The sequence below is a fragment of the Schistocerca nitens genome, chromosome 2 (assembly GCF_023898315.1).
Source record: "Schistocerca nitens isolate TAMUIC-IGC-003100 chromosome 2, iqSchNite1.1, whole genome shotgun sequence".
In the NCBI taxonomy this organism is placed as follows: Eukaryota; Metazoa; Arthropoda; class Insecta; order Orthoptera; family Acrididae; genus Schistocerca; species Schistocerca nitens.
The window spans coordinates 1,014,986,947-1,015,563,662 of NC_064615.1; positions in this window are offsets into that span (position 1 = coordinate 1,014,986,947).

Here is a 576,716-nt window from a genome sequence, read left to right on the forward strand (position 1 = left end):
TTGATTCTAGTAGGTACAATTCAAGGTAAATGTTGCAGAGACAGGCAAAGACTACAGTATGAAAAACGTATTATGGAGGATGATGCGTGTATTGATTTCGTAGAGATAAAAAGATTGGCAGAAGATAGGAAAAGATGGACGACCAGTGGAACACGCCAAAAAAAAAAAAAAAAAAAAAAGGAAATGATATAGGTGTCTAGTAGTACTATTAGTACTTATATTACTACAGCGTCTGTTTCATTTCATGACGATAATTTATGTCGTTCCTCCGGTGGGATTCTGGTGTACGGGATGGTCGCGATTGTGATGCAGATGTTCTCGAGAACATTCCCGGTGGGTGAGGCCTCGCACGAGCTGACGTGGCAAGTAGAGGTCTTTCACTAGAAGCGAGCCGAGAAATTTCTGCCCTCGCCGTCGACAATGGACGGAGATCTTAAAGCAGCCCTGCTGGAATATATGTGAATACTCGAGTGGAAGTCTAGCACACGTAGACCACATAGGATAAAATGTACACGTGGTTTGCTGTTGTTCAACAAAAACGGGTGCAAGAAGGTTTGTTGTATGAGAAACATAATTTTGTTCAACAAAAACGGGTGTAAGGAGATAAGTAAGGCTTTTACTCTAGTATAGGCGGTGTGTATAGTAAACAAGGCACAAACAGTTTTCCTTTCGAAGTTTCAAAATTATGCGAAGAATTGGCAAGCAACCGATTATTCAAGTTAGTGTGTAAAATCTATGGGTCTGGGGGTAAATCATCGGACATTCGGAAAACTACCGTTTAAACATTTAAGAAGATAGCAAGATCAAGGTAAATACGAAATCCATCACACAATATGCATGTCAACTAATATATCTAAGTTAGGAGGTAATAATACACCGAAGAATGGAAAGACATCTGAAGATATACACTGAAGCGCCAAGGAAACGTATAGGCAAGCGTATGCAAATACAGAGATATGTAAACTGGTAGAATACGGCGCCGCGGTCGGCAACGCCTACAGAAAACCACAAGTGTCTGTCGCAGTTGTTAGATCGATTACTGCTGCTACAATAGCGGGTTATCGAGATTTAAGTGAGTTTGAACGCGGTGTTATAGTGAGCGCACGAGTGATGCGACACTGCATTCCATTTAAAGAGTGTATCGTGCATGTCAGGAATCGTGTGAAATATCAAATCTCCGACATTGCTGCTGCCGGAACCTGCAAGAACGGGACCAACGACGCCTTAAATAAGAGAATAGTTAACGTGACAGAAGTGCAACCTTTCCACAAATTGCTTCAGATTTCAGCGCTGGGCCATCAAAAAGTGTCGTCGTGCGAAACATTCAACGAAACGTCATCCATGTGAGCATTCGGAGCAGAAGGCCCAATCGTGTAACCTTGATGAGTTCACGACACAAGGCTTTACGCCTCGCCTGGGCCCGTCAGCACCAACTTTCGATTGTTGAAGATTCGAAACATGTTGCCTGATCGGACAAGTCTCGTTGCAAATTGTATCGAGCCCTATGATGGACGTGTACGGGTATGGAGACCACCTCGTCAATCCATGGACCCTGCATATCAGCAGGGGACTGTTCAAGCTGGTGGACACTCTGTGAAGGTATGGGACGTGTGCAGTTGGAGTGATATGGGACCCCTGACACGTCTAGATACGACTCTGATAGGTGACACGTACGTATGCGTCCTGTCTGATCAACTGAATCCATTCATGTCCATGCCGACGGACTGCGGCAATTCCTGCAGGACAATGCAACAACCAACACGTCCGGAAGTGCAACGGAATGGCTCTGGGAAACTTAAGTTAAAACACCTCCGCTGGCCACCAAACTCCCCAGACACGAACATTATTGAGCATATCTGGGACGCATTGCAATGTACTGTTCAGAAGAGCTCTCCACCCCTATTACGGATTCATGACAGTGCTACAGGGTTCATTGTGTTAATTCCCTCCACCACTACTTTAGACCTTAGTCGAGTCCACGCCACGTCGTGTTGCCTCTTCAGTGTATTAGGTGGTGTTCTGTTTGGTTTATAAAATTTAATGACACTAGACAGACAGTTCTGACACTACGCTAATCTCTCCATCCCATGGGATTTCTGCAGCTATAATCGCATCCCGCATACATGTCGCCATCAGTTTCTATCTTCCCATGGTTCTTCGTCTCCTATTTCTGTTTTTCTCATGCCCGCCTTTATCCCATTTAACCAGGAAACCTTCGGTCTTCCTCTTCTGCTTCTCTCCGGAGGACGATTGGTCAGATATTCTTTGGCCACCTGTATCTGTCATTCACACAGATCGTCCACATCAGAAGGACTGTCATTATTCTTTTTTTATCAGTAATGATTTCTTGGGTCTGAGCCACTCCTTAATAATTGTATATCATCCCCCAGTTATTCTACACGATCTCCTGAGAGAGTCCCCTTCTACACTCGCAATTGGTTATTATTTTTTCAGTAATCTCCAAGTACTCACATCCAACAGTGGTTATAGCCTCTACGATACTTCTATAGAGCATCTTTTTCTTTACTTTCCAGCTTTTCTTAGAAGACTAAGATCTTTAGCTTTGGGATTTCAGCTTTCTCATGGGCTACTCGTTTCTGCATTTCACAATTAGTTGTTCCGCCTTTCGATAGGATGCTAGCCACGTATAAAATTTTTTTACATGCTTTAATGTGGTGACCATTGACTACTATGCTTCCTACCTTCTCTCCACAGCGAAAGTTTTCAGTATTTTGAAAACTGACTTTCAATCCCCATTTATCACACTGTTCTAATAATATTCTCAGCACAAAGCAGGTATCGCCCTTTTCATTGGCAACCACTACCTAATCAACTACGAAAAACAAAGTGTACAAAAAATGGTTCAAATGGCTCTGAGCACTATGGGACTCAACTGCTGAGGTCATTAGTCCCCTAGAACTTAGAACTAGTTAAACCTAACTAACCTAAGGACAACACAAACATCCATGCCCGAGGCAGGATTCGAACCTGCGACCGTAGCGGTCCTGCGGTTCCAGACTGCAGCGCCTTTAACCGCACGGCCACTTCGGCCGGCGGTCAAAGTGTACAAACATTGATACTTTGTTATCTGAATGACCATTTCTGTACATATGCTGTTCCGCAAGGCGGTCTGTGCATTTTGGATAATATTTTCAACAATGTGGCACACAATCAGAATCCTACTGTTAATCGTTTCTAATTTTGAAAGGCTGCGACGAAATTTTGTTCTCCAGTTTGATTACATATTGTTCAAACTTGTATAGATTACTAGAAGGTAGGAGCCGAGGTACTGGCAGAAGTACAGCCGTGAGGGCGGGGCGTGAGTCGTGCTTGGGTAGATCAGTTGGTAGAGCACTTGCCCGCGATAGGCAAAGGTCCCGAGTTCGAGCCTTGGTCCGGCACACAGTTTTAATCTGCCAGGAAGTTTCATATCAGAGCACACTCTGCTGCAGAGTCAAAATCTCATTCTGGAAACATCCCCCAGGCTGTGGCCAAGCCATGTCTTCGCAATACCCTTTCTTTCAGGAGTGCTAGTTCTGCAAGGTTCGCAGCAGAGCTTCTGTAAAGTTTGGAAGGCAGGAGACGAGGTACTGGCAAAAGTAAAGCTGTGAGGCCGGGGTATGAGTCGTGCTTGGGTAGCTCAGTTGGTAGAGCACTTGCCAGCGAAAGGCAAAGGTCCCGAGTTCGAGTCTTGGTCTGGCACACAGTTTTAATCTGCCAGGAAGTTTCTTTGTATAGATTAAATATAATTCTAATGTAGGTCTTTTCAAGCTCACCCCATTCCCCCTCATAACTTCAAACAGTTTCTTCATCGGCACTGTGTGGCACCCTTCTCAAGATTTATGAATAATCTCTTGCCATTAGTCTTATAAAAGTGAAAATGTTGTTATTGGAAAATCAGTCTTCCCGGAATCAACTTCACTCTCCAATGTCCATCCCGTGTACCCAGAACTTCAGTTTCTTCATCGGCACTGTGTCATTCGACTTCTCGAGATCTGTGTATAAATGGCTACTCAAATTTCTTTCATTAGTCTTCTTAACGCGAAAATGTTATTACTACAGGAAGAACTCCCGAACCCTCTTCGCTCTTCAATGTCCATCACCGTACCCTCTATCCTGGTTTTAGGAACCGTTCCAGATACCTTCTTCACACCTTTTGTATAAACCTTACATAGATATTCCACATTACATTCCTTGGGAATTTCTTCTCCCTGCAACATGCATGCATTAAACAACTTACTCTGACAATCCCATAACACAATTGGGCCATACTTCACTAATACTGTTCGTATGTTTTCTTGTGCATGAGATTTTCCACTTTCCATTTGCTTCACAGAACTTCTACTATACAGTGTCTCCACTTCCCACAGATAATTTATTCTCGAAATCCAGCTGTACCTCCTTGTAGCTGGTTCTCTCTTCCGTAAGCTGTGTCTTGAAATGATGACTGAGGCATGAGCGTCCGCCGCTCACAAGGACCGTGGAACAAATAATGTCTTCGGGCACAGTCTCCAAACTAACTCGTACAATAAATGCTTGTGCTAATAAATTAGAGCGCGTTACCATGTCCTCGCCCTTCCTCCCCCCCCCCCCCCCCCCCACACACACACACACATTCACACACACTCTTCCGGCTTTTAACACCATTTCATAGTAACGGTACCTCGGGAAAGTAATTAATCTGCCCAGATAAATTGCTGGCAGACTCTCCAATTACGTGACTTCAATATTTTAATAAGACTAAAGAAACAGCAATATACAATATAAATGTTGATATTAAAATGATTTTGTGTATAGTGAGAAAGTGTAATAGAAGTATTGAAATAAGCCAAATGGTTTAGAAGCACCGAGTATTTCGTTGAGCACTTTTGTAATTTTTTTCAGGGCAGAAACTGCAACTGTCCCTCAGCGGCGTACCTATGAACTTACTGGAATTGTTCAGACAATTTTGATCATTGACATCTCTAGAGAAGCGTGCAGGCAGTCATTTTAGCGCTCTCGATTCGTGAATCGAACTGAAAGAAACTTTAAAATATGGTACAATAAAAGCTATTCTCTGCCAGGCAGTACTCACAGACACAAATTATTATTATTTTTTTGTTTATTCGACTTTGGATACACACTTTTCAGTCATAGATACCTACAAATGAATACTATTCTACACAAGCAATTTCCAAACCTTTAATACCCATTACAGTTTATTATCGACTTTTTAAGTCTAGATATTCGCATTATATAAAAATTCGATTCTGATGCTATAGGTTTTTATACTGGTTTTATATAGCAGAAACTTTTCTGACACTGATTGCGGTACTGTATTATTGATGAGAGACGTTCGAAGCCTGCTCTTCGCTTCCTGATATTTTGGGCACTGTAGTAAGGTGTGGTTGTATCTCCCAGAGTGGTACCACTACAGTCACAGGCAGGGGTTTGGTTCATATGCATTCGATATAAGCGATCTGGAAATGTCCTAACTTCCAGTTCTACTCTACTTAATGTAGATTTCGCTAGTTGCGTTCCATTAACTGTCTCAAACATAGGTCTTTTCGGAATTATTGGTTGTATTCCACATAGTTCCGCCCTTTGTGTAGGGAGTTCTGCATCTATTCGTATTGCCAGGTGTTGAGCGCTCTTTGTGAAAGATTTGACGAAATTCCATGTAGGGAATCCTGTAATTTCTAGCGGCGTCCCGTTGCTTGCAGCCTCTGTCGCCAGAATAAATGTGATTTGCTTCAACCTTCTTAGACATTCAAAGTACCCAAAACGAATACATAGTACACAATCCTTCGTGATTTTTGAAACTTTTATAGCAGATATCGCTTGTAGCACACAGAGTCTAATAATATCACAAAAGATGAATATTTATGATTCATGCAACAATGCATCGCCTTTACGACTGCAAAGCCTCAACCAGTAAGAGGTATGTATTGGAAGCTTAAATTTTTGCGTGATTTGCAGTTGTGGAATGAATATACCACATTCTATTCTGTTTCCCTCAGCTCTGTTGAATCGTCTCTGTATTGGTAGGTTTTCTATTTCCTATTTTTTCCAACAGTCTATGCAATGATTTGTACGTCTCCAAGAATTCCTATTTTCTTAATATCGTTTGGAGTGAAGTGTGATCCCTGAGGATGAAATAGTCGTATTGGTAGATCGGCCACTGTATGTTCGAGGCATTATCTCTGCACATACTTGCCAAATAATTATATAGGTTTTCAGAAATTACTGCAACCAGTCGCCTTTTATGTAGATGTATTTTATTTAACCATGACCGGTTTCGAGCTGCCTAGCAACTCATCATCAGATGGTGTATACATTTAATGCTTTTTTGTACCCATTGTGTGGGTGGTTGAGTATCTGTGGAAATAAATCTTTTTGCAGGTATATATATCTCTTTTAGGACGTATTTTTGAAACCATTGTGTCTTGTTTTTCACAATTTCACAAGTTAAAACTTTCACTAGATGTATATTACTTTTATGAGGCACTGTTGGAAACATACATCTAGTGAAAGTTTTAACTTGTGAAATTGTGAAAAACAAGACACAATGGTTTCAAAAATACGTCCTAAAAGAGATATATATACCTGCAAAAAGATTTATTTCCACAGATACTCAACCACCCACACAATGGGTACAAAAAAGCATTAAATGTATACACCATCTGATGATGAGTTGCTAGGCAGCTCGAAACCGGTCATGGTTAAATAAAATATATCTACATAAAAGGCGACTGGTTGCAGTAATTTCTGAGAACCTGTTCACACCACAGTCGCAGTGCTCCACATCCACAATGGATAAAAGTCAAATAATTATATGTCCAAAGAATATCATACACCTTTTCCTCCAATCTACTTTAGGGGTGAGGCGGGGGGGGGGGTGAGGGAGAGGGGAGTGGGGGGGGGGGTAAGGCACAATCATAGAAACCGACGTACTGGATTTTGTAAACATAATGTTTTTTCCCTAATAATAGCCGTTCCATGAGCAATTTCCTCCTCATATGAAGGGGAAAATTAAGAATTAATTTATATTCACAGACATCTTACTTCGCAGACGCTATCTTACGGCATTTTTCCTTCTTCAGTTCATTCATGGTCGCCTTACAATAATATTACACCATAGTGTCCTGTTCCGTCACATTCTCAGCATTCAATCTCCGTCTTGCGTTCCCCTTGTGATAAATCAACAAAAACTTTGGCCTGGTAACGTGTAATGAGATCTGACCTCTTTCTCCACTCATACTACAAAATAATAACACACATCGTTAAGTATTCGAGCGGATCTTAATCAAGTTACGCTACAAAACTTATTTCCTGTAACATTGGGACCACACACGGCTTTGTCGAATAATACATGTAGGGAAATTGATGGAAAACAGAGAGAGGATCGAGCTTGATACGAATGTTCCTCATTTCCACTTTTCTGGAATTTGAGAAGTGTTAATGTTGTTATTCTGTTTCCATGGTATTTCGACCACATTCTTTGTTGTCCTTTGTGTGATGTCTAGCTCACATTTCGTTGCTTGATTTTTGGCAAGTGAATTGTCCATGAGTCAGGCAACTATTTAAAAACTACGCACAGAAATTTAGACGATGTAACAAAACTGAGTGCCAGACCGCACGCTTTAAGTACACTACAGTCCCTGTGCCCGTTAAATAAATTATCCGCTGCTCCAATTAAGATTGCCTCCTTTATTACACCTTCCCAGAAGCTCTTCGCCTTCACCACAATGCTGATTGCTTCGTATTTCCTTTCGTACTCACAGCTGAGGCAACGTTCGACGACAGTTGATTAAATTGGCTGCTTGCCTCGGGTATAAGGCCTCTGCTCTTTACACTCTTGGTCAACAGTTCGGAGTTTGCTGTTCACCGCACTGTCTCTAACGTCGACATCAAATAGTTACTGTTTCACATTAATTTTCGAACAACCAACAACCAAAACGATGTAACTAAGAAAGGTTTTCGATCATAAGTCAACAGATTTTTATCTCATTTCTATCCTTGACTGTTGCAGAAGGTGACTAATTAATATTCTGGCTGTACCTCAGTAACAAGGCGTACAGGATGAGTAACAACATTCGTATGGTATTCGAATTCACTGTCACAAGCTCAGAAGCTTGGATATTATAATTGATAAGATTAATACAATGAGCAATGGAATTCAGTCTGAAGACTGGCTTTGTGCAGTGCAAGTCTCTTCCTCTCTGCATCAAAACTGCAACCTATGTTCATTTCTGTAACTGAATCCCGGTCGTCTCCTACAGTTCCTAAAATGTACACTTCACTTCATTACTTGGCAAACGATTCATTGATGCCTCAGAATGTGTCAGTCCCTTGTTTTAGTCAGTTTGTGCCATTAATGTCCAGTATTTTTCTGCAGTGCTACAATTTAAATGTTTATATTGTCTTCCTGTTCTTAAAGTTTGCAATCCACGTTTCACTTCCGCACGACACCTTCAGAAGGCACTTCCTAACATGTAAAACTCTACATCGGATATCATCATTTGTTTTGCTGCCGAAATAGACAAAACTCATTCGCTACTTCTAATTTCACATTCCTTTATCTGATTCCATCAGCATCAGCAACGCTCAAATGTTCTGTTTCTTCTTGCTGAACTTCAGTCCTCTTTCCCAATTTCTCCTTGCTTCATGTCACAGCTTGTTCAATGCATAGTTCGAATAGCACAACCCTGTCTCACTCCTTTCTCAACTACTGCTTCCTTGTCCTTCGACTCTTATATCTGCAGCCAGGTTTCTATACCTGTTGTAAAAAACATTTCGGTCTCTATGTATCCGCTACCTTCGTAACTTCGACGAGTGTAGTCCAGTCAATATCGCCAAATACTTTTTTCTAAATCATTAAGTGCTATAAACGTAGGTCTCCCTTTCTGTAACCTGTCTTCTAAGATGACTTGTAGGATCAGAATTCTCTCACATGTCCCCCATTTCACTCAACCCAAAACGATCTTCCCTGAGGTCGGCTTCTGCCAATTTCTCTTGTCTTCTGTAAATAATTCGTATCAGTGTTTTGACTTATTAAATTGATAGTTCGGTAATATTCACAACTACCAGCACCTGCCTTGTTACGAATTGTAATTATTACATTCCTTCTGAAATAAGGAAGTCCTTCGCCTGTCTCAAACATAGGGCACATCACACATGTCTCTCCCAAAGATCTCGAGAATTCTGGGGGAACGCCCACTGTCCCTGTGACTTTTTTCGAACAGGTCTTTCAGTTTTCTGTCTAATTCTTCTTGTAATATCGCATCACCTATCTTATCTTCAACTACTATCTCTTCGGTTTCTGCAATACCGTCTCCAAGTTTATTTCTCTTCTGTAGTAGGTTCTACACAGGGTGTCCCACGACGAATGGTCAACATTCAGGAATATGACAGGAACTATCATTCGAAGCGAAAAAGTCCAGCAAACATGGCCTCTAAAGTGCATACCGTAAGAGCTACGAGCACTTTCTCATCTTAATGCGACACATGTAATTCTATTGAAGAAGTGGTCATAGCTTTTAAAGTAAGCATGGTTCAAATGGCTCTGAGCACTATGGGACTTAACTTCTGAGGTCGTAAGTCCCCTAGAACTTAGAACTACTTAAACCTAACTAACCTAAGGACATCACACACATCCATGCCCCAGGCAGGATTCGAACCTGCGACCGTAGCGGTCACGCGGTTCCAGACTTTAGCGCCTAGCCAGAACCGCTCGGCCACAGCGGCCGGCAAAGTAAGCATTTTAGAGCCCATATTCACTTGACTATTTTTCCTTGTATCCATCTATACTGTCTCCTCTCATAGTATGAAAAGCAAAGAGCTTACAATACACGATTTTGTTTCAAAATACAGGAGATGGAAAAGTGCCCATAGCATATAAGTTTTGCAGTTTAGAGCGAATGTATATTTCGAATGATCATTCGTGTGATATCCCTGAATTCTGACGTTTCCCCCCGATACTCCCTACACCTATCAGTCTTCCTTTCCTTGTTGAGACATGGATTGGTGCCTCGCCTCGGAATACTTTAAGAGGGACTCTCTTTTACCCAAAGCCGACTTTAATTTTGCTTAGGCAGGATCTATTTCTTCCTAGTCATGCTTGCTATTTAACTGCTTCGCATTACTCGTTCAGCCATTAGCGCTTTACCATTTTGCATTTTCTGTCTAACGCAATTTTAGATGTCTGTAATCCATTTGGTCGGCTTTATTTGCTGCATTTTTCTTTATTTTTTTAATTTTTTTGAATTAAATTCAGTATCTCTTGTGTTAACAGATTTCTGATAGTCCTTGTCTTTTTGCCCTTTTATCGTCTGCTGCATTCGCTATTCCTGCTCTCGATGCTACTCATTAGTCTCTCGTTGCACTCTTTTATTATCCATTTTGTGTCAGTTGTTGCCAAATGTTCCCCTGAAGTTCTCTACAGCCAGTGAGTAAGTCATTCAGTCTGTATGACACCCATCTTCTCAATTTCCTAGCCTCCCTGAAATTCATCAGTTTTAATATGCAGTTTATAGCCAACGACTTAGTATCAGCGCCCGTGTCTATCGCTGGAATGATTTTGCAGTTTAAAATTCGGTTTCGGGATATCTGTGTTACCAGTATACACCCTAGCTACAATTTTCGGGGTTTCCACGTCTCCTCCAAGTACAAATATTCTTTCATGGTTGTTAAACCAAGATTTGCTAAAAAGTTTCGAAATAAGAAATGATAAATAAACAAAGTTAACAATACAATAAATGGTTAACAATAATAAAGTAAACTATTTCTATATATTATCATTCTTTTGCTTGGAAATATCCGTGGTCTAAAACAAATCAGTAGTTGACTGTATGTTAATTGATGATAAAATGGTGAGAAACTTTACAGATAACTAGGTTGTATCCTTATATAAAAACGAATGGAAGTTAGTATTAAACGTCAGGTACTGAAGGATAGAAAAGTAGTAGAAAACAATGAAAGGTGAAGAAAACTACAAAAATCTGGAGAAAGAAAAATACAAAATTCCACTGGGTTAGGTGTAAACTGTGGAACAAGAATGGAGGAGTTCTAAGAGCAGTCTGGTGTAAGCGTCAGAGGAGGGGTGTGGAAAAACTGGTAAAATGAGGGGGTATCAGGAGAAAATTTGGTTATAGAATCATTTTTGAGGACGAATAAGGTGTTCACAGTAAGGTTTCAACAAACGACATCTGAAGGAAGGGAAGGAGATAAAGTGAAATACAAGGAGGTACAAGAAGTTGTTGTAAAGGAAAATGGAGAGTGAATGGAAAAATGGACCACAGTCAAGAAACAGGTTTGTAAAGAAAATCACCAAAAAGAAAGCTGTATAGAATTATCAGAAAATGATGAAGAAGAACGATGTAGAATTTACTGAATTCGGACGGCGGAGTGGAGGAATACATATAGAGGATGTAGATAATGAACCGGAAATTAAAAAATCTAATATTCATATAATCTGAAGAGACGCTGTTGATCGTGAAAGGAGGAAAGGCACTGCACTTTAATGAACTAAGTATAGCAATGATCAAATCAGAAAAAAATACTGACTCAGTTGTTACATTACAGCTATGAAGATCTTTTCTTCTTCGTTTTCTTCTTCTTGGGCCTATCCTGCATCTCTAAGGTATTGACATTGTCATATGGATTCTGGCAATGTTAATGACAGTTGGTGGCCGGATGCCCTTCCTAATGCCACCACTGCCACAGGGACGGAATCTGTGAATCCCATCTGTCTGCATCCACAGTAAATCTCACATAGTGCTAGATTTCAGGTAGCGAAGTATAAAATGAAGGGCAAGAGACCGAGGGGAAGGCAAAAGGACTGATGGCTAAAAGAAGTAGAAGAAAGCATTCGAAAGACAGGAGAAGACTGGAGTAACTTTTCGGCCGTAGTGTACGCTTTCGTCTCTGGGGAGTTTACTACATCTTTATTTATTGTTTCATTGAGATTAGTAGTCTTTGGCGTAATCAAGAGAGTTACTTAGAGCCACGTCTAAGAACGTACTGCTGAAACCGGTGAGCCGTTAATCAGCAAACAAGAGAATGCTGGAGCGGCATGTGGCTGGCATTGAAAATTGGGTTGGGAGAAGCACGCGTGAAACCTTACGGTACAGCCACAGCATCTTCCAAACGGGAACTTGTATGAACATAATGTCAAGTAGTGTTTTACAGTTACGAGCACACTGTATCACGAGCATCCGTTAATGTTCACAAAGGTGTACGAAGATAAAAGCAAAGCAGCAGGAACGGTACGGAATTTGGAGTCAGTCGAGTAATGGCATACTTCTGAGATGGACGCAATGAAGTGGAAGGTTAAAACTCAATCGGTTCGTCCAACGCCGGTTACTCATAGCGATCGAGATGAGCAACTATAAACGGTGAGGAATTTCATGTTCGAGCATGTAAAGTCAGGCAAAGAGTCTTGATGAGTGTTCGAGTGCTACAGTAATACTGCGATTTGCGTAATTTGTGAAATGTAGAGTGATTTACCAAGGAGACTGACTGTCATCAGGACAAGAGGCGATTTACAGTAAAGGTGTGCAATAAAGTAGCACATCCGCCTATAAACCAAAGTCATCAGTTATTCTTACATGAGGAAGGCAGAAGGTCATGTAACAATGAAACAGACGGTGACAGTCAGTGGCAAGAACTATACAAAGTAGTGATACCAGCAGAGCATGCCAGAAGGTATTTCTGAACTGTTACAACCGTCATGTAGTGCAGGACAATTACCATGTCCTCATTAACGGACACTGAAAAGAAATGTGTGTCAAATCTTATGGGACTTAACTGCTAAAGTCATCAGAACGGACACTGAATTTTTTTAGGAGTAAAAGAAGCAGAGCTTATGAAGTCATGATAGGCATCTCCGTCACACCATTGAGTTAATAGGTTACTGCACCAGAATGCTTACACTTGGCAACAGTTAAGAATAATCAAAAGGTACCAGTCACCTTATGTTGAATCAGAGGAGTGGCAAAGAAGTGGTGGGAAGAGTGAAGAAGACTGATACACTTGCGTTGCAATCAGACCTGCCAGTGGCGGGAAGCTGTACAAGATGATGATAAATATGGGGGCTTAGATTTCGCCACAGTGGTAACACCGGTTCCCGTCAGATTTCGGTGCACATCACTTATCTTGTTGCACCCTGAACATGACCTTGCTCGTAGCGATAATGGGAGCCGTGATGAGGATTGGGTTGCTGGGGGGTTTGAAGGGACAGACATGGTTCACATGAGCGTTCCATAAAAGAAAGCAAATGCTGTCGGGCTGGGCTAGCACTTGGATGGGTGACCATCCGGCCTGCCGAACGCTGTGGGCAAGCGCGGTGCACTCAGCCCTTGTGAGGCAAACTGAGGAGCTACTTGACTGAGAAGTAGTGGCTTCGGTCTCGTAAACTGACATACGGCTGGGAGAGCGGTGTGCTGACCACATGCCCCTCCATACCCGCATCCAGTGACGCCTGTGGGCTGAGATGACACGGCGGCCGGTCGGTACCGTTGGACTTCCAAGGCCTGTGCGGACGGAGTTTAGTTTGTTAGGAGATCTATAGTGATTCTTGACAGCTCCATTAAATTGTCTAACTACTTACGAACATATGCTTCTCTTTCCTTTAAATTTTAATTAATTTTTATGGTTTTTTTATGCATCGGTGTCTTCTTCTGTAGGTGCTATGTGCCCGTAGTACAGCTTTCTTAGTGACGTGTCACAGTCAAACATTTCAGTGTACATCACCTATCTTGTTGCACGCTGAACATGACCTTCTTCGTAGCGATAATGGGAGCCGTGGAGGATGAAAATGGAATGGGTAACTGGAGTTGGAATGGGCAGACAAGGTTCTGATGGGCATTCAATAACAGAAAGCAAATGCTGACGCTACAGGAAGAAGTGTAAAAAAATATAATCAAAGGGTAAGGCACCCTATTTTTAAACAAGCAGTGAATTAAGAGTGCGAATTGCGATGGTTAATTTAAGGGAAGGTGAAATTCGCACTCTATAATTATCGTCATATTTCAGAATGCGAATATCCACATCAATGAGAGGAGAATGAAAGGCTAAGGAAGAGTGACCCAGTTGGCAGATGATCCCACAACCTTTCAGTTTACAGCCACACCCTCTACTGCTAGATCACCACACCGCTTGCGCGTTCTCGGCGCACTGCTGCTGTTTCGAGTTACGGTGGCTGTTCGCTAGGTGGCACACATAATGCAGACAATTTGTGCGATGTATTTATGAATTATGCAGCGTTTGTATCAGTCAAGACGGGATCAACCTCCCTGCAGCAGTTCCTGGAATTACCCAGCATATACAGGGTGATTCACGAAGATTTCCAAATATGTTAATATATTATTCTACATGTAAAATTAAAGAAAAAAATTCAAATAAACATAGGTCTGAAAAGTGTAGTTATGCAGTTACAGATAATAAAAGATTTTGCCTCAAATTTAGCAACTTCGCTAATATGAAGCCATCGGAATACTATATGCGGTTAAAGTAAAGCACTATTTCCATTTATGTTGTTATTGATCTGGCGAATCTAATAAAACATGTTCCAGACGTGTATCTGCAGTAGTTTTCCAGAACATCCAGAGAAGCAAAGGAGTAATTTAGTAATTTTTAATTTATTAGCTAGTTGGCGCAATGTGTTTTCCAAATTCCAAACAATTGTACAAAGTTTTCAACAGAAGAGATAGAGAACTTAATTTAGGAAAAATAGTGGTAATAACGTTAACTGAAACTGTATGAATGTCTGAGATAATCTGCTTTTATTAATACCTTAGCACACGTGAATTTATGTTCATCTACATCTACATCTACATCCATACTCCGCAAGTCACCTGACGGTGTGTGGTGGAGGGTACCCTGAGTACCTCTATCGGTTCTCCCTTCTATTCCAGTCTCGTATCGTTCGTGGAAAGAAGGATTGTCGGTATGCTTCTGTGTGGGCTCTAATCTCTCTGATTTTATCCTCATGGTGTCTTCGCGAGATATACGTAGGAGGGAGCAATATACTGCTTGACTCTTCGGTGAAGGTATGTTAAAGGTAAAAACAAAGCTCAGTGTTAAGGAAGTTGTACAGTGTACATACCATTTCACAAAACATTCACAATAAATATTCAAAGATGTCTCCACCGAGTTCAGTGCACTTAGCCGCATGTGTATGAACAGATTTTGTTGCTCGTTTCAGTTTCACAGGGTTGTTCTTAATTTCGTCTAATGCACTCATAATGTGAGCAAGTAATGCCTCACGTGTATTGACTTTGTCCTCATAAACTATCTTTCATACGTCGCCACACACACAATCCATTGGTGTTAAATCGGGCGATCTGGGTGGCCACAGACTTTAGCACCACTACCAATCCATTTCTTGAGAAAATGTTCATTCAGATGTTTAGTAACGGCGTTGGTGAAATGTGGAGCTGGAACATCATGTTGAGAATACATTCGCAATCGCTTAGCAAGTGGGACATCTTGGAGCAGTGGGGGGGGGGGGGGGGGGGGCAATTCTTCTTGAAGGAATTGTAAGTACGTTTTGCCAGTTAGACGTCCTGGGAAAGTGAATGGTCCAATAAAGTGTGTGTTGATAATCCCACACCTTCATTAATGCTCAATCGCTGTCAGTAATTACTTTGCACTGTTGTATGTGTCTTCAGATAATATGTGGCTCGTTATGTAAATTATTTATGCCATCTCGAGTAAACTTTGCCTCATCAGTAAATAAAACATATTTGTGTAACTAACTATCAGTACTTAACCAGCTGCACAGCTCCAAGTAAATGGCAGGATCTCCTGGATGTAAATGATGCACTTTTTGTTTATGGTACGGATACAGCTTATTGTACGCCATACCTTAGATTGTGAAATGCCTAATCGTTGAGAAATACGTCGTGTACTCGTACCCGGGCTACTTTTAACAGCGTCCATGAAATCCTCGTCATCGTCTTCACGTATCGAGCGATCGTACTGTTTACGAACGATAGGTAGAGAACCTGTCCCCCGTAACATCGGAAATACTCCGCTCATGGCTCGGTGCACTCGGAATCCTTTGAGTTAGAATCGTATCCGATATTCGTAAACTGCAGCCGTAGCATTACCATCAAATTTGCCATAAATAAACGCTATATCGGCGTATTCCTCTGTCGTAAAAATGAAAGGAATCCGTATTTCATAAATAATCTGCAAACTACAATAGTTACTATGTGGTTTTCATTAAATACACTGTTGTTATTGTCATCTTTCATTGAACAATATAAAAAAATAACTCATTTAAAGATTAGGAAACGACTGAAACAACTCACTAACTGTTGTCAACAATGACATAAACGTTAATACATTCTTAATGGAAAGTAAACAAATTTACTTGTATAATAATCTTTGCTTCTCTGGATTATCTGGGAAACTACTGCAGATACACGTCTGGGACATGTTTTATTTGATTCAACAGACCAATAACAAGGAAATAAATGGAAATTGTGCTTTACTTCAAACTCGTACAGTTTTGCGATGGCTTCATATTAGCGAAGTTCTTAAATTTCAGACAAATTCTTTTATTGTCAGTTACTCCGTCACAAAAGATTTGCGGGCCTGTGTTTACATGAACATTTTTCTATAGATTTACTTCTAGAATAAAATATTAAAATATTCGCATATCTTCGTGAATCACCCTGTTTAGACAGATGTGAGAAAACGATTTCAATCTATACATGATATTAACGCAGAAGTAACTCTGTTACGTTTTCACAACCAACCCGCTGACCTAAATTCGATGAAATATCGTTTGGAGACAGCTTGAATGATGAGGAAGAACATAGACGAGTTTATAAAGCGTGGAGTACGAGATACTTATTGATATGAAGAATGTTACATTAGTGAAAATTGTTTACTCTTTGAAAAAGCTAGTTACTCCTTTAATTTTGACGTTTATCATGTTTGTGAAATTGGTTTTTTTGTTGATATGTTTCAAAGTGATAAATCAATGTTTTTCCATCTTCAGTGCGTTTTAGTGTGTCTCGCGGCTTCGCCTTCTACGCCGCCAACCTGCAACGCATCTGTACTGAGCAGGTTATCGCCAGTTCGGCGCCTGTATTCAGGGTGATTTCTGCAGTACCGTGCTCAGCGTCCAGAGGGTCTCCCGGTAACTACCCAGATGGTGCGGAACATAACAACGGGGGTCGCTACCAACATGCACTTAGTGCTGCCGCCTTCGCAAGTCGCTAACCAATAGAAAACTTGTAACCATCTACCATCCGAGCATTTCTGAGCTGAGACGGCTACAGCCAGTTCCGTCTTCGCCAGCCAGAGACTGATGTATCATCACCGTTTGGACATCGCCCCGGATCTGACGTCGCCTTCGCCATCCGGACGGCTACGTTATCGGGACCTGTGCTCCGAGTCTTGGGCAAGTCGTGCTGCTCGTGAGACAAAGTTTCGAATACATACCTTGTTTTGAATATATGGGCCGAGAGAATGTAGCCTACGATCTCAAATATCTCTTTTCGTTTCGTTGGAGAACAATTTTTTTGAGACGAGCTCTTCTTTCACATTACTGAGAAGAATTTCTGGAGAAAGTTTATTTTCTTTTGTCGTATTGCACCAGAAACAGCAGACTGTATCCGAAGTTTACTTGTTCAAGTAAACAAAGTATAATTACCCCCAATTGTGACCTTGTGGAAGTATTCTGAGTGAGGAACACTTCATATTTAACTCCTACTTCCACAGCATTTGTTGCACACTGTACATGTTGTATAATATATGACTGCTTCAACAGCAATGCGTATAGATTCAAGTTCCTGCCCAGGCCCTTCTGTACACACCGCTCGGCAGCGATGCTGCACATGACAATGCATTATACATTGAGGCAGCTTGGAAAGGCGGAGAGCGCAATGCACATCATGAGCTATGCTTACCCGAACAGGCAGACACGTGGGAGAAACTGATACCGCTGCACGTGCAGTGGGTCACTTCCTTACCATCACTCATCACAACAACAAAAAACTGATATTCTAGTGGAGCTGCGGGTAAACGGAAGGTTCAGAAGTTTAGTGCCCAAATCAACAGGGATGATACAGGAGAGAAACAAGCACATTTCCTAAAGCAACCATGTGTCGGAAGCCCATGAGTGGAGCACATAAGACATTGTATCTAACAGTGTTACGCCACATGTTCATTTAAGATATATAGTTTGTTGTGATGTCATATTCTTGGACACCAACTCAGGAAACAGTGGTTATCACTAGTGCTTGTATGATGTTTGACAATTAGTGGATTCGCTGAGGAGGACCTGTACGTTCGACTGCAAGATCCCTGCAGCCCACCCCATTACTCTTTCTCTGGAACCACGTGAAAGCCGAGGTGTATTCTACTCCTGTCGAATCAGAGGTGGAACTGGTTGCCAGAATTCTTGCAGCAGCCAACACACCATTTATTTCCCACCAAACACGGGACTCCCTGTCACGTCGACACTCGCTCTGCACAGAAGTCAGTTGTGTTTATTATGAATATTTATTGTAATGTAATAGTGATCAGAACAATAATGCACCGAAAAACGTCTGACTCAGTGTTATTGTCAATCATCTTGGGGTGAAGCACTTTTTTCCGTGTTTGCTTTAACCATACATATATTTTTGGATTGAAATAAATCGTGTATTGTTAAAGGCGGACCGTATCCAAAAACATATGTGTTCAGAATGAGATTTTCACTCTGCAGTGGAGTGTGCGCTGATATGAAACTTCCTGGCCGATTAAAACTGTGTGCCGGACCGAGACTCGAACTTAGGACCTTTGCCTTTAGCGGGGAACTGCTCTACCAACTGAGCTACCCGAGCACGACGCACGACTCGTCCTCACAGCTTTACTTCTGCCAGTATCTCGTCTCCTACCTTCCAAACTTTATAGAAGCTCTCCTGCGAACCATTAAGAACTATCACTCTTGAAAGGATACTGCGGAGACATGGCCTAGCCACAGCCTGGGGGATGTTTGCAGAATGAGATTTTCATTCTGCAGCGGAGTGTGCGCTGATATGAAACTTCCTGGCAGACTAAAAATGTGTGCCGCACCGAGACTCGAACTCGGGACGCAACTGTGAGGACCGGGCGTGAGCTGTGCTCGGGTAGCTCAGTTGGTAGAGCACTTGCCCACGAAAGGCAAAGGTCCCGAGTTCGAGTCTCGGTCCGGCACACAGTTTTAATCTGCCAGGAAGTTTCAACATATGTGTTATTCTCAATTACACATTACACATTACAACGTCCTACGTTTCCGACGCATAGTTGCTTTACAAAATTTATTTGTTTTTGTCTCCTGTATCAACCCTGTCAGCTTGGGCACTGAATTTGTGAACAGTGTAGAGAAGGAGAGGTGATGCTCACCGTTCCGGTGACTCCTGCGGCGGCCGCTGGCGACGGGCAGCGGCGGCGGGGAGGTGGGCAGCGCGGCGGAGGAGCCGCTGGAGAGGAAGGGCCGGCTGCTGGCGCGCGTCGACTGCCGACTGAGCGCGGGCACCACCACCGCCTCGTAGCCGCCGTGGTGTCGCGCGCTCGCGCTCACCACCACCGAGTAGCCGCCGCAGCTGCCCGAGCCGGACGCCGAGGCCGAGCCGGAGGCGGCGTCGCTCCGCAGCTGCTCGCTGTTGCCCGAGCAGTCGGTGGCCGTCGCGGATTCGCCGCACCGAGCGCCGCCTCCGGCGCTGACGCCACCGCCCCCGAGGCCGCCCCCGGCGCCGCCCCCGCGCCCTCCGGCTGCGGCCGCGGCGTGCGCTGCCGACGCGTGTCGGGGCGCCGACCGCGACAGGACGGAGTAGGCTCGCCGTGCTCGCTGTCCGCGCAGCCCGCAACACCTGCCCAGTGTGTCCTGCAAAGCACCGCCTAGTTTACTTTGTACTTGCACCCGCACTGCCGCACCATACAATCAGCGCGCTCCGCGCACCATGTGCACTACCGAATAGTCTGTACTTGTTTAATTAGGTACTATACTCCAGCCAAGTCAGTGTCTTTACAGCGTACATAACTAAAAGTGGCGATCAAAAACTTTCCACTTGAGTCAGTGTTGCTGCGTATATGCAGAGTAACTCGATTCATATGCTTGTATACAGGGTGCTGCGCTTAAATCCGGAAAAATTAAACTGTTTTACAAGCAAATTTGCTTGCTTGCTTTCTCGGGCCTTTGTCCCGCTTCAACGCGGGGTCGGCTTTGTTATGACGGATTTGCCAGTGTTAATGGCAGAGGGTGGCTGGATGCCATTCCTGCCACCAACCCCGAATCCCCCAGGACGGAAGTAGTGTACCCCAGCTGTCTGCGACTAGTGAAAGTCATGAAATAGTGCGAACGTTTTCAAATGTCTGTGAGTCGTGTCAATGAGCCGGAACTTGGGACCAGCCCGGTATTCACCTAGCGGGATGTGGAAAACCGCCTAAAAACTACATCAAGGCTGGCCGGCATACTGTCCCTCGTCGTTAATCCACCGGGCGGATTAAATCCGGGGCCGGCGTGCCTACCCGAGTCCAGTAAGCGCTCTCGACTACCCCGGCGGATCTTTTAAAAGCAAATTTATTATAACAAAAATTCTTTTACTGGTTAGCACTAGCATCTTTCAAGAGTAGCGTTTTCGATATAACCACCGCAATGACCGCATCCGATCTTCTCCTGAACCGATCGCACGCACAATTTAAAGCAGCGCTGTCCGTATTCGCGAATGCTGCTTCGATAGCTGTGTGTAGAGATTGGACTTCAAGTGCCTCGTCTTCTTGGTAGCTCTTTCGACTACGCTCCAAACACAGTAGTCGAGGGGGCCAGAACTCCTTTGAACAGAGCATGTCAACGTTACCTGAGAGCTAGTTTTGGACTAAATGTCTCGTACGAGTTGAAAGACATATTGTCTTCCTGAGGCCACAGTTACAATCCACGGTTCCGCGACATTTGCCTAAACTTGCTGATAAACTTCTTTTGTGGCAGTTTGCCCCTTTTCAAAGAAATGTGGCAGCATGATATCACCCTCAAAGGACACAACACCTGGGACGTGAACCTCAGACTTCTCAGAAGTCCACAATATCGTAAACGGTTGATCTCGAGTACCTGAAAAATCGAACTACTCGGTGGCCGAACGCCTAGTGCGAAGACTCTATAATCGCTGCTCTTCGTTTATACTCTGCACTTGAATGTAACATCTCGGCCATTTTGAGGCTCTGGCTGCCTACTGGTTGCCTACAGATTTCAAGAACGCCAATCGCAACCTCCGGCTGATTTACGATATGGCGGGAAATGCTAGCTGAAATTTGTTCTGATTTAAGCGGCGCACCCTGTACTTGCAACAACATGTTGGGAAGCGACTAGTCTAGCATTCGTATCTTTCCGACAAGCGTGTGGTATGTACAAAAAAACTATGGCTACGTTGTTAAAAAATGCATCCTAACACGACCAAAGCACTGTTATTCTTAGCTGCCGAAGTATATATACCGTTAGACCTCCATCAGAGAATTAACAATGTGTGTGGGGCAGCATGTCTCCCGAAAACCACCGCTACGGTATGTTGTGCCAACATCCGTGTGGGCCGCGCTTCGACACGAGACGGCGGTCGATCTGGGAGGCCAATCTCGCCCATTACGGGCCAACTGAAGTGGGAGACACTCGAGCCCAGTAGCCCTGATCTCTCCCCAAGCCATTATCATGCCTTCGGCTCCTCAAGAAGGGCCTTGAAGGGTTGACTATTCCTGTCGGACGAGGATGTTCAGCAGGCACTTACGGACTTCCTCACGCTACAGCACTCAGTGTTTTACCAACTGGTTTCTTCAACCTGGTGCGTCGATGGAATGATTGCGTCAATGGTGACGGCGACTTTCGCTGACTGGCATATCGATTCTTCCCTTCGTGGTCTTCGAATAGAAAGTTTTTATCGCCCATTATACACCACCAATACCACATTATGATCTACCTATACTACCCGATCAAAACTACACTACTGACCATTAAAATTGCTACACCACGAAGATGACGTGCTACAGGCGGGAAATTTAACCGACAGGGAAAAAAAATGCTGTGATATGCTAGTAATTAGCTTTTAAGAGCATTCTCACAAGGTTGGCGCCGGTGGCGACACCTACAACGTGCTGACATGAGGAAAGTTTCCTACCGATTTCTCATACACCAGCAGCAGTTGACCGGCGTTGCCTGGTGAAACGTTGCTGTGATGCCTCGTGTAAGAGAAGAAATGCGTACCATCTCGTTTCCGACATTGATAAAGGTCGGATTGTAGCCTATCGCGATTGCGGTTTATCGCATCGCGACATTGCTGCTCGCGTTGGTCGAGATCCAATGACTGTTAGCAGAATATGGAATCGGTGGGTTCAGGAGGGTAATACAGAACGCAGTGTTGGATTCCAACGGTCCCGTATCACTAGCAGTCGATATGCCAGGCATCTTATCCGCATGGCTGTAACGGATCGTGCAGCCACGTCTCGATCCCTGAGTCAACAGATGTGGATGTTTGCAAGACAACAACCATCTGCACGAACAGTTCGACGACGTTTGCAGCAGCATGGACTATCAGCTCGGAGACCATGGCTGCGGTTACCCTTGACGCTGCATCACAGACATGAGCGCCTGCGATGGTGTACTCAACGACGAACCTGGGTGCACGAATGGCAAATCGTCATTTTTTCGGATGAATCCAGGTTCTGTTTACAGCATCATGAGGGTCGCATCCGTGTTTGGTGACATCGCAGTGAATGCACATTGGAAGTGTGTATTCGTCATCGCCATACTGAGCAGTGGACGTTACATTTCAGATGTGTTACGACCCGGGGCTCTACCCTTCATTCAATCCCTGCGAAACCCTACATTTCAGCAGGATAATGCACGACCGCATATTGTAGGTCCTGTACGGGCCTTTCTGGATACATAAAATGTTCGACTGCTGCCCTGGCCAGCTCATTCTCCAGATCTCTCACCAATGGTGGCCGAGCAACTGGTTCGTCACAATACGCTAGTCACTACTCTTGATGAACTGTGGTATCGTGTTGAAGCAGCGTGGGCAACTGTACCTGTACACGCCATCCAAGCTCTGTTTGACTCAATGCCCAGGCGTATCAAGGCCGTCATTGTGGCCAGAGGTGGTTGTTCTGAGTATTGATTTCTCAGGATCTATGCACCCAAATTGCGTTAAAATGTAACCACATGTCAGTTCTAGTATAATATATTTGTCCAATAAATACCGTTTACCATCTGCATTTCTTCTTGGTGTAGCAGTTTTAATGGCCAGTAGTGTATCTGGATAAGCCATTGTAACACAGAGTTAACCACTGGACGTCATGAGAGGTGAGCTCGCAAGAAGAAAGTGCGTGCTGAACGCTGTGTTGTCATTACAGAAGCGTCCGCCCCCATAGCTGAATGGTCATCGTGAAGTACTGCCCGCCTAAGGAGCCCGGGTTCGATTCCCGACTGGATCGGGGATTTTCTCCCCTCAGGGACTGGGTGTTGTCTTCATTATCATTTCATCCCCATCCGGCGCGCAGGTCGCCCAATGTGGCGTCGAATGTAATAGGACCTGCACCAAGGCGGCCGGACCTGCCCCGTAAGGGGCCTCCCGGCCAATGACGCCAGACGCGCATTTCATTTCTTTTCATCACAGAAGCTGTAACAGCAGAACGAATCGGTCAACACACGTCAATGACTTACAATGAGGATTAATAATTCGATTTCACCTGAGTAACAAATCCTTCATGGTCATTTCCACCGCAAGTCGACTGTTGCTAATGTGGCTGTGAAGTGGCAGCCCGAAGGAACAACCACACCCAAACCAAGACGAGGCACACACACCTCATGCACTCTGCAGCAGGGATCGTCAAGGGCTACTGACGGTGGATGTTAAAAGTCACACGAAGTCAGCAGAAGGAATCATTAGTGAGTTTCAAAGTGCTACCATCTGTTCAGCTAGCACAATGACTGTGCTTATGGAGTTGGAAAGAATAACGCGCAGTGGTCGATCAACTCTTCATCAGTCATAAATTTCTGTAGCCAGTCTAAGCGACGCTTGATGTGGATTGGGTTTCGCAAACATTACCTTCCACAGTGCGTAGTGCGAAAAGTAAAGTACGGAGGAGGTGGTGTTTTTTTCGTCGTTAGAATCTGATCAACATACTGCGCATAAGAAAACGCAAAATGTGCAACGATACGAATTAATTTTACAGCATTAGGTACTACGTAAAGTGGAGGAACAGTTTATAGACTGTGATGGTATCAACATGACAAAGCCTGCTGTGATAAATCAATTCCAGTGAGCAGTGATTTGAGGACAACATTATTCTGCCAAGGGTCCCGACTAGAACCACATGGGACACCTCCGGGATAAGTTAGAGCGTATATTTCACTCCAGACTCCTGCGTCCAGCATCACTATCTTCTTCAGTTTCTGCTCTTGAAGAAAAGGCGGGTGCCTTTCCAGCACGAACATTCAGATACCTCACTGGAAGTGCACCCAGAAGAGTTCAAGAGGTCGCAAGGGCGAAGGATGGACCTTTCCAGAAATAATAGGTGTCCAGATATCATACTGTGCAAAACCGTGCAACTAGATGCCTGCTGTCAGAGAGGCAACGTACACAGTAAAAGAACAGTGCCCCATGTAATAGCGCTACGTGAGTATCCATGTCATTGCAACAAACTGGCCGTCACATTGCTTGTGTGGTGATGGGCGAATGTTGGCACCTCTGGCTATAGCGTCGGCGCCAGCTGACTTGCCTGTACGCTGTTGTCAACTTCCCGAACGAGGGCTCGGGTGTCGAGACATTACAAAGTGACTGTCGTTGCCACAACAAGCTGAAGCCGTAAATACACTATATGATGAAAAGTATCCGGACACCTGCTTGAAAATGACTTACAAGTTCATAGCGCCCTCCATCGGTAATGGTGTAATTCAGTATCGTGTTGGACAAGTCTTAGCCTTGATGACAGCTTCCACTCTTGCAGGCATACTTTAGTCAGGTGCTGGAAGCTTTCTTGGGGAATGGCAATCCATTCCTCGCGGTGTGCTGCACTGAGGAGAGGTACCGATGTCGCTCGGTGAAGTCTGGCATGGAGTCGGTGTTCCAAAATATCCCAAAGGTGTTCCATAGAATTCAGATCAGGACTCTGTGTAGGCCAGTCCAGTATAGGGATGTTATTGTTTTGTAAACACTCCGCCACAGTCCGTGCATTGTGAACAGGCGCTCGATCGTGTTGAAAAATGCAATAGCCATCCCCGAACTGCTCTTCACCAGTGGGAAGCAAGAAGGTGCTTAAAACATCAATGTAGGCCTGTGCTGAGATAGTGCCACGAAAATCAACAAGGAGTGCAAGCCCCCTCCATGAAAAACACGACCACACTATAACACCACCGCCTCGGAATTTTACTGTTGGCACTACACACGCTGGCAGATGACATTCACTGGGTGTTCACCATACCCACACTCTGCCATCGGATCGCCACATTGTGTACCGCGATTCGTCACTCCACACAACATTTTTCCACTGTTAAATCGTCCGATGTTTACGCATATTACCTCAAGCAAGGCATCGTTTGGCATTTACCGGCGTAACGTGTGGCTTTGAGCAGCCGCTCGGCCACGAAATCCAAGTTTGGCCACCTCCCGCCCAACTGTTATAGTACTTGCAGTGGATCCTGATGCAATTTGGAATTCCTGTGTGATGGTCTGGATAGGTGTCTACCTATAACACATTACGACCCTCTTCAACGGTCAGTGGTCTCTGTCAGTCAACAGACGAGGTCGGTCTGTACGCTTTTTTGCTGTGCGTGTTCCTTCACATCGGAAACCATGGACGTAGGGACGTTTAGGAGTGTGGGAATCTTGCGTACAGACGTGTGACACATGTGACACCCAATCACCTGACCACGTTGGTAGTCCGTGAGTTCCGCGGAGGGCCCCATTCCGCTCTCTCGCGATGTCTAATGACCACTGAGGTCGGTGATATGGAGTACCTGGCAGTAGGTGACAGCAAAATGCACCTGATATAAAAAAAGTATGTTTTGGGGGGTATCACGTTACTTTTGATCCCATAGTGTACATTTATATTGCCAGCACTGTGTGAAGAAAGCACAGCTTGTTCCCCTCTGCAGCTGTCAACGTCGAGCTCTCGTGCGTGCAGCTTGCTTGCTCCACTGCCTAGAACTCCCTCGTGAACAAGCAATACAGGCTATAGCGACGTCTCCTGGCATACACCAGTGCCATGGATGTGTAGCATAGAGCTCTTTGCTGAGATCATGGACACTGGTTGGACAGTAGATCTAGAGTGGACGATGGTTGCCTAGGAACACCTCACTGTGATTCTGGACAGCCTTGGCCGTGGAAGTCCTCTAGTCGTCACTGTTTCTCTATCTGCACGTTATATCTCTTACTAAACTCATAAATTGGACAGGTGCGTGAAGGACTCGCGCAATGAGGGTTTCGTACAAACTTAATTATAGCGATAAGCCAAAACATCCACCACTACGTCGAATGCCTACTGGTGGCGTTGCGGGCACATGACGTGGTAACAAAAGCATGTAAACGGAGTAGACACGGACGTGACATCAGCCTGTGGGGAAATCCATTGACATATGCGACTTTGAAAAAATGTAGATTATTACTACGCAGAGCCTGTGAATGGCTATCTCGAAAACGACGAAGCATCTATGGAAAGAAGTAGAAGGACAGCGAAACTACTACTAGGCACTACATGGTTAGACGCCCAAGAATCATCAAGGACCGTGGGGTTCGGAGGCTTGTCTGCTCAGTAAATTAGGATAGACAATTATGTGTAGCATCTCTGCCGAAAGTGCAGAATTCTGGTACATTCCTGAACATCGAGCTCCGCAGCAGACCACCCCTATGTTTTCACGTGTTGACCCAACGACATCGTCAGTTACGATTGCAGTGGACACGGGACCATGTGGATTCGACAGTCGATTAATGGAAACGTGCGGGTGAAACACATTTTTTCTGCACTAGATCGATGGTCGTCTCCAAAAAAGCCTTCATACAGGTGAACGGCGGCTCGAAACGTGCAGGGCGCCACGGACGCAGACTGGTGGGAGCAGTATTATGCTATGGGAGACAGTCTCCTGCGGTTGCATGGGACGTGTGTAGCTAATCGAAGACACGCTGACAGCTGCGAACCACTTTCATCCCTCCACGCTTGTTCTATTCTCCGAAGGCGATGCCATCATTCAGCAGTATAATTGTCTGCTTCTCTGAGCCAGAAACGTGCTTCTGTTGTTTAAGGAGCATTATAGTAAAGCGATACAGATAGCCGTACCGTAGGTACAACCACAACGGAGGGGTATCTGTTGAGAGGTCAGACAAACGTGTGGTTCCTGAAGAGGTGCAGCAGCCTTTTCAGTAGTTGCAAGGGCAACAGTCTGATTGATTGACTGATCTGGCCTTGTAACAATAACCAAAACGGCCTTGCTGTGCTGGTACTGCGAACGGCTGAAAGCAAGGGGAAACAACGGCCGTAATTTTTCCCGAGGGCATGCAGCTTTACTGTATGATTAAATGATGATGGCGTCCTCTTGGGTAAAATATTCCGGAGGTAAAATAGTCCCCCATTCGGAACTCCGGGCGGGGACTACTCAAGAGGATGTCGTTATCAGGAGAAAGAAAACTGGCGTTCTACGGATCGGAGCGTGGAATCTCAGGTCCCTTAATCGGGCAGGTAGGTTAGAAAATTTGAAAAGGGAAATGGATAGGTTAAAGTTAGATATAGTGGGAATTAGTGAAATTCGGTGGCAGGAGGAACAAGACTTCTGGTCAGGTGACTACAGGGTTATAAACACAAAGTCAAATAGGGGTAATGCAGGAGTAGGTTTAATAATGAATAGGAAAATAGGAACGCGGGTAAGCTACTACAAACAGCTTAGTGAACGCATTATTGTGGCCAAGATAGATACGAAGCCCACACCTACTACAGTAGTACAAGTTTATATGCCAACTAGCTCTGCAGATGACGAAGTAATTGAAGAAATGTATGATGAAATAAAAGAAATTATTCAGATAGTGAAGGGAGACGAAAATTTAATAGTCATGGGTGACTGGAATTCGAGTGTAGGAAAAGGGAGAGAAGGAAACGTAGTAGGTGAATATGGATTGGGGCTAAGAAATGAAAGAGGAAGCCGCCTGGTAGAATTTTGCACAGAGCATAACTTAATCATAGCTAACACTTGGTTTAAGAATCATGATAGAAGGTTGTATACATGGAAGAACCCTGGAGATACTAAAAGGTATCAGATAGATTATATAATGTTAAGTCAGAGATTTAGGAACCAGTTTTTAAATTGTAAGACATTTCCAGGGGTAGATGTGGACTCTGACCACAATCTATTGGTTATGACCTGTAGATTAAAACTGAAGAAACTGCAAAAAGGTGGGAATTTAAGGAGATGGGACCTGGATAAACTGAAAGAACCAGAGGTTGTACAGAGTTTCAGGGAGAGCATAAGGGAACAATTGACAGGAATGGGGGAAAGAAATACAGTAGAAGAAGAATGGGTAGCTTTGAGGGATGAAGTAGTCAAGGCAGCAGAGGATCAAGTAGGTAAAAGGCGAGGGCAAGTAGAAATCCTTGGGTAACAGAAGAAATATTGAATTTAATTGATGAAAGGAGAAAATACAAAAATGCAGTAAATGAAGCAGGCAAAAAGGAATACAAACGTCTCAAAAATGAGATCGACAGGAAGTGCAAAATGGCTAAGCAGGGATGGCTAGAGGACAAATGTAAGGATGTAGAGGCTTATATCACTAGGGGTAAGATAGATACTGCCTACAGGAAAATTAAAGAGACCTTTGGAGAGAAGAGAACCACTTGTAAGAACATCAAGAGTTCAGACGGAAACCCAGTTCTAAGCAAAGAAGGGAAAGCAGAAAGGTGGATGGAGTATATAGAGGGTCTATACAAGGGCGATGTACTTGAGGACAATATTATGGAAATGGAAGAGGATGTAGATGAAGATGAAATGGGAGATACGATACTGCGTGATGAGTTTGACAGAGGACTGAAAGACCTGAGTCGAAACAAGGCCCCCGGAGTAGATAACATTCCATTGGAACTACTGACGGCCTTGGGAGAGCCAGTCCTGACAAAACTCTACCATCTGGTGAGCAAGATGTATGAATCAGGCGAGATACCCTCAGACTTCAAGAAGAATATAATAATTCCTATCCCAAAGAAAGCAGGTGTTGACAGATGTGAGAATTACCGAACAATCAGTTTAATAAGTCACAGCTGCAAAATACTAACACGAATTCTTTTCAGACGAATGGAAAAACTGGTAGAAGCCGACCTCGGGGAAGATCAGTTTGGATTACGTAGAAATACTGGAACACGTGAGGCAATACTGACCTTACGACTTATCTTAGAAGAAAGATTAACGAAAGGCAAACCTACGTTTCTAGCATTTGTAGACTTAGAGAAAGCTTTCAACAATGTTGACTGGAATACTGTCTTTCAAATTCTAAAGGTGGCAGGGGTAAAATACAGGGAGCGAAAGGCTATTTACAATTTGTACAGAAATCAGATTGCAGTTATAAGAGTCGAGGGACATGAAAGGGAAGCAGTGGTTTGGAAGGGAGTAAGACAGGGTTGTAGCCTCTCCCCGATGTTATTCAATCTATATATTGAGCAAGCAGTAAAGGAAACAAAAGAAAAATTCGGAGTAGGTATTAAAATCCATGGAGAAGAAATAAAAACTTTGAGGTCCGCCGATGACATTGTAATTCTGTCAGAGACAGCAAAGGACTTGGAAAAGCAGTTGAACGGAATGGAAGGTGTCTTGAAGGGAGGATATATGATGAACATCAACAAAAGCAAAACGAGGATAATGGAATGTAGTCGAATTAAGTCGGGTGATGTTGAGGGTATTAGATTAGGAAATGAGACACTTAAAGTAGTAAAGGAGTTTTGCTATTTGGGGAGCAAAATAACTGATGATGGTCGAAGTAGAGAGGATATAAAATGTAGACTGGCAATGGCAAGGAAATCGTTTCTGAAGAAGGGAAATTTGTTAACATCGAGTATAGATTTAAGTGTCAGGAAGTCATTTCTGAAAGTATTTGTATGGAGTGTAGCCATGCGTGGAAGTGAAACATGGACGGTAAATAGTTTGGACAAGAAGAGAATAGAAGCTTTCGAAATGTGGTGCTACAGAAGAATGCTGAAGATTAGATGGGTAGATCACATAACTAATGAGGAGGTACTGAATAGGATTGGGGAGAAGAGGAGTTTGTGGCACAACTTGACCAGAAGAAGGGATCGGTTGGTAGGACACGTTCTGAGGCATCAAGGGATCACCAATTTAGTATTGGAGGGCAGCGTGGAGGGTAAAAATCGTAGGGGGAGACCAAGAGATGAATACACTAAGCAGATTCAGAAGGATGTAGGTTGCAGTAGGTACTGGGAGATCAATAAGCTTGCACAGGATAGAGTAGCATGGAGAGCTGCATCAAACCAGTCTCAGGACTGAAGACCACAACAACAACAACATAGTAAAGTCACGCTGATGTCTCGGTTACCAAATTTGCCTGGTGTAAGTCCTGTGGAACCAATGTGGGTGGATATCGTGCACCATCACCGCGCACCCAAATCAGCAGACCCGTGCGTAGACATCTAATCCCACATACGTCCACAAATCTGCCAACAAGCTTATCGGATTCCTTATGCGTGATATCAGTGATGTATTTCGTTCCAAAGACGGACAAACAAGCTATTAAGGAAGTGCTCACAATGTTTTGGTTCACTTTTACATGTATATAGACAGTTAAGCCATTCCCGGAATCGAGAATTTCCACTATTTTTTCCTGTAATCGACCTTGATACTGACGAGATATCGGTCCGAGGAATTCCAAGACTTTCGAGAATGTTTTAATCTAAATGCTATAAATTACTCTTAAAGCCATGCATGAGACCAGCGACTACTATTACAATTATGAGTAGTTTTCCCTTCAGACTGACAAAGTCGCAGACCAGACCGTGAATGTTTGTTTCGCATACAACTTGAAACGCCATATTTACCTGCAGCTATTGCTCCTGGATATCTGATAATGAACGAATTCCGAAACGCGTCACATGTACATTAAATTCATTCCTTTCCTGATGTTGACTTTTACCACTGTGCCCCAATCAGCCCGAATGCAGAACTGCTGATTCTTTTAATTTCAAGTTAGATTACAAATGACAAAAGAAATATTTTTTCCTTGCGATGTAATCGCAAATTAAGAATCTGCGAATCTTTTCTTTTACTTGTAATTTTAAACCACACATAGTATGTTTTGATGAGTGATTTTGCGAGTGTCAATATATGTGACATACGTGGACGTACCTTCGGTCACGTTGACTTATAAGCTAACTCTTATTGCACCGAGAAGGGACAACAGACTTTGGTACGTGACGTAAATTTCAGGTTGATATGTCTTCCCGTTCTCAAGAAAATGAGGTCTTAACAGACGGACGAAAAGAGAGGGAGTCAGATAAGAAAGGAGAAAAAATTTTTCTTGTGATATACGTAAAAATTTACAGTTTTTGTACTTTTTCCTCCGGTTGTACTTTGAAACCTCCATTTCGGCCAAATATCATGATTCTAGACCAACAGGAACTACCCCAAATATTTCGATGAGTGAGTTTGCTCGTATCAAAATATTAGACATAACGAGTCGTATCTTTTGTTTGAAATGACTTAGAAGCTTAAGCTTTTTACATCAACAAGGAACGTTACAACTCATTGTGTGATATAAACTTGAAACGTCTACCCGTTCCAGAGAAAAATGGTTTTTAACAACAGGACAAACGAATAGACAGATGGACAACGATTCGATACTATAAGGGTTCCGTTCATATCGATTGTGCCACGGAACCCTAAAAATCTCGACGCGGTAACATTGCAATGTGGCTGACCACAATCACGAGCTGTGGTCGGGTGCGCCGGGTAAAGACCAGACAGCAGCTTTTAGGCCAGCTCTAAATTACACGCTCAGCTGGCCATATATTGCGCAACATTAAAAAATAAGTATTCATAGGAAGCAAGGACGACAATTGAAGGTTTCTCTGGCCTCCAGCCGGGTGGTAGCGTTGATATCTCGCGACGTTTCGGGAAGTATCATACTACCCATCTTCTGGCGAAGTGTCGAGATTCGCGGAGAGCGGGCTATTTATATGCGCCGTCACCCCCCTCCACTAGACCTCGGGTGGCTGCGGTGGACCAGCGCGGTGGTGGGCATGGCGTCGCCACAGCGGTCGCGTTCGGTTCTCGGTGTAAGCCTTCTGTCTGCGTCCGCGGCGGAGGACGTTGACAGGCGCGCTCCCGACGGATTGCCGCTATTGCAGGGTTCCATGCTGCGCTGAGTTAGTATCCCTCGTCTCAGTTGACCAGATTGTCGTGAATCCTTATTTCTATGGGTTCTTTGATAACGCTTTCCCAGAAGCCAGATGCTCAGCACAGCGTTTTCGAAGTTGAAGGTGTGTTCTTCATTTATGCTGTATTCTGCTATGACTGATTTTTCTGTGTGACCTAGTCGCACACATCTGATATGTTCTTCGCAGCGTTTAGATATGCAGCGCTATGTTTGCGCAATGTATTGTTTTCCACATTCGCTTGGTATGCTGTATATTCCTGGTGTGTTAAGGTTCAGCGCATTTTGGCAGAACCTAGGAGCTCCCTCGTCTTCGGTGGTGGTCGGAGAATGGTTTTGATATTATATTTGCCCAGAAGTCGTGCAATTTTGGCCGACAGCGGGCCCACGTACGAAAGGAACGCGAGTCATTTGTCTTATTCTTCTTCTCCATCATCTTCTTCTGGGATCTCACTGCTTCCATCTTCCTTTTAAGTGCCCTGTTGATCTCCGTTTCACTGTAGCCATTTTGTTGGAAGACTTCCCTCAGGTGTTGCAGCTCGGATGGTAGGCTGTCCTTGTCGCAGACGGCATGCGCCCTATGTACCAGGGTGGTCAGTACTGTTTGTATTTTGCTGGATGGTGGCAGCTTGTTGTATGAAGGTATAGGTCTGTGTGTGTCATCTCCCTATGTACTGCATGGCCTAGTGAACCATCTGCCTTCCTCTTAATTAAAACATCAAGGAAGAGGAGGCATCCATTTTCCTCCATTTCCATTGTAAACTTGATGTCCGCATGGATGCTGTTGAGGTGTTCAAGAAACTCATCTAGCGCCTGTTTGCCATGTCGCCACACGACAAAAGTATCGTCGACATAGCGGAAGAAGTGCTATGGTTTCTGTCTGGCAGTTTGAAGGGCCACCTCCACCTACAGTCACATAAGGACGACAATGTTTAGCAGAGACAGAACACACGCATGGATCGGGCGAGGAAATCACCAGTATGCTTCGAAAGGAAATGTGTCGGCGTTTGCGGTAAGGCCAGGTCGTCATTCAAAATGGTAAAAAATTCGATTTTACTGCATTTTTTGAAAGCTATGTGTGTCTAGAATGTTGGGAGGAAAAGGCTTTTTAATCCGTGCGTTGTAATAGTTTCTACAACCCACTGTTGGAAGGAGTGTCACGGCCGCCGTCGGACGCCCTAGGGCAGAGACGCCCAGCTCGGGTAGGAAACATGCCGATCCGTCACGCACGTTCACAAAGTGATTTATATTGCTGTATGCATGCAAACATATTCGCCGAAAAAGCTGACGAACAACGTGTGCGGGCTGCCGAACGCAGCATATCCAGCTCAGACAGACCCGTTTTCCTCACCAAAATGAACGAAAGAATTGTTTGCCAGGAACAATTCGAGTTAGTGGGACGTTTGGTATACGGTACTGGAATTGCAGACTACACTTAAGTAACTAAAATACTTTTGTGGTCAAACTTCAGTCAAAATAGGTCAAAAGACAATTTTTGGTCCGTTATATAGGAGTAGCCATTTTGAATTTTGAAAATCTAACTTCAGATTTATATTTACAAACATTAAAATATATATAAGCACGTAATTTTTACCTAAATTGGGCTAATAATACATATAAAAGTTTTCCCTACTCTTTAAACAGGTTTTTCTCGATAAATCATTTCTTAAAACTGGTTCCAGCATAAAACTAAAACAGTTCAACCTAGTAAGTTCTACATTTGACCCCGAGAAAGTAAACACTTTTCTTCGGAGCTTATACCTATAATATATGAAATTTGTTAATATTAATTACACTTAAGTTTAGGAAAAACAGAACATCTTGAACGACTAGAGATTCACATGACATGTACATTAGTATATTTTTCAGAAATGATTAGCATCTGAACCATGTCGGCCCGTGGGTTCAAGATCAATATCGTTACCGCTGCGCAACACCACCCACCGGTAAAATATGCCTGTGGCTCTCGTTGTCGCTATAAACCGAAGATAATGAATCAGTGTGACTTGATCAGACGTGCAGATGCCTCGCGGACGTATGAATGAAGCGTACCGTCAAAATGGTTCAAATGGCTCTGAGCACTATGGGACTCAACTGCTGAGGTCATTAGTCCCCTAGAACTTAGAACTAGTTAAACCTAACTAACCTAAGGACATCACAAACATCCATGCCCGAGGCAGGATTCGAACCTGCGACCGTAGCGGTCTTGCGGTTCCAGACTGCAGCGCCTTTAACCGCACGGCCACTTCGGCCGGCGCGTACCGTCAAATCAGAGAGATTGAAAGAGGGCGCATTATTGGCATGAGAGAATGTACACCATCCAGAGAATTGCTGCTCGTGTGGGACAAAATGTTTTGGCAGTGCAAGGGGTGTGTGACGAATGGTTCACCGAAGATCGTAGAACACAACGATATGGGTCGGGTCGCACCATTAAGACCACCCCCCGAAAAGATCAACACCTCACATGAATGGCTTTACAGGAGAGGTATGCGTCCACATCTGCTCTGGCGCATCAGTGGAGCAGTGGAACACATCGTACACTATTAGATGTGACAGCCCGTTGGAATAGGTTATGTGCGCGTCGTCCACTTCTCCGCCTACCTTTGATGAATGTGCCGAAACATGCTAGACAGCGATGGTATGTGGAACGACATCACGGGTGACAGAAATGGCATGAGTGAGTTTTTGCACTGATCCAGGTTTTCCTTGTTTGAAAATGATGACCGCATTTTGGTTCGTCCGAGACAGAGGGAGTGACAACACAGTGACTGCATTCGCAACAACACATACAGCGTCAACTCATGGCCTTATGGTGTGGAGTGCTGCTGGGTACAAACACAAATTACATTTGGTGCGTGTCCAGTGTACTGTGAGATCCTGCGATCCGTAGCCATACCCTTTGTGCACAACACCCGAGACGACATTTTTCAGCAAGACAATGCACGACCACATGTTGTTGCACGAACACGTGCCATCTCGGTGACAAAGAACACCGAGACGTATCTGGCACGCCAGATCACCAAGCTTGTCGCCAACCGAAAATAAGGGGGATATGGTGAATTACAGGTGCGGCGCTGAGACCCAGTGCCAACCACTACGGATGAAATTTGGAACCAGGTGAATCCAGCACGGATGGCTATACCACAGACGCCAGTCGCGCCTTATACATGTCGATGCCATCAAGCTTGGAACAAGATATGAGGGCCGATAGCGGAGACTGTGCCTACTAGACAACAGGACACATGCTGAACCGAGGTGACTGAGGCCGGCCGGGTTGGCCGAGCGGTTCTAGGCGCTACAGTCTGGACCGCTACGGTCACAGGTTCGAATCCCGCCTCGGGCATGGACGTGTGTGATGTCCTTGGGTTGGTTAGGTTTAAGTAGTTCTAAGTTCTAGGGTACTGATGACCTCAGAAGTTAAGTCCCATAGTGCTCAGAGCCATTTGAACCATTTTTTGAACCGAGGTGACTGAAATGTTAATCATGTATGCAAAACATACTAATGTACATGTCCTGGGAATAACAAAGTCCTGTCTCTAGTCTTTCAAGGTGAAGTGTTTTTTTCTGAATATGAGTGTATGTTTTGTAAAGTTATAAAAAGTAAAAAAAGAAACAAAAATCGAACTTAAAGTTCGAGTTAGCACCATACCGTTAAATTTAAGTTTATTTCATAGCTATTACGTATAAGCTCACATAAATTTAATGTAGTACTGACTGATGCTATCCATTTTTGAGATCAGATAACTCCTGAGATGTTACGCTGCACGCAGTCTGCGTACTTCAAACTTGTAGGCCCTTGATCAAACCACAATTACGGACACCATTCTTTTCTTGTACTGAGAATCTAAAATAAGGTTAAAAGGATGATCAATCGTGATCTCCATACATGTCCTTTGTAAATCTTCTCATGGTCTCAAAAGCAAATTCCGAAAGTTTCCTTACTTTTTTGCTCATTTGAATGATAACTTGGCCTTAAGTGCTTCATGAAAAACAAGCAAGAACCTACATCTTAATCCTTTGATAGGGATTTCGACCGCCCCCTCACGAATTCAGGTCCAGAGTGTTAGCTAAACTGCCCCTCTCATTAAAAGTGTTCGTAATGGCTTGATGGTGCTGTTGTTGAGACACTTGATGGTTCACGAAAGTGTCAGGAAATTTGCAGCCATCACCGGTTTGGATCCTCTAGTTCCGTCCATGTCGGTCGCTAGAAGCTGGGACTTGGCAACTGGTGCGTCCCTAGTGACATTTCTGGTCATACGTCCACTTTATACAGGGTGTTTCAAAAATGACCGGTATATTTGAAACGGCAATAAAAACGAAACGAGCAGCGATAGAAATACACCGTTTGTTGCAATATGCTTGGGACAACAGTACATTTTCAGGCGGACAAACTTTCGAAATTACAGTAGTTACAATTTTCAACAACAGATGGCGCTGCAAGTGATGTGAAAGATATAGACGACAACGCAGTCTGTGGGTGCACCATTCTGTACGTCGTCTTTCTTCTGTAAGCGTGTACTGTTCACAACGTGCAAGTGTGCTGTAGACAACATGGTTTATTCCTTAGAACAGAGGATTTTTCTGGTGTTGGAATTCCACCGCCTAGAACACAGTGTTGTTGCAACAAGACGAAGTTTTCAACGGAGGTTTAATGTAACCAAAGGACCGAAAAGCGATACAATAAAGTATCTGTTTGAAAAATTTCAACGGACTGGGAACGTGATGGATGAACGTGCTGGAAAGGTAGGGCGACCGCGTACGGCAACCACAGAGGGCAACGCGCAGCTAGTGCAGCAGGTGATCCAACAGCGGCCTCGGGTTTCCGTTCGCCGTGTTGCAGCTGCGGTCCAAATGACGCCAACGTCCACGTATCGTCTCATGCGCCAGAGTTTACACCTCTATCCATACAAAATTCAAACGCGGCAACCCCTCAGCGCCGCTACCATTGCTGCACAAGAGACATTCGCTAACGATATAGTGCACAGGATTGATGACGGCGATATGCATGTGGGCAGCATTTGGTTTACTGACGAAGCTTATTTTTACCCGGACGGCTTCGTCAATAAACAGAACTGGCGCATATGGGGAACCGAAGAGCCCCATGTTGCAGTCCCATCGTCCCGGCATCCTCAAAAAGTACTGGTCTGGGCCGCCATTTCTTCCAAAGGAATCATTGGCCCATTTTTCAGATCCGAAACGATTACTGCATCACGCTATCTAGACATTCTTATTGAATTTGTGGCGGTACAAACTGCCTTAGACGACACTGCGAACACCTCGTGGTTTATGCAAGATGGTGCCCGGCCACATCGCACGGCCGACGTCTTTAATTTCCTGAATGAATATTTCGATGATCGTGTGATTGCTTTGGGCTATCCGAAACATACAGGAGGCGGCGTGGATTGGCCTCCCTATTCGCCAGACATGAACCCCTGTGACTTCTTTCTGTGGGGACACTTGAAAGACCAGGTGTACCGCCAGAATCCAGAAACAATTGAACAGCTGAAGCAGTACATCTAATCTGCATGTGAGGCCATTCCGCCAGACACGTTGTCAAAGGTTTCGGGTAATTTCATTCAGAGACTACGCCATATTATTGCTACGCATGGTGGATATGTGGAAAATATCGTACTATAGAGTTTCCCAGACCGCAGCGCCATCTGTTGTTGAAAATTGTAACTACTGTAATTTCGAAAGTTTATCTACCTGAAAATGTACTGTTGTCCCAAGCATATTGCAACAAACGGTGTATTTCTATCGCTGCTCGTTTCGTTTTTATTGCCGTTTCAAATATACCGGTCATTTTTGAAACACCCTGTATTTAGCACGGGTAGCTATTTTTGTGGGCTACAACCCGAGCCGTGTTGGACAGAGGACTTTGAAACTCCACTCGGACAGGCCATTTGTCACCTGAGATATGAGGAACTCGCACGCGAGAATCCAGCGTGGCTAATGGCGTAGTAAATTAAGTTGGATTTATTTGTTTTGTATTTTACAAAAAATAATAACGGATTACGAATACTGAAGGAAAATTCGAACTCAAGAAAATTGATCTCTAAATAACTGAAATAAATCACACGAAATGACGCGGATTAAAAAGGAGAAGATTGTACTGAAGCATGGCATCGTAACAGATTCCAAGCACAAATAATCGGTACGCATACAACAGCATGTTTACGTAATATGTTCCAAAGTGCCGAGGATCAAAACGGGATTTTCCAGTGCTCACACGTCGTTCTCTGTTGGTGATAAAATGGTATGGTCAAGAGTTTTGGATAGCTTTAGTGTCATTACCCTACAATATAGGAGCACTAATACACATTTCCTTCTGCTTAAGCCAAAGGAGTAAATCAGTGGATTCTTTTTGCTTTTGATGTGGTCGGCAGTGGGCTTGATGGAACTTATGGAGGCACCATTAGTTCGTGGGCTATTCTTCGTAAACCCCCAAAAACTATTTTTTACTGTACTTTCACCGTCACTGTCGGTCCAAAACCCAGCCGAGGATTCCAAGACGGCTATTAACAATAAATGACTGAAATTTTTACGATATATTCCTAAGATCCCGATCTCGAACAACCTTGAAAATTTTCTTTGAATCTTTACTTGTGTACGTAAAATCTGCTATGAGAGAAAATCTAAATAATAAATAAGCGCAGCACATTGCTCAAATCTTAACGGAATGTTCTCTGGGCCTTCTGGGTTTTCAAATGGCTCTGAGCACTATGGGACAAAACTGCTGTGGTCATAAGTCCCCTAGAACTTAGAGCTACTGAAACCTAACTAACCTAAGGACATCACACACATCCAAGCCCGAGGCAGGATTCGAACCTGCGACCGTAGCGGTCGCACGGTTCCGGACTGCGCACCTAGAACCGCGAGACCACCGCGGCCGGCCTTCTGGGTTTTCAAAAGTCTTTATCCATTATCGATAACACCACAGAATTTTTTTTTTTTTTTTTTTTTTTGTTTGGGAGGTACCAAAACCCAGCCGCGGATTGTGAGACGGCTACGCACACCAAATGCCTCTCATTTCAACGATGTGTTCCTAAGATCCGTATCTCGATCTGCCTTGAAAATTGTCCTCATTTCTATATTCGTTTCCTTGAAACAGAGGTTCAAATTTACCCTACCTGTACAGGTAAAACACTTACGTAAAATCCGGTGTGAGGTGAAATCTTTAATTTATAAAGTGGCATATCACAGAGAAATATGCTGTAAAGAGACTCCGTTATCATCTGGGAAACCCTTTTGCGTTATTTATGTTTCACAGAAGCAAACTATCTAAGTTTTACTGACCAATAATTTCTTTTCGTATGCAGCAGGGAAAAGTAGAAAACCAGCGGAAAAAAATCTCCTATCGGAGCACAAAAAAATGCGTACATATTCCTCTTTATTTAATGTGACTGAATACTGGGATACGAGATGCCTCATTGTACCTTCCTTAGCACCTTGTTAACATATTCGCGCTTTACTGTGTTGAGAGATTAGAAGACAGTGGTAGTGGAAATGGACGGAAAAGTGTGTTACACCAGCAACGAGGAGACAATGGCAGTGCGAGAGAAAGAGAGCCGGCCGTTGTGGCCGAGCAGTTCTAGGCGCTTTTCAGTCCGGAACCGCGCTGCTGCGACGGTCGCAGGTTCGAATCCTGCCTCGGGCATGGATGTGTGTGATGTCCTTAGGTTAGTTAGGTTTAAGTAATTCTAAGTTATAGGGGACTGATGACCACAGATGTTAAGTCCCACAGTGCTCAGAAACATTTGAACCGTTTGAAGAGAAAGCGAGTGACACACTGACAGTGGAACATAGCTGAGACCAACAGAACAGTACTACGAAAAGAGTGAAGGAGATATTGTCAGGACGGAGGAGGAGGGAAGAGGGAACAAGGAGAGAGAGAAAGTGGAGGTGGGAGTGGGTGGGAGGCAGCGATAATGAGAGACAGAGTATATGACAACGATAGCGAGGAAACGAGAGATATAACGATAGTGAGAAGAGACACCAGCAGTAGGAAGGAAGAAATGAGATGTTAGCAATAAGAGAGAGCAAGAGGGAGACACTGACAGTGAGAGCAAACTGTAGTAGTAGGGCCGAACGAAGGGGACTGTGGCCGTGACACAGGAGGCAATAACAGAGAGACACACACAGAGATAATGAGAATCAGTTGAGCTGCATGAACTTCTCATAAAGGGCACTTGGGAGTGGATGGGTATGAGCGACTTACAGCGATGGACTAGTTCGTGTGAGTTACAGTTAAGGGAGGTCGTGAGATTCTGAGGTGATATGTATGTTAGAAAGAGCGCGAATATATTAGTGTGGAAATATTTTTGGAGAAATTTTTAAAGGTTCTGTCAAACGTAGAATGTGGTTCACTTTTCAGTAAGATTCTTTTAAATAAATGGGACCTTGTTCATATTTTTTGTGCTGAGATGGGAGCATTTTCCGCTGGTTGAAGTAATGCTGCAGCCTTATAAAATTACTCGCAGACACTGTCCTGGCTGTAGTTCGACACTGGAACTCGAGTCGAGCAGACAGTCGGAACTAAGTTACCGCCTAGATGAAGATGGGGGATTTACAACCAATTCAAATCAAGGGAGTTTCTCCCCGCTGCGGACTGACTTACTAATAATGCGTGTCACTGATTGAGAGCGATGATATTAGTAAATCACTAATTGACATTAATGACTTTTGGCTTCGTGAATAAGTGCTAGACTATCCTCCTATTCCTAAACATAATTCCGCTTTCAATTTCAGGGACGAAAACCAATACAAAGAGTGAATAAGAGACCTGTCCAATAACAGGCCAAGGGTCAGGCACACAAGCGTTATTTACCAACATACAATGCGAGTCTGCTTAGGTTCGTGCAGTTTTCTTTATTCTGCGAGGAACAGTTCTGCTGCGAGAGTCTTGTACCATGTCTGCGCCGACGATGGGGCACCAGGAAAGGAGACCTTCACGCCACTTGATCGATCCCCATTGTCCGGGTGCTACAAATAATTTAGAGTGGAATGAACACGTAAACGGCGCCGCTGGGGGGGGGTTCAACGACCCATTGTAGCTATTTTCGAGGAATCGATAGTCAACCTGCCCTAAAGTGATGGCGGCTTATGAGTTAGGCACAACCATGGTGGCTACAATCGCGCATACTCCGCCGTAGATTGAAATACAGGGTAGTTATAATTACAATTACGCTACTCGAGAGGCCCTCCAAGAAAAACGAGTGAGCTAAGGAGAAACAAACTTTTGGTAACATCTGTAGAGACATTCGGAAGAGAAATGACGAGTAAGGCAATCAAACAAATACATTTTAACTTTCGCATGAGAGGGTAACATTTGTTAATTGCGTACCTTGTTTAGGTTCCAAGTTGCAAATGTTGCTCAATGTGACGACCATATGCATCCATAACAGTCTAGGACGCACTAGAGATCGCTCTACTGATGCCCGACATATCTCAGGTGAGATGTTGGTTATCCTCTACCGCTAGGCTCAACCTCCAATATGTGTTAGTGTCCCCCTGATAAATCCTGTGCTCCAGGCAACCTCCACAACCAAAAACTATCGCGTTCAGATATAGTGATCTTTGTGGTCAAACTGCTTGGAACGACTGGCCAATGATTCGGTTTCCTCCAAGTGTGTTTCGGAACAATCAGACGACCTCACGAGCGGTGTCAGGTGTAGTTCCATAGTGCATCAAAACATGGTATCTCTCTGCCGTAGAGCAAGGCCCACATGTTGGTGAAACAGATCACAATAACGTCTACCGTTCACGCTGCATGTCATTGGTTCTTGGTATCCGAGTTTCGTACCAGTAAGGCAAGTCATTATACTGACAACGCAAATCCTGCACCGCACAGTCTGAAAATCATTCCTATGAAGTTGGGTACCAATGCGGTAAATAGTTTTCCTTCTACGCTTGCTAAAGTAGGGAAAGCTTAATTATAATCACGCACTAGAGCAACGCCATCGGGTGCCACTGCGTATGCAACTTCTCTTTCTACGGATATACGGCACTCAGAACGTATGCTATTACAAAAGGGTGATTTTAGTGTCTACGGTACTGGTCTTCCTTCAAGCAATTCCACACGCCATGTTTCAAAGAGGCAACATCCGGCCGTCCGCACACCATATTGCAACAAAACAATTTACGACCACATGTGGGCAGGAACGTGCTAGGCTTCGCTGGTCACACACTTGTAACCCAACGAAAGTATCTCAAATATGTCTTGTAGAAAACATGTTCATGACGATCTTCCACCGACAACTGCCAAAGCTTTAAGGATTCGCAAACACTCTGCTTGCCGGAAGATACCACAGGAAAATGTTCAGGTCAACATGGCTACGAAACTGCTTGGAGCTTGTGATTATACAAGGTTCAGAAGTTCTTACAACACTAGATTATTAAAATCATGGATAACGTATAGCTCCGCCATATTGGTAATTCATATATTGCCACCTAAGCCTACGGAACAGAATTCATGTTATCTGGTCAACTTTCTCTAACGTCAGCTTCGGTACTGAACATAATAACTGCTGACGTTAAATACACTTCCCTCATGGCACTGCTCACTGACAAGCTTCGATTACCATCTACAGAATTTTTGTGAAAAGACCATGCAGGATCTCAGTCAGATTCTTTAAAATGGCATATAGGCACCCATGTCGTATCAAGTGAAATCTAATCTGCACAGATGAGAAGGTACGTGGCATTGCTAATTATGATGATGTAATCGTATCGCCTACGACCACGCTTAACAGGCCAAAACAGTGTACATTTTCTTTCCACCCATGGTTCGCTTTAGGCTGATCTGCATTTTGTCGCTGCGTGTGACAATGTGGGAATCAAGAGTTTGAAGTATCGTTAATTATTAAGGACAGATTTAGTTTCGGTGAATATATTTTTTAAATTTTAATTTAAGAAGCTCAACTTAATTAAAATCATCTTCGAACTGTACCCCTGTAATGACAATAACGTGTTTGTTGACCAAGCCTCGGGACATTTACCATAAAAATAAGTGAGCACAACTCATTTACTTTGGACTACGAATCCCCGAAAATTAGGTTGAGAGAAGCAACAAATTCGTCTCTGGTAATGGCTCCGCGAATCATGGACCTTGCCGAGGTTAGGTAGATTGTGTGCCTCTACGGCGCAGCCGTACTGCAGGTGTATGAAGAGGCCAAACGTGTGGTTCCTGAAGACGGGTAGACAACCTTTTCAGCAGTGGTAAAGGCAACAGTCTGTATGATTCGTGATGTCGCCGTGTAACAGTAGGCAACGTGACATAAATATGTTGGTACAGTGAACAACTGAAAGATACGGGACACTGCGTATTAATTCTACTTTAGGACTTACGATATGGCATGGTCTTGGGAAAAATATACCGGAGTTCAAATAGCCCCCCACTCGGAACTCCGGGTGGATACTACTAAGGAGGATGTTGCCACCAGAGGAAACAAAATTGGCTTTTAAGTGGGCAAGGGGTAGTGTTTCATCCCTTAACGGGTAGTTGGGTTAGAGGATTTAAAAAAGAAATGGTTGAAATTAAACTTGGAGGGAATTAGTGAAGTGAGGTGGTAGGAAGAACAAGATTTCTGGTGCGTACAGCATTATGAACATAAATTCAAATAGGAGTAACGCAAATGCAGCAATGCATCCAGTAATGAATAAGAAAAGAGAAAGTGACTAACCTATTATTTACGCATAATGAACGCATTAGCTTAGCCATGACTGGTACAAAGTCAACACCCACTACAATGGTACAAGTTCATACGCTGACTAGCTCTGCAGATGAAAAGATTGAATGAACGTATGAAGAAATAAACTACTCATATACATAATGGAGACTAAAATTTAATTGTGGTGGCAGACTGAAACTCGACTGTAGAACGGGGTCGAGAAGGAAAGATAGTAGGATCACATGGACTAGGACAAAGGAAAGAAAGGGAGAGTGGCCTGGTAGAATTCTGCGCAGAGCACAACTTAATATGTGCTAATGCGTGGTTGAAAAATCATGAAATGAGGATTATACGGAAGGTTTGAGATGGATTATATGACGGAAGTCACGCATTTCCAAAAGCCGACTGGAAAAGCTCAAAGCCTTTCCAGATATAACCATGATTTATTGTTTATGAACTGCAGATGAAAGCTGAATAGATTGCAGAGAGGTAAGCTTTTGAAGGAATGCAAGCAACTTTGTTCCGATAGGAATAATTAAATACTAATTAACTTGTTTCGGAGAATATTCTAAGTTAAAAAGTTCCTCCCGCTTACAGCATATAGCTTAAAAAATTAAGCATAATCATAACTGTTGGGGCACAAGACCATTGCCAGAAACATATACGCTACTAGTCACATAGATGCCAAAATTTTCTTGAACTGTATTAGCAAATACCAGCAGGAAACTTACAGTGTGCTACCCTATGATTGTGATCCCAATATATTGTGCGACAATATTCGACCGCCCTGTGCTATTCGGGTGGGTCATCCAGTTTTATATATCAAAGGATTTACCCAAATCGTCCAAGGTAAATATCGGGATAGTTCCTCTGAAAAGGACACGCGCGATTTCACGTCACGTCTTTCCCCAAAGGGAGTTCGTGCTCGGCTATGAATGACATCGACGTCGACGGGAAGTATAAAACTTAATCGTCCTTTACTTCCTTAAGATTAAGCCCGCCACGTTGATTAATATTTTCTATAGAAAATAGCGCAGCTGATGGAGTGTCCGCTCATTCTCACAAACGGAATCCATTTCTCCTTGGAGGTGTTCTGCTGTTTGCATTTACCCTTGACATATTCTTGCGCGATAGAAGTAGTTTACGCCAGTGAATGCCTCTACTTAGTTCTTTAGAACAGTCATTGACAACATTGCGCACAGATGTATGTGTTGAAACGCTGCTGAACGCAATCAAGCAGTATCAGTGAACTTCATCACACTGACGCATCGACTTTTTGCATTTCAAACTTGTTACATATTTCAAGATTAATTATATTATTGCACTTATACTAGCAAGTATTATCCGTGTTTGGCAACGTGTTCTAGACTTCTCCCAGGCTGCGTCTCCGTCTGCACTGAATCCTTTGTGTTATTGTATTTTTGTGGTTTTGAATCCCCTTCGTTTGTGGACACCGGTACATATAACTTTCAGTTGGTTTGTGTCTTGTTAGAACGGACCTTGGACCTGTTGCTCACTGGACAACTCACGGGGATCAGCATTGACACTTACTCTGTAATGTCAAGTGAGCAATTTGTTTCTATCTTATACAGTTCCTTTTAAGTATAAATTTAAAGTGTACTCATTATTTTTAAGAGAAAAACTTCTTAACTTAGTTAATGTGGAAGTTACGTGTTTGCTGTAGTAGAAGTGCTTTCCAAGAACAATATTCGTTCCTGAAATACGAGTGTCGTTCGGAAAGTAAGGGACGATCGGTCGCGAAATGGAAATCACAGTGAAAGTCAAAACTGTTTTCTTTGCACATTTAGCTACACCTTCCAGGTACTCGTCTACATAGTCGCCGCTCGGAATTAAACATTTGTCGTAGCGTTTTACCAAATTTCCAACACCATCGTCATAGAAGGCAGCCGCCTATGCTTTCCGATAATTTTCTCTACGCTGGTCTATAGTGCGTAGCCTGCGCCCAGTTGTTGTCTTCGTATCTAGTGTTTCTTGTGAACTGAGATGATACTCAGGACGAGCTAACTAGGGCTGTGTTGTGGGAGATCGAACTCTTCCCATCGAAAAGGCTGCAGGAGCGTCTTCACTGCCCCTGCAGAGTGCGCCTGAGAATTGCCATGGAGAAGGAGGTGCGTGGCAGTTGTGTTAGGTGGGCTGCATCGATTAAGGCGAATCCTGTCAGCGGGCCCTCCTACTTGGTGGGAGACATCTTTGTTCTAGGCTCCTTTACTCGCCCACAGAGTGCTCACAGCTGAAGAGAGCGTCTTGATGCGATCGACGGGCATACTAGAGACACTGCCCAAAACGTCTGTGAAAAGCCTCGTCGGATTTTCATAGTGGTTTCCATTTCGCAGCCGATCATTCCTCACTTTCCGAATAGCCTCGTAAAAACTTTGGAACCTAAATATATTCTGCACACTAATTATCTGAAACGCAGATGCAGTCTCCTACACACGCTCGCAGCACGGGAAGTTCGAATACATCGGTCACTTTTGCGTAGTTCAAAGAGATTTCAGAGGTGCTTCGCTGAGCGAGTTATTACGCTTCGCACTTTTGAACATGTGTACGCATTTGGAGCTACACCCTTCTATAGGAACATACCTATAGCGTTAATTTGAATACTCAGAGGTTATGGCAGAGAGAAACGGAAATCACTTATGAATGGCGTGCTGAAAGATACAACTCAGAAGTAGTTGCCATCTAAATGAAGTTTAGCTCTCATTTGATAAACAACGCCGAAATTTGAAGTACTTGGTAGGAGTTTGCCCTTATTTTAAGTCCACCTTTTTATTAAAAACTCTTCAATGCAGGTAACATAATGATTGAACATTATCTTGCTAATGATTTCGATCACTAATCGTAATATTTTGAAAAATTATATTTGTTTGGTCACGAACCGGCTTTCGGTTTCTCAGGCCATCTTCTGATGACGACTGAATGTGGCAAACACAGATAAACATTAAGTGTGTCTTAAAAAGATTTTATTTTTACAGAAGATACAAAAACGGCATTGTGTTTACATAGGGGAATATGAAATTCCTTTATAACATAGTAATAATTACACTAGCTACGCATTATCGTTTTTCGTGGTAATTATCAAACGGGACAGAACTATGGCCAATGCTGGGAGAGCATGTTTGATGGTCTGTAGTTCCGTTCGAAAGGCTGCTTCAGATAACGGAACGGATATGAGGCGATGCACCGTGAAATAAATAGCTGGATTTAAACAGTAAAATCATATAATTTGTTATTAATTATTACATATATCACTACATTTGTACCCCTCGTTTTTTAGTTATTGTAATTATTTCTATGTGAAAATTTAGTTAATCGAAAATGCTGCGATGCATACTAAGGTTGAAGGTCACTCAAATAAAATCCTACAATATCGACCTCAAAAATGCAAAAGTACTGTACCAAGTGAAAGAACTGCCGTATTTTTAAATACTATTCACAGGAAAGGTATGTAAACACATATGATTAAGGACGTCTTATCCGTTTTGCTTTTTAGGTCGTCTACTTTTAGAAAGTTTTGGTATTGCTTGCATCTCTCCCTGTCTTACGGCAAACCTTTTATATGACTAACACTCACAAAGTCTCCTCTAATCTGTCTACTATTCTCGTCTGTTTGTTCCTCCAAAATCATATTTTACCGCTATTTCCAGTGCCTGATACTGTTGCACCGTGCTTATGGACATTCCTTGTACCTTTTTACTTCTGATGTTTCTCTACCACTGCGCTTCTGCGTTACCTTGCTTCCTAAACAGGAGTATTTTTGAGTTATTGTTTACCGCGTGTTTGCTGATTCCAAAGTTTCGAAAGTCCCTGTTCTCCATCAGAATACTCGCAATCTTTTCCTTTTTGCTTAGCTTATTCTTAATCCTATTACGGTAGGTAGCAGAACACAAACGTGCCAATTAGAGCAATGAACAACTGGAATGTCATCTTGGGAGAAGGAACGGAGGGAAAAATAGTAGCTAGTCATGGAAGGAGAAACGATGGAGGAACGGCTTATTGACTTCATGAGGAGGATCTATAATTGGAAGTGACCTGTGTATATTTACAGCAAGCACATTGATTTTTAATGTGGGAAGAAAGGTATGGCAGGGAATCAAGAAGGTGGTGAAAGTACCAAGTGCAGATATTTACAGTGACCGCAGTTTGCTTATGGGTGAAACAGAAATAACGAGAAAGCTGAAGAAATTTGACGTAAGAGGATAAGATCAAGGAGAGGTAGCACATCAGAAATGCTATCATATGACCTTATAAACACATTGGGAAAGAAGGAGCACCAATTCGGTAATCGTGTATTGGAATACACTGAAAGAAGGCCGTATAAAGCAAGGTAGGAAAGCACGGAATTCGTGAAAAAGAAAAGGAAGCGGAACTAATGTGTTGCATAGGAAATGTTTTCCTAGTTGGAGGAGAGACGAAAATTCTAATACTAGAAAAAGTAAAACGCAAGAAAGCTGAACCCATGGCTGCATAAAGAACTGGATATAAAACAGAGCAAACTATGAAACAGGCTAAAAGACGAATGTGATGAAACTGAAGAACTGGAGAGGAAGGGAAGATAAGATTTACTGTACAAGAGACGAAAGAGTTTAATATGCCATTAAACTAGTTTTAAAAGTGCTGCAATGGGAATGCATAAAGACGGGAATAGAGCATACAAAGATCGCGAGTGTGTCAGACAGACTGGAAAGAGCTATATAACACATACCACAAACATACAAAGTGGGATCACGTGGATAATGACGAGAGAGAATGAAATATCATGAAAGAAGAGGTAACGACTGGAACAGTTACAATCAAACAATGGAAAGCAGCAGCTACAGATACGATACCACGAGAAATAAGTGTTTGAATGAAAAAAGAATAAGAGAGTTACTGAGATTGGGCAACTAAATGTACCAGGTGCTCCAGAAACGTTGCGACAAACTTGAAATGATAATTGCATACAAACTCATGTCCGCATATGTCGCCGTGGGCCGCTAGGTGGTGTTGTACATGACAGTACTGGAGGGGAATACAAGGATTTCCTTATTCCAGCAATAACCAGTATACGAGGAGCATGTAACGTCATACGATCTGTGAGCTCGCAGAAACGCGATTAATGTACGGAACAGCTGCGTGCTACAAACGCGCCGCTGGACGCATTTATCGAGAAAGCTTCCCAGACAGACGTCAACTGCACCGCAGGTTGCTTGCACTTCTGCATCGAAACGTGTGCGGGTACCCGTCATTAAGAAGTGGAAGGGTTAGTGATGGCAGGTCACAATCGGCGCTTACGGTTGTTAGAGACGAAAGTGTGTCGGATGCCGTGGGGACTAAACTAAGCACCAGCATACGTGCCGTTGCCTCGGACTTAAGAACGGCCCTTAGCAGTGTCCAGTGTGTTTTGAACGCAGAGTCTTTACACACCTCTCATCTCCAAAGTGCGCCGCTATTGCACTCCGAAGACCATCCTGCAAGAGTGCGTTATGAACAGTCGTTTCTGGTACAAAGTGGCGAAGACGTTCATTTCCCCGCTTACGAGTATGTGTTTTTCGTTGCTGAGGTCACATTTACTCATTTACTGGGAATGGCGTATTCAGTTACAACAATGAGCATTTGTGGACACCAGAAACACCCAACGTTGTGCGGCACCGTGTGTCACAACATCGCTTCACAGTTAATGTGTGGCCTGGTTTGATCGGCGACTGCTTAGCTCGGCAGTAACTTTTACCATCCTACTTGATCCTTACGAATTATCAGACCTTTATAGAACAGGCTCTTCCCGACTTGCATGAAGATGTTCTAACAAATGTGTGGTGCAGCTTGTAGTTCCAACATGATGGGGCGCCTGATCATTTTGGAATGGCTTTTCGTAGGTATCTGAATAGGTCACTCCAACATCGATGGACTGGGCGTGGTGGATCCGTTCCCCAGCCCCCACGCTCACTGGATTTATTGAGACTTGATTTCTGTCTTTGGGAAGCCACAGAAGTTCTCGTGTATCGTGATTCTGTGGAGTCCGAAATGGAACTCGTTGCAAGAATCGTTGGCGCAGCTGCTACAATCAAAAAAATTCCCATTGTGTTGGCGCGTATCCAACATCAATAATCCGTCGATGTCAGACATGCTTGATGTTTGGTGGTGCACACTTCAAATGGTTCAAATGGCTCTAAGCACTATGGGACTGTGTCTTAACATCTGAGGCCATCAGTCTCCTAGAACTTAGAACTACTTAAACCTAACTAACCTAAGGACATCACACACACCCATGCCCGAGGCAGGATTCAAACCTGCAACTGTAGCAGCAGCGCGGATCCGGACTGAAGGTGCATACTTCGAGCATCTGTTGTTACACTAGAGCTGTATTCATGTCGTACGCCACATGTACTCATTTTGGCGAATAAATGTTTTAAATGAATCGCTATCTTGTTTCCGTTTCACTTACCGTTGACCTTTGCGGTCATGGGATATTACGCAATTCTCATTCCACCTCCCCTAGACGTGTGTTACGACATTTGTGGGAGAACCTTGCCGATCTTCGACCTGTGCTACCACTTAGCCCTGACTTTTGCGGTCATGGGTTGTTATGCAATTTTGATGCCTTATGAAGTGCCCCGCCTCCACTAGAGATACGTCACAACTTTTCTGGGAGACCCTCTGTAACAATGGCGAATAGCCAATGGACGTTTTGACAGTGTTAATGATCCTAATAACAAAGAAAAGTGAACCAGGAAATGAAGTGACCACAGGACTATCAGACACATTCCACACGCAGCCCAAAATGTGTTAAGAACAATGGACGAAAAGGTAATACAAAAGAATCTCGTTGACATAAAGTTTGGTTTTAGACGGAATTAAGGCACCAGATACAATAGGACTCGCTGATTTTGGGATAGATGTTTTTATTCTGTAAGAAGAAACTATATACAGGTGTTTTATAGACCTCGATAAGGCATTTAACAATTTACCTTGGGATATGTTTACAACTGCAAAAAAAGACCGGAAAAGCAGGAAACTTATACACTCGTATTTCAGTCAAAAAGTGACAGTGAGAATCACAGAAAAAAGAAAAACCAGGACTAAATTAGGAAGAGCAGTAGGATAAAGTTGTTGCCTCCTACCATTTTTAATCTATTCTTAGAAAACATCTTTGAGCATTACCCACTAGATGAGAAGGAGAAAAATAATTAGACTGAGAAGAATAAGTTGTTAGAGGTCTACAGAAGACATGTTCCTTCTAGCAACGGATGTAAATGATTTGCAGAAACTAGTGGAGGTCATTGAAGCTAAGAGAAAGAGCTACGAGATAAGAAGCGATACAATGAAATGAAAAGTATTAGTAATAGCAGGAAATAAAAGGAAAAAGATATCATGGAATTAACAAACATAACAGAAAGCGCAAAATGCATGCACAGGAAGTGCACTTTGGATGCAGAACAGAAAATAGCAGGAAGTGAAGGACAGAAAGAAATAACACCACAACAAATGTGGACAACGTTTTGCGAAAAAGAGTGACAAAATTTTTTTGTACGGAAGGCCCACTTGTATGGCGCTGAAAATTGGACAGCAAGGAAGAAATACAGGCTTCAGCAAGGCTGGAGGCTTTCGACATGTGGACGAGGCTCAGGAGTGAAAGAATAAATAGTGTGGATAAGCTGAAAAATGAGGAGATACCAAAAAGACCAGGACAGCAAAAATTATTGTGCGTTGTAATGTGGAGGAAGAGTATTTGTGTTAGGACCTATATTAATAAAGAAGGAGAGGTTAATAAAAATCTTAGAGGCGAGGGAGAAAGAGGTTACAGATCCTGCACTACGGGACGATGTACTTGACGGTAGTACATAGAGTAACATTAGGAACGAAGTGATGGAAAGCCGGAAGCGCAGATACAAAAGACTTGACAACATAGCAAAAGACTGATGACAATGATTCTTAATCCATATCCCGTGCTGAATATACTATCAGTTCACTTAACTTTGTACGTCCTACTCACCTTTTACAAAGTATGCTACCATGAACTTTTACACTGGTATCAGTTCCCTTTCTGCTGTCATTCTTCATGGATAATTTTCTTTGCTGCTTTAACACATGGACCAGTGGCAAGCTTAGTTCGTTATCTTCTCTATGCCTTGCTAGCTTTTACAAAATAGGTCCCATCTGTCTAAGGATATGTTACGCATATTAAGATGCATGGAGATAGTCCATTTACCAGCACTTCTACAACTTTTATGTTGCAGCTTGATCTTCAACATGATATTCCCATGCTAGCGCAATATGACGCTGATCATAACGAGATGGTGTTCCCCGTATGATACTGTGCTCTTCCCCTCCACCTTGTCCGTAACACAGCAAGTACCAAGCACGTCCCAATATGAAGAAAATATGCGGAGTTAAAACATGGCGTGTTTACATGACCGCATGAATTTGGGCTGCTTCTGGCGAGAGCGGTCCTAACACGGACGTGTAAACTCACTGCTAATTGGAGCCGCGAGAGAGAAGCAGTTGTTTTAACAGGCATGCTGCAAGGGTAACGACCGGGCGCCAATTCACACAATACCCAGTTTTTTATTTTCTCTGTTTAGTTCAAAATGAAGCATACCAGACGAAAAAGTTAACGAAATTATCTCTGTGAAAACTGCCAATGAGCTACACTTCAAACTATGAGGTTACGGAAGAATTAAATTAAATTTGGTGTCCAAAGTATGGAGAAACATACAAATGAGAATGTACACATTGTCTGACGCTCATTAAATTTAACTAGCTAGCGAAACTGGTTCAGGGCTTTCTGTTAATTTTGACTGCTTAAAACTTCTAGAACAGATTCGGGGACAAATATAGGTTAAAACATCTACTGTTCTCTAGAGTGTGGTGTTCTGAAACTTCCTGGATGATTAAAACGGTTTGTCGTAGACTCTGTGAACAGGGACGTCGCCTTTCTCTTTGACCAGTACGACTGACAACTCAGTCTCGTGCCTTCACTTCTCCCAGTACCCCTGCAAACTTCACAGAAGCCGACTTTACATTTCGTTTGTGAGACATATTCAATGATCAGTTTACGTCCGCTGTCATGTTGCGTACGGACTGGTGTTGGATTACCCGCATTTACACTTGTTCCAATGTGATCTAAGTAATGGCAGCCTCATATTAAATGTGTACTACAATTCTTACATCCTTACGTCTGTGTCCTCTCAGTTCATAAGTGCTGATGCAGAGTCTTTCTCTGTCGGTTATTAGAGTATCTGATAAAGTGTTTCGTAACAATATTACATAAAGTATTCATATCGTTATATTGAAAATTTAATAGATTCCTTGTACTCTGAAGTAACATTTACCTGAGACTCATTGTCTCAGTCACCTCTTGAATATGAGTAACTAAAACATCTTACTTTACTAACTTAGAACTCAGATATATTTGGTCTGTCGACTGTTTCATTTCTCTTTTTCTATTTCTAACATCAACTTCCATTGAACAATTCAGATGTATCTAATAAAATGAAAAGCAATTTATATTATCATCAGCTGTCATACGAAATACACATTCGTATTATGTCCAATGTAAGTTGTTTAGTCCTATGTAAAAGATGTGCTAAGGTCACTAACCATGTCTGGCAAAGAAATCGAGGAAATAAATAAACAATATATATCTTGAGGTCTATCTGATATAATGCTTAGATTTCGTAACGTTTGACATGAACAGATGGCCGAAGACGTTTGTTGTGCTACAAGCAATCCAGTATCATATTGGAGATTTGTGCGTTGGAAGGATGATTGTCGATAACACTCCGTATGAGCTCTAGTGCGCCTCCCTTGTAGCCTCTGCAACTGGAGGATCTCCGTAACGCTGTCACGTATAATAAACAAACCTGTTACGAACCGCTCCGCTTTTTGTGGGGTCACACGTACCTCTTTTATTAACCCAACCTGACAAGGGTCCAACCCTGAGAAGTAATACACAGTAATCGGTTGTATCACAGTTTTGCATGTTGCTTTCTCCGGAGATAGTTAATATTTGCTTGAGATACTTTTAGTGAATCTCAGCCTGGCATCTGCATTCTCTTTAGGTCACTCAGAATGGGTACTCTTACATAAATTGCTACTTTTACTGTATCCAGTAATCTACAATCAATGGCGTAACCGAACATCAATGGATCTATTCGTCTATTTATACGCAGTATCTCCCTATTTTTACTTAGAGAGTCAACATCCTTATAAAAAACTTACTGCATTTCACCACAATCTTCTGGAGTTGAAGCCAAACTATTGTGAAAGACATCGTCATCAGAATGCCTCTCCGATCTTCGAGCATTATCAGGTATATCAGTTATATGATATAAATAGGAAAGCCTTTAGTTAACCGTTAGATCATTTGAGGCACTGAGAACGATAAGGGCCTCAAAATCAGACACAAATGTTGAGAAACATAGATGTTTATGAAAATCAAATTGGTAGACAAACCACCACTCTCACAATTCTGACTTGTTTTTTAAACAATGTCTCAATATCCTATATTTTCTATGACGAAATAATGTACAAACTTTTCTTACGAAATATTAATTAATTCTTACGATAACATTATTAATGTTAAATCACAAAATATCCATATACAGGCTAGTTACAATACTGTCTTTTGACAGTTGCAAAGCTTATAATTGACGTGAAACTACAATCCGAACATGCAGGACAGATACTAAACGCACTACACACACAGTTATGACCTATTACAACACTTCATGGTCCTCATTTTAATCACTGTCATTAAGCACATCCTGTGGCTCGAGGTTCAGACAAAACTGCTGATATACCCCTGATTACGAAGTACTAGTACTACGGACTAAATTATATTGCCAACCCTAAATGACAACTGAGCAGTGCATAGCAACAATATTATGCATTGTGTTCTGGACCCATGTGGAAATGAATATCCCAAAAATAGGTGAGACAGTTTTTCATGAAATTTCATACATAGCGTGTGGGCATAAAGATACAGACATAGCAGATTCAGCTTAAAGTCAACAGATGTCAGGAGAATGCGCACATGCTACAATCTCAAAATCGATGATCTTGTGCTTTAGGTCCTTACGGTTCTTGGCGCCTCATTTGTAGGAACATTTATTATGTAAACAGGAACCGCCATGTTGTACACCCTAAATGTCTCTCACATCCGTCTGTTGTGCCTCATTAAGAATTACGTGTTCATTTGTGTCTTCCAGGACGTCCAGGATCGTGTTACTGGTCTCCACTGATTTCTGCTACAGCGAATCGTCAGCTAGTGTGAACGCAAAACGAAATACATTGTTCCCCAGACATTCGATGCCTTGTAGGATCTTCTGATGTAGCTTACACACGTAAGGGCCTGTCGTCAGTTTTTTTATTACAAACATACGTCTTTGACCACAAACACATATCTTTGAAGCTCCATAGACTATTATAATCGATATTTGAGTGTTATCGTAATTTAAGCTGGATGGTACTCTACCAAAATTGATTCACAAGGATGAAGTGAACGTTTTCTCCACAATGAAATATGTTACAATGCGCGCAGAAGCACTTAGACCACTGAGATTTTTTATCAATACAGTGGAATTTATCTCAGAATCATTTTCCAATGTACGTGCTTTATTATTGCTCTACTTCTCCTCCACTCAACATAGAGCTCTATTTCACTGTTTGTGCCAGGCAAATACGTTACAACCAGCTACACTGTCATTTTAAATTCTTTAGTTTCAATTTTGAATTCATACTCATTAAAGTAAAATGTCCCTGACCCGTAGGTTTTTTTGAACACAACAATGGTTCCAACGGAGATATACGCCGTAGCCTTCCTCTGACCTCTGAACGAACTTCACCAGCTCGTTTGAAGGACATCTAGAGGTTGATGGGAGCCATAATGAATCATGGCATTTCTCTGACGTACAAATCAATTTATGAGGTGAAAGAGGCAATAACTTACAAAAAAATCACAGTATTGACCAATTACGATGATTTTAATACCGAAATTTCAGATATGTGCTCTAAAACGTTCTCACTATTTCATGGTGAATAGGTACTCCCATTACACTGAAAATATGTAACACCAATAGATCAAGTAGAATAATTAACGTAAGTTACGTGCATTAGAACGTAATAAAGATTACCTCGTACACAGTAGCTTATCCCACATGAAACATTTAATTTGATCAGAGGAAATTCAAGTCACGTACGATCTGAAACCAAATTTTCTACTATATTTAACAAAGAAAACAAAATTAGCTGCTAAGGCAATTTTTTGTAAGTTGTCGTTGCATTTAAGAGAAAAAAACTATGTCGCGTTAAGGACAAATGGACAAAGACCTTTAGAATCTGCAATTAAGTTACGATTAAATATTGTAGTCAATTTAGACTTAAACGCCGCTTAATGAGAACACATAATGGAATGTTATTCATTAGTAAGGACGATGGTGAAATGCACAAAGATTTTCTTCGTTGAAGAAATTAGTCTTTCCGTATTTTCAGCCGGATGATAGTGTCTGACTAGCAAAAGTTTCGTTGACGTACCTCGTCGATACCATCAGGTGCTCCTCTATAGTGACAGCAGTTTAGCGTTGAAGTGCAGACGTAACTATGGGACTATTATCAACGTAAATGATTTAGGAGATAATCTGAGCAAAGCTTTTAGAGTTTTCCCAGGTGATGGTATCATCTACCGTCTGTTAAAGTCGTTAAAGATCAAAACCAATAACAAACAGATTTAGACAAGATATCTGTGTATTGTGAAAAGTGGCGATTCACCCTAAACAATAAAAGTGTGAGATCATTCACATGAAAAGGAATCCGTTAAATCTCGGTTACAAAATGAATCAAAATGAATTTTGGGATTACAATAACGATCAACTTAAATTGGAATCATCATATAGAAAATTCTGTGGGGAAGGCGAAACATAGACTGCGTTTTATTAACAGAACACTTAGGAGATGCAACAAATCTACTAATACTGCTTATACTACAAGTGTCGCGTCCTGGCTTTACACGGAACAGAAAAGCCAACATTGGTCTGACGAAGTACCAGACCGCCGTCTGTGGTATTCACATACATTGTACGCTGTTGGAGAATCCCGCAATGTTCGTGCCTGACATGTTTTGCATTCAGAATGAGATTTTCACTCTGCAGCGGAGTGTGCGCTGATATGAAACTTCCTGGCAGATTAAAATTGTGTGCCGGTCCGAGACTCGAACTCGGGACCTTTGCCTTTCGCTGGTAAGTGCTTTAGGAAGGTAGGAGACGAGGTACTGTCAGAAGTAAAGCTGTGAGGACGGGGCGTGAGTCATGCTTGGGTAGCTCAGTTGATAGAGCACTTGCCCGCGAAAGGCAAAGGTCCCGAGTTCGAGTCTCGGTCCGGCACACAGTTTTAATCTGCCAGGAAGTTTCATGTTTCGCATTGACTCCGCGTAGTGACAGGACTGGACGTCAAATTCTAACATGGCTGCGTGTACCGTGCGTCACACGACACCCCACTGCGTGCCGGGATATTTCATTTCCACCGCTTATGGTTACCGTCTACGTTGCAGGGCTTAATACATCTCTTTCGCTATCACCAACGCTGGAGCCAGGTTATGGTCGCTTTTGTGACTTAGTTTCTAGTAGAAAGGCTCATGGTAGATGAACGGTGCCGGAATGTTTTGTAACGACGCCGCAAGTGCTTTCAGCAACAAGCTCGTAAGTATCGTGGGCAGGGATGCTGTAACCGTACATGTGAACTAACATGCAGGGCCACCACACTATCGTAAAAGTTAACTAGCTCTAGTTCTCCTCTGTCCTTAGGGAGGGCGAGAGATTCATATCGAACTTTGAAAAACGTTCCTGTGCTAAGCCGAGAGTCACCATAAGCTGCACGCCATTGGGTTCTTAACGGGAAGTGCATGTGCGACGTGTGGGATGTACGACGCCATGTAGACATTGGTTTACCGCAATGAGATTTTCACTCTACAGTGGTGTGTGCGCTGATATGAAACTTCCTGGCACACTGAAACTGTGTGCCAGACGGAGACTCAAACTCGGGACCTTTGCCTTTCGCGAGCTTGTGCTCTACTGACTGAGCTACCAAGTATGACGCCCGACCCGTTCTCACAGCTTTACTTCCACCCGTACCTTGTCTCCTTCCTTCCAAACTTCACAGAAGCTCTTCTGCGAACGTTGCAGAGGTACTGGCGGAAGTAAAGCTGTGAAGTCGGGTTGTGAGTCGTGCTTGGTTAGCTCAGTCGATAGGGCACTCACCCGCGAACGACAAAGGTCCTAAGCTCGAGTCTCATTCCGACATGCAGTTTTAATCTGTTTGGAAGTTTCATTGAAGTACTGTGTCCTCCGGAGGATGTTTAGAGTCCCCAGGCAATGATTTGCCATCCCTGATCTCTAATTTGGTCTAGGAGTGAGGAAGGAACCTGTGATTATGACTCATCATAAGGGATATGTCGTTCGTGAAGTATAAACAGCAGTATTTCTTCTGCTTGCTGACCTGTAATGGGGTTAACTTTTCACTTGGCAATCCCATTCCGATATGCATGGGAACTAACTTTTTGAGATTAATGTGTCTACCGAGGCTGCCCCTTAGGTCGTGGTCCATTCCATGATGTGTCCCACGTCGTGACTGCCATGCTGGACCAGTGTCAAGTCGTCCATATGCAGGGTGCATCATAAGGTGGTGGTATCGAGCATGATCCAGTCAGTCTACGGCATAGACCTCATATTCGAGATTCTAAGGCCAAGGTTTTTAAAACCGTTGATGATGAGCAACCTTGTAGCACTGAGCGGTGAGTGTAGATAGGCGCCATTAACGAGCACACTCGATGATAAAGTTCGCCGTGTATCACATTCTCCAGTGAACTGCATTCAAGAATGAACGGGCCACTCGGTCAAGTCGACGAATGCCAGTGCACCTGGTATGTGCTGAAGCTTCACCAGGATTATCATGTCCCTATATCAGCACAGAGCTGTGCGTATGTTGTGAGGACCTCCCCGACGAAGCTTGAGCCTTGCAATTTACTTACTGTATCATACTCCTGGAATGTGTAGGCTTCAATCTGGTGAAGAATCTCATGTCACTATTCAGCAGTGTCAAGGGTCGTTAATCAAGGATATGGGACCCACCATTTGGCGTATGAATAGGCGCTACCAGTCCTTCTCTGAAGGTTATGGGGAATGGAACATCTAAAGACATGAGTTCTTAGCATATCCCTGTCCAACATGGCATCAAGAGCTGCTGGATGACACAGTAAAATTGCAGAGGTGGTCCCGTGTAGACACGTGGCTTTCTTAGCCATTCCTCTGTCAATGGCATTGGACACCTGGTCTTCTGTCATGGCCCCTCGAATCTATGGAGCCATTGATAGCCCAGAGACGTACATACGACTGCCGCCACCATGTACCGTCGAGCATAATGTATCCCATGGTTCGTTGAGGTGTCTGTTGTCCTCCGTGTCGTTAACGTGGACCATTGCCTGTAGGCTACATTCTGTGCTCTATGGGTAAGTGATATGCTGAAGACACATCTGTGGGCAGGCTGTCTTGTACACGTGCATATACTACAGGTGTTTCCAAATGGATGTTCGTGAGAGAAGCAATCTTTACTTCGGCGTAGTTGGTTGACGCCTGTCTGCCTGGTAGGGGGTGGCTGATCAGAACACTCTCTAAGTCCATTGTATGTCCTGTACCACTCATCTGCTTCTCTACCATTTGCCAAGAAGGTTCTCACCGGTTTCCCACAATCAGTTCATCATTTTAGGGCCGAGGTGTAAAAATCACAACTGTGAACAGTCTTACTCCACGTATCATCCACAGTTACTATGCAGACTGTGGATGTCAAGTGGGCAGTACTGAGTTTCGAAGAACTTCGCCGTACCCTGATCGGACTGAGAGCTATGGCATAGATGCAGGCTAAGTGATCCGAAAAGGTTGTAGCCCATATCTCCACATCAGATATCGCCATATTGAGTGAGCAAGCTGAGTCAACTGGACGAGTGACTGGTGAGGTGAGTATAGTCATGTCTGTCAAAGCAAATGTGGAACCATGTGTCCATCATTTGAAGATGACGGAGGAGTATGTGAGGCTCAGTGCATGAGGAATGGTGCGCGAGCTGCTCCAAAGATGCTTGTGTTTAGTTGAAGTTCCTTCCAATCATCAGGCTATCTAGTCCACCCAGTCAGAGCAGCGCAATGTCCTGTGCAAAAATGGATGGAGCGTTCCCTTCCCTACCCACACACGTTGATGAGTCAGACTCACTTCATCAGGAAAACAATGGTCCATACATTACAGAGAAATCGAACAACATCGGCTAACAAGCCAAGTAGGGTGGCGACACGTCATATTTGCCTCTCTGGTGTAGCCAAACTGATCGTCATCTAACATCTCCTCAGTTTCCTTTTTCATTCTTTTGTATATTATTCTCGTAAGTAACTTTGATGCATGAGCTGTTGAGCTGACGGCGCGATAATTGTCGCACTTCTCAGCTCTTGCAGTCTTCGGAATTGTGTGGATGATGTTTTCCCGAAAGTCAGATGGTATGTCCCCAGATCATACATTCTACACACCGACGTGAATAGTCGTTCTGTTGCCACTTCCCCCAAAGATTTTAGAAATTCTTATGGAAAGTTATCCATCCCTTGTGCCTTATTTGATCTTAAGTCCTCGAAACCTCTCTTAAATTCAGATTCTACTACTGGATCCCCTGTCTCTTCTAAATCGACTCCTGTTTCTTCTTCCATCACATCAAACAAATCATCCCCCTGATAGAGGCTTTCAACGCACTCTTTCTACCTATCCGCTCTCTCCTCTTCATTTTACAGTGGAATTCCCATTGCACTCTTAATGTTACCAGTCTTGCTTTCAATTTCACCGAAGGTTGTTTTGACTTTCCAATATTCTGACTCAGTCCTTCCGGCAGCTTCCCTGTCCCTCCCAATTATTTCATTCTTCAGCGACTTGTATTTCTGTATTCCTGAATTTCCCTGAACATTTTTGTACGTCCTTCTTTCATCGGCCAACTGAAGTTTTTCTTGTGTTACCTATGGTTTCTTCGCAGCTACCGTCTTTGTACCTATGTTTTTCTTTCCACCTTCTGAGATTGCCCTTCTAAAATATATACATTCCTCGTCATCCTCTTCAGTTGTACTGTCTACTGAGCTATTCCTTATTGCTGTATCTATAACCTTTGAGAGCTTCAAGCCTAAGTCGTCATTCCCTAGTACTTCCGTTTCCCATTTCTTTGGGTAGTGATTCTTCCCAACCAATCTCGTAAACTTCAGCTACTCTTCTTCACTACGCCTTACAATGCAGTATCTGATTTCTGGATCTCTGCCTGGTCATGACGTAATCTAAATGAAATCTTCCTGTATCACCTCCTCTTCTCGTGATTCTTGAACAGAGCGTTCGCTGAAATGTATTAGAGAACTCAATTAGTCTTTCTGCTCTCTCATTCCTAGAACTTTGAAAATCGATGGATGATTTATAGCAGCTCTGTACTTCGATTTCTACAAAGCATTTATTAGTGACACGGCAATAGTGACAATTTTAAGCCTACCTCCCAGGTGAAAGCGAGGCTTACGACCGTTCTTTAAGGTCATTTTATAATGTAACATGTAATAGTAAAGTTACATACGGTTTTTTAATTCCTCGCTAAAATACATAACTCACCAAAAGTTTGGAATATCATATAGTTTACTAAAATTAGTTCTTATAGTACACCCACTGAAGTTGCTACAGTACATTTTTAACAAAAAAAAAGAACGATTTTGGTTAGTTACAAAAAATCATTTCAAAGCAAAGCAGGATTTCTTCTAAGTGTACATCTTGAAAATAAAAACAGTGAAAGTCTTTATCTCAAGATGATAATGATCAGTATTTAGTAGTGAGTACGTCCTTCCTATATACGAATCATATCTTCCACTCAGCGAGGCATGCTCTGGATGAGACCGTAAAGTATATTTTGGAGTACGAGGTCCCACTCCTCAATGGTAGCTACAGAGAGGTTCTGAAAATTGTCACATGGATTCAGATGCTGTGCAATAGCCACCTTCAACAGAACGCAAGAATGCTCAATTGGAACCGTGTCTGGGGACTGTGCTCGCTTATACCTTGGGTTGATGTTACACCTTCGAGGACACTGAGACTCTGCTAGAGTAAACTGCAACTTGCATTGTCATCGACTAGGATGAAGTTGTCACCGTCTTCACGTCTGTACGGCCTTACAATCGTTTGTAGGACCTCCTGGACGTGTCGGGGAACACTCAGATTGCCGTAGATGGGAATTGGGGAGGTCCACCGTCCCATCATTATTGCCGCACAGAACATTACACTTCGACCAGCAAACCGATGGACTTTCCGAACGTATCGGCATTCCTGATGTCGTCTAGCGGTTCTCCAAAGCCTAATGCGACTTGTGCCTGGTCGCAAACCTGTCCTGGTCTCGTCAGCAAACATCACATTACTCCATTCGGCAATGGTCCAATGTTGATGTGCAAGAGCTCAGTTCCTTCGATTTTGTCGGTTGCGTTGGTTCATTGCAAAACTTCTCATTCTTCTTCTGGAATGAAGACCACCATAACGCAATCTTCTGCCCTCTGTTTGGCCTAAGATACGAATCCCTGTAGCCCGGAAGAAATCATTTTCGGTATTTCTGGCAACTGATGTTGGGAGCCTGCGAGCCGACAGTTGGAGGAAACGATATTGCATTGGTGGTGTCATAAGAGAAATACCACTGCGAAGACTGTCGTTCACATTTCCTGTCTCTCTTTTCCGTCTCCATACCTTAGAGACACCATTTTGAGAGAAATGAAACGAACTGGTAACATCTCGTCCTGTACGACCTGCTAAAAGTAAATCCACTACGAGTACGTTACTGCAATGCTGAACACAAACAGAATGAAGCTGTTGTTGATACTGGACTCCTCGATGTGTGCCGCTGCAGCAGCGGTATGTTTACGTGACTGGGAAACGACCTCAAAGCATCCAGTAGTAAACAACTTATAGAATATGGGCTATAACTAGATAACGCAAGAAGTGTCTAGGTGAGTGAGACCTCTAGTATCGTAGACTACATTTTACGTTAATATTCCAAACTTCTGTTGACCATTGAGTTATTTCAAAATTTAGATTATGCAATTCGATACTCAGCTGATGCTGGCTGATGGGACAACGGTGACAAAATAGGAAAAAAGTTATTTTACTAATATTGTAGCTAACTTTAATGCTTTTATACAATCCGAGGAAGCTTGATAATGCGAAGTGTAGTTCCTGCAATTTTGTTTGATACATTTATTTTAATTCAGTAGTGCATGGTTTAATTTACACAGTGAATTCACATGAAAGAGTGGTTAGTTATTTACGATATGTTTTCGTAGTGCGTATCCAAGACAAACTTCTGGTCCCTGATCTATGGTCGGAGTTACGAGAGGCACCTGTAGCCGCAGAACATTACTGAATGCAGTACGATGCGAATTATAGGACCACATATATGATTTTTGTACTGGGAAATACAGTTTTCCATGGATTCTTTTTCTTCTAAGGTGCCTTCTTGCTACGGTTCATCCGAGACAAAACAAAGTATTTGAAATTTGTGATTCTAGATTCGTGGAAAATCTCAATTTTAAATTAGATCAAAGCCTCATTTTTATGAAAAGGATACGCCACTAGCAGCGCAGAATATTACGCCAGGTACACCAATAAGAGTTTCCGAGTAAATGCTCGGAACAATCCGCCGCGTGCATGTAATTTGGCGTGTCGCGTGGCGCTAAGGAAGCTTCGAGCACGAGTTGGAAGGAAAATTTCAACAGCACACCTGTTTTTCCACCACTAGACCCAGAAGTAGGCCATTTCAGCCGTGGCCGCAACGTCGGATTTGCTCATCATGCGAGAGTTATTTTGTAACATGTTACGGTTCCACACACAGAAAACTTTGTTTATTTAAAAATTTTGGGACATTTTATCTTGTTTCTATTGAAAGTAAGCGGTTCTGTTAATTTTTTATATAATAAAATAGTCCTAACCACATAAAGATGTTTATTCGTTTACTGGTGACCGTTTTCGACCACTTTTCTGGTCATCATCACACCGCTTACTCCCTGAGCGTCTGCTGAAGCTGGCAAGGAGTGGGTGCCACGCTAGAAGGTTTATAAGCAATGAACATTGTTATAAGCCTTCTAGAATGACGCCTGCTTCACGCCAGCTTCAGCAGACGCCCAGGGAGTAAGCGGTCTGATGATGACCAAAACAGTGGTCGAAACCGGCCACAAGTAAACAAACAAACATCTTAATGCGATTGGGACTGTTTCGTTACATAAAAGAATGTTAATTTACTTGATATCTCTTATGATAACTGTACCAATGAAACAAATACACTACTGGCCATTACAATTCCTACACCAAGAAGAATTTCACATGATAAACGGGTATTATTTGGAGAAATATATTATACTACAACTGACATGTGATTACATTTTCACGCAATTTGGGTGCATAGATCCTGAGAAATCAGTACCCAGAACAACTACCTCTGGCCGTAATAACGTCTTGGATACGCCTGGGCATTGAGCCAAACAGAGCTTGGATGGTGTGTACAGGTACAGCTGGCCATGCAGCGTCAACACGATATCACAGTTCATCAAGTGTAGTGACTGGCGTATTGTGAAGAGCCAGTTACTCGGCCACCATTGACCAAATGTTTTAAATTGATGAGAGATCTGGAGAATGTGCTGGCCAGGGCAGCAGTCGAACATTTTCTGTATCCAGAAAGGCCCGTACAGGACCTGCAACATGCGGTCGTGCTTTATCCTGCTGAAATGTAGGATTTCTGAGGGATCGAATGGAGGGTAGAGCCACGGGTCGTAACACATCTGAAATGTAACGTCCACTGTGCAAAGTGCCGTCAAGGCGAACAAGAGGTGACCGAGACGTGTAACCAATGGCACGCCATACCATCACGCCAGGTGATACGCCAGTATGGCGATGACGAATACACGCTTCCAATGTGCGTTCACCGCGATGTCGCCGAACACTGATGCGATCATCATGATGCTGTAAACAGAACCTGGATTCATCCGAAAAATGACGTTTTGCCATTCGTGCACCCAGGTTCGTCGTTGAGTACACCATTGGGGGCGCTCCTGTCTGTGATGCAGCGACAAGGGTAACCGCAGCCATGGTCTCCGAGCTGATAGTCCACGCTGCTGCAAACGTAGTCGAACTGTTCGTGGAGTAGGTTGTTGTCTTTGCAAACGTCCCCATCTGTTGACTCAGGGATCGAGACGTGGCTGTACGATCCGTTACAGCCATGCGAATAAGATGCCTGTCATCTCGACTGCTAGTGATATGAGGCCGTTGGGATCCAGCACGGCGTCCGTTCCGTATTAGTGTCCTGAACCCACCAATCCCATATTCTACTAACAGTCAGTGGATCTCGACCAACGAAAGCAGTAATGTCGCAATACGATAAACCGCAATCGCGATAGGCTACAACCCGACCTTTATCAGAGTCGGAAACGTGATGGTACGCATTTCTCCTTCTTACACGAGGCATCACAACAACGTTTCACCAGGCAACGCCGGTCAACTGCTGTTTGTGTATGAGAAATCGGTTGGGAACTTTCCCCATCTCAGCACGTTGTAGGTGTCGCCACCGTCACCAGCCTTGTGTGAATGCTCTGAAAAGCTAATCATTTGCATATCACAGCATCTTCTTCCTATCGGTTAAATTTCGCGCCTATAGCACGTCATCTTAGTGGTGTAGCAATTTTAATCGCCAGTAGTGTATTTCAAACAGTTAGTGAGAAAATATTTACTTCGAAATGGTTCATAAGTAACTACATTTACATTTTTAAGGACATAGACAACAGAGGGTAGACGCTGGATGTTGCTGGAAGCGAAGTATAAGATTTAATCAAATGTATCCAGACAACCCTATGTAATGCGGTATTGACCACTACTTGTCACGAGTGGCGGGCCATAAAAAGAGGCGAGGAGTATTGTGTTTCAGTAGAGCAGAAGTGACAGCAGAATCTGTCGGATAGGAGAGTTCAGTGATTTTGGACATGGACCGGCCAGTGGACGTTACCTGTGTATCAGATCCATCATGGAGATTTCAACATTTCTAAAGCTGCCCAGTTCGAATATTGGTGATGCGATTGCCATGTGGAAACGAGAAGGAACAGCTACAGCCAAACCAACATCAAGGCAGACCTCATATCCTGACGGACAGGGACTGCCGAGCACTGCGAAGGATGGGTGTAAAAAATCGCACGAATTCAGCGGTAAAAACCACACGTTGGCTACCAGCAGTCCACTTAGCGCAGTGGTTGTGCGTAGGGAGTTAAGAACAATGGGGCACAATGGTCGAGCATCTTCTCATAAAGCACACATTTCTGTGGTCAGTGCTAAGGGAAGCTTCAGGTGGTGTAAAGTGCCACCACACCGAACAGTGCATGACCGGAAACGTCGCCTTATGGCGCTTAAGATACTGTGAAATGCACAAGAGTACGGAAATAGTTTACAGCTTCCTGTACTGCGTGCAGGAGAGGTAGAGTTCGGAGAGCACGACAGTGAACCTACCATATGGCAGTACACAGGGTGTAATGGGTACAAAGACAAATATTCGTTACGAGGTACCTTAATATGTACAAACATCGGTATGTTGGCTTATCCACACACAAGTCACACAATTTATTACCTCGTGTTTTTTGAACGGTAATAACTGCAAGTGCACTATCCCTTCACTACAGATTAACCACTTTGCGTCCACGTGTCCATCCACGTGTCCACACTTCAACACGTGATCTGCTGCCCAGGAAACCTAAAAATATTCGACATGTGATAACTATAATAATGTCTTCATGTGAAGTAAATACTGACCTCGAAGAAAAATGTGTGTGAAATCTTATGGGACTTAACTGCTAAGGTAATCAGTCCCTAAGCTTACACACTAATTAACTTAAATTATCATAAGGACACACAGCCATGCCCGAGGGAGGACTCGAATCTCCGCCAGGACGAGCCGTACAGTCCATGACTGCAGCGCCTTAGACTGCTCAGCTAATCCCGTGCGACCTCGAAGAAAACGGACAATCGACACGTAGTCAACATGGGTTTAAAAAACATCGCTCTTGTGAAACACAACTAGCTCTTCATTCACTTGAAGTGGTGAGTGCTATTGACATGGGATTTCAGATCGTTTCCGTATTTCTGGATTTCCGGAAGGCTTTTGACACTGTGCCACACAAGCGGCTCGCAGTGAAATTGCGTGCTTATGGAATATCGTCTCAGTTATGTGACTGGATTTGTGGTTTCCTGCCGGAGAGGTCACAGTTCGTAGTAATTGACGGAAAGTCATCGAGTAATACAGAAGTGATTTATGGCGTTGCCAAAGGTAGTGTTATGGCTCTTTGCTGTTCCTTATCTATATAAACGATTTGGGAGACAATCTGAGCAGCCGTCTTCGGTTGTTTGCAGATGACGCTGTCGTTTATCAACTAATAAAGTCATCAGACGATCAAAACAAACTGCAAAACGATTTAGAGGATATAGCCGAATTGTGCGAAGAGTGGCAGTTGACCTTAAATAACGAAAAGTGTTAGGTCATCCACATGAGTGCTAAAAGGAACTCGTTAAACCTCGGTTACACGATTAATCAGTCTAATCTAAAAGCCGTAAATTCAACTAAATACCTAGGTATTACAATTACAAACAACTTAAATTGGAAGGAACACATAGAAAATGTTGTGGGGAGGCTAACCAAAGGCTGCGTTTTATTGGCAGGACACTTAGAAAATATAACAGACCTACTAAGGAGACTGCCTACACTACGCTTGTCTGTCCTCTTTTAGAATACTGTTGCGTGGTGTGGGCTCCTTACCAGATAGGACTGGCTGAGTACATCGAAAAAGTTCAAAGAAAGGCAGCACGTTTTGTATTAACGCGAAATATGGGAGAGAGAGCCACAGAAATGGTACAGGATTTGTGATGGACATCATTAAAAGAAAGGCATTTTTCGTGGCGACGGAATCTACTCACGAAATTCCAATCACCAACTTTCTTCTCCGAATGCGAAAATAGTTTGTTGACACCGACTTACACAGAGAGGAAAGATCACCAAGATAAAATAAGGGAAATCAGAGCTCGTACGGAAAGATATAGGTGTTCATTCTTCCCGCGCGCTATACGAGATTGTAATAATAGAGAATTGTGAAGGTGGTTCGATTAACCCTCTGACAGCCACTTAAATGTGATTTGCAGAGTATCCATGTAGATGTAGATGTAGATGAATGTTGTCCAGCACATTGTCCTCAATCAACAGTAGAAATATCTGAACTTATACCCATGTACCCATTGCATCCTCTGTATGAGGCAACCGTTTATGGACAATAACATTCCTGAACTAGATCAGCCTCTCCAGCGTTGCAACTTGAACCCAATGGAACACCTTTAGGATGAGTCCAACATCACTACCTTCTCTGCTTCCATCACAAGAAAGAATTGGCTACTGGCTGCCATTTCTCCAGAGACATTCAGACACTTAATCGGAAATGGCCCCAACAGGGGGGGTGGGGGGGGGGGCGAACGGTAGACACACCTCGTATTAATTTCCGCTAACAAGTGACCGTGTACTTAAGATCAGATAATTCAGGTACGTAGCTCCCGGCGCCGCCAAAATTGTGACACAGTATGCAACGGTGAGACAGCCGTCTAGCGAAACAGTCTCGGGCAACAGATGATACTCTTCTCGGGCGTGCAGCCGAATAATGTAATCTTGACAAAGTATTTAAACAGACCAACTGGCCGCCATCTTCAGGTGAGTATGCTGATGCACAGTCTCGTCAGAACTGAGTTTCCAAAATAGTCGCCGCAAGCTGCAGCTCTGTGAACAAGTAGCCCACGGGTGGAGAAATAGACAAAACGATGCATCCAGAATGAAATTTTTACTCTGCAGTGGAGTGTGCGCTGATATGAAACTTCCTCGCAGATTAAAATTGTGTGCCAGACCGAGACTCGAACTCGGGACCTTTACCAGAGACGAGCTACTAGCGGAAGTAAAGCTGTGAGGACGGGTCGTGAGTCGTACTTTCGAAGATCAGTTGGTAGAGCACTTGCCCGCGAAACGTGAAGGTCCCGAGTTTGAACCTCGGTCCGCCACACAGTTTTAACCATCCAGGAAGTTTCAAAACGGTGCATCACTAGCAGAACACTTACTAAAAGAATCCGCTTGCCGATACAGAGACCGTTGTTTAATGTCAGAAATATCAGATTCCATATATTAAATGAAGGGAAAAACGTATCCCGATTAATGATACTATCAGCTAATCGAATCTCAATCGGTTCCTTTAGAACACATTTCCAGGAGCGATCATTTGCGTCTTATTACATAACATCCTGTGTCCCTCGTTAAGGCAGTTTTCTGGCACTCCAGATTTGTCAGGAGCGAACGAGTGTGGCGATGGTGTTCTGCACATCGGACTTCATCTACACCTACATCTATATCTACATCAACACTCCGTAAGCAACGGTACGGTGCTAGGCGTAGGATACCCTATACCACTACTAGTCATTTCCTTTCTTGTTCCACTCACAAATAGAGCGAGGGAATGCGCCTGTCTATTAGCCTCTGTATGAGCCCTCCTTTATCGAATCTTATCTTTCTGGTCCCTAAGCACGATGTATGTTTGCTGCAGTAGAATCGTTCGGCAGTCAGCTTCAGATGCCGGTTCTCTAAATTTTCTCAAGCGTATCTCGAAAAGAAAGTTGGCTTCCCTCCATGGTTTCCCAGTTGTGTTCCCGGAGCGTCTCTGTAACACTTAGGTGTTTTTCGAATCTACCGGTAGCAAATCTAGCAGCCCGCCTCTGAATTTCTTCGACGTCTTCCTTCAATCCGACCTGGTACGGATCCCAAACACTCGAACAGTACTCAAGAATAGTGAGGCGTGGTAAAAATTGCTGCTTTGAAGAGCGCGCCGCAGCGCGTTGTGTGATGCAGTCACCCTCCGTTTCTGGCGGTGCCGCCACTGTGGCAATCGCAGCTTTGGTGTCTCCCTCCGGTGGGAAAGGGGAAAGGTTGCCTGTTCACGTGCATTTAAGGGGCGCTATGAGCTCGCCAGTCGGTGAAATGGTCAGTCGGGTGAGTGTGGGGTAGTCAGTGTCTGTCTGTCGTCCGGAGTGCTAGTATGTGTTACGCCGCCAGTCTGCTCGAGTTTGTTAAGGCAATGGTTATTGGCGGTTGGATCGATCGGTTGGTCGGTCGTGCACTGAGACACAAGATGACCGTCTTGAGCTTCGGCGCATGTGAGGTCGCCACTTCAGTCCAGTGGGCCGCGCCGTATAGAGAGGGGCCGACACGAGAGCAACAGGACTCGACCCACGACATCGGTCTGGCCGGTGCGAGCTGCGACACCTTGAGACGGGAGATCGGCGCACCTTCCTGCGTCCGTTAAAGCGGCTGGCAGCGGACGGTTTGGGAGAGCGTTTTGGGGGTGCTGCGCCAGGTCTTCGCCAGACATCGCAGTTTATTAGAAAAGTGATTCGTGATATGTTGTTTCATTTACTTGTTAAATTCTACTTCTTTTCTTGGTCAGTCTCTCGTCCCCAGCTTGCTCGTCTGACTCCCGTCTGCATTTGTTAGGCAGTTAGTGTCTGTCTGTCTGTCTGCCGTATGTTAATAGCTGCCTCTGTCATGTTTGTCGGACTCGGTGTTAACGCCGGCCGCGGTGGCCTCGCGGTTCTAGGCGCGCAGTCCGGAACCGTGCGACTGCTACGGTCGCAGGTTCGAATCCTGCCTCGGGCATGGATGTGTGTGCTGTCCTTAGGTTAGTTAGGTTTAAGTAGTTCTAAGTTCTAGGGGACTGATGACCACAGCAGTTGAGTCCCATGGTGCTCAGAGCCATCGGTGTTAACGATTTTATTGCTTGAAGTGCAACGGCCGAACTCCTGAGAAATGTTTTTATCTTGCCTATCATCTTGAGAGGCGGTAAATGTGTAATGTAGAGAATGTCTGGCTAACCTTGTATATTTTATGTAAGTCTGCATTTCATGGGTTTTTATTTAAATGATTATTTTAGTATATAAAGTTGCCACCCTTCCTTCGCAAGAGTATTTTTTTTTTTTTAAGTCCAGTTGCACCTTCGGTGGCAAATTAATCTTTTAATGTTAGTCTTTTGTACGATTGGGGGAAGTGGCAACAAAACGACTATTCACGTTGGTGTGTAGAATATATGAGTCTGGCGACATACCATCTGACTTTCGGAAAAGCATCATCCACACAATTCCGAAGACGGCAAGGGCTGACAAGTGCGAGAATTATCGCACGATCAGCTTAACAGCTCATGCATCGAAGCTGCTTACAAGAATAATATACAGAAGAATGGAGAAGAAAATTGAGAATGCGCTAGGTGACGATCAGTTTGGCTTTAGGAAAAGTAAAGGGACGAGAGAGGCAATTCTGACGTTACGGCTAATAATGGAAGCAAGGCTAAAGAAAAATCAAGACACTTTCATAGGATTTGTCGACCTGGAAAATGCGTTCGACATATTTAAATGGCGCAAGCTGTTCGAGATTCTGAAAAAAGTAGGGGTAAGCTATAGGGAGAGACGGGTCATATACAATATGTACAACAACCAAGAGGGAATAATAAGAGTGGACGATCAAGAACGAAGTGCTCGTATTAAGAAGGGTGTAAGACAAGGCTGTAGCCTTTCGCACCTACTCTTCAATCTGTACATCGAGGAAGCAGTGACGGAAATAAAAGAAAGGTTCAGGAGTTGAATTAAAATACAAAGTGAAAGGATATCAATGATACGATTCGCTGATGACATTGCTATCCTGAGTGAAAGTGAAGAATTAAATGATCTGCTGAACGGAATGAACAGTCTAATGAGTACACAGTATGGTTTGAGAGTAAATCGGAGAAAGACGAAGGTAATGAGATGTAGTAGAAATGAGAACAGCGAGAAACTTAACATCACGATTGATGGTCACGAAGTCAATGAAGTTAAGGAATTCTGCTACCTAGGCAGTAAAATAACCAATGACGGACGGAGCAAGGAGGACATCAAAAGCAGACTCGCTATGGCAAAAAAGGCATTTCTGGCCAAGAGAAGTCTACTAATATCAAATACCGGCCTTAATTTGAGGAAGAAATTTCTGAGGATGTACGTCTGGAGTATAGCATTGTATGGTAGTGAAACATGGTCTGTGGGAAAACCGGAACAGAAGAGAATCGAAGCATTTGAGATGTGGTGCTATAGACGAATGTTGAAAATTAGGTGGACTGATAAGGTAAGGAATGAGGAGGTTCTACGCAGAATCGGAGAGGAAAGGAATATGTGGAAAACACTGATAATGAGAAGGGACAGGATGATAGGACATCTGCTAAGACATGAGGGAATGACTTCCATGGTACTAGAGAGAGCTGTAGAGGGCAAAAACTGTAGAGGAAGACAGAGATTGGAATACGTCAAGCAAATAGTTGAGGACGTAGGTTGCAAGTGCTACTCTGAGATGAAGAGGTTAGCACAGGAAAGGAATTCGTGGCGGGCCGCATCAAACCAGTCAATAGACTGATGACCAAAAAAAAAAAATAAACCATTTCCATCCCTCCTATGCGGTGCATTGTTTATGTGATTGTGCAAATTGTTAAAATATTTTTAGCTTAAAGTAATCTGGTGTGTTGCAGATTTGCACCAGTGTAGTCTTTCAGAGGTTGTTTTGAGCGCTCGTGACAACGGCCGTGTCAAAAGGGAGCGGCCAGGTTCTCACCCCGAAAGCTCATACTGTCAAAAATTTGTTCTTTCTGCCTCTGAATAAATTGTAACTTGATATTGAGAGGGTGCTTTCTGATTATAATTTTAAATCTGTTTATAAAAAAAAGAAAAAAAAAGCTTTTAGGAATAAAATTTCCTTTTGTTGAAAGAAATTTTTGTTTTCATCAGTTACCCACTGGCAACTACTTCCACGCTCACATTGTGTAATTAAATGTGTTAATGTTCTTGATGAATCGCTAGTAAATAAAGTAAATTCTTAATAAAAGGTTTTGAAAGTAAATTCACAGTTCAAATAGGTTCACTAGCGTCCTATATGTGGTCCCCTTTACAGAGGAACCACTCTTTCCTAAAATTTTGTCGATAAACCGAAATCCGCCATTCGCCTTCGCTACCTCAATTCTCACAGGCTCGTTCCATGACTGAATAGTACGGATAGTTCGGCCAGTATAAGCCATCGAACAGTGACAAGGAATTTTGTATACTCTAAGTACGCACATCCGAGAAGAGAATCATCAGTCATTAAGCCGGAAAAGTCTACATAACCACAGTTTCGGGTAACTTTTTGTTGATTCATGTCTCGTTTAGTGCGAGCGCACCCTAAGCTAGCGATTTTTTTACAGATGCGTACAGTAAAAAAAAAATGGAAATGAGAGTATGGCATCATTGGCTGGCACGCTGGGACGCCCCATCCGGAGAAGTTCGACCGCCAAGTGCAAGTCTTATTTCAGTCGACGCTACACTGGGAGACTTGGGCGCCGCTGATGTGGATCAAATGGTGATGAGGACAACACAACACCAAGTGTCCGAGCGGAGAGTATCTCCAACCCACCAGAGAACCGAACCAGGGCACGGTTGGATGGGAGGCGAGCACGTTACCACCCAGCTAAGCAGACGGACTGCGTACAGTAGACGGTGCGGAAAGAGCTTGTACCTACCTTGAAGGCCTCGCGGAACTTGTGCGACATGATCTGGTAGAGTATGGGGTTGATGGTGGTGGAGACGTAGTAGAGGATGCCCGACGTGTAGGTGACGATGGCGTAGATGAGCTCGGACGGTCCGCGCTCGCGCTGCGCGCCCGCCGTCACGTACATGGCGACCAGCCGCTGCGCGTGGAACGGCGCCCAGCAGATGAAGAACGCCACCACCACCGCCACTGCAACACCGCCACAATGGCAGCCTTGTCAGACACAGGTACCGCACAGAGGCCTGTGCCACAGGAGCGACCAGCAGCCGCAACACTGTGGCCACATAACACCGTCAACGCGCTGTTACAGCAGCAGTTTTTCAAGCATCGTTAAATACATAGGTAAGTTACGGGTAATTCTGCAGTGCATTATCACCCATGAATCATTTACCGTAGGCTCTGTATGTCAAGTTAATAACTTCTGACCCTTCTAGTTTCCGACCTTATTTTATTTGGCTATTATTTAGCTACCAGTGTCAGCGTTTTACTGCACCATCTTCATGCAACTGACCGACGTGTAGGAAGAATCTACCTGATCAAAACGGGGGTTAGCAATACTGGTATTGGCAGATTTTTGCTGCAACGGTCTGGTCGACCCATGATCGCTATAGCAAAAGTGATCGCTGTAACAAAAATCTGCCAATACCATTATTTGTGGCCCCTGGTTTGATCAGAACCGAGGTAGAATCTTCCTACACGTCGGTCAGGAGCCTGAAGATGGCGTCGTGAATGGCCGAAACTTGTAGCCAAATAAAAGAAGTTCGGAATCTAGACGGCTGAAAGGTATTCAATTTGACATTTATCACTTGTTGTTGTTGTGGTCTTCAGTCCAGAGTCTGGTTTGATGCAGCTCTCCATGCTACTCTATCCTGTGTAAGCATGTTCATCTCCCAGTAACTACTGCAACCTACATCCTTCTGAATCTGTTTAGTGTACTCCTCCATTGGTCTCCCTCTACGATTTTTACTCTCCACACTGCCCTCCAATACTAAACTGGTGATCCCTCGATGCCTCAGAATATGCCCTACCATCCGATCCCTTCTTCTAATCAAGTTGTGCCAAAAATTTCTCTTCTCTCCAATTCTATTCAATACCTCCTCAGTAGTTAAGTGATCTACCGATCTGATCTTCAGCATTCTTCTGTAGCACCACATTTCGAAAGCTTATATTCTCTTCTTGTCTAAACTATTTATCGTCCACGTTTCACTTCCATACATGCCTACACTCCATACAAATACTTCCTGACACTAAAATCTATACTCGATGTTAACAAATTTCTCTTCTTCAGAAACGCTTTCCTTGCCATTGCCAGTCTACATTTTATATCCTCTCTACTTCGACCATCATTAGTTATTTTTCTCCCCAGATAGCAAAACTCATGTCTCTCGACTCTTACAACCACCATCTGATTTCTGTACAAATTGTAAATAGCGTTTCGCTCCTTGTATTCTACCCCTGCCACCTTCAGAATTTGAAAGAGAGTATTCCAGTCAACATTGTCAAAAGCTTTCTCTAAGTCTACAAATGCTAGAAACATAGGTTTGCCTTTCCTTAATCTATCTTCGAAGACAAGTCGTAGGGTCAGTAGTGCCTCACGTGTTCCTATATTTCTACGGAATCCAAACTGATCTTCCCCGAGGTCGGCTTCTACCAGTTTTTCCATTCGTCTGTACAAAATTCGCATTAGTATTTTGCAGCCGTGACTTATTAAACTGATAGCTCGGTAATTTTCGCATCTGTCAACGCCTGCTTTCTTTGGGATTGGAATTATTATATTCTTCTTGAAGTCTGAGGGTATTTCGGCTGTCTCATACGTCTTGCTCACTAAATGGTAGAGTTTTCTTAGGCCTGGCTCTCCCAAGGTTCTCATTAGTTCTAATGGCATGTTGTGTACTCGCGGGGCCTTGTTTCGACTCAGGTCTTTCAGTGCTCTGTCACACTCTTCACGCAGTATCATATCTCCCATTTAATCTTCATTTGCATTCTCTTCCATTCTCGTCAAGAACATCGCCCTTGTATAGACCCTCTATATACTCCTTCCATCTTTCTGCTTTCCCTTCTTTGCTTAGTACTGGGTTTCCATCTGTGCTCTTGATATTCATGCAAGTCGTACTCTTTTCTCCAAAGGTCTCTTTAATTTTCCTGTAGGCAGTATCTATCTTACCCTTAGTGATATGTGCCTCTACATCCTTACATTTGTCCTCTAGCCATCCCTGCTTAGCCATTTTGCAGTTCCTGTCGATCTCATTTTTGAGACGTTTGTACTCCTTTCTGCCTGCTTCAGTTACTGCATTTTTGTGTTTTCTCCTTTATCACCAGAGATTGCGAAAACATGTCGAGATATCTGAAATATCGGTACTTTCAATTATCAATGTTCATATTTATACAAAAATACTTGTGGCATTTAATAAGCAATGCAACACATTATTTCCGAAAGCAGATTGGTTTTACTCAGGATTCCAATACATCACGTCGTTCCCCATTCTTCTGGATACAAATCCGTATTTCTTAACATCGTTTCAGTTCAGTGCGACGTATTTGGAGGGCCTACTTACGCCATCGTTTTGTGAGGGCCTGTAGGATGGCATGATGCCTCTCTGTTGATCGACGTCTTCCTTCATCAATAACCTCGCCATCATCCACGTACTACTTCGCGCAGAATGCATCCTCCACTGAAATAAACAGATGGATGTCTGAAGGTGAGATATCCAGGTGTAGGTTGGATGACGAAGCACAGTCCAACGAAGTTCTGTGAGCACCTGTCAGGTGAGCAGACTTGTGAGAGGCCTTGCGTTGTCTTGCAGACGGTGAAGTCGTTTACGTTATTGTGGTGAGGAACGCGCCAAAGTTGTTCCTTCAATTTCCTCAGAGCACCACAATACAATTTCGAGTTGATCATGACATAGCGAGGAAGGACATTAAACAGAATTTCTCTTTTGTTCATTGCCTGGTTTCCGTAGACGTTGTACAAGCGCCTGTTTACTTGTTGGTGGCAAAAATGCGCTACCCTAAATCGGCACCGAGACAATTGTGGTGCACAACGGGCCATAAATGACAGCAGCGAACGATAGCTACTGGTATGTGCACAGTGTGATTAAAATTATCCAGACACCTGCCTGAAAATGACTTACAAGTTCGTGGAGCCCTCCATCGGTAATGCCGGATTTCAATACGGTGTTGGTCCACCCTTAGCCTTGATGACAGCTTTCACTCTCGCAGGCATACGTTCAATCAGGTGCTGGAAGGTTTCTTGGGGAATGGCAGTGCAAGCTTCTCCAAGTGCTGCACTGACGAGAGGTATCGAAGTCGGTCGGTGACGCCTGGCACGAAGTCGGCGTTCCAAACATCCCAAAGGTGTTCTGTATGATTCACGTCAGGGCTCTGTGCAGGCCAGTCCATTGTAGGGATGTTATTATCGTGTAACCACTCCGCCACAGGCCGTGCATTATGAACAGGTGTTCGATCGTGTTGAAAGATACAATCGCCATCCTCGAATTGCTCTTCAATAGTGGGAAACAAGAAGGTTCTTATAACAGCAGTATGGGCCTGTGCTGTCATAGTGCTACGCAAAACAACAAGGAGTGCAAGCCCCTTCTCTGAAAAACACGACGTCGCCATAACACTAACGCCTCCAAATTTTACTGTTGGCGCTACACACGCTGGTGGGTAACGTTCACCGGGAATTCGCCATACCCATACCCTCCTATCGGATCGCAACATTGTGTACCGTGTTTAGTCAGTCACACAACATTTTTCCACTGTTCAGTCGTATAATGTTTACGCTCCTTACACAAGCGAGGCGTCGATTGGCATTTACCGGCGTGATGTGTGGCTTAAGAGCTGCCGCTCGACCATGAAATACACGTTTTCTCACTTCCCGCCTAACTTTCATAGTACTTGCAGTGGATCCTGATGCAGTTTGGAATTCCTGTGTAGTGGTTCAAATGGCTCTAAGTACAATGAGACTTAACATCTGAGGTCATCAGTCCCCTAGCCTTATAATTACTTAAACCTAACTAACCTAAGGACATCACACACATCCATGCCCGAGCAGAATTCGAAACTGCTACTGTAAGAGCAGCACAGTTCCGGATTGAATCGCCTAGAACCGCTTGGTCACAGCGGCCGGCCCTGTGTAGTGGTCTGGATAGATGTCTGCCTATTACACATTACGACCCTCTTGAACTGTCGACGGTCTCAGTCAGTCAGCAGGCGAGGTCGGCCTGTACGCTTTTGTGCTGTACGTGTCCCTTCATGTTTCACTTCACTATCACATCGGAAACAGTGGACCTAGGGATGTTTAGGAGCGTGGAAATCTCGCGTGCAGACGTATGACACAAGTGATACCCAATCACCTGACCACAGCCGATGTCAGCGAGTTCCGCGGAGCGCCCCATTCTGCTCTCTCACGATGTCTATTGATTACCGATGTCGCCGGTATGGAGTACTTGGCAGAAGGTGTCAGCACAAGGCACCTAATATGAAAAACGTATTTTTTGGGGGGTGTCCGGATACTTTTAATCAGATAACGTATCTTCAACCACCGTTGAGCGAATGTTGCTGCGAATGAGGCTCCATAGCAGGCGTCTATTTTATACCGATGCTGACTGCTGTGCACCGACGACAAAGGGTGGACTTGGCACGCCGATATTGCAAAGAGACGCGACAGATCAATCGTGTTTTATGCCCCATCGGACAGATGGTCTTTGGCGTGTACGGCGTTCAATATCTGAAAGCTAGCAACCTGCAACAATTGCCGGAAGAATCCAGGCCGGAGGAAGGTGCGCTGTGGTCTAGGGAATGTCTTCACGGCATTCCCTAAGTGATCTCGTCGTTCTGGAAGGCACAAAGGATGAACACACGGAACAATGACATCTATCAGCAGGACAATGTTACGTGTGACGCTGCTCGCAGTGGACATGCGTCGTTCGAAGAGCATCAGGATGAGTTTGCCGGGCTCGCCTGCCCACCAGACTCCGCAAATTTAAACCCACTAGAGGATCCGTGGGAGCACCTTCATCGGGCTCTTCGTATCACGGATTCTCAACCGAGAAATCTAATGCAGCTGGCTACAGCACTGGACTTGGAATGGATCCATTTCCCCTTTGGTACCTTCCAGAAGCTCACAGATTCTCTTTCTGCACGTCTCGCAGCGGTCCGTGATACAAAAGGTGGTTTTTCAGGCTTTTGACAGGTGGTGACATTAATGTGAATGGACAGTGCATTACTCTACTTATTATATTCTTTTACTAGGTGTTCCACGCAAATAATGACTGTTCTTTTAATACTTCCTGCCAAATATACTTAACAAAACTAAATTCCATTATGAAGTATTACTGACATCAGATTGAAAAATGACACTTAATAACGAAGAACATAGACAATGCTAGATTCATAAATAGCCGAGTGAGTATCACTCCTCATTTGAGATAACGTCAAAAAGTGAGAGGATTACTCCAAGCAGATACATTGAAAATTACGCTCAACGTCAGAAGTCACAGGAATTTCACATTGTACACGATGGAACCGTTTACAGTTGAGTCTAACAATGTCAGCCACATTTCTTGGCTTCACTCTCCGACCATGGTAACTAATAAGGTGGAACTGCAAAAGCACGGAATTTTCCGTAGCTAGCGAGTTTCGCTACAGAATTTCATCACAGCAAATGTGACAATTGTACAGCTAGACTGTCTCCTCCACACAGAATTTGCAATCTCTACAATATTAAGTTTCATCACGAGCTTGAAAGCTACTTTTCTTATAGAATCTCACAAAAAGTTTACGTACAGAAAGTACTATTTACTTTGGAAATCTAAATTAATTAACAAGATTTGGTACGTGGGACATCCGCATCTGAGAGGCATGATGATTAACTTAGACAGATCCGCTTATGTCCTATTAATATTTATTTATTTAAACAAGGAACGGTTTCGAGATCTAGAAATCCTATCTTCAGGAATACGAAATTCATTTTAAGATAGGATTTTAAAATCTCGAAACACGTCCGGGTGTAAATAAATGCCGGCCTGGGTGGCCGAGCGGTTCTAGGCGCTACAGCCCGGAATCGCGCGACCGCTACGGTCGCAGGTTCGAATCCTGCCTCGGGCATGAACGTGTGTGATGTCCTTAGGTTAGTTAGGTTTAAGTAATTCTAAGTTCTAGGGGACTGATGACCTCAGAAGTTAAGTCCCATAGTGCTCAGAGCCATATGAACAATTTTTTGTAAATAAACATTTGTGTTACTCAAGCAGATCTCTCTAAATTAGTTATAAATTAACAAAGTTCAATATAATGGACACGCTCTATAAATTTTCTTTATTCTAAAAACAATGAAAAGTTACAGTTTTTACCAATAAAAATTAAATATAATTCTCAATACTACATGTGTGTAAATTAAGTGTTATGGGCCTTTCAAAAATTAACAGAAATAGTATTATAGTCCTACCTCATAAGTAACAACTTGTCTCCTATAAGGAAAACTTTTTTCATACATAGTAAATTCAGTAAGTCGAACATCAGTCGTTGGTAGCCGGTACATCGTATGTATCGGCGTCACTCTGAAGATTTATTAATGTTTGAGAAACGTTTGCCATTTGTATTCACGATAACCACATACCAGCAACACATTCTGCACATTTTGCAAGAATCGACCTGTGTCTTTACACAACCATGGTTTTACTTCGTCAATATATGACGATGTTTCGCTACACCCTTTCCATTAGCATTTCCTCTTTTCTTGGTAATGCTCTACGTTGGTCACTAACGTATGTGTCTCTCTTTTATATGGTTAGGGCGTTCATTCTTGAACAGATCACTTACACAATGGTATCTGACACGTAATCTGTATTCAAAGAGTACAAAAATTAAAAACATAAATAATTCTTCCTAGAGCCATACTATTACAGACAGGTTTACTTGACTATGGCCTTATGTGTTGTATTTAGTGCTTTTTTCAGTGTACATAATCATTTTCAGTTAACCAATAATGTCAAAAGAAACGAAAAAAACGCAGCTGTACTCCAAAGGTCTCCACACACACACACACACACACACACACACACACACACACACACACACACACACACATATATATATATATATACTCCTGGAAATTGAAATAAGAACACCGTGAATTCATTGTCCCAGGAAGGGGAAACTTTATTGACACATTCCTGGGGTCAGATACATCACATGATCACACTGACAGAACCACAGGCACATAGACACAGGCAACAGAGCATGCACAATGTCGGCACTAGTACAGTGTATATCCACCTTTCGCAGCAATGCAGGCTGCTATTCTCCCATGGAGACGATCGTAGAGATGCTGGATGTAGTCCTGTGGAACGGCTTGCCATGCCATTTCCACCTGGCGCCTCAGTTGGACCAGCGTTCGTGCTGGACGTGCAGACCGCGTGAGACGACGCTTCATCCAGTCCCAAACATGCTCAATGGGGGACAGATCCGGAGATCTTGCTGGCCAGGGTAGTTGACTTACACCTTCTAGAGCACGTTGGGTGGCACGGGATACATGCGGACGTGCATTGTCCTGTTGGAACAGCAAGTTCCCTTGCCGGTCTAGGAATGGTAGAACGATGGGTTCGATGACGGTTTGGATGTACCGTGCACTATTCAGTGTCCCCTCGACGATCACCAGTGGTGTACGGCCAGTGTAGGAGATCGCTCCCCACACCATGATGCCGGGTGTTGGCCCTGTGTGCCTCGGTCGTATGCAGTCCTGATTGTGGCGCTCACCTGCACGGCGCCAAACACGCATACGACCATCATTGGCACCAAGGCAGAAGCGACTCTCATCGCTGAAGACGACACGTCTCCATTCGTCCCTCCATTCACGCCTGTCGCGACACCACTGGAGGCGGGCTGCACATTGTCGGGGCGTGAGCGGAAGACGGCCTAACGGTGTGCGGGACCGTAGCCCAGCTTCATGGAGACGGTTGCGAATGGTCCTCGCCGATACCCCAGGAGCAACAGTGTCCCTAATTTGCTGGGAAGTGGCGGTGCGGTCCCCTACGGCACTGCGTAGGATCCTACGGTCTTGGCGTGCATCCGTGCGTCGCTGCGGTCCGGTCCCAGGTCGATGGGCACGTGCACCTTCCGCCGACCACTGGCGACAACATCGATGTACTGTGGAGACCTCACGCCCCACGTGTTGAGCAATTCGGCGGTACGTCCACCCGGCCTCCCGCATGCCCACTATACGCCCTCGCTCAAAGTCCGTCAACTGCACATACGGTTCACGTCCACGCTGTCGCGGCATGCTACCAGTGTTAAAGACTGCGATGGAGCTCCGTATGCCACGGCAAACTGGCTGACACTGACGGCGGCAGTGCACAAATGCTGCGCAGCTAGCGCTATTCGACGGCCAACACCGCGGTTCCTGGTGTGTCCGCTGTGCCGTGCGTGTGATCATTGCTTGTACAGCCCTCTCGCAGTGTCCGGAGCAAGTATGGTGGGTCTGACACACCGGTGTCAATGTGTTCTTTTTTCCATTTCCAGGAGTGTATATATATATATATATATATGATCATTGCTTGTACAGCCCTCTCGCAGTGTCCGGAGCAGGTATGGTGGGTCTGACACACCGGTGTCAATGTGTTCTTTTTTCCATTTCCAGGAGTGTATATATATATATATATATCTCGCAGTGTCCGGAGCAAGTATGGTGGGTCTGACACACCGGTGTCAATGTGTTCTTTTTTCCATTTCCAGGAGTATATATATATATATATATATATATATATATATATATATATATATATGTATATATATATATATATACTCCTGGAAATGGAAAAAAGAACACATTGACACCGGTGTGTCAGACCCACCATACTTGCTCCGGACACTGCGAGAGGGCTGTACAAGCAATGATCACACGCACGGCACAGCGGACACACCAGGAACCGCGGTGTTGGCCGTCGAATGGCGCTAGCTGCGCAGCATTTGTGCACCGCCGCCGTCAGTGTCAGCCAGTTTGCCGTGGCATACAGAGCTCCATCGCAGTCTTTAACACTGGTAGCATGCCGCGACAGCGTGGACGTGAACCGTATGTGCAGTTGACGGACTTTGAGCGAGGGTGTATAGTGGGCATGCGGGAGGCCGGGTGGACGTACCGCCGAATTGCTCAACACGTGGGGCGTGAGGTCTCCACAGTACATCGATGTTGTCGCCAGTGGTCGGCGGAAGGTGCACGTGCCCGTCGACCTCGGACCGGACCGCAGCGACGCACGGATGCACGCCAAGACCGTAGGATCCTACGCAGTGCCGTAGGGGACCGCACCGCCACTTCCCAGCAAATTAGGGACACTGTTGCTCCTGGGGTATCGGCGAGGACCATTCGCAACAGTCTCCATCAAGCTGGGCTACGGTCCCGCACACCGTTAGGCCGTCTTCCGCTCACGCCCCAACATCGTGCAGCCCGGCTCCAGTGGTATCGCGACAGGCGTGAATGGAGGGACGAATGGAGACGTGTCGTCTTCAGCGATGAGAGTCGCTTCTGCCTTGGTGCCAATGATGGTCGTATGCGTGTTTGGCGCCGTGCAGGTGAGCGCCACAATCAGGACTGCATACGACCGAGGCACACAGGGCCAACACCCGGCATCATGGTGTGGGGAGCGATCTCCTACACTGGCCGTACACCACTGGTGATCGTCGAGGGGACACTGAATAGTGCACGGTACATCCAAACCGTCATCGAACCCATCGTTCTACCATTCCTAGACCGGCAAGGGAACTTGCTGTTCCAACAGGACAATGCACGTCCGCATGTATCCCGTGCCACCCAACGTGCTCTAGAAGGTGTAAGTCAACTACCCTGGCCAGCAAGATCTCCGGATCTGTCCCCCATTGAGCATGTTTGGGACTGGATGAAGCGTCGTCTCACGCGGTCTGCACGTCCAGCACGAACGCTGGTCCAACTGAGGCGCCAGGTGGAAATGGCATGGCAAGCCGTTCCACAGGACTACATCCAGCATCTCTACGATCGTCTCCATGGGAGAATAGCAGCCTGCATTGCTGCGAAAGGTGGATATACACTGTACTAGTGCCGACATTGTGCATGCTCTGTTGCCTGTGTCTATGTGCCTGTGGTTCTGTCAGTGTGATCATGTGATGTATCTGACCCCAGGAATGTGTCAATAAAGTTTCCCCTTCCTGGGACAATGAATTCACGGTGTTCTTATTTCAATTTCCAGGAGTGTATATTCTCTTGCAGTCACATTTACATTAATTAAAAATGCGTCCACAAAGGGATCTTACGGACCCGTCCAGTTTAGTTTTCTGTATACTGACAGGACCTGAAGATGAGTGTCAGGAAATCAATATCATAGAGCAGTGTCACGTAACTAGCACTGTGCAGTACAAAAATGTATTTATTTGTTAACAGGGTCGCCGGCAGCTGCGTGTGTAGCGTATTAGTCTTTTAATAGTGAAGTTAATTGTTCGGAACTCGGTACTAACTCATCCATTCTTTTTATTTCAGTTATATATTCATTATCAAATGGAAATGTTAATTAACAAATATTAAATCATAATTTTTCGTAAAAATAACTTATTTTTATTCACGTATTTAAACAAGAAAAAATTAAATATCAAGGGTACAGGTCAATCTCTGGAATTTTTATATTTTATCTCCGTTTTGATGTTTTGCATTTTTGTACCAAATAAGAATGCACTGTGAATATTCGCATTTTTCTGGCGCTTAGTAATTACAGATAGAAAGATTTTAAATTCATTAAAATAAATTCTGCTGCAAGATGCCTTTGAGGCGAGAGATCCTTCGGAAAAATATTTAGGGATGGTGCTGTCGCCACAGATGGCCTGGCGGTGTGAAGGAAACCAGTGTTCAGTTTGATGTCCGTTTCGTTTGGACTGTTCTCAATTAAACATTTGCTTTGCTCTTGTTTGATATGCTGCGGTAAGGACTGTGTTTGCACTCACATTAACTGAGAGAAAGTGAGAGAGGCATTCATGAAAGCTGCAATGGGTTTGTGTTGATGGTGTGATAATAGCAAGCATGTACGGCATCTTCCTAACCACCTATTCTGCAACACAAGGTAATTTTTTTTCCTTTGCGACCCGCGGTGTAAAATATGTCTTACAGTGGCATGATTACGATAATTACGTATCAGTTACACTTTTCTTTAAATGAGTTTTATTCCTTAAGTCACAGTGAGCTCATTTCGGCTTACTGCCGTCGCCAGGTGTTCCGTAAATACGTTAATAGGTGACGGTCTTCATATTGTAAACTATGATCTTAAAGGTACTATACATTGAATTGGTGTTTTTTACCTTACGTGTAATATCAATGTTGCAATACACTGTCTTTGAGAACTCTGTACGTTAGTACTGTTATATCCGAATTTTAGACCTATATTAGTCAGTTTTTTTGCGTTATTTTCCCTCTTGATAGCTTGAATGAGAGTGGGTTACATGTCTACATAGATAGCACTAGAAAAAGGTGATGCGTGGAAATTCGGTTATGTTTTGATTATTTTCTTAGGATTGGTTCTGATTCTGTTACGACGGCTGTGTGTTACTTAGTAAATGTTACTATGGATGTGTGTCACTTAGTAAATACGTAACTGTTACTAAGTATGTGTCGTACTTAGTAACTGACACACATACTTAGTAACAACATAAACGCTGTACTAGAATGATATAGTACCAATAAAGCAATACAAATGATAAACCGTAACAAAAATATTAAGTAAAAATAAAAAATAACAATAAAACATAATAACCTCAACAGAAACCGGACGATAAGTAAAAATCATAATCAGGACCAAACCTAAGACAATAATCAAAACATAACTGGATTTCTGCGCGCCACCTACATCTAGTGCTAAATACACTACTGGTCATTAAAATTGCTACTCAAAGAAGAAATGCACATGATAAACGGGTATTAGCTAAACAAAGATATTATAGTAGAACTGACTTATGATTACAATTTCACGCAATTTGGGTGCATAGATCCTGAGAAATCAATACCGAGAACAACCACCTCTGACCGTAATAATGGCTTGGATACGCCTGGACATTGAGCCAAACAGAGCTTGGATGGCGTGTACAGATTCAGCTGTTCATGCAGCTTCAACACGATACCACAGTTCATCAAGAGTAGTGACTGGCGTATTCTGAGGAGCCAGTTGCTCGGCCACCATTGGTCAGACGTTTTCAGTTGGTGAGAGATCTGGAGAATGTGCTGGCCAGGGCAGCAGTCGAACATTTTCCGTATCAAGAAAGGCCCGTACAGGACCTGCAACATGCAGTCGTGCATTATCCTGCTGAAATGTAGGGTTTCGCAGGGATCGAATGAAGGGTAGAACCAAGGGTCGTAACACATCTGAAATGTAACGTCCACTGATCTAAGTGCCATCAGTTCGAACAAGAGGTGACCGAGACGTGTAACCAATGGCACCCCATACCATCACGCCGGCTGATACGCCAGTATGGCGACGACGAATAAAGGCTTCGAATGTGCGTTCACCGTGATGTCGCCAAACACGGATACGACCATCATGATGCTGTAAACAGAACCTGGATTCATCCGAAGAAATGACGTTTTGCCATTCGTGCACCCAGGTTCGTCGTTGAGTACACCATCGCAGGCGCTCCGGTCTGTGATGCAGCGTCAACTGTAACCGCAGCCATGGTCTCCGAGCTGATAGTCCATGGTGCGGCAAACGTCGTCGAACTGTTCATGCAGATGGTTGTTGTCTTGCAAACGTCCCCATCTGTTGACTCAGGGATCGAGGCGTGGCTGCACGATCCGTTACAGCCATGCGGATAAGATGCCTGTCATTTCGACTGCTATCGATACGAGGCCGTTGGGATCCAGCACGGCATTCCGTATCACCCTCCTGAACCCACCGATTCCATATTCTGCTAACAGTTATTGGATCTCGACCAACGCGAGCAGCAATGTCGCGATACGATGAACCGCAATCGCGATAGGCTACAATCCGACCTTTATGAAAGTCGGAAACGTGGTGGTACGCATTTCTCTTCCTTATTCGAGGCATCACAACAACGTTTCACCAGACAACGCCGGTCAACTGCTGTTTGTGTATGAGAAATTGGTTGGAAACTTTCCTCATGTCAGCACGTTGTAGGTGTCGCCACCGACGCCACCCTTGTGTTAACGCTCTGACAAGCTAATCATTTGCATATCACAGCATCTTCTTCCTGTCGGTTAAATTTTACGTCTGTGGCACGTCATCTTCGTGCTGTAGCAATTTTAATGGTCAGTAGTGTATGTGAAAATGTAATTTCGTTGATCCACACTTATCCAAGCCCTCAAGAGGGAAGATGAAGCACAGAAACTAATCTAAATCTTAGAATCTCATATTTCCATACGCCTACAAAGAACGTCCAAGTAGCGTCTAAATACAGATTCTTCAAAGATGGCGTATGGCAGCGCCGATAGTGCACAAAAGGTTAGGTCACTAAAAGAATTTATAAAAGCTTTATTATTGTAGTTATAGCTTACAGTATCAAGACTATGACCTCTTAACGTATATACAGAACACCTAACACTGACAATATTCCGAAGTGAGCTCACTGTGATTTAGGCAATAAAACCCATATAAAGATCAGTGTAGCTGGTATGTTGCTACCGTAAAAAGGTAAGGTGTTTCTTCATTTGACGAACCGCAGAGATATACTGGACGGTGTGGCTGCTTGGGCAATGTTATCGAATGAATAGACCACCTCCGTAGCTGAGTGATCAGCGGGGTAGACCGGCGCCAACTAAAAAGACTTGCCCCTGTCGATCGGTCTGCCCGACAGCAGGCCGTGGCCACACGCACATTTGGTTTCATCGGACGAGTAGAAGAGTACACTCGCGTTTACGACTGATGTTGGTCAGAATCCGCATCTTTTCTGATCCGTGATCAGATTTAGAAAGCCAGTATTTCATTCACCAGACGGTTTCGCATCCTACATGTTTTTCAAATACGCTTTATGGAGCAGATATGTATATGATTCTGATGAGGACACCACGTGAATCATGTACCGTTAATCTGATTGTTCTGTGTAGAATCTTTGTGCTTTTCGAATGAAATAATAGTTTCAAAGAAAATCTCAGGTTTTTTATTGCTATATCGTTGCTATCATCAGTATAATTAAAAATTATTAAACTACTTATGCAGGACAGTGAGGCTTGCAGTGTCACCATATGTAGAGGTAATTACTGTACTCTTATCGTGTTCTAGTTGCCTCGATAGTTCAATTGGAACCACTTCTGCTTCGAGCAGTTTATTCAAATATCAAGCATCTTTCAGTACCAAAAACTTAATTTCAGAGCACGGAAAGTAAGTTTGCCTCGAGAGTTTCATTAAACAGCCGTTTCGTCGTATCGTCGTTATATTCTTTTACAACGTTACATTACTAGATCACCATACTCAATTAGTATTTCATTCATGACACCAAGACAATCGCTGTTGCGTTATGTATGATGAATTGTTCCTGAGGATAAAATGGCTCTCAGCACTATGAGACTTTACTTCTGAGGTCATCATTCCCCTAGAACTTAAAACTACTTAAACCTAACTAACCTAAGGACATCACACACATCCATGCCCGTGGCCGGATTTGAACCTGCGACCGTAGCGGTCACGCAGTTCCAGACTGTAGCGCCTAGAACCGCTCGGCCACGCCGGCCGGCATTTCTGAGAATAGTCAGATCGCGTAATAACATTGAATCATTGGGATTTCAGCCTTTTTTTAAGATGGCATCTTTAATCAGAACGATTTCAAGTGGAACATTAATGTTCATCGGTGCTAACAAGGTCACATACAATTTAACAGATACCATGCAACGAGTCCATAGATTCCATATCTCATCCGCCTCCTCTTAGTCTTATATATGAGGGCTATTCGGAAAGTAAGGACCGATCGATTGAGAAATTGAAACCACAGTGTAACTCCGATGAAGCTATGCACTGCTGTGTTGGGCACTGTATCTACGAGGGCAGTTCAATAAGTAATGCAACACATTTTTTTTCTGAAACAGGGGTTGTTTTATTCAGCACTGAAATACACCAAGTTATTCCCCAATCTTTTAGCTACACAACACTATTTTTCAACGTAATCTCCATTCAATGCTACGGCCTTACGCCACCTTGAAATGAGGGCCTGTATGCCTGCACGGTACCATTCCACTGGTCGATGTCGGAGCCAACGTCGTACTGCATCAATAACTTCTTCATGATCCGCGTAGTGCCTCCCACGGATTGCGTCCTTCATTGGGCCAAACATATGGAAATCCGACGGTGCGAGATCGGGGCTGTAGGGTGCATGAGGAAGAACAGTCCACTGAAGTTTTGTGAGCTCCTCTCGGGTGCGAAGACTTGTGTGAGGTCTTGCGTTGTCATGAAGAAGGAGAAGTTCCTTCTGATTTTTGTGCCTACGAACACGCTGAAGTCGTTTCTTCAATTTCTGAAGAGTAGCACAATACACTTCAGAGTTGATCGTTTGACCATGGGGAACGACATCGAACAGAATAACCCCTTCAGCGTCCCAGAAGACTGTAACCATGACTTTACCGGCTGAGGGTATGGCTTTAAACTTTTTCTTGCTAGGGGAGTGGGTGTGGCGCCACTCCATTGATTGCCGTTTTGTTTCAGGTTCGAAGTGATGAACCCATGTTTCATCGCCTGTAACAATCTTTGACAAGAAATTGGCACCCTCAGCCACATGACGAGCGAGCAATTCCGCACAGATGGTTCTCCTTTGCTCTTTATGGTGTTCGGTTAGACAACGAGGGACCCAGCGGGAACAAACCTTTGAATATCCCAACTGGTGAACAATTGTGACAGCACTACCAACAGAGATGTCAAGTTGAGCACTGAGTTGTTTGATGGTGATCCGTCGATCATCTCGAACGAGTGTGTTCGCACGCTCCGCCATTGCAGGAGTCACAGCTGTGCACGGCCGGCCCGCACGCGGGAGATCAGACAGTCTTGGTTGACCTTGCGGCGATGATGACATACGCTTTGCCCAACGACTCACCGTGCTTTTGTCCACTGCCAGATCACCGTAAACATTCTGCAAGCCCCTATGAATATCTGAGATGCCCTGGTTTTCCGCCAAAAGAAACTCGATCACTGCCCGTTGTTTGCAACGCACATCCGTTACAGACGCCATTTTAACAGCTCCGTACAGCGCTGCCACCTGTCGGAAGTCAATGAAACTATACGAGACGAAGCGGGAATGTTTGAAAATATTCCACAAGAAATTTCCGGTTTTTTCAACCAAAATTGGCCGAGAAAAAAATGTGTTGCTTTACTTATTGAACTGCCCTCGTAGAATGCAGGTCGACCACATCGCGTCGCTCTTTTCAGTTCTGAGCGCACAGTATGCACGTAAAGATGCCTAGAAAGTAGTGTCTCCCTCCATGGATGAGGATCTGCTGGGAGATTCCGCCTGATGCCATGCAGCCCACATAATACAACCGTCAGGCGTTTCCTTCTTCATGACAATTTTCGGCAGCACTCGGCAGGGTCAACGATGATGCTCCTGCAGCGTTTCCGATGGTAACTGTTTGATCACCCATAATACAACCCATAATTGGCTCCTGCTGAGTTCTAGCTCTGCTCACGTGAGCCTCTGTCTATGAAGACAACATTCTGGCACAGAGAACAAGCTACAGACCGGGGTAGAGTATTTGCGGGCAGGACTGGCGACTATTTCTGTGATGAGGGTGTTGGAAAGATGTCACAACACATCTCTAAATCGGAGCGGCGACAATGTCCAGAAGTAGCTGGGAGGTATACCTAACCGCTACAGATAAAGCGTTTTTGATTTTCGCGGTGGTTTTTAATGCGCTACCGAGCACTTCTTAGTTTCCGAATAGCCCTCGTATAAAACATTATTTCGTCTTATAAATGAACTCAGATACCAGCAACTTCGACAATAAACTAAAATGTTTTGTATTTAACAGCGCTCGGATGCACTGTAATCTTAAAAAATGTTTTTCTGTCGATTTTTTTTTGTGGTTGAGGGGTGGGTGCCATTCAGTAAGGTTCCTTTGTAATTGTTATCGCGAAGTAAAGGCAAGGCAATATGTCTCTGGCAGTGCTCTGCCGCCGATGAACCGTAACTTTGGAAAAAAAAATAAAAACTGTATCTTCGTTCCCGGAGCCGCTAGAAGAGTTGAGTGCTGCCGAAGCGGCGTCTACTGCGAAGTCTCGGAGCTGTGGGAGGAGTGTTTTGAGGGGTGACAGGAGGCGAGATTGCCTGCGCAGGGCAATTTTGGCTGACGAAGTACGTGTGTGTGTGTGTGTGTGTGTCGTGTGTGTGTGTTTGTGTATGTGTGTGTCTGTGGGCGTGCGCCAGCGTAGGACGTTGTTTGTTCGATCTCTAAGTCTTCTGCTTTTCGACGAAACACCATCGATTCCTTTCAGCACTTTGAAGATGTGCGCAAAAAAGATACTTTTGTATCTGCCAAGATCTCTAAACGGCATTCGTCATCGGCTATCCTAGAGCTCCTACATAACAGGCTGAAACATCCGCCATGTTTCCTCCGGCTCTCAGGATTCACTTGTGTTTTCCCTGTGGTTGGTTAATCTGTTCACGCAACTTTTTACGGTATTTCTTATAAAATATTTGATATTGCATGTATGAAGCGAATCAAACATTAATTAATTCATATAACCGAAAAATTGAAATTTAATACTACACGGCTATAAAAACGTAGGCTCGCAACTTGTATAATAGTTTGTAAATATTAAATGTAATGAGTTAAGAACTCTGAACCAGTGTCTTCAAACATGTTAAGACCGGTTCCCACTACAGCGCGGCAGGGTGGCGTGCGGCAACGGCAGCGGCAAGCGTTTTCCGCTTTGATGTGGCGGATCGCGTAATTGGTGCTCCCTTCTGGAAGCGGCAGACTCCACAGGTGGCCAATGACGAACCGCCAGTGACGTACGGTTTGCGACCCAATGAAGCGCCCGGTGTGTTTGATTAACTATATCGTGCACCTACATGAAGGAAAGACTAAGTTGGGTGAAGACATTCAAATTTTTCATTTTCTGTACGGTGTACTCTTTCACATATTTCATTATTCATGTTTTCTCATTTCACCATAAACACATTTCATGACTACCGTTCATGATTTTTCTCTGTCTCATAACACATTGAAACAATGCACGATAAAAGAGATTATTTAGATAATTAAGAGAGACAAAAATTTAAGATGTGATACGGTAGCAGGTAGAGGAAGAGAAAGCAATAAGAACACAAAGGCTTGGGGGAAGGAATGAAAGGGAAAGCCACATCATAGAATTTCGCACAGGGCATAATGTAATCATCGTCAATACCTTCCTTAAGAATCATGAAAGAATAATACATATTTGGAATAGAGATTTTGAAACCAGACTAAGTTGTAAGAAACTTCCCGTTGCAGCGCATATCGGCAATAATTTATCGGTTACGAGCTGCAGTTTACAACTAAAGAGACAGTAAACGATAGAAAATTAACGAGATGGAACTTGAATAACTCAAAGCCAACAGTTTTTCGATAATCATAAAGGTACCGTAATGCAACGAAAGACTGAAACAGAGGAAGGAATACACTACAATACGAATGGATATCTTTGAGAGAAGAAATGGTGAATGCAGCAGAGGACGTGAATAGGAAAAAGGTACTGTATAAATCGTTCGAAAAAAAAGTTGTATATTAAATTTAATGGACAACAGGGAAAAATATAAGAATGCAGCAAATAAAGTAGGCCATGTGGAATAGAAATGTTTAAAAATGACGTTGACAGGGAGCCAAAAATCGCAACGCGATTTTGCACTTGGGAAACATAGGAGAATAAAAATGAGATAGAAGAAAGAAAACTTTGCTCAAAGGAGAAGCAGCCGTCAAGAACTCATTTGACAAGCCTTAACTAAGCAAATAAGAGAAGGCTAGAAACTGGAAGGAATATGTAGAGAGGAGAGGGGGAAAGTTATACAAACTAACATGAGCACAATGTTACATTCCTGTGAAAGGTTTGAGCACGCAAGGCAATACTGATCCTACCACATAGCTAAGTAGACAGACTGAAGAACGGCAAAACTGTGTTTATATCATTTGCATGTTTAGAGAAAGGTTTTAACAATCTTAATTGAAAAACATTCTTTGAAGGTCTGGAGAAAAGGAACAAACAAACGTTAATTTTCACCATATAATTCTTTAGGTTGACAAGATGTACATAAACAAACGAAACAGGAAGAGACATGAGGTGAACAAACCGTAGTTGCGACTTTAAATCAGAGGTTTCGGTAAAATGTCTATCGCTAGCGACAGAAGAAAATACAGGGTGATTCAAAAAGAATACCACAACTTTAAAAATGTGTTTTTAATGAAAGAAACATAATATTACCTTCTGTTATACATCATTACAAAGAGTATTTAAAAAGTTTTTTTTTCACTCAAAAACAAGTTCAGAGATGTTCAATATGGCCCCCTCCAGACACTCGAGCAATATCAACGCGATACTCCAACTCGTTCCACACTCTCTGTAGCATATCAGGCGTAACAGTTTGGATAGCTGCTGTTATTTCTCGTTTCAAATCATCATTGGTAGCTGGGAGAGGTGGCCGAAACACCATATCCTTAACATACCCCCATAAGAAAAAATCGCAGGGGGTAAGATCAGGGCTTCTTGGAGGCCAGTGATGAAGTGCTCTGTCACGGGCTGCCTGGCGGCCGATCCATCGCCTCGGATAGTTGACGTTCAGGTAGTTACGGACAGATAAGTGCCAATGTGGTGGCGCTCCATCCTGCTGAAATATGTTGTGCTTCTTGTTCGAGCTGAGGGAACAGCCAATTCTCTAACATCTCCAGATACTGTAGTCCAGTTACAGTGGCACCTTCGAAGAAAAAGGGACCAAAAACTTTATTGGCTGAAATGGCACAGAAAACGTTCACCTTAGGCGAGTCACGTTCATACTGTTTCCCACGGATTCTCAGTGCCCCATATACAGACATTGTGACGGTTGACTTCCCCGTTAGTGTGGAAAGTTGCTTCATCACTAAACACAATCTTTGAAACGAAAGATTCATCTGTTTCCATTTGAGCAAGGATAAAATCACAGAAATCGATTCTTTTAACCTTATCAGCTGCAGACAGTGCTTGAACCAATTTCAGACGATAAGGTTTCATAACTAAACTTGTTCGTAGGACTCTCCATACAGTTGATTGTGGAATTTGCAGCTCTCTGCTAGCTCTGCGAGTCGATTTTCCTGGGCTGCGAACAAATGCTTGCTGGATGCGTGCTACATTTTCATCACTCGTTCTCGGCCGTCCAGAACTTTTCCCTTTGCACAATCACCCATCCTCTGTAAACTGTTTATACCAACGTTTAATACACCACCTATCAGGAGGTTTAACACCATACTTCGTTCGAAATGCACGCTGAACAACTGTAGTCGATTCACTTCTGCCATACTCAATAACACAAAAAGCTTTCTGTTGAGCGGTCGCCATCGTAGCATCAACTGACGCTGACGCCTAGTCAACAGCGCCTCAAGCGAACAAATGTACAACTAAATGTAACTTTACAGCTCCCTTAATTCGCCGACAGATAGTGCTTAGCTCTGCCTTTTGTCGTTGCAGAGTTTTAAATTCCTAAAGTTGTGGTATTCTTTTTGAATCACCCTGTATAATACTAGAACAGCTAAATGAAGCACGAAAGCAGAAATGGATGGACCTGACGTCTAGTTTAAATTTCACTCATTCAAGCAGAAAGGTATGGGGATTATTAAGAAAACATGGAACTGCAAACAACGTCTGCAATCAGCAACCGAAGATTACGCCATCAGAACTGGCACTACACATAAAGTCAAGAGCTGAGAAGGTCCCTGTAGACACAACCATAAAAGAAAAAGTATCTCTGTTTAGTTGTTTGTCTCAAACAATTAATTACACCTGAGTTAATGAGATTCTCAAGTATTTAGGTTAGATTTCTTTTGGTCTTCAGAAGTCATGCAATTCGATTCGGAATTGTGTCGTAGTGAAACGGAGTTGATGTTGCAACGATTCATTCACCACTCCATTCCGGTGAGCCGATTAAACGTACTCCACTGAAGAAATTGTGTTTCACATATGTATGTAAACCTGAAAAAAAATTTAATTTAAGACTGAAGTCTGTGATTTTTGGGTACCGATCTTGTGGCACAATTAAGAAACTTTGGATTTTTTTTCTTTTCTGGATAGCATGAATGGATCATTTTGTAACATGAAGACTTCTTATCTAAGATAGCTAATTTTCCATAGATTACAAAACAAAGTGATATCCGGCTCGACGCATTTCTAATCCTTAAAACAACTATGAAACTCATTACAGATTTCACCAACATTAGAAGTAAAACTTGAAAATTTTACTTTCGTTTATTCTTGTTTCAGTTTACAGCAAGTAGGAAAATAACATAAATATCCCTTGTTTAGTTGTAATCTAAACAATGTAAGTTTACACCAGAATCTGTTAATTACTTGAACATATCATAAATAGCGTGGCTCCTTCCTTGCAAATGTAAATTCATATTATGTACATGATTTGTAAAATCTGTTAGAAATGCTGATTCTGTTAAGAAAATGAATCATTCAACTCGTCTTCAAATTCAATATTAGCTGATTTCACTTCTAAATTCAAAAATTTGGAAAGTTATATTCTAAGTATAAAAAAATAGTTAAACATTTTCTTGCACCCAGCCAACGAATTTTGGAATGAAGAAGTATGTCTCCGTATACCGCATCGAATTCTTCTAAAAACCGTTTAAATTTTCGCTGACGCCTGATGAGTACAGCAATGAGAAATTGAATTATTCCGTCTGACAAGCGACACCATTTTCGATACCGACGGCAGGCTGTACACCATCGGTACGAACTACGGAGGACTTTTTAAAAACAATTTTGTCAACTCAATTTTTAACTGCATTAAAATATGCAAACCGTTGTTCTGAGAGTATGTGACATTTCATACACAGAAAAGTTGTGCTATATTACGCGAAAAAAGTTAGTAGCTGACTAAGATCCGTTCGATCAGTTCTCGCGTCCACACACGAGAAATTGCAATTAAACTCTTCCTTTTTTATGTTAGGTATCATATCACGAATTCACAGTTATAACGTGGCAAAGGAGCTGTTTTATAATGTACAGTGGCATCATCGAAACCAAACGTTCCTACTGCAGATTACTTCACGGGTAAGCCGTTGCTGACACATTTCTGAACTTCAGTTAATTTTCATCGTTCGACATACAGTGCAGTAAAACACTTTTTTTAACATTCGAAGGGCATTTTTCGTGATGAGAGTAACGCCTGTGAATTGATTGATGGAGTGCAGTAAAACTGCTTTTTTTTTTTTTTTTTTACATTCGAAGGGCATTTTTCGTGATGAGAGTAACGCCTGTGAATTGATTGATGGAGCGATGATAAAGACAAGCAAAATTGTCACCTTTATGTAGATTTATGAATTTCTTACATGCTAAATACGTATTAAACATTTAGGTTTTTCATCGGAACTGTGTACATTAAAAGTACTTAAGCTCCCACTCCCAACAAAAATATAAGCAGGGTTATAGAAAAATAATCTCAGAAATAGCCAGGATAGGATGATGGCCACAGTAACAAACACAATGAATAGTTGAACGATGGCACAATATTAAGGATAGTAAATCTGAACAAAATCACTAGAGAAAGGGGACTAACGAAACGGCGATGCCTCTTCCTGTCACTCGACTGCTGATAAACAAAGGAACCGAGTGCTGTCGCTAGCCGTGACGACACCATCCGAGTAGAGCTGGAGGGGGAAGCGCTCATTGGAGGGGAATATCCTGCGAGCCACTCTTGGCCAGCCTGGTTTAGAGCATGCGGCAACCACACATCCTATTTCTGAACCTTTTCCATAGCATCCAATTGTCGCACGATAGTGGACAGATCACGGTTCATCGAATTTTCCGCTTCTCGAGCACACTGACGGGGATCATTGTGGATTAACGCTTTTAAACTATCTTCAACAAACTGTGAAGGTCTTGCTGAACGAGTAGAATGACAAATGTCTGCTGTCACCCCTCTATTGAAGTAACAGAAGAATATGTTGGGAACCTTCCGATTCCTCCATTTGGCAGTCAATTTTGTAGCGTCCGCAGCTCTCTACTCACTGTCTTCGAATGATAATAGGTAAATACAAATAGCAGCAGCGAACTAGAAATAAATAATGATAATCGATAAACAAACCCATAGCAACCGGAACATCAACAAGCAAAACTAAAACGCTGCGAATCTGTGCACCAACTATATTCATTAATGAGTCAGAAATGGTTGAACATATGAACATTCTCGCAACATTATTAATATAATAGCTTTGGTAGAGCAAATTTGTTATCAATATCTGCTTCACAAACTACACCTGTGACCTGTAGATTTCAGTCCTAAAATTTTACCGAAAAAAAGTGAGTGAAATAGAGGAACTAATCGCCCAAGCCGCGCGGGATTAGCCGAGCGGTGTAGGGCGTTGCAGTCATGGACTGTGCGGCTGGTCCCGGCGGAGGTTCGAGTCCTCCCTCGGGCATGGGTGTGTGTGTTTGTCCTTAGGATAATTTAGCTTAAGTAGTGTGTAACCTTAGGGACTGATGACAGCAGTTGAGTCCCATAAGATTTCACACTCATTTGAACATTTTTTTTATCGCCTAAAATTACTCCACCTAATATTATCCAACACGAAGCGGTTGTGATGATCTGTATACCTCTGATCCCAGGTGGTTTTGTGACGAAAATCATCGCGCGAAACGGCAGCTCACTGTGAGGCGCCATGTCACGGATTGCGCGACCCCTGCCGCCGTAGGTTCGAGTCCTCCCTGGGGCATGAGTGTGTGTGTTGTTCTTAACATGAGTTAGTTTAAGTTAGTTTGAATAGTGTGTATGTCAAGGGACTGATGACCTCAGCAATTGGGTCCCTTAGGAATTCACACACTTGTGAACATTTGTGACAATAACCGCTGAAAAAAGTGGCGGTTTAAAATCATCACTTGCAGTTTTTATTCCAGTAATTATTTTGGGAGTCGCAACAAGCACTATTGTGTCTGTATGGTGGTTTCGTTGGTGGAAAACTACGAAAATTCATTCTCAAAAGTAAATTGCTTAGAAGATACTTAAGAAACACATGCTAGAATATAGTTCACAAGTATAGGAACCACACCAAATATACCGAGCGAGGTGGCGCAGTGGTTAGCACAATGGACTCGCATTCGGGAGGACGACAGTTCAAACCCGCGTCCGGCGATCGTGATTTAGGTTTTCCGTGATTTCCCTAAATCGCTTCACGCAAATGTCGGGAGGGTTCCTTCGAAACGGCACGGTCGACTTCCTTCCCTACCCATCCCTATTCCGACGAGACCAATGACATCGCCATATCAATCAGCCAACCAATCTTACCAAATAGAACTACCGAACTATTCAAATAAGGGCAGCATGATGGTCACAGGTTTTCTTTATCCACAGGACAGCCAAACGGAGTTGTGGAAAAACTCAGCTACATGGTTGTGGAGAGAAGCAACGATTAGTGTGATTAATCAATAATTCAAGAACAGTCTTAATCTCATTTATTATTGTTACAATACCGCCAACCGGTTTCAACCCGACGTAGGGGTCATCTGGGCGTTTACACCATTGGTCGACTATAGTCGACTATAGTGACACCACCAGCAGTCGACCAATGGTGTAAACGCCCAGAAGATGACCCCTACGTCGAGTTGAAACCAGTTGGCGGTATTGTAACAATAATAAATGAGATTAAGACTGTTCTTGAATTATTGATAAAACTGCTGAACCGGTAATAAAACAAATACGCCATAAAGACTGAAATGCTACGAGGACAATTCAATAATGAAAGAGACAAGTTGGTCTGGGGGAAACTGAGCTAGCCGATCCTCGAAGATTGACATTAAGTGGAGACAGTTTATGAAAGAAGAACGAAGCACTAACTGTGGATGTAAAAACAAAGGTCGAATGTAGATCCGGAGAAAATAGGAGCTATATCCCTCCCCCCTTCCCCCAAATACTTTTTAACTACGTACTCAAAAAACTTATGACATGAACATTGTCAGGGTCGCCGCATTTAGGACCACAGCTGGTATTCCCGTGTGATGGCTAATCGTGCTGTCTCTGTAACCGGCGCGGAATTACTTCGTTATCACCCTCTCCGAACGAAGTGGGCAAGAAACGGAAGGTCCACTTGCATGTACGATTTCAATCAGGAGCGTATAATTCGAGCGTGTCTGCGCGCTCCGCCGCGCACAGTAGTATTCCGGCGCGTGAGAGCGTTCGCGTGTTCGCACGGCGGCGACACGACCGTTTCGTCGATGATGGCAGGGCGCAGACGCGCGTCTGTTCTGTCCGGCTTTAAACTGTGTAAACAACGCCGCTGGTGGGCAGCGGGCAGCGCGCCGAGGGCGCATCCTGCCGCGTCTGCCGCCCGAGGCCGCTAACTCGCGCCACAACGCGCGCCTTTGTCCGCCGACTACTTTTCTGACACCGCGACGTCGCGCGCCTCTCGCCGCTTCATGCGTACCTCACTCCCGGCTGCCAGGCATCATCATTTAGGCGGGGTTCTACCGATACGCCAGTTGAAAACGCTCCTCCCGATTACACCTTAAGCAAAAACGGGTAAGATATCGAGAGAAGTCTTGTTAGATACTTAATACTCGTCCTTGCAGTGAGACTTCAAGTGAAAGGCTTGCATTGTTTCGGGAACTAATTTACAGGGTGTTAGAAACAAGTGTCGGATGTTTTGAGAGGTGGCAGCGCTCATCGAAGCAAGATAAATAAGTCCGATAAACATGGGTCGGAAAGGCATACTTTCTGAGATAAGTCCAGTACACTTGGGTCTGGAAATGCATGTTGTTGTTGTTGTGGTCTTCAGTCCTGAGACTGGTTTGATGCAGCTCTCCATGCTACTCTATCCTGTACAAGCCTCTTCATCTCCCAGTACCTACCGCAACCTACATCCTTCTGAATCTGCTTAGTGTATCCATCTCTTGGTCTCCCTCTCCGAATTTTACCCTCCACGCTGCCCTCCAATACTAAATTGCTGATCCCTTTGTGGGGCGGCGGGTGGAATTTTTTTATTTACTGTTGCATAAATGTTTGTTTTAATGGCGAAAAACTGCGTTTCCCGGACGATACACCATATGTGGGGCGGCAGGTGGAATAATGTACTGTTGTATAAATGTTTGAATGTTGAAACACTGCATTCCTTGCCGTTTTAACCATATGTGGGGCGGCTGGTTAGAATGTTGTTTAAAAGGTTCCTATTATTTAGAGTTTTATTTATGCTGTTTTTCGCCGTTCTCAACACTGGCTCTCTAACTACAATATTGGCTACCAGAAAGTGATTAGCAAAACGTGAAGCCTGTAATTAGAATTCCTAGTGCCCACTTCATTTGAGAATACACTTATAGTTACAGCTTATAGCTCTGAGGAATTAGGAGATTGTCCGGGATTTATAATAAAAAACAGTCGTGAAAAAACGTCCTGTATTCTGAAAGTCACAGATGAAAACAAAAGATTCCACACAATCTAACTAACAGAGCAGTTCAGAGTCTAATGCGCTGATGCCACTATAACTGTCCAAATTAAATATTTAAATGAATGCTCGCCATAATTTGATGATAATGTTTCATCAAACGCCACGCTAAATAATTGGTAGAATGTCTGTCCCGCGGCGGCACGTGAAAATACGACATACGCAAACTGAAGATCGATAATTAAAGTCAACCCAGAATTAACACTTCACTCGAAAATACTCCCGACACAGATGACGTGCTATTCAGCGTCTGGAGAGAACTGGGGCCTTGCTTCCTCTCGCAGCGTTCTTATATACGAGGGCGGTTCAGAAAGTAACCTCCAATTGGTCACAGTGCGGGTTGTGGGGGAAGTAGCGACGCCATCTGTGCGTTCACGCACTCAACAGGTCAGTCGGCATCAAGCCGTGGTCGAGTGAACGTCGTACCTGCGCTAGTTTAGTTTTTGTGGCAGTTTGAAATGTGTGCTGCAATAGAAAACCCCGCCAAATGTGAAGTGCGTGCTGTCATAAGGTTTTTTACAGCCAAAGGATATTCTGCAGCAGCTATTCATCGTGAGCTTTGTGCCGTGTACGGACCAAGAGTTATGAGTGAAGGAGTTGTCCGTGAATGGGTACGTTTATTTAAAAGTGGACGAGAAAACGTTCATGATGAAGAGAGGAGTGGTAGACCATCATTGGTGACTGACGAACTCGTTCAGACAGTTGATGCAAAAGTTCGTGAAAATCGACGTTTCTCAATGTCGGAGTTGTCTACTGGTTTTCCACAGATTTCTAAGGCTCTCTTGTACGAGATAGTGACAGCAAGATTGGGTTACCGTAAGTTCTGTGCACGATGGGTGCCCAAAATTCTTACCGACCACCACAAAACTCAAAGAATGGCCTCTGCATTAGACTTTCTGTCACGTTATGAGGACGAAGGAGAACCATTGTTAAACAGAATCGTGACCGGTGACGAAACCTGGATTAAGTACGTGAACCCTTAGACAAAAGAACAATCAAAGATGTGGGCACATTCAAATTCGCCTACCAAATCAAGAAAAGCCTCGCAAGATTTTTCTGCCAGAAAACTGATGGCAACGGTGTTTTGGGATGCCAAAGGGGTGTTGTTGGTTGAATTCATGGAACGTGGTACGACCATTAATCAAGACGTGTACTGTGAAACAATAAAAAAGTTACGACGGGCTATACAGAACAAACGCCGTGGTATGCTGACTTCCGGTATCGTTTTTTTTGCACGATAACGCCCGTCCTCACTCTGCTCGCAGAACAACGGCCCTTCTTGAGTCCTTCAAGTGGGACGTTATCAACCATCCACCTTACAGCCCAGACCTGGCGCCAAGTGATTATCACCTCTTCATGCATTTGAAGAAATGGCTCGGGTCACAGGGGTTTGATGACGACGAAGAACTCAAAGATGCGGTCACAGGCTGGCTCCAGGCACAAGCGGGTGATTTTTATGCAGAAGGAATTTCAAAGCTTGTGAAGAGATACGATAAGTGCCTCAATCGCTATGGAGACTATGTAGAAAAATAGTGCAAAGATGTAGTTGTAAGATGTATATATTAATATATTTGTATTTAACTTGGTGTATTTTTTTTAAATCAACCGGAGGTTACTTTCTGAACGGCCCTCGTATAAAGCTGCGGTGCGGACGGCTAAGGGAATGCCTGATCAAATCGGCTCTCCCGACTAGCTGCTGGGCTAGTAATGCACCACTTTAAGTTACCTAATAAATCATAGCTTCTCTTGCTGATGGCCGATGAAGCTCTTAATTTAAATGTGCATTCAGCACACAGGTAAGTATTGATAAGAAAATTTTGACGGGGCTAAGTTAAATATTTTGGGCGAGAGAATTAATTTAATTACACTGCACGCAGTAGACGAGCTCTAAACTGGCCCTTTGGAGATACGCTATCGCTATAGTTTTATAGGTATTCAAATGAAACTTCTCACATCCTTATGGTGATAGCGGATCTCCATTCTACTTAAATGTAAACATCCTAGCCTTATTTATTAGCCTACTTAATCTATCTTGCTTCCATAAGTTTTAAGACGAAAACCAGAAAATCATGAATTTCCACTAAAATTTTAATTTGTGAAATTCAAAGTACTGTTTTTATTAAATAATTATGAAAAAGTAATCTAAATATAAATTTTTACGTTTCTAGCTCTTTTCTGTTGCGCCAATGATTTTTACAGAGAAACATCCAAATTTCGAAAATGGTTAAAGTTATCGAACTGATATTCAACACATATTAATTTAGTATTACTCCTGACATGCTAGAAATGTTTTAGGTTATTTGCTTGATTTTTAAAGTACTGCGCAACATTTATGACGTCAGAGCTAGTTACAGCGGACTGGCTGACACACAATGGAAAGACTGATGTGAATTTACTACGGCATGAGTAGGCTGCTTCCCTACATCACCCTCTACTTAAATTTTTTTGTTTATGAATGTTAATGAGCGAAAAATAATTTAATTACAAAAAGGGAAGCAAGAGTACAGCTTAACTTCCTATGAAAATTTAAAATTGAAATGTAAACATGTAGACACATTAAAAGAAAACTGATCACCTACATTAATTATTTAAATTGCAGGCATGTTCACTGCCTCTTAAGCAATATTATTTTTCAAAATTTAAGCAAAATCAATGAAATACTTTGGCATACATATTGCCTTAGCCAAACAAACACATAAAAATATGTAAAATTATGAAAATCTTAAATCCATTAAATACATTTTTACATACACAAATTCAAAGAAAATAACATGATATATAAACAAATTATTATCTCTTAGCAGTCTTTTCTAAACCTGAAAGAAATTTTCACAAATAATTTTTACACACGTGGTTGTAGCCGATTTGGCTGGCGTCCTACACCTCCATTCATAAGGATAGAGGAGGGGAAGTTGCTATGGTGTGCGTCCTTCACGATCACTCTAAATTACATGGGAAAGGGGAGGGGTCACTGTGAGGTGTGTCCAAGTCACTCCACGCTTTCACGCAGCTACCAGGTTGCTATTATCTGGTTTGTCCTGTAGAACAAACAAAAAGAGTGCTTCAGGCTCTGTTCACTTAACATCTAAGGGTGGGTCACAATGAAATGGGGATATATACATTTTATCTTTCAATATTTTTCTGGAACAAAGTTAACAGAACTTTTTCAATTTTACTCTCACGGTTACTTGACTGTCATAAAATCGGTAAACAAATGGCTTAAAACGCCGTTAGTCACGTACTAGAAAAAATTTATGCTCACGGCATACAATCATGAATCCTAGTTAATTTAAATTTATCATTTCTGGGCCGGAACACTGAACCGATGCTCGGTACATTCTTGATACATTTGTATTTTATTCACTTAGCTGACCCATCTTCGATTACCTTATTCTCAGAGATAGTATGAGTATATTTGATTAGTAGTTGTTTTCTTAGCTTCTTTGTACATGTGAGTAACTTTTGGTAATAGTACAGTTCTGAGTTTTTAAAACACACTACGTTTAGTTGACTACTAAATCCACTTATTGGTCCTCTGCTGTTGTGTCAGTTCCACATCTGCAATTGTGTACTTACTTCCTTTGAAGTGTATTTATGCTTAGCTATCAATAATGTTTCACGTCTGTCATTATGTTACTTATTTACTTTGCTAGTGTATGAACTTAAGTAATACTCACTCTATTAACATTTAAAGCAGAGGTTAGCACATTTATTTCATATCCATAGTGTATTGCAGCTGATCAGTTTGCTCACGTGGCAATCCATTTCCACTCGATCGGACGCTGAAACCACGGGTAGTCTCTCTCGACCTACCAATAAAGTGCATCAAGTAATTATGGACGAGCGTAATGCTAAATTCCTTAAACCTATAGGACACCATGAGCTGCTCTTGTCTCATCTAACATAAAGGTACCTATGGTCGCATTCACGCCTCCATCTCATAACCTCAATACATGTAGGTGTGTCCTGTCACACACTACATCAAATAACGGCCAGCTCCAACCTTATAAATACTTCAGGGACGTGTCCTTCACGTCTCAACCACAAACACTGTTCAATTCTATTACACTGCCATTCCTTGCTACACAAGGTGAGTTTATTCTTACAACTTGTCTGCATATTTTTCATAACACTAATCAATCTCTTTTACTATTAATTAGTTACCTTTACAGCATACACTAGGTTTTACTGCCACTTCAGATCCTGTTTATAAAATATATATTGTTGGTGGACCATTTCCAATAAAACAACACTTTGTACTTACTATATTACCTGGGTTCTATACATACTTGTTACTCAAATACATTTGTATCTTAATTATGTCATACTTCTCTATTGTTTATGTCACTGTCACGTTTGTCACATTAGGTATTTTTCTACATTAATGGGTGGATAGAATGGTTCCAGAACTCATGGCTTGATAGCCATGGCGGAAAATTTTTGTATTAGAAAGAAGGGGTCAAAATTTTTGTAGATAGGAAAGATGAAGAATGAGTGTGACCTGAAATGGGAAGAAGATCTCACACAGCTGGGACTGCACAGCTGCCACACTGTGTAGAGGTTACAGAACAACCTCCTCCCTACAGCATTCATTAGCTTAATGCTGGCTTAATAGTTATACCGGAAGATTTAATGTGTTGGAAAGAAGAGGTCGAAATTTAAGGTGGATAGGAGAGATGAAGAGTGAGTGAGACCTGAAAAGGAAAGAAGATCTGACACAGCTGGGACTGCACAGCTGCCACACTGTGTAAAGGTTACAGAACAACCTCCTCCCTACAGCATTCATTCATAACCTTTGACCACGCCACGTCGATCTGAAAATACCTGATGATGCCTTTTTAAAACCTTTCTCAGTTCTTCCTTCTGATTGGATGAAATTTTATCGATTTCCTGCAATTTAGCTTCTATTTTGTATAAAATAATTGCTTCTTCTTCTTCTGTGTTCAGCTTATTTTTACTAAGATTAACACCTTCGTCCCAATACCTCCTACTTTTCAGAACTCGTATAGGCAGCTCCCAAGTTTCATCATTAGTTACCACATGTTTATCACTAAAAGGTACTGTAATTACTCCGGTTATTGGCAAGACCATTTTTAACTGACTTCTTTCAAAGTCAACAATACTCTGATATTTTGACAGGAAATCTATGCTAATTAAAACCTCAATACTGAGATTGTTTACAATTAAACATGGATGATCAATTAAATTACCATTAATGTTAAAGGGCAGCAAAGCTTCTTGCTTTACCGTTTTTGACACCTTGCCAGTAGCACCAATTATTCTTAGCCCTGATACCCTCATTACTGTAAGCTTGTCTTTACCAGGTAATGCATCAAAGAAGGACTGAGATATTGCACTCACCTCACTTCCACTGTCTAAGAGACAACGTACATTGATACCCAACATATTCACTATTATTATAGGGTGGCTTATTCTAGGTTGTACAGGTGGTTCCTCAAACTCATCCAATAGCTCCTTTTGGATTTGTCTCCAACTAAAGTGATCGACATCTGTCTTCATTACATTTAGGTCAAAGTGTGTAGGGGTTTCCTGAATTACATTTTCAGCTGCCTTTTCCAGTCGGTCTATCAATTTCAAATCGAAACACCGCACGACTTCATTACATTTAGTTTGCTGAACATGACCCAAATTACTGTAGTCTGAGCGATTCTGCGCCTCCAGACCGGGCATAACACTAGTTACAGCTAAACCACTTTCACCATTATCGTCGGTTTCCTTCTCAAGTGACAACTGGTCACAGCTACTGGGTTCATTGACCCCCAACAGGCTACCCTCTACATTCTCACTTATCTCCTGTCCTAAATCTATCAGTACAGTATCAACATCCTGCACAGGCACTTTAGATAAGAGCACATCATCCTCATCGTAAATATAAGCAAGAATTTCTTCTGCTTCTTCACCTGACAATTCAGTATTTTGTACTTCTTCCCTACTGTTATACTGTTGCGCCTTCTCTTTCTCTTTCCACTTAGAAAGCGTCTCCAACACGGTATCTATCAAATACTGTGAGTGATCTAATATTTCTGCTGTATCCTTAGATGCTACCGACCCTTCATCCATATGTTCAGTCTGAGTATTCTGATCTGTCTTACGAATTATTGTAATTACTGGCTTAGGAAAAGTAACCGCCTGGTGAGCGCCAGTGTCCTCATAGACGGGAACTAGTTTTCCTGCCTCGGCCTACTGCGGGTTCCTTCATTTTCATTATAGTTAACTGACATAGCATTGCTTTCCGTACTGTTGTTTACATGCATAATTTTGTTTGGAACAAAATTATTATCATTTGGATGCCATTGTTGGTTCTGATAATTATTTCTCCAATTCATACCTCTCTTAGGATGGCGAACACCTACTGTTCTGATGTTTACATTGTCATTCTGCTCGTTTCTAAAATTACTACTATTGTTATTAGCATTTCTGTTATTACGTGCTTGCTCCTCATTGGCAGCAACACGTTCTACACGTCCCAGATACTCAATGAAACGATCCAGATTGTCTCTAGGGGCAGATATAATTCTAGTTTGCCAATACCATGGCAGTTTGGCTTCAAGAACTAGTATTATCATTTCAGGTTTCAGCTTTTCGTCCAAATGTGACAAACGTGAAATCCATGACCCAGCAAACTCTTTAATAGATTCCTTGCCTGCATTGAAGCGTTTTCCACTCCAAAATTCTCTCAATACTTCATTTTGCTTATTGCTAGACCAATACTCATTAATGAAAGCTGTTTTAGAATCCACTAATGTTTTACACTTCAACATAACATCAGCTGACCAACGCATGGCGTCACCTGCTAAATGGCTTCTAATAAATGAGATTTTCTTTCGTTCAGACCAAGCTGGTGGAATCACATCTTCGAAATCGTTCCAGAAATCTAGCAGGTGGATATTTTTATCTGGATCGAACCGCAAGAACTGCCGACACCCGATAAAAGCGGCGTTTCCAGCTACAGTTTGTTGCATACTACCATTACCAGAAGATACTGAAGCTACTTTACTCTCAAGGTTATCAATGTTAGTACTAATATTTTCTACTCTTATTTCAACATTATCTACTCTTTGCACAACATGAGTAGTATCAGTTTTGATTGCATCTACTTCTGCTTGACATATATTTACTTTTATATTAACATCTTTGAATCTATCTGAGCACAGTTCAGATTCTGCCTCGATCTTTTCTGTTAACTTGTGCTTCAGCTTCGCATCTTCCATTTGGAAATCCTTGCGAACCTCAGCAACTTCGGATTTTACTGTTTTATACATTTCAGAAAATTGTTGAGCAACATTTTTCTTAATATCCTCATGACTGTAATCAATTTTATAATTCAAACTGTCCAGATCCTCTTTCAACTTATTGCAACCAGCTTTGAAGGTATCGTCCATTACCTCCAATCGTTTATTAAAATTGGTCTGGCTGGCCACAATCCTGTTATTTACCTCAATTATATTAGATTTTAATTCAGCATTACTGGCTGACAATTTTTCATGACTGGCAGCTATTGCTTGTAATATAACATTTAAATCAATAGCCCCAGTATCTTTGGGTTGCTCACTAGCTGGCTTTTTATCACACTCAGGTGACGAAAAACTAGCTCCAACACCAGAATCATCAAAACTAAATGAAACTTCCGATTGATGAGTCACATTTAACTTCTACTGTTTTAACTCTACCACTTCTGATGGCGGTTTCGTTTTTAACTCATCAGATAACCTATCATCCAATAAATTAACAATTTCTAATTTCTGCTTTACTACAGGGGTTTCTATTATTGAATCATTGCCCCTTTTTAAACTACTGCCAGGAGAAATATTCTTCATATTTCACTTTAACATTACTACTTTCATGTATATTTACACTTGAACCGTTGTATGGATTTACAGTCCCCTCAAAAGACATAGGTTCTGATTTAAGTCTAACCTCAGTGTCTTTTGGCGGTTCCATCGCCGACAGTCTTTTAGTGCAGGTTAGTAAAATTTTTAACAGCTTTTCACTTAACTTAGTTCCTTCTGCACGACGTATGGCATTGCTGGCGCGGTGTACCAGGATTACTGACGCGACACAGCGCGCTGAACTCCAGACGGCACTCCGACGGCTGTTGTGTGTTTGCGTGGCCCGCAACTGCAGGCGCGGCTACGGCTGCTCCAGCGGACGACTGTGGTGAGGCGAAACTGGCTTCTCGCGATGCCGGCAGCGCCGCTAGACTCAGTGCCAGCTCTGTTAATCCCGATGCGTCGTTAATCCAATTGCGTCGTCCACATGCACACGTCACTATCACTGTTTTATTACTCAGTTGCGTGTCGCATTTCACTCGCGAATCCCAATATTTAAAAATCACTTTCACTTTACTCAGAGTTTTTCCCGGCCGATGCACCATATGTGGGGCGGTGGGTAGAATTTTTTTATTTACTGTTGCATAAATGTTTGTTTTAATGGAGAAAAACTGCATTTCCCGGACGATACACCATATGTGGGGCGGCAGGTGGAATAATGTACTGTTGTATAAATGTTTGAATGTTGAAACACTGCATTCCTTGCCGTTTTAACCATATGTGGGGCGGCTGGTTAGAATGTTGTTTAAAAGGTTCCTATTATTTAGAGTTTTATTTATGCTGTTTTTCGCCATTCTCAACACTGGCTCTCTAACTACAATATTGGCTACCAGAAAGTGATTAGCAAAACGTGAAGCCTGTAATTAGAATTCCTAGTGCCCACTTCATCTGAGAATACACTTATAGTTACAGCTTATAGCTCTGAGGAATTAGGAGATTGTCCGGGATTTATAATCAAAAACAGTCGTGAAAAAACGTCCTGTATTCTGAAAGTCACAGACGAAAACAAAAGATTCCACACAATCTAACTAACAGAGCAGTTCAGAGTCTAATGCGCTGATGCCACTATAACTGCCCAATTTAATATTTAAATGAATGCTCGCCATAATTTGATGATAATGTTTCATCAAACGCCACGCTAAATAATTGGTAGAATGTCTGTCCCGCGGCGGCACGTGAAAATACGACATACGCAAACTGAAGATCGATAATTAAAGTCAACCCAGAATTAACACTTCACTCGAAAATACTCCCGACACAGATGACGTGCTATTCAGCGTCTGGAGAGAACTGGGGCCTTGCTTCCTCTCGCAGCGTTCTTATATATAAAGCTGCGGTGCGGACGGCTAAGGGAATGCCTGATCAAATCGGCTCTCCCGACTAGCCGCTGGGCTAGTAATGCACCACTTTAAGTTACCTAATAAATCATAGCTTCTCTTGCTGATGGCCGATGAAGTTCTTAATTTAAATGTGCATTCAGCACGCAGGTAAGTATTGATAAGAAAATTTTGACGGGGCTAAGTTAAATATTTTGGGCGAGAGAATTAATTTAATTACACTGCACGCAGTAGACGAGCTCTGAACTGGCACTTTGGAGATACGCTATCGCTATAGTTTTATAGGTATTGAAATGAAACTTCTCACATCCTTATGGTGATAGCGGATCTCCATTCTACTTAAATGTAAACATCCTAGCCTTATTTATTAGCCTACTTAATCTATCTTGCTTCCATAAGTTTTAAGACGAAAACCAGAAAATCATGAATTTCCACTAAAATTTTAATTTGTGAAATTCAAAGTACTGTTTTTATTAAATAATTATGAAAAAGGAATCTAAATATAAATTTTTACGTTTCTAGCTCTTTTCTGTTGCGCCAATGATTTTTACAGAGAAACGTCCAAATTTCGAAAATGGTTAAAGTTATCGAACTGATATTCAACACATATTAATTTAGTATTACTCCTGACATGCTAGAAATGTTTTAGGTTATTTGCTTGATTTTTAAAGTACTGCGCAACATTTATGACGTCAGAGCTAGTTACAGCGGACTGGCTGGCACACAATGGAAAGACTGATGTGAATTTACTACGGCATGAGTAGGCTGCTTCCCTACACCTTGATGCCTCAGAACATCTCCTATCAACGGATCCCTTCTTCTAGTCAAGTTGCGCCACAAACTTCTCTTCTCCCCAATCCTATTCAATACTTCCTCATTAGTTATGTGATGTACCCATCTAATCTTCAGCATTCTTCTGTAGCACCACATTTCAAAAGCTTCTATTCTCTTCTTGTCCAAACTATTTATCGTCCATGTTTCACTTCCATGCATGGCTACACTCCATACCAATACTTTCAAAAATGAGTTCCTGACACTTAAATCTATACTCGATGTTAACAAATTTCTCTTCTTCAGAAACGCTTTCCTTGCCATTGCCAGTCTACATTTTATATCCTCCCTACTTCGACCATCATCAGTTATATTGCTCCCCAAATAACAAAACTACTTTAAGTGTCTCAATTCCTAATCTAATTCCCTCAGCATCACCAGACTTAATTCGACTACATTCCATTGTCCACTTTTTGCTTTTGTTGATGTTCATCTTATATCCTCCTTTCAAGACACTATCCATTCCTGGAAATGCATAAACACGTGTCAACAGGCGGTTCAAATGGCTCTGAGCACTACGGGACTTAACATCTGAGGTCATCAGTCCCCTAGACTTAGAACTACTCAAACCGCACTGTCGACTGATAAACAAAGTATGAGCCTACGGAATATCAGACCAGCTGTGTGTTGTGTGATGTCCTTAGGTTAGTTAGGTTTAAGTAGTTCTAAGTTCTAGGGGACTGATGACCATAGATGTTAAGTCCCATAGTGCTCAGAGCCACCAGCTGTGTGGCTGGATTGAAGAGGTTTTAGCAAACAGGACACAGCATGTTGTTCTCAATGGAGAGACATCTACAGGCGTTAAAGTAACCTCTAGCGTGCCACAGGGGAGTGTTATGGGACTATTGATTTTCACAATATATATAAATGACTTAGTAGATAGTGTCGGAAGTTCCATGCGGCTTTTCGCGGATGATGCTGTAGAATACAGAGAAGTTGCAGCATTAAAAAATTGCAGCGAAATGCAGGAAGATCTGCAGCGGATAGGCACTTGGTACAGGAAGTGGAAACTGACCCTTAACATAGACAAATGTAATGTATTGCGAATACACAGAAAGAAGAATCCTTTATTGCATGATTATGTGATAGCGGAACAAACACTGGTAGCTGTTACTTCTGTAAAATATCTGGGAGAATGCGTGCGGAACGATTTGAAGTGGAACGATCATATAAAAGTAATTGTTGGTGAGGTGGGTGCCAGGTTGAGATTCATTGGGAGAGTCCTTAGAATATGTAGTCAATCAACAAAGGAGGTAGCTTACAAAACACTCGTTCATCAGTGTGGAATCCGTACCAGGTCGGGTTGACAGAGGAGATAGAGAAGATCCAAAGAAGAGCGGAGCGTTTCGTCACAGGGTTATGTGGTAAGCGTGATAGCGTTACGGAGATGTATAGCAAGCTCAAGTGGCAGACTCTGCAAGAGAGGCGCTCTGCATCACGGTGTAGCTTGCTGTTCAGGTTTCGAGAGAGAGCGTTTCTGGATGAGGTATCGAATATATTGTTTCCCCCTACTTATACCTCCCGAGGAGATCACGAATGTAAAATTAGAGAGATTCGAGCGCGCATGGAGGCTTTTCGGCAGTCCTTCTTCCCGCGAACCATACGCGACTGGAACAGGAAATGGAGGTAATGACAGTGGCACGTAAAGTGCCCTTCGCCACACACCGTTGGGTGGCTTGCGGAGTATAAATGTAGATGCAGATGTAGAACCTAAGGACATCGGTGCCTGAGGCAGGATTCAAACCTGCGACCGTAGCAGCTGCACGGTTCCTGACTCAAGCGCCTAGAAATGCTCGGCCACAGCGGCCGGCTTTTACAGGTGCTCTTCAATCTGGCGTCCATTCATGACAATGCATCCCTCTGCACTCCGGAAGAAGGAATGACGCACACTTTGAACGATACCGGTCTGTCGATTTACTTGCTGGCATGCATTGAAGACGTGTCTCCATAGCGTGTGCACGTCGTTGATTGGCGTGAAGTTTCTTCCAGTGTCCCCAAAACCTGAAGTCCAGTGGATTGAGGTCTGCGTAAGGAGCAGGCCAAGATGTGCCCCTACCCCTCGCCGACCAATCCAGTGGTCCTGAAATGTCTGCATCAGGTCTTGGCGCACATTGTTACGAAAGTATGCTGGTGCGCTATCATGCCTCAACCACATTTGTCTTCGTTGCTGCAATGGCACAGCCTCCAGCAAGGTAGGCAATACTTTAATGAGAAAGTCTAGGTAATTCGTCCCAGCTAGCCTTTTTGTGGGCCTATTATTCTATCTTCAAGTACGCCTGCCCACACGTTGATAGAGAATCGGTGTTGAGGCCCTTCTTCCTTAATTGCTTAGGGATTTACATCTACCCGTACATACCGGTTATGGAAATTCACAACGCCATCTCTTGTGAACCCTTCGTCATCGGTTAACAAAATCTCGGTTGTGAACAGAGGATCTGCGGCACACTTCTGTGTCTGCCATGATGATCCTGTAGCCTTAGGGCTTGAACGCGCGGTAGATGATATGGGTACGGCAACTGTTCACGAAGTACCCCCGGATAAGAGAATGAGACACAGCTTCTGCTGCTGCTAATCGTCGCACAGTGGTCCCGGGTATTTCTTCCACCGAACGTAGAACGTAGCACGCGCTCTTCCATGGAAGGTGTGCAGACTGTGTGAGGCCCTCCACTATCAGTCTTCCGAGGTGCAAGGGCACCTGTGACCCTCAGAGGCTGAAAAAATCTGTCGAACAGCTTATTACAGGGCACTCTGCGTTGTTGATGTTTTTCAGCATGGAGTGTACGGGCTCGCATCCTACGTCCATTTGCTAAACCACAGCAGAATACCATATCCACCATTTCCTTGTCAAATAGTAAGCTTACACTGCTAACGGACCGGCCGGTGTGGCCGAGCGGTTCTAGGCACTTTAGTTTGGAATCTCAAGACCGCTACGGTCGCAGGTTCGAATCCTGCCTCGGACATGGATGTGTGTGATGTCCTTAGGTTAGTTATATTTAAGTAGTTCTAAGTTCTAGGGGACTGATGACCTCAGATGTTAAGTCCCATAGTGCTCAGAGCCATTTGAACCATTGCTAACGAGTGATGGAAGAGAGAAAATGTAAATTTTCTACACCAATTGTACGTACAAACCGTAAAAACGTATGTGAAACCGCATTAGGAAGGAGGTAAAACACCATGATATGTACCCACGGTTGAGAAAACTGTACAATAAGGGACAGAAAACTAACGTAGCCTACAACACGACTCGAACGACGCAACCGACTGCAGATCACCTAAAGTTAGGTAGAGTACTGTGAGTAAGTCATCATAGCACCCCGCCGACACATTTGATGGGGACTGGAGCGACGACTGTGCTAATATCCGCATCCAAGCCTCGCGAACTCCTTCCTGTAAACACGTGTTTATCTCGGAAAGTATGCTTTCCCGGAACGATGTTTTTCCTTGCCCTCATTTTTCTAGCTTCGGTGAGTATTACCACGTCTCAATATATTCGACACTTTTTTTTAACACCCTCTATATTTCCTGTCAGGATATATCGCCCCTAATAAGATACGTTCAGATTTTTTTGAATGTCGAAGAAAGTACAGCATGTTTATAAATTGATGTCCATAAGTGTAAGGATCTTTTTTCCTGTCATTAAAACATTACTCAGAGTCTGTATGACGATGCAACTAAAAGTTTTCGTTAGGATGTTCCATGAGTTAATTACACTTCATAATTTAAATTTACGAAAAGATTTTCGATACGACCACCTCCTGCTTCGCTACTTGCCCTGAGCCTACGTTCCATTCTTGGCCGTACTCCAGAATTCCTGGAGTGTCTCACATATGGTCAAATCTGTTTTGAATACAGTTTCCCAGAACATCGAAATTAGGTACAGCTGTTGAACACATCAGGTATTTTAAATGTTCCCAGAGGAAAAAAATCCATCGGGATTAAATCTGACGATCCGGCAACCCATGCAATGCATCCCTTTCAACAACTGTATTATGTATAAATTGGTTAGAATGATACCGGCGAACGCTTAAGGAGAGAAAGGGCACTAACACACATAAACCATGTCCGTTCGATGATGTCTACAGACATATTATCAAGTAACAAAAGCAGCTGCTTTCTGAGAAACGTAGGTACTTTCCTCCAATAAGGCGTCGTGGGGAAAAATAGGAAACAACTGGTTGATCATTCAACACACTGAAGCTGAACAAAAGACAGTCAGGCAAAGCAAATAAGCCAAGGTCACATACAAGTAAAAACGTACATCTAACTTTTAATGCATAATCAGGAGTCACTAAGAGGAATTCTTTTCGTAACTTGCTAGCGCAAGATTTTTGATTGCATGTTCATACTGACGTTTTGTAATATCTTGGTTGTAGCAAGAGATCACTAAATTTATGGAAACCGGCTTACTAATATGCTGTGTAGTTTATTCAGTATGCAAATGTTTGCATTAAGAGATAGTTTTGTAAACGTAAGTTACAATAAAAAATCTGTTTTTACTGTGAAGAGATCTAAGATGGCAAATCTATATTTAATAGCCGAGCGGTTGTTGTTGCTATGCATTTCACAGTTCATGAAGGATTTTTACAAATGCATTCGTCGTGAGGCAACGGAACTAATGAAGTGCTAATGCCAAAATAGAAGCAGAAGTTGAAACTGAAAATTACTTTTAATATTTAACGATTGCAGTGCTCGCTGTAATGTGTGCCTTTCTCATTTTGTGTGCCTCACGGAGACGAAACTGAGGTTAAAAGACACACAGTTTTCTCAGCATGCAGGACATCCATTCATCAGCCGGCCTCGGAAATACAAATGAATGTAGCTTTGATTCAGCTCTCATGGACGAGCGGACCATGCTTTTCCCACCAGCGTCTTCTCGCCATCGTGTGAAAACAAACTCGAAAGACAACGTCCTATTCTCTCTGCATCATCCTAAAGGGCCACCATCCACGCAGTAGAGTCACAGTCGGTGGTGTTTCTGGTGTGCTGTCTAAGGATGTTATCAGCACCCAGAGTCTACGCTTTTGCACGCCCAGAGAATCCGATAGAATTTCTCTGAAATCCCTCGCGTCACTGTGCAACTTTTGCTCGTTAACCTGAGGGCTCTTTGTACGGCCCGCTCGTTAGACTTGGGAGTGGACAGTGGGGTTGCGTTTTCAGCACTGCGACTGTGTCCTTGTGTATTGTCCTTTGTCCTGGGGGTCTGCAGCTTAACGCGAACCCGGCAACTGCCCGGCTGTCTGCACGAAACCCTGTTCTTCTGCTCCCCCTTGGCCGTGGGTTCACTGTCCAGCTTGTAAACATACCGCCTCCTGTGTCCCAGTGGAATGACACCGATAGGGCACTCGATATCCCTAGCGCTTACTTGCCCCTAATGGCACCTTACCTCCCTTCATATCATTATACTGTACGTCATAGAAGAAATGCCATCAGAATATGAAAGCACAGCGAATTAGTACCTCTGCAGTAATCACTTCCAACTCCCTTCTTAAGGTTCAATGTGCCATTAGCCCCTTTATTGTTATTAGCACATTAATCCATTCCATCACCGCTTACATGGGTGAGATGTGTTATACAGAATGGATAGCCTCTTAGCAACACGTTTGACTGTAATTTATAGTGTAAATTTTTGGTTGTTAGTCCGCTGACGTCTTTCAGATACTGGTAAGCAGCGAAACGACAAAATTACAAGCAATCAGAGCCCATTAATTAAATCCCTCTGGTAAGTTCATGAGGTCAGAGAATCTAATTGTTTAAGAGTGATATTTGTAATTATTCCCGCCATTGCAAATGGTTCAAATGGCTTTGAGCACTATGGGACTTAACTTCTGAGGTCATCAGTCCCCTAGAACTTAGAACTACTTAAACCTAACTAACCTAAAGACATCACACACACCCATGCCCGAGGCAGGATTCGAACCTGCGACCGTAGCGGTCGTGCGGTTCCAGACTGTAGCGCCGGCCCTGCCATTGCACTCCCGCAACACAACAGTTAATTTGAGACAATATTCGAACAATCCAGGGCTGTCAATTTGTTGCAGATGATAAAATCTTTAATTGTCGAAGTATAGGCAGAAATGAGTGTATTACTTTTCAGTCCATTACTCATAATGATATTTCTGTGGTTATTTTGTGCTGTCTTACTGGTACTGTGACGCAGGAAATCCTTGTGTGCCCGGCGGAATTAGCCGAGTGGTCTTAGGCGCTGCAGTCATGGACTGTGCGGCTGGTCCCGGCGGAGGTTCGAGTCCTCTCTCGGGCACGGCTGTGTGTGTTTGTTCTTAGGATAATTTAGTTAAGTAGTGTGTAAGCTTAGGGACTGATGACCTTAGCAGTTAAGTCCCTTAAGATTTCACACACATTTGAACAATTTTTTTAGTTTTAAATCCTTGTGTCCCTAGGCACACTATACAGCGAGTGAGGACCTCATTGGACAGAAGGTATCAATGAAAGCAGAAATTCTTGTCTATCGACACTCAGTCGTGTATGCACTCTAGTCTCGTTATGTGAAAAAGCGAGTGGCATACAGTGAATGCTCTGTGCGGTATATGCAGTAGAGAGCGGTCATTGAATACCGCAATTCACGCATGGAGCGTGGGTTCATTTGTTTGGATATCCTAGTTTCCAAATCATGTGCACATGTGCGTCAGTACGCTCAGCTGCTGAGCTTAATTTGCCGTCAGTGTTGGCAACCAAGTAACTGCTGTTAAACGTGATTGTTTGGAATTGCCACGAAGTGAATTAGTCTATACCAGTGGGTCCCAATAAAATTTTCTCGAGGACCCCCCCATCGAGCATGATTGGTACCTTGTCATACACAGTATCAAGTAACTGATAAAGCCAAATTAAGAGTCTTTTTATACGTTTTCTATTATTGGTACTTAGAAAAACTTTTTCAATTTAGCCATCATTGTTATTGTTGAATTTTTGATTATTGCTCAAAATCTTTGTCTTCAAATCTGGATATTTAGTATAACAAACTCCTTAAAAAAATAAAAATTGAGTATGAACTGAAAATGACATGAAAAACATTAAAACTAAGTGTATTGGTCTCTCAAGTGTACTACATTTTAGATTGCATTGAGTAGACATGTGTGAAAAGTGAGAAAACATTACTTTCATACAAGATATTATTTATTTGAAAAAATAAAGTTACAACAGAGTACTCCATCAGTATACAGTTAGTTTTAATTTTCAGTTCTTAATGAGATGACTTGAATCTGACCTTTGAGTCCATTATCTACCTTAATCTAATTCTAGTTTTGCGCTAGTGTGTGCTAGTGTCAGTTGGCTCTAGGAAGACGCTAGACCCAGAAGTTATCGTTTAAAGCTGCTCATGCAGGAAGCGGCCAAAACAAAAAATCTGTTATGATACGAAATATATTTAATATATTTTTTATTCTAATAGCATCTTGCGGACCCCTCTGGCATAGCTCCCGGACCCCTGGGGGTCCGCAGACTACCTGTTGGCAATCACTGGTCTATATAGTGGGAAACATTTGTGGTGCGTAAATTGATCAAAAGTTACTAAACAGAGTAATAAATAATGAGCTAAATAGTTATATTTTTATGCTGCAAACAATCACAACAGAAATCAGAACAGATGTCATAGTAGGTAACTCATTACCATATGTTTTGTTAACTGTTTATGAATATCTAGAATATCTTTCAACTTATTCACGCAAGCCGGCCGGAGTGGCCGTGCGGTTCTGGGCGCTACAGTCTGGAGCCGAGCGATCGCTACGGTCGCAGGTTCGAATCCTGCCTCGAGCATGGATGTGTGTGATGTCCTTAGGTTAGTTAGGTTTAATTAGTTCTAAGTTCTAGGCGACTGATGACCTAAGAAGTTAAGTCGCATAGTGCTCAGAGCCATTTGAACCATTTATTCACGTAAAACCTGATGTGAGTTGATTCTGGAGGAGGTAACATACTACATCTCCACGCTTACTCTCTTTGGCTAGCGACATTTTGGGCTTGGAACAAAAAAACTCTTGGGAGTGCCGATACCGAGATAGTGGTGCCTCTGGCGCCTCCAGCGTGTGCGTTGCATGTTCCACTTTCTCCAGGTCTTCATATGGCGCGATGTTCCGATTGCCAGTGGAGACAGAGTGTCCACGTTCTGATAAGAGAGACAGTCTGTTGGGTTTTTCGGGACACAGTCGAGGGCAGTCTCGTATCGGATGAACAGTTAACTCGGGGGCGCAACGTGCCAGTTTAGACCGGTATTCATTTACATTTATGGCTGGTCATTCAGTGACAAGTAATGCTGTTTGATGTTCAAACTACTCTTAGCGTTGTTGACCTTAAGACCTTAGGAATATAGTGGTAATTACTTGGCTCAGAATACATCTAGTCGCGAAGATATTTTTCAGAATAACGACATTAGATTAATAACCTTACATTGTAATTCAAGTCGAAAATACTAACTCATCAGGAACACAGAATTAAAGAGCGCAGCACACAAACTAATAACAGCAAAAGGTGTAACAGAAAGATGATGATAAATATACAAAAATAAAACAACTATGTGATACGTATCTGCTCACAGTTAATCGCAGAACAAACAGTGCAATCTACTCATTAACGGTGAATTTAAAGCATACCAAGCTTTTGTGACAGCAGTTGTACTCTGATGCAAAATTACTTTTTGATGAATTCAATGGAATGCGTTTGTATATGGACAGAACTAGAGGCAGGCTGTATACTGAAGTACAGCGTTTGTGGGATGTGGCGTTTGAGTCTGCTTCGTCCGCGACTAGGTGGCGCCAAGTGAACATTGTATGCTAATAAAGATACGCAACGCCTGCGACAGAGGTGTCACTAGTCTTCATTGGGCGCAACACTTCATCCGAAGATAAGTGTCGAGTAAACTCTGCGTGCCATGAAACCGCATCGATTAATCGAATCAATGTGTTCAGCGTCCGGTTACTTCGAAGTTACATGCGTCAAACAGCTTGATGGTAGATCATTGCAGAAGTAGTATTTTCATTCACACGTGTTTAACTTCTGCGAGACCGCTGGTCATGTCATTTCTCGATATTAGCTTGGATTAATTTAGGGAAACCATCGAAATGTAAATCAGGTTCGCTGGATCGTATTAGAACCTCCTTTTTCCCGAATGAAAGGCCAGGTTCTTAACTATATTAGAACCTAATGCTGCTTATGCCTTGTGTACAGTACGTTTTCGTTTGTACATTCTATAAAAAAGTTAGTTTACTATATATGTTGTGCAGCTGATGACATAATTCTCGGAATTACTTGAAGAAACTCTTATGCTTTACACAGGGTGGTCAGAAACAGTCTGAAAAAGTTGTAAGGCCACTCCAGGGTAAGTTGTGCTGGGAAATAATTGTCAAAAGCAATTCGATGCGTTACACGTTTTCCGAGTTAATTAGCGTTGAAGTTATCCAATGAGGCAGTGGTTCTCATAACGCAGACGACAGTGCAAGAGCCTGTTTAGCCTTTGGCTCGAGTTCGATCCTTACTAACGTGCCACTTGCACGTTTTCTTATCGCTCTCTTGTCGGGTTTGGCAGCACCGTCTCCGGAGGGCCGCTTCAATTCTCGTTTGCAACGACCCGATTGGTTAACTTAAATGCTAATTAACTCGGAAACGGCGCAACGTATCGATTTTTCTTTCTTAACAGTTATATCCTAGCACAATCTACCCTACAACACCAGTATAAGCTGTTCAGACGGTTTCTGATCGTCCTGTATATGCAAAAACCATCCAGACCTACTGATGAAATAAATCTTTATTCACTCACAGGTGTGGTTCACCAAGCATCAGTAGGTATCATAAAATAATTGACACCACCCTCCATTGTGCACTCCACACAGAAGAACGGATCGTGAATGTGGGCAGTATAATATTATTTAAATTTATTAATGCTATTTGATGTTGACTGTATTAATGCATATTAGTACTAACGCCAGTTTCAATAACGCGTAATGGTTGATTTGTTTTACATCGCAGTATGGACGGTATTACACAACTGCTGTAAATAACTTTACGATAACTGGTAACGATAAGTTGATCGAAAATGGTTCTGCCGTCCATTTATACAATGATCGACGATTTAACTGTTAATTACTATGTATCTTGACCTTTTTTTATGCACAACAGTTCAATGTGCGACAGTGGTAAAATTCGAACCGTTGGATTTGTAACTGTATATGTGCAGGGTGTTTCCGTAAGAACGGGCAAAAATTTAACAGGACGTAGAGGATGTTCCACTGAACAATTTGAGGTAGGGCACCTGGGGTCGGAGAAGCCAGCTTAAGGAAATTATAGGAATAAAATCACGGTACTGTGGTCTCTTTTATTTACATTAGTTACAGTTAACTGCAAATACCAGCATTGACGTAATGAACGGACCACCTGTGCTGTGTCTTCAAAAAGTGCTGAAACTGACGGCCATCAGCCTCAATGCAAACATGTCTCGGCGAACAGGATTATGACGCACCCTGACATATAGCTCTGGTGTGTTTCGAATCACATCACAGATAAGTACAATTCTGGCAACAAATTCCATTCGCTGGGGTCACAGATAGAAGTGACTTCAGATATCTCCACAGGAAATAATCAGCTGGACTGAGGTCAGGTGACCTCGCAGACTACAGAATAGGACGTACCCTCCCAATCCAGTGACCAGGAAATAAAACACTGAGTTACATGGTGCACCGTCATCCACGTCCTCTCACCAACAGCCAAGGATACGTTCTCCAACACCTCAGGTAGAACTCCTTGCACTAACTTCAAGTACAGGTGGCCATTCAGGGTGGCCAGGTTAACTTCCAGGTGATCAGGCTCGTCCTTTTTGTTTCCTTGCAGGAAATACAGAATGAACATGTAAATAAAGAACGCAATAGGTGTAAACTTGTACGCATATGAGTTGTAAATAAACTGGAAAATAGTAATGCTAGACGAAGCGGTTTACTTCCGTGTCTCCTTCAGCTGGCTTCTTCGACACAAGGTTCCCCACCTCAAATTGTTCAGTGCAGTATTCTCTATGCTTTGTTACATTTGTGCACGTTCTTATGGAAACAGCTTGTATGTACTAACTGGAAAAGCCATATGGCTGATGCATAATTGCTCGAGGAATACTACATCCAATAAAGTCAGCTTTCACTTGTTTTTGACAGCTCATTTTTATGGAATTCGGTAGTCACTGAAGGAGGAGATGGTTACCCCAATTCTGCTCGAACAACTCTTTAGCTCTCTATCTAAGGAATCAATTAGAAAGCCGCCTGGTATAATTTTGCACAGAGCATAAGTTAATCATAGCTAACGGTTCAAGAATAATGAAAGAAGGTTGTATAAATGTAAGAGGCCTGGAGACACTGGAAGGTTTAAGATAGATTATATAATGGTAAGACACACATTTAGGCACCAGGTTTTAAATTGTAAGAATTTCCACTTGCAGATTTGGACTCTGACCACAATCAATTGGTTAAGAACTGTAGATTAAAATTGTAGAAACTGCAAAAAGGTGGGAATTTAAGGAGATGGGACCTGGATAAACTGAAAGAACCAGAAGTTGTAGAGAGTTTCAGAGAGCATTAGGGAATGATTGACAGGAACAGGAAAGGAAATACAGTAGAAGAAGAATGGGTAGCTTTGAGAGACAAAACAGTGAAGGCAGCAGAGTATCAAGTAGGCAAAAAGACGAGTCAGATGGAAACCCAGTTCTAAGCAAAGAAGGGAAAGCAAAATGTGGAAGGAGTATATAGAGGGTCTATACAAGGGCGATGTTCTTGAGGACAATATTATGCAAATGGAAGAGGATGTAGATAAAGATGGAATGGGGGATATGATACTGCGTGAAGAGTTTGACAGAGTACTGAAAGACCTAAGTCGAAATAAGGCCCCGGGAGTAGACATCATTCCATTAGTACTGATAGCCTTGGGAGAGCCAGCCCTAACAAAAGTTTACCATCTGTTCAGCAAGGTGTATGAGACCCTCAGACCCTCAGACTTCAAGAAGAATATAATAGTTCCAATCCCAAAGACAGCAGGTGGTCGCAGATGTGAAAATTACCGAATTATCAGTTTAAAAGGTCACGGCTGCAAAACACTAGCAAAAATCCTTTACAGAAGAATGGAAAAACTGGTAGAAGCCGACCTCAGGGAAGATCAGTTTGGATTCCGTAGAAAGTTTGGAACACGTGAGGCAATACAGACCCTGCGACTTATCTTAAATGATAGATTAAGCAAAGGCAAACCTGCGTTTCTAGCATTTGTAGACTTAGAGAAAGCTTTTGACAATGTTGACTGGAATACAATCTTTCAAATTCTGAAGCTGGCAGGGGTGACATACAGGGAGCGAAAGGCTATGTACAGTTTGTACAGAAATCAGATGGCAGTTATAAGAGTCCAGGGGCATAAAAGGGAAGCAGTGGTTGGGAAGTGAGTGAGACAGGGTTGTATCCTATCCCCGACATTATTCAATCTGTATATTGAGCAAGCAGTACAGAAAACAAAGAAAAATCCGGATTATGAATTAAAATCCGTGGAGAAGAAATAAAACTTTTGAGATTTGCCGATGACATTGTAATTCTGTCAGAGGCAACAAAGGACCTGTCAGAGCAGTTGAACATAATGGATAGTGTCTTGGAAGGTGGATATAAGATGAACATCAACGAAAGCAAAACGAGGATAATGGAATGCAGTCGAATTAAATCGGGTGATTCTGAGGGAATTAGATAGGGAAGGAGTTTCGCTATTTTGGGAGCATAATGTCTGACGATGGTCGAAGTAGAAAGGATATAAAATGTAGACTGGCAATGGCGAGGAAATCGTTTCTGAAGAAGAAAAATACGTTAACATCGAGTGTGGGTTTATGTGACAGGAAGTCTTTTCTGAAAGTATTTGTATGGAATGTAGCCGTGTATGGAAGTGAATCATGGACGATAAATAGTTTAGACAAGAAGAGAATAGATGCTTTCCTAATGTGGTGCTACAGGAGAATGCTGAATATTAGAAGGGTAGATCACATAACTAATGAGGAGGTAATGTATAGAATTGGGGAGAAGAGAAATTAGTGTACCACTTGACTAGAAGAAGGGATCGGTTGGTAGGACATGTTCTGGGGCATCAAGGGCTCACCAATTTAAAAACCATAGGGGGAGACCAAGAGATGAATACAGTAATCAGATTGAGAAGTAAGTAGTTTGCTGTAGGTTCTGGGAGATGAAGAATCTTGCACAGGATAGAGTACCATGGAGAGATGCATCAAACCAGTCTCTGGACTGAAGACCACAACAACAACCACAAAACACCATCAGTGGATACGTAAATTACTATGTTTTCTTCTCTGTAACAGGCCTGAAGGCCATCATACTGTATTGGTATTGTTAGTGTTTAGTTGTGCTTCCAGGCGTGGAAGGGTATATAAGGGTCGCGATAACTGGAAAGATGCGGAGATGTTACGTACTTGTGTGAGGCAGCGTTATCAACACTTGTCAGCGTTTGGAGGGGCCTCATTCTGAGTCCCATTTAGCTAAGCGGTTTAATTGTGCAGTATCCAGATTTGTGGGACATTCGCATTTGACAGTAGCCCGATGTTAGCATGAGACTGTGTGGGCAGTCGTCCATGTTCCGGTCGACCGCGCCAGATCACCACAAGAAACCAGCAAAAGTCAGAACCTGTGCAGCTAACCTTACTGCAGATACCACCTACCAGCAACTGTGGGAAGCGACATCAGAATGACATGTCAATCGATGCGACAGATATGTTTAGTCGTGTTTCTCTGTTTTTGTATAGTAACTTGCAGTACGCCGTTTCGAGACAACAGGGCCTCGAAGATTGATCACAAACACGTCACTCTTGGAATGATTCTCACAGTTACAGTCAGTATATGATATATCGGCGGTAAAAGCTACTAATCAGAGCAATAATAAAGTTAAGACATACGTGAATCTGTCTTAGAGTAGTTATTAAGATAGTGAATTACATGGTCAAAGGAAGCTGGTTAGCATCCTTTTCATCTTGACGTTTTAACACATTCTGGGGCTTTCTTACATATGTATTGCATTCACACATAATCCAGCACTCCCTCAGAGTAACTGTTTTTACCTTGTGACTTCCATATAATTAGAAAATTTAGGATGTGTCTGCTGCAAGTGAAACAACAAACAATGGCATTTAAATTCCTTGCTTGTCAGAAAGATTTCGCTGTTTATTTTCGAATACGTAGCGATCTCTGAGGGTGTAATTAGGCAGAGACCTAAGATGACAACTAAAATTGCTGTGATTTACGAGGCTCCATTCACCCTTTGGGAGAAGCTGGTGGCAAGTTCAGGCTCGGCTTATGCGAAACATGCTCCTGAGCACGTATGCGTCATTTTCACATCACCTCCAACTGAACCCAGCATATGAATAGTTCCTCCCATCCAGATAATCCCGCTATACCCTACTGACTAGTGCCGACCTTAAGCTCATTTCAAGGAAGGATCACCACATAGTGCACCAGCACCAAGCAAATCGTAACCCCATCAAATCTGCGTCTGATGTTCGGGTACAAATAATGGACTCCCTGCATAATTGTGCGTGAACCAGCATCCTTGGTCGGAGACTACCAACAGCCGGGCTGCGGGAGTATTCCAGTTTCAAACATAGCTGTTTCTCAGCAACCGAGTATTAGTTTCAACATAGGAATGACATCGGTTGGAAATAACTAATTCAACTTTTAACCACAGGAGCTTCCGGCAGCACAGTCATTGCCCATAGCGCACGTGAAGATGGCCTTTCCGCGGCTCCCAGTAGGGGGCACCTGGAGCACCACTTTCCTCCAACTGCGAGCGTCTTGCCTCGCATGCATATTGCCTGCTCCCGGCCTGATAAATCTCGAAGCCACCGCGCGATTATCATCAGTGGAGCCTTGCAGCAGTGACAGAAGCAGCTGCCACCACCTCAAGATGAGCAGTTGCATTGATGAAATAGTGTGCGATTTTTTTTTTTTTTTTTACTTGTCACTTCTTCTTCCGTCTGCTTTTGCTTTTGGGAAGCTTTAATTGTCGAGTGCTAGTAATAGTGTTCCATAGATTTCGTGTTTGTTTTGAATACAGTCAGAGAGAGTCCCTTTAGTCAGCCATAGTGCCAGTAGTGCTAGTGTTTGTTTTCAATACAGTCCAGTGACAGGTAGTGCTATTTTCATTGTATTCTACAAGAAGTGTCTTGTAACCACAGTTTAGTCAACTATCAGCCGCCTTTATTATCGTGTATGGACAGAGACCGTCTGCCTAGAGGTTTAACTGAGTACTGTTAGTTTGTAACTGTCCTTCGAATAGTACATCAACACAGAAGATTAGTTTTCCTCCGACTTTAGTTCAGAGAACATTATTTAGTTTGTATTCATGGAATACATGACAGATAGGCTAAACTTGTATTCTGAAATTGCTGTAAACAGCGTTATCTGATCTGAATAATATAGTTTACCATTGGCTATTCTGTGTTACTTCCATTGTGTGTGTGTCCTGCCATAGATTTCACGTATCTTTCCTACCAGCGCACCTTTAATGGTCATTCTCAGCGGTAGGGAGATTCTCATCAAAGTGGGTGCCCCTAGTGCACAACAGAAAGAGAGAGGTGGGCAAATGCGTGGCTCGTGTTCGTGCCGTATCTCATTTGACATCCTGTTTTTACTCTACTACCACCTCGTTATTTTAATTCCAATTACTTGTGTCACTGAATTGCCGTCTGGCCTGCCCGTGAGCGGCAGCAGCGGCGCTTATCGATATAAACCCTCGTGTATGTTTTGAATACAATCAGAGAGAGTCCCTTTAGTCAGCCATAGTGCCAGTAGTGCTAGTGTTTGTTTTCAATACAGTCCAGTGACAGGTAGTGTTATTTTCATTGTATTCTACAAGAAGTGTCTTGTAACCACAGTTTAGTCAACTATCAGCCGCCTTTAGTGAATTAGCAGTCTAGTTAAAAGTTGATTAACTCTCTACAGTAAATTGATTTCTTAAGATGGATAGGATGTGTGACTGCTGTGTACGGACGCAGGAGGAGGTGGCCGCTGTTCGCGAACAGCTGAACGTGTTGATGGCCGCGGTCAGAAGTCTTGAGGCTGCTGCCTCGGAGTGTAGCGGCAGTGGGGAGTCTGGTGCGTCGCATGGTACACCCCAGTTGTTACATGCTTCACCCACTGTCCCTGCTGTCGAGAAATCTTCGCGGGTACCGGACGCGGTTGGGCCACACTCTCCCCAAGGGGAGTTGCGGGTTCAGCGGCGTTCGCGGCGCACGAGGCGGAGGGTCAATGTGCGGGCTGGCCGTGTGGCATCGCCCGCTTTGCCTGTGAGTGGACATGTGGCCGCTCCTTCAGCAAGGTCTGAGCAGGGACACGGGGGAAGGGATTATTAGTTATTGGGAGCTCCAACGTTAGGCGGGTGATGGAGCCACTTAGGGACATAGCGGAAAGGTCGAGGAAGAAGGCCAGTGTTCACTCCGTCTGCTTGCCGGGGGGTCTCATCCGAGATGTGGGGGAGGCCTTGCCGGCGGTGATAGAGAGCACTGGGTGCACCCGACTACAAATTGTTGCTCATGTTGACACCAATGACTCCTGCCGTCTGGGTTCAGAGGTCGTCCTCAGTTCGTACAGGTGGTTGGTGGAGTTGGTGAAGGCGGAAAGCCTCACTCGCGGGGTGGAATCTGAGCTATCGTTCCCAGAACCGATCGCGGTCGTCTGGTTTGGAGCTGAGTAGAAGGCTTAAACCAGAGGCTCAGACGATTCTGCCTAGATCTGGGGTGCAAATTTCTCGACCTCCGCTATCGGGTGGAGACTGTAGGGTCCCCCTGAATAGTCAGGCGTGCATTACGCGCAGGAAGTTGCTACAAGGGTATCGGAGTACGAAAGCAGATTACAGAGTACCTGACGGCTCAACACAAAAGTTTTGTCTCAAGTACAGATAGTGCCGAGGATCAGTGGACAAAGTTCAAAACCATCGTACAATATGCGTTAGATGAGTATGTGCCAAGCAATATCGTAAGAGATGGAAAAGAGCCACCGTGGTACAACAGCCGAGTTAGAAAACTGCTGCGCAAGCAGAGGGAACTTCACAGCAAACATAAACATAGCCAAAGCCTTGCAGACAAACAAAAATTACGCGAAGCGAAATGTAGTGTGAGGAGGGCTATGCGAGAGGCGTTCAATGAAATCGAAAGTAAAGTTCAATGTACTGACTTGGTAGAAAATCCTAAGAAATTTTGGTCTTATGTCAAAGCGGTAGGTGGATCAAAACAAAATGTCCAGACACTCTGTGACCAAAATGGTACTGAAACAGAGGATGACAGACTAAAGGCCGAAATACTAAATGTCTTTTTCCAAAGCTGTTTCACAGAGGAAGGATGCACTGTAGTTTCTTCTTTAGATTATTGCACAGATGACAAAATGGTAGATATCAAAATAGGCGACAGAGGGATAGAGAAACAATTAAAATCGCTCAAAAGAGGAAAGGACCTAATGGGATACCAGTTCGGTTTTACACAGAGTACGCGAAGGAACTAGCCCCCCTTCTTGCAGCGGTGTACCGTAGGTCTCTAGAAAAGCGTAGCGCTCCAAAGGATTGGAAAAGGGCACAGGTCATCCCCGTTTTCAAGAAGGGACGTCGAACAGATGTGCAGAACTATAGACCCATATCTCTAACGTCGATCAGTTGTAGAATTTTGGAACACGTATTATGTTCGAGTATAATGACTTTTCTGGAGACTAGAAATCTACTCTGTAGGAATCAGCATGGGTTTCGTAGAAGACTATCGTGTGAAACCCAGCTCGCGCTGTTCGTCCACGAGACTCAGAGGGCCATAGACACGGGTTCACAGGTAGATGCCGTGTTTCTTGTCTTCCGCAAGGCGTTGGCGATACAGGTCCCCACAGTCGTCTAAAGAACAAAATAAGAGCATATGGACTATCAGACCAATTGTGTGATTGGATTGAAGAGTTCCTAGATAACAGAACGCAGCATGTCATTCTCAGTGGAGAGAAGTCTTCCGAAGTAAGAGTGATTACAGGTGTGTCGCAGGGGAGTGTCGTAGGACCGTTGCTATTCATATTATATATAAATGACCTTGTGGATAACATCGGAAGTTCACTGAGGCTTTTTGCGGATGGAGCTGTAGTATATTGAGAGGTTGTAACATTGGAAAATTGTACAGAAATGCAGGAGGATCTGCAACGAATAAACGCATTGTGCAGGGAATGGCAATTGAATCTCAATGTAGACAAGTGTAATGTGCTGCGAATACATAGAGAGAAAGATCCTTTATCATTTAGCTACAATATAGCAGGTCAACAACTGGAAGCAGTTAATTCCATAAATTATCTGGGAGTAGGCATTAGGAGTGATTTAAAATGGAATGACCATATAAAATTAATCGCCGGTAAAGCAGATGCTAGACAGAGAATCATAGGAAGAATCCTAAGGAAATGCAGTCCGAAAACAAAGGAAGTAGGTTACAGAACATTTGTTCGCCCACTGCTTGAATACTGCTCACCAGTGTGGGATCCATACCAGATAGGGTTGGTAGAAGAGATAGTGAAGATCGAACGGAGAGCAACGCGCTTCGTTACAGGATCATTTAGTAATCGCGAAAGCGTTACGGAGATGATAGATAAACTCCAGTGGAAGACTCTGCAGGAGAGACGCTCAGTAGCTCGGTACGGGCTTTTGTTGAAGTTTCGAGAATATACCTTCACAGAGGAGTCAAGCAGTATATTGCTCCCTCCTATGTATATCTCGCGAAGAGACAATGAGGATAAAATCGGAGAGATTAGAGCCCACACAGAGGCATACCGACAATCCTTCTTTCCATGAACAATACGAGACTGGAATAGAAGGGAGAACCGATAGAGGTACTCAAGGTACCCTCCCCCACACACCGTCAGGTGGCTTGCGGAGTATGGATGTAGATGTAGATGTAAATGTAGATTCGGTCAGGCGGCAAACTCGGGAAGTTTATGTGCAACAGATCCGTCGGGAAAGCATGAAAAGTCACAACTGTACCTTCGATACCTCTGAAAATCTCTTCATCATAATGTAGTTTTCAAAAACCGTAAAATACATTCCGAGAAACCAATGGTCAGAATAAGAGCAGATATGCTCAAGTCCAAAAATAAAATAAAACTCGTTCCTGCCGTTGGCAAGTATGTATAGGTAGGAACAGTATCAGAGTACAGGATTATCGTGCCAATCGTAGTCCGCAGTTAATACCACTACATATACAGCTACGTTCGGTTCTAGACGCTTCAGTCTGGAACCGCGGGACTGCTACGTCCGCAGGTTCGAATCCTGCCTCGGGCATGGATGTGTGTGATGTCCTTAGTTAGGTTTAAGTAGTTATGTTCTAGGGGACTGATGATCTCAGATGTTAAATCCATTAGTGCTGAGAGCCATTTGAACAGCTGCGTTCGAGTGGTACAGTGACCGGAATCATGGACATGATGCATGGTGTCGCCTTGAGTTCAACGGTGAATCGTGGTTCTGCACTTCACCTTACGACCTCCGTCGGCTAGTAAGGCGGCGAGCTTGGGAGAGGTCCTATTCTATCAGTGTTTCAGAGAGGCACAATGGCGTTACACCTGCCGTCATGGTATGGGGAGGAATCAAGTATGACTTCAGGTCACAGCTGGTAATGACTGACGAAACTCTGACGGCAGAATGGTACTTCACGGACATCCTGCATCATCGTGTGTTACCGACTCACGTGATAGTATAGTGCTACAAGACAAGACAATGCTCGTCCACACATGGGACGGGTCTCTCCGAACTGTGTGCATGATACTGACCTTCTACAAGCCCCGATATGTCCCCCGATAGAACATGAGTGTGGCCAGGTAGGACGTCAGCTCTGTCCCAATACCAGCATTCAAAGTATGAAGGGTCTGTTACAGTAGTTGTGCACCAGTTGCCTCAGAAGAGGATCAACAGTTTTATGACACACTTCCCAACCGAACCACTGGATGTATTCTGGCCACAGCAGGTGTGCTATCACACTGATAAGTGGACATATACTGCAAAGTTCTTCGTAAATCAGGTCGCTAATATGGAGTACCTGACAGTAAGTGGCAGCACAATGCACCTAATATGAAAAACGTATGTTTTTGCGGGTTTCCGCATACTTTTGATCACATAGTGTATCTCAGGGACACCTTAAGGACTTTCAGTCAAATTTGGTATTTGCATAAAAATATTGTGGAAGAAATAAATCCCGCTTCTTCTACAGGTGGGGGCGTGGATGAGAAGATGTGACGTAAAGATGTTGAAAACCGACCTGTTGGTGCTTATTTCCTGTATTTAGTTGTCTTGGAAAACTTCTAAAAGTATAAAATGCAATTTGTCTCTCATTTGTGCTGTTCAGGATGTGAACCAGTTCGCGAGAATTAAAACTGCAGGGAGGCAATAATTTTGCCAACGTGTTTCGTGACCTGAAATAAAATCACACATCTGAATACCACAGATTAATTTGTCATCCTGTCTGGGGTCTTATGGTGTTAAACACCAGAGAATCAGACACATGTATGTATTAAATACGTTACATACGCCCCAAGGTTGAATATATCCTATGCCCCTGGATCGATTCCAACCAAACTTGGTATACAGGTTACTTACTATCTGAGAATAATCTCCTTGTGGTTGAAAATCGCCAGCCTACCGTTGGTGTTGGGATGGAGGTAGTAACGGGGTGAGGGACAGATATGGGGGGAGGTGGTGGACAGAGAGAATGGGTGGAGAACATTAGCAGAGAGTGAGGGGAGGAGCAGATGGGTAGGCAGAGTGGGTAAATGGAGATGGACGACAGAAAGGGAGGAGGAGATGGAGAGAGAGGAAGAGGGAAGGAAGAGATAGAATGAGGCAGGGAATTGGATAGAAAGAAGGAAGAGGAGGAGGTGAGAAGAAAGAGGGAGGAGGAGGTGGCACAGAGAAGCGGAGGAGAAATTTTAACCCAGAGAATTAAATAATTTAAAATTATACCCCATGAAGTTACTGACAAGGAGATTTCTATTTTCTTCTAAAATATCTCGCCGACCCGATAAAAGAAATCACAGTATCCAAAATTGTAACAATTACAAAATTTTTAGCACTTCTCTCATCCTTACTGGACGCCACTGTGGGGTGTAATACGAAATTAATAAAACACTAGACCTCAAAGTTAAACTTATGTAAGTCTATGAGCTGTTAGATTTGGTGACTTGATGATTAATGGGGGAGGGGGGGGGAGGGAGGATTGGGGTTGTTTGGGGAAGGAGACCAGACAGCGAGAACATCGGTCTCATCGAATTAGGGAAGGACGGGGAAGGACGTCGGCCGTGCCCTTTCAAAGGAACCATCCCGACATTTACTGGAGTGATTTAGGTAAAACACGGAAAACCTAAATCAGAATGGCCGGACGCGGGATTGAACCGTCGTCCTCCCGAATGGTGATTAATGCCAACTAAACACAGTGACATTATGTTCTTAAATACACTCCTGGAAATGGAAAAAAGAACACATTGACACCGGTGTGTCAGACCCACCATACTTGCACCGGACACTGCGAGAGGGCTGTACAAGCAATGATCACACGCACGGCACAGCGGACACACCAGGAACCGCGGTGTTGGCCGTCGAATGGCGCTAGCTGCGCAGCATTTGTGCACCGCCGCCGTCAGTGTCAGCCAGTTTGCCGTGGCATACGGAGCTCCATCGCAGTCTTTAACACTGGTAGCATGCCGCGACAGCGTGGACGTGAACCGTATGTGCAGTTGACGGACTTTGAGCGAGGGCGTATAGTGGGCATGCGGGAGGCCGGGTGGACGTACCGCCGAATTGCTCAATACGTGGGGCGTGAGGTCTCCACAGTACATCGATGTTGTCGCCAGTGGTCGGCGGAAGGTGCACGTGCCCGTCGACCAGGGACCGGACCGCAGCGACGCACGGATGCACGCCAAGACCGTAGGATCCTACGCAGTGCCGTAGGGGACCGCACCGCCACTTCCCAGCAAATTAGGGACACTGTTGCTCCTGGGGTATCGGCGAGGACCATTCGCAACCGTCTCCATGAAGCTGGGCTACGGTCCCGCACACCGTTAGGCCGTCTTCCGCTCACGCCCCAACATCGTGCAGCCCGCCTCCAGTGGTGTCGCGACAGGCGTGAATGGAGGGACGAATGGAGACGTGTCGTCTTCAGCGATGAGAGTCGCTTCTGCCTTGGTGCCAATGATGGTCGTATGCGTGTTTGGCGCCGTGCAGGTGAGCGCCACAATCAGGACTGCATACGACCGAGGCACACAGGGCCAACACCCGGCATCATGGTGTGGGGAGCGATCTCCTACACTGGCCGTACACCACTGGTGATCGTCGAGGGGACACTGAATAGTGCACGGTACATCCAAACCGTCATCGAACCCATCGTTCTACCATTCCTAGACCGGCAAGGGAACTTGCTGTTCCAACAGGACAATGCACGTCCGCATGTATCCCGTGCCACCCAACGTGCTCTAGAAGGTGTAAGTCAACTACCCTGGCCAGCAAGATCTCCGGATCTGTCCCCCATTGAGCATGTTTGGGACTGGATGAAGCGTCGTCTCACGCGGTCTGCACATCCAGCACGAACGCTGGTCCAACTGAGGCGCCAGGTGGAAATGGCATGGCAAGCCGTTCCACAGGACTACATCCAGCATCTCTACGATCGTCTCCATGGGAGAATAGCAGCCTGCATTGCTGCGAAAGGTGGATATACACTGTACTAGTGCCGACATTGTGCATGCTCTGTTGCCTGTGTCTATGTGCCTGTGGTTCTGTCAGTGTGATCATGTGATGTATCTGGCCCCAGGACTGTGTCAATAAAGTTTCCCCTTCCTGGGACAATGAATTCACGGTGTTCTTATTTCAATTTCCAGGAGTGTACATGTCACAATGCTTAACCAATAACATGTCATTACCAGTGTCAAGACGGAGGCGGGCGCCGTCTGCGAGCTCTGTATTGTTGAACGCCGGCCGAAGTGGCCGTGCGGTTAAAGGCGCTGCAGTCTGGAACCGCAAGACCGCTACGGTCGCAGGTTCGAATCCTGCCTCGGGCATGGATGTTTCTGATGTCCTTAGGTTAGTTAGGTTAACTAGTTCTAAGTTCTAGGGGACTAATGACCTCAGCAGTTGAGTTCCATAGTGCTCAGAGCCATTTGAACCATTTTTATTGTTGAACTGAACGGTAGAATTCGCCACGTTAAGTCAAACACAGCTGTTTGAGCCACGAACCGGGCTAAATAACACTCGAATATAGTTTAGCTAAGTCAAGCACATTAAACTCTACAGTAACCGTACCGATGAACTTTCTTAAACTGCTGTGGATTCATCGGGAAACTCTCTCCCTTGGAATTCAGCTACGCCGTTGCAGTCCACCACCGTGCCGTACTTACTTGTGATTCAGCAAACACTGATCGACCATGCAGAGTCTGATACCCATACCGCTCACTCAACAAGTACAGGAACCATAAAGAAATCAGACAGAATATTATGACCAGCTAACCACCTATAAAAAAGCCGGTATATCTACCTTTGGCACAGATAACGGCGGCGACACGTTGTGGCATGGAAGCAATGAGGCCTCGGTAAATCGCTGGACGGAGTTGACACCGCATCTGAACACTCACGTCATCTAATTCTCGTAAATTCCGGGCGATGAGCCCTGACGCCACTTTCAGTCACATCCCAGATGTATCGATCGGGTTCAAATCTGACAAGTTAGGAGGCCAGCTCATCAATTGCAATTCTGCACTGTGTTCCTCGAACGAATCCACCACTCTCACGGCCTTGTGACATGGAGCATTACCTTAATGAAAAATACCACTGCCGTCATGAAAGGGTGTACGTGGTCTACAACTAGTGAACGATACGACTTGGACGTGATGGTGTCTTACGCGAGCTCCACTAGAACCATGGATGCCCACATGAATATTATGTTCCCCCGAGGATATTACAGCTTGTTCAAATTGTTCAAATGGCTCTGAGCACTATGGGACTTAACATCTGAGGTCATCAGTCCGCTTGAACTTAGAGCTACCCTACTGGCCATTAAAATTCCTACACCAAGAAGAAATGCAGATGATAAACGGGTATTCGTTGGACAAATATATTATACTAGAACTGACATGTGATTACATTTTCACGCAATTTGGGTGCATAGACCCTGAGAAATCATTACCCAGAACAACCACCTCTGGCCGTAATAACGGCCTTGATACGGCTGGGCATTGAGTCAAACAGAGCTTGGATGGCGTGCACAGGTACAGCTGCACATGCAGCTTCAACACGATACCACAGTTCATCAAAAGTAGTGACTGGCGTATTGTGACGAGCCACTCTCTCGGCCACCATTGACCAGACGTTTTTAATAGGTGAGAGATCTGTAGAAAATTTTCTGTATCCAGAAAGGCCCGTACAGGACCTGCAACATGCGGTCGTGAATTATCCTGCTGAAATGTAGGGTTTCGCTGCGATGGAATGAAGGGTAGAGCCACGAGTCGTAACACAACTGAAATGTAACGCCCACTGTTCAAGGTGCCGTCAATGCGAACAAGAGGTGACCGAGACGTGTAACCAATGGCACCCCATACCGTCACGTCGGGTGATACGCCAGTATGGCGATGACGAATACACGCTTCCAATGTGCGTTCACCGCGTGTCGCCAAACACGGATGCGATCATCATGATGCTGTAAACAGAACCTGGATTCATCCGAAAATATGACGTTTTGCCATTCGTGCACCCAGGTTCGACGTTGAGTACACCATCGCAGGCGCTCCTGTATGTGATGCAGCGTCAAGGGTAACCGCTGCCACGGTCTCCGAGCTGATAGTCAATGCTGCTGCGAACGTCTTTGATCTGCTCCTGCAGATGGTTGTTGTCTTGGAATCGTCCCAGTCTGTTGACTCAGGGATCGAGGCGTGGCTGCACGATCCGTTACAGCCATGCGGATAAGATGCCTGTCATCTCAACTGCTAGTGATACGAGGCCGTTGGGATCCAGCACGGCGTTCCGTATTACCCTCCTGAACCCACCGATACTTATTGCTAACAGTTGTTGGATCTCGACCAACGCGAGCAGCAATGTCGCGATACGATAAACCGAATCGCAATAGGCTACAATCCGACCTTTATCAAAGTCGGAAACGAGATGGTACGCATTTCTCCTCCTTACACGAGGCATCACAACAACGTTTCACCAGGCAACGCCGGTCAACTGCTGTTTGTGTATGGAAAATCGTTTGGAAACTTTTCTCATGTCAGCACGTTGTAGGTGTCGCCACTGGCGCCAACCTTGTGTGAATGCTCTGAAAAGTCATTGATTTCCATATCACAGCACCTTCTGCCTGACGGTTAAATTTCGCGTCTGTAGCACGTCATCTTCGTAGTGTAGCAATTTTAATGGCCAGTAGTGTATAAATGCTTACGGAAAGGTCCACTTTCCCCGGCTCACAAAGTACAGCCGTTGCACTCCATGCTGCTGACACGGCTAACGCAACGGCCACCGCCACGAGCAAAATTTTCTCATCGTCGCTCAGATGTGCCTACAATCAGAACAACTGGAAATGAAGATGGTTACTATGTACGGAACCTGTAACGTTAGAGCTGCGTTCCATACCAGTGTGACATACGCGAGTAGCGAGCGCGGCAATAAACAAAACTAGCGCGGGGAAACCAGGCGAAGTGGCAGTACGACGGGCTGCTCAAGGCCTGCTGTGTTTCCCTGAGCTGCAGCGAGTTTAGTAGCTGCAAAACACGCACGGGCTGGGGGAAACGTGGGAATGGGAAGTTCCACAGAGCCGTCCGGCTGGCGTTTAGGGAAACCCGTGGAGGCAGTCGTCAGCGAGTTCCAGAAGCACAGAGAGGCCGACCCGCGGTCACGGCGGCCGTTAAGGCGGCTTGCAGCCTCTGAGGTTCAGGTTCTCGGCCGTCCACGCCCACCGGCATCGCCTGTCTAGCGGCGGGCGGCAGCTCGTAACAGCGGCTGCTCCGCGGGGTCGCGCTGGCTTCTGGAGCCGCAGCGTCCTTCAGACCCAGCAGCCGCGGCGGCAGTCTTGTGGCCATCAGAGGCAGCTGGGTCCACCTCTGTACGCAGTGCACATATTAATACTACTCTTGAAAACACTTTTGCTGCTATCACGATTCTCTCGACTCTATCTCTCAGTACCTGCATGACTAGAAACTTACCCGTATTCGTCATGAAAATGACCGTCGTCACGAGTAACAGCAATAGTCATCTATTTTCCTCTGATAGACCAGAGGTTCCCAGCCTAGGGGTAATTACTCCCTTGAGTGGTAAAATGAAATTTTCCGGGGGATAAAAACTAAATGATTCCATTCTGTTTCAGCCACGAAACTAAACTATTTTCCAAAGACTCTGATTATATAATTATCAATAAGTACTTTTTCTCAATTAGTGCCATTGGTGGGGTGGAGGTTACAGTTTCCTCACATAGTCCACCCACCAGACACATACGTTGTGCTTTGTCCCAAACATCGCTGATGATAAAAGTGACACATACATGTAACAAATGCTAAACATCTCACGTAAATGTCTTCTCCACGTTGTAGATAGTAGCTGCAGTACTCCAGAAATTGCTTCATTACTCGCTTCGGAACAGATAAATGAATTAATTGACAGCACGACACAGAAGTAACTATGGCTCTGAGCACTATGGGACTTAACATCTGAGGTCATCAGTTCCCCAGAACTTACAACTACTTAAACCTAGGACATCACACACATCCATGCCCGAGGCAGGATTCGAACCTCCGACCGTAGCAGTCGCGCGGTTTCAGACTGAAGCGCCTAGAACCGCTCGGCCACCGCGGCCGGCACAGAAGTAACTACGTACGGGCTACTACAGTGCTGTACACAGTTGTATTACTATTATTATTACTATTACTACTTATTTTTATTTATTTATTTTGCGTATGGCAATACAGCGACAATATTTTATATGAGTACAACAATATGTAGACGAAATGTATAAAACAATACAATGTGTAAATAATACATGTGTAAAAAAACAAGCAATAGCACAAAAGGGTAAAGTACAAACACTCAAGACAAAATAACAACACGTTAAAAGCTTGTCAATCCTAACTAGAAACTCATTCATATATTTAAAGCTCAATATCTAGATTGCACAGCCAATCCAAATCAGAGTGTTTCACATATATAACCTCAGAGACAGGTCCGGCGTATCTTGTTAAGGGGTATTCCTCAATAATATGGCGGACGTTCTGTTCTGGTGCTCCACAGTCACAGGCTGTTGAGTCGCATAGACCCCACTTGTACTTATATGCATTGCATCTTGCATGGCCCGTTCTGATACGGTTTAATTTAGTCCAGGTACATCTCTTCAGGTCAAAACCCGCTAATTCCAGAGTAGGATCTTGGATACCTTGTTTATTAATTTCAGAATCATTCCAAAAGTGGCGCCATTGCTCCTTGATGTCAGGTTGACGTTCTTGTGTCTTAACCCATGTAGGTTTCCGTGAGTTAAGCGGGTCGATGGTATTTCGCTCAAAACATCATGGAGTGGTAGATTCTGTGGGTAATCTGAGTCATGAATTTTTGACCACTCTCTTGCTGCTGCTTCTTGCCTTCTCAATTGTGGAGGTGCGATGTTGCTTAGAGTATGCAGCCAAGGGACTGGGGTGGGTTTAACAGTATCCGTTATTATCCTCATACACTCGTTGAACTGGACGTCGATTTTCTTAGTATGAGTGCTCGAATGCCAGACAGCAGAGCAATATTCGGCAACAGGATATACCAGGGCTATTGTGGCAGTACGTTGAGCTCCCCAAGTCGAGCCAGCCAATTTTCTCAGGATGTTGTTGCGACTCTTTAGCTTTTGGCTCACGTTTTCTAGATGTTTTTTGTAAGTCAGGGAGCGGTTTAGTGTTATGCCAAGGCATTTGGGGTTGAAGTTGTGTTTGACTCTTTGTTCACAGAAGTTCGCATTCAGTTCCTGGTGGGACATTGTATTGCTCAAGTGGAAAGCACACACCTCAGTCTTGGTTGGATTAGGGCAGAGTCGCCATTTTTTATAATAGGAATTCAAGGACTCCAGATCTTCTGTGAGTACGTTCGCTCCTTCCCCAAGTGGTTTAGCTTGTACAACAAGTGCCAAATCATCGGCGTAGCAAAATTTCCTGCTAACTATTACTATAATGGCTGTGGTCAGACACAAAGCGTCAACAGCTGAAGTCTCTTATTTCTGCCAATTCAGAAGTTAGTATTGGAGCAATCAAGTGATGTACGAACAGGAAGTGTAATGCACTTACTTTAATTTTTTTTAAATGGGGTAGCAGTGTGTGTATCAACCAAGTGCCGCAATGGAGAGGACTAATACAGGGGAACTATATTTTCTTACGAATGTCTACCCTCACTGCGGATATTTGGATTTCTTACCTGAGAATATGTTGTGGGCAGCACTTCCGATGCACCACGAATTCCCTCGGCATTCATGGTAAAACCCACCTTCTCCCCCCCCCCCCCCTTCCGTAATACAGACACATGTCATTCATCGTTCATCATTTTAAAAATCATTGTTCCAAGAAACGTTTTCCATTCTACAGATTAGTTAGGTGCCTTAGGGAGTATCTGTGTAGACGTAGATGTAAAGTCGGTGATAATGTAGTAGGAGGGGAGGGGTGGAGGGCTGGGATACTAGCTTAATTCTGATTACACTCGGGAGTAACGGTCTAAGACAGGTTGGGAACCACAGCTCTAGACTAATCGATTCATAACTATCTTCTGTCATATTAATATAGGTCTTTGATAATAACTTGGAAAGACCAAAAACACAACGCATTACCGTCCCTAATACAGTCTATGACACCTGTTGGTATTCGAAACAGCTTCCAGTCTTCTGGGAATGGATAAATACAGATCCTGTAAGGTTTTCGAGGAATACCATTCTCCTGCAACATAGTGGCAAGTTCAGGAAACGAAGATGGAGGCTGCTAGTGATCACGTACCCATCTCTTCAAAATAGACCGCAGAGGCTTAATAATGGTGAGATCTGGTGATTGCGGTGACCAAGGGAGGTGCAATAATTCATCCTCGCGCTCAGGAAACCAGTCCTGGAAGATGCTAGCTGTGTGAGCTGGGGCCGCGTCGTCTTGGAACATAGAAGTTACACCCATAATAGCCTCATATTCCTTGGCGGTAATTCAGTATTGCACAGTAACCGTGAAACCCATGGATTACCGTGATATCGCTCCAAAGATTATCTCTCTTTGGACGTTAACTTGGTGACAGTGTGAAATAAGAATTATCCGACCAGACAACTATCTTCAACTGCTCTGTAGTCCAGGTTTCACTGCTTCGGCAACACGTTTTCCTGTTACGTGCGTTTACATCGCTGATACGTGGTTTTGGAATCCCGGCTCGCCCTGCGAATCGCACCTTACAGAGCTCCCTTGGTGTTCTTTTGGTGTCGACAGGGTTCGCGACTACGACATTCGCCGGCCGCGGTGGCCGAGCGGTTCTAGGCGCTTCAGTCCGGAACCACGCGGTTGCTACGGTCGCAGGTTCGAATCCTGCCTCGGGCATGGATGTGTGTAATGTCCTTAGGTTAGTTAGGTTTAAGTATCATAGTTCTACGTCATAGGGGACTGATGACCTCAGACGTTAAGTCCCATAATGCTCAGAGCCATTTGAACCATTTGACTACGACAATCTGCTCTGCTGTGACTTTTGCATCTCTCGTCCTCTTATTACTCGTCTCAGCCCTCTTCAATTACCGTGTGTTACGATCACTTAACACACACTACAGTGCGCGTTGTGACTTAGCGGAAGATGTTTTTATGCTTTCCCTGCACGTGGTGCATATCTTCGATACGGCGCCTGTCGAAACACAAGACACTGTCGTTCCTCTCATTACCGAAGCACCCACCATATGAACGCCGGCAATTTGCCCAAGGTCGAACTCATTTAGCTACGACACGATGCACTCACAGCAACACCGACATGAAGAGACCCCGGCGGTGCGATCGACTTTTTGGAAGTATCTATACGGTGATATAGGTTAATATCCCATGCATAACCCACTGCAGCCATTCCCCCTGTTTGGCACTCGTTTACAAGTAATTGATGAAAAGAAAGATCCGAATTATGTGCTAGATAGTTCTAATAGCTCTGAGCACTATGGGACTTAACTGATGTGGCCATCAGTCCCCTAGAACTTAGAACTACTTAAACCTGACTAACCTAAGGACATCACACACATCCATGCCCGAGGCAGGATTCGAACCTGCGACCGTACCGGTCGCGCGGTTCCAGATTGTAGCGCCTATAACCGCTCGGCCATATGTGTTAGACTCAATATCGTTAAAAATTTCAGCACGTAGTTTACTTGCGTGCTGTAATGGGTAGAACGACAGCTTGACATGCTGGAGTTTGTGGGTTGGTATATCGTCAGGCGCTATGAATTTCTTTTTATTTTTAAATCTTTATCGAAAAGACTTTAATAATCATTTTTATTCAATTAAATGACTTAAATGTTATTTTTCAATACCATGCCTTCGTCAAGAAAAAATTATTCATAATACCAACTTCTTCATTTGCCTTCATTTTCTTCCCATCATTCTTTCTCTACGTGAAATCTTTGTTCGCGTGTTTTTGATTAATTTTTCTATTAATTTCGATTTAATATCTTTTGTTTTATCAATTTGTTATTTCGTCCAAGTTATTGCGTTCGATATATCTGTTTCTAATTTTGCTTGAATTTCGTTTTATTCGTAAACCTGTCTTTCAATTAAATTTTCATCTACGTTTCTTTCCATAGTGCCTTAGGTATTTAGGCTATGTTTTAAATGTTTGCCGCGCATAATTAGCCGAGCGGTCTAAGGCGCTACAGTCATGGACTGTGCGGCTGGTCCCGGCGGAGGTTTGAGTCCTCCCTCGGGCTTGGGTGTGTGTGTTTGTCCTTAGGATAATTTAGGTTAAGTAGTGTGTAAGCATAGGGACTGATGACCTTAGCAGTTAAGTCCCATAAGATTTCACACACATTTGAACTTTTTTTAAAAATGTTTGCATTACATTTACTGCACAAAACATTTGCACATTTGGTAACAAAAATACGTATTTCACACCATTTCACAAACATACATAAATTATTTCGTCTTTTTTATTTAACTGATAGATTGGAATTTTTAAATAATAATTACTTAAAATTATTACAGACAAATATAATTAAATTAATATTCACAGAAATTCCTATTGGAAACTAATGAAAAAGTTTATTGCTTTCTCGCAATGTAATTTTACGATTTCTTAAAATTTTAATCTGATGAAGACAACCTTAGAGGTATCGAAACCTAGGTCAGTTTTGCAACCGGTTATCTGTGTGATTCCTATGCTGAAACTTATATACGGTTGCTGAGAGACGGCCATGGTTCAAAATGGATCTAAGCACTATGGGACTTAACATCTGTGATCATCAGTCCCCTAGGCTTAGAACTACTTAAACCTAACTAACCTAAGGACATCGCACACATCCATGCCCGATGCAGGATTCGAATCTACGACCGCAGCAGCAGCGCGGTTTCGGACTGAAGCGCCTTGAACTGCTCGGCCACAGCGGCCGGCAGAGACAGCCATGTTTAAAACTGTTTTTAAAATGTGGTATTTAAAAGAAAGAATTTAGTACAGCTACTGTAGAAAATTGATATGCCGGTTTCTTTACTCCGTTATTAATAAAAGAAGAAAACACTGTTAGAACAGGGACCCGTTATTGAGAACTAAAATACCAGAATCGGTTTTAAATGGATGGTTTTTCGCATCCATAGACTGCACTGGCCCTCTTGAGTGTCCACTTCTCGCCCAACGCCTCATGCAGTTGTGACAAGTTTGTCAAGGTAGGGTGAGTTGCTGCTCTGTCTTGCTGAAAATGCCCGTGAAGTCGTTCACGTTCTGTGAGATGATTCACATATCGATTAAATATGTTTCTGGAGACGTCGCTTAGCTTTAACATTTTGGTGAAAGAATCGAGTTGCGCTGCAGACGTCAGATGCTGGGCGTCAAACACAACTCTTGAGATTATGCACGGCTTTTCAAAGTAACAATGGAGATCTCCTGGTGCAAAATGGCTATGAAAATCTGCGAATGCAATAGTCCTGATGCCACATCACACAGAAATTAATGGCAGAACTCAACAAGCGAGAGATCCTCTCGACGCAGTCAAAAAATGGTTCAAATGGCTCTGAGCACTATGGAACTTAACATCTATGGTCATCAGTCCCCTAGAACTTAGAACTAATTAAACCTAACTAACCTAAGGACAGCACACAACACCCAGCCATCACGAGGCAGAGAAAATCCCTGACCACGCCGGGAATCGAACCTGGGAACCCGGGCGTGGGAAGCGAGAACGCTACCGCACGACCACGAGATGCGGGCTCGACGCAGTTACTCATGCACAATAATATACCAATTCATGAACAAGGATCACTCTTCTACATGTTTTCCGAACTAGTTTTAGTTTGCCCATACTGTATGGGTCTGCTGACCTTCGTGGCCCTTGCCGTTGACAGCAAAATCTTCTGAATCTGTTAGGCTGCGTCACATTCCTCTTCAAACTTCTTCATTAGTCGACGTTTACATCCCTTTACTGGATTCTTTCTCAGGATTCCAGTGGTTTCTCTGTCGAGCTGAAAACTGTCGAAAGACAGTGCTGCGTTCACTTATAAGAGGTTACACTGCTCTCCTAAACTTGCGCAGGTCGAGTAACATAACATATTAACTACTCGGTAGAAATAAATGAGCATGTAGCCTGAGGTCTCCCAGTAGTGCACAGAAAGACGTCAAATGGCGTGAGGTCAGCGTAACTACAGTGGCAAATAGGGCTGGACCCTCAACACGAGGTAGTTGAAGCAACTCGGCGGGCACTTGCGGTGCACGGCTGAGGTGTTCTTTATTACTACACAGACCGGAGACATCTAGATGACGCCATGCGGGGACGAATCATCGGAAAAATCGAACCAAGTGTGACGAGTGTAGTTCAGGACCTTGGTATTGCCCAAATTATTGTCTCACTTGTATAGAGAGCATTCCGAACTACAGTCAGTGCTGCCCGAAGGAGAGGAGCTGGTCGACGACGGTCAACTACAGAAGCAGGTTTTTCAACATGGGCAATAAGTGATCAACGTCAAACAGCAGGTGCATTTCCTACCACATTTAACAGCACTGCAAGGCAGGCAATCTGAGGGTCAACAGCGACACTCCGACTGCACAGGGGTGGTCCCTTTGCGCAAAGACCAGTACGTTCTGTTCTGTTTGACAGCCGTTCACCACCGGCACCGTTTGCGATGGTGCCAAGACAATAGGCATTGGACTAATGAGGAATGGGGCGGTCGGATGAGTACAGATTCAGCCTGAGTAGTGACCCTGTATGCATCCTTATATGACGAGAAACATTGATACTTAACGCTCCCAGGAACGTTGTCGAACATGATCGTTTTGGCGCTGCACGTGTTATAGTGTGTGGAGCTATAATTTTACACGGCCTTACTGGCCTACAAATCTTTGAATACGGTACAATCATCAGTAAACGCTATTGCGAACCGTTACTGTACTCGTTTCCCATGTGTGTCTTTTCAGGGGAGCACACGGCCCTGACTTAATTTTTATGCATGACAGTGCGCAAACGTATTGAACAGCGAAGGTGAAGCAGCTCTTGGAATCAGAGGGTACATGGCGAATGGACTGGCCTACCCGTTCCCCAAACTAAATCCCATATAGAACGTATGATATGCGTTGGTAAGGCGTATTGCGCCACACCCATACGCATCTACGACCATCCAGCACTTCTCAACCGCGCTGGTGAGGGAATGGGACGCACTACCGCAAAAACTGCTTACCGACCTTGTAACCAGCATGGGAGCAAGCATCTGAGCACGCGTTGGTGTCCGTGGCCATCACACACGCTACTGATAAACATACCTCGTCTTTTGTAGTGTCCGTAGGACCATCATGAATCTCTGTGACTTCAGTGTAATTATTATCTTCGAATAGAAGTGTATTTTCCATGCGTGTATATCCTTCAGTTACCGCCTCGGTAATACTGTAGCAGTTCTATCTACGTATGCTATGTTATTTACCTGACAGTGATACATCATGCGACACTTAGTTTCACCCTTAAAGGTTTAAGCACCAATGTATTTCTCTGTGCTTTCCCGGAGAAATATAGTTTCTGGGTAAGAAACCTGCCGGCTACACTTTGCGGGTATCTTTATGGGGTAAATATTGGACGCAGACACTGAAAGTGTGATATACTAACATACCACATAAGAAGAGTTTGTGGCAGCTGGTACCAGAAGTACAGTGGACGTCCGTGAGCAGCAGAAACACGCTGGGCCCTGAGAGATGCAGCCCTTGACTACCACACCCCCCTGAGCGGCAGCGCCACCAGGAAGAGAGAGGCGCGCTTAAGTAACCGAGCAGACGTTTTTAGTTACAACTTGTAAGTCAGTCCGTGTCTTGAAAGGGAGTTTCTGTAGAACGTTCGTCATGTCTTCAATTGTTCGAGTCGTCGAGTAAGATAGGAACTGACTATGCAAATGTAGACGAGATGTGGCTCAAATTCTTTGATATAGTAGCAGCAGCAATTGAGAGATTCATACCTCATAAATTGGTAAGAGATGGAACTTATCCCCCATGGTACACAAAACAGGTCAGAACGCTGTTGCAGAGGCAACGAAAAAAGCATGCGAAGTTCAGAAGAACGCGAAATCCCGAAGATTGGTTAAATTGACAGACGCGCGAAATTTGACACGGACTTCAATGCGAGATGCCTTTAATAGGTTCCACAACGACACATTGTCTCGAAATTTGGTAGAAAATTCGAAGAAATTCTGGTCGTATGCAAAGTACACAAGCGGCAAGACGCAGTCAGTACCGTCGCTGCGCAGTGCCGATGGTAGTGTTACCGACGACTGTGCCGCTAAAGCGGAGTTATTGAACGCAATTTTCCGAAATTCCTTCACCAGGGAAGACGAATGACATATTCCAGAATCTGAAACACGAACAGCTACTAGCATGAGTTTCTTAGGGGTTGCGAAGCAACTCAAATCGCTTCATACGGGCAAGTCTTCAGGTCCAGATTGTATACCGATTAGGTTCCTTTCAGATAACGCTGACACAATAGCTCACTTAGCAATCATATACAACCGCTCGCTCAGCGATAGATCTGTACCTACAGATTGGAAAATTGCGCAGGTCGCACCAGTGTTTAAGAAGGGTAGTAGGAGTAATCCATCGAACTACAGACCTATATCATTGACGTCGGTTTGCAGTAGGGTTTTGGAGCATATATTGTATTCAAACATTATGAATCACCTCGAAGGGAACGATCTATTGATACTTAATCAGAATGGTTTCAATAGATCGTTCCCTTCGAGGTGATTCATAATGTTTGAATACAATATATATGCTCCAAAACCCTACTTAATCAGAATGGTTTCACAGGCGCCAACAACTGCCACACGAACAACCGACTCGCAGGCCAGCCCTCACCAAACTCCAACACTGGAACAAGCGGCCGCTAACACGACCAATAACTCGCAGGCCGACATGACCAACATCACTACAACATTCCAGAGAATAATGGAAACATTATTCCCCGGACGCACGACCACCGAAATAGTCACGAAGATTATGGGGTGTGTCTCACAACTCTTCATGCAGTTCATGTCGGGTACGCTCAACTGGACTAGCGCCAAAGCCACTATCACACCGCTTTTTACACTACTACATGGATAATACACCACACCAGCCCCGAAACGCAGACTTAAACACTATCACACAGATCCTGTTTTGGAATGCCAACGGGATCGCAAGCAAAAAAGCCGAGATGGCCGCGTTCATGGAGCGAAAGGGTATCCGAATCGCTCTTGTGAACGAAACACTGCTTACGCCTCGCAAACAACTAAACTTCCCAGGTTATTGCGTCTATCGTACCGACCGAGCGGATGGCAGGAGGGGAGGCGGCACGGCAATCATCATACACAGAGACATCGACCACACGAACATCGAGCTCCCAGCACTTGAAAGACTAGAGGCTACGGCCGTCAGGGTCAAGTTCAACGGAGCCAACACCACACTGGTATCGCTATACAATCCTCCTAAAAACATAGTAACACGCGATATCAGCACAGTACTGAACATAGCACCGCGGGTAATAGCCGCTGGAGACCTCAACGCAAAACACCCCGATTGGAACTCACGAATACGAACCTCCAACGGCAAGAAACTGTACGAACACGCACTAGGCCGAAACTACATTATACTTGGACCGGACGTTCCCACGTTCGTGCCCACACAGGCCCGACATAGGCCAGACGTGTTAGACATAGCCCTCATAAAGGGCATCACATGCACACTCAACCTAACGGTTGAAAACGATCTGGACTCAGACCACATGCCTGTAATACTGCACATGGAAGAGACACTGCAGGACATCGTACCACGCAGGATGCTTAACTACAAGCGTGCGAATTGGACACTGTTCAAGGAAACGCTTGATAGTCGCATTCCTAACACCCACGAAATTAATAACACACAGCAAATCGATGAGGCTGTGGAGGCTCTCACAACTGCCGTCCAAGACGCAATGACTGACGCCATTCCATTTACAACACCAAGACAACACTCGACGGCCCTGCCCCAGGAAATCCTGGGCCTTATCTCAATGAGGAACCGCCTCAGGAGATACTGGCAGCGTACCAGGCGCCCGTTCTATAAACTGCACGTCAACAGACTCCAGGGCATAATACGAAATAAAATTCAAACATTCAAAAACGAACAATGGGGACAGAAACTCGCAGGGCTGGATACCACACGTCCTGGCGTGTGGCAGCTGGCCAGACACTTCACCAGGGAGAAACATTACATTCCCACGTTACAAGGACCAGACGGCCCAGCCTACTCCGCGACGGAGAAGGCAGAGCTTATGGCCTCAACACTTGCAGCGTCTTTCATGCCGAATCTGGTTCCTTCAGACCCAGCATTCACACTTGAAACGGACCAGGAGGTTACACGACTTGTAGCCCAGCCCTCGCGCAACGAAATAAGACGTACTAGCACAAATGAAGTTACATGGGCTATCAAGCACACCACCGCTAGAAAAGCCCCTGGGCCTGATGGCATTCAAAACCGTGTCCTCCAGGAGTTCACGGATAAAGCCGTAGAATACCTCGCACACATAACGAATGCCATCCTGACACACCAACACTTCCCTGACTTTTGGAAGGCGGCCAAGGTCCTGATGTTCAGGAAGCCAGGGAAAGACCACTCCCTCCCACAAAATTACCGACCCATCAGTCTGCTGTGCTCGCTCAGCAAGATTGTTGAGAAGGTAATACTAAAACGTATCACTAGGCATTGCATCGCCAACGACACCCTAAGACCGGAGCAATTCGGCTTTAGGAATCACCACTCGTCAACACAACAACTCCTCCGCGTAGTCGAACATATAACACACGGCTACAACATGAACAAAGCCACAGGGGCCGTGTTCCTAGACATCGAAAAGGCTTTCGATCGTCTCTGGCACAACGGACTCATACGCAAACTAAGCGAAGCTGGTTTCCCGGACGGACTCGTACGTCTCATACACTCATATCTCACGAACAGATGTTTCAACACTAACGTGCAGGATAAACAATCAACACAACACGGTATCCAAGCTGGAGTACCCCAAGGAAGCATCCTAGGGCCCATCTTGTTTAACCTGTACATTAATGACTTCCCAGCGACACGAAACACGACGTTAGCCGTCTACGCGGATGACACAGCCATCCTCGCGCAAGACTGGAAACCGTCGAACATCAACTCACGAATACAGACAGCACTCAGAACAGCTGAGCCTTGGCTGGAGCGATGGCGTATTAAAGTAAACGTCGACAAGTGCGAAGCAGTTCTGTTCACACGCAGACCGAAACTACTGCGCAAACACCAACACTGTAGACCGATAACACTACATACACGCCCAATACGTTTCCGAGAGAAAGTCAGATACCTTGGTGTCTGGCTGGACCGGAAACTTACATGGGGGGACCACATTGAATACGTTGCCAACCGAGCGCACGCGAGGCTCAAACACCTCTACCCAATGCTCAACAGGGAAAGCACACTGAATAGGAGGGTGTCGAGGTCCTTATACACGACACTGATTAGACCTCTGATGACGTACGCAGCTCCCGTCTGGGGATATGCAGCTCCCACACGACTGCGCCGCCTGCAGATCATACAGAACAAGGTGCTACGAATCATTAGCAATGCTCCACGCTACACACGCACCGTGGATCTTCACCGTGAATACCGCCTTGATACCCTCAAGGAAGTATTCAAGAAACACGCCACACGACTATACAGGAACTCGAGACACTCGAACAATCCGTTCATCCTCACTCTGGGAAACTACGATCACAACCACAGGTGGAAACACAAGCGGCCAAAGACACTGCTTGCTAGGGCATAACCACCTATGGTAAACTAACATACGCAAACAGCGACAAACGTCGGTAAGCCCCTGCATATCAGCAACACTGACTGGCAACTACCAGCTGCTATTAGAGCCGACCAACAGGCCACAGCAGGGACACCGACGAGCTCGCCCACAGACGCACGAACAATCTCCCAACACTCCCTCACACTGTGCCTCCGGTATATGACCATCGGACACGAGACCGATAACAAAACTAACTGTTGCAGGTTGCAGGACGCTGAACGAGGACTCTGTACCAGCACCAGCCGCCGAGCAGCACAAACGCACGACATCAAGGTATCGACATGCATGATACCCACTACTAACAAAGCCTATCCTTGTACAACCTATCGCAGGCAGCAAGACAACCGCTACTGCTCTTGCCGCCCGACCTAACTTTCGCAGAGGTTTTTTTCCCTTGGCTCTTGCCTTGGCACTTTTTTTCCTCTGCCCTTCAAACCGCTACCCTTCGTCAGACTTCGACCAATCTATCTCCAGATGAGCGCGTATTAATGGTTAATCCTAACCAGACGTACGCAAACATCGCAGTACCCACATCCTGCGACACCTCACTTTAGTGAATACTAACCCTTATGCAGAGATGGCAGTAGACCTTTTGTGTTGGCCATCATGCCGGTGTGGGCGTGGAGGGGCTCCACCTCTTTAAAAAAAAAAAAAAAAAAAAAAAAGAATGGTTTCAGAAAACATCGTTCTTGTGCAACACAGCTAGCTCTTTTTTCGCACGAAGTAATGGCCGCTATCGACAGGGGATCTCAAGTTGATTCCGTATTTCTAGATTTCCGGAAAGCTTTTGACACCGTTCCTCACAAGCGACTTCTAATCAAGGTGAGGGGCCTATGAGGTATCGTCTCAGTTGTGCGACTGGATTCGTGATTTCCTGTCAGGAAGGTCGCAGTTCGTAGTAATAGACGGCAAATCATCGAGTAAAATTGAAGTGATATCAGGTGTTTCCCAGGAAAGCGTCCTGGGACCTCTGCTGTTCCTGATCTATATAAACGACCTGGGTGACAATCTGAGCAGTTCTCTTAGGTTGTTCGCAGATGGGAGTGGCCGAGCGGTTCTAGGCGCTACAGTCTGGAACCGCGTGATCGCTACGGTCGCAGGTTCCAATCCTGCCTCGGGCATGGATGTGTGTGATGTCCTTAGGTTAGTTAGGTTTACGTAGTTCTAAGTTCTAGGGGACTGACGACCACAGCAGTTAAGTCCCATAGTGCTCAGAGCCATTTGAACCATTTTTTTTGTTCGCAGATGATGCTGTAATTTACCGTCTAGTAAGGTCATCCGAAGACCAGTATCAGTTGCAAAGCGATTTAGAAAAGATTGCTGTATGGTGCGGCAGGTGGCAGTTGACGCTAAATATCGAAAAGTGTGAGGTGATCCACATGAGTTCCAAAAGAAATCCGTTGGAATTCGATTACTCGATAAATAGTATAATTCTCAAGGCTGTCAATTCAACTAAGTACCTGGGTGTTAAAATTACGGACAACTTCAGTTGGAAAGACCACATAGATAATATTGTGGGGAAGGCGAGCCAAAGGTTGCGTTTCATTGACAGGACACTTAGAAGATGCAACAAGTCCACTGAAGAGACAGTTTACACTACACTCGTTCGTCCTCTGTTAGAATATTTCCGCGCGGTGTGGGATCCTTACCAGGTGGGATTTACGGAGGACATCGAAAGGGTGCAGAAAAGGGCGGCTCGTTTTGTTCAAATGGTTCAAATGGCTCTGAGCACTATGGGACTCAACTGCTGTGGTCATCAGTCCCCTAGAACTTAGAACTACTTAAACCTAACTAACCTAAGGACATCACACACATCCATGCCCGAGGCAGGATTCGAACCTGCTCGTTTTGTATTATCACGTAATAGGGGAGAGAGTGTGGCAGATATGATATGCGAGTTGGGATGAAAGTCATTAAACCAAAGACGTTTTTCGTCGCGGCGAGATCTGTTTACGAAATTTCAGTCACCAACTTTCTCTTTCGAATGCGAAAATATTTTGTTGAGCCCAACCTACATAGGTAGGAATGATCATCAAAATAAAATAAGAGAATTCAGATCTCGAACAGAAAGGTTTAGGTGTTCGTTTTTCCCGCGCGCTGTTCGGGAGTGGAATGGTAGAGAGATAGTATGATTGTGGTTCGATGAACCCTCTGCCAAGCACTGAAATGTGAATTGCAGAGTAATCATGTAGATGTAGATGTAGATGTGGCCCATTCAGTAGAAACAGAACAGTACATAGAATTATCGTGTAGCCTATGGAAAAATGGAAATGAGCGTTTGGCGTCATTGGCCGCGAGGCCCATGACGGGAGAGGTCCGGCCATCTTGGAGCAGGTCTTACTACATTCGAGGCCACACTGGGCGATCTGTGCGCTGGATGGGGATGAAATAATGATGAAGACAACTTAACACCCAGTCCTTGAGCTGAGAAAATCCCTTACCCAGTCGCGAATCGATCCCGAGCTATTAGGACGGCAGTCCGTCACCCTGACCACTCAGCTATATCGAGGCGGACATCGTGTATGAATAGAGATCGTCTCCTTATTGGTTTAACTGAGTGCTGTTAGTTTGGAACTGTCCTTCGAATAGTACATCAACACAGAAGATTAGTTTTCTTCCGACTTTAGTTCAGAGAACATTATTTAGTTTGTATTTATGGAATACAGGACAGACAGGCTACGCTTGTTTTGTACAATTGCTGCAAACAGGGGTACCAAATCTGAATAATATATTTTACCATTTTCTATTCTGTGTTACTTTCATTGTGTGGGTCCTGCCATAGATTCCACGTATCTGTTCTACCAGCGCACCTTTATTGGCCATTCTCAGCGGTAGGGAGATTCTCATCAAAGTGGGTGCCCCTAGTGCAAAATTGATCAAATGTGTGTCAGATCTTATGGGACTTTACTGCTAAGGGCATCAGTCCCTAAGTTTACACACCTAAATTAACCTAAGGACAAACAAACACACACACACACACACACACACACCCATGCCTGAAGGAGGACTCGAACCCCCGCCGGGACCCGCCGCACAGCACCTAGTGCACAGAGAGAGGCGAGCCGTGCGTGGCTCGTGTTCGTGTCATACCTCATTTGACATCCTGTTTTTACTGTACTACCACCTCGTTATTTTAATTCCAATTACTGGTGTCACTGAATTGCCGTCTGGCCTGCCCGTGAGCGGCATAGTATCTTTTCTGGCTGCTATTACTTCCCGGTTGTCGTGTGTTGTGAGTTAGTTCGGATTTGACAGTCAGTTGGAACGCACTAGCAGTGGAGTTCGCACTAGGCAGTGTTTGAGTTAGGACGCGGTAGAAGTTAAGTCGGGGCAAAGTTGCAGTGAGGTCCGGACAGCCATGACTCGCCCGACGGTGGCCGATACATATCACTTGAGTGCGGACCACCTTGGTTGGTCGTCGGTCGGTCGTCTGGTCGGATGACGTGTGTGTTGGCCGGCGATTGCTTATGGCGTTGGCTGCGTGTGCGGACTTGTGATTTGTCCTTGTTATTGCATTGTCACTACCGTTAGCATTATCTAGTTCTTCGTGCAAGTGTTCCTGAAACAGTGTGTAGTTTGTGTGATTTCGACTGACAAGTTATTTGAAATGCTGTTGGCGTGCTGTTGTATAACGAGTCGGTCGGTTGGCGTGGAGCAGCGAGGAAATCTGCACGGGGCGTAATTTGGCCAGGCCTGCTGGCGGTCTCTATGCAGTGTCGGAGTGTGTGGGGCTGTTCCCATTGCTACGTCGTCTGTGGCTCACCGACCCTGGACGCGAAAGTGGAGTTTGGATTTAATTTATCAGAAAGTCAAGACTGTTCACATTGTGCCGTCTGGTTCTCGCTGCTGGCTGTTGGGACATTCCTGAGAGCAACAACATGTGTGTTCGAGTCGGCGAAGGTTTAGCCACCGTCCAGCGGGGTCTAACTATATTTGGATATTTGCAATGGAAGTGCACCAGCGGAATTTTCTGCCTTCCGGCCGTTAACGTTCCAGTTACCTGCCCTGGCTGTTGACGTAGATTTAGGCAGTGAGGTTTCCTCACCGTGTTGTCGCTGTCCAGTACGGTGTGTAGTTCGACAGCTTAATGTATGCTTGGTTGTAGGCGTCCATGCCTTTTACGTTTGCATTGAACTCCTGGTTGTCCTCGTCCCTTGATGGCGAGTTACTTTGTCGGTGGGTCCGTTGGCTCTCTGTTGGTTGGGTTGTCGTCGGATCGAGAATGGCTGGGCCGACTGCCTGTCTCACTTAAGTGAACGTTAGTATGTGAAGTGCTGGCCAACCGCCGAAACTACTAAGCGCCGTTAGCTGCACTGCGTTTTCTTATTTTCTGTTGTGTGTATTTGTATGGCACATAGCCGATGGTTTTGAATGAAGGTTGAATTGTTTTTAGTGGTGTTTTAAGTCATGGGCCTTCAGACGCTTTAAAATGAAAGTTGCTTGCTTTTCAAATTTTTGGGGCTTTCAGCCTAATTTAAGATAAGGCTTTGTTGTTTACATTTATTTTACCTTGGGTTTTAAGTCATGGGCCTTCAGCCGTTTTTAAATTTAGGATATTTGTCTTTCGAGCATCAGAATCTTTGGGGTCTTCAGCCTAATTGAAGATAAGGACTTCTGGCTTGTTTTTTTATTTAATTTTACCTTGAGTCTTAAATCACCGGTTATCAACTGTCTTTAAATTAAGGCTGTTGCTTTTCAAGTGTTTGACTTTTGGGCCTTCAGCCAAATTATAGAACTTACTTAACGTGAGGCCTTCTGCCTTCTAAATATTCCTTTTGGCGTGTGAATTTTGAGTTAAACCATCAGCCGTTTTATCTATATTAAAGTGGTTGTGCCCTTAAGGCATAAGATAGTGTGGCATATTCAGTCCATAACGTTTTTTTTTTCTTTTTTTTTTTTTTTTTTGTCATCAATCTACTGACTGGTTTGATGCGGCCCGCCACGAATTCCTTTCCTGTGCTAACCTCTTCATCTCAGAGTAGCACTTGCAACCTACGTCCTCAATTATTTGCTTGACGTATTCCAATCTCTGTCTTCCTGTACAGTTTTTGCCCTCTACAGCTCCCTCTAGTACCATGGAAGTCATTCCCTCATGTCTTAGCAGATGTCCTATCATCCTGTCCCTTCTCCTTATCAGTGTTTTCCACATATTCCTTTCCTCTCCGATTCTGCGTAGAACCTCCTCATTCCTTACCTTATCAGTCCACCTACTTTTCAACATTCGTCTATTGCTCCACATCTCAAATGCTTCGATTCTCTTCTGTTCCGGTTTTCCCACAGTCCATGTTTCACTACCATACAATGCTGTACTCCAGACGTACATCCTCAGAAATTTCTTCCTCAAATTAAGGCCGGTATTTGATATTAGTAGACTTCTCTTGGCCAGAAATGCCTTTTTTTGCCATAGCGAGTCTGCTTTCGATGTCCTCCTTGCTCCGTCCGTCATTGGTTATTTTACTGCCTAGGTAGCAGAATTCCTTAACTTCATTGACTTCGTGACCATCAATCCTGATATTAAGTTTCTCGCTGTTCTCATTTCTACTACTTCTCATTACCTTCGTCTTTCTCCGATTTACTCTCAAGCGATACTGTGTACTCATTAGACTGTTCATTCCGTTCAGCAGATCATTTAATTCTTCTTCACTTTCACTCAGGATTGCAATGTCATCAGGGAATCGTATCTTTGATATCCTTTCACCTTGTATTTTAATTCAACACCTGAACCTTTCTTTTATTTCCATCATTGCTTCCTCGATGTACAGATTGAAGAGTAGGGGCGAAAGGCTACAGCCTTGTCTTACACCCTTCTTAATACGAGCACTTCGTTCTTGATCGTCCACTCTTATTATTCCCTCTTAGTTGTTGTACATATTGTACATGACCCGTCTCTCCCTATAGCTTACCTCTACTTTTTTTCAGAATCTCGATCAGTTTGCACCATTTTATATTGTCGAACGCTTTTTCCAGGTCGACAAATCCTATGAAAGTGCCTTGATTCTTCTTTAGCCTTGCTTCCATTATTAGCCGTAACGTCAGAATTGCCTCTCTCGTCCCTTTACTTTTCCTAAAGCCAAACTGATAGTCACCTAGCGTATTCTCTATTTTCTTTTCCATTCTTCTGTATATTATTCTTGTAAGCAGGTTCGATGCATGAGCTGTTAAGCTGATTGTGCGATAATTCTCGCACTTGTCAGCTCTTGCCGTCTTCGGAATTGTGTGGATGACGCTTTTCCGAAAGTCAGATGGTATGTCGCCAGACCCATATATTCTACACATCAACGTGAATAGTCGTTTTGTTGCCACTTCCCCCAATGATTTTAGAAATTCTGATGGAATGTTATTTATCCCTTCTGCCTTATTTGACCGTAAGTCCTCCAAAGCTCTTTTAAATTCCGATTCTAATACTGGATCCCCTATCTCTTCTAAATCGATTCCTGTTTCTTCTTCTATCACATCAGACAAATCTTCACCCTCATACAGGCTTTCAATGTATTCTTTCCACCTATCTGCTCTCTCCTCTGCATTTAACAGTGGAATTCCCGTTGAACTCTTAATGTTACCACCGTTGCTTTTAATGTCATCAAAGGTTGTTTTGACTTTCCTGTATGCTGAGTCTGTCCTTCCGACAGTCGTATCTTTTTCGATGTCTTCACATTTTTCCTGCAGCCATTTCGTCTTAGCTTCCCTGCACTTCCTATTTATTTCATTCCTCAGCGGCTTGTATTTCTGTATTCCTGATTTTCCCGGAACATGTTTGTACTTCCTCCTTTCATCAATCAACTGAAGTATTACTTCGGTTACCCATGGTTTCTTCGCAGCTACCTTCTTTGTACCTATGTTTTCCTTCCCAACTTCTGTGATGGCCCTTTTTAGAGATGTCCATTCCTCTTCAACTGTACTGCCTACTGCGCTATTCCTTATTGCTGTATCTATAGCGTTAAAGAACCTCAAACGCATCTCGTCATTCCTTAGTACTTCCGGATGCCACTTCTTTGCGTATTGTTTCTTCCTGACTAATGTCTTGAACTTCAGCCTACTCTTCATCACTACTATATTGTGATCTGAGTCTATATGTGCTCCTGGGTACGCCTTACAATCCAGTATCTGATTTCGGAATCTCTGTCTGAGCATGATGTAATGTAATTGAAATCTTCCCGTATCTCCCGGCCTTTTCCAAGTATACCTCCTCTTCTTGTGATTCTTGAACAGGGTATTCGGTATTACTAGCTGAAACTTGTTACAGAACTCAATTAGTCTTTCTCCTCTTTCATTCGTCGTCCCAAGTCCATATTCTCCTGTAACCTTTTCTTCTACTCCTTCCCATACAACTGCATTCCAGTCGCCCATGACTATTAGAGTTTCGTCCCCCTTTACATACTGCATTACCCTTTCAATATCCTCATACACTTTCTCTATCTGTGCCGGCCGAAGTGGCCGTGCGGTTAAAGGCGCTGCAGTCTGGAACCGCAAGACCGCTACGGTCGCAGGTTCGAATCCTGCCTCGGGCATGGATGTTTGTGATGTCCTTAGGTTAGTTAGGTTTAACTAGTTCTAAGTTCTAGGGGACTAATGACCTCAGCAGTTGAGTCCCATAGTGCTCAGAGCCATTTGAACCATTTTTTTTTTCTCTATCTGTTTATCTTCAGCTTGCAACGTCGGCATGTATAGCTGAACTATCGTTGTCGGTGTTGGTCTGCTGTCGATTCTGATTAGAACAACCCGGTCACTGAACTGTTCACAGTAACACACCCTCTGCCCTACCTTCCTATTCATAACGAATCCTACATCTGTTATACCATTTTCTGCTGCTGTTGATATTACCCGATACTCATCTGACCAGAAATCCTTGTCTTCCTTCCACTTCACTTCACTGACCCCTACTATGTCTAGATTGAGCCTTTGCATTTCCCTTTTCAGATTTTCTAGTTTCCCTACCACGTTCAAGCTTCTGACATTTCACGCACCGACTCGTAGAACGTTATCCTTTCGTTGATTATTCAATCTTTTTCTCATGGTAACCTCCCCCTTGGCAGTCCCCTCCCGGAGATCCGAATGGGGGAATATTCCGGAATCTTTTGCCAATGGAGAGATCATCATGACACTTCTTCAATTACAGGCCACATGTCCTGTGGATACACGTTACGTGTCTTTAATGCAGTGGTTTCCATTGACTTCTGCATCCTCATGTCGTTGATCATTGCTGATTCTTCCGCCTTTAGGGGCAATTTCCCACCCCTAGGACAAGAGAGTGCCCTGAACCTGTACCCGCTCCTCCGCCCTCTTTGACAAGGCCGGTGGCAGAATGAGGCTGACTTCTTATGCCGGAAGTCTTCGGCCGCCAATGCTGATTATTTATCAAAATTTAGACATGACGGGGATCGAACACGGGACCGAAGACGTTTCGATTATGAATCAAAGACGCTACCCCCCCCCCTTTTTTTTAATCTCATTTTGTTCTGTATTGTTCGTTGAATTTGTTCGTGGTGGACGTCCGATGACACTCGTTCAGATTGTTCGTTGATCCGTTGACTCAGTTTTTTTATTACAGAGGGTAGCTAAACCCTCTGACCGAACACGCTGAGCTACCGTGCCGGCACCCTTAGACTACGGGTACGATAACTAAGTTCAAGAAATTGTACTGTAATGTTTGGTCAAATAAATAAAGTGATATGTGTTCGAGTGTAACTGAGAGCCGCTCATTTTTCTGCAATTCCAACTACCTGTCCTGTCCTGCGGGTTTAGCAGGGCCTCTCAAGGAAACCCAAGACATTACTGTTGAAGGGCAATAAGAGAACGCATTTCATAGCACTAGCTCCTTATATGGTTAAGGTAGAACGAACAATTAGCGGTAGGCGAGCAGCAAGAAAACTGCGACCAGGTAATGGATTTTATAATCATACGAGTCATTAAGTTGCCTTCCATTAGGAATGTGGATGCACTCAATGTCTGTGGTACAGTATGACATTCAAAATGATGGAGCACAGCAGTCAGTCGTCATTTCCTTTCAGGTTTTATTAAGCAGACTTTGATTTCGTCTAGGAACTAGCCATTATCAATGCTAAAAAATACAGGCAGTACGTAATTAGGCGATAGCATAAAAAGTTACATGAGATTACATACCACTATTTCATAGTATCAGTGCATGTCCTAGTACCTCAGTCGGGCTTCTCCGTAAAGCCTACTTTCATTATACAGAAGTCTTGAACAGAAGTCTGTGACAGAAGCCCGAACAACAGAGGACTGACGTAGTAGGATATGCACTGATACTATGAAACAGTGGTATGTAATCTATAGTATAAGCGATACAGGTTATGGCACGATATATAGCTTTTTGTACTATCACCTATGTACTTCTTGCATTTTTTAACACTGATAATGGCTAGGCACTAGCCCAAATCGAGGTCTGCTTAATAAAAACTGGCCGGACGGAGTGGCCGTGCGGTTCTGGGCGCTACAGTCTGGAACCGAGCGACCGCTACGGTCGCAGGTTCGAATCCTGCCTCGGGCATGGATGTGTGTGATGTCCTTAGGTTAGTTAGGTTTCAGTACTTCTAAGTTCTAGGCGACTAATGACCTCAGAAGTTGAGTCGCATAGTGCTCAGAGCCATTTTTTTAATAAAAACTGAAAGGATAGAACGACTGATTGCTGTGCCCCATCATTTTGAAAATTATGATTGTTAGCCAGAGAAAGTAATAACTATACATGGAAAGTTCATGACGCATTTGAAGTAAGAAAAAATGAGTCCATCTTCACCAGGGATAACGGCTGTATGCTTCCGTCATCGCGGCTAACCACTGTCACGGAAATAAACATACAGGCATGGCGAGCGAGCAGCAGAAACCGTTACTAGGAAACCGTTACTAGCGGCACAACAACAATAATATTAATCATTCCCTGCCTCTTTCAGTATCTGCTTTCCGTGTTTACCCAATGACGACGACTGAATGTTCTTACTGAGTAATTCCAGTAGTCGGGAAAAGCGTGAGAAAACGACCTTTTATAAGTGAAAGCGACGCTGTCTTTCATGTGTTCGGTTATTGAGTAGAGTAATGAAGATCCTAGAAGAGAGATTCAAACACTAAGCACTGAAGGCGACTGAAGATAAACATTATGCTGTCTGACGCCTCAGAAGTACTACCCACCTTCGTAAGACCTGTATCATGGTCATTTCTTACTTCTTAATCTACTATACATTCGCTTCCCTTACCACGTTTTTTATCCCTTCGTTGTCCTAGCCACCTACAGTGCTAATCCTAACAAACGATATGTGTAATCATCGTCTGGTTTTGAACTTATAACGGCAGCCGTGTTTCAGGATACAATTATAGGAATTCAGGTGCTACTATTATGCAAGCAACTAATCATTTTTGTTCCCAAACATGTTTCAGCACTTTGGTGCCGACATCAGCTGTATTTTTATTCAGGTCTTTTTCCTTAAAATAATGCTCTATAGAATGTTATCGTATAGCTCAATAGTTTGCCATAGTTACTTTTCTTGTCTTCATCTTAGTGCTCATCAGTTGCAGGTAGTTCACAGTTGTGACTAGCAAGTGTGGCCAAGAAAAACATTTGCCAGATTGGTGAGTGTTTTGCTATAACAGATGGGCTTGCAGCCGAGGACATATGTATCACAGAACTAGCTTTGATTAGCTTTAATATAAAAGAAAGCATATCCCTAAGGACCTAAAATTGAAAAGTATTAGACTCCACTGATAATGGCACAAATGTTCTGAAACATGTTTAGGCATGAAAATAAATGCATTGTGTGCGTAGCAGGTGGAAGAGCCCACAAAATATTTCAAAAATGGTTCAAATGGCTCTGAGCACTATGAGACTCAACTGCTGAGGTCATTAGTCCCCTAGAACTTAGAACTAGTTAAACCTAACTAACCTAAGGACATCACAAACATCCATGCCCGAGGCAGGATTCGAACCTGCGACCGTAGCGGTCTTGCGGTTCCAGACTGCAGCGCCTTTAACCGCACGGCCACTTCGGCCGGCCAAAATATTTCCATCTCCTTAGGCTCACTATTTCTGCTTATTGCTGTCAATACCACTTTTCATGGACGAATAGAAATTAGACTTTTATTCAACGGCGAGAGTTACACTTGTAACAGCGCTGTTAAATGTTAGTCCAACAGAAAATGCCCAATCACCTTGCGCTGATCTTTCCTTATCCGCAGCTCGAACGCACGCCTGCCCTGCTAGAGAACGGACAATGTATCATGACTGGAAAAGCTGTGTTAGTTAAGAGTCGCACAATCCGTGTCTAAAGGGTGGAACAGTCACTTGTTTGATACAAAACACTGCCAAACCGGTGATAATATCAAGTTACAGTTCCGACACCCACACGTAATCACAGTCACTCACAATAGCCAGCGTATGGTATCAAACTGAAACTAATAACAAAATGGATTACTTAACGTATTATCTGGGACAGAATGCTAGCTCAGATACTCTTCAAGTCGATCCATTCGAACGCTCAACTCTCGGTCCGAATTCCACTCTACGCCACGCTGATTAATTAATTCAAAAGTCACAGTTTACATATAAAAACCGGATTTTCACAAAGGTGAAAGGATATCAGTGGTAAGATTCTCTCATCACATTGCTGTTCTGAGTGAAAATGAAGAAGAATTACAGTCTGCTGAATAGAGTGAACAGTCTAATGAATGTAGAATATGGATTGCGAGTAAATCTTAAGAACACGAAAGTAATTAGAAGTACTAGAAATAACAGAGAAAAACATGGCATCAGGGTTAGTATCACGAAGTACATGAAGCTGAGGTATTTTGGTACATAGGCAGCAAAATAAAACTTGACGGATGGAGCAAGAAGGACATGAAAAGCAGATTAACAATCGCAAAGCAGCATTCCTGGCCAAGAGGAGAGTACTAATATGAAACATAGGCCCTTATTTGAGGAAGAAATTACGTTGTTTGGTAGTGAAACATGGAATGTGAAAAAACCGGAACAGTAAAGATTCGAAGCATTTGAAATGTGGTGCTACAGAAGAATGTTGAACATAATATGGACTTACAAGGCATGGAACGAGGATGTTCCCCAGAGAAGCGGCGACGTGAGGAATGTATGGAAAACGCTGACAAGAAGAAGGTACAGTATCGTAGGACATCTGTTAAGCTATCACGGAATAACTTCTATGGTACTAAAGAGAGCTGTAGAGTGTAAAAAAGTGTAGAGGAAGACAGATATTGGAATACATCCGACCAATAATTGAGAACGTAGGCTGCATGTGCAAAAGATACACAGTGCGATTTTGCTAAATTGTGACAAACTGCAGAAAATGTTTCATGAGAGAATCAGGAGCAAAAAATGTCATGCAGGCATACGGCCAAAAGTGCCTTCCAATCGAGGTACACCCACTGCATGTAGGGGATCACATCTCTATCTACATCTACATCTACATCAACATCTACATCCATACTCCGCAAGCCACCTGACGGTGTGTGGCGGAGGGTACCTTGAGTACCTCTATCGGTTCTCCCTTCTATCCCAGTCTGGTATTGTTCGTGGAAAGAAGGATTGTCGGTATGCCTCCATGTGGGCTCTAATCTCTCTGATTTTATCCTCATGGTCTCTTCGCGAGATATACGTAGGAGGGAGCAATATACTGCTTGACTCCTCGGTGAAGGTATGTTCTCGAAACTTCAACAAAAGCCCGTACCGACTACTGAGCGTCTCTCCTGCAGAGTCTTCCACTCGAGGTTATCTATCATCTCCGTAACGCTTTCGCGATTACTAAATGATCCTGTAACGAAGCGCGCTGCTCTCCGTTGGATCTTCTCTATCTCTTCTATCATCCTTATCTGGTACGGATCCCACACTGCTGAGCAGTATTCAAGCAGTGGGCGAACAAGCGTACTGTAACTTACTTCCTTTGCTTTCGGATTGCATTTCCTTACGATTCTTCCAATAAATCTCAGTCTGGCATCTGCTCTACTGACGATCAACTTTATATGATCATTCCATTTTAAATCACTCCTAATGCGTACTCCAAGATAATTTATGGAATTAACTGCTTCCAGCTGCTGACCTGCTGTATTGTAGCTAAATGATAAGGGATCTTTCTTTCTATGTATTCGCAGCACATTACACTTGCCTACATTGAGATTCAATTGCCATTCCCTGCACCATGCGTCAATTCGCTGCAGATCCTCCTGCATTTCAGTACAATTTTCCATTGTTACAACCTCTCGATATACCACAGCATCATCCGCAAAAAACCTCAGTGAACTTCCGATGTCATCCACAAGGTCATTTATGTGTATTGTGAATAGCAACGGTCCTACGACACTCCCCTGCGGTACACCTGAAATCACTATTACTTCGGAAGACTTCTCTCCATTGAGAATGACATGCTGCACACACAGATCTTTGACAGTTTAGATTTCAGTTATTGAAAGCAGAAGTCAGGACACACCATAGGCGCCAGAATGCTCTGTCTTTACCAGCGTTTTAGCTCCACACACATAGTAATGTTGTCCATGACGGCACTGTTGCTGGCACATCGGTACTGTGGGATATTCCATTCAGTGATGTTGCCGACTCACCCTCCTGTGGACGTGTGTTTTGTAGCGGAGCGCCAAGCGTTGGTAATCCGACATAACACCCGGCAACAGGGCGACATGGTCATCACATACGGATAGACAAATACGGTAGCAACGATCGGGAGGCAGTACGACTGTTGCGGAAAAAGTACTCCATCGCCGCCGACAGCTGTTGTTGTTGTTGTGGTCTTCAGTGCTGAGACTGGTTTGATGCAGCTCTCCATGCTACTCTATCCTGTGCAAGCTTCTTCATCTCCCAGTACCTACTGCAACCTACATCCTTCTGAATCTGCTTACTGTATTCATCTCTTGGTCTCCCCCTACGATTTTTACCCTCCACGCTGCCCTCCAATACTAAATTGGTGATCCCTTGATGCCTCAGAACATTCCCTACCAACCGATCCCTTCTTCTGGTCAAGTTGTGCCACAAACTCCTCTTCTCCCCAATCCTACTCAGTACCTCCTCATTAGTTATGTGATCTACCCATCTAATCTTCAGCATTCTTCTGTAGCACCACATTTCGAAAGCTTCTATTCTCTTCTTGTCCAAACTATTTACCGTCCATGTTTCACTTCCATACATGGCTACACTGCATACAAATACTTTCAGAAACGACTTCCTGACACTTAAATCTATACTCGATGTTAACAAATTTCTCTTCTTCATAAACGCTTTCCTTGCCATTGCCAGTCTACATTTCATATCCTCTCTACATCGACCATCATCAGTTATTTTGCTCCCCAAATAGCAAAACTCCTTTACTACTTTAAGTGTCTCATTTCCTAATCTAATACCCTCAACATCACCCGACTTAATTCGACTACATTCCATTATCCTCGTTTTGCTTTTGTTGATGTTCATCTTATATCCTCCCTTCAAGACACCATCCATTCCGTTCAACTGCTCTTCCAAGTCCTTTGCTGTCTCTGACAGAATTACAATGTCATCGGCGAACCTCAAAGTTTTTATTTCTTCTCCATGAATTTTAATAACTACTACGAATTTTTCTTTTGTTTCCTTTACTGCTTGCTCAATATACAGATTGAATAACATCGGGGAGACGCTACAACCATGTCTTACTCCCTTCCCAACCACTGCTTCCCTTTCATGTCCCTCGACTCTTATAACTGCAGCAGCGATAAAATAAACTCCTTGCAACAGTGTTTCGTCGTTTGTGTGAGACAGACTCGATGGATCGCTCTCCGTACGTGCCTTGGAGGAAGAGGTGTTGAGAATACTGTACAGTATGACCCCAGTATCAGCAACAGGTGGGTGTCCTGCCAGCAGGGGGAAAACCAGACGATTGTGTGGAATATACCAACGACAACTGCCTCTAAATTGATCACTCACAAAAATAGCGAGAGAATATAGTGTTCAGTATTACTGAGACACGAGCAGCGTCCAGTAATGCTTGCCCTGATTTTAAAAAAATTTTCAAAATGTGTGTGAAGTCTTATGGGACTTAACAGCCAAGGTCATCAGTCCATAAGCTTACACACTACTTAACCTAAATTATCCTAAGGACAAACACACACACACAGACACACACACACACACACATACCCGAGGGAGGACTCGAACTCCCGCCGGGACCAGCTGCACAGTCCATGACTGCAGCGCCTGAGACCGCTCGGCTAATCCCGCCCGCACGGCTGTTGCTCTGATTTCACATCGAGTAGTTCTATAGCCATTAATCGGACCTACCAGAGAGTATGTATTTTATTTTTTCATGCGAGTCTCTGTACTTAAATTCCGTAATTTAGAAACGTCGTAAACAATTGGGACGGATCTTCTTCACTTACCGGGATCGTAATCCCGTCCTGTCTCGGCAAGTGTGATAAGAACACTCTCACTTTTTTGGCTGCCGTTTACATCCTTCTACCAAATATTTTGGTGCTTGAAATTACTTCCTTTGTGGCTGTCCTAAGTTTTCTCACTGCCGGCACTGAAACCGGATCGTGAGCCATTGTTTGCAACAGGCTGCTATTTATACTCGAATTCGTCTCCTGACGGTGTCTTCGCCCTTTCGTGTATTTCGGTCCCGCGACCGAAGAAGATACGTCTGTTGCGTCATGCTAAAGGAGAACTAAGTAAAGCGAGTGTAAAGCTATTAGTCGCATTAACAGGACTAGTCGTATGTGAGACAGCCTATTGAAAAGGTTCGGAAAACAATCGAAGAAAATGAATGAGCCATTCGACTAAGCAGCTGTTTCCGAACACCGTTGCACTGGAATCATCAAGTGATGTACGACGAGACCACTGCTGCAACGCAAAGTTGGAGAAACTGCTTGGTTTATTAGTATATTGCAGTACGTTTTCTGAAGAAACAGGAGTAGCATGTTGGTACTATCAAAACTGATGCTGTGGCCTGTGACTTCTCTCGGCGGACGTTAATATTTGGATGCGCCAAATATAGGTTGCGACCAGGACGTGGAAACCGCGAGGAGAGTACGATGCATGAAGCTATCAGGGATGTGAGGCGGGAGGGAAAAAGCTGCGCTTTCCTCACACAGTAAATACATTCTGTGTCATATCATTCAACTTACAGAATAAGGCAGCAGAACAATAAAAAGATGTCGTATCAAAAACCAGTTTTTTATTCATACCTAATTTCTTGTGAAACAGCATACAACTAATTTCTCCAATTTTTCCTTAGTTAGGCTCAGGAGATTTACGTACATTTTTGTGCAGAGAAAATGCCCGTTTTACGTCACAAGAAGTGATAGATGCACGTTTAAGTGAATAAATTTCGGACATAGTGAGATAAAGTTTAACGTCTTTTACATTTCGGTCACATAATACTCTTTTGGCAGCATTAAAGACTCAAAATACTGCGGCAACAAAATACTCGTTGACAGCATCATATAGTTCATATAAGCTTTTGCATTTCTCCATAGGAAGATTGCAAAAATTTTGTCAAATATTCCAGTAATCATCACAGATTCCAATTTCGTTTCTGCCTGCTTCATTGTAAATCAGGTCTTGCTTGAATACCACTATCGGCTCTTTAATGCAAGTTGAATTAATGGTCTCGAAAGTCGAAGTAAAAGAAAAAAGAAAAATTAGGTGGCAGTAACTTAAGGCATTTCAGTAGTGAAGGAAACAGATATTAACTTCTTTATATATGAGGGGAATTTACGGCCTCCTAACGATTTAATCAAAATAATCACACTACAAGATGACAGAGCATGTTATGGTGCTCCACCTGGTTAAAATAGGTTGTAGTAATAAAGCTAAACCTGGCAGTATATCTCTAAATGCGATAATACGTACAGGTGCTTTCAAGAACACCTTCAAAAATGGCTCTGAGCACTATGGGACTTAACATCTGAGGTCATCAGTCCCCTAGAACTTAGAACTACTTAAACCTAACTAACCTAAGGACAGCACACACAGCCATGCCCGAGACAGGATTCGAACCTGCGACCGTAGCGGTCGCGCGGTTCCAGACTGAAGCGCCTAGAAACGCTCGGCCACCTCGGCCGGCAAGAACACCTTCGGTAGGAATTAATATCAAACCTTTGTATTTTGTGCATCTGTTTATGAAGGATTTCAGCGTAGTCACATTGTCATATTTTAGACGTAACTACATCGCCTTACACGTTGGTTACTCTATACTATCGCAGCAGTGTTTGGTGTGGTGCTAGTTAGCTGTTGATTGTGGGATGCGGGTTGACTGTAAGTGCATTGAAGGAGGGTTTACAAACTATCAAAAATGTCTGTAAGGAACTAAGCTAATAAACACCAAATACTTTAGTGTAAATTTTCCCCTCCAGTATCAATCTAAGTCTTAATCCCAACGATGAAAACGCTTTAATTTAATGGAAACTCTGAGACAAAGGGTCGAACTTACCAAGGGACGTTCAAGTAATTAAAAACCTGAGCGGTCATGCAACTCATAAATTTTTTCAATGTCAGGAGGAAGTAGGCGATTAGGTCTACGGTAAAGCTCTGTATGGAAAAAGTACGGCCAGCGGCGCAGCGGCCCCAAAATGGCGGCCGTTGGCTAGTTGGCCGCACTTCGGACCATAGAGGCGAGTGGCGAAACACAAACGCGTATCAGATGCGTGGATAGTACTCTCAACACAACTATGGCTTAAGTGCACGTTCATTAACCTGATTGTGAACGTGTTCAGGCAGCTAGTACGTCTGATAAAACGCTAATGAGGCAAACTACTAGAAGATGGCATCGCTATCTGGAAAGACATAAGATATTCAGGGATGGAAGTCACCCGTAAAAATGTTTATGTATTCCACAGCTGTCACGGTACCTTCGACTACTGCCACACGTCCCCACTCAAGCTCAGGTGAATGTCGCTCACAGTACAATACTGCTTCCACAGGACTGTGTTGGTGGTGCGGTGGATGTTTCGAGCAGCTGTTTGCCTGTGTAATGGCGTACGCGGACCCAACCATTGACGTGACGTAACAACTAACGCAATTTATCCGACCAGCCGTCAACTTTCCATTGACGCAGGATCGAATCTCGATTATCCCGAGCCAACTGTAATCGTAACTAACGATGTATTTGGGCGGACATGAAAACACTTAGGGGTCGCCTGCTGCGAAACCCAACGTTCGACAGTTTTAGCTGAACGGTGTGCTCCGAAACCACTCTGACTGCACTACTAGCTTTGAACTCTGTCGTCAGATGTGCCACAGGTCGCCGCCTTAGGGATGGGAAAAACGCACCGTTTAAAACCGATACCGGGAATTTTTTTCTGAATAACCGGTATTTTTCAGTATTTGTTTGGTCTCGGTTATAAGAAATGTATTTTTTCCACTGATAACCTAGTAAACAAAACGAAATATCAGTTAGCCATACAACAATGCTACTATTTTTCTTTTTTAAATATACCTTGTCGGCACAGCACTGCTTCGACAATAACATGTGCCCATGTTGCCGTGTGACAGTAGCTTAAGGTACGTGTGTAGTGTAGTGGGTACGACTTGCAGCCATCTGCTCTACACGTTACTTTCTCGTTGTCGTCATAGAACACCAACCCTAATCTAGAAATATTTTTACGGAGTGACGTAGTAGCGAATAACAATGTTTCATTTGCTTTAAAAATTTAAAGATTTGTCTGCCATTTCTATAAAATAATAAAAGAAGAAGGGAATTATGGTAACAGAAAAAAATAAAAACTTACCAGTAATTCATTCATAGTGTAGAATAAAAACAGAAAGTAACTGATCTACTGCCTCTGTCAACGTAGTATGCCCTAATCTACTTGTAGCCGTTGAAAACACTCAAATTAACACAGAATACTTCAATGTCAGTTTTCACCCTTTAGTATTGACTTCCGTAATAGCCAAACAGCGGTATGATCTGCGATTACGACTTGATTTCCGACCAGAGGTTCAAACAATTAGAATCAATACGAGAATATTGGTAATTCTTTCTAGCAGTCAGCCAATCATCACTTTTCGAGAATAGCAGCTAACGGTGAACGAACTTCCTTTTATTTACATATTTAACTTAATATTTTGATTCTATCTGTCTTAAAACTGAAGGAGACAAAATATTTCAATCTTTCTTCGATTTCTATGTTTACTACAGGAAATAATAGTAATAATAAGCAGAAAAACGGGTATTTTTGGAACCGTTTATATTGAGCGATTTTAACAGTAACTGGCGTCGAAGATAACCGATATAACCGAATATCGGTTATTTCAGTGATAACTGCCGTTTCTACGCCGCCCACTCTGCTTCAAAGACCAGGCAAGCATCGAATCTCCGCTATCTATGGTGACGTGCTTCACATGGCTTTATTCATCATCCTTACACCACTTTCCGTAGATGCTAATGTCAGTATCTTGGAAACAGTCACCTGCTTTGCCATTTTTGAGGCGTTCCATCCCAAGAGTGTGCCACAACAATCTGATCTTTGTCAGTAGATTTACCCGGCATACGGTCTGTATCACCTCTAGAATGTTTCCCCATTGGTCCTTCCTCCGCTTGTAAATTACTCTTAAAGTGTATTAACACTGATGAATGAATTATCATATGTTCAACGTGTTCCCTGATCATTAAGTGAAGTTGATTGATATCTTTCACCTTCATGTTTAAGATATATGTAATTCCTTATATTTCATTTGCTTTCATACGCTAGTATACCCGTCGATCACAGCACTTCGCCCTTTTAAATTCCAAGCGCACAGTGAACACGTAAAGATGCCTAGAAAATAACGTCTCCCACCAAATATGAAGCCTTGGCGAGAGATTTCGCATGATATCGTGCAGCCCACTAACTATCAGGCGCTTCGTTCTTCATGACAATTCTCGGACTGCAGGGACTATGAAGATGCTCCTTCAGCTTTTTCGGTGGGAAGTGTTTGATAACCCAGAATACAGCCCTTAATTGGCTCGTCATGAGTCTCATATCTGCTCACATGAACTGTTGACTTTTAAGACAACATTTTCACACAGACAACGAGCTGTAGACGAGCATTGAGAATTGGTGAAAAGCACAGGCGGCTGCCTTCTATGAGGAGGGTATTGGAAAGATGGTAGAACGCTACAACAAATGTCTATGTTGTAGCGATGACTATGTAGACAATTAGCTGTAGGGTGTAGCGAACAGTTGTAGATAAGGAATTTTTGATTTTCACAGTGGTCTTCATTTCGCGACCGATCAGAACTTACTTTCCAAATAGCCCTCGTATATCGGATCAGTTGCAGATGGATGAAGGGTAGAAGATGTTTTGGAATATTCTAGAGGACCATCCTGGCATTAACCTGTTGTAGCCTATGTATTGTATGTATTGTACTGCATGTTAACCGGGGACCTAGAAACGACGGAGAGGCTCCTTCCCCGCCGCTGCCGCAGTGGTCCACAACCCGACGACGACTACCGCAGTCCACTTCACTCCTCCGCCGCCCCACACCGAACGCAGGGTTATTTGTGCGGTTCGGCCCCCGGTGGACCCACCAGGGAACGTCTCACACTAGACCAGTGTAAGCCCTATGTTTGCGTGCTTGAGTAACGGTGGTGTACGCGTACGTGGTTAACTTGTTTGCGCAGCAATCGCCGACAGTGTAACTGAGGCGGAATAAGGGGAACCAGCCCGCATTCGCCGAGGCAGATGGAAAACCGCCTAAAAACCATCTACAGACTGGCCGGTTCACCGGACCTCGACACAAATCCTCCGGGCGGATTGGTGCCGGGGACCAGGCGTTCCTTCCCGCCCTGAAAGCCGTGCGTTAGACCGCTCGGCCAACCGGGCGGGCATGTAGCCTGTGAGTTGTATAGGACTTCATATGCAATGATAGGGAGAGGTAGGCTACAGCGTGTTGTGGCAGCTGTCGTAGGAAATCTGGACATGAGCAGAAATCATGGCGAACAAGTTAACATAGCGAACAGAAGACATACATAACTTTTATTTCTCCAAATTTACGAAGACTCATTACAAATAGTACAGCAAGGAATAGAGCCTAACTGAAACAATAGCATCAAGGAGAGGCTCTCTGAACTAAAGCAGGAACGATGGTGTCGGAGCCGTGACTAGGTGGATCCGCATAGGATCACGTAGCGAAGTGGCTCCGAGTGAGTGTAAGTGGGCTTTGTGGCTGCCGCCGGCCGTCCTATATCGTGGCGGCAGACGGCCCTCATAGTATGGAGCCGCTGGAGACGTGCTTTAGTGACGGTGCACCAATGATCAGTAAAGCCCGCATGATTGCTATAGGCATCTCATGGAAACTTGTAATTCCTCTTCCAACTTTGAGACCCCCATCGGGTAGTATCGATATGTGATACCACACTAAGGATTTAAAAGACAACAGACCTCTGTGGGAATAGTACCCAGTACCCAAATATCTGGACGGTGTGTTAACCACTGTGGCAAGCTGCTTGATTAGGTTACTATAGATGGGATAAGTCGCAACAAGTACAAACTGATTTAGATGATTTTGATGAATGGCTAATAGAGGGAGGAACCACATCATGTACAGTTCAGAGTGTAATCGTACCACATCTACAATTTTACTTTCTTCATCAGTTTATGTGAAATGAAGAATGGAGACACTGAAAATGTACAATGTTTCCACCTCTATTATCTTTCAGGTAACGTCCCAAACATTGTACGAGGGCTGTTCAGTATAGAATGATCATAATTTTTACGGCCATAATTTCTAGGCCTAAACTTCAATTTCATTGTCGACTGTTAGCTGCATGTGTAACAAACACTTGATACTAGTTTCGTTGCTGGCACTCCAGGTTCCTGTCTGTGAGAGGTGGGTAAGATAAGACATGTTCAGCTTCGTCTACAGCAACAATGGAGGTTGCGGGCGATGAACAATGTGTGGCTTTCAAAATATGCTTTCCTCTCAACAATTCTTCAGCTGAGGCCAGTCAAAGGTACATGAGGCCATATGGAGAGTCTGTTCTTCCTTACAGTACGGCTCGTAGATGGTCTGAATTTCTTACAGAGGGGAGAAACCCAGTATCAAAGCAATGTAGACCCAGCGCTCCACTTACTCATCTTACGGAAGAAAACATCTACACCACTGCTGTCATTGTGAGAGAGGAGCGGCGAATAACAGCACTAATACTTTCTCCAATACTGAAAATTTCATTGGATGCCATCCACACGTTGGTGACAGAATTCACATGAGACGTGTTTGTGCACGGGGAAGGAGGGGAAGGGGACCTTCGCTTACAGCTCTGCATGCAGTTGAAGTCGATGTCGGAGGAAGATCCGGAGTGTCTGTCGAACTTAATCACGGTTGATGACGCTTGAGTACGTCATTTCGATCCTGACAGCAAACAGTAAACTCGGTGTGGGTTTCTCCTTCACTACATACCCCTTAAAAAACTTAAGTCGCTGCTTCGGCTAGGGAAGTTGTCATCTCATTTTTTGATATTCATGGATAGATTTATCAGTATGTGCTGTCTGCACACACACACACACATCATCATCAACTAGACAGTACTACAGGATCGCCCTGAAAACTCTGCAAGTCTATGTCAGACGCAAATTACCAGATATCCGTGAAACAGGCTGGGTGCTGCCCCATGGTAATGCACAGTAGCATATTGCAAATGTTGTTACTGAATCTCGTGCAAAAATCAATCTGAAATGCGTTCCTCAGCCTTACTATAGTCCAGATATAGCCTCGTATGACTTTTTTCCATTCCACGACCTGAAGAAAAATCTTTTTGGGAGGCATTTTCGATCACCAGGAGCTGTAGCTAAGGCTGCAGAGGCGATTCTGAAGAATATTTCAAAAATTTTGCATGTTTTCGCAAACTGGCAGAAAACCTGAGACAAAGGCATCGTATCCAAAGGCTAGTTTGAGAAATACCATCAAAATTATAAGGATGAGTAAAGGTATTTTGCAAAGAATGTTATCGTTCTTTATCAATTTTAGAATTTTTATGAACTAGTTTCGTGTTCCATGGTAGGTCAAAGTCCAAAAACCAGAGACAGTTACTGAAATTACTGTAATTAGCGTTACGGCACGAGCTTCTTAGCTCACTCTAGTGATCTTTGGACCTGATATTTCTGTCGTTTAGAGCAAGCAAGAGCTGCTGACCAAGTAACGTAACATCTCATCGCCAGAATCTTTGAATTATCCTGCCATTTTACCAGAAAATGCATAAATAAGTGTACTTTTATACTGTATGCTACCTCTGTTGACTGCTATAAAGTTCCTCTAGTGACAGGAAAACGCTGAGACTGAATTCCTTTGGCACAAGGTAAGACGACGCGGAAAGTTATAGAAGGTGGGTTCCAGATCGCACCCGACTGCAGTTGTGTAAAGAAATAGCGGAAGACGTAAATTAGGACGCACGGAGCAGGAGTCCCGCCATAATTCTCCTCTATTCGATTTCTCGTTACTGTATACGTGTCATAGCTTTTTTCTTACTGGCACGTTTCAGATGCAAAGCTCTGCGTCTTTTTGTCGTAGATTTGCGTTTGTGTCGCTATAGGTATTTACTTTTTGCAACATTACCGTTTACAATAAAACTGAAGAACGTTTCAGGTACTCTCTCTCTTTTCTTTCTTCCCCCTTCCCTCATCTCTCTCTCCCTCCCTCCCTCCCTCCCTCTCTCTCTCTCTCTCTCTCTCTCTCTCTCTCTCTCTCTCTCTCTCTCCCCCTCTCTCTCTCTCTCTATCTATCTCTCTCTCTCTCCTCAACTCCTTACTTTTTCTTTTTACTTAGTTACACAAATTGCACGTAATTTTTCATTTAATGTAATGTTTCAGATCCGTACCTACAGGCCTTACTTCTGTTGTTCGTGAAATTCAGAAACAAAGAGTGAAACAGAATGACTATTCAGAAACGCTATGTAGGGTGAGTCAGGAGAAAACGTACATGCTTTGAGGGGTGATAGTATTAGTAACTCTGAACAAAAACCTACATATGTCCTACTCCGAATGGTTTCTATAATAAAACACATTTAATATCCTTTTGTACGTTTTTCTTTCTTTTAATAACTCGAAACTCACACTCTCCAGCGAAAACGTTTCGCAGTATTAAATTAAACTATATTTAATATCCTACAAGAAAGGTCCTATTCATTTTTTTCTCTAGGACTAATAATTTGCGTAAAGAGAGCTCAAGAATATTGAAAATCTCTCATGAAGCGCTTGCGTCTTAGCTGAGGCAGTTCTTGAAGGTCCACCTGAGGTAGATTCCAAACTCTTCATAGGCCACAAGTGTCCAATATCAAATTGTTCGACTCTACTTCCTCTAGACTACTGTGCTGCGTTGTAAACAATAACAGTGTTTGAACAACACAGAAAATAAGTTACGATGTACATTGCATGTGTTCTCTCTCTGAAACCATTCGGAACATAAGCTTTTTTGTTCAGAATCGCTAATACTGTTACCCCTCATAGCATGTATCTCCTGAGTCAGTCTGTCTTCTGAGCACATGTTTCGAAAGAGCTGCAATACATTATGATGTTATAATTAAAAAGAAATTGTAGTCGATTGTAAAAGTATGGTTGAATGATAGAAACAGTGTAATACGCCGTATAAGTGATACTGAAACAATGTTTTGCTGCTCAGTTTTTCGGGAAATAAAGCCCTTAGACAAATACATACGCATGAGATCACCGTTCTTGATATTTATGCTCACTGAATTACGTTATGATCACCTTACGTTCTTGCGAATTGACAAAATACAGAAAGGTTTCTGCAGTGTAGTAATTACCATCCACAATTGCGGCCTCCTACATATTTAAATGCCATGTAGTGAGAAACAATTTAATTGTGACTAATTTACTTCGACAATGACTGATTTACTTCGACAGTGATCAATCGAACAGTCAAACAAATCAGTAAGCAATATATTCTGAAGATAACATGGTGATACACGTAACTTTGACGAATACGTAAATTTCGAAACTGTCAGCTTTCGATAATTCATACATTTGTGGAAAGTTATAGAATACGCACATTGCGTTTTGGATTAAATAAAAGCAGTTTAGACTGGATGAAATTGAATAGATTGCATCTCAGATCGAATTTTAACTGCTAAATCACACAAACTACTGGCAGAAACTTCAGTTTTAGATTTTTGTATGGCTGAAAGTATATTTAAAAGTCGCAGGGTCATGTTGAGAAAAAAGACAACATCACAGTTTAATATTTTCCTTGAGAAGATGATCGACAAAAACTACTTTGAGCTATCGGAGATGTGGATGCTGAGTTGTATTTATATAGAAAGTGATTGTCACAAGGAAGTAGTGACGTTAATTTAAAGTTATCAACAGGTGTTCGATATTTAGACTACAAATTATCAGTGACCTACATAAATAAAGTCAGATAGTTTGGAAAAGATGTACTACATTTTGCACTGAAAAACTGAGATGTGAGCAGCTTACCAGCCGTTTTCCGAGAAAGTTGTAATTTTTTATTCTGGCGGGCTAGCTCCCATATTAGAACTATAATGTACATGCAGGATAATTGGAGTAAGCTGTAGCAGTAACCAACAGAGCTACACTTTACTGAGACTGGCGTCCTTCAATGATTAATACGATTCATTCCACAAAACTCATCGTGTAATGTTTCTGCAGAGATTCTTAGATGAACCTGGACATACAATTTAGCTATTTTCTACTTCACTGAGATGATCAAGAAGAAGGATAAGTGCTTGTCGCCAGGCATGTCGGCACATGAAAATTCTGCCGGGGTTTCGAAGGACGGTCACAACAGGGAAGATTTAAATAAACATTATCGTTTACCACTGAATGATTTAAATCTGTCAGTAACGTTTGCCATAAGGCCTGTACTGCACACTGTATTGGAATTAGTCAGTGTGGAGAATCCTACACAGATTAGTTCACAACACGATCCAGTGAGATCTATTTGTAATTCTCCATTTACTATAATTCTGATGTTTTAAGATATCAATTTCATTGTGTAACTTGTTCTGTACAATAATTTGACAGTATTTGTAAAACAAATACGTAACTGTGATAGAAATTCTTTGGATGTAAATAGATGTTGTTTAACAACACTGTACTGCGACTTCTTCTACGTTTGTACTTCTTGTCGAGTTAGTAGTAGCTGTTGGAGGATGTCTGGAGTGAGTTGTTGTTCTGTCAAGTTGCGTAATGGTAACTGAAGAAATACACTGTTAGCAGTGAGAGTTTGTGGAAATATGAAAGTCCGACATATGAAATGAAGAGATGCAAAATACCAGCTGGAAGAAACAAAAACCAACAGCGTTCAAACTGAAAGACATAATGTTTCAGAGAGCCATAATTTTCAACGAGCCACAGATGCAACATGGAGCATCGAGAAGGAGATATTGAGCGACTTTCGTTCTCGCCTGTTTATTAGCTGCACACACCTACCGATGTAAACTAGAAAAGTACCCTTTCTCTGAACTTTTTTTTCGATTGTTTAGCACAACAATAAAAATGCTCTGGTGAAGAAAATATTAGTTCTGATGCTAATCGTCATCAGCAGTCACAACAACATCGTAATCTTCCTGAAATGAATCAGCTTGGAATAGACCTGCTGGCCAGAATGGTATTTGAATAATGCTGATCCTGATTACGAAGTCAAAGTTTTAGACGTGACTTTATCCCTCGGTCACGAAATTCTGTTGTAACACAAAGCACCGGAGAGCTGTTAAAATATGATGCCCGACTTCCCGTGCCGGCGTGGTAGGCATTAAAGAGAATCCGCCTTTGCATTGTTTGTAGAAAACTACCTTGGCTCGTTCTGCCGAGAAGGCTAATGGCTTTCATCTCTATAATCTCGTTAAGAGAAGCGGCCTAAAGAAGAGAAGTACCGTGGAAAGGAAGGCTAACGCCGAGAGATAAGACGTCTTGTAGATTTCAGAGTTTATGCCAGTATAATATGTTCGTCTTCAGCTAAATTAATTTAGAGAACAATATCAACGAAAGAGGTTAGCTTTGTAAATTTGAAAACATTTCAGCTGTACAGTTTCACCTTCATAGCAATCCACTACTAAGTTAATACTTCAACACTTGAGATGATTTGTTACAAAGCAAAATTTAGGCAAGATATCTGTGTGGTGCAGAAAGTGGCAAGTGACATTTCGTGTAAGTTGTATTCCAACACAAATATGTAGCGCATTCATTTGGTTACACAAATAGAATCATGAATTATTGTTTATCCCTGGGCAACTCACAGGCGAGCAATGTACAATTTGTTTTGATGAAACCATGTAAAAACCGCCTGACGATGAATTGTGAAACATTCGAAACCGGTCACAGTTCTTTTTGAATAAAGTAACCTAAAAGCAATTTATGGCTGGCTGCTGTACACCATCGACAGTTCATTACAAATTGAAAGGTGTCCTTTAATTAAAGACTATGGATAATTATTCCGATCAATTTATGCTGAAACAATCACAAAGAAAATGTTGTGGGGTAGGCTTACCAGAGACGCCGCTTCTTGGCACATCACTTAGAGTATGTAACAAATCTACGTTTGTCATCCTTCTCCTTGAGCACTAGTGAGGGTTATGGGATCCCAACAAGACAGTACTGACGGAGGACATCGAAAAAGTACATAGAAAGGCACTTGGTTTTTTATTATCCCTAAATGGAAGAGAAAATATCACGGACATGTCACGAGATCTGAGATGGCAATCGTTAAATCAAATGCGTTTCTTGACGTAGCGAGATCTTTTCACGAAATTTCTATCAGTAACTTTCCCTTGAGAACGCCCTGTCTGCCAAAAAATAGTGAAGCATGGGCGGATGTCAGCGTAACTTACACGTAAATACCATCGGTGGGAATGTAAATGATTATAGAGCTGCACGTCTCTTAACGGCTACCAGAGAATACTAATACTGTTTATGTTGAGTGCTGCTACCAGTTCTGGTAGGTTGCATAAAGGACGTGAACAGTTATAGATGTTGAGTCATCGCTGTGAAGGATAAGCAGATCTGACGTACACGTGCGAGACAGCGTATCAGCTCCTGACACAGCTGGAAAGGTGTCCCATTGTTGGTCTCCGTTTAACCGCCTACTGTAATCGAGAAATATCCAGATTTTTGGTGCATTCCGATGTGACTGTGGACCGATATAGGCCTACAATACTTGTCGTGAAGGTTACGGTCGACCAGACATGATCACGACAAGCGATAATCGATGTACTGTGTACCAAACACATCGTAATCCCTTCACATATGCGACTTCCAGCCGAGAGAGGTAATGGACTTCCTAAAACATTTGGTGTCATCTCGCACCATTGGTCGGAGACTAGCAGCAACCGGAGTAGCGAAACACCGTCCGATTCACAGACTAGCATTAACACCACGACACAAACGGCTGCGTGAGGAGTGATTACATAGTCGGCAAGCACGGACAGCTGCATATAGGTCGTCGCAAATTGTTCAGAGATGAACTGCGGTTCTGTACTGCCGCAGATGAGCGTCGTCGAATAGTACTGTGGCGACCTGGGGAGATGTCTAGTTCTTCCAATGCTTTCGAAAGGCATGGAGATGTTTCGCCTGGCGTATGGTGTGGGGAGCCATCTCGCATAACTTCGGGTCACGGCTGGTAGTTTTTGAGGGAACTCTGACAATACGACTGTTGGTTACTGACACCGTGCGTCCTGTGTGTTATCTCCCATGTGTCAGTAACGTGGTGCCATTTTCAACAGAACAGTGCTCGACAACACATGAGACGTGCCTCTGTGACGTACCTGCGTGATGCTGAGCTACACCCCTGGGCAGCAACAAGAGCCCTGATTCTGTCCCGAGTAGGACATGTATGAAATCACTTCAGACGTCAACTACGATCCAGTGTCAATATTCAGGTTATGAAGGACCCGTGAAACCAGCTCTGGGTCAGCTCGTTTCAGGAGAGGACACAATGGCCTCAGGACGCCCTCCCCAACCGAATCAGTGCATGAATCGTGGCCAGAAGTGGATGCAACAACATAGCGATGAGCGGGCTCTTATTTACAAGTTCTTTGTAAATTTGACTCGATTTTGTAATGAGAAAAGTAACACCGTACACCCTGTGATGTGTCATTTAGTTCCTTTCTTCCCTTCTGGGTGTTTACCTGTTTTGAATCCGACCTACATAACAGAAACGACCATCGTAAAAACATAAGAGACATCAGACCTAGACGAAAATAATGTTATTCATTTGTACCACGTGGTATTCGAGAGCGGAATAGTTGAGAAAAAGTCTGGAAAAGGTTCTATACGCCCTCTACCATGCACTTAAGTATCAACTGGAGAGTAATCACGAACAAGTAGTGCTACAAGTAGAAGTAACTGCTTCATGCTGTAATGCGTTGCAAGCTATCAGCCGTTATTGTAGCTGGTACCCTGAATCATTTTCCACTACGTCTCGTCCTATACCAGGAACGATCTTTTGTGTAAATTTGACTCTGACAGTGGAAATATTCCTCCATTTTATGAAATTCCAGTCGGCAGTACATTTTGCGTTTATAATGATATCAGTGAATCATGATACCTATTACTTGGCAAAGCGAACTGGTGACCTGGCCGCGGTGGCACCACTGTCGTATTCACAGCCCCGAAACGGGAAGGGTAGGCACTATAAAGCGAACATGCCAGTATTCTTAGAAGTGGAGCGTTGTCATATGCGACACGCCTATATGTCTATCTCCTACATACCACAATAACTAAATTCTGATGTGCACACTGATTTGACAATATCATTACAAACTGTAAATCTGACCACATTTATTCAAAGTGGAATCTGTTTAAATCCATATGTCCTTTGAATAAACCATTGGCCAGTTTAAATCCGATCCTTCATTTTTTTCGTAAAAACATACTGCAGCACGTCCTCCTTTAAACTACGTTGTCTTGTTCGCAATCATGTCGACTCGTTTAATCTGTCACTTGAAATCAAATACCACAGCCAGAATAATTTTTCTCGGAAATGAAGTGCTAACTCTAAGGCCCAGCGCTTAGCTGCAAAACTCGTCTAATTTACGTCATTTAATCATTGTTAGAGATAGCGTAGAAAATTGCCTAATAACAATTTTACGACATAATTTATAGAATATTCGATACGTGCATATTTATTCTTTTTCTTTGGGTAATACTTGCACATATCATACCCGTGGTAGTTTGCGCATCTTCAAATTACCCATCTAGAACATTTTTCTGGTACATTTACTCACCATTCCCGTCAGCACTCTCAAATCTTTATCCTTCTCACCTTCGTCTCAAGAACTGAATGGAAAGGGAAGCCCTAATAATTTGTAAAATGGGAGGAATCTTCTGCCATGCACTTAAAAATGATTAGAAGAGTTTGGATGTAGGCGTAGACATGTTTAAAATGCAAAGCAAAGTACAAACGAAATATTTTTATGATTCTGACCTTACCATGTTTGCTTCCAGTTCAATAGTTAGGGTAAAGTAATTTATTTTGAATGAACTGAGCGAGGTGCTGCCATACGTAAGTGTAACAGAAGTGAACGAATAAATTTAGAGAACCTGCATTCAACGATGGCTGTACGACCATTTATACTGAAAACCTCATATATTTTGCGTAGGGATAATGAGAGAAACGTATGAGGGATAAGAGTGAGTACAAAGTAATACAGAAGGTCATCATTTCCTCGATTAGTATGCGAATAGGGCAGGAAATCGCTAATACTGATACAAAGCACCTTCCACCATGCAAACTACATAGGATGTATCGTATGTAATGTAGTAAAAGCATATAGCTGAAAGTACAAGATAGTAGAGGCAAGTAAGTCAGTAAATGTAGGTCCGAAAACAAACCGCTTGCGAGATAATTGTGACTTCGTGGTTAGCAGCCACTAATGACGTGATTCTGTGTAAACATGGCATACCGGTCCGTGGTGTGATCTCTGTTTAAGTTCTCGAGACTTTGAGTTGCAAACGGAATGGATACGACAGTTCAGTAAACAGTCAGAGTGACATTCATTTTAGTTGTTTGCAGAGTATAAGCTGTATAGTATTAGTGTCGGTGGTACCATGGGTCATTAAAGTGAGGGGGAGTATGTGGGTATTCATTTCATGCATGGTAGTGCTAACGACAATGTAGCGGAGGGTACATACTTGTACCAAACAGCATACCCTGCCCAAAGGCACCCGGAGTCGAACCCTTAAGCCGACCGCGGTGGCCACGCGGTTCTAGGCGCTGCAGTCGGGAAATGCTCGACTGCTACGGTCGCAGGTTCGAATACTGCCTCGGGCATGGATGTGTGTGATGTCCTTAGGTTAGTTAGGTTTAAGTAGTTCTAAGTTCTAGGGGACTGATGACCTCAGATGTTAAGTCCCATAGTGCTCAGAGCCATTTGAACCATCGAACCCTTACAAGGGTACATCAACGCCTCCCAGATACTGGGAGCTTTGCACATGCTGCGAGAGCAGGTAGGCCTTCACGAATTACACCTGTGCTTGAAGATGTGGCACTGGAAACAGTCAAACACTCTCCAGGAATCTCGGCAAGGAGACATGCGTCACATAGTCTTGGAATGAGCCACATTAGTGGTTAGGGAACAATGCATCTAATACAGTGTACCTGCAATACCTCCAACGTGGTCAGCATCTTGGTGAGGCTAACTCAGGTCGTAGACTAGTATCAGTGGATGCAACAACAAGCTGTATGCAGTCCTACACTTGACAATAATATTTCATTTACAGATGAAACAGGATTCATTCGTGATAATGTGTTTAATTACAACACTTCTCACTCACGTTTGGATTCATCTAGACCCCAACCCACATACTGTGTGTGAGTCCCAACATCAGAAACGTTTCTCTTTGAATGTGTGATTAGAGGTACTAGCTGATCGTCTTACTGGAAGGTACGTGTTGTCAAACAAATACATTGGATGGAATTATAATCGGCTTGTGCTGCTTCCTCTTGCAGGATTAAATGAGTACCTCCGTGTACAGCAACGCAGGAGAATATGGTACATTTTGCTGCTCTTGTGAGGCGCCATCTAAAGCGCCGAAGTGGCCAAAGACGGACTGAGTGAGAAAGACCTGTGCTGTGGCGTCAAAATCATCTGATTCTGAAACCTATGAATTTCTGCGTCTGGGGACACCGTAAAGGAGTAGTGTACGCCACTCCAGTTACCACGGTTGAAAAATTGGAGCACAGACTTTTCAGTTTCTGTCATGAATTTCGGAATTATCCAGGAATGTTTGAAAGAATTCGAAACACATTGCGCGACGAGTACAGGCCTGCAGCCGTGCAAAATGTCGATGTTTTGAACACAAATGAGTACAGTTACGTAACTGTCGCTATGTTAATTCTAAACACCTGTACCTCTACCCAAGCATCTCTACTAACTTTTCTTTATATTGTACGGTAATGGTACCTTTTCCTAACTGGGATGATGTTTACACAGGATCAAGTCAGTGGTGGCTGGAAACCACAAAGTCGTAATTATCTCACAACTGGTCCGTTTGCAGTCTCAGGTTACTGAGACTTTTTTTTTTTTTTGCTTCTAGTAAAAAATGGTTCAAATCGCTCTGAGCACTATGGGACTCAACTGCTGAGGTCATAAGTCCCCTAGAACTTAGAACTACTTAAACCTAACTAACCTAAGGACAGCACACAACACCCAGCCATCACGAGGCAGAGAAAATCCCTGACCCCGCCGGGAATCGAACCCGGGAACCCGGGCGCGGGAAGCGAGAACGCTACCGCACGACCACGAGATGCGGGCTTGCTTCTAGTAGAATAGCTTACTCCTGTAAGGAATTAACTGTGCAGAAATCCGCGACGCATATTCTAGAATTAGTGCTCCCGAGCTATTCAAACGAATAAGCGCTACGGAGAGCTCGTCTCCGACAAAGTCAGAGATGTTCTAGAGTATCATTATACTAAATGGACTAATTTCCGACTTACAAGGGCATCATCAGACTGTGACTATCATCGTAAAAGGGGATACAGTACTATTGAACAACGCTGAAAAAGGAGAATGAATTGCCGGCCGCGGTGGCCATGCGGTTCTAGGCGCTCAGTCCGGAACCGCGCGACTGCTACGGTCGCAGGTTCGAATCCTGCCTCGGGCATGGATGTGTGTGTTGTCCTTAGGTTAGTTAGGTTTAAGTAGTTCTAAGTTCTAGGGAACTGATGACCACAGATGTTAAGTCCCATAATGCTCAGAGCCATTTGAACCATTTGAGAATGAATTAAGTAAATCTAATCTGTGACAGTATGACACTAACATAATTGCAATGGTTAAAGGTAAACAATACAGTAAATAATGAAAGAGGAACATCGAGAAAAACACAGTGTGTGTGTGTGTGTGTGTGTGTGTGTGTGTGTGTGTGTGTGTGTGTTTGTGTGTTTGTCCAAGAACGAGTTAGGAGAAGAGGAGGAGAACATGAACATGTGCTACGAATCACTCTCAACGGTACAGAAGATGTACATTTGATAAAACAACAACATAGCTTACACAAGAATTTAAATATAAGTGGCAAAATTTGAGACTTGCTTGAATAGGTATTACTTTTGGAATGTGTGTTTTCAGTATTGAACATGATGCGAAACACTTAATCTAAAACGCGTATTTGTAAGTGTTGAGAATTGCAATAATTAAGCGAAAGACGTATAGAGGGTGACCCACTTAAACGTTTCAGCGCTAATATCTCTGGAACGACTACAGATATTGAAAATGGGCTTTCATGGGCATGAACGTAAGGCAGGGCCTCGCGAAAGTAAATACTACGAGAATTCTAAAATGGAACCAAATATTTTTTTTAACACAAACTTGTGTTTTTTAGACACCCAGTATTATTTCTTACGCAGTAAGTAACATGAAAAATCCCAAAAAGGAATGGCACTGATTGCATCGCAATACGTCAGTTACATCCTGAAAAACTGCAAATCGAATATGATGCTTGAAATAAACGAAATACACTGTTATTGTACATGCCGAGACGCCAGCGCGAATCCCGTGTTGCTCATAATCATGATGTAATTGACGTACTACGATGCAACAAACGCTGTACTTATTGTTTACACAGTAATTAAGAGTATTAGAAACATACAGACGTCCGGTAACACACAATGAAAGATAAGGAATGGGTTTAATCGTTCGTGCTCTATTGATCTTTACTACAGTGCTAGAATAGACATAACGGTAACGAAAAACCGAATATCACCGTCCAGGGTAAACATAAGTAATTGCTAATCAAGGATCTAACAGATGGGTAAATGATAGTTGTACGTATCTGTGTGACGAGACATCTGTATTGTTTCTAGCCCACTTAATAACAGTGTAAATATCAATAAGCACAGCGTTTGTTGCTTCGTAGTACGTCAATTACATCGCGTTTACGAGCAACGTGGGGTTCATGCTTACATCTCGGGATGTGAAATAACGGCGCGTTTCGTTTATTGCAAGCGTCAACCATGCTTTGCACTTTCCGGAATATAATTGACGTGTTGAGATGCAACCAGTGTCATTCTGTTTTTGATTTTTCATATTATTGATTGGGTAAGAAACAATACTGGGTGTCTATTGGGAAAACATAAGTTTTTGTTGAAAATAATATTTTCTTGCGTTTTAGACTGTCACATGGTATTTACTTTCATGAGACACTGTCTTACATTCATACTCGTGCAAGTCGTTTTTCAATATGTGTTGCTGTTCCACAGATATTTGCGCCGATAGACTGAAGTGGACCACCCTGTGTACCATAAATCAGCAGGGCATACACCAATTTGGAATATAATGACAAATATATAAATAAATACAAGGCTTAATGGAGGAATATAATAGAAAAATTGTAGAAATGTGGGGCTTAAGTGAAGTTTAGGAGAGGGGCAATATCTACCGGAGAGTGATCATTTAACATTAGTTGATGACTGTTTGTCAGATTTTACTGAGCTGCGAAGGTTACATAAGACTCAGCTTTCCGCCGTAGATACTCTTGCGAATAGCTTTATTATTTGTCATTAACAAATATTAAGCTGTCCTATCAAACTACGACGCAGTATCAGTTAACATCATCTAAGACACTTCTGGCAGCTTATAATTTTTTATGCAGTAATAATATCTCTGCAACATGGCGAATGTCCTGTCCGACTGCATTGTTTACCACGCACTCCGAGCAAACTTGCCGTTTCAAGGAGAAAGATGAACTTCCAGATGTGAAACGGGAAAAACGACCTTGCATTAGGGTCGTAAAGAGTTCAACGAGCATAAAAAGAAGACGTCATGCACCAAGACTCGCTTTATCGGAAGTGGTAATCATCAAGGCGCACACAAAACCCGCGCAGCTGCTTTTGAGCAACGTACAACGTCCGTGAGAGACAACACTGACGAATCTCCTAGGCCAGTCGTCCGACTGCATTTGCTGACGCCCGTGCTGTTGACTCTATACATACTACAAATTAATGCCCTCTACCGCGTTTTTCTGTCTGTAAGTTAAAGCCGTAGCGATTATTTTGATACGGTTGTCATTGATAGATAGACTGACACGAAGGGTTTGTGTGTGATTTTTTTATCGCGACGGTAGACAAGTCGTAGGGCTGTAGAGAGTACCCTTTCGAAGCCATGAAGGGTTGCCAGTCGTAGCATAAATGAAGGAAGGTCCTGATGCACACCTGAAACGACGCAGATGTCGAAGGAGTACAGTATCACGGCATAGTTGGGCAGTGGCTGTATTGTGATCAAAGATTTGGACTTCAGCACACCCATGAAACATTATGCCTCTCTGTACCATAACAACTGGACCACCGAAACGATCTTGTGTGATAGCTCTCGTATGTGCATTATGTACCCTCTTAAAGGGAGAGGTGTGAACACACAATGCAGCCAGGAACACCGTCGGACATGATCTTTTTGGTGATCCAGATATTGTGATTTGGGGACGCACAGTGTTGAACGGATAGACTGACCTCCAAATCTCTGAATACAGTATGCTCAACGTTTCTCTGAAACTGTGCTGCTTCGCCGTGTACGTCCTTTGAGGGATACACTCTGCCCAGACTTCATTTTTGCGGATGGCAGTGCTCGACCGAATCGCACAGCGCAGGTGCAAGAACTCTTGGAACGAGAGGATATTCAGTGAGTGGACTGGCATGCCCCCTACTTAGTTCCCATGGAGCACTTGTGGGATGCAGCTGGGAGACATACCGCAACACTTCCGAGCTAGTGGGGGAATGGAACGCCCTACTACATTCCCTTCTTACCAACCTTGTGACCTGCGTGGAAGTACGTTGCAAAGCGTGTGCTTTCATCCATGGCGATCACACACCGTATTAAGAACCATGACCAGTCTTTTGTAGTGTCCAGTGAAGCATCATAAATCTCGGTTGCCTCACTGTAATTCTTTTGTCTTTGAATAAAAGTGTCATTTCTATTCGTCTCATTGCGTATTTCTTTGCGTATTACCTTCTGTACTATACTGTAGCAGCTCTTCCTGTGTATGGTCCATGATTTTTCCTGTGATGTTACTGGGCACTGACACATCATGCGGAAGCTAGTTTCGTCCTTATGCTTTGCACACCAGTGTAGTATTTAAATCAGTGGTTCTCTATGGAACCGAATAAATAAAGATACCGGAAGAACTGGATAAAAAAAGGGAAGAAAATATTCAATAAATTTTGGGACCAAGAACAAAAAGCAGCAGAATGAAGTGGAAGAACGAAGATTTAGGCAGAGAAGTAACAGAAAAATACAGACACAATTACGTAAAGAAGCGTAAAATTTTTCAGACATATTCACAGGATGAACGATAACACATAGACTGACATCACCGAAAAAAGAACGGAAAAAACAGTTAAATAGTCACATGGAACAAGGCAAAAATCAAGTACACAAAACATAAAGAAGACCATCTTCAAAACAAGCTGGAATTCAAATACGGATAGAGACAATTGGATTCGTGCAACACGATCTGGGAATAGAGCTACACTGGTCCTCATCTTTGAGGCCATCGTGCAAGTGGGCTAAGAACTTGCGCTCCTACCCCCACTCCTTCACTGTCTTTTACCAAAAACCGCTCAACATTTTCGTGGGCAATAGTTTTAACAACGAAAGGAGACTCTGGCAGCAGCATCTAGTATAAGAGACGATCACAGCTATGACAAAGCAGCGTTGTTACCGTTGGTAGTAATTTACACTCCATATTTCATATAATCGTGACAGTTATGGCAAACATGGTAATTTCCTAATACGGAAACTGTCGGTGTTTATCGGTTATATGTATAGGCTGTACAAAAGTATATAGTCTACACCATCTTTTAGTATTTAGAGGTGATAGAAACTCTTGTCTATGTAATAAAAATGTCACAGGTGCACCGTGTCTCTGCTGGAGGTCCATGAAGATTTTAATTCTAGTCAAGTTCAGAGACGTACAAACTGCCGCATGATGAACTTTGTTTTACAGGTATTGCTGAAAACTTTGTCTCTTTACATTAACGTAACCTGGCATCATCTTTGTGTGTTAATGATCATACGGCCAACCAGTTATTCTGGAGTAATTATCGGTGTATGGTAGACCAAACGCGTCATCTCCGTCCCCCTCCTAGAAACCAAGACCAGAGTCAAATACTTCGTGCAGCCCCAGTCGGGAAAAAGCGCACGTGTGATATTTTTTCTCATTAAAAAGGTTTCTTTTTATTTCCTCTAAAGAGTCTAAATTTTGTGTGCGTAGTATTTTTACACTCCATATGGAGACGTATTGAATGCTACTACGCATCGTTGAACACTCAACTCCAGTGTATAGTGGACAAAAACTAGCTTAACCGGAATAAATAACTAGTTATTGACCATTTGCAGATATCGGAAGAACCTGTATCTTTATTCGGCCGCTATTTTAATTTCAGCATTAATGCATGCCATCTGTTCACTTAAGTGCATAGTTTAATCTTCCATCAATATATACACGACGACAATTTATTGTTCTTCACGGAAATAAGCAGAAATTTTCATTCAGCTACAAATACTGGATTCCTGTATTCACAGCTCAGCTCTGTAATAATCCGCTAACCTGCGTTTACTCTCATGTCTCATCTACGTGGAATGAATCGCTAATCCATTTCGGAATGATCAAAGTTCGGTGATATTGTCGCTGAAGATGAGCATTCATTCCATGCTAAATTGTTATCAAATGGAGGAAAACATGAGTCTGCGACCATGTTACCTCCATTACTTGCAGAATGTATGATATCACAGTGAACCACATCTTTCACAGTAATTTTACAACAGCGGAAAACCTCGAATTTTGAGTATAATTTCTGGATCGTCTATTAATTCACGCTCATAAGCGCACTTCTATATGATTTTTAATTTAATATTAATGTGACAGTCTTTCTGTTCTTTTGAAGCATCTTACTACATCTTGGAAAATGAAGTTGTACATTACTTTAGGATTGAAACCACTCAAAGAACGTAGACAGTTATTATTATTATTATTACTGTTATTATTATCGTATGCATCAATTATAACAACGAATTCAATACACCTTTAAACGAATCTAAAGAGACATGTGCAACCACAATGCTGACAACAATTAGAGGCACAAGTATTTGATCTAGCATATAATGTGCGTAGGCCATGATTAAGATGTACACTGCTGCTGTAAGTCCTCCGTCGTGTTTTAATAATGAGTACAATAATCACCATTACGTTTGAAAGCCTTGACTTACTGGCAGTATTCACGCCCGGGTTCCCGGGTTCGCTTCCCGGCGGGGTCAGGGATTTTCTCTGCCTCGTGATGACTGGGTGTTGTGTGATGTCCTTAGGTTAGTTAGGTTTAAGTAGTTCTAAGTTCTAGGGGACTGATGACCATAGATGTTAAGTCCCATAGTGCTCAGAGCCATTTGAACCATTTTTTACTGGTAGTATTCATACAATATGCGGTCAAAAGTATCAGGACACCTGGCTGAAAATGACTTGAAACTTCGTGGCGCCCTACGTCGGTAATTCTGGAATTCAGTATGATGTTGGCCCACCCTTAGCGTTGATGACATCTCCCACTCTCGCAGGCATACGTCCAGTCAGGTGCTGGAAGGTTTTGGGGAATGGCAGCCCATTCTTAACGGAGTGCTGCATTGAAGAGTGGTATCGATGTTGGGCGGTGAGGCCTGGCACGAAGTCGACGTTCCAAAACATCCCAATGGTGCTCTGTAAGATTCAGATCAGAACTCTGTGCAGGTCAGTCCATTACAGGGATATTTTTGTCGGGTAACCACTGCGCCAAAGGCCGTGCATTATGAACAGGTGCTCGATCGTGTCGAAAAATGCAGTCGCCATCCCAGAATTGCTCTTCAACAATGGGAAGCAATAAGGTGCTTAAAACATCAATGTAGGCCTGCGCTGTGATAGTGCCACGCAAAACAAGGGGTGCAAGCCCCCTCCATGAGGAAAAAGGCCACAACATGACACCACCACCTCCGAATTTTACGGTTGGCACTACACACGCTGGCAGCTGACGTTCACCGGACATCCGTCATATCCACACCCTGCCATCGGATCACCACATTATGTTCCGTGATTCGTCACTCCATAAAACGTTTTCCCACTCTTCAATCGTCCAATGTTTACGTTCCTTGCACCAAGTGAGGCGTCGTTTGCAATTTACCGGCATGATGCGTGGCTTATGTGCAGCTACTCGACCAAGAGTAGCCTAATTGTCATAGTACTTGCAGTGGATCCTGATGCAGTTCGGAATTCCTGTGTAATGGTCTGTATAGTCGTCTGCCTATTACACATTACGACCCTCTTCAACTGTCGGCGGTCTCTGTCAGTCAACAGACGAGGCTGGCCTGTACGATTTTGTGTTGCACGTATCCCTTCACGTTTCCACTTCTCTATTACAGCGGCAACAGATGACCTAGGGGTGTTTAGAGGTGTGGAGATTTCGCGTACAGACATATGACACAAGTGACACCCAATCACCTGACCACGTTCGAAGTCCGTGAGTTCCGCGGAGCGCCCCATTCTGCTCTCTCACGATGTTGAAAGGTGGCTACACTGAGCCACAGCGCCAGAGATCGCGCTAGAGAGTATTGTTCCGCCGCCTCCACTGGCAGTGATTATTGAGAACTCGTAGTGGGCAGTGCTTTGGGAGAACTCGTGGTAGTCAGTGTTGAGATGTCGTAGTGAGGAGTGTTTGTTGAGATGAGCTAGTAGGCAGTGCTTGCTGAGATGTGATACTGAAAAGTTCTTGTTGAGATGTGATAGTAGCGAGTTGGTGTGGAGAGATTGTAATGTCTAGAGTGCTTTTCATCAATATAAATTAAGGTAACAAACTACTTTTCTTTTCTTTCTCATTATTTCAATGTCCTGAATAATGCGTCATTACAGGTTCAGTCAACAAAGCATCTGGCTTGTGTTCTTGTATTAGAGTGTCATTGTGGTTTTCTTGAGTAATTATGGTATTTCTATTTTCTTTAATTAATTCAGTATAAATGATATTTAAAATTTCTTGTGTTGTTGAAGAAGAACCGTGCCAGATGCGTACGTTGAGTCATACTTCCACACACAGAACAGTTACACTTGTGCTTTGGTTTCGTAGGTTTTATAGTTGCTGGGAACTTAATTAATTAATTGTGTTAATGAAAATTTCCATTTCATTCTTTGTTGTTGTTCTATGCAGTCAGATAGCGTAATAATACCAGTCAGGGCCAACCGGTACGAGACTTCGTAATCGGACAGACAGCTACTAAAACAAAAAATTAAAATTATTTGCATTTCTATTTATAATTAAGCCCCCATGCAATGTCTAATGAGTACCACACCTTCATAGTATGATGAATGTCTGGAACTTAAGAGATAGGTCGTTAGTAAGTAAGTGGTTCCTGTCCTTCGTGGCTTGCCGTTCATATTTAAATTTAGCGTCTCGGTTGAACCCAGTGGGGAGCATTTGTCTTTCATATACTGAAGTTCTACATTTGAGACGTTTGCTAGACAGCAGGAGTAGACCTTCATGAGAAGGAATTGCTTCCGTTCTAGAAACTAGCAGGCGTGGGTTGTAGAAAATTGTCTTTCGACGAAAGTAAGCTGGACACGGGTTCGATAGTATTGACAACAGCCATCGACTTGACCGTGCCACTAATGATTCTAATAACTGCTTTCAAATGAACGTCAGCTTTCTTCCCATTAGAGCTGTGAAGCCTAAATGGTAATTTGGCTTATCGTAGTTGACACTGCCAAGAGGGCAAAACAGTGGACTCATCTTCACTTAAAACTTCCGGGCTGATAGGCCGTGGTCGAAGTATAAAACTGTCTCCTAACGTTTCGTCTCCGACTGCGGGAGACATCATCGGAGGTAAAACGGCGAACTGCGAAGAGGACGTTGCAGACGGCGAACTGCGAAGAGGACGTTGCAGACGGCCAGTAAGAGACCAGCCAGATGGTATCGCTATGTCGATGACACTTTCGTAGTATGGACACACGGAGCAGAGGATTTGGATGCCTTCCTGACACATTTAAACAGCATTAATCCGAAAATCCAGTTCACTATGGAGACAGAAAGGAATGGGCAATTGAACTTCCTGGATGTGTCTGTGATTAAACGACCGGACGGAACGTTGGGCCATAAGGTGTATAGAAAGCCCACACATACTGATCGTTATCTACACAAAGATTCAAACCACCACCCTAGACAAAAAAGAGGTGTAATGAAAACTTTGGTAGACAGGGCGCACAAACTTTGTGAACCTGTTTATTTAAAAGATGAGATTGAACATCTACGGTCAGCTTTCGTGAAGAATGGCTTTTCTAGCAAGGATATAGATCGAGCACTTCGCTCTAGGCAGAGAATCAGGAGTAACGACGAACAACAGTCGTCCATGGGCAAAGTTTTTCTTCCGTTCATTAGCAAGGTCACAGATCGCATTGGGAAAGTTTTAGGCAAGTATGGGGTGGAAACTATTTTCAGACCTACTAGGAAAATAAAAGAATTCTTGAGGTCGGCAAAAGATGCACGGCACCCTTTGGCTACACCGGGGGTATATAAAATTCCTTGTAGTTGTGGACAGGTTTACATCGGTACCACAAAGAGAAGTGTGAACACCCGTCTTGTCGAACATAAGAGGAATTGCCGCCTAGGTCACACGGATAAATCGGCCGTAGCGGAACATGTTTACCAGGAAGGTGATCATGAAATAAAATTCAGCGAGACGAGCGTCTTATCAAAAACCTCGCATTATTATGCACGCTTGTATAGAGAGGCTATCGAGATTGATAAACATCGTAATAATTTTAACAGGAAAGACGAAGGTGTTAAACTGGATAAAATTTGGATGTCAGCGTTGCACCGCAAGCGTGACGATCGATTACTTTCAATCGAGAATGTTGGCATTACCAGAGACAATCTCATAGCCGACGCCACGTGAACGACAGTGGCGCCCTCTGTACTGCCTATATAATCAACGCCTCGTCGAGTCCTCTTCGCAGTTCGCCGTTTTACCTCCGATGATGTCTCCCGCAGTCGGAGACGAAACGTTAGGAGACAGTTTTATACTTCGACCACGGCCTATCAGCCCGGAAGTTTTAAGTGAAGTCAATACCGGCCGTGAAAGTTTACATTGTATGATCAGTGGACTCATCGTTGCTGATACTAGACAGTTAGAGAGATTGAAATGACGTACTTCCGTTTTAGAAGCATCATATATAAGCCGCGTGGTCTTCAAAATGTGCAAAGAGTTTAGTGAGGCTGTTTGTTAGTTGTTCTTTATATTCAAAAATTTCTTCTTTCTGATATGAAATTGTAAGATCATGTGAAAACTAGAGTTCCTTGTAGATCAAGTTCAATTACTTTGCTTCGTAGAGACTGAGTAACATTGGAGCATGAACAGAACGTTGAGGTAAGCTATTATTAAGCACATGCTATCTGCTCTTGTTTACACCATGATGAACTTTAAACCGCCGATTGCTCTACAAGTTGTTAAGAGCTTCCAAAGGTTTTATAAAGTCCTGTTTACACAGATCAAAATATTAGACCTTCGCGCCACACAGTGACATACGCTGCCCCTAGGTCAATGAAAACTATCCCAGTATTGAGTTTCTTCCAGAAGCCAATTTCGGTATGAGTAGTCAACGAGAACACTTACTCACGGTAGCTTTTATGAGGTCGAAGTCTAGCTTGTTCGGATGGTACCACAGAATTAATTTGGTCTTTTATTGGGTTTCAAATGGTTCAAATGGCTCTGAGCACTATGGGACTTAACTGCCCAGGTCATCAGTACCCTAGAACTTAGAACTACTTAAACCTAACTAACCTAAGGACATCACACACATCCATGCCCGAGGCAGGATTCGAACCTGCGACTGTAGCGGTCGCGCGGTTCCAGACTGAAGCGCCTATAACCACCCGGCCACACTGGCCGGGTTATTGAGTTTAAGATCATTTTTTACAAGAGCTTGTAAGCATAGGTAAGCAGAGATATTGGGCAGAAGTGTCCAAAGACACAACTGAAGCACCAGTAGAAAGGTACTGCATAATTGAAAAGTTTGCGTCGTAGCATTTCTCAGCAGATATTCTTGTTAGTTATTTTTACGTCTGAAGATTACTGCATACCAACACTTTTTTGTCATTGTAACGATGTATTAGATAATAACTGATATCCTTGGTAAGTGCCAAAAAGGAAAAATACATGGAAAAAGTCGACAGCTATAAATTACAACGCTAAATAATCCATTATCCCCTTCTGTCTCTGCCGTTTCACCTCTTTTTTCCGTGATAGATGGTATTATTGGCCCATCAACGTAACATCGACAACAATGGATCTCGTGCTACAGTGAATCGCTCCGAAAAATCGGTCTGGAATGCCGTAAGTTCAAAATTACGTGTCAACGTAGTACGGAGAACACTAGCAGCAGAGGCAAAGAACCAGTCGTAACTGAGACTGTGTGTCTTACATGGTGGCTGGCATGAAATTCCAGTGAACTGGTACGAGCTTCTGGATTCAACTGCATAAGCTTCCGTACGGAAGAAATGCATTTCTTCGAACGGATTATATAAAGCAGTTATGAGTGCCTCATGATGTCATGTAATTCTTCTGTCTGTGCAAGGATTGTATAATTTAATATGAAAGGTAATTTAACGGTTATTCAGAGTAACTGCAAATTACCACCAGCAAAGCAGCTATGTAGTGACGCTTCAAGCAAGTTATTTGTGATGAATTTTCTTTTCTTTTTTGCTACAGCCTCTATATGCTACGAGTATTTGGCCGGGAAAACCTTTTTTAATTGCGTTTTACTAGCTGCCATGTGAATACAGGGTCACTAATGAGCACAAATTTTCTTATTCAGCTGTTCACTCTATTAAACTATAATAAGTAGACCTGTGGCTTCATTATGACATATAGTAAATTTTCCTATTCTTCGGCTATTTTTTCGCAGATGGTGTTTAGCGGTTTGATAATGTAGCAATGACAGGTGACTCCAAGAACTACTGAACAATCAACTTAATATAATAGCTCATTCATCGAAGTTGCTGCCAGCAGTACTATACAAAACTAATGGGAAATTCGATTTAGGATTTGTTATTTGACGAACACCTCGGCTTGAGGGAAGATCAGAGAGACAGTTCTGCCATTGCACTTGATGATAGGGACAAGACTTTAGAAAAATCAATGCACTCAAATGATATGTCGACCTAGAAATACATTCGAGGATGGTAAATAGTTTGAGGTGTTTCAAACTTCTAGAAAAATAACTATAAGCTATAGATTTAAAACGGTGTAAGTCAGGGACATATGCTTTCTTCCTTAACCTACAACTGTACATCGAAGAAGTAGTGATGGAAATAAAGGAATGGTTCAAGACTGGGATTGAAATTCAGTATTAAAATATAATCAATGATTAGGTCCGATGATGACTTTGGTCTCGTCAATAAAAGTGAGGAATGATTCCAGAACCTCTTGAGCGGAATGTAGTATCTGTTAAAAATACTGATTAAGAGTGAACTAAAGTAAGTGACTATTTAAGTCAATATTAAGGCAACTACGTTTAACAAACTAGAAAGTAAAACGCTGCAACGAATTTTTGGGCAGTGCCAGGAAATGGTAGATATAGACACAAACTAGAAACACATTTTAAGAAAATGTATACAGAAGCCGATGGTGTAGTTACATAAATATGACTTATACGTTAAATGTACCATACAGACACCTGTTACTGGGTATTAAGAGGAGGTGTATCTACCCTTCACCTTTATAATGGTATGAACTCTGCTGAGGACACTTTCAATGAGGTGTCTCATTGTCTGTGGAGGCAAGTCAGTCCATTTTTCATCAAGAGATGGAACTAGAGAAGTTAGTGATTTCGAACTCTGAGGCGTGGAGCGAAGAAGACATTCTAATTCATCCCAAAGGTGTTCCATCGGCCTGAGGTCGCTACTGTGGGCAAGTCAGCACACGCCAGGCACGTTATTGCCGACAAGCCATTCCCTCATATGGTGCAAATGGCTCTGAACACTATGGGACTTAACATCTGTCATTCCCTCATAGATGACCTTTTGTAACAAGGGGCATTGTCATGCTGATACGAACAGTAATTGTCCTTGAACTGTTACTCTACTCTAACTAGTACACGAGGCTGTAAAATGTGTTCCCATCTTTCCGCATTCAGCTTTTTCTTAAGTGGAGACACTAACCAAGAAAAAAAAACCGTACTGTAAAATCACCTCCCGTGCACTTCACTGTTGGCATTCTCCCAACCCAAACCCTTCGATCGGATTGCAACATGGTATGGTGTGAATCATCGCTCCCAATCATCCACAGGCCAGAGGCGTCGCTGTTTACACCTCCTTAAGTATCGCCTAGCATTGACTACAGAAATGTGGGAGTCATGACGAGCTGCTCAAGGATTGTACGCTAATCTTTTAGACGCCCTGCGCACAATCGCTGTGCTAGCTGAACTGCTGGTAGTTCTTTCGAACTCACGGATGATTCGTCCCACTGATTTCATGAGACTTTTTACAAATATATTCTACAATGCTTAATGATCCCTGCCTGTCGGTATACGAGATCTACCTATTCTTAATTAGAATTACATATTAATACCTTCAGTTGCTGATGGCCGTTGATATACACTCCTGGAAATTGAAATAAGAACACCGTGAATTCATTGTCCCAGGAAGGGGAAACTTTATTGACACATTCCTGGGGTCAGATACATCACATGATCACACTGACAGAACCACAGGCACATAGACACAGGCAACAGAGCATGCACAATGTCGGCACTAGTACAGTGTATATCCACCTTTCGCAGCAATGCAGGCTGCTATTCTCCCATGGAGACGATCGTAGAGGTGCTGGATGTAGTCCTGTGGAACGGCTTGCCATGCCATTTCCACCTGGCGCCTCAGTTGGACCAGCGTTCGTGCCGGACGTGCAGACCGCGTGAGACGACGCTTCATCCAGTCCCAAACATGCTCAATGGGGGACAGATCCGGAGATCTTGCTGGCCAGGGTAGTTGACTTACACCTTCTAGAGCACGTTGGGTGGCACGGGATACATGCGGACGTGCATTGTCCTGTTGGAACAGCAAGTTCCCTTGCCGGTCTAGGAATGGTAGAACGATGGGTTCGATGACGGTTTGGATGTACCGTGCACTATTCAGTGTCCCCTCGACGATCACCAGTGGTGTATGGCCAGTGTAGGAGATCACTCCCCACACCATGATGCCGGGTGTTGGCCCTGTGTGCCTCGGTCGTATGCAGTCCTGATTGTGGCGCTCACCTGCACGGCGCCAAACACGCATACGACCATCATTGGCACCAAGGCAGAAGCGACTCTCATCGCTGAAGACGACACGTCTCCATTCGTCCCTCCATTCACGCCTGTCGCGACACCACTGGAGGCGGGCTGCACGATGTTGGGGCGTGAGCGGAAGACGGCCTAACGGTGTGCGGGACCGTAGCCCAGCTTCATGGAGACGGTTGCGAATGGTCCTCGCCGATACCCCAGGAGCAACAGTGTCCCTAATTTGCTGGGAAGTGGCGGTGCGGTCCCCTACGGCACTGCGTAGGATCCTACGGTCTTGGCGTGCATCCGTGCGTCGCTGCGGTCCGGTCCCAGGTCGACGGGCACGTGCACCTTCCGCCGACCACTGGCGACAACATCGATGTACTGTGGAGACCTCACGCCCCACGTGTTGAGCAATTCGGCGGTACGTCCACCCGGCCTCCCGCATGCCCACTATACGCCCTCGCTCAAAGTCCGTCAACTGCACATACGGTTCACGTCCACGCTGTCGCGGCATGCTACCAGTGTTAAAGACTGCGATGGAGCTCCGTATGCCACGGCAAACTGGCTGACACTGACGGCGGCGGTGCACAAATGCTGCGCAGCTAGCGCCATTCGACGGCCAACACCGCGGTTCCTGGTGTGTCCGCTGTGCCGTGCGTGTGATCATTGCTTGTACAGCCCTCTCGCAGTGTCCGGAGCAAGTATGGTTGGTCTGACACACCGGTGTCAATGTGTTCTTTTTTCCATTTCCAGGAGTGTATATAAACGGGGACAGGTGAAAATGTGTCCCCCAACCGGGACTCGAACCCGGGATATCCTGCTTACATGCCAGACGCTCTATCCAGCTGAGCCACCCAGGGCACAGAGGAAAGTGCTACTACATGGTATATCTCACGCACGTCTCCCGCGAGACCCACTTTCTCACCTTACATGTCCACACACTACATACGTAGTGTCCCTACCCAACACACTCATTACTCGTGGAAGACATTCTTACCAAGTCCCGTAAGAGTTCAGATAATATGCGTGGATCCGCACAGAAGAAGAAGGTCATGGCCGGTATTGCCAGAACTATATACTTATATGGATATGGTGTCTGTTCTTTTGGACATGTCCGAAAGAACAGACACCATTGATGACCTGCAGCCGCCTAGAACGAAATTAGAACTATATATTAATACCTTCAGCTGCTGACATATTACTCGAACTCTTACAGGACTTGGTAAGAATGTCTTCCACGAGTAAAGAGTGTGTTGGGTAGGGACACTACGTATGTAGTGTGTGGACATATAAGGTGAGAATGTGGGTCTCGCGGAAGGCGTGCGCGAGATATACTCTGTAGTAGCACTTTCCTTTGTGCCCTCAGTGGCTCAGCTGGATAGAGCGTCTGGCATGTAAGCAGGATATCCCGGGTTCGAGTCCCGGTAGGGGGACACATTTTCACCTGTCCCTGTTGATATATATCAACGCCCTTCAGCAATTGAAGGTATTAATATGTCATTCTCATTTCGTTCTAGACGGCTGCAGGTCATCAAGGGTGTCTGTTCTTTCGGAAATGTCCGAAAGAATAGACACCATATCCATAGAAATACCTGGTCTTCGTCATCTGCGATTGTTTCTTCGCGATCACCACTTCACAATCACACAGCAAACTGTCAACATGGATATCTTTAGAAATATTGAAATGTCCCTGATGCAATTGAGTTAATATCCAGTCACTGATCCACGTTTGAAGTCACTGTGGCCTGCTGACTGAATCATTCTGTCGTTATTACCCCTCTCCTGAGAACACAATACTCCTCGCCTCCTTTTATACTAGCGGGTCCGCCTCTCGTGATGTCTACTGGTCAATTCCGCATTACATAGAGGTATCGCGATACTTAAGTGTATTACTGCTGTGGAGGATCACCTTGCAAAAATATTAAATTTTAATGTGGAATCCGAAGCTTGATGGAAATATGTATTCTTTACTTTAACAAACAATGCAGAGACACATGAAAAGATAATTGTATGAAGTGATAAGTGACTGATGGAAATCGTAGGACAGGCTGGGCATCATAGACGTCTGATTCCGCATTTTTGGCTTTTAAACGTCGTGCCAAGAACCACACAACATTTTTTCGTTGAGTATTTTACGCACGCTGTTGTTGCAAGGTACTGTATGGCATCGAACACGTGGATTGATAAACAGGGAAGCTGACCGCCACTCACATCTGTCTGGTAAGGACTGGAATGCCCGAAGTCAGGTTTCTGTCGGCGCCACAGCGTCACACGAAGGCCGCGTGATCGCGCGTGGTAATATTTTGTGGCTTGCGGTCGGCCGACAAACAACGGACCGTTGCCATTTAGGACCTGCGACGACGCCGTGGCCTCGTGCTGGTGCCCGCCTAAACTTGGAAATAACGCGGCGAAGACCGGCAAGCGGTCACCGGGCATGAGCCTGTCTCTCCACCCATGTTACGACTTCATCAAGGGCTATTAACGAGCGGTGGAGCCGAAGGCCACTGATTAGGTAGCATCTATTTTTGGATTTTATGTTACCTCTTCTGTTCTGCAATGGTTTTATTTCATTTCACGGGTTCATCAGCTACATCTTAAGTGACTAGAGTAGCGAAAAGTAATAAAATGTATCCATCTTCAAGTAGTAAGCCGGTTATTGTATTTGGAGTAATCTTTAACGTACAGATTTACAGAAGAGCCATGCTTGGATACTTAAATCATGTAACAAGAGATACGAACAAAATGAGAAGTTCTGTAGCTCTCAGTAGAGAGTAGGGCAATATCTTGTGACAAACAAAACAATGGAGAATGACAAATCGAACTCCTTTCAACCGTCTAAATTTCCAAACTATTATTTTATTGGGCGACCAGCTTCGGCGATATATTTTGACGGCTTCAGGCCCCCTGACCGACATGTAGGAAGATTTCAACCTCGGTCCGGCCAAAATAGGGGCAGCATCCAAAGGTTGTAAGTAGGCTGTTTAGGTTTTTATGTTGGTGACGCCATGTAGCGCTCTGTATTAAAATCGCTGACTGCGCTGTATGCAGTCTGTGGTTGGTTGGACTCATTGTTGGATTACTCGTTTAGTGTAGTGTTTTGCAGTTGGATGTGAACAGGGCATAGCGTTGGGCAGTTGGAGGTGAGACGCCAGCTGTGGTGGATGTGGGGAGAGAGATGCCAGAGTTTTGAGATGTTAATATGAGCGTGCGATCTGGATGCGTGTCAGTCAGAAAAACGAAATTTGTCAAAATAGCTGTGAAGCGTATATATCTATATTGAGTATAGAACAATTTTAAGGTAAATACATTGTTTGTTCTCAATCAAAATCTTTCATTTGCTAACTATATGCATATCAGTAGTTAGTGCCTTCAGTAGTTAGAATCTTTCATTTAGCTGGCAGTATTGACGCTCACTGTATTGCACTAGTTAGAGTAACGAAGGTTTTCGTGAGGCAAGTGAATCAAGAAGGGTATAGGTTATTGTTATTCAGGGCTATTCTTTTGTAGGGATTATTAAAAGTCAGATTGCGTTGCTCTAGAATATTCTGTCTCAGTTAAGAAATTATCAGAATAAGAAAAGACAAAACTGTCTGAGTACGTTCAGTTTTTGGATGCTGGCCCCTGTTTTGACCGGAACCGAGGTTGGAACCTTCCTACACTTCGGTGAAGGGGCCTGAAGATGGCATAATACATCGCATAAACTGTTTGCCCAATAAAATAAGAGTTTGAAAATTTGTACAGCTGAAAGGCGTTTGATTTGACATTCTTCACTGAAGAACCTAGGTCCCTCTGTAAAGGTGGACATATAGAGAACATCGTGTTACACAGGGATTCGAACTTCCATCTCTATATCGCGAGCAGTCGCCACAGCCATTAACGCAGTCTGCAACCTAACATCGATACAGCAGACTTCTCCAGTCGCAAATAGCTCGACAGGAGAAATAGATGTCACAAACATCAATCACATGTATTAGAAGACAAAACACAGCTTCTCCTTCTGAAAGGAAAGAAACCACAATTCTTAGAGTAGCTTCATATGGAGCCAAATGGTGTGGTATAGCACCATTAATCATTACTTTATGAAAATTTAACTTGTAGTTAGGGCAGGAAGCTCCAAAAGGCAATTCGTGAATGACGCACCTGCAGAGGACAGGCGGTTGGCGCTGTGACTGGCAGGTGATCCTCGATATAAAATAAATATTTTGTGCTGTACATAAAAAGACAATACTCTGACTACAGCAAACCACTGAAACCTGACAATCCATTAAACATCTAGAAGTATGCATACCGAGCAGGTGAAGGTGGAATGGCCACTTAGAACTTATCACAGGAAAGGCTCATCTCAGCCTCAGATTCGTTGGAAGAATACTCAGCAACTGTAGTAAAGCCGCGAAGAATATTTCTTACAAGACTCTCGTTTGATTGGCACTTGAGTATAACTGATCAGTCTAGGATCCTTGTTATATATGTCTGGTAGACGAAATAGACATGACCGAAATAAGAACATCTTGGCTCTTCGCATATTCATTTAACGAGCCAGAAAACGTCTTGGAAATTTCATCAAGCTCTGGAGCCAGACGCCTCAAGAGAGCCGTTGTCTGATTTACTGTTAAAATTTCGAGAGCGTAAATTCCTACATAAAGCAACTAACACACTGTTTTATGTTCTATATATCTCATGAAGCAGCCATCAAAGCAAAATTGGAGAGATTCGACATCACACAGAGGCTTACCAACAACTGCCGTTCCCATGCACCATTCGAGACAGGTCCAAGAAAGAGAGAGACATAACCTCCGCCACACGACAGAAGGTGCCTTGCTGAATATAAATGTAGATGCCGATATGCTACGATTTAATCTCCACCGTCCCGATTCTTTTTATTTAAGTGGCTAATAACAAAAGAGCAGAATTGCTGTCTCTGTATGTTTGTTTGTTTGAACACAGTAATCTGCACACCTACTAGATGAATTTTTATTCGGTTTTCTCGTGTGACGTCAGAGTAGCTTAGGGCGACATAGAGGCTTTATTTCATCCAAATTAGATCACGGAATAAAGAGGTAACGTGATTTAAAGTTTAACAGAAAACCGTTGCGTCTGTATGTTTATCTGTTTAAACACGATAATCTCCTAAACTACTAGACGAATTTTCATGTGGTTTTTCCAAGGTGCCCTAAGCGTAGCTTGAGACAACACCCAGGCTCTATTTCATTAAAGAAGGAACACAGAAAGAATACCGAAATTCAAATTTTTATCTAAAATTGTCTGGTGATCGTAGTAGTTCAGATGTTTAATCAGCAAGGTGTAATGAATTTCATTGATAGGATTCACGTATTTACTTATTTAACTTTCTATATTAAAAACGTAATGACATCGGTGTGCTTCTTTAGATAATTTTAATTTACATTCTTTGGTAGGAAAACTGAGCTTATTAAATTTGCTTTCTGATTTTGATTCCAACGCGTTACACTTTGATTTCGTTTCTTTTACGAATTAAAGTTCCTAGAAAATAGTCTCACTTCCTCAATGATACGTTGGCCTTCGATGAACTGGACGACGCGTTTTCAGACTTTTACATGATGCTCTAATAAGCATTCTGATGGACGAATGATAATTAGGTAAGTCTGTACACATAATTTCAAAAACTTCGAATATTTTAGTGCCGATAAAACAAGATAAATTAGTTCAATAAACGTGCATTTGGAGACGCATACAGTTTGAGATCTGACTGATCATTGGATAGGCAGAAAGAAGTTCGGTTGAGTATATGAGCTGTTCGTTGTATAGATGTTGAGTGAACAGAGTGTTTTGATGTGCTTCCATATCACAGTCCCCTCGGTGCACGTTAGTCTGAGCATTAGGTAGTCTGAAGTTGGTTGCTTGGTTTGGGCTTTCTGATACTGCAGTATTCATTATTTTAGGGACTTCTACTTACAGCTCTGGGGCTGTATTTTTTGTTGTACAGACTTACACTAATGACTTCACTGCTGTCGTTATTGTTCAAAAATATTCAAATGTGTGTGAATTCCTAAGCGACCAAACTGTTGAGGTCATCGATCCCTAGACTTGCACACTACTTAAACTAACCTAAACTAATTTAGGCTAAGAACAAAACACACACACACATGCCCGAGGCCTCCCTGCGCAATACCCTACGTGGCGCCTTAAACCGAGCGGCCACTCCGCGCGGCTGTTTTTATAGTTACTGTGCCGTTTTCAGTACATTCTTTTCCTCAGTTTCATTATTATTCTGTACAGTAAATGATATTGTGGATTCGATTTTCTGCTGTGACAGAACAAACTGAAGTGAGCTGTTAGTACGTGCCGTCTACGCAGAAAATATTCAAATCCAAGATTACAACATAAGTCGCTGTTTGTCTGACTTTTACAGCGTCTTATGGACATACGTTGTCTAGCAAAGCAATGGTATGCATGAATACAGTGTGTTTCAGGGGGAATCGTCATTATTCAGGGTTATGATAAGAACGATTATTCGAAGCAATAACGTCTAGTAAACATGGGCTCTAAAATTTATACCTTAAGAGCTTTTAGCCCTTCTTTCTCTTCGATGCTGTGAAACAAATCCTTTCTATTGCATGGTCTTTGCTTCCAATATTCCGAGAATTGGTAGTATGGATCATAACAAGAAAAAGGTGCTTAGTAAACATGGGCTCTAAAGTACATGCCTTATGAGCCATGAGCACTTGTTCATCTTCACTAATGTGAAACAAATCTCTTCTACTGAACAAATGCTCATAGCTGCTACGGTACGAATTATTATCGGACAAATTTCTCTTGCTTAGTTTCATACGATTTCCCCCCAAAACATAGAAAACAATGATCTTGTAGTAGAAGAGATTTGTTTCACAGCCTCAAATATGAAGCAGTGCTCATAACTCTTAACGTAACCTACGCCTTTTAGTGCCCATGTGTACTGGACTTTTTACTTCGAATATTCATCCCTCCTGGGACGTATGTATCGAAACGATCGACTTTAAGCTTGAAAGAAGAGTTTTAGACGTCGTTTTGCTGAATGGTAATTGTCCCTCTGACATTTATGTCTACCGAGGCTCAATTCCGCGTAAACTTCTGGCGTTATTTACAGACGAAAAGAACAACCCTGAAGAAGTAATTGTGAAAGCCATTCCTCTATGTATTGAGACACTCTGTAAAATAAGTAACTGTGCAACGCGAGGTATTGTATGGTCTCCCATAATTTCATAATATTACGGACACGTATTGAATATAGTATCGATAAGCACTCAGGTATACACGCCACGACAAAATTATTTGGCCATCTGCTACTACAGAATATTCTGTGGTGAAAGTCCGGCGACCTTCTGTAAGTTTTTATCAGAGACGGCAGGTAATCTGGGCAAGTGATTGCCGCTCTACAAGTGCTGCTGGAGCGAACACGTCTTCAGAGGGAAATCCGGCCGCGCCTCGCAGCCACTTGCTGGCGTAACGCGTGACACAAGCGGACTGGTTGCCGGGAAACTCCTGCAGCTAGAGGCCGCCGCATCCAGACACCTGTTGGGCCCATCAGACGAGGACGAGTCGGGTTGCGGAATGTCTTCGCTCTCAACCGGTTCCACCGCAGCTCCGGAGTTCCCTGGCTACTTGCTGTGGCGGCGGTCGCTGCACCTAGGCCACTAGTGAGGAAGGCGATCGTCGATGCACAGTGCTACCCTCACTTACAAGAAGAGGTCCCCAGCCGTGCGATCGTTTTTTCCAAACTATCAATACGGCGATGTGTGTTAAGATGCCAAGTGTCACACAATGCAGCTATTCACCCTGGTTGGCCCTCGTTGGTAAGAAGCTGTGGAAAAAAAATTCCGAATTTTGCGTGATACTGAACACTGTTAAAAAAGTTGCATCGTGTATTGAGTGGTGAAATGGATAGGATAATAGAATCACCTACAGATGGTTTTGAATTCGAATCTCATCGAGCACAGTAAGCCTTTTTTGTCTTTAAATCATTATCGAAATGACTTCGATCATCATTTTTATTCAGTTAACGAATTTAAATGTAATTTTGTAATTCCATTCCTTTGTCACAAAATTTTAGTAATAATATCAACTTCTTCATTTGCTCTCATTTTTCTTCTTGTCATTCTTTCTCCACTTGAAGTCTTTGTTTATGTGTTTTTAATTAATTATATGTATTAGTTTCGCTTTAATTCCTTTTGTTTTATCACCCATTTTTTTCGTCCACGTAATTGCATCCATTAAATATATTTCTCATTTTGATTGAAAATCGTTTTCCTTATAAACTCGTTTTTCATTTAAATTTTCATTTGTTATTTTGTCTACAGTGCAATACATATTTAGGTTACATTCTAAATATTTACATGACGATTACTGTGCAAACATAATTGCACATCTGATAAGAAAAATATACTTTTCATACATTGGCACAAATAAAGATTATTTCGTCTTTTGTTTTTAAACTGATAGATTGGAATATTGAAATAACTGAATATCATAATAGATAAATATATTTATATTCATATCCACAAAAATTCCGATTGGTAAAGGAATGTTATAAAGAAAAAATGAAACAAATGATAAATTTTACATGGTGATTAAAATTATCTGACAAAGAAACAGAAATAAAAAAATATATTTAAAACAATTTATTGATTAAAAACAATGACTGAATTCATTTCGATACAGATTTAAAAATTTAAAAAATCTTACTATTCCTGAAGCGATTCGAATCCACAGTCTCCTGCATGTGAAACTGATATGCTATCTGTTACACCATGCAGCCAGTTTATATACAATGACATCTTTAAATTTTATTCAGTGTGACACAAAGTTCGGATCTTTTTCTTCGTCAATCACTAGTAAAAGAGGGCCCACCAGGGTGAATGGTTCAAATGGTTCAAATGGCTCTGAGCACTATGCGACTTAAATTCTGAGGTCGTCAGTCGCCTAGAACTTAGAACTAATTAAACCTAACTAACCTAAGGACATCACACACATCCATGCCAGAGGCAGGATTCGAACCTGCGACCGCAGCGGTCGCTCGGCTCCAGACTGTAGCGCCCAGAACCGCATGGCCACTCCGGCCGGCCAGGGTGAATGGCTACAGTTTGTGATACCTAGGATCTTAACAATCATCACCGTGTAGACAGTTTCAACAAGTCGATCGCACCAGTGGGAACCTCTTCTTGTTAGTCAAATTACACCTAAAGCTTTTTTAGAAACTGGATAAGGCTATACATCGGGAATCACCTAATGACTTGTTACTATAACGTACAGTGTTTGCAACTTTAATGTAACTATACTTGTATCTGTAATGTAAGTCTATTGATGAGCAATCAACCAAAGAGGCACATATCAGGAAAAGACTCCAGTATGGATGTTGAAATGGAGGACAGATAGTTCGTTGCGAGGATGCCTCTTGTTTTTGTTGTTGGAGGGCTACACCGCAGGACGAAATAAAACGATTGTCTTGTTATTATCAACAGGCCAACAGCGTGATTAGGGTTGTCGAGAGGAGAGATAAAGGGAAATTGTTGGTGGAACTTGAAAAGAGGACATGCGAAGAATCGGGAGTGTGATTTGGTGTGTTTTGTATAACCATTTGGCTTCAAGTGTTGTTATGTTTTTAGAAGGAAATCAACTGAATACAAATTTAATTTGTGAAGAGAAAACATTGCCATCTAATTAATGTACTTTAAATACTAACAAAAAACACAAATGAAATAATTGTGGATAGTGGCAGTTAGGCAGCTTTTTCTGTTTGGTAGTAATTGTGATCATTGCTATTAAAAAAAAGCGGTGACTAACATAACAGTTAACGAGACTTATATTACTTTAATTTTTGCAGATACCTATTTATATCTAAATGAAACTCCTTTCCGTTATTGATAGCATGGAGATAAGAATTTCAGATTCTCATTTCCAGGAACATATTGAACTCTATAAACTTATTTAATATTTTGATCATTCACCCAAAGGAAGTATCGATTGAAGAAAATTGTATGAAACAAGAATATCAGATTTTTGGGTAGTTGATGTGTGTTGGTTATCAGTTATATTTGCACTTACTGTAATGAGTAATTTTTAATAGTTTTAAACATAAGTTTGACTGAATGAAGTCAGTACACATTTGAGAAAATGCACAGTCCCTTACACAAGGCATAATATTTTTTGTGTCGAACTCATGTTTCAAAATGGCATACAAAATTGTTATCATCCCCAGGTTGTGACCAAAGTATTATGGAGGTTTCCTTTGTTTCTAAGACATGTGCTGGAGCAAGAAAACCTCTCCCAAATATTCCCAATTGGGATTCCTTTGCCCCACTACCAGTTCGCTCTGCCTTTAAAGACGGAATGAAACGTAAAAAAAAAAGAAAAAAAGTAATAGCTCAGTTGTTAAGGTTAACTAACACGGACTAAAAATGCACTATGCCACATACGAAGCGTAGTAACGTTGCCAGCCACACGAATTCCAGCCATTTGTTCAGCAACATTGCTGGACAACAATCTGCCAATGCTTGCAGGTATACGCTTCTGGGTCAGAAATGTTTACTTGGGTCCCGAAGTAGAAGGAAGTGAGACGTGGCTCTCTTGCATTCTACAGGAAAACAATTTGAGAAGACAAATTCAGATGTTTCCTCGTGGTATCGTTTGTTGTAAAAGAAGAAACTCATACCAAAATTTTGAATATTGAGCTTACATACACACGTACTTACTCCACAATGGTGAAACACTAATCTGAATATGTCATGAAGAGCAATTCGTCCGAAATTTGGTAAGATCAATAGCGCTATAAAAAACTGTATATTAGCTATGATGAGACTTAACGATCACTGTAAAATTTTTGGATATGGATGTCACATACAGAAGAATGATTTATATGCTTAAAGTGCATTCTTTACCAATATGCCCTTTGGTACAAGACGTTAACAACATTTTGGTGGAAGTGATCCGTGAAAAATGGTTCAAATGGCTCTGAGCACTATGGGACTTGACATCTGAGGTCATCAGTCCCCTAGAACTTAGAGCTACTTAAACCTAACTATCCTAAGGACATCACACACATCCGTGCTCGAGGCAGGATTAGAACCAGCGACCGTAGCGGTCGCGCAAGTGATCAGTGAATTCATTACAGTAGTTCGTAATAACAAAAACTGTGTATGTTGATATGTTAGTGTTGTCGTTAGCGCAGTGATATAACTATAACTTCCATAGATGCGATACATGTATGACAAGAATTGATGGAAGTGAAAATAATGAATAAAAAGATAGTAATGAAAAACGCAATTGGCAGGATGCTGTCCAAGAACATGGTAATGCTTAAACGTCCCCTTAGAAAAATTGTACAGGACTGTGCTTAAACTGACACAGAATATTTTTAACGCAACGCAATCTGACTTTCAAAAATCCCTACGAAAGAATGGCCCTGACTAACATTAACCTATACCTTTCACAAATTACTTACCTCACCAAAAATCTTCGTTAATCGAACTACTGCAATACAGCGAGCGCCGCTACTGCCAGCTAAATAAAAGATTCAAACTATGGAAGGCACTAACTACTGATAGGCATAGTTAGGAAATGAAAGATTTTAATAGAGAACAAACAATGTATTTACCTTAATAGTGTTGAAAAATCATAATATACATAGCAGTTCATGACATCCAGTCTTACAAATTTCAAAACTCCGCCATTTCTCTCCCCACATCCACCACTGCGGGCGGCTCACCTCCAACTACGCAACGCTACGCGCTGTTAACATCCATCTGCCCAACACTACAATGGCAGACAACAATACAAACTAGCCACAGACTGCACACAGCACAGCCAGTGATTTTCATACAGAGCGCTATGTGGCGTTACCAATAAGAAAACCTAAACAGCCTACTTACATAGCCCCCATGCTCCCCACAAAAAATTTTACAAATTGTTTTGGGCAGTGGCCAATAATGATCTGATAAAATTTTTGATAATTACAATAACAAAGAAATCAAATGCACACACTTATTGATACAATGTTGGTCAAAAGCTAAAATTTTCTCACGGTCCATAAAGACTGTCCTGATCATTCATCACAGTAAAATTGCAGTGTTTTTCTCACAGTCTGAGCAGTAAAAGAAAATGCACACGGAAGTAGAGGATTTCCGTGCAGTCTTGAAGAAGTAGTGTTGTCCTTCCAACGGAAAGACAGTGCTGACTCTCGACATGCAGACAGGTAATGGGCCACAACAGAGCAAACCCACAGCAGAGTCATTCGACGTTTTGAAGAATATTGGTACGTAGGTCATCACAGAGCAGACCACTGTAGTCTTGTTAGAGATTACGGTATTGGTGGGCCACCAGAGGTGCAGACCCACTGCAGTCCTTGTAGAAATAATGGTGTTGTTGAGTCATCAAAGGTGTAGACCCACTGTAGTCCTTGTAGAGACGGCCAGCAAACATCTGTTGCGACTGTGCACGTGCACAATCACCATCGAAGAGTCTTGCGGACAATATAGCAAGTCCACAAACCACCACTTGTGCACTCACAAAAATTTTTTTTGAAATGTCTTTAGAACCAGAAATGCTGTTATCCAGTCCTTTGCTGAATTATCAACACACGTGCAAGCACTAACAGTCCCAACTTCTCGCATACTGTGCATATATTATGACCAACAGAAACGTGTGCAGTGAAATGATACTTAATTTAAAGAACTGGTAACAATTATAATTTGATAACATAAAAATACAATAACAAAGGTACAAAATACATAATTAAAGAACATATCAATACAGATAACATTTGTAGTAATACAGGCTTTACAAAAGAATCGAAATAACATATACAACAAATGGTTCAAATGGCTCTGAGCACTATGGGTTTTAACATCTTAGGTCCCCTAGAACTTAGAACTAGTTAAACCTAACTAACCTAAGGACATCACACACATCCATGCCTGAGGCAGGATTCGAACCTGCGACCGTAGCAGTCGCGCGGTTCCGGACTGCGTGCCTAGAACCGCGAGACCACCGCAGCCGGCTAAGATATACAACAGTGTTACAGGAATTATGACATAAGTAAATACATAAAATATCAGAATAACTTTTGAAACATCACCTTCACATATGAGCAACAAAACAGAATAAATAATGTCTAAACATCTTTACAAAGTAAATAATATAGTATTAGAAAAATTCTACAACATAGCTCTCATCAGCTAAACACATAAAGACAGGAAAAACACAAATACACAAGGGTACACAAACACATAGAGGGATGACACAAAAGGTAAGGACAGGGTTTGTTTTACTGCAGTATTTTGCATGGAGATCTCCCTTCGCTCATCATTATTTCCAAAAGTCCTATTTAAGCCTGCTTTCTGTATTCTGTTCACATCCTCTTTCAAAATTAGTTTTTCTCCACTGTACACTACGTTTTTTGGCCAAACCATTTTCTTATAGCTTCTCAATACATTTCATCCAATCCATCATAGTTAGTTTCTTATATAGTCTACCCCCTCTTAAACTAACTTAAATCTACTGAGCTCAGATATATATACCAATGGACGAGGCAATGCAGCAGCACATAAGAAATTAACAGAAACTGCAAGGACAAAAAATTCAAATTGGCAAAGCAAGCAGCATAAATTAGCAAAGCAATTGCAATATTACAACTAATATAAGGCAATGCACAGCAAACAAGAAAAATAAATCAGTAGTAAAACTAGCTTAATACAATGTAAAATTCAGTAGGACTATGCCTGGCGCACAGCAGCAGCAAATGCAATAACTTACACCTAAACATGACATAGCTCAAGCAGAAAAAATATTACAGTAAAAATACCCATTTTTAATACCTATGTCACACCTTAACACTAGAGTGATGCATCACGAGAACTTACACTAGCAGATAAGTTACCAAATCGTAAAAAAATTATTTATGCAATTCGTGTGAAGGGAAATGTCTATTTATGCGCCCTCGTTTTCTTGGAAGTAGATCATAAATTTCTTATTGACTGGATCTGTAGGCATAAAATAACTATATTAGTACATCTATTAACTTTTATTTTAACCAATGCTGCAGTGCAGCTAGAAACGAGATATTAAACAAATTGAGCAATCTCTCAACTAGAAAGACAATAGCCATGGAATGTTTCTCATCGTTTCATTAGGCATTTTAGTAAATATCATAAATTAAGAGCTCCACAGTATAATCATATATTTTCAAGTTTGAGAGTGTCGTATTTGCGATGCTTTTTACAAAGGAATGTCAATAGTGAGGATAATGGCCTCCCTTTTTTTTCCACCTCTGCCTCTGAAAGGCACACACTAATGGCTTTTTTTCAGGTGACTGTTGCGCAGCTGGGTGCCCACAACGCATTACGTGCAGGTGGTCACTTAACTTTCTTACTGAAATATTTACGACACCAGTTTCCGCTACAGTGACAGTCTCATATGAAAATTTCACAGGTTGAAAATTTACGTTACAAATGTGTAGAAACAAAATCCTGTAAATATAACAGTGTCCAAAAAATTTTCGACAGCTTTGTAATACATTCACGCATGTACACACATTTCATAATTCTTAAAGTACGATTCTTGGTTTCCAACATCCTTTTCCACAAATCAGAGTCCCTAACCACTACTCATTATTCCTTACCTTGTTACATATATCAATATTCGTCACTTCTTCAATATTTCATCATAATAAATACGTAGCATAATCAAATTCCTCATATAGCATCAGCTTATTAATCATAAACATATCTCAACAGCATAAAACACATTGTCATCGTAATAATAACATCATAAAAACTCAGCCATATCTCAAAAACGTCGTAGCTTTCTGCAATAATTTCAAAACCTAAAAAAATTCTCTGATCATTTCAGTAGTGTCATCTACCTCAATCGTACTTTAAAAATCGTGATCCCATACCAAATATATCATTCAGAGCTCTCATAATATCACAATGGTTCCGAAGAAATATGAACAGTTCACAAAGTACAGACAAAATACATAGCAGTTCATGACATCCAGTCTTACAAATTTCAAAACTCCGCCATTTCTCTCCCCACATCCACCACTGCTGGCGGCTCTCCTCCAACTGCGCAACGCTACACGCTGTTAACATCCATCTGTCCAACACTACAATGGCAGACAACAATACAAACTAGCCACAGACTGCACACAGCACAGCCAGTGATTTTCATACAGAGCGCTACGTGGTGTTACCAATAAGAAAACCTAAACAGCCTACTTACAATGCATGTGATGAAGCTTCAGAAAAGTTAAGAAGTCTTAAGAAATGATTTAGAATAATGTTAGAGCTTTCTAACGCATATCTTCAAACACGACTAGTGATTATTTAGCCTTACATCTTCTGTGTTCCATAGCTCTCGTTGTAGTTGTATGTATCACATTCATGGTTGTCACGTTTCCCAACTTCTTCATTCCTTTACACAACAAATATCGAACTGAAATGACGTAATACCGTTTCAGCGCTCAGGTTACTAGTCAAACCTCTGAGGGCTGTCGGCGAGATGGAGAGGAAGCAAGGCTGACTGTGAGAGAAAACTGTTTGCACTTAAAGAGATTCGAAATGTTGTCTCCCTAACACCTCCTCGATACGTCGGCAATTACCTCCAACAGCCAGCTCCATCAGCAATTCGCAGGATTGCCCCGCAGTAGAGCGATATTGGTCATGTACTGAACTCACATTGCCACAATGTTAACAGCAACACTACTGCCGTAAAATACGTCCCGCGTAAAACGGACAATTCCCTGCCCCTAGAAATCTGTGACCCTACTTATAGGAAGTAAATTACGTTTCTTCAGCTTCAGTTAACTACTCACCTGCAAGCATCTCGCTGAGTAAACAATATAGGGAGCACTTTTCTGTAAATTCAGTTCCTTGCTTGCGTATATAAAATGTTAGGGCTCAACTCAATAGAATGAACTTTTGACTAACGTAATGAAATCATACCACACTGACACAGAGATTAACTGTTTTTATTGTGTCTGCAATTTGTAATGCTATTGGTATGTCGTATTGTGTAATTTTCAAGTAGTCGAATCGTTGTTGTAGTGGCACTGAGGATTGATTTGGACATTGTGCATGGGATGTGTCTGCAGTAACTTACCGGTAGTCATCTAAGCATTCCCCAGCCGCCTCCACCTTCTGGAATCGAAAGCGTCGGCTTTTCATTCACTGCAGAATACAAATGCATTTCTAGAAATGATTCTCTGTGGTTCTACTAAACTTAGCTTCCGTTTGGTTCGTCATCATAATATTGGCCATAAACTATGTAGTTTGCGTCGGCGGTAACTTCAACCATGTTTTACAACCAAACCAAAAAGAAATTTTTGTAGAAAAGTCTTCAAGTTGTTCGGTATCTCTCGTAGAAAAGGCTGATGGCCACAACCTTCAGTAGCAACGGACGCCATGCAAGAGAGTAACGAGCGGATACCAACAAGCAGTTAGTAGCAGAACATCAGAAAAACCAATTTTCCTGTTTTCTTGCCATAAAAAATCATATGTAAATAGAAAAAAGCTACATATGTTCTGGAGTTACTTTTTCGGTAAAGGGTTCGTCTTTTCCTGTTAAAATTAAAAATGACTTGTTTAGGATTTGTGTATTTGATTAACTCTACGAGGGCAGTTCAGTAATGCAACACATTTTTGTTCTCACCCAATTTCGATTTAAAAAATGAGGAATATGTTGCGAGGCATCGTCAAATATTCCCTCCTCAGTTTTATGAAGTTCCAGTATGTGTTGGCACAACACGTAGCTTAAAAATTGCGTCTGTAACAGAGGTGCGTTCCAAGCAAAGAGCTGTCAGTTTCTTTTGCCGGAAAAACAGATCATCGCGGATATTAATAGGCTCTTGAAAGATGTCTATGGACTCACGGCAGTGAAGCGAACCACGGTGATTCGTTGGGCGAGGCGTCTGTAATCATCGTAACCTGCCCGATATTCCAAGTGCCGGCAGCCTCACATAGCTGTGGCACCTGCAATTTTGGAACGTGTGGACACTCTCATTCCATATGATCGGCGGATCACAATCAAACATCTCGCCGTTCGTCCCTGTTGGTATTGTTGACACACTCGCCTACCAGTTGGGTTACTCAAAGGTGTGTGACCGCTGGCTTCCACGCCGCCTAACAGAAGATCATAAAGAGCAATGAAGATCCACCTGCGCGGCATCTCTTGCGCAAGGCTGATCGTGATAAATTTTTGTCCAAAATCGTGACAGGCGATGTAACATGGATTCTTCACTCAGAACCGGAAACAAAACGGCAATCCACATTGTTGTAACTGCGACCGGGACGGTCGCGGGGTTGACGGAAAGCGCGGCTGGACCCGCGGAGAGGCCCGCGAAAAACAACCCAACGGGAGAGGAGGGACACGACCAACGAAGGACAGAACGAACAACAACAAGATCGAACAACGGAGTCACAAGGGAACCTAACCACGTCCACTCGTACACAGAACAAGAAAGCAAGTAAGCGGTCTAACGCGAGGCGATGTGGCCACAGACTTAAACGGGATTAGACTGGCTGGCTGAGCAAGGGGAAGGCGCTTAAGTTCTCTATCGGGGGCGCCGCCATTGGCCGCTGGAACCACGTGTTCCACTGTGGCGCCCTCACACTAATTGCGGGCCAGGAGGCGCGAGCCGCCACTGCTTACGGCGCGATGGTGCAGAGACCCTAGGGGTCTTCGACGTCCGTGACGTCTGGTGCGGATACAAATTCCGCGGCGTGCGGTACAAGACACACAGTGGCACCACACCACCTATCCTCCGACGGGAAAGCTCAGAGCCACAGCTCCGTTGGTAAAGTAATGGCGACGGTTTTCTGCCACTCTGATGGGGCTATTCTGTGTTATGTCCTCCCTTGTGGTGTAACGAGCAACTCTAAAGTGTTTTGTTTTACCGTCAGGAAACTGAAGAGACAACTTGAACGTGTTCGTTGACATAAGGTATACATCGGAGAGGAGCTCCACAAAACTTCATTGGACCACTCTTCGTCATTCACCGTACAGCACGCATCTCGCACCTTCCGACACCCATCTGTTTGGTCCAATGAAGAACGCACTCTGCAGGAAGCATTACGTGGATGATGGAGCTGTTATTGATGCAGCAAGATGTTGTTCAATTAAGGATGCGCTCTGATAGAAGCAGTATGTGGATGATGGACAGGTTTTTGATGCAGCAAGATGTTGGCTCCGACTTCGACCAACAGGCGGGCGTACAGCCCCCCCCCCCCCCCCAGAAGGTAGCGTAAAGCTCTGAGCACTATGGGACTTAACTTCTGAGGTCATCAGTCCCCTAGAACTTAGAACCACTTAAACCTAACTAACCAAAGTGCATCACACACATCCATGCCCGAGGCAGGATTCGAACCTGCGACTGTAGCAGCAGCGCGGTTCCAGACTGCAGCACCTAGAACCGCTCGGCCACAGCGTCCGGCTGGAAATAACTAATTTCCACTTCAGGAACACCACGTGGGGCTAGACAGTCTATTTTTGTTCAAATGAGACACGTAACTGGCTTACATGAAGTATAATTTCAACAAACGTGGCTGTTCTTTCTCTTTTCGCCGTGTTGTTTTCCGTTTTGATCACACTGCTGCTTCTGTACTTGCTGTATATTTCCAAGCGCTTAAAGTCGTGGTATACACTAGTTAATTTCCAGTACTTAATACTGGACTATAATTCAAAATATGTAATACATGACATGTGTCAAAACTGAAATTTTTGCCATAATATTTACCAGTTTGATCCAGGTTAGGACCTAAATCCTTCAACGCATCGGCCTTCGTCTGAATGTTCCTATAATACGCGTCGCGCATTTCGTGCTATAAGTTTTACTTCCTAACCGCTGGTATAAGTTTTTCATTTTCCACTACGCCCATTGCGAGGGCTACGCGCTCACTGATACCGCAGATATGCCTCCCGCCGCTGCAGCTTCTGCCGTCATTGCGATCACAAAGCGTTAGATGCGTCGGCAGGCGCCCACAGTGGTCGGCAGCGGCGGCGAACCCGTCATTTTACTCTGTGGTAGCGTGGCGCTACCTGCGGCAGTAGGCCTTTGGCCGCTGCGCTCTTTCTGACCGATACGAGTCAGTAACAATCAAATGCTACCGTTCTACAATGTGTTCACTTCGTTGGAATCCAGCACACGCTACCAAGCACAGGGCTATTCAAAAGAAAGGAACGGATTTCGTACATTTATTGCTTCCAACTATAAAGGGGGGAACACATTTCAATGTTCCTGTAAACACAAAGGTTCAGATTTTACACATTCAGTGTGAGGACCATGTGTTACGCTACAAATATCAAAACCGTTGCTAATTTTCTGCCGCACACGATGCAGCTGGGCTCTCGTTATCGAATTCACAGCTTCAACAATGCAATGCTGCAAACTTCCGAGAGGAATTTTTTTTTTTTTTTTTTGGTCATCAGTCTACTGACTGGTTTGATGCGGCCTGCCACGAATTCCTTTCCTGTGCTAACCTCTTCATCTCAGAGTAGCACTTAACAACCTATGTCCTCAATTATTTGCTTGACGTATTCCAATCTCTGTCTTCCTCTAAAGTTTTTGCCCTCTACAGCTCCCTCTAGTACCATGGAAGAAATTCCCTCATGTCTTAGCAGATGTCCTATCATCCTGTCCCTTCTCCTTATCAGTGTTTTCCACATATTTCTTTCCTCTCCGATTCTGCGTAGAACCTCCTCATTCCTTACCTTATCAGTCCATCTAATTTTCAACATTCGTCTATAGCACCACATCTCAAATCCTTCGATTCTCTTCTGTTCCGGTTTTCCCACAGTCCATGTTTCACTACCATACAATGCTGTACTCCAGACGTACATCCTCAGAAATTTCTTCCTCAAATTGAGGCCGGTATTTGATATTAGTAGACTTCTCTTGGCCAGAAATGCCTTTTTTGCCATAGCGAGTCTGCTTTTGATGTCCTCCTTGCTCCGTCCGTCATTGGTTATTTTACTGCCTAGGTAGCAGAATTCCTTAACTTCATTGACTTCGTGACCATCAATCCTGATGTTAAGTTTCTCGCTGTTCTCATTTCTACTACTTCTCATTACGTTCGTCTTTCTCCGATTTACTCTCAAACCATACTGTGTACCCATTAGACTGTTCATTCCGTTCAGCAGATCATTTAATTCTTCTTCACTTTCACTCAGGATAGCAATGTCATCAGCGAATCGTATCATTGATATCCGTTCACCTTGTATTTTAATTCCACTCCTGAACCTTTCTTTTATTTCCGTCATTGCTTCCTCGATGTACAGATTGAAGAGTAGGGGCGAAAGGCTACAGCCTTGTCTTACACCCTTCTTAATACGAGCACTTCGTTCTTGGTCGTCCACTCTTATTATTCCTTCTTGGTTGTTGAGAGGCATAGAGGCGATAAAAAAGCGCAGTCTTTCACGTAACTCCACAGATGAAGGTAACAGGGTGTGAGGTCAGGAGACATGGGAGGCCAGCGGAGATGAAGATCATCCTCTGCTCCTCCTCTTCCAATCCAACGTCCTGGGATGGTGTCATTCGTCGGATATGCTTAGACAATCCCTTCTATGCCTGACACTCTCGAAAGTCTGCGACATCGCATTATTGAAGCAATGAATTCGATAACGAAAGTCCAGGTGCTTCTTGTGCGGCAGGAAATGCACCACCGTTTTGATGTTTGTCCTGTTATTTGTCCTGAAACACATGGTGCTCACATTGAATGCATTAAAATTTGAAATTTTCTCTTTCCAGGAACGTTAGAACTGTGTTTCTATCTTTTGTAGTTGGGAAGCAATAAATGTTTAAAATCTATTCCTACTTTTTGAATAGCCCTGCACTGAAAGATATTGTTTCATTCTGTCCCATCAAAACTAGAAAACTTATAAATCAGCGCTTAGAGATACGAAATACATCAGTTTACGATACCGACAATTTTGGATCAGGAGCTGTTCCTGAACGCCGTTAACCCTAGATTACTAAACTCTTGTAAAATTTACGATTGCAGTTTGTACTAATTCACAATTTCCGCCAATCTGGTATTCTGGTAATGTCAGTGCAGAGTGTAAACCAGGACATTTTGTACAGGGTTATTACAAATGATTGAAGCGATTTCACAGCTCTACAATAACTTTATTATTTGAGATATTTTCACAATGCTTTGCGCAGACATACAAAAACTCAAAAAGTTTTTTTAGGCATTCACAAATGTTCGATATGTGCCCCTTTAGTGATTCGGCAGACATCAAGCCGATAATCAAGTTCCTCCCATACTCGGCGCAGCATCTCCCCATCAATGAGTTCGAAAGCATCGTTGATGCGAACTCGCAGTTCTGGCACGTTTCTTGGTAGAGGAGGTTTAAACACTGAATCTTTCACATAACCCCGCAGAAAGAAATCGCATGGGGTTATGTCGGGAGAGCGTGGAGGCCATGACATGAATTGCTGATCATGATCTCCACCACGACCGATCCATCGGTTTCCCAATCTCCTGTTTAAGAAATGCCGAACATCATGATGGAAGTGCGGTGGAGCACCATCCTGATGAAAGATGAAGTCGGCGCTGTCGGTCTCCAGTTGTGGCATGAGCCAATTTTCCAGCATGTCCAGATACACGTGTCCTGTAACGTTTTTTTCGCAGAAGAAAAAGGGGCCGTAAACTTTAAACCGTGAGTTTGCACAAAACACATTAACTTTTGGTGAATTGCGAATTTGCTGCACGAATGCGTGAGGATTCTCTACCACCCAGATTCGTCTACCGAACAGATTGTGTCTGATCACTTCACCATTAAGAAAAAATGTTGCTTCATCACTGAAAACAAGTTTCGCACTGAACGCATCCTCTTCCATGAGCTGTTGCAACCGCGCCGAAAATTCAAAGCGTTTGACTTTGTCATCGGGTGTCAGGGCTTTTAGCAATTGTAAACGGTAAGGCTTCTGCTTTAGCCTTTCCGTAAGATTTTCCAAACCGTCGGCTGTGGTACGTTTAGCTCCCTGCTTGCTTTATTCGTCGACTTCCGCGGGCTACGCGTGAAACTTGCCCGCACGCGTTCAACCGTTTCTTCGCTCACTGCAGGCCGACCCGTTGATTTCCCCTTACAGAGGCATCCAGAAGCTTTAAACTGCGCATACCATCGCCGAATGGAGTTAGCAGTTGGTGGATCTTTGTTGAACTTGGTCCTGAAGTGTCGTTGCACTGTTATGACTGACTGATGTGAGTGCATTTCAAGCACGACATACGCTTTCTCGGCTCCTGTCGCCATTTTGTCCCACTGCGCTCTCGAGCGCTCTGGCGGCAGACACTTGAAGTGCGGCTTCAGCTGAACAAAACTTTAAGAGTTTTTCTACGTATCTGTAGTGTGTCGTGACCATGTGTGAATGAAGGGAGCTACAGTGAATTTATGAAATCGCTTTAATCATTTGTAATAGCCCTGTACGTATCTTGTTTGTGACATACCATTGCAGACCTTATAAATATAATTAACTAGTGCATAACAATACAAATTACGACTTCCTTTGCCGGCCGCTGTGGCCGAGCGGTTCTAGGTGCTTCTATCCGGAACCGCAGGTTCGAAACTTGCCTCGGGCATGGATGTGTGTATCTCCTTATGTTAGTTGGGTTTAAGTAGTTCTAAGTCTAGGGTACTGATGACCTCAGATGTTAAGTCCCTTAGTGCTTAGAGCCATTTGAACAATTCGAACAACTTTCTTTGAATAAAATGTAGAGAAGTAAAATTTACAATGATGTAGTAACAACGTAACATTTTCTCACCTGCAGTGCTATGTGGTTAAGCAATATGATACACGCTGTTTATTATTGCCAGTATCTCAACCATTTTCGAACATAAATTTCATTACATTCAAAACTTTTCGATTTTACTTTGTCAAAACACTTTGTTTTCTGACGAGTTCAATAAATATTGTTTCATGCTTTCTTTTTTGCCAGTTATATCAAGTTTGCCGATTAGCTGAATTACAAGAAGTTGCCATCATTGGTTCTATGAACTACTTCGGTTTTGAAGAAAAATTAAATAATAAATAATCTTTTATTTTATCTGCCAAGGGCACCCTACGGTAGTTTGTGAGAGGGGGGGGGGTGGGGGTGGCGGGGGAAGGTGGCAAGACAGGCGGCCACCGAGTATGAAGACGAAAGGCGACTTGTACTACCCACAAAAAAGTTACAATATCAACCCTGTTAATGCCGACTTTTATATTATTTCCCTGAAGGCAAAATACCTGACTACACGATATATTTTCCTTTTCCTGATAGCTAGGAGACGAAGGGGGGAAACCACCCCTTGCCACGGGTACGGGCGCACGAAGTTACGTAAACCTGCATGTTAAGGAATTCGGATTCAAATTTCTGTGTTTGGGTGATTTCTAACACTAAAATGTAATTACTAATAGACGTTGCCTAGATACACAGAGCACTTAAACTAATAAGAAACACACGCGAACTTTTTATGTGAATTTGTTCTTTTGAACGTTGCTGAACTGGAAAATCAGTGAAGTACTGTTCTGTGGACTATGCGATAAAATTATGCATTATCTTAGGAAATGTGTAACACGTCAGTTTTAAGGCAACTGTATTTAATAAGTAAAAGACACTAGTATTAGTTTTTCTCTCGACAAAGGCTCATTATCTGTAAATTTAAAACATCATATTTGGAAGGGATTACACGTGTGAGTGTGTGAACTCAAAAGCTGCAGAGATAAAAATTCGTTAGAAAGTAAGATGGCTTTTCAGTCATTCACTATTATCATATTTCCATTAGTTTTCTTTTAATATTGTTTTACTTATGAACTTTAACTTTATCCACACAACCCACACTTGCGGCAAAGTCTAACTCTAGGTAAGCGTTATTACTGTTCTCTGGTCAGAGTTACACATTTAAGTATTCGAATATGCCCGTTTAATGTATTTCAGGTGCACTCCCGTTTACACAGGGACTCTTATGACTTTTATAGTGGAGTGATGCTGTTAACCTGTCTTGGTGTTCGAAAGGTGTCACAGAATTATCTCCAATACCTTAAAAATTATACACCTTTATGTTCTTAGAGCAGCAATAGAACCATTGTTTCTATCAGAGTAATTGCCACATTTCGTTCTATACGTATATTCCGGCTAGATGTATTCACCATAAATCCATCTGCTGAACTTCGTGCTGGGCGGGGAAGAAGCACAGAACACGAATAATGTGTAAGTAGGCTGTTTATGTTTTCTTATTGGCAACGTTACGTAGCGCTCTGTATGAAAATCACTGGTTGTGCTGTGTGCAGTCTGTGGCTAGTTTGCATCGTTGTCTGCCATTGTAGTGTTGGGCAGCGGCAGCTGGATGTGAACAGCGCGTAGCGTTGCGCAGTTGGAGGTGAGCCGCCAGCAGTGGTGAATGTGGGAAGAGAGATGGCGGAGTTCTGAAATTTGTAAGACTGGATGTCATGAACTGCTATATATATGATGACTATTAAGGTAAATACATTGTTTGTTCTCTATTAAAATCTTTCATTTGCTAACTATGCCTATCAGTAGTTAGTGCCTTCCGTAGTTTGAATCTTTTATTTAGCTGGCAGTAGTGGCGCTCGCTGTATTGCAGTAGTTCGAGTAACGAAGATTTTTGTGAGGTAAGTGATTTGTGAAAGGTACAGGTTAATGTTAGTCAGGGCCATTCTATTGTAGGGATATTTGAAAGTCAGATTGCGTTGCGCTAAAAATATTGTTTGTCAGTTTAAGCACAGTCCTATATAATTTTTCTAGGGGGAAGTTTCATATGTCGACCCTTAGCCTAGGATACCTCACTGGAATCTTCTCATTTTTTTCCTGTAGTTTGTGTAATTAATGTAGCTATTGTTTATTGCTAGCGCGTAATTGTAGGGAGAATCTCCTTTGTAGTTGCAGTCTTTCATTGTTGTTGTGGCATGCAGGTAGATTTGCACCAAGTATTTTGCAGCTGCGCTTGCAATTAACTAGATATTATTTTCAATGCTATGTTAATGTGTTTTGTTATTTTGCTCTTCAAATTGTGCTTTTCTGTGTTGTCGTGTGAAATATTGTGACAATAATGGCGTGTGAAAAACGTAATACTAGGCTTCAAAGTAAACTGAGAAATGACAGTGAAGACGAAAGCAGTGTGTTAGCGCCACCGAGTAAAGAATTAACTAATGTTCAAAGTAGTAATTTGGTAATTGTGCATTGGGAAATGGAGCGGGCGGCAAATAATGGTGTAGACAGTGAAACAATTAGTGAACAGGGAAGCATTATCGATCGATCGGTCAGCAACAGTTTGCCTCAGGAATCCGAAATGACAGGACACAATCTCGCAAATACTGTAGATTCAGGTTTTGGGTCCTCACCGTTTTCTCAAATAAGTCAAGATACATTTTCTGCTTGTCAAAATGTGAATGTTGCCGGTGCAACTTCACTGCCGAAAAGCACTGAGGAACATGTTTCAGACACCAGTGCATTGTTATTACAGTTAATGCAACAAATGGGACAAAGGCTACAAAAGTTAGACACAACGCTTGAACAAAATCAGAAACAAATGGGACAAAATCTTCAAAAGTTAGACACAATGGAACAAAATCAGAGACAAACACAGCAACAGCTTCAAAAGTTAGACTCATTGGAACAAACTCTTGAACAAACACGTGAAGATTTAACTACTGAGTTACATAACATTGAATCGAAATGTCAAAAAGCCTGTAATGGCGTAAAAACACTAATTTGTGAGCATTTTCAACCTATTTTTTCGCGGCATGAAAATGCATTACAGAATCACGAAGCAGCCATAAAAGAACTGCAAATTATTGTTCATGAAAATCATGACACCTTGCAAGCTAAAATTGACTCTGTTGCATCTACCGATTCGGTTACGCAACTTGCAAAAACTCAGGAAAATTTAAAGGACACAGAGGAATTTATTTCACTATCGGATAAAGCAGCCGAACTTTCAGATCAGTTCACTAACTTATCTACGAAGGTAGATGATAATCTGAATGACACAAAACCGGTAGTCTTTAATGACACAGAAGAGTGCGAACAAATTAGGAAATTTAAACAAAATCAGAATCATTCCTGGCAGATTAAAACTGTGTGCCCGACCGAGACTCGAACTCGGGACCTTTGCTTTTCGCGGGCACGTGCTCTACCATCTGAGCTACCGAAGCACGACTCACGCCCGGTCCTCACAGCTTTACTTCTGCCAGTATCTCGTCTCCTACCTTCCAAACTTTACAGAAGCTCTCCTGCGAACCATGCAGAACTAGCACTCCTGAAAGAAAGGATATTGTGGAGACATGGCTTAGCCACAGCCTGGGGGATGTTTCCAGAATGAGATTTTCACTCTGCAGCGGAGTGTGCGCTGATATGAAACTTCTTGGCAGATTAAAACTGTGTGCCCGACCGAGACTCGAACTCGGGACCTTTGCCTTTCGTGGGCAAGTGCTCTACCATCTGAGCTACCGAAGCACGACTCACGCCCGGTCCTCACAGCTTTACTTCTGCCAGTATCTCGTCTCCTACCTTCCAAACTTTACAGAAGCTCTCCTGCTTCATAGTTTCATATCAGCGCACACTCCGCTGCAGAGTGAAAATCTCATTCTGGAAACATCCCCCAGGCTGTGGCTAAGCCATGTCTCCACAATATCCTTTCTTTCAGGAGTGCTAGTTCTGCATGGTTCGCAGGAGAGCTTCTGTAAAGTTTGGAAGGTAGGAGACGAGATACTGGCAGAAGTAAAGCTGTGAGGACCGGGCGTGAGTCGTGCTTCGGTAGCTCAGATGGTAGAGCACTTGCCCGCGAAAGGCAAAGGTCCCGAGTTCGAGTCTCGGTCGGGCACACAGTTTTAATCTGCCAGGAAGTTTCATATCAGCGCACACTCCGCTGCAGAGTGAAAATCTCATTCTGAAAATCAGAATCAAATTAATACGCAATACCAAAGAGAAATCCGGGAAGTACAAGATCAGCTGACACAGGTAATACGAGAATTACGTATTTCAGAGGACACTCGCGCCCCAATACGGAAAGAGGGACATAGAAATACGGAGCAGCCACAAAATAATAACACAGCGCATTTCGGAAATTATGAAAGAAATTGGCAAGGTGCACCGAATTTTGAAATGGAACCACCGAAACGACGTAACAATGACCGATATGCGACTCGCCGACATGATGATTTTGACTATAAGCTGTTAATTACTACACGTAAATTCAAAACATCTAAGAATTCTGGTAACGACATTCATCCACAAGCGTGGCTCCATCAATTCTCTCATTGTTTTCCTCCCAACTGGTCATTAGACCACAGATTAGAATTTATGTGTGGCTATTTAGAGAATGAACCAGCTGTAAGAAAGCGATCGGTCATTCACGATTGCCACAGTGAAGGAGAATTTTACCATGCCTTCCTCTCAGCATATTGGTCTCAAGCCACACAAAACCGAGTAAAACATAGGATCATAATGATGAAACATTTCGAACAATCAAAATTTTCCAGTCCTGTGAAATATTTTGAAGACATGTTGCACAAGAATCAATACCTGTCAAACCCATACAGCCCCTCAGAACTCATCCGCATTTGCTTAATCAAATTACCTGAACATTTACGACATATTATTTTGGCAGGACGTTGCAAAGACGACATTGAAGCTTTTCAGCGACTCTTACAAGAATTAGAAATTGACACTGATAATCGCGGAACGCGAAAACAGGAACACAACAATTACAGGTCACATCCGTCACAATTCCGTGACGACAGAAACAATAACTGGACACGACAAGTCTATTCTTACAACGCAAATCGTGACCAAAACAGACACCACCCATATGACAACCACTGGCAGAGTAATAATAGTTACAGAGAAAGATCGCATTTCCGTAGTAATGAATATGACAGAGATTACCATAGAAACAGACAATATGGGAACACAAACAATTATTATCAAGGGAGACAGAATAACTTCAGACGCAACAGTTCAGCGCGCAGTTACGATTCAGGAAAGAATTCCCCACCACGTGACCGGCAAGAAAGAAGCTACAGGAACTACCGACATGACGACAGACGATATAATCGTAACGACAGACCTGAATTGCATCAGAACTGGCGAGCTTCAAACAGGGCAGGGCCTTCTCGTCAAGGTGAATTTGTAGAAGTTAGGTCTACTAATCCCAATAACGACGCACGCCAACAAAGAGATAGCAGACAATGACACGCACAGCAGGCAGCCACGTGCGCCGGCTGGCTCAGAGAGAAATAACATAGACGCTAACATTGAGAAAAATTCTAGTATTCTTTACCGACGTATACCGTATGATAATTGCGTTCAAGTTGAAACTCTGTGTACTAGGAAGAGTAAAGGTTTACACCACATTTCACATGTAAAACCGTTTATTGAGAGATAATTTGTTTTTTAATTTAGTGTTTGCTATAAAATTTTTCACTTCACATTACTAGTATGCTTTGTCAGACTTAGAATCTGTTAATATGCAACAATGTTTGAAGTTAAATATCCAGTCAAGAACCAAGAGAACTTATTTAAACAGAAATTACGAATGTATTGTTATAGTGAGCAGACGACACAGTGTTGTTATTTGTACATTCTTGCTTGTTAGTTGCACGATTACGTAACGACTATAGGGCTCACACACTTAGAACATGTACTGGTACTGCTAATGAGATTTTAATGCAACATTTTGGTTTACTTGAAAATACATTCTGGATTTACTTTATGTGAGATACCAGATGACACTGTGATTAGTTTATGTGACTGCTACACGATTTTATCACGACGCTACTAATGAGTGACAATTTACAATGTTGCTTTTGCGGTGTTTCTGTTTTGTATCTGCACAGTTTCATGTATTATTCTGGAAAGTAAAACATATTTTAGTAGTAACTTTTGTGGTATAGCCACAATGAGACAGCCTTTTCCGTAGCACAACAATACGTTACATTATAGTACTTTCTTGATCACGGTAAGGTACGTAATAACTACGATATCTATACGCAAAGCATATCATTTTTGTTTATCATGAGGTAAGTACATTGACTTCTGGAGAACTTAGCTTTCGGAGGACGATAACTACAACACTTCCACAGAGATTATCTTACAACAAGAGCACAGTTTAGCGCTACAGGACCCGTATTTGAGTGATTAATTTTGTGCTTAAAACAATTATTTTTAAAGATTTTTGAATTACAAAGAAAGTTTTCCGTGATACATTTCATTCCATTTCTGTAATCTGTAACACCTGAGGGTATAATTACATTAATCCTCAGGGGGGTACACGCTTAGTTTGTGTACCAAGTGTTTGGCAAGCACAAGCAGCCCTAGCTAATATGGTATTTGCTTATACAACTTTACACATCGGTACCATATTCCTCTAACACAGAGTTACACAGCTATCTGATTATTTAACAGAGAAACAAAAAAAAATTTTTTTTACTATGGCAGTGACAGATATTTACGTAATTACACAGTTGGATAACTTCACACTTATGAAATTGTATTTTGTCTGTACTTTGTGAAGTCTTCATATTTTTTCGGAACCATTGTGATACTATGAGAGCTTTGAATGATGTATTTGGTAAGGGACATTGATTGCAAAGTACGTTTGAGGTAGATGACACTATTGAAATGAGCAGAGAATATTTTTTAGGTTTTGACATTATTGCAGAAAGCTACGACGTTTTTGAGATTTGGCTGAGTTTTTATGATGTTAATATTACGACGACAATGTGTATTATGCTGTTGAGGAATGTTTATTATGATATGTATTTATTATGATGAAATATTGAAGAAGTGTCGACGAATATGTATATGTGTAATAAGGTAAGGAATAAAGGGTAGTGGTTAGGGACTCTGACTTGTGAAAGAGGCTGTTGGAAACCAAGAATCGTACATTAAGAGTTATGAAATGTGTGTAAATGCGTGAATGTATCACAATGCCGGCGAAAATTTTTTGGACACTGTCATATTTATGAGATTTTGTTTCTACAGATTTGTAACGCAAATATTTCGACCTGTGAAATTTTATTCATATCCAACTGTCACTGTAGCGCACACTGTTGTCATAAATATTTCGTTAAGGAAGGTATTGCACTGTAAGCACCCAGCTGTACCACCTGCCCGGAAAGAAGCCATTAGTGTGTGCTTTTCAGAGGCACAGGTGGAGAAAAAAGGAGGCCATTATCCTCGCTATTGACATTCCTTTGTAGAAAGCATCGCAAATATGACACTCTCAAACTTGAAAACATGATTACACTGTAGAGTTCTTAATTTATGATATTTACTGAAATGAAATGATGAGAAACATTTCACATCGATTGTCTTGCTAGTTGAAAGATTGTTTACTGCATTATGAAATGCCATATGGGTAGTGAATCATGTTTCACGCCTTGCTTTGCCTATTTTCTTTAATATCTAGTTTCTAGCTGCACTGCAGCATTGGTTTTAATAGATGTACTAATACCACTATTTTCTGTCTACAGACCCAGTAAAGAATATGATGTACTTTCTTAGAAAAAAGAGCACAAATAATCATAATGGACTGTGAGAAAATTTTAGCTTTTGAACAACATTGTATCGATAAGTGTGTGCATTTGATTTCTTTGTTATTGTAATTATGAAAAATTTTTTCAAATCTGTAATGGCCACTGCCCAAAACAATTTGTAAAATTTATTGTGGGGAGCGTGGGGGCTATGTAAGTAGGCTGTTTATGTTTTCTTATTGGCAACATTACGTAGCGCTCTGTATGAAAATCACTGGCTGTGCTGTGTGCAGTCTGTGGCTAGTTTGCATTGTTGTCTGCCATTGTAGTGTTGGGCAGCGGCAGCTGGATGTGAACAGCACATAGCATTGCGCAGTTGGAGGTGAGCCGCCTGCAGTGGTGGATGAGGGGAGAGAGATGGCGGAGTTTTGAAATTTGTAAGACTGGATGTCATGAACTGCTATATATATGATGACTATTAAGGTAAATACATTGTTTGTTCTCTATTAAAATCTTTCATTTGCTAACTATGCCTATCAGTAGTTAGTGCCTTCTGTAGTTTGAATCTTTTATTTAGCTGGCAGTAGTAGCACTCGCTGTATTTCAGTAGTTCGAGTAACGAAGATTTTTGTGAGATAAGTGATTTGTGAACGGTATAGGTTAATCTTAGTCAGGGTCATTCTTTTGTAGGGATTTTTGAAAGTCAGATTGCGTTGCGCTAAAAATATTGTTTGTCAGTTTAAGCACAGTCCTATATAATTTTTCAAAGGGGACGTTTCATAAATGTAGTTTCGGGGCAGCAATTGCATCTAAGGCGGAACATTCATCAGAGAGACATCAAGTAACTCTGTGGCAGCAAAACCGTTTGTACCCTAACATCTGGGCGTCCTTTCTACAGAATACCATTACATGAGTAATACAATTATCTACCGGTAATTGATCGTTTAATTTCTCTGCACTCCGTCCATGATTCCAACCAGGCAATGTGAATGATAGGTATCATTCAACACTTGTTCATCTTCTAAGTAAGAGTGAGTTTTTCTGCCTGACAAACTGATGTAAGTATACAGCACTGCACTTCTCATCTATAAATTAGTTAATCTATATTTATTAGTGAACATAGTTTCAGTGTTCGCAATTTCACTGTATTGCACAATTTTGGTAAACATTTTTGGAAACAGTGATCAATTAATTGTTATATTTAGATTAAAGTTCAGTCTTGATCACGTTATGTCTGTTTTAATGAGTAACCGGTTTCGGTTTTTTCTATAAAACCATCATCAGACCCATTGGCTCCCTTGGGTTGGTAGGTGGAGCTCTCCTTGCTGCTGTGCAGTCAACTGATTGAATACAAAGGTAAGTTACACAGTTTTAAGGTAATTCGTGCGACATTATTAAGAAATATTAAATATATACTTTCGTTCATTTAAACTCCGTGACTTATTTTTACCGGACTGTGTGTGAGCATAAAAGTACTAGTATTTCTTTTTCGCTCAGTAACTTGTTTCAAGCCAATCAGGCGCATTTGCATACAGACCAGCTTGACCTATGATTACTGCGTTATTATTGCCGTAATAGATTAAGGAGACCCTTCTCAGGGTGAGCCTCACTAGCTTCAAACTTGTTATAGAGCTGGAGCAACACAAAAATCTAAACATGGCCAATACGGATTTGCTCGTAGCCACATTTTTAAGAAAAGAAAAGAAAAAAATCTGATGTCGAGCAACCATTCGAAAACTGAACATATTAAATTCGATGAAATTGGAGTACCGGACACACACTACGCATTGAGCCCATGACACGTAAAAATGTAAACAACATGATTGCTGTTACGTTAATTTCTTACAGTGATATTGGAATTGACAACGAAACCGTTTTTTCAAGTTCACACCGTAACGTGTATTGAACCAGTTCTGAAATTCATTTTGTAGCACCGCTTAATACAGGATAAGGCATGTCGTGAGTCTAATTCACTCTGCGGAGTTTTGAAACGTAAACCTGTTCTTGACAGGTTGGCTGCCTGACGCATGCGAAGAAGGATTTCTTGGAAGAAATCCAAGGAGATTGTGCAGCGTTAGACACAACTGACTCCCTGTTGGGATCATTCACATTTATATTTTTCATGGTTTTACTAAGTCACTAACACAAATGCTGTGATGGTTCCTGTATAATGAGAATGGCCGATTTACATTCCGCGTTCTCGTGCAGTTAGAGTTTACTGTCTGTCTTTGGTCGCCTAGAGGTCGTCATGAAGTTAAATCACTTTTTTACTTCTCGTTTATCCAAGAATTGAACTCTGTTGTACGAAATATTACGACGAATTGTGGAAGCATAAACTGTAGTTTTGTATGAGACTGAAACGTCAAACCTGAGAAAAACAGATAACAGGTAACTAGAAACTACATCGGTGATAAGTGGACACAGAAAGTACGAAATACGTAAACAGTAAAACAATAAAGCGGAAAAAAGTCTTACGAAAATATGAGAAACGTTAACGAATCGTCTTCAAAGCAACTGGAAATAGTTAAATTGGCCCTAGAAGGAGCTGAAAAAAGGGAGAATTTTAGAAATATTACCATATTGGAAACGAATTATCGTGATTTTGGGGTCTAATAAATGTGTGGTCAGACAAATTGCATTTACGAAGACTGAAGGTAATAAAAACAATCTGTATCTCAAAAAAAGGTCCGCATCTCACGGAGTTCCTACAATTATTCCTGACGTACACAAAATTTACCTCCTAGCCTATAGCCTCAAGAATTCTTGTACTTGTACATTAACTGACATACAGAGGCTTCTGATATTGTTATAAATTCTATCTCTAATGCACTTTGAATCACTGAAATGGAAATCCCATGTGGCTAGGGCCTCCCGGCGGGTAGACCTTTTGCCTAGTGGAAGTCTTTAGAGTTGACGCCATTTCGGGGACTTGTGTGTCGATGGGGATGAAATTATGATGACAAGGACAACACAAAACCCAATCCCAGAGCGGAGAAAATCTCCGACCCAGCCGGGAATGAAACCCGGGACGGTAGGTATGATTTCCGTCGCGCTGACCACTCACCTACCAGGGGCGGACTTTGCACCACTGTAAACATTGTTGTGCGTATAGTAACGTACACTTCGTTTAATGCGCTGTATATCACCTCTGAAATTCAAGGACAAAAATGTTTCGAGAGATGACTTCCAGATGGAAAATTTGTGGCCGTGATTTACAACGATGCATGTCTGTTTATATTGACAGAAACGTCTCAACAGATCACTTCCAGATGCTTTCCAAAGTCTGTCGGTTGGACTTCACCTCACGTGGACCCTATATATCAATGTTAATGTTTTGCATGGGCCAGTGACCTTAAAGTAATCACCGACTTGTCGCTGTACGTTGCGTCTTCCATGTCGTTTTCTTGTTTTGTGCTTGTGCTTTAATATAACGTTTCGTAATTTCACAAAGGCGTGAGAACTTAGCGGAGACATTTAGCGTGGGGGCGTTAACAATTGCTGACATATAAAATAAAGTCGTCAGATTTAAACTTTGTGTCTGACCTTGAGAATGAAGATGTGAGCTCGTCAATAAAAACGATGTAAACAGCAGAAGAAAAAGAGCCTGAAGAGGCCGTATTCAAATGGTTTTTGCTTCCGCGAGCACTGCGAAACCTCTCTTTCAGGGCAATTTATTTGCGAAAAAGCAAATACTTTAGCCGAGAAAATGGACCGTTTGTGTTCATTTAAAGCGCGCTATGGCAGACCATGGAATTCAAGGCAAGGCATGGTATTGGTGAGTTGGATTTAAGTGGTGAATAACTGTCAGTAGACGCAAAATCAGTGGAAAATTCTATTGAAAAATTCAGAAATGGATCTTATGACCCTGAATTTTTATTCGTCGCACATGAGACAGGTCTCATTTGGAAGGCTTTGCTCTAACCAACATTAGCTTCTAGAAGGGAAACAAGTGTTACCGGCCAAAAGGCTAGTTAACATTCTGAGCTGTACTAACTCTACGGGAAACCACTAAGTTCCAGGAATCAGCCAAAAGTCTTTATGGCAACTACTTTGTTTTTCGAATGGTAGGATTCAAAATTCATACCTAAAATAGAAAAATACGAAAAGGCCGTAGGAAAAAAAGGCAGTAAAGTGATGTTAATTCTGGACATTGCAACCAAATACCCCACAGAAAGCCTTCTTCATAGAGAATATGGACGTCTCAAATTACTCTTCCTGCAGCCAAACGTAACGAGTATGTAGTAGCCAATGGGTCAGTCGGTCGTCGAAACTATTGAGCTACATTACAGATAAGACGTCTGTTGAGGAAGCTTTTTATAGAAGGAAAGAAGAAGATATTGCGCTCATCACAACAAAAAAATGAATTTAAAACACTGCTCTTCCATGATGGCGGAAACATGGGAACTGGTGAAAACTACCACATTAAATAGTCCCTGTAATAAATTGAAAGACATTTCAACCAAAGACGGCGTACAGAATGTTGAAGATGAAAAGAAGAAGCGTGGAAAGAAATAAGAAATAAGGAAAGCGGAAGAAGACGAAATATCATTTGAGAACGTAAGAAATTTCTTTTAAAATTCGTGAACATTCTGACTTCGATGCAGAGGATATAGGCCAGTGGCTTCTGGGTTCCAAATTCTCAGTGTTGATGAAATCATTCATCGTATGAGAGAAGAAAATGATGGCTAGGTGTGCAACATTGTCACTGAAACAGATAGGGGACCGTCTTGACACTTGCACTAACGTTGATGGAGTGGCAGTCTGAGTGTGACCGTATACAGCTGATCAGCGGCAGGAGGGACTTGGGGCCGGCCGGAGTGGCCAAGCGGTTCTAGGCGCTACAGTCCGGAACCGCGCGACCGCTACGGTCGCGGGTTCGAATCCTGCCTCGGGCATGGATGTGTGTGATGTCCTTAGGTTAGTTAGGTTTAAGTAGTTCTAAGTTCTAGGGGACTTATGACCTCAGCAGTTGAGTCCCATAGTGCTCAGAGCCATTTGAACCTTTTGAGAGACTTGGATACATGAAAATTAAAAGACAGCAAAACAAATGAATCTCGCCGATATGTTCAATAAGTGATACTGTACGTAAGTACATTGCTGTACAAAATCTAAAGAACATAATTTTTAGCCATTGAATTAATATTTTAACACTATGTGTACTCAAATTTTGCTTTCTTTTTCTTTAAAAATGACCTGTTTTCATTATTAATCCGACTATCCGCATATTTGATTATTCAGATTGGACTCGGTCCAGAGTCATCGGAACAACTGGAGTTCCTGTAGTTACGATATCCTCATAGCTGCTGAACGTGATGTCTGCCACTTCCCCAAACTCATTCGGTTGGTTTCGCCGCCCTGTTAGCACACACACTACTTCTTTTGGTTAATTTTATCTTTTGTGTTCTGTTTATTACGATTGTGATTGGTACACTTTCCTGCGGATACGCAGGGTCGGTATGGTTAATTGGATGTGGCAATGTTAGTTGAAGGGGTTGCCGGATGCCCTTTCTGCCGCTACCCCGGGAAGGAATTAGTGTTCCCCAACCGCCTGCGACTAGTGTAATCCATGGAATAGTGCGAAAGTGTTCAGATGTCTGCGAGCCGTGTAACTGAGGCGGGACGTGGGGACCAGCCCGGTATTTACCTAGGGGGATGTGGAAAACCGCCTAAAAACCACATCCAGGCTGGCCGGCACACCGGCCCACGTCGTTAGTCCGCCGGGCGGATTCGATCCGGGGCCGGAGCGCCTACCCGAGTCCAGTAAGCACGTTCGGCTAACGTGGCGGGTACTGTGATTGGTATACCTGTCTGCAAATAGTGCAGGACCTTACAGTGTACATGGAGGAGGGTAATTTTGATTAATTTGTGAGTTTATTTATTTTTTCCCTCTAAACATACCTCTGATCGCACGTTTCCCAATTTGGGTAGCACAGCGCAACGCTCCCGTATACTGCGACAGAGGTGTTACACTTTCACAGCGCTGCGTATATTTTCTTCAGTACGTGATGGTTTTTAAAAGGTGTCTGTCGACTGTTTATCGAAACAAGTAATGGTATTTCGCTTACTTTTGTATTACGACTATTATTTGTTGTTAAACAGACTGGAGCCAGGTGTAAAGGTACCATTCATGTTATCGTTGAAAAAAGGGTGACTTGCAAATAACTCTATCTACTATGATAAAGTTCAGAGACATGCGAATGGTTTCTAAATTCATGTTTTTGATTTACTCACAGGCTGGTAGCATAGAAAAAATAAATCTTGATTGAAGGTACAACGGTTCTGGAAGTTGCTGGAATGCAGAGCCATCTGATATTTTCAGTTGCAAAAAGATCGGCGAATGGCGAAATGATTTTCATTGTTGACAACCACAGGCTGCCAATACACTTGCTGAGAGCCCACGTCGATTACAGGTTCTTGAAACTGGTGCTGAATTGATTCACATGGCTGTTTGGCAAAGTGAGATATAGGTTCGGACTGCAAAGATCTTTAGTTTTCTTCTGGTTGTTGGAGACAGGGTGGGAGAGAACCCTGACAGATTGCTTCACCTGCTCAACACTAGTGGTGTCCTTGCCAGACGTTTTAAGTCCCACCCTCGGAGTATGCCAGTCGACAATGCCATACGCACCTTTCTCTGTCTGTCTGTCTCTCCCTCTCCCTCTCGCTCTCTCTCTCTCTCTCTCTCTCTCTCTCTCTCTCGCTTTCTCGCTTCGGCAGCGCAGACCTGTATGCTTACTGATTTTCGAGTATTTCGGTGCGGCAGTTTTGCGCCACTCGACCGGCTATTACGTTTCTCCTATAAACGGGAGTTTTAAAAATCCTTGTTTAATTAATTGGGAGTGTACAAAGTGCATCACATTTCCAATCGCCAATCGACGAGAGAGGTCCTTCTTACCACAGAGACCTAACAGATTCCCTTCGGGGCATAATCGCTTTGCTTTAGAGGCAGGTATTGATGATGTTGTACCTAGGACCACTGATGATCACTGACTGGTTGGTGTTTCAAACCAGAAATGAATTTTACAGTCAGATGAAGGAATGGGCACTAGGGTCCGCAATAATCTGTTTCCAGCATTTTCTACTGGTTTTGCTGTTGTGAGACGTGAGGTTATGTTTTGTGCAGTATTTGTAAACTAGCTTTTAGTTACATACATTTAAATGCGTTAGAAATACTAGCTGAGTACCCCAGACATTGCACGGGCAACTATTTATTTCAGTCTTCTACCAGTCCATCTCCACCACCCCCTCTCTATGTCCAAGTCCAGCACCCCCCCCCCCACACACACACACTCTCTGTCCATACCCTCCTTGCCCTCTCTCTGTCCAGTTCCTACACCCCCCTCTCTGTCTGCCAGTCTCCTCCTTGCCCTCTGCCCATCTACTCCCCTTTCTCAGTCCACTTTCTCCTCCCTGTCATAATCCCCCCCCCCTTTGTCTCAGCCCATCTCCTCCTCTTTCCTTTCTCTCTCCATGTCCTCCTCTTCCCTCTCTCTGCCCATTTCCCTACCTCCTACCTCTGTTGATGTTCTTCTTTTCCTGTCTGTGCCTATCTCTTCCTTTCACCTCGTCTTCTGTCCATCGCCTCGACCTCCATTATCTCTACACGCCAACACCCTCACCACAAAAGGAAGCTGGTGGTTGTTACTCCTACAGTATTTCTTTCGAGACAGTAACTAATGCGTGCCATTGAAAACATTCCATGTGTTCAGGATGCGCTTTTTAAACGTGGAAATTTTTTGGAAATTAGTGGTAAGTGCCTATAGGGCCAAGCTGCTGAGGTCATCGGTCACGTTTCATGCGGAAGTTTTACTGCACGAACAGCGAAAATGTGGTAAGCGACAAACTTTTTCTTTCATCGTTTTCTGGGGTTTTCAGCGAGAAAATTTTAAAATTTTGAAATTATACGTGAATTTTGTTGCAAATACTGGATGAATAACTTCAAATGCATCATGGGATACGCTGCTGTTTCACCCTGACCCCCACCCTCGTAATAGGTATGTGATTCTTATCCCCACAGGGATTCTTTCCAGAGTAAGTGATACGTGTATCAAGTTCGGCTGGAATCGGTCAAGTGATTTAGGAGGAGTTGTGGAACATACATACATACACACATACATTATACATTCATGTATCCATTATTATAATAAGCATGGATATGAAAGTCAATGACGGTTAATGACTGCCCATTGCGTAGTTGTTCGGTATCTCATCTTACTTCGTGCAGGGATGCCCATGAAACATTAGGTGTCGACGCGATAAGTGACTGTACATGTGATCGCGAGGACGGCGGTTGAAATCCCCGTGTGCCTATTCAGATTTAGCGTTTTCTTGATTTCCTTACATCACTTAAGATAAAAGTGGAGGTAGTCCCTTTGAAGTGGATACAGCCGAGATCCATCCACGTCTCTCCAGAGGCCAAGCATGCGCTCAGTCTCAAATGATTCTTCGTCAACGGAATTTTTTTGTTTTAAGGTCTCTTCGTCGAACGATTCTCGGCCATCGTTGCCCTGCACTCCATGTGATTTACAAAAGAACACTATATTTAAAAATTATAATATTCTGAATGAGTGGGGCATACGCGCTGTCCACTAACAAGCAAATGAATGGTACGGTTTCAACATATTCCATAAGTAGAACACTTTAGTGAGCTCACAGGTAAAGGTAACTGTGACAGAAGCAATAGGCAGGAAAGTCATCTTCATTTGACAAACGTTTCAGGTCATAATGTTTACCGTCAAAATGATCTGCGAATCGGTATCTATGGAAGTATTAAAGAAATTAATTCTACAATTTCTAAACTTGTCGCTATCGCGCACAGTTGTCCAGCACAGACGAACTCACCACCAATGAAGTGATCTAGCTCCGTAAAACACCACAGTTTTAGTTCGTGGCTCAGTGGGCAAGAGTCCGTCTAGAAATCGACATGTGAAAAGTTCGAACCTCAGACTCTCTCAGCATTTTTTTCCGTCGTTCACTGCACTGGTGGTTACATCAGTTGAAAGATCGGAGGAAAGCAGTCCAATAGGATCATGCTTAGTGAAGCATCTTCCTGGTTGAGAAGAGCGTTTCTCATCGTTCGAAGGGCTACTAACCACAGAATCTAATAACTATAGTACGTAACTCAATGAAGACGATGGTCTTCGAAGAAGAGGTGAACGATTCTTTCAGTCTGAATTTGATTTCCTCCTAGCACACTCTGAACAAGAGATGAAACAGTATATAGTCATGTAGTACTGCAGGAAAACTGGCAGTTTAGTGTGCTTCATTTAGGGGAAGATGTGGATATGTGCAGCCTCTTTTCTGTTAACGAAGGGAGTAGATCTCTTATCCAACATATCTTCGTAAGGCACACAAATAAAGAGTATTTTATGTTGTTTGAGCTGAAACACACGGACCACGACTGAATTCGTTCATCACGTCTCCGTGCTTTCCAGTATCTCTTCATTCTCTTGGTTCTACTGGTTCTCCCTGCTTCTGTTACCTTGACTTCGGTCCTGGCATCAGTGTACCTAAGATTTATCACCGTTTCCTTGTAGCTGGATGTATCCCACATTGTTTAGTATGGATTTTTATTTCTTATTTAAATTACGTTACAGTCCTCCAAGACTTCTTTCATCTAATTGTTCCCTGTTAAGTGTCTTACATCCCCGAAGTTCTTGGTCTAGATTCTGACGTCCAGCACACGGAAATCTCAATCGTCTCTTCCGTACCTTGCTTTAATTACGTCCTACAGTCTCATACTACTCATCTCGTAATATATGCGAATAAACTTTGTTTTTCGTGCCCTAAACGTCTCAGAATCTTTCGTCTCTCCATTTCCAACCACATATAGGCTCTTTTCTTCAAGGCGACCGTCTCCGTTGCACATAACACGATATTTCGTGTGCTGACTTTGGAGTGTTGCAATGTGATGTTCTTTGAAAGGTTCGACTGCCTGTAGGTTATCTCCTTAATTTATCAATCCTTTATAATGAAAATGTAGCAAGACACGGTTAAGTTTAGCACAATAACGAAATGGAGCTGTTATTTCGTTCGTGTAAGATGGTTTCTTCTGAAGGAGATATCTCAGTACATTGATTTACATCATAATAGTGTCCAGTGACTGTACAAGCCTGCAGTGCTTTGTTGGTCGCTGGGAAGTTCCCGTAAATCCCTGGGATCGGACCTACGGAGGCTCAGAGTGATGGATGCAGCCGGGGCGGTAAGGGACGATTCTTCGTGAGATTCTCAGCGCGTCCCAAGTGATCGACGACCCGACCAGCAAAAAGACGTTCCTCTCACCCTGTCACCCAAAGAGCAGACATCTGGGACCAGGCTGAGACAAGTATGACTACGCGACTTTAAGATTTGGGGACATTACTTGACTGTAAATTTGCAAGTCTCAGCGAGAGCAACACCTCCGTGAATTAGTTTTCAACTTGTCCCCCGCACCATACGTTGCACTGTTTATTTAAACTAACAAATTTCATTATTTTACGTCAGAAATAATGCTGGAGAACTAACCAAACACAATAAGGGCTACTTCAGAGAACTAATTTCATTATATAAGATCTAATTCAATGCGACGATACTTCTAGCCCAAGAGTTTCATCAGTTCCAAAGTAATGTTAATTAATATGAAGTAACTGGATGAAATATTGCTATAATCATTTGACCAGTTGCAATTTCTGACGCATATTTACGCTAGACACAATTCACTATTTACTAACCATTTGATCTATGATTGTTTTACGTGAATTGTTTCATGCATTCGATGTAATTTTGCTTCATTCTTTTGGTTTATGACTAAAGCAGAAACACAAGCTTTACAAACGTGTAACGACCAGAATGGTTATAAGCACGGAATTTACTTTTTATACTTTTCTTTCACAGAACGAGGCCCAAGCTATTTAATTTTCTTGGAATATGTCTTGTAAATCTTGGCAAAACATGTATTACAGTTATGGACATGTTTCAGGCATTTTAATTAACATAAGACGACAGTAATAATGCTTCCTTTACAGTCATAAATTGAATATTGGCAATATGCCTATTGCTAGCCATGTTCAAGTTTCGAACAAAAAGCAAATGATTCCAAAAGTTGATACAGCAAACGAGAAAACGTTAGATTCGGAAGAATATGATAGCTTCTTGTCCAAAGAGAATAATTTAATACGAGTTTATGCCACTGAAGGGACCGTTACAGCGACTTGCACAGGCAACTGTGGAGCCATCTGCTGCGAACTGCCTGACTCTTTACTGACCTTAAAGCGTTCTCGTATTCATGTTCGTAGGACTCGTAACAGGTTAAACGTTACGGAATAAGTTGCAGTACTGAATTGTCGTGTATTTCGCTGACGGACGAGACTTAGAGGAGAAAACACGTGATGTTCATCAGTCACTAGCCCGAAAGTGCATTTCCAGGGAACAAAATTGTTACTTCAAAATTTCTTTCGTGGAAGGAATAAGTGGCATGCTAAATTTAGTACCGTAGCTGACAATGCAGTGATCCAAAATCGAAGACAAAGTTTTATGGATAACGCTCGTTTTGAGTACGGATTCAAGAGCTACTGCTCTACATAATCCTTCGGGTCTCAGTGGACCAAACATGGTGCCTGTCAGTGGCACTATATGAGACTATTACAGCGCATATAATTCATCTGGCCCTATGGCCGCTATGAAATGAGCGCTCCATGTTCTCACCTGCAAGGCCTCCAGACTTTAACAATTCGGCTCATCTGTCTCTTCTGACTGGTTTAATGCCGCCGGCGACGATGTCCTCTCCTGTGCCAACCCTTTCGCCTCAGATTAGCATTCAAACCCAATATTCTCAATTAGTATCAAGGAAGTTATTCCCTGATATTTTAACAGAAATCATTTAGTTAAAAACCATTCAAAAGGTAAGATCGCCCGAAGTATTTTTTATTCAAGACAACCGGTTTCAACAGTCTTAGCTGTCATCTTCATGTATTGAACACGATGAAGATGACAGCTGAGACTATTGAAACCGGTTGCCTTAAATAAAAAATATTTTGTGTGATCATGGCTTTTGAATGGTTTTTTAACAATTACAACAGATAGCTTTTCAGTATTCTCATAATGAGACAATTCAAAGAAATCCTATTGTCCTGTCCCTTCTTACATCTAGTGTGTCCCATATATTCCCTCTTCCTCGTGACAACAAAAAAATGGTTCAAATGGCTCTGAGCACTGTGGGACTCAACTGCTGAGGTCATTAGTCCCCTAAAACTTAGAACTACTTAAACCTAACTAACCTAAGGACATCACACACCTCCATGCCCGAGGTAGGATTCGAACCTGCGACCGTAGCGGTCTTGCGGTTCCAGACTGCAGCGCCTTTAACCGCACGGCCACTTCGGCCGGCCTCTCGTGACAACAGCGTGACGTTTCATCATATCACTCCAATAAATTTTCAGCATCCCCCTTTAGCACCAAAGCTCTTACGTTTTATTTCTCTTCTGACCTTGTTTTCCATGATTCACTTCAGACGCACATTTCGAAAACCTTTTTTCTGAAATCGATGGCAGTGTTCAATATTAACAGTTATATTGTATCTTCACCTACGCTAGTCTGCTACTTACGTCCTCCTTGATTTCTCAGTCAAGTTTTTCACTGTCCCAAAGATGGCGAATTTTGCTGAAGTTCGTCTACTGGAAATCACAAGTTACTTGTGTAGCTAATCTCATTCGAAACGCTTCCCTTAATTTGCATGTTTCTGTGGTTTACTCTCAGTACATACGTGCTGAGTAGACTGTTCATTTCGTTCAAAACGTTTCCTAATTCTGCCTCTCGTTTACAGAAATTAGCAAGTACAACAGCGAATTTCATCATCGATATCCTTTCCCCGTGAATTTTAATTCCACTTTTGGACTTTCTTTGATTGCTTCTTCGATGTACAGGTTTTACACCTATTGCGAGCACTTCTGTTTTGGTTTCCCATTCTTATTATTCCTTCTTTATGTTTGTGCATATGATATATTACTCATCTTACCTTATAGCATATACCTTATGTGAAGATTTGAACGACTGTGACCACGTATCTCGACGATCAGACGCCCTGGAATCTGTCAGGAAGCAGTTTCTATCGTCAAGCCACTCGGTCAGTCATTACCTTTTTGTGGAAGCAGAGAGAACCTCGCGATGCCTTTGAAAGCCTCGTGATGCCTTTGGAAGCCTCGGGAGCGGAGTTACACAAAAAGTATAAAGAATCAGAAGAAAAACGTTTACTCTTCCAGTTTCCGGAGAGAGTGACAATCAGAAAAATGTAGATGTGTCTTGTTAATTGTGAATAACGAATGAAAACAGTTAGCCTCTAGCAGTCGCGTAATACGCAGAGGCAGCAGGCCAAGGCCTACCGCTCTAGTATCGGTGGAGCAGTAGCGCTGGTTGCTCTCGATGCAAATCGCATCTCTGCATTTAATCTACATCTACATCTACATGGATACTTAGCAAATCACATTTAAGTGCCTGGCAGACGGTTCATCGAACCACCTTCTCAATTCTCTATTATTCGAATCTCGTATAGCGCGCGGAAAGAATTAACACCTATATTTTTCCGTACGAGCTCTGATTTCCCTTATTTTATCTTGGTGATCGTTCCTCCCTATGTAGGTCGGTGTCAACGAAATATTTCGCATTCGGAAGAGAAAGTTGGTGGTTGGAATTTCGTGAGAAGATTCCGTCGCAACGAGAAACGCCTTTCTTTTAATGATGTCCAGCCCAAATCCTGTATCATTTCCGTGACACACTCTCCCATATTTCGCGATAATACAAAATGTGCAGCCTTTCTTTGAACTTGTTCGATGTACTCCGTCAGTCCTATCTGGTAAGGATCCCACATCGCGCAGCAGTATTCTAAAAGAGGACGGACAAGCGTAGTGTAGGCAGTCTCCTCAGTAGACCTGTTACATTTTCTAAGTGTCCTGTCAATAAAACGCAGTCTTTGTTAGCCTTCCCCACAACATTTTCTATGTGTTCCTTCCAATTTAAGTTATTCGTAATTGTAATACCTAGGTATTTAGTTGAATTTAAGGCTTTCAGATTAGACTGATTTATCGTGTGTAACCGAAGTTTAACGGGTTCCTTTTAGCACTCATTCGTTATTTATGGTCAGCTGCCACTTTTCTCACCATTCAGATATCTTTCCTAAATCGTTTTGCGGTTTCTGTTGGTCTTCTAATGAACTTATTAGTCGATAAACGACAGCGTCATATGCAGACAACCGAAGACGGCTGCTCAGAGTGTCTCCAAAATCGTTTATATAGATAAGGAACAGCAAAGGACCTATAACACTACCTTGGGGAACGCCAGAAATCACTTCTGTTTCACTCGATGACTTTCCGTCTATTACTACGAACTGTGATCTCTCTGACAGGAAATCGCAAATCCATTCACATAACTGAGACGATATTCCATAAGCACGCAATTTTACTACGAGCCGCTTGTGTGGTACAGTGTCAAAAGCCTTCCGGAAGTCCAGAAATACGGAATCGATCTGAAATCCCTTGTCAATAGCACCCAACACTTCTTGTGAATAAAGAGCTAGTTGTGTTTCACAGGAACGGTGTTTTCTAAACCAATGTTGACTTGTGTCAATAGACCGTTTTCTTCGAGGTAATTCATTATGTTAGAACACAATACATGTTCTAAAATCCTGCTGCATATCGACGTTAACGACATGGGCCTGTAATTTACTGGATTACTCCTACTACCTTTATTGAATATTGGTGTGATCTGTGCAACTTTCCAGTCTTTGGGTACGGTTCTTTCGTCGAGCGAACGGTTGTAAATGATTGTTAAGTATGGAGCTAATGCATCAGCATGCTCCGAAAGGAAACTAATTGGTATACAGTCTGGAGCAGAAAACTTGCTTTTATTAAGTGATTTAAGTTGCTTGAGAGAGCCTCTCAGCTCACAGCATTGTGCCTACTGTGGCAGGGAAATGCCCCTGTAATAAAGCTGAGTAGCACATCAAACGGTTCCTGCTGCTTTCGGTCTACGGGACAACTCGACTCTCCGCCGGTCAGGAGGATAACGCTGTGGTGTCAGTTCTCAGAATGCATGCAGGATTTGTGTCGTCTTGTGACGGCACGGTTTCGGTTTTAATTTGAATGTAACCGCCAGAAATTCTAAATATTTTCACCATTTTGTTCGTTTTTTGAATTAACTAACAAGCAAACATGAAAAATACTTCTGACCTGCCATTGGACAGTCCTCCACATCAGCGAGCCATACGTGGTCTTAGCTGACCAGGCGAAATTGATCTTAATGCATAGTTGACTGATGAATATTACTGATCTTTTAATTTGATGATTCATATACTCATGATTAGTATCAGTGAGCTCATGTTCACCTAAGCAGTATGAATCTGTTATTAGGACTATGATTTTAGTTTAAATCCTCTCTCTTGCTTTGTAATGAGGACTGAACTGGAAATGAACTGAGACATGTCAACTTGCTTTATTCAACTCAGGAAGATCTCTAGGTTACATGTAGAGTTCATTATCAGCTTTGTTGCTTTGTGTTTCGTTGTTCGCATTCAATTAGTATAGGTATGTAAGGGCAGTACACTGACTGATATCAAAACTTTATTCAAAGAAATAACAGTGTATGAAACTTCTTTTTCAGAGGCAATATTGAGGAAATTTAGAGAACCGGCATTTGAGGCTGACAGCTTGGTGATACTACTACCGCCGAAGTATATTTCGTGTAAGAGCCACAAGATAAGAGACAGCGCTCGTACAGAGACACAGAGACGATTGTCTTTCCTTCTCTCCATCTGAGAGTGAAACAGGAAAGGAAATTACTTGCAGTGGTACAGAGTACCCTCCGCCATGCATCATGCGGTGGCTTTCGGAGTATGTATGTAGATGTAGATATAAATACGTCTTCTTTTCATCAATCCCGTTTTATTTTATTCACTTACAACTTGTCAGTGGAAGCCTTTCTGTTTCTCATTTACAACTGTATATGTCGCTTGCTTCTACATTTCACAGGAATTTTTCCTTTAACATTGGTTTGTCTTGCTGTTTTTAGTTTAAAGCATTGGGGGGAAACAGTGAAAATACTTGTGAAAAGTGCATACAGGCAGCATATCCTTATTATAAGCAAGAAACAGGCGATAAGAAAATAGTCTCGATGTTTATACTGAATAAGTAGAAATGAGTGTCATTACAAAGAAAAGTGTATTAGCAGCTGCATGCACAATGCCAACATTAAGAAACTATTTGTCTCCCAGCTATTGACACAATGACCACACGAATGAAGAACTGGACGCTTACCATTCTCAAAGTATCAGTATACTGGAAAAGTGCTGTGATCTGATATACTCACGTCGTTTTCACTTAAACAAGTCAGTCACATTATCTTGAAAGGCGAGAAGACACCGCAGTCTCGATGTTTTTACTGATTAAGTAGAAATGTATGTCATTATACAAGAAAGTGTATCAGCAGGTGCAAGCACAATGGCAACATTAAGAAGCTATTTGTCTGATAGCTACCAACACCATGACGACAGAAAGGAAGAATTGGAATGTTATCTTTCTGAAAGCATCAGTACGCTGGGAGGGTGTGGTGATTTAATATATTCACGTTGTTTTCATCTAAAAAAGTCAATTATGCAACCGTGATGCAATCCTATTAACGATAATGTTTTAAGACGTGTACTGTTCTGATCCAGAGTACATCACAATGCACATCCAGCTCGCCACTTTCCTTTTGCTCCCATATTTCTCATCAATGGAGAGGGAACATTCGTTCAAATGGTTCAAATGGCTCTGAGCACTATGGGACTTAGAAGTCATCAGTCCCCTAGATCTTAGAACTACTTAAACCTAACTAACCTAAGGACATCACACACATCCATGACCGAGGCAGGATTCGAACCTGCGACCGTAGCGGTCGCGCGGTTCCAGACTGTAGCGCCTAGAACCGCTCGGTCACCCCGGCCGGCAGTGAATATAATAAGACATAAACTCATATATCTTGGATGAATTACCATCACCCACACGCTGTAAAGTGACTTGTGTAGTGTTTGTGTAGACGAAGACGTTTCTAGTTACGCGTGTACCAAAGAAGGTACACTTCTTCCTACATATTCTACCCGCGCATAACACTATCCTGCCGTGAAACAAGCTAACACCCTTTGAGAGGATTTTGAATTCTGACCGCGCGTGTGTCTAAAGGATTAAGGTATCGGACTATAATTTTGAATAAGCTGAAATTAACAGAAAAACTAAACGAACTTTAACCCTGGGAGTTAATGAGAGTCGTAAAATTCATATGTGATTGAAAAAATGTATGGTCGCCAGACACATTAATTTGGAAATATATGTTAAGAAAACTGAATATTGGTTGTTGACGTTACTTTCATTAATATCTCCCTTTCAGTAGAACACAGGATACAAACTGAAACTGGGCACTGTGAGCTCTGTGTAGCAGCAGTTACCAATAACGCACACACCAGTAATCATAGAAAGCAAATTTGTGCCAAGCTCATACTAATAACGTCTATACTCAAGATCATCACTTAAACCAATACTGAACTAAATTTGGACATGAGGGGCTTCTATCTCAAGTAACATGTAAAACCACAAATAAAAATAAATAATAATCATCATTACACTGTTTATACTCCTCCCTCTCTCTCTCTCTCTCCCTCCCTCCCTCTCTCTCTCTCTCTCTCTCTCTCTCTCTCTCCTTAGCAGAGTAGGAGTCCAATTATCTTTCTAATATGTGAAGAATATGATGGGTAGCCATAAACTGGAACAGTGACATTACTTAAATTCTATGATTACTTCAGGAAACAAAAACCAATTGAGACAAAACTATTCGTTCCCTTCACTTGGAATGGTTCATAATTCACTAAAAAAATTTCGATATTGAGCTTAATTAATTTAAAAAATGAATCATTCTTACGGGAATCGAGACTATATTATGTTTCAAATGAGCTTATTTGCCTTTTTTTATCATCTGTGATGCAGGTATTTTAAGCAGTAACATTTACACCATCTGGAACTGTATTCTTCCATAACTATACTTTGCCATAAACTGAGAGTACTTAACAAAATCCTATCTGACCTCACTTTTGTGGTTTTAGCTTTGAATTTTGCTACTCCTTTCACATTTTACAAACAAAAAAGAAACCACTTTGAAGCACTTGACAGCAATAACTGTTCAATTAAAACAGGATACTCGGTTTTAGTAGCACTTATAAGAGGACCCTGCATAGGTTCGTGATCAGGATAGAAGATATGGTTAAGAACACAAATTAACTGGTCCATGCCCATATACATATGTGTTGAGAATGCTACATCAACATTGATTGCACCCGTACCATATTTCTGTGCGCCAGGAATTGCATGGCGACGACTTTGAACGTCGTGTACAGTTCTGTCACTAGGCACAAGACAAATTACGGGACGATGACAGATTTTTTGCACGCGTTGTATTTAGCAACGAAGCGTCATTCACCAACGTCGGTAACGTAAACCGGCATAATATGCACTATTGGGCAACGAAAAATCCACGATTGCTGCGACAAGTGGATCATCAGCGCCCTGGGCAGGTTAATGTATGGTGCGGCATTATGGGATGAAAGATAATTGGCAATTCTTTTATCTATGGCAATCTAAATGGTGCAATGTATACTGATTTCCTACGTAATGTTCTACCGATGTTACTAAAAGATGTTTCACTGCATGACAGAATGGCGATGTACTTCCAACATGATGTAATGTCCGGCACATAGCACGCGTGCGGTTGAAGCGGAATTGAATAGCATATTTCATGACAGGTGGATTGGTCGTCGAAGCACCATTCCATGGCCCGCACGTTCACCGTATTTGACGCCCCGGATTTCTTTCTGTGGGAAAAGTTGAATGATATTTGCTATCGTGATCCACCGACAACGCCTGACACCATGCGTCAGCGCATTATCAATGCATGTGCGAACATTACGGAAGGCGAACTACTCGCTGTTGAGAGGAATGTCGTTACACGTTTTGCGAAATGCATTGAGGTTGACGGACGTCATTTTGAGCATTTATTCCATTAATGTGGGTTCAAATGGTTCAAATGGCTCTGAGCACTATGGGACTTAACATCTATGGTCATCAGTCCCCTAGAACTTAGAACTACTTAAACCTAACTAACTTAAGGACAGCACACAACACCCAGCCATCACGAGGCAGAGAAAATCCCTGACCCCGCCGGGAATCGAACCCGGGAACCCGGGAGTGGGAAGCGAGAACGCTACCGCACGACCACGAGATGCAGGCCATTAATGTGGGATTTAGAGGTAACCATTCTGTAACAGCATGCGTTCTCAGAAATGATAAGTTCACAAAGGTACATGTATCACATTGGAACAGCCGAAATAAAATGATCAAACGTACCTAACTTCTGTATTTTAATTTAAAAACCCTACCTGTTACCAACTGTTCGTCTAAAATCGTGAACCATACGTTTGTGACTATTTCAGCGACATCTATCACAAAGCGAAAAAAGTGGTCCTACTAAAACATTCATGTTTCCTTACGTACTACACGAATATGTAAGAAAAAATGGGGGTTCCTATTTTTAAAAAAACGCAGTTGATATCCATTTGACCTATGGCAGCGCCATCTAGCGGGCCAACCATGGCGCCATCTGGTTTCCCCTTGAACCGAGACAAGTTTCGTACTTTGTAGTTTTACCGTTTGACGCTTATTTCATGAGATATTTGGCCCGGTCACGATCAATGTTCCACCCCGCATACCACGCGTCAGTGGAAAACATAACTGGTTTACATAGACTACCTGTAACTGTGATGTCGTCTCTCCAGCCATAAACTGGCCTCCGTCTAACCAGCACACTGTCATCACATGGTACTGAGGCAGAACCATCTCATTGGAAGCCAGCGTGGAGGTCGTATTTCCTGATGAAAGCTGGTTCTGCCTCATTGGCGCCGACGGCTGTATACTGTTTAGATGGAGGCCATTTGAAAAAAAAAATATGTTCACATGGTTCTGAGCACTATGGGACTTAACTGCTGAGGTCATCAGTCCCCTAGAAGTTAGAACTACTTAAACTAACCTAAGGACAACACACACATCCATGCCCGAGGCAGGATTCGAACCTGCTACCGTAGAGGTCGCGTGACTCCAGACTGTAGCGCCTAGAACCGCTCGGCCGCTCCGGCCGGTGAGGCCAGTTGAGGGCCTACTGCAAACGTCTGCATGTTCGACACACTTCACCTACATCTACAGTTACGGTTTGGAGTGCGATTTTGTATGACGGCAGGAGCGCTCTCTTGGTTATCCCACTGACTGTAGCTGCAAATTTCAATTGTTTTCATGTAAACAAGTCAGCCGCATAATCTTGAATGGCAACAAGACAACGCAGTCTCCACGTTTTAAATGAATAAGTAGAAATTTGTGTCGTTACACGAAATGATGTACCAGAAGCTGCATGCGTAGTCCCAACATTAAGAACCTATTTGGCAGGAAGCTACCAACAATTTGGTCATTCGACCTGTTGTACCGCAATTCATGAACAGCATTCTAGGGGTTGTTTTCAAATGTGTATCAAATCATATGGGACTTAACTGCTAAGGTCATCAGTCCCTATGCTTACACACTACTTAACCTAAATTACTCTAAGGACAAACACACACACCCATGCCCGAGGGAGGACTCGAACCTCCCCCGGGACCAGCCGCACAGTCCATGACTGCAGCGCCTCAGACCGCTCGGCTAATCCCGCGCGGCGGGTTGTTTTCCAACAGGATAACGCTCTCCCACGTACCGCAGCTATAGCTCAACATTCGCCACAAAGTAGCTACATGTTGCCTTGTCCTGCTCTATCATCATTTCTGTCTCCAATCGAGCACATATGGGGACGTCGTCGAACGGCAACTAAAAAAATGGTTCAAATGGCTCTGAGCACTATGGGACTCAACTGCTGAGGTCATTAGTCCCCTAGAACTTAGAACTAGTTAAACCTAACTAACCTAAGGACATCACAAACATCCATGCCCGAGGCAGGATTCGAACCTGCGACCGTAGCGGTCTTGCGGTTCCAGACTGCAGCGCCTTTAACCGCACGGCCACTTCGGCCGGCGAACGGCAACTCCGGCGTCCTCCACAAACAGCCTTAACCGCTCTTGTACTGACCAAATGCAACGGGCTTGAATCTCCATCCCAAGAACTTACATCCGGCATCTTTAAAACACAACGCATCCATATTTGTACGCTTGCATACTATATTCAGACAGGTAAACCGTTTATTAATGTACCGGCATTTTGCACTTGCTATGGCTGATCTCGCGCTTACATTTACCCGTGACCTCGCAAAGCCATATCTTATATATGTTACCTGGACAAATTTATTCGCGCAATTTTATTGCTCTGCATTATCTGGTTGTGATTTCTTTCTCAGTGTAAAAGCGCAGAATTCAGGGCCTGTGCATTAATACAGAGTTATGAGTTCTACTTTCTTCCTGTTGTGTTTCAAAAGAATTCTCGTAACTAAAGTGTACAGTAAACAATGATAGGCTTAGTGGATCGCAGGAGAAAGCTGAACACAGAAGACAAATGAAAGGAAATGATGAGCTCCACCTTATTACGTAGCCGAAGTCGTCCTTGAAAGCTTGGCAACTGTCCAAATACTGCACGTATATCAGTCAGGATGCCTCTCTACTGAGGCAAACGGAAAACCGGTTGTAACAGGTGGGCGAGGCGGAGAGCTGGAAATGTTACCACCCGTTAGCTGTAACCAAATTAGCGCGTGTAACACTTATATCGATTAGAAGTAGGTTTATATTATGTAACTGTGTATCTACAATTATGTAGTGTGTATCATGCGTTAGTTAAGTTTTGACAATACAGTGTAACTAAGGAGGTGGGTCTGGCATTTCAAAAGGACAAAGTATTTGATAAAAATTTGTTTAGTAATATATTTAGTTGAACTAAAGTAGTATTGCAGTAGTGTTCTTACTTCCCGCGCACGGAGTCCCAGGTTCGATTCCCGGTGGGGTCAGGGATTTTCTCTGCCTCGAGATGACTGGGTGTTGTTGTGTCATCATCATCATCATCATCATTATCATCATTTATCCCCATTAAGGTCGGAGGAAGGCAATGGCAAACCACTTCCGCTAGGATTGCCTAGTACAGCGGTGCGGTTCTCCCGCATCGTCCCCTACGCTCCTCGGAGTATGGGACCTCATCATCATCATCATCATCATCATCAAGGTCATTGATTTGTGATCGGAAATTTAAATTTTTGTAATGTGTGTGTGTGTGTGTGTGTGTGTGTGTGTGTGTGTGTGTGTGAAAAGTAAAATGATTTGTTAAAATAATGAAATTTTATATTATGTGTATGTTTATAGGAAACACAATGTTAATTGGAAGCTGGTTCATGCTTAGTGCACTTGAATTGTAAAATGTAAAAGATGTAGTGAAGTCCCTCGCAACGGAAATGGCATGACGCAATGTGAAAGGTGGTTTTGGAGGTCGAACTGGAGGCTCCTGGGTGTGAACAGTACGCAGTAAGTGGCCAGCCGTAGCACGGTGCACTTCGATGCTGCCAAGAGAGACAATTCGAAGCTGCTTTGCAAGGAATTTTGCCTCCGATGTGGGTCTGCTATTGTTTGCTATTCTCGGCAAAAAGGAATGGCTCTAATATGTTCAAAATTCGACGCCAAGAAGAGATTTTATACGGTATTCGAACATCAAGAGCCGTGAGTACAGTTAACCGCCATGTCTCTAGCCACCAAAACTTTGCCACTGCTTCGCTAACTTCATATGCCGGCCGAGGTGGCCGAGCGGTTCTAGCCGCTACAGTCTGGAACCGCGCGACCGCTACGGTCGCAGGTTCGAAGCCTGCCTCGGGCATGAATGTGTGTGATGTACTTAGGTTAGTTGGGTTTAAGTAGTTCTAAGTTCTAGGGGACTGATGACCTCAGAAGTTAAGTTCAATAGTGCTCAGAGCCATTTGAACCATTCTCAATACTGATGTTTTTGAGATTCTCGACTCTCGCGCCATTTGTCTGCTACTGACGTGCGGATTAGCCGAAACAGCAGCTAAAACACTTACTTGGGCATCATCATTTGTTGCAGGTCGTGGTTGACGATTCAGATGTGCCCGTTGGGCATTTTGATCGCAATAGCCTAACATCAACACGATATCGACGATTTCCGCAATTGGTAAACTGTCCATTTTAACACGGGTAATGTATCCGCACTGGCGGAATGTTACGTGATACCACGTACTTATACGTTTGTGACTATTACAGCGCCCTCTATCACAAAGTGAAAAAAGTGGTCCAACTAAAACATTCATATTTCTTTACGTACTACACGAATATGCAATAAAAATGGGTGTTCCCATTTTTAAAAAAACGCAGTTGATATCCGTTTGACCTATGGCAGCGCCATCTAGCGGGCCAACCTTAGCGCCATCTGGTTTCCCTCTTCAAGCTAGATGAGATTCGTTTTTTTTAGTTTTTTTCGTTTGATACTTACTTAGTGAGATATTTGGCCCGGTCACTATCAATGGACCACCCTGTATATGAATCGTGACAAACCCTTTGGCATCAACAAAGGCCTGATGATGGTGCATTGAGGCGCCGAAACTGGCAGTTACACAAAAAATGTCATCATAAGGACTGATTGTGCGTAAAGCAGCCAGATCACCAATTTCATTGTCGTTGTTAACTGGCTGTTTCATGAGACTCGTGCGGTTGTTGAAATTGATGCGACATGAAAGACGCCGTAGATGTGAGCAGCGTTCAGCGTGTACACTGCTCAGGCTGTGGTTGCTTTTCTGTGATAGTCGCTGTAAAGGAACACCACAATCTAGATTTTCTTCACTCTGAAGAACGGCATACCGACTAGACGATGGCAAATGTCACTAGCCACACCAAAACAGGGAGAGAACTGTCCGAAACTCATGTGAAGTGCGTCGCATTGGATTTTCCTGATTGACAACAACAGAGGGACAGCAGGCCGGTGGAGGAGACCCTAGCATACGGAACAGTGTGGGTAGAATGTGCGTTCTGATAGTGGTCTGGTTTACAGCAGGCTGCAGGACAGTGCAGGCAACACGCCAACTGTGATCTGTGGCTGCATACATTAGCACCGCACACCATAAGCACTTGAGTTAACGCTGTAAATCTTGCGTAAATGTAGTCACTGTGATGCCGCTCCCCCTGTCTACGGCGAACCAAAATACGGTGACCATTTTCAAGCAAACAGAACATGTATTCGTCCGAAAACATCTTATGCCATACCTGTCCCAAACGACGTTGTTCAATACACCACTGCAGTCTAGCTTTCTGCACATTCGTCAACGGTAGGTGCAGAAGTGAACGACGCACACGTAACCCAAATGGCGACGGACTGTCACCCATGACAGCGTACGAGGTGTTACACTGTTCCACTGTTGCGCCAGAGGAGACGAGAACGCATTTCTGTACTGCAATACCATAAGGATGAGGCGTCGATCTTCTCAGGGGGTGTCTGGGCCCTGCGACCTGACCCCCATCTCGTCGTATACTTTCGTGGACCGTTATGCATACGCCCGTCGCACTGCCGAAACACGAAACACTTCGTTCCACACGAGCAGAAATTTCCTGTATGGATGCATCACGTTCTCTCACGCCAATCAAGCGCCCTCTTTCAAACTCACTGATTTGACGGTACCGTTCTAGTATACGTCTGTCAGGCATCCTGCACGTCTGCTCAGGCCACACTGATCCATTACCTTCGGTATACAGCGATAACGAGAAACGCAGGCACATTTTACCGGCAGGTGGCACTGCGCCGCGATATCGATGATGAGCTTCAACCCGCCGGCCTACGTGGTTCAAATGCTAATCATTTCTGCAGAATATAGTTATGTACAGGGCGATCAAAAAGTCAGTATAAATTTGAAAACTTAATAAACCACGGAATAATGTAGATAGTGAGGTAAAAATTGACACACATACTTGGAATGACACGGGGTTTTGTTAGAACAAAAAAAAAAAAAAACTAAGTTCACAAAATGTCCGACAGATGGCGCTAGACAGCAAAACCGCGACCGTGACGGGTGAGAGACACGCCGATATGTTACAGAATCGCATCATCCCCAGCCTGGCTGATAAACACCTGCTGGAACGTACGATGTTTATGCAGGATGGCGCTCCACCCCATATTGCTAGACGCGTGAAAGATCTCTTGCGCGTGTCGTTTGGTGATGATCGTGTGCTCAGTCGCCACTTTTGTCATGCTTGGCCTCCCAGGTCCCCAGACCTCAGTCCGTGCGATTATTGGCTTTGGGGTTACCTGAAGTCGCAAGTGTTCGTGATCGACCGACGTCTCTAGGGATGCTGAAAGACAACATCCGACGCCAATGCCACACCATAACTCCAGACATGCTTTACAGTGCTGTTTACATTATTCCTCGACTACAGTTATTGTTGAGGAATGATGGTGGGCATATTGAGCTTTTCCTGTAAAGGACGTCATCTTTGCTTTCTCTTACTTTGTTATGCTAATTATTGCTATTCTGATCAGACGAAGAGTCATCTGTCGGACATTTTTTGAACGTTTGTATTTCTTTGGTTCTAATAAAACCCCATGTCATTCCAAGCATGAGTGTCAATTTGTACCTCTCTATCTACATTATTCCGTGATTTATTCAGTTTTCAAATTTATACTGACTTTTTGATCACCCGATACATGCCCTGTGAATGTGAACATCTTATCTCTAGTCGTTAAAGGCGTTCTGTTTTTTCTGAATATGATGGTATAAAGAGATAAAACTAACGATAACTACAACGAATAATGCAGTAAACGCAAGGGACGTAATGCAACAAAATGTCTATATCATACGATGAGGCTGGGAACTCGGACCTGAATCTAATGTTGAACTAACATGCCTTTTCAATTTTACATGCAGGAATGCGTGATCCTACTGAGTTTTCTGTGCTGGAACCAATTTGGAGTCTAGTTTTAGGAAGCAAACAACTTCTCTTGTTAACCTTTTTTTCATGTTGTTCACTCACACCTAATTTGACCCGTTATCTATTCCCTGTTTCTTCCTTCTATTTCGTAGTATATGGCCTTCATAACTATTGTTGGGTAAAAGCCATTGTTAGATGCTACGTTTTCCAGAATTTGGAATCAGAACAGTTGATGGCATGAGTGACGTAAAAGTAGATATCTTAGGTGATGCGAAACAAGTCTTCCCGTCCAGATGGTATACCAATCAGATTCCTTTGAGACTATGTAGACACAATAACGCCTTTCATAGCAATCATATACAACCGCTCACTTGACGAAAGGTCTGTTCCTAAAGACTGGAAAGTAGCACAGGTTACACCAATATTCAAGAAAGGAAATAGGATTAACCCACTGAGTTAAAGACCCATATCACTGACCTCAGTTTGCAGTAGGATTTTGGTGCATATACCGTACTCGAACATCATGAATCACCTTGAAGAAAATGACTTATTGATGCATAACCAACACGGATTCGCAAAATATCGTTCTTGTGCGGCAGAGCTATCTCTTTATTCCCTTGAAGTAATGAGTGCTGTCGACAAGGAATCTCAGATCGATTCCAGATTCCTAGATTTCCAGAAGGCTTTTGATACCGTTCCTCACAAGCGACTATTAATAAAAATAGCGTGCATATGGAGTATCGTCTTAGTTGTGTGACTGGATTCGTAATTTCCTCTCAGAGAGGTCACAGTACGTGGAGATAGACGATAAATCATCGAGTTGAACAGGTGTGATATGTGGCGTTCTGCAAGGTAGTGTCATAGGCCTTCTGCTATTCTTGATTTACATAAATGATCTAGGTGATAATCTGAGCAGCCCCCATCGATTGTTTGCAGATGGCGCTGTTATTTACCGTCTAGTAAAATCATCAAACGATCAATTCCAATTAGAAAATGATCTAACTAGAATATCTGTATGGTGTTAAAAGTGACAATTGACACTAAAAAAAGAAAAGTGCGAGGTCATCCTCATGGATTCTAAAAGATATCCGATAAATTTTTGGTATACGATAAATCGCACGAATCTATGGGCTGTCAATTCGACTAAATACCTACGAATTACAATTACAAGCAACTGTAATTGGAAAGACCACATAGATAATATTGTGGGGAAGGCGAAACAAAGACTGCGCTTTGTTTGTGGAACACTTAGAAGATGCGAAAAACCCACTAAAGAGACAGCCTACATTACACTTATCCTTCCTTTGCTGGAATATTGCTGTGCGGTGTGGGATCCTTACCAGGTGGGATTGACGGAGGATATCAAAAAAGTGCAAAGAATGGCAGCTCGTTTCGTGTTATAGCGCAACAGAGGTGAGAGTGTCATTAATATGATACGCGAGTTGGGGTGGCAGTCACTGAAACCAAGGCGGTTTTATTTGTGGCGAGATCTATTTACGAAATTTCTATCGCCAACTTTCTCTTCCGTATGCGGAAATATATTGTTGACACCCACCTACGCAGAGACCAATAATCGTCGTAATAAAGTAAGCGGAAACGAGAGCTCGAACGTAATGATTTAGGTGTTCATTTTTCCCCACGTGCCATTCGAGAGTGGAATGGTAGAGAAGTAGTATGAAAATGGTTCGATGAACCCTTTGCCAGGCAATTAAGTATGAATTGCAGAGTAATCATGTAGATGTAGATGTATATTTCATTAAAAATACTAGTCTCACTTCGAAGTTGTCGTGGCCGTTAAAGTAAGTTTCATTCGACTGAAATAAGCAACTGAAAGAAAGAACAACTGGCTGTTATAATCAGTCGTTATCCCATCACGATACGGCAGGAGACGTCCTTTATTAATGTGGGCACAGCGAGCGGAAAGTACACTGCAGGCATGTGCAACATGAGTAGTGGATTTCTAATGGCAGACGTCAGCCACCTCCCTCTTAAAGTGGTGAGTGGGCCAGTGTTGTTAATTAAGATTGTCGTGTCTACGGCCAGCTCACATTGATACAAGTAGCTGCTGCCGAGTGTATAATAACAAGCAGTCTTACTCGTCCTCTTAACAGTACTGTTGTGCTTAGGGCGTCTCTCTATAATTCTTCATAAAAAATATCTGGTTTGGAGATTTCACACTTGGGAAGTACTCTGTCCAGTCAAACTACTGTGACCACCTGTCAAAAGCCTGAGTAACTAACTCTCGCGTCGCAGGCAGCGACTAGGTGTGCTGGAAGAGAGTCAGTGAGGTTCTGGAAGGTACCGACAGGGATGTGGAGCCATGGCGAATCGAGTGTCGTGGCCAGCTGGGCTTTTAACCCAGTCGAGGTGGTTCCACAGATTCTCGATTGAGTTTGAACTCAGGAGTTTAATGACGAGGGGAGTACGATAAACTCATCCTGGTGCTCTTCGAATCACGCACGTACCGAGGAAAAACAAACTGCAAGTGGGGATCGGCATGATACGCAAAGATAGATGCATACTTGTGTTGATCCACTGTGTCTTGCTGAAAGACGAGATCACCCAGGGAATGGCCGCAAAACTGGACCTTTCCGACGACTGTTGCAGGGTGTTTGCTCTAAGACGTTGCACGCCAGCGTAAAACGTGACTCATCTGGAAAGGCCACCTATCACCACTCAGTGGGCGTCCGTTTGCGCTAGTGGCGTGCAAATTCCAGCCTTCGTCGCCGGTGAATGGCAGTGCGCACGGGCGCATGAACCAGGCATCTGCTGCGGGGACCCATACACAGCAGTGTTTGACCTGGGCGGTCAGTTGCTCGGAAGTTGCACGTCTGCTCGCCTGTACACATATCCGCAGCCCATCGTTCAGCTCTTTTATCTGTGACTCGTGATTCACCACAACTGCTTCGACTCCGGTTTTGGATAGCGCCATTTTGCCATGCAAGGTATATTATAACCACGGCGGCACGCGAACAGTTTACAAACTCAGCCGTTTCGGAAATCCTTCCAACCTTGGCACTAACGTCAATGATCGTGCCCTCTTGGACATCATAAGTGGCTCCGTTTCTGCATTATGACAACGAATGCGCTGTTTTACGCATGTCCCAAATATGCCTCATATATAGCCTGCAAAAAGAAAAATAAATAAATAAATAAATAACACAAAAAAATATAAAAATAAAAAAGGTACTGCTGGTCACGTTAATGTGAGTGGACCGTGCATGTGTCATATAATGTGAACTGGGACCTGTTGTCGTACTGTTGAAAAATCCCCCTACAAAAATTATAAATGACAGTGCTGGAAAACCACTTCATTATTTGATTTTCAAACAGCTGAGCAAAACTGAACGTACTCAGACATTTCTCTCTTTACTTATTCTGATCAACACTAAACTGACACACAATATTTTTAGTACAACGCAATCTGACTTTCAATAATCCCTACAAAAGAATGGCCCTGACTAACAATAACCTATACCTTCCAAGAATCACTTATTTCACAAAAATCTTCGTTACTCGAACTACTGCAATACAGCGAGCGCCAATACTGCCAGCCACTTAAAAGATTCTAACCACTGAAGGCACTAACTATTGCTAGGCATAGTTAGCAAATAAAAGACTTTGCTGGAGAATATATATATATATATATCCGTTCATGAAAATTTCCTTTTTCTGACGGACACACGTCCAGATTGTCCACTCTCAAAAAACTCTGCCATCTCTCTCCTCACATCCACCAATGCTACGCGCTGTTCACATCCACTTGCCCAACACTACAATAGCAAATATTCCAACAATGCAAACCAGCCACAGACTGCACACAGCACAGTCAGTGATTTTCATACAGAGCGCTACGTGGCGTTGGCAACATAAAAACCTAAACAGCCTACTTACGCTGTAATTTATCTTCGACAAAAAACAATCTTTATTGACTGTCGGTTTCGACTCACAGCGTTCGCTTGTGATCAAAGATAAGGCAGCAACCGCGGGACTTCTACTGTCGCAGGTTCGAATCCTGCCTCGGGCATGGATGTGTGTGATGTCCGTAGGTTAGTTAGGTTTAAGTAGTTCTAAGATCTAGGGGACTGATGACCTATGATGTTAAGTCCCATAGTGCTCAGAGCCATTTGAACCATTTGAACAATCGGAATAATCTCGTAGCTGGTTTTATTTTTAAACTTGCAGTAAGAGTATACATCAGAAATGACTTCCTGTGAGCGGCATGAAGCGAAATGACATAACATCACACGCCGCAAATACTCTCTGTTCCAACAAGTATTGATATCTGTTACTAAAACAGGTTGTTCAAAATTACGAAAAGGATTTTAATGTACATTTTATTGTTCATTGTTTAATTCAGATAGAACAGAATGGTGATCCCGGATTCGTACAGTATATTTCCATAATTAATACTTGGAGATGAATAGTGTACTAAATTGTCAGCAATAAACGTGGATACGAGACCACACGTCGAGTACACGTCTAGAGAGATACTTTCAGAACGTGTTTCCCAATTTACTGTTTGCAGTCGCTTCTGCCTTGAAAAAGTGGTCATTACTCCATCGAGGTGATGAAACGTTACTGCTGGAACATCCGAAGCTGTAAACAGCTATTAAAACACTCCACGGTAAACGACGTTACATCATGCAGATCTGGGGCCAGGATACTAATGTGACAGAGAGTATAAACTCAAATTAAGACAACTTCTTTCAATTTAATAATTCTGGTTTTTAACACGGAAAATCGGGTAACTAATGAAGAAGTCTTTTATGTGTCATCACTCTTCTGACTCGTTTGATATGGGTCGGAACGAATTTGTCCCTCTTCATTTCGGAGTAGCACTTGTAAGTTCCCAGTTGATTGTTTCATGTACTACGATCTCTGTCTTCCCCTACATCTCTTAGCCTCTACACTCTGCAGTTTCCTCGATTATCACGGACGTTATCCCCTGATGTCTTAACACATGTCCTTTCCCATCATCGTGTCAGCGTATTCCATACGTTCCTTTCTTCACCGATTCTTTGGTAAATCTCCTCATATAGTATGTGATCAAAAGTATCAGAACGCCTGGCTGAAAAAGTACAAGTTCGTGGCGCCCTCCATCAGTAACGCTGAAATTCAGTACGGTGTTGGCCCGTTCTTAGCCTTGATGGCAGCTTCCACTCTCGCAGGCACACGTTCAATCAGGTACTGGAAGGTTTCCTGGGGAATGACAGACTATTCTTCACGGAGTGCTGCACTGAGGAGAGGTATCGATGTCGATCGGCGAGACGTGGCACGAAATCGGCGTTGCAAAACATCGCAAAGATGTTATATAGGATTCAGGTCAGGACTCTGCGCAGGACAGTCCATTACAGGATCTTTTTGCCGTGCAACCACTGGCAGATGACGTTCAACGGGCATTCGCCATACCCACACCCTGCCACCGGATCACCACATTGTGTACCGTGATTCGTCACTCCACACAACGTTTTTCCATTGTTCAATAGTCCAATGTTTACGCTCCTTACACCAAGCGAGGCGTCGTTTGGTGTTTACCGGCGTGTGGCTTATGAGCATCCGCTCGACCATGAAATCAGAGTTTTCTTACCTCCCGCCTAACTGTCATAGTACTTGCAGTGGATCCTGATGCAGTCTGAGATTCCTTGTTGATGGTCTGGATAGATGTCTGCCTATTACACATTACGACACTCTTTAACTGTGGGCGGTCTCTTCAGTCAACAGATGAGGTCTGCCTGTACGCTTTTGTGCTGTATGTCTCCCTTCACGTTTCCCCTTCTCAGTCGCATCGGAAACAGTGGACTCAGAGATGTTTAGGAGTGTGGAAATCTCGCGTACAGACGTAAGACACAAGTGACGCACAATAACCTGACCACATTCTAAGTCCGTGAGTTCTGCGGAACGCCCCATTCTGCTCTCTCACGATATCTAATGACTACTGAGGTCGGTGATACGGAGTACCTAGCAGCAGGTGGCACCACAATGCACCTAATACGAAAAAGTATGTTTTTGGGGGAGCCCGGATACTTTTGTTCACATAGTGTATCTCATCAGTCCACCAAATTTTCAACATCGTTCTATGGCACCACGTCTCAAATGATTCAATTCTCTTATTTTCAGATTTTCCCAGAGCTCATCATTCACTACCATGCAATGTCGAGCTCCATACGTCTCAGAAATTTCTTCTTCAGATTAAGGCCGATGTTTGAGATTGGCGGGCTTCTACTGGCCAGGAGTGTCCTCTTTGCCTCTGATAATCTGCTTCATATGTCTTCCTTGCATCGTGTGACTAGTGTTATCATGCTTACAAGATAGAAGAATTTCACAGGTCTGCTTCATGGTCTTGAATTTTGTTGCTGAATTTATGGATGATCTTATTTTGAACCCCGTATTACTTTCGTCTTTTTCGGTTTATTCTCAGTCACAGGTGGCAGGTGGCTTAAATGAGTGGGGGTTCACTACTATTTTACCTTATTATATAATAAAATTTTCTAAATTACTTAAAATGTTTCTGTAGCTCGAAATTACCTAATGAGCGTGTCATAGTTCATGGGGATGAATCTCATGTAGATGTATATTTATAGGGGAAGACCATCCTCCATTCCTGTTTCGTGGGGAAACTGTCCATGACTCTCTCGTTGAAATCTGCAAGATTCCGGGTTATTTCCTTTTCATAGATAGCATGGCAGGAGCAGACAGCCTGTCACCAACCGTGGTCCTTCTAAGAAGCGTTTTGATCTGCAACAAAGTGCTTCACAAGTTGTCAGTGGGATAGTAGATACTAATATTAGCGGTTTCATAAAGTCATTAAAAAGTTCCTGCAGGATATTTTCAATTAAACTTCAGAAGGGTAACTGTACTACTCATTTCTTGAAAAATCATTTACAGAATAAATGATCTGCTGTTCTATTCTTAACGTAGCTTTATTTAAAAATGGATAGGGCTGCACAAAAGCTGAAATTTTTTTTCAGGAAGCTTACTTTTCAGTGAACAGAAGAATTGTTTATCAAGTAAATTAGAGGCCAATAATTGGCTGGAGAATTCAAATCTCTTTTTCTCTGCTAGATTATTATGTCGCATACTTCTGTTGCTGCTACATTTCTTCTTTTATACATGTCCTCGCATCTTGTATATGATACATATGCTTCTTCCTAGATTCTGATATTATCAACGAAGTCTGTAATTTTCACAATTTCATTTTCGAATGATGCTTTGAGACTGGAGCAATGGGCTATAGAAGATATTAACGTATTTTAAAACATACCTCTAAAATAATGGAAAATTTTCACTGTTGGAGTTTCAACCTCATATCACGTACGTGATTCACAGATGTTGTCTACTTGCTGGTTTCTTCAGTGACTTGAGGGCTAGAATGGCCTCTTTACTCTGAAGAAACTGTAAGGACTCTTATCGTTTTAAAGTTCCCTCCAGAGGTTGGTCCATAAGGGACTCTTCGTTTCACAGTTACATGTAGAACAGCCACTCCGTGAGGTGAATGACAGAAAAAAATTCGAACCTCTACAATTCTACTGAAAACCAGTTTCACTTGTTTATTTTGACTTGTAGCTTGGGCGATAATTACGTTCAGTTGGTGTGCGTAACAATGGACGGAACACGCGAAATGATACTCTTCTCTTAACAGTTATTTAGACCACGTCTTGGTGGCCGTGCATGATGCAAGCACAATTACAATTTTGAAAATTTTTTCCTTCTTGTCTTGGACAACATCGGCGAAGGCGTTTTTAATACAAGCTGCTAAGGATGTAGCATCATTACCAGATGGATTTAAAAATGTCCAAAATTTTTCAACATTCTCTCCACTAGACAGTAATAACGAAATACTACAACCAACTGAAATTTAAAAGGTTCATCACCAGATTCATCTGCTATCACAGACAGAAAATCTGTCTTAGCTACAGCTGCATTAATTTCCTCATGAAAACACGCATAACATGCACTTTAGTAAATCATTTTGTGTACCCTTGAATGTACCCTTAAAGACAGTAACATTTTTCTTGTACACTTTTATCGTTAGAGCTAGGTATAAATTGCTTTAGTAGCACTCTGAATATTCCTGGATTCTTAATTACGCTGTTTCATCCACGAAAGGCAAGGTGAAACTCTCCGCGAAACATAATATGGTCAATTGTTTTGGAAAGAGCGTACCGGCTTTTTCTGTTCAACGTTTGTATTTCCTTCATCGTGTCTGAAAGCAGAGCTAAGCTGTTGCTTAATTTCAACTTTTCCAAGGACTAATACATCTAAATAACCATTGTTTTGTAGTTTCATTGCTTCTTAACCTTCTCTGTTAGATGACTTAGATGTGACACGCCAGTCTACGTCAAGCTTGTACTTTGACTATTAGCAAACAGCAAACATATAAACCAAAATAGTTTATCTGTAGATATGCAGCCGATAATATAATTATTTCGTTTACATGTACTTACAATAAAAGACCTAAAATATGGCTTACTTCGGCTTATTTGAGCTGAAGCACCGGCCTACGAAGCTTTTCTCTTTCTAACTCGTCTCCGTTTCAGAAATGCTTCCGCCCTTGGCTCGAGTGTCAATAATCATGCCTTTTCGGACATCAGTTATATAGCTCTCTTGCCCCATTACGACTACGACTGCACTATTTTCAGCGTCCCCCGCGACACGCTTTATATACCCTCCACTGCTAGTGCTGCCACATGCCGCAAGTGAGTGGTTATTGCACATTGGCGTGGACCATAAGCGGTGGTCACATTAATGTGGCTGCACCGGCTACATATTAATGACCTACCAAATAACGGTGGGAGTTCCATGAGGCTTTTCGCAGATGATGCTGTTGTAGGCCTATACAGAGGAGTCGCACGGGAAGACCTGCACAGCTGACACTTGGTGCAGGCAGTGGCAACTTACTAACCAAGATAAACAAATGTAACATACTGCGAATACATAGGTTCAAATGGCTCAAATGGCTCTAAGCACTATGGGACTTAACAGCTGAGTTCATCAGTCCCCTAAACTTAGAACTACTTAAACCTAACTAACCTAAGGACATCACATACATCCATGCCCGAGGCAGGATTCGTACTTGCGACCGTAGCAGCAGCGCGGTTCCGGACTGGAGCGCCTAGAACCGCACGACCACCGAATACATAGACCAAAAGGTTAGTTACTGTATGATTACACGATTGCAGAAGTATCGCTGCTAGCAGTCACTTCCATAAAATATCTGAGGATAAGCATACAGGGCAACTAGAAGTGAAATGTTCAGAGAAAATTATTTGCGGGTAAGGCAGTGCCATAGAGAGAGATTCATTGGAAGTATCTTCAGGAAATGTTGTCCATAAACAAACGAAGTAGCATACAAAACACTCGTTCGACCAGTTCATGATTATTGCTCATCAGTATGGGATCCGTACCGTAGAACTGATATACGAAATACAGAAGACCTGAAGAAGACCAGCGCGGTTCGTAACGCGTTCATATATCAGCTCGAAAGCGTCAGAGAGATGAACGACGGACTCCTGTGGCAGACGGAGTAAGAGAGGCGTTATGCATCAATTTATGGTTTAATCTCAAAATTCCGAATGACCATGTCGACGATGTTTCGTTGAATGGTTCGCACTCTGACACTTGTTGATGACCCATCATTGAAATGTGCAGCAGTTTTCGGAAGGTTTGCACTTCTATCACGCTGAACGATTCTGTTCAATCTTCGTTGGTCCCGTACTTGCAGGACCTTTTGCCGGCCGCACCGATGTCGGAGATTTGATGGTTTACTCAGTTGATGATATTCACAGAACACTCGTAAATTGGTCGTACGGGAAAATCCTCACTTCATCGCTACGCTACCTCGGAGGTGCTGTGTCACAACGCTAGTGCGCCAACTATAACAACACGTTCAAACTTAAATCTTGATAACCAGCCATTGTAGCAGTAGTAACCGATCTGACGATTGCGCTAAACACTTGTTGTAAAGGCGATTCCGCCGGCAACGCCGTATTCTGCCCGTTTACATATCACTGTATGTTAATACTCATGCATGTTCCAGTTTCTTTGGCGCTTCGGTGTATACTGTTTCCTCCAAAGTATATCTCTCGAAAAGACAGTTAAGGTAAAATTAGAGGGATCGAGTTGACACGGAGGTCTACCGGCAATCATTCTTCCCCCAAGCTATTCGCTACTGGAAAGAAATATGGGTGGGGGAGGGGCCGGGGAAATAACGGTGGTACACAAAGTATTAATCCCCACTCACCGCAATGTGTCCGGCAAGGTATACAGTGGGTCGCAGAAATATTGCGCCAAACTTCGGGGGTTTGAGCAGGGTGTCTTGAGGATGGGAAAACATGTCCAAGAACGTCATGAAACGGCGCTACAGAACGAAGTTATAGGTATCTGCACCTGCTACCCTTTCGATAGTAAACGTGACTTTGTACGCTGACGGACCGTACTCGAAACCCCTCGCATGCAGTTTCTTATTCAGTGGAAATGGAAATGAGCGTTTGGCGTCATTGGCTGGGAGGCCCCTTGCGGGGCAGGTCCGGCCGCCGTGGTGCAGGTCTTATTACATTCGACGCCACATTTGGCGACCTGCGCGCCGGATGGGGATGAAATGATGATGAAGACCACACAACACCCAGTCCCTGAGCGGAGAAAATCTCCGACCCAGCCGGGAATGGAACCCAGGCCCGTAGGACGGCAATCCGTCACGCTGACCACTCTGCTATCGGGGCGGACTGTTAGTCAGGGATCACGACTGATTGCAAGAATCGCCAGTTGAGAAGATGGACCTAGGTCCTGGGTAGTTAGCGTATGTGTCCTATGAATGCGATGCTCGGTTGCATCAGCAGACTGTTTCGGAGACAGATTTTTATCCTAGATTTATTCCTCAAGACACCCTCTACAACCCGTCGAAGTTTCGTGCAACATTTCTGGGACACCCTGTACTTGTAGAAGTAATTTAAATTTTGTAACTCTCCTTCCTACTTGCATCAAACACCATCAGAGAAGTGAGTTTCAGTGTACGTAACCGCTGTACTGAGGGACGCTCTGTCAGTCGAAACTCGAGGCTGTCGGCGTATACTGTCAGATTAATGCGTGCCCTCTGACAAACGCACAACTTCCTCTGCCCCGTCCTCTCCAGTAATACGCCACGCTGCGAGCTCGTCCCACTCCTCAGTACGACGGCAGCTGGTCTGCGAAATTAACTGGCAGCGCCGCAGTGGACGTCTTAGCAGTAATTAACAGGAAATGGCGGCTGCTCCGACAACATTCATCCCTTACCGCGGAGACGGATGAACAGCCCTGCCGCGTGGTCTGAAGACGCACCTCGCCGGTCGGACCGTAACCGCCCGGGCAATCGCGAATCTCCGGCAGCGTTCCGAGTTGCAGGCCGCAGATGCCGCGATTCGGTGAATGCTAGAAACAACGGAATTAATTTCGCAACTTGCTGTCCGAACCAATCTTGTACAGGTGGCTTTTATGATGAACCAACCTAGGTGAAAGAAAACTCGAAACTTTAAAGACACTTGCCATTAAAATTGCTACACTACGAAGATGACGTGCTACAGACCAACAGGAAGAAGATGTTGTGATATGCAAATGATTAGCTTTTCAGAGAATTCACACAACGCGACACCTTCAACGTGCTGACATGAGGAAAGTTACCAACCGATTTCTCTTACACAAAAAGCAGTTGACCGGCGTTGCCTGGTGAAACGTTGTTGTGATGCCTCGTGTAAGGAGAAGAAATGCGTACCATCACGTTTCCGACTTTCATAAAGGTCGGATTGTAGCCTATCGCAATTGGTCGAGATCCAATGACTGTTAGCAGAATATGGAATCGGTGGGTTCAGGAGGGTAATACGGAACGCCGTGCTCGATCCCAACGGCCTCGTATCACTAGCGGTCGAGATGACAGGCATCCGCATGGTTGTAACGGCTCGTACAGCCACGTCTCGATCCCTGAGTCAACAGATGGGGACGTTTGCAAGACAACAATCATCTGCACGAACAGTTCGTCGACATTTGCAGCAGCATGGACTATCAGCTCGGAGATCATGGCTGCGGTTACCCTTGACGCTGCATCACAGACACGAGTGCCTGCGATGGTGTACTCAACGAGGAACCTGGGTGCACGAATGGCAAAGCGTCATTTTTTCGGATGAATCCAGGATCCGTTTACAGCATCATGATGGTCGCAGCCGTGTTTGGCGACATCGCGGTGAATGCTTATTGGGAGCGTGTATTCGTCATCGCCATACTGGGGTATCACCCGGCGTAATGGTATGGGGTTCCATTGGTTACACATCTCGGTCATCTATTGTTCGCATTGACGGCACTTTCAACAGTGGACGTTACATTTATGATGTGTTACGACCCGTGGCTCTACTCTTCATTCGATCCCTGCGAAACCCTACAAGTCAGCAGGATAATGCACGACCGCATGTTGCAGGTCCTGTACGGGCCTAAAATGTTCGACTGCTGCCCTCGCCAGCACATTCTCCAGATCTCTCACCAATTGAAAGCGTCTGGTCAATGGTGGCCGAGCAACTGGCTTGTCGCAATAGCCCAGCCACTACTCCTGATGAACTGTGGTACCGTGTTGAAGCTGCATGGGCAGCTGTACCTGAACCTAACATCCAAGCTCCGTCTGACTCAATGCCCAGGGGTATCAAGGCCGTTATTACGGCCAGAGGTGGTTGTTTTGGGTACTGATTTCTCAGGATCTATGCACCCAAACTACATGAAAATGTAATCACATGTTAGTTCTAGTATATTTGTCCAATGAATACCCGTTTATCATCTGCATTTCTTGTTGGTGTAGCAATTGTAATGGCCAGTAGTGTTTATATATAGGATGGCAATTATTGAACAGTACGAAATAAAATCGTCATAACTTCTGAACGGCTTGCGTTAGGACTTTCAAACTGTATGGCTCGCCGCGGGGCATGATGGGAATTAGTACATAAAATTGTTTGGTTTAGTGAGGAATCACTTTCATTTGGATGATTTCATCAGTAAGCAAGATTGGCGCGTTTTACTGACTTCGCATTTCGCGATCCAGAAGTTTCTTCACCCTCAACGGCTGATGATGACGATGATGTCTGGTTTGTGGGGCGCTCAACTGAGCGGTTATAAGCTCCCGTATTGTCCCAATTTTTACGCCACTTTTTGCACAATTCAGTCTAGCCACTGTCACGAATGATAATGATGATGATGAAATGATGAGGACAACACAAACACCCAGTCCCCGGCCAGAAAAAAAAACCCAACACTGTTTGGAATCGAACCTAGGACCCCATGATCCAGAGCCAGTAACACTCGACACAAAACCACAAGCTGTGGACTCAACGGATTATTGTGTGGTGTCCAATCACGGAATAATCGGTGTGATATTCGTTGATGACACTGTGGCTACCGAACGGTACATGAAAGTTTTGATAGATTATTTCATCCTTATTGTACAAAGTTGCTCTGATTTTGACAAGATGTGGTCCATGCAAGATGTAACTCAGCTCTACCGAAGCAGGAGAGTGTTTGATGTCCTGGTGGAGCACTTTGGGGACCGCGTTCTTGCTCTGGCGTACGCAGAGGCCACTGGCATGAGCCTCGATTGTCCACCATATTCTGCGTATATGAACAAATGCGACTCCTTTCTGTGGGGCTACATGAAAGACTAGGTGTACAGGAATAACCCCAAAACAATTTCTGAGCTGAAAACAGCCACTGAGGAGGTCATCTGCAGCATCGATGTTCCGACACTTCAGCGGATCATCCATAATTTGCCTTTTCGTCTGCGCCACATCATCGCTAATGATGGTAGGCACATCGAACATGTCACAACCTAGCTCCAAATATCTGTAGTTACGTTTAAACTATGAATAAAGTATAAGCACGGCGTAGTTTGTTGCTAATTTACGTTTTTTCATATAGTTCAATAACTGTCACCTTGTATGTTGAACATCTCCTCGCAACTACTGGACCAGTTTGAATCAGACTTCGTAAACTTATCACTTACTATCTGGAAAGAATCGCTGTACGGGGGCGGGGGCTAACAACCGTCTACCTATAGAAGTGCTCAGTTTGGTTTTGGGGGTGTAAAAGAAGTGAAGCCCATGACAAGCGAAAGTCCTGGCTTTATTAATCCAGTATTTGAGAATGAGAGCACTTAGTGGTCTGAAACAAACTTTCTACTTGATTTCAAACATTTACGAAACTTTATTTGACTGATAAACTCCACAGTATGAGGCAAAAAAAAAAGACAAAAAAAAAGTTTGTCACTTACGACATTTTCGTTGTTCATACAGAAAACTGCACGAAGTTTTAGTATATCACTTGTTTACTACAAACTGTATTGGACACGCATTATGCAATCAGTATTTACGTACACTACTGAATGTGCTGCAAAATTGTATCATTTTATGACACAAAGGTTCAGGAGATATGAGGTTATAAATACTGAGATGTGTGCAAACGAATTTGCATGGTGAAATTCGCTAGCGAAGTAGGTGAAATATGCGTAAACATATGTAAGAAATATATTAAGTGTGAGTGAAACATATGTAACATGTGTGTAGGTGGACAAAGCGGTAGGTAAAAAAACTCCTTTTTAGCCCATGGATAGATTTCAACACATATTACTTACTATCGGGAAAGAATCAGCATTCTCCTACTGCGTGGGAGGGGGGGGTGATAACGTGAAGAGAGATTGGGGGAGAAAGAGATGGACAGAGGGGGGTAGGAGGACATGGACACATACATGAGAAAGAAGGAGACGGACAGTTAGAGGGGAGGTGAAATAGACAGAAGAAGGGAAAAGTAGGAGACAGAAAGGACGAGGAGAAGACAGAAAGCGGGCGAGGAGGATATGGAAGGACGAAGGGGACGAAATGGACAGAGAAAGGAAAAGGAGAATATAGACTGAGAGAGTAAGAAGCAGGGAGAGAAATGGAGTAGCAGATGGACAGAAAGAGGGGGAGTAGCAGATGGACAGAGAGAGGAGCAGAAAGAGATGGGAAGAGAGAGTGGAGGGGAGAAGGAGCTGGGTCGAGTGGACGGTGGAGGAGATGGAAAGAGAGAAAGAGGAAAGGAAATGAAGTAACTGCATTGGAATAAATACATAGCCTGTCATCGTCGGGTGCTCAAAATAGTTAAATATATACATATGTCTGAACACAACCCTCCGCGAAAGTGGGTACTGATGAGATGTTTCAAACGACTTGCAATATGCTACGTTATGCTGACTGTGAAATAAAAATTCAGGATTCTCCATTCGCAAAGATTTGTTTTGGGCAGAGTGACTTTAATTCGTATAAATTTCGGAGTCAGGTTCTAATAGGGAGCCAATAAACAATTTAAAAGAAAATATCTGGTTGCCCACAAACAGACCAAAATGTGTAGAGAAAGGAAAAAATTATGCGATCAAAAATGAGAGCCGGGAAAGCAACTGGAACTTAACTCTTCCTTTCCGGTTAATTCTGAGCAGGATTTGGAAAATTCGTTCCCAGACGGAGTGTATTCTAATATAATGAAAGCCGACTGCTCTATCTTTCTATCTCCATCCTAGCGGAGAAACGTAACTGAATAATTTCTGAGAAGCAACTAATTCGTTTAAAATAGTTCCAACGGCATAATCTGAGTGGAATATTAACTTCTGTATGTTCCTACAGACCTGCTTCCTCCCCAGCCGCTTCAGAAATTAGGACGAGCAATAAACTCCCTCCCAGGAAATCAACATCGAAATCTCGTGGCACGGAAATGTCTGCTCGCGTGCACATCGTGGGAGATGGTTTGGAGGAGTTGCCAGATTGTTTTAGCGTCATAAAAGGTCATGAACAACCACAGAACCAGATCACTGACAATGTATGATTAGTGAATAGTTATACAGCTATCAACCTGTGGTCGCCTTAACTTATTCATTCTGTGAAGATATGGGATAATACTCAAGTGAGGAGGAAATGGCAAGATCGTTCGTATGGGAAAGGACAATGGCGCAGGCACACCCGAGAGTGATTCTTCTGTGATAACTAGCGACTAGTATTTCAGATGCTGGTGACAGAGTGAGATAGGAATGCCTCGCGGCAGGAACTGACATTAGGTAATGCTTTCTTGGTGCCAACGTCATGTAAGACATATGAATACCCCAGCCGTATCGATGCTTTGACTACAAAACTGGTGCTGAAAACTCAAAAGCGGCATAAAGCGACCTAACATGGCATTTTCGACAATATCAGAAGACTTTATCCAATCGCGAAGGCGCACTCACCGCAGTCGTCTCCCTCACAATTCAGCTTCCTAGCCTTTTTCCAGAAAACGGAGCATGGCCGCATGTAGAGAACTGGTGCTGAAAAAAAAGCGGCATAAAGCGACCTAACATGGCATTCTCGACAATATCAGAAGACTTTATCCAATCGCGAAGGCGCACTCACCGCAGTCGTCTCCCTAACAATTCAGCTTCCTAGCCTTTTTCCAGAAAACGGAGCATGGCCGCATGTAGAGAACTGGTGCTGAAAACTCAAAAGCGGCATAAAGCGGCCTAACATGGCATTTTCGACAATATCAGAAGACTTTATCCAATCGCGAAGGCGCACTCACCGCAGTCGTCTCCCTCACAATTCAGCTTCCTAGCCTTTTTCCAGGAAACGGAGCATGGCCGCATGTAGAGGGGTAAGAGCTGGCCGGTGGATATAAGGCACACCAACCGAGAGTCGTGTAGGAAACGCGTTTTTTCTGTCTCACTCCCATGCTGCCTTCCTCTCTCAAGTCAAAAACTGGCTCTTTCCACATAGTGATGGGGAGGAATTTTCTTTAGAATTCGGACGCGTCAATGGTGGTCACAGGTTTTGTCATCTTCCGCGTCAAAAGGCCTCTCTTCTTTAAAGTAACTCAGGTGGTCGGGAGAGGTTTTCGTTAAAGTTTCCCATCTTCCTCATGCAAGGCATGTCTTCGTCTCACACAAAATAACTTAAGGTTTTGAGTGGAATAATTTCCGTTACAATTTGATAGTCAAACGGTCGTTCCCAGTCTCACTATAATTTTCCCTGCCACCATGATGCGTTAAATTATACTTACCGATACTATCATCGCGTATTATACTCTTTCCTCATAACAGATATCAACGTCGTTCCCACAAACAACGACCATGTGAAAACCAGATCGCTTTGTTCCTCCACGAGACACAGAAGGCACTAAATAATGGCGCTCTAGTTGATGGCATGTTCCATGACCTGCGAGACTTTTCGCATGCTCTCCCAAACTGTTGTCTGGTGAGGGAAATATGGACATACAGAAAACCAAACCAACTCTGTGATTGTATTGAATATAACCTAGCCAACTGAGTTTTGCATGGCATTCTTCACAGAGATACATCGTCAGTTATACATCTAGCTTTTGGTGTACTCAAAAGATCTGATGTAGGACCACTACTGTCTCGGCGAATTTCACTGATCAAATCTTATCTAGATGTGAGCTGGTGGCAGTGTCGTCTTATAACAACATTTCAACTAGTATACTTCTTGTCATCCTTAGGCGAATATGAGAGTTGTAATGTTGTACTGTATTTGAACTGAATAGGTCGCTTCAACAAAGTCATACAGCCGATGAAAAATGACTTTATTGCTCAAAATGGTCACTTGGCGCGTTTCGGACTTATTTCCATTAACAGATATATAAAAAGTAAGAGTAGAAAAATTAATATATTAAGTATGAAAAAATTCAAATTCGATTCGTAAAAATCCACCCAACTGCCGAGAGGGTCAGAGGGTACGCTCGTTACTAGATGTATATGTAACGTAAGATGACAGACTACTAGCTGTCGCAGGGAGACGGAGGGGGACAAGGCAACCAGAGAGCAGGGGTTACATGGTTGCGCCATGGGCACAACAGCTGATGTTTCGTATACAACAATGCCAGCCTATTTTCACGGAGGTAACTAAGTGTAGTCTGTAGTAAGTAGAAAATGTACAAATATTAACTGATAAATTCTTGGCTGATAAGGTGTATATTATCATACACAACCGTCATGTATAGATGCTAGGCTCCATAGACCAAATATGGAGGCAGCATACAGACATATCGTATGCAGAAAACAGTGTAGCTTCACATATTTCAAAGACATCTGTGATTAATTACTAAGTGATACCTCTAAACATTGCAAGGTAGCTGCTTTGCAAAAGTACACGAAATAGACACATTTTTAGTAACAATGCTTAAATTATGGTTACGTGGCCAGCACATCTGGTATAGAATAACAAAGACAAAATACACTCCTGGAAATGGAAAAAAGAACACATTGACACCGGTGTGTCAGACTCACCAAACTTGCTCCGGACACTGCGAGAGGGCTGTACAAGCAATGATCACACGCACGGCACAGCGGACACACCAGGAACCGCGGTGTTGGCCGTCGAATGGCGCTAGCTGCGCAGCATTTGTGCACCGCCGCCGTCAGTGTCAGCCAGTTTGCCGTGGCATACGGAGCTCCATCGCAGTCTTTAACACTGGTAGCATGCCGCGACAGCGTGGACGTGAACCGTATGTGCAGTTGACGGACTTTGAGCGAGGGCGTATAGTGGGCATGCGGGAGGCCGGGTGGACGTACCGCCGAATTGCTCAACACGTGGGGCGTGAGGTCTCCACAGTACATCGATGTTGTCGCCAGCGGTCGGCGGAAGGTGCACGTGCCCGTCGACCTGGGACCGGACCGCAGCGACGCACGGATGCACGCCAAGACCGTAGGATCCTACGCAGTGCTGTAGGGGACCGCACCGCCACTTCCCAGCAAATTAGGGACACTGTTGCTCCTGGGGTATCGGCGAGGACCATTCGCAACCGTCTCCATGAAGCTGGGCTACGGTCCCGCACACCGTTAGGCCGTCTTCCGCTCACGCCCCAACATCGTGCAGCCCGCCTCCAGTGGTGTCGCGACAGGCGTGAATGGAGGGACGAATGGAGACGTGTCGTCTTCAGCGATGAGAGTCGCTTCTGCCTTGGTGCCAATGATGGTCGTATGCGTGTTTGGCGCCATGCAGGTGAGCGCCACAATCAGGACTGCATACGTCCGAGGCACACAGGGCCAACACCCGGCATCATGGTGTGGGGAGCGATCTCCTACACTGGCCGTACACCACTGGTGATCGTTGAGGGGACACTGAATAGTGCACGGTACATCCAAACCGTCATCGAACCCATCGTTCTACCATTCCTAGACCGGCAAGGGAACTTGCTGTTCCAACAGGACAATGCACGTCCGCATGTATCCCGTGCCACCCAACGTGCTCTAGAAGGTGTAAGTCAACTACCCTGGCCAGCAAGATCTCCAGATCTGTCCCCCATTGAGCATGTTTGGGACTGGATGAAGCGTCGTCTCACGCGGTCTGCATGTCCAGCACGAACGCTGGTCCAACTGACGCGCCAGGTGGAAATGGCATGGCAAGCTGTTCCACAGGACTACATCCAGCATCTCTACGATCGTCTCCATGGGAGAATAGCAGCCTGCATTGCTGCGAAAGGAGGATATACACTGTACTAGTGCCGACATTGTGCATACTCTGTTGCCTGTGTCTATGTGCCTGTGGTTCTGTCAGTATGATCATGTGATGTATCTGACCCCAGGAATGTGTCAATAAAGTTTCCCCTTCCTGGGACAATGAATTCACGGTGTTCGTATTTCAATTTCCAGGAGTGTATAATCCACTGAAACGGAACAGTCCGACTAAAAATAGTCCGTGAGAAGTGAAGGTAATAGGGGGCAAAAAATGACGAATCCTTATACTAACACACCCGTTGCCGAAGCTGTTGGTATCATAAAAGCTAATGTGATCGGGCACAACATGAAAAATCAATAAGAAATTTCTTATTTTATTGAACTATTTGAGAACCCGCTTCCCTTCAATCCATTTTAATTTAATGGAAAAATATATTTTCAGCGAGATGCAAATATATTCGTAAATTGCATAGAAACACATTTCTCTAATATATAATTATTATAAAAGATACGTCGATGATACTCTTATAATACGCAATGCATATAGAGATGAAATCGATTCAAATAATATGCATAAAAAAACATTTGTTTACAGTTGAACACGAAATACAAAAGAGTATCAGTTTCCTAGACATTACAACTACAAATTACAATGGCAAACACAAATCTGCAATTTACAGGAAGCCTACAACGACCGACGCAGTTATTAATTCTGATTCATCTCATCCCCTGAAATATAAGACAGCATTATTTCAGAATACAATTCAGAGAATTTTGAACTGCAATTAGAACCAGGAACGATCCAGAAAGAGGTTAATCTTCTTAATCATATAGCTAAAGTCAATAATTATAAAGCCGAATACATTGATCGATTATTCATAAAGTTACATACATCGTATCAGAATTCACTTCCAGCTAATATTAACAATAACTAGAAAATTAGTAAAATGATATACTTAGATACATTATCTGATATTATAAAAAAATAATTTAAGAACACATAACAAATTATAGATTTCACAGCAAAAAGTGCCTTGCAGTATAGACTCTGACACACCATTGATAACCATTACAATACGCACACAAACTCTGGGGTCTATAACAAAATCTACGATAAATCCGACAACATCTATATTGGACAAACAGGCCAGAATTTTCTAATTAGATTTTGTGAACATACTACAAAGGTGGAAAGCTGTAAATTTGTCTTTGGTCAATAGACATTGAGTAGAATCTGTTTCAAGTAACCTAACACTTCTTCTTAATGCCCGCAAGGGCCCTCTCTCAGCACTTTAGAAGAATTAGAAATTTATGTTCTTCATAAAAGAAAATCACTATCTTTGCTTAACGAACAGTGAGGTTTCAGAGAAAAATTATTTTTCGATCTCTTTGGCGACTTACTCTAGGATTCGTTGCCCGTCTATTTTATTCGTTCACAGGTTTGCTATATTACAATGGCAAAAGCTTACTCTGAATATATCCTGGTTTCATCTGATGGTGCTTTTAATAGCGAACATCTGAATCACTTTCTTCACTGACCATTTTATAACACAAGAAAGACGTATATTTAATAAATAACTTTAACACATCAAGGAGTATTTTCGGTAACAGACCACTTTTATTACTGCATACGAGGTGTGGCTAGAAAAAAACCGGACTAGTACTGGTGAAACAATAAAACGAATGCAATAAGGCTGAAAGTCGCGTGGCCTGTCACGTGACTCTCGCTCCGCCTACTGCTCGAGTTTCATCTGCCTCCTGCACTCAGTCTGCCCGTGGCGTCTGTTTAAAGTAGTTGACGTTTTGTCTGTGCGTCGGAAAATGTTGAGTGTACAGAAAGAACAGCGTGTTAACATCAAATTTTGTTTCAAACCAGGAAAATCTGCAAGTGAAACGTTTGTAATGTTACAATAAGTGTACGGCGATGATTGTTTATCGCAAACACAAGTGTTTGAGTGGTTTAAACGATTTAAAGATGGCCGCGAAGACACCAGTGATGACACTCGCACTGGCAGACCATTGTCAGCAAAAACTGATGCAAACATTGAAAAAATCGGTAAACTTGTTCGACAAGATCGCCGTTTAACAATCAGAGCAGTGTCTGACTTAACAGGAGTTGACAATGAAAGTGTCGAACAAGTTTACTGATTTTTTCAATGTTTGTATCAGTTTTTGCTGACAATGGTCTGCCAGTGCGAGTGTCATCACTGGTGTCTTCGCGGCCATCTTTAAATCGTTTAAACCACTCAAACACTTGTGTTCGCGATAAACAATCATCGCCGTACACTTGTTGTAACATTACAAACGTTTCACTTGCAGATTTTCCTAGTTTGAAACAAAATTTGATGTTAACACGCTGTTCTTTCTGTACACTCAACATTTTCCGACGCACAGACAAAACGTCAACTACTTAAAACAGACGCCACGGGCAGACTGAGTGCAGGAGGCAGATGAAACTCGAGCAGTAGGCGGAGCGAGAGTCACGTGACAGGCCACGCGACTTTCAGCCTTATTGCATTCGTTTTATTGTTTCACCAGTACTAGTCCGGTTTTTTTCTAGCACACCTCGTATTCGCATTTTTGATCTGTAGCTAATTACTGTGTGGATTCAAGTCAAAGTTTTAAAGACTGACAATGCTTATTTACTGTCTGAATATTGATTGGAATATTTAAATACCTTTGGTTACCAATTTTAGCACATGTTTCGCACTGAGGGCGCTGTATATTTAGGAACACTGGTTTCGACAGAATCGACAGAAAGGACAAGGTTACTCCTTTTATATTTGATGTAACACTACTTATATTCATTTTACAAATTAACCAGGACACAATATCAGGTCATCATTTACTGTAAAATGAGGATACACTAATGTTTCTGTTATTACCAGAGTACCATTGCCGCATTATCCTAATCACCGTTACCTTACGTTTGTTTAGGTTCCCTTTGTGGACATTTGGTGTTAATGTCAAAGGTTTATTTAAATTTATTTTTATATTATTCCACTGAGGTTCTTTAATGTAATTGTAAACCCTGTGGACAATGAATGCCTCACATCCCATTTTGTACAAAGTATTAAGAACAGGAACACATCGACACATCGATATCCATACGATTACCGTGATTACAGGTAATACGCACTATAGGAGGGAACTATTGTCTTCTGTCTTACAATTTTTGCTCGTATCTCCTTTCAGTGACCAAAGTCCATGTTATTTTTTAATGTAATTGTAACATAAATAATTCTCAATGTATAATAACTACTCTGTTCTCTGATTGGTAGTAGAAGCATATCGATCTTGCTGATAGTACTGTGATTACTAGCGAGCCAAAGATTGTAACCCAATACTGATGTATCTTTGACGATCTTCAGAACGTTACCACGATTACTGGTAGCGTCCCTGCTCAGGGTGATTCAAAAAGAATACCACAACTTTAGGAATTTAAAACTCTGCAACGACAAAAGGCAGAGCTAAGCACTATCTGTCGGCGAATTAAGGGAGCTATAAAGTTTCATTTAGTTGTACATTTGTTCGCTTGAGGCGCTGTTGACTAGGCGTCGGCGTCATTTGATGCTAAGATGGCGACCGCTCAACAGAAAGCTTTTTGTGTTAATTGAGTACGGCAGAAGTGAATCGACGGCAGTTGTTCAGCGTGCATTTCGAACGAAGTATGGTGTTAAACCTCCTGATAGGTGGTGTATTAAACGTTGGTATAAACAGTTTACAGAGAATGGGTGTTTGTGCAAAGGGAAAAGTTCTGGACGGCCGAGAACGAGTGATGAAAATGTAGCACGCATCCAGCAAGTAGTAACTGGACTACAGTATCTGGAGATGTTAGAGAATTGGCTGTTCCCTCAGCTCGAACAAGAAGCACAACAATTCATATTTCAGCAGGATGGAGCGCCACCACATTGGTACTTATCTGTCCGTAACTACCTGAACGTCAACTACCCGAGGCGATGGATCGGCCGCCAGGCAGCCCGTGACAGAGCACTTCATCACTGGCCTCCAAGAAGCCCTGATCTTACCCCCTGCGATTTTTTCTTATGGGGGTATGTTAAGGATATGGTGTTTCGGCCACCTCTCCCAGCCACCATTGATGATTTGAAACGAGAAATAACAGCAGCTATCCAAACTGTTACGCCTGATATGCTACAGAGAGTGTGGAACGAGTTGGAGTATCGGGTTGATATTGCTCGAGTGTCTGGAGGGGGCCATATTGAACATCTCTGAACTTGTTTTTGAGTGAAAAAAAACTTTTTTAAATACTCTTTGTAATGATGTATAACAGAAGGTTATATTATGTTTCTTTCATTAAATACACATTTTTAAAGTTGTGGTATTCTTTTTGAATCACCCTGTATATTTGCCTCTTGTTTGTTACACAGAGGTTCCTATAGAAAGCGCCATGTGCATTCCTACACGTTAACAGCTTAATTTCTTTCTTTCTGAACAATTTTAAGTTTTATATTACCGTTTGATAAAGCTTATTTTGATTTTTGATATACCTATGGTCTGGACTTAAGTACTGTACACAAATAATTGTATTTAGCCTTTATTTAACTTGTTTTACAGCCTTGAATGACACTGACGTAATGCCCGATACACAACAAAATTAGTATAAGGCTAGTATCCGGTACTATCAAAACAGAAGTTGTTCAGTATCAGCATTATTATAGTTCTTATACTCAGTTTGAAACACTGGAAAGAAATAAGTTAATCTATAAATTCCCATGTTCTTTCCAGAAAACAGAGTCAGTGGGAAGATTAAGATGAAGTGATAAACAATACAGCCAGGCGTGATACTTCGTAGATTTTATTACACAGAATAACACAAGAAATAATCCTTCGTTCCTTTTTCCTAACATCTTTCTTAATGTGTCAGACAGCATAGACGACACAGAACGTAACAGTCAACACAGGTTTATCTTTGGCTTGTTTGCTGCGAGGTGTCGCTGCACGAAATTCTATAGTACCTGACGGTGGTAAATGGATTGGCTGTATCTACACTTGTACTGTACCGAATACCATGGCTAAAATCTCCAAACTGGATAATGTGGTAAACCATATTACAATGACGTTGTCAACTAATACCTAAGTAGTACTTTCTTCTTGTAGTTACATGGTGTTGAGCTTTTATTTACTTTATTCGAAGTCAGGCCAGTCACAGACTGCCTATGAAAATGTCTGTAACGCAAAATATACGTAGTTGACCGGTTAAACATTGTTAAGTGTTCATTTATACTGTTTTTATTTTGATGTGTATAATCATTGGTTGTTTTGTAATTTGCATTCTAATCATGTTTTTCTGGTATGTACTACCCAACCTCGATATTACTGTACGTGGCTTCCCATGGCCGTCATTGGAAACACGCGCTGACGTTACTGTGAACAAATGAGTGGTGACTAACGAAAACTCATAGCATCGTCATTGCTTTCAGGTTGATTCTGAAGTGGTTTGGTGTGTCCTCGTGAAACTTCATCCGTAGTGCAGTGCATTTTTGTTCCTAATCACGGATAGCTTTGAGAGTGGAAAACGGAGGAAGAAGATGCGGCGAAAGTGGACACATTCAGGGGAAAAACAGTTTGTATTCAGTGTTGTACAGTTTTGCTAGGAAGAAAAACAGCAGAACCAGGTAACGGCACCGTGCAGAAAGCAAACTCCGGGCGGCCAATATGATAGGCAAGTTAGAAAGAACTGTAAAATAAATTCAGAAAGATTTTAAGAAAATGTAAGAAATCAGGGAAAAATTAAAACTCCTAGAAAACAAAAGGCGCTCTAGAGAACCAGTCTATATAGACAACTGCGATGAAACATTACGGTAAAATACTATGAGGAGAAAAAAATATCACAACACTGAGAAAGGTGCTTATATTTTCAAAAACTGAGATAACTTTTCGGAGGGGAAGGGAAACATACGGGAAAATTTTTCAAGAGATGTAAGTTTAACTCAAAAAATGTAAAAGTAAGAGAACCATTAAAATCTAACATTCCGATATTGTTGTAAAGCTCGTGGAATACTTGACAGCAATCACAAATAATGATAAGGGGACAAATACACCAGTGGAACTCACGGACAAACGTGGGATCATTCGCATTATACCACGAAAAAGCGCTGGCAACATGAAGAAATTCCGGACGTAACGATGTCCAGGACAAAGAGTTACTGTTGTCCTTGCTGGAGGAGCAATGGGTGCCATACAAGGGACCGAGTCAGTTTTCCATTCGGAATCTAAATTCAATATTATCACGACGGTATGTATAAGGATTATACGACAAATGGTTATTGCTGTTTTTGATAACATGCCGTATCATACAATACGGAGAATAAAGGCCCCCACCATTGCAATTCGCAATAAAAAAAAGGAATAACTAAATGGCTTATTCAAAACAAATTCAGTTTGAATCGAACTGTTACCAACATTGTGTGCTATTATAAACCAAAAACTGTTTTTAACAAGATGCCGTTTTAAAGTGTAAGTGACACTATGTTCTGAGATTCCCTGAACCGTGCAGGGATAATCTGAAATACAATGAAACAAAAAATAGCAGGAAAACATTTCTTCCATTAATTTAATGACAGCACCCTAAAACAAACAAGTAAAGAATATTTAACACACATTAGTCAACATGATTGCTTAAAAGCTTCCGAACATGTGAAAGGAATCGAAAATGAACACTGGCGCAGAGATCACATAATGGAGGAAGCAACAGAGAATATAATAATCAGTGCTGATCGGGAGGGTCAGACGAATATGGAACATTTCACGGAAACTGACACCGCGGATGACATTGGAACCGGCAACAGTGCAACACATAACGCAGATGTAGAACTTGGAGTACACTCTCTTCATGACGTTTATCCACTTCATAACTCTAATCATCAAGGTTAGTACAGTTTTCACTGCTTAACTGTGGTTGTACTTGCTCCCATCCTCAACCCAGACTTCGAACAGATTCGCGAAAAGTCGACTGAAGCGCCTGCCGTCCAATGGTTGGTTGGTTGGTTGGTTGGCTTGGGGCAGGGGACCAAACAGGGATGTCATCGGTCCCATGGGATTAGGGAAGGATGGGGAAGGAAGTCGGCCGTGCACCTTCAAAGGAACCTTCCCGGCAGTTGCCTGAATTAGGGAAATCACGGAAAATCTAAATCTGATTGCCCACATGCGGGTTTGAACCGTCGCCCTCCAGAATGCGAGTCCAGTGTACTAACCACTGTGCCATCTCGCTCGGTGCAGTCCCTTGTTAAATACTGTTGTGGTCGACTAGTACACAGCTACATATGAATGGCTACAAAGCTGTAACACCGAAGTACACAAATTAAAAGCAAAATGGGAAATGAATGACAGCCGATGCAGGAAACTGTTTTCTTTCAACACGTTTATCACGGCGTGGATTTTAGTGGAGCTACGTACGCCATTATTCGCGCTTTATTTTCAGTTCCCGCACTGATACGCACTGCAGCATTTGTACGACCACGTATCGACTGATAGAGAATTCTTGTTTTTGGCTGAACAGTTTCAATAATTCTGATTTTTCAGCATTATTGGAGTAAATTCAGTATATTTATCTGCTCACACATCATAATCACACGAGCACAACATGTGAATAGATTTTTCACATGAGTGCTAGGACGTGTCCTGCTCTTCACACTTTTTTCAGTTCTAGTATTAGGTCATTAGCGCGGGTTAACGCGAGTGCATAAATACAGTGGCGCAGACGACAGGTGACTGCGCTTGTTTTTCACACATGCGTATTACGTGTTACCACTTCCACTGCGATATTCAACGCAGCATGTGTGAATTTGCGCAGCTGTGTGTATTATGTCAGCGGGTTCATCAACTCTGCTTAACTGTTTTAATTGGTATTCGCTCCACTGTGCATACGTCAGGTAATGTGTATATGACTTTTTGTCAGTGGTTTCATATGACCCGTCACGCCGTCACGAATTTCTGCCCTGTGCCAAGCTCTTCAGCTCAGAGTACAGAGCAGCACCTGCACCACGCGACCTCCATTATTTGCTGCATATATCCCGATATCTGCCTTTCTCTACATTTTTTTCCCACTGCAGCTCCCTCCAGTACCATGGAAGTCATTCCTTGCTGTCTTAAAAATGTCCTACCATCCTGTCGCCTCCTCCTGTCGTTGTTTTCCATCCTTTCCTGTCTTCGCCGATTGTAAGAAGAACCTCCTCATTTGTTATCAGGCCAACTAATTTTAACATTCTTCTGTAGTACCACGCCTGAAACGCTTCGATTCTCTTCTGTTCCCGGTTTTCTCATTGTCTATGAATCACTACCACAGAGTGCTGTGCGCTGCAAGTACATCCTCAGAAATTTAATCCTCAAATTATGGACAAGAATGTCTTCTTTGTCTGTCTAGTCTATCCTTATTGCTCCTTCCGTCATGAGTTACTTTGCTTCCACGGTACCAAAATTCTCCCACTTCATCTAGTTCGTGACCAATTTTTATTTAAGTTTCTCACTACAATCATTTCTGATATTTCTCACTTTTGGCTATTTCAGTTAACTCTCAATTCGCATTGATTACTGATTCCATCTACATCTACACCTACATCAACATAAATACTCTGCAAGCCACCGTACGGTGCATGGCGGGGGGTATCCTGTACCATTACTTGTCATTTCCCCTCTTATTCCACTCGAAACTAGAGCGAGGGAAAACAATTCCGTATGACACCTAATTTCTCGTCTCTTATCTTCCTGGCCGTTGCGCGCGCTGTATGTTGGCGGCAGTAGAAACGTTCGGTAGTCAGCTTCAAACGTCAGTTCTATAATTTTTGTTAGGAGTTTTTCTCAAAAAGAAAGTCTCCAACTCTCGAGGAATTACCATTTGAGTTCCCGAAGCATGTCTGTAAAACTTGCGTGTTGTTCGCATCCACCGGTAACAAATCTAGCCGCCCGTCTCTGAACTGCTTCGATGTCTTCCTTCAATCCGACATGATACGGATCCCAAACACTGGAACGGTACTCAAGAATAGGTCGCACCAGCGTCCTATACGCTGTCTCCGTTAGACGTGAACCACCCTTTCCTAAAATTCCATTCAGCAGGTAATGTAATTCCTCACCTTACTGGGGATAGCGATGTCTTCAGTATATATTATCATGGATATCCTCTCATTCTAAATATTAATCTCACTCTCGAAAATTCCGTTTATTTCGGTCACAGCTTTTTTCTTCCGTCTTGCTTGCACTATCAAGGGCAATATCTGGACTGCCTCTCCTGCCTTTACCTTTCCTAAGGCCAAACTGATCGTCAATAAACCCTCGATTTTCTTTTCCGCTCATCTGTATAAAACTCTTTTCAGCAGATTGGATGCACGAGCTATTAAGATAATTGTACTTCTCATTGTACGCTGTCAATCAGAGAGAGTCTACGCACCAACCTGAATTGTCGTTTGGTTGTCATTACCTCCAGGTAATGTCTTCCAAAGCTCTTTTAAATGCCGACTCTAGCGCTGGATCCCATTTTTCTTTCACATAGATTCCATTTTCTTCTACTGTTACATCATCAGACAAGTTCCTTCAGTGTACTTTTTCTACCTATCAGCTCTCTCCTCTGCATTTAACAGTGGAGTTCCCACCGTTGTCTCAATGTCGCAGCCTTGCTTTCACCGGAGTCAGTTTTGACTTTTCTGTATGCTGGGTCAGTCCTTCCGACGACCAATTCTCTTTCGACTCCATTCTCCGACTCACAAAGTTTTATCCGTTCGTTGATCATTTCATCTTTTTCTCGTGATCAACTCCTCATTGTCAGTGCGTCCGAATATAAGAATGGGGGCTGGTCTGGTATCTTTTGTTAATGGAGAGATGATCACGACACTTTTTCAGTTACAGGCCACATGTCATGTGGATACACGCTAGCTGTCTTTAAAACAGTGGTTGCCATTGACTTCTGCATTCCAATGCCGTTAATTACTGCTGATTCTTCCGCCTTTTAGTAGCAGTGTCCCACCCTAAGGAGAAGAGGGTACCCTGAACTTCTATCCGCTCTTCCGCCCTTTTTGACCGGCCGTTGGCACGCCGAGGTTGACTTGATACGCTGGAAAATATTCGGCCGCCTTTGCTGATGATATTTTATTCAAAATTTAAGGCCACTTGAGTACGGGTTCAACAAAAATTACAAAGTTACAGACCAATAAAGAAATGATGCTTATGTTACTAATAATTGCATGTCTGACGCAGAATATGATTTTATGTTGATTACCATTTCGCCAAATAGGCTATTAAACGCGAGTTGAAGAGGTAGTCATTAAAACATAGTTGTTTTTGTCATACCTGAGTTTCTCCCAGTGTATATAACGCTCAAAAATATGGGAATGCAGCCGAGTGACATCGTCGACAAACGCCAACATTTAAACAGGTGCATAATATGTCATTTTCAATTAAAAACTGCACAAAGTAAGCGTTGCGGAACATATATGTATGTACTGTATACGTTAGCGCCCTCACAAACCAAAGATGGTGACGTCAGAAGTTACAGGTAGTGAAAATTAATAATCATCGGGTGAGGTAGCATTAAATAATTCCCTGTGTTTTATGACAAGCGAAAGAAAGCACGATTCCACGCAGAATACAAAGAAAAAAACCTTCATATCTCAAAAATGGCTCCGTGCACTATGGGACTTAACTTCTGAGGTCATCAGTCCCCTATAACTTAGAACTACTTTAACCTAACTAACCTAAGCACATCCCACACATCCATGCCCGAGGCAGGATTCGAACCTGCAACCGTAGCGGTCGCGCGGATCCAGACTGTAGTGCCTAGAACCGCTCGGCCACCCCGGCCGGCCTTAATATCTAATTATAAGGTTACTTGCTAGTTTAAATTCAACTGCTTCCTTAAGAACACCATCCTACAGCTGGATGTGCATGTCAGGAACTCAGTGTTGTTATGTTCCATAGGATGACCGGTGCACAGACAATGTTCAGTAATAGCAAATTTGCTCAACTGTTCTAGGCGTATCTGACTCCTATGCTTAGTACTCCAGCCCTCCACAGTCCTCATAGTCTGACAAATATAAGCCGGCTAGAGTGGCCGTGCGGTTCTAGGCGCTACAGTCTGGAACAGCGTCACCGCTACGGTCGCAGGTTCGAATCCTGCCTCGGGCATGGATGTGTGTGCTGTCCTTAGGTTAGTTAGGTTTAATTAGTTCCAAGTTCTAGGCGACTGATGAACTCAGAAGTTAAGTCGCATAGTGCTCAGAGCCATTTGAACCATTTGACCAATATATGACACGCCACAACTGCAAGGGGTACGGTAGACACTCTCCTTATACAAACCAGGGACCATCCTTTACGGGAGCTAAGAGGAAGCTAATCTTAGGTGAAGGACGAGAAACGTGTTTCACATGTTATTTCCGTAAAACAGACCAATCCCATTGGAAATTCTCCCTTCTTAAGGGAAAAAGGCCGTAGACCTTGGTACCACGTCGGTATTATCACCATTCACCCGACAGGACGATTGATCGATAGGGCAATGCAGGTCTGATCTGTCCTCTGCTATAGCCGCTCCCTCATGGTCCGAGATGCCATGCGTCTTGTGTACCAAGGTATGTAGTACCTCTTCGTTCTAAGTTGGATGGTGATAATTAATACTGGTTAAAACATTCTTGGTTGCAATTTTAGTTTTTATTCTTTAACCACGGGATTCGCCTATTTTAGGCATCTTCAGGTTATCTTAATTTGGTGTTTCTTAGAAGAATCCTTCAGTCAGTGTAGCCAAAGGTCATCGTCGAATTTATCAGGTCAGCATCGCCTTCGTTAAACTCAGTAAAAACTTTTCTAGATAGACGCGAGTGGACGGTAGTTTTTACTGAGTTTAAAGAAGGCGATGTTGGCCTGATATATTCGAGGATGCCCTTTGGCTACACTGGCTAAAGGATTGTTCTAAGAAATGCCAAATAAAGATATCCTGAAGATGTCTAAAAAAGGCGAAACGCGTAGTTAAAAAAAAAACTAAAATTGCAACCAAGACTCTTTTTAACCAGTACTATTAAGCACTGGTTTGCGGTATGCCATATATGGATTGGAAGAATTTCTAAGGTGATAATTATTAGCCCATTGTCTACAACATCTCCCGGCTGTATCCCCATAAGTTATTAGAACAAAGGTATTTTTCGTTGTTGCGAGATGTTTTCACGAACTTGCAATCACCAAAATTCTCCTCTGAATGCTAAACTATTTTGTTGACTCCCTTCCGAGAAATGACCTTCACACCAAAATAAGAGAAATCTCAGTTGGAACCGAAAAATTTAGGTTTTCATTTTGCTCGCGTGGTACTCGAGATGTAGAAACTTTGTGAAATAATCTATAAGAGGCTCTGTGAGCCCTTTCCCAAGCACTTAAGTACGCACTACAGACTAGTCTTCTTTTAGATGTACAACGTGTTAAGTAAGATCATTGTCGGGTTAACTAGTAGAAAAAATAAACCAAGTCTTCTGTGGAAGAGACCTTGAAGGCCGTCCTATTTGCTTTCCCAGCTGTTTCACAGTGTTTTTCCTTGCAACTTCTTTTTGGTGTAAGACCACACATCTTCGATAGGATTGGCGTCAGGTGACTGTGAGGGCCAATCAACCACCTTCACCCCTTTCACCTTTTTCCAGTCACTGTAAATCAAGCTGTGGAATTTCGGATCATTTTCATACTACAGTATCCAGTCTCCATTTCTGCCGATGAACCAACGTTTGACAGTCACCACGAGACATCTTCGACAAACGCGACGTGTAAGCTGCAACTCACGTCTCTTCTTGTGTATCCCGGTTATGAATTCAAACTAAACTAATGCTTTATGGACATTGCATGAAGGGCACAGGTTCCATCTGCTGTGTTGCGAAAGAAGTAAGACGATATCTTTTACCATGTGTGTTTAACTCCGACCACGCTCTTACTTAGCAGGTTGTAGATGTGGGCCCGTGCTCTCGCTCTTTAAAGTGAGATGATATTAGCTTTATTTTTATTTTCTCAGTTAATCTATCAATACTATTTTAAAGGAGATACTTTTAAGACTTTAGATTTGTTCCCGATTCACGTTATTTGTGCGAATCATATCACTTAACGGAGGGCTCTGCTCCGGATTTGTGCTCTCACGTGCTTCACGCCACTTTGCAGAAGCACATCCGTAAGCACTCTGCTATTTTTGGCCCAAGGGGTCGTTTCCGAAATGGCTACCTGGAGAACATCGACACACTCTATGCGAGCGCAGAGTGCGTCCGGCAAGCTGATAGCTGCCATTACACACACACCGGCCGCAAACTGTTTCCTATCCTGCAGCTAGGCACGAAGCTACTTCAGGAGACTAGGGAAAACGCGATTTGTACACGAAAACCACTTTCTCCGCACACCAGAAAGTAACTTGGAAATGTAGGTCCAAAACCTGACGCAGTGTTCTTTGAATTAGCACTCAGTCAGTAAGGTGGACTCATTTTAATCCATTATATGGCTTACAATCAAGAAATTTTTAACGTCATCGTTTTTCTATCTACTGCTATGATACCATTCTACAGCCTAAAACAAATTTTCTCTCTACCTGCTTTTATTACTCAATAACCTCGTCGAAGCCTGTCTAATCCAACTAATAACGTAAATGGTACCGATGTCGTAACACCTGTCCAGCTTTCGTGTATCTTCTTCTCGTAATGCTTTTTTTCACAAGCTTATTTGCTGGCTATTAAATGTATTCGCAGCTGCGAATATGGACAACCATCAGCTGTGTAATGGAGTGACGACAACGGTAATTTGTGCCGGACCAGCACTCTGCCTGGATTTCCCGCTTACCTTTTTGGCTATTCGAGCACTTTTCACAGCTAGACCCAAATTTCCATACGTCGTCAACCGCATGCCCACAACCTGTGCTCGTACGTCCATTATGTAAATTACCGCAGAGGGCAGGCATTTTTCTTGAGTCACTAGCTCCGTGTCGGCGGATAAATACGATATTGCAGTGCCTGTGTTATTCCGAATTACGATGCAGAATCCTTTTGGAACTACATGCGTGCATGCATGCATGTCCAAAGGAACATTGCATCGTATTTCTCAGTATCACAGGCACTTCAGTATCGTATTTGCTGGTCTACCTACCACCTGTTTATTTCCTACTCATTCTTTACACTTATATTTCAACACCTTTCTATAGCACTTCTTTCTTATAAAGACCACGTTCCATTTCTGTGCCTATAGGGAATTTTACACCCAGTTCACCCTCAAATACCATTGTTTGCTCCCGGTACAGACCCTCTGCATATTCGCCTGTGCTAATCTACTTCTTAACACTTACAATATATACATCTATAATCAGTACTGCGTTTCTAGTGTGACTACCACCCTCCACTCCCCAGTTCTTGTCCCGAACAGTGCAAGAAAAAAAACTGTATGAACCTTACTTAATCTTTCTTATATTCACATCGTCATCCCTTAGCGAAATATATGTGGGAGGGTGTGACGTGTTGGATGGCTCCTCTTCGAACGTAAGCTGTTATAATTTAAGCAGTGGAACTCTCCTGTACGCACTACGCTCCCTTTGCAGCGTCCGCCACTGGTGTCTGATTAGCATCAAATGGCGCTCTCGCGCTTGCTAATAAATCCATGCTGGAAACTGCTTTGTGTCTAAAACATCTATTAATTTCAAATCAACCATCTTATCTCGAAAACTGGGCGAAGCAATACTTGCAGGCCATTTCTTTCGCGGATGAATTACGTTTTCTTGCCTTCATCAACTTTTTGTCACTTCACAGTTCTGCCTTATAGCCGAGAATTCTGGCCTTCCAGTTTTACTTTTCTCATACGGACGAAGTTGAAGACCATTTCACTATCTCACACTTTTTACTTAACCTGGTTCACCGAAGTTTTTATCTCTATATGCTTACTGCTATAATGAAGATGTACTCATTTCTTATTCCTTTTACTAAGCCACAATATTGATTTCTTATGAGACCAGACACACTCATTAAGATTTACCGATTTCTACGTGAGAGAAACACTTAAACACGTTGAATGTGAAATTTCAGCAAAACATCAGTTTCTAACCAAAAACTGAATTAGGTGTACTTTGACACCCACACTTGTTTATTCAGCCATTATTAGTTAAGTAATCGCTCAATAAACGTCTTCAACAGGTGTGGGTGTGAAAGTACGTCTCATTCATTTCTTGGTTATAAACTGATGTTTTGCAGAAATTTCATATTGGTATTAAATTCACGGTGTTTATTTGTTTCTCCCAAGTACAAGTCAGGAAATCTTAATGAGTGTGTCTGGTGTCATAAGCAGTCAGCGATGTTCCAGATTTTCAAATGCTGACTAGAGTCATATATACAATAGCAGCCCATCCAGTTCGGTAAAAGAAACTCACCAACATATGAGCATGAATGCACAACAGGATGTAAACATTACAAGCATGTACATATGAGCAGTCTTATCATATGTGACTCAGTGCCATATAGTCAAATGAGAATTTCAATACGTAAAATAAGGAAGGAAACTGATAGCAAGCTGTGGTAGTTTCGTCATGTTAAAAGGCTTTTACCAAGCGCGAATCCATAATCAGTTCATTTCTGTTTCATTAAATTTATTGACAGTTAATATTCCTCCCGTAAAAATAATTTTCAGAGGAGTCTGACCTCAAGGCAGCGAGTTCCACAGGTGGAAAATTAAGTACGTACCTCTGAACCAGCAGTGCCAAAGGGATCTTTCATTTTGCTAATGAGGGCAGTGTCTACCGAAAGTGTTTCCAGCTGGAGCCGAAATTCCTTCCTATAATTAAAGACAGGTACACCGTTTATTTTTGTAAGTCGATACGTCTAAAGCGTGTCTAATGTCTTTGACCTCGAAGGCTCAGGACACCTTCAAATTGCCTTGTCTAATTTTAAGCCCCCTACCTAATGGAGTAATTATACAAAGCAGGTCAGATCAAAGGCATTGAGATGGCTGCTCTGTTAAGACCTCATTTCTGAGAGGCCAGTAACCTCTTCAGAGGAAACCGATTTACTCGGAATCTCCTAAAAATATGAGGCAGACTACTGAAAATGTGGCGTCTTAAAAACGTAAATGGAGCAAAAGACCAGGAATAGAAAGTTCGTTTGAACTGGCTGCATGGGATGTTTGAGGTTGCTCTCTATATGCATAAATGATATGACAACAGGTTGACTGGCTATCTGTTTCTAGTTGCTGACGACGCTGTGGTGTTTGCGAAGGTGTAGTCGTTGAGTGAGTGTATAAGGATATCAGATGACACAGGTAACGTTTCTACTTAGTGTTCTGGATGGCAGCTTGATCTAAATGTATCAAACTGTAAGTTAATGCAGACAAGTAGGAAAAACATTTCCACAATGTTGGAATACAGCGTTAATAGTGTATGATTGTCACAGACAGATCGGTTAACCCTTTCAGACTTGAATTTATTCTGGCGGAAGGAAATTTTTTCTTTATGTGGTATTACCCTTAGGTATAAAAAAATATGTACCCTTTGTCAAAACATACTTCTTGCACTTGGCTTCCTTTTCTGGACTGAAATAATTAATTACGAAATATTCTCTATCGTAACAAACAGTAAAATTATCATTCAGTAATCACCACCCAGGATAACTATAACAACATTCAATTAAACAGTGGAATACAGTGAACCAACAACAACTCCGTACTCTGGTGGTCAAAATGTGCTGCGCCTGCTGTAGTGACTTGTTGATGTTTTCATAGTAATGTCCAGCAGTTGGCAGCGCTTGAGCAGGATGAAAAGGTGGAACATTCACAAATGTGTACCTCAGGTTTCCAGTGGCAGAGAAATGGTACTTCTGTAACAGCTAAGACACAGTAGAAGTTAATGTACACAATTCCAGCCTGAGGGTCTAAAAGGGTTAAGTGCCTAGGTGTGACGTCGCAAAGCGATATGAAATTGAACGAGCACGTAAGAGCGGTAGTTGGGAAGGTGATTGGTCGACTTCGGTTTATTGAGAAAACTTTGAGAAAGTGTATGTCTTCTATAAAGAAGTAAAGGAGACCGCGTACAAAACACTAGTACAACCCATTCTTTACTACTGAACGAGTGTTTCGTATTCCTCTCAGGTCGGATTAGAGGAAGACATCGAAGGCGTGATGCTAGATTCGTTACCTGTAGGTTCAAATGGTTCAAATGGCTCTGAGCACTATGGGACTCAACTGCTGAGGTCATTAGTCCCCTAGAACTTAGAACTAGTTAAGCCTAACTAACCTAAAGACATCACACACATCCATGCCCGAGGCAGGATTCGAACCTGCGACCGTAGCGGTCTCGCGGTTCCAGACTGCAGCGCCAGAACCGCGCGGCCACTTCGGCCGGCTACCTGTAGGTTCGATCAACACGCAAGTATTTCGAAGATGCTTCGTAATCTCAAATGGGAACCCGAGGGGGGAAGACGATGTTCTTTTCGTGAAACACTGTTGAGAAAATTCAGAGAACCGGTATTTGATGGTGTCTGCCGCCAACGTACATTACGCTTAAGGACTACGAAGATAACATAACAGAAATTATGGGTCGTACGGAAGAATATTGACAGTTGTCTATCTATCACTGTCTTTACGGGTGGAAAGGATAGGAAATGACTATTAGTGGTACGAGGTACTCTCCTATATGTACAATGTGATAGCTTGCTGAGTATGTACAGAGTGAAAAAAAACTACGGCGTGCACACACTTTATTGAACATGTGAACGTTACTGAAGTTATTAAGATTTAAGTTGTGACATGTTCTATATGCATGCCGTCATTGGCAATGATGTGGCGCGGACAAATAGCGAAATTCTGCATGACCCGCTGATCTGTCGGAACATCGATGCTGTCGATGGCCTCCTTAATTGTTTTTTTTTAACTCAAATATGATTTTGGGGTCGCTGTACACCTTGGCTTTAATATATACCCACCAAAAGTAGTCGCATGTGTTCAGATCCGGAAAATACGGTGGCCAATCGAGGCCCTTGTCAGTGGCCTCAGGGTACCCCAGACCCAGAATGCGGTCACCTAAGTGCTCCTCCAGGACATCAAACACTTTCCTGCTTCGATGGGGTCGAATTCCCTCTTGCATGAACCAAATCTTGTCGAAATCAGCGCCACTGTGAACAATGGGGATGAAATCATCTTCCAAAACCTTCACGTACCGTCCTTTTATTGTGCCAGCAAGGAATATCGCACCGATTATTCCACGACTGAACATTGCACACCAAACAGTCACCAGTTGAGGGTGAAGAGAATTCTCAATCACGAAATGGGTATTGTTGGTCCCCCAAATGCCCCAATTTTGCTTGTTGACGAACGCAACCAAATGAAAGTGCGCTTTGTCGATAAACTAAACAATATTCACATCGTAGTTCTGTTCATCAGTTCTGTGGACAACGCTGTTGGCGAAACACAACCACTGTCCCAAGGCACTGGCTGATGGATTTGAATTTTGTATAGGGATGCAGGCTTTCAACAATAATTTGTCGCAGTGCCTCCCCTTTGATTCCACGTGTCGTGCAGCTCGTCTGATGGATTTCCTGGAGCTGTTTTGAAGCACATGTTTTAAGGCGTTTTTACCCTTTTTGGACGACCAACATTGCCAACACTGTCATCACGAACATCTCTCAAACCTGCGAATCAAATTCTTGATTGTTAGCACACGTGGAACGATTATCTTCAGCTTGAACTCGGTCGCAAACTTCCTTTGAGCCGCCGTTGGGCTCTTATTTCTCGCAGAGTAGGCCTTTACAAACGCTATAGAATCAGGTAAGCTGTACCGTGACATTTTCACGTGCTAATCGCCAACAACAGCAAGGCGCGTGCGGGTGCGCATACTAATCCCCATTATGCCCTGCGAAAACCGTGCAATTTGAACGTCCTACCGCAAACCGATCAGAAGTTATGACGATTTTATTTTATATAGTTCAATAATTGTCATCCTGTATGTAGATGCAGATGCAGATGTAGATCTAGGTGCGTAAAGAAGAACGGTAAGAAGCAGTTAGGTGCAAAAGAGATAGACAGAAAAAAGTAAGTAAACTGTTTATTATTTCAAAATTAATAGCCATAACTGTTAACACATTCATCTCTGTGAGAAAAGGCTGTCAATACATTCAGGGACAAACGTTTGCAGTTGACAGGAAACCGTGATCGAACATAGGCGTGCAGCATTTCGACTTTAGCAAATCGACAGCTATGAATATCTTTTCAGGGCTCCAAAAAATGTGTAAATCGAATAGGGTGTGATCGGCACTGGAGGGAGAATACGTAAGGGCTTCCTAGTGAAACTTCTGCAGATTACTTGAAATAACCTTGACAACATGTGGGTGGACGAAGAGCAAGTGACGCGTATCTGGGTAGGATCATGGTTCCGTAGGCAATCGCAAACATTTTTCCTTGAAGGCATTGACCGTCTTACCTCACTGTGGCATAAATGTATTAACATTTATGGCGATTGATTTTGAAATAATAAACAATAAATTTATTTTTTTCTGTGTGTTTCGTGTTAATTTGATTGCCGCTTATAAAAAATTTAATTATCAAAACTTATATCAGTTTTTCAAACGTAAACTGAGCAGAAATGTTAAGAATCCACAGAACTCAACAAATGCACCTTAATTTATACTACCGTCCCTACAGCGAAACGGGCTTGCGCCGGTCTTGCTATTATGCTGAATAAAATAACAAAAGACAAAAGATACATTTATTTATGATAGGACCACAAGATTGCCCAGATAGCTGCGAATGTTAAAACGCCGCTTCTGGGACGGGGAGGTGCACCGCCATGGATCGAATCGGCTCAGCGGATTAACTTCCAGAGTCAGTGTGCTGGCCAGTCTGGAGGTGACATTTTGGCGGTTTCCCACACCCGAATAGAATACTGTGTTAGTACCCACGCCTAAGTTACACATTCACATACATTTAAGGAACTTTCGCTCAGTTTTACGTTAATAATTCTACACTTAGACATATCCCATCCTGACCCTGCGCCGATGCAGAACAACGGTACAAGGAGAAGAAGAAGAATAAGAAGAAGAAGAAGCAGAAGGAGAAGCAGGTGGCATATACATTTTGTAGTAGGGGATATAGATTACAACGTTTCTTATTGCGTAATGAACTGAATATAAAAAGTATATTTTTCAAATAAAGCCACATGCACAAAAAAACCTGAGTAGAGAGATATTTTACAATAAATGATTACAGTACAACAAATAAAAGAACGTAACTCAGTGCTGAATTTAGAGAAGCCCCGAATTTTCAGAAACCCTAATATATCAGCATATGAATATCATTAGGAATGTCTAAAATCGAAAGTTTATGCCAATCGAAAAAACTGCCAAAGAAATATATAATAATTAATACCCATAATATAAAACATATCTATTTCAATAAGAAAGTAGTTTAATACGCTATAACAGAAATAATGAATAAAATACAAGGTGAATCAGCTATCCCTACCTTTAGATTTTATGCAGCCCAAAACTCCTTCAAAAACCACGCATGAGATTTTCATATTGTCCCGTTTGCTATACACAAACTGTTATTCCTGCAGAAAGAGTTCCTGTTCATTTTGTCTGCACAACTACACTCCTGTGCCGACATTGTGCATGCTCTGTTGCCTGTGTCTATGTGCCTGTGGTTCTGTCAGTGTGATCATGTGATGTATCTGACCCCAGGAATGTGTCAATAAAGTTTCCCCTTCCTGGGACAATGAATTCACGGTGTTCTTATTTCAATTTCCAGGAGTGTATCTGGGTGTTACTTAATAAGCATTCAGCCGGCCGGAGTGGCCGAGCGGTTCTAGGCGCTATAGTCTGGAACTGCGCGACCGCTACGGTCGCAAGTTCGAATCCTGCCTCGGGCATGGATGTGTGTGATGTCTTTAGGTTAGTTAGGTTTAAGTAGTTCTAAGTTCTAGGGGACTGATGACCTCAGGTGTTAAGTCCCATAGTGCTCAGAGCCATTTGAACCAATATTTTTTCATCAGTCCCCTAGAACTTAGAACTACTTAAACTTAACTAACCTAAGGACAGCACACACATCCATGCCCGAAGGAGGATTTGAACCTGCGACCGTAGCAGTAGCGCGGTTCCGGACTGAAGCGCCTAGAACCGCTCGGCCACCACGGCCGGCTAAGTTACCAATTGTTATCATACAATAATGCTACTGAGTGCACCAGATTTTTCACTATATTTAACAGTTTGTTGTTGTTAATAATAATAATAATAATAATAATAATAATAACAGTTTTCATATTCAGTTCTCACACCTACCTTGTGTTCTCAGTATTCTTTCAAATAATTTTAATTATCTCAGTTTCCACAGCACTCCCACATCATTCGCCGTCGTTCACCGTTACGTCCCCCGCTCTAAGTGTCCTGGGTCGCTGTGTTGTGAAGCTACGAAGCTACATTAATGTCTCGTCCAGTGGTTTAGCATCCGTACTTCTCACGTCACGCTTTTTTTATGATTTCACCATAATGTCTGAAGCCATCTGGCGATGACTTCGGTAGTCTTCCAAACATTTCCCTCAACTTACTGGTGCTCGTATTTAGCACCAAACAGCTACATAAAATGGGGCTGAATTCAGGATGAATTTAATTATTCATTTATCTAACAAGAATTCTTTTCAATTATTTGTCCCTTAGTAACATGTGAGGTGACATCGAAGGCTTCACAGTAAACCACAGAGTATTCATATTCACTGCGTTATAGACTTATCATATATAACTTGAGTTTCATGCCATTTTTTAATAATGAATGCTCATTAAATGGTTCAAATGGCTCTGAGCACTATAGGACTTTACTGCTGAGGTCATCAGTCCCTTAGAACTTAGAACTACTTAAACCTAACTAACCTAAAGACATCACACACATCCATGCCCGAAGCAGAATTCGAACTTGCGACCGTAGCGGTCGCGCAGTTCCAGACTATAGCGCCTAGAACCGCTCGGCCACTCCGGCCGGCTGAATGCTTATTAAGTAACACCCAGATACACTCCTGGAAATTGAAATAAGAACACCGTGAATTCATTGTCCCAGGAAGGGGAAACTTTATTGACACATTCCTGGGGTCAGATACATCACATGATCACACTGACAGAACCACAGGCACATAGACACAGGCAACAGAGCATGCACAATGTCGGCACTAGTACAGTGTATATACACCTTTCGCAGCAATGCAGGCTGCTATTCTCCCATGGAGACGATCGTAGAGATGCTGGATGTAGTCCTGTGGAACGGCTTGCCATGCCATTTCCACCTGGCGCCTCAGTTGGACCAGCGTTCGTGCTGGACGTGCAGACCGCGTGAGACGACGCTTCATCCAGTCCCAAACATGCTCAATGGGGGACAGATCCGGAGATCTTGCTGGCCAGGGTAGTTGACTTACACCTTCTAGAGCACGTTGGGTGGCACGGGATACATGCGGACGTGCATTGTCCTGTTGGAACAGCAAGTTCCCTTGCCGGTCTAGGAATGGTAGAACGATGGGTTCGATGACGGTTTGGATGTACCGTGCACTATTCAGTGTCCCCTCGACGATCACCAGTGGTGTACGGCCAGTGTAGGAGATCACTCCCCACACCATGATGCCGGGTGTTGGCCCTGTGTGCCTCGGTCGTATGCAGTCCGGATTGTGGCGCTCACCTGCACGGCGCCAAACACGCATACGACCATCATTGGCACCAAGGCAGAAGCGACTCTCATCGCTGAAGACGACACGTCTCCATTCGTCCCTCCATTCACGCCTGTCGCGACGCCACTGGAGGCGGGCTGCACGATGTTGGGGCGTGAGCGGAAGACGGCCTAACGGTGTGCGGGACCGTAGCTCAGCTTCATGGAGACGGTTGCGAATGGTCCTCGCCGATACCCCAGGAGCAACAGTGTCCCTAATTTGCTGGGAAGTGGCGGTGCGGTCCCCTACGGCACTGCGTAGGATCCTACGGTCTTGGCGTGCATCCGTGCGTCGCTGCGGTCCGGTCCCAGGTCGACGGGCACGTGCACCTTCCGCCGACCACTGGCGACAACATCGATGTACTGTGGAGACCTCACGCCCCACGTGTTGAGCAATTCGGCGGTACGTCCACCCGGCCTCCCGCATGCCCACTATACGCCCTCGCTCAAAGTCCGTCAACTGCACATACGGTTCACGTCCACGCTGTCGCGGCATGCTACCAGTGTTAAAGACTGCGATGGAGCTCCGTATGCCACGGCAAACTGGCTGACACTGACGGCGGCGGTGCACAAATGCTGCGCAGCTAGCGCCATTCGACGGCCAACACCGCGGTTCCTGGTGTGTCCGCTGTGCCGTGCGTGTGATCATTGCTTGTACAGCCCTCTCGCAGTGTCCGGAGCAAGTATGGTGGGTCTGACACACCGGTGTCAATGTGTTCTTTTTTCCATTTCCAGGAGTGTATTAGACTGCACATAGAGAGTGTGAGAAAATGAAAATCTTGCATATGGTATCTGAAGGCACTGCGAGATGCATAAAATCCTTAGGTGTGGGTATTTGAATCACCTTGTATATCGCTGAAATCCTGTTATCATAACATAAATGAAAGATTAAAAGGCATATATCGTTGTAACATGAAACATATACAACATACGGAGACATTGTTTTGAAAAAAGAAGACTACTATTATGCACTATTGTTCTTGCACCCTATGATAAATTTTTAATTGGACTGTTTAAAGCACCTTCATATTAACAAAAATGTTAAGCAGGGTTTTAAATTTTGACAGAAAGTTTGGTCTGAGCACTTAAGAATGTGATTAAGAACTGCGATTAATGAAATAAACTGCAAATTCTTTACTGTGTACTTGCACTGCCTCGTTCTAAGAACAATAGTATCATTATAATCAGGTAAGAACACACATATTCCCATCCACGAAAACTGGCACTACGAAAAGTTGTACACACCTAGGAAACATTTCATTAATAAGATACAGGTTGCACAGATGGAAAAAAGCATGTCGAACAAGAGCACGTAAGAATAGTGGTAGTTATAATTACAAATATGTCGCATCTATCCTGCCTGAGACTATATACTGAAAGATTCTGTAGGTAAATTGCCAGTTGCCGTGTCTATAAGAAAGTTCGTAATTTACAGAAATGGCTGCAAAAGATGTAGCTATTGAGATATTTCCGGCTTTAATCAGTGTAAAGGAACAGTTGTCTACGAAAAGGGTCATCCAAAGTAAACCAAAAGTAAATACGAGTATGTTCCACGTGGCAAATGGATATATGTGTACTGATTAAACACTTGTGCATCTGTCTTACTATCGCCGACCTATCAGTCTACAGAATCTGCTGATGTTTAGCCAGTGCTGACATTTTGAAGTGAAATTCTACAAACCAGATTAGATGGAGTCTCCGCCTATATAGCCGTTCTCGAAATATTTACTAACAGTTACATAAAAAATGTTGTGGAATGTTAGCAATTTGAGGACGTATCGCGGTGCAAAAGCGCTGTGTGTGTGTGTGTGTGTGTGTGTGTGTGTGTGTTTGTGCGTGTGCGTGTGCGTGTGTGTTGGAGACACAGAGAGAGAGAGAGAGAGAGAGAGAGAGAGAGAGAGAGAGAGTGCACCAAAGTGAAAATTGTGGAAGTCAGACACTGCATGTCGTCTCGAGCTAAAGAGGAAAATTTTGTTCCTCGTTTTACTTGTCACAATAACTCTTTTACTCACCAATTACAAGGCGTTGACTGCCGAAATAACGAACACATTATGCTAGTGTCAAAACAGAGGAGACGAGAGATGCTTAAATTAAAATATTTTAGGCTGAAAGAAGAGGCCTTTTCCTGTTTTTTTTTCTCATAATATTCACGACAGTTGCGAAACAGCGTAGAAAGCTACTCTACAAAGATATGAAATTAATTAGCAGTCTAATTAAAAACGCAGCAGGGGTTCATAAAAAGTAATTTATTCCAAAACAGTATCGACTTTACCACAATATCCTTCTACCAGCCTCCTTCAGAAAGCTCACCTAACGCAGGAAATATTAATAACGCCACGGTCGAGGATCCGTAAAGAGGGCCCATCAAGAATTTACTTTCTTTATCTGAGCATCTGAAGCCGAGACAGAACCGCAACAGTCCGGCTAGAGGATAGTTAATTGGTTTCATGATGTGACTATACATTGCTCGAAGCATTTTAAACAAACAGTGCAAGTATGTTGGCCCCCTACCGACTACGAATTCCATTTGGATGTGTAACACTGGAGATGTACTTAGGCATTATTTTGATGAGTCAGTTGCACCTACAGTGTCTAGTTCTTCTCAAACGAATGAATTTAAATACCTTTAGAAAATTAAGTTTAGCTCAAGGGTTGTAGATACCGACCGCTTATTTTATAACGTGCTGTATTTTGAATTAGCCTCAATGTTAATTTTTAAATACTTACTTGTGCAACGGATTTTTATATCTGTTCATATTATACGTTAGTGCGACAATCTGTGACTTTCGAACTTTAATCTTGAACGTTGTGATAATAGAGACGTTATCCTGAAACAGTGTTCTGATGCATAGTCTCCTTGGAAGATGAACTCTGCTACAAATGGATATCCTATTCTCTGTGTTACCTTGAAGATGGTAGTGAGCACTGCATGAATGCGTCGATCTTTTCTTGGCGTTTATTCCTAGATAAATCGTTGAATGGAGTAACAAACGTACGATAGTTATTTTTTTGGATTTCTAGCATATTATTTACTCTTGGTTTAAGTCACCAACTAAAAATGGCTCTGAGCACTATGGGTCTTAACATCTGAGGTCATCAGTCCCGCCGTCCGCGGTGGCCGAGCGGTTCTAGGCGCTTCAGTCTGAAACCGCACGACTGCTACGGTCGCAGGTTCGAATCCTGCCTCGGGCATGGATGTGTGTGATGTCTTTAGGTTAGTTAGGTTTAAGTAGTTCTAAGTTCTAGGGGACTGATGACCTCAGGTGTTAAGTCCCATAGTGCTCAGAGCCATTTGAACCAATATTTTTTCATCAGTCCCCTAGAACTTAGAACTACTTAAACTTAACTAACCTAAGGACAGCACACACATCCATGCCCGAAGGAGGATTTGAACCTGCGACCGTAGCAGTAGCGCGGTTCCGGACTGAAGCGCCTAGAACCGCTCGGCCACCACGGCCGGCTAAGTTACCAATTGTTATCATACAATAATGCTACTGAGTGCACCAGATTTTTCACTATATTTAACAGTTTGTTGTTGTTAATAATAATAATAATAATAATAATAATAATAATAATAACAGTTTTCATATTCAGTTCTCACACCTACCTTGTGTTCTCAGTATTCTTTCAAATAATTTTAATTATCTCAGTTTCCACAGCACTCCCACATCATTCGCCGTCGTTCACCGTTACGTCCCCCGCTCTAAGTGTCCTGGGTCGCTGTGTTGTGAAGCTACGAAGCTACATTAATGTCTCGTCCAGTGGTTTAGCATCCGTACTTCTCACGTCACGCTTTTTTTATGATTTCACCATAATGTCTGAAGCCATCTGGCGATGACTTCGGTAGTCTTCCAAACATTTCCCTCAACTTACTGGTGCTCGTATTTAGCACCAAACAGCTACATAAAATGGGGCTGAATTCAGGATGAATTTAATTATTCATTTATCTAACAAGAATTCTTTTCAATTATTTGTCCCTTAGTAACATGTGAGGTGACATCGAAGGCTTCACAGTAAACCACAGAGTATTCATATTCACTGCGTTATAGACTTATCATATATAACTTGAGTTTCATGCCATTTTTTAATAATGAATGCTCATTAAATGGTTCAAATGGCTCTGAGCACTATAGGACTTTACTGCTGAGGTCATCAGTCCCTTAGAACTTAGAACTACTTAAACCTAACTAACCTAAAGACATCACACACATCCATGCCCGAAGCAGAATTCGAACTTGCGACCGTAGCGGTCGCGCAGTTCCAGACTATAGCGCCTAGAACCGCTCGGCCACTCCGGCCGGCTGAATGCTTATTAAGTAACACCCAGATACACTCCTGGAAATTGAAATAAGAACACCGTGAATTCATTGTCCCAGGAAGGGGAAACTTTATTGACACATTCCTGGGGTCAGATACATCACATGATCACACTGACAGAACCACAGGCACATAGACACAGGCAACAGAGCATGCACAATGTCGGCACTAGTACAGTGTATATACACCTTTCGCAGCAATGCAGGCTGCTATTCTCCCATGGAGACGATCGTAGAGATGCTGGATGTAGTCCTGTGGAACGGCTTGCCATGCCATTTCCACCTGGCGCCTCAGTTGGACCAGCGTTCGTGCTGGACGTGCAGACCGCGTGAGACGACGCTTCATCCAGTCCCAAACATGCTCAATGGGGGACAGATCCGGAGATCTTGCTGGCCAGGGTAGTTGACTTACACCTTCTAGAGCACGTTGGGTGGCACGGGATACATGCGGACGTGCATTGTCCTGTTGGAACAGCAAGTTCCCTTGCCGGTCTAGGAATGGTAGAACGATGGGTTCGATGACGGTTTGGATGTACCGTGCACTATTCAGTGTCCCCTCGACGATCACCAGTGGTGTACGGCCAGTGTAGGAGATCGCTCCCCACACCATGATGCCGGGTGTTGGCCCTGTGTGCCTCGGTCGTATGCAGTCCTGATTGTGGCGCTCACCTGCACGGCGCCAAACACGCATACGACCATCATTGGCACCAAGGCAGAAGCGACTCTCATCGCTGAAGACGACACGTCTCCATTCGTCCCTCCATTCACGCCTGTCGCGACACCACTGGAGGCGGGCTGCACGATGTTGGGGCGTGAGCGGAAGACGGCCTAACGGTGTGCGGGACCGTAGCCTAGCTTCATGGAGACGGTTGCGAATGGTCCTCGCCGATACCCCAGGAGCAACAGTGTCCCTAATTTGCTGGGAAGTGGCGGTGCGGTCCCCTACGGCACTGCGTATGATCCTACGGTCTTGGCGTGCATCCGTGCGTCGCTGCGGTCCGGTCCCAGGTCGACGGGCATGTGCACCTTCCGCCGACCACTGGCGACAACATCGATGTACTGTGGAGACCTCACGCCCCACGTGTTGGGCAATTCGGCGGTACGTCCACCCGGCCTCCCGCATGCCCACTATACGCCCTTGCTCAAAGTCCGTCAACTGCACATACGGTTCACGTCCACGCTGTCGCGGCATGCTACCAGTGTTAAAGACTGCGATGGAGCTCCGTATGCCACGGCAAACTGGCTGACACTGACGGCGGCGGTGCACAAATGCTGCGCAGCTAGCGCCATTCGACGGCCAACACCGCGGTTCCTGGTGTGTCCGCTGTGCCGTGCGTGTGATCATTGCTTGTACAGCCCTCTCGCAGTGTCCGGAGCAAGTATGGTGGGTCTGACACACCGGTGTCAATGTGTTCTTTTTTCCATTTCCAGGAGTGTACATCCACTGACTTTTAAATCGTTTACTTGTAGTGATGGATTAATGATAGATTTTTGTATGGCAAAGACGAGGTCAATCGAAGCGAAACAACATGTTGTGGAAGATTGAGAAAGGAGTAAGCTGGCCCCCTCTGATGAACTGTCGCGGCATTTACCTTAAGCCGATTACACGGGGGCGAGTGGAAGCGAACACATGTGGTCCAGAATTTGCAGACTTTACTTACACAAATAAATGGACATAATGCTCGATATATTGTATTTATTATGTTTTTATAAAGGTATGAAAGGGAAGATGAATGAAAATTTGGTGGATGAGTTCGGGGCAAAATACAATGTCGTCGTTAATACTTAATCAAATCTGGGAAAAATCCAACCTTGTATAAAAATTTTTGGCTGGTATGACGAAGTCCTATGTGCAAGAGAACATATTTCTTCCGTTAATAGACTCGTGTGGAGAAGAAAGAAATCCACAGTTTTACCAAGAGATTTTTCAAGACACGGAAGGATTGCCATCACGTAGTATTAAAGAGATTTGCTCTTTCCCCAATACAAATACTCTCGCTAGTGCAATACCATAACTTCAAAAAAAGAATTCGATCGTAAAGCTTTGGAACTATTCTTATCTCATCAAAAGAGTTAATGAAATAACATTCGAAAAAGACTGCGTTACGCGTGATTCGCTTCCACACTGTGCCTTGGGATAATCTATCTATATTCGTTTCTCTAAAAAAAACTTTAAATCCACCAGGTAATTGTAAAAATGTGACGTTTACAACGTGTGCAAGATGCCAAGAAAATAATTTCTTTTCCTGTTTTTACGATCAGTATCAACCCGATATGCATACATCATCAACTGTAAAAATGAGCTATCCAATTTTATAAACGAAGTTCTCATGTACGTCTAACAATTCTATCCTGGAAATTTATTTGAACCCCCAAATTTTTATCGACCTTTCCCTTTCACGCCTTTTATAAAAATTTTAAGAAATACAATATAATGAGTATTATTGCGGTTTATCTGCAGTGTGAGTACCGTAAAAATTGTAAATAAAGGAAGCTTTCTCTATACAGGCTCCACTATACGACCCTTGGATTTCCATTCCATTCTCTTTCTGCTGCTCAAACTGTTGCCTGGAAACTACGCTAACGTATAAGTGTCATGCCTCGCCCTATACAGAATACGAACGCCATTTTTTCCTAAACGCTTGGCATCAGGAGCTCCCACGTACATCATTTCCATTTGTGGTTGCTTGTTTGCTTGATTCGGGGGAGGGGACCAAGCAGCGGGGTCATCGGTCCCATCGGATTACGAAAAGGATGGGGAAGGAAGTCGGCCGTGCCTTTTCAGAGAATTCATTGCGGCATTTGACTGAAGTAATTTACGGAAACCACGGGAAACCTAAATCAGGATGGCCGGACGCTGGTTTGAACCGTTGTTCTCCCGAATGCGAGACCAGTGTGCTAACAACTGCGGCAACTCGCTCGGTTTTCATATGTGGCCAAGCTTTCGATATACTATAAATCTGAACAAAAAAGGCGCGGTCCCCTTGTTAGGAGGCAGGTTGCTCAGAGTACAAGGGTTTATTAACAGCACCCAGCCACGAAGGTGAAAATCGTAAAAATTAACAATTAAAAAACACATCCTTAAGTTATATGAGAGCGGCTTCCAGTTTCCAAATGGCAAGCAATACGAGAGGCAAATGTATGAAGATTACAGAGAGACTGCAATAAATGTCAGCGGATGATGGATTAAGGAATTCATTCCTTTCCACAGTGGTAGCTGGCCACAACCACGCGATTACGATATTATTCTGGGCGCGATTTAATCTCTTTTAATGCACACTTTGTCCTCTGCTAGTAATTTTCCCACCTTTCTCGGCACAAATAATTGAGTGCACAATGAGGCTTGGATGCTCAGTGGCACTAAGTGCTTTCAAGGCCGGTGGTCAGTCTCCTACTGAAGGAAAAAGTAGTCATCAAGCAGATGTGTGGAGGAATAGGCCCTTTGTGAGCAAGTCGTAACATTGCAGCTATCGATCGCTAAAACTACGGAAATCCCATAGTCTGAAGAGTCGCATTTGACGTGTGACAGTATTCCCGCGTAACTGCGACTCGTTTGCCTTGTTATTGAGCGTGGTTGTGTAGTTTTCTGTTTTGCTTCGCTCACATTTAGTAAGAATTCTACATTATATTTTACAGTTATTCAGGGAGCGCGAAACAGCCTGAGGAGTGACGCTGAGGCCAGAGTTGCCGCTTGAACTAGTACTAACATAAGAGCACTGTCACGTAAAGATTTTGCAGTAATTGGCATTTTAAACTTGTGCGGTACCGTTGGCATTAAGGGAAAGTTCATAATGAGTCACGACAACTGGGCTCCATGTGGAGATTTTAAGTTATTTATGAAACAACCACACGCATTATAGAAGTTTTAACTTATAAACAGAATGACGTACTGTAATATTGAGAGGATGTTTTAGTTAAAATGCCTACTGCAAACACATTATAGAGCTATATCAAGTCCCTTGTCCTTTCGTCAAACATAACTCTCGCACATGCATTTTACACTGAGGTGACGAAAATCATGAGACAACCATATGCACGCATGTAGATGGTGATAGTATCACGTACGCAAGATACCAAAGAGCAGTACACTCGTGCAGCGCCATTAGCTCTTAGTTGTTACAGATGAAATGTTTTCGACGTGCTAATGGCCGCACGAAGGGAGTTAACAGACTTTGAACGCGCAATGCTAGCTGGAGCAAGACGCATGGGACATTCCATTTCGGAAATCATTAGGGAATTTAATATTCTGCGATCCACAGTGTCAAGGGCGTGCCTGATTTAAACCATTACCTCTCACCACGCTCAACGCAGTGGCAGACAGCCTTCACTTAACGACCGAGAGCATCGGCGTTTGCGTAGACCTGTCAGTGCTAACAGACAAGCAACAATACGTGAAATAACAGCAGAAATCGATATGGGACGTACGACATTCTGGGTCGAATCCACGTCCAGTTGCTACACTACGGCAGACAAAAGGAAGTCGGACACGATATTAGGAGATATCCCATGACTTGGTCACCTTGGTGTGTAACTAGAGCCATGGAAATCATCAGCACTGCACTGACATTTCTAAATACACATCAGAATTAGAAATGCATTGTATAAATTCGTGCAGTTAAGCTATAACACCAGTAAATGAAAAAGGAATTGAGGACTAGTAAATGAAAAATGAATTTTATGAGCACACATGAATGATGTACGCTAACCACTTAGCGTCAACGAAAAATGTAACGTACATACACTTCCCAAGAAAAGCGTTTCAAAGCTAGTTCTATAAACATTGGTTCCTTTTTAGTAATTTTTGGCAATTATTCATAAATATAAGGAGATAAATTGGTCGAAACGTAGCAAAAATTCTCGACTCAGAGGCGATCCTATTAGTAGTTGAAATTCATAGACGGATCGATCGTGTGTGGCGATGTTGAAGCGACACACCAATTGCAAGCGATGTCGCTTCTTGTGGGGTTCTTACGTGGTTATCTGAACGAAAATCACTAAAAAATGTTTTACTTGTTTATGTGACTAAGGATTAAGCGTTAAGCTAAGAATTTGGTTTCTGCAAGAGGCATGCAGATCAAATCGTCCATAACGGCCCTAATTGACAATTGTTTTTCTCTAAGTTAAACACCAAAGTATATTCGTTGGTTTCGTAATTCACACGAATAAGCATCCCGGGTTCCCGGGTTCGATTCCCGGCGGGGTCAGGGATTTTCTCTGCCTCGTGATGGTTGGGTGTTGTGTGCTGTCCTTAGGTTAGTTAGGTTTAAGTGGTTCCAAGTTCTAGGGGACTGATGACCATAGATGTTAAGTCCCATAGTGCTCGGAGCCATTTGAACCATTTTTTGAATAAGCATCGAGTCTTAATTAAACGGGGCCGGTTCTAGCCTTCAACAAGCTAGCATTCTATCACGAAGAAGACGACTAAAGTAGAGTGTATGTCGAGAACTTTAATATCTTTCATTCAAGCATCTCAGTAAGATTATAGACTACGCGTGACCACAGCTCTTTACAACCAGTTAAAAGACGTGTAGGAAATTAACATGCTACCGTTTCATAGTTGGCGTCAAAGCTATCTCTTGTCGCATCGAGCATCTCATCATCAATTACATCTCAGTTGTTTCATTACTTCATCGACAGTCAGTTTCTTTCCTGTCGAAGAGAATCATGGATATTAGGGAAACCTCTGATTGTCAACGCGGCGACTGAACAGAGAACAGCCAGTACAACAAACATGTAACGAAAGACTGTGTGACTATATCAGTTCACGGTGGTTACTTGCAGAAGTTGCTGAAATGTGAACGGCTACTTGTGGACCAATTGACGCAATTTTGTACATGTTAGATGTGAGCAGCTATATTTTGCTGATACAAACATCCTTTCGTAATGTACGAAAAGAAGGGTGTTCGAACATAAGAAAGACGAGCACGGTGGTGCATTATTTGCGTTATCCGAAATTGGGGAAAGAAATACAGTAGAAGAAGAATGGGTAGCTTTGAGGGATGAAGTGGTGAAGGCAGCAGAGGATCAAGTATGTATAAAGACGATGGCTAGTAGAAATCCTTGGGTGACAGATGAAATACTGAATTTAATTGATGAAAGGAGAAAATATAAAAATGCTGTAAATGAAGCAGGCAAAAAGGAATATAAACGTCTCAAAAATGAGATCGACAGGAAGTGCAAAATGGCTAAGCAGGCATGGCTAGAGGACAAATGTAAGGATGTAGAGGCTTATCTCACTAGGGGTAAGATAGATACTGCCTACAGGAAAATTAAAGAGACCTTTGGAGAAAAGAGAACCACTTGTATGAATATCAAGGGCTCAGATGGAAACCCAGTTCTAAGCAAAGAAGGGAAAGCAGATAGGTGGAAGGCGTATATAGAGGGACTATACAAGGGCGATGTACTTGAGGACAATATTATGGAAATGGAAGAGGAGGTAGATGAAGATGAAATGGGAGTTAAGATACTGCGTGAAGAATTTGATAGAGCACTGAAAGACCTAAGTAGAAACAAGGCCCCGGGAGTAGACAACATTCCATTAGAACTACTGACAGCCTTAGGAGAGCCAGTCCTGACAAAACTCTACCATCTGGTGAGCAAAATGTCTGAGACAGGCGAAATACTCTCTGACTCCAAGAAGAATATAATAATTCCAATCCCAAATAAAGCAGGCGTTGACAGATGTGAAAATTACCGAACTATCAGTTTAATAAGTCACAGCTGCAAAATACTAACACGAATTCTTTACAGACGAATGGAAAAACTGGTAGAAGCCGGCCTTGGGGAAGATCAGTTTGAATTCTGTAAAAATATTGGAACACGTGAGGCAATACTGACCCTACGACTTATCTTAGAAGCTAGATTAAGAAAAGGCAAACCTACGTTTCTAGCATTTGTAGACTTAGAGAAAGCTTTTGACAATGTTGACTGGAATAATCTCTTTCAAATTCTGAAGGTGGCAGGGGTAAAATACAGGGAGCGAAAGGCTATTTACAATTTGTACAGAAACCAGATGGCAGTTGTAAGAGTCGAGGGACACGAAAGGGAAGCAGTGGTTGGGAAGGGAGTGAGAGAGGGTTGTAGCCTCTCCCCGATGCTATTCAATCTGTATATTGAGCAAGCAATAAAGGAAACAAAAGAAAAATTCGGAGTAGGCACTAAAATCAATGGAGAAGAATTAAAAACTTTGAGGTTCGCCGATGACATTGTAATTCTGTCAGAGACAGCAAAGGACTTGGAAGAGCAGTTGAACGGAATGGATAGTGTCTTGAAGGGAGGATATAAGATGAACACCAACAAAAGCAAAACTAGGATAATGGAATGTAGTCGAATTAAGTTGGGTGATGCTGAGGGAATTAGATTAGGAAATGAGACACTTAAAGTAGTAAAGGAGTTTTGCTATTTGGGGAGAAAAATAACTGTTGATGGTCGAAGTAGAGAGGATATAAAATGTAGACTGGCAATGGCAAGAAAAGCGTTTCTGAAGAAGAGAAATTTGTTAACATCGAGTATAGATTTAAGTGTCAGGAAGTCGTTTCTGAAAGTAATTGTATGGAGTGTAGCCATGTGCGGAAGTGAAACATGGACGCCGGCCGAAGTGGCCGTGCGGTTCTAGGCGCTGCAGTCTGCAACCGCGAGACCACTACGGTCGCAGGTTCGAATCCTGCCTCGGGCATGGGTGTGTGTGATGTTCTTAGGTTAGTTAGGTTTAACTAGTTCTAAGTTCTAGGGGACTAATGACCTCAGAAGTTGCGTCCCGTAGTGCTCAGAGCCATTTGAACTAAACTCCTGGAAATGGAAAAAAGAACACATTGACACCGGTGTGTCAGACCCACCATACTTGCTCCGGACACTGCGAGAGGGCTGTACAAGCAATGATCACACGCACGGCACAGCGGACACACCAGGAACCGCGGTGTTGGCCGTCGAATGGCGCTAGCTGCGCAGCATTTGTGCACCGCCGCCGTCAGTGTCAGCCAGTTTGCCGTGGCATACGGAGCTCCATCGCAGTCTTTAACACTGGTAGCATGCCGCGACAGCGTGGACGTGAACCGTATGTGCAGTTGACGGACTTTGAGCGAGGGCGTATAGTGGGCATGCGGGAGGCCGGGTGGACGTACCGCCGAATTGCTCAACACGTGGGGCGTGAGGTCTCCACAGTACATCGATGTTGTCGCCAGTGGTCGGCGGAAGGTGCACCTGCCCGTCGACCTGGGACCGGACCGCAGCGACGCACGGATGCACGCCAAGACCGTAGGATCCTACGCAGTGCCGTAGGGGACCGCACCGCCACTTCCCAGCAAATTAGGGACACTGTTGCTCCTGGGGTATCGGCGAGGACCATTCGCAACCGTCTCCATGAAGCTGGGCTACGGTCCCGCACACCGTTAGGCCGTCTTCCGCTCACGCCCCAACATCGTGCAGCCCGCCTCCAGTGGTGTCGCGACAGGCGTGAATGGAGGGACGAATGGAGACGTGTCGTCTTCAGCGATGAGAGTCGCTTCTGCCTTGGTGCCAATGATGGTCGTATGCGTGTTTGGCGCCGTGCAGGTGAGCGCCACAATCAGGACTGCATACGACCGAGGCACACAGGGCCAACACCCGGCATCATGGTGTGGGGAGCGATCTCCTACACTGGCCGTACACCACTGGTGATCGTCGAGGGGACACTGAATAGTGCACGGTACATCCAAACCGTCATCGAACCCATCGTTCTACCATTCCTAGACCGGCAAGGGAACTTGCTGTTCCAACAGGACAATGCACGTCCGCATGTATCCCGTGCCACCCAACGTGCTCTAGAAGGTGTAAGTCAACTACCCTGGCCAGCAAGATCTCCGGATCTGTCCCCCATTGAGCATGTTTGGGACTGGATGAAGCGTTGTCTCACGCGGTCTGCACGTCCAGCACGAACGCTGGTCCAACTGAGGCGCCAGGTGGAAATGGCATGGCAAGCCGTTCCACAGGACTACATCCAGCATCTCTACGATCGTCTCCATGGGAGAATAGCAGCCTGCATTGCTGCGAAAGGTGTATATACACTGTACTAGTGCCGACATTGTGCATGCTCTGTTGCCTGTGTCTATGTGCCTGTGGTTCTGTCAGTGTGATCATGTAATGTATCTGACCCCAGGAATGTGTCAATAAAGTTTCCCCTTCCTGGGACAATGAATTCACGGTGTTCTTATTTCAATTTCCAGGAGTGTATTTGAAACATGGACGATAAATAGTTTAGAGAAAAAGAGAATAGAAGCTTCTGAAATATGGTGCTACAGACGAATGCTGAAGATTAGATGGGTAGATCACGTAACTAATGAGTAAGTATTGAATAGGATTGGGGAGAAGAGGAGTTTGTGGCGCAACTTGACAAGAAGAAGGGATCGGTTGGTAGGACATGTTCTGAGGCATCAAGGGATAACCAATTTAGTATTGGAGGGCAGCTTGGAGGGTAAAAATCATAGAGGGAGACCAAGAGATGAGTACACTAAACAAATTCAGAAGGATGTAGGCTGCAGTAAGTATTGGGAGATGAAGAAGCTTGCACAGGATAGAGTAGCATGGAGAGCTGCATCAAACCAGTCTCAGGACTGAAGACCACAACAGCAACATCCGAAATTGCTGAAGGGAACTTCAGGTATGGTTCATTTCCACAAATTAGTTCAAAAATGTTCAAATGTATGCGAAATCTTATAGGACTTAGCTGCTAAGGTCATCAGTCGGTAAGCTTACTACTTAACCTAAATTATCCTAAGGACAAACAAACACACCTATGCCCGAGGGAGGACTCGAACCTCCGCCGGGAACAGCCGTACAGTCCACGTCTGCAGCGCCTGAGACAGCTCAGATAATCCCACGCGGCCACAAATTAGTACTCATGTGGAAGCCTGTTGGCAGTCTCTCTTTCTACTCACGATTCACCAAATGAAGACAGAAGTGTAGTACCAGAGTATCCTCCGCCACGCATCATAAGGTGACATGTGGGGTATAGACGTGGTTGTGGATGGGTAGGATACGATCGATTTCCTTCTTCGTTGTTGTCGTATCTCTCCATTTCGCCAGAGAAAAAGTGGGAAAGAAAAGTACCGAGTGGATGTCGCTTTCCAATAATAAACGGTATAAGTGCACCGAACATTGACTCAGGACGAAAACTGCGCTGCCTCTGTGATTAATGATAGTTGAGCATCGCTTCAGTACTTAATAAATGTTTTCCATTTCGTGTTTAGCGAAATCTTAGCCTGCACTGGATCTGTTCCAAGACGCTAATGGCCTTGCTATCCGACAATCCCATTAAAATTTACGATAGCATGCTATAATGTTTATTCTCCCTGCATGAATAGGTTTTAATTTACTGACGCTTATAAATATCCCTGTTTATGTATTGCCGTTCTAATTTTGCAATGAAAGTGGTTTTAAGCTGCTCGTAGAGGGTAATCTAAAGCCCTGCACCTCTGAAAATGATGATAAAAAGTCAGAATTCTTCAGTTTGAAGTGGAATAATATACCTGTAATTTATAACGATCGGTGGTAGTGGAATAATAATGGCAGGAACCGTTAAGCCGTTAACAAAGACAGTATGACAGTAGAGAAAAGAGGCTCAAAAAAGCTGTGCACAGGAAACGTTAAGTGGTCAACACACAGGATAACCATACTTAAGTACAACCAAGAAAAGAGGCAAAAAAGCAGAAGAGGTGGACTATCAATTGCTAATTATCGTGACGATTTCTATAAAATTCGTATGTTTCCATTTGCAGAGGAACACTCTAATTACTAAATGTAAGAGCCAAATAAATCTAAAAGCCGTACGTTATTTCTGATTCTAAATTTCAAGCGGTACAAGCAATAGCATCTTTCTGAAATACAAATAAAAATAGAAACTATTGAAGTATTCTTATTATTTAAAGACGTGATCCCAGGATCACACTTTTCATAGTTATTTCTGGCCTTATAGTGTCTACATTTTGAAAATCTAAGTTTCCATAAATCTATAACTTCTCTGTAAATCTGTCTAGCCACAGGGTTTTGAAGAAAACGGCATTTTATTCTAATGATAATCAACGATGGCCGGGCCGGCCGGTGTCGCGGAGTGGTTCTAGGCACTGAAGTCTGGAACCGCGCGACCGCTACGGTCGCAGGTTCGAATCCTGCCTCGGGCATGGATGTGTGTGGTGTCCTTAGGTTGGTTAGGTTTAAGTAGTTCTAAGTTCTAGGGGACTGATGACCTCAGAAGCTAAGTCCCATAGTGCTCAGTGCCATTTTTTTGAACGATGGCCGAGACAAATGACAATTAAATGCTACTGTGGAATCGTCAAGCATTTACACGCCTTCACAATGTATGCTACTGGTACAGTGTTTCGTTAATGTTAGTGAGTCATAATTAATGTACCGTTATTTGTTTAATAGACCGTTTGTGTTGCTTGTTTCAAGTATGCTGGCGGGTATCTGTACCCAAAGGACGGTGAAATTTGGCGCGGCTTGAGTGGTACACACGTCACCAGTCGTATACAAACCGTAGATGGTCGACAGCCATAAATTGCAAGAACAAGCCGAAGCGACACCAAATCCACTGTGACCATCGTCATTTGTCAATATTAAAAATGAATTGTTACCGAACTTATGTATGATTCCAAAATTATTGTATTCAGTCTCGTTTCGAGTGATGTACTGTTCTCTCATTTATTTTGTGAAGTCTGCTCTTGTCAGTTTAGTAGTTCGCAGTTCGTTTCAATTCACAACGAACCCAAATATGCACATACAAATTACGGGGAATAAATAGTGTTCAGGAGTTTTATTGAATACTGAATAGCTGGTTTATGTCATTTTATTCCCATTCCTGAGAAACAACAAGTTTTATTTGGTATGATCAATTGGAGAATGATATTTGCTCCATCACCAAATTAACTATTTCCTGATGCCTCAAAATGTTTCGCATGAACTTACAAGTTCTCTTCAGCAGCGAACTCGTTTCTCGCGGATTAGACACAGGGCTTCATATACTTCTATTCTCTTCATGCCCTTAACGTTTGTCGTCACAGTTTCACTTTCGTACAAGCCTACACTTCAGACAGTTTCGTAAATGTAAGTCTTGGTTCAGACGTCTAACAGCTTCTACAGTATACAAGGTTCAATTAATAAAGCGTTCCGGGATATTGTCCCGTGGTCGAATGCATTTCACATTTAAATCCAACGTTTCGTCCCCGTCTACGGAGGACATTTTCAAGACGATCGTAGCTTCTTTGAGTGTCCGTTTCACACTTTGGGTGTTATCGTCCGCTTTTGCTATCACCCCACTGTGGAAGCCTAGTACACAAATTCTTCAGCACCACTAACCAAATGTTAATCAAATCCATGCCATCCTCCTTCCTACTGAAATTCCAAAGATAATTTACAATCTCTATGGCCTCTCCATACTGCCTTTCAAGGTATCCTCTTGTGGCTGTCAGTACTTAAGTCCTACAAAAATGACTGTAGTGGTCTCCTGGCTGCAAACCACATTCACCATCATGTGATCTATGTCTCCCCTCTTCTACAACTGCCTTCGTGCTCTTCTAGTCGCTTCTTGACAGTCTTGTAGTATCCACATGCACCTTCCCACATCTACAGGGAATCCTACAAATTATAGCTTTTTGGAAAAGTTTGCAAGTATCCTCCGCCAATTTCAGGCCATCCTGTATCTTCCGGGTGGGTTTATAGATTACAGTGGTGTTCTATTTTTCCAAAATTTTTCCTAAGCAATCAGTAACGTCCTTAATGAAAGGCGGGAAAACTTTCGATTTCACAGGTGGCTGGGCATCACGTGATTACTCCGCGGACGTCTTAGCACTCTTTTTAGCTCAACGGACGAACAACCAACCTTGAGCAATGCACGTCTAAATTCTGAGGAAGACTGGTTAATAAGACTAAAAAATTTTGAGTGAGGGCTCATTTGTTTCAATTTTAATTTATAAACGGTCACTGAACCAAGTAGCCATGTTCTAAACTTGAGCAATGAATTGGTGAGATGTTTCAAATCCGCGTCAAGTATATCTGGTTCACAAATGATCCTTGCCGCATCCCGCATCGTTTTTATGATGCCTCGCTTTTGTTGTATGTGGTGGTTCGAATCCCTGTGTAGGTAATAGTCTGTCTGCGTTGGTTTTCGGCAAACTGTGTGGCCTAAACAACCATCTTCTTCTTAACAACTAGCAACATAAAGAAAATTTAGTCTTCTGCCAGCCATTTTCTCCACGGTAAGTTGAATCTTCGGATGAATCCCGTTATGGTTCTTATGAAAATCTACCTGCTCTCTGCCACATCGCCACAAAACAAACGTATCATCCACATAGTGGAACAAATTCTCTGTTTTTTGCTGTCTGTTTCTGCTGCCTGCTTGTCGAATTTTTCAATAAAGGAATTCGCTGAGGGTTCCCCTTAGCCACGCCATCTGTATGTTCATACATCTCATCGTTCAGTTAGAAGAAAGTGGTCTGAGGTAATTTAACAGCTCTGCAACACTGCCGAATTGTTGTAGCTTGTTCCTAATGCATCTTCTTCTTCCTCAAAAAATGGTTCAACTGGCACTGAGAACTAAGGGACTTTTCATCTGACGTCATCAGTCCCCTAGACTTAGAACTACTTAAACCTAAGGACATCACACACATCCACGCCCGAGGCAGGATTCGAACCAGCAACCGTAGCAGACGCGCGGTTCCAGACTGAAGCGCCTAGAACTTATCCTCGTCTTCTTCTTCTACACGACAAGGTTTACGCATTTGTGCATGTTCTGTTATATAAGATCCCAAAAGTAGAAGAGGCGAAACACATCTCATCAGCGCAGTTAGAGCTCCGTCCTCCGAATGGTGATCAGACTAACAACAGTAATCCGAAATATTGGGAGCCGCGAGGCGGCAGGCCCATAAACAAGCTTAACCTGCGTAGCGCCCATAGCGAGACAAGGGGATTTCATACATTCTGGATCTCAGATGGAAAAGGGTGCGTCATGCAAACGACCTACGTAAGTCCAAGGTGTTTTACACTACTGGCCATTAAAATACCTACACCACGAAGATCATTTGCTACAGACACGAAATATAAATGACAGGAAGAAGATGCTGCGATATGCAAATGATGAGCTTTTCAGAGCATTCAAACAAGATTGGAGCCGATGGCGACACCTACAACGTGTAGACGTGAGGAAAGTTCCCAACTGATTTCTCATACACAAACAACAGTTTACCGGCGTTGCCTGGTAAAACGTTGTTGTGATGCCTCGTGTAAGGAGGAGAATGCGTAACATCACGTTTCCGACTTTGATAAAGGTCGGATTGTAGCCTATCGCGTTTGCGGTTTATCGTATCGTGACATTGCTGTTCGCGTTGGTCGAGATCCAATGACTGTTAGCAGAATATGGAATCGGTGGGTTCAGGAGGGTAATACGGAACGCCGTGCTGGATCCCAATGGCCTCGTATCACTAGCAGTCGAGATGACAGGCATCTTATCCACATGGCTGTAACGGATCGTGCAGCCACGTCACGATCCCTGAGTCAACAGACGGGGACGTTTGAAGGACAACAACAACAGTTCGACGACGTTTGCAGCAGCATGGATTATCAGGTCGCAAACCATGACTGCGGTTACCCTTGACGCTGCATCACAGACACGAGTGCCTGCGATGGTGTACTCAACGACGAACCTGGGTGCACGAAAGGCAAAACGTAATTTTTTCGGATGAATCCAGGTTCTATTTACAGCATCGTGATGGTCGCATCCGTGTTTGGCGACATCGCAGTGAACGCACATTGGAAGCGTCTATTCGTCATCGCCATACTGGCGTATCACGTGGCGTGATGGTATGGGGTGCCATTGGTTACACGTCTCGGTCACCTCTTGTTCGCATTGACGGCACTTTGAACAGTGGACGTTACATTTCAGCTGTGTTACGACCCGTGTCTCTACCCTTCATTCGATCTCTGCGAAACCCTACATTTCAGCAGGATAATGCACGACCGCATGTTGCAGGTCCTGTACGGGCCTTTCTGGATACAGAAAATGTTCGACTGCTGCCCTGGCCAGCACATTCTCGAGATCTCTCACCAACTGAAAACGTCTGGTCAATGGTGGCCGAGCAACTGGCTCGTCACAATACACCAGTCTCTACTCTTGATGAACTGTGGTATCGTGTTGAAGCTGCATGGGCAGCTGTACCTGTACACGCCATCCAAGCTCTGTTTGACTAAATCCCCAGGCGTGTCAAGGCCGTTATTACGGCGAGAGGTGGTTGTTCTGGATACTGATTTCTCAGGATCTATGCACCCAAATTGCGTGAAAATATGTTGTGGAACAATGTGGACTAAACCCGCTGCAGCCCATGTAATTTCATGGAGTTTCGACTGGTAGAGGCGCTATACGTAGAATGGCGTCTGTAACGGAGGTGCGTTCCAAGCAGAGCGCTGTGAGTAAATATCTTTTAGCGGAAAGTGAGAGCATCGCAGATATTCACAGGTGCTTGGGGAATGTCCACGGAGACTTGGGAGGGAATAAATGCGCAGTGAATTGTTGGCGAGGTATCTGACCTCATCGCAACAAGGTCTCACAGCCCTGTCCCATTTCCCGCTGTCGGCCGAATGCACATTTCTGTAAATCCCTCTTATTAGAGATGATCTATGGATCATAGTCAAACATCTTGCTTCGCAACTACACTTTTCTGTTGGTATCGTTGACACACTCGTCCATCACTTGGAGTACTCAAAGGTGTGAACCAACTGGTTTCCTCGCCGCCTGACAGAACACTGTAAAGGGAAACGAAGGACCGTCTGTGAGGAACTGCCTGGGCGTTACGAGGCTGATCCTGATAATTTTTTTGTGGAGTATCGACAGAGGCGATGAAACATGGGTTCCTCACTAGAATCGGAAATAAAACGGCAATCCATGGAGTGGCGCCACACGACCTCTTCTCCGTATGAAAAGTTCAAAGCCACACGCTCAGCCGGGACGGTCTTCTGAGGCTCCGGACGTGTGTTTCATTTGATTCAACGATCAACTCAGAGCCCGCATCTCGTGGTCGTGCGGTAGCGTTCTCGCTTCCCACGCCCGGGTTCCCGGGTTCGATTCCCGGCGGGGTCAGGGATTTTCTCTGCCTCGTGATGGCTGGGTGTTGTGTGATGTCCTTAGGTTAGTTAGGTTTAAGTAGTTCTAAGTTCTAGGGGACTGATGACCATAGATGTTAAGTCCCATAGTGCTCAGAGCCATTTGAACCATTTGATCAACTCAGAAGTGCATTGTGCTCCCCTTAGGAAACTGAACAGACGACTTCGACGTGTCCGTCGCCACAAAAATCCAAACTAACTACGAAATTTTTCACTATGACAATGCAAGGCTTCACACAATACGCATCGGGGAGGAGCTCATAAAACTTCATTCGACTGTTCTTCCTCATCCACCCTACAGCCCGGACCTCGCACATTCCCACTTTCATCTGTTTGGCCCAACGAAGGATGCACTCCGCGGGAAGCAGTATGTGTGTGATGGGGAGGTTACTGCTGCAGCAAGGCGCTGGCTCAGACGTAGAACGCCGCTCGGGGTAGCCGCGCGGTCTGTGGCGTCTTGCCACGGTTCGCGCGTCTCTCCCCGTCGGAGTTTCGAGTCCTCCTTCGAGCATGGGTGTGTGTATGTGTTGTCATTAGGGAAAGTTAGTTTAAGTAGTGCGTAAACCTAGGGATCGATGACCTCAGCAGTTTGGTCCCATAGTAACTTACAACAAATTTCCAATTTCCGACAAAGTCCACTTGAGTGGTACTATGCGGACACACAGGCCCTCCCGATAAGGTGGCGTAAGACTGTCAGATTGAACGGCTATTTTTTTGAAAAATAGGGCTTTGTAGCCAGTGGGGAATAATAAAGTCTACTGGAATCACGAATAAATCTTACCCGTTTTCAGAAAATATGTGTTGCATATACCACCCCTCTTATACAGTATTACTGATGCAGTGGATGCTCCAGACAATCGCTGCTTTCCTATGTATTGACTTCTGTAGCCCAGGTCATTATGTACAGGGCGATGGAATGTCACGTACGCATCCAAAGAAATACTGTAACTGGGAAATTGTTTCTGCTGAAGATAATTAGCAAAAAAATGATACAGAACGCAATGATAAATAAATCGTAACAGATGACGGTGATAAAGCATGGTTATAAGTAAGCGTTGTAACATCTAAATTTATATTGGACGTTGACATAGGCTATTTTTCTTTTTCATAAAGTTCTTCCTTGTAACTGCTTTTCGGCACTCTGTATCCTCCTTTCTTTGCCAGTAGTCAGCTATTTTGCTGTCCAATCAGCAGCACTCGTCTTCATATTTACACTTTCATTCCCTCACCATCACCTGACATGCACTCCTGGAAATGGAAAAAAGAACACATTGACACCGGTGTGTCAGACCCACCATACTTGCTCCGGACACTGCGAGAGGGCTGTACAAGCAATGATCACACGCACGGCACAGCGGACACACCAGGAACCGCGGTGTTGGCCGTCGAATGGCGCTAGCTGTGCAGCATTTGTGCACCGCCGCCGTCAGTGTCAGCCAGTTTGCCGTGGCATACGGAGCTCCATCGCAGTCTTTAACACTGGTAGCATGCCGCGACAGCGTGGACGTGAACCGTATGTGCAGTTGACGGACTTTGAGCGAGGGCGTATAGTGGGCATGCGGGAGGCCGGGTGGACGTACCGCCGAATTGCTCAACACGTGGGGCGTGAGGTCTCCACAGTACATCGATGTGGTCGCCAGTGGTCGGCGGAAGGTGCACGTGCCCGTCGACCTGGGACCGGACCGCAGCGACGCACGGATGCACGCCAAGACCGTAGGATCCTACGCAGTGCCGTAGGGGACCGCACCGCCACTTCCCAGCAAATTTGTTGCTCCTGGGGTATCGGCGAGGACCATTCGCAACCGTCTCCATGAAGCTGGGCTACCGTCCCGCACACCGTTAGGCCGTCTTCCGCTCACGCCCCAACATCGTGCAGCCCGCCTCCAGTGGTGTCGCGACAGGCGTGAATGGAGGGACGAATGGAGACGTGTCGTCTTCAGCGATGAGAGTCGCTTCTGCCTTGGTGCCAATGATGGTCGTATGCGTGTTTGGCGCCGTGCAGGTGAGCGCCACAATCAGGACTGCATACGACCGAGGCACACAGGGCCAACACCCGGCATCATGGTGTGGGGAGCGATCTCCTACACTGGCCGTACACCACTGGTGATCGTCGAGGGGACACTGAATAGTGCACGGTACATCCAAACCGTCATCGAACCAGTCGTTCTACCATTCCTAGACCGGCAAGGGAACTTGCTGTTCCAACAGGACAATGCACGTCCGCATGTATCCCGTGCCACCCAACGTGCTCTAGAAAGTGTAAGTCAACTACCCTGGCCAGCAAGATCTCCGGATCTGTCCCCCATTGAGCATGTTTGGGACTGGATGAAGCGTCGTCTCACGCGGTCTGCACGTCCAGCACGAACGCTGGTCCAACTGAGGCGCCAGGTGGAAATGGCATGGCAAGCCGTTCCACAGGACTACATCCAGCATCTCTACGATCGTCTCCATGGGAGAATAGCAGCCTGCATTGCTGCGAAAGGTGGATATACACTGTACTAGTGCCGACATTGTGCATGCTCTGTTGCCTGTGTGTATGTGCCTGTGGTTCTGTCAGTGTGATCATGTGATGTATCTGACCCCAGGAATGTGTCAATAAAGTTTCCCCTTCCTGGGACAATGAATTCACGGTGTTCTTATTTCAGTTTCCAGGAGTGTAATTGGACTATACTTCATAACCATGGTCTTAGTTTTACTAACTTCCATCACATGACCTCTTTTCAGAATACTTCATATTTCGTTCAAACGACGTTCCAGGGTCAACGGGAAATCCTTAGTTTTCTATTTCTGCTTTCAATCTTTTCTCCAATTTTTCATTGATTCCCTACAACGCCTGCTCTACACCCCCACCGACTAACGTGGGGGAATCGACTCGCTGCTTTCTACCTACCGTCTCTCATTGATGCACATTGACTGTCATATCTGGTTTGTGTACAAACTGTAGATACTTTTCGCAATTTGTACTATATGTCTCATAATAGATTTGCTGTAGAAATGATTGCACCTAACTTTGACAACAAACCGTGGTGATTCTCAAAGACGAATAATGCTAATGATGTCCAGGTTAAATAGTGCTGAAAAGCTTGTCCAGAAGACGACACCGCAGCCGTGGAAACTTCCATTGACCATGACCGGTAGCGTATCCACGGGTGCGTGACTCGCTACGCAGTTTAACCACCGAGGAACTGCTTAGAGGTAGCCCTGCGTAACGTTTGCATGTCGTAGTGGATAACGATGTACTCATTACGCCACGCTGAATAACGGCATTATAGTTTCAGCGGGAGGCGGCACAGGTTCACAGAGCCAGGTCGCATGAAATTGCGTGGAGGCAGCAACTACTAAGTACCTGGAATGAGGTAGTTCTATAAATACAGCAGCGACAAGACAACTGGCGAATGGGATGCGGAGGTTAGTAAAAATAAGGCGAAAAATTGCTAAGGCGAAATGTGCCAAGAAAACGGGGGTAGGATGGAGTATTAAAAAATGCTGAGTTAAGCAAATCCAGTCTTGGGGAGTATGTGAAGAATGAAAGGAAGACAACAATAAAGACGAGACAGTAGGACTAGAGATTTCCTGTGAAAAGCAATAAATGAAGAACATCATCAGCGGGCCTGATTGGATGATAGTTACCGTAGGAAGATTGGAAAAGTCAAGAAGTGTTACTAATCTCGTTAAAATACTGCAACTTAACGACCCAGTTAAAGAACGGACCGGGCATACTAACTGACTAAACACATCCATAACAGGAAGATCATTAGTACAGGGGCAATGTTGCAATATCAGCCTGTCTGTATACTTTGGAGGCACTGCCCGTGAATCGAAAAAGGACGACGCGACTAGTAACTTAAAGTATAACGCACGACACTACGAAATATCTTTGGCAGCAGTTGAGTTGAAGGACAGGTACGTCTGAAATACAGACAAAATGTATACAGCAGAATGGAACCAATAACAACAACATGTTCTGTGGACAAATCTCCGTGTATGGATATCGGCCATCTCACGAAGATAATGTGGAATTTTCTAGAACTGAGCTCTTCTTAATTACGGTGTCTGCAAGAGGGTGAGAGAGATCTACGAGATCGCGGAAGATTGCCTGATATAAAATGTGTGAGAGGGATAGTTTTAGAATGATAGTGAAAGCTAACAAGTTGTGTAAATGAAATTCCAGTAAATCATGCGCGAAATATGCCCCGGGAACATGCAGCCAAGATTTTTTCATAATGCGGGACAACAGTCATAATGTATTTGTTTAAAGTCAGTACCGCCATTGGACTGTTGTTTGTTTGCAGTGTTACATTTACACTTACACGATCATGATTTCGGCTTCAAAGTGCCATTATCACTGGCACTTTGAAGCCGAAATCATGATCTTGTAAGTGTAAATGTAACACTGCAAACGATCATGATTTCGGCTTCAAAGTTCCATTATCATTGGCACTTTGAAGCCGAAATCATGATCTTGTAAGTGTAAATGTAACACTGCAAATAAACAACAGACTAATGGCGATAGTAACTTTGAAGAGATGCAGCCAAGAGTGTAAATACTTTCGGCGGTAACATTCCGTCCTTTGCGGCACATCACACACAGAGACGATTATGCCTAAGTCCCACACTGCCATCACCACATCCCTCCCCATATCCCGTCCACAGTAAATACTGGGTGTCACCTATCCGACACGTAGCACACTGCCCCATCGCCGAGTCGCCATCAGCACTAGACAGCAACACATAGGCGCTAAATTTTCTTTCTCGCCACTTCGCTTGCCCCCTGTCAGGACGTCGCGTAATCCGTCACGTAGCGACACAGTTAGCAAGATCTCTGGCCTCAATCGCAGCTCATCGACACTAGTCGGTGCACGGCTCACGACAGTAGCAAAAATCAAATGTTCAAATGTGTGTGAAATCTTATGGGACTTAACTGCTAAGGTCATCAGTCCCTAAGATTACACACTACTTAACCTAAATTATCCTAAGGACAACCACACACACCCATGCCCGAGGGAGGACTCGAACCTCCGCCGGGACCAGCCGCACAGTCCATGACTGCAGCTCCCTAGACCGCTCGGCTAATTCGGCGCGGCCACGTCAGTAGCCTCCTTTCCGACTGTAATATTAATCTTGTTTAGTCCATAAGCGTTTCACTACATTGTAAAACATCTTCAGTGTTCATTATAACAATGTCGTCTCCCTTATAAATCTGTTTGCCTGTATTGTAAAAAATTCTTTTGTTTAAATTACCACTATTATTCAGCAATAAATTAGGACAGATGTTTAATAAGTACCGAAACAGCTTTTTCTCGGCAAGTTTCGGTTGAAAAAATGAGGAAATTGTTTTGTGACATAGTGCAATATTCGCTCTTCAGCCTTGATAGTTTGATGAAGTTACGATACTTGTGTGTGTAGCCTTCAAAATGACGTCTGTAACGGAGCTGCGTTCCAAGCAGAGAGCTCTCATTAAATTTCTTTTAGCGGGAAACAAGAGCATGCAGGTTTTCATAGACACTTGCAGCTTGTCTACAAACGCACTGTGAGCCGCTGGGCGAGGTGTATACCATCATCGCAACAAGGTCGCTCAAACCTGTTTGAGCCGGCCGTTGTGGCCGTGCGGTTCTAGGCGCTTCAGCCCGGAACCGCGCTTCTGCTACGATCGCAGGTTCGAATCCTGCCTCAGGCATGAATGTGTGTGCTGTCCTTAGGTTAGTTAGGTTGTTTAGTTGACTGATGACTCCAGATGTTAAGTCCCATAGTGCTCAGAGCCAAACCTGTTCGAACTCGCACGTGCCGGCCGGCCACATACATTTGTGACTCCTACAGTGTTGACAGTGTTGAAGCGTCAGGACACTCTCATTCATGGAGGTCCACGGATCACAATGCATTGCTGCCCAAGGGGACGTCTCTGTTGGTAGCGCACACCCATCCACCTGTTGCGGTGGTAGAAGGCGTGTACGCGCTAGGTTCCTCGCTTTCTTACGGAAGACCACAAAGGACAACGGTTTTTTTTATCGAACTTGGTCACAGGTGGTGAAACATGTGTTCATCACTACGAACCAGAAATACAATGGCAATCAATGAAGTGGCGTCGTACCACCACTTCTCGAAATAAAATGTTCAAAGCCTTACCCTCAGCTGGTAAAGTCATAAGAACAATTCTGGGTCTCTGAAGGGGCTATTCTGTATGATGTCCTCCCTAAGGTAATTGAAGAAACAACTTCAGCGTTTTAGTCGTCACGAAGAGGCAAACTAACTTCTCCTTCTCCATGACAATGTGAGGCCCCATACAAATCTGTGCAGCAGGGATGATGCTACAAAACTTCATGGTATAGTTCTTCCTCATTCACCCTACACGCTAAATTTCGCACATTCCGACTTCCATCTGTTTGGCCCAATAAAGGACCCACTCCGCGGGAGGTTGTACGGATAACGGGGAGGCTACTGATGCAGCAAGACGTTTGCTCCGATGTTGACCAGTAGAGGGGTACCATGCTGGCGTACAGACACTTCCAGTAAGGTGGAATAAAGGCAGTTGCGTTGAACGGAGATTATGTTGAAAAATGGAGTTCTGCAGCCGAAAGAGAGAAGTTTAAGATGCTGAATACAAATCTGCTTAAAAAAAAAAGTTTTGCATTGATGAATGAACGTCCCTCGTAAAACTGTAACGATATTTTGTTTTCTTTTTCACTCTTAATATTCTTATGCAGGTATATGTTAGCAGAACATCAGAAATAGAGTAGGAAACAAAAATCTAAGTGAAAATTGTAATTTATTACTGTTTAATAGTAGTAATTTAAAACATGAGAAGTGTTACCGCCTTGGCAAACATAACGGCTGTTCTCCACAATTTGTCTTACTATCAGTACCTCCACGTCACAGTAGCACGCAGCACTTTCACAATAATCTCACTTCTTCAAGATGTGGCAAAATCTCTCTTGTCTGATTCGCGTGCGATTGAGTCTAGATCAATAGTGAGGTGGAAGATCAGACCCTGCACCATTCGTTGTTGGGTTTCGAATTAGACAGGCGTTCTGGGGCAGATGGTAACTGCAGCGTCCTTCCAACTTCTCGGTGACACAGAAAGCGTCTGTGACCCTGCAGATCGACTCAAGGTGGCTTGTCTATCTTCAGACGTGTAGCTGCTGAATCCTGGAAAGCGCTAAATGAAAAAGAGTTCTAATATGGCTCTATATTCTTAAGAATTTACACCTTGCCAGTTTTATTTCTGAGACTGGGAGTGGCATGTTTCGGCAGAACAGATAACCAATGAATGGGGGAAGAACTGATAGTGCCCGTAATGGTTTTATGGCATCATTGAGGGAAATATCTTTCTTAGTTACGTGTCCGTCGTTATCTAACGCAAGTACAAAACATTCAGCAGATGAGTGAAATTTCAGCACTGCATAGCTAATCTGCTTTTACAACCTGGCTGTTTCCAGCAAGTTGTGGAGTACATTTAGTCTTGAGTTGAACTTCTTTGGAATTTTCGTGCTGTTCTGCTTAAATGACAGCGTTCGATTGAAAGGGAAACCCAGATATTTAGGATGTATTTATGTGAAACTCGGACCCCGTCAAATATTACATGTGATTCCAGTGTGCCTCTTGACTACGGAGCTGGGGCTGAGTGACGTATGTAATAACTCAATTTGGTTGTGGTCTCCATTAGCAGAAATACTCGTGTGATGAGGTCACTTAAGAGTATACATGCCCAACGTCTGAAATCTTTGTTCTAAATACCAATGCGAGGTCACGTGCATACTTAATTACCTTATAGTTAATCTTGAGTTGAACTTCTTTGAAATGCCGACCGCAGTGGCCATGCGGTTCAAGGCGCATCAGTCTGGAACCGCGCGACCGCTACGGTCGCAGGTTCGAATCCTGTCTCGGGCCTCGATGTGTGTGATATCCTTAGGTTAGTTAGGTTTAAGTAGTTCTAAGTTCTAGGGGACTGATGACCTCAGATGTTAAGTCCCATAGTGCTCAGAGCCATTTAACCATTTCTTTGAAATGTTCGTGCTGTTCTGCTTAAATGACAGTGTTCGATCGAGAGGGACACCCAGATATTTAGGATGTATTTATGTGAAACTTGGACCCTGTCAAATATTGCGTGTGATTCCAGTGTGCCTCTTGACTATGGAGCTGGGGCTGAGTGACGTATGTCATAAGTGAATTTGGTTGTGGTCTTCATTTGCAGAAATACTCATTTAGTGTGATGAGGTGACTTAAGAGTATACATTCCCAACGTCTGATATCTTTGTTCTAAATATTAATGCGAGGTCATGTGCATACTGAATTTCCTTATAGTTAATAGCTGGCATGCCATGGACGGTCAAATTAAACAGGATGTGAGCGAGCAGGCAGATCATTTTTGAGTGCTCTCCATGTGCTAGCTTTTCCATCCAGCAACACGTGAAACGATCGATCAGAAAGCATGTTCTTCAATAAAACTGATAGCTTCCAACATGGAACAACGACATCAAAATGGAGCATCAACACCTTTCTCCGCACAGGGACTGCAACTGATTTGATATCGCTCTGAAACACAAATTCTATCAATGTTCGAGTTTTAGTACTTTATCGGAGTGACTCTACTGTTTTTATAAAGTCATCCAACTCGACTGGGATTATTTTTAGGGTTTCGTGCCTCAGTGGGTAAAAACGGAACCCTTACAGGATCACTTTCTTGTCCGAATGTCCTTTTTGTATGTCTGTCCGACTGTTAAAAACCGTTTTTCTCAGGAATGGATAGATACATCAAGTTGGAACTTATCTCGAATACAAATGCCTAAAGTTCCTTGGTGGTGTAATAAATGTATGCTTCTAAGTTAATGCAGTCAAAAGATGCGGCCATTTATGACACTTATTTTAGTACTCACAAACCTGTAGGGCGCTTCCTGTTGCAATACAATCAAAAAATTGGGCCGGTAGCAACGGAATTTTCTCATTTTTAGAAATCAGAAGGAGCGATCTGTTTTACATGGTAAAAACTGTTAAAGCCAAGATCGCATAAATTTCTATTTATTCACAAACAACGGGTTTCGATAGACTTTGCTCTTATCTTCAGGTCTTAAAAAATTTTTGTTATGAAACGCCTTCATTTTGAGTTGGACCTTACGCGATGTCGTCATGTAGATAGCAAGTAAGGGAAAAAATGCAAAAATCATTAATTTGTATTTGTATTGCATGAAAAAATATATATTTGTTTCATTTCTAATGGCATAAGAGCCGGAGACTGTGCCCGCCCTTCTAAGAATACCTTTTCTCAGGTGTGGGTAGACGTGTATATTTCCTGTATCGCTATCGATAACAGGCAAAAGTCGTCGAGATTCTCGATACCGGGGTTTGATGAACTATATACATAATTAAATTTGTAGGGAACACTTGGTGCTTGAGTCTTGCTGAGAACATGGATAAATCGATAGTTAGCCACATCAATTCCTTTTTTGTCTGGTTTCAGAACTGTGGTTGCTTAAGCTTTGTTGAATATTGTAATTTTTATACTTCTATCTGTCTATATGAAACCATTATGTAAGACTATATGAAACTTCAGTATTTGGACACCCAGCTAGTATAGCTGCGTATGCTTTCTAAAACTTATGTGAAGCGTAAAAATCTGATCTTCTAGATGTATTTGCTGTATAACTGTATGAACTTCATGCGTAATCTTCATATTTTAACTCCTAATAACGAATATTTGTACAATGTTTTTATTGTACTACATCGGAATGTATGCTAACCAAACCAACTTTGACGTATATATCCGTGCAAGACTGTTGCATCATGACCGAAATGATCACTGAACATAAGGATTACGTATCCGTCACTACAAGTATAGAGCACCCCAATATTTTTTAAAGCAGTACTCTGAATACTATAGTACGTTTGTCATAATAACTTGATAGACGTGCGCAATAGACATATAATGTAGCTGCAGATAATGTGAACCTATGCAAAATGAATAAACACTTACTGTTCCTTAAACACACTAAACAATGTCTGAACATGACTTGAAGAATGATATGGTTTATCTGCGCTAGAACGGAAACGCGGTTCTGTTCTGCCATCCATGCTTACTTTGAGTATAATCATCTGCAAGAAGATAAGGTGGAAGGAATTACGCTGCTTTTGATACTATACAAATACACTCCTGGAAATTGAAATAAGAACACCGTGAATTCATTGTCCCAGGAAGGGGAAACTTTATTGACACATTCCTGGGGTCAGATACATCACATGATCACACTGATAGAACCACAGGCACATAGACACAGGCAACAGAGCATGCACAATGTCGGCACCAGTACAGTGTATATCCACCTTTCGCAGCAATGCAGGCTGCTATTCTCCCATGGAAACGATCGTAGAGATGCTGGATGTAGTCCTGTGGAACGGCTTGCCATGCCATTTCCACCTGGCGCCTCAGTTGGACCAGCGTTCGTGCTGGACGTGCAGACCGCGTGAGACGACGCTTCATCCAGTCCCAAACATGCTCAATGGGGGACAGATCCGGAGATCTTGCTGGCCAGGGTAGTTGACTTACACCTTCTAGAGCACGTTGGGTGGCACGGGATACATGCGGACATGCATTGTCCTGTTGGAACAGCAAGTTCCCTTGCCGGTCTAGGAATGGTAGAACGATGGGTTCGATGACGGTTTGGATGTACCGTGCACTATTCAGTGTCCCCTCGACGATCACCAGTGGTGTACGGCCAGTGTAGGAGATCGCTCCCCACACCATGATGCCGGGTGTTGGCCCTGTGTGCCTCGGTCGTATGCAGTCCTGATTGTGGCGCTCACCTGCACGGCGCCAAACACGCATACGACCATCATTGGCACCAAGGCTGAAGCGACTCTCATCGCTGAAGACGACACGTCTCCATTCGTCCCTCCATTCACGCCTGTCGCGACACCACTGGAGGCGGGCTGCACGATGTTGGGGCGTGAGCGGAAGACAGCCTAACGGTGTGCGGGACCGTAGCCCAGCTTCATGGAGACGGTTGCGAATGGTCCTCGCCGATACCCCAGGAGCAACAGTGTCCCTAATTTGCTGGGAAGTGGCGGTGCGGTCCCCTACGGCACTGCGTAGGATCCTACGGTCTTGGCGTGCATCCGTGCGTCGCTGCGGTCCGGTCCCAGGTCGACGGGCACGTGCACCTTCCGCCGACCACTGGCGACAACATCGATGTACTGTGGAGACCTCACGCCCCACGTGTTGAGCAATTCGGCGGTACGTCCACCCGGTCTCCCGCATGCCCACTATACGCCCTCGCTCAAAGTCCGTCAACTGCACATACGGTTCACGTCCACGCTGTCGCGGCATGCTACCAGTGTTAAAGACTGCGATGGAGCTCCGTATGCCACGGCAAACTGGCTGACACTGACGGCGGCGGTGCACAAATGCTGCGCAGCTAGCGCCATTCGACGGCCAACACCGCGGTTCCTGGTGTGTCCGCTGTGCCGTGCGTGTGATCATTGCTTGTACAGCCCTCTCGCAGTGTCCGGAGCAAGTATGGTGGGTCTGACACACCGGTGTCAATGTGTTCTTTTTTCCATTTCCAGGAGTGTAGATATCACTGATTGCAATGCGAGTAAGCCAAGCGCCATTAAACCTTTCGAATGACGCAAGTTTCAACAACAAGTGTCCAGATAATCTAACTTAAAACTTCAGATAAGTGGGATATGATGGTCCTGTAAGGAATAACTTGAAAACTGCTGTGCTTTAATTGCGTATTAAACATGAGCGACTAACAGAGCTAAAAATATCGACATGTCTACGTTGATGATCATTGTTATTAACAGAAAGCTCACTAAATGCATTTTTTTACACAACTTCCTCTTACAGTTTGTACATTAAAAATAAAGGGGTAAAGAGTGATGAGATGCTTTCCTAAGTTCATGCATATTATTTAGTGCTTATACCAATAATATTCTAATAGTCAAACTAGTCATTGAAAAAGCTTAAAATAAAAACGCTTCCTAAACGCGACATTTCGTTTTCTGAAATACTAGAACAAACGAAAGCATAGCTAGATGTTACCTCATTTGATATGTAAAAGCTGCAGCAACAGTATTCCAGAATCATGCCTTCGACCTCGCATGGTCCGATCCTGCCAACCTCGACAATGAAATTCTAGCCAGCGCGGACTGGCTACCAGACAACAATATAAACTTTGCTATCCAAAGTGTCTCATCTACACATCTACTATGGAAACACGCTCTATGTGGAAAAATTAAAAAAAACTGTCATCTCTAACTATATAGAGACATTAAAACATCTTTGATAATTTTCTAGCTCTCAGTATTTCACCGAAGAGTTACGGAATCATTGGTTCATTCGGCGGGGCCTACAGCTTTAAAGAACTCCGAATACATTCCAACAAACCCACCCGTTTTAGTAGTCTTCAAAGAGCCCAGAGCTGAGTTCCCGTATAAGAAATTCAGGAAAGTAGTTTGCTTGTAGCAATTACTTCTTAATCGGTTTATACGTCTCCGTCATTATTTGTATTTCCCATTTACGTGTGCGTTTCTCCTTCGTATATGTGGGTCTGTTTCGGGAATTATAGCTGTAAAACTCATTCCGTCAGTGGTATTATGGCTTTTGTCTCTTCTCTTATGGTCGAAAGCCTTCTGTAGGTCTTCATCTACTATGCCACGATGTTATTACTGATATCGTGTGTTCAATTTGTGACATTCTTTCGCCCATCTAGGTGTGTACAAGAAGTCAAAATCCAGGTGATGTTATGTTTTAAAGCACCAAAAAATCTGTCTAACTGCATGAGGTTGGATAGGTACACCGAACTGTATCACCAACTCCATTCTTAAACTGATCCCAAACGTCATGCTGAAAGTTCCAGTGAAGTTGCAAGACTGAGGAAACAAGTGGAATTTTCGTATGGTACTGGTTGAGAATTTGCCATTGTGAAAAACTTTCACTGCCGGGCATTTGTGACGATAGCGTAAGGAATTTAGGAAAATTTGACATCTGCCAAATGTCAATGTATGGTAGGCGTTGTCCACTACCAGTTTCTGACAGCGATTCTCCATCTTTCCGCTTTGGCTTTTAAAATCCTCAACACATGCTACAGGTTGACTGAAGGAGTATATTGGAAAAGGGGCGGGGAAGGGGGGGGGGGGCGCTACCAGACTCTCGGACGTTCTGTAGACACTAACCACCGTGACGTAGGAAAGCTGCACTTCTAAGACAAATGTATCTACTGATTTGATTGCATGAATTAAATTTACATCTGTATGCTGCGACTTGATACATGTAGCTCTTCTGTAATGCTTATAATTAATTCACCCATCAACAGTATAACAATATATTATATTCTATCCTGTATATATCTACATCGTTCCTAGTGTGTATCTCTTGTGTTTCTATTGCACCTCCACCTGCAAAAGAGATGAAACGCTTTCAAATGTCGACGGGTGACTTACAAGCTACTGAAACGCACCTTCGAATAACTGAGGCACACGCCGCCTAGATAATTTTTATTTAATCTCCCTCATTCACTAAATGTCCACCGATACGAATTTTTATATCACCTATTTGCTGGAAGAATGTCGACTTATTTCGTTAAGGGAATAATTCGTACAGTACGAACACTGCGATATATTTGCGGTTACTGAAATTAAATGTTCTACTTGTGGTGAAATAAATAAAATGCGCCTCACTTCAATTACCAAGCGATAGCGATACTCAGAAATGCGTTGTGCAACAAGTGTAAACATTTTCGATTAACGTTGAAGAACGTATGACAAAAGTTTTAATTTTTACGTCGAGGCACATAACTGTATTTGCTGAAATGTGAACGTGGTTTCCTGAAATGTAGGACCCGATAGTTTTCAGTTATATAGTACGTCGATTCTTCTTTAAAATGTCATTAACTGAAAGCGCGCGACTGCCTTCGCATCCATTTAAGTTTCGCAGATGCGGGTAGAGCTCTTAATTAACGACATTAGAATATTCAACGATGCACAGTACTTAAACTTCGCCGGCAATCACTGCTCTAACTGAAAATCGATCCACTAATAGGTTCTTCTTGAATTATTGCAGTTTCCGCTGGCCAAATGACAAAAATTAGATTCTAGAAAAACTGAAGTAAAACGACCAAGTGTTTTGTAAAAGGCATTGTCTGAATGTAAGTAATAAGACAGATTAGAGAAACTTTTGACACGCCTTTCAGTGATGTTCGAAAAACTGTACAGCAGCTGAGATGCTCATACGTGCAATTCCACCAGACAAATATCCACTACTATTATTTAAAATTCTATGTTAAACTTTGGACTTTAATTTTTCGAAAGGCGTCTCATTTGCTGTATATGATTTCGAGCATCATTCAAAGGCGCGTCAAATGTTCCTGTACTATATTTCATTCCTTATAAAAGCACAAATCATTCATAAAATACTTCGCTGTTCTTTCAGTTTTTATGTTATTTTCAGGTTTTGTTCAGAAAGCATGAAATACTTAAAATATTTATCGGTATTACTTTCTTAAGAGTTATAGATCAGGAGAGGAGAGAGTATTTTCAGTTTATGCTGGTATTTGTTATTTTTTGACATTTCCTTTATATAGCTAGCAGCAGTTGTTAGAAAAATATTTCAATTTTCTCTCGAACCGCTAATTAATTTTTAATGCCCTAATTATTTTCAAGTAGGTAACCAAATCTGTTTTGCAAAACTAGGCCCCATTTGTCCACTTCCTTCTGTCCATTTGGCTATAAAAATTCGGGCAAAAATCCACTGTGTAATTTCCAGGTCATCTTTTTCTCGCTCCGTTCAAATATGTGATAAAAAATGCTCGTATATAAAGGGCCAAAGCTTTCACTACCGACAACAGTGTTAGGAGAACAAGGGTTCAGACGAGAAATGAACGTTTTCTTCTCATCTATGGTATATCTTGTATAACAGGGTTAATGTTAAATTGCTATAGATGTGTATTACTTACGTTAAAAATTGTACGACGACTTTTAAATTGCACTCTTTAAACGCCAAACTATGTTATAGTGTCTCATAATAGCTGAGAAGTCTAGTCTGCCAAGGAGCATGTTATTAATACAGTACAGTCAAAATACGAAAACACCAGACAGCTGTCCGCAGCTGGTGGTCGTGCGGTAGCGTTCTCGCTTTCCGCGCACGGGTTCCCGGGTTCGATTCCCGACGGGGTCTGGGATTTTCTCTGCCTCGTGATGACTGGGTGTTGTGTGCTGTCCTTAGGTTGGTTAGGTTTAAGTAGTTCTAAGTTCTAGGGGACTGATGACTATAGATGTTAAGTCCCATAATGCTCAGAGCCATTAGAATCATTTTTGAACCAGACAGATGTGTGACGAATGCTTTTGTTTTCTTACTACAAAAGTTGCTGAAATGAAATCAAGTATACCAGTAACGGTGTTAATATAGTGTTTGTATTCCAGGAAAGGAAAATTTGTGGACATAACATGTTACGTAAAATTGGAAACATTTCTTTCATTTGCTTTGTTACGTGTAGGGTTACTCTGTATCTATAATGACGCACTGTTTGCATACAAATATCCTAAAGCGACTTTCCACGAAAGTTAAATGAGTAGCTTACCGAGAAACGGTGTATTCAGTCTGTTAAGGGGAAGGTGACTGTGGAAGAAATTGTAGTGTTGCTCTCTCTAATTACGTAACGTTTTCCTCGTACCTCTTTACCTGTATCACTTCTTTTCAGTCCCGTAACCTACGATTTAATGGCGCCTGAAGAGATTATAATGTTTCTTAGTACGCGAAATTCGTTCCAACACGACATATTGTAACTTGTAACTAGTTACCAATCCCTACGGAGCCATCTAATTTCGTGTCTACCAATTAATTTACAAAGGCATGCATATCCTCTGTCAACTATTAGCGGCGAGATGAACATCGATAAATGATACAGGATAAAGAAGAACAGATACTCTACGTAACAAATAGGTTTCTGTGTAACACAGTTTCTTGGTAGCAGTACTGCAAACTTTTACAAACTTTTGACAGGATTGCGCAAGCAAGGAAGACTGTCCATATGAAAATATGTACTGAAATCTTTAGTACTGCTTCTTGTACGGTTATTCGTAGCTCAATAGTCGGCCTGCATGGCTGCTGCGCGGGCGACACAGTTTCGAATCCCACTGGTGCCAGGCATTTTTCTTCGGTGGGAGGACTGGAAGGGGGTGCATTCAGCCATTTCAAGGTCAAGGAAGCCGACAAGGCATGGAGAGCGGTTTGTTGACACCACGTACTTTCATACCGCATCCAATGACCCGGTTGATGAGGACGACATGGCGGTCGGTCGGTCCCATCTGACACATCAAGGCCAGAACGCGGAGCTTTGCTTGATTGCTTGCTCGCAAATAAGAAAAGCGTAATATTTTTCCAATAGATATTCTGCTGGCTTCTGCACACATGTTCACTTGTTACAGTAAGTGGTGAGAAGAATTGAAGTCTGTATTGGCTATAAAATTGTTTGTGTCTTACCTTCGTAGCCGAGTACGGCAACGCACGCCTGTGCGGTGGCGCTCGATTTGGAGGTAAGCCGGGTCAGATCCTTGTGGTAGCTAAATTTTTTACTGCGTTTGACCGGTAACGGGAGGAGACGTGGTGGCGTAAAGTTCGTCATTACCAGTCTTTGCTCTGCTGTCCTGAATTCCAGACTGCTCAGCAGTGTCTCATGAAGTGAGGGGTGTAATCCAACTTCCTCGGACGAGAAATAAAAAAATCAAAAATTAGCTCCCAATACCCCAAAGATTTCCCCCCAAGTCCTAAATTCCCAGAAAAGTGAATAAGCGAACGAAGTTCCATTTATCACTATTATTAGGACAATAACACGTAATTAAATCAGGAATCTAAGACTTGAAAATTTAGCAATCTACGAAAGAAAGATTCAATTTCAGTAAAATTAAAATTAAAATCATAATAAATCGCAAAATTAGCATAAATTAACATTCGCAAAATAGAACCAACGATCTCAAAGAATACTCCGTGTGAGTACTCTTTGGGAATCGTGAGTAATGACTAAGTTTAATTCAATGCATTATCACTACGTTACGACAGTTAGCCGATGCAGGTCATAGATTTGAATGCTCGTACATGTAGGCGCGCTTAGATTGTTTTTGAGATTGAATAATTGTGATCGATTACGACGCAGTAGTACGATCTTCTGACATCAAATATCACGGCATTAGAATTCGAACGGAGGACTTTTACGTACTAGAATAAAGCGAACTTATAACTACATAATTTAACTAAACATTACTTAGACAGTGATTTAGGCAACGAACACTGATAGACAATTTTCATTCATAATAGCCAGTGGTTTATGAAACTTCAGTGATAGGTCCGAAGCGTATAATTTAAATCCCCCCAACACCTGGAAAAGTTTTCTTCTCAAGGCTCGGTTAGGAAGTGAATGATATTGTGCAATAAAACACCCTCACGTGCCAAGTCGTGCATTTGTGATTTAAAATTCTAAAAAATTATTGACATGAAATTCCCGAGTAATAATTACGCTCAGTGATAATATTTGACTGTAGCGCTCGGTGCTTGTGTAGAATCTTTGACTCAAATAACAAGCCCACTGTTACGATTTCTTAGATACTGGAAATTACGACCAGCCTGTAGGGAATTTGTTGTGGATGTGACTGTATTGGTTTTATCATTAATATTTCATCATTAATCAGTTAAACATCGATTACGAACGATTAATTACGATTCTTGGTGAAGTAAATATCTCACGCACGTCGACGTTTCGGTTCAGCACTGTTATTTTGTGTAACGTCGTCTTCGTAAATTGATAACGATCTCAACACTCTACCGACTGTCGCCGAGTTTTAGCCTAGGCCAAGTACAAATCAAACCAAATCATCAAGAATAAGAGCCGTTATAGGGGGTGTAACACTGTTCATGGTCATGCGTCCGGCGGATGGGTACGTTAAGCTCGGGGGCCCCATTGGTGCTGTTTGAGAGAAATAGGCTGTGCGCGGTCACAGAGTTTCTCCCTCTCCCTTCTCTCATAGTCGTCGTCGTCCTCGTTGTCATCATCATCGTCATCATCATCATCATCATCATGGGCATCATACAACACAAACGTGGCACTACACTGTACAAGCACTCATTAAACTCAGCTATACTGTACAAATTCACATACGACACATCCGCAAGGAAAGAGGTCATTGTGGGTGGAGGAAGAACACCTTCTCCGACAGGCAGCTGTAACCACACCGTAGGATATTGCTGTGTTGTCCGAACAAGACACGGCCAGGGCAAAAACCACCACATGTGCAAAGATGCGAGCCCGTGCCAGTGCCATAGAGACTCGCCACTTGCGCGAGTTCCACCAGCGCCGCGAGTGGCGCTAAGGATTAAGATACAGGCTTCGCCTCGACCAATTTCCGGCCGAGTAGAATCCGCCAATGATCTGACGATGACGGACAGAATCCTGCTCGGAAGATAGAAGAGCAACTCTCGCCCATTTGGTTATAGATCATCGTCCAGGGCTGACTTAGACGGGGAACGTCGTTTAGTGATCTCTTGTTGTAAATTGCGTTCGCTATGTACTCGGAAGTTTACCTACGATTATTTCCACTCAGCGATTGAGGGCCATTTTTGAGTTATATTATATGTTGTGTTGCAGACTTTATCATTCAACAAGACGCAAATATAAGTAAACCTTTTTCACCCATTTGTTTCCTGCTGACTGTATTTGGCAAGTTACCAATATAATAATTAAAAAGTGTTGGAGCCAACACAGACCCTTGAGGAAAGCCATTTTTTATTTTTTACGATCTGCTGGTGTTGCGGCCGATGCTCACTTTGAAAGACCTGTTCGTCAGCATGTTGTTCATTAAGGTCGGCAGTTTTAAACTATGTATGTGTCTCTTTAACTTAAGCATAAGACCCTGGAGCTACACACTGCCGTATGCCGAAGACAGATCAACAAAAGCTACACTTGACTTCATCCTGCTCTCGAATCCGCTTTCTATATACGATGTTAAGGCTAAAACTTGTTCACAACAGCTGCGCTTGTTTCTGAATCCTGCCTGATATGGAGGGGTTATTCCATCCACGATGTCCTGAATTCTATTAAGTATTAGCCATTGCAACAACTTAAAGCATAAACTCAAGAGGGCGGTGGGTCGGTAGCTAGTTGGATCTTCTGGGAGCTTTCCCGATTTATGGATTGCTAGCGTGTGGGCTATTTTAAATTGTGGTGGGACTATTCCAGTGTTTAAAATGTTGATGTAAAAGTTTCTTAGCCACGCTTTTCCATTAGGTCCGAGGTGATTTATAAATTCTGGGAATATACCGTCCAATCCCACCGCTTTGCGTATTTTTAAGGTCTTTATCGCACCCTTAATTTCCTCTTCGCTAAATGGTGACGAAAGCGATGTATCGTCATTGAGAGTTTTATCAAGTTGTTGTAGTTCTTCCTTAGTTTCTGCTTCAGTTGTTGGATGGGTTTTTCTCAGCACGTGCCTTTATGTGCAATGCCATCTCCGACTCGCTTGAAGTCACGGAAGCCTATATGGGTTAATACACAAGAACGTCAACCTGACATCAAGGAGCAATGGTGGCACTTTTGGAATGATTCTGGAATTAATAAACAAGGTATCCAAGACCCTACTCTGGAATTAATGGGCTTTAACCTGAAGAGATGTACCTGGACTAAATTAAACCGTATCATAACGGGTTATGCAAGATGCAATGCATATAAGTACAAGTGGGGTCTATGCGACTCACTAGCCTGTGACTGTGGAGCATATTATTGAGGAATGCCACTTAAGAAGATACGCCGGACCTGTTTCTGAGGTTATATATGTGAAACCCTCTGCTTTGGATTGGCTGTGCAATCTAGATACTGAGCTTTAAATATACACTCCTGGAAATGGAAAAAAGAACACATTGACACCGGTGTGTCAGACCCACCATACTTGCTCCGGACACTGCGAGAGGGCTGTACAAGCACGGCACAGCGGACACACCAGGAACCGCGGTGTTGGCCGTCGAATGGCGCTAGCTGCGCAGCATTTGTGCACCGCCGCCGTCAGTGTCAGCCAGTTTGCCGTGGCATACGGAGCTCCATCGCAGTCTTTAACACTGGTAGCATGCCGCGACAGCGTGGACGTGAACCGTATGTGCAGTTGACGGACTTTGAGCGAGGGCGTATAGTGGGCATGCGGGAGGCTGGGTGGACGTACCGCCGAATTGCTCAACACGTGGCGCGTGAGGTCTCCACAGTACATCGATGTTGTCGCCAGTGGTCGGCGGAAGGTGCACGTGCCCGTCGACCTGGGACCGGACCGCAGCGACGCACGGATGCACGCCAAGACCGTAGGATCCTACGCAGTGCCGTAGGGGACCGCACCGCCACTTCCCAGCAAATTAGGGACACTGTTGCTCCTGGGGTATCGGCGAGGACCATTCGCAACCGTCTCCATGAAGCTGGGCTACGGTCCCGCACACCGTTAGGCTGTCTTCCGCTCACGCCCCAACATCGTGCAGCCCGCCTCCAGTGGTGTCGCGACAGGCGTGAATGGAGGGACGAATGGAGACGTGTCGTCTTCAGCGATGAGAGTCGCTTCAGCCTTGGTGCCAATGATGGTCGTATGCGTGTTTGGCGCCGTGCAGGTGAGCGCCACAATCAGGACTGCATACGACCGAGGCACACAGGGCCAACACCCGGCATCATGGTGTGGGGAGCGATCTCCTACACTGGCCGTACACCACTGGTGATCGTCGAGGGGACACTGAATAGTGCACGGTACATCCAAACCGTCATCGAACCCATCGTTCTACCATTCCTAGACCGGCAAGGGAACTTGCTGTTCCAACAGGACAATGCACGTCCGCATGTATCCCGTGCCACCCAACGTGCTCTAGAAGGTGTAAGTCAACTACCCTGGCCAGCAATATCTCCGGATCTGTCCCCCATTGAGCATGTTTGGGACTGGATGAAGCGTCGTCTCACGCGGTCTGCACGTCCAGCACGAACGCTGGTCCAACTGAGGCGCCAGGTGGAAATGGCATGGCAAGCCGTTCCACAGGACTACATCCAGCATCTCTACGATCGTCTCCATGGGAGAATAGCAGCCTGCATTGCTGCGAAAGGTGGATATAGTGCCGACATTGTGCATGCTCTGTTGCCTGTGTCTATGTGCCTGTGGTTCTGTCAGTGTGATCATGTGATGTATCTGACCCCAGGAATGTGTCAATAAAGTTTCCCCTTCCTGGGACAATGGATTCACGGTGTTCTTATTTCAATTTCCAGGAGTGTATAAATGAGTTTCTAGTCAGGCTTGTCAAGCTTTTAACGTGTAGTTATTTTGTCTTGAGTGTTTGTACTTTATCCTTTTGTGCTATTGCTTGTTGTTTTTTACACATGTACTATTTACACATTGTTTTGTTTTATACATTTTGTTTACAAATTGTTGTACTTATATAAAATATTGTCCTGTATTGCCATATGCAAAATAAATAAATAATAAAACTCGTTTGTTACTAATTTGTTGGAGTCTTGTAGAACCTTCGTTCTCGCAATCTGTTACCTGATCCTGGGACGTAGCTGTGTAATAGTGGCAATGAGAATTTGTCTTAGCCGTGTACTGCACCTGAAGCCGTTTCACTGTTTCACGAACTCGGCCTCCTGTACAGTGGCGACTCGGCCTCCACAACAGTAGTGACGACGCCTTTACCAAACTGGGGACGATGCTTCACAAAAGATATCCCAAGTAAAAATGCCTTTTTTGTGCAATGAAACAGCCAGCAGCATTTTTACTGGCTGTCTGGGAATCAAAATGTCACCAGCGTGTTGTCAATGCTTACGAGCGTAGAGCTAGTATTATTTCATTCTGATTTGGAAATAAATACCAACGGTTGCGTGCAGGAGTAAATGTACTTTCCTACAAAGCTACTGCCACGTGATATAAAGTTCATTTCAAGGAAATAATCCTGTTTCCTTATTGCCGTACATATTCTGAATAAATAGCAGCATGAACTCTTGCTGTGTTGTTTAAGAAGCACGTGAAAGTCTATCGAGCAGTGTGTTACGTTTCCCGACTCAGTGCTTTAATACAGCTTTTAAAAATATGAAGAAGCGTCACTCCTACAACCTGGCAAGATCTTTCATCTGTGAAACGTTGGCCGGCCCCGGTGGCTGAGCGATTCTAGGCGCTTCAGTCCGGAAGCGCGCGACTGCTACGGTCGCTGGCTCGAATCCTGCCTCGGTCATGGATGTGTGTGATGTCCTTAGGTTAGTTAGGTTTAGTAGTTCTAAGTTCTGAACAAACAAGGCACTTGATAGTTACGAGGAACGGTCTCACAATAGTTGTAAATGAGACAGTATTTGGAAAAAAGAACGTTTTCAAGAAATAGTATATGATAACACATGAATTACTTACAGAGTCCAATTTCCCACAACAGAATTGTTCTGTTGTCTGTTTTTCCATCTTCCCCCCATCGAAGTGCTAATTTGGAGTATCAGTGAAATGTTTGCAACACAGTCAAGTGGCACAATCTGCACACTTGGCATGCGGAGTACATGGTCATGGCACGTCATTCTCAGGTATCCGCACTGCACATGGTGGCTGAATAGCTAAAGCGACAGCGATGTGAAACTAATATCAGCATCATAACAACACCTCTGCAATGCCTTTACTATCCCAGCTCAATAACTCTTTGCAGAAAGATACTTTTAGACCGACTGAAGAGAGAATATAAAATATGGATTGCGGATTTGCAAGTGCATAATTTCAACAGGACTGTGGCACAGGCTGTGTAAGCTCTAAAAATACATTCGGCAGTATTTAGTTGACTTAAATACCTGTAGCTTTGACGAAATATCGTGTTTGGGAAAACAGTCAAACAATGGTTTCACACTAATGCAGAGTTTTACATCAAAAACCAAAGCGGTACTGGTTATTCATTCTACGCTGATTAGCCCGAATTACAGGGAGTCCCTACCTTCTATAACCCTAAATCTGACAAATGTAAACTTGTCTCCTTCCCCAAAGAGTCTGATATTAATAACAGATGAAAATATAAATGGGATGGAGCGCTTAAGTGCATTGTGCAAGAAGGCATCAGCATGTCTCCATGCCCTACAAAAATATAAAAAACTATTTCCTCTTGACTTGAAAAAAGAACTTGTACAAACACTTATACTTCTAGTTATTTTTCTCTGCCTCGTGATGACTGGGTGTTGTGTGATGTCCTTAGGTTAGTTAGGTTTAAGTAGTTGTAAGTTCTAGGGGACTGATGACCATAGATGGGTAGCGTTCTCGCTTCCCACGCCCGGGTTCCCGGGTTCGATTCGCGGCGTGGTCAGGGATTTTCTCTGCCTCGTGATGGCTGGGTGTTGTGTGCTGTCCTTAGGTTAGTTAGGTTTAAGTAGTTCTAAGTTCTAGGGGACTTATGACCACAGCAGTTGAGTCCCATAGTGCTCAGAGCCATTTGAACCATTTGACCGTAGATGTTAAGTCCCATAGTGCTCAGAGCCATTTGAAACATTTTGAACTTCTAGTTATTGATTACAGGGATGTTATCCTGCAAGGCTTTTCTCAGAAAAGTTTACGGCGCCTGGACCTGATTGAGTGCTTGTGTTCGCTATATTTGTTATGTTCGACTGCTTAATGATGTTTCCCCTAATATGCTCAGATATCCTGGCTAGCAGTGAGTGCAGACAAGCGCAGAGTTTTCCATACCGTCTGTCTTTTCTACTGTCTTCACAACATACGCTCTAACTCATATCTCTCCACGAACTTGACGCTCTTCTCTGAAGAACGCGGCAGAAACACCCCGTGATAGCAAAGTCCTTTCTGTCCCACTCCACTGTTCAGCTATTTTCATGAAGCCCTTCACATTAGCAGGAACCTCCCGCAGGGAGTCAGAGAACGAATTAACATCTCCAGCTTCAGAAGACAGTTAGTGGTATATCTACTAAAGCAATAATAATGATTACCATTGGACCAGTACGGACCCCTTATCCTTGTGCATCCTTCTTTCCAACCAGATCTTCCTCTTTTCCCAGTATTCTTCACTGGTGCTACTTCCCCCCGGGTCCGCCTTCTTAGCTGAGTGGTAACGTGTTGCCTACCATGCAGCGTTCCCGGCTTCGATTCCAGGCAGATGTGGAGATTTTCTCCACTCTTTGACTGGGTGTTGTTAGTATCATCACTTTATCATTACCGACGCTCAAGTCGTCCAGGGTGGTGTCACTTCAAATAAGACTAGCAACACGTCGGCCGAACTTTCCCGAAAGCAGCAGCGAAGTACAAGTACTGAGAATAATAACTTTATTAGATCATAGTATTAACTTTCTTAGTACATCGTCAGTATTATTTACTGACATTGTCATTACAAACGCTGAAATCATTTTAATACTATTTACCATATTAAAATTGTAATTTATTAGATAACTGCGATGTTAAGAAGGTACTGTATATGTGAAACCCTGGTCCGATGTAAGAGAGGATCTGATGGCCACAGACAGTTCACGTTATATAAACAAACAAAAAAAAAAACAATCTGTAGAACAGATTCAGCAGCTATTTACCTTGTTAACGAACATGATCTCCGAAGTTTCGTAACATAAATTTCAACGACGATAACTCAAAAAATATGTCACTGCGGCGAACACGAGACTGGCCTTTCCCTTATATCCTCCTTCCGTCGGAGGACGTATCAGTTCAAAAGGTCCAGTTACATAAATATTATTCCACCGAGGTTGTTGATCTTGTAGTGCAGCATTCCAAAATGGCAAAGGTGTCACTGTGCATAACAGGATTCAAGGTAACCTACATGAGTACACAACGTTATGTAAGATAAGGCCATGGTTTTGTGTTTCGTTTACATTGTGGCCGTCTCGCTTCTCGGTGAACAAGTGGAATTAATTAGTATAATAGTGTATGTGAGACAAGAATGTTAATCTGATTCCGTGACTTCCGCCGACATTGTGTTACATCTCTGCATTACCGGAGCTAGCATATTACCAGATCATGAGTAATAACTAACAGCTCTGTCAACGCTTGTTATCAATTGCTCTCGGTATAAGAACCTGTTCGCATGAAGCTAATGTCAGAAACATATTGGTCTGTGAAGGATTGCATTAATTAGTTACTGAATAGTAACTTGCCTGCACATTCAAAGCTACGACTTATGAAAATCGCCTACGATTACAAAATTACTGTTGACATATGTTCTCTGATACCTACCTTTTGCACTTTGCAAGGCATTTTGTATGCAGATATCATACTTAAAACCCACCAAAGATGAATGCCAGGAAATTTGTTTCTCCTCTTACTTAAAAGTAACTGCTCACATCGATATGTACTTCACAACATGGATTTGATTTCGTATGCGAATTTTCTGGTACTTTCAAACGTGGCTGGTAAATACTTGTAATATACACAGCTCATCCACTTCAATGAAATTTGCCATTACATTGGAATCACCGAGATCTCAATTATATGCACTTTTATTTGAGCATGCTCTCATTCAATATCTGTTTTAAAAAAAATCTAAAAGACAAAGGGATAATGCTTCATAAGTTTTAAAATCTACTAATTTTGTTTCAGATTCAGTTCTCAGCCTTACAATATTTTTACGCAGCTCATTAACACCAACAGTTGTGCTTCAACTCGAACTGTTCATACTGCACACTGGAAAGTCCATCAGTTCATCTTTCTTCAACTGCCGTCTCAAAGACTACTATACTTGCTCACAGATGTTTGTAAGAATAAATGTTTTTCTGTAGATGTAAATACTTAAACTGAAGGCGAAATCAGCAATTCTATGCGCAGTTGTATTTGCAAACAAATAGATTATCTAAAAACCTATACATTCACAGTAAAAATAATCTTTGAAATTTTAATTACGTATTACTTCGAAAGTTTAACTGTCAACTTGTACGACACATAGCTGGCACACACCGCTCCATAACTGTCTTTTGAAAGATCAGTCAACAAGAATCTCCCCGACTTCCGGTATTTCCATTTTTCTTGTCTCATTTATCTTTCGTGCTTATGACATTTTGATTTGTGTTTTTCATGGTGAGGGTTAATGTTACATAATTTCGGTTGAAACCCGGTGCTGGCACATTGTCTACTACTCTCGTATCGACTCTGCGCCTAATACGCCCATTCCCCGGACGGATTATCATTAATGGCGTCACATCCCCTTACTGTGTAGAGGTTGGGAATTAAATTCAGCATATAGATGAAATTACTTGTGATCAGGAACTGTACTCCACCACCTCTGCCGTCCACTGTGGCCAAGCGGTTCTAGGCGCTTCAGTCCGGAACCGCGCAGCTGCTCCGGTCGCAGGTTCGAATCCTGCCTCGGGCATGGATGTGTGTGCTTTACTTAGGTTAGTTAGGTGTAAGTAGTTCTAAGTTCTATGGGACTGATGACCTCAGCAGTTAAGTCCCATAGTGCTCAGAGTCATTTGTGTGAACGGCTGCGACGACTTGAATGAAATACACTGTCCAGTCTTATTAATATGGGCACCAGTAGAAAGTCTGAATACGGGCCGTTGCGAGACGTGCAGGAAGAGAGTAAATAAGGTTTTGGAACGTACAGAGAGGCCTGTAGAGCCATGAGGACTCCAGTGACGTAGCCAGCTGCGCTACGTTTCTCGGTTGAGAATCCATGGCACGAACAGCCGGATCGATGTGGTTTCACGGATTCTCGACTGGTTTTAGATACGGGGGTTCTGTTGAGCATGGGAGAGCGTGACACGTTGCATTGTCCTGCTGGCAGATGCCATCGTGTCGAGATAATAACAGACGACATGTAGGGGTGGACATGGTTCCCAAGAAAAGATGCGTATTTGTATTGATCCATTGTACCTTTCAGTATGACGAGATCACGCAGGGAATGACACGAAAACACTTCCCAGACCACAAAGATCCCTCCTCTGACCTGGACCCCTTGCACGATTGTCACAGGACTGTACAAGCCAACGACCCCGTGTCAGATGGAACACAAGCGTGATTCATCTTGAGCGGCCTCCTTTCGCCACTAGGCAGATGTCAAGTTGCTGTATTGGAGGGCAATTTCCAGCTTTCGTCGCCGACGAACAGCAGTTCGGATGAGTACGTGAACCAGGCCAGCTGCGGAGGCCCACACGCAGCAACATTCGCTAAATAGTCGTTGAGGAAAGACAGTTGGTCACTCCTTGGTTCATATGGGTGTTCAGTTGCTGAACAGCTGAACATCTATTCGCCCCTACACATCTCCTCATCCATCGTTCACCCCTAAGGCCCGTCGGACGCCAAAGTTGCCTCGACGCCAGTCTTCGATAGCACCATTTAGCTATGGACGATGTACTTGAAGTATGGCGAATATGAACCGTGTCCAAAACGCAGACTTTTCTTATGGAAAAATTCACAATGGGTGACGATAACGGTGTTGTCAACACGAAGCTATCATGAAACGACAAATAGCAGAAATACACATGAAACGATAATGCTCTCATGACACAGTCGACATTAAGGACAATGTGAGACGCGAATGACGGTTGGGGGTTCAGGGATGAGCGGTTCTTCGGAGGGGGGAGGGATGTTCTATCGTTGGACATCTGAAGCATTAAAACCATAATCTGCACTACTGGCCATTAAAATTGCTACACCAAGAAGAAATGCAGATCATAAACGGGTATTCATTGGACAAATATATTATACTAGAACTGAGATGTGATTACATTTTCACGCAATTTGGGTGCGTAGATCCTGAGAAATCAGTACCCAGAACAACCACCTCTGGTCGTAGTAACGGCCTTCATACGATTGGGCATTGAGTCAAACACAGCTTGGATGGCGTGTACAGGTAAAGCTGCCCATGCAGTTTCAACACGATACCACAGTTCATCAAGAGTAGTAACTGGCGTATCGTGCCGAGCCAGTTGCTCGGCCACCCCGGACCAGACGCTTTCAATTGGTGAGAGAACTGGAGAATGTGCTGGCTAGGGCAGCAGTCGAAAATTTTCTGTATCCAGAAAGGCCCGTACAGGACCTGCACATGCGGTCGTGCATTATCCTGCTGAAATATACGGTTTCGTAGGGATCGAATGAAGGGTAGAGCGATGGGTCGTAACACATCTGAAATGTAAAGTCCACTGTTCAAAGTGCCGTCAATGCGAACAAGAGGTGACCGAGACGTGTAACCAATGGCACCCCATACCATCACGCCGGGTAATACGCCAGTATGGCGATGACGAATACACGCTTCCAAAGTGCGTTCACCGCGATGTCGCCAAACACGGATGCGACCATCATAATGCTGCAAACAGAACCTAGATTCATTCGAAAAAATGACGTTTTGCCATTCGTGCACCCAGGTTCGTCGTTGAGTACACCATCGCAGGCGCTCCTGTCTGTGATGCAGTGTCAAGGGTAACCGCCGCCACGGTCTCCGAGCTGATAGTCTATGCTGCTGCAAAACGTCATCGAACTGTTCGTGCAGGTGGTTGTTGTCTTGCAAACGTCCCCACCTGTTGACTCAGGGATCGAGACGTGGCTGCACGATCCGTCACAGCCACGCGGATAAGATGCCTGTCATCTCGAGTGCTAGTGATACGAAGCCGTTGGGATCAAGCACGGCGTTCCGTATTACCCTCCTGAACCCACCGATTCCATATTCTGCTAACAGTCATTGAATGTCGACCAACGCGAGCAGCAATGTCGCGATACGATAAACCGCAATCACGATAGGCTACAATCCGAAAGTCGTAAACGTGTTGGTACGCATTTCTCCTCCTTACACGAGACATCACAACAAAGTTTCACCAGGCAACGCCGGTCAACTGCTGTTTGTGTATGAGAAATCGGTTTGAAACTTTCCTCATGTCAGTACGTTGTAGGTAACGCCACCGGCTCCAGCCTGGTATGGATGCTCTGAAGAGCTAATCATTTGCATATCACAGTATCTTCTTCCTGTCGGTTAAATTTCGCGTCTGTAGCACGTCAAGGTGTAGCAATTTTAATGGCCAGTAGTGTATTTTGAACTGATGAACACTCACTCTTGCACACCTCTCGTGGCCCGCTAAATCAATCGATATTCACCACTCAGAAAGGTCTGGTATTGTTATGAACAGCGGGAGAAACATTGGAAACAGCTTCTAGGTAACGTGATAGCTCTACGGGATGTAATTATCAGAGGGTGGCTTCAGCTAGTTATACCAAACCCCCTTCCTCGCCGAAACGGGACTACACACAGTGTTGCATGGTATTAACGTGAAATTACATATAGGTGATTATTTTCGTCCAGTATGATGACATGATTTTTTGAGTAAATACCAAAGACTAGTTTTCGATAAGCTAAAAGAACCTGCGCGTGTCCAGCATTGGCTGTAGTTTTGACATAATCTTTGATTAATATTACACCGCCGTGACTATTTATTTACACTGGATGGATGAACTTTGGAAGTGCGGTGAAGGACGGAAAAATCCCAGGGCACCCACGTCTCTGTCAAGCGAGCGGGATTTAACGAAGCGAGACAGTGTGGCACTGTCGCATCTCGTTTCGCTCTGGCCCGCCATTAATCACTCGAAGGGGGGAGGGAGGGGGTGACGGAAGAAGTCGTGAGCAATACACAATTTCACCACCACTGCACCCGCAGCGCCCAATGGCCCAGAGCAGCAAACATCCCAGTCCGTCTGTTGAGAAAAACAGACCAAAGCATCGGTTATCTGTCAGTGTCCGCTTATTCGCAAAACCATGCAGTCGCCAAGAGTACTACTGATCAACAGAATGATGCTTGATATTTGGCTTTCGGGCGGTTAACTGAAGTAAATTACAAACCAACTGGTTCCGTATCTGACATTCCTGTATTGTTATTGTTGTAATCTCGAGGTCACAGATTGCTTTGAAGAAATTCTCCATGCTAGTCTGTCCTGTGGTTGTGTCTTAGTTTTGAAGTAACTAACGTTCACTAAATGGTGAGCTTAGTTTCAATCGTCTGCCTCTGCCATGTTTATGCCCCATAGCGTATTACATAGAAATTGTACTATTCTTTGATACCTCAATCCGTGTGCTCTCAGTGAAGCCAATTGTTTTAGGAAATTGCGCCGTTAAGTTCGTTTCTCCCAGATTAGATTCCGTACCTCCTCATTATCCTAGTGGGGAATTCTGAAAGAAAGTTGTGCATATTGTGCAACAACAGCGGTTTCATACAGACATTTCTGCTGCTGTACGGAAAACAGGTGCACCACAGCGTGCGGTCGAAATAGCGTGGCATTTGGAAACTTACTCGAAAGTCAAAGGGTGCAAGACAGTACGATTCTTTTGGACAGACGTCTAAATTACACACAGATTCACCGTGAAATTCAGGCTGAGTATTGACCAAACGAGGTTTCGTGTTCAGCGGTAGCGAAATGGTGACAACAATTTGACCGCAGGCGCACACGCGTGAGTGATATTGATCGGTAATTTCAGATCTTGCACTGTCTAATTTCCATCTTTATGACAAAATGAGAGAACACCTCAGAGAAAGAGATTTTCCAACTCAGAGGGCGTTCACACAGCGGTTCTTGAATGGCGGATTTCTGTCGTCGAAGAATTGAACGCTCCTACTGTTGTCTATAGGAACTATGTAAGAAAACAGTGTCATGCAACTGTATCACTTCGACGTGTAGTGAAGCATTCAAAAAAAGTTACTTGGCGTGCCTTGGTAACGTGTAACTTATTTTTTGATGTCCTCTCATACGTACCCAACTAAGCTTCAGTATCTTTCCAAAAACTTGTTTTTCTATCCTTAACTGTACCGGTACGCATGTTGCAGTTCCCAAGTAGGGATAACCTCCAGGCGCTTACTGTCAGAAAAGAATTTTTAACACGTTTATTTATCATGGTAATAATTTTCCATTGCTTCCTGGTAGAGCAACACAACAATAAATAAAAAGCACTATAATGCGTATATTCTACAAGATTAATTCGTTCAGGTTAACTGGTTTTAGGCTTGGAAGGCCGTCATCAGACGTTAGCTGGCAACGTCGTCTTAAAGGAGTTACAATGTTTGTAAACAATGTAACTCATCTAGACGGAGGCAGAAACACATGAATGATATCATTGACAATGCAATCATAATGCAATTTGAAAGGTGAAACGTTGACCAGTAAAGAATTATCAAGGGAGCGAACCAGGAGAAAGAATAACAGTAAACTCTAAAAGCACTGCTTACATTACACTTTACATTAAATAAACAAATTCAGTAATAGAAAACAAAAGTACCACTTGACAAGAATATTGCAATAGGAATTACACATGGAAAGTGCTACAGAAACCAAGTAAAAGAAAGAATTTACAATTATAACAACAGAGTATATGGGAAATACAAGCAATCACAACAAAGTAAAAAAAAAGAAATGGAATACATTATGTGAAGTTTAGAAGAAGAAAGTATTAAGCTCTTTTCTGTAACTTAATATGAAATTGTCATGATGGCTATTGATTTTTAGAGCTGTGGCTGTTAGTTGTGTCTCTCACTCAGTACGTTCTCCACAGATGTGGAGTCATAATTCTGCACCTTCCAGCTGCGTTCATTTGCAGCCGGTCTACTTGCTGTGTCTGTGCCTGACCAATAGCACGATGAGTTTTCTATACCATACTGTCAGCTAGTAATTAGGTCACATCTTTCCTATTGATACTACGCTGGACTGTAGTTTAATAGGGAAATCTGTAATGAAATGCAATAGTGGCATTATTTCAGTGTTTTTGCTACACTGTATCGTAGCTGTCCTAGGTAGGATATTGCGCACCGCTTCCTTAAGGCAGTGGAAGCGACAGCAGATGGAACGCTGATGGGGGGGGGGGGATGACTTCCAGTTTTCGTCTTCTATGCGAGATGTGAGCAATCATGTGAAAAACAGCACAGCCCAGTGCATTACAGTGCTTTTCGTTTTCTTTTATGTTTACTCAAAGATACATATTTTTTTTGCTTCCTAAAATATTTTCTTGCTATTGCCGGTGTAAATCTTGCTATCTTCTTCACTTCGCCCAACGTCAGCTATTTTTCTGCACAAATAGCAATACACGTACGCTAAGATTAGCGTCTCATTTCCTATCGTACTTCCATAAACACTACCTGAATTTATTGGACTACATACCACTAAACATCTTTCCTGTTATTGGTGTTATACTCTTCAAGAGACTACCCACTCCGTTCAGCTGCTCTCCCAGTCTTTACTCTCCACGTCTTTTGACGGAATTAACTCTGAATGGCCAGACATTATGGGACGATACTGTAGTACGAGTCACTCGCCTGCTGCTGCAGTTCACCCGTTGTACAGTTCTGGTAGAAATTGTTTCGTGAGGCTACACTTTCAAATCGGCGGCGATTTCAGTTGAAGTAAACCACCGATCGCTTAGAATTTCTCTATAGGAGAAGGAAGACTTGGGGTTAACGTCACGTCGACGTCTTGGTCGTTAGAGACGGGCCTCTGCAGAGTCGAGGCGACGTCCACTCGTGACACACTTGAAGTCGTCCTCTGTGGTCGTTTCCGCTTGTGGAAATGGCCTCGGAAATCCGAATTCCCTTTTCTTTTTTCTGTTTAAAAAAAAAATCTTATTGGACTTAATTGCTAAGCTCATCAGTCCCTAAGCTTACACACTGCTTAACCTAAATTATCCTAAGGAGAAACATACACACCCATGCCCGAGGGAGGACTCGAACCTCCGCCGGGACCAGCCGCACAGCCCATGACTGCAGCGCCCCTGACCGCTCGGCTAATCCCGCGCGGCCCCGAATTCCTGTGTGATCTCAGATATGATATGAAGCATGCGTGTAGCACAGTTTATAATCCCACCCTCAGTCCGTTAACTCGTGACCTTCAAAAATGGTTCAAATGGCTCTGAGCACTGTGGGACTTAACATCTATGGTCATCAGTCCCCTAGAACTTAGAACTACTTAAACCTAACTAACCTAAGGACATCACACAACACCCAGTCATCACGAGGCAGAGAAAATCCCTGACCCCGCCGGGAATCGAACTCGGGAACCCGGGCGCGGGAAGCGAGAACGCTACCGCACGACCACGAGCTGCGGACAACTCGTGACCTCCTGCAACGTTCACAGCACATCTGTTCGTAGCAGACTGTCCAAATAATAGTCTCTACACCGCGATATACGCCACGTCTAACCTTGACATTCGGGCATAGTTCACGCCTTATCTTTCATATCTTTAAATGAGAAAGAAATTCATCCGACGTCTGGTCATTTAGTTTGTCACTATCAAACCAAAAAATTTTATATCTTCGCTCTGAATTTACGTTCTGGATTCTTCCTTACTCTAAGTCTTATAACTATTTAGTATTACCTGTCCGCTTTCGCTCAGCCGGTGCAGAAATCAGGCATGGACTCCTGCTCGTCTCCCTTTTGCCCACCCCTGTCAATCTGTGCCCGGGCTACAAGCAACCCACCGGCGAGTAGACGAGCTGAAGTAACCTCTATCTATAGTGTTCACATGTAACATTAGGGGGTAAAGATGAATAACATTCTTTTATTGTTTACTAGGCTTTCCCAGCGGCTTTGCCCGTGTATCTGTTCGATTCTTACATTAAACATACCTCCTCCTCCACCTTTCAGTGACCACCTCTTCCTCGCTCTTTATGTCTTCCTCCCACCTCTAACAGTCTCTACCTTCCTTCCCACTCTTTCTCTCCGTCACCTTCTATCCCTCTCTTTGCCCATTCGTCCACTACATATCTCTGATCATATCTTTCTCCCCATGCCTCAGACCATATTCTCGTCCCCCCCCCCCTCTCTCTCCATCTTCATCTACCATTATTCCTTGTCCACCTGCATGTCACCCCCCTGCATCGTCCTATACCTAGTTCCGGCAATACTGGTAAATAAAGCAGACTCCACAACGTGCCTGTCATGCAGTGCAGGATCGTTCAAGATGGTCATATACCCCAATATTGATAATGTGTAGGTAATAAAGCAAGTAGGCTTGTCTTTGTATATATGCAGTGTGTCCCAGGAGGAATATTCAGTGATGTAACAAGATGCTCATTTGAAACAAGAGACATCAAATGAGTATATGCCATATTCCAAATGGTTCGAGAGAGTGTTGAAAAGTAATGCTTCCGATTTTTTTCTGTCAAAACTCTTAAGGATCATAAATAAAACATTCTACATCTTTATCCTTCACGTATTTGCAAACATTTGCGTGTAACGTGGCGCGATGTAACTATGTTGGTGCGTAAGAGACAGCGTGCTGTAATCGAATTCCGAATTTGATGGCTCCGTCCACACAAAGGACACTCTCTCCTTCAAAGTGAAAATACCACACCACATATGACATTTGTAACTGTCCTTGACTTCATTGTCATCGACTTGCCCCCTCCTCTCCCTCCCCCCCCCCCCGGTTTCATCCGATTCCAAAACTTAAAGCACACCTTCGAGGCTTTTAGTCTGTTAGTGATGAAGTCATGCAAGTGACGGTCTCAATAAAATGGTCAGTCGTTTGGAGAGATGTGTTCGTCGCCAGGGTAACTGTTGAGAACAAAATTTTTACACATGAAAAGTAATGATACAGAATGTTAATGACGTTTGTTTTATTTAAAAAGCTTTAAGAGTTTTCGTATAAAAAATACAATTACTTTTCATCATGCCCCCGTACGTGTATGTAACATTTCAGATGTCACTTTCGGCAAGCTTACAGCTGTCAAAGACCACTTACCCAAAATGTTCTTGCTACTTCATCGACCTTACGCCGTTACATGTTTGTTTATGCGGTTGGATGAAGTCTGGGCCGTTCAAACGAAACGTAAAATTAACTGCTTTGCCGCATCATGGACGCCCTGCCCTCAGGGAATGTGCAGAGATACGCAGACAGGCAACACAACATGTTTTCCCCAGAATTTACAAATACGCTGAAGTTGACGGTGGGATATTCGAACATCTAATTTGAACCCTACAACAGCTGTAATTTGTCAAATACGATGATGCTTACAGATGAGTGTGTTAAAAACACTCCTTTTTCAACTGATACATTGTTGAACGAATGTGTGATGTTGTCATGTTTAATAAATGTTGCATATGTATACATGTATAAATCTAAGAATGTATTGAACAATACTGAAAATAAATACCATTATAAATTAAATGTGTTCTATCTCGGAAACCATTCGGAGCAGGTCATACGTCCATATGAAGTTTCTTGGTTCAAGTGATGGTTCTTGTAATACCCCTGAATATTGACCAATGCTCCCGAAACACCCTGCTTATACGCCATGTCATTCATTATCTTCATGCACGCTACAGGTAACCGTGACTACAAGATAAAGGTTTGCTCCAGGAGAAGAAATCCTGGACACAGAAGAATAGTAGCATCCGTGTTTTTGGTGGCGGATGGTGGGATCCTAGTTGATTTCCTTGAACGTGGAAAAACAGTCACTTCAGTGCAATATAAACAGTGTAGGAAATTTTGCTATAATGACCAACAATGTTACAAAACGAAATGTGTAATATTTTCCTGTAGCATGACAATAGCAGGCCACATCTCACTGGCCAACACTGAAGAACTTCAGAGACTGGAGCTGTTAACATACAAATTTCAAACAATGACGTATTACTTTCCATTCAGCCCTCGAACGTGACCTGTCCGGTAAATTTCTGACAACTTTTAACAGCGTCGTATTTCAGACGTAGGCAGCACCTTGTAATTTGTCAGTTACGTAACGTTACCCGTCACGGCAAAGTTCCTGGTTCTCGTTTGAGTGCGATACAAGTTTAACGTTCCGAGGGACGCTCGCTTTAGAATGTGTTCCACTGCTGTGGATGTTTCACTGCATTAATGAATGGCCGACGCCAAAAATTTTGCGCCACGTCTCTTATCAATAAGCGGCGCTCGACTGAAACGAATTACTGCATGTCACAGTTTCATCTAGTCGTTTACTGTTACGAAACGCCGAAGCATTTCTAACAGCAGTATGAACATCGCAAGCTCGTAATTTCACTTACGTAAAAAATCGACTTTCTTGCTCTATAAAAATTCCACTTTGTTGTTCTAACAAGTATATTAATTAACATATTCACTACTACAAAACTTAATGTCTCAGTGAATACGAGTATAATGAAATTCTATTAAGGTTTAGTTTCTCGCAGAAATATCTTGCTATATTTGACCTCTGTTAAATAGTTTGTGATGGGAATATTAAGCTGTGTCCCTCATCTTTCTTTCCGCTTCCCTGCCCCCTCTATCTTGTTATGCGTTTTCAAATCTCAAAATACAAAATTTCGAGTCCAGTACGAGTCTCTTGAAGATTCTCTGCATATCAACTAAAAATCAGCATTACGTTGGGTCTGCAGTTTGTTCCTATTCAATCAAAATCTTACAGAGCAACCCTCTATTTTACAAATATTTTTTACATCTACATGTCCATCACATTCACTGTAATATTTCGTAAATATTATCATCTTGGTTTGCAACTATAATTATACCCTCATTGGTCCTTCCGTTAGTGAATCAATTACCGCTGACTGAACCAGATGAACCAGTTGCAGGAACTATTCCTTCTGCTCGTGCACATTTTTCCTATACCTATTTACCACTTTATTCTTCCCAGTATTTTGTGCTTTTGTGATTTATCTCTGCAACGTCCTTACGTAGTATCACATTTCTGATGCTTCCGTGTTCTACATGCCGACGGTCCATTTTCATAGTGTTCCCAACAGTTTCAGAAATATTTCACTCAACTGCCGTTGGCTCCGCCAATGTGCTTCTTATGTCTGTCTTATCCGGCCTTGGTAAAATAAATTTTTCATTCCTCCCACTCAGACTTCTCCAAAATACGGTGTTCAGAAATTCGTTACTCAATATAATTGTCTTAGCTTAGATCGCAAATTTATGCAATGATGTGAGACGCTAAGATTCTACTGGAAATCATCTTCATATCGTAAAATATCTTACGTGTACGATTCGTCACATGTAAAATGAAGTACTGAGTCAGTAAGTTTTGATGGAACAAGAATCCTGCCTCACACCCATTTCAAAATGAATTCGACTGTAATTATTTCGGACCTATATACATAAATCAGCCCAAATTTTCCGTGGTTTCAAAATGGTTCAAATGGCTCTGAGCACTATGGGACTCAACTTCTGAGGTCATTAGTCAGCTACAACTTAGAACTAGTTAAACCTAACTAACCCAAGGACATCACACACATCCATGCCCGAGGCAGGATTCGAACCTGCGACCGTAGCGGTGTCGCGGTTCCAGACTGCAGCGCCTAGAACCGCACGGCCACTTCGGCCGGCTTCCGTGGTTTCTGGCCTCTTGTTTCTGTTTACGTAGAAGATTTCATTCACCCACAAAACATCCTTATAAGTGACCACCACGTTATGAAGTTCAAATATCTGTAGCTTTGTACAGCTAGTAACCTCTCATGCACTTTTTATTCGTCTTCGTCCCATTACCTGAAGATGGCCGACGTTATCTGTCCGTCCCTTTAACACCATCTGACGCATCTAAATACAACGTGGGCATCAGATATGAAGTTCGATTGACTGCAAAACAGCAGATTTTACACAGCCATGAATGCCACCTACAGCTTCAGTAGCGTAAGCTGTACGGAAAGAGAGTTTGCCAGAGGGGCAAAGTTCGCTAGAAAAAAATTCTTTGCTCTTTTGTGCATCCTTTGAAAGAGCACATCCCACTAGTTCCTGCCTCAATATTCACACTCCCGTAAAACATACAGACTCACTCCACATAAATGCCACTAACGACAGAAATGCTTTCAAAAAATGTTATTATCTTTTCTGTAAAGTAACTTGATCTCAGCAGACTTGAACACAATCGAAACATCGACATATGTGCTGTAAACTACCAAAATCAACTGTCTTCAACAAGAATACGTGTATTTCATATGTACTCATGCAAATTTTTCACCTTTCGTACCTACAAATTAAGATTAATAAATAGTTATTATACTCGTGCGAGTGAAATCTATTCGTCCATAGTTTTCAGCAACATGTCCATGTTTCTAGGGAACCTTTAATCTTGTAGCCTCATTTGTTTCACACTTTTTTTCACAATATGTAAAAAAAAGATCTGTTTTCATTGCATGTTGTTTCTTAGCAGAATCAGTAGCACTACTACAACATATATTCCCCTTACCATGCGTCTAAACCTATCATCTAAACCTATCATTTAGGTTGACGATGATTATGATAACAACTATGATGAATATGATGATGATGGTTGAGACATATTTGTCAGTTAATTATGTGCCGGTTATATTAGTCTCAAGTTTAACACGAATTCACTGATTTCTGTGTGGAACGGTTTTTCGTAGGAAAACAACATGAAAATACTTGCGAAGGTTACATGATAACTATGCAGATGCAGCGAAGGGGCAGTACGATTCAGAAGTTTGCAGACATAACTGAGGGTTCTTTTACGTATCAGTGCTCGTGCTCTCACGACCGATGTCAATGATACGAATGATTAATTCAGTTAGCGATGTATTCTAGAGACGACAAGGTAAAATTTTCGCAGGTTGCTTTGCTACAAAACTCTTTTCAGCTCCGAACCGTCAACAACTGTTTCATGAATTTTGAATGCTTTTTTGTACCGTTTATAGTAAGCTACGGATGATAAATCTGCAATTACTCATTTTCTTCTCATGTCTCTCCAACAAATATTTATCCAGCCTCAGCGTCTACAGGAGGATTGAACCACCGGTTATGAAGCTTTTGATAAACATCCGCAACACCCCAGATCTCGTTTTGCGGGAGCAGAAGTTACGTTTACCTACGCAAAATAATGCTATCAGACCGTCAGTTTTCCAAACCTTTGTGGACTTTCTGCAAGTTGATCTAAAAACAGATCAGTTGCTAAGACAAAACGAAAATTGCTCTGCCAAGAAGATGACGTCAATATCAATGAAATCTCGTTTCAGTTGTTCTGATAAATTTCAGCACTAATTGAAGTAAAGTGTATGTTTTCTCTACAGACTATTGTCGTCCTTACTGAATTCTGATGCAGTTGTGTTGTTCGTGTATCGGAAAACTGGAAGGGAGTGGCGTCAAATATTGCCTTTTCTGGACCACTTACCTCTAACGCAAATGCATACAGATCAGATGAAGTTTTATTAAGTTTTTACTCCATTAATTTCGTAAAGTTTAGCTGAATTAAACTTGGCAAAATGTAATTTTACAGTCATCATATACTGAGCTGACAAACGTCGTGGGGTAGCGATATGTACATATACAAATGGCGGTGTGTCGTGTACACAATGTGTAAAAGGGCAGTATACTGGCCGAGGTGTCATTTGCAATCAGGTGATTTGAAAATGTTTCAGACGCGATGATGTTCGCACGACAGGAATTAAATACTTTTAACGCGGAATGACGGCTCGAGATAGACACATGAGACATCCATTGCGGAAATCGTTAGGGAATTTAATATTGCGGGATCCACAGTGTCAAGAGTGTGCCGAGAATACAAAATTTTACGCATTATCTCTAACCACGGAGAACGCAGTGACCGACAGCTTGCACTTAATGACCAACTGCAGCGACGTTTGCGTGGCCACTGCCAACAGAGAAGCAGAACTGTTTGAAATAACCGTAGAAATCGATGTGGGACGCACGACGAACATATTCGTTAGAACAGTGCAGTGAAATTTGGCGTTAATGCGCTACGGAAGCAGACGACCGATGCGAGAGCCTTTGCTAACAGCACGACGTTGTCTGCAGTCCTCTGCTGGGTTCATTATCGTATAGGTTGGATCCTAGACGACTGAAAATAAGTGGCCTTGTTAGATGAGCCACGATTTCAGTTTGTAGGAAGTGATGGTAGGGTTCGAGTGTGACACAGACCCCACGAAACCAAGTACAGAAGTTGTCAACAAGGCATTGTGCAAGCTGGTGGTGACTCCATGATGGTGTGAACTGTGTTTACGCAGAATGGATTGAGTCCTCTGGTCAAATTTAACCCATCATTGGCCGTAAGTGGTTATGTTTAGCTACTTGTGTGTCTTGTGTGTGTGTGTGTGTGTATGTGTGTTTGAGAGAGAGAGAGAGAGAGAGAGAGAGAGAGAGCTCCTTTAGCTTTTGTGTTGCCTTTTCTGTAAAGTTCCTTTAATGTTTCAAATAGTGAAACTTTGCGGAGTGTAGCGTTTTTATTTAAACTTGTTTGCCATCTGTATGTGGAAGTTCTCTGGTTTTGCCAGTTTGTGGTAGAGAATGTGGCTCGAATTCAATATTTTTAAATCTGTAGCTATTTTGGTTGGATGGTAGCTATGGGCTGGATGGTCAACATATATGCTATGGGTGCTGTTACTTTTTACTGCTCTGAGGTGTTCCCGTATGTTTGTCACATGTATGTTACTGACAAGTGTTGCATGTGAGTTTATATATTCCTGATCTGTTCAATTTTTCTGGGGGTGTCTGCTGTGTTGTGAGTATTTTCTGTGTTGTGTTGTCAGTCCTGCATCCTGTTTGCAGTACCTGTTTCTCCAATATGTTGCCTATTCTGTGGACAATTTCGTTAGTTGAGGTGAGTAATAGCCAGTTTGTCTTGGTGTGTGGTGTTATTGTAATGTTGTATCTTGCATGTGGTCATTGTTTATATGTTGTGTTGATATGTATTGTGTAAGGTTTTGTGTGTGTGTTGTGCTTTCGTTCCTTTCCTGTTTACAGTTTCGTTGGTTTAATTTCTCTATCACGTGGGGTTTGTGACCATTTTCGTCTGCTATCTGTTTTATTGTGTGTATTTCTGTTTGTTTACAGGTGTTCTGTTCAATCCGTGGAACACGAATCTGAAGGTTGTGTACCGCCGGGTGGTTTGACAGATTGTGAATGGTCGTGCTCGTGGTTGTCGGTTTCCTGCATATTGTGAAATCATTGGTGTGGTTCGTTTTTCGTATGGTGAGGTCCAGCAAATTTAGTGTGTTTTTTATTCATTTTCAAGCGTGACGTTAATTTTTGTATGAAAGTTTTTTATTTCCTTGTGTAGCTGCTCTCTGTGTGTGTGTGGGGGGGGGGGGTGTAGTTCGTCAATCAGGCATATTAATTCATCGACGTTTTTGTTTTTGTATTTTCTGGTGTTTTTATGTGTGTCATGATCCTGTTTTCTAGATTGTTCATGACTTTGTTGGCTAGGAGGACACTAATAGGTGATGCCGTTGGCTGACCTTCATGGTGGGAATAAAATTGTTTGTTGAATGTAAAGTAATTTTGTGCTGTTATAGTCTTGAGTATGGTTGCTGTTTCATTAATGTGTGAGACTGGTGCCGTTCCTTGTTGTTTTAGTTTTTCTATGGTGGGTGCTTTTTGTTTCATTTAATGGAATACCAGTGTACGTTGATGTGACGTCAAATGATATGAGGTTTGCTGTATCTATTATGTCTATGTTCTTTTTGAATCTCTCTACTAGCTGCATTGAGTTTTCTTAGTTTCTGTTGCTTTCAAAAGTGTGTGTGTTCTACAGTAATGTGTATATGTATGTTCGGTTAGGTGGTATGATGTCTGGCCTGAAGGGGGTATGTTCTCTGTGCACCTTTGGTTGGGATTTTACAGTGGGTGCCTTTGGATTTTTTCGTGTCATTGGTTTCATCTGGTTGTCTCTCTGATATTTTCCTGTTGGGTCACTGGTCAGCTTGGTGATGTTGTAGGCCTTCAGAAACACAAATGTTTTATTGTAGCTTGTTGGCTGTGGTTTGTTCTGGTGTTTAAATTTATATTCGATATTTCTCTATTTCAAAAATGATTTTCTTGACATTGCAGTGTTTGTTACGTGTAACTTGAAAATTAAAGTGAAATATTTTTGATCATAGGAAATCGATATCTTGCCATGCGGATTACCGTTTTGTACATTTTCCGCTGTGCCGACCGCTGCCTTCTTCCCCTAACATAAAACACGCATTCCTTGCCCGAATCACGTGGAAAATGCTACTTATTTTGGAAAGCTTTATCATCTGTTGCTCTCGCTTTTGTCACTTTGATATCTGGCAAACCTTGCGTGTACTATAAATATGGACGGAACTGGTGATGACGAGTAGTTTCGGTATCCTTGTAAGTATACAAGCACATTACCCATCACGTTAGACAATACCAGATTATCTGTCAGCTGATAAATTGAACTGACAGCATCTTCACAACATAGAGAAAGAAACAAGTTGGATACGATTATATTAGAGATGAACATCTGGAACATGACATATCATATAAAATTTTAGAGGTATATCTAAGATCAATAAAATTTAAATTCGTTAGTTGGTAATTCGAATGAAGGACTTATCTGTTAGAAGGGTTCTGGGAAAGTGAGGTGCGTCTGTAAAAGAGATCACTGCGAGAACCCATGCGATCAATTCTAGAGTACTGTTCCAGCGCTTGTGTCTCTTAACAAGTGGAAATTACTGCAAAAAAATCTAGCGAATCAGTGATGCATTGGCAGGGTCAGTATAGCCTCTAAGAACACACAACAGGTGTGTTGGAGAGATTGTGGCGTGCGTGTAAGCATATAGCAATATGCGATTGTAATAGGTCCAGAACCGTACTGGACAAAGCACCTTCCGCAACAGTGCTTTCATGGCTATGTATGCAGATGTATAGGCAGAATATCCTAATCGGGTCTGCAGTTATTTTCACATTGGTTTCTTTTAGATTACCGGTGACCATAGTGGAATCATTTCCACTGCACCAAGGCAGCCCGTAAAAGCGCTACGTTTACAAAACTGTAGAGTCTTCAGAGAACATCAACACAACCACTCTCACGCGAAAAAAGTGTCACAGGTCTACCGTTTTCCCGGTAGGGATCCGTGACGTTTTTGACGCAAGTGATGTTTAGGTGCGGCCTTCGAACTGCTGTGTGCTGAATACTGCATTAGAGATTTTTTTTTTGCTTCCTATGGGTTTCCTTATGTGAGGTGGCGTAGACGGTGGGTTTGGCTGAAGATGCAGCGATTATTCGTTGTATACCTTGTTGCACACTTGCACACTGCTAAACTGATGTCAGTTGTACATTAATGCAGAAAGACGATATTTTCCGCAACATCTCGAAACCTATATTCATCACGGTATTTCCATCACCGTCTCTGAACATCACTTCCGTCAAAACTTTCGTGAACACGAGCGCGCAAATGGTGCACCTGAGAATTCTGGTGACATAAAAAAGGGTTTATTCTTATCTCATCTAAACATTCTAAAATTTTATATTTGCTTTTATTATCGTCGGTACAAGAGTCTTCAGACAAGCCATTTCGACATAGTTCGATGTACAGTGTAGGAAGGCGGACATGGTGTTCAAGCTACGTACAAGACGCGTTGCTGGAACGGAAATAATGGTCTTCGAGCAACACACGTGACACGTCCTGGAACGGAAACCATGAGAGAATTCGTTCTTGAACTTTTATAATGATAGCTGCTGTTGTGCGAGGGTCGTAAGGTTCTCCCATCTTCCTTATTTCTTTGGTAGCGAACCCGTTGACCGGGCACCTTCTGCTTGTCGGTCGCTAAGCACCAAGCGATCGTAAATCTCCTGTGGACCACAGTTCAGCGCTCTGAGCTACGTAGCAAGGACCGACTGAACTCGGCCGCTCGCTTCACCGAGAAGGGTGAATACACGGCCATTTCACAGTACTTGTACATAGACGAGGCCATCAGTCATTTCCTCATATTAGGCAATGAGAAACAGATCAACAGAAGTGGTCAGAGGAGAAAGTACCCCCCTCCCCCCCCCCCAAAGCTATCGCACTCCACAAAGCTGTTAAGTGTCTTTCCTAAAACTAATAGAGTTGTGGCACTCGTTTCTAGATCGCAGGTCTTCGTAAAGGGAAACAGGCAAGAGAAACAAGCCTCCCCCAGGGAACAGCATCACGTGGAAGAGAACAAGAGCATCACCACTAATGGTATTTACTACCCGTTGCACTGGACAGTGTTCTCTTTTCTGCAACGTAATTAGAACTGTTTTTGCACTGAATTTACACATTACTACTTCAATCTCTCCAAAACCCAGGCTGCAATTAAAGGAGGAACAACACGCACCTTACGCCTCCATGACTCCTACTCCTCATTTGCAATGGTCCCATCCCGTTAACTAATAAACTAAAATATATTGGATTAATCCTTGAGCGGCAGCTAAAATACAGAGATCACCTACTATCAGTCCCTCCAAATCCTTGAAAGTCATCCACTCCACCTTGCTTTACGCATCCGTTTACTTTATCACACGTGCATCCTCTACTATCTCATCCAATTACCATTCCTTCTCATTAGTACTGAACAGCTCCACATTTCGCACACTATTCGCAATTTGCTATACAATAACCTCACTGTTCACCCTCTGATCATCAATCCTAGTACGCTGTCGGACCTTTACCAAGGGATCCCAAAACCTCCAGTAGTATTTCAAGAATACGACGCACCAGCGTCCTATATGCGGCATCCTTCACAGGTGAATCACTTTTTCAAATAATTCTTCCAAAAAACCGGAGTCGACCATCCATCTTCCCTACCAAATTTCTCGCATACTCGTTCCATTTCATATCGCTTTGCAACGTTACGCCCAGATATTTAAATGATTTGACTGTGTCAAACAGGATACTAGTAATACTGAATCAGAACATTACAGGTTTGTTCTCCCTACTCATCCGCGCTAACTTCATTTCTCTACACTTACACCTACCTGCCATTCATCACACCGACTAGAAATTTTGTCTAGGTCGTCCTGTATCTTCCTACAGTCCCTCAACTTCAACACCTTGCCAAACACTGCAGCATCATCAGCAAACAACCCCAGATTGCTGCCCACCCATCCGCAAAATCGTTTATGTATACAGAGAACAACAGTGGTCCTATCACACTCCCTGGCGCCCTCTGAAAATGGCTCTGAGCACTATGGGACTTAACATCTACGGTCATCAGTTCACTAGAACTTAGAACTACTTAAACATAACTAACCTAAGGACATCACACAATACCCAGTCATCACGAGGCAGAGAAAATGCCTGACCCCGCCGGGAATCGAACCCGGGAACCTGGGCGTGGGAAGCGAGAACGCTACCGCACGACCACGAGCTGCGGACGGCACACTCTGACTATACCCCTGTCTGTGATGAACACCCGCCGTCGAGGATAACGTATTGTGTTCTATAACTTAAGAAGACTGCGGGTCACTCACACATCTCTGAACTTTCTCCATAGGCTCGTAACTTCGTTGACAATCTGCAAAGGGGCAGCCGGCCGGAGTGGCCGAGCGGTTCTAGGCGCTGCAGTCTGGAGCCGCGCGACCGCTACGGTACGCTTTTAAAAGTGTACTTGTGAACTAAATGACAATAGATTACACTTGTGAAATGAATCCGAAAGCAACTCCCTTGGCACTCTCGACAATCCTAATTACTTGTTAGCCCTGGGTGATTCAGCGGGCTTTTCACTGGTATTGTCGGCTTTTCTTGAGACTGTGGATCTCGGAATATTGAATTCCGTAACGAGTTCAGAAATGGAACGTCCCATACGCCTAGCTCCAACTACCATTCCTCGTTAAAAGTCTGTGAATTCTCGTCGTGCAGTTATAATCACGTCGGAAATATTTTCACATGACTCACCTGAGTACAAATGACAGCTTCGCCAACGTACTGTTTATACCTCGTGTACGCTGCACTATCGCCATTCGTACGTATATGGACATATCGCTGTCCCATGACTTTTGCCACCTTAGTGTTTTCTTTACTGATAACAACGTTTCGGCTACTGCTATCACCACGTCAAAACTTAGAAGCTGAAATCCAATGTTCACTGTCATTTGTATTGTATTGTATGATAACCGGTGGCCTAGAAACGACGGAGAGCCTCCGTCCCCGCCGCAGCCGCAGTGGTCCCCATCCCCACGACGACTACCGCAGTCCACTTCACCCCCTCGCCGCCCCACACCTAACCACTCTTTCTGGGTTATTGTGCATTTCGGCCCCCGGTCAACCCCGCTCCAGGGAATGTCTCATACCAGACTCTTGTAACCCCTATGTTTGCGTTGTAGAGTAATGGTGGTGTACGCGTACGTGGAGAACTTGTCTGCGCAGCAATCGCCGACATAGTGTAGCTGAGGCGGAATAAGGGGAACCAGCCTGCATTCGCCGGGGCAGATGGAAAACCGCCTAAAAACCATCCACAGACTGGCTGGCTCACCGGACCTCGACACAAGTCCGCCGGGCGGATTAGTGCCGGGAACGAGGCGCTCCTTCCCAGTCTGGAAAGCAGCGCGTTAGATCGAACGGCTAACCGGGCGGGCTTCAGTGTCAATTACTTCAATAAAACTTATGCACATGCGGGATGTTGACACACTCGCAAGAGGATGGAAACAGTTTGACTATTGCTGGGATATTGCTCGTGAGTACGTTTGATCGTTTGTGATAGGTAATGAGAACTTAGATCCAGAACGTTATTGTGAGTGTATACATATAAAATATAAGGGGCGATCAAAAAGTTCTTGTTTGGGAACGTTGCGTATATGTAATGTAGTTCGACTCCGATGAGATTATACGAGCACTGACGTATAGACAAGGGATCAGAGTGGCCTTCGATTCTTTCCGACGACCGTACGGTGAATGTGGAATCGTAAACTATGGCGATGTTACTGCCAAATACGTCTAAACAGGACGGTCGTGCTGTTATTATTTTCTTAACTACCGAAGAACAAACACCAGTATACATCCACTGGGGAAAGAACAATGTGCGTTTGGCAGCGTGTCTTTTGAGAACCACCGCTGTGGACAAGGGGTGATGCTGCTTCTTGAAAACGCACGTTCCCTTATCGCAAATGTTATAGCGCAAACGTTACGGCAACTCAAGCAGGAGAGACTAGAGCAACCACGTTACAGTCTTGATATCTTCTCATGTGTTTTTCACGCTTTAGGTCCCTTAAAAAAATCCTTGAATGGTCGATGTTATGCGTCGGACGAGGACGTGCAGCAGACACTTACGGACTTGTGTCCTGGGAGTCTTTCGCGACGGCATACATCAATAAAACGTTCTCGGTTTTCAAGCCACGTCAATTCGAATAAAATCCTCGAGCTTTCGATGACCATCTCCGCCATCGTCGTCAGGAGTTCACTGACTGCCGGGGCTGCTACGGTTTCTCACATATATAGGATATTGGATGTTTTGATTGAGCGGAAGCCAGGAGGCCAGCTTGGTCATTCAGTGTACCGGAAACCAACACACACTAATCGGTACCTGAACGCCAATAGTTTCCACCACCTTGTACACAAGAAAGCGGTCCTCAACACGTTGGTTCATAGAGCCAAGATTATCTATGAGGACGACCACCTACAGTCTGAATTGCAGAACTTAAAACGTGTTTTCGGGGAAAATGGATATAGCAAAAAAGACATGGCAAACGCTTTCAAGGGCCGCCGACGAAAGGCACCTGGTGAATCAGTAGAAGAGGCCCAACGGACTACGTTCCTGCCATACTGTGGAGCAACTAGAAGCTAGTTAGGACGTCTGCTGCAGAAACATGGGCTAAGACTGGTGTTCCGGCCCGCTCCCAAGATACGATATATGTTGCGCCCTGTTGAAGACGACATTGCTCTTCGAGTGTCCGGTGTGTATGGTGTACCCTGTGAATGTGGCAGCATGTACATCGGACAAACAATTGCGGGGCGTTGTACTGAGCGCAAGCGCCATATAAAACAAAGGGAGATTTACAAGTCGGCCATAGCGGAGCATAAAATACAGTTCGAAAATACAGAAGTGTGGGCTCATGCATCAACATATTGGTACTCCATTATAAAGGAACCGGCAGAGATTCGTTTAAACAACAACAATTTCAACGAACACCAGAGGTACACACTCAGCAGGGCATGGGGGCGGGCGTTGGACATCTAAAGAAATCAAAGACAGATGCGCAATAGCGCGCGACACATCGGGTCTATCTGATTGGCTGCTGATGGTGTCATCATGCCTATATAAGTGAGAAGCCGTAGCAGCCCCGGCAGTCAGTGAACTGACGACGACGGCGGAGATGGTCATCGAAAGCTCAAGAATTTTATTCGAACTGACTCGGCTTGAAAACCGAGAACGTTTTATTCACTAACGGACTTCTTCACGCAGCAGTACGCCATGATTTACCAGGCGGGCAAATTCAACCTGGTGCTTCGGTGGGATGATTAACTCAACGCTCACGGCGATCTTGTATGACTGGTCATCGAACGAAAACTTTTTGATGGCCCCTTGTAAAATCAAGCCTTTCTTTTGAAAATAAAAGCTTCATAATCCTATTCGTAAGCCGAAATTCATACGAAGTTGCTGTCGTCATTTATGAAGAAACACCTTCTGCATAGAAGAGAAACATACAGTGGGGATTATGACGCAGGATGAGTCAGGAGGAAAGTATTAGTGATTCTGACAAAATAAAATCATGTGAACGTATGTCCTATTATTAACAGTTGCCGGGGAGACTAATAAAAACATTAGGCAACGCCACAAGCTCAGGTGATAGTAGATGAAACTTTGTGATGTAATATTTTGTTTAACAAAATTAACTAAAAACACCAGCGTCAGCTGCAATGCGTTTTGAAGCTATCTACAACAGCTGCAACGTGCATTGCCCTTTATTTGAGCACACGGATGTAAAATACGATCGAAAAGTTCGTCCTTTGCGTCCACTCTGCTCTTGCAGACTTTGCTCTTAAGCCAGCATCACAAACTGTAATCTAATGGAGTAAGGACGGATGACACCGGTGGCCATGATGTTACCGCTCGGCGGCCATTTCAGCGCGCAAGATACGTTTCAGTGAGGCAATGTGTCACTGGCCGTACGCAATGTGCAGGAGCCCCGTCGTACTGAAAGTAAATACTACGTTGTGTTCCCAAAGGACTACCCTCGAATTATTCTCGTAACTCATTTTGAAGGAATTCAAGACTCCTAATTACTTTAAGGCGGTTATCTAAAACAACTGGACCGATGAGTTGGTCATCAATATTACCACACCACACATTCACTGAGAAGCATGCGGAAAAATTCTTTCTCAGGTGGAGTGTACATTTTCATCTGCCCAGTCTTAAACTTTTACTCATTAGTGAATAAAGTACGTCGAATACAGCGCTCACTGGCAATGATCCATTGCCAGAATGGCTTTTATTTGGTATCATCTCCGACATGCAGATGTTGCACGCTATGCTGATGATACGGACGCAGATTTGCTCGCGTACTGCACACATCACTCGTGTTTGTGCAATGTCGAGTTGGCAGGTGGGCTTCGTTCTACCACATCAAGAATAAAATTGAAGTCTTTTGTTTCAGATCACCAATACTATTACGTGTCAAAGCAGGTACCTATCCTGACTCATCCTGTATGTCGGAGGAACGTACTGGCAGTTGTCATAACTGAGACTACCTCAACCTACAACTTACGGTAAAAAGTCCTTCATTCTCTTCAACGGTCATTAAAACAGCGTGTTGCAACATAATTCCTGTTTTAGGTAAAAACTGCTGCTACTTAGGACACAAAGGAAGGCTGTTTCTCATATAGGGACACATTTATAGGCGTTTTGTAATATAAGGATGACTTACAAAAAATATAATTACGGTTTGCAATAAAATCATATCTCTCCTCAACGTTGTCGAAAAAAGCAATGTAGGTGGCTTCGGTGGCCGAGCGTTTCTAGGTGCGCCAGTCCGAAACCGCGCCACTGCTGCTTAACCCTGTGCGCAGGATCACGTCGAATTTCTTGTGCTACTGATACTTTATAGGGCCTTGGCCCAAGCAGCTTAGCACCTCTTTCTAGGAGGTTCACAATATTTGTGTTTGCTGCGAAAGACGTCTAAGACACTTCATAGGGGAATTTTCCAGGCGGTATGCAATGTCATCCCGCCTTGGGCAGGGATGTGTGTGATGTCCTTAGGTTAGTTAGGTTTACGTATTTCTAAGTTCTAGGGGACTGATGACCTCAGACGTTAAGTCCCATAGTGCTCACAGCCGCTTGAACAATTTGAACCAACCAAAGCAATAACCCCAACGTAGGTACTAAACAATAATAGATCTGTACCTAATAAACATGTATTATAGCTGTTGTCAAAGTTAAGAAGAATTTTTTAATGCTTTCAAAGACCTCCGTCTGTATTCTTCTACAAAATTAAAATTACGAACAAAATATGAATCGTACCAGAGAGACTGCTTTCTATAAACCTTCAGAGATTTTATCAGTTTTGCACCGAAAATATAAGTTCTTCAGTTTCCTAAACATACACTCTAAAGACAAAAAAAGCAACGCACCACAAAGTAATTATCCGAATAGGGCGGAAATCGGTAGATGTGAAGTACACGTACAGACAAACTAATGATAACCATTTCAGAAAAGATGTATGATTTATACAAGAGAAAGAGCTTCATAAATCGAGCAAATTAATAACACGTTGATCCGCCTCTGGCCGTTATGCAAGCAGTTATTCGGCTTGGCACTGATTAATAGAGATGCTGGATGTCCTCCTGAGAGACATCGTGCCATATTCTGTCCAATGGCGCGTTCGATCGTCAAAATCCCAATCTGGCTGGAGGGCACTGCTCATAATGGTCGGGCTATCCTGATTTAGGTTTTCCGTGATTTCCCTAAATCACTCCCGGCAAATGCCAGGATGGTTCCTTTGAAAGGGCACGGCCGACTTCCTTCCCCATCCTTCCCTAATCCAATGAGACTGGTCCGTCTGATCTCCTCCCCCAGACAACCCAACCTAACCCATAGTGGTCAATATATTCTCAACTTGGGAGAGATCTGACGACTTTGCTGGCCAAGGTAGGGTTTGACAAAGACATGCAGCAGAAACTCTTACCGTGTGCTGCGGGCATTATCTTGTTGAAATGTAAGTCCAGGGTGGTTTGCCATGAACAGAAACAAAATTCGGCGAAATATCTACAACGTATAACAAATGCAGCCTAACAGATGAAAAATGGCGTCGCTCGCATTACCATGACCCCATATATTTCGTATGGTCGATAGCGAATTTTCCGCATGATTACGTCCTCTGGCAGCTATAAATCAAATTCTGATCAAATCTTAAGCCAGGCGGAATTTGTTACTACCACACTCATTCTAACGGAACAGTTGACGCTACTATGCATCCGAGAATTAAATAGTACCGTTAATCGCCTTTCGCATGTCATCTTCCTCTAATTTTGAACTGTAACACATAATTCTGCAAAACTTGCTATGTAATTAAGCAATTAAGCGAAAGGAAAAATTGTTCCTTCAACTGTTTCGATTAGATTCATTTCCTCAACGAGTCATTTCACAAGGGAACAACAAGAGTATACTACCGATCATGCTGCCCTCTACTGCAAAACGGGTGTCACGTGCATATGATGTAGAAAAGAAAGTAAACACAAAACGAAAGGAAAGAATCAAAAGACACTCTTACTGTCCGAAAATGTTTTATTATTGTCTTTTCTTTCATAAATTTTGCGTGGAGAGATGATGTATCTGAAGAAAAACCACTCAGTTTTCCATCAAAGTGTAAGTCTTATTGTCACGTGCTTCCCGAAAGGACTGGTGTTCCTAATACACAACGCGTATCAGATTCAAGGCAGGTGTAAAAGCGACTTGTGACGTGCATCTGAACAAGCCTTTGAATAGCTCGCCATATATGCCAGACGTGAACTAAAATGAAGCCAGAGACTCCTGTGCACCATGTGGAATAGCAATAGAGGGAGGACAAAGGCTGGATCATAAAACGTATCCTAGAGGGAGAAAGGCTGATTAGCATTTACACACGTGGTTCGCCCTTTGCTACCGGGCAACGTCAGCGATTGACTTACGGCTTCATTAACGCACTGTATTTGGGACAACAGTCACGGGCAACGCTGCCAAACATAGCGATCCCTTACCCTGCTCTTCCTGCGGCATTATTCAATTCATAAAGCGGTCAGGTTTATAGCGCTATTCCTACGTTATATTTTATACTTCACACGTAGCAGAGGTTGACGAACTGGATTTGTGGAGGGTTATTTAAAGAGTTTATGGCATAAGATGAAGTGTTTTGCACTGTGGCAAAAGACGGCCTTACATCAGCATAAATACAGCGAAACGGTGATATACGGAAATCAGCATTTGTCGAACATGAAATGAACAAGAGCGATACTGAATGGATAAGATGGAATCAACTGCGCAGATACGCTTCTCAGGAAATCAACGCACTTCGTAAGCTATCCCATTGCTCAATCATAACTTCTCTCAGACAATCTACGTTGGTTTACGGAAATAACTTCGTGATGAGAATGTGAAAGATAACTGTTCTATTGGATACGATAATTCATGCCATGGTCCACAAATATGAGTTAATTTGTAAGTTTAATATATGTTCTTAGTTCTTGTAATATTGCTTTAACATTATCTTTATAGCTATACTCTTTGGAACTACGTTCGAGACCAGAAATGTTGGTCAGAAAGGTTAGCTTTACTTCGTCAGAGTGAAGTCAGTGTGTGCTTATAGAAGCAACTGTTTAGTAATGTACTTGATCTGAAATGGACGGGCCAGCCGGAGTGGCCGTGCGGTTCTAGGCGCTACAGTCTGGAGCCGAGCGACCGCTACAGTCGCAGGTTCGAATCCTGCCTCGGGCATGGACGTGTGTGATGTCCTTAGGTTAGTTAGGTTTAAGTAGTTCTAAGTTCTAGGCGACTGATGACCTCAGAAGTTAAGTCGCATAGTGCTCAGAGCCATTTGAACCATTTTGAAATGGACGGAAGCTGGCCTGCCCTGGAATGGAGGTAGCATTATTTGGAGCAATTTTCTGTAATATGTTTAAAGAGAGGTATTAAGCAGAAGGATTGTAGTGCTCTATGAATGAGAAAAGTTAACATTTAAAGGTGAAGTGATTTGTTATATTTGTAAAAATTTTGTATGCCAATTCTTATGACAGTGTTTATGGTTTAGATTTTCTGTTAGGTTTTTTGTAATGAAGTTATATGTTTCTGTCTTTCCCTGCAGTGATGAATGTTAAAGAGGCACTCTGCATTTTGCCACTAGGTCCATGTGTGAGAAGTGTGAAAAGTTGTATTGTTACTGTGACAATGAACCTCAGCTAAAACTTAAAATGTCGACTCAGCTGTTTCTTTGTCGATGGGATTAGTACCCCATTTTTCATCTGAATTCATGTTTTATTTGACTGCTCACTCGCACTGTACATCGCGAGTAAGGTGAATGAAACATAATTTTGATACTCAGATAATCTTATATAAAATAGACTTGCAGAGCAGTTGAGCTGTCCACTGTGACAGGTAAGCCATAAATTTCATTATCATTGTAGTCCACAGTCAGAGTCAGTCACAGTGATTGCTGGAGTTGTTTACAAGAATAACGTCAGTATAAGTTCAAAGCTTTCTTGGGAGAGAAATATTTTATGAAAATGATATATTGAGATCGAAACAAGATTTAACAGATAAAGTCAGACGCGATTTATTCAGTGATCATTTGTTGTGTAAATAAGATAATAGCTCTGGTACAGCAATGGTTTCAGTCACAAACTTCAGGCTAACATTTAACATAGAGTCATTTTCTCACAGAGTCATATAACGTACGCATATTTTATTGAGAACAGATTTCATTGTTACAGTCGTATGCTTGGTCGACTGGCTACTCTGGATTTCATATACACTATGTGATCAAAAGTATCCGGCCTCCTGGCTGAAAATGACTTACAAGTTCGTGGCGCCATCCATCAGTGCCCCCCCTTGAACCATGGACCTTGCCGTTGGTGGGGAGGCTTGCGTGCCTCAGCGATACAGATAGCCGTACCGTAGGTACAACCACAACGGAGGGGTATCTGTTGAGAGGCCAGACAAACGTGTGGTTCCTGAAGAGGGGCAGCAGCCTTTTCAGTAGTTGCAAGGGCAACAGTCTGGATGATTGACTGATCTGGCCTTGTAACAATAACCAAAACGGCCTTGCTGTGCTGGTACTGCGAACGGCTGAAAGCAAGGGGAAACTACGGCCGTAATTTTTCCCGAGGGCATGCAGCTTTACTGTATGATTAAATGATGATGGCGTCCTCTTGGGTAAAATATTCCGGAGGTAAAATAGTCCCCCATTCGGATCTCCGGGCGGGGACTACTCAAGAGGATGTCTTTATCAGGAGAAAGAAAACTGGCGTTCTACGGATCGGAGCGTGGAATGTCAGGTCCCTTAATCGGGCAGGTAGGTTAGAAAATTTGAAAAGGGAAATGGATAGGTTAAAGTTAGATGTAGTGGGAATTAGTGAAGTTCGGTGGCAGGAGGAACAAGACTTTTGGTCAGGTGATTACAGGGTTATAAACACAAAGTCAAATAGGGGTAATGCAGGAGTAGGTTTAATAATGAATAGGAAAATAGGAACGCGGGTAAGCTACTACAAACAGCTTAGTGAACGCATTATTGTGGCCAAGATAGATACGAAGCCCACACCTACTACAGTAGTACAAGTTTATATGCCAACTAGCTCTGCAGATGACGAAGAAATTGAAGAAATGTATGATGAAATAAAAGAAATTATTCAGATAGTGAAGGGAGACGAAAATTTAATAGTAATGGGTGACTGGAATTCGAGTGTAGGGAAAGGGAGAGAAGGAAACGTAGTAGGTGAATATGGATTGGGGCTAAGAAATGAAAGAGGAAGCCGCCTGGTAGAATTTTGCACAGAGCACAACTTAATCATAGCTAATACTTGGTTTAAGAATCATGATAGAAGGTTGTATACATGGAAGAACCCTGGAGATACTAAAAGGTATCAGATAGATTATATAATGGTAAGACAGAGATTTAGGAACCAGGTTTTAAATTGTAAGACATTTCCAGGGGCAGATGTGGACTCTGACCACAATCTATTGGTTATGACCTGTAGATTAAAACTGAAGAAACTGCAAAAAGGTGGGAATTTAAGGAGATGGGACCTGGATAAACTGAAAGAACCAGAGGTTGTACAGAGTTTCAGGGAGAGCATAAGGGAACAATTGACGGGAATGGGGGAAAGAAATACAGTAGAAGAAGAATGGGTAGCTTTGAGGGATGAAGTAGTGAAGACAGCAGAGGATCAAGTAGGTAAAAAGACGAGGGCTAGTAGAAATCCTTGGGTAACAGAAGAAATATTGAATTTAATTGATGAAAGGAGAAAATATAAAAATGCAGTAAATGAAGCAGGCAAAAAGGAATACAAACGTCTCAAAAATGAGATCGACAGGAAGTGCAAAATGGCTAAGCAGGGATGGCTAGAGGACAAATGTAAGGATGTAGAGGCTTATCTCACTAGGGGTAAGATAGATACTGCCTACAGGAAAATTAAAGAGACCTTTGGAGATAAGAGAACCACTTGTATGAACATCAAGAGCTCAGGTGGAAACCCAGTTCTAAGCAAAGAAGGGAAAGCAGAAAGGTGGAAGGAGTATATAGAGGGTCTATACAAGGGCGATGTACTTGAGGACAATATTATGGAAATGGAAGAGGATGTAGATGAAGATGAAATGGGAGATACGATACTGCGTGAAGAATTTGACAGAGCACTGAAAGACCTGAGTCGAAACAAGGCCCCCGGAGTAGACAACATTCCATTGGAACTACTGACGGCTTTGGGAGAGCCAGCCCTGACGAAACTCTACCATCTGGTAAGCAAGATGTATGAAACAGGCGAAATACCCTCAGACTTCAAGAAGAATATAATAATTCCAATTCCAAAGAAAGCAGGTGTTGACAGATGTGAGAATTACCGGACAATCAGTTTAATAAGCCACAGCTGCAAAATACTAACACGAATTCTTTACAGACGAATGGAAAAACTAGTAGAAGCCGACCTCGGGGAAGATCAGTTTGGATTCCGTAGAAATACTGGAACACGTGAGGCAATACTGACCTTACGACTTATCTTAGAAGAAAGATTAAGGAAAGGCAAACCTACGCTTCTAGCATTTGTAGACTTAGAGAAAGCTTTTGACAATGTTGACTGGAATACTCTCTTTCAAATTCTAAAGGTGGCAGGGGTAAAATACAGGGAGCGAAAGGCTATTTACAATTTGTACAGAAACCAGATGGCGGTTATAAGAGTCGAGGGGCATGAAAGGGAAGCAGTGGTTGGGAAGGGAGTAAGACAGGGTTGTAGCCTCTCCCCGATGTTATTCAATCTGTATATTGAGCAAGCAGTAAAGGAAACAAAAGAAAAATTCGGAGTAGGTATTAAAATCCATGGAGAAGAAATAAAAACTTTGAGGTTCGCCGATGACATTGTAATTCTGTCAGAGACAGCAAAGGACTTGGAAGAGCAGTTGAACGGAATGGACAGTGTCTTGAAAGGAGGGTATAAGATGAACATCAACAAAAGCAAAACGAGGATAATGGAATGTAGTCGAATTAAGTCGGGTGATGTTGAAGGTATTAGATTAGGAAATGAGACACTTAAAGTAGTAAAGGAGTTTTGCTATTTGGGGAGCAAAATAACTGATGATGGACGAAGTAGAGAGGATATAAAATGTAGACTGGCAATGGCAAGGAAAGCGTTTCTGAAGAAGAGAAATTTGTTAACATCGAGTATAGATTTAAGTGTCAGGAAGTCTTTTCTGAAAGTATTTGTATGGAGTGTAGCCATGTATGGAAGTGAAACATGGACGATAAATAGTTTGGACAAGAAGAGAATAGAAGCTTTCGAAATGTGGTGCTACAGAAGAATGCTGAAGATTAGATGGGTAGATCACATAACTAATGAGGAGGTACTGAATAGGATTGGGGAGAAGAGGAGTTTGTGGCACAACTTGACCAGAAGAAGGGATCGGTTGGTAGGACATGTTCTGAGGCATCAAGGGATCACCAATTTAGTATTGGAGGGCAGCGTGGAGGGTAAAAATCGTAGGGGGAGACCAAGAGATGCATACACTAAGCAGATTCAGAAGGATGTAGGTTGCAGTAGGTACTGGGAGATAAAGAAGCTTGCACAGGATAGAGTAGCATGGAGAGCTGCATCAAACCAGTCTCAGGACTGAAGACCACAACAACAACAACATCCATCAGTGATGCTGGAATTCAATATGGTGTTGGCCCACCCTTAGCCTTGATGACAGATTATACTCTCGAAGGCATAGGTTCCTTCAGGTGCTGGAAGGTTTCTCGGGGAACAGCAGCCTATTCTTCACGGAGTGCTGCACTGAGGAGAGATATCGATGTCGGTCGGTGAGGCCTCGCGCGAAGACGGCGTTCCAAAACATCCCAGATGTGTTCTGAAGGATTCAGTTCAGGACTCAGTGCAGGCCAGTCCATTACCGGGATGTTATTGTCGTGTAAACACTCGGCCACAGGCCGTGCCTCATGATCATGCTCGATCTTGTAGAAAGACGCAATCGCCATCCCCAAATTACTCTTCCACAGTGGGGAGCAAGAAGGTGCTTAAAACATCAATGTAGGCCTGTGCTGTGATAGTGGCACACAAAACAATGAGTGCAAGCCCCCTCCACGAAAAACACGACCACACCATAAAACCACCGCCCCCTAATTTTACTGTTGGCACTACATACGCTGGCAGATGACGTTCACCGGGCATTCGCCATACCACACCATGCCATCGGACCACTACATTGTGTACCGTGATTCGTCACTCCACACAACGTTTTTTCACTGTTCAATCATCCAATGTTTACGCTTCTTATACCAAGCGAGGCGTCGTTTGGCATTTACCAGCGTGATGTGTGGCTTATGAGAAGCCGCCTAACTGTCATAACACTTGCAGTGGATCTGACGCAGTTTAAAATTCCTGTGTGACGGTCTGGATCGATATCTGCCAATTACACATTACGACCTTCAACTGTCGGTGGTCTCTGTCAGTCAACAGACGAGGTCGGGCTGTACGCTTTTGTGCTGTACGTGTCCCTTCACAATTCCACTTCACTATCACATCGGAAACAGTGGACCTATGGATGTTTAGGAGTGTGAAAATCTCACGTACAGACGTATGACACAAGTAGACACCCAATTGCCTGACCACTTTCGAAGTCCCTTAGTTCAGCGGAGCGCCCCATTCTGCTTTCTCACGATGTCTAATGACTACTGATGTCGCTGAGGGTTGGGTTGTTTGGGGAAGGAGGCCAGACAGAGAGGTCATCGGTCTCATCGGATTAGGGAGGGATGGGGAAGGAAGTCGGCCGTGCCCCTTCAGAGGAACCAACCCGGCATTTGCCTGGAGTGATTTAGGGAAATCACGGAAGACATAAATCAGGACGGCCGCACGCGGGATTGAACCGTCGTCCTCCCGAATGCGAGTCCAGTGTCTAACCACTGCGCCACCTCACTCGGTGATGATGTCGCTGATATGAAGTATCTGGTAGTGGGTGGCAGTGCAATGCACCTAGTACGAAAAACGTATTTTTTTGTGGGTGTCCGGATACTTTTGATTATATAGTGTAGTGTAGCATGGAGCTTCACGTGTTTTCATCCCAAATAAGCTTCAGAATTTTCAGTCAACATTTCTGAATTACGTAGCTTTGCATATTTTACTATCTGATTTCGCAGTTATGTGGGTATAAAATCATTTTAGAGATCGTCTGATTTCACAGCTATACGAGTATAAAAAACATGTTAGAAGATACTTTGAAACTAAGTGTCGCTTAATAACTAACGAGACCATTGTATTCCTGGTACGTGAAGTTCAGAACTCAGATATCATTCTTCCAAGGCCGGTCGATGGGAATTCGGAAACTTCTCGAGAACGTTGACTTTGAAGTTTTCATAGCGTCTGTAATACCACAAAATCAAAGCGACTATTCATGAGAGTCTTCTTGACTCTGTGATAGAGTGTTCGTTTGCTACCTATGAGACTACGTTTCATTTCCCAGTGATGGTAAACGTTTAAACAAAAATGCGTGTTCTACATGCATTTCTGTGAACTGCCCTTCATTAAAGATTAGTAATTACGACTTTATACTTGCGTTCAGAACTGGATTTTTGTATGTGAGGTGTAATTATAATAAAAGACGTCCATATTTCACAAAACTGACAAATAGATATGTGGTAATTAGCATACATTTGTTGAACTTTATACTTAAATGACGTAGTGTTTGAACTGAAAGGAAAACAACAAAAAATAAGTGAAATGAGGTACGATCGAGCGCTCCATAGATTACGAAGTTTTCCTCATCTTTATGTATGTTGCATTTAACTGAAACGCTCGTAGAGCATCCACCTATGTTTAAAAAATTGCATCATATGGAAATGAAGCCGCGACCACTGGCGCAGAAGCTGAGCATTCTAACAAAGGACGACCGTGACTGTCGAAAAATCTACCATATTTTAGGGTATTAGAAAGTTCAAAGTCGATTTTCTTGAGACTTTTTGAGAGTTCACGCGAACTACTTTGGGCGGCTAATTTTGGAGTTCTGAACATCACGTATCATAAATATAACAAGTTGCAAAAATCCGATTGTGGTCTCCTCATATGATCATAAGGAGTGGCATCAAATGTAAAGGGTGTTTCAAAAAATTGGAACATCGCGGCCAATACATTGACCTGCAAATCGGTCATTGATAAAATCCCGGGCGTCATCTACGTAGTGAGGTGGTGCACCATCTTACACGAAGTAAATATTTCGTTCTCGGTTAACCTCATAGATCTGTGGTATCGAAATTTGTTTTAACATATCCAGATAGACTATCCCGTTGATGGTTCTCCCACAGAAAAAAGGGGCCATACACTTTGTTCTTCCTCAATGCACAAAAAACGTTCAGTTTAGGGATATCACGAACGTGTTACAGTGTTTGATGTGGAATTTCACTGCCTCAAGACCTACAGTTATGTGTGTTAACCTTGCCACTTAAGTGAAAAGTCGACTGGTCAGACAAGATGATTTCGTCCAAGAAATATTCATCGATTTAACATATCCGCACGGAAGTTCTTGCGAGCAGTTTTATCAGTGTATTTTAATGCTTGTACGATCGTATGTCTGTACGGTTTCAAATGCAAACAGTTTTTCAACACTCGCCAAACGGTCCTGTGTGGGATTTTTAAAGTTCGCGAGTTGCACGCAGGGTTAATTTCGTAGGGCTGTTGACAAAATGTTGCCTCACTCGCTCAGTGACGTCGTCAGATGTGCTTCGATGACTTGATGATTTCCCATCTCTTACTGTGCACCCTCTTTTCACAAAACATCTATGCCATTCATAAACTGTAGGCCTACTAAGAGGATCTTTTGCGTACTTGGTATGGAATTTACGCTGAACTGTTGTCGCCGACTTCGATTCTTCAAACCAAAACATAGCTAGCACGCTCGGGTCCAGTGAAGTCAGCCATCATTAACGGAACTGCCACGAGCGCTCATTCCGTGGCGATTCGGCACTAGCATCGTGGTGTATTTCCCTACAAATTGATACTACAATCACCTCTGTAGGTACTACGAATTAATTAATATGAATTTTCAAAGTCGTAATGTCCTTTTTTAAAAAACATCCTGTGTATGACTCGAACAATGTGTGGCAAATGGAACCCATTTCGTTACTGTGGACAACGAATCATATTAGTATTTGTTGTGGTATCATAATCTTGTAGGATCGGTAGCTCACATCATATTCGCCATCGACTGTCCTGTTTATTACATTTTTCCAAAACGTTTTACGAGAATATGATCCCACAGCAAAGGCAGTTGTGAAAAGTAGCACCCAATCCAGTGTGGGATACATGCTACAGTAGCACAAGAAGAAAATTTAACTGCTTAGGGCTTCACCACTTGAAAATGTCTTAAGGTTCGAAACTGTAAGAGTGGAAATTGTTATACAGTCGATGGCGAATATTAACCCAATTTAAAAAACTGACAACGAATGCCCAACAGAAACGAAAAACATAGATGTAGGAAAGAACAGATACCATCTTAGTATATATATATATATATATATATATATATATATATATATATATATATATATATATATATATATATATATATATATTAAGTAACTGAGTAACTAACAAGAAAATGTACGAATACAGGCAAACAAACCATAAAAAAATGAAGACAATAAGATGCGGAAAGCAAAGAAAGCTAAAATGTCTAAGGGTAGAAACGCATATTGAATTAACTGTGTTGTTCTAATGGTAACATTCTGTCACCCTGACTGGCATTGAAATAGTTAATATATAAAACCAAGGGAAATGTTTGATTGTATCATGCGTTTATTGCATGTCAAACCTTTGTGTTTCATTTAACAGGTCAACTGACAACGATAATGTCAATTACAAATTATTTGTTGCATAGATATTCACGAATAAGAGTTACACAGAATCCCAAAATTTCGATAGTTGCGCAAGTGAAGTTAATCAGAAGCCTGTGCATCTTTTTTAAATCAACATCTTCCACAACAGTGGGACTGTAGTACGAGAAATGGCGACACTGTGTTCTGCTTTTGGAAATTTTGATCTCCAGACCTGCCACCAACTGATTTCCTTTTATGAGATTATGTGAAAAACTGTGTGTAAGTGCCTCCTTTCCCGAGAACATTTCAAGACGCATGTGTCCAATACGCTCGCGATGGTGACCCCCACATATGCTCGGAAAATGTCGAGGGAAATTGGCTATCGCTTAACTATTGATCTTGTGACCAAGGGGAGTAAAATAGAGAAACGAAAGGTCGAACGTTCTTTAACATCCTATTTATTATTTAGCGATGTAGTGCTATACATTAGTCATAGCCCTATGTAGCCGCTATATTCCATTTAAAATGTCCTGCATTTCATACAAGATCAACTACATTCCAATTTACCCCTATGTAATTCGATAAATCCTTTGTATTTTCACTCTGATGTTTTGTAATTTGTAACTCCTATTTTTTATGCATTTCATGATCAACAAATTTCTTGTTAGTACTTTGCATTTTAGCTTTATTACAACTGAAATTGCCCAGCAGTGAGTGCAATATAAAGGGACATTTTAATCCATACAAGGACACCCAGCGTAAGAGAATGTTACAATTCAAAGACTTTACAGTGGGTGTTCATCTCATGAAAACTAAAACACTGCAGACTGCATGATTGTTCTGGAACTGATGTTGCACGCAGGAGGTGTAGAAGTATTTCCGGGCAGGAGTTCTCGACGTGAGTCAATTTCAGGCAGGAGGGCTGATGGGACGCAGCTAACGAGCACAGATCAAAGGGCACACGCAAAGGGAGAGCTTATATTGGACTGCTGTGTGTGAGGAGGGTATTACCTAGCAACGAGACGGAAATTGGTAAAAGTCATGGGCGGAAACTGCTATTCCGCGAGACTCTACGGCGAGTGAAAGAAGAGAACTGTGGATTAAAATTACCGTTGTGACGACGAGGTGTCCCAGAGGTAATCGGCTTTTAAGACACTGTCGTTCTAGGTGAAATTAGACTTGAAAAACTATAGTAATGGTTGCGGAGAGCGAATGTTCTACATCCCTCATGACGTAGGGATTTTTTTTTTTCAGTCACCAGTCATTCCTACCCTGTGATAATATTTTCAGCCCTACATAAATATTACATCCACCATCCTCTACAGTCTGTTTTCCATATTCTTGTATTGGCAGTCTCAGTTACGCTATTTAGCACTCTTTCATTTACTTTTTAATATTCTTCGATGATACCAAGTGTCAAATGTTCCTGATTTAATTTTCCGACGTCCCTCGCTTCATGCCCACACAGTGCTCTGCTCCAGATTTACACTTTCAGGAATCTGTTCCTCAGTTGATATTTCGTTCCGATATATATCCATTTCAGCATTCAACTTCAATTTGTAGACGCAGCACATTACTCGTCTGCCACTGCACAACAGAATCACAGTTCTAAGGATTGTTAACAAAATGGCTCTGAGCACTATGGGACTTAACAGCTATGGTCATCAGTCCCCTAGAACTTAGAACTATTTAAACTTAACTAACCTAAGGACATCACACAACACCCCGCCATCACGAGGCAGAGAAAATCCCTGACCCCGCCGGGAATCGAACCCGGGAACCCGGGCGTGGGAAGCGAGAACGCTACCGCACGACCACGAGATGCGGGCTAAGGATTGTTAACATTGCATTCAAAACGTTAAGTAAAATTCCATTTTCCACCGTCTGTCATATAATCACTGTTATTTACACTGCAATCAGCTGATTTCGGTCGTCAGCCAATTTCAGATGCGTATTCCTATATAAGTATGCGTGAGATCGCCGCATTATATGCTCGTGCACGCTTTAAGGGGGTTTCAAAACAAATTTCCTCTTTTCTACTCCTTACAGTCTTAAGAATGCGAGATAAAAAGTATTTGGTCGGGAAATTTCTTTATACCTGACGATCACGTTTCATTAAAAGTGCCCACTCTTGCCGCTATCGGATTTCACTTCCCTACAGTGCAGTGAACTGCCGCGTGTCTTGTGTGCGAGCGTAGTTTTGTTTACGTCAAGGCTGTCAGTTGGCTTTCCGTGCCAGCCGTCAGGGGCGCTGCAATCGCCACTGAATATTTCTCAGCCGCCACGGAGCGTCCATGTTGTTTTGAGATATAATGGTTCTGCTGTTGTTTCTTGCCAATTATTATTTCTTGTAGTTACGCGTAGTAAAAGTAACGTTCTTCCCGGAGATAAATTTATCTATGTATGATTGTGTATTTATCCGATCTGTATTCGCTAATTCTTTTGCGCCGCCTGATTCCTTCCGCGGACGCAAAGAAAGTTCCGTTCTGCAAGTCCACAGTGATAACTTCTTGCGCCCTCAGACCATTGACAAACCGGTCGTCGTTGATACCTCAGTAGCGGCAAAAGGCCGTTCGCGACTCTGATCGATGTCTCTTTCTCTGTAAAGTTATTGTAACATGCTAGGTCGAAGAAAATATCGATGAAGTTGAAGTACGTTCCCTCCAGATGACCAAAGTAGGAACTTCCGACGACAGTGAGGTGAAAAGTCGGTTATGGCGTCACTTGATCCCAGGAGTTCAAAGAATGTCAATCCGCAGTACGATTACTGTTCTGAAAGTTGTGAATGGGAGCAAGCTGATATGAACGGGACACTGGACGATTTTGATCATAAGCCATCACTGAGGAGTAAAGTGAGTGAACCTGTGCGAACATCTGACCGACGAAAGTGTGCTCGAGGGAGCCTCGGAGTCTACACGCAGAACAACAATGAACCACGGATTTCATAAATTTGGATTTCTGTCCCAAAACACGTGTTTACAAGTCTAAAAGTTGTCCAGATTGCTCACATTTGGGCGTGTGTCATTTTTGACTACAGCTCTGAAGTTGTGTTGCATAACATGAAAGTCGTGGGTGTCGTTATCAGCACCACAGTCTTGCTCATTTGCCACGAAAAGGGACAAAAACTCCTCAAGTGTTCGACCTGGCGCTCGCTCCAGAGCAGCGTCGAAGCTAGAATTGCGTCTGGAGCGATTCGCAATTTACAAAATGAGACCTCCCAAGAAGAGGAAGATACTGTATGGCCCAGGACTATCAGATTAATGGTAAGCTGAAAAGTTTTAAGGCTATCCACACAAAAATCGAACGCAAAACATTAAATGTGTACTTCGCGAGACAACGTTTTGTAAACTGCTTCGTATGATTACGAAATCTGCTCTATACAACTGGATGCCTTTCTGGATTTTATAAAACAGACATTTGTACCTTTGATATGTACTTACAAACAGATATTTCCTAATGTTTGTTGTTTATAAACATTTAAAGGGAAAAAGGCAGGTCGATTTTCAGTACATACGTTTTCAAGTGGCCGCAATTTGGAATGCACTCCACGAAATTTGATTTTTGAGTTTCACGCCATAGGAAATCTAATTCTGATAATGTACATATGTTTAATTTTAATTGCAGACTGCACTTCCTCACTCGTGTGAAACGTTTAGTTGCGCTATCAGAGCAGAGGTGTAAGTTCACCATTTTGTGCTGCATACGCTCATCAGTTTACCGGACGAAAATTATATACGTAGTATTTAAGATGCGCGATGTTGTTTGTTAATAAAGATTTGAATGAAGGAATAATTATTTCCAAAAAAAGTTAAACATGAGCATAAAATAACGCTCAGTAACTGGAAAGCCCCATTAAAATAACTGCTACCGTAGAGGCATACAGACATGAAAATGAAACTCATCCCCCTACTAGCACAAAATATTGTCCTACACGATTTGATTCGGCACTGTTCAGTTTATGTTAAACTGTTGTTCAAACATGAACGACAAATAGCCACCAACGGTCTGCAAATTTCTCCGGTCGATATGTGACGAGAAAATGATGCCTCATTATCCTTTGTCACCGTGTTTAAAATTATTATTATATGCGTATTCCATCATGCACACATAAACATGTAAGTGCGTGGGTCATGTTATATACAGGGTGACAGTTATTGAACTATATGAAATAAATCGTCAAAACTGCGTTAGGACGTTGAAACTGCACGGCTGGCAAGGAGGGGGGGGGGGGGGGAGGGGCTGATGGGAATTAGCATGCGCATGCATGGTTTGGTTTAGCGACCAAGACCACTTTCATCTGGATGGGTTCGTCAACAAGCAAAATTGGCGCATCTGAAGGACTGAGAATCTGTATTCCGCGGTCGAAATGTCTCTTCACGCTCAATGCAGGACTTCGTGGTGTGTGTCCAGTCGGTGCGATATTCCTTGATAGCACGGTGACTACGAAACGGTTCGTGAGGATTTTGGAAGATGATTTCATCCCCATTATCTAAAGTAACCCTGATTTCGACAAGATGTGGTTCATGCAAGACGGAGATCGACCCCATAGAAGCAGGAGAGTTGTTGATGTCCTGGAATAGCACTTTGGAGCCCCCTTCTGGGGTACCCAGAGGTCGGTGGCATAGGCCTTGATTGGTCGGCATATTCTCCGGATCTGATCACCTGTGACTCCTTCTCGTGGGTCTTTATTAGAGACACAGCTAACAGCAATAACCACAAAACTACTGCTGAGCTGAAAACAGCCATTCCGAAGGTAACCGACAGCATTGATGTTCCGACACTACAGCGGGTAAAGCAGCATTTCGCTGTTCGTCTGCGCCTCATCATTGGTAATGGTGGCAGGTATATCGAACATATCATAACCTAAATCGGAATATCTGTAGTGACGTTTACATGTTGAATAAAGTGTGTGCACGCCGTAGTTTGTAACTAATTTACGTTTTTCTTTCACATGGTTCAATAATTGTTACCTTGTAAGTCACTCTATAAATTATGAAGGGATCCAGAAATTTAGTTTATAGGCGACTGCCCATCAGGAATGCTGTTTCAAGGCAAAGAATGTTTCCTTTTGACATATGCAGCTCTCGTCAAGATACGAATGACTGGAGTCTGCATATGTACATTCGGAGCAAAGTCACGAATGAAGGTGAAACGTGAATAGATATAAACGTTGGACAAACAACGGAAATATTCTGAAAAGCGTTCCTGCAAAAGAACGGTAAACCTAAATGGTACTTATAAAGTGCTTTGTTGAAGTATTGTTGGCACACAACTCTCGTGTTTGGGCTAGGATATCGAGCATTAACTATGTGAAACATGAAGATATCAGCACAAAGAAAGACAAGAAAATTAATCATTATTAAAAATTATGGATAACATAGTGCACAGGATTCACGCTGAGATGAAAAGTTTCGCGTTGGATAAGAAGAAATTGTTTATTATGTTATACTGCCCTAGTTGTTGGAGAATACAATGGAGATATTAAATAGCCGTCAACGAAAAATTAATGAAAACAAATTATTAGTACTTTGCATGGAGACGTAATTTAAGATTTACGTCTCCAGATGAAATACCCTAGAACTTGATGTCTGCAGCGGCACTTCGCAGTGCAAAGTGAACAAATTTACAAATTATTGTTTACGTCGATTCTTGATCTGCCGAATAAGACGTCTGGCCTAGAAGGTACTAAAGACTTAACCATCATTTATTAGAGACATCTCAAATAAATACCCAGTGCCAGACAACATGAATTAACTCTTTTCCTAATTTCAGAACGTAGCTACATTAACTTTAAATATTCGTAATAGCCTACCCAACGAATTTCAGCTTTAAATTTTTCAAAGAAAATCTTATGAGAAAATTCGTTGAAGTGATTGCCTAGAAAAACATCTTAACTACACAAGAAGAGAATGATACCGAGAGCTTCCACATAATCCAGCAGCGCCAGCTAGAATGAATGGAATTATCCACGTTAAGATACAGTGTTACATATTAATAAATTAATTTAACAGCTATATTTCAAACAGATACACAGAACAGACATGTAAAATTAAATAAATATTGGATTTGCAAACTACTCGTTTTAATTTCGGATACAAGCAAAGTATGTGAAACAAAGCAAATAGAATTTTTGTCAATGATATAAAATGAAATTTATTAAATGCAAATGATTGAGAAAAGTGATTTGTAATAACTGAATTTAATAACTGTGATTTTAATTACATTTCAACGAGACCTTTTAAAGGATTCATGAAAAAACAGATAACGAAACCTTTGCCAGTTTATTACGCTTGTGGAAACATAACAACAGCTGTTATGTAGCCTTATATGACATTTGCCTTCACATCCGCATCTGTATCACCAACATCATTCTCCGCAAGCTAGTTAACGGTATGGCGGACGGTACTAGTGTACCACTAACTGATTTGCCCCCCCCCCCTCCTCCTCCTCTACCCTGTTCCACTCGTAAATCGAAACTGGCGCAAGTGAAGAATGATTCTCGGTAAGCCTCTCTGTTAGCACTAATTTGTCGAATTCTCGTCGCGGTCATTTCGCGAGATGTATGTCAGAGGAAGCAATTTGTTGTCAGACTCTTCCGGGAAAATGCTCTCTCGAAATTCAAAAATAAACTTCTCTGGGATTCCCAATGTCTCTCCTATAACATGCTGTGCAGCTCTGTAACGGTCAGATTCAGACTAAAAGATCCCATGGCAAAACACGCCACTCTTAATTACATCTTCTCTGTTTGTATGTCCTATCTTGTAAGCATATCATACTCATGAACAATAGTCAGGTATCGGTCGAACAGGCGACTAATATGCCAATTCCTTCATGGTTCTTCAGATTCTTCCTACGAATTATAGTCTGGAAACTATTTTTCCTAGTATCTATTTTATGTGGTCATCCCATTTAAGGTCCCTCTGGCCAGTTATTCCTAGATATTTTACGGGAGATACTGTTACCAGCACTTTGTCATCAATAATATAGTTGAATCGCTGATTGCAGAAACAACACTTGTCCACTTTTTGGTTACATTGAGTTAAGAGCTGATTTCCATGTTATGGCGCTCCCTCTATCGAATGACGCAGAAACAACATTTGTCCACAATTCTTAATGGGACAAACAAGATCCCGACTTTATGAGTGAGAGGAGAAAGAAAACTTGTCCAGGACTAGTGCTATTTCTGCAGCTAACGTTGGCTAGCCAGTTGTGTAATATCATCTCTGTGTTCGCACGGTTTTTCTTTGTGAAGCACATCAGTGTTGAACAGGGAAGATATGGATGTACATGATGGTGGTGAAAGTAGAAAGAGGAACAAAGGTGTAAAGAATTTTGAGTATAAGCGTGAAATCGTAAAAAGGTCGCAAATTAGAGGTTTAGAGTACAAAAACTACAGTGGAAAGTTAGTTTCAAAGAAAAGCATTGGTGTGGACTGCAAGTAAGTAATGTTCTAATACGGAAGGTTATACGTCAGTAAAATAGTAAACTAATGATTTATTGCGTGACTGAAATATCTGTGTCATTTTGTAGACGTCGTAGAAACTGCTTTGGAAGAATTCCTGGAGAGGAAAGAAAATAAGTATTTTCACTTTTATACAACATGACATCTTGACGCACAAGATTCTTATCTCCAAGGGCTGATTACTGTATGTAATATTTGCAAAAGACGAAGGAGAGTACCAGAAGGAGGCAACTGCAAACCAAGACGCAACAATTTTCAGTATTTTATTAATTCCAGCACTGGACAATCAGAGGTATGCAAGAAAGAATTTTTAAGTATCCCTGGTGTCACACACCAAAGGGTAAGGAGGATAAGCAATCTGCTTGCTTGTGGAAAGTCGCCTAGTGACCAGAGGGGTAAAAATGCATCGGTAAAACAATGAACAGCTAAGCGCTCACAAGGAATGAGAAACAATCCTTCACCGTTTCAGAATTCATGGAACTTGAATCTAACAGTGAGTGAAGTGGGAACTTCATTGCAAAACCATACATTGGAAGCGTGGTGACGCACACTTTTCGTTTACTTCTTGATTTAAAAACAACAGTAACACGACCGACGGCTGCACCATACGAAAAATGTGTACCACTAAGTGAGAAGAAAACAGCTGACCTCAAGAAATTGGAGCCGTATATCCCTGAAGAGCACCTATCCTTTTACAGAGCTCTCTACAACTGGCCTTCAGTAAACAGCAGAGGGCCTGACAATGAATAATAGACACGGGTACAAGCAGTATTTGACTAAGCTTGCTATTTATCTGATTGTAATTTGTAGTTATAAGTAGTCGTTCAGAAACTGTTACGTACACATAAAATAAGAATTTTGGTAATGCGAAATAATATAGCTGATCTTCAGAAACTATAATGTAGCCTAATAACAATTTTTGTATTGAACATAATAAATTTACAAGTAAACTGCTGAATAACACAGACTTACATTTCTGGCAACCAACTGATTTCACGAACAGCTCATGTCCACGAACTTTGCGTATTTAAATCATTATATAATCTAATCATTACGTCATTGAAAATACGAGGTGTGGCTAGAAAAAAACCGGACTAGTACTGGTGAAACAATAAAACGAATGCAATAGGGCTGAAAGTCGCGTGGCCTGTCACGTGACTCTCGCTCCGCCTACTGCTCGAGTTTCATCTGCCTCCTGCACTCAGTCTGCCCGTGGCTCTGTTTTAAGTAGTTGACGTTTTGTCTGTGCGTCGGAAAATGTTGAGTGTACAGAAAGAACAGCGTGTTAACATCAAATTTTGTTTCAAACTAGGAAAATCTGCAAGTGAAACGTTTGTAATGTTACAACAAGTCTACGGCGATGATTTTTTATCGCGAACACAAGTGTTTGAGTGGTTTAAAGGATTTAAAGATGGCCGCGAAGACACCAGTGATGACACTCGCACTGGCAGACCATTGTCAGCAAAAACTGATGCAAACATTGAAAAAATCGGTAAACTTGTTCGACACTTTCCTTGTCAACTCCTGTTAACTCAGACACTGCTCTGATTGTTAAACGGCGATATTGTCGAACAAGTTTACCGATTTTTTCAATGTTTGCATCAGTTTTTGCTGACAATGGTCTGCCAGTGCGAGTGTCATCACTGGTGTCTTCGCGGCCATCTTTAAATCGTTTAAACCACTCAAACACTTGTGTTCGCGATAAACAATCATCGCCGTACACTTGTTGTAACATTACAAACGTTTCACTTGCAGATTTTCCTAGTTTGAAACAAAATTTGATGTTAACACGCTGTTCTTTCTGTACACTCAACATTTTCCGACGCACAGACAAAACGTCAACTACTTAAAACAGACGCCACGGGCAGACTGAGTGCAGGAGGCAGATGAAACTCGAGCAGTAGGCGGAGCGAGAGTCACTGACAGGCCACGCGACTTTCAGCCTTATTGCATTCGTTTTATTGTTTCACCAGTACTAGTCCGGTTTTTTTCTAGCCACACCTCGTAGTGTCTGGACATCACCAGAAACTGTGCCGTTCAAAGTAAAATAGAGCTGTAAAAGAAAATAGAATACTCAGGCCCGCAAACTTATTTTTCCGTTTTTCTCAAAATCAACATACAAGGACTAATGGTGTTTCTGCAATCAGTGATTCAGTTGTACAATTGTGGATTTCTTTTGCTATCTATGCGCAATATGCTACATTTATTGACATTCTGGGTCAACTGCCTGCACCATTCATCAATCCACTGCGGGTCATTTTGCAAAATTTTCTAGAGTTGCTACTTTCTTATGTTCAAACGCATCAGCTTCGAACAGTCTTAAGGAGATTCCGACGCTGTCTACCACATCATTTATATACAGTGTGAAGAGTAACACTCCTGTCACGTTTCTTTGGGATATTAGGGAAATTAGCTCTACATCTGTCGATCTTGTTCCGTAAGAGCGACGTGATGAGTTCTGTTTGCAAGGAAATCTTGAAATAAGTCGCAAATCTGGTCCAGTACTCGATAAGATCGTATTCTTTTCCACTAATCGACTTTGCCTGATGGTGTCAAATATCTGAGCGCTATTTTATATAGCGCTATGTACCTCGCGGAGAAACAGTGTGAGCTGAATTTCGCAAGATCTCTGTCTGCGGTATCCATGTTGATTTTCGCAGAGGAGATGTTCGTTGTCCAAAAATGTAATAATTCTTGAGCACAAAACATGTTCCATATTTCTACAGGTAACTGACGTCAGTGATATGAGCCTATAATAATGTACATCAGTCCTACGGATCTGTTTAAAAACGGGAATAACCTTCAGTCTTTTCCAGTCATTAGGTACATTTCGTTTCTCCAGCGGTATACGATAAACTGCTGTTAGACAGAGAGCAAGACCATTTGCATAATCACTGTATAATCTTATAGGCCATGACTTCACAGTAAGAACGATTATAGTCCACAATGTCTTAGGCTAAATACATTACGTTAATGCTGTTTGCAATTTTATTTTGCTTTAAATACACAAATACAGTGGTCGATATCCTTCTGCACTCCAGGAGTTAAGAAGCTGTCAATTCCTGGTTCATTCTCCAGTACCATGCCGTTTCTCTGTATTCCACTCAGGTACTAGATGATGTTGCATCATTTTCTGTTCTTCTTCTTCTTTTTATCCTCCTTCTTCTTCCACGCAAAAGGCTTGGAGAAGTGACCCATCAAAGTAAACAAGAGGAACTGTTTTCTCCACTTCATTTGATTGATCATCCCTTTTTCCTCCGTCCTGATAAGTGATCAGAATGCTTGCACCAGCTGTCTCTCATCAGGCAGTCTTAATTAGAACCATGTACTTCACTACTCTCATATTCTGCTAGAGTACTTGCTGAACTAAGTGGTTTACAAATGTCAACACTGATAACCAGCTCTTAAATTTACACCTAATACAAATTTATTCCGCGCTATTCATCTATCACTTTTGCATTTTTAACACGAATATTTGTAACGTTAGAATTGACTTTCTTTATGTTTACGCCATATTATCTTTTTTTACAGCAGTTTATTCTGTTTCTCTTTTGTGAGTTTTTCTCTAAAATACTCATGTCGTAGTTCCAGATACATGAAGGAGTTTTCTTTTTCTACTATGTAGTCATTCGTAACAATCTTAGCTCTTTTATTGTGTTTTCCTTCTAATTTCGATGTTTTATTTAATGGAAGTTCCATATTGTAACTTTAAATACTCTTTTTTCTTAATTTTGTTTCATATTCTTTTAGATCCTCTTCTGATGCACACAGTAGTTCTTACCTATCGTTTCACTGTTCACTTCCAGTGGATCTGCATCTATAGTGTTTTATTTCGTAACTTTCGTTACTTTCTTTATCATGTTCGTGTTGCATAGTGTCACGGCCGTGTCGCCCTGTAGAGTGCAATACACCACTTGTTTTCACATTTTCATTCGTACTCAGCTCTCATATCCGTGCAGTACTGCCGCCATTGCTAAGCTCCATAGAATGTTACCACTGTGACCTCTACGGATTCCTTCATTAGTCTACACTTTTTGTACCACGTTTCTACTAAACTTGTGTTATAGTCGCGATGCAGGCTTACGTCCTACACCACAGGGCATAGATGGCGGCGGTGCAAGACGCCTGGGGATGTTAGTGGCGAAAGGACGTACATCTGCTGAGCAACGATTCCAGCGCCCGTTTCAGTGAACGTTGCTGCATATGGCCCTGGCTCACGCATCCATGCTGCCAACTGATCATCGGCCACGATGGCTGGAATTTGCACGCCATTACCGCAACTGGAAGTCCACTGACGACAGCAGCATTTCCAGATGAATTACGTTTCATGCTCTACCGAGTGTGAAGCGTCTGAACACAAACACCCTCCGACAACGGTCGGAAGGGGCCAGGTCGGAAGAGGGGGCAGTACGGTCTGCGGAGTGTTTTTGTGGAATTCCTTAGGCGACACCGTACTCCTCTGACCACCACACTCTTCACGTTTAAAAACAATCAAGAATCTGTGTGACAGCCTCGATCGCACTGTTCGTGCCATGGATCCTTAACCCAGAAACCTATCGCAGCTGGCCACAACACTGGTATCGGCATGGCCCCACATCCACTTTGGTACCTTCCAGAATCTCATTTACTGTCTTCCTGCACGTCTGGCAGAGGTCGAGCTGCGAAAGGTGGTTATTGAGGCTTTTGACAGGTGGAGGCTTCTGACAAGTCGTCACATTAATGTGACGGGACACTGTATAAGCTTAGCGACGGACAATCACCGAGGAGGACGGAGACAAGAAATGAGAGGACGACAGCTACAAAAGTTACCGTAGAGCCGAAAGTCACACTCGCCCGAACCCTGTAACAACCAAAACGTAGGTGATGGGACCTTCAGAAGCTAGAAATCTCGTGGCGAGCTGGAATTCCAAAACCACTCGTCAGTAATGCAAATGTTCGTAACAGTTAAACGTCGTTCGTAAGCCATAACACTTACGAAGAAACAGAATAATGTCATTTCGTCGGATTACTAATGTATCACACAGCTTCCAACTTTCGGCAGGGTTTACGTGCCTAGAAGCCGGCCGCAGTGGCCGAGCGGTTCTAGGCGTTTCAGTCCGAAACTGAGCGAGTGCTACGGTCGCAGGTTCGAATCCTGCCTCTGGCATTGATGTGCGTGATGTCCTGAGGTTAGTTAGGTTCAAGTAGTTCTAAGTTCTAGGGGACTGATGACCTTAGATTTTAAGTTCCGTGGTGCTCAGAGCCATTTGAACCATTTTTTTAACTTGCCAAGAGAGAAACATGGCGGGAGCTTCAGAGATGATTTGGGCACCGATATCGTGGTATTCCTTGGGCCCCACGAGAACTCTGTAAGGTCGTATTGCTGCGAATATTATGTGACCATTTTGGCTGATCAGGTTCATCCCATGCTACAGAGTTTGTTCCAGAATGATGGAGCTGTGTTCCAAGATGATGTGGCCACTGCTCACACAGATATAATCATCCAGGGCTGATATTGTGAGCACGAGGATGAATTGTCGCATCGCTACAGTCATCAGATCTCAATATTGTTGAGACTTTGGGGTCTACTTTAGAGAACAGGGTGCGTGAACCCTATTCACTTCCAGCATTGTTGCCTGAAATTGCCACTATTTTGCAGGAAGAATTGTATAGGATTCTCTTGAAAAATATTGCTAGGGGACTGAAAGATGTTTTGAATACCAATGTCTAGGACTGCTACCGCGTTGTGTTTTAGGTGTTTCCATATTTCTCGTCCCACCATATTCATACTTTTATCCACCCCTTGTACAATGTAATGTGTTTAGCCAGGAGACGTTGGGTCGAGTGGAAAAGGTGGCCATAGAGGTCAAAATCGCTGTTGGGATTCTGGGTGCTATAAGGTGCTGGCATGGTGCTTGAAATGCTTTAACTAATTTTCCTTGGAGGGGCAAGTCACAAGATGAAATCTGACCTGCTTGTTGTGCCGCTCCGCAGAGTTGTAACTTTTTTTCTGTTTTTTTTTTTTTTATTTTGGTTAACCTGATGTTAGTGGTCAGTTTCTCTACCCCTTGGATAACGCGATGTGGTTAGACAGGAGATGTTCGGAAGAGCCGGGAAAAGTGGCTATTGGAGTCCTTGGGGTTGTATGATGTTGGCATGGTGCGGTAAATGCTTTAACTAATTCTTTATCGAGGCACCAGTCACCCCCTGAAGTGTAACTTGCTTGCTGTGCCGCTCTTCAGTGTTATAACAAATTTTGTGGAATTTAGTTTTCTGATGTGAGTGGTCAGTTTGTGTATTTATTGTGGACAGGGCATGTGTCGTGTTTTTAATTACATTTTATTGAAATTGTCGTATCTTGAAACCATAATCGTAATTTATTTATTGAAATTTAGATGGTTGTATTAAAGAGTATACAGCCTCTGTGTAGTGACGTCAATGCAGGCAATGTGAGCATCTCAACGGTGGATTCTGGGCACTTTATTTATTTATAAATTTATTTTACCCGGCAAGATTAGGGCCTTCAGGCCCTCTCTTACACTTAACCAGGCATACTCAGATTGAACGAATTTCAGTTTGTACAGAACATTATGGACATTCCACGTGTTATACAGTATTAATGTTAAAGAAAGAGATTATAACAGTAGTACAAGGATAATTATAACAATAAAAAATAATTATAACAATCACGAATAATAATAATAATAGTAATGGCTATGTATACGAAAGTAAACATATTTTTCTTTTATAAATGTCAATCCTATTGCTAGTTGGGAATTTTCTCGTTATGTTTTTCCAGCTTGTGAGTTATGCACATCGAGCAGAGACATAAGACGATAGAATGGGGTGAAAGAGATGTAGAAGTGGTAGCTAGGTTAGAGGAAGATGAGTAGAATGGTAAAATTCGAAGCTATGATGGAGAGGAGAAAGAAAGAGATGAGAGGGGCACAACAACGGTGGCGATACCATCCCTAATATGTAAGTTTTGAGTTCCCTCTTGAATGTTGAGTGGTTCTGGATCAGACGCAGATCACAGGGGAGCGCGTTCCACTGTCGTATGGCTGAGATGGAGAATGACACGGAGATAGATTTTGTGTTATGTAAAGGTACAGCCAAGATGCTAGACGTATCCGATCTGGTATTGGGGTTGTGGAATGATGATAGGTGTTTAATGTGAGAAGATAAGTATTGGGGGCACCAGTGACTAAGAAATCGATGAAGTAAGCACTTCGTGTGGAGATCGCGTACCTTATGTGGGCGTATCCAATCTAGCTGGGAGTATGAAGGAGTGATACGATCATACAACCATATATTGCACACGTATCTAACGCAAGCATTCATCACTGCCTCGAGGCATCTCGAATTTTCACTATTTGTGCCGTGTTGAACTACATCACAGTAGTAAAGATTAGGCAAGACTAGTGTGTGGAATAATTTTAGTTTAACATGGAAATATTTTTCTGAATTTTTTGATTGCATGTAGGGAGGAGAGCGATTTCCGGCAAGCTGTGACTGTTTGTTCTCCCCAGTTTAGGTGTTCAACCAAGAATATTCCAAGGTCTTTTATTGTTTTTTGGTATGGTAGTTGGGTATCATTGAGGAGTGTTTGAAGGACTGTTTCGCGAAAGTACCCGCTAATTAACTTTGGATGAGATATAAGAATGACCTGGCATTTCTTGGGGTTTAGTTTCAGACCTAGGTTCTGTGCCAATCGAGAAACACAGCAAAGATCTGCGTTCATACTCGCTAGTGCGTCAGCAATGTTCTTGGGGCTTGTACAGTTGGATGTCGTCGGCATATAGATGGTAGCTGCAGGAGTGAATCACTGAAGAAATATCATTAATGTACAGTGAGAAGAGTAATGGACCAATGACGGAGCCTTGGGGAACTCCAGAGCGCACGTTTTTCCACGATTACTTCTCCGACCCACAAATAACTTGTTGACTTCTGTTTTTCAGGTAGTTGTCGAACCAGTGTATCGCAGTGTTTGAGAAATTCAGCTGTTTCATTTTAATTAGTAATATGTCAAAGTCAACTGTATCAAAAGCCGTGCTAAAGTCAAGCAGTGTTAGGATGGTAGCTTCACATCTGTCCACAGAATGTTTCATCTCATCAGTTACTTTGATTACTGCAGTTGCTTTACTGTGGTGCTTTCGTTAGCCTGACTAATATTTATCGTGGGTGTTATGGGAGGAAAAAGTATCAGCAGCGGTCGAAAGCGTGGCTCCGTGGCGATACTTAAATCGAGACTTGAGTCATTAGAAGAGGCATATAAAGAGAAGAAACAGGAAGTAAAAAAGGAGAAAAAACCGGAAGCATCCGCTACGGTCGCAGGTTCGAATCCTGCCTCAGGCATGGATGTGTGTGATGTCCTTACGTTAGATAGGTTTAAGTAGTTCTAAGTTCTAGGGGACTGATGACCTCAGCAGTTAAGTCCCATAGAGCTGAGAGCCATTTTTGAACAGGAAGCATATGAAGAGTAGGAGTGAGAATCCATAAGAGTGCAAAGATCTGTAAACCCAACCCTAAAAGAGCTCTTTCTGACGAGACCGATGAGACGCGACAAGAACAGTGGATTTAGTGTTGATTCTTCTCCCTCTGAGCATACGACGTCTATTCAGGAGTTGAGGAAGAAAGTTTGAATTTTATTTGTGAAACGTTTTCCGGTCGCTGTGGCCGAGCGGTTCTAGGCACTTCAGCCCGGAACTGAACTGCTGCTACGGTCGCGGGTTCGAATCCTGCCTCGGGCATGGATGTTTCTGATGTCCTTAGGTTAGTTAGGTTTAAGTAGTTCTAAGTCCTAGGGGACTGATGACCTCAGATGTTAAGTCCCATAGTGCGTAGAGCCATTTGAACGATTTGTGAAAAGTTTAATTAATTTATTTCGAATCGGGTTTTACCATAAAATATGTTTAGTTCCTTGCTAAAAATATTTTTATCCCTTACTATTGAGGTTAAAATTAAGTGACCACTTTGCCCGCTTATGCCGGGCAAAATGGCCATTTTGTCACTTTGTGAAAATTGAATAATGTAACCCACTTAATCTGGTGCTGGGATAATTAAACTATTCAGTATTTTAGTTTAGTAATTATACACTATCCACACCATTTTCTGCCTCAGCTTACAATGTAGGAATACCTTAGCGTGGCCACCTTTCCCGGCTGACCCCAACTTAGGAAACCGTTACCACAAGCAGATGGGGCATAAAAAATTCCCAGTTTTCAATTATTTCTACAATAGAAGGAATCCAGAATAAAACTGTCTCTCCATAGTGGAATAAGTACTTTTTTGAAACTTCTTCGCAGATTAGAAAGATTCGTCGTGTCGGGACTCGAACCTGGAATCCTGCCTAAAGTGGGTACCGCTCTTATCGACTGACCTAGCAAGCCACGACTCTGGATCCGCCGTCGCACTTTACGCCTGTCGGTAGTAGTAAACTAAAGTATGCTATCTGGAACGTGTTCGTGGTTTCACTGAACAAGTGCAACAGGTATGAATAATTTATCTATCCTGCACTTCGGGTGTAAAATACCCAAGACACTGCTGCTCAAAATATACATACAGTAAGGGTGAGTTATAAGTCGTTTCGAAGTAATGACTTGTTTCATTGCTTCACAATGATGACGTGTTGCTGCAGAAGCTATGGCATCTACATCGTACGTAATGGGGAAATATGAGCAGAGGGAGCTGTGTCCGTGATGGATACCACCCTTGGAAGCCGAAGATAGCAGCAGGCCGTTTTGTGGGCGGTCAAGGGTAGGGCATAAAGCAGCCCGCAGGGGCCGTTTATCAAAACTCCTGACGGCCTGTTTAGCTTCGCGCCAGCCGCTGTTTGGAAGGGTCTGCGAAATGTTCTCTGCTGTCTCGAAGCAATAAACGCGCTCCCACACAGCATTTATTTTGCAGTCTCGCTGATAAGCGTGATCATCTCTCTCATAAGTCAGGCTTTTCGCCCTCTTAAAAGCTCCACACCTAGTTAATCGTACTATATATTTGCACACAACAATTATCTTAAGTGAGCTTCATGTCTAGATGGAAGGCGTCTTAGGTGTAATATGGAAGCATTTAAATCGAGGGAAGATTTGTCAGCCAGTGAGGCAATTCATTCGAGTAGATACATGATAGCCAAATTTCAAAGCGTTTAGAAGACCCTGACAATCACTGAGAAGTTATGTACAACTTGCACAGAAACTTAACTGCCGCTGGAAGAGTCAGCGTATATAACAGTAAAGCAATTGTTGTTAAGGGAGTGACGCAGGACTGTACCTTATCCCCAGTGTTATTCAGTCTTTACATTCCTGGGCAAGACAAGTCTACTGGTATCACATACAGGCCTTAATCTGAGGAAGAAACTTTTAAGAAAGTACGTTTGCAGCGTAGCAATGTTTCGTAGTGAAGCCGGACTGTGAGAAAACGGGAACAGAGGAAAATAAAAGTATTTCAGATGGGGTGCTCAAGCATGTTGCAAATCGGGTGAGCTGGAAAGGCAAGGCAAGAGGAAGGAACAGGATGTTAGGATATCTGTTAAGACATCAGAAATTCTCTTCCGGAGGAAGCTGTGGAGAAAGACAGAGATAGAGAAACGTCCAGCACATAACGGAGGAAGAAGACGGAAAAAAATCGATCAAGCTGCGAAAGAAATCAGTTAGAAAACTGGATGAAGAAGTAAACATCAGAAAGTAAAAATTTTAAACCTCGAGTTCTCCGGATTACGTTTTAACCCCGTCGCAAAGGACAAAAAGACATGGTAGAGCATGATACGGTATTGCAGTGCCTATGTTGTTAAGAACTAGGATACAATGTTCCTTCGGACATGAATGCGTATCTCAGGCTACGTTTCCTCGTACTTCTTAACAACATAGACACTGCAGTATCTTACTTGTCCGGCCACACCATGCAGCGACTTTAAGTGTCCTCCCCTGTACGGGAATTACGTAATGTGAACAAGTGCAGGTCATGACGCATGAACGACGACATACGGAAATTTGAGTCAGCCGTAAGTCGTGCACAGATACGCAAAGCGGGAAATTCGGGTTCGAGTCGCGATCGGGCACAAATGTCCATTTCCTTACTTCCATTACACAACTGATGGTTGTCTGTATTCTCAACTGCGAATACCTTTCATGTACTTGAATGGAATGGATAGCATCTTGAAAATACCTTATAAGATGAACGTCAACAGTAGTGGAATAGGGTTAAATGGCATGAAACCAAATGCGTGTTGCTGAGTAATTAGTTAGGATTATATCTAAAATTATCGTGTCACAGTGTTTATTGCCATACTCCTCCAAAACGGCTCTATCGATTCTGATGAAATTTTGCATGTATATTCGATAGGTCTCAGAATCGGTCGTAATCTATTTTTCATACCCCTAAGTGACAAGGATGGTCCACCCCAGAAATTTTTTTCTTATTTTTTGGAAACAACTTTTTATTTTTATTTTTTATGATGTGGCATTACAAAATACACGCAACTCTAAATTTTCACCCTATTTTTAATAGCGATTTTAGTCACTCAATAATTTTCAACCCCAGTCGATAACTGATCAATTGGCACTTGGTCAGTTGTCCCCGCCAGGTGTCTGCCGGTGACTGTCTTTCACTGTTCGATAGATAGGTAATTGAAGAAAACGTACCAAAAGAAATGACTCGAATATCCCTCTCTGAATCGACGTAACTTGACCGGCCATCGCAACTTTTCTCCTTCCTTGTTCGTGTCGGTGCTGCTTCCCGAAATAGCCGACACAACAATATCTATTTAATAAAGCAGTTAAAATTCCCTTGACACCCTCTTAAGAGACAGTCTTCACTTCTCCCAGTCTGACTATATAGGTGTAGACCAGACAAGGTTTAGACTCAAAAAAATTGTACCGACGGCAATTGAAAGATGTATACCAAATTCATTAATGACAGAAAGTACCGATTCCTCCAGGAAATGGCTTTGCCGCAGTGATAACATTGGTTTCTATCACCGAGCTTGAGTGCCGTCGGCCTTTACCACTTGAATTGTTCCGCTGAGCACTGTTGGCAAGTGGGGTGCACTTAGCTCTTGTGAGGCAGATTGAGGAGCTACCTGGTTCAAAAATAGCGGCTTAGGTCACGGAAGGTGACAACGGCCGGGAGAGCGGTCTGCTGACCATATTCCCTCCATATCCGTATCCAGCGCCTATCGACTGTGTGTGGCACGGCGGTCGATCAGTACCGTTTAGGCTCCCGAGGCCTATTGGGACAGAGTTTAGTTTAGTTTAGGTACTGCTGCCCCCATAGTACAAAAAAACAGGTCAGAACATTGTTTTAGAAGAAATTTTAAAACTACGCAAAATTCTAAAAAACGTTCGACATATAGCCGGATCTCCATTACTAGATGCTCTTAATTGTTTCCACAACGAGACTCTGCCTAAATCTGGCAGAAAATCCAAAGACTTACTGGTCATATGCAAAATACACCAGAGACAAGCAATCACTACCTTCACTGCTCAGTGGCAATGGTAATGGTACAGGTAAAAGAGCCACAAAAGAAGAGTTAGTAAATACGGTTTTCCTTAACCAGAAAAAAATATTCAAATGTGTGTGAAATCTTATGGGACTTAACTGCTAAGGTCATCAGTCCCTAAGCTTACACACTACTTAACCTAAATTATCCTAAACACAAACACACACACCCATGCCCAAGGGAGGACTCGAACCTCCGCCGGGACCAGCGGCACAGCCATCACCAAAGAAGACGAACTATATATTCCATAATTCGAATGAAGAACACATTCCAACATGAGTAACTTAGACGTAGTTATTCTCGGTGTAGCGAAGCAGCTTAATAAAGGTAAGTCTTCGGTTCCAGACTGTATACTCAGTGGGTTGCGTTCAGAGTATGTTGACACAACATCTCAGTACTGCGCAGTTATATACAACCGCTCGCTCGTCGTCTAGTAAGACTGGAAAGTTGCACTGGTCACACCAATACTCAAGGTAGGAAATAGCAGTAATCCGCCGAATACAGCCCCTATCACCAACGTCGATCTGAATTAGGATTTTGGAACATATACTGAGTTCGAACATTTTAAATTATGTCGAAAAACATATTTGTCGACAAATACCGGCAAGGATTAAGAAAATTTGTTCTTGTGAAACACAACAAGCACTTTATTCTGACGAGGTAATGAGTGTTGCCGGCCGCGGTGGTCTAGCGGTTCTGGCGCTGCAGTCCGGAACCGCGGGACTGCTACGGTCGCAGGTTCGAATCCTGCCTCAGGCATGGGTGTGTGTGATGTCCTTAGGTTAGTTAGGTTTAAGTAGTTCTAAGTTCTAGGGGACTTATGACCTAAGATGTTGAGTCCCATAGTGCTCAGAGCCATTTTAACCATTTTTTTAATGAGTGTTACCGAAACAGCATGTCAAATTCATTCTACATTTTTAGATTTTTTCCGTTCCTCACAACCGATTTCTAATCAAATCGAGTACTCAACTGTGGGACTGGATTCTTGATATCCTGCCGGAAAGGTCACAGTTCATAGTAATTAACGGACAAGTCGTCGAATAGTACTGTTTACCGTTCCCCAAGGAAGTTTTATAAGCCCTCTGCACGATTTAGTAGACAACACGAGCAGCCTTCTTCGGTTGGTTGCAGATATTGCTGTCATTTACCACCTTGCAAGGTCATCAGATGATCAATTGCCAAATTATTCAGACAAGGTATTTGTGTTCTACGAAAAATGCGGACTGACTCTGAATAATGATAATACGAAAAAGACATACATTAAAATTCGGTTACAAAACAAATCACACGAATGTGATGGCTATGAATTCAACTAAGCACTTAGGGATTACAATTATCAATAAATTACATTGGAATGATGTCTTAGATAATGTTGTGAAAGGTAAGCATAGAATGCGATTTATTTGCAGCACACTTAGATAATGAAAGAGATCCACTAAAAAGACTGTTTACACCACGTTTTACCCTTCTTTTCTGAGGTACTGGTGCGCGCTATGGGATCCCCATCAAAAGGAATTGACGGAGGACATCGAAAAAATTCAAAGAAGGGCAGCTCGTTTTTCATTATCGCGAAATAAGTGAGACTGTGCCACGCATATGATACGCGAATTGGGTTCAAATGGTTCAAATAGCTCTCAGGTCATCTGTCCCCTAGAACGTAGAACTACTTAAACCTAACTAACCTAAGGACATCACACACATCCGTGCCCGAGGCAGGATTCGAACCTGCGACCGTAGCGGTCGCGCTGTTCCAGACTGAAGCGCCTAGAACCGCGAATTGGGGTAGTAATCATTGAAACTAAGGCGTATTTCGTTGCGACAGAATCTTCTCGTGAAATTTCCGTCTTTCTCCTTGAAATGTGAACATATTTTTTGGCGCCCACCTGTATAGGGGGAAATGATCATCATAATGAATCAAGAGAAATCAGAGCTCTCGACGATAGACGTAAGTGTTAGTTTTCCTCGCGCGCTCTTCGAGGCTGGCTTTTAGGTGGTTCTATGAACCCTCTGCCAGGCACTAAAGGGTGAACTGCAGAGTAATCATGTAGATGTATATGTAGAAGAGGCTGTTCACTTCCATGTGAGTATTCGTGCCCGTGGTGATAATCTATCCCACCGGTGTTGCTGTCGGATGTAGGCTCCGAGTGGTACGAAAATTCAATCATTTAATACCCGTTATGTGATGAAGATACCCACAAACTTTGATACGTATGGCACTGGTGCTTCATCGGTAACACATTTCATCTCCGTCAGCGTAATTATGAGAATTAAAACTAAACGGGGATGGGCGAAATATGCAGCCACACAAATGAAATGTAGATGGAACAAACAAGTTCTTTTTCAGAGTCGTACGAAATGAACATTGGTTAGAAATGCTTGCACAACACCAACATTCGCGATGCTGACTTTTTCCATCCTTGGCGGGAAATGTGGCTGTCACTCGCAGCACTGTCCCCACAGAATTTTTATGTCGTTCTTTGCTTTCTCCGTGCGAAGCAAATTACTAATTAGTGAGTTTCAACTGAAATTGTAAACACTGCAAATATTCGTGTGTTCTTCTTGTTTCCATAATTACTTAGTACTGGGGTACACAGGCTATATGACATTATTAAGCGCCGCCATTTTTCATTTATTAGGGTGAATTTATTATACTATAGGTCATACATCTGACCTAATTTTTTCAGCCGATATCACCACTTTCACGTTATTCTACGGAAATATTTACTGATAACAAGCCGACATACAAATTTTTGTTGATATTGTTGTAACATCACTCGATAATTATAGACTTTTTATAAATAACGACTAATAAAAGGAAAACTAACGTTATTTAATAGCTTTATTTTAATAATTTACTAATTTTGATCTATTTTAATTACTTGGAGTAATGGAAGAATTTCTACTGCGATACTGAAACCTTTAACCTTGAGTAGCCCTGTGACATTTGATGCATTAATAAAAACTTTCATGGGTACAATATGAACAAAGAAGACATGAGACCACCGTTGTAGCTCCAGTTTAGCTGTAATGTGACTGAGAAAAAATACGCTCCACTAAATGCAAAATTATGAGAGCTTCGCAAAATGAAGCTTCTACTTCCACTAGACTGCAAGGAAGAATATCATTTTGCACGAAGCGACAGGAGATAAGTTTTCAATGATTTATGAACATATAACAATGTGCTCTGCGTTGCCGTGATTCTAACAATCTGAGCTGAAAATACATAGAGAGAAACAGAGTATTCATATGAGCCCAAATTGTTTTCTGAGAGGGGCCATTTAATTAAAACATCGACCCGTTTTTTCAGTAATCATATATCTTGAGTATTAATAAATGTTAGCGATGGAAATTCCGAGAAACGGGTGAAATTGCCTGTTTAATAAGTAATCCTGTATCGTATGAAAACCTGACTTTGCTCTTACAATTCTGGATTATCCGCACGAACCAGTGCTTGATACTGAAAATGCAACGCCAGGCTTTGCTGCACTACGTTTTAAATTACAATCAAAGCTATTTATAACTGTGGTGATGCGAAACATGTAATAGAATCCAATATGAATTTATCTACCGGCAACCGTACCACCGATAAAACACATAGGAAGATTTGCGTTTTAATAGTGTGGTTCTTAACTTGGAACTTCGTAAATTAACAGTGATCGACTATCTTTGCATATAAAAAATAGCTAAACGTGTTAGGGTTGAAAAGGAAATGTGGTATCCGTTTTGTAAGGGTTTCCGTTAAGTGCACTTCGCACCAGAGCATGCTAGCAGTGGCTAGTCTATCTGCTGTTTCATTCTGCTACAGCGACGCGTAGCCTCTGAGTTTATTTATTTTACCTTTCACAATCTATTTAGTGACGCGGGATGGAAGTCAATTTTTGCACGGCTCAACGGAAATCTGCACCGCTAGCTGCGCCCAGGATGGTCGCTATCAGACAAGGAAACTGGGTGCTGAACACTTTCCTTTGAACTGCTGCTACAAAGGAATTCAATCGGTTTCGTCTAAAGTGAAGTTCCAGTTAATTTCTTCTGAGAGCTTAGGGAAATGTTTCACAATATATTATTATTAATTTTCTTGCGTTAATTCGCATGGGTTCAAAAATGGTTCAAATGGCTCTGAGCACTACGGGACTCAACTGCTGTGGTCATAAGTCCCCTAGAACTACTTAAACCTAACTAACCTAAGGACAGCACACAACACCCAGCCATCACGAGGCAGAGAAAATCCCTGACCCCGCAGGGAATCGAACCCGGGAACCCGGGCGTGGGAAGCGAGAACGCTACCGCACGACCACGAGATGCGGGCAATTCGCATGGGAAATGCTGTATTATGTGATCCGCTTTGTGTGGTTTTTCTGGTGATCTTTTCCCGCATTTCCCATTTACCTTCACACTGCTTCAACATGTATTCCGTATCAAAATTATCTTCTTATCGACTTGATATCTGATGTATTCTGCATTTGACATCCCTTAAGAAATCAGCATTAGCTTTCACCAGCCTCTCATTAGCAGTAGAACGTGCCAGCCTAATAATACATTCGGCGGCCTTGCACGTATCTACTGAACCCACAAACCTTCGTTGTGATTACTGATATTCTCCGCTAGGTGGCAACGGTATGCAATGACTGCTAATAAATACTTTCGCATATGAGACATTCAGTACGGTCTCATCTATGGAGCCAAAGACGAGGAACTTAAGGTTTCATTTTGAGAGTTTTGGCTAAAGACGGAATCTTTGGCAACTTATGAACTACAGAACTCACTTCCCCAAATCAATGTAAACGGCAGACAACAGCTCGAAGAAAGACGAATTAACTATGTAGCTCAAAAAAATCCTCAAACAAACAGTTCTACAAGTAACCCAAAATTAACCACGGTTAGCGAAATAAAACCAATCTTTCGCCGCCTTGGAATACATAAAGTGCCACAACCGGAAAAAACCACCAACCAAAAATTTCAGAAAATACGGTGCAAGACATTGGTCTTCTTAATCCGTTTATACAGCCATGTATATAATAGTTTCCTTCTAAATGCATATTTTCCATAACAGATCGTCTAGCAGAAATTATTGTTCCAAAACCTGACAAAGATCAATCAGGACAAGGAAGCTACCGATCGATTAAGTTTTTGAGCACACTGGGTAAAGTCTTCGAACGTATCATCGTGTGCAGAACCGAAGAAGCTCTACCCACAGACAACGCCATTAGGCCTGAGCAAACGGGATTCCAAAAGAAATTATCTGCCTAAATACAAGTGCAATGAGTCATTGACCACATCACCAGAAACTTCATCGTTTCAAAATCTACTGTAGCAATATTCCTTGATAATAAAAAAGCTTTCTGAAAAGTTTGGAGAGAGAACTTCAAGCTAAGTTCCCAAACTATACTTCCACACTGTTACATTAATCTAATCGCTTTATATCTCTAGTATCGAAGAATACGAGTTAAAAATAGACAGACAAAGATCAGCTACAAAAACAACTTCAGGAATCCCACGATATTCTGTGTTGCCTCCTTCTATTCAACATATAAGTGAACGACATTCCGACTGAAAAACACATTGCAGTGGCACATTATGCCTATCATACTGTTTCCTCATGAGCGGAATATACATCAAAGTAAACAAAAATCCAGAGTTTACAGAAACGACTCAAGGTGATGGAGATTAAGTGCATAACCATTAACTTGCAACTAAATGCGCAGAAGTGCGCAGCTGTCTATTTCTTTCCTAAACATCCGAACCCTCCGATTCATGTATACCTCCATGGGCACCTCAACACGTAATCCCAAACCCTTAATTATCTCGCCATCATTTATGACAAAAATTTAACGTTCAAAGAGCACTTACGACGGAAGTGGATAAAATGAGGAAGAGTGACAAAATCTCTTATTCCCTTCTTGCTGAGGCAGGAATTAGGCTCGAGTACCAGGGTATGTATATGTAAATCCACTGTTTCATCGATTATCTTATACCGCTACTCGTTGGAGTCACGAACGATGGCGGTTGAATTTAGCTTGTTCCGTGTACCTACGTGACATATTCTCCGACAGCCAGTGAGCGCTCAGCAGTGTACGGAGCGCTCTGCTGCGAATCCTGTGGCTAAAGCGAGCATTAAATGTGATTGAAGCGAGTTGTTTATTCATTTTCGATTCCATTTGTTGCGAGTTTCATCGTTGATCGTGGTGGCGACTGCTAAATTCTACAAAACCACTTGAGAGACATAATTTGCAGGATATGCGCTTTCTTCGAGCGGAAAGCACGCGCATGCGCGTATCGCAACTGTAGATTGGAACCTTCAGCATTGCAATCCTAGTCCGTGCCTCGATATGGGCGAACCGCCATCACTCGTGCATCGGACTATAGTGAGCAACCGCCTCCACCAACGAGTCCATGTTGTGTTAAACAGATGTTTACGAAGGATAAGTAGAGCACTAAGACATACAAGAAATATCAAACATCCGCAATCAACTGCAGATAAAGCCACTATTCGATGAAATTAGACGAAGATCCAGGAAACAGCACGAAACGTTAGACAATGTTGATCACACTTCAAGACGCTTAACGATGATAACATAAAAATTCATCACCCAGGACAAAATCATAATGTACCTGATTCAGTATTCAACTAAAACAATAAAATCTCTACCCAGGTCATTATGCTAGATAAAGAGGCCAGTAGTAGACCAATAATGATGACATAAGCTTGAAAAAGACGCAGTTGTAACTGGGACACAAAAATATAACAATAAAAAATACTGAAAACGAAAGTAACAACTCTCTACCTAATAATTAAAGGCGCTACAACTGCAGTGAGGATAAAGGAATGAAACGAATTGATATTAAACATTAACATCATTCCAGCTAGATTCAGCATTTCCATAATCAACACTTGATTTAAAAAAAATCCTGCTATGGCAAAAAAGTTGCTGTAATATGTTTGGACATTAAAGAAGAACAGCTGTCTTTGAGGCAAGTGGACCTGAAATTCCCTAAGTCAGTAATTCAATTTTTCAAATAACAAACTGTAATTCTAAATTTTATGAACGTTTATTTCAAATAAAATTCTTCTGTAAATAGCGTTGAAATGATAGTATTAAATAACGTTATTGGCTAATAGGTTTCCGCCTAAGCTTCATATCAGTGGGACGGTGTATCTTCGTAACTTCGACGTCTTAATACGTCGTCATCGTCGTCAATACTAAACGAAGCCAGAACATAGAGCCACTTTTCCAACGTGGAGGCTCGAGGCCTGTTTCCAAGCTACTGTAATTCTCAAAATAACTTTTCCCGCTGCTGCTTGTGATCGTAAACGACACTTTGGAAGCGACCTAGATATTATGAAAACAGCCTTTGAAGCTATATCCACCCCGATTGTATCACATGTGGTTTGGAAACAACAGCCATAATGCGTGCAGCTACTCTTTGAAAGGTTGAAGTAGTTTTACCAACTGAGGTGTCAAGATTTTGAGTGGATGCCATTGGGAATTTGATGCTAGGCATTGCGACGTGAATACAGGCACAGTTTTTATTACCTATTCACTGAAAAATTCAGACCATTAAGCACATATAAAATAATTATGTCTAGGTATTTTACGTTATATTGGGGCTCGCTCCACGGCATTAAGATGCAGATATTACTTTGCTTTAAATTTTTGTGCAACAGATTTCTTTGTGGTGCGTGTCCCTAGTCACAACCTAGATAGTTCGCGCATAGTAAATGTAACCTGCTACTTGATGACGCCAATATAATGTTCCACGTGAGCTAACACAAGGTAAGTAGAAATATTATATTTTCCGTTTGTCGTTTAGTTCGTTACGGCATTGCATTGATAACAATGAAATAGTGCTAAGGTAAACGCATTATTGTTGTGAATGATGGCCCTCTGAGCAGTACGTTGCCCCACTTTTCAATTGTACCAATAAAAAGTATTGTTGAAATGGGCACCTATTACCAATGTCATTGCAAAATTGTTTTAAAAAGCACACAAGGAAAAAGCTAGTCAGTGATGAGGACTGAAAAGGGAAAATCTTTCTAAGCGGCGTGGAAGTGGGCGGGGGGGGGGGGGGGAGGGGAAGGGGGTCTTGGATACCAGTTAATCTTGTTGCGGTACTGACAGAGAGTCATTCTAAACTCATTTTAACAGAAACTGACCCACACTTCTTCCAATAATAATCAATAATTTTGGTAGTTAAAAATGCAATTATTTTAATAGTAAGTATGAAAATTTTACTAAATTTTGTGTGATGTTATATACACTACATATCAAAAGTATCCCGACACCCCTGTATAATAATTCGGAATTGACCATCAGATGAACTAGGGGAGGTCCCACCAGCACAAAAGCAGGTGTCTTATGTTGTCAGTACAGAAGCAGCAACAGCAGAATGGTCCATTACGAGAGATCAGTGGTTCTGAACGTGGACTAGTCACTGACTGTCACCTGAATAATAGATCAGATCCATCAGGTACATTTCAACCCTTCTAAAGCTTCCCATGTAAATTCTGCGATGTCATGAATTGGAAACTCGAAGGAACAGCCTCAGCTAAACTGAGACCAGAGAGACCTCATGCACTGACGTACATGGGCCTTAGAGCATTGAGAAATGTGGCTGTAAAAATTCTCATGGAATCACAAGATGGAATCACTCTCCAGTTCACAAGTTCTACCAGCGATCCAGCTAGGGCAATAAGTGTGCGTAGAGACTTAACCTTACGTCACGAGGTGACTCTTCAGTAACGTATGCTACGAGGTGTGTTTTCTAGTACCCAAATGCTGATTTGAATATTTAAGTCGGAAATGGTTTTCAGTTTCCAGTTTATATTGTATGACATTTATCTTTACAATTATTTAATTAATTATTTTAAATGTTCCTTGTTTATTTTACTGTATTAAATAAAGCCTACAGTATTTTACTATTTACCACACAAAATCACATACACTACTGGCCATTAAAATTGCTACACCAAGAAGAAATGCAGATGATAAACGGGTATTCGTGGGACAAATATATTATACTAGAACTGACATGTGATTACATTTTCACGCAATTTGGGTGAATAGATCCTGAGAAATCAGTACCCAGAACAACGACCTCTGGCCGTAATAACGGCCTGATACGACTGGGCACTGAGTCAAACAGAGCTTGGATGGCGTGTACAGGTACAACTGCCCATGCAGCTTCAACACGATACCACAGTTCGTCAAGAGTAGTGACTAGCGTATTGTGACGAGCCAGTTGCTCGGCCACCATTGACCAGACGTTTTCAATTGGTGAGAGATCTGGAGAATGTGCTGGCCAGGGCAGCAGTTGAACATTATCTGTATCCAGAAAGGCCCGTACAGGACTTGCAACATGCGGTCGTGCATTATCCAGCTGAAATGTAGGATTTGGCAGAGATCGATTGAAGGGTAGAGCCACGGGTCGTAACACATCTGAAATGTAACGTCCACTGTTCAAAGTGCCGTCAGTGCGAACAAGAGGTGACCGACACGCGTAACCAATGGCACCCCATACCATCACGCCGGGTGACACGCAGTATGGTGATGACGAATACACGCTTCCAATGTGGTTCACCGAGATGTCGCCAAACATGGATGCGACCATCATGATGCTGTAAACAGGACCTGGATTCATCCGGAAAAAATTACGTTTTACCATTCGTGCACCCAAATCCGTCGTTGAGTACACCATCGCAGGCGCTCCTGTCTGTGATGCAGCGTCAAGGGTAACCACAGCCATGTACTACGAGCTGATAGTCCATGCTGCTACAAACGTCGTCGAACTGTTCGTGCAGATGGTTGTTGTCTTGCAAATGTCCGCATCTGATGATTGAGGGATCGAGAAGTGGCTGCACGATCCGTTACAGCCATGCGGATAGCATGCCTGTCATCTCGACTGCTAGTGATACGAGGCCGTTGGGATCCAGCACAGCGTTCCGTATTACCCTCCTGAACCCACCGATTCCATATTCTGCTAACAGTCATTGGATCTCGACCAACGCGAGCAGCAATGTCGCGATACGATAAACCGCAATCGGTGTAGGCTATAATCCGACCTTTATCAAAGTCGCATACGTGATGCTACACATTTCTCCTCCTTACACGAGGCATCACAACAACGTTTCACCAGGCAACGCCGGTGAACTGCTGTTTGTGTGTGAGAAATCGGTTGGAAACGTTCCTCATGTGAGCACATTGTAGGTGTCACCACCGGCGCCAACCTTGTGTGAATGCTCTGAAAAGCTAATCATTTGCATATCACAGCATCTTCTTCCTGTCGATTAAATTTCGCGTCTCTAGCACGTCATCTTCGTGGTGTAGCAATTGTAATGGCCAGTAGTGTACTTTTGTGTGGTTTTTTGGAATAGTCTATGTAAATGGACCGTTAAAGAACAGAATCTCAGAAAAATTATACTATCTGTATGGAGTTAAATTTCCGCGTAATACTAAATTCCAGGATTAAAATTGCGCATAAAAATTCCACTCGAAGGGCGGAAAAAGAAAGTCTGCAAAATTGACATTCATTGCTGCGGTCTATTTTCTTATCACCATTCAGAACACTTTAGATTTTAATCAACAGTTTAAGTATGTAATTGGCGAAACAGACAGATATCCATCACAACTATCCTGCAGTTCTTCTTCTGAATGATGCTCTTGTTTGATAGCATATCTGTGATCCCTGGCAAATGTAAAATTGTCATGTTGTTCGTCTACTTCTTGATCTATATCACTGGCCCTTTCCTCCATCCAGCGGTTAACAATTTCATCAAAGTTGGGAAAGCTAAAAGTGGCACCTTCCTGCGAACACATTTTGTACCACACGGTACCATACTGAAGAAAACGGGTACGTAGTTCGCAAGATACGCGTCCAGGGGACCCTAACACCTGTCATTAACAAGTGTTGACAACAAATAAAGAAGGCGATAAGGGAACCGACAGCAATAGATTGTAGGGTTGGAAGTTTAACGAGAGTACGGCGAGTATAGATGCATTCCGCCACAACTGACCTTGGAGTGCGATATCGGAAATTATCGCGAGGTCTAAGAGATCGCAAGTTAACGGCTAAAATAAATTTGGTGCATTGGCCAAGCAGCTCCTCATTTCTGTAGCCATTGCTACCTGACGCATGAGGGGCGTAAAGAGCGACGCCAGTGTAACGTGGATCTACATCTACATCTACATCACTCCGCAAGCCAGCTAATGGTGGGTGGCGGAGGGTACTTTCAGTACCACTATCTGATCCCTCCAACCCTGTTCCACTGGCGAATAGAGCGTGGAAAGAATGACTGTCGGTAAGCCGCTGTATTGGCTCTACTTCCTCGTCGTCAGTACGCGAGATGTATGTGGGGGGAAGTAATAGGTTGTCCGTCTCCTCCTGAGAAGTGCTGTCCAGAAATTTCATCAGTAAATCTCCACGCCTCTGGCAGTGGAGTTTGTTTACCATCTCCGTTTCGCTCTCTCGCCAGCTTAACGATCCCGTGACGAAACGCGCCGCTCTTCGTTGGATCATCTCTATCTCCTCAATCAGTCCTACCTGATAGGGAATCGGGCGAACTAGCGCCTCATAATCCACTTCTCTGGTGATTGAGTTACATTTACTTAAGATTCTCCTGATGAATCTGAGTGTGGTGCCTGCTTTTCCTACTATCTGTTTTATGTGGTCATTCCACTTAAGGTTACGCCTAGATATTTTACGGCAGGCACTGTCTCTAGCTGTTTGTCACCAACAGTGTAGCTGTACAGTAGTGAATTTCTTTACCTATGTATGCGCAATATGTACAATTCCTTTACCTTCAGGGTCAATTGCCAGAGACTGCACTATTCATCAATTCTCTGCAGATCGTTCTGCAAATTCCTTTTGGTACGCAAAAACTGAATCCACGCAACCTACACGAACGTGTACTACGTATATTGAACTGGTAAAATTTTTTATTATTTTTACAAAGTAAAACCTCGAAGTCCACATGTGTGTACTCACAGACTGAAGAGGTTGTAGACTGCGGCTGCATCGGCGTCATTGCTTGATATTTCTCAGCGTGTTCGGCTTCTCTTCTTCTCCTGTAGCGCGAACGTCCATAGCGCTGTAACTGGCAGCTGAAGACAGCACACGCCTTGGGCCATTTCGGCACTGCCCATCGACACACGATTTCAGTTACCATTCGCTCGGTACCATACGGCTCGCCATCACATCGCATCGCACTGCGCTCAGTGTAAATGTAATCTGATTTTCGTGAATCTCCCACTTAAAAAACAGTTCTACGGCATTTTCCAATGGCTATAGCTGCACAGCTTGCGTAAGACTGTTTCATCATTCATGTTTTTGGTTAAGGCAGTAGTAATCTTCATGTTCAGAGCAGAAGTAAACTAATAAAAGTATAGAAACAAGGTTTCAGTGCTTTGGAAGCAATTACTTTCGGCTTAGGAAGAGAAATACAACAAAGCAGCTTTGTGCAAAGCCTCTTAGGAAGACGACATTTTCCGCTGCTTTCACAGAACAAATTATAATTAAAAGTTATGAGAAAAGTTTGTGTGCTGCCATCTTCCAGATTTACGCATCTTGTTGCCTGCTTGCCGAACTCCCATCAATAAGAGAATCCTCAACTTTTGACGGTATATTTATGAACTGGAAATGTACCTTCGCGGTCCGTACCACTCCCATTTCTTTTTCAGTCGCGCTCTTGGTAAAGCAAACTGTTGTTGTCCTTCTACGTAAAAAAAACAATGATTTATAATCTAAAGCATGTAATGGTCAATTAAAAGTAAATTTCATTACGCATATAGTCTGATTGAAGCTTTTTGTTTAGCCATATATGTGATAATTCTCTGAATGTTATAGAAGCGGTGGGCAATCATTTCCGGAACATCTCCCACTTTCATTCAAGACCTACATCCCCAGCTTGGAATGGTTTGCTTTTTCGTTGGTAAGTATGCTTCACACAGAGTACATTGCTATAGTGTACAGGGCACACGTAGTTTCTAGAAACATAGAGCAATACACGGCTATTAGTCTTTTCTTTCGATTAGTTTTAAAAGTGGTATTGCACAACTACTTTACCATTGTTGAGGTCATCAACGCTAAAACTGGTCTGATGCAGTTCTGCATTACTGTCGCGTCCCTGCGATCTCGTGAATTAAGTGTCACAAGCACAGTGCTCAGAGCCAATTAAGTGTCACATAATGAACTGAGTGAAACGTTTCTTATTTTTCCCTCTCGTGTATCAACCTCTTCATTTTAGAGTAGCACAATTTCGGCCTGTGGGGGATTTTCAAGTGGTACTGCAAAAGATTTTCCTTCAGTACATGTCAAACATTTTCCATCAGCACACGTGTACATGGAATCGTCAGAGCTGGGCCTTGACGATGACATGTCTACATATCGAAGGATTTTAAAGTCTGACATGGGCTGAAGCAAAATCTTTTGCAGTGATATTTGAAAATGTCCCAAAGGCCGAAACTGGAGTTATGAAATAAATATTTCTGCAGTCAACGGCGAATATGATGCCGTTTAAAAAATCTACATTACTGTGAAACCCGACCATAAGACGTTAATCATTTGTTGGATGTATTCCAATCCCGTACTTCAAAGCTTTTACCCCCTACAGCTCCGACGAATACCATGGAAATTTATTCTTGGTAATTTAACACATGTCCAATCATACTGTCCTTCCTTCTTTTCAGCGTGTGCCAAATGTTCTTCCTCTCGCCTATTCTTCAGAGAACTTCCTCAGTTCTTATGTTATCTGTCCACCTAAATTTTCAGCATCTTTGTCTAACATAAAATCTCAGTCGCGTCGATTATCTTCTTTACCGGTCTTCCAACAGTACATAATTCTCTATCGTAAGACGCTGTGCTCCGAACGTTCATATTATAGTAAATAAATACTATAACACCATATTTATGCCAGATATTCTCTTTAAATACAATTTTCATTGCATTGTCATTCATAACAAAAATTGTCTTATGAAAAATATGCTGCCATACCTCTTCTTGTGTACGTATCCACGTTTGCACCATCACCTTTGTTCCTTTAGTGACGGTGTTTCATGCTATGATCGTCACTAAATTTTCATTTAGAATGTGCTACTAGTAAATCTCTAGCACTTCAGTAACAGCATGCCCGAGTTCGGCGTCGTCTGCATTCCAGGACTGGCTGTACTGTCAAACATAAGCCACAAAAGAGACGTGAATAACCCAGACTCTATAATGACACAAATAACTGAAATAAATAGTGGACTGTTTTAAATGTGTATGTTGATATTTGACTAGAGGAGATAAAATCCAAAGCGTGATAGTAAACACCCAAATTTCTGGACAATACTACGAATGAGGATCTAATTCAGGACACTTATATAAACTTCTGGACCGTAAAAATTCCCCCATACATTCCGGAAAGAATATGGAGAGGGATTGAGAAATCAAACGTAATTATCTGGAAACTCACGCATGTAACAATGGGATGCTTTGTCTCGAACAAATATTCTTTCTTGTGTAATCATCATCATTCCCTAATTATGAAACTCTTGTGAGTACAGTTCGAACATTACGATAATCTGATATGCGTTACATTCGGACTAGAGACCTTGTAATCCAGTGGCAACCGCATATTAAAACTATAGGCCTTATTTTGGCATGCTCACGCAATAAATACGTAATATTTTAGAAATTTGAATAGCGGTCGTTGATCACAGAGAAGCGTAGAGAACTAATGCTGTTTTCTCAAAGTGATCCATTACAGTGCCGAGCCTGATAACCAGATACAATCACTTTAGCACACAGCTTTCAGTCGAAAATAATGCCATTTAGGAATACAGGGGTAGGGGGGGAGAGGTGGGGTAGGGGGGGGGAGGAAAACGGTTACTCGATGCAGAATTGTGGGAATGTCGGGGAAGTACGGCAAAAGTGCATCAGGTTGTTATTTGACTGTTACTTGTGACGTTCAGTCGTCATGCCACTGTAGTTCGGGTAAGGAAGAAACAGTTAACATTGTACCTACGTATTTTAGACTGCACACTACCGACAATCTACAGATAAATGACTCACATCACAAAATGTACATGTGTGTCTTCACCTACGTGCGTACTCGTAAAGACAGCATATGTTGCAAGGTGGTGGGTGCTTTTTACTACCGCTAGTCATACCCTTTGCTGTTCAACTCGTAATGAGAGCACGGGGAAAGAAAGTCTCTATATGCTTCCTGACGAGCCCTGCTACTTCTTTTTCGCGGCTCGTAAGCGAGATGAATGTTGGTGGCAGAGGAAGGTTCTGCAGTCTTGTGCAAATACCGGTTATCTAAACGTTCTCAGTAGCGTTTCGCGAAAAGAACGAGCTGTACCCTCCAAGGATTTCCATTTGAGCTCATGTAGCATTTTCATAACACTCGTGCGTTGATCGAAACTACCGGTAACAAAACCAGCGCGTGAATTGCTTCGATGTCTTCCTCTAATTTGAACTTACAGAGAACCGAAACACTCAAATAGTACTCAAGAATAGATCGCGCAAGTGTTTTGTACCAGATCTCCTTTATAGATGAGCTACACATTCCTAGAATTACCTCAATAAATAGGTTTGATGTGTTTGTACCGTTTCATGTCGCTTTGCAACGTTACGCCTGGACGTTTAATCGACATGAATATGTCAAGCAGCACACCACTATACCCGAATATTAAAAGATTAGCTCTCTTACTCATCTGAATTAATTCACACTTTTCGACATTTAGAAGGCTCTGCCGCTCTCCACATTAAATAAAAATTCTGTCCAACTGATCCTATATCCTCCTACAGTCATTCAAATATAACAATTTCGCGTAGACTACAGCGTCGTCACAAATCGTTGCTCACCCCGCCCGTCATTTCGCTCTCGTAGTCGTATATAAAGAACAAGATGGGTCATGTCATACATCCCTGGGGCATTCCTAGCGATATCTGTCTCTCAAAAACTTTCGCTACTCAGGACAGCGTACTGGGATCTATTTTCCGAAAACAATCACATATCTGAGGCCCGTTCAGCTAATACGAATATGCATTCGCTGCTGTGTAATCTTTTTTCTGCAAATGTCTCAAATGTTATGCGCATATAGCAAATACTTTAACAGATTAGGAGAATAAGTAAAACTTATTATCGTAATCTACAAATGTTTTTTTATCCCAATAGCATAGTAGCTCAAGTTAGAACCAAACAAAAAGCTGGGATTGCACAGTGCCATATTCAGGATGGCTTTTAAATATCACAAATAAACATATTGTAATGTGCATAAATAGCCCATATCACCGGCTGCAAGTAAAAGCGATCAAGGGTGTAGACGTATTTATTCGTGAAATTCAGCTGTAAACACACACAGAAATCTAGCCGTGGCGAAGGCAGTTACAGTTTTAATTCACACATGCAAAAGGTCGATTAGAAAACCTTGATTTGAGCGTCTCTCGAATTACTCTGGGACCACTGTCAAATCGGAGAAGTAGAAGAGACAGAAGAGATTCAAGAAGAATTGCACGTATCATGACGGTTTCGTTTAGTCATCGTTGAGGGTGTCACATGAATGTTATAGCTATAACGAACGTGTTGTACATCTCCAAGAGCCTTACTCACCTCTTAGAGCTCAAGTTCCACATTTATTTAAGAAACGTACAGTTTCCACCTATTTATATCTCGCGAAATGACCCCGACCGTAAAATCAGAGATATTCGGAATTATGACTTTGGGTCACAGGGTGTCGTGCAAGTACAGAAATGGCTTGAGTTTCAAAGAGAGTAGGACACACATACGACGAAGATAGACCTAGCAACGTTGCCTACTGTTGTTGTAAGTGGTCCTAGCTGTGTTTGGAAAGAACCAGATCACCAAGCATGTATCGAAAGCTTAGAAGCTAAAACTGTTATAGGTGCTGAAAGCTGACTAAAGCCGGAGATAAGGTCAGCCGAAATTTTTATAAACGACCTAATGGTGTTCAGAATGGATAGATTAAATGCAGTTAGTGGTAACGTGTTGGTTACTGTTAGTAGTAGTTTATCATGTAATGAATGTAAAGTAGATACTCCCTGTGAGTTAGAATGGATGGAGATTATACTTGATACATGGAAAAAATTAATAACTGGTTCCTTTCACCGAAATCCCGACTCGCATGATACAGCTGGAAAACAGTTCAAAGAAAACTGGAATATCATCTCAAATAGGCACCAATGCATACAGTTATAGTTAGTGAAATTACTTGTTCATAGCCGGTGATGGTATAAACATCCTCAGAAATTATACTAAACGCTTTCTCGCAAAATTATTTTGAGCAATGATTTCAGGAGCTCACTTGACGTGTAAAAGATTACGGAAACTTACTTGACCTCTTACCAACAAACAGTCCAAAGCAATCCAGACGGATAAAGGAATTAATGCCCATAAGATCGTTGTAGAGGGATGAATATCGTAACATCCAAATCTACGAAACATAAATACAAGTTATATCTGTTTAAAAAAGAAGGTTAAAAATTAGCTTGACGGCGTCCTAAGAGACAGTCTGCTCTTCTTCCCAACTACGTAAGCCTAGTCTTCATGTGCCTTTAATTGAAAGACATAGTATTGACGGCAGTTGAGAGATTTATACAAAAGAATTAACTAAAGTTGTAAATGACCCTATTGGTACACAAAAAAGTCCAGTAAACTGTAAAGACGCAACACAAAAGCATGCTAGATCAAAACAACGCTAAATCTCCAAGTTTGGTGACGCTTTACAGCATTTCGAAACTTAGTACGGACCTTAGTGCGAGATGCTTTTAATAGGTTCCACAATGAAACTGTTTCGAAATCTGGCAGAAAATACGTGGAGATTGTGGAAAGTACAGCAGTAGCGAGACACAACCAATATCTCCACTGCAAGGTAGAAAAGGTATTGTTAGCGATGAATGTGCCACTAAAAACCGAGATACTAAACACGGTTTCCCGAAATTCCTTCACCAATGAAGACGAAGTAAGTATTCCAGCATTCGAATGTGGAACAGCTGCAAACATGAGTAACTTACAAGTGTAGCGAAGTGGCGTAAATCACACAATAAAGCCAAAGGTTTTGGTCCAGACTGTATACCAGCTGGGTTCCTTTCACAGTACACTTATGCAATAACTCCTTGCTTGTCAGTCAGATACAATCGCTCTCTCGACGGAAGAGCCATACCTAAAGACTGGAAAGTAGTACAGGTCACTCCCGTAATCAAGAAAGTAACTAGGAGTAATCACCTGAAATACAGGTTCATATCACTAACGTCGATTCGTAGTTGTATCTTGGAACGTATACTGTGTTTCAATATCATGATTTACCTCGCAGAAAACGATCCATTGACAAACAGAACGGATTCAGGAAATATCGTTCCTGTTAAATACAACTAGCTTGAGTGCTATCGACAGGGGATCTCAAACTGACTCCATATTTCTAGATTTACAGAAAGCTTTCGACACTTTTATTCAAAAGCGACTTCTATTCACAGTGCAGTTGTATGACTGGACTCATGATTTCCTGTCAGAAACGTCAAATTTAATAGCAAATGACGGAAGGTCATCGAGCAAAAAAGAAATATCTGGCGTTCCTCACGGAAGTGTTACAGGCCATCGTTTCTCCTAATCTGCATAAACCTTTTATAAGACAATCTGAACATCCCTCTAATATTGTTTGCTGGTGATACTGTTATTTAGCGTCTAGTAAAGTCATCAGAGTATCGAAACCAGTTACACAAGAATACAAAAAGATATCTCTACGGTGAGAGAAGTGGTAACTGAATCTAAATCATGAAAAACGTGAAGTCATCTTGATGAATACTGAAAGGTATCCGTTATATTTTGGTTACAAGTGGAAACATATAGTTTCAAAGCCTGTCGCTCCAGTTAAACATCTACGGATTACAACTAGGGACAAACATCAGCTGCAAAGCTCCCGCTGTGAAATAACGCCCGGAAGCGATCCAGGGCCCACTAAAGAGACTGCGTACACTACGCTTGCCCGTCCTCTAATAGAGTAATGCTGTGCGATGTGGGATCCTTAACAGATAGCATTGTCGGAGCACATCGAAAAATTCAAAGAAGGGCAGCACGTTTCGTACTAGTATTATCGCGAAATAGAGGAGAAAGTGTCACAATTGGGATGGCAATCATTAAAACACAAGAAGTATGTCGTTGCAGCGACATCTTTCCATGTAGTTTCAATCAAAAACTCTCTCCTTCGAAGGCAAATTTATGTTGTTGACGTCCACAGGTATAGGAAGAAATGACTATAATAATAAAACAAGAGAAATGATAGCTATCACGGAAAGATTTAAGTGTTATTTTTTCCCGCAGGCTGTTAGAGAGTGGAGCAGTATTTTCATCTTATTCTTAGTTTGCGTACTATGACGTTTCGGCTGAGCAGCAATTCTCAAGTGCCTGCGTGCATAGCAGAGAAACGTAATCACAACACAAATCACAAAACAATGGTTACAGGCAGCAGAACAAAAGTGAAATAAAAAGAGCACATACGACGTTGATCTCGTTATCTATGTATCTTCAGGAATTACAGTCATTCTCATCCACATTTCATGACCTGATGTGGAATAAATTACATAGATTTTAAATATCATGTAAGTATAAATAACAGTATTAAGTAGACAATACTTCAGTGTGCCAAATAATAAAATTGTTAATTACATTGTCGGGCTAGAAAACTATAGCTATGGTACTGGGTAAAGCACGCAAACAGGTGCTCAAGCAGCACACCATGGCTAGCCTGGACACAGAAGAACCCAAACTCAGATGTATGACGCAACAAAACGTGGATACCACTCCAGAAAAAAAAAATCTTTCGAGAAAGTAAGCAACACACTAAGTAAGGAAATGCATAATGTGACTGAGACCTACAGAGGAATAACATTAGTTGTAATATAGTATAAAGCTGAACATCAACAAGCTTATGAGCGTTCCTGGGAAGCTTTCAGAATCATTAATAATAACCAATTGTTAACAGCTATTTTTATTTATGAGGAGGAGGATGCACTTAATTTCTACTGACAATTAAAGAACAATAATTAAGTTTGCATATTATGAAGTCAGTGCAGTGTCAGATTAATAAACTACTGTATCCACGCTTTGAAATCAAGAGCATTAGCGATACGCACAAAAGATTAATGCTAGCAAAAGATGTAAGTACCCACACAAGACTCTCGCAAACAGTTGTGAGTGTGTGTGGGTACAATGTACACTCACGAAGAGAAGGTAGAAATGCCACTCATCTATGGAATATAATGAATGTTCAACTGAAAACAGTTGAATCACAAGTGCTCATTTTCCTTGTGTTTGTTCATTGTCAACCGTAGCAAGCGGACGAGCTACGTTACGCCGGATAAGTGTAGCGTGTGCTAATACAGAACAGTAAATGCCATTTTTGTGCAGGGTTTTCATAACGTCATGTTTACGTGAACGGTACGCCGTGATATGTCTTTGCACTGGTCATGAGAGGAGACAGCAGATTACCGGATAAGGAAAATGAGATTTTTTAAAACTACTGCTGTTAATAGCATGGCAAAGAACAAAGTCACAAGGCTGGTTGACGTTCCCCTGGTGACTAAACATTTGCGTAATATATTTTTTGTTTTGCTTCTGGTAGAGATAAATGTGAAACGTCGAAGGCTAGATGGATTTCGCCGGCAGAATCTCTACCAGAAATTTAGCATTCTGTTTACTTCTACACTGTAACATAAGTTTTCGACCCTTCTTCTGTGAACGTATCACCCACGTGATATCTACGAATATAAGCCGAGGAGTCATATGACCTCACTTATTAGCAAAGTTCAGAGTCGCCTCAGATTCTTACGCTTATCGCCACTCACCCCCTCTGCCCCCTTTCCGTAAGACCTTCTTTCCTCTAAATCAAAAGCACGTCCCGATTTTTGAGGGTTAAGGCGCCTTCCGAGTAGGCAACCACCCATGAGCGCTGTAACGACGTGCCATCATTTTGATCTGCGGCTATCACAGACGATGTTATGCGGCAGGTACTTCATTCCAGAAACCACGTCTAGAAGGGCTTGTGCAATTCTATTTTATTTGCTTCGATCATCGAAATTGTCTTTCGCTTTTTTCGTAACAGGCTACTTCCCTCTCCTTCTCTGATGGTTTTCCTCGGCAGAATGCACTGCAGTATATTTTTCGTATGTGTTCCCTTGTAAGTTACCTTACGTAGCTTCTTAACATGAGTTTCTGCATTCCCCTTTTTTTCTTCTTCTCGTTGTTAACAAAACACTCACAGATGTGACCAACACTGTGTTTTGCCATCATAACGCATTGCACGGCAGTCTCTGGTATATGCATAAAGCTCGATAAAATGTCGTCAGAAAGAGATGAGTTGCAGAACTGTAGAAACGCTTCAAGTAAGAGAAAAAATCCCATTGAATATAATGGCTAACACAAAATGCCCTATACTGATGTCAGAAGACTGCGTTTTATTGGCAGAACACTTAAAAGATGTAAAAATCCACTAAGAAGACCGTGCGCACTACGTTTATCGGTCCTTGATAGAACACTGCTGTGCTATGTGGATTCTTACCAGATAGTATTGATTGAGGACCTCGAAAGAGTTCTAAAAATGGGAGTTCGTTTTTTACTATCATGTCATAGAGGGAAGTGTGTCACGGATATGATACACAAGTTGTGGTGGCAAACATGAAACCGAAGCATTTTCCGATGGCATAAGACGTTTTCCCGAAATGTGAATCTCCAATTTTCAGGTCCGAATGCGACAATATTTTGTTCACGCCCATCTACATAAGGAGAAATGATCCTCGTAGTAAAATAAGAGACGTCAGAGCTCGCACGGCGATATTTAACCCTTCGCTTTTTCCGCCCTGTCTTCGAGAGTGGAACGGAACTGGAATAGTGTGAAAGTGGTTCCCTACTCCTCTGCCAAGCACTTACGTGTGATCTAAATAGTAGTCATGTGGATGTTGATGTATATCACTAGCAAGCTAAAACAGTGTTGGTATATCTACGACAGTGTTGGTTTTAGGAGGCGTAAGTCCATATCTGGACATGTACTGGATATTCAACAGATTGATGCTAAGACTGCTGCAATATGATACCAGTGGGCAGTTTTCTTGCTGGTGCGGAAGACATCAGGCCTGAAAGGATACCATTCGGCATAAATAACAATGAAAAACTATTTTTAGATATCTGAAACGGTTATTAGTTCTTTAGCACAGTTTTCCGTGTTTGTTCCAAATCTGGAAACCATTTTGCTCTGTTGCATTTGCTTTTCTACATATCGTAAAATTATCCTTTTGATCGACCCATTCATCGTAACCTTTTTATACTGGCTTTCATTATTTTGCATTCAAAACCGCAAATTAGTCCACCCTCTCTGAAAACCAGTTACGTCGTACTATGCAATTTTAAAATACGTTGAAATATTTTGCAAATGGTATTACCGTCAACCGGTAAAATATTGGCGAAAAATGTATCTGTGCTCACTCGTTACGAAGATTCGACTGCCAACAACAGTAACTAAAATGACCGCGAGGGTCGTTGTAATATCGCCAGCGGAACTTTTTCTTTGGTTCAAATGGCTCTGAGCACTATGGGACTGAACATCTGAGGTCATCAGTCCCCTAGAACTTAGAACTACTTAAACCTGACGAACCTAAGGACATCACACACATCCATTCCCGAGGCAGGATTCGAACCTGCAACCGTAGCAGTCGCCCGGTTCCGGACTGAGCGCCTAGAACCGCTACACCACCGCGGCCGGCGAACTTTTTCTTTGATGTTGGCCTACTAATCTGAAGGTAACGTCAGAGAGCATGTCGCCACGTCTTGAAAATATACGAAAACGCACATACAGTATGCGTGTATTTAATGGCTCTGAGCACTATGGGACTCAACTGCTGTGGTCATAAGTCCCCAAGAACTTAGAACTACTTAAACCTAACTAACCTAAGGACAGCACACAACACCCAGCCATCACGAGGCAGAGAAAATCCCTGACCCCGCCGGGAATCGAACCCGGGAACCCGGGCGTGGGAAGCGTGAACGCTACCGCACGACCACGAGATGCGGGCTGCGTGTATTTAATGATACAGAAGTTGTCACTACTGTCTTGAAAATTCCTACCGATTAATCCTACATCCAACTGTTATTGTTTACTTACGAGCGGCATTGCAGTGATAGATACGCTGAAGCGCCAAAGGAACTGGTATAGGCACGCGTACTCAAATAGAGAGATATGTAAGCAGGCAGAATACGGCGCTGCAGTCGTCAATGCCTATCTAAGACAACTAGTGTCTGGTGCATTTGTTAGATCAGTTACTGATGCTAGAATTGCAGGTTATGGAGATGTAAGTAAGTCTGAACGTGGTGTTATAGTCGGCGCACAAGCGATGAGACACAACAACTCCGAGGCAGCGATGAAGTGGGGATTTTCCCGTACGACCATTTCACTACTGTACCGTGAATATCAGGAATCCGGTAAAATCCTGCAAGAACGGGATCTACGACGACTGAAGAGAATCGTTCAACGTGTCAGAAATGAAACCCTTCCGCAAATTGCTGCAGATTTCAATGCTGGGCCATGAACAAGTGTCAGGGTGTGAACCTCTCAATGAAAATCGGTATGGGCTTTCTGAGCCGAAGGTCTACTTGTGTATCCTTGATGACTGCAAGACATACAGCTTTACGTCTCGCCTGGGCCCGTCAACACCGACATTTGACAATTGATTATTGGAAACGTGTTGCCTGGTCGGACGAGTCTCGTTTCAAATTGTACCGAACGGAAGGACTTGTTCGGGTGTGGAGACATCCTCATGAATCCATGGACCCTGAATGGCAGGAGGGGTCCGTTCAAGCTGGTGGAGGTTCTGTAACGGTGAGGGTTGAAAAATGGTTAAAATGGCTCTGAGCACTATGGGACTGAACATCTGAGGTCATCAGTCCCCTAGATCTTAGAACTACTTAAACCTAACTAACCTAAGGACATCACACACATCCGTGCCCGAGGCAGGATTCGAACCTGCGACCGTAGCAGCAGCGCGGTTCCACATTGGAGCGCCTAGAACCGCTCGGTCACAACGGCCGGCAACGGTGAGGGGATTGTGCAGTTGGAGTGATATGGAACCCCTGACACGTCTAGATATAACTCTGACAGGTGATATGTACGTAAGCATCCTGCCTGATTACCTGCATTCGTTCATGTACATTGTGCATTCTGACGGACTTGGGCAATTCCAGCACTACAATGCGACACCCCACACGTCCATAATTGCTGCATAACGGCTTGAGGAATACTCTCCTGAGTTTAAACACTTCCGTTGTTCAACAAACTCCCCAGACATGAAGATTATTGAGAATATCTGGGATGCCTTACAACGTGCTGTTCAGAAGAGGCCTCCACCCCCTCGTCCTCTTACGGATTTATGGTCAGCCCTTCAGAATTATGGTGTCAATTCCCTCCAGCACTACTTCATACAATATTCGAGTCCATGCCATGTTGTATTGCGGCACTTCTGCATACTAGCGGGGGCCCTACACGATATTAGGCAGGTGTACCAGTTTCTTTGGCTTTACAGTGTTGTGTCACTACACAATGAAGAAACAGTGGGTCAGAGATACATTGTAGCCAGCCAGTATAAACGTCGATCGTGTGCCTCACGTTGCCTCAACAACGTTATGACACCAACGCTTCTTATAAATCTATCGCTCATGAAGAATGTAGTAGAGGCGTTAGATAAAGACTGGTAAGTAGATACCTATGCAACGAGTTTCCGGAGTGGAGTTATAATAAACTGAAAAAAGGTGTGTTTGTACACCCATATAAAAAGGCAGATGATTGCTGTCAGCCATCAGCTAGTCCTCATACCAAGTATCTGCAGTTACCATCATGACTGCTTACTCCAGGCGAGTACCTTCGGTTCTTCAGCCTTCCAGAGGTGGTTTCCCTACCACCATTGTAATCTCTGCGTACTGTGACCATTATTGAGCAGATGTATTCAAATACACCAGAGTTAGAAGATGCTTCTGGAATGTACAGCTGCTCTCTAGTTTTCGCTGTCAATCACTGAAAATAAGTAAATGACTGATGCGATGAACAAGTGCAAATGGTGCTGTGTCTAAAATTATTTATTTGTGCACAAGTATTATAGTATTTTTGATAAGGATCATTATATGATTGTATCCCAACATGCGTGCGGAAATTAAAAAAAAAAACATTAATTGCATAGTCTTTCTTTTTTTAATGTTCCCTTTCCCACAAATGAAGTACGATGAAATTTTTGGGGTCTTGCCTCGAAAACGCAGAATTTTAAGCATATGATCAGAGAAAGCAATGGTGCTAACTGTTGTGACTTGAATGTTGGTTATCATCGTAAACAACATCAGGGAGTAAACCCCCCTTGACTTGTTCCGCCCTCAACTAGTTTTCTCTGTATATCCTTTCTTCGGCCCCTTCTGTTATTCTTAGCTATTTTTGACTTATCCTTCAGAAGTGACATTGGTGTTCTGTTTCTTAGTGGTCTTCTTTCATGATCTTTCAATTCTTCCTGAATTTCCCTCTTTCTTCATTGAAATTTAATATTTACACTTCTTTCCAGCTGTCTTCCTGTCAGCTAGCCAGACACTGCTCTCAAAGATCTCAACCCGTTTTCTGTCTTTCGATTTAATGTCTAGAAAGAAGCCAACGTTCGCATCTACAAAACAACGCTGGTACTGCCACAACTGTATAATTTATTGACTGATTTAAGCATTTACGTAACCTGGCAAGATTAGGGCCATCATGGTCTCTCTTATATCTAACTATACATTCTTAGTTTGTCACCATTTCAAAATTCATACTACAGGGTGTTTTTAATTCCGCTACTTGAGAGGTCCCTTATGAAAAACGAGTGATCGCAGCACAGTGAAGCTTTGTGGAAACATTTGCAAGGACATGAGGAAGAGAAGGAACGAAGAGACCGTTGAAAGAAACACATTGTAATTTCAACATTACTTAACTGCGTATCATATTTATGTTCCAGGTTACAAACCACGAAAGCCTGGAACGATACTAGAGATTGCTCTACTGATGCCCGAAAAATCTTGGGTGGCATACTGACTACCTGTCTCGCTATGCACATCTTCAACCACCAACGTGTGTTAAATGTCACGCTGGTAAATCATGTATTTCAGGTAACCCTCAACTAGAAATCACATGCGCCGTTCACGCTGCATGTCCTTACTCCTTAGGGTCTGAGTTCCTCCTCCGTTGCCGTACCAGTATCTGTAGGTCATGACACTGATACTACTAAAAACGCAAATCCTGTAGTGCACTGCCTGAACATCAGCCCTATTAAAATGTTGTGTACCCATGCGGTTAATAGTCTTTCGTCTATACTGGCTCAGTTAGCGAAAGATAATGATAACCACCTGATACATGAGCAGCACATCATGAAAGTAGAAATGCAATAATAACAATGAAGACATGAAATTTACGAAATGTCGCTCATACGATGTTAAGAAATTTCCTCATTACATTCTTGTCTAGTGTGAGTAACTAAATCTAACAAAAATATATGAAACCAGTAAATAACGAATCAAATGTGGAGAAGTTGGCTTATAAGAGGAAGAATCAGAAATACTAGGCAGGATTAGCACACGAGGTGGAAATAAGAAAGAAATAGTTACGAATGTGAAACTCTTGGACAATGTTTACAAAGTGACAGAGATTCTGGTTCGCTGTTGGACAGAAGAAGAGTAGCTGTGATATGCTAAGGGAGAAGCTACTCAGAGTGATAACAGATCGAGCTTAATCACCTCTTGGATGCAAAGTAGTTTTGGGTAAGACACAGGTTGGAGCGTAGTTCCTTCCAGAGTTGTACACGTAATATGAAGAACAGGATGGAGAAAGATTTAATGTTATGCATTGCAGCAGACACGATGTATCCGATATGGTACTGCTGTTACGGGATGATGTTAGATATTTGATACGTAAGGAGGAATATTGAGGACTCCAGCGACTATGAAACTGACAATGAAAGAAGGCATGTTAACACACATTGCTAATCCTGTAGCATGTACTGAAATCGAATGTAGGAAAGGCTGACGTGATCAGAGAACCAAATGATGTAAAATGTAAACTTTCATGGACGAAAATGTCACAATTAATAAAATGTTCCGAGCTATTATGTCGTGGTCGAATGGATTTCACCTTAAACCCCAACGTTTCGTCCCCATCTACGGAGGACATTTTCGAGGGGGATTGTTGCTTGTTTGATGGTCCGATTCACACCCTGGCTCGCTACTCACTACAGCAAAATTCCGCTAACGCGAGCTCCCGCGCAGTGGAGTGACGTCGCATGTTTTGAATACGCGAGACCAGTTGGCAGTTGTTGACTGCCTTCGTCCGCTGTTGCTATCACTGCATGGTCCAAGACCGGTACACATCTTCTTCTACACCGTAATCCAAATGTCATTCAGTTTTGCCCCCTCTTCTTCCCTACTGAAATCCCTTATGTTTTACAATCTCTATGGCGTCTCTGTATAGCCTTTCATGGTATCCGTTTGTGGTTGCCAGTGCTTGAGCCCTATCAAAATGAATGTGGTGGTCTCCTGGCTCCAAAGCATGTTCCCCTACAGCTGATCTGTCAGTATCCCCTCTTGTAAAATTTCCCTTGTGCTTTTGTAGTACCCACGTACACCTCCCCACAACTACACGGTATCCCGTATATTCGTACTTTTTCCAGTGGTTGGCGAGCATCCCTAGCCAGTTTTATGTGGTCTTGTATCATCAGTCGGTGTGTGTAGATTATCGCGATGTTCCGCCTTTTTAAGATTTTTCCTATGCGTAACGTCCATAATGAATGGCATGAAAACTCTCGATTTCACTGGCGCCTGTGATCGCTCGGATTTCTACGCGGTGGTCTTAAGGCTCCTCTCACCTCAGCGAACGAATAACTATTCTAGAGCAATCCATTTATGAGATGTTTTAATTCTGCGTGAAGCAACTCTTATTTGCAGTTTCTCCTTGCTCTGTCTGCCAACTTTTCTATGTTGGCTTTTGTTGTGGGTGGTGGTTTGATTTCTGGTGTAAGTAATGGCCTGGGTGCATGGGTTTTCTGTAAACCATGTAACACAAGCTACCATCTCCTTTCTTGAAAACTAACACACCAAGAAAATTTAATCTTCTGCATTCCACGTCCTCCATGATAAACCCTACGTTAAATCCCGGAGGCTAGCCAGTGGAACACAGGGAAACTCTTCTAGTACACTCGAGTGCAAAATTTTTACGTAATTGTACAGAAAGCAAAAGACAAAGTGGGAGGAAGAGAGCGGCAACGAAACAGAGAGGAGCTGAAATTCTGACATCCCTTATCACTAAACTCGAGTGGAAAATTTCTGTGTAAGGCTACAGAAAGCAAACCAGAAAGTACGAGGGAGACAGAGCGTGTTTGAACAACCAGGTCCCTGACGCCGGTCTGGCTGAGAATTTTAGAACCCTTCAGAAAATATTCTATTGTTAGGCTTGTGTCGGAACCCACAAAGAATTTCTCCCCTTTCATTATTTGACCCGAGACCCGAGCTGGTAATGAGAGGAGTTATTCGTTCTGCCTGCCCTCCTCTACAGGCGCCAGAGAATTACGCAGCGCCTATTGTTAGAGCATAGCGAGGGGCTTAACTGCACAATCAGGCGTCCCGCCATGGTGACACTAGCCAGGTAGCCCTCCCCCGCTCCCGCCCTCCACTAAAGTAATTCTCTCTGTAGATTGCTTTAGACCTCCTACATAGGACGCGCCCTTTCAGCTATTGTCATGGAGAGACTTCCGTGGAGCGTCACAGCCGGAACGGTTTACAGATCTTCGCGCAGGCAGGAAAGCGTCTTGTGTGACGAACGGGTTCGCCCTACATCGAGTGGCTCACCACCTGTTTCCTAACTCTGGGGTGAGGCCACGAACTGAACTTACGTTACTAGTTAAGAATTTAATCTCTTATACTAGTCGATAAGAACTGCTCATACTCTGCCAATATTACGAGAGTCCGCATCTCGTTGTCCAGTGGCTGGCGCTGCTGCTTGTGGCTCACTGGATCCCGGGTTCGATTCACGGCCGTGTTGGGGATTTTCTTTGCCTGAGAACTGGGTTTATATATTACCCTCATCATCATCACTCGTGACAGTGGCTGGATTGGACTGTGTAAAAATTGGGACTTTCTACGACCGCTGATGACCGCTCAGTTGAGCGCCCCACAAACCAAACATTATCAGTACTACAAGATGTAATGTACTTTACAACTGTAAGTTGGGATAGAGGATTTCCTACTTATTGCTCTTCTGTAGTTGCTTTTTGCTATAGGTTAGTGCCTTGCTCATTCACATCGTATTAGAAGAGGTCGAAATCAAGTAATCGGCGGAGTTAGACATTGGCAGTAAGCAAAAAGTCCAGCCAAATTTGGCGGAGACCGTTTCGACAACACAACACAAACAACGTAACAATATCTCCGCCGTTATTCAGTTTCAGCACTACATATCGGATTCCACAGGCTATATCGTGATTCATTGAAGAAGCAGTACTGGCACTTTTTGCAGATGATACCAGTGATAGAATAAACTACATTAGAAAAAAAGTAACGGAAGAGTGGCAAATGATATTTTCCAAAGGATTATGAATTGGTTTTCCAAAAAATCGACTCTCCCTGAATTTTGAAAAAAACACACCACTTTCAGTTCAGTACAACAAGTAGAGTCATACCAACAACTGACGTAGCGCACGGGCAGGTCAGTAAATAGCGTTGAATTCACCAAATCTTTGAGTGTACATATTGATGAAAACTTGAACTGAAGGAATTAAATTACTGAGCTTCTCAAACAGTACGTTCACGTACTATTGCTCTGCGTGTAACTGCTAATCTTGGAAACGAATATATCAACCTATCGACATATATTGCATATTTACACTCTATAATGTCGTACGGAATACGTTTCTGGAGCATCTCATCACTTAGAATGAAAGTATACATTGTACAAAAGTGAGCAGTCACCGATGGATATCATGTAGGTGTCTCTTTAAGGAGCTTGCATTTTAACTGGTTGTCACAGTACATATATCTACTCGTGAAATTCATCATAAATAGCCATTCACAATTTGGGAAGAACAGTGACAGATACACCTACAACATTAAAAGGAGAAATGACATGTATTACCCATTGTTAAAGCTGTCAGTGGCTCAGAAAGGAGTTGGAAATGCAGCAACAAAAACATTTGATCATTTGTCCAATAACGTAAAATGTCTGACAGGTAGCCAATCACGTGTTAAATATAATGTAAAACATTTCTCCTGGACAGTTCCTATTCCATTGACGAATTTCTGCTTCAAAACTGGTAGCTAGTAAAACAAAAATGTGTAGTGGCTCGAGTATGTCTAGAAATAATAGTGTGTTCATTAATGTTAACACTAATCATGTGTACATATCCTATAAACTGACTCATCTAACACCATTTCTATAAAAGAATCGTTCAAATGAGCTATGGAACATGTAACTAACTAACTAGCTTATCTCTCCAAGTCATTCGTTCGCAGTCATCTACTGTCCAGAGACGTTGCCCTTTACGCCGACTCTAGCGTCAGTTTGCAGTGACTACAGAAATACGTCACCTGTGTGTATCTCCTACACCACTGTACGTCATTATTTCGTGCTCCCTACGCACAGTCATTGTGACTGATGTACTGCTGATGGCACTTTGAAACTCACGACTGATTCTTCCCGCTGATTTCATGCGATCATTTGCAACCGCGTTCAGCAGTGCTAGATTGCCCCTTTCCGTCAGTACGTTATGTGTTGCTGGACTTGGTTTAGCTGCAGCTGTTCCTTCGCGTTTACACTTCACACTCACATCACGACAGCTTTCGAATGGTTGAAATGTCACTGAGGGATTTGCTACACAGATAACACATAATGAACTATTCTGCTGACTATCATGATGAAAAAGGAAGCTTTAGCTCTATGATAAATAGACTACTGGCAGTTAAAATTGCTACACCTCGAAGATGACGTGCTACAGTCGCGAAATTTAACCGACAAGAAGAAGATGCTGTGATATGCAAATGATTAGCTTTTCAGAGCATTCACACAAGGTTGGCACCGGTGGTGACACCCACACAGCACTGACATGAGAAAAGTTTCAACCGATTTCTCATGCACAAGCAGCAGTTGACCGGCGTTGCCTGGCGAAACTTTGTTGTGATGTCTCGTGTAAGGAGGAGAAATGCGTACCAACACGTTTACGACTTTCGTAAAGGTCGGATTGTAGCCTATCGTGATTGCGGTTTATCGTATCGCGATATTGCTGCTCGCGTTGTTCGACATTCAATGACTGTTAGCAGAATATGGAATCGGTGAGTTCAGGAGTGTAATACGGAACGCCGTGCTTGATACCAACGGCTTCGTATCACTAGCAATCGAGATGACAGGCATCTTATCCGCGTGGCTGTGACGGATCGTGCAGCCACGTCTCGATCCCTGAGTCAACAGGTGGGGACGTTTGCAAGACAACAACCACCTGCAGGAACAGTTCGATGACGTTTGCAGCAGCATAGACTATCAGCTCGGAGACCGTGGCGGCGGTTACCCTTGACACTGCATCACAGACAGGAGCACCTGCGATGGTGTACTCAACGACGAACCTGGGTGCACGAATGGCAAAACGTCATTTTTTCGGATGAATCCAGGTTCTGTTTGCAGCATTATGATGGTCGCATCCGTGTTTGGTGACATCGCGGTGAACGCACATTGGAAGCGTGTATTCGTCATCGCCATACTGGCGTATTACCCGGCGTGATGGTATGGGGTGCCATTGGTTACACGTCTCGGTCACCTCTTGTTCGCATTGACGGCACTTTGAACAGTGGACGTTACATTTCAGATGTATTACGACCCGTGGCTCTACCCTTCATTCGATCCCTGCGAAACCCTGCATTTCAGCGGGATAATGCGCGACCGCATGTTGCAGGTCCTGTACGGGCGTTTCTGGATACAGAAAATGTTCGACTGCTGCCCTGGCCAGCACATTCTACAGATCTCACACCAATTTAAAACGTCTGGTCAATGGTGGCCGAGCAACTTGCTCGTCACAATACGCCAGTCACTACTCTTGATGAACTGTGGTATAGTGTTGAAGCTGCATGGGCAGCTGTACCTGTACACGCCATCCAAGCTCTGTTTGACTCAATGCCCAGGCGTATCATGGCTGTTATTACGGCCAGAAGTGGTTATTCTGAGTACTGATTTCTCAGGATCTAAGCACCCAAACTGCATGAAGATGTAATCACATGTCAGTTCTAGTATATTTGACCAATGAATACCCGTTTATCATCTGCATTTCTTCTTGGTGTAGCAATTTTAATGGCGAGTGGTGTATTTATTTATAACCCAGCTAGTTTCATTGCGTTAGAGCAACATCTGCAGGGATGCATCTGTATGTAAACAAGAGCAAAACGTATAAAGATCCTGTTTCGTTTATGGCTGATGTATGCTTTGTGGGGCGCTCAACTGCGCGGTCATCAGCGCCCGTACGAAGTCCCAATTTTTACCCTGTCCAATTTTTTTACACAGTCCAGCGTAGCCGCTGTCACGAGTGATGATGATGATTACGATGACGAAATGAAGAGGACGACACAAACTCCCAGTCCTCGGGCAAAGAAAATCCCTCACCCGGCCGGCAATCGAACCCGGGACGGCGTGATCCATAGGCAGCAACGTTAGCCGCTAGACCACGAGCTGCGGACCCTATTCTGGTTAAAATGTATTTGTATTGAATACGAAACTATATGAGAAAATTACGTACTGACAGTTACTTAGTTCAAGCGATAACCAGAAGGCGATTCAACATTCTCTAGCCAGCTGTATTAAAAATGTTCAACATCAGGAGATCGGTTGTCAAATTACAATGCGGCAGAATGCAAGGAACATAATTCTGACGGAGGAAACGTAGAATAAGGGTAAAGCACTATACGCGATGGATATACAGGCTGTTTCAAAAATGACCGGTATATTTGAAACGGCAATAAAAACTAAACGAGCAGCGATAGAAATACACCGTTTGTTGCAATATGCTTGTGACAACAGTACATTTTCAGGTGGACAAACTTTCAAAATTACAGTAGTTACAATTTTCAAAAACAGATGGCGCTGCAAGTGATGTGAAAGATATAGAAGACAACGCAGTCTGTGGGTGCGCCATTCTGTACGTCGTCTTTCTGCTGTAAGCGTGTGCTGTTCACAACGTGCAAGTGTGCTGTAGACAACATGGTTTATTCCTTAGAACAGAGGATTTTTCTGGTGTTGGAATTCCACCGCCTAGAACACAGTGTTGTTACAACAAGACGAAGTTTTCAACGGAGGTTTAATGTAACCAAAGGACCGAAAAGCGATACAATAAAGGATCTGTTTGAAAAATTTCAACGGACTGGGAACGTGACGGATGAACGTGCTGGAAAGGTAGGGCGACTGCGTACGGCAACCACAGAGGGCAACGCGCAGCTAGTGCAGCAGGTGATCCAACAGCGGCCTCGGGTTTCCGTTCGCCGTGTTGCAGCTGCGGTCCAAATGACGCCAACGTCCACGTATCGTCTCATGCGCCAGAGTTTACACCTCTATCCATACAAAATTCAAACGCGGCAACCCCTCAGCGCCGCTACCATTGCTGCACGAGAGACATTCGCTAACGATATAGTGCACAGGATTGATGACGGCGATATGCATGTGGGTAGCATTTGGTTTACTGACGGAGCTTATTTTTACCTGGACGGCTTCGTCAATAAACAGAACTGGCGCATATGGGGAACCGAAAAGCCCCATGTTGCAGTCCCATCGTCCCTGCATCCTCAAAAAGTACTGGCCTGGGCCGCCATTTCTTCCAAAGGAATCATTGGCCCATTTTTCAGATCCGAAACGATTACTGCATCACGCTATCTGGACATTCTTCGTGAATTTGTGGCGGTACAAACTGCCGTAGACGACACTGCGAACACCTCGTGGTTTATGCAAGATGGTACCCGGCCACATCGCACGGCCGACGTCTTTAATTTCCTGAATGAATATTTCGATGATCGTGTGATTGCTTTGGGCTATCCGAAACATACAGGAGGCGGCGTGGATTGGCCTCCCTATTCGCCAGACATGAACCCCTGTGACGTCTTTCTGTGGGGCACTTGAAAGACCAGGTGTACCGCCAGAATCCAGAAACAATTGAACAGCTGAAGCAGTACATCTCATCTGCATGTGAAGCCATTCCGCCAGACACGTTGTCAAAGGTTTCGGGTAATTTCATTCAGAGACTACGCCATATTATTGCTACGCATGGTGGATATGTGGAAAATATCGTACTATAGAGTTTCCCAGACCGCAGCGCCATCTGTTGTTGAAAATTGTAACTACTGTAATTTCGAAAGTTTGTCTGCCTCAAAATGTACTGTTGTCCCAAGCATATTGCAACAAACGGTGTATTTCTATCGCTGCTCGTTTAGTTTTTATTGCCGTTTCAAATATACCGGTCATTTTTGAAACACCCTGTAAAAGCATAACACAAATTATATTTGTAGGGATGAAAACCTACGTTAACGTGCAGGACAAAACATGCCTCAGAAACAGAGCTTGCATAATTGTCCGATAGGTAATAAAGGTCAACCTCTATTTTTGAGAAATATTGTGTCTTTTCAGGTTAACGCCTGATTTCATCACCTACACATATCATTTCTTTTATACTTCTACTTCCATTTGGTTTACCGCTTTATTCCTTATACTGTGCTTCCTTCACCGGAAAGATGTTCCCTGCATTCTGCCGTACTTCAACTGGACTACAGTCTTCTTGAAGGTTGAACATTTTTATTGCAACTGCGTCGTCCGCTGGTTATCGCTTCAACAAAGCTGTGCACTAAATGATGTGTGAGAACACATTATTCTTTTATAGTTTCATCTACAGTTCAACAACACCTCGACCTTTACATGTTTTACTCTTATTTGCATACAAATGTATGCCTGAAGATGTGGCTCTGGCGCCATGAAACTAGGTGGTTCAGAAATAAACATTTATCATACCATTGAAGCAGTCTTTTCCATCACAATACACTTATACAGCTGCGGATGCCCACAACACAAAATTTTCTGCAGTCTCTACTGATCATTCAATACTCCCGCCTTCTTTTACACTAACAGAACCGCCTCTAGAGTCATCTATTGGTCAATTCCGCATTACATGGGCGTGCCTGTGTACTTCTTAGTAGACAGTGTGTAGAGTATTGGATGTGTCGCATCAGAGCAGACTACACTTGAACCTCCACTACAGGCAGGGCGTAAAAGTTGCCAACTATTAAGTAGTCTGTGGCTCTCAGATGCGTAGCTTGTAAACTCAGTGGTTGCTGCGAGCGGTTTTCCCGGGCTAGTGGCACTTGAAATGGAGTACGTGCCGTAAAGGAGCCGATATATCGGAAAATCAAAGCCCATTCATCATTTAACGACCATCGATTTAGTACTACTAAAGCTATATAACAGGCAGTGGCACCGTCCGAAAGAGAAAAACGAGACGCGTATGCGCATTTAACGATACACGCTTCAGCTGCATACTATGGACGATGAGGATGTACCATTTAAAAATTAATAGCAACAATACTCCTTAAGTGATAAAAGTAACCGAAGTGTCCACTGATAACGCTTGAAGAGCACTAGCGCTTTTACATTTGCTACAAAAGCCGTAAAGTGCATTACAGTGTAAATAAATTGAAAAACAATAAATACGGTGACAATATGGTGTAATAAATCAGAATAACTTAGCTATCTGCAGCTGTATAATTCTCCCTATTGTTAAACGGTTAATAATGAATAATGATAATTTGATTATGATGAGATGCAAATAACTCACAAACTAAGCACGTGATAAATAGTTATCAATTAGAATCTGGTTACACCCTAATAACATCCAATTGTTTCACCTATCAGAACCAGTCTAGAAGGAGTATTTCAATGCGTCAAAGCTATCAGCGTGAAGAAATGTTTGTATGTACAGTTTTAGCAATAACGATTACGGTACATTCATTTTTGTGAGTTTTAGAACGAAAGATGGAAGGTGATCCTAGCGCCCAGTGTCGAGTAGGTTGTACGATCTAGTCGAGGCAAGACAATCAGAAGCGGTTGCATGTGTTCATGAGACAAGCCAATGAACTTGTAAAATTTCTGCATAGATTTGTAGATTTAGAAAAGTATTCCACAGCCATTTTGGTGTATCTTTATTCTAAAGAGAAGCGTTGTTGAAAGGATTTGTCAAATTTTTCCACAGGAGCGTGGAAAAGTTTTCCGCAAAACATGTTTTTTAGGCTTCATAACAGCAGCGTGGTGTTCACAGCTGGGTGAATTCTTAAGATAGCTCATGGATGACTCTGTCCTTGCACTAACACCATTTAAGTATTGTGAAAGAGACGTATTTAGTTGCTAAATGTTACTCACTGTAGGTTGGGGACGTTTTACTGTGGCAACCACATCCTGCCCGCACTTTTAGTATGTTGTCTGGAAGTTATCCGGCAGTATGTTTGCTGCGTGGCCATATCTGACACTCCTACGTATCCAAAAAGACTTTATATTGATCACATACTTAATTAAGCCCTTTTACCCAAATTTAGAAAGAAAACAGACACAGAATTATAAGGTCACACTTACTGCGTCAAGCTCGTTGCACATGAAAAAATGTCTGTTTACACCAGTGCACATACTGACTGGCATAACGAAGCACTGTATGAAAGTCTTGCTGAAACATGGAGAATGTTTGTAACAGTTGTGCCTACATCAGAAGCGAAATCGTTTTCAGTTCCTACCATTCGAGAAATGATGTTTTATTTAAACACTGAATAAAAACTTTAAAGGCGTCTGATGTCACGCATTCGTAAGTGTGTTGCTAAGCTCCAGTATGACTGCCGTGACTGTACTGACTTCTAAACTGCAGATGCTCTGTCTTGCAATATTGAGATGAGCACGTTGAAGATGGTTACTGGATCGTGCTGCAGGTGCATAATTATATGCTACGTGGTTTCTCAGGTTTACTTGCGTGAAGTATTTTGCACTTCTATTTGATGTGAGCAATGCTACTTAGTTGTTCGAACTGGCGTTCCAGTTAGAAAATGTGGGGCTGATACTAATTTTTCTTCATCATCCTAGTATATAACTCCCTTGTCTTATTATCTTTCCACTCATTAAATGATCTGCATAACTGTATCAGTATGGTATTGTGTTTCTCTGCTTTGTAAATTTATGGGTTTGTAAGGAAACGTGGTCGGTTTGAAGAACATTTGTATGTACTATTCTTGAGCCTTTTCCACTTTCGGTACAGTACGGTAACTTAACTTTTGTCTTAATTTAATCTGATCTGTTGCGTCATTTTTTGTGCGAGGGTTGCCCAGAAAGCAATGTTTGTTGAACATAATGAGATTTTTGAACGTAATGAGAATTACACACACGAAAGAATGGTGTTTTATCCACACATCCTATTTTTCCACGTAATATCCATCTCATTCTATGGCCTTCCTCCAGCAAGAAACAAGGGCATGGATGCCCTGTCGGTACCAGTCCTTGTCCTGGTGGCAAAGCCAGTGCTTCACTGTCTGAATCACCTCCTCATCCTCCTCAAAATGTCTTCCACGAGTGGCATCCTTCGATGGTCCAAACAAGTCGGAGGGTGCTAGGTCACGTGTGTCAGGTGTGACAACCATGGGTGATCTCCCCGACCGCTGCTAATCGTGGAGCTCCGCCGAACCACCTACTCATGACCTCACCTTCCGTGCCAGCGACTAACTGTAGTTCTGTCAACAGCAGATGCTCCATAGACTTTGCACAGGTGTTTGTGAATATTTCCCACAGTTTCTTTATCTGCAGCCAGAAATTCAATGAGGGCACGTTGCTTGTAGCGTACGTCACCAACAGACGCCATTTTGAAACTGTCTTGCAGCTACGCTATCTGTCGGGAGCGACGGAAACTTGGCGGGATCACTCAGGAGACTTCAAATAACACATACGTAACGTTTCGCATTCGTAGCATTGTTTTCGGCTGAGAAAAAAATGCGATACATTACTTTCTAGCAACCATCGGTAATCTTTTGATCCTTAGGTCTGATCTTTAGGCTTATTCATTCATGAAAGAACAACGCTCAAATGCAGTACTTCAGTCATCTGAGACATAAACTGCCTTCAGAAGAAACACCATTTCTTATTTTTAAATGAACTGTCCAGCTAAATAAAATGTGAGTAGCGTTTAACCTCCAAAAAATAAATTCTAGAATGAGAAAGGCTTCCAGACTCTGTCTTTAAGTGGGTCATTTTCAATTGGTTATGTGTTATGGAATAAAACGTGCAAGTCCATCTGCTATAATTGTATTATAGGAATAATAACCCTATGGTGCGCGTGCCCACTGCAGTAAAAAGCTGTTAATAGTCGCTTCTTTCGCGTCTCAAATCAGTCTTGATGCTTCAAATGGAAGAAGGGCACAGCACTGATAGGGAATATCCACTGGAGTGCTCTGTGTGCATTTACAGATTATTGGAAATGCCAAAGAAGCGACCGTTGACAGCTGTCTACTGCAGTGGGCATGTGCGCCACACGGATAAAAAGTGAAATACCAGCAATGATAGCTTGCGTTAGATGAGTTGAAGATTTTGATTGCACTTTATCTGCACTGTTTATTATTTCGTTGCGCTATAAGACAGTTAACTCACTATATATTCATTCCTAATAGTCAGATCGCATTATTCTTCATTTATAGGTAAGACTTAATTCAAAGTGAAATGTTTTCATTGCATTGAAAACGGAGTTATAACGTGGTATTTACTCAGAGGTTGATGTCCAAATGTACGAGGAGTGTTCAATAAGTAATACAGCACATTTATATTTTTGGAATCAGTGTGGTTTCATTCAGGGTACCAATTCACTGTATTATTCGCCACTCTTTCGACTAAAAAACACTATTTTTCAACATAATCCCCATTCTATGCGACGGCTTTACGCGACCTTACTTGGAGGGCCTGCAGGCGCGCATGGTATCGCACTACAGATCGACGTCGGAACCAAAGTCTTGCTCCGTCAATAACCTCCCCAGCATCCACCTATTCCTTCCCGCGATGTGAATCCTTTATTAGGCAAAACAGATGGAAGTCAGAAGGTGCGAGATCCGGGTTGTAGAGTTCACGAGGAAGAACAGTCCATTGAAGTTTTGTGGGCTCCTTTCAAGTGCGCTGACTTGTGGTAAGCCTTGCGTTTTCATGGAGAAGGGGAAGTTCGTCTTAATTTACGGCGACGAACACGCTGAAGTCGTCACTTCAGTTTCTTGAGGGTAGCCCAATACAGTTCAGAGTTGAAACTTCCTGGCAGATTAAAACTGTGTGCCGGACCGAGACTCAAGCTCGGGACCTTTGCTTTTCGCGGGCAAGTGCTTTACCATCTGAGCTACTCACGGACGACTCACGCTCCGTCCTCACAGCTTTACTTCTGCCAGCAGCTCGTCTCCTACCTTCCAAACTTTAGAGAAGGTCTCCTGCGGACCTTGCAGAACTCATTCTGGAAACATCCCCCAGACTGTGGCTAAGCCATGTCTCCTCAACAGCCTTTCTTTCAGGAGTGCTAGTTCTTCAAGGTTCGGAGGAGAGCTTCTGTAAAGTTTGGAAACTAGGAGACGAGGCACTGGCAGAAATAAAGTTGTGAGAACGAAGCGTAGGTCGTGCTTGGGTAGCTCAGATGGTAGAGCACTTGCCGGTGAAAAGCAAATGTCCCGAATTCGAGTCTCGGTCCGGCACGCAGTTTTAATCTGCCAGGAAGTTTCATATCAGCGCACACTCCACTGCAGAGTGAAAATCTCATTCTGGAAACAGTTTAAAGTTGATCGTTGCAGCTTCAAACAGAATAACTCCTTCAGAGTCCGTGAAGACCATTACTTTACCGGCTGAGGGTGCGTCTTTGAAGGTCTTCGCAGGAGAGGTGGTGTAGCGCCTGTCCATGGATTGCCGTTTTGTTCCCGGTTCGAAGTGATGGACCCATGTCTCATCGCCTGTAACGATGTTTGGCACAAAATTGTCAGGATCAGTCTCTTAAGGCGCAAACAGTTCGCCAAAGACAGTCATCCTTTTCTCTTTACGCTCTTCTGTTAGGCGGCGATGAACCCCGCGGGCACACACCTTTCAGTACCACGACTAGCAGATGTGTGTGTCAACACTACCAACAGAGATATTTAATTGTCATCCGTCAATCATCTCGAATGAGAGAGTGCACACGTTCCAACATTGCAGCCGTGTCTGGACGGCTGGTATGTAGTAGATGCGACAGGTTTACATGACCTTGTTGCGATGATGGCAGACGCCTCGCCCAACGACTCAACGTGTTTTTGTTCACTGCCACGTCCTCGCAGACATTCTGCAAGCGCCTACGATGCTCTGCGTTTCCACCGAAAAAATCGCAGTGACAGCCCTGTGCTTGGAACACACCTCCGTTACAGACTCCATTTTGAAGGCTACGTATTTCGCCACCACCCACTGGTACATCATGACATTATGGAGCAGGAAGCGGGAATATTCCAGTGATGTTCGACAACAAATTTCGCTTTCTTAAACTGAAGCTGACCCACAAAAAATGTGCAGCATTATTTACTGAAGGCCCCTCGTATTAACGGTTTTTTTTTCCGAAGTGACCAATGAGGTTTTTACTGATTTCTTAGAGAAACAATAGGACACACGTTACATTTCTGTTGTAAACTACATACCAGCGAAGTTCAATGAATTTTTTTCACTAAAAGCTTTGGTGTTCTCAGTGACGAACAAAGTAAGTGTGTTCTTCAACGCGTTCAAGAGATGAAGAAACTGTCATGGCGGCTGGAATATCATGGCCGCATGGATACCCACATGTTGGTAACATGACCGAGAAGAAAAATAATAATACTTCAACATAATACTTCAAGGGAAACAAGGGCAGGAAATAAAATGAATGGCTACGTAATTTCTATGTGACGCAGATGTGATTTCATGTTTATGCTTCAATAAAATGTTCGTACGGACAGAGAAATTATATTACTTTTCATTTCGGTTCATGTGTTTTGATACTTCACTTGCTTATAACGATGTTAGAGTGTGACAAAACAAAGTGATAGGATAAAAGTACTTCAGATTTGGTCCGCAGCAGAACAAAACAGTCCCAACAAAAAAGAATCAAACATATTTTTCCGTTATCCTGCGTTATTCTTGGATTTCAGATGGCTGGGAGAGAGATACTGATATGGCAGATACGTTCATGTAAAAATAGCCGACCAACAATTGACGCAGTTTCTCTTACAAAGGTAATGCATGCTAATTCAGTTCACATGATGTAAAAGATTTAATTGCGCTTCAGCCACGACATCCCAGCAGTCGTTATTTGCTGCAAGGTCATACTTATCTGCACAGCTTTCATGAAACTGCCGCACGTTTACTCACACAAATACGTGTGCTATATTGTTTACCTGAAAAGCAAATTGTACGTCGAGAAACTACGACTATTTACAATCTAGTTTCAATTTAATTTCTTGGTGGACTTCAATTATCGAGAGAAGCGTGCAGCACTGGCAATATTATTGATTGCTGGAGTATGATCTGTCCATGCCGTTTTACACTGGCACTCGCTGAGTACCGAGTGTGGGTCACTGAGAAGCAGGGGGAATTTCCACTGCAATTGTTTACCGACGCGCAGATTAATGCGGTGCATAACATCCTCATTAGGTGTGACGTGTTGCATTCGCCTTTCTGAGTATGCCATAACGAACTGTCATTAATCTACGGACTGAAATTTCTGTCCTCATATATTGCGCAATTAGTGTTAGCTAAACAAAGCGCGAAGTTAATGAGGTTCGTTGATGTTATAAAGACTAATTGCAGATTTCAAATCTTAAATTTCATAAAGTAAGGCAGTGCAGCAGGCATCACACGCCGATAACGTTGTTTGCGACTGCGGGAACCAATTTTTCCGGTAGATGAGCAATATTTGTTTTTCTTTTTCTTTAAAAAAAGCGTTATACTGATATTGGCAACGAATTGTCGAACGGATAGCAGAAAAAGCCACTTAAATTTCTATTTTCCTCTCTTCAGTTATTAACTAGAGTAATACAAAGAAGAACAACAACGAAATAGTGAAGGCGGCAGCCAAAAATCGCTTCTGAGCTACTAGAGATGAATGATTTGCAAGAAGCTGTTCGGCTTACACAAAACACAAGACCTTCACTCCATAAGGTGGCGTACTGAAATACATGTTTGGAAATCATAGCTTGTTTCTGCTGGAATGCATAGCCTTCGGCAAATCTTGCACGTGATAAAACCAATTTTTGTCCTACCTACATTGACTTATTGTTAAGTTAGTCAATTAGTTAGTCTCAACTCGTCTAGGCCATTTTGAAATGACACCTACAAAATAACATATACGAATTATAAAATACATATTAGTAGCACTTCATACTACACGGAACTGCATCGACAGTAATATCGTGAAAATTCTGCTGGTAGTCTAGACTCCAACCACAAAGGCTGCAGCTAGCACAAGTTACTGTTTCACGTGCATGCCAGCAATTATATGTATCATCCATCGTGGGAATCGAGAATCTCAACGATATTTGCCTGTTCTCAATACAGATTCTGACAAGATATCGGATTCGGGAATTCCAAGACTATATCAAAATCTCTACGGCAGTTTCTCAGACTAGCCCGGACATACAAAAAGAAGTGAACAGGGGACTTCATTTTCTGTATGTAGATATAGAAAATTAAAACGAAATATTTCTATTTGTTTAGTAAAACATGACTGCATCTTACATGCTACATTTGCATGCAGTAATGTTTGTCTATGATGCTTTTGTGGGATGATGAATTCAATGTATGTTATAATGGCAAAATATCTTCTTTACGTAATACAATAACAGCTTAACAATTTCGCTGCTGTTTTTCTTTACACGTACGGTGAAATCTTGCTTCTTGCCAAATTTCATGATCCTAAGTCAACGATAAGTACCCCATACATTACATGAGTGAGTTTTCAAGTATCAAAATATGTGACATAATTTCCCGTATCTTTTCATTCCATTGACTTAGAAACATAACATTTTTACACCGACTAGGGACCATAGCCCATAGTAAATGACATAAATTTGAATTTTATACACCAACCGGTTCACGAAGAAAACGAGGTTTTAACACAGGACAGAAAAGACTTCCTGACACTTAAATCTACACTCGATGTTAACAAATTTCTCTTCTTCAGAAACGCTTTCCTTGCCATTGTCAGTCTACATTTTATATCCTCACTGCTTCGACCATCATCAGTTATGTTGCTTCCCAGACAGCAAAGCTCATTTACTACTTCAAGTCTCTCATTTCCTAATCTAGTTCCCTCAGCATCACCTGATTTAATTTAACTACACTCCAATATTTGCGTTTTGCTGTTGTAGATGTTCATCTTATGTCCTCCTTTCAATACACTGTCCATTCCGTTCAGCTGCTCTTCCAAGTCCTTTGCTGTCTCCGACAGAATTACAATGTCATCGGCAAACCTCAAAGTTTTTACTCCAAGGGTTTTAATTCCCACTGCAAATTTTTCTTTTGTTTCCTTTAGTGCTTGCTCAGCATACAGATTGAATAACATCGGAGACTGGCTGTAACCCTGTGTCACTCCCTTCCCAACTACTGCTCCCATTCATGCTCCTTGACTCTTATAACTGCCATCCATATATTACAGAATAGATTAGGCCTTGATAGCTGAGGGTACGTCCAATCAATCAATTCATTCTGATAGTGAAGTTACGCCAAAAACATGCCCCAAAACGCTTTTTCCTCCGTAACTCGATACTTAGTTATCTTATATATCCAACTGATTTTCAACATATTTCTCTAGACTCACATTTGCTTCTATTCTCTTTATGTCTGAACTGTTCACTTCCTGCCGGCCGGAGTGGCCGTGCGGTTCTAGGCGCTACAGTCTGGAAACGAGCTACCGCTCCGGTCGCAAGTTCGAATCCTGCCTTGGGCATGCATGTGTGTGATGTCCTTAGGTTGGTTAGGTGTAATTAGTTCTAAGTTCCAGGCGACTGATGACCTCAGAAGTTAAGTCGCATAGTGCTCAGAGCCATTTGAACCATTTTTTTTTTGTTCACCTTCCTATAAGCAGGGCCGGTTCTAGAGCACTTTTTCACACAAGGCGCTTATTATTTAGTGCCCCCGTCCCCACCTTTCCCCTCGCATACTTTCTCTCCGAGACAATTTTCGCTACTAATTTCGACACGCACTTTATACAAATGTTGCCAGTGGTAGTCCCTCCCAGTTAAGAACTCAAGGCAGCAGTTACTAATTCTGATACGCACTGTACTGAAATCTTAAGGTTATGGGCCTCTGGCACTTCGCTTGGCGCCACAAGCGGTGGCTTGTGTCCCTTGGGCCTTAAACCGGCATTACATACAGGGTATAAGAAAAGTGTACGGTACAAACTGCAGGACACATTTCTCACATGTGGAAGAAGAAATTATGTTACATGTACATGAGTCTGTAAACCCTTTGTTCCCATATCACAACCCATTTTTTTCAACTCATTAATCATGGGAGACACACACCAGCATAGCCACGCGCAACTCTTTCTCACAGGAGAAATTCAATATGCTCTCCGTGGGCACTGGTACATGCATCAACCCGCCGTCACAGTGAATTTCGGATGCGCTGATGTATTTCTGGAGTATTGTTTATGGTTTAATATCCTTCCATAATAGGGGCACTAGACAAATGCTCTAACGAAAGGCTTTCTAACACACTGACTGAAGTGTTCGGCGGAAGTAAGTGCTAACCCTCAGTTTAGTAGGGATCTGTTTCATCAAGTTGTTTCTTGTGCCGGCCGGTGTGGCCAAGCGGTTAAAGGCGCTACAGTCTGGAACCGCGCGACCGCTACGGTCGCAGGTTCGAATCCTGCCTCGGGCATGGATGTGTTTGATGTTCTTAGGTTAGTTAGGTTTAAGTAGTTCTAAGTTCTAGGGGACTGATGACCTTAGAAGTTAAGTCCCATAGTGCTCAGAGCCATTTGAACCATTTTTTTTTTGTTTCTTGTATTTTCGTATACACCATAACACGTTCTACGCGTGCCGCTAGAAAACACTGTCTACCATATTAAATGCTCATTCGTATTTTACCGGTAGTCTTGTCATTAAATTTAGTCAAATACACTGCGGAATAGGATTAATGCTTCACTTGTTCGAAAGCGTGAGATTTCCCCCCACTGCGACGCATAGGTGTGAAACTGGGCGAGAAAGCGCCTATAACATTCTTCTGTAATGGTGAAAGTCGTGACGTATTGTGACGTAACTCTCCGGCTAGACGACGTTTCAAATAGTTAGGTGTCAACACGTGCTAGAAAAACGCAAGCGGCCTGCACTCAGCCCTTGTGAGGCAAACTGAGGAGCTACTTGATTGAGATGTAGCGGCTCCGGTCTCGTAAACTACATACGCCCGGGAGAGCGGTGCGCGGATCACGTGCCCCTCCATATCCGCATCCAGTGACGCCTGTGGGCTGAGGATGACACGACGGCCGGTCGGTACCGTTGGGCCTTCCAAGGCCTGTTCGGACGGAGTTTAGTTTGGTTTTTACCACAATCATACCCAACGCCACGTTTCACACGATGGGAACATCATCACACCTCCTCTTACCTACATTTCACCCCTTGTTTCAAGGCCTCTGCGGTGGAGGTCAAAGCCGGCCGAAGTGGCCCAGCGGTTCTAGGCGCATCAGTCTGGAACCGCGCGACCGCTACGGTCGCAGGATCGAATCCTGCCTCGGGCATGGATGTGTGTGATGTCTTTAGGTTAGTTAGGTTTAAGTAGTTCTAAGTTCTAGGGGACTGATGACCTAAGATGTTAGGTCCCATAGTGCTCAGAGCCATTTGAACCATTTTTGATGGAGGTCAAACCGTGATTCGCGACACAGAAATCACGAGATTTTCTTGTGGGTGGAAGAGAGAAAACACTCCAGACACACCACCGTTCAAAGTGAAAACGAAAAGTCATCAGAGGGTGACATAAAGGGCTCCAATGAAACCACCCCTTCCCTGACACCATTCCTTTACGAGTATCTGGCGGTCAGACACGACAGTTGAAAGTTGGCATTCCTTACAACTTTGCCTGTACCTCCTGGACAGTTCACCCCTTCTCTAAGGACACTGTGGTGCTGTAATTACACTGTACGTCATTAGACCCCATTAGAGTATAGCGCGACTGCAACTTTGCTCTGGTATTCAAAGTGGAGCGCTAAGGACCATTCAGAACCATTCCACGAAATTTGAAGATGATCTAAAACAGCAAAGTGTTTTTATGCTTCATCTGTCATCCTCTTTTGCGCCATTCTGTTAAGTGATCATAGGGAGGGGTGGCACTGACGTCCCACTAAGATTCCTCCACAGTTCAGCAAAACTGTCAGCGCTACCCACGCTTTAAAAATGTGTCTTACAGATACAAATGTTGATCGATTCCTGCAGGCCGGCAAACGAAATCCTACACCAGGGTGGAATTACACTGCTGCTCTAGCGACCGCTTGCGAGCATGAAGAATCTGATGGTGCTGAAGAAGTTCCTTGCCCATAGGCGCTTAGGAATCGGTCAAAGGTTGTCTGTGAACAGGTACATTCGCAAACCGCTCAGTAAACTTTCTTGGGTGACACAGAGGGTGTTGCTGGACTTTAGCGAGGTATAGGGACCTTTGCCATTTTATTCATGCACATGTTAATGTCGCACCTCGCCATCATCACATCGCAGGAAAGCGTGGAACAGGAGGTCTAAAAAGGCAGGAACACCCTTTGCTGCTTCGGATCACCTTCATATTTCGTCGAATGGCTCTGAACAGTCCTTAGAGGTTCCACCCAGTACACCAGAGCAAACATGGTGTTTGCACTACAACGAAAAATGTTCAGATCAGACTCAGGGGGTTGCAGTCCAACGATGTCCGTAGACAGGTGCTGAAACGTTCGGGGTGGGTCATGAATGTCGAATGTTGTCAAGAAAGCAGTCCTGTAGCGCATCGCACTGTTTTCAACCGAGAAATGAGTGGTAATCTACCCATCAAGGGCAGGAATTGTTTCATTGACGTCCTTTATGCCGCTTCCTTTCGTGTTGATTCTGAGCGTCGGTGTGTGTGAAATATTTTCTTCAGCGACCCATAAGAGAAGTACGTGACATCATCGCTGACAGTTGCGAATCTGAGCTCTACCACAGTGGAGTCACATGAAGGGGTGAAATGTAATTGGCGATGTCACGTTCTTCCCATCACGTGACACGTCAGAGGTACCTTTGAGCACTATTGGGATAAAACTTGTTGACAATGTTACATCATTAATCCACCTCACAGCTCATATGAACATCTGAACTTTGGACTTTTTTTTCACATGTGCTTACATTCTGCTGTTAGAAACATCGTGGAATTCGAGGATGTTTCAGGGCTCCATGATTTTGCAGCATTACAAGGGGAGGTTGTAGGAAACTGTAAGACAAATTTCTAACTTCGTCGCATCAAGGAAAAGATGACGGGCTTCCGAAAAGTAGTATATTAATTCATTTTCACGGTGTAGTTTGGTTGGTTTGTTGCTTTGGGAGAGGGAACCACACAGCGAACTCATCGATCCCATCAAATTAAGGAAAGATGGGGAAGGAGGACAGCCGTGCCCTTTCAAAGGATCCATTCCGGCATTTACCTGAAGCGATTCTGGGAACTCACGATAAACCTAAATCGGGATGGCGGGTTTGAACCGACGTCCTCCCGAGTGCGAGTCAAGCGTGCTAACCACTACGCCACCTCGCTCGTTCGGCGTACTTAAAATGCAGCAACACAAAGTACGGCCTTTTGGGTTAGATCTTTTTGCGCCGACCGCTACATTTTCTATTAAATGTTAACCAATTTCTAATTTTTCAAACAGCTGCGAGTCTATTTTATAGCCTGTCTTGTTCGATTATTTCTTGGTGCCGAAATAGCAGCATTCGTCTTTTACTTTTAGTGTTTCATTTCGAAAATTAATTTTCTGATTGTCGCCTGACTTAAATTTACTGCTTCCATTTATCCTTGTTTTACTCAGGAGTAAGCCGTAATTATTTTACTTCTTGTCCTGGAGCAAAACTACCGTACGTCTACAGGTTGTTGTATGTTAAAAACAAATATATTAATACATTGCTTATATTAAGAGCATATTGCCTACATCTTCTGTGGGACATTTTCGATATTCGAGCCGCATTAAATCTCTCCTTTTCGAACAGATGCACTGTCGTCATGATGGTACTGGAAGAGTCCTCCGTTTTTCTTTCTTCCCGTACATCACACCCAGCGCTATAAAGAGGAATAGAGGAGGAGACTGGGCTCCCTTTGCTACCAGTTCCTCATATTTTGCAAGTGTAAATCACACCCAAGATGATGTCACTCGACTGATAGTAAGTCATACCATTTATATACAGGGACACACACATCGGACCTAGTAGTCAATCAGCTCCTCAATAAAAGTCGAGTTCTAACTTAGAACTTGATGCGACCTAAATACAAAGAATCTTGTGTCCCCCAGGATAGCTAGAAAACACAACGATGCAGTATGCCAAAGTATGGAACCAGAAAAAAACGGATTTTCAAAGCAGCACATACTGTGCTACCCAAAAACAGCAACAGGCCTTGCGCTTTCCAAATGAGTATGCAGCACATTTTAAAAGCATTTGTATAAAATTAGAGTCGAAATGAAACAAAATCACCATGGTTTTCATTAGATAGCATACGTAGCGGGAAGTATTGTACAGCACTTTGACTTTCACGTGACGTAAATTACTATCTCTGCGGCGTAGGTGATGGTAAGCTGATTAAGCCCTCCTGGCATCAACGGAGCTTAGTGGGAAAGAAGCGCAGCCAGAATTACGGCGTGGATCCTACCGTTTTCGCAGAATAATAGGTAAATTTTTTATTGGGCAGCGAAATATAATGGGTGAAAACTCTGTCCTTAGCATCACGGTAAAAACAAAAAGCTTCGTTCAGACCGTATTAAATCAGACCTCACACAGATAATCTTTCAGATTTTCTGGATGAAAAATTTGACGCAAAAAAATTTGATAGCCTGATAATTTTTTGCAAGGGCAGATTTAGCGCACATCCGTACTGACAATACAGTTTGTTACATTCAAAGATCGCCTAAATAATTCTTTCAACCTACCGCTCTCGACTGGATAGTCATTATCTATAATTCTATAGTAATTAATACAGAACTGTCTATTAAATACACACAGTTTGTTACATTCAAAGCTCGCCTAGATAATTGTTTTAACCTAACGCTCTCGACTGGACAGACATTATCTATATACAAATAAAAATTAATACAGACCTGTATAACAAACACACACAGGATCCTATTTCATAGATACAGTAAGCAAATGCGTTACTGCAGAACAGGATTCTTCATTTTTTGTGACCATATTGTCCGCAGTTGCTTATAATTATTGACGGTATTTTAAGTCAGTTTCTCCAGCTACTTTCAGGTGCAAACAAGGACTTAAAATAGGATCCACAAGTGCAGGACTTTTGAAAAAGAAACATTAATCCTCTTTCATAAGTCTCAATCTTCTATATGAGTGCTGATAGGAGCTTGGAATGAATTTAACTGGCCCGTCGAAGGTAAAAGCTTACCAAGGTACTAGTCGTGAGTTTCTCACTGATATTGTTGCCGGTTCATTCGTTAATTTTTTGCGTCAGCAGTCTTCTGACTGGTGTGATGCGGCCCATCACGAAGTTCTTTCCTGTCACAACCTCTTCATGTCAGAGCAGCGGTTTCAGCCCACGTCCTCAACTATTTGCTCGATGTATTCCACTCTCTGTCTTCCTCTACAGTTTTTACACTCTACAGCTCCATCTAGTACCTTAGTAGTTATTTCCTGATGTCTTAACAGGTGTCCTATCAACCTGTCCCTTCTTCTTGTCAGTGTTTTCCTAATCGTTCCTGTGAAGAATCTTCTCGTTATTTACTTTATCAGTACACCTAACTTTCAACATTCGTCTGTAGCACCACATCTACAATGCTTCGATTCTATTCTGTTCCGGTTTTCCCACAATCCATGTTTCACTACAGTACGCTGCTTCCTCCAATCAAGGCCTACGTTGACTTCTATTGGCCAGTAATGCCCTTTATGTCAGTGCTAGTTTGCTTTTTATGTCCTCCCTGCTCCATCCGTCATGGATTCTTTTGCCACCTAGATAGCAGAATTCGTTGACTTCATTTACGTCGTGATTCCTAATTCTGATGTTAAGTTTATCGGCGTTTTCACTTCTGCTACTTCTCATTAATTTCGTTTTTCTTCGGTTTACTCTCATTACATATTCTCACTCATTAGATAGTTCAGTCGATTCAACAGTTTCACTAATACTTCTTGACTTTCACTGAGGATAACGAATCCTATCATTGATACCCTTTCAACCTGAATTTTAATCCGACATTATTTTATCCATCAAAATTGGTTGGCAAAAGTCTGTAACAACAATGACCTTTTAAAGAAAATAACTTATTCTGCTACGAGTCACGATTTTTTAAATTTTGTTTTGCACTATGCGTTTCTGGTATTGATTCCAATTTTCAAGTGCGGTTATCGTGTATTACGCTATTTACTCGTAAGGTCTGAGTTGCTGCACTGTTCACTTGCATTTACTGTAATACGCAGGGGAACGAGAACTCAACGGACAAACTTTCAGACTTGGTAGTACGCACCAAGCCAAAAGAAAATTGTCGCAACATTGACTTTAAAATACATACCTCAATAGCTGAGAGCACTTGTTCATCTTCGCTGCTGGGAAACACATCTGTGTGTTCCACATTTTGCAGCAGGGTAGTATGGGCAAAAGGAAGGAAAAAAAGTACAGTAAACATGGGGTCTGAAATGCATATCTCAAGAGCTGTGAGCACTTGCTGTTCTTCGCTGCTGTGAAACATATATCTTCTACTGCAGGCTCTTTGTTTTTCATATTTTGCAGCAAGTTATTAAGGGCAAACCGACGGAAAAAATACCGTAAACACGCGCTCTAAAATGCGTATCTTAAGAGTTATGAACACTTCTTCATCTTAGGTTATGCGGAACACTTCTCTTCTGCTGTAAGTTTTTTACTTTCTATAGTTTTGGAGGAGGTATTATGAAAAACAAGAAAAGAATTCCAGTACACATGGACTCTAAAGAGCACACCTGAAGAGCCATGAGAACTTGTAGAAGAGATGTGTTCCACAGCAGTGAAGATGAGGAAGTGCTCAAATTCGACGAATGTTTCTCTTGATATATGATCGTGCTTCGCTCAGCGTCTCTGCACAACACCTATGTAACAGTCTGATATCGATCTTCAGTACCGAAGACCATTATCATAAAAATAAAGAGCCGGCAAGAGTGGCCGTGCGGTTTTAGGCGCTACAGTCTGTAACCGAGCGACCGCTACGGTCGCAGGTTCGAATCCCGCCTAGGGCATGGATGTGTGTGATATTAGGTTAGTTAGGTTTAATTAGTTCTACGTTCTAGGCGACTGATGACCTCAGAAGTTAAGTCGCATAGTGCTCAGAGCCATTTGAACCATTTTTGAAAAATAAAGTATTAAAAGTATTTCTGAGATCACGAATGTCTGTTTTATTTTCTACATCAGTGTCGCACGTTTCACAAAGCAAAAGCAAAGCATATATTTTGATGCACATTATTTTAATAAATGATTGTTCTTGTTTCTCATGTGTTTTCTAATTTACTCTGGTTTAGATACATTTCCGTGTGATATGACAATGGTAAGAGAGCATCTAGGCTACTACCCTATAGCCACGGGACTGTGTAACTGGGGGTTTAATTACTGTTACGTTTATGTTGGGCACCCAGTACAACAAAAACAGGACTTGCCAAAACCATTGAGACTTAACACACTTTACGCTGCAGAAATAGTATCAAACTTGAGCACCTTTTGTTGCTTAAGTAGTGATGATATCCTTGACTGATTCCCAATTCTTCTTCCAACTCAAAGTCATCTTTTACTCAAAGATGGAACAGAAAATCATTTTCCAATTCTCAGGTCCAACAAGCACGCGTTCTTTGGACCTCACATTGATGAAGAATAACAAATAAAGCCAGCGTTAGATTCAATATTCACCAGCATAAGCCAGTTGATTTCAATAACACTGCCCGTGATGCCGCGAACGCTAGGACCCAGGCAACATTTTCAAGAAGCAATATTGTTGTCAACCTCAGTGTCGTTGATATAAAAGGACTTTGGTCTTGTTCTCTTAATTTCCTTACTTATATCAAGTATCTGACTCACCAGTCAATTACATCAATTCTCTCTACCGGAATATTTGTTTTATTTACAGACAATCGATAATCCATTTTAAGCAGTGTATTGCGCATAACAACTTTCTGCCAATGAAAACGTTTTATTACTATTATTGTTAGAGTAAGTAATTTACTTAATGTTAACACTATTTGTTGATTGTTTAAAAATTCCTCCGTAGTCCGCCGCATTACAGATTTTTATAACTTTCTACAAGGATGGTGATTCCACGCTCTTTCATGGCGATTCGAATAAACCTTGTAGTTCATGACAGCTTGAGTTGTCGGGTGTTCTGCCGGATATCAGCGTCGTACTTGCACGATATTTCGGTCACGTAGCTCGTAACCTTCATCAGGTGCGACCTGAGACTGCTCCTCGAGTGGACCTGGTCCAGTATTTATGCCTATGGCCTTCCCCCTCTACCAACGGCTGCAGGCGCTTCCTCTGTGGTCCGCGCCCATTCCCTGCGACCTGCTGGAGCGTTGCTGCTCCGTTTTCCGTCCGCTGCGGTTCTAGGTGTTCCCTCTGCGGTCCGCGCCCACCAACCCCGCTCCTGGGTGTTTCATCTACGGTCTGGGGTACCAAGCGTTCCCCCTGCGGTCCGCGCCCGCTCACCACGACCTGTTGGAGCGTTGCCGCTCCGTTTTTCGTCCACTGCGGCTCTTGATGTTCCCTCTGCGGTCCGCGCCCACCAGTCCCACTTCTGGGTGTTCCATCTTCGGTCTGGTGCTCCTGGCAGTCCGTCAGGGGCTCGTTTTCCATCTCCATGTCTCTGGTTCTTCTGTTTGTGCAGTGTTGCAGCTGGCCCCGTTGCTCCTTTAACAATTCCAGAGCCGGATCCCAGGCTCTGCTTAGCTGGTACCCTGTGTCACGGTTCATAAGATCGTCAGCCATTTTAATTTCTATCGATTCTCTTATAACACTGTCCCAAAATCTGGGTGTTTGTGCTAGAATCCTGGTATCCTCATACTTCATGGCATGATCTAGTTCTAGACAGTGTTCAGCAATGGCTGACTTAGTCACCTGTCTTAATCTAGTGTGCCTCTGATGTTCTTTGCACCTGATCTCCACAGTTCTTGTCGTCTGGCCAATGTAGGACCTGCCACATTGACAAGGTATATTGTAAATCCCTGGGGTTACGATGATGTATAACGTTTGTTTAAGAATTCGGTAAGGAAATACTAAAGTTTCTACATTACCTAATTAAACGTCACCTTTAACTGTTAATGACATTTTGTACCTCAGAAACAGGCGAGTGTACGCAACTGACCATCGTCTAATGTAGTTAACTTTCATTATATATTCGTACGTAACATCTACATACAGGGTGGTCCATGATCGTGACCGGGCCGAATATCCTACGAAATAAGCGTCAAACGAAAAAACTAGAAAGAACGAAACTTGTCTAGCTTGAAGGGGGAAACCAGATGGAGCTATAGTTGGTCTACTAGATGGTGCTGCCATAGGTCAAACGGATATCTACTGCGTTTTTTTAAAATAGGAACCCCCATTTTTTATTACATATTCGTGTATTATGTAAAGACATAGGAATTTTTTAGTTGGACCACTTTTTTGGCTTTGTTATAGATGGGGCTGTAGTAGTCAAAAACATATGGCTCACAATTTTTGACGAACAGTTGGTAACAGGTAGGTTTTTTTAAATTAAAATGCAGAACGTAGGCACGTTTGAACATTTTATATCGGTTTTTCCAGTGTGATACATGTACTTTTGTGAATTTATCATTTCTAAAAACGCATGCTGTTACAGCGTGATTACCTGTAAATACCACGTTAATGCAGTAATGATGTCCGTCAACCTCACTGCATTCGGCAATACGTGTAACGACATTCCTCTCTACAGCGAGTAGTTCGCCTTCCGTAATGTTCGCACATGCATTGACAATGCGCTGACGCATATTGTGAGGTGTTGTCGGTGGATCGCGATTGCAAATATCCTTCAACTTTGTTCAATATGTTCAAATGTGTGTGAAATCTTATGGGACTTAACTGCTAAGGTCATCAGTCCCTAAGCTTACACACTACTTAACCTAAATTATCCTAAGGACAAACACACGCACCCATGCCCGAGGGAGGACTCGAACCTCCGCCGTGACCAGCCGCACAGTCCATGACTGCAGTGCCCTAGACCGCTCGGCTAATCCCGCGCGGCCCTTCAACTTTCCCCACAGAAAGAAATCCGGTGACGTCAGATCCGGTGAAGGTGTGGGCCATGGTATGGTGCTTCGACGACCAATCCACTGGTCATGAAATATGCTATTCAATACCGCTTCAACCGCACGCGAGCTATGTGCCGGATATCCATAACGCTGGAAGTACATCGCCATTCTGTCATGCAGTGAAACATCTTGTAGTATCATCGGTAGTACATTACGCATGAAATCAGCATACATTGCACCATTTAGATTGCCATCGATAAAATGGGGGACAATTATCCATCCTGCCATAATGCCGCACCATACATTAACCCGCCACGGTCGCTGATGTTCCACTTGTCGCAGCCATCACGGATTTTCCGTTGCCCAATAATGCATATTATGCCGGTTTACGTTACCGCTGTTGGTGAATGGCGCATCGTCGCTGAATAGAACGCGTCCAAAAAATCTGTCATCGTCCCGTAATTTCTCTAGTGCGCAGTGGCAGAACTGTACACGACGTTCAAAGTCGTCGCCATGCAATTCCTGGTGCATAGAAATATGGTACGGGTGCAGTCAATGTTGATGTAGCATTCTCAACACCGACATGTTTGAGATTCCCGATTCTCGCGCAATTTGTCTGCTACTGATGTGCGGATTAGCCGCAACAGCAGCTAAAACACCTACTTGGGCATCATCATTTGTTGCAGGTCGTGGTTGACATTTCACATGTGGCTGAACTTTTCCTGTTTCTGTAAATAACGTAACTATCGGGCGAATGGTGCGGACTCTTGGATGATGTCGTCAAGGATACCGAGCAGCATGCACAGTACACGCCCGTTGGGCATTTTGATCACAATAGCCACACATCAACACGATATCGACCTTTCCCGCAATTGGTAAACGGTCCATTTTAACACAGGTAATGTATCACTAAGCAAATACCGTCCGCACTGGCGGAATGTTACGTGATACCACGTACTTATACGTTTGTGACTATTACAACGCCATCTTTCACAAAGCGAAAAAAGTGGTCCAACTAAAACGTTCATATTTATTAACGTACTACACGAATATGTAATAAAAAATTGAGGTTCCTATTTTAAAAAACGCAGTTGATATCCGTTTGATCTATGGCAGCGTCATCTAGTAGGCCAAAAATAGAGCCATCTGGTTTCCCCGTTGAAGCAAGACGAGTTTCGTTCTTTGTAGTTTTTTCCTTTGATGCTTATTTCGTGAGATATTTGGTTCAAATGGCTCTGAGCACTATGCGGCTTAACTTCTGAGGTCATCAGTCGCCTAAAACTTAGAACTAATTAAACCTAACTAACCTAAGGACATCACACACATCCATGCCCGAGGCAGGATTCGAACCTGCGACCGGAGCGGTGCTCGGCTCCAGACTGTAGCGCCTAGAACCGCACGGCCACTCCGGCCGGCGTGAGATTTTTGGCCCGGTCACTATCAATGGACCACCCTGTATATATAAATGAGCTGCTATGTATTATGTGATATTCCCGGCTGTGGTCGCCATTATTTTATCTTGCTAGAAGCTCGCCTTGATGCAGCTTGATGTACGTGAAGTAGCATGTGGTACGAAACTGGAGTGAGGTACAAGCAGCAGATGATACAGCATGTACTATGCCCGTAAGAGACTCCACCAATTGTACTGAACTTGCTTCTGATAGGTCGGCACATTCGGGTGCTAGGCGCCAAAGCACCTAATTTCTCTTATTAATTATTTTTATACTTTTCGTTGTACTGAACCCAGTTTTCAGTATGACGATCTCTCATGGTTACCCTACGAGTCTAACGTTCTTGTTTATTAAATATTACTAGATAAGAGCAATATAAGAGTAATGATATTACAACCAAAGTGCTTCGAACACCTTCGGGTCGCTTTTGCCGTGCCAGGGAGACGAAGTACTTCGGCTGCGCTAGTCGCTCTGTTTCGGGAGTTCTTCAGAGCCGGACGTGTATCTCTGTTTCCAGGGACATGTAGTACTCTGTATCGGAAGTTCTCAGAAAAGTAACCGTACTATTAAGAAAGCTATGTCTAGTGTTGTTGAAGATACTGTAAAAAGTAACATCTTAAAATATAAACAAACAGGATACATTAATGAGAGGTGTAGCCTACCATCATTGTCAGTACAAGAGATCCTGCCCTCTGTAGATACAGAGACTAAACTGGGCAAGTGGCTTCCCACAAAAAAAGCACAGACACAGGTTCAAGTTCGAGATGACAGCTTAGCAACCTCCGCTGAAGAAGATCCCACTACCGATGAGTTGTCTTCTGCGCTGGGGACACTACTTTAGAAGACAACAGGTTGGTGGGAGGAACGGTTAGGGACTCTTATTCAATCTGTATAGATCTCTCCAGCTTCCAGATCTGACTTCCAACATGACAGAGTATAATTTTATAATTAGTCAGTGTCACTAAAATTCAAAAAATAGCTAAACCGATTTGTGTGATTTTTTCTTTGCTGCTTTCGTAATTGTTAATTCAATGTTTGTATAATATAAAAGTTTGCAATAGTTGCCTAGAAAATTGGAAAATTCTGGAAATACTGAAAGACCATTTTCTATAGGATTTTCTCGATTTTCGTTATTCACGATTGAAACGATAAATATGAATAATTATTATTTTTGTTTTTTCCTTATTATCTTGGACTTTTTTAAGCGTCCAGTCTGTATCTGTCAACACAATGCGGCCTCAGTCGCATTGTAGTCGACGAGACATTGCGGCTTTATTACGTCCGGCAGACTTCCTGTTCGTCTTTCACATGTCACGTATTTCGGTAATGTTACAGTTAGTTAACATCAACACTTCCCCCTTTTCGCACCACCTTATGGCAAGCATTGCGTCAGGTGACATAAATTCAACTTCTTCTGTAGCTTCGGCAAATTGCTCCTGTTGCTACGTACAGTGCCTCATGCTGCGGTGGTATGGTTGTGAAGCCAGAGGATCAAGTCTCGACTCGTATACCAATTGCCGACGTACAGTGTATGTCCACGTTCACAGTATGGCTTCATTGGTGTTGCCATTATACCGCCGGATGGACTCCAATTTCTGTAGTTGTGCCATTGTATATAATCAATCCGAGATGTATCCAGTTTTCCAGTTTTATAGTTGCACAAAACGAATGTCTTGTTTCTAAATCTACTTCGTTTCGAAGGAGTTAATAGTTTGAGGGGTAAGCGACCTATGAATAATAACAGTCTTCCATCGGCACAGAGGTTTTATGTGTATTAAACGCACTGCGGAGCGCCACACCAACAGACTGTGATCACACGATTGGCAGAGTTGTAACGAAATGCAACATTCTCAAAAGAAACAACAACCTGTCAAGCGACATAACGTCGCCGAAAACTGGAGTGCTCAGAAGTACACCTCTGGACCAATATTCCCTTATTCTCAACTTTTTAACCTCGGGCTGCGAGAAGCCAAATACCAATGAATCAAGACAGTGCCTCAAAAGCAGTATCTTCCCAGGTGGACAATCGAGAATGAAGTGATCCCGACGTATTTGCCAGGGTGCAAGTGTAAAACCGGTTCGTTTCAAGTGCTATAAATTTCATCAGATTTTCTGATTGAAATGGCATGAAAAAGGATAGACCTCTTGAATCAGGCGCTAGCTGGCAATTATGCCATGAAGATGAGTTATCAAACGCATGCAGTGCTGGACTGAAATCAAGCATTTGCCAATCACGTTTGTTATTAAGGCGTGGCCTTTTACGGATCGATTCGTCTTCACTTTCAGATTCTTAAGAAGAACTATCCCCCTGGGTTCTATCAGGTGAAGTACATGGACGCGTATTACTAAGAGATTCTTCTGAAGAATCATCATCATCCCCACTGTCATTGAGGATGCCACCCTCACCGTCACCCATTGTGTTTATCTCCAGTATCTCTTCGTCACTGCAACCACACCGACGTGGCATTTGTTTGTGGAACTCAAAAGTGACAGCTCTCTAAAAATCCTGATGAATAGGGAGAAAGCTAAACGACACCACAGAGGCAGAATGCAGATTGTCACATGAACAATCTAGCATGAGTTTCGCACAGCAACTGTGAAATCCGCTAAGTGGCTATAAACGTCCGCAGAATCACGGGTAGCCGAACCGGCTGACCTTAAAAGCCGTTATAGGACTCACGTACCGGCCAGGCAGCGACTGTGAATGCCGTCTGCAGCGCCCATGGGAAACAGCATTGCAGCGGCTAACGACGTCCGCAGCCCCTGCGGGATTTCACGCCTGCACCGCTCAAAGGACTAAAAAGTACAATGATACAGTTTTAGCACATTAAAACAACTATTACAGCGTTTATGTCTTGAGGAAGCATAGCTCTAGATAAGCAAATATCTAGACTTACGCATCCGGTATCTGAGGATGACAGCATTGTGACTTCCAACAAACTGAACAAAATTTTAAACTCTTACAAAACTTTTTCCCGCTTAAACCACCCACCTTGTTTCCTCATTTGCTTTAGTATTAGCTCTTGTGAGTGATATGCATCTTCTGAAAATATATATCAAAAGGATTTCTGAAAAATCCCCTATCTATATTATGAAGACATAATATGAGGAAAAGTTAACTAAGAAAGAATTTCAGTTTTATTTAATTAACCTTGAATCATTCATTTTGTACAGAGAAAAGATAACTGTTACAGAGCTTTGTAGTGCGGCGCAGCAACAGTCCATTGTTTAGTTGATGATGATGATGATGATGACTCCTAGGATCTTAGGGGAGACTATCAGCCTAGCATCTTTGATAGCTTCAGAAATCAAGCATTGAAATCATTTTTGATACGAAAAAGTTGTTTTAAAATATAACCAAAGAACATTTCAGTTTGCAAGGCCCAAAACTATGAAACCAGTTAAAGAAAGACTTTTTTATCTGTAATTAATTTCTATCAGAGAAGTAAATCAACGACATTTAGTTCTCGATAAAAGTAAAATGTATTTAACCTGGATGGTGGATAGTTTTGTCTTCTTCCACGTCCGTCAGTTACACTGATGTGTGCTTCATAACAAAATCTGCTGCCAGATCTTAACAAGCGAGAAGCCACGTAACAACATCGAACTTTTAATATGGCCATCAATAAAAAAAATAGCTAGGAGAACACCAGATTCAATACAGAGTTAGATTCTGTAATGCAGTCTTACTCATGAATTCGTCAGTAAGAGTGGTAACTTAGATCGGTGACCCGACGAAAATTCACAAATCTTTGTGCTGGCACGTTTTCAAAAACCTTTCTCTGTAAACGTGTGGTTTGGTATGACAAACAATCAGTAGACTGGGTCTGTTGTATCCTCGTCTTAACAGTGCTCCGTTATCTCGAATTACTGAAAGAGGTTCCTTTGGCTACGAGGATTCTTCCAGAATCACGCGACCACCTCACAGTCTAGTCATCAGCTGACACACCTTCGGCGCGGTGGTCTCGCGGTTCTAGGCGCTCAGTCCGGAACCGCGTGACTGCTACGGTCGCAGGTTCGAATCCTGCCTTGGGCATGGATGTGTGTGATGTCCTTAGGTTGGTTAGGTTTAAGTAGTTCTAAGTTCTAGGGGACTGATGACCACAGATATTAAGTCCCATAGTGCTCAGAGCCATTTTTTTTTTTTTTTTTGACACACCTTCTCAACCTAATTTCCCAATCAGATGGATCAGAATCAATGGTCACGTCTGTTGGTCCTAGGATCTTACGGCTTATTTTCTTCCATCTTGGGCGTGCTGAAAGTCTGAGACTGCAAAGATAAAGTACGACAACAGATGAATTGACTGTTTCTGTTATGAGCAGTGCTGCCCCCATGAAAGAACGCCAAGACGAGGTCAGAAGAACTACACGTCGTATTGTCAAAAGGATTCGAAAGTGAACTGAAGTCAGAGCTAGAATTTCTGAAAACCAGGAATAAAAATTTGACACAAGTTGCACGGAATGTTTTATTTGAAAAGGTCTACACTCATACCTCGTCTTGAAACACCCTGTATGTAATTATTTTACGAAGTGATTTTCCATGTGTCTCCCAAATATCGTGTTGTGTTTTGTCGAACTGTGGATAAGCGTTATTAAAATCATTCCTAAATAGGCTAATACGATGCTTCAAATAGCCGCATTTGTGGGTATTATTAATACAGATAATCGACGAGGGCAATTGCTCGTCGACGGAAATCAGACAGGCTAACAGCTCCTCTCTCGTTCACACAGCATCGAAAATCGCTGACACGTTTGTATTCACGCCCACTGTGAAAACAGCCAATACCACTAATCACTTACGTTCGTAAAAATCCTGTTTGAAGCTCTCTATACAAATTCCCTGACCAGCGGCACTAATTGTATAACTATTTGGTAGACGATTGGTATGAATTTTCCAAAATGCTTCCAAAATTAATGATTCCGTTGTTTGCCTGTGACCCAGTAACAAGAAAGATTTGAGGGAAATTGAGAGCACTTTCCACTATCATTGTATCGCTCTCAGAGTAACGAGGTATTTAACCTCAGTACGAATACACCAATATAAATAATCTGCCTTAATGGACGAAAAGAAGCACAGCATAAATCGGAATAGCAGACTTCAGCTCACCATTTTTGTACTCATAACCCATCCATACAAATATACATTGTTTGTTTCAACTTGAGAAATCTAAATATCTCGAAATCGACGCATCGTTCGACAAAAATATTGTAGGTGATAAGTTAATATTAGTGAAGATGACATCTGTCTGGGCTACAACTGGCGATTTCCTGACAACCCCTCTTACAACGGTGGTTTAGTTTTGTGTTTTGAAATGGGAATCACCCATTCTTATTGCATATTCATATTCTACGCCAAAAGATACGGTTTACTGAAACCATTGTTTTCCATACGTGGTAGATCGCACTGCAGTTGGCAAATATGAAATGTGTCTGGTTTTGCAATTAAGAGACAACGTATTTCGTTCTGTTTCATTTGCAATGCAAGTGTAAACCTTTGTTTTCTAACAGATGCTATTTATGTTCCAAATTTATTTTAGTATTGCAAATTTGACTGTTAGTTATAATATGCTAAGTCGACTCAATGCCTTGTCAGAAACAAAGCGTTTCGGACCCTGTACAACCTGGGTGTAATAGTTTTCTGTTCCCAAACCGCTGCTTGATATCGATCAGTCCCCTTGCTTCTCACCGTAGTGGTGCTTGATTTCGATCGGTCCTCTTAACTTTCACAGCTGGGGGTGCTCTATTACGGTGACTATCCATGGCAGGTGCGCATGCCACTACCACTTCACGGACATTTTTATCTCATTATAACGGTTTTCTTTTATATTCTGCCGGAAGCTACATAGCGGCCAGAGCGAAAGTTGCGGCGGTTGGGTGGAAACACACAATGGAATCAGTTACCCTGATTACAGGTTTCGAGGACGGCCACCGAAATCAAGCGTTCTGATGGTTTGGGGACTCACTACAATCAACCCTGTAGTGATCAGGAAACTACATACTACCATACACGTAGCTTATTTCCCATCAAGTTAAGTATCCAGCATATTATTTGTACTGTGCAATCACATTTGCAACACTGAAGTAACATTTGAACATCATTAGCAACCGTTAGAACAAAAGGGTTTACATTTACATCGTAAATTCAGCGTAGAATCCAATGCATCGTTTCTTAACCCTTTCGTGACCCACGGGAAACATGCTTCCCACTACAATGAACTCGCTCCTAGTCGCGTGGGATTCACAGTTCCAACCTCTGTACGGTGCTTCCACCTAGTGAACAGTATAGGGTACTACTTCCAATCGGAAGTTCCCGCCGGTTTTCCTGTACCTTCGCGCAGAGGCATTGAATAGCTGAGTGTTGCTCTGTAGAGGAGCCTTTCAGTGCTGTTTTAGTGACATTTTGTGATTTTTTTCCTCAAAGCTATAGTATAAGGTAAATACTTCTGATTTACCCAAATTTATGAAGGAAAACGTAAAATTGGAACGAGGAGAGTTCCATTTTGAAACAAAAGGAGCCATTTCTGCAGTAAAATGGATGGATAACCATCCAGTCACTTTCCTGTCCTCAATTCATGACCCATGAGAAAAGCCAGAGTGAAAAGGAAAAACAAGGATGGTATTAGTACAGAGATTTCTTGTCCTGAAATTGTGGCAGAATACAACAAAATAATGGGTGGTGTCGATAAGTTTTATCAGTTACGAGAAAGGTATGCTATAGGCAGACGTTCTGTAAAATGATGGCACAGAATATTTCATTTCCTGGTGGACGTTGCTGCAGTGAAGAGTTTTATCCTGTGGAAAGTAAGAGAAAGTGGACAGCACGATCAGCTCACATACAGGATCCATCTAGCCAGACAATTGATCGCTGGCTTCTCATCCCAAAAAAGGCGTGGACAAAAACCTGTCTTTCTGGCAAAAAGGGGTAAAGTACTTGAAGATTTTCGTCACGTGGCTGTAGGGGAGCATCAACCCATTTTAGGAGAAACCTACTGGACGTGCCGTCATTGTAGTACCAAAGCTGCGGAAAGAAGCACTCGCTGTGTTTGTACATATTGTCAAATACCACATTGCATAGACCCATGTTACAGAAAATTTCATGGCAAATAATTGTGAACAATCATTGTAACAAGAGAAGTACATTTATCAAATAAATATGACATATATTGAAAAAAATTGTTTTTGTCATTAAACTCCAAGGAAGGGCAGTGGGAAGAATACTTCCCACCTTGTTGTGTGACCTCACTTTCACAGTTGAAGCAAATTTGATATTCTGTATGACAAATATACCTATCTGTTATCTACTATCTGCTCGCCATTCATTAAAAAAAACTGCTCAATAATTTTGCCCAGGAAAGGGTTAATTGCAAAAACAGGCACACTTAATATTTGTAGATTACAGCGTCATCTACAACGAATGGAAACAGTGGTTTGAGTAAACAGTAGCTGTTTCTTGGCGTACAGTCCGAATGCAATCAGAATGGGCGGGTTCCCATTGGAAACAACAAAGCTGATAACGCCTACGCAGGAGAGGTGGCTGTGAGATGGCAAGTTGTAGCCTAGACTGATGTCTCCTCCATTAATACCAACTTTCCACCGAGAACTTTTTTTTCGTACCGTGCGTCGCTTTTTAGATAGTTAATTGCCTCACACTGGAGCTACCTGATGCGTAGAGAGGCCTTGTCTCCCCTGAATGCAATGCTCTTTTGCCTCAGTGAATGACGGTTTCGGACAAGGATTTCCATCTGCAGTTTTTTTTCCTGTATACCGAAAAACTTTGGAGATTTTAGAAGGTTCCAGGAGAAAAATAAACTGTGGTTGGGAACCCATGCCCGAAACGTTCATCCACCGAGGCAACAGAGCATCGCATTCGACAGGGGCTATCTTCGCAGGATAAAGCTCCATCTTCTCCACTGGCGACCGTGACAACCAGTCTACGCCTACAGTCCGTCAGCATACAAAGTCACGTTCGCTACAGAAGAGGCGTCCCAATGGCAGGCGCCTGCGCCTAGTTGGACGAGATTTCCGGACGCGGGACCCCATCCTCAACTCGTTCCTCAAGAGACCATTTACAACCCCTCCAAATTTCTCTGTATCGTTTTGTAACACCATGTACACTCGTCAAAACATACTGCATATCAATATTTCGTTATCATACCACAGCAGAAAACCAAAATCGCAATAATCTACGAGTCTACAAACGTTAGTAAGTAAATGTGTCTTTTTAGTTTTTTGTTGGTCAGAGTAGAAAAATTTGACAATGTGTTTCTGAGAGGACAGTGACGCATTAGGAATGACAAATGGCAGAATTCTTGATTTAAAACTCACACCGATGAAAAAAAAAATACAAAATTGACACAGTTTGCAAGTCACGCATTTCATACAGAAATGAACGAAGATGAATTAAAATACAAATTAGAGATTCGTAGCCATAGTCTCAGTCAGCACTGGGTGTCTGTTTTTTGCCGCGTCGACGTCTCGCCAAGAGGCAGCGACACGCCAGCCGGTTGTGTAAAGGCTCACCATGCACTTCGTGGGTTCCGCGTTACGACCGAGGGATTGGTTTACTGAAATGGTTCACTTGACATTGTGTTGCGGACGTGTCTTCTTCCAGTGTGAGGACTGAACCGTGACCGCTTGATTGTGTGCCGCTTCTGCACGGGTTAATGTGCTTCATTTGGCAGGTTTGCTATATTTTATACTAGAATAGTTGAAATCAGAGTTGGTTCTACAGAGTGTTGGGAAGTTCTAGTGTCCCAAATATACTGTATACATGGTTAGAAGGAACAGGAACACGTGATGACCGAGATTACTGAAAAAAAAAAATGACCGCTTGGTCAATGGTTCTGCATGGGTTTATGTACTTCATTTGGTAGGTTAACTATATTTTACACTAGAATATTTGAAATCAAAGGTTATGTCCCGGAGTTGTTGGTAAGTTCTAAGGTCCCAAATATGCTCATAGGTAGAAGAAACTGGAACACGTGATGACCGAGATTATTTGAAAAACTTTCTTCTTCATTTTCACGGTAACCTGAATGAATTACTCCTATTAATGCCAAGAATACGGGAACTCCGGCCCCTCCAAAGAAAGAACTCACCACAGGGCTGGCCTGAAATACGGTGTCTGCAAGCTTAGACATCTCATCGGGCTGTTGGAGCACTCGACACTTCGCAACATTTCAAAAGCGAAATCGCGGCTCATCTGACCACATTAGACGTCTTCACTCAGCTACTCTTCGGTTTGTGTGTGGTTTAGCGCATAGAAGACGTACAGTTTTATGAATTGGTGTGAAAATAACTATTTTGTGGGGAGGGGGCCGCGGCACGTTTACACATCAAGCACGTCGGGGCAGAGCGCTTTTCTCAGAACCATTCTTCTAGAACGCTACCGGCAATGGAAGATCAGTAGTGCAGTGAGGGCTCTCACAAACGCCAGTTAAGTGAACGCCATAAAGTGAAGAACATACCTGAGTTTTTGTTCAAGGTGAGTAAATTTTGCTACTCAAATCTCAAAACTCCTAGGGAGCATACCTTTTATAATTGAGAATAGATATATACACGTTCGTTCACAGGAGATTATTCTAGTTTAAAATGTACGTGTGTGTAATCTGAGAGCTTGAAAAGTGTTGCTGTAGCTTCGAAACTAATTCAAACATGACAATGGGGCTTTGCAAAGTTTATGCTGTTGTGTTGCAGCATGTTTACGCATTATTTTGCATTCCAACACTAACTGATAAATGAAAACTCTCCATTCTTTCCTGTCTTCGCCAAATCAATTGAGATCTGCCTAATTTCCGCTTCCCTTTCTGTCGCCTATCATTTTGTTTCTTCTCCTTCCTCTCATCTCACAAGCTGGTCCGTCCAGTGCGTTTGTTAGCAATGACTCCCACCTCAACGAATGTTTCCTTCAGTTCTTCTTCCGTTCTCTTACATCCAGCAACAGTCTGATGAAGGGGATGAACATTGGCTTTGTATTTCGTGCTGGAAACGACACAACCAATCAAAAAGAAATAAAGAATAGGGCCTCTGTCTTGGGTGTAGAAAACGGGCTCACAATGATTGTGCCACAGGAAACACACTTTTTGCGTGCACAAATTGCAAATCTGACAGAGATAATGAAATGGTCTTTAAATATCATTCAAACTTCTATGTAGGTCACGTTTTGCTGACAGGTGGACGTTCGCCAAAACATTCGTTTAGAGCCAATAAACTTTTAGTATTTTACCATTTCAAGTGGTGTATGTAAACTTGAAATTGTATTTAAAGCCAATAAAGCGTATTTTGAAAATTTTGCTAGTGTGTTTCGTTCACAATCAAGCTGAGCCTATATAAAATTATTTTACATTCTTGACTGAAGGTATACATACCAAATTATACTTTAATAACCATGTGTTAAGACTAAACAACTTTAAACAAGATAATTCAAACAAAAAAATAAAGAATTCTGAAAAGAAATCGCCGTAAATGTGCCCCGATCTCCCATCTCACCCTACCGATTCCAGATGTCCATTTTATTTAGTACCCACCGCAAAGATTTGAACAGAAAATAATTGAAATTGGTTGAGATCGACTTAAGCACTGACAAACAGCAATTCCTGTGTGTTTGAAACCCATTGTCATCGTCATTGTGTGACACTTGTTTCTCGTCGTTCTCGGTTTGTATCTCTCATGACCATTGTTTTTACTCCGAGTAACATGGCTGCGTTTGGTTCACTATACCTTGTACACACGTTGCCCTCCCCGGATTGACGTACCAACAAATCTTAAACTTCATACACGGTGTAGTTAAAGACGTGTCTCCTTTCTGCTATTCTGACACTTCTCCACGTCGGCGTATCTTCCTGCGTTGATACTATACGGACGACTGGAACTTCGACACCACTCGACAGCCGTAAATTACGCCAGCGTTCGAAGGTCACGTGACCATCCAGTGCTAACGGTACATTTACAGCACCCCAAAGCGATATGTATGCTGTTTGAAAGGGGTGACTCAAACTTTGTCCAGGGACCTCACTGGCCACGTGCAGAGCAATACCTATAGAACATTAATAGAAGTAACGCCTTCGTAATTAAGGCATTCAACGTATGCTATGAATAAGAAACACTTAAATTATATACGGTCGGTGGTACTGCGTGACGTAAAATTAAATAATACATACTGAAAGCGTTACTCCGTGTTACATGACTGCGAATACCTTGTAGACACGTTGCTCTGCCCAGATTGAGGCACCAACAAATCGGAAACTTCATACATTTGCTTTTTCACTTTTTGATTTCTCTTCGGGTGTTACAGAACGACATCAACAAACTTAGAGTTGTAAACGGTGTCTTGAATAACAAACTGAGAATAAGAACCCGTGGCCAGAAACTTTATTCAACGACGCTACAGAGCGTCGAAGTTAATAGCCGCTGGCGTCAACTGCTAGGCCACCACTTCGGCAGAAAAGCTTCTAAAATCTCCAATGTTTTTGTGCGTACAGGAGAAAAACAAACTACGGACTGAAACCCATGTCTGAAACCATCATCCACCGAGGCAACAGAGCGTCCTGTTGAGAAGAGACAAGGCTTGTCCATGCAGCAGATAGCTCCATCTTCTCCACTGGCGATCGTACCAATCAGTCGGGATCACTGAGTAACTAACGACACGGTCTACTGCGAGGCGTTTTCGCTGCGGCCCCTCAGGATACAAAGTCAAGTTTGCTGCCGAAGGGGTAGCCTAACCGCAGGCGCCGGCGCCTGTAACATCGATGCTGTGGCGTCACTGAATGGCGTTTCTGTATACGGGTTCCTTTCAATTTGTTGCTCTACAACCCCTCGACCTACGTCAGTGAACTCTTGATTTTTGAATAATTAATAGAATATGCCCTAATCTTTTACTTGTAAGGAAGATAAATGTAAAAACTATGTCAGCTAATTTGTACAAGAAGTAAATACGATCCAGAGAACGAACAGACTGGATAAGAAAAAAGGGACTCATTTACTTGTGGGTGTTTTTATAAATGAAGATTGCGACGTGAACTGGTGGACAATGGTCGCAATATTACGCTCAAGCGTTACATGAAGCGAACAATTTATATGTCAATCTCACAGATGTTAACTGCACGCTAGCCAGCGCAGTGAAAAGTCCTGTACACAAGACTTGTCTTAAGTGTGTACACGCACGTTGACACATGTATCCTCACACAAAAGTGACTTAGTGAACTTATAGAAGATATTATTTTATTGGCGAGATTATGGACAAGTAAGAAACTGCCTCCTCAATAAGTAAACACAGTGAAAGCGTGCCTGATTGTCACTGCACACACACATTGCAATTATACACTGAGTGAAATTACTTTTATGTAACAATTCTGAGCAGTGACTCTGCAGAGACGTTCTTGAACTGCCTGTGGTGAACACTAAACAGCATAAACGAGTACTGTTTGTTAATTCAGCACTCAGGAACTCGACTCACTCAGTTTGAAAATACGCCATGATCTGTAGACAGTGGTGCCAACTACAAACTAGTGATAAATAAAGTTCCGTAAAAAAAGACTTGGATCGCAAGAACAATACACATGCAAGACAATAATGAAAGTTAAATCCATTGTGCTAATCAAAAAAATGGCTCTGAGCACTACGCGACTTAACTTCTGAGGTCATCAGTCACCTAAAACTTAGAACTAATTAAACCTAACTGACCTAAGGACATCACACACATCCATACCCGAGGCAGGATTCGACCTGCGACCGTTGCGGTCGCTTGCCTCCTGACTATAGCGCCTAGAACCGCACGGCCACGCCGGCCGGCTGTGCTAATCAAATTTTTCTCTAGGGCAGTTCTGCGATACAGTAGTAAATTCTGTAGAGCTGATACTGCTTTGCTTTGATTCGAATGTATCAACGGTCGCAGCCTGTAGTCACGCGTATGGAGCAAGCAGGAATGGGGGCGTGGCCAGCCGCCAGAGCCGTTCGCATGCGTTCCACCAACGATGGGCATCTAGCTGAGCAGCGAGTTTCCTGGAATCGTCGCCAGAGGTCACTGCACGTCCCGACAGACCCGCCTCCTCAACAGAGCGCGCGAAATCGAGAAAGTGTTACGATGTGTCAATCAGACGCGCCGCGCGTGTTTCGTAGTCTCAGACAAGTACGTCAAGGTTCTTATTTAAAAAATCAGTAAAAAAGAAAGAGAGATAACAAACTCAGACAGAACTTATTTCTTTAGTACTTTATTTACGTATATTTACTAAAAGTTTATGAACACTTTCTAAAAAACAAATGTATTTAAACAAACTTTAAAATACGAGAACACAAAGACAGTAGAGTTTAAAGTGTATGTACCAAACACTTTCTCTAAAAGAGCTGCCAAATGGACAGTGTATTTTGTTAATGATTCTGTTGGAATATGATATTTATTTATTTCTCTGTAACACAAGGCATACTAATCTTACTACAGTTTAACCTTTGTTTTGTATTTATAGAGACAAAATAAGAAACAAGTGTTCAAGGCGGCAATGAAATGTCCGGTTTTTCAATAATTAATAGAATATGCCTCAATCTTTTAATTAAGCCTAAAATATGTTAAAAATTAATTTTCTCCGTTGAAATAAATCTGCAAAGTAAGGAGTTCCCCTAAAGGATTTTCTAGAAAAATGTTTATGTATCGACTCTGTAAAGCAAGTTGAAGGCAGTCGCCGTAATTTGTTTTTGGGTTATATAAAAGCAGGAGCTGTGAGCTCTGTATCTCTCTCTCGTTTGTTTTCGATAGCTGTTTCGTAAAGGTGTCGCTCTGTAACGTTTGGCAAATAATTACGCTAATTTAATTTCAAAAGCCGTGTTTTAATCAAGACTGTACTTTCCTTTTTCATCAGCTCCACATATCAAATTATTGTGCTACATTTTAGAAAATTTTCAGGCTGCAGCGAGGGAGAGTTGCGGACGAATTGGTTGCTGTCCACAGCCAAACGCTTCTAGTGTTGAAACGGCTATTGCTTTATCAAATGGTTCAAATGGCTCTGAGCGCTATGGGACCTCTGAGGTCATCAGCCCCCTAGAACTTAGAACTACTTAAACCTAACTAACCTAAGGACACCACACACATCCATGCCCTAGGCAGGATTCGAACCTGCAACCGCAGCGGTCCCGCGGTTCCAGACTCTAGCGCCTAGAACCGCTCGTCCACCCCAGCCGGCTTGCTTTATCAAAATTTTATTTCAGCGTCCCTGAGGTATCTTTTACCGATCTTTTCTATCAGTATCCGGGCAATGCAATTACGCAAACTGCGTAATTTTTAGATCGGTCACTGGCCTCTCAACAATGCCGTCAGTCAACGTCCTCGTCAGTATTATGGGAATCTGATGCTGGTTGGCGGAATATATAATTTCCTCATCAACAGGTAAAAATTTTCTATGCACCATTTTACCATTTCGGAAGCACTGCCACAGGAAAAGCAATAAATTTAATATTACATTATTTTTTTAAATACCAGTAATATTAAACCAGGTTCGTATTGTATTTTTGTTTTTCTTAAATCGCTACATTATATTTGCAAAGCATTCCTTTTTTCTGCTAGAGTCACCTTCAATCAGTCAAAATAAACTCTTCGAGCAATCTCTTTGTGTGTCCACTGCGGTATTTCACATATTAGGAGAAGGGTTTTAGCCATCAGCGAATGAGAAGCTTTCGCAGTTTTGGGACTACGAAATGCTTAAGTCTGAATGTGTGTTCGTCATTTTTGACGTTATTTTTCGTCTAGTGGTGTTCTCCTTTTATTGAGAGGAGGGCGACCCTATAGGGTGTTGGCCTGATCGATTTCGAAATTTCTACTTAGTCGCATGGTGACTATTAGGCAAATGTTTGGGTTATTTCAGAAATGTGTACAGAAGTTCCGTATGCTTAACTTGCTTTGAGAGTCCCGAGGATAAGCCTCCATATTGCGAAATGGAACCGTACAGATTGCTCATTCTTTATTAAATTGAAGCTGATTATTGAAACGAACGTTATCTTTTCATCCCGTTGCGTTGTTGTTTGAAACTAGTCGTCCTGTTGTTAGAAACTTAACGGATACGTTCAGCTACGTGCCACATTGACTTCTGCACGTATTTCACGCACTGTTGCCTGTCTGTTAGAACTACTCTCGGGCATTCAATGAAGGCCGCCGGCCACTGCGTTGTCCGTGGTGAGAGATACGGTCTGAATATTAGTATTCTCAGCGCACTCTCGACCCTGTGGATAATGAATATCCTAAGGATTTCTGAAATGGAATGGGATGTCCAGCTCCAACTACCATTCCTCGTCCAAAGCCTGTTAATTTCCGGCGTGCGTTCGTAATCACATCGGAACCCTTTTCACATGAATCATCTGAACACAGATGACAGCTCCGCCATTCACTGCCCTTTTATACCTTGCGTACGTGATGCTACCGCTATCGGGTGTATAATAACGAAAGCACATCATTTGATGAACATTGCTGGTCTAAAGTGATAATAGAGCAAATAAATCATATTTATGAGCTGACAGCTGTAGTTATCCTCGTTCTTTTCTCCTCTTATCCTTTTATCTTTTATTTTGGCTAATTTTTCTTCGTCTCCTTTTCTTATAAATTTACTTATCCCTTCTTAACAGTTTTGTTACTGCCCCACTGCTTCCATTCTCATAATCTTCCCTATCTCACCTGTCTATTCTGCTTGTACTGCCACTGTTTCTAAAGTATTCAGTTTAAAGTACAGCTGCAAAGCTTGTGTAAGCATAAATATTCATTACTCTGAATTTAGCCAGAATTCCCAAACCGTGCTGTCGCTGTAATTATCTGAATTATTATTATAAGAAAGATAACGAAACAAGAGCATACATACAAGTCACATAATACAAACTGCAAAATATTTGTATAAATACAATTCAATAGTTGTTAATAAGCTATCCCAGATGAGAGAAAAGTAACTCCTTCTTTCATATTAATCACAGTGACGTAAATGAGATGGCTTACCGACTAGCTTCAACGAACCGCCGTCGCTGCCCGAATTTCATAAATGTCGATCGGTCTGGTCTAAAGGAATTAGATTTACTTTCGAACAGGAATCAAGTATTTGCTATGTACCGTATTACACCGTTTCTGTATCTAAGGAGTTTCTTGCCAGATGCAATTTTAAATGTCTAAAACACTTTGAATAGGCAAATTTTCAGTTATATTGAACACAGTAGTAAGTAATAATATGACTGGTAATGGAAATTCTTTTAATTTTGTAATTCCGCAATTATCTGCAACGAAGATAAATGGTCGTGAGCTTTTGAGGCAAATAATTTCTCCATTAGCCAGACGTATTTTACGAAAACCATACGAAGACTATTACATGTTGGCCATACAGAGTTTTAAACCTTTTGACTCTCCCCAGTGGCATTCCAGTCTTTGAAGCACTGTATCACTTTCTCGGTAATAGAAGCCTATTAACCTCATTCTATAAAACGTGCGGGATGAATTCACTATTCCAGCCCGACCGACGGTCTGCGAAGTACAGAAAACAGGTATGCCTTTAAGGGGTAACAGTTGGCCGTCTATCGGTGTCGAAAATGAATGATAAGATCATTTTTAATAGTAGTTTGTTTGCCATTAACACTAATAGTCTGGCGATTGAACTTAGTCCAGTTGTAGCTCTGATCAGCTGTATTAACCATCTAATGGCATCGCATTTCGTATTAGCTATTACTGTAAAAGATTACAAGCAAGAAAGAACGTTATGACTAATCTTGTCTGGTAAAATAAATAACTTGACAAATAAAGCAAAGGGATACAACGGAAGAGGATTGTACCTCGTCTATGCCATCGCGTAGTCCCTACAATAAAGATATTTCAGCCTTAAGCGGCCGCTTAATTCCAAAACTAATTAATTTTGTAATAACGGACTGGCTTTACCAAGTGAAACTACTCCTAACTGAAATTCCTCCCGCATAGAATGTCCCTACTAAAGGCCCTGGTATTGAATATCTGCTTTAGATAATGCACAGTCTTCAAAACCGGTAAAATTCTTTCACGCTGTGGTAGTCGAACTATTGAGTTTCATTATATACTACAAAGCGTTTATACTACCAAGTAACCCTTCCATGGTTCACAGAAGAATTATATGTTTACATACAACATTTTCTGTGAACTGCTTATGGTACGTAACAAACCATTCATGATATGAGATGTGATGAAGGCATTAGTTCGTGAAGAGAAGAATACATGCTACATTTGCGAAGCGAAAGGCTACTACATTTCTCCGAAATCCAAACTGATCTTCCCAGAGGTCGGCTTCTACCAATTTTCGGTTTGCAGGCACGCGCTTTACCGCAATGCCCGACTAGCTGAAAGGTAAGATTGGTGAACATTTATCATAATGAGGAAGGAAACCGAACGGAGAATGGTGATCCCGCGTCTTGATACGGCTTAGTCACAGTAGAGGACCAACCTGTCAGAAGTTACATGCTTAAGGAAAAGGCTAAGTCATTCCCTTGCAATCTGGGCATTCGAGGATTCGCTGCTGGTAATGAAAAGCATCAATTTGTTTTTAAGAACATTTGTAACTGAAAAATGAATAAAATTGAAGTTTTCTTGTACATTCTCGGAAATTCGGATGTACCCTTCGTTTGAAACGCTAATATTAAAAAAAATAATTGAGATGTTAAAAAATCAGCTTCCTCTTAATTTGAGTTCTTCTCCCGCTAGTAAAGAAATACGAATCTTACTGGAACCGGAGTACCATTTCTTAACTTTTACTTCGATTTTTTTCCTGATTTCACCTTGACCAGAAAAACTTTCGTTAAATCGTTGTCTCAATTTTTCGGACTTTTTCTTAAGACCCTGGAATCGCAAATTTTTGAGTCCAGATTGTAAATCTGCCATTATTTTGGGGGAAGGAGATGGTACGGCTGGAAAGGGGTACATAAGTTGAGGCTGAAGGTGGAAGGAGCAGGACTGTATCACGAGGCTGAGAAAGGACTGGAACTTTGATGTAAGGAAATGATATGGGCGTTAAGGCAATACCTGGCAGGCTATATTTGCATATCGCACTACTCTGATAGGGACTGATATCGTGAATCACTTCAATTCTACGAAATTCGGCAATTTCATTTGCGAAACGGAGCGTTTTGAAGCTGTCTTCATTCGTTGATCTTCAATCGCTGATACTTCCTGAGAAATCCTTCATTTCATTTTCCTTGGACAAATTATTTTTATATCACTCCTTTTTAATATCTTACCCTGTTGTCTCTTCTCCCCTGACTCTCATAAGGCTGCATTGTTATTACTTTGTCTATGTAGTCTATTGCCACATTCTTCCTCTCTTCCAACAGTTTGTCCCTGTTAACGTTATCGAATGCTTTCTAGATGCTATGACGAGACGAAACTGCAATCGTACAACTGTAACTGTGGGTTCTTTGATAGCTCTGACAGACAACTCATTGTAACTACAACATATGAAGTATTAGTTCACATTATAACATGAATGTTAAAAAGATACAGAAGTGTTTGATAGTTTACAACTGTAACTAACTATTTAAGTATCACCTAATGCACTAATTAATAGACTCTTCTCTTGAAGTACAATGTTCAACATTTACAAAAGTACATATCCATCTGAATCTTCAATAATTCCGTAGTCCCACTCGATGATGTGTATTACGTCCAGCGTTGTCGTCAAGTATTATATCCCATCCTCGTCGCCTAGTATTATATCTCCATTCTCATCGTCAAATAAGGGGTGTCTAGGAAGCCTGCGTATGCGGATCGCTACACAAAATTGAACGAAATCGTGTTAAAGAGTTTTATTACAACTAGGAAAAGAAACAATATTTTGCAACTACACAGGTGTGTCACAAGCAAAGGGCGAAATACGAAATAATCAAACTTCAGTATAGACAATTCCTACTCTGAGCTACATAGAGAATACAAGCGAAGTAACTAGTGTTCACGCGTCGATCAACGTCGCTAGTCTTGAAACTACACACATGCTCATAAATTAAGGATAATGCTGACACATGGTGAAACAACGCCCTGGTGGGCGGTTTGCGGATTTAAATCACCTCGGGGTATGACCTTGCAGTGCATTTGACCTGCGGTCGTCGCACGGTGGCGCTGGCAGCAGGCCACATTAGCAGAGGTGTGTTGGTGCATGTCAGAGTACATTGCAGCGAGTTTGTGTGCAGACGTTTTCAGACGTGCTAATGGTGACTGTGTTTTGAACATAGCTCAGAGAACAAATATTGATGACGTTATGAGGGGTAGAATAATAATGCGACTGGAGGCTGGTCAAACACAGCAGGTCGTAGCACTGGCCCTTCGTGTGCCACAAAGTGTGGTTTCATTATGGCAATGATTCCAACACACAGGAAACGTGTCCAGGCTCTACAGTACGGGACGTCCACAGTGTACAACTCCACAAGAATACCAATATCTCACAATCAGTGCCCGCAGACGGCCACGGAATACTGCATGTAGCCTTGCTCGGGACCTTACTGCAGCCACTGGAACAGTTGTCTCCAGACACGCAGTCTACAGGCAACTGAACAGACATGGTTTATTCGCCCAGAGACCTGCAAGGTACATTCCACTGACCCCTGGTCACAGGAGAGAAGCCTGGTGTCAAGAAAACAGTACATGGTCATAGGAACAGTGGTCCCAGGTTATGCTCACAGAAGAATCCAGGTATAGTCTGAACAGTGATTCTCACCGAGTTTTCATCTGGCGTGAACCAAGAAACAGATACCTTAATGTCCTTGAAAGGGACCTGTATGGAGGTCGCGGTTTGATGGTGTGGAGTGGAATTATGATTGGTGCACGTACACTCCTGCATGTCTTTTATAGAGGAACTGTAACAGGTCAGGTGTATCGGGACGTTATTTTGCACATATACGTCCGCCCTTTCAGGGGTGCAGTGGATCCCACCTTATTCCTGACGGATGATAACGCACGGTCCCAACGAGCTGCCATCGTGGAGGAGTACCTTGAAACAGAAGATATCAGGCGAATGGAGTGGTCTGCCTGTTCTCCAGACCTAAACCCCATCGAGCACGTCAGGGATGATCGCGGTCGACGTATCGCTGCATGTCTTCAAACCCCTACGACACTTCAGGAGCTCCGACAGGCACTGGTGCAGGAATGGCAGGCTATACCCCAGCAGCTGCTCGACCACCTGATCCAGAGTATGCCAACCCCTTGTGCAGCCTGTGAACGTGTGCATGGTGATCATATCCCATGTTGATGTCGGGCTACATGCGCTGGAAACAGTGGCCTTTTGTAGCACATGTGTTTCGGGACGGTTTTCTCAACTTATCAGCAATACCGTGGACTTACAGATCTGTGTCGTGTGTGTTCCGTATGTGCCTATGCTATTAGCGCCTGTTTTGTGTAGTGCCACGTTGTGTGGCACCACATTCTGCAATTATCCTTGATCTGTGAGCATGAGTGCAGTATTCAACTGGCCGTCGCCAGTCGGCTGCGGCGCTTATGTCTTCACACAGGGGCCGCTGCTGTCTCGTTGTCGCCCTGGAGATGGGACGGTCAGCGTGCGATTGGCTGACGTCTTGTCACAGCCATCTTTTCTCTATCGTTCCGGACTGGCGTGCCGGCGCTTGACGTTACGCCGTAACATTGTGAACTGTTTCAGCCGAGGTCATGAACTGGGGCAGAGCGCTTCCGTGCTCAGCTATATACTGATCTCCGTGAGAGTGCGCTGCGCTGCTGAGACAGAGACGTGGTATTCAGAAGACCCTCCCATTCGTCGTTACAGATTGCTGCAAGACGTTGCTATTGCCTCTGATATTGATGCTTATTGCTGTCTTTGGTGTGGCATGGTGATCTTTGGACGATACCGCATTCTGTGTCTGTGAATGTGAAAAAAAAAATGAATGGATTGAGCCTGGTGATTTCCTTGATAACCTGTTCCTGCCATTTATAAACGTCCTTCTCCTTCCTGTTTCAGACATTCATTTACTTTTGCTGCAGCTTAATTTTCCAACTGGTAGTGGTCGCCTTAGAGCAGAGCGATCTGTTTCTGGTTGCAGCAGATCGTCGCGCTGAGTTTCTGGCAGGGTTAACCTCGTGGTTAGTATCACCACGCAGAGCTTACCGGCAAGCCTACTGGATGGGTTAAGCTCTCGGCAAGTGGCGACACACGCTGCAGCTACTGGCAAACGGCCGGAAATTCCCGTCGACGTGGACGTGTCGGTCAAGGATGTCGCGTACCGCAGCCTGCCTTCATTATCGTCGAAGGACAATAGCACGCCCGATTCTCACGTGTCGCTGCCCCCTCTCTTTGTCGCTGGCCGTTTTCACGTCGTCCCCCACGCATGTGTACCAGTCAGCACGGCTTTGTAAGAAATCAGGTACAGGAAAAAGAGAGACAGACGAAGGCACTTATGTAAAACAGACACTGTCATACGGCCAGTACGTAATTGTTGACATATTCTCTATACGAGAAGAATATCCATCCAAATATTACGTGCCAACCTTTAATTAAGACTATGTCGCAACGGAAACAGCTTTTGCCCAGTTTCACCATCAGCTGAAAAGAATTAACAGGAGTTGTTTTTCCTGAAATAAGGTAGGAGGGTGGTGGGAGGAGAAAGACAAAGTTTACTGACTTCAGTCTCCAGTGACGATCTGGAGGCAGAAGAGGATCGTTAACACACGCACCGAAAAATTAATACGAATCCTGAACTAAACCCTTGGACCTTACGGGAATACCAGTTTAATAACTGTCGTATGACGTACGGGACTCACAGTAGACCCATAATAGTAAGACTGATTCAGGATCGTCATTATTCTTTCTTTGGAATGATGAGAAGATCATAAATTATGTTGTTTTGTCCCTTGTCTTCTCTTGACTGGTACTATGTGTAGCTTTTACGTCTTAACTTTCTTTTATAGATGCACTTCAAGCAATTTTCCTCTCTTCTTTCACTGAGCCTGTGTGTTTATAGCTCCTTCCTAGTTGTTCAGTTGCTACCCTTACGTTTTTGGCACATCTTATTATTTATTTATTATATTTATTTCTTATTTACAAAGTTCTGTAGGATCATGGGAGTCAAAGCTACTTCGTCATCGACAGATACAGTAGAAAGTGTACATAATGCTAATTAGAAAACAAACAAACATAGAAGGAATTAATAAATCATAAAAATATAGATATAGGAATAAATTACATATTACAGAGAAAAAGCTTCTGCGGGGAACTCCTGTAAAGCATGAAAGGAGTGTGTCAAAAAGAGACCTTTCAGTTTAGATTCAAATACGTGGGTTAATCATTCAGTTCTTTCTATTTTAATGGAAGCCTGTTTGGTATCAAACCTTCTGCATATGCGGTTTACTCTCAGTCGATAATCTGTACCCTTTACACTGTTCATTCCATTAAACAGATGCCATAATCGTTGTTCACTTTCATTGAGAATAGCAATTTCATCAGCGAGTGTCATCACTGATATTCTTTCACCCTTAATTTTAATTCCACTCTCCAACATTTGCTTTATTTCAGTTATTCCTTCTTCGATGTGTACAGTGAACAATATCGCCGAAAACAGCATCCTTATTTTACTCTTCTTTCTTGGACTTACAGTCGATTTTCCCTGTTGCTTCTCGCAGATATTGCATATTAACCGTCTTTCCTTTCAGCTTCGTCCTGTTCTCTCAGAATTTCAGACATCTCTCACCACTTTACACTGTCGAACTCTTTTTTCTAAATCGACATACCCTGTAAGCCTATTTTGATTGTCGTTGTCTTGCTTCATTATCAAACGCAAAATCAGAATTCTCTCTCTGCCATTATTACCGTTTCTACTGCCTAACTGATAGTCGTCTAACAGACCCACAATTTTATTTTCCACCCTTCCGTACATTGTTCTTGTCAACAGCTTCGTTGGACGAGATGTTTAGCTGGTTGTTTGATAGTTTCCGCCGGCCGCGGTGGCCGAGCGATTCTAGGCGCTTCAGTCCGGAACAGTGCGACTGCTACGGTCGCAGGTTCGAATCCTGCCTCGGGCATGGATATGTGTGTGCTGTCCGTAGGTTAGTTAGGGGACTGATGACCTCAGATGTTAAGTCCCATAGTGCTGAGAGCCATTTGAACCATTTTTGATAGTTTCCGCACATATCTCCCCTTATTCTCTTCGAAATTGTGTGGCTCATATTTCTCCGAAAATGTGATGAAATGTCACCAGTTTCATAGATCTACTCACCAACATCAATAGTCGTTCTATCGCAGTTTCTCCCAACGATTTTAGAAGTTTCGATGGAATCTTATGCATCAATCTGCTTTATTTGATCTAGGGTATTCCAAAGCTGTTTTAAATTCTGACTCTAATAATGGATCCCCTATGTCTTCCAAATCGACTCCATTTCTTCTGTCACGACATTGGTCAATTCCTTCCCCTGATGAAGGTCATCAAAGTGGTCTTTCCTACCCGCTCTTTCCTTTGCGTTTAAGAGTGAAATTCCCATTGCACTCTTTACGTTACCACTTCTGATTTTCATTTCACCGAAGGCTGTTTCGACTTTTCTGCATACTAAGTCCTTCCGACGATCATTTCTTTTTCGATTTCTTTACACTAGTCCTGCAGCCATTTCACCTTTCCTGATGTGCCTTTCCTAATTATTTCATTCCTAAGTGATTTATGTTTTTGTATTTTTGTCTTTCCCTGAACGTTTTTATACTTCTTCCGTTCCTCAATCAGTTGAAATATTTGTTACGTTTCCCAAGGCGTCTTCGGAAGTACCTTCCTTGTACCAGTGTCTGATTGTCCAACATCTGTGATTATCCTTTTTAGAGATATCTTTCTCTTCAGTTGAACTACCTATTGTGATATATATGAGCGCTGTATCCACATTCTTCGCGAACTTCAAAGTCGTCTTACCACTTCCCATTACTTCTGTATACCACTTCCTTCCACACTGATTCTTCCGGACGAGTCTCTTATACTTCTCTACTCTTCATCGTTACCAAAATATGATCTGAATCTGTGGATATACTTCTAAAAAAAATCTGTATAAATTTTGTAGAGGATAATGTTCTTACCACTTGAAATTATGTGTCGGCCATTTACGCCAGTGCCGCAGCACTTAACGCCTTCTAGTGTCAACAAGCTCTCTTATGTGGGACTGTACGGCAACCACAGCACTTGGCTGTAAGCATCACACGTGTTAGGTCATAAAGCTATTCGCTGAGTGGACTAGTCGCATATTATGATTAAAATTGTGGTCGTGAGACAATGGCAAATTTGCGAAAATGGAATTTTATTGTTAATGACTACAAGGCAGCCTTCCATTTTTGGTGTTCTAATTAAATAAGACAATTACATAGTGCTGATTGACTTAACGGTTGCCGGCTGCTGTGGACGGCTATAGGTGCTTCAATCCGGAAACGCGTTGCTGCTACGGTCGCAGGTTCGAATCTTGCCTCAGGCATGGGTGTGTGTGATGTCCTTAGGTTAGTTAGTTTTAAGTAGTTCTATGTCTAGGGGACTGATAACCTCAGATGTTAAGTCCCATAGTGCTTAGAGCCATTTGAACCATTTTTTGAACTTAACGGTTTAAGTTCCTCATATCAACTTTCTGGTTACCAATCGTTTATCATCCTGGAAATTCCTGAATATATCGATCAGGAGTATATTTTTATATGATGTTCAACAGCTCACATCGTAAACAGAAAAGACAATGTACTATTTCATCAGCCTAAGGGAATCCATAGTACCGAACAGAAGACATTTTTGAATATAATGACTTGCGTGCATTTGTTTATTATGTACTGGAAACTCTGTCATACAGTATAATGACGAAAATTAGTTCTTTTACGATACGTTTGTAGAAAAACTGACTATTTTTTGTCGTATCTTACATATTTAGATAGCTGAATCAGTGAATTTTCTTTATTATATTTCATTTTTTTCTTATTTAGGATATCAATGGTGCTGGGTCCTATTTTGTTATCTGAGGAGTATACTTCAATCAAATGCAGTTTTCATATGAGGCTGCTTTAACGTCAGTTGGCTACAGGGATAATGTCTGACAATGGAGTAACAGACGTTGGTGTTTATGTTGCTGTATCGTGTCTTTCGGTTGAAGCCTGTTATGTGAACCGGAAATACCTAAGTATTCCGTTACAGTGTGCTTTAAATTAATTCAAATGAAGTGAAAATGATGAGTAACCAAAAAAAAAAGGAAAAGAAAACAAATTAACAATAATATCGTAGAACTAAATGATGTATTTCTGTATATGGGACAGCTGGTCTGATGAAGAAGTTTACAGAGGAGTAAATAATTATTGAAAAAAAATTTAATGTTACACTTTCTACAATGAGACAAAAGGCGTTCCCTACTGTTAGCACAATACAGATTCCTAACCCGATACATATGGTCCTGAAAATTTCTGCTTGTAAATCTTTAATTACGAGGGCGGTTCAGAAAGTAACCTCCGATTGGTCACAGTGCGGGTTGTGGGGGGAGTAGCGACGCCATCTGTGCGTTCACGCACTCAACAGGTCAGTCGGCATCAAGCCGTGGTCGAGTGAACGTCGTACCTGCGCTAGTTTAGTTTTTGTGGCAGTTTGAAATGTGTGCTGCAATAGAAAACCCCGCCAAATGTGAAGTGCGTGCTGTCATAAGGTTTTTTACAGCCAAAGGATATTCTGCAGCAGCTATTCATCGTGAGCTTTGTGCCGTGTACGGACCAAGAGTTGAGTGAAGGTGTTGTCTGTGAATGGGTACGTTTATTTAAAAGTGGACGAGAAAACGTTCATGATGAAGAGAGGAGTGGTAGACCATCATTGGTGACTGACGAACTCGTTCAGACAGTTGATGCAAAAAGTTCGTGAAAATCGACCTTTCTCAATGTCGGAGTTGTCTACTGGTTTTCCACAGATTTCTAAGACTCTCTTGTACGAGATAGTGACAGCAAGATTGGGTTACCGTAAGTTCTGTGCACGATGGGTGCCCAAAATTCTTACCGACCACCACAAAACTCAAAGAATGGCCTCTGCAATAGACTTTCTGTCATGTTATGAGGACGAAGGAGAACCATTGTTAAACAGATTCGTGACCGGTGACGAAACCTGGATTAAGTACGTGAATCCTGAGACAAAAGAACAATCAAAGATGTGGGCACATTCAAATTCGCCTACCAAACCAAGAAAAGCCTCGCAAGATTTTTCTGCCAGAAAACTGATGGCAACGGTGTTTTGGGATGCCAAAGGGGTGTTGTTGGTTGAATTCATGGAACGTGGTACGACCATTAATCAAGACGTGTACTGTGAAACAATAAAAAAGTTACGACGGGCTATACAGAACAAACGCCGTGGTATGCTGACTTCTGGTATCGTTTTTTTGCACGATAACGCCCGTCCTCACTCTGCTCGCAGAACAACGGCCCTTCTTGAGTCCTTCAAGTGGGACGTTATCAACCATCCACCTTACAGCCCAGACCTGGCGCCAAGTGATTATCACCTCTTCATGCATTTGAAGAAATGGCTCGGGTCACAGCGGTTTGATGACGACGAAGAGCTCAAAGATGCGGTCACAGGCTGGCTCCAGGCACAAGCGGGTGATTTTTATGCAGAAGGAATTTCAAAGCTTGTGAAGAGATACGATAAGTGCCTCAATCGCTATGGAGACTATGTAGAAAAATAGTGCAAAGATGTAGTTGTAAGATGTATATATTAAAATATTTTTATTTAACTTGGTGTATTTTTTTAAATCAACCGGAGGTTACTTTCTGAACGGCCCTCGTATTATGGCAATGCTTGTGAGATTAATTACAACAATTTACAGGTCCAATGAAAAGCTCACCTCACAACTGTTATCTATTGCACGTATCGCATGTTTTTCATTAGACACATTACATGCATTGTCATAACCATTAAAAATTCAGAAACACGAATTATCAGGACTATCTCTACATGGTTAGGACTAGCCATCGGACTAGGAGAAGTTATGTCACACTATGTAAATAATTCTTCTATTTTTCCTAGTCTTGGATTTATGAAATTTCTAAATTTATTATAAACATTTTGGTGAAATATTGTTTTCAAATAATTATTTATATATGTACCATCTTTTTATCCATAGTTCACCCGAATATGTGTATGTCACATATATTGCACATATCTGTTCCTCCCACAGTTTATGTCCTCATTACCTCTCCCCCTCCTCAGTTGTGCCCGTTTGCTCCCATACTTCCCAGAATGCATTCCAATAATACCAGCACTTCATGCCAGTCTTGCAGGGCAGCTGAGATGTCAGGGTTTATGAAACTTCTTCACCCTCACACCCACCCCTACTGAGCAGACTGGCAACCAAGCTAGTTAATACTGCTTGTCATCCAGTTAAGTGCTATGATTAAAATTCAAAGTCCAAGGACATTGGGAATTTAATTTAAATGCAACTGCAAAATTTGTACTGAACAGACAGACAGAAATGAAGAAAATATAATAAAAACGTCTTAAAATGGACCAGAATTCTTTTGACAAGCTAACCTTTCGATGTGACAGAAATGGATTGTTTACAGTGAATACGAATTTGACGTTTTGACTAATGGCAGTCAAACTTTACTAGAGAAACTGTTCAAATCTGAGCGTTACTCAGCGATGCATATTCGTTATTGCTGCAAGAGATGGTGGAAGTGACGCTAAGAGGGGGTTTCGAGAGTCATGTTTGGATGTTCATTCAGTAAGAGCATGGCCCATCAAATGGAAGGTTCCATGTTCGAATCCCAGATCAAGACACACTTTTAATATCTAGGAAGCTTCTGATTTGTGTCTCATTCGCTATTACTGCGTTATCGACCAGACTTCTCCTGGTGCTGAGGCAGGCGGTACAGTGAATACCCCATATTATTGTTTTCTGACAACATTTTCCTACTATGTCCCAGCGTGCTGCACAACGATTAAAAAAATTTCTCCAACAACATGTAAGAAATGAATGTTCTAAATCTAATAATTAAAATTCTATTTTAAAAACTATACTGGCACACGCATTCCATTCTTACACTTTTACGAAGCTCGCAGTTATGAAAGTGTGTCATTAAACTTTGGCTCTTACCTCTTGTTACCCGGAAACATTTAGACACTATTCATTTCTCCAACTTTCAGATGTTTTCTTCTGCTTATTTACAAAGAAATCAATGAAGAATGATAACAAAACAGAGCATCTCACACCCAGTAAAGGGCATCGTAGACAAGCTAGCATCAAGTAGGGAAATTCTTCTTGGTTTTTTTTATAATTAGCTTTCTTTCTGTGAATCCGTTCAGACAACACAATTTATTGTTCTCCTGGCTGTTTTCTTCTTTAAACCAAGTTTAAAATGCGCTTTTCATTGGAACGAGTAGAACGGGTGTCCGTTGAAATCTGTATCATATCCGCGTTGTACGCTGAATAGCCGAGACCTTTAATAGCAAAGCGTGAAATATCGGCTATCAATCAATGCTGCGGTCATGGAGCCGAATTTCAATGATATCACACTGCATCCGATATGAGGGAATTTGATGGACTCGTGTTATAAGCAGGATAAGCGATTAGTTTATAACTCAACGAGTTTTTGTGCACGTATCAATATTATCTGTGAGAGGATTAATAATGATACCGATTCCCCCGGTGTGTTCGGAAGCAAACCATCTTTTTTTCATGAAACTGCTATCGAAGTGTGTTAAACCATGAAAAAATGTTAGAGCTGAATGGGTCGATTGAACTGTTTGGCGACAGTATCTTGCAAAACAAAAAAAAAAGAGCGTCACTATTTAGGCGTTGCAGTACGTACAACATGTGGGTCATCGAATAATTACAAATTTAATGATAAAAATTGCTTTCATTCGTTTCAGGAGAACAATAAATTGTGTTGTGTGAACGGATTCACAGAAAGAAAGCTAATTATAAAGAAAACCAAGAAGAATTTCTCTACTTGATGCTAGCTTGTCTACGATGCCCTTTACTTTGCACAACAGAAGTCAGTGCCCGTGTCAGTGGGGTGAGAGCTAACAGAAGAAGCCATCACTGGCAGAATTATAAAGTGCGTATTTTATAGAAGCACTCCAAGTGGCAAAAACAGACTTGTCGGAGCTTATCAGAGGCTGACAATGAGCGTCACTGAGTTGGTGCCCCAACGATCTGTCTGAGAACTCTGTCTGAATACAGAAGCTTGGTATTTTAAACTTTTTTGGCGGGTCACTGTTTCTTCCTTCTTATAGTCGGTCCACCAATCCACCGGCCCTTTACAGGATTCTGCCAATCTACCCTTTACGTTAACAGACTCAAAATGTGGTAGCAACAGTATTCAGCTGAAATCTAATCGTCGCTACCATTCGTATTATGGCTAGGAACAACAGTATTTTACGCTACTTGACCCCGCGCAGATCCACTCGTGATTGGAGACCGCTATAGTAGTACTCTAACCTGCTTAAACCCATGGAAGTTGCTGTCCTCAGGGACAAGTATCAAGCTTTCTCCCTTTGCCAGGATGCACCTTTTTGTGTGCATCTTGTACTGATACTCCTGACAACAACGTCTGTGTGATGAATGGACTTAGTAGTTAATTCTCTGAAGTGAAACTTCTTTCGTTATTATCTCTGGTAACCTAAACGCTGCCACTTATGCTCTCTGCTGCCAGCGTTGTGTCTCTGATTTCCAATCTTGGAGTGTCCTTGCTGGCTTCAAACAGCCTGAAGGTTAATGGTATGCAAATCATTACATCGTCAATATATAACAATGTAGAAGTTTCTACTAACACCGCCTGTTTTAATAATACATTTACGTGTATATCCTGAAGGAAGGAAGCAAGATTAGGGTTTAATGTCCCGTCGCAAAGGGATCATTATAGACGGAATCTTCTCGGCATTTGCCTGGAGCGATTTAAGGAAATCACGGTAAACCTAAATCTGGATAGTGGGAGGCGTATTTTAGCCATCGTCCTCAAGAGTGCGCGTCCACTGTGCTAACGACTGTGCCACCTAATTCGGTCTTTGCATCCTGGGTTCAATTCCGTTGTATGGTAGGGTGCGGGAGGGGTCACACAATCCCCCCGTCCCCTCAGCGACAGATGAAAAGATGTACCAAGGTGGAGATTCGAACCTAGGTCTCCTGCCCACTAGGCATTTGCGCTAACCACTACGCCACTCTGGCACAGTAGCCTCGCCACAAGCTACTCTACCACGCCTCCCGCCTCCCTCCGCTACCTAAATTCCCATTCATGCTTCAGCACACTTGGTATTCACCCTAAACGCGAAAAAATTGCAAATGTTCTCCCACTGTGTTCTGAATAATAATTCTCGATGTTCAACAAAAGTGTCTACCGTTAATGTAGACAGCTATAGATTCCTCATATGACATGTGCGCTATCCATTTTCTGTTTTAGAGACGATGTATCGGGAAATCCTACGTACATTTTTCGAGAGCCATCTGACCGGTCACGAATCGCGTCTTGCTATTTCAGCACCGTAGTCCGAACAGGGCCTGCATCTTTAAAAAGAAAGTCGACTGAGTTGTACTACCACTGTTGAAGGTGGAAATTAAAGTAAGACTTTTTACGGAGAATTTTCTTACCGAACCATGGTACGTCCAACAGCCTCAGCGTCCTAATATACTCAACAAGCAGTAAACGATAACGATTTCATTTTTCTTACAGGAATTTATTTAATACTCAGCGAGATAATAATTATTTACTGGTGTTTCGATGTAAATCCAATACTTCATGCTATCTCCTCTGTGATTCCTCACGACGGCAAACCGTTAATTCTTGCACAGCACACTGTTGAGCAGATTAATTTCTTTTTTATCATTTCCATGTTTTCTCACTGCTGCTCGACTAAGTATACATTACACCGGCTGTGAGAACCGAATTTCATGATCAATATTGCAGTGTCGGGGAAATCTGTTTACGAAATCTGGTTCTGGGAACCCCATGTAAACGCAGTGTTAGCGGAGGTTGTTTGTCTTCAGTGATGTCACCGCCAGACACCACACTTGCTAGGTGGTAGCCTTTAAATCGGCCGCGGTCCGTTAGTATACGTCGGACCCGCGTGTCGCCACTGTCAGTGATTGCAGCCCGAGCGCCGCCACACGGCAGGTCTAGAGAGACGTCCTAGCACTCGCCCCAGCTGTACAGCCGACTTTGCTAGCGATGGTTCGCTGACAAATTCGCTCTCATTTGCCGAGACGATAGTTAGCATAGCCTTCAGTTACGTCATTTGCTACGACCTAGCAAGGCGCCATTATCATTTGCTATTTATCTTGTGATGCATGTACCGTCAGACCGATGTTCACCAATTATGGATTAAAGTTAAGTATTCAAGAAGCTACGTACTTTACTTGCTAGTCTCAATTACTTTACCTGTTCCAGACCTCACGCCAGCCTGCGTGAGTTTAAACGTGTTGGCGTGAGTTTAAACGCGTGCCTTTCGGCTATCTCCTAGTGGCTTGGCTGTCGTGCCAAGTCACAACATCTTCCTTTACTCATCTTCCTGCAGTTTGGAGGATCTACTTGTGGACTCATGACATGTGTCGGGTATGTTGTTGACAGCAGGTGCGCTTAGCCTGGGAAACGACGTCTTAATGTGACTGAGACGTTTTCTCCAGGGTTCCAGGGCAAGCCCACCCACTGACGCACGTTCTCGGATAAGCAACTGAAAAGTGTCTCATGTTGAATGGATGTGTGAAAACTGCGACCTGTGAGACACGGCCTACTTGTAATCGGAAGGTTCCCCCCACAGTGTTGTAATACAACACTGCGGATACAAGAATTGCAGCTACATGTAAAGCAGCGTAGCCGGCAACTCTTGTCTAGCAATGTTTATGGCAAAACATGAGGAGTTCGGCAGTGTTTGCAGGATCCACGCAATGGCCGCGAAAGGAATGAAGGCGACACAGTGAAAGCGAAAGCGGTTCACCTACATTTTCATTCCATAGGGGAGGAAATCAGCTAGAGAAAGAGAAATCGGGCTTCGTGTATGTGTTCTTTTTTAAGGAAGCGAAATACTTCCGAAGCATAAATTCGTGAACCGCTACTGGATGTATACCTTTTACAGAACGCTGAAATACTATTTTGAATATATCGATTACTACTAATTCGTCCGAGAACTGGTAAGACCAAAAGCAATATGAAAGGCTGTATATGACATGGAGCTCCTCAGTGTGGCTTGTGGTGATCCATACGGAAGTTTTACCTCTTTAAAGTGCTGTTCTCATCGATATATTTCTTGGTACGAGATGTTTACAATGTTATGGTGGAACGACTCATAAATTTCATTTGAGCTGTTTCAAATAACAAACAAGTGTTTATGTTAACATTTTATAGAAGTTCATTAATATGCTGGGAGGACTAATAACTTTATAAATGTGATACATCGACGATCCGAGTTATGGGGCGTAAAGACTACTACTGTAAACTAGCACCGCAATAAAAAGAAGGTCGGCAAGTTACTGCCCATCAACACACGTGAGGAACCACACATATCGGTTTTCCCGGCTTATGTATTCTCCAGACGAAACGAATTTTAAAACCAGAGGCGTTGCGCTCTTATATTAATTGTAGCTTCTGTCGTAATTCGTGTTTTTCTCTCTTATTTGCGTAGTCTGCAAAAAAGGGAATAGCATTGGGTTTGACAACATGCAAACAAGAGGGAAAAAATACCGACGACCACACAAAAAGCTTTATGGAATACAACGAAACGCGTATGGTCTAAAATACTTTTTAATGTTAGTTACCTTAAGAAGGAAAACTCAATAACTATAACGACTGCTGTGGAATTAGGCACTGAAAACAAACTTACAGGTGATGAAACTTTTAGACCTCATCAGAACCCATATACAATTAGATTATGCTTCGCTACTGTAAATCAACTAACAAAGAGATCAACCAGCATTTTGTAATTTTTTATATTTGTGGTACCTGAATTTCGGAACACACAAATTCATCTTCCAATGCCAATTAACACGTATGTAATCACCATTTTTAAGGAAACACGCCCGTCTTCTTCTTTCTCATTACATTCGTTAACATAACAAATTCTCAGTTATAGATATTTTGTAAAAGAGTGTTAAAAAATCTTGTTTGAATAAAAGAATGTTACAAATCTATCACAATATTTTATGAAATATCGTTAGAATATATAGTTCAAACGAAAACGGGAATTTCCCATGCAAAATGTGGTTAGAAACAAGACAATCATTATTCATAAAAATGGTGATTAGGTAAGTGTTAATTACCGCGTGTTTAACAAGTTTTATATTTAAATGCTGTGGGTATTCGAATTCAAAGGCAAAAATAAAATTTAAAAACCAGCAGCATTCGAACCATCGGCCTACTATATATTTGACTACCGTTCTCCGTTACCGATAGAGCCATGCGCTGCTTCCTGAATACTTTTAATGTTAGTGAACTATAGAGAGTTCTTTCGGTGAATAAAAGGCGATGAAAAGAACTTTGTACCTCCAACTGAGCATTATAGAAGTTATTTCAATGAATAAACTAATTATGAAAAGAACTTCGTACCTTCAACCGTGTATTCGCGGGATCTTCGATTACCAAAAATCAGATATGCGGCGAGAAAGGAAATATTTGCGCACTAATTATTTACTTCCTCTCAAAACAGCTTACCAGTGTGCTTCAGCGGTATGCCACATTCTTACTGCAGCTTCTGTGCATGCTCCTCTGACAAATAAAAATGATTAATAACAATGCGGGAACAAAGGTATTCCATTCTATTTTATACTTTTTGTTACTGGCTTCTAGAATAAATTGGTTTTTGGTTATCATTATTTGAAGTGGGCGATAAAAGTAGCAAGGTAACGTTTCACCTTCATCACACGTACCATTTGGGGTATATACTCGTAAATTTGAGTTCAAATTGAAAATGTTATGTGTATTTAGTTAGAATAGTGGACACAGTTGACAAATAATTACATATCTATATTGATGCACTTAACTGAGTTCATGAATTAAGTTCAACAGCCACCATTCCCTATGGATTTCAGTTGTGCAACAAAACTGAATATGTCATCTAATGCACTCCTGACTGTATCTCCAAGAGCTGGTGTTGTGCAAAGCGACATACATGACAGAGTCTCGAAAGCATCTTTAAACATTTGACCCTGCCTTTCTCATAGCGATTGGACTGAAATACGATGTGACTTACATAATCAATTGTTACTTCGTCACACTTATAGTAGAGTGTTTCCAACGCGCCTATTTACGTATGTAGCTCAATATACTAACATAAATTCTTTAGAAGCGAATGGAAAAAATGCAATAAGGCGACCTCGGAGAATATCAATTTGGATTTCGTAATGTTGGCACACGTGAGCCTATACTGACCCTACGACTTATCTTAGAAGATAGATTAAAGAAAGGCGAACCCACATTCCTACCATCTGTAGACTTAGAGAAAGGTTTTGAAAATGTTGACTAGATTTTTTTTTTTGGTCATCAGTCTACTGACTGGTTTGATGCGGCCCGCCACGAATTCCTTTCCTGTGCTAACCTCTTCACCTCAGAGTAGCACTTGCAACCTACGTCCTCAATTATTTGCTTGACGTATTCCAATCTCTGTCTTCCTCTACAGGTTTTGCCCTCTACAGCTCCGTCTAGTACCGTGGAAGTCATTCCCTCAGGTCTTAGCAGATGTCCTATCATCCTGTCCCTTCTCCTTATCAGTGTTTTCCACATATTCCTTTCCTCTCCGATTCTGCGTAGAACCTCCTCATTCCTTACCTTATCACTCCACCTAATTTTCAACATTCGTCTATAGCACCACATCTCAAATGCTTCGATTCTCTTCTGTTCCGGTTTTCCCACAGTTCATGTTTCACTACCATACAATGCTGTACTCCAGACGTACATCCTCAGAAATTTCTTCCTCAAATTAAGGCCGGTATTTGATATTAGTAGACTTCTCTTGGCCAGAAATGCCTTTTTTGCCATAGCGAGTCTGCGTTTGATGTCCTCCTTGCTCCGTCCGTCATTGGTTATTTTACTGCCTAGGTAGCAGAATTCCTTAACTTCATTGACTTCGTGACCATCAATCCTGATGTTAAGTTTCTCGCTGTTCTCATTTCTACTACTTCTCATTACCTTCGTCTTTCTCCGATTTACTCTCAAACCATACTGTGTACTCATTAGACTGTTCATTCCGTTCAGCAGATCATTTAATTCTTCTTCACTTTCACTCAGGATAGCAATGTCATCAGCGAATCGTATCATTGATATCCTTTCACCTTGTATTTTAATTCCACTCGTGAACCTTTCTTTTATTTCCATCATTGCTTCCTCGATGTACAGATTGAAGAGTAGGGGCGAAAGGCTACAGCCTTGTCTTACACCCTTCTTAATACGAGCACTTCGTTCTTGATCTTCCACTCTTATTATTCCCTCTTGGTTGTTGTACATGATGTATATGACCCGTCTCTCCCTATAGCTTACCCCTACTTTTTTCAGAATCTCGAACAGCTTGCACCATTTTATATTGTCGAACGCTTTTTCCAGGTCGACAAATCCTATGAAAGTGTCTTGATTTTTCTTTAGCCTTGCTTCCATTATTAGCCATAACGTCAGAATTGCCTCTCTCGTCCCTTTACTTTTCCTAAAGCCAAACTGATCGTCACCTAGCGTATTCTCAATTTTCTTTTCCAATCTTCTGTATATTATTCTTGTAAGCAGCTTCGATGCATTAGCTGTTAAGCTGATTGTGCGATAATTCTCGCACTTATCAGCTCTTGCCGTCTTCGGAATTGTGTGGATGATGCTTTTCCGAAAGTCAGATGGTATGTCGCCAGACTCATATATTCTACACACCAACGTGAATAGTCGTTTTGTTGCCACTTCCCCCAATGATTTTAGAAATTCTGATGGAATGTTATCTATCCCTTCTGCCTTATTTGACCGTAAGTCCTCCAAAGCTCTTTTAAATTCCGATTCTAATACTGGATCCCCTATCTCTTCTAATTCGACTCCTGTTTCTTCTTCTATCACATCAGACACATCTTCACCCTCATAGAGTCTTTCAATGTATTCTTTCCACCCATCTGCTCTCTCCTCTGCATTTAACAGTGGAATTCCCGTTGCACTGTTAATGTTACCACCGTTGCTTTTAATGTCACCAAAGGTTGTTTTGACTTTCCTGTATGCTGAGTCTGTCCTTCCGACAGTCATATCTTTTTCGATGTCTTCACATTTTTCCTGCAGCCATTTCGTCTTAGCTTCCCTGCACTTCCTATTTATTTCATTCCTCAGTGACTTGTATTTCTGTATTCCTGATTTTCCCGGAACATGTTTGTACTTCATCCTGTCATCAATCAACTGAAGTATTTCTTCTGTTACCCATGATTTCTTCGCAGCTACCTTCTTTGTACCTATGTTTTCCTTCCCAACTACTGTGATGGCCCTTTTAGAGATGTCCATTTCTCTTCAACTGTACTGCCTACTGCGCTATTCCTTATTGCTCTATCTATAGCGTTAGAGAACTTCAAACGTATCTCGTCATTCCTTAGTACTTCTGTATCCCACTTCTTTGCGTATTGATTCTTCCTGACTAATGTCTTGAACTTCAACCTACTCTTCATCACTACTATATTGTGATCTGAGTCTATATCTGCTCATGGGTACGCCTTATAATCCAGTATCTGATTTCGGAATCTCTGTCTGACCATGATGTAATCTGACTTCTTCCCGTATCTCCCGGCCTTTTCCAAGTATACCTCCTCCTCTTGTGATTCTTGAACAGGGTATTCGCTATTATTAAATGAAACTTGTTACAGAACTCAATTAGTCTTTCTCCTCTTTCATTCTTTGTCCCAAGCCCATATTCTCCTCTAACCTTTTCTTCTACTCCTTCCCCTACAACTGCATTCCAGTCGCCCATGACTATTAGATTTTCGTCCCCCTTTACATACTGCATTATCCTTTCAATATTCTCATACACTTTCTCTATCTGTTCATCTTCAGCTTGCGACGTCGGCATGTATTCTTGAACTATCGTTGTCGGTGATGGTCTGCTGTCGATTCTGATTAGAACAACCCCGTCACTGAACTGTTCACAGTTTACTAGAATACCATCTTTCAAATTCTGAAGGTGGCAGGGAGCAAAATCCTTTTTACAGTTTGTACAGAAACCAGATGGCAGTTATAAGAGTAGTGGGGCATCACAGTGAAGCAGGGGTTGGGAATGGTGTCAGACATGATTGCAGCCTATCCCAGATGTTATTAAATCTATATACTGAGCAAGCAGTAAAGGAAACAAAAGAAAAATCTGAAGTAGGAATTAAAATCCATGGAGAAGATATAAAAACTTTGAGATTTGCCGATGACAATGTAATTCTGTCAGAGCCAGCAAAGGACCTAGAAGAGCAGTTGAAAGGAATGGACAGTATCTTGAAAGGAGGATATAAGATGAACAACAACAAAAGCAAATCGAGGATAATGGAACGATGTCGAATTAAATTGGGTGATTCTGAGGGAATTAGATGAGGAAATAAGACACTTAAAGTAGTAGATGAGTGCTCTTGTTCGGGGAGCAAAATAACTGATGATGGTCGAAGTAAAGAGGATATGAAATGTTGACTGGCAATGGCAAGGAAACCGTTTCTGGAAAAGAGAAATTTGTTAACGTCGAGTGTGCATTTAAGTGTCAGGAAGTGTTTTCTGAAAGTATTTCTATGGAGTGTAGCCCTGTATGGAAGTGAAACATGGTCGATAAATAGTTTAGACAAGAAGAGAATTAAAGCTTTCGAAATGTGGTGCTAATGAAGAATGCTCAAGATTAGATGGGTAGATCACGTAACTAATGAAGAGGTACTGGACAGAACTGGGGAGAAGAGGAATTTGTGGCACAATTTGACTAGAAGAAGTGATCGGTTGGTAGGGCATGTTCTGAGGCATCAAGGGATCACCAATTTAGTATTGGAGGGCAGCGTGGAAGGTAAAAATCATAGAGAGAGACCAAGATATGAATACACTAAGCAGATTCAGAAGGATGTATGCTGCAGTAGGTACTGAAGAAGCTTGCACAGGATAGAGTAGCATGGAGAGGTGAATCAAACCAGTCTGTGGACTGAATACCACAACAGAAACAACAGATCAATGATTCAGGCCCATTCTCACGACAGACACGTTAATTTTCATTCAATGATTGGAATTTATATACCATGGCTGTCTTCGTGTGAATAGCTGTATACCTGCATAACTTTTACCTCTTAACTTTCGTTCATTTTTTTCTGCCATAAAAGAATCGTTTTATTTTTAAGAGGCACCTGTGTATGAGCGTTTTATGTTCATATATCTTCCACTACTAAATGCACCTCTCGCTACTCTGTCATTGTATTTAATGTGGGAATGAAAATTAATCCATAGAAAATCTATAATTTGACCTATCTTTATTTTATTGATGATATTGATTTACTAGGTCGAGGGTGTATTTACTATTTATTTTGTTCCAGTGTGTGTAACTGATTTCAGAATATTTTGTGAGTCATTGCCTATTACTGACTTGAGTATTCTGAGGGATCTAGCGTATTATATCGCCTACAAAACTCCGAGTGTTTCAGGTAAAAAACTTGAAGCATCGCCTGGCAACTGTAATTTCTCTCTTTCGCAGCTTGTGGGCAGAAAGATAAGCGCATATTGTATGATTTTTCGTATCCCTGTAAACCAATGTTTGACGCGTTAATAATTCACATTGTTTAGCTAACCTTCTCAAGAGTGAAAACGAGATCAGGGTGTGCTGAAAATTAATGCACACGAACTTTTTATTCTCTTCTCAACATTGGTTGAGGTATTACATGTCACGCATATTACTTGGTCGACTTTCTGCTTCGCTGAAGCAAATTGCAGCCCTCTGCCGGTAGAGGGCTCCAAATTGTAGGAAGTATCATGGCGGCGTATTACGTAACTGTGTCGATGCGAGAGAAACAGAAAGCACAGTTTCGAAGATGTTCGCTCAGACATGGAGCATGCTTTCCCTCAGCATGAAAATGCCAGACCACACACGAGCGCTGCACCATCCGCTACAAACCGACACCTTAGGTTCACCGTGATCGATCATCATCCATAGCATCCCAATTTGGTCCATTAAATTTTCTTATGTTTCCAAAACTTAAAAAACACCATCGAGGACTTCACTTTTATAGTGATGAAGCGGTGCAAGCAGCTGTGACATAGTGGCTCCAAAAAGTCAAACACTGTACAGTGATGGTATCAACAAACTGGTCTCCCGTTGAGAGAAATGTGTTCGTCGCTGAGGTAACTATGTTGAGAAACAAATATGTAGATATCAAGCATAAAGATTTAGAATGTTATTTAAAAAGCTTTGAGTGGTTTTTCTCTAAAAAATCTGAGGCATTACTTTTCAGCACGCCCTCGTACATAACAGAATCGGTCGTAACTCACTACCTCGGCACAGGCTATTTCTGTTTCAACCTAAGATGTGTTTACATGTAAGTAGCCGAATTCTGCATCCTGCTCGTACTAATACTCAGACCAGAAAACGCAGTACTGAACGCGAAACAGTCTCGCAGCGGTAAAGCACAAACAGTAGGCATTGGACTCGCATCAGTAATTTAATGTTTACAGTGGATCGTCAGCGATCAGTCTCTGAGCAAAACTTGGATAAACTCACATTAAATATAGTCACGGGTACAACACTACATTAACAGAATACTCGGCAATGCAGAATTCAGAACCCCCGCCGCTGGACGAGCGAGGGGGACCAAGGTGGGGCGACAGCGGTGTAATCCGCGCAGACAACCCCTAATTCTCCCGCAACAACAGGTGGCTTAAACAGCTCAGACAATGTCTCGTGTAGCCCTTCAGGTACACGTGCTGTCAGAGAATTTATGTCTTCCAGTGCATACGTGTCTCCGTGAGAAGTACTTCTGTGTTGGGTGGTGGAGGGTCGGCAGTTTCAATGTCCGGTTTCCTGTTCATCCTCAGGATATACAACACATTGTCACAGCTTAGTGGTAGTGATATTGTTCCCTCTTCTGTCTGAGAAACCGGTAAATAGTCACCTGTTTTCTCTTGCGCGGTTGCTAGAGTTTTTGGTTAGCTGTTCACTTTTCCGTTCACCCTATATTTAGATGCTGTTAATTACTGCTTCTTCCGTTTCATTTTTGCTACCGAAATTACCTTTTGGGTTGCCAACACTTTCTCGCCCTTTATTACAGCTTTATGAAGCACATACGCTTTTTATATTCATTTTATGTCACGTACACTATTTCTCATTTCAACATACTGAGAATCCTATCCAACAACAGTTGTTTGTCCCACTTTTCATTATTATATGTTCGCGTCTACTTCCTGATAACAGGTTATCTTCCGCGATCTTTACTTACAAATGTCCTTCTTGATAACATACGTTATACGACTTATATTACCGGCTTATATATGACTGCTAACCATGTAAAATTTTTATGGATTTCGGGGTTTTCTGTATATTTAGCCTTTTGTAATATTGTTGTTTTTTTCTGTTTTCTTCTATTTTTTATTTGGAACAGATCTAGTAATGAGAGTTAGCCGATACCGGCAGTACAAGTTGTATCGGACATCAAAACAGACATATATAAAGAAAGTGCCAAACATGAGCTCGGGCTCTTTTACAGATTTCGTGCCTTCAAAGGATAAATACTGAGTTTTTGGGGTACCCCTACTACTCGTCGATAAGGTTCTAATTCAATCACTTCTTCTTATGTTCTCGCACGCCCTTCTCCTGCACTCCTATGTCAATTTTCAAATAGCAAGAAGCATTCCCATGTGGTCAGTTCACTGCTTGAAATCATATGGTGGGAATTCATGCTACAGAAGAGTTGCAACTGGAAACGAACTTTGCATATGAATTTTGTGTATTTACCCTTGTTTGATTCTAACCTTCTTCCTAGCTTTCATCCCTTCAAATCTCCATGCATGGTATAGATCATACAAAGTGACCCAAAACCATACCGATAAAGTTCGGCGGGTATAGAGGATGTCGTTTCGAAGAAACTGAGGACAGGAAACCGCGTAGGGGAACGTCACACAATGACGCTACAGAGCGTCGAAGTTAAAGGCGCTGGTGCCTTCCACTAGACCACCCTCTCTGCAGCAAACGTGATTTTGAGCGTTGACGAACCGTAGGCGGAACGTTTCGCAAAGCTGTTTGTTATTCAGTGATTGTGACTGCTTACCACGATCGCCAATGGAGGAGATGGAGCGAGGTGCTGCAGACACAGGCCTTGTCTCTTATGAATGGGAGTACCTGTTTTTCCGGTGGATGACGGATTCGGACAGAGGTTTCTACCTGCAGTTTATTTTTCTCCTGAGTAACAAAAAATACTGGAGATTTTAGAGGCTTCCAGGAGAAAAACAAACAGTGGACGGAAACCATTATCCACCAATGCAACACAGCATCACATTCGCTTTCTATGCAGCACCTAGCTCAATCTTCTCCACTGACAATCGTGGTCATCACTCTCGATCACTGAACAACAAATGACGTTACCAGGCGGTTCCGCCTACAGTCCGTCAGCGTACAAAGTCACGTTAACTGCCCAAGGGGTGACCTAGCATCAGGCGCCAGCGCCTTTAACTTCGAGACACACTGTAAGACATTTCTGGGCACGGGTTCCTATCTTCAGTTTGTTCCTCAGGACACCCTCTGCAACCCCTCGAAGATTGCCAGCATCTTCCCAGGACGTGTACGTTTCTTATTAAACGGAGCTACATTGTGCAAGTGTAATCTTGCAATTCACTTTCAGTAGTAATATTTAAGATACCATTATTAGAAGCTGCTAAATGTGTCACTTGTGCTGTCAAAATACTCGTGGTTAATTCTCCTGAAATAAAGGCTCATCTGAAGCAACATTTGTTCCATGTTATACCCGGTTTATCCATGGAGTCCAGATAACTGTGAGACAGTCACAGTTTGTAAAAATATGAAGCAAGAGGACCACATGGGCTCAGTTTTGTTGTTGTTGTTGTTGTGGTCTTCAGTCCTGAGACTGGTTTGATGCAGCTCTCCATGCTACTCTATCCTGTGCAATCTTCTTCATCTCCCAGTACCTACTGCAGCCTACATCCTTCTGAATCTGCTTAGTGTATTCATCTCTTGGTCTACCTCTACGATTTTTACCCTCCACACTGCCCTCCAATGCTAAATTTGTGATCCCTTGATGCCTCAAAACATGTCCTACCAACCGATCCCTTCTTCTAGTCAAGTTGTGCCACAAACTTCTCTTCTCCCCAATCCTATTCAATACCTCCTCATTAGTTACGTGATCTACCCACCTTATCTTCAGCATTCTTCTGTAGCACCACATTTCGAAAGCTTCTATTCTCTTCTTGTCCAAACTAGTTATCGTCCATGTTTCACTTCCTTACATGGCTACACTCCATACAAATACTTTCAGGAACGACTTCCTGACACTTAAATCTATACCCGATGTTAACAAATTTCTCTTCTTCAGAAACGATTTCCTTGCCATTGCCAGTCTACATTTTATATCCTCTCTACTTCGACCATCATCAGTTATTTTACTCCCTAAATAGAAAAACTCCTTTACTACTTTAAGTGTCTCATTTCCTAGTCTAATTCCCTCAGCATCACCCGATTTAATTTGACTACATTCCATTATCCTCGTTTTGCTTTTGTTGATGTTCATCTTATATCCTTCTTTCAAGACACTGTCCATTCCGTTCAACTGCTCTTTGCTGTCTCTGGCAGAATTACAATGTCATCGGCAAACCTCAAAGTTTTTACTTCTTCTCCATGAATTTTAATACCTACTCCGAATTTTTCTTTTGTTTCCTTTACTGCTTGTTCAATATACAGATTGAATAACATCGGGGAGCGGCTACAACCCTGTCTCACTCCTTTCCCAACCACTGCTTCCCTTTCATGCCCCTCGACTCTTATAACTGCCATCTGGTTTCTGTACAAATTGTAAATAGCCTTTCGCTCCCTGTATTTTACCCCTGCCACCTTCAGAATTTGAAAGAGAGTATTCCAGTTAACATTGTCAAAAGCTTTCTCTAAGTCTACAAATGCTAGAAACGTAGGTTTGCCTTTTCTTAATGTTTCTTCTAAGATAAGTCGTAAGGTCAGTATTGCCTCACGTGTTCCAACATTTCTACGGAATCCAAACTGATCTTCCCCGAGGTCCGCTTCTACCAATTTTTCCATTCGTCTGTAAAGAATTCGAGTTAGTATTTTGCAGCTGTGACTTATTAAACTGATAGTTCGGTATTTTTCACATCTGTCAGTTTTAGGTAAGGTTAAATGTCGGGCTATCACACTGGGTAACTGACATTTATGCACAAAGGAGATCGCATACGTACAATGTAGACGTGGCTGCTGCTCAAGTGTGGGGAACTATAGGCATCTGCAAGCTCCCCTCCACCACCCACCTACTTCTGGAATCTGAAATGCATTGCTTTTATACAAATATAACCATTAAGTATCTTAGATATAATAGCCTGTAAATTTTACCTTTATTTGATAGGACATCACATTCGTCGAAACTGAGGAACACATTTGGGACAAAAAAAAAGTTTTGCCCCACCCCCTCCCCACTCGACCCTCTGGAAATATCTGTAGAGGTATCTTTATCTGGGATACAGGAAGCTTTTCGTGTCACCTGTGAAATTTACTTGTTATGGCATAATACTTTTCGAAACTGAACGACTCATTTGTGTCACAAACGGCAGTGGCAATTACAGATCGCCGCCTGCCGCCCCCACCTGAAAAATTTCTAAGGACTCCTATGTGTGTGTGTGTGTGTGTGTGTGTGTGTGTGTGTGTGTGTGTGTGTGTGTGTGTGTGTTCGTGTGGTTACACATGCTGGGTGCGATGACGAAATTCAAAATGGTGCGAATGGCTCTGAGCACTATGGGACTTAAATTCTGAGGTCATCAGTCCCCTAGAACTTAGAACTACTTAAACCTAACTAACCTAAGGACATCACACACATCATTGCCCGAGGCAGGGTTAGAACTTGCGACCGTAGTGGTCGCACGGTTCCAGACTGTAGCGCCTAGAACCGCTCGGCCACTCCGGCCGGCCATGACGAAGTCTTGCTAATGATTCACACAATTAGGAATTAATAGGAGGCACATACCAGCTCTGCCATACGCCTTACATCCAAGGGAAACCTTCCGAAAACCTTGGTTTGAACCGGGGTATTGGAACCATGCAAATATATTTCTCGGACAACTTCGATAAGAACATTGTCCAATAAATATTAAGATGTTGTAGGTTTGTAACGTGTGTATGTGTTGTATAGGTGTGAATGTGTTACTGAACGAGATAAATTTTGATGTCAGTCGATAAGCGCTGGTATTGCTTCCATCTATATTGTAAGTCATGGGTGGTGCGACTGCACGAGGAAACGGAATGACGTGCAAAATGCAAATGAATTGTGGTAGGGCACAGCACAGACGTCGGCAGCGGGTGGGGGGAGATGAGTCGGGGCACTTGCCCCTCCCCCTCCCCCCAAGGAAGCTGGAGCACAGAGCTTTTATCCGGGAAATGATTGGATAATTATCAATTCTCTGGGATATAGTCAGGTTTTAATGTCAAATCTAAAATTTTGTTCTTATCACGTGACATGGCTGGAAACTGAACAACCAACTTGTTAAAAAAAAAGGCAATTGCAGAGTCTAGCCACCACCCCCCTCTTGCCATTCATAGAAAAATTTATACTTTCACCCATGCATGGGAGCCCCAATAAGGTGTACCCACAGGAGACATCGAGTATACGTCAGTTAGGGCTCAGTGAACAGACAGATGCTCATTCGTGTGGCGAGTGGGAGAAACAAAATCCATTCTTGCAGATACCCGAAGGAATACGTCAAACATTTCTCGATTCTGTGAATCATCTTTGCGAGTAGAGGCTCTGAATATTCCTCACTTCTTCGGTGATTTCCGGAAGAGATCGAGCAGGTAAAACTAGACAAATAACAGCTCGCACTCGCTCTTTCTGTTCTCCATCCATAAATGGAACGAGGCTCAACATCGATTTACGGGATAAAAAATGTCCTTTGTTACTCTTAGAGTATAGATGTAGACGCAGCTGTTCAAACGCTGACTGACTCTAGGGCCTAATTGTTAACCTGTAGTTTTCAAAAGGAGGTCACTGAAACTGACACAAATGAAGCGTTGGCAGGAGGGGAGGCAAGTGGAGGGGGCTGCGAGTCATGAGTCATGCCTGGATACCTCATTCGGTAAGGGATTATGGATTCGCCTTCAGATCCGCCACACACTTTTAAAGTGTCACTAAGTTTCAAAATATCGCCAGAGTGACGGATTCGATATGGAAACAATACCCTCGTCTTCGACTACGCCATTTGTCGCCACTATCCTTTCTTCCGGTATTGTACAGCAGAGATTATGAAGATCAAAAGATACAGGTGGAAGTGAGATTGGTTCAAAAATGGTTCAAATGGTTCTGAGCACTATGGGACTTAACTACTGAGGTCATCAGTCCCCTAGAACTTAAACCTAACTAACCTAAGGACATCACACACATCCATGCCCGAGGCAGACTTCGAACCTGCGACCGTAGCGGTCGCGCGGTTCCAGACTGCAGCGCCTAGAACCGCTCGGCCACTCCGGCCGGCTAATGAGATTGATTGAAGTTTGGAAAACAGCAGATACTGGCGGAAGTGAAGCTTTGAGTCACACCTGGATACACGTGGAAGTCCAGGGCCTGGGTTCGAATTCTGGTTCAGAACGCAGCTCTGATACGCCACGAAGCCTCAGACTAAAAGAATCATTTCTTACTATTCTGTATTATCCTAGTTCTACGTGCTAGGTTGTACACCATTTCAGATGTCTTATTCATATCGTTGCCCAAAATAATCAAATGATTAATAAATATTGGTCTTTACTAACGAAGTATCAGGCGTACAGTGATGCTCATGGCACGCTGTTCGAATATGAGTCGCGTCTGCTCATATCAATGGCCTTTCTTTGGATGTTATTAACGGTTGAGAAACTCCTCCCAAGGGAGTATGGCCTGTCCGCTTGTGGAGACAGGAGACGCTAAACCACCCGGTTATATTCAGTCTGTTTTCGGCTTCGCATTGGAGCGTTTGGAATAGCCAACCCTGGCCGAGCGCGGCTTCCTGTGGCGGTTCCGAACTTCAACAGTAAGTCGGCCCATTGCCTGGAGGCTTTCCGGCTGTAATAAGTAATGGGCTAAGTGGCACGATGAGTCTCAAGCAGAAATTGGATGTATTGGCGTTCAGGCTGCGGAAGAATGCGTGGTCCACCTTGTTTAACCCTGGCCAATATAAGGAGCAAGTGAAATTGGTGAGCATCCTCCTGAACATTTGGCCACAACATTTGTGTGTTCTAAGAAGCACGCCTATAGCCTCGCGACTTTATTTGGCTCCTTGTGGCAGCAAGTTTAGGCAAGATGGTTGCACGTATTTTTTGATCTCCTCGTGTGATTGTGCAAATGTAAGAACTGGAATTTTCTGTGAGCTTGTTTGCCTTTTAAAGATTTTAGGAGTTAAATTACTTATTTGTAGAGTTTCGTGCCTCATTCGGTAAAAACTTAACCCTTACAGGATCGCTTTGTTTTCCGTCGGTCTTTTTGTCTGTCCGTCTGTCCAAAGCCTTTTTCTCAGGAACGGGTAGAAGCATCAATTTGAAATTTAAGTCACGGACTCAAGTCTATGGTCCCTTGCTGGTACAAAAAACTAAAGCTTTAAAATCAAAGCAATCAAAAGTACTGGCATTTATGTCGCATATTTTAATACTTGCAAACTCAGTCATCAAAGCCTATAAGGTACTTCCCATTGGCCCAGAATAATGAAATTTGGTATAATGGAAGTTTTCACAACACAATCAAAGGAAAAAATTCGAAAAAAGAAAAAAATGTAATTGTATCATAGGAAATTATTTTTTCTGTCATCTCTTATCTGACGCTCTGTCTGTTCGTTCACCTGCTAAGACCCCATTTTATCAGGAGCGGGGGAAGATCAAGCTACAATATATCACATACTAAGGACTATACGCCCATTGTAATAAATGTAAGCTTCTAAGTCAATGCACTAAGAGCTAAGGCCATTTACGTCACACATTTTAATACTCGTAAGCTCACTCATGAAAAACTAAAGCGTACTTCCCGCAGACGTACAGTGATGGGATTTGGCCAGAAGTAAGGTTTCACAGTACGAGTGAAAGAAAATAGTGAATCTGTAATAACATCACACGAAAATTTTTTTTGTTATTTATTATACGATATCAAATTTGACATTAAAAGAATCAATAGTTCTGCATTGAGGCTGACTGGGTCGCAATGATAGAAGTCAAACATCAAGCAAGGAGTGACTTTATCGCTCCTCTGACGCGTTTCAGAATTTATCCATCATCAGATATTCAGGAGCGATAACTGCACATAAACATGGCGTTTCAGCTTACATGTGAATCAAATATTTGCAGGGTAATATCAATGTCGATAGTACGCCAAAATCCTCAAGATTTTCGATTCCCGAGTGGATGAGCTGTCTGTATACATAATTAAATTTGTATGGAACTCTCGCGAGTGAGCCCTTCTCGCAGCTGACCAATTTTTATGTTTAGAGATACCTTTTCAATTTATTCTACCCTATGTTGTGAATTATTATGACTAAGGTTGTCGGGTTCCCATCCAAGACATTAAGATTCTGGTTGTTAGTTAAATTCTGAGCCCTGAGGATCTTTGCTAGCTTATTATTCTGTGTTTAGATTAAAACTTCTTTATGTCTTACACAAGTTTCTCGGAGCGTTACAAGCAACTAATTGCCGTAATTAAACTGTAGACTACCAACTCATCCACTTTATTAACCTTTTTTAAGCTCATTTGTTTCCTTCTTATTGCTGTAATTGTCACATTGTAGACTTCTTTGTGTTGCCAGTATTTGCTGCTGTTTATACAGCTTTTTGTTAATCGATGGTGGTTAAGAATCACCAGAGAAATTGCTCTTGCTCTCACGTAAAAGTATTACACGTAATTCAATGATGGCCTTTTCTCGATATTGTAGTATGGCCAGTGGCTGCGCGAACTTCAGTCGCAAGTTGTGTACGGCGCCACTTCCAGTTCTGGTCGCCGACGCCGACTTCTTGCTTGGCGCAAAAGCAGCTTATTATAAAGGAACTGACTGGTTCTTTCATCTCCTTTGTACGTTTCTGGCCGTTATTTGTAATATTTTGATCTTTTTAAATCAATGAAGTCCTGGCCAAAGCAACAAAAAAATTACGATCGTTATTTGAATGATGTTTATTGGCTCTTCGCCCCCTGCCTTGCAGAAAACTTTCCGTAAATGTATGAGAATGTGGCCTGACTGAAATGTAATTTGTGTGCAATTGTACTTATTCGTTCTAGTATACAATTCATAAGCGACTTTAAACATATAATGCTTACTAACGAAAATAACCATTTGTGACCTCTCGATCCTCAAAGTTTAACGCTGAGAGCCTGACACTCGCTACAGAGTGACCCTACAAAGCGCCTGAAGACGAATGCACATTTTCTAGCGCACGAGGCTCACGGCTGTGTAGTGATTCATGCGCTCTGGATTGTATACACAGCGGAGTTGATGCCGTGACACAAAGCGGGGGCAAACATTTACTTAGTAATTACGTAGCGTGCTTTAACGACCCATAACAGCCTGGAGGCAATTCCTCTTTGTTAGGTACTGCACCGTCGCATTAGTTATTACCACAGATTATAGCCCAGAATAATTCATGAAGAGGCTAGGATTAACGTGGACTTGTTGCTTACTTTAGTTTTATAACGTTATTCGAAATAGAAACTAACAAACTTATTATTATTTATCTCCTCTGCTAATCTTCACGGGTAGCCAGGACCACTGACGCGCGCATTTACATAGCTGAAGACGAAAAAGCAGTCCGTTCAAAACTTGCTCATAGATGATATTTAGTTGTTGTTGTTGTGGTCTTCAGTCCAGATACTGGTTTCATGCAGCTCTCCATGCTACTCTATCCTGTGCAAGCTTCTTCATCTCCCAGTACCTACTGCTACCTACATCCTTCTGTATCTGCCTAGTGTATTCATCTTTTGGTCTACGACTTTTACACTCCACGCTGCCCTCCAATGCTAAATTTGTGATCATTTGATGCCTCAGAACATGGCCTACCAACCGAACCCTTCTTCTTGCCAAGTTGTGCCACAAACTCCTCTTCTCCCCAATTCTATTCAGTACCTCTTCATTAGTTATGTGATCTACCCCTCTGATCTAGAGCATTCTTTTGTAGCACCACATTCCAAAAGCTTCTGTTCTCTTCTTGTCCAAACTATTTATCGTCCATGTTTCACTTCCATACATGGCTACACTCCATACAAATACTCTCAGAAACGAATTCCTGACATTTAAATCTATACTCGATGTTAACAAATTCCTCTTCTTCACAAACGCTTTTCTTACCATTGCCAGTCTACATTTTATATCTTCTCTATTTCGACCATTATCATCTATTTTGCTCCCGAAATAGCAAAACTCATTTACTACTTTAAGTGTCTCATTTCCTAATCTAATTCCCGCAGCATCACCCGACTTAATTCGACTACATTACATTATTCTCGTTTTGCTTTTGTTGATGTTCATCTTATATCCAGGTTTCAAGTCACTGTCCATTCCGTTCAGCCTCTCTTCCAAGTTCTTTGCTGTCTCTGACAGAATTACAATGTAATCGGCGAACCTCAAAGTTTTTATTTCTTCTCCCTGGATTTTAATACCTACTCCGAATTTTTCTTTTGTTTCCTTTACTTCTTGCTCAATATACAGATTGAATAACATCGGGGAGAGGTTACACCCTGTCTCACTCCCTTCCCAACCACTGCTTCCCATTCATGCCCCTCGACTCTTATAACTGCCATCTGCTTTCTGTACAAATTGTAAATAGCCTTTCGCTCCCTGTATTTTACCTCAGCCACCTTCAGAATTTGAAAGAGAGTATTCCAGTCAACATTATCAAAAGCTTTCTCTGAAGAAGCTTGCACAGAATCGAGTAGCATGGAGAGCTGCATCAAACCAGTCTCAGGGCTGAAGACCACAACAACAACAACGCTTCTATTTCACTTAGCTGTGGTACACACATTTAATATTTGTTTTTCAAAAGCCACAAATTGACGAAAAACATGCATTTTATACCATTCACACACTAATTTTAAGAATCTGCGAGTTTCCATTAGTGGCAACGCGAAAACTATTATTCGTAGAGAAAGAATTAATAGCAACACCTTCTTCATAGGAAATTTAATATAGTTAAATTTTGTGCCGTAGATAATTTTTGGCTATTTCGTAAGACGTAGTTTTCGAAGTACTGAAGGAAAAAAAATCAAAAAGTGTTCTTTAAAAGTCTCTCCCCCCCCCCCCCCCCCCAGTCACTCATACCATTTCTCACATTCCACCGGCCAACTTGTTTCGGCGTTGCAATACACCATCTTCAAGCCTCTCTATGACCCCGGATAATCACGTTGCTACTGTTATCATAAATATTTTCTGCAGTAGGTGCATCTAAACGGTGTCCATTTAACTGAAGCTTCTTATCGCGTGTGGTGCCTTCGGTAGCAGTACATTAACTTAACAAAAACCTGTTGCGTATGAATAAAACCAGTAAAGACAGCTGATGCTGCTATTCTTACTAGATATAAGATGCAACAACAATACGCAGCAGTAGATGGGTGTACAAAGATCGAACTGTTTCTCTTATACATTGTTGCTGTTGTGGTCATTATTCGAACTCTGGTTTGATGCATCCCTTCACGCAAGTCTTGCCTGTGCAAGCCTCTTTACCTTTGCATAACTGCTTCACCCTACATCCATTTGAAACCGCTCGCTGTAGTAAATGCTTTCTCTCCTTCTATGATATTACCTTGCACTCCTCTCGCACACTGTTCTCTGTAACGAAGCTGACGATTCGTTGGTGCCTCATATGAGTCAAGTGTCAACAGACCCCTTCTTTTAGTCGAGTTATTCCACAAATATCTTTGTTTTTCAGTTTGAGTCTGTTTCTCCTCACTAATTAGTTTATTTACTCATTTAATTTTCGGTATTCTTCTATATGACACCGAGGTAGGTGGCGCACTGGTCAGAACAGTGGACTGGTATTCATGAGAACGACGTTTGAAATCCGCATCCTACCATCCATATCCAGGTTTCCTATGATCGCTAAACATGAATGTCGACACGTTTTCTTCGAAAGAGCACAGGTGGTTTCCTTCCACTTCTCCCCACAAGCCGAGCTTGTACGCCTCCTCTAGTGTCCTCTATGTCCACGGGATGTTAAAACATAATCTTCTTCCCTTTCCTCCTATATCAGAACATTTCAAAAGTTTCTATCCACTTCTGGCCAGAACTCCTTATCGTCCACAGTTAACTTACTTACAGGGCTACATTCCAAACAAATACTCCCAGTAAAATTTACATTCGACGTTTCCCTTTTCGAGAAACGTTCTTCTTGCTATTGCCAGTCTGCGTTTTATATTGCTGCTTTGGACATCGTCACCTATTTTGCTCTCCAAATAGCAAAACTCGTTGCATACTTTTAGTGTTTCAGTATCTATTCTATGCTACCACCGATAACACAACTGATTCGACTACATTCCAATTACAAACAACCAGCAAGGATACAGAGAACATCAATCTTGCGAAACCCCACACCCACTTTTCTCACAAGATGTACTCAAAGCATCGAATCAAGACAGTCAGGTAATTTCTTTATTTCCGAAAACATCTGATTCAGTACCACGCTTACACTTAATGTCAAAAGTACGATCGCATGAGGTATCTAGTGAAATATGTGGGAGCCCCAGCGAAGTGTGTCGGGACTCTTTCTGTTCATGCTGTATATTAATGACGTCACGAACACTATAAATAATAACCGCAAACTGTTTGCAGACGATGCAGTTATCTACTATGAAATACTATCTGGAAGAAGCTCTATAAATACTCAGTCTGATTTCGATAAGATTTGAAAGTGATGCAAAGACTGGCAACCTGCTTTAAATATTCAGAAATGAAAAAATGTGCACTTCACAAAACGAGAAAAAGTAATATCCTATGACTGTAAGATCAATGAGTCCCAGTTGGAGTCGGCCAACGCATACAAATGCCTGGACTTAACACCCTTAGGGATATGAAATGGAATGATCACATAGCCTGAGTGGTAAACCAGGTGGTAGACATGTGTTTGTTGGTGGAATGTTGAGAGACTGCAATCATTCTACAAAGGAGATTTCTTACAAATCACTCGTGCGACTCATTATAGAATATTGCTCAAGTGCATCAAATAGTACTATCAGTAATAGTACTACTAATAGTACGTAGAGTAGGGCAGCATGAATTGTCACAGGTCTGTTTGGCCCATAGGGGAATGTCACAGAGATTCAGAAGAAACTGAACTGGTAGACTTTTGATGATGGACGTAAACTATGCTGAGAAAGCCTAAATGAAAAATTTCAAGAACCGGCTTTAAATGATGATTCTAGGATTATATCTTAACCCCCTCATATGGGGATCGTGAGGACAATATTACATTAATTACTACACGCACAAAAGCATTTAAAGTATCGTTCTTCCTGCGCTCCATACATGAAAGTGTCGGGAAGAAACCTTAATAGATTCTACAATGGGACGTACTCTCTGCCACTTCACGGTGGTTTTGCAGACTACAGACGTAGATTACTGTTTTTTTTGTTGTTATTTATCATGTCCGTCTTTTCAATAGTTCAACTGTCTTCCAAGTCCATTGCCGTAGTTATGTGAATTAAGTTAGTTAACAGTTACAAAAAAATATTGTAATAGTTATGAAAAGAGGAAAGAAATTTATAAGTTTGTACTGGACAATGTGGCTCCCTCAGAATCTGTCTGTGCGAATAGACATTCAATTACAACTGAAGCTTACTATCTACTAACAAGTTTATAATGATGTTCTAAGATTTTGTATTCCATAATCCGAGGATACGAATAATAATTCCCTCCTTTTGAAAGTATCGTAACCTATTCAGTTTTTTTACATGTTATAATTTAAAAAGACGTTTATTATTTTTAATGAGTTCTTCTACCAGATTCCATAGATGTTTTAAATTTTGCAGTTAAACTGAAGTCAAAAATTTAAGTCTCTCTAGGAGAAGTCAATTTCTCCAGTGAATGTCGTATTCCGTATTACACATATCTTTTTAAAAATTATGTTAAGAGGGAAAGTCAACAACAATGAACGATATATGCATATTTTATGTTTTGTTTTGCAGTTGTCTTAAAGGGTAATACACGTCACCGAAAATGCGTTGACATTGCTAAGATTATGTAAAGGTATTTTCGGGTTCTGGAGCCTGATTACACAACAGCACGTAACGAATTTTGTTATTTTTTCAATTTTTTTCAGGTCGAGCACAACGTCCTCCCCTTCCCCTCCCCCTTGGTAATGCGCGTTATGGAAACTGCCTTGGTAGTGCTACGCTTAATCTCTTGCACAAACTGACTGATGATAAATCAGCTTTTGAAATTAAGAAATGTCTGATCCCTACCTCGAAAAGTGACAGGGCACTTATCGCGATGGGAGTTTATGACGAATGTGAAGGAGCGTCCACCGTATGTACGAGTACAAGCGACAATGACCTCCTATCTGGAGCAGGTAGTTTCACTGTGTTCAAAAGTTCCGGAATCATCGTAGGCACATGAAGCATATTGTGGGATACAGCGTATACGACATTAGACACAAGTAGAATGCCCAGACAGTACCCTTTAACATTGAGCCGTGTCGGAGATCTTGTTCCAAGTACGACCGCAAGACGATTTAACACTCATCTGTATACCTGTGATTACTCGATGGGTATGTATCTGTATAATGTGTGTGTGTGTGATTTTTTTTTGTGCGTAGCACATAAAGGTAGATAGAAAGGAAAGAAGATATACTTGCATTGAGAGTGTTTACTGTGTCGCAATAGCTGTAAGTTTCCCAATAAATCCATTTTTCCTCTTTTACAGGTTTGCGATGTCGTGAATCATGCATCCATAAGGAGCTGTAAAATTAAAGTGCTGACCATATCGATGCTATCGTATGAAAAGTGATCATAATTTTGCTGGCTTGTGTAAGGCGTCTACAGTGGCTTACTGGTAACTGGGTCCCGTAATGTTACGTATTTAAATATTCTTTTCCTTCCATCCTACGTACGTGAAAAGTGTAATGTTCGTGAATTATGTTATCAGAATCAATATATTTGATTTATGTTTTTACAAATTTTTAGCTTTGTACCACATATTACTACTTATCATTGCTTTTTTAGCCTTCTTCATATTAGTCCACACTCTCAGCAAGGCGCTCCCTTTGAAATATACCCGAATCCGACATACCATAAAAGCTGAACACAGAGAGTAAATTATTTTAAAAAATCACTTTCTTGTGCAGTAAAACGTGGCAGACTGCACTTCGGGTTAGATTTAGTATGAAAGTTATGCTTCTCTTTAATTTTCCAAGATTCATAATTTCACTTCTCAAAAACAAAACCACATTCAGTAGCAACACGATGGATGTCATTGTAGTAGCGATTATTGTGTGTAGTAAAGGTTTCTGTGTGCTGCTGAGATTGACAGTGAGACAAACAAAAGATTAGCGTCCCGGTGTTTTCCGACTGCTAGCGACAACTAGTGACTGAGAACTAACGAGTACATCTGAAAAAGTTTTCCAAATAGTACTTTTCTAGGGACAACGGCTCTTTGTGTTCGTGACGCCTGATTTAAATTAAAATCTTGTGTTATGCTGGACGACACTTTCGATACTATTGGAGAGATTTTTCTATTCGAATTGTGTAATACAACAATCGGTGTGTTCTATGATGTCCCAACTTCAGTAAAATACATGTAGTGATGGGCACACAAAGAATAAAGCACTGCGGTGATCTAGAAAGCAAATGTTATGGACGCCGATGGAAAAGACCCCATACTCCATAAACAAATTTTTTCGTAGTACCGCACTATGATTTTTGCGAAGATTCTACGATACAAGATTCAAGAGCCTAAATATTTTACGTATCTACAAAAGCATTAGAGCGGCCAAATACCTGATGAATCGTCATTAAGGAAAAACTATTAGGATTTTTTGGTCAGGAGGCTCTGTAAACAGTGGAGCCAGTTAACCACCACATGTGGATAGCCGTTGACGAAACAACAAACAGATATGGCCGTTTCGTCGCCAATATTGCTCTTCACAAACTCGACGCAGAAGAAGCCTTAAAGCCATTAATGTTCTGCTGCAAAGTGTTCTAACGCACAAATCATTTAACAGTAGTTCGTTTTTGAATGACAGTGCTGCAGTGCTGTGGCCTGAGGAAATTCAATACGAAAAAATTCTTGTTTAATATCATTCCTATGATTTCGGATGCTACAGTCTACATGCTGAAAGCGGCAACTTCCCTACGGGTGTTATTTAGCGCGGAAGAAGCGCGCGTCACGTACCCAGCAGTAAGTGGAACAATGTCGCACACCAAGAAGGTGTTTCTCAAAGCGCCGCATCTTGTGTCGCTCCACGGAGAACTCCCGCGGAGTCTAGCATTTTCGTCTGAGCCCGTCCTAACGAGATGCGGTTCATGGACTGAAGCTGCCGATATTTCCAGGCAAAGTCGAAAATTCCCTATAATACATCCAAAGCAAAATCGGTTTCCTTGGCCGGACCAGAGATTAGCCTCTATTGTGATGTACTTGCGGAAATGTCAGACATTGCTAAGAATGTCAAATGCAACCTGAATGACATTGTAAGTAACACTGGGCGGAGAATTTAAATAAGTGCGACACTGTTCTCACAAGAAATCTATAAATTTCGACTTTCGTTGCTATGTCTAGTATCGTCAATGGGGGAGAAGAAGATGCTCCAGAGGAACTCCCTCCAGAAATATTTCGTCTCTTAAAATTCGCACCATCAATATCCCGTGATGTGGTGGGGTCATATGCATCTACGTCCACATCCACTCTGCTTTTCACACTTATTCCTGACAAAGGCTTCCTCGATCGAAAACCGCGTTTTTTTTATGATTGCCACCATAGCTCTGTTTATCCTTTCTGAACACCACTAGGTCTTTTGTAAAGATTTAGGCTTAACCCCTCTCCTGATTTAGCCAGATTTCGCCACCTATAACGATATGAGGTGCTTTCTCTTAGTGCTTGGAGTTCTGCTTCTTTAGCTACGTAGCAGCAGGGTGCGGAAAGAAAGGGATTTGGAGCCATCATCCGTTAAAAACCAAACAGAACATCGCGTATACTCATTCCAGTCACTGACGATGATCATAGATGTTAAACAGTAAATAGCGACTACTTGAATCCCAGTATTGCGCCCTGTACCCCCTATAAAAATTTTTCCGTGTTATTGCAGTACGTAAGTCACCGTAAATCGTCTGAGTGTTGACGTCGATGCCAGGCAGACGATAGAATGACTCTCTCTCCGAGTGTGCAGAAGCATTTAAACCTTTACAGTGAGTCTAAAAAATGTCTCCTGAGACTTTAAAACGCAGTAAACATTGGTAACTCCGCTCGCAATTTGCTGAAATAAATAAGCGATGGTTTCGTCTTACAGTGGCTACGCAAGCGATGAATCGTATGTTACAGTATCTCGATATCAATAAAACTCGACTGACAGAGACCTATGAAGTAGCACACTAAACGCAGGCAATATTTTTAAGGAAAGAAAAGGAAAAAGGACTTTAAAATCAATATTTGCACTCCTTCGTCGGCCGCTCTTTTTGGCTATTTACTTCAGCGAGGTTAAAATGTTATCAAACATATAAGGCCGCTGCTTGGGAAAAATAAAGAAACAATGAAGGAATTATCGGACAGGAATTCAGTTTTAATGCGTTTGTTGGCATTTACTTTCGTATGAAGGAATTAAATGTTGTACGTCATTTATTAAATATAAACATGAAAATTAATGGTAGGAAGGAGAAATAGAATGTTGTTATCATTATTTATTACAGCCTCATAGTTTATGAAACACACTACATTGATGGCATGGACATCAGTAGCCTGCATCCTAGATGCTATAACAGAGGGTAAATTTTTTACGTTTAAATTGTTAAAAGAAAATTATTTTTTTTATGTTTCCTGTTTAACTGTATCAATTTATGCAGAACTGATTTCTCCTGGGACTCAGGTAATGCCGTAATATGTACTTATTTACTGTTTTCTCAGAACCTTCCCTTCTGCGTGTCTCAAGCTGATCATGCAATACTTCAGGAGACCATAAGATTTCTATATAACAGTACATTTTTGTTGCTAACAATGCAACAATAAAGAACAATATAGATATCCATTTATACAATTTAACATAACAAAATGTATACGTAAAAGTTCTCATTTAATTGGTAATGGCCTGACGTAAAAAAAAATTTAAAACAAAGAAAATGACATTATATCTGTTGAAACTTCCTGGCACATGAAAACTCTGTGCCGGACTGAGACTCGAAATCGGGACCTTTGCCTTTCGAAGGGAAGTGCTCTACCAACTTTTTTTTATTTTTTTTATTTTTTTAGCTATCAATGTGCGAACAGTCATAGTTAATCAAGCCTGGAAAACTATAACAGAATGAAGACGCCATCGAAGATAGTGAACATAAATAACATGAAAATAAAGCCACCACTTCGTAGTTAGGCTTCCCAGCTACTGCGCCCACTGATAAAGGCAGTTCAATATATGATCGTTTGCAGTTCGTTATAACCTCACCTACCACTGCCTGGAACATTCCAGCTACACGGCGGGCTGTGAAAGGCACTCCATAGGTAGTTTGCGAAGCATTGTCTATATCTGGTATGTCCGGAAATAGCATGATGTCTTTCTTGCAAATAGAGCCAGAAGTCAAGGAAATTCTTATGTCCGTCACGATAGAGGTAATGGACCGCATGTCCACGTATCCAAGTGACGGAGTTGGTCCGAGTGTTGGGGTAACATGTCTCATCCGGAACTAATAACGTGCGTGCGGGTATATGCTCCGGCCTAAATCACCATATATAAGCCAGTATCTGCCGCACTAGGTGCCAAACTGGTTCCGCCTCTCCACAGCTGAGGCGGTGCTCGTCAGAATCTACTGTATTACAACCCACACAATTCGGAGACTCTGCCATGTGGATATTGTAGAGACGTTCTTGTGTCACCAGCTTCCCATTAACGACTACGTACCATTGGGAAACAACATCGGAATCAAACACGTCATCGTGTACAGTCTTCCAAACCACGCGCAACCGTACATCAGGCTATTTTAGTTCGACCACATTTAGGGGGCGGCGTTGCAGCATGTCGTGATATAGGCGTCGAGTTGTGAACATTCGTGGTGTCGTGAGCGCTACACTGGAATAACTTTGTTCTAAATAGAAACGTCCTACATAAAAGAGCGGCGCTGGGATGTCCTGTAGTGGAACAGGCGCTCTTAGTGAAGGAGGTCGTGGCGCCGTCAGAAGCAAACTCGTGAGGCTTGTAGGACAACGGCACAGGAGACACAAATGTGAGCTAACACAGAGGGCAATGGCCCTATCATGGACGTTAACTAGGCCGAGACCAACTTTTTCCTTCGGGGGGGGGGGGGGGGGGGTAAGAAAAAAGTATCTGATCTTCAATAACATACCAGCGGTGACGAAGTATCCTAGCGCTGCCATAGTGCTACGCGCCGCCAAGGGAACTGACAAGGGAACCTCCCCATAGCACCCCCCTCAGATTTAGTTATAAGTTGGCACAGTGGATACGCCTTGAAAAACTGAGCACAGATCAATTGAGAAAACAGGAAGAAGTTGTATGGAACTGTGAAAAAATATGCAAAATATACAAACTGAGTAGTTCATGGGAAGATAGGCAACATGTAGGACAATGGGAACGCACGAGCGCCGTGGTCTCGTGGTAACGTGAGCCGCTGCGGAACGAAAGGTCCTTGGTTCAAATCTTCCATTGAGTGAAAAGTTTAATTTTTTATTTTCAGTTTATGTGACAAACTCTTATGTTATCATCACTTTTTTGGGAGTGATTATCACATCCACAAGAAAACCTAAATCGGGCAAGGTAGAAGAATCTTTTTACCCATTCGCCAAGTACACAAGTTGGGTGGGTCGGCAACATATTCCTGTCATGTGACGCACATGCCGTCACCAGTGTCGTATAGAATATATCAGATGTGTTTTCCTGTGGAGGAATCGGTTGACCTATGACTTTGCGATCAAATGTTTTCGGTTCCCATTGGAGATGCACGTCCTTTCGTCTACTAATCGCACGGTTTTGCGATGTGGTCGCAAAACACAGACACTAAACTTATTACAGTGAACAGACGTCAGTGAACGAACGGACAGATCATAACTTTGCCAAAATAAAGAAAGTAAACTTTTCGTTTTGCAGCTGCTCACGCTACCACGGGACCACGGCGCTCCTCAGGTCACATTGTCCATGATGTAGCATATGTGGCCCATGGACTACTCAGTTTCTACACTCCTGGAAATGGAAAAAAGAACACATTGACACCGGTGTGTCAGACCCACCATACTTGCTCCGGACACTGCGAGAGGGCTGTACAAGCAATGATCACACGCACGGCACAGCGGACACACCAGGAACCGCGGTTGGCCGTCGAATGGCGCTAGCTGCGCAGTATTTGTGCACCGCCGCCGTCAGTGTCAGCCAGTTTGCCGTGGCATACGGAGCTCCATCGCAGTCTTTAACACTGGTAGCATGCCGCGACAGCGTGGACGTGAACCGTATGTGCAGTTGACGGACTTTGAGCGAGGGCGTATAGTGGGCATGCGGGAGGCCGGGTGGACGTACCGCCGAATTGCTCAACACGTGGGGCGTGAGGTCTCCACAGTACATCGATGTTGTCGCCAGTGGTCGGCGGAAGGTGTACGTGCCCGTCGACCTGGGACCGGACCGCAGCGACGCACGGATGCACGCCAAGACCGTAGGATCCTACGCAGTGCCGTAGGGGACCGCACCGCCACTTCCCAGCAAATTAGGGACACTGTTGCTCCTGGGGTATCGGCGAGGACCATTCGCAACCGTCTTCATGAAGCTGGGCTACGTTCCCGCACACCGTTAGGCCGTCTTCCGCTCACGCCCCAACATCGTGCAGCCCACCTCCAGTGGTGTCGCGACAGGCGTGAATGGAGGGTCGAATGGAGACGTGTCGTCTTCAGCGATGAGAGTCGCTTCTGCCTTGGTGCCAATGATGGTCGTATGCGTGTTTGGCGCCGTGCAGGTGAGCGCCACAATCAGGACTGCATACGACCGAGGCACACAGGGCCAACACCCGGCATCATGGTGTGGGGAGCGATCTCCTACACTGGCCGTACACCACTGGTGATCGTCGAGGGGACACTGACTAGTGCACGGTACATCCAAACCGTCATCGAACCCATCGTTCTACCATTCCTAGACCGGCAAGGGAACTTGCTGTTCCAACAGGACAATGCACGTCCGCATGTATCCCGTGCCACCCAACGTGCTCTAGAATGTGTAAGTCAACTACCCTGGCCAGCAAGGTCTCCGGATCTGTCCCCCATTGAGCATGTTTGGGACTGGATGAAGCGTCGTCTCACGCGGTCTGCACGTCCAGCACGAACGCTGGTCCAACTGAGGCGCCAGGTGGAAATGGCATGGCAAGCCGTTCCACAGGACTACATCCAGCATCTCTACGATCGTCTCCATGGGAGAATAGCAGCCTGCATTGCTGCGAAAGGTGGATATACACTGTACTAGTGCCGACATTGTGCATGCTCTGTTGCCTGTGTCTATGTGCCTGTGGTTCTGTCAGTGTGATCATGTGATGTATCTGACCCCAGGAATGTGTCAATAAAGTTTCCCCTTCCTGGGACAATGAATTCACGGTGCTCTTATTTCAATTTCCAGGAGTGTATATTTTGCTTATTTTTTCACAGTTCCACACAACTTCTTCCTGTTTTCTCAATTGATCTGTGTTCAGTTTTTCAAGGCCTATGCACTGTGCCAACTTATAACTAAATCGGAGGGGGGTGCGATGGGGAGCTTCCCTTGTGAGCTACGCAACCACGACTAACGAGCCGTCCTCACAGCCGTACTTCTGCCACTATCTAGTCTCCTACCTTCCAAACTTTACAGAAGCTCTCCTGCGAACCCTGCAGAACTAGCACTCCTGAAGGAAAGGATATTGCGGAGAAATGGCTTAGCCACAGCCTGTGGGATGTTTCCAATTTTCACTCTGCAGCGGAGTGTGAGCTGATATGAAACTTCCTGGGAGGAGTGCTAATTCTGCAGGGTTCGCAGGAGAGCTTCTGTAAAGTTTAGAAGGTAGGAGGTGAGATATTGGCACAAGTAAAGCTGTGAGGAGGGTAGCTCAGTTGGTAGAGCGCTTGCTCTCGAAATGCAAAGGCCCCGAGTTCGAGTCTCGGACCGGAACACAGTTTTAATCTGACAGGAAGTTTCATATCAGCGCACACTCCGCTGCAGAGTGAAAATCTCATTCTAGATAGATCTGTTGAATTGCCTGTAATATTATTAACTACGTGAATTTCTCCTGCTCCTTTTACTGTATGGCTACCATAAAATGTCTACAAGGTTATCCTGCTGCGAAAGGGAATGTAATCGAAACATAGAGTCAGTTCTGTATTTTCTGTAAATAAATGCCCCATTTTGAGTATCCACTGGAGACTTCTTATCTAGTAGCAGTAAGCACAGTAGAACAACGCAACTTGGCCGTTATGATTTATTGGTGAGGCGATCGCTGCCTTGTGTTACGAAGTTTCACACGTTGTATTGCAGCCATTGAATGTGTCCCTGCGGACTGGCATTCAGGGCAGCTCAGGAACAATTTCTGATTGACCAGCCAAATGGTATTATGGCTATTCGACGAAATTTTAGATGACCTTAGCGAGAGATAGGTCACCAGGTTCGGGCAGGGAAGAAATGATGTCCAGCAGGCTGAGAATAAGGCTAGAACATTCCATTTAACATCGAGTTGATCATTTTCCTAATGTAACACAAACGCTAGAAGCCACTGATGAAAGTGTACTAATTTCGTTTCGCTACGGTTACGTGAAGCTAACCTCGCTATTGAGGAACTGCACTTTGCAGGCATTTCATGTTTTGGTAACTGGGATTTCGGTCTATTTCCTGACAGTAACATTTGGATTTACCAGCCTCTAATGTATGTATCGCTTTCAACTTACAAAGCGTTTATGTCACTCTTGCAGATGTTCACCATAAATATGAAACTATGATTCTCTCGTATGTTGTTCAGAGGATTAAAAAGGTAAATTCCATCTTCATTTTCGGAGACACTCGCCGTTGTTCCAGAGGGAAGGAATACGTTGCCTTATGTATTATCAACAAGCAAAATACGTACATATTTATGTAATGAAGTGGGTAAAATAAGCAAAAAACTGTGTAAGGCCACTAAAATATGTTATTAAATATTTACCACGAAACAGTAATTTCAGCTGAAATCAACTTCTGTATTACACCCTGGTCATTATCTTAAGTTGCACTTAATGTACCAGAAACACGAAAAGCAAATCAAGAAATTACATTTTACATCATTTAATTTTTTATTCTAAATGTCTTTACTACCTAATAAATGAAAAATATTTCTAGTTACTTAAAAACTAAAAATTCCATCGTCATTGAAATTATTTAGGTACCTTAATTTACCTTTCATTTTGAAGCGCAATGAACAAGCAGCTGCTTCTTCAAATTCTCTGCGTCATAGTGTCACCGACCACAAAGAATATTATTGTAGGAGAAGATCACAGCAATTTGTCTGTGCTTTATTTTTACGAGTTTCTCACTAGAGGTGGCTTATTTTGGAATTCCCTGTGCGTTTTATATTTTAAGTATTCAAATTGCTGGCTGGTTGGTTCATTTAGTAGGCATAGTCCCACATTTTAAATAATTGTGCATTGTATGGTTCCGCCGACTTCAGTAAGGACAGGGACTCTGACTCCTGCGTTTGGATGCAGGCTGAACTGCTGAGTCTTCGCTCAAAGCTCCAGGTGGTGCTGTCTTCAGTCATGTAGTCTGTTGCCAATGGGTAACACAGAGAGGAGGGAAGAGGGAACGGACATTGCTATTCAAGGGACGTCCCGACCGGTTCATTACGCTGGCTGCCCGGCTTACTGACCACACCGAGGTCGCGTGTTCGAGTAGGAGGTCGTTTCGTGTGGCAAGCAGCGAATGACTCACAAGGGGCTGATCTAAAGGCCTCCCTGGTTCGTCTGACAAACAGGTTACAACCGCTGTCTCTCGGTGGTACGAATCTTGAGAAAGATGCAGTCGTTTGTCCTGTTTAAGAGGAAGCCTCTCGGCCTGCAACATCTGGGCAGCCACTGAAGGTCGGATTCCTGGTAGTCTGGAGCTCCAATGTTAGGTACGTGATGGGGGTCCATTAGGGATATGGCTACCAGGGAGGGGAGGGGGATGTCGGTACCAACGATGTGTATCGCTTTGTATCAGAAGAGATTCTCTCTGGTTTTGGGGAGCTATGGGAATCGGTAAGGATTATCTGTCTTGCTTGCGAGATGAAGGCAGAGTTCACCATCTGTAGCATCGTCCACAACACCGACTGCGAACCTTTGATACAGAGTAAACTTGCGGGTCTGAATCAGACACTCAAACGTTTATGCAACAGTGTAGAATGCATATTTCTCGAATAGCAAAATAGAGTGGGGGGTTTCTGGGTTCCGCTTAAGACGTCAGGGGTCCATTGAATACAGGGTCGGCTACGTGGACAGCGCAGGCTATGTAGCGTGGAACGACTGGTTCTCTGAGTTAGAGAGCCTCAGGAAAGTACAGAGAGTGCTTCAGTTTCAATGGATACAGGGCAAACACAGGACGAGAGTCGACCCAACAACAAGCGCTGTTGTAGTTGTATTCTGTCATAGCTACGTAGCGAAAGAACCAGAACTCCAAGCACTAAGAGAAAGCACCTCATATCGTTATAGGTGGCGAAATCTGGCTAAATCAGGAGAGGGGTTAAGCCTAAATCTTTACAAAGGACTTAGTGGTGTTCAGAAAGGATAAACAGAGCTATGGTGGCAATCATAAAAAAACGCGGTTTTCGATCGAGGAAGCCTTTGTCAGGAATAAGTGTGAAACGCAGAGTGGATGTGGACGTAGATGCATATGACCCCACCACATCACAGGATATTGATGGTGCGAATTTTAGGAGACGAAATATTTGTGGAGTTCCTCTGGAGCATCTTCTTCTCCCCCATTGACCATACTGGACATAGCAACGAAAGTCGAAAATTATACAATGGTACTGTAACGGCTATACATAAACAACGACTAATTTATGTATTATCTTGCGCATATCTACATTTGACGTAGCTACACTGAAGCGCCAAAGAACCTGCATGCGTATTCAGAAGTCGAGATACGTAAAGAGGCAGAATACGGTGCTACGGTCGGCAACGCCTCTATAATACAAGTGTCTGGCACAGTTGTTACATCGGTTAGTGCAGCTAAAATAACAGGCTATCAAGATTTCAGTGAGTTTGAGCGTGGTGTTCGACGCACGAGCGTTGAGACACAGCATCTCCGAGGTAGTGATGAAGTGGAGATTTTACCGTACGACCATTTCACGAGTTCGGATCTCCGGGCGGGGACTACTCAAGAGGACGTCGTTATCAGGAGAAAGAAAACTGGAATTCTACGGATCGGAGCGTGGAATGTCAGATCCATTAATCGGGCAGGTAGGTTAGGAAATTTAAAAAGGGAAATGGATAGGTTAAAGTTAGTTATAGTGGGAATTAGTGAAGTTCGGTGGCAGGAGGAACAAGACTTTTGGTCAGGTGATTACAGGGTTATAAATACAAAATCAAATAGGGGTAATGCAGGAGTAGGTTTAATAATGAATAAAAAGATAGGAGTGCGGGTTAGCTACTACAAACAGCATAGTGAACGCATTATTGTGGCCAAGATAGACACAAAGCCCATGCCTACTACAGTAGTACAGGTTTATATGCCAACTAGCTCTGCAGATGATGAAGAAATTGATGAAATGTATGACGAGATAAAATAAATTATTCAGGTAGTGAAGGGAGACGAAAATTTAATAGTCATGGGTGACTGGAATTCGTCAGTAGGGAAAGGGAGAGAAGGAAACATAGTAGGTGAATATGGATTGGGGGGAAGAAATGAAAGAGGAAGCCGCCTTGTAGAATTTTGCACAGAGCATAACTTAATCATAGCTAACACTTGGTTCAAGAATCATAAAAGAAGGTTGTATACCTGGAAGAATCCTGGAGATACTAAAAGGTATCAGATAGATTATATAATGGTAAGACAGAGATTTAGGAACCAGGTTTTAAATTGTAAGACATTTCCAGGGGCAGATGTGGATTCTGACCACAATCTATTGGTTATGAACTGCAGATTGAAACTGAAGAAACTGCAAAAAGGTGGGAATTTAAGGAGATGGGACCTGGATAAACTGAAAGAACCAGAGGTTGTAGAGAGTTTCAGGGAGAGCATAAGGGAACAATTGACAGGAATGGGGGAAAGAAATACAGTACAAGGAGAATGGGTAGCCCTGAGGGATGAAGTAGTGAAGGCAGCAGAGGATCAAGTAGGTAAAAAGACGAGGGCTAATAGAAATCCTTGGGTAACAGAAGAAATACTGAATTTAATTGATGAAAGGAGAAAATATAAAAATGCAGTAAATGAAGCAGGCAAAAAGGAATACATACGTCTCAAAAATGAGATCGACAGGAAGTGCAAAATGGATAAGCAGGGATGGCTAGAGGACAAATGTAAGGATGTAGAGGCTTGTCTCACTAGGGGTAAGATAGATACTGCATACAGAAAAATTAAAGAGACCTTTGGAGAGAAGAGAACCACTTGTATGAATATCAAGAGCTCAGATGGCAACCCAGTTCTAAGCAAAGAAGGGAAGGCAGAAAGGTGGAAGGAGTATATAGAGGGTTTATACAAGGGCGATGCACTTGAGGACAATATTATGGAAATGGAAGAGGATGTAGATGAAGATTAAATGGGAGATAAGATACTGCGTGAAGAGTTTGACAGAGCACTGAAAGACCTGAGTCGAAACAAGGCCCCGGGAGTAGACAACATTCCATTAGAACTACTGATGGCCTTGGGAGAGCCAGTCATGACAAAACTCTACCATCTGGTGAGCAAGATGTATGAGACAGGCGAAATACCCACAGACTTCAAGAAGAATATAATAATTCCAATCCCAAAGAAAGCAGGTGTTGACAGATGTGAAAAATTACCGAACTATCAGTTTAATAAGTCACAGCTGCAAAATACTAACGCGAATTCTTTACAGACGAATAGCAAAACTGGTAGAAGCGGACCTCGGGGAAGATCAGTTTGGATTCCGTAGAAATGTTGGAACACGTGAGGCAATACTAACCTTGCGACTTATCTTAGAAGAAAGATTAAGAAAAGGCAAACCTACGTTTCTAGCACTTGTAGACTTAGAGAAAGCTTTTGACAACGTTAACTGGAATACCCTCTTTCAAATTCTGAAAGTGGCAGGGGTAAAATACAAGGAGCGAAAGGCTATTTACAATTTGTACAGAAACCAGATGGCAGTTATAAGAGTCGAGGGGCATGAAAGGGAAGCAGTGGTTGGGAAAGGAGTGAGACAGGGTTGTAGCCTCTCCCCGATGTTATTCAATCTGTTTATTGAGCAAGCAGTAAAGGAAACAAAAGAAAAATTCGGAGTAGGTATTAAAATTCATGGAGAAGAAGTGAAAACTTTGAGGTTCGCCGATGATATTGTAATTCTGTCAGAGACAGCAAAGGACGTGGAAGAGCAGTTGAACGGAATGGACAGTGTCTTAAAAGGAGGACATAAGATGAACATCAACAAAAGCAAAACGAGGATAATGGAATGTAGTCAAATGAGACACTTAAAGTAGTAAGGAGTTTTGCTATTTAGGGAGTAAAATAACTGATGATGGTCGAAGTAGAGAGGATATAAAATGTAGACTGGCAATGGCAAGGAAATCGTTTCTGATGAAGAGAAATTTGTTAACATCGAGTATAGATTTAAGTGTCAGCAAGTCGTTTCTGAAAGTATTTGTATGGAGTGTAGCCATGTATGGAAGTGAAACAGGGACGATAAATAGTTTGGACAAGAAGAGAATAGAAGCTTTCGAAATGTAGTGCTACAGAAGAATGCTGAAGATAAGGTGGGTAGATCACGTAACTAATGAGGAGGTATTGAATAGGATTGGGGAGAAGGGAAGTTTGTGGCACAACTTGACTAGAAGAAGGGATCGGTTGGTAGGACATGTTTTGAGGCATCAAGGGATCACAAATTTAGCATTGGAGGGCAGCGTGGAGGGTAAAAATCGTAGAGGGAGACCAAGAGGTCAATACACTAAGCAGATTCAGAAGGATGTAGGTTGCAGTAGGTACTGGAAGATGAAGAGGCTTGCACAGGATAGAGTGGCATGGAGAGCTGCATCAAACCAGTCTCAGGACTGAAGACCACAACAACAACACCGTGAATATCAGGAATCCGCTAAAACATCAACTCTCCTACATCGCTGCTACCGTGAAATGATCCTGCAAGAACGGGACCAAAGACGCCTGAAGATAGTCATTCAACGTGACAGAAGTGCAACCCTTCCGTAAACTGCTACAGATTTCAATGCTGGGTCATCAACAAGTGGCAGCGTGCGAAGCATTTTACGAAACACCATCGATATGGGCCTACAGAGCCGAAGGCGCCCTCTTGTACCCTTGATGACTACACGACACAAAGCTTTACGCCTCTCCTGGGACCGTCAACACCGACATTGGACTGTCGATGACTGGAGACATGTTGCCTGATCGGACGAGTCTCGTTTCAAATTGCATCGAGCAGATTGACGCGTACGGGTATGGAGAGAACCTCATGAAGCCATGAGCCCTCCATATCAGCAGGGGACTGTTCAAGCTGGTGGAGGCGCTGTAATGGTATGAGGAGTTGGTGTGACATGAGACCCTAAATACGACTCTGATAGGTGACTCGTACGTAAGCATCCTGTCTAATCACCTGCATCCATTCATGTCCATTGTGCATTTCGACGGACTTGGGCAATTGCAGCAGGACAATGCGACATCCCACACGTCCAGAATTGCTACAGAGTGACTCCAGGAACACTCTTTTGAGTTTAACCACTTCCACTGGCCAACAAACTCCGCAGAGATGAACATTCTTGAGTATATCTGGTATGTCTTACAACACGCTGTTCGAAGAGATCTCCACCTTCTCGCACTCTTGCGGATTTACGGACAGCCCCGCCGGTTTCTCGGTGTCAGTTCCATCCAACACTACTTCAGACGTTAGCCGAGTCCATGCCACATCGTGTCGCGGGACTTCTGCGGCCTCGCGGGAGCCCTAGACGATATTAGGCAGATGTACCAGTTTCTCGGTGTAACAGTGATCTTATTTCATATTGGTTTTAAGAGAAGGAAAAAAAAACTGACTATATTGCTCTGTGCGTGTCCCAAAGTCCCTTACTTTGCTCTTAGCGTCCCCAATCGCCATATACGAGGGTGGCAGCAGAATTAGTCCACAGTCTTCCTTGGATACGGGTTCTTTTAATGGAACCGACAGAGTTTTGCAACAAGCAAGTTTCATCTCCCCTAACGACTGCCACTTGAGTTTGCTGGCCACCTCTTTTGAATTCATATACACCGTCTGTCTAAAAAGTTCCGAGCCTAAATTTATACCTACAGTATGAGCGACGTCAGGGCAGTAATTAGAGCGGCTTGAAGTAATAACTGTAAACAACAGATGTGCATTCGACCAGTCAGTTGTGAGCAGGCAATGTTAAGCAGAGGAAGGGCTGCGTTACTGTGTGAATGTCGTCCTGTCGCAAAAGGCAATGTAGTAACAGCTCCACATCAAGAGTTCATGACGATCTCCAGAATGTTTCGAAGAAGAGAAAAGTGTATGCAATGCTTGTCCCGCACACTTTCCCTCCAGAACAAAGACAACTGCCCGTGGACGCCTGATGCGACTAAGTTCAATTGCTAAACGCGGACAGTTCACGCGTACGAACAGTTGCTAGTGCACAGTTGCGGTACTGAATTGGCATTGGGGTGCCTCGCTGGCGAAAATTTTAACCGTGCCATGCTCTGACGGTCTTACGATTTCGGTATGGAGTGATTAATATTATGTTGTGGCACGTGCGATCTTGATAAAAGTGAGCGTAGTTAAGTTGGTTTTGAAATGATTAATCACTCTGGCAGTAGAGTGTGCAGTGTGTGATCTATCATTAACTGTTATCATTCGAACGTTTCACTGTCCGCTTCCAAAAAGTTACGAAAGAAGTAACTTCATATGGTAATGAGGAGAGAGGCAGCAGCTTTTTGTGACTCAGGAGCAAGTCGTTTTATACCAAGCTCTTGAAATGTGATGCTACAGAGGACTGCAGTAGTTTAGGTGGGCACAAGGGGCAACTCAAGGGACAACTACTAAAGAAGTACTTCATCGATCTGCGGGGTGGAGGGGGGCATGAGACGGGCAGGGAGGGGAGGGGAAGGGAGTGGGAACGTTATGGCATAACTTGACCAATGAAGTTGACTGGACACATCTGAACATCGGAGGCATAAAGGAAGACCTGCGATAGGCAGGTTCAGATGGGTTACGATACAGTAGTTATGAAGAGGTTTGCACAGACCACACTACTGGGGAGACCTACATCAGACCAGTCTTCCCACGTAAGAGCACAACAAGATGGTTCTTGCAGGATACGCTCTGTTACGTTGTAATTTCCGTTCTGACCCTTTCCATATGTGTCTTGGTAGAAGAATCTGCACTTAACCTTAGTTGTTTCATGGTTTATTTTGTCTTAAGACCCGCCCCCGTAACCGAGGCTTCTGCTTGTCCAGTTGCGCTCGATTCGGAGGTAAGCCGATTTGCATCCTCGTTACGTAGAGTTTTCACTGCCAGCATTACGTCTGCAATGGGAGGAGAAGTGGTGGTGTGACGTTGCTGATTACCAGTGTTTGTGCCAATGCACTGGATTAAATTCCACAACTCCCCGCAGTCTCGTTGAGTAAGGGAATCTCACGCTGTCGACGGTGATCCGTCTTTCTGATGGGGACATTAAAATCGGCTGTTCACTTGGTGCTAAGCAACGACCTGCACCGGGTCTCATCCCGTTTCAATCGCTTTGAAAAATCTCTTTCAGTCATGCACACGCCGTAGATACACGCTTGACACTTCATAACAGGTCAGGCCTTCCCTATAACAGCGTCCTGCATCTGGTTCCCTAAGAGCGTTCCCTGAACATGGGACTATGTGACTTTCATGTTTCTTTCGGACGTACTGAATACGTTTCGAAATAATATGGTCAAGATGGCCATCGTTTGGACTTTCACTGTCTAAGAGAATTGCATGTTCAAATCTCATTCGCGTAATTGGCAAGTGACACGAGGTGTCTCCTTGGAAGATTCTTTCGGCTGTACCACAGTTTCTTTGGTATGGCTCGTGGGACACAATTAAAATTATTTTTGCTCCCGTGATATTTGTTGTTACCGGTGCAGGTAAATAATTTTCACTGAAATGTGGAGAAATTTGGGCTACTTAAACCGGTAAACAAAGTGGTTTTCCTTCATTGATGCTGTCTCTTGCTAGGATACCACCACTTTGTGATGAGTTCGTCAGTGTCCACTCAACCACCTTAAACTTTATAACTGATTTCACCACGTCATAAATGCCGCCATTTTTATTAGACTTCCAGTTTCCGCCCTCACAACGCCTCAGTCTTATCTTAAGAGACTGTATGAATAAGCGATTTGCTGCAATTTTGAGTATCAGACCTATAATGTTTCATTTCTTGCAGTTATCTCTTAAGTTTCGTTATTGGCAGACCCTAAATCATTTTGCTCACTAATAACGAAGGGCACTGATGTGCAACACTCCAAAATATTTTGGATCCGTCGGTACACGTATGGCAGAAATATGCCTCCCTGCTTTTTACGTCAGTACAACCTCATGGGCAACCTGAATTAGAGACGGCTCGTGTGCTGGAAGAGCGCTCCTGTCCTCCCGGCGAACACAACAGCTCAGAATGTCACAGCAGCTGACGTCGTCACCTGTTGTGCCGTCTGGCGACGTTGCTGTCAAGGGCAAGACGGACAAGGCAATGACATCGTCGTATTCGATTGTGTCCAGAGCGTAAGTGGCTGACGAATGGGACCGCCTGAGCAAATGTAATTTATCGCTATCATTGGTTATCCGAAACTGCTGCGTTACCAACCGATGAGAAATCCTCGCTGGCATGTGGTTGCAGATTATAGTCGACACAGGCAGCATCCAAACGAAGAAAGAATGATAGAAAGAAAAATAAGAGCTAATAAAAAATCAATACTGTGACGCAGCAAAGTATTAGAAAAAAAAATTAAAACATGAAACCAAGTAAGTGATTAAAATTATACTGAAACTGTTTCGATTAGATTTAGAAATTTTAAAAAATCGGTATATTTGTTGAAATTCGAAGCTACGAAATAGTAGAAGCCAGAATTCTTAACCATTGGTCTACGCCACACTCTGTGTTATATTTATGACTGTGGTGACCCAGTTGCAGCGATAAATTGCAGCCTTCAAAAATTCGGCTGCACACAATGTCGTATTTAATGTAAGCCGATCCAGGATATTATGACAAATGTATATGTGACACTGAATCGCGTCTTGTAGGGAAGCATCAAATGGTTCAAATGGCTCTGAGCACTATGGGACTTAACATCTGAGGTCATCAGTGCCCTAGAACTTAGAACTACTTAAACCTAACTAACCTAAGGACATCACACACACCCATGCCCGAGGCTGGATTCGAGGCTGGATTCGAACCTGCGACTGTAGCGGTCGCGCGGTCCCCGACTGTAGCGCCTAGAACCGCTCGGCCAAGGGAAGCATCCACAAGTGTTTGATTAGGGCAGTGTATTAAAAGTTTGTATTTCGTTAGCACCATTTTGTGTGTATGTGTGTGTGTGTGTGTGTGTGTGTGTGTGTGTGTGTGTTGGGGGGGGGGGGGGGAGGGAATGGGTTTGCTTTGGGAGTGGTTATCATGTGTGATGTCAACGGCCTTGGCGCAGTGGTAACAACGGTTCCCGTCAGATCACCAAAGTTAAGCGCTGTCGGTCTGGGCTACTACTTTGATAGGTGACCATCCGCTCTGCCACGCGCTGTTTGCAAGCGGGGAGTAGGCTCATCACTTGTGAGGCAAACTGAGGAGCTACTAGGTGAGAAGTAGCGGCTCCGGTTTCGTAAACTGTCATAAGGCCAGGAGAACGGTGTGCTGACCATATGCCCCTCCATATCCGCATCCAGTTACGCCTGTGGGCTGCGGATGACACGGCGGCCGGTCGGCACAGTTGGGTTTCATGGCCTATTCACGCGGAGTTTAGTTTTTATCATGTGTGATGAAATGCGAAATAGAAGTGCCAGACGCATTATTCGGGATCGAAACACATGAAGAAAGAAAGCCAGACAAGGAATTGATTTGACCATTTGTTGTGGCAGTTTGGCAACGATGAACAGTTCGGGAGCGACGTTGACCGCTTTGATTGGAGAAACACCACCTCCATCGCATGAAGCGTCAACTATCAAGAAATTTTAATCACACTACAGATAATATGTGCTTGGTACTCGATTTTATTTTGCTTCTGGACGAAAAGTTATGTGTAGATGTAAAGGCAAATAGGACAGTCCGCATTCTTGACTGCGCGAGCAGCTAAATTTAGACAACCACCGTAACGACGTTGTACATTCTGGCATCGTCATTATTTTGATGACTGTGTAGGGCATGTAATGCCACTCAGTTAGCCGTTGCTCGGGCGCTTCGGCTCACAAGACAATGAGCTGGAGGACGCTTCCTGCCCGAAAGGCAGTACACGTGGGAACGCCACCGCCACCCATTGTGGCTGGTTCGCTGTGTGTCCCAAACACCGTGACCTTACTCGTCATTTGTTCCCGTGCACTGGCGATCGTATCTATAGCTGCTACTTTGTAAGACGACAACACCGAGGCGTGTTACGTAATGAGTGTACGCTTCCACTGTCGACATACCGCAAAGGTCAGATCGCAAGAGGTCGTGTACGATTTCTATCTCCGCTTCTCTCGGAACTAGAGTGTAAGTAGATAAAAAGTGCTCATTGACCCCCTATAATGGACGGCAATTCTTACTAGAAGTAAATGCTTTAGCGACAGTTGCGTGAAACGGGTTTGTTATGGTACTTGGTGTCACCTTTAACTGCGTTAGATTTCGATCGACACTTTTTACCCTCGGCTCTTGTGTCTCAGAAAACCAATAAGCAGACTTCTTCACCGCCCATATGAGTGGTTTAGTAGAACTGTGGCGTTTATTAGGTTGTTTCATTTCTAACCACCGCCACATGTCGCTTAAGCAATGATTTAAATCACTACACTTAAACCCTAATCTTACGTAAGCAACAGAGCTTATATCTTAGGTGTTGCGGAACAACTCAAATCACTTAATAAAGGCAAGTCTTTCGGTCCAGGTGGTATTCCAATCAATTTCCTTTCAGAGTATGCAGACACAGTAGCGCCTTTCTTAGCAATCATATATAACCGCTCAATTGACGAAAGGTATGTTCCTAAAGACTGGAAAGTAGCACAGGTCACACCAATATTCAAGAAAGGAAATAGGAGTAACCCATTGAATTACAGACCCATATCACTGACCTCAATTTGCAGTAGGATTTTGGAGAATATACTGTACTCTTACATTATGAATCACCACGAAGAAACTTGCTTATTGACACATAACCAACACTGATTCAGAAAATATCATTCTTGTGCAATACAGATAGCTCTTTATCCCCATGTAGTAATGAGTACTGTCGACAAGGGCTCTCAGATCAATTCCACATTCCTAGATTTCCAGAAGGCTTTTGATACCGTTCCTCACAAGCGACTATTAATCAATTTGCGTGCATATGGAGTATCGTCTCAGTTGTGTGACTGGATTCGTGATTTCCTTTCAGAGAGGTCACAGTTCGTAGTGACAGACGGTAAATCATCGAGTAGAACATAAGTGATATCTGGTGTTCCGCAAGGTAGTGACATAGGCCCTCTGCTGATCATGATTTACATACCTGTAAATGATCTAGGTGATAATCTGAGCAGCCCTCTTCGATTGTTTGCAGATGACGCTGTAATTTACCGTCTAGTTAAATCATCAGACGGTCAATTCCAGATACAAAATGATGTAGAGAGAATTACTGTACGATGCGAAAAGTGGCAATTAGCACTAAACAACGGAAAGTGAGAGGTCATCCACATGGGTGCTAAAAGAAATCCGATAAATTTTCGGTATACGATAAATCGCACAAATCTACGGGCTGTCAATTCGATTAAATGCCTAGGAATTACAATTGCGAGCAACTTAAATTGGAAAGACCACATAGATAATGTTGTGGGGAAAGCGAAAGAAAGACTGCGCTTTGTTGGCAGAACACTTAGAAGATGCGAAAAACCCACTAAAGAGGCAGCCTACATTACATTTGTCCGTCCTCTGCTGGAATATTGCTGCGCGGTATGGGATCCTTACCAGGTAGGATTGACGGAGGACATCGAAAAAGTGCAAAGAAGGGAACCTCGTTTCGTGTTATCGCGCAATAGGGGTGAGAGTGTCACTGATATGACACGCGAGTTGGGGTGGCAGTCACTGAAACGAAGGCGGTTTTCTTTGCGGCGAGATATATTTACGAAATTTTCTCTTCTGAAGGCGAAAATATTTTGTTGACACCCACCTACTTAGGGAGAAATAATCATCATAATAAAATAAGAGAAAGATTTAGGTGTTCCTTTTTCCCACGTGCCACTCGAGAGTGGAATGGTAGGGAAGTAGTATGAAAATGGTTTGATGAAAGCTCTGCCAGGCACTTAAGTGTGAAATGCAGAGTAACGATGTAGACGTAGATGTAGATGTAGCTTTTAACATCATACGACAGATTTTCATTTAGCTGAAACTGCTAGCCCCTGAAACCCACATGACTCTCTCTTTGTCTCTCGACTGCTACTCCAACCTAGCGCGAAGCAAAATTTTGTACTTTGCTTTCCGTTAAGAGAAACATCAGAACCTAGTGGCTAGAGTATTTCAACTCTGTGCTTTTACAAGTAATTTCGTACAGGTCTTGTGATGCTGCTGGAAATGTGTTGAAACATGAAGAAGCCGGCCGAGCGGTTCTAGGCGCTACAGTCTGGAACCGCGCGACCGCTACGGTCGCAGGTTCGAATCCTGCCTCGGGAGTGGATGTGTGTGACGTCCTTAGGTTAGTTAGGTTGAAGTAGTTCTAAGTTCTAGGGGAGTGGTGACCTCAGATGTTAAGTCTCATAGTGCTCAGAGCCATTTGAACCACTAGAAACATGAAGAAATATTTAAGTTACTTTTATTCAAATAGACTTCTAAAACCTCAAAATGCAGTTCTATGTATTAACATAAAACCATAAGCTGTCGCTTTTATAGTCGTGTTTACCGAAAGCGTATCGAAACAGTCAATTCAATTGCTACCAGGGAGGTTTCAGTAATATCAATGCACACCTCTGCTTAACATTTTATTTCTGTTCCCCTATGATGGAAAGACAGTAAGCATGAAGATAACAGGAAGAGGAATTACAAATGTTCATATACTAATGTGACAAACTGAGAAAATCCTGAATAACCACCTTTTGCACCACGGACAGCTGTGAAACATGTAGGAAGACTCATTGCAGTTCTGGAAGGTACTATCTGGGATATGGAGATATGCTGACACCATTGCCGTGGCCAGCTGCCCTTGGTTTCTCGGTTGAAGCCAACAGTACGATCGAAGTGATATCAGAGATTCTCGTGTTCATTTAAGTCCGGGGTATTTGTTGGCCACATGACTACGGTAAAATCATCCTGTCGATCTTCGAACCACGCACGGACACTGTGAGCTGTGTGACACGCTGCATCGTTCTGCTAGTAGACGCTATCCGAACAAAAACAAACCGCATGTAGGGGTGGATGTGGTTCCCAAGGATAGATGCATACTTGTGCTCATTCACTGTGCCTTCCAGTGTGACAATATCATTCTCCAAACTATAACGCTCCCTCCTTCGGGCAGGAACCTTCAGACGATTGTTGCAGCGTGTTTTCCTACACGCTTTTCACACTGTCCACACCAACGGTCGTCTTTCAGATGGAGAATAGAACGTGAGTTGTCTGTAAAGGCTATCTGTCGCTACTCAGTGGGTACGCGCTTGCGTTACTGGCGTGGAAAATCCGGCCTTCGTTGCCAATGAACAGCAGTGAGCATGGGTGCACAAACCAGGCGCCTGCTATGGAGGCCCATTAGCAGCGGCTTTCGCTGAACGGGCGTCGGGAAGACACACTTGTAGCCCTGGTCCATATGGCTGTCATTTTCTGACAGTTGCAACCCTGCTCACCCGTACAAATCTCCGCAGCCATAGTTCACCACTCTCATCTATGGCCAATATGGTCCCTGTTGTATCACATTTAGCTCGGGGCCAGTTTTGTATTGCACTGTTTTGCCAAGAACCGTATACTTCAGGGCTAAACAACTGGCCTGAGCGCGAGTACTCGCGTCTGCTCAGGCATGTGCTCGCGAGCAGGTGCAAGGTCGCGGAGTAGGGACGGAGGGGAGGGAGGGGAAATGCGCGCGCACCTTTGAATAGGGCCGCAGCGTGCCTATTGAATTCGCGCCGACTGTGTGACGTTTAAAGTACTACGATCAGCTCTAACAGTCACTTCGCTGGTTAAGAATCATGTCAAGTCGCCGTTGTGTAACCCCAACCATGCTTTCGCAGTTCAACCCCCATTGGGAGGAATTGTATCTGTTTACAGAAAAAGATGGTGTTGCAAAATGTTTAGTATGTCACAAAACGCTGAATTCTTTTAGGAAATTTAATTTGCAGCGACATTATATGTCGTACCACGCGAAAGACTACGGAAGTGGAAAATGTGATGGACCTGATCGTGCACAGGAAGTTATTAAACTTAAAAGAAAGCTATCCGAAGAAGATCTGGACGACGAAGAAAAATCAACTGAGGCAGCTCTCAGAGTGAGTTACAAAATTGCTTTGCTTTAAGCAAAATCCCTGCTCCCCATCACTGATGGCGATTTAATAAAAGAATGTTTGGTAGTAGCCGCAGAACATTTGTGTCCATCTCAAGTTGAACAGTTTCGGATTGTGCCATTATCTAACATGACCATTATGCGTCGCATACAGGACATGGCAGACGACGTCCAGAGCCAGTTTGCAAATATCCTTAAAGATTTTATGGCATATTCTCTATCTCTGGACGAAAGTGTTGATATCACAGGAACAGCGCAGCTTATCATATTTATTAGAGGTGTTAATAGAGATCTTCAGGTGAGGGAGGAGCTTCTTGATGTAGTAGCCATGAAGAACACTTTAACCGGAGGTGATATTTTAAGTAGTGTTGAAGAAAGTGTTGAAAATATAGGATTATCGTGGAATTCTTTAGTTTCAGTGTCTACAGACGGTGCACCAGAGATGACAGGGAAAAAATCAGGTTTCGTCGCGCTGTTCAAGGAGAAAATGCAAAAACTAACCGTGTCGAATGAAACAAGGGGCGTTCACTGCCTGATCCACCAGGAAAACTTATGTGCAAAGAGTATCACCCTAAAAAATGTGATGAGTGTTGTTTTTCGTACAACCAATTCTATAAGGAAGCAGGGGTTACAACACAGGCAATTTAAAAGCTTTCTTGAGTATGTAGAAAGCCAGTATGGTAGCCTGCCTTATTACAGCGAGGTCCGCTGGCTTAGTCGGGGCGAATTATTAAATCGATTTTTTTGCCTATTAGATGAGATAAATATGTTCATGGAAGTAAATAATATGCGTGTTCCTGAATTGAAAGAGCCTTCATGTAAAAGTGATCTCTCGTTCTTGTTGTTGTTGTTGTCTTCAGTCCTGAGACTGGTTTGATGCAGCTCTCCATGCTACTCTATCCTGTGCAAGGTTCTTCATCTCCCAGTACCTACTGCAACCTACATCCTTCTGAATCTGCTTAATGTATGCATCTCTTGGTCTCCCCCTACGATTTTTACCCTCCACGCTGCCCTCCAATACTAAATTGGTGATCCCTTGATGCCTCAGAACATGTCCTACCAACCGATTCCTTCTTCTGGTCAAGTTGTGCCACAAACTCCTCTTCTCCCCAATCCTATTCAGTACCTCCTCATTAGTTATGTGATCTACCCATGTAATCTTCAGCATTCTTCTGTAGCACCACATTTCGAAAGCTTCTATTCTCTTCTTGTCCAAAATATTTATCGTCCATGTTTCACTTCCACACATGGCTACACTCCATACAAATACTTTCAGAAAAGACTTCCTGACACTTAAATCTATACTCGATGTTAACAAATTTCTCTTCTTCAGAAACGCTTTCCTTGCCATTGCCAGTCTACATTTTATATCCTCTCTACTTCGACCATCATCAGTTATTTTGCTCCCCAAATAGCAAAACTCCTTTACTACTTTAAGTGTCTCATTTCCTAATCTAATACCCTCAACATCACCCGACTTAATTCGACTACATTCCATTATCCTCGTCTTGCTATTGTTGATGTTCATCTTATATCCTCCCTTCAAGACACCATCCATTCCGTTCAACTGTTCTTCCATGTCCTTTGCTGTCTCTGACAGAATTACAATGTCATCGGCGAACCTCAAAGTTTTTATTTCTTCTCCATGGATTTTAATACCTACTCCGAATTTTTCTTTTGTTTCCTTTACTGCTTGCTCAATATACAGATTGAATAACATCGGGGAGAGGCTACAACCCTGTCTTACTTCCTTCCCGACCACTGCTTCCCTTTCATGTCCCTCGACTCTTATAACTGCCATCTGGTTTCTGTACAAATTGTAAATAGCCTTTCGCTCCCTGTATTTTACCCCTGCCACCTTTAGAATTTGAAAGAGAGTATTCCAGTTAACATTGTCAAAAGCTTTCTCTAAGTCTACAAATGCTAGAAACGTAGGTTTGCCTTTCCTTAATCTTTCTTCTAAGATAAGTCGTAAGGTCAGTATTGCCTCACGTGTTCCAGTATTTCTACGGAATCCAAACTGATCTTCCCCGAGGTCGGCTTCTACTAGTTTTTCCATTCGCCTGTAAGGAATTCGTGTTAGTATTTTGCAGCTGTGGCTTATTAAACTGATTGTTCGGTAATTCTCACATCTGTCAATACCTGCTTTCTTTGGGATTGGAATTATTATATTCTTCTTGAAATCTGAGGGTATTTCGCCTGTTTCATACATCTTGCTCACCAGATGGTAGAGTTTTGTCAGGACTGGCTCTCCCAAGGCCGTCAGTAGTTCCAATGGAATGTTGTCTACCCCGGGGGCCTTGTTTCGACTCAGGTCTTTCAGTGCTCTGTCAAACTCCTCACGCAGTATCGTATCTCCCATTTCATCTTCATCTACATCCTCTTCCATTTCCATAATATTGTCCTCAAGTACATCGCCCTTGTATAGACCCTCTATATACTCCTTCCACCTTTCTGCTTTCCCTTCTTTGCTTAGAACTGGGTTTCCATCTGAGCTCTTGATGTTCATACAAGTGGTTCTCTTATCTCCAAAGGTCTCTTTAATTTTCCTGTAGGCAGTATCTATCTTACCCCTAGTAAGATAAGCCTCTACATCCTTACATTTGTCGTCTAGCCCTCCCTGCTTAGCCATTTTGCACTTCCTGTCGATCTCATTTTTGAGACGTTTGTATTCCTTTTTGCCTGCATCATTTACTGCATTTTTATATTTTCTCCTTTCATCAATTAAATTCAATATTTCTTCTGTTACCCAAGGATTTCTGCTAGCCCTCATCTTTTTACCTACTTGATCCTCTGCTGCCTTCACTACTTCATCCCTCAAAGCTACCCATTCTTCTTCTACTGTATATCTTTCCCCCATTCCTGTCAATTGTTCCCTTATGCTCTCCCTGAAACTCTCTACAACCTCTGGTTCTTTCAGTTTATCCAGGTCCCATCTCCTTAAATTCCCACCTTTTTGCAGTTTCTTCAGTTTTAATCTACAGGTCATAACCAATAGATTGTGGTCAGAGTCCACATCTGCCCCTGGAAATGTCTTACAATTTAAAACCTGGTTCCTAAATCTCTGTCTTACCATTATATAATCTATCTGATACCTTTTAGTATATCCAGGGTTCTTCCATGTATACAACCTTCTATCATGATTCTTAAACCAGGTGTTAGCTATGATTAAGTTGTGCTCTGTGCAAAATTCTACCAGGCGGCTTCCTCTTTCATTTCTTAGCCCCAATCCATATTCACCTACTATGTTTCCTTCTCTCCCTTTTCCTACACTCGAATTCCAGTCACCCATGACTATTAAATTTTCGTCTCCCTTCACTATCTGAATAATTTCTTTTATTTCATCATACATTTCTTCAATTTCTTCGTCATCTGCAGAGCTAGTTGGCATATAAACTTGTACTACTGTAGTAGGTGTGGGCTTCGTATCTATCTTGGCCACAATAATGCGTTCACTAAGCTGTTTGTAGTAGCTTACCCGCGTTCCTATTTTCCTATTCATTATTAAACCTACTCCTGCATTACCCCTATTTGACTTTGTGTTTATAACCCTGTAGTCACCTGACCAGAAGTCTTGTTCCTCCTGCCACCGAACTTCACTAATTCCCACTATATCTAACTTTAACCTATCCATTTCCCTTTTCAAATTTTCTAACCTACCTGCCCGATTAAGGGACCTGACATTCCACGCTCCGATCCGTAGAACGCCAGTTTTCTTTCTCCTGATAACGACATCCTCTTGAGTAGTCCCCGCCCGGAGATCCGAATGGGGGACTATTTTACCTCCGGAATATTTTACCCAAGAGGACGCCATCATCATTTAATCGTACAGTAAAGCTGCATGCCCTCGGGAAAAATTACGGCCGTAGTTTCCCCTTGCTTTCAGCCGTTCGCAGTACCAGCACAGCAAGGCCGTTTTGGTTATTGTTACAAGGCCAGATCAGTCAATCATCCAGACTGTTGCCCTTGCAACTACTGAAAAGGCTGCTGCCCCTCTTCAGGAACCACACGTTTGTCTGGCCTCTCAACAGATACCCCTCCGTTGTGGTTGTACCTACGGTACGGCTATCTGTATCGCTGAGGCACGCAAGCCTCCCCACCAACGGCAAGGTCCATGGTTCATGGGGAGGCTCTCGTTCTTAGCAGATTGAATTAGCCATCTGAATGCTTTGAACATTTCACTACAAGATAAAGATCTGCTAATTACTCATTTCATAGATCGAATACGAGCTTTTAAAATGAAATTGACACTTTGGGTGAGTCAGCTGGAAACAGGAAATCTAGCTCATTTTCCTACATTATCATCCATGCAAGATGTTCACAAAGACTGTGAACGTGATTCACATGCCCTTAAGGAAGAATTTGATCAACGCTTTCAAGATCTGACAGCACTAGACAGTGATTTTGATCTGTTCTCCTCTCCATATTCAGCGAATATTGAAGAGATTCGTCCTGAGCTGCAACTAGAAATTATTGACCTGCAGTGTGATAGAGAATACAGAGACAAATTTCAGAACAAGAAAAACATTTTGGAATTCTACAGAGGCTTCCCTCAGGATAGATTTCCTCGTTTGCACAAACTGGCGGCTACAATAATATCAGGCCGGCCGAAGTGGCCGTGCGGTTAAAGGCGCTGCAGTCTGGAACCGCAAGACCGCTACGGTCGCAGGTTCGAATCCTGCCTCGGGCATGGATGTTTGTGATGTCCTTAGGTTAGTTAGGTTTAACTAGTTCTAAGTTCTAGGGGACTAATGACCTCAGCAGTTGAGTCCCATAGTGCTCAGAGCCATTTGAACCAATAATATCAGTAATCGGTTCCACGTATGTTTGTGAACAACTGTTCTCTCCAATGAAATGTAACAAGACGCGCCTGAGAAACGCATTGTCTGATCGAAATTTAAACCAAATAAAAGATAACCGAGAACCCCACACTTCAGTGACACCTTTTATTGTGTAACAGTTCACAAATTAATACGAATGTAGAGGCATACACTAAGCAAATAAAATTATGTGGCACATGTACATTCTCCTTTATTTGTTTCATTTGTCGCAGTAATAATTCGTGAGTGATATCCCTGCAGGTGGCCGTGGATTTAAATTGACTGGCGGCAGCTGTTGTGTGCCCCACGTGACTCTCCCCACTCTCCGCTCTGGTCCGGTAGTGGGGATAGCGTGCTCGCGCTGCTCCGTGCTCGCGCCTTGCTGCTCACAGCTTGCTCCGCGAGCACGTATGTTGTGAAGCCCTGGTGTACTTCAACCACGGCGGCACGCGAACTGTTTAGAAATTTACCCGTTTCAAAAACGGTTCCACCCTTGGCCTGGAAACCAATTATCATGCCCTTTTGGACATCAGATAAATCGATACGTTTCCGCATTACGACGACAATTGCACTGTTTTCCGCGTCCCGTCCTGGGATACGGTTTGTATGTGTCCTTGTGTATTGCTGCTTCTTATTCTAAATGCAATAATACAGTTTAGGTAAATAAGGTTCAAATGGCTCTAAGCACTATGGGACTTAACATCTGAGGTCATCAGTCCCCTAGACTTAGAACTACCTAAACCTGACAAACCTAAGGGCACCACACACATCCATGCCCGAGGCAGGATTCGAACCTGCGAACGCAGCAGCAGCACGGTTCCGGACTGAAGCGCCTATAACTACTCGGTCACAGCGGCTGGCGGTAAATAAGTGCTAATCTCCTCACGCGACATAAGGGAACAATAATCTTACAGGTGATTTTAGTCTTTTAGCTCCTACCTACACCTGTGGCGTATCGCAGTGTAGGGAGAGAGTCCAGACCTGAGGTAAGACTACTTTACGTTCCCTTGAGTGTCTTTTGTCTATGCAGGAAAAGCCGCTTGGAATGCAGCTGCACTGCAGTAAGTCCCGTAGACAAGAGAAGCAAAGCCACTTATTCTGTTTAGGTGATCTGACGACGCTACAGTTAACTGGTTAGGTTGCATTGCACTGGTGAGGACCCAGCAACAGTGATGTCTTGTTGGTCTAATAATGGATTCTTCATGGGCATTGCGATCGCCCATCACTGAGCAATGCAATTATTTCTCCTCAGCAGACGTTCGGAAGCTGCTAGAGTGAAAGAGTGGAAGGAAAACAGCTCCTTTGTAGGTTCCGACGCAAGCCTAACAGCAGAATTCTTTGTAAAAGGACATAAATTTCTCAGACAACGAGGCGCCAGAGAACTGGTAACATAAACACGTATTGTCTCGCTCGCACTTAATCTTCTTCTCTTTCTAACCTTACTAGTATTTTTCCACTTGAGTTGCTAGGAGGGGATGTCTGATAGTTCTCTCTGTCCCATCTACTGGCCATAGGTAATTAACATATGAAACCGGTGTCTGTTCTTTCGGGCATGTCCGAAATAAAAGACACAATCTTCATATAGTTAAGGCTAACCAGCCATTGACCTACTTCTGTGTGGATGCACATGTATTGTCCGAACTCTTACGGGACTCTGTAAAATTGTCTTCCGCCAGTAATTAGCCTAATGGGCAGGGGCACTACGAATGTAGTGTGTGGACATTAAGTTGGGAATGTAGGTCTCACGAGGAGCGTGCAAGGGCTAAATCTCTGCAGTCGCACTACCCTCTGTGCCCTCGGTGGCTCAGATGGTTAGAGCGTCTGTCATGTAAGTAGGAGATTCCGCGTTCGAGTCCTGGTAGAGGCATACATTTTCAGCAGTCACCGTTGATGTATATCAACGCATGTCGACAGCGTGGGGTCATGATTTAATTATCATTTCATAGATAATTAACGTAGATGGTACATGAACTGAAAAGAGCTCTTGTCCAATTGACATAATAATTTTTCTTGGTACGTCATTGGCCAGCAAGACAATAGATGCGTTTTTTCTTACCCACAGAAAGGGAATTGAGCTCATGAAAAAAGTGGATAGATTCTTGGTCATTCTCGGTCAGGTGTTGGTTGTTGAAGGAAGTAAATGATTCAAGTACTGATCACCTCAGTTAATTTACTAAATTCTTCAAAAATGGTTAAAATGGCTCTGAGCACTATGGGACTTAACATCTGAGGTCATCAGTCCCCTAGAACTAGTTAAACGTAACTAACCTAAGGACATCACATACATCCATGCCCGAGGCAGGATTCGAACCTGCGACCGTAGCAGTCGCGCGGTTCCGGACTGAATCGCCTAGAACCGCTCGGCTACACCGGCCGGCCACTAAATTCTTCATGCTAGGTTTGTGCTTGGATCAGATCTTTTGAACACAAATATCGGCTAGGCAGTGTTGGTTTCCTTTTGCCTGCATCTTCTAACCCACTCTGTACCTTTAAAATGACTAAGATCTTGCGATCCCACTTGACAGATGATGATGTGTCAGTAATCCCTTACGGATATGGCACTAATAATTTGTATCATTCGCTTGTTAATGTACCATCCCCGTATAATCTTGTACAGTTGAAAAGTTTGACATCCTGTTATCATAAAAAATTCTTTAGCATTTAATTGCACATTTTTAAATGTAATAAATACCGAAATACTTCGGTAGATAGTTTAGTCCCTCTCCCTTTATACTAATAGTATAGCACTAGAAATTGGATGTATCTCACCCAATTCAGATTATTCATACTGCCTAAGTGATGTTACAAATGCATAAAAAAATTCCAAGATAGTTTCTCTCTCTCTCTCTCTCTCTCTCTCTCTCTCTCTCTATATATATATATATATATATATATATATATATATATATATATATTGTAGCTTCCCCATAAGTAAAACACTTATAGCGTAACTAGTGTCGAGTGGAAAGCAACTCACCGTAAAGTCATCAGAAGGTGGATTTGTACACATATGTGCCAAATCTCTCAGGCTAATAGGCCCTCTCCCTTGCCCTCCTCCCTCCTTTCCCCCACCCTAATCACCAGCCGTGGGGTGATGGTACATAAAAAAGCGTCTTTGATTCGTAATCAAAACGCCTTTGGTCCCGGGTTCGATCCTCGCCACTGCCTAAATTTTGATAAATAATCAGCATTGGCGGCCGAAGACTTCCGGCATAAGAAGTCAGCCTCATTCTCCCAACGGCCTTGTCAAAGAGGGCGGAGGAGCGGATAGAGGTTCAGGGCACTCTCTTGTCCTAGGGGTGGGAAATTGCCCCTAAAGGCGGAAGAATCAGCAATGATCAACGACATGAGGATGCAGAAGGCAATGGAAACCACTGCATTAAAGACACGTAACGTGTATCCACAGGGCATGTGGCCTGTAATTGAAGATGTGTCATGATGATCTCTCCATTGGCAAAAGATTCCGGAATAGTCCCCCATTCGGATCTCAGGGAGGGGACTGCCAAGGGGGAGGTTACCGTGAGAAAAAGATTGAATAATCAACGAAAGGATAACGTTCTACGAGTCGGGCGAGGAATGTCAGAAGATTGAACGTGGTAGGGAAACTAGAAAATCTGAAACGGGAAATGCAAAGGCTCAATATAGATATAGTAGGGGTCAGTGAAGTGAAGTGGAAGGAAGACAAGGATTTCTGGTCATCTGTACATGCCGACGTCGCAAGCTGAAGATGAACAGACAAAGTGTATGAGGATATTGAAAGGGTAATGCAGTATGTAAAGGGGGACGAAAATCTAATAGTCATGGGCGACTGGAATGCAGTTGTAGGGGAATGAGTAGAAGAAAACGTTACAGGAGAATATGGGCTTGGGACAAGGAATGAAAGAGGAGAAAGACCAATTGAGTTCTGTAACAAGTTTCAGCTAGTAATAGCGAATACCCTGTTCAAGAATCACAAGAGGAGGAGGTATACTTGGAAAAGGCCTGGAGATACGGGAAGATTTCAATTAGATTACATCATGGTCAGACAGAGATTCCGAAATCAAATACTGGATTGTAAGGCGTACCCAGGAGCAGATATAGACTCAGATCACAATATAGTAGTGATGAAGAGTAGGCTGAAGTTCAAGACATTAGTCAGGAAGAATCAATACGCAAAGAAGTGGGATACGGAAGTACTAAGGAATGACGAGATACGTTTGAAGTTCTCTAACGCTATAGATAGAGCAATAAGGAATAGCGCAGTAGGCAGTACAGTTGAAGAGGAATGGACATCTCTAAAAAGAGCCATCACAGAAGTTGGGAAGAAAAACATAGGTACAAAGAAGGTAGCTGCGAAGAAACCGTGGGTAACAGAAGAAATACTTCAGTTGATTGATGACAGGAGGAAGTACAGACATGTTCCGGGAAAATCAAAAATACAGAAATACAAGTCGCTGAGGAATGAAATAAATAGGAAGTGCAGGGAAGCTAAGACGAAATGGCTGCAGGAAAAATGTGAAGACATCGAAAAAGATATAATTGTCGGAAGGACAGACTCAGCATACAGGAAAGTCAAAACAACCTTTGTTGACATTAAAAGCAACGGTGGTAACATTAAGAGTGCAACGGGAATTCCACTGTTAAATGCAGAGGAGAGAGAAGATAGGTGGAAAGAATACATTGAAAGCCTCTATGAGGGTGAAGATGTGTCTGATGTGATAGAAGAAGAAACAGGAGTCGATTTAGAAGAGATAGGGGATCCAGTATTAGAATCGGAATTTAAAAGAGCTTTGGAGGACTTACGGTCAAATAAGACAGAAGGGATAGATAACATTCCATCAGAATTTCTAAAATCACTGGGGGAAGTGGCAACAAAACGACTATTCACGTTGGTGTGTAGAATATATGAGTCTGGCGACATACCATCCGACTTTCGGAAAAGCATCATCCACACAATTCCGAAGACGGCAAGAGCTGACAAGTGCGAGAATTATCGCACAATCAGCTTAACAGCTCATGCATCGAAGCTGCTTACAAGAATAATGTACAGAAGAATGGAAAAGAAAATTGAGAATGCGCTAGGTGACGATCAGTTTGGCTTTAGGAAAAGTAAAGGGACGAGGGAGGCAATTCTGACGTTACGGCTAATAATGGAAGCAAGGCTAAAGAAAAATCAAGACACTTTCATAGGATTTGTCGACCTGGAAAAGCGTTCGACAATATAAAATGGTGCAAGCTGTTCGAGATTCTGAAAAAAGTAGGGGTAAGCTATAGGGAGAGACGGGTCATATACAATATGTACAACAACCAAGAGGGAATAATAAGAGTGGACGATCAAGAACGATGTGCTCGTATTAAGAAGGGTGTAAGACAAGGCTGTAGCCTTTCGGCCCTACTTTTCAATCTGTGCATCGAGGAAGCAATGATGGAAATAAAAGAAAGGTTCAGGAGTGGAATTAAAATACAAGGTGAAAGGATATCAATGATACGATTCGCTGTTGACATTGCTATCCTGAGTGAAAGTGAAGAAGAATTAAATGATCTGCTGAACGGAATGAACAGTCTAATGAGTACACAGTATGGTTTGAGAGTAAATCGGAGAAAGACGAAGGTAATGAGAAGTCGTAGAAATGGGAACAGCGAGAAACTTAACATCAGGATTGATGGTTACGAAGTCAATGAAGTTAAGGAATTTGCTACCTAGGCAGTAAAATAACCAATGACGGACGGAGCAAGGAGGACATCAAAAGCAGACTCGCTATGGCAAAAAAGGCATTTCTGGCCAAGAGAAGTCTATTAATATCAAATACCGGCCTTAATTTGAGGAAGAAATTTCTGAGGATGTACGTCTGGAGTACAGCATTGTATGGTAGTGAAACATGGACTGTGGGAAAACCGGAACAGAAGAGAATCGAAGCATTTGAGATGTGGTGCTATAGACGAATGTTGAAAATTAGGTGGACTGATAAGGTAAGGATAGAGGAGGTTCTACGCAGAATCGGAGAGGAAAGGAATATGTGGAAAACACTGATAAGGAGAAGGGACAGGATGATAGGACATCTGCTAAGACATGAGGGAATGACTTCCATGGTACTAGAGGGAGCTGTAGAGGGCAAAAACTATAGAGGAAGACAGAGATTGGAATACGTCAAGCAAATAATTGAGGACGTAGTTGCAAGTGCTACTCTGAGATGAAGAGGTTAGCACAGGAAAGGAATTCGTGGCGGGCCGCATCAAACCAGTCAGTAGACTGATGACCAAAAAAAAAAAAAAATCAGTTACAGTTGTCCGCGCTCTTTGCGTGTTAAGATAAATGTATATCAAGTTCCAACGGGGAGCGGCGTATCTCTTCTGGGCTTCTCGGAAATGGTCATTAAACTCAAGCGACAGCATCGTGCGTCACTGAGAAGTTGAATATTCAAGTACGAGAACGTAAGTTTCAGGAACAGGCAAGCCACAAATTAACACCTCCCATACATATCCCACGAAATGATTAGTATGGAAAAAAAAGATAAATTTGCGCTCATGCGAAGATTTATCAACAAACGTTCTTCCCTGTGCGTTTGCGACTGGAACAAGTAGATATCACGAATGACAAAGCTCCCCCAGAATCAAGGTGGAAAGGAATATAAGGAAAGCACTGACTAAAAGAACGACCAGAACGATAGAAAATTTGGTATTGGTCCATTCCATAATTTTCATCGTAATGGAGCGATACGTAGGAAGGAATACTGTAGAAAAAGACAATGTAATGTCAATGAATTTTTCGCTCTACAGCAGAGTGTGCGCTGAGAACACACTTCCTGGCAGATTAAAACTGTATGCTGGACCGAGATTCGAAGGCGGGATCTTTGTCTTGCGTGAGTAAGTTCTTTACAATGGAACATGTCTAACAAATAATAGAGGACATACTGCTCTTCCTAGGAGCCGGACGTACTCTACTGGATCAAAGCGAATACCAGCATGATTACTGTAGTGTAAGCAATAGCATCTGAAAGATTCTGGAGAAGTGTGGTAGTCGGTGTTTGACGTTAAGCACGGGAGGTTTATTTCACTGTAACTTATATACAAGATTTAGACCCTGCATTAAATTTCATATAGAATTTAATGGAGTTAGCTTATTCCTTATTAATCTCTCAACAAGCAATTCTGAATAAAGAAATAATGTTCTAAAAGGAAATTGTAACGATAAATCCAATTTAAACAGTAAATAGTTACATCTTACTTTTTCGTTATTTTTAAACAATAGTAATGGAATAATCCATCTGGTAACATGAAATATATAATGAATACTTTCTCTACCATTACACTGAAATTCATGGTAGTATATAGCCCATTAGAATTAAAAGGCTAGTCACACTGTAATACGTGGAAAATCGATCTAAAATAATTGTTATGAAACAATAAATTGAAAATTATTCATCTTCTGTCAGTAGTACTGTTACATTAATAGTTTAAACGAGAATAATAAATATTATATTGAGTCTCTCGTTAGACTTGGTGCTATCACTGCCAGGTACATATATGTAAAGCGGTAATTCTTAGGTAGATTATTATGTTAGAAGTTCCAGTTTAGAGCTCCTTGTAAAAACTGCTTCTGTAGGTCTTCTGAAGAGTCGATTTGTTTCTAGTAAAAATATAAATTCCTTCAAATACAAGAGGCTGTAGTGAATGTTGTGCAAGTGATGACAGCGAAGGGGAATATGTATGAAATGGAAGCTATACACAAATGGAACTTTGATTTTCAGCACACTAACGAGAACCCAACTCTTTGAGTTTTAGTAGTTCTTCCAAAGCTCTTGGGACCAAGAAGATAAGCTTGTCATAGGTTCTGTTCCAAAAGTGAACAGCATAGAGGCAGAAGTGGTGACGCTTTCTGCAGGAGCTGACCATCATTTTGCAAACATCATTTTGCTCAAGCACGTTCAGTGCAAGCTGTTACTGATTTGTTTGACTGATGGGGCTGCTAAGTGCTATACTACATACTGCACTCCCCTGACTTAAGCCCTCGTGAGCTCAACAGGATCTCTAAACTGAAGGAAACACTTCACGGCATTCTCTTCATAAGTGCTACAAATTCGTCGGGCAATAGATCGCGCCGCTCGAACTGTAAACACAACAGGCACTGCTAAGAGTATCCTACGACTTCCACATCGCTGGCAACGTATTATACACAATGCTGGTGATTACTTTGAACGCCAGTAAAACTTAGAAACTCGTATCTATTTTATGCGAGCTGTAAATATATAGTTTCCACTATTGTAGTTCCAACCCTTGTACATACATTTACAAGCGCCGACGCTTATAACTTTGACGCTGTCTAGCGTTGTTGGATGATTTTTTAGGATATTGGATCCTACATAAAACTTGGTCTACTAAGTCCTTTCTACAACCTTTAGATGTGTGCAACATTAATTATGAAACACTCTCATTATAGTATGGTATCGGATGCCAATGCATTGAGTGGATACGCCGCCCATATGGGCACAAGACTCACATCCATTCATAAAACAGAAGTTCTGACTTCAATCAAAAAGCAAAAAACGGAAGAATTTACCGAGCACGGCGACGACATCACGAGTGATAGCACTGGTCCAAAGTGAGTGTATCAGTGTGTAATAGTAACCATGCCCTAACTCAGAAGCAGGTAGCTATCTCACCAGCAATGGCTGGAATTTCAGTGGGGAGCATAGGCAGAACGTACCGAAGGCAGGAGAAAAAACTGTATACACCGACCCGATGTATTTAACCACCATAAATCGAACGCTTCCACCAAAGCGTCTGATTGGTGGAATATACACAAAGAGCACAGTGTGAGAAATGTCTCCCGCCCGGATACTGCAAGGCCAAAGACCTACGCAAGGTATTACTGTGACCCCAGTTTGTGTTCGCTCTGAAAAGTTGGTTACAGGGTGCAAAAGTATACGAGCCTCTGAAGCAGACACAGTAAGGCGTCTTAACGTTGTAATGAAATAGACGAAAAAAGTTGACCCACTTCATGCTTCACGATATTTGCGAATTAAAGACTTAATCTGGAAATTCGTGTTTATTGCCTGTGCAATTGTTGGTGGAAAGCAAAGGCAAGTTACGCTATCCATGTTCAAGCAGAACAAGCGATTCCTCTCTACTGACCTAGTTTGATCAGCAGTAGGTGACGATACTGAGGTAGCTTGACGAAATTTGCGATGATATTCTTTTTGCAACTGCGTTTTACTTAATATTGTTAAGTCTGAACCACAAGAGGGAAGCCTTGGGATCAGTGTATTGCGGGGAAATATTTATTTAAATTTCATACTTTTCCAAGATTTTCTGTAATACTTTCGAACAGTATTTCTATTTTCGATTTGGAAAGGATTTAACTATCCCATAAATTGCATTTGTTTTATTTGACTATAAGTGGCATGTATTTCGCATTTTACAATATTCTGGTTACGAAATTTCTCAGAACATTTTACTATAGAATAAATCAAGAGCTGTTACAAGTTTTCGAGAGCAAACTTAATTTTCCAAAAAAGACGTCATATGAGAGAAAATGTACAATGCTTATTATTTTGGCGGTGTGGCATACGACTTAATTTTTACGTAACACTACTTCCAAAGAGTGTACAGTAATATACAAATATTTTTATTTTTGTAAAATTTACTGTTTTCGGGAGTAGTATTTTCTTCGTAACTCTTCTATGATGTTAGCAGAAAACTGTGTATGAAAATTAATTTCGCAAGTCGCCTGTTCTGGAACAATCTACAGCGCCATGCTGTAATACATCGTTTGTCATACGCGCCAAAAGCAGATGGTCTTTGTCTCGGGTTCTTGTAGGACAGTCTTCGTCTAGAAGTGAAATTGTAAGTTAATCTTTGTGCTTCGGACAGTGTCTGCGGCAAATACGAATTTTTATGTTCGAAACTGTAATTTTTACTGAAAATGCTTTTGGAGTGTTCTGCGAATCTGTTGACCGAGGGCAGTATGGGAGCTCTGTATACTCGAAAGAAGACTCACTTTAGCGACGTGCGGAAACCTGACGTATAATTTCATTCGTCTTCATGGATAGGAAACAAAAGCAAATGTGATGAAAATGTGAATGCAAGAATTCTGGATCACAAATACAATCACGAAATAAGGTGAGTCTTAAAATTTTTGCTCACTTCATCATTCAATTTACGACTGTTTTTAATGTAGCTCTTTGTCGAACTATTTAACTACGCGTTTACATAGCTATGTGACTAGCTGAAAAATGGGATTAATTATCATCAAATTAAATGAACAAAGAGAGCAGCAGTGGTAGAGTAGGACGTTAAACCTCAATCTTCCTTCCTTCGACTTCGGCTTCATGCTCTTGTCGGCTAGTGAGCGAACAGTTCGCGAAATGAGCTTAATTCTTTTGTCATACGTTCTCCTTCATCCATAGCGTCTTCAAACATATTACACGTAAGCCGTGCGGTGGAGATAACTCTGTTGAAATCATCTTGTGGAGAAGTTGAGCAGTGCAGTAAGCCTTCTCATTGAGCTCAGCGGGGAATGGAAGGGAGAGTTCGTAAGCTGCTGCATAGTTGGCTGTCAGTCAAGGAGCGAAGCACCTACACATGAAAGCGAGTGCCATAACGTTTCCCACCAGTAAAGAGGCTTACCTTGAGCGAAACGACAGTCCATGGATGATATAGGCACATCATAATCGTGTGTCACACCACTACGTAAAAACTGTGTTAGACATTTTTCAAATATTTCTGGATCATTATTTTAGCCCTTGTTGTTTACTTTTCGATGATGGCATCAAAAAAAATGGTTCAAATGGCTCTGAGCACTATCGGACTCAACTGCTGTAGTCATAAGTCCCCTAGAACTTAGAACTACTTAAACCTAACTAACGTAAGGACAGCACACAACACCCAGTCATCACGAGGCAGAGAAAATCCCTGACCCCGCCGGGAATCGAACCCGGGAACAAAAATGGCTCTGAGCACTATGGGACTTAACATCTATGGTCATCAGTCCCCTAGAACTTAGAACTACTTAAACCTAACTAACCTAAGGACAGCACACAACACCCAGCCATCACGAGGCAGAGAAAATCCCTGACCCCGCCGGGAATCGAACCCGGGAACCCGGGCGTGGGAAGCGAGAACGCTACCGCACGGCCACGAGATGATGATGGCTTCATTTTAGTTCTCTTTTTCAATATATTAAAATCATAAGCCGATGAAAAACGTTTGGCAAATTTTCGACGTTTGTGAGCTTAGATTCAAGAAACGCACAGAATTAAAGAATAAGCATTATTAAACAATAAAATTCTACATTAATGTGAAACAAACACGAAACAAGTAAAAATATGAGTAGTCTTTTCGAAGTTGTAATTTACACATTTGTGATATCAAAATCTGCTGCTGTGTTACATCCAATATTATGTTCTTCATCCTCTCCGAGGCAAATCGCATGGTTTCTCATTGGCACCCTGTCCAAAACGTAGTTGACGCACTACTGCTCCAACCTCGACCACTTTTCTCCGGTGGCCCTATTGAGACCCTCTGTGCTAGGACGGTTCCTGCGAAGTAGCATATCGTATCTGAGCTGGACACTAAAGTGCTCAGTCAGGTTGATGTCAACATTTACGGCAGAACAAACCATTTACTTGAACTGGCTTCCTGGAGGAGGTTGTTCACTAGGTGGGCGCTGTGTGCTCTAAAATCGGATCAGTCACTGAAACTTCGAAAGGGAGGGCTGCACAACAGGTTGTAGCTTCCTGCAGCGATACAAGAAAGCTCTCAAATTACCATCGACACTGAAGAGAAGTCTCAAACATATGTATATGAGACCTTACTGAACCGACGAGATAGCATGCTGGAGACGTGTATAGGTCTGTTTCTTCCTCAAAATTTGCTAGCCACAATAAAACTCCCGTACAAGTCAATGGAGAGAACGCGATGTTGCTGATCCGTGCTTAATCGCAGACTACTTGCTAGGCAGGCTATTACACATACATTCCACGCATGCGCTAACAACTTGGCCAATCCTTTCCCCGTGATTCGGCCGGTGAAGAACTATCACAAGGGCTCAAGCCCGGCTTCCTGACTGCACACCACCAGGCGTTTTTTGCCCCCTCCAGTCCATCTGTGCCCGTGGGCACACGCCGTCCTCCAGTTGGTGTGCAAGCTACATGACCTAGAGGTTTCCATGAGTCATAACTTGTAGGTAGTGCTCATCAGTTGGTATTGTTGACTGCCATTGACCAATACGAGGGTGATCAACGGTTTGTATCTCACAGTGATGGAGTTGATGTGAAATTTTACGGGTGACAAATTATTGACATGTATGAAATCAAATAGTCATAACTTCTGAACGGTTTGCGGTAGGACGTTCGACTGCACGGTTGGCCGCGGGACATGACAGGAATTAGTATCAATCGGTTTAGCGACAAAGCCCACTTTCATTTGCGCATTTGAGGTACTGAGAATCCGCATTTGGGCCATCGAGAAGTCTCTTCACATCCAGAGGGTGACTGTGTGGTATGCAGTGTCGTCACGGAATAATCGGTGTGATACTCCTGGATGGCACAGTGACTACCGAAAAGTATGTGAAGTTTTGGATGATTATTTCATCCCCGTTATTCAAACTGACACTGATTTCAAGAAGACGAGGTTCATGCAAGACGGAGCTAGACCCCATCGAAGCAGGAGTGTGATGTCCTGGAGAAGCACTTTGGGGACCGCATTCTGGCTCTGGAGTACCCAGAGGCCATTGGCGTGGGCCTCGATTGGCCACCATGTTCTTCGGATCCGAACACACGCGACTCCTTTTCGTGGGGCTATATTAAAGACAAGGCGTACAGGGCTAACTCCAAAACCTTTGCTGAGCTGAAAACAGCCATTCATTATGTCATCGACAGCATCTGTATTCCGACACTTCAGCGGTTGAGTACATTTTCCTTATTCGTCTACGCCACATCATCTCCAATTATGTCAAGCATATCGACTATGTCATAACCTAAATCCAACTATCTGCAGTGACGTTTACATATTGAATAAAGTGTGTGCACTCCGTAGTTTGTAGCTAATTTACGTTTTCTCTTCTTCAACACCCGCATCCATATACCGTTTAATTTCACGCGCTCCTCCTTTCGATTGAAATTATTAGGGTGTTTGGCGATTTCAATTGCCTCCCTGTAGAGCCATTCGTAATAAAATGTAACGGAAAGAATAGGGAGGATCTTGAAGAAGCGGAATATTACCGTAATTTACAAGCCCACCAGGAAGATACAGGAATACCTTAAGCCTGCCAAGGACGCTCGCAAAGCATTGGAAAATAGCTGGAGTGTATAGGATCCCATGCAGCTGTGGAGATGCGGATATTACGATAGGCTCTACAGCGAGGCAATCGAAATCGCCATACACCCTAATAATTTCAATGGAAAGGGGAAGGGCGTGAAATTAAACGGTATATGGATGCCGGTGTTGAAGAAGAGGTGTACCACCCGTCCACCGCTGGGTGATAGCAACGGAGATCGACGGCAGCGGACAGCGGCCAATTGCACTGACGTTTTCAAAACACGTGACGTCACGCCTCGGGGGGGGGGGGGGGGGGGAGGCGCGGACACGGAATTTAGCAGCAGTCAGTAGCGAGCCAGAGGGTGTGTTGGACCTTCCATCGAGCTGCAGACACACTTGAAGATGTCCTCCGCAGACGGGGACGAAACGTTGGAAATTGACTCCGAATTCATCAACCGACCACCGTATAACAGCCCGGATAATTATAATGGACAGAACATAAATCATATTAAATTCATTAACTTTGGAATTTTGTGGTAAATAAAAACTGTAAGCCAGACCAGGACTCGAACTCGAGACCTTTGCTTTTTGCGGGCAAGTGCTCTACAGAGCTACCCAAGCAAGACTCGCGACCCACCCCCACAGCTTCAATTCTGCCGGTACCTCGTCTCCTACCTCATCTATTTCTAGATTATTAACTTTGTTTCATAACTTACATGTTGAATAACGTATAGCTGCTTCAGTAGCAAAATGCATTGATGTGCGCTCCTGCCCACGCCCCTCCACATGCATCGCTCGGCAGCGAGACTGACTGGCATTGCATCGTATATTAGATTGGACTCAGTTCTATGACGCAGGTGCACGCAGCCCGAACAGGATGATGTTATTGCGGCTGCTTACTGACTATCATTCATCATAACAAAATTACTGATACTTGAGTGCAATTGTGGGTAACAGCTTTTAGTATATGTAATTAATTTTGTAAAATATAACTTCCTGTGGTTCTCCCATGGAAAGAGAATATTCTAAGGAAAAGAATGTGGTCCTCAACCATTAAAGTAGGGTAACTACTATACCTTCTCCTCTGATGCCTTTTCTATGGCAAGGGGAAGCAATGTGTGAGTATGTTGCAGTAACAGCCTGAGGACAGATAATGGTCTTACCTGCCGATGTTTAGTTACCTGCAAGATCACCCCAACCGCCTCTCCATGGCCTCCACACATTGCCCATGCACATGAGGCAATTGTATGTGACATGTGACACACTGAAGGTTACACTCCCAATACCCCTGCCCCCCCCCCCCTTTTCATCACCCTGCTCTCTGGGCCAATAGGCATCACACTCCCTCACCCAATACTCTAGCTTTTATTACTAGAGCAGTTGCATGGACATTGTTACTCGAGGGCTGAGCACCACTAGAAGTAAAGTTATTCTACTTAAAATGGCTGTAAACATTGCCGTAATTTACGACATAACACATCTCCACATTACAGTAAGTGGCTGAATTAGTGTACGTTAATGACATCATTGCATATTCTGCAAAAATGGAGTAAAATATTAGTCCTCTAGGTGAACTGTGTGACAGGGTATCCTCCTTAAAAATGATAGCTAATATTACCATAATTAATAATCGAAAGTGGCCACATTCAAGATTTTATTTTAATTAACACAAATAGCACCAAAGAGTTCGGCATTTTCGTCATATCCAACAAAATGACTGTTAATATTAATGCAATTCAAGAGATAAGATAATCTGACATTACACTCTGTACTTGAATATTATAACTTAATAACATCATTACATAACCTACAAAAGTGGTGGAAAATAATACTCCTCTAGGTGAACTGGGCGACAGGAGGCGCTACTTAAAAATGGTCGCCAATATTAGCATAATTAATGGTGCAAATCGGCTACCTTCAATTTTCGTACCTTAATTAACACAAGTAGCAGCAAAGTATTGGGCATTTTCTATAAGCACTTACCATTGTACTTCATTTGTTCAGTTTTTCCCACTGTTGAAACAACCACTTCTCCATATTAAGATATACGTATTACAGTTTTATTGTACATATACAAAAGCTATTTTCTTTTTCAAAATTCGATCGTTCTTGAAACTAAAGTCACGGTGAAAGTGCGATAAAGCTTTGCGCCTTTGTGTTGCGCAGTGCCTCCAGTACGCCTGGCGATGACGTCACGTCGCACTTGGCAGTCCTGATAGTGCAGTGAGCACGTAAACATGTCTATAACAATAGAGTCTTCCACCAAGAGTGAAATGCGTGCTGTTATTCGATTTATTCGTACTGAGGGATGCACTGCTGCCGAAATTCATCGACGAATGAGTGATGTGTACAATGAAACTTCCATCAGTGACAGAAAAGTGCGGCAACGGTGCAAGAACTCTGAAGCAAGACATACAGACGTTCATGACGCTGGCAGCTAGAGACTGCTCTGCGGCTTAAAGGCAAGGATTTTGACATTCGGTTTTATAATTAAAACTGTTACAGAATAGACAGCCACTACAGGGCCTGTATAGCGATGCTTTTGAAATAACGCAGTGATTATTATACATTACCTTGAGTTTCCATTACTGTTAGACCTATTCGGTATGGGCCCCAGACACTTGTGCAGTATTCTAAGATGGAACATGCAGCCTCCTCATTAACCTGAATTTCTTAGGTGTGATGTACGCTATAGCAGGTATTGTTATTGAATGGGCGGACATTACAATCCCGAAGAACTGTTTCATTCGACAGCGTTATAGCGCACTTCTTTTCGAGCTTCTGTCTAAAAGTTTCATCTTTTGAATCTGAAGTATGTGCATCATAGGGCAATCGCAGTTTCAGTAGGCTGCAGCTATAACGAAATGTACCTTCGAGCATTATAATTGGTTCACTTACGAAGATGCCGTCAACGGCCATGCCGAGGTTCGGCACCGCCAAGTGTAGTCAATACTATGTTGGGAGACCGTCAGTGTATGCCGCGTGCTGTTTATAATTTTCCTTTGCTTCAGCGACAGAGGGGACAGGAGGGACGGTGGCATAAAGACGATAATCACCAGTCTTTGTGTCAATGTCCTGCATTCGATTGACAGTAGTGTCTCATGAAGTGAAAGCGCACGACACTGTTTATGGTGCTCCGTCTGTCAGATGGAGATATTAAGATTGCTGGTCTGCTTGGTGCTCTTCGAGGGGAGTGGGCTATGTGCCCACTCCAGGTTTCACGGTCCTCCTTCTCTCATCGTTGCCAACACGAACAGGTCCCTACATCGCACACACGCCCATTACGGACACCTACATGTGACACACACACTTACATAACAGCTCTCATACTTCAGGAAGGAAATGTTAAAGGAGGCGCGAAGGATAGGGAAAACCTTTCCAATTAGGCAGATGAACCTACCCTTCGGGCCTCCCAGCCATTCATGCCATTCAACTTTACTTTACTTTTATCAAGAGTTCGACTGGAAATGCATGGCACTATCTGGACTTTTTTCAAGGGCTCTCCAAAGCAATTAAAGTAGGCGCTGTTAGGAATTCTGTAAATTAATAAACACGAAAAATTTTTTGAAGACTGAAACAAAACTGACCCTGTCTAGCTCTTATCTAAGACTCTCATTGTCGTTACTACGTTACAGAAATGAGTAGTGTTCAAGTTCCTTCTGTTAACTGAAGTGAGAACATTCCGTTGCTTTGAGGTTAAAGGTTACTCAATACGCCACCGTAGAGCAGTTCGTGCTGTATGCCACCATCTCCAGTAGTGAGCTAGGAATAACGGTCTCACGATGATGAAACTAAGATCGAAACCTGACACATTTTTAAAATAAAATTATTGTAAGTGGTCTATACTGTTTTTATTGTATTTTTAAATAAATGTGCTGAAGTATTTCATGCTTCTTTATCGTTTGGCTGTGCCTTTGTACCGCATCTGCACAGGGTGAAAAATGGCTCTGAACATTATTGGACATAACATCTGAGGTCATCAGCACCCTAGAACTTAGAACTACTTAAACCTAACTAACCTAAGGTCATCACACACATCCATGCCCGAAGCAGGATTCGAACCTGCGACCGTAGCGGCCGCGCGGTTCCAGACTGAAGCGCCTGGATCCGCTCGGCCACATCGGCCGGCGGGCACAGGGTCGGCATGCTTATTAACGGATTTGGCATGTTTAATTTAACGGGTGGACGGATGCCTTCATCACACCGTCACCCCGCTCCCTCTCCCCTCCCCCCCCCCCCCTTCCCCATCAATCGGGATGGAATACGTGTAAGATAACTACGCGTAGTGTTATTCATGTGAAAGTGAGCTGAAGTCTTTCTAAATGTTTGCGAATCGGGTAACTGAGGCAGAATTTGGGCCCAGTATTCACCTAGTGGGATGTGGTGAACCGCTTAAGAGCCCCATCCATATTAGCCGACACACCACCCGTCGTCGTTAATCCGCGGAGAATATTTGAATATTCGACCCGCGGCCGGTGCACGCATTCCGTCCCGGAAGCGGCCCAGTACCCTTGGTAAAACCTGTTGAAATATTTGAGGGAATCGACATTCGTGCTACGAGGCGTTTACTCCAGGCCCTGTTTCCGGTCATCGATCTTGGTCTTGCTAAGTAAATTATAAAAGAACTTCTAGGTCAGCACAAGGTGCAGGCGAAGTACACTGAGACACTCACAGTGGTAAATTACTGTGCTAATGACTGTTCTAATGACGATATACCTTATCACGTATTTACTATGCATTCTTTTCATGTTAATTAGACTGTAATACATTCGATCCCGTTGTGCGTAGTGATCGTTGCATGCAGACAATGAAGAAAAGAATCTGGCGTTTACTACCGCAGATCTAGATTTCAACTATTGCAAAGTAATCTTCTGTATTTGAGAAACAGGAGAATCAGGAAATAATATAGGAGAGTTAAAAGCCCACATCTCGTGGTCGTGCGGTAGCGATCTCGCTTCCCACGCCCGGGTTCCCGGGTTCGATTCCCGGCGGGGTCAGGGATTTTCTCTGCCTCGTGATGACTGGGTGTTGTGTGCTGTCCTTAGGTTAGTTAGGTTTAAGTAGTTATAAGTTCTAGGGGACTGATGACCATAGATGTTAAGTCCCATAGTGCTCAAAGCCATTTTTGTTCCCGGGTTCGATTCCCGGCGGGGTCAGGGATTTTCTCTGCCTCGTGATGGCTGGGTGTTGTGTGATGTCCTTAGGTTAGTTAGGTTTAAGTAGTTCTACGTTCTAGGGGACTGATGACCATAGATGTTAAGTCCCATAGTGCTCAGAGCCATTTGAACCATTTTTGACAGTTAAAATGTGCGGAAGTACAGACGTAAGGACAACACAGTTATGTAGCGTACACTGAGATAATGAAAGACATGGAATACCTCCTGATATCATGTCGGACCTCCCTTTGCCCGGCGTAGTGCACCAACTCTTTTGTATCCCGCATGGAAGACGGCGCGTGGGTAGGAGCAGGAGCAGGAAAAGGTACTACAAGTCGGTACTGCAAGAAAGTGGTTTACTGGTGCAAAAACAAGGTTATAAACGATTACATAACTTTGTACGTAGGTGCGATGCGGAAGCGAAGTGTCCTGGCTGGTTGCACCTGATCAAATGGGCTGAAGCAGTTGCGGAGCTCGTAGACCTCGACAGCACCGGCTAAATGTCGCTGTCGTCTGTGTCTCTCGTAGTGCCAACTTGAGAAACTATTCCGTGACATCGTTGCTATCGGTACCACAAACTCGACGTGGTGGGAACTGAGCAAGTCGTTGAAAGTCGACTGCAGAAATATTTAGCGTTGCTGCCTCTACAGCCGTCCGTAATTGCGAAAGTGTTGCCGGTGCAGGATATTATGCACTCGATTATTATGTCCCGTAGATGTTCGATGGGATTCATGTCGGGCGATCTGAGCCCTCCAATCATACGCTCCAAATGTCCAGAGTGTTCTTCAAACCAATCGGGAACATCTGTGGGCTGGAGACATGGCGCATTGTCATCCATAAAAATTAAAAATTCCATCGTTGTTTGGGAACATGAAGTCCATCAACGGATGAAACGGTCTCCAAGTAACCGCTCATAACCATTTACAGTCAATGATCGGTCCAGTTGGTCCAGAGGAGCTCCATCATTCCATGTAAGAACAGTTCACACAGTTATGGAGCCACCACCAGCATGCACTGTACCTTGATCCATAGCTTCGTGGGGTCTGCGCCGCACTCCAACCCTACCATCAGCTCTTACCAACTGAAGTTGGGACTCATCTGTACAAGGCGATGGTTTTCTAGTCATCTAGGGTCCAACTGACATAGTTAGGAGCCCAGGAGACGAGCTGCAGGCGATGTCGTGATGTTCGGAACCTATTCTAACAGATAAGTTCGTTGTACGTCCCACAACGATTTCTGCTGTTTGATTACGAAGACTTCCCCGGCGTAATAATTGATAATGTTCTTCTCGGTTGTTCAGCCGGATCATAACGTCATCTTGACACAATATTTCAGCAGTGCAACTGGCTGCCATTTTCAGGTGAGAGTGCTCGTACACGATCTCGCCGGAACTGACTTCCCAGCGCAAGCGGCGGCCCCTATATAGGCCGCAGAAGGCCCACAACGCGTGCGCGAGAAGGTACGGTAACTGCCCTCTAGCGCAAGTTAAACATATCGCGCCGCCAGTGGTGGAAACATGCGAAATCGAGATACCGCTATGAAAAATTAAAAATTATTCCGACGATCGGAACACAGACCGTTGTTTTTTAATGTTTTTTAATGCATTGGTGTCGGATGTTGTCTTTCAGCATTCCTAGAGATGTCGGTCGATCACGATACACCTGCGACTTCAGGTAACCCCAAAGCCAATAATCGCACGGACTGAGGTCTGGGGACCTGGGAGGCCAAGCATGAAAGTTGCGGCTCAGCACACGATCATCACCAAACGACGCGCGCAAGAGATCTTTCACGCGTCTAGCAATATGGGATGTTTTTTCAGTTCTAATAAAACCCCATGTCATTCCAAGCATGTGTGTCAATTTTTACCTCTCTATCTATATTATTCCGTGGTTTATTAAGTTTTCAAATTTATACTGACTTTTTGATCACCCGGTACGTGTGACTGCAAAAGGGCGCAAGATTACAAAGCATGTGACGGATAGGATCCTCGCAGCTACACGCCAATACCGCCGGCGTAGTGTAGGGTATCGAGGTCTGGTCTCGACGGGCCAATAAGTACCGACCGACCGCCGTGTCACCCTCTGCCGATTTAGTCACCGGATGATGTACAGAAACGTGCTGGGTCAGCTATACCACTCCTCGGCCGTTGTTGGCATCTTGATTCTCATTCAAGTGGTTCCTCAGTTGGTCTCACGAGGCTAAATGCACCCTAGTCCATTTCTCACACCAAGGAAAAATCCCTGTCCGTACTGAGAAACGAACCCTTGTTCTCCGAGTAACCAGACAGACGCGGTGACCACTGACAAGGAGAGCTCCAAGTAACTGAATAAAAGTAATGATCAAAGTCATTTAGATAAACATTAAAAAATTAAAAATTTCGAAGCACCTGATCAGATTCGAATCCACAACTTTTAGCGTATGAACATACGTCATAACACCAGCAAACTGTACGGCGTTTTTTTTATTTATTTTCTGATGCGACATCGGTTTTCCATACACCTTGCGAAAATAGTTTGGCTTGTTTAGATGAATTGGCCTCGGAGTTTCCGAGAAGAAAATTCATTCCTTACTTGCCCGAAGCAACAGGAGAACCTATTTGCTTGTTTTATTTTCCAGATTTTAGCATCTATGTGTTTGAAAAACAATACCTACTAATTGTACATCTTCCAGTTTCATTTTACGTATTAATATCATGCAGTACACCTAGTATGATGGGCCGGCCGAAGTGGCCGTGCAGTTAAAGGCGCTGCAGTCTGGAACCGCAAGACCGCTACGGTCGCAGGTTCGAATCCTGCCTCGGGCATGGATGTTTGTGATGTCCTTCGGTTAGTTAGGTTTAACTAGTTCTAAGTTCTAGGGGACTAATGACCTCAGCAGTTGAGTCCCATAGTGCTCAGAGCCATTTGAACCATTTTGAACCTAGTATGATGACTGTAAATTTCATTTAGATCCTGCATCCTGATATACTTTCATTTTGTTGTGATTATGTGTTGCTATCTCGGTTATTATATCGTAGTTAGTGAACTTTTAGATTTAATTTTCTTTGAAATTGGCTGAAACTGGACAAGTCATGTTTTGGAAGCGAACCCGCCGGTTGTGCAGGCGTACAGCACCTTTCTAGACGAAAAATTCTGTTTAGATTATTCAAGGGATTGTACACATCAAGTTTTCCATGAAGGACAAGTGAATGCGCAGCAGTTACTACACTTGTACCATTTATAGTACCAACTGAAACAATTAGAAATGTTATTCGACCTAGTACATTAGCAGTACGACTAGCAGCAAATATTACTAACACTTATTACTAACCTTATTAGGAAACAAAGGGCCATCTATAGCAATAAATTAAATTTCATTATTAATTATTGGACAAATACTTCCATTAATTCTAGAATCAGCAGTAGCCATAATCCAGGCTTACGTTTTCTCAATTTTAAGAACTTTATATTCTAGAGAAGTATACTAAACTTATATTAACAGCTCACTCAAGCCACCCATGAGTATATACTACCGCACCTCGGTACTATTTCTTTCGGCAGTAGCGGTGATGATTTTGTGTGTGTGTGTGTGTGTGTGTGTGTGTGTGTGTGTGCGCGCGTGTGTTTGTTTCTTTCCATGATATGTAATTAGTCGTCTACAGCTACTTCTGTAGTGTATGTGCGTATGTGTATTGAACTGGGGACCTAGGAACAACTGAGAGGCTTCGTCCCGCCGTAGCCCTCAGTGGTTCACAAACCCACAACAGGTCACAGCAGTCCACCCACCGCACCGCCGCCCCACACCGAACACAGGGTTATCGTGCGGTTCGGACCCCAGTGGAACCCCTCCCCCCCCCCCCCCCTCCTGGGAACGTGTCATACCAGACGAGTGTAACGCCAATGTTTACGTGGTGGAGTAATTATGGTGGAGACAGTTTTTGCGCAGCACTCGCCGATGTAGTGTAACTGAGGCGAAATAAGGGGAACCATCCCGCATTCGCCGAGGCGGATGGCAAACCGCCTTAAAAACCATCCACAGGCTGGCCGGCAGTCCGGACCTTGCAACTAATCCGCTGGGCGGATTCGTACCGGGAGCCGGGACGCCTTCCCGCTCGGGAAGCAGCGCTTTAGACCGCGCGGCTAGCCGGGGGGCGGGGCATTACTTCCACAGTAGTTACCTTCCGCCCGAAAAAAAATCATGGATGAATGGTCTTCCTTGGATTCTAGTGGTAACACTTCAGCGTTAATATCCGGAAACACACGTTTAACTATTTTAAAGTAATGTAATGTGGTGTGCTGCCTTATAGTGACTAGACCTGTGTGTGGGTTTCTCTTATTCTTTCTGCTTATGCAAGTTAGTTTCTCTGAAAGTACGAGATTTTACACTTGATGTGCTTATGGCAATTTTTATATTCTGATACACAACAGATTCTTCTGAGAAACATGGTGTGTTCTTACAACAGCATCCTTTTAACAAATAGCCCGCGAAATTAAATAACTAACTAGGTATGGAATATGTACTTGTTTCATATAAAAACACATGCTGATGCAAGTATAAAGCTATATTCAAGTGATATTTGCGTAATTACGCTTGCAAAGTAATTTGCTCTTGATGGTGTTTTTATATGCTTTTATAACGCCACTGACGTGATGTGACCGGTTTCATGTGCGATTATGGAAAGTTTGCCCCGACATTTTCCGTCCTCCGTCAGAAACAATAGATTAAACTGTGCAGAAGGCTTCATAATTCCCTTAAATTCCAATTTAATTAAACGTATTAATTTGTAATTAGGACCTCGATAACGACCTGAATTTGTTCACCTGCCCTGTTACTTGAATCATTTATAATGTTGAAATATAAATACATCCAGAGGAATGGCAATGACTTTAGTGCTTGTTCCATGTTTTGAAACGTCCCCTTCGAACAATTGTACATGACTGTGCTTAAACTGCACACAATATTTTTAGCGCAACGCGATCTGACTTTCAAGAAAATCCCTACGAAAGAATTGCCCTGACTAACATTAACCTATACCTTTCACAAATCACTTACCTCACAAAAATCTTCGTCACTGGAACTACTGCAATACAGCGAGCGCCACTACTGCCAGCTAAATAATTCAAACTACTGAAGGCACTAACTACTGATAGGCATAGTTAGCAAATGAAAGATTTTGATACAGAACAAACAATGTATTTACCTTAATAGTGTTGAAAAATCATAATATACATAACAGTTCATGACATCTAGTCTTACAAATTTCCAAACTCCGCCATCTCTCTCCCCACATCCAGCACTGCTGGCGGCTCACCTCCAACTTCCCAACACTACGTGCTGTTCACATCCAGCTGCCGCTGCCCAACACTACAATGGCAGACAACAATGCAAACTAGCCACAGACTGCACACAGCACAGCCAGTGATTTTCATACAGAGCGCTACGTAACATTGCCAATAAGAAAACATAAACAGCCTACTTACAGTTTTCATGAAAGGACGTACCTCCTACTACTTTTCTAGTTAATTTTTTGCAGCGCTGAGACACCCGTGGTAGCTTATGACATTTAAATTTCTCCTGTGTAGTTAAAGCCACACTCTGGCTGTCGTGAAAGTGCAAATCGCAGGTGCGTCATCATGGAAAGTGAGTAAGTATGGGGGTGAGGAAAGGAGAACGATTGGCTGGAAGGAGGAAGTCAAAGGGGAAGGGGCGGTTGATGGATACACAGTGCGTCATCATGGGAGTACAGAGAATTGCAGTGCCATTACCTTACTTCATTAGCGATTAAAATATTTACCTGAAATCCTGTTAACAGTGCTAAATAACAAGACACATAACACAGGTGCTTCTAAAATCTTAAGTCTGGAGCTGAATATTTAATGTGTTATCAAAGATTTCGGAATTTAAACAGAGCAGTCCCATCATTAACTCCAGAAGCGCACAACGAGGTGCCAAAATGCGTGAATTTGGTCGGGCAGTAAGAAACAGGGTACTGCCAAACCTCTGATTATTATAGGATACAGGTACCATCCATCGAAATGTCTTCTTTACAAAAGAATTGAGATGTAATAATCAATTTAATGAAGCGTATAACTAAATATCACGACCGGGATTTACGCACTCATTAAGTGTCATATTTATTTCTGCACGTAATTACTCACAAAAATATTCTAATTGTAGCATACCAAAGAAAGGTTAAAAGGCAGTACTGTGTTGTTCGATTTGCCTTTTCTCTCAATACTTTTGTGCAGACCGTTAAAAAACGACTGTTTAGACAAAGTCACATGATGATTTTTCAGGGGTGTATTGTGTTAGTAAGGCAACAATTCGAGGCAAAGCAGGGAGGGCTAAGCAAATTCATGTTACTTGGTGTGTAACCAGAGGATTGCGAATCTCAGTTCATGTCGCGTTGGGAAGAATGCTGATTTTTCGATCTCACAATCGCGTAGCATGAAAGCAAAGTCACTGAAGAAGTCACAGCACGCGCGGAGGAAAGGAAATGTTATTTGCAAGCCACGCTTCTGGATGGAAAAAGGAATGCCTCTCAGTATTTCTGGCTCTCCTTGACTTTTGTCTCACACCACAAAAGTTCCTGAAGTGTGCATGTTGAACTAAATTTGCAAGAATAGATCGCTCTGAATCAGTACAATTCCTTGTCAGAAATTCGTACACCAAAGTCAACATAATTTTGTGTTACGAACATATGAAGAAATTAAATTGTGCCATATTTACTAGGTACTTACCACTCTAGATACGCATGGAAGGAAAAATAAATAACGCTTTTCTGACAGCAGCGATTATTATTAGTTTTTAAACAGCTGTGTGAGTGAAATGTTTTGAGCTCCAGGTATTCATTAGGATCTCACTAAAGACTGGTACACCGTCACGTAAGTGGATATGCACACAAGATTTAAAGTTTATCTTGTGCGTTTTCTTAAACCATGTTTCTTGGTGTTTCTCTCGATCTCCCGATCTGCTCGATATCCATCGCGATCAGTGCAGCTACTGATTTACGTATGTGCTAAGCAAACTAGGGTACAGAGTGTGGAAGAGGGTAGTTCTGGTCAATATTATCGGAAATATGCCCCATTACACTCACCTGTGGAGTGTGGGGAGAATGCCTACGCAATTCAGTAGTTATCATAATTACTAAATACGACAAAATAGTGAATAAAGGCAGTCAACGATTACAAAAATACTGTCGTCAATCGGTTTCGGTACATAACAACCATCGTCGGATCTGATTAAAACAAAGAAGCCACTTTGGCTTAATATTAGAACAAAATAAGTCTTAGTCTGTTTTAATCAGATCTGAAGAGGGTTGTTATGGACCGCAATCAATTGTCTGACGACAATTTGCTATTGATCGTGACTGGAACTAATGAAACAAATTCTACACAGTGCAAAATCACTTTATTGTAGAGGGCTCCGTGCATCTTCGTTTCATAGTGCTTCGCAATATTTCTCCTAGATACTGAAGCGATACTGCGGGAACCGGAATTAATTCGGAATAATTCTTTTTTTAAAAAAAAAATACATCAGCAATCGTTTTCTTTCATTCCCATGTAAAGAGAACTGGTCCGTTCAACAATACTGTGACAATACTTCCCTGCAGACGATAACTTCATCATTGGACACTCTCAGAACGGTATGGGCCTACCAAACAAGGAGAAAGATCATACTTCGGGTATCATTTAATAATATGATACAGTGAACAAAGTCATGTACAGATATGAGAGAAGACAGCGTCAACATTTATCCTGCGTCTACTGTTTGAAATGTATCACGAGTGAAACCAGCGCGTCGTCTCTCACGAGAGTATACCGGATGGTTACAATTAAATTTTCCCCATTTAACAATTTATAAACGGAAAGTAATTACCGTACGAGAACCAAACTTGGTAGCATTAATGTCAAAGGTATGGGGTGCATGATTTCCATGCGTCACAGCGCCCCCGTCCAGTTCCAACAATGGCCACCCCGTGCCGTGACCTGTCATCGTGCTTCATAGTCTCACACACCTGACCCGTCGCAGTGCACTTGTTGACGTTTCAACATGAGCTTGGACAAAAGCAGCAGGGTATTATTGGTGAAGCTCTGTTATCAAAACAACAGTAATGCTGCAGCTGCACTTCGAGAATATCGCCCGCTGAAAGGATTACGGAAGGGTCCTCCTTCTCCAACTGCTGTGTGAAACATAATGAAGAAGTTCGAATCAACCGGAGAACTGGTCGTCACTCCAGGAAGAGGCCGACGACCGGTTGCACCACAGGTGGTTGATGAAATCACTGTTGCTATGAGAGGCAACCCTGCGAGCAACTGCCGATCCTCAGGCACCGTGGTCCACCGTACGGAACGTGCTTCGAGACATTCTGAAATGGTATCCGTACAAGATCCATATCGCACAACAGCTTGCACCATAGGACGCACAACGACGTGTTGACATCGCTGTCCATAGGACACCCAACGGCGTGTTCACATGTAAGTAGGCTGTTTAGGTTTTTATATTGGTAACGCCATGTAGCGCTCTGTATGAAAATCACTGGCTGTGCTGTGTGCAGTCTGTGGCTAGTTTGCATTGTTGTTGGCTATTGTAGTGTTGGGCAGCTGGATGTTAACAGCGCGTAGCGTTGCGCAGTTGGAGGTGAGCCGCCAGCAGTGGTGGATGTGGGGAGAGAAACTGGTGGCCCACCAATACCGTAATCTCTACCAGGACTACAGTGGGTCTGCTCTGTGATGACCTACCTACCAATATTCTTCAAAACGTCGAATGACTCTGCTGTGGGTTTGCTCTGTTGTGGCCCATTAGCTGTCAGCATGTCGAGAGTCAGCACTGTCTTTCTGTTGGGAGGACAACACTACTTCTTCAAGACTGCATGGAAATTCACTACTTCTGTGTATATTTTCTTTTACTGCTCAGACTTTGAGAAAAAAAAAATCACTGCAATTTTACTGTGATGAATGATCAGGACTGTCTTTATGGACTGTGAGAAAATTTTAGCTTTTGACCAACATTGTATTAATAAGTGTGTGCATTTGATTTCTTTGTTATTGTAATTACGAAAAATTTTATCAAATCATTATTGGCCACTGCCCAAAACAATTTGTAAAATTTTTTGTGGCGAGCATGGGGGCTATGTAAGTAGGCTGTTTAGGTTTTTATATTGGTAATGCCATGTAGCGCTCTGTATGAAAATCACTGGCTGTGCTGTATGCAGTCTGTGGCTGGTTTGCATTGTTGTTGGCTATTGTAGTGTTGGGCAGCTGGATGTTAACAGCGCGTAGCGTTGCGCAGTTGGAGGTGAGCCGCCAGCAGTGGTGGATGTGGGGAGAGAAACTGGTGGCCCACCAATACCGTAATCTCTACCAGGACTACAGTGGGTCTGCTCTGTGATGACCTACCTACCAATATTCTTCAAAACGTCGAATGACTCTGCTGTGGGTTTGCTCTGTTGTGGCCCATTAGCTGTCAGCATGTCGAGAGTCAGCACTGTCTTTCTGTTGGGAGGACAACACTACTTCTTCAAGACTGCATGGAAATTCACTACTTCTGTGTATATTTTCTTTTACTGCTCAGACTTTGAGAAAAAAAAAATCACTGCAATTTTACTGTGATGAATGATCAGGACTGTCTTTATGGACTGTGAGAAAATTTTAGCTTTTGACCAACATTGTATTAATAAGTGTGTGCATTTGATTTCTTTGTTATTGTAATTACGAAAAATTTTATCAAATCATTATTGGCCACTGCCCAAAACAATTTGTAAAATTTTTTGTGGCGAGCATGGGGGCTATGTAAGTAGGCTGTTTAGGTTTTTATATTGGTAATGCCATGTAGCGCTCTGTATGAAAATCACTGGCTGTGCTGTATGCAGTCTGTGGCTGGTTTGCATTGTTGTTGGCTATTGTAGTGTTGGGCAGCTGGATGTTAACAGCGCGTAGCGTTGCGCAGTTGGAGGTGAGCCGCCAGCAGTGGTGGACGTGGGGAGAGAAATTGCGGAGTTTTGAAATTTGTAAGACTGGATGTCTTGAACTGCTATAAATATTATGACTATTAAGGTAAATACGTTGTTTGTTCTCTATTAAAATCTTTCATTTGCTAACTATGCCTATCAGTAGTTAGTGCCTTCCGTAGTTTGAATCTTTTATTTAGCTGGCAGTAGTGGCGCTCACTGAATTGCAGTAGTTCGAGTAACGAAGATTTTTGTGAGGTAAGTGATTTGTGAAAGGTATAGGTTAATGTTAGTCAGGGCCATTCTTTTGTAGGGATTATTGAAAGTCAGATTGCGTTGCGCCAAAAAACATTGTGTGTCAGTAATTCGTCTAAGGGGACGTTTCAAACTTCGCTCTCCACTTTCTAGCAAGGATTGAAGTTGACGAGTGCTGGCTCTGGACCATTCTATGGACAGACGCAGCTCATTTTTCTCTGACGTGTGAGGTGAATACACAGAATGAATACACAGTGCTACCGAGCGTGGGGATTTCACCTTCACTCACTGTGCATGAAGTTCCTCTGTATGGTGAACATGTCATCGTATTGTGTGGCTTGACAGCTACGTTCATCATTGGCCCATTCTTTTTTGAAAAGGTTGGCGCTCAAGGACCAAAGACGTGCTGTGTGACTGTCCAGTGTTACTACGATATACTTAGCCAACATGTCATACTCGCCCTACAAGAGAGAGATCCATTGAACTTAACAGTTTCATGCAAGATAGGGCCCTACGCACATCGCTCGTGAAGCTCACCTGCTTCTCCGAAACACACTGGAAACGAACGAATTATCTGCCAATCGCTTCCAAATGCATGACCGGCACGATCACGTGATTCCCAGTGATTTCTGGTTGTGGGACTAGCTGAAGAACAGGGTTTATCAGGAGAACATCCACATATGTGCTGATCTGAAGCGCAGCATATCTAGAGAGGTGGCTAGCATGACTACGGATATGCTTCGTTCTGCTGTGCAGAATAGAATCCTTTTAGACTCTTCTGGACGCTGATGGGTGCCGTATTGAGCCCCTTTTGCAGCAGTAATGGTACAGATATGTAGTAATATGATGTACCGAGGCAGCACGTTAAAAGTGCTTCAGTTGAATCGGTTCTGCGTTATTTGTCTTCCCCATATCTTTGACATTAATGCTACCAAGTTTGGTCCTCTTATGGTAAATATTTTCCGTGTTATAATGTGTTAAACAGGGAAAGTTTAATTACAACCACTAGGTGTTTTTCCTGAATCTCTATCGATTCTTTAGGATGAGTATTTTCCAAATACGCCGTGTCTTCGGCCTTGGTTGTGGTCTACATCCTAGACTCTAGCATCTTGCAACAGACACACATTAGCGATCTGTGAATTAACCTTTTTGAAGTCTGAAGCGATCTGCTAAACTGTGCAATCACGTGAGACTATTGTTGTGGGAGAGACCGACGATAAACAGGAGCTAGCAAAACGATTAATTTTCCAGTGTGTTCAATGTAAATCATAAAAGCAGTTGGAAAAATTATTGAAATGTTTGAGTGCTTCTTGGAACGGTCTACCACCTCTCAATTACTGGCATTCTCTGAGCACTATGGAACCTAATATCTGAGGTCATCAGTACCCTAGAACTTAGAACTACTTAAACCTAGCTAATCTAAGGTTATCACACACATCCCTGCCCGAGGCAGGATTCGAACCTGCGACCGTAGCAGCAGTGCGGTTCCAGACTGAAGCGCCTAGAACCGCTCGGCCACCACTATCTGGCCTATACGAGCTCTCCGTCATTTCCGTATTTTTTATATAGTCAGTCACAACAGCTTTCATCAGTGCTGTCCCAGGTTGCGACCAGCCAGTGATCTTCAGCAGACTAAGGGTAAACAGTGCTACAGCAACCAATTACGAATGTGAAAAATAAATGGTAATAATGTATCTGCTCCAACAGTCAGCGGCGATCCCGGAACAGATACATAGGTTGGTGTACTGGTTGGTAACAAAACTAAGTTTGAAACATTAGCTTACCAGGGATGTTTCTACATTTGAAAGATGACGACTATTTAAATTTTGTGCCAGTTGCATAAGATCGTGAGCCTTTATTACCTTTGAGATGCGACGTAGCGAGTTCATGTGAGCCAAGTATGCCTTTAAGGCAACACAGACGCCATTACCAATACATCACTGAGTATGAACGAGATCGTGTAATTGGGCTCGAGAAGCTGGATGTTCCTTCTGCGATATTGCAGAAAGACTTGGCATGAATGTAGCCACTGCACATGATTGCCGACAGCGGTGGTGAAAAGAATTTATGAGCGCAAGAAGAGCGGTCTCCGGAAGACCACGTGGCACTAACAAGACAAAAGACCATCGTGTTCGGCGTATGGCTCTGGTGAATCGTACTCCATCTGCACCGAGCGGAAGTGGCCGTGCGGTTCTAGGCGCTGCAGTCTGGAACCGCGAGACCGCTACGGTCACAGGTTCGAATCCTGCCGCGGGCATGGATGTGTGTGGTGTCCTTAGGTTAGTTAGGTTTACCTAGTTCTATGTTCTAGGGGACTAATGACCTTAGAAGTTGAGTCCCATAGTACTCAGAGCCATTTGAACCATTTTTTTTGCACCGAGCGGGGTGGCGCAGTGGTTAGCACACTGGACTCGCATTCGGGACCCATCTCCAGCCATCCTTATTTAGATTTTCCGTGATTTCCCTAAATCGTTTCAGGAAAATACTGGGATGGTTCCTTTGAAAAGTCACGGCCGATTTCCTTCCCAATTATTCCCTAATCCGAGCTTGTACTTCGCCTCTTATGACCTCTTTGTCGACGGGATGTTAAACACTAATCTCGTCCCTCCTTCATCTGCAACAACAATGTGAGCGCCAGTTGACACCGCATTGACACAACGAACTGTGATAAGTCAGTTACTTCAAGGACGGATCCGAGGCAGACGCCCTATGGCTTCCATTCCGCTGACCCCAAACCACCGCCGTTTGCGACTTCGGTGGTGTCAAGCAAGAGCTCATCGGAGAGCAGGGTGGAGGTCTGTTGCGTTTTCTGATGAAAGCCGGTTCTGCCTCGGTGGAAGTGATGGCCATGTGGTGATTAGAAGGAGGCCAGGTGAGCGCCTGCAACCAATTTGTCTGTGCGTTACACACATTGGACCTATGTTTGACTTTTGAATAACAGCAGGAGCACTCTCGTGGTTATCCCACGCACACTGGCTGTATATTTGTAATTTGCAATTCATGATTCGACCTGTTGTGCTGCCATTCATGAACAGCATTCATGAGGGTATTTTCCAACAGGATAACGCTCGCCCACATTTCCCAACATGCTCTACAGAGTGTCGACATGTAGCCTCGGCCTCCCTCATCACCAGAGCTGTCTCCAGAGTACTACATATGGAACATCATCGGAAGATAACTCCAGCGTGATCCATGACGAACACTAACCGCCCCTGCATGACTGACAAAGAGCAACAGGCATCGTACTCCACCCCACAAACTGAAATCGAGCACTTGCATGACTCATGCAGATTTGCTGCTTGTATTCAACATTCTGACAGTTAAACTGATTATTAATGTACCACCATTTCGCATCAGGTAAACTGATTAATAATGTATCAGTGTTTCGCATTTGCAATGGCTTATCTCGAACATACATTTATTAAAGTAGCAGAATTTCGTATTTGCAGTGGCTTATTTATGACATACATTAACTTGTGATCTTGCAATGTTAATCACTTAAATACGTTACCTAGACAGCTGTATTCTCGAAATTGCAATACTCTACATTAAGTAATGAAATGAGTGTATGACATTGCTGGCCGGGATGTCGCGCCCGGGGAATTCCGGTCGCCAAGTGAAAGTCTTATTGCAGTCGACACTACATTGGGCGAATTGCATGATGGTGACGAGGATAAAAGGATGATTAGGACAACACATCACCCACTCCACGAGCGGAGAAAATCTCCAAGTCGGCCGGGAATCGAACCCGGGCATCTGCTCGGGGCGGACGTTGTAAGACATCCATTTAAGTTCATTGTTGATCTGTTAACTCAGGTTTTTTTTTTTTTTTTTTTTTTTTTTTTTTACAGAGGACACATTACCCTCTGACCGAACACACTGAGCTACCATGCCGGCCCGCTAACCGGTCGGCCTCTACATTATGTATTTTTTGGTGATGCGATTTTTTTCCGTCAGTGTACTATGAGCAGATTGAAGAACTGACTATGGAAAACACTCTTTCCCCCATAGTCGCCAATCGTTTTATGGAAGACTTTGAAGAAATGGCGCTCATGATTTCGATTCTTTTTGTAAAATGTTGATGATATTTCATGGTTTGGCCTCATGGAACTGATGCTTTGAATAGTTTTTTAGACGACTGCAGCTGTCTCCAGTCTAGTATCGGAGTTACTATGGAAGTTGAAAGGATGGCAAACTTCCTTTGCTTGATTTTTTTGTTGACAGAAATGACGATGGGACTTAGTGCGTGTCGCAAAGCCACCCATTTCGATCACCATGCGACCAGCAGTCATCCACCACACCGGCGCCCTTTGGTCTTCCGAGCTTTGGTGAAACGAGCTTATGCCATTTACATTGCAAAAAACTGAATACAGGAAACGAATCATCCTAAAGTTGTTTTCCGGCAGAATTGTCATAATGACCAACGCATATGTCGTGCTCCTCAGTTCGGACAGCCGGGTGAACGTTCAGAGGAAACTTGTAAATCTGTTGCTTTTGTTTCATTTGCTGGTAGTATATTCTCGAAAATTTCTAAAATTTTAAGACGATATGACATTAACAGTGTATTTATGCCACTTGTAAAGATTGGGGCCCTTCTTGGCTCAGTAAAGGATGATTTGCGACTGAGAAAACCCGGAATATACAAAATGTGGGATGGCTTACATTGGCCAAATTATACGTACTAAGAACCAGTGTGTAGAACACCATCGTCACATTCGTTTGTTCCAGCCAGAGAAATTCGCAGTGGCATAACGCTGTCTTAATGATGGACGTAAGATGTTGTGTAATAAGCCGCTCCTGATTCTAGCGCCTGAAAATGTGTTCTAAGAGAATCTTTCGATTGTCTGACAATGTTGTTAATACGGATAATGATTTCCCTTTAAGTAAGACGGGCAGTGTGACATTAACAATAATGGTCTTTATTTCAACCAGAGAATTATTTTTAGTTTTCTGCTAGCGATATATCATTTTGCCTGTTTCTTCCACCTGTGCGCTATTAATCCACTTGCGCCTGAAGGAGCCGCTGATTGTGTTCGAAACTCAGTTGCGGTGAGATCTTGAAGCAGCATACTCACCTGAAAATGGTGGCTAGTTGTTCCGTTGAAACTGTGGTGTCACCGCCAGACACCACACTTGCTAGGTGGTAGCTTTAAATCGGCCGCGGTCCATTAGTACATGTCGGACCCGCGTGTCGCCACTGTCAGTGATCGCAGACCGAGCGCCACCACACGGCAGGTCTCGAGCGACGGACTAGCACTCGCCCCAGTTGTACGGACGACTTTGCTAGCGACTACACTGACGAAGCCGCGCTCCTTTGCCGAGCAGATAGTTAGAATAGCCTTCAGCTAAGTACATGGCTAGCAAGGCGCCATTAGCCTTACATAGCAATTGATACTTATCGTATAAAGCATGTCTCATCAAGAACGAAGTATACAACAAGGATGGATTAAAGTTAAGTATTCCAAAATCTACGTACTTTTCTTTATAGCATTCATTACGTATCCTGTTTCAGACCTCACGCCATCCTTCGTGTGTTTATAGCGTGCATTGCGGTCCCCTCAAATCACACTGTGTCGGCACTTCTGTCGACACATCAGAAACCCTGTGTCAATATGACTGCATGTCCGAGAAGAGCATCATTTATCCACTGGAGTACTTATTGTGTGCATTTTGCTACTTTTTCTTTGAGGTAGGTACTTCAACTTCACTGCTGTCGGCATCGTGTGCCTCCTTCTGTAAGTGGCACACAATCACACACAATCAGGTTCAACACTGTGCTCAGGCTACTTCCTCCTCCTCATCATCATCAATAAATATGAGGACGCCAACATCGGATCGCAGCAAGTATTTTCTGCTATCGCTTCTCGTTCTTGCATAGCGAGATAACATCGCCTCTACTTTTAACTGGTATGCGGCCGTACCTAGTCATGTGAGCAATTTATTTCTCTTTATGCTGGGTCTACCAGAAGAACGCAGTCTAAACACTAAGGACAGTATACCTCGCAAGTGGTATACATCTGCAGAGACACGAGAGAAAACTGAAACTGTTTTCCAGACAATCATAAGAATAGTTTATCTGGAAAAGTCAAAAGTTCATTAATATTCAGGCTAAACTTAACGATGAAACCACTATGTCAAACTTTTAGGACTGAACCGTTAACTTACGCGATATTTACATTTGCAGTCATAGTTCACTTTCGCTTTCGCTTAAAGAAATTTATCAAAATACATCAAATGAATTCGCAATTGCGAATAAGGACTACCAGCAGCTGTAGAATGGAACGACGGCAATGCAAACCTGTGCCGAACCGCGACACGAACCAGAATTTCCCGCTTATAACGAGCGGTCACCTCACCATTAGGCTATCGGTCCACGACTCACGGCCAAACCCAAACCTCCATGTGTCGTCAACCATGCGTCGTATAAATCAAACTCTTCTCACGGATAAGGAGATATTTTATCTCGTTATCGCACGGTTGTAGCCGTCACAAACTCGCTTCTTGGATGAGTTCTGTCGTCGAGCCCTTGAGAAGCAGCAACCTGCTGAAGTTACTAAGCACAAAAATACCATCGTTTGAGGTTAACGCGTGAAGCTTCGTGCTACAGGCAACGAGAATTCTCCGTCACTTTTAGTCTCAAATTGTTACAGACGCCCTCTGTAAAAACGTGAGTCACCCCCTTTCGTCACATATGGCAAATATAAAAATAGGTTTATTGAGACACTGGGCACTAACACCGACGCAAACGCGAATCTCTTTTTTCGAGAATACCTATCGAATAGCGACTAGAAGCTGCACACACGCCAATTCGGCTCAAAACGCCTACGACGTCAATCATTTTTGTGTTAAATTCTTTCTGAATACATAAAAACGAATAACCGAATTCACAGACTGCATGTTGCTTGGAAGTGGAGAGAGTTTCAAAAGCTGTGTGCTGAAGCAAGGAAACGATAGTAGCTATTAGGTCATTACCAATCTGTCAGGCCACAGACGACAACGGACCAAGAGAATGGAACGAACTTCGTGTTCCCTTACTCCCAAGGGTATTTACATCTGTGCCGTATTGGAAAACTTTCCCGCCTTAGGTCCCACAGACCTGTGTGAGGAGATGATCTCCAGTTGCAATGTCAGCCCTTCCTGTGGCGGAAGAATGCAAAGAGAGGTGGAACTCTAGCAAAGGGTGTGCTCATTTCCATTACCGAGAGTTCTGAAAGGCTGCAATTTGTTTTTTTTCCGTAGTATTTGTAATGTGGAACTTCGTTTGCTAAATGACAAATAAACAAGGTCGGCTGCTTACCAAAGACTAAACAGAGTCGATTGTAAAAGATCGTTTCTAGCATATGTGTCGCTGATAATTCGTGATATTGCGCAGGTACAACGTGTGAAGTTTTATACGCTTCACATTTTAGGACTAAAACGTACTACCATCCAACAACATAATCTACAGTGAATTTTCCAATTACTCTTATCTGTAACAGGGAACTGGCGGGGCTTACTCCATTAACTACCATCGATTTGCTGAAGGAATGACTCCCAACTATTCTAGAAAGACGACCAGTACTAATGAATCTGTTTAAAGCAGTATTTCTGAGTAAATGCTTCATAGGTGATCTGATGTTCCTTAAAATTCTTGTAAAAAATTACAGTCCACAGTCTACCCTTCCGAAAAGTAATTTTATCTCGTACTTTCACGCAGGAAGCCTTCTCTTAGATTGACCGCATTACGCAACCCTAGATCGCTCCGTTCCTATTGAATTTCTGACGTCAGTGCATTAGTTGAGGAAACAAGATAACTTACTTGCAAAACTATCAACTTTTGAGTCGTAGCTGCGGTTGCCGTGAAGTATTGGGTAAGACTGAGTGCCTCTTCGACTACGTTTGACTTTCAGTTTTGCATCTCAGACCCACAAGCCACAATACAAATTGTTGTTTTACAACAGTACACCGAGCGCCACTTACCTGTCTCTGGTCTAGTGATGGTAAACGGGATACGTGGCAACGCTGGTTCACAAAATTTACTGTGAGCACAGACCAAGCAGAACGTCTTCTTTCCTTGGTCTGTGAGCCGTGCGGTGTTTGCGGAATTAATACATTCTTCATAAAGAAGACACAACGCATTACTGAAAGTGCAACATGTATGTCGAATGGATGTGGAGCTTTCAAGTTACAAAAAGATAAGATTCTTTAGGAGAGTAACCTCAAAACTACTCCAAAAAGACCGAAACAAAACGACAAAAGCTTTTCGCCCGTTCTTTAGGTGGAATATACATCTTGAAGCACGGTCATTCGAACCAAAGATCCTTCTCTGAAAGAAAACAACAATGGCAATGATTTAATCTCAAGGTTAGCAGTGGGTAAGGAAACTGTTTGTAACGAAGAAGTGAACTGCAGATCTGGCAGTAGCCACTTTGAGAATGATGAAAGGCAAACAAACGTAAATGAAGACACACCACAGCAGAAGGCGTGTAGTAATGATACACAAAATAACGTTCCTGAACCAGACAGAAATCGGTTATTGAAAGAGAGTCCGCAAAGGGAACCGAAACCAACACAGGGAGACTACGAAAAAAATGTTGCATCCAAAAAAAAAGGGCTCTTCTGCTAAATGTCTTCAAAGAAGCTAAAGAATTCCTAAATTACCTCTGCCCCTGCAAATGTCTGGAAGAAGTAGGACAGGGCAATGCTAGAAAAGAATTCGATAAATTCTGTAGTGTTTAAGCTCATGATGCCAGTGTTTTGATTTACTCAGTGGTTCCTAAATTTGAAACAAAACGAAGAAAGGGAAAGTTTAGTAGGTTATACAAACAGTGTGATGTGGATGTATGTAAAACTTCTTTTTTAGAGACGTTGCGGATAACAAGTTGAAAAGTGATTAACGCTTTGCAAGACAAGAAACGCCTTGAAGGGGCTCATGATTTCGCGGAGTAGGTGGTGGAAAAAATAAAACTGATGATGCTCATACAAGTCATTGAACACATTAGGAAATTCCCTAAATTTAAATCTTTACTGCTATTTGCATTGTTGGAAATATTTTGTGTTTCATAACAATAAAAGATACGTACGTATATGCTACAGTAAGTACAGTTTTGTCAACTTCAGAATGTTTTTCAAAAATGTTTAGCTTCCAAAACATAAACTGGAATTTATTTAAGCTTCGTTTCCAATAAAGTGACCTCAACAAGTTGTTTTAGATTATGAAAGACAAGGGGTTTACTAATGCCCTATTGTTCTATTAGGCCTAACGCAATGTTGAGTCATGCATAATGTGATCAAAGATCTTTCAAGTCTGTAAGTCTACTGATGCATAACAAAAGCTCACAAGTGACAATCAAGCATAAGTAGACTAGCGATCATTTTCGTTATTTTTGTGTTGTTTAGAATTTAGTTACGTCGATGTTCCACTGCTAAGCGAAACATTAACAGCCGTACTTCGATACAAAAAATGGGAATATTCAACAACAAATATATTTTTAAAGGAATGGAAACTTGAGGCTCCATTATCTCACTCATATTTTGGCGCTTGGTCTGGTGTCGCGTAACACTGTCTAGATATATAATGGTCTTGACTGTTTCCGTTAATTCGTCGATGATCTTGCTATAAAACAGTTATGTGTTTTCCTCCTATTTATACACAGTATAATAAATTTCTTTATGTCGTGGTCCAGCTTCTGGAGAAATTATCGTACCGCAAATCTTCCTGAATATCGCTAATTTTCTGACGTTTCGACTTTTCAGTATGCAACAGCATCGTCTATAAACAGCCTCACAGAACTTCCATTGCTATCCAACAGGTCACACAAGTTTATCTTGAAATGAGAAGATACTATAACTCTCAATTGCTACTTGCACATACGATGAATTCGTCGCGTTAAGAAAAAAAAAAGTGTGTTGAAACCGTGAATCCATGACAAAACTGACTATCTTGGCCATGTTGCATGGTACTCCCTACTAACAAGTAACAAACTTCTGCAGTAAAATTTGTTGACACTGCCAAGTAGGAGATACGCTATCTGTTGTAATTTTTTTTATTTACGTTACGGATTGAAAACCTGTGGAATCAAGATCACTCATGAAATCTTGTTTATCATCTTTTGTATCTGTAAATACAATATTCCGTATACATTCAACAATTAATTTATATTCATTCCTACAGTAGTACATGTGGAAAATCGTTACTTCGGCTAACAAGTTTTACATTGATAACCTGACAGGAGCGCTTTAGTTGTTCAGGCACAAAATAAAGTTCGAAAGAATAATATAATGAAGTGTTATTCGTTTTACAATGGAATATGCATTTACACTCGGAGGAAGACAAGCGGATGCCGAAACGTATCCATGAGTTTTAAGAAGAAGACTTTTCTAGAATCGAAGTTCATTTAGCGAACTTGCCTAAATAGAAAATGTTCTTTAGGATCCATGAAAGTAATGGAAGAAAAACAAATGATAGGAATGAATGAATTGTAGTGTTTAATGAAAGAGATACTCCATGAATGTCGTGGAAGAAAGTATGCTAAAACATCTCTGGCAAGTAAGAGAAGGGAACAGTGTTTTGACTTTTAAGAATTTGTGTTTCCCTGAAACACACACTATTCGACTAACTCTTATTTGAAACAAAAACAGCTGTATTCGTAAATGTAGTTAAGTAATTCTAATTTTTCATAGAATTTTGGTCAGTTAGATGTTACCTTCGGCATGCCTCAAGTTAGTTCTTCGTGTGTTTGTTTTACTATTCTTATCTACTGTGAACAACCTTAACAATTCCACATAAAAACATAAATTGAACTAATACTGGATGTAGCACGTATTTTTCTGATTAGCCATTCACGGAAGATGTCATGGGGTGCTAAAACATCTCACATCTAAAACAAAAAGGGAGTGAAAATGAAAAAAATATGTTAAGATCTCTAGTTGTTAGGAAACTATACGAAGATGACAAAACCGCGTGAAAAACACCTGCAGTCAAGGCGATGTGTCTTACTAACAGTTTTTATTGCGGTTCTCCAGATCATTCCAAGTTGGACGTATTTCCCAGTTTCGCAACTATTGCTCAGCTTAGCTTGCATATCCTGCAGTGAGGCAACAGCGCTGCAGTACCCTGGATAATTTCTTACGACTCGCTGCATGCCTGAGACATTAATTCATATTTGCTGGCGTGGTAATGCAGTAATTGGCACCCCGCACTATCGCGAACCAATATTTGTCCTCCCGATCTCGGGAACTGCTACGGCGCTGAGCGGCGTATTGATGAACTTTCAGAGCTAAGCGCCAGACTCTCTTCGTCTTTGGCGGCGGGTGATTAAAGTTCCTGGCGTGACCTTCCGCTGCCGCCAGGGATTGGCTTTACTGTCGGGTCGTTGGCGGGCCTGCGGAACAGCTGGCAGTCTTATCCCCTCCAACAGGGCGGCTGGTTTTTTCTTGCGGCATGCCTAAGCCGGCCGCAACCTAAGCAGCAGGATTGCCCGCGGAGGCGTTAATGCGCAATACGCCACTTTTTATACACACCTGCAGGTGCGGCCTTCAGGAGCCAGTAGCCTCCAGTGCTCACCAAGGAGGGGCCGACGTCTCTGTCTGGATGAAGGCAACTCTCTTCATAACACGCTGACGGAAGTGGAAGGTGTTAGGTCATCAACACCTTGACCGAGAGCTGCCAACTGATTCTGCAGCCACCAGGTACAAATCTAACTCTGAGATACAAGAAGTATAGGAAAGTTTCCGTTTGTAATGGATTATGAGTGGGACACGGGCAGAAAGGGAAAAACAAGTGAGAAAGGCATAAAGTCGATGTTACTGTTAACCGACACTTACCACAGTTTGTTCACTTAGGCACCGAAGACGTGGACGACATGCTGTATAGAGCCAGATTTGCACCTGGTGGGCAGACTTGGAACAAATTATTTTTCAGTGTAAATCGGTTCCGCCTTAACGCACCAGAATATCTACCAAGTTTCGCTGCCATACGACAATTGCAGCTTACACTGGGCCACTGAGAGCAACTCCGGTACATGGATAGACATACAATACGAACAAAGATAATGATAACAATCCCAGGACGTAGAGAGAGTTTTGATGCAGCTTCGCAAGGACGAGCTCCAGGATTTAAATCACAATTTACGGTAATGAGACTTCAGGAGACTAATCTCTCGCAGTGCAAACCGACTATTCGCATTTTGAACACTGTCGACTTTACATGACTTTACATGACGAGGGTTTTTACTGCTTAGCCGGCCGAAGTGGCCGTGCGGTTCTAGGCGCTGCAGTCTCGAACCGCAAGACCGCTACGGTCGCAGGTTCGAATCCGGCCTCGGGCATGGATGTGTGTGATGTCCTTAGGTTAGTTAGGTTTAACTAGTTCTAAGTTCTAGGGGACTAATGACCTCAGAAGTTGAGTCCCATAGTGCTCAGAGCCATTTGAACCTTTTTTTTTTTTTTTTTTTTTTTTTTTGTTACTGCTTGTCTTCGTGCTTGGGAAACCATACCTTGCCAGCGATGTCTCCGAATCTCTCTCCGATTGAGAGCGTTTGGAGCGTTATGGACAGAGCCATCCAGCCAATTCGGCATTTGACCATCTAACGTGCCGGTTAGTCAGAGTTTGCAACGATATCCCTCACGAGGAAATCCAACGACTTTCTCAGCCAATGCTAAACCCGAATAACTGCTTGCTTAAAGGCTAGAGGCGGATCAACGCGTTACTGACTTGCTCAACTTGTGAAGCTCTTTCTCTTGAATTAATCATCGAATTTTTCTGAAATTGTAATCATTTGCCTGCCGTAGTGGCCGAGCGGTTCTAGGCGCTTCAGTCTTGAACCGCGCGACCGCTACGGTCGCAGGTTCGAATCCTGCCTCGGGCATGGATGTCTGTGATGTCCTTAGGTTAGTTAGGTTTAAGTAGTTCTAAGTTCTAGGGGACTGATGACCTGAGAAGTTAAGTCCCATAGTGCTCAGAGCCATTTGAACCATTTTTGTAATCATTTGTTTGTTCGTACACGTACATCGCATGTACCGATTTCCGTTCCATTTTAATAATTCCTTCATGGTGCGTAGTTTTTTTGGACTTAGATTGTATACAAGCGACCAAAACTGATGATTAGAACAGCAGTTTTAATTTTATTTTACTCTCTCTTCGTATTGAAACTTGGCGGGACCGCTATAGAGACTTCGACTGAACGTATCTGGAATGTTTCTGTCTCAAAACCTGCTGATTAAAAGTTTATCCGTGTGCGACCTTATTTCCAGAGTTTTCAGCACAGAAAAAAGCCATTCCTAGACAGGAAACCTAGTGCGAGTACGTGGTATGGTTGTGTATAATCTTACTTGTACTTTTTAAGTGAGGATGAACGCAGGATATCCATAGGACGTACACATATATCTTATCACCATCACTGCGACTCGCATTCGGGAGGACGACGGTTCAATCCCGCGTCCGGCCATCCTGATTTAGGTTTTCCGTGATTTCACTAAATCGCTACAGGCAAATGCCGGGATAGTTACTTTGAAATGGCACGGCCGAATTCCTTGCCCCTGATGACCTCGCAGTTTGGTCTCCTCCCCCCCCCCCCCAAATCAACCACCAACCACCATCATTGCGGGCTTTTAGAACGATCGAATTATTGACAAGAGGGAGGTGGGAGCAATGTCTGGAGAATGAGTGACTACAGATGCACTCGCTGCAAATTTTTGGCAAGAAAAGTATGCATGGTTTCTTCCAGAAGGACTACATCATGAGAAGATCGTAGGATTGTTTGACGAACAGAGGATTAGAGCAGCTGAAAGCCGGTTATAGGTTGGAGGCAGAGTCAAGAACCGTCAGGAACAGGTAAACAAAAGTTGAGTTTTTCTCGATTTGCCACATGTCGTTTACCGCTGACTCCCTACCACGGAAAACAGACGGGTGGTGTGGAGACAGATTCAGCTTGGATACTGAAAGGTATTCTGTGGTGTTCAGCGGTCAGATAGACGCCAACGAAATCGTAAAATAACCGGTGATATGACACAGGAAGCAGCGATTCTCGAGGTCCATTCTTCTCCACCTCTTTGAATAGTGGTGCGAGCAGCTATTCGATATGAGAAAAGAATTGGTTTCGTAATTGATCGAAGGAGACTGGACGCCCGTGACTAAACCTGATTCTCATACCCCACATGCCCAGAGTAACAGATGTCATGTTCACAACAAGATAATGAAAAACCCCACACTGCAACTGACAGCACCGACTCCTTTATGAATGTATTGCTCCTAGTCTAGGCTGCCTGATTAGATGATTTGTCACTCACCCAGTGTATCTGAGATGCGAAGGATATACGCACGCTTTCATATCAACCTCCGCCCAGCAAAAATTCGGATGCTGTTTGCTTCCATGCTACGAGGCTTATAAGGTTCGCGAATGGGAGTTTAATCTTTAAATATCCATTTCATGATGGATATCTCCACAACTATTGATAAATATCGCACAGATACTTAATGGGATGTTTCCGTTGCCACCAGCGTATTACACATACGAGCGAGTAAGAGAATCTCAGATTGGGAAGTGTCGTACGCAAGGCATCCAGTTTTAGATGATGCCATACGGCACGGGAAATGTAGTCACCGGCAGCCGGAAAATCAGTGCTGTACCTCTCCTATCGAATGCAACTCGCAAAGTCATGTTTCAAACCAGGCTCAGCGGATACTAAAGGCGTCTTAAAGATTAATATTATGACCTGGAAGCTTTCACTTAAAACCACCATCTCATTGCTGTTACTGACGTGTAGTGTCCTTGAATCACATCACAGGAACGC